Source organism: Sphaerodactylus townsendi, linkage group LG04 (genome assembly GCF_021028975.2).
Source record: "Sphaerodactylus townsendi isolate TG3544 linkage group LG04, MPM_Stown_v2.3, whole genome shotgun sequence".
Classification (NCBI taxonomy): Eukaryota; Metazoa; Chordata; class Lepidosauria; order Squamata; family Sphaerodactylidae; genus Sphaerodactylus; species Sphaerodactylus townsendi.
In genome coordinates, this window is record NC_059428.1 from 34,028,023 (window position 1) to 34,500,128 (window position 472,106).

The 472,106-nt window shown below is 40.2% G+C and overlaps 2 protein-coding genes across 2 annotated transcripts; one reads left to right on the forward strand and one right to left on the reverse strand.

Moving 5' to 3' along the window:
- Positions 1–27,874: 27,874 nt before the first annotated feature.
- On the forward strand, positions 27,875–415,623 carry NBEA (neurobeachin). The gene is made up of 53 exons (XM_048492774.1): positions 27,875–27,991; positions 31,020–31,142; positions 32,207–32,353; positions 37,497–37,694; positions 38,609–38,742; positions 42,201–42,309; positions 43,652–43,804; positions 50,060–50,228; positions 51,354–51,433; positions 53,229–53,291; positions 53,381–53,478; positions 55,248–55,340; positions 57,059–57,167; positions 58,656–58,737; positions 59,534–59,657; positions 60,485–60,677; positions 60,890–61,906; positions 69,104–69,321; positions 71,427–71,580; positions 74,869–74,877; positions 77,237–77,417; positions 81,054–81,181; positions 82,982–83,089; positions 84,245–84,413; positions 85,890–85,985; positions 97,915–98,350; positions 107,415–107,569; positions 125,234–125,360; positions 128,448–128,575; positions 145,477–145,538; positions 156,727–156,791; positions 162,441–162,549; positions 167,151–167,317; positions 210,248–210,372; positions 228,169–228,312; positions 241,501–241,637; positions 302,931–303,048; positions 304,132–304,234; positions 312,234–312,349; positions 316,127–316,239; positions 331,042–331,182; positions 340,326–340,445; positions 344,680–344,832; positions 357,201–357,368; positions 387,936–388,025; positions 390,721–390,913; positions 391,512–391,583; positions 393,708–393,863; positions 396,994–397,164; positions 409,376–409,477; positions 411,057–411,253; positions 411,858–412,009; positions 413,810–415,623. The coding sequence occupies exons 2-53, from the start codon at positions 31,116–31,118 to the stop codon at positions 413,898–413,900; spliced, it is 7,770 nt and encodes a 2,589-aa protein (XP_048348731.1). The 5' UTR covers positions 27,875–27,991; positions 31,020–31,115; the 3' UTR covers positions 413,901–415,623.
- Positions 243,389–246,798, reverse strand: MAB21L1 (mab-21 like 1). The gene is given in 2 exon segments (XM_048492775.1): positions 243,389–244,653; positions 244,656–246,798. Coding segments are annotated over 2 exon segments (1,083 nt in total). The 5' UTR covers positions 245,376–246,798; the 3' UTR covers positions 243,389–244,290.
- Positions 415,624–472,106: the final 56,483 nt, after the last annotated feature.

Consider the following 472,106-nt stretch of genomic DNA (forward strand, 5'->3'; position numbering starts at 1 on the left):
GGGCCCCCCTGAACCAAACTGCACCAAACTTGGAGTACATCATCAGGACAGTATTCAGAAGATCCCCTGAAAGTTTGGTGTCCCTAGCTGGAAAACATTTTTTTGGTAATTTTTGGGTTAAACCTCCATGTGCAGAAGCAGTGAGACAAACATTTTTAAAGGTATCGGCATGAAAATTTCATGGTATCTTCTGAATACTGTCCTGATGATGCCCCCCAAGTTTGATACAGTTTGGTTCAGGGGGGCCCAGGTTATGGGCCCACAAAGGATAGCCGCTACTTCCATTAGCTCCCATTGGAAACAATGGGGATAGGGGCAACACTTTAGGGGTCCATAACTTGGGCCCCCATGAACCAAACTGCACCAAACTTGGAGTGCATGATCAGAACAGTGTCTTGAAGGCACCCTGAAAGCTTGGTGTCACTAGCTGGAAAACAATTTTTTTTGTAATTTTTTTGTTTGAACTTCCATGTGCAAGAGCAGTGAGACAAACATTTTAAAGAAGGTATCAGCACCAAACTTTCAGGGTATCATCAGGAAACTGTCCTGATGACACCCCCCAAGTTTTGTGCAGTTTGGTTCAGGGGGGCCAAAGTTATGGACTCTCAAAGGGGTAGCCACCATCTCCTTAGCTCCCATTGGAAACAATGGGGGAATAGGGCCCCCCTTTGAGGATTCATAACTTTGGTCCCCCTGAACCAAACTGCACCAAATGGTGGGTATCATCAGGACAGTCTCCTGATGATACCCTGAAAGTTTTGTGCCAATATGTTTAAAAATGCACCCCCTGCAATCCGAAACGTGAAAAAACACCAAAAAAATAAAAACGCAATTTGGCTGGTGATCCCAGATGGGATTCGGACAGCTCAGATTCGGACCTTGCTCGTCTGAATCTGTCCGAATCAATGCAGATTTGGTCAAAATCCAGATTTGGACCGTCCGAATCTCCAACCCTATCTGGTATCCTATCCAATACACAAACTTTTGTAGTAATTTTCCACACTTGTCCGCTTATACAGTTTTTCACACATTTTTTTTAAAAAAACTAGTTAAAAAAACTTCAATGCTTAGTCACATGGCAATTTGCAAACTTAAATTATGATCTGAATTGTATGTCCTATTAATAGGAAAGTTTGATAAAGTTCCTCATTGAAGGTTCTTGCGTAAATGTAGCTGGTATGGACTAAGAGAACAGGTCCTTTTGTAGATTAGTATCTGGTAAAGTGAAAGTAAACAGAGGGTTGGATGCTTCTCACAGTAAATGGAAGCTATCTGTGGGATCCCTGAGGGGGTCTGGGTTTAGGACTGTTATTTAATTTGTTCATAAGTGATCTGGAATTAAGAGTGAGCAGTGAAGAAGCCAGTTTTGCAGACACCACATTATTCTAGATAGTGCAAACTAGAGAAGTTAGCGTGGAGTTCCAAAATATTTTCTCCAAATTTATCGAGTGGGTAGTGAAATAATAATTGCAATTCAGTATAAGTAAGCTTAAAGTGACGCATTTAGAACTGGACAAGAAACTACATTTCTTGCTGCCGGTTCTTGTAACAACATACAGTATGATGTTTGAAAATGTGAATATCACCCCATGTTTGAGTGTTCAATAGAAAATAATGGATTGACATTTAACTATGGTAATTAAATTCCACTGAACAAACCAAAACTAAATCCTTGTAAGGCAATCAGGGCTGCTTGCGAAGAAAGGGATCTTGAAGTTTATTGTATTTCCCACTTCTGATGGATACAGCTTACTGTTTTTGACTTGGTTAGGAACTGAGGGTTATACTGGATCCAGTGTTACTGCTGGAGAAGCAAGTTAGTGTAATTGCGAAAAACACTTTCTACTAAAGATGATCTCACCTTGACTTGGTGGTTCTGGCCTCCTGAATGCCTAACATGGTTAACATCAAGGCTAGAGTACTGCGATGCACTCTTCGTAGTTCTCCCCTCAGAGTCACCTCAGAGACTCTAGTTGTTGCAGAATTCAGTAGTTAAGTTATTATCTGAAGCTAGGTGGAACCTGCATGTTACTTCCATTCTGCTGTCACTCCCACGGTTGCCCATCAGTGACCTGGATCAATTCAAAGTATTGGCTATCACATACAAAGTCCATCATGACCTTGATCCCTCATATTTGCAGGACCACTTCTCTCCCAGCACTTTTCCACAACAACTTTGCTCATTTTCAGAGGGCATTCTTCAACTGCCTCCTTGCAGATACAACAATCAACATCTCCTGTGTAGTCTCTGTTGTGCCTGCCCTCTATGGGATAGCCTGCCCAATGAGATCAGGAAGGCCTCCACTCACCTGGCATTCCGACAACTGTAATGAAATGAGATGGTTCATTAAGATGCTTTGGTAAAGGGATAGCGACTGTAACTGTAATACTATGTACAGCATGCACTGTCTGTTGCTGTATGTGAGATCCTACATATTGCATTAATGGTTTTTCTTTGTTCCAGCTCTGTTCCACATTTCTGCAATCCAAATCTTATTGCAATGTTATCGGAGGTCCCATTCTATAGATTATATTGATTTATATCTTCTTTGAGTCTCACTGAGAAATACAGACTATAGACAACGTAACTAAAATCAAAGAGAACAGCTGCCAGAGAAGTGGATGATCTGATTCAGACAAGGAATGTAGTCCTGCTAGCAGCATAATTGCCACCCGAGGGCAGGACTCGCACTGCTCAGAGTTCCCAACCAAAATTAATGACACAACACTCTTATCTGTGGGGTTACGTTTTGGCCATAGCCAAACCGTTTTATTGACAAAGAATGAAAAGAAGCATGAGGCGCAGCATGGGATCTGATCTGAACACTGGGCAGCCTGTTGGAGGAAACCATTAACCTTGCGCAGTAACCATGGATCCCAGCTGGGCATCAGGCCACTTTCTGGAGATCCGCTTAGCGCAGTGCAGCAATAGTGGAACTCAGCTGGGCGGCAGGCCACTTTCTGAAGAATCACCTTGCCGCTAAAGGGTGCAAGCCACAGTAGCCCACATCTGGGTGTCCTGACCTACGGATTGCTCCATCCCAAACCTCTTAAGGAGGTTCCACCAAAGAGGGTTAGCTCTCCAGCTTCACTCACCATCAGATCAGTTCCCATGTGCCAACTGCTGGCTTGGCTATGACAGCATACACATGCATTAACATTGTCCAAAAGGGAGAGATGGGTGGGAAACTTGCCACCACTCTGTTCCAGAGGAGGGGCCAAGGCGAGGTCAGAGCCTTATAAAGGCTCCCGAACGCCCCTCTTGCTGACGTCATTATGCCATGTCGGCGTCATGACGCAGTTGCCCATGATGGGTATAATTGCCTTCCACCCTTCTAAGGGCAGGCATTGCGGAACTTCTTTGCAGCAATGGCTGGCCCCCCTAATTCAGTGCTGCTCTTTCTCGTGCAGTGAGGTTTTTGCAAGGGAGGGGAAGGGAAACACTGGAGCAAACAAGAAGAGAAAACATATTCACCTAAGGTGTCATTGTCTTATTGTTAATAGTTTACTGGGGAGGAGCAGATGTTCCTTCACTAGTTTCTGTTGCCTTAGAAAGTTTTTCATGTTCACTGTTTTCCACTATCTAGTCCTTGTCTTACTTCATTGTTTATTGAAGGCTCTTGCTGTTTGACTGAATAGTATTTAATGTTTCATAATCTACCCAGAGTCTCAGTGAGAAAGGTGGACTGTAATAACAATGAGTGGGAGACAAGGTCTTGAGTCCTGCTGGGGAAAGGTGGCCAGAGGTATCAAGAATGTTTGACCCCTAACGGCAGTGGTTGCAATAGAATGGTGCTGCACACTCAGAAGCATTTTATGATTTTGCTTGATCTGGATCATTGGAAAAAAATCTCTGTGTGTGTTACAACTACGAAGTCTTCAATTTTCTAACTATGGGAGGAGACTGGGGAAAGAAGGAAAGGCACACACGAGCAGTAGGGTTTTCAGAATTCTTGTTGTCAGCCTCCTCCTTTTATTTTTTTATGAGCAATAATGTAGAGCTGCCATTTCTCAGATAATAAGAGGGATAGTCAAGTACAAACAGACTTAGTAGATAAAGTTTTAAAAGCCTTCTTAGCCATCGGGGAGAGCAGAAGCAAAAGGGGGAGGCGGGGTAAAGCCAAAAAGATGCCTGCTTGCACTGATCCTTGCAAAAGCCCCCATTGTTGTTACTTTGTATCAAAAGATTGATCTCTCAATCTCTCAGTATGTGCACTTTAGAGAAGCAGGAAGGAGGTGGCAGCATGGAGAGGGGTGCAAGGGGGAAGGCTGCAGGGGACCTGGCAACTGAGACTGTTGAGGCTGGGCTGGTGGAGGAGAAACTGAACACAGACATTACACAGAGATGAGATATCAATTTATTGATTTCTTGATCACTGTACCTAGAAAAGCAGGAAGGAGCCGAAAGCATGAAGGGGTGGTGGTGGTGAGAGGGAATGCGTGCAAAGCACTGCAAGGGAGTGGGGAGGCTGGCCATGGGTGGAGGGAAGAGGTCTGGAGCAAAGCTGTGCCCACTGGGAAATCTGTCCTGCTATAGTGGCAAAGCCAGATTTAAATTGTGCTATAAGTGGTTTCGCTTGCTGAGAAGAGAGTGGAAAGTGAAAGTGGGGCTTCAGAAAATATATCTGTACAAGAAATCTTGCTGTGGTGAATACTGACCTCCGCTATGCAGCAGACTTTGTGCGTAATCAGTCATGATGTTAGAAGATTTGTAAATGGATTTTTCCAGCATTTTTTTAAATAGTTGATGTGGATTCAAAAGGGGGTTTCACACCTCTTTCTACCAAGAGTTTATGAATATCCCACATCTCACTATTTTAACTTTGGGAGGGGGAAATAAATCCTAAATTTATAGATCTTTTGATTTCTTGGCTGAAAACTGTGCATATAGTAGTTATGTAAGGTTTCAGCTAGAGAAAACAACAAAGTGTTGAAATCCCGTTCCCATACCATGACCCTGATCTGACTTGGGAACTTTGGAAGATCTGGTCAGTATCTTACAACATCTTGTCTAGTTTAGCCCTTTACCTTCCAATTTAAACTACAACTGTTGTGTTTCTCTTCCCTAGTGAAAAAGTGTTGGCGTTCAAAGGCAAGGGAAAGAAATCACTTTATATTAAAGAGATTATCAGGTAATGTTAATGGAATGGAAGCCAACAATTTCAGTAATTTTAGCAAAGAATAGTTGTGTTGTTCTGTTACCTTCTACGTCTACACTGTGGCCGTAACCAAGATCCTTTTTTTTAACTTCCTGTGTGGCCTATGACTTTTTTTTGAAGCAAACAACTGTGTTGATTGGGAAAGTGGTTCTGAAACATGATGGCGTTTCCTAAGAAATTTGTGACAGATCATGGGGACTGGCTGCTGTTCAAAGAAAATAACTGAGAACCTCCTGTGGGTATATCAAACTTCAGGGTATATAATGTCCCGTTAATAGAATGTTTTAATCTCAGTGGTTACTGGCAGATAAATCTTTGAGTGAGTGTAATTCTGATACCACTTGGCACTTTAGCATTCCAACAGAAGAGTATAAATGATTCAGCTAAACTGTGTTCCTCGCAGATTACAGACTAGGGGTTTGATCTCTAGCTGAAAACCATAATAGCTGTTTGACCTAACCTTCTGATTATCTAGTCAAAGGAGTGTGCCATGGCCAATCCAGTTTTGTATTATGCTGAATTTCTGAAATAAAAAAAATCTCTAGAGACAACCTAAAGAGAATTTATGTGGCATGTCTGAGTGCAGTCCATATCCAGTTTATATATCCAGTTTATCAGCTGCAAAATTCACATTGCTTTTCAAGTGTTCTGACTCATGTCCTTTTTCTTTAGCCTTTTCCTACTATGTGTATTTTTAACAAAGGCACAAATAACGGAATATTTTCTCTATGCCAAGTACTGGCTAAATGTTGGTTTTAGCAAGTGCCAGCAATGAAAGAGTTAACTTGCTATTTGTTTGTTTGCTGTGACCAGATTAGTTAAATTACCTTGCAACAAATAGGGCATTGTGTTTATAAGTTCTTTCCAGGATGTAGGTGCCCCCTGCATAATTAGAAAAATGCTTGTTTGACCATTGGGTTTCAGTGGATGTGTTCCTTGTGTCATGTACATAGGAAGGGGGAGTTTTTGGATAAAAAGTTATTTGCTCTTTGTTTTCCCAGAGAGTCATTTTCACTTCTGATCTCTTCTGTACTAGTCGTGATGTAGCTGCAATGCAGCTTAGTTAGAAAAGTTGTTTATTATTTTCTACCCAAGGATACCCTTCCTATTTAGCATTATGAGAGTTAAGAGTTTAATCCAGGTTGTTATGGGACAAGCATGGAAGTCATGCACTGTAAAGTTTTGGAAGAAAACCACATTAGCTGCTTTGATTAAACTCAGTTTTAAGATAGATAAAAGCAAGGTTTTGATCTTATTGCATCTTTTCACAGTTTTTTTACCTGGGAAATGAAACTAAAGCAGCAGCAGACAAGAGGGAGGGAGGAGGGAAGAGGATTCCACAGCTTGGTTGGGAGACATGGCAGGATCAAACCAAATTTGGGCTGATCATGACAGGGCCAATAGAATCCTTAAGGAGCTTCCTTCTCAGCTGATGCCACATTAGATGCCTTGACCTTTTCATTTAGGATCCTGTCACCATCAGTGGCAACTAGATGAGTACATTGGCTCAGGGTCTGGCCTGTGGATTTTAAATATAAGGTGATAGTGGCTGCTTGCTCCTTCCAAGGGAACGTGTTATTTGGAGGGGTTCTTAAGAAGATTCTTGTTGAGCAAAAAGACAAAACCAAGGCCAAGCCTAGGTCACTCAAAAGAGGGGACAGACTGGCAATAATTATTCCTTTTGTTCCCAAGCACATATTAAAGAAATACAGAAGCGATTTCAAGAAACTTCCTTGGAACCAGCCCAAGAACCAGGGAAGAAAGAACCCATTTTACAGGAAGTTCTAGACCAGAGGAGACAAACCTGACCAGGAATCCAAGAGCTATCGGCTGGGGTGGGGGCACAATGAACCAGATACACATACAATTACCGTGGACAAGTTGCCGATCAGGCCGCTGGAACAGGGCAATTCACCTGGTGTTGAAGAACTTCTTCCCTCGCATTGCCAGTCACCATGTATTGATTTGCATGGACAATATTGCTGCCAAAATGTACATCAACAAACAAGGGGGGACCAGGTTTTCAGCCCTACACAAAGAAGCTTTCAAGATCTTGAATTGGGATCTTGACCCCAAGTTCTTGACCTCAAGTCAATCAGGGCAGAGCATATTAAGGGTGCAGACAATGTTCAGGCAGACTATTCAGTGGCCTTTTCAGTTGTTGTTTCAGCACTCCGATATGGTTAACAATGAATATGCTTCTGAATAAACATTTGTTGAAAGTGTTTGTAATTGTAATCTAAATCATGACCCATATTCATTCGACTTCCATTCCTTTTTAATCACATGTACTTGAAAATACTAGCATGCATCAATATTGTCTTCATATTCAAAGTTAGTGATTGTTAGGCATCTTAGAAAGTCAATTTGTACAGACATCTACTCATTCATATGTTAGGTTGTCCCTGAATGTACATTTTAAAGTATTCATCATTTTCTTTCACCTGAGGCAGAAGATGATGGAGCTTGAGACAAGTGAAAAGCAATCGAAGTGAGTTGCTATACTGTATATAAAGACCTTGCCACACTGTTAAATTCACAATGGTTTTGTCAGTCTGTGCAGATTTCAAGGTTTTGCTCCTGGACCAAACATTTGAATATGTTCACTGTTTTGCATCTGCCTGTATTTTTCCAATGTCAAGTCTAAGAACATGCCTTATGTTAGTAACAATGTTGTAATCGCAGACGTTATCACTTTGACATCTAAGAAATGGGCTGTAATACTTTAAAATAATGCATTTAAAAGTACCGTATTTCGTTTTTCTAAAAGAAGATATTTCATAAAAGGTAACCCTTCCCCCCTGTTTTAGTCTTTGGGTGGAGAATGTTTTTCCCTTACATATTTCTGTATGGCAAGGAGAAAGCTTAACATCCATTGTCAAGCCTAGCTTCGCTTCTTCCATCAAGCCTAGCTTTGCTCCTTCCTTCTTATGGCAACCCTCTGGCAACTTACGGTGATCTCCACAAGGTCCCATCATTACCAATCTTGCTTACTTTATTGAGTCAGCCAATCGCAAGCTGGGTCCCCTTTTCCTGTTGTCTTCAGCTTTTCTTAGCATATTGTCTTTTCCACTCAGTCGTTTCTTCTTATAATGTGACAGAATTATGATAGCCTCATCTTTGTCATTTTGACCTCTAGGAACTCAGACTTTATTTGATCTAGAATCCACTGTTTGATGTTTTGGTGGTCCACAGTATAAGCTTTATTTGTTCTAGGACCCACTATTTGTCTCTTTGGTGGTTCACGGTAAGACACCAACACCATCTTTCAAATGAATCAGTTTTCTTCCTGTCAAACTTCCTTCATTATCCAATTTTCAGATCCATACATAGTAAGTTTTGAATGTATCCCACATATGCCCAGGGCATTTTAATGTGATTTTTAGATTAAGCATTGCCTAGGAATAGTGATTACTACGAGGGTCAGTCAGTACTTTGTTTTCATATTGTCTCTTATCTAAATAATATCCAGTTCTGTTATCATATCTGCATATAATCCTTTAGAAGGAATGCTATTTTTCAGGAATAAGGCAATGTTAATTGTTTTCTGGTGCAGATATTCAGGTAATTTACTCAACATGATTAATTCAGTGGGTGAATGTTGGATCCATTATAATGAACTTTGAAACAGAACCAGTATGAAGGGAAACATATTCAGTCACCTCCATCCAAAAAACCTTGGTTTCTGTAAAGCCTATGGAAGACATTTTGAATTTTTTTTGAAAAAAGATAGTGAAACAATAATGTTAAAGAGGAGTTAAGGAGGAGTTTCAAGAAATAATTTGTAATGTTTTTCATGAACAGTTCCTATTTAAAAATGTGTCATTTTTAGGCAGCATGTTGCTAAGAAATGGCGTTGGATGTAAAGAGCATTTTATTGCACGTATTTTGATAATTCAGAAAATATGCCGTACTCACTATATTTGTGGCCTAGAGTCTAGAGCTGCTTCCGGGTGAGAATTTATCCCTGCATGGAATTAAAGGAAGTCCTGCCTTAACGTTTATGTCGTATTATACTCATTCTGATTCCTCCTGTTCCGTGGCCTTTCTCCTTTAAGCTGGAGCAAAATAAAAAACCTGTTTTTCTCCATCTCAAAGCAGAATCTGAAGGATAGCTGTGGGGGAATGCCCAGGTGGAATTTCCTTCTGATGGCACTGCCAGGAGAGGGTGGAGTAAAATCCTGCTTTTAATTTGCTTCCCCTTTGAAAAAGTTTTTTTCCTTTTTTTACATTTCCCTTAGGCCGCTTTCCAAGCGCGGAATCGCGGAAGTGGCTTCGGTCGGTGTTTCGGCAATGATGACCCGACGACTCTGGGACCGTCCGCACGGACGGTCCTGGAAAGAGCCGGGCAGCCGGCGCTGCGGAGCGCCGGCGCCCGGCCGACCCGGCATCTCCCCGGGCCTCCAGCGCGTCGCCGAGGCCTGGGGACACGCTTCCTCTGGCCCTGGCGCACCTGCTCGAAAGTGAGGCGCAGGGGCAGGGAAACGTGTCCCCAGGCCTCGGCGTCTGTACCGGAGGCCCGGGGACAAGGCTAAAGATGCCGGGTGGGGAGGCTGTCTCGAAGCCGCTGCCGTCAGCTCGCGACCCGGCCGAGGTACGGGCGGTTTCCCCAACAAGAGCGCTTCCGAGTGCTCTGGGGAAACGCCGGCTTCGCGGCGGTCGGGCGGCACGAGGGCGGCACAGCTGCGATGCAGCTGCGCCCCCTGTGCGAATGGCGGCCTGGAGACAGCGTTTTTGCCGTCTCCAGGCCGCCATTAAATGCCCGTGCGGAAACGGCCTTATAAACTATGAAGAATTGCTAAAATGCAACTTGATACAGAAAATAACAAGAATGCGGAGGGGGCTTCTGAGCTCCGGGGGCCCCTGTTATGTGTTTACTGCACTTTTGCACAGGTGCCTTTTTTGTTGTATTTATTAATCAAATTGATATCCTGCCTTTTTGCCCTTAAACAGTGCAACAGGGGGAAATGGGGGCAGTGGTAGTAGTGAGAGATGTGAGGAGCGGTACGTGTGAATGGTGTTTCCTCTCTATTCTTACACATCTGGTGTGTGGAGGCAATCTGTGTTGCATGACACCTTAGTTTGTTCCTATCTACAATGCAACCATGTCTGACCTTTCTTAGCTTCCAAACTCTGATTAGACGGGCCTAATCTGGGTTATAAGGCTGCTCAAGAATTCTGCAGTACTTTAAATCTGAATGCAGCAAACATCATATTCTAGGTTTATAATAGGTTTGTTTCCGTCTTCATTATAGATCCAAATTGGAACTGATTTCAGTGTGTTCTGTATTTTTTACTTTTATATGCAATTTATTACTACTGAGAATAATCAGGAACTGTAATTTTGGCATAGTGCTGTTCTTCTGCTCCCTGGTAAAGATGGATGGCAGTATCATTTCATGGCCAAACTTACCGTATATGCTAGCGTATAAGTTGACCCGCATATAAGTCGAGGCACCCAATTTTATCTCAAAAAAACCTGGGAAATTTTATTGACCCGCGTATAAGTTTAGTGTGGGAAAGGTCCATCAGGAGGTAGGGTGCTGAGCCGGCAGCCACAGCTGGAGGAAAGGAGCGCCCCAGAAGCCTTTGGGGGGCTTTTTAAGGAGGGGCGAGGCGGGCGCATATGGGTCTGGGGAGAGGGTAAGCAGCTGAAGGCAGGAGAAAGCGAAGCAGAGAATGTCTCGTGCCCCTCACTAACTCACACTTTCTTTCTTGCAGGCTGTAAGTCTAAGGCTTGGTTTCAGGGAAGCTGCCGCTCGGGGCAGCCTGTCTCTATGGTTTTCTTAAACTGCAAGAAAGAAAGCATGAGTCAGTGAGGGGAACGAGACTTCACGACTCGCGAGTAAGCGCTGCAGCTCCGTGGGGAGGGGGGGACAAGTGTATAAGTCGAGGGGGGCATTTTTCAGCCTAAAAAGGGCTGAAAACCTCGACTTATACGCGAGTATATACGGTATCTTTTCAATTCAATTCAAATGCCAAAAGTTTGAAATTACAAGTACCGTTTTCCATTGTGGCTTTGGATTATTTTTCAGGTAAAATAGCTAATATATGAAGCTATAGAAATATATAGCTTCTTGGCTACATTGATAACAAATTGGCTAATCTTCCAGATTATTGGTAATGTGAAATCCCAAACATCTTTGTTACATGTAGTAATAGTTCCTGTTCGTTCCTTGATATTGGCTGATCTGAAACATCTCAAGAGGGTTGCATCAGCGTGCCAAGGGATTTCAAGCATTATTTGCCGAAACAGTAGTAAGCCCAAACAGCTTTTCAACTCTTCCTTCCATTTTCATGTTTCCATATTTCTGTTTGCATAGTGGAATATTGTTTCTTTGAAACAGTTATTAGCCACGGGAGAACAAAGAAGAAATAACGCAAGTTCTCTTCCTGCTCAGCTGTGCTGCTTTAAAAATAGGCTTTGGTGTACATACTTAATGTTTATCCACTATTCAGCAGTAATTTGATAATTAACATCAATATTGCAAAAACAGAAGCTCCCCTGTGTAGCCACTGCATATAATATCATAAATAAGAGTCCCTGGTTCACAATGAGTGGTATTCTTGAGTTCTACATTAATTTGCTTGGTGTTGAGGATTAAAATACATGTTGAAGCTTGGTCTTTCTTGTCTGTTTTAAGAGTTTCTCATAAAACTGTATGTTCATTTTTGCTAAAATCTTCTGAATCAAGTAGTATTCATAGGAATTAATTTAGCTGCACTGAGTCAGAAGTCATTAAGCAGCTATCTTGGTCTTTCTTGTGCTTCTGCTTTGACAAGAGCTTTAGTGCAGGGGAAATTTTTTCTAGATCCAACTCAGTTTTTTTTTAACTGTACATTTGCTCATGCATTTTTTTTTATTAAACAAGAAAATAAAAGCATCCGCCTTGAGATGTGTAAGGTTATACATTATGTAGAAAATGAAGATTATTTGAAATTCAAAGAGGAGGCACTTGCAGAAAAGCAATATGAAACTGTACATGGTTTTTAGTAGGAGATATTAAAGTATATGGTAAACTTGTCCTAAGAACCTGAATCATGCGCAGTTAAGCAGTTAAGTTCAAAGGCTGTAGGTGAGGCATTCATTTAATATGAGGGGTTGTCATACAGTTCTTGGAAATGAAAGTTTGTAGTTCTTCAGATGCAAATTGCTTACCAGTCAAAACATCTAAACATTTGATGACTGATTTTTTTTTTTTTTTGCTGTTGCTTCATTATTTGCTATGGCCATGGGCTGGTATGACGTTTAAGAGTTGAATTAACTATAGCAATAGAGTAAATATTTCTTGTTGGTGAGAGAAATGGGCTCAGTTCAGATATAACGGGAAATTATATTTAGAGAAGTGAATGACTAGAAAAAAAGGATTGCGGGGTGGGGTGGGTAGGGAGAAATTCTCCAATTTTCATGGCGGAAAAATCAGACAATTTGCAGGAGTACTGGAAAAAGCTTTTATGATATATTTTCTCTTTTAGAATAAGTAGAATGTTTCTTAAGACAAAGATTTTCCAACACGGTATAGCATGAAAAGGTCTGGGGACTTTCTCCCGTAGTTTTTCCAATAGGAAAATTAGGAAATTTTCGTAAAGCAGTAAGGGAAAACTGCTTATATTGTAGCCATATACAACATCTTCAAGGGTTTTTTTTTGTAAATGTCAATAATTTTGCCCACAGTTAATGTGGTATAACGTTTCTTATTTCCTTCACGTATACCCCACTTTTCTCCTCAATGAGGATCCAAAATGGCTTTCATCATTCTGCTGTCCTCCGTTTTTCTCTCACAACAATCCTCTGTGATATATTAGACTGAATATGTGTTGATGGCCCAGTGTTCACCAGCAGCTTCCATGCCAGAATGGGAACTTGAACCTGAGTCTTCCAGATCCTACCACAACATTCTAATTCCCATACCATACTGGGTCTTCAAATAGTGTGTTTAATGACAATACATTATAGAAGAATTCAGTATTTTCAATGTTATGAAGTCTCACCTAGTTTCCAAATATGCTAGTGGTCTTACCTTTTATGTGGTCTTACCTGCTATTCTACTGGTCTTACCTGCTATTTCTGTGAAGAGTCTATGACCAAATACAATTTCCCTTTTTTTGGTTTCATTCCTCAGTTTTCATTCTTACTCCACATTCTGCTGCTGGTTCTTGCGTTGTGTCATAGCAATGATAAGCAATAGCTGAGGAACACAGGTGTCATGGGAAAGTGCATGGCCCTGTACTATAGCTGCCTACCTTGATTGTAAGAGTCTCTTCAGAGCTGGTGTTTCTCCAGCCTCCCTTGTACCCTGACAACAACAAAGTAGTCTGGGGAGTGACTTGCTGCGTGGTTGACAAAAGAAGATGTGTGGTGTCCTGCACCCGATGACAGTACAACCTTCATGGCTTTCAGGTGGTATGACTTTGACGTCTTGCCTAACTGGTAGGCAGCAGAGGCAGAAGATCTTTGTGGTAAAGAAAGGCATTGTGGTACTACTAGGATGTAGCATGCTAAAACCTTGTGTTTTACAGAATATGAAATTGTGACATTGTTGAGGGGGAAGGCCAGCATTCTTTTTGATTCTGGTAAAATTTATAAAGAAAATAAATAAGTCAGAGGACCCAAATCATAATTAGTAAAGAGCCAGAAATGTATAACTGATGTTTAGTCAATGCTCATAATCAAGGGGTTCGCCATATTGCATACAAATCCCGAGCAGAAAGATCCTATCCTTTAATGGAAGATATATCACTTAGAAGGAAGAAACATTAGGTCTGAAATTTAATAGTACCACAAAGCGCTATTCTGATTAAATACTTTAAAACTCAGCAAAAAAGTAGCCTCTTTCTAGACCAGTTAATTGATTTTTCTTGGAAGAAACTTAAGGAAACCATTGCATCTGACTATTGATCTACAGTTGCTATCAATGCTGTTGTGGAGGAAAGTATGTCAGTGGCAAAGATGCCTACAAATAACATGTTGAGGAGATACCACTATATATACGAACAGCAATATATAGGTACTGAATGAAAAACCTCTGCAATTAATTCCTGCAGAAGAGTATATCCACAACCAATACCAAGTATTGTTTCCTGTATTTTATTCATTTGCCTTCCTCCCCAATGATGAGCCAATGCAACTTATACGATTCTCCCCTTCTCTGTTTTAGATTAGGTTGAGAGTGGGTGGCTAGATTAGGTTGAGAGAGTGTGGCTAGCCAAAGAGGCAGATTAGGTTGAGAGAGTGTGGCTAGCCAAAGATAACACACCAACTTTCCATGGCAGGACAGGGATTCAATCCTGGGTGTCTAGTCTGATATTCTAACTAGTACATCAGCTTAATTCTATGCCTCCGAGTTCTAGTGTGCCTGTTCCCTCACTTTACTTTTTACTTGTCACTAGTACCTACAGGGTTGGGAGTCTTGTTGTACATTTAGGGCCTAATGCAAAACAAACTTGATGGGCACCAGAAAAGGTATTGGCAGGTGCTATGGTGGCGATGGGCACCTTGTTTGGGACCCCTCTAGATGTGACTCCTTTGGCAATAGATTTTTTTTGTAGAAGCTGAATTTTTATGAGTCGTAGTCTCCATGTGACTGAACAGCCTGTTTCTTTTGGCGACAGTAACACTTTTCAAGCAGTTACTATCATGAACAACTGGAATATTCATTTGTGGATAGGCAATATTTCTACTTCCACGTAAACATAGACATAGACACTTCCCAGTTGTTTGAACTAATTCCCAAACAGGTCAACAATTCTATGGGAAAGAACTGTTGCTGTGCATTTAAGAAGTTACCTGCTGTTGAGTACAGAGTGGCTTGTAATTGCCATTCCATTGCCTGGTGCAGGACTACATATATGACATGTGACTCTGGGTACACTAACTCTGATGTGTAGATGCTGATGCCACTCAAAGCCTATTTGCATTCTCAGAGGACTGTTTATCTCATCACTTTTGTGATATGTGAGACTCATTATTATGTTATGCCCTATTCTTGTCTAGGCACCATGTAATATAAACAAACTGAAATCTAGTGTTGGTCAGTAGCAATTTTTTTGTATAGTACTGTACTGTTAGAGATTAGGCTTGAGCAAAAGCAAAAAAAAAATTGGTAAAATTGAGGGTTGGGTTATTTTAGCTGTAAATTTTTTGGTAAAGGCGAAAAGCCTTTATTAGAAAATCTGAATACTCTCCCCCACCCCAAAAACACAAAACAAAATGGCTCTATTTGAGTCTATGGGAAATTTGAGGGTTTTTTCCCCATCCTTAGGGGGAATATTTTTCAAAGTAGAGGCCCCAAACTTTCAGCATTGCAATAGCACCCACAGTTGGTGAAGTTTGGTCCAATTCTATGGGTCCTCAAAGGGGTTGCCCTCATCTCCCATTAGAAACAAAACGAGTGGAGATTTATAACAGCCCCTTCTCTACTTCCATATCTGCTCTGTGGAATCTATGAAGAAGGAGGTTGTGTTGCGTGTGACTATGGATTAATAAAATTTTCCTTGTTAAATGTTCCAAGATTGCATAATAAGTCTGTGAATCAGTGACTCCTGTGTTCAGTGATTAAGCAAAACTGTCAGTTACAGAAGTACAACTCTAAGTTCCTTTTGGATATGAAGTTTTTCAGCTCCCATAGTGTCATGATGTGAGTTGCATGCCCAATTCCATATACTGAGCCTCTTTGAATGTATGACTGTTTTTTAGAGCATAGGCACTTAAACAAGAAGCACCACATATAAAGCTACCCCTCTTTTTGGCAAATGAAGTGTATAGCAAAGTTACAATTAATTGAATGAAAGCTGGAAGATTATAATCGGATGACAACTATATTTTGCATTTCTTGTCCTGTGGAAATGGTATCTTAAACTTTTGTTCCTTTTAGCCTCTAATTGAAGATTCTTGGCTGTAGCAGTTACTTGTTTTAATAAGATTGTAGATGCATTAAGCAAAACTGTCTATTACAGAACCAGACAGTTACAGAACCAGGCAGTTTTGAACCAGCTTTTGTAGAAGTTAAATTATATGTCTACTTGGTGGGAGTTGGGAGTCCTTGCACAGTAGCCTGGCCTATAGAATTGTCATATATTTGTCTCCTGTTGTACAAGACTCTATTATGGTCAGGTTAACAGCTTTTCTGAATCAATAGCAAGTTGCAAAGGTGTTAACTACACTTTGATAAATGTCTTTGTAGGGAGGGGCAAATTAATTTTACACTGGGGTGAGGAAATAAGGTTTGTTTGTGTTGCCCAGACAATAGAAAATGAGAGAAATCTTGGTTCAGTTACAATCTGGGAATGGTATTTCTGTTTCTCTTGCTATTAAATAAAGATTGCAGATCTTTTAAATAACCTTAATCCTGGCAAATATTTGGATAGGATACCTTCAAGGAATTACCTCTGTGAGTTGGTGGACATGGAGGGCAGGCAAATGCCAAGCTGCCAGTTCTGAATGCCTTCCTTTTTTTTTGGCCTTGAAAACCTTGCTTTGGCTTGGCCCGACTCTGACATTTTGGGTGCAAAAAAAGTAATAATTCAAAAGAATTAATAGTTACTAGAGGTCTGACGTAAATTAGGCAATTAGTTAATAGTCAATCAAACCTAATTTGTAAATAAATGTTTTCTCTTTTTGTGTTTTATTTTCAGCTGGTTGGTGGAGAATTCGATCTAGAGATGAACTTTATAATCCAGGATGCAGAAAGCATAACATGCATGTCAGAACTTTTAGAGCACTGTGATGTAACATGTCAAGCAGAAATCTGGAGCATGTTCACCGCCATCCTTCGTAAAAGTGTCCGCAATTTACAGACCAGCACAGAAGTTGGTTTAATTGAACAAGTGCTATTGAAGATGAGTACTGTGGATGATATGATTGCAGGTATAAACCACCAAAGTGATGAGTATAATCTAAATATTTTTGAACATTTCAGATAAACTGGTTAATTACAGCTGAAGTATGAGATCTGAGTTGTTGGTGAGGCATGGTGTACGGACCACAAAACAGACCCTCAAAAGCAATTAGTGCACAATTGCCTCATTAATTTAATCAGCAATGTTTTAGTGTCCTACAAATGTTTAAAGAGTTTGCTATTAATGAAATTGTGTGTGGTTTGCAAAGAGGAGTTTATAATTACTAGTTCTGAGAGCCTTTTCTTGGGTTCTTTTTCAAAAATTCTGGGATACTTTTACAAGTCTTAAGAATAAATTGTGAAGCACGTGTTTACATGTAATAAAATCTGGGAATGGGTTTGCCTAGTAGAAAACAAACGTTTCTAGAAGTTTGCCTTTTACCAGAGTTCTCAAACTGTTCAGAATGAATCTTTTTACGTAAGCATATTATCTGGCAAGTTTCAAGTTAAATCATAAAAATGTCGTAACCTTGAATAGTTGCAATTAGTTGTAGGAGGCGATGTAGAATGTCTTTAAAAATGGTTACCTGTTTAATGTATGGAGCAATTTTATACTGTATTTAAAGGGGACGTTTCATAACTTGGAATGCTGTTTTTACTTGATTTGTTTACTACTTATCTGTATAAATATTTTGTGCTGGTGTAACCTCAGCTTGTGGGTTCTGTGGGGCAGTACTTGGAAGGAGTTGCAAAGAACCAAATTTAAACAAAACAGTTTACTTTACTTAACAAATAACACTTTTAAAACATTTAACATTTACACTTTGCAGTCCTGTTAAGTTTGCATTTTCAAGTCCTTATTTACAGTCTACTGATATTGCCAAGTCCAATTCTTCTTTGCTGGTGGTTGGTTTTGAAGACTTCTGAGGCTTGGTGAATGGGCTTCAAGATGATGAAGGTTCCCAGAAAACTCTCACCATTTACATACACAAAAACCCTGAAACAATAAATTCTAACATTTACAATATAGCAAAAAAAATAAACTCCCTTCCCACTAGTTCCCCACAACATTGCAGTTACCTTAAACAAGGTGTTAAGGGCTTAATAAAATCAATCAAGGTCCCAGCCTGGTAGTCTCGCTTCCTCCAACCTCATGAGTTCTGCAGCATTCTACTTCATTTCAGACTCCACCCCTTTCTGGGTCATCCCATTCTGACACAGGGGTTACACTGGGACCAAGCAAAGGTTGAACCTTGCTCAGTATGAGGTGGGCAGAAGCTGTCACCACTGGAGAGGTCAGCTAGTTAGTCTTTAAGGTGCCACTGTTGCTGCTATATGCTAACTGGACTGCTTATCTGGAATTATCCAGTTAATTAAAGGGAGTATACTTGATATTTATTTTGTCCAACCTTGTGGCTTAATTTAATATGGTATTTCCTGCTGATATGTTTAATGATGTATCATAGAAAAGGACTTCTTTCAAAAGAAGAAAAGATGTAATTCTTCATTCTTTGAAGAGTAATGTTAGATGGATTTAGAGAAGTAGACTTAATAACTTTTTTGAAATAATGTCAGACTGCCATAAGTTTTTTACATTGAAAATGGGAGATTGCAGAAAGATTTAGAAGAGGAGTTGTAATTATTCAAATTATCTCACTGAAATGGGATTTCACTGAGTTTCTTTCACTTCCCCATTAAACCTGAAGTTGATCCTCTCAGCACCCCAAAGAAGTAGCTTCCACTAGTGCTTTTGATCAGTTGTCTACAAGCTGGTTCAAGAGTATGTAAATGAGCTCTGAGTGTGTGAGTAGAGGATAAGCCGATGGTGGCATGTTCTTAATCACTTGTACCCCATCTTAAGAAATATGGTGAAATAAATTACATGTAGGATATTTTCACCAGTATGTAAGATTCAGTGGTTTGGGTCATGTGTATACCCAACCAAAGGAACAGCTTGGGTGGTGTACTTTTGGACTGTAGACTTGGTTATACGTTTCAGCTAATTTCTGCAAATAAAATATCACATGCTTACAAATAAGCACATTCTTTTTCTTCTAAAAACTAAAACTAATCTTGGTAAACTGTTATGGAGAGTCAGATATTGTGCCAGAACTTTTTTACTGCCCAACGGAAATAAGTCTTTTAAATCCAAGTGAATGCAAAGATTAAAAATTACATTTAATTTAAAGGAAAAAAATGAAGTTCTAGCTGTGATTAAAGTGAAATCTGAATTTAATCTAAATACAGCTCTCAAATTGAACCCGCTTATGAATAGCTGCTTTTATTTGTAAGTTAAGTTGTGTGACAACAACCTTGTCAGTTATCATCTAGCAGAATTTTTCATGCATTGTTAGATTAAACCTTAATGTTTGGGGGCAGGGATTGGCACATCAGTGTAAATAACATGGATATGGATGATTTTTGCTATTGGCACTTTACTATAATTTTAAATATTTAAGACTACCTATGAATCAAACTTGGACTTTTATCTCACGGAGAAAAATTATTTGCCCAGTAACTTTCATTAGCCCTTGGCTTGAATTGAAATTTATTCTGCAGTTGGTGTGGGACAGGGCAGATATAAGGGATCAAAACAAACTTCTGAAACAGACCTACCATCTGGTGTTTGTTCCATCTACATTCTTGTTTTGAGAAATATGTGTGTTTAGGTTATGAGTGCAATCCAGATTGCAAGAGGAGCACTGATGTGGTTGGAGGTGGTGCAGCAAAGGTAGCGTTGCACCACCTCCAAAGGGGCTTCAGCTGGCATAACAGGTAGAGAAAATGACAAACTCTCCTGCTGCCTCAAAAGCCCCATAGCCCAAACAGGTTTACGCTGCACAAAAGTGAAGTATAAGTCTGAGGGCTCCTTGGGTGGGAGTGCCTGTGGAAGCCGACTAACATTGGCTTCATCCTCAGGAACACCCCAGCCTGGCCCCTCCACACCATCAACTACTCAGGACACCAGTGCAGCTCCAAAGCACCCCAGACTTCTAGGTCTTCATTCTGCAAAGCAGAGTGGCAGCTGGCCACTGGTGAGTCTGCTCACTGCACCAGTGGGGCTGCCCCTTATGCAGTGAAAGGGGGCAAACACCCCATCTGGATTGGGCTGCCCATTTGAGGTCATGAGTATGACTGTCTAAAGCAAGTTAATATTTGGAAACTTCAGCTGGTGATAAAGATGTCAACTTGCATGCTCTAGGTGAGGCTGATCTCTGGATGCTTGTCAGTCTTCTTTTTACCAGTTTGTTTCAGAGTTCAGTTCAAGGTTTGTTTCAGTTTGTTTCAGAGTTCAGTTCAAGGTACTCAGGAGAGCTTTCAGCATTGCCCCCGAATTATTTTTGATGAACGCTAGATCTGTAGCTAATTTTGACAGATTTTTAAAAAATTATCTGGTTAATGAAAAAAATTAAGTAATCTTTCTTGCATTTGGTAGTGGAGAGAGATGAATTTAAAATGCTTTAAATACTGCACCTTTTGAGGTTGTGGAATGGCATTATTCTATTGTCAATCAACAAGGTTTATGATTACTGCAGCTAGTTAATATGATGTTGTACTTAGAAAAATAATAAATGGAATTTGTAATTTAATTTTAAATGTGAGGCTTACACTGGTGAGTGACCCATCTATCTCGTTTATGAGTGGGTGAGTGACCTCACACAGCTGTCAAGAAAGTATGTACTTCTTCATAAACCAGTGAAGAACGGGAAACCATGTGCCTGGGGAAGAAAACCAGTAAGATTGTGCCCGTTTCAACGTTTGAAGCCACTTTCGGTGTATCTCAGTCAAAATGTGACAGTAGAGTAGCAATATACATATCCAATATACGTAACATAGTTTCCTTTGTCCAGGTCACCAGATGAGAGTCTGTCGCTCATGTGGAGGAGTGGGATCTACTGCTCTTAACCTCGACATTCTGGTGTAAACAAATACATAAATATATTCAAATCCCAGTATAAAGCTAAACTTAAAACTAAGTGGCATCCATAAGGAAAGCATAAGGAGTCAAATCAAATGAAGGCATTGTAATAAATGAAAAAAAGAAAATGGGAGGATGGAAACTGTTGCTTGAAATAATAGTTGTAGAAGAAGAAGTGGGGGCTAAACCTTCCAAGAATCTTTCTTTGACAACAGATGCCTTCTAAAATTATAATCAGTTCATTTACATATGGACTAGCAAAGTATTATTCCAATTGTATATGTTATGGGTATTGATTTTTCTTTAATAATTTCCATTTTAACTGATGAATCAGTTGCGTAAATAAATCTGTGCAGTACTGAAATCTTAGTAAAAGCTTTTACAGCTGTGTAAATAGTTAATTGCCACTAGAGAGTTGCCTTTGGGCGAGGATGGGCTGCTACTGTTAATGGTCTTCTGTTTTCTTTCCTTCCATACAAAATCATATGTGTTCTCTCCAGGAGGAGAGAACCAAGTGGATATTTATTTATTTATTTATTTAGTTCAGTTTATCACACACCCTAGGGAACAATGTATTTGTGATGTAATGTCATTATTTTTTTAAAGGATTTTCTGAGGTACTTTGCAAGGAGCATATTTTTTGTGCAACTGTAAGCGAGCATGTTTCTGATGTTTAATTAAAAAGAGGGGCAATTTTGCAGCATGTCTGCAGCATGTATCAGTCTGGAGAGCATATTTCTGACATGAGCATTCAAGCCAATAGCAGCATCATAGCAGCAAAAATTTTGGATCCTTTTGTTTGCAGTTATGTGTGTGGTCAGGAAGACACATGTACTCTGGACATGTGTGACAGTGGTCTACCTAAGTTGTGCTTTCTGTGCCTTACACTGATAGATCTCGAAGTTCTTAAGAACTTTGATTTGAAAACTTGTGTTTTTAACTTTTAGGCACAAAACCCCTTTTCCTGTTGAGATGCAGTTTGGATTGTTTGTGCCCAGTGGTAGCAAGACTTGGGAACATATTTTCACAGTTTTCTTCTCTGAAAGCTGTCCTCCAAACTTCAGGCCATACCTCAGCATGTGAGAATGTAGGGTAAATAAGATTACTCCAGATCAATTATCTGTAGCTCCTGACTGTGTGCGAGTCGGTTACCAACTGTGAAGCTAGATCAGTGATGGCGAACCTTTTAGACACCGAGTGCCCAAACTGCAACTCAATTTTGTAAATACTGAAGATTAAACTAGATGTTTTATGTGCAGAACTTTGGTTGTGCTGTCACAATGTTTTGGTTTTTCCTTCTGCCAGTATAGTAGGCGATGATGTAAGCATGGAGAAAAATACAATAATTGCATCACAGCACAAAGTAAATTTATATGCGATGTTTGTTTGTTTGTTTGTTTATTTATTATTTGAATTTTTATACCGCCCCATCCCCAGGGGCTCTGGGCGGTGTACAGCAGTTACTGTAGCACAACTGTTTGACTACACATTGAAAGAAGGATCACCTCATTAACAACATAACAGTAGCTTGTAAGCTTTTTGCAGAGGAAATTGTATTGAGGGGCATAAACTTGGCGTTCAGAAACATTAGTTTTAATCACCGGTTCCATTTGTAATTGCAAACTTTTCCTCCGACTAAAATTACAACAATGTTTCTGTGTACTTTTCTTTAAAGATCTTCTTGTTGATATGTTGGGGGTTCTTGCCAGCTATAGCATCACTGTCAAGGAGTTGAAACTTTTGTTCAGCATGCTGCGTGGTGAAAATGGAATCTGGGTAAGCTGTACAAAATGCAGAATGTTTATGATTTGTTCCATTGTCCATAAATCTGTGTGATGCCAAAAGCTTATGCTAAAGACAATGCCACTTCATCCATCTGAAAAAAGGCTCTTGTCCGTGAAAGCTTGTGCCATAATAAATGTGTTTATATTTTAAGTGCAGCAAGGTTTTGATATTTTAAACGCTTCTTTCGATATCTACTTAACAGATTGATTTGTGTACTTGCTGAAAAAATAACCAATAGCTAATGTAGTGAAAGGATTATCATGGTTTGTGGTTACACTCAAATGTTCTCACCTGTTGTTGTTTTTCACAGCCTAAGCATGCAGTCAAACTGCTGTCAGTCCTGAATCAGATGCCACAGAGACATGGACCTGACACTTTTTTCAACTTTCCAGGCTGCAGTGCTGCAGTAAGTTTTAATGAATATCTATCTTTTTTATACATGTGAAATCCTCAACAGTTACATAGGTTTACTTTATTATGAAGAAATGGATTGTACATATTATTATATGTTTGGGTTTCAAATAGTTCATATGATTCAACATCGGGGATGTGAGTTGCTGTAATAAACTAAACCTGGTGAAATGTACGTTATTATTCAGCATTTGTAGTATTTTTGTAACATGCTATGCTTTTGAATGTTCATACCACATCATTAGAGAGAGGTTTACTTGGAATATTACAGCTTTGTATCTTGTAATAAAAAAAGAAAATAATAGCAAGTAGAAATGGAGCATTTCCTACAAATTCTTGTTGAGGAATTTTTAAGTTACTCATTTCTCCAACTTCATTTTCCTCTTATGAATTGCCATGGGAGGGACATCATTAGTCTGCAAAGGAAGATAGTGAGTTGAACAATATTTTAAGAAAATATTTGCAATATAGCAAAATTCGTGTTACTTCTGTTTTTTTCTTCTATAGGCAATTGCATTGCCTCCTATTGCCAAGTGGCCTTATCAAAATGGGTTTACTCTGAACACCTGGTTTCGCATGGATCCATTGAACAATATTAATGTAGATAAGGATAAACCATACCTTTATTGGTAAGTGACCTAACGTGTATTTAGCTAGGTTTGTTTTTAAAATTCAGAACTGTCCTTTTTAACGAGCGTAATGCTTTTTTCCCTTCACTAATGTGAACAAATGAATAGGACTCGTAAAATAATGTTCATGAATAAATTCTTGTAAATAGAAAATATAATTTAATCTTGTATCAAATTAATAATTTAGAATAATTTAGCTTGTTAGAAAATTAGTTTGGTTTTGAACTATTTAAGTACGATCTGTCGGGTTTAAGAAGGGCTATATGAGAGTTTATTGCTGAAGCCAAGATGGCCAACTACTAGTGTGAAAGTTGGCTTTATCCAATTTTAATATATGTTATGGATTAGATCCTAAAATCTGTGAACTCTGCTTATGAAAAAGACATCTACTGCTTTGTTATAGTCCCACATTCCAACCAAACAGCTGCTTTTGGAGAGCAGGAGAATCTTGTGAACAGCATGAAATATTGTATGAGGGGCTACACTGCAACAGAGTTTCCCTTGCGGGAGCAGAACCCCTTCATTCATAGAATCTTAGGATCTGTGCCAATGGAATTTGCCATAGTTGCTCTGATATAAATTGCAGTAAAATTGCAATATTGTGAAATTCTACAGTTCAGTAATTGCTATCTGACTGCTGAATCCCTATTTGTAGGAATAGCAGTTTAAGTAGGAATCTAAGATCCAAACAGGAATCAGCTCTTCTCTGTATTTGTATCATATGCACATTTTTCCTGTGTAGATAACAAAGAAGAGAGTGTGTGGAAGAGTGTAAAAACAAGTTTAAAAATCACTGCAGGTTTACATGTTTACACTTGTTTATCCACTGGAGGGAATGTCAACATGCAATTATAGTCTCTCAAAGTTCAGGGTGAATGATCAGAGGTGGCAAGTCAGTAAAAAAGCATTAGGTGAAGCTGCCTCTTATGTTGGGCACAAATGTTTGAAAAGATCTAGTCGCCCAACATTATTTGTTTGGTTATCTTGGACCAATAATTGGGCTTGAAGAACCCTGAGCAGAGCTCCATTTTTAGTACATTCCTGTCTCCTCCTGTAATTCCCACCCCACCTCCCAGTGTCACCCCCAAAGTTGCTACTGAGAACAGAGGATCATTGGGGATGGTGCGGTATATTGTGCTGAAGCTGCATCTCAAGTGGGAGATTCACAGTAGGAGATCTTTGGTAAAAGCTGCTTTGGAACTCATCCTAGGAAAGTGCTGTATATTTCCTTTTGAAGAGGCTTGGAAATTTCTCTTTGTGCATTGGAGCGGATTGGTGATATTTGACTTATAAAGTCTAATTACAGAGTGTTCTTCAAGGGTTCTGTCCAGCTTCACACATGGATGGGGTTTTTTTGCCCATTCAGAAGCAGCTTTGGAAGATTCTTAAATGTTATCTCAGGAACAAATGATTTGATCACCCCCTGAAGGCGAGTTTCTTCTATATCCATGTCCTGAAAGGAGAAATTAGCATCTTCCTGCTCAGTTGTCTTCTGACAGTATTGTTGCTAGCATTTTCATGTTCCATTTCCAGAGAATTTACCTCCGATTTTCTTTTGGCTAATCTTAATTTTTTAATGTATTCTTTTTTTTGTTTAAAATAAGTCCAAAACAAAAGTTGTGTAATTCATCTGGATTTTTGCCCTAATTTACTTCTCCTAGGTTGTTTTTTTTCTTTCCATTGCACTACATACAGCACAATAGCCATTGTTAATACAGTGCCAGGACTACCCATTTCAGACAGGGAGACCTGTGCTTGCTTTGTTTGGACAAGGTCCATAAAACCAATTCCTGCTGTCATGAAAAATTTACCAAGCAAACCTAGGATAATTGTTCTTCATGCTTTTTTCACATTTCTTCCCTATGAGAAATTCTTTGTGCCATTCTTGGCCAAAGCTGTTCCATCTACTCTGTGGTTCCCTTGGGTTTATGCTACCAGATACTGTCACCTCATGTAGCTTGGGGCTTTGGTACCAACTTTTGTGTCTTTTTTTGGACTTGGACTCAAAGCACTGGAAAGAGGCACATGCATCAGTACCTTCATTCTTTGTGGCTTAGAATCTGACAAAGAATTGCAGCGGCTCAGATGCTGAATAGGCTGTAAAAATGACTGATGATAAGATGGTAAAACAAACAAACAGTCCCATAAATTCTTTAAAGTAGTGGAGGCTGGGCAAGCTACTTTAGACTTTCCTGAATCTATATGTAGCCACGTAAAAAAATAACTGTGGATAGAATAAGCTGGGTACGGGTGGCATGTTGCTGGCCATGTTAATTGTGTGTTCTCCCTTCCCAAACCCCAATATCTATAATCTTGCTTGGATCTTTTGAGCCAGGATTATGGCAGAATATTCTTCCACAATTAATGACTCTAAAACTCACTCTGTGGGTAATCTGTCTCTCAAGAGGATATGAGCTCTGCAGAGATCTTAACTCTTCACAGGACCTATCATAAACCTCAGCAGAGAAAATTCTGCACCTTTGTTGTATATTATAGTTTTTGCCCCTGGTGCCAGAAACATTAGCATATATTTTGCATTTATAAATCTTTGGTTTGAGTTTCTTTTTCATAATGGTTTGACTGGTGGCTAGCTCAATACTCCATTGTTTAGTGTTTTACAACCATTTGGTTAAGCATTTCTTAAAAGACCTGACCTGTTTACATCCTTCCCGTTAAAACCATGATTCTGTCCCACAAAAAGTGTCTTTGTTCTGTGCTGATTTACAGACAAACGTTTTGACTGTATGGTGCATGTGAATTAAAACTTTTCATTATAAGTTGCTTTTTTTAGTGGCTGTGACATCTGCCATGTTATTAGATGAATTATGAACTCTGTGTTGTAATTACAGTTTACTGCCCTTCATCAGATCAAATTGATACATCATCCTGATATTTAAAATGTTGTCTCCTTTTCACCTTATACAGAATGGTACCCTTCCTGGCACATGAAACCGTCGATACTAAGTCAGACCATTGGTTTTTCAAGGTCGCTATTATCTGCAGTGACAGACAGTAACTCTCCAGGCTCCGAGAGTTTTTTCATATAATTTTGCCCAGAACTGCCAGAGAGTAATCCAACAACTTCGTGCAAAGACGCAACTGGCCCCACACTCTATTTTTCTGAGTTGCAGAGCAGTGATTGGAAAGCATTTCATGCCTTGGATGTTAAACCACATATTTATCATACTGTTTCAGAAAACAGCATAATCTGATCTTCTGTTATAGTGGTGCATTGAAAGGATGAAAAGTCTGAGCTCAATAACTTCCAAGTGGCTAGTATCTAATATCTCACTAAGTTACAGCGTGGTGATTTAGCGGTTGCCACCTTTAGCTTTACTTATGAGTTTTGCATACAAATAATATATTTATTTATTTATCTATTTATCTATTTATTTATTTACTAGTTTTTTATACTGCCCTATCCCCAAGGGGCTCTGGGTAGTTTACAACATAAAATCTAATACGCTACTAATGAGGAGCAAACAATAAAAACTATTTACATAGGCTCCAACAATTTAAATTACTAAAATAAGTAATAAAATCCCATTTAAAACAGCGGTAATATAGTAGAAATAGAAGGCGCCCAATAAACCTAATATCAAACCCTCCCCTCAGAACAGAAAAAGGGGAGGACGGCGGGTCCCAATGATATAGATTACCCTGATGTAAAAACAGAGCAGAGAAAAGAGGGGGCACCACCTCAGCGGCTGGACCCTCCAAAGGCTTGGCGGAACAACTCCATCTTACAGGCCCCTGGGCTTGGGAATTCTCCCAAGACTCAAGAGGGGTCCAGACAAAGGAGTGGAAGAGTGTTCCATTGTGCTCGTAAGGCCAGGATCCAGAAATGTCCTGGCCCAGGTGGTGCCGCATCATTGAGGGGCTGGGGACTGCCAGCAAATTGGCCTCTGCCGAGCGCAGAGGCCGAGTAGGGACATAAGGGGTAATGCGGTCCTGAAGGTAAGAGGGTCCCAGGCTGCGTAAGGCCTTGAATATAATTCCAAATTTGATAATGGTTATAGCTCATGATAGACCTTAACTTTTTATTTAAATATATGGAAAATTAATTTAATGTGATTCACTAGATCAACTGAATTTTCTCTGAGTACTTTTAAATTGTCTTTCAGTTTTCGCACTAGTAAAGGTGTTGGGTACTCTGCTCATTTTGTTGGCAACTGCTTAATAGTTACATCACTGAAATCAAAAGGCAAAGGCTTTCAACACTGTGTGAAATATGATTTTCAGCCACGCAAAGTAAGTACAAATTATTTTATTAAACTATTTTAATCCTCTAAATCCATATCATACAAATAAATCAAAATAGAGTAAGATCCAGTATCTTGAGATGAATCAAGAAACAGAAAGCTCAATATGATCTTCTAACAGGTGTACTCAGTGGTGGGATTCAGATAATTTAACAACTGGTTCCGGTGGTGGGATTCAAATAATTTAACAACTGATTGTTTACAAATACGATTTTAACCACCAGTTCTGCCGAAGTGGTTCGAACCTGCTGAATCCCACCACTGGGTATACTGAACTGATGTTGACTTACTCCAGTTGAAAGACAAATTTGCTGCATAACAGATTGTTTATTCAGTGAGCCCTAGAATCAGACCTCTTGGTTCAATTTTCCAGAAACTTGAGGGTTATTTAACGATCAGGTTATATCAGCTTTGCTGTAATTTTGGTACAATTTGCTCAAACATTAGCTCCTCTAGTCCTCCAGAAAGATTCCCTATAGGGAATGATGGAGCCAAATAGTATTAGAATCCTGAAAAAAAACTTGGATCGAAATACCAACCTGGTATTTGGAGCTTATATAAAGGACAGCCCAATGCATATCCTCAGGCAGCTACCCTGGGTGCTGCTACTCCCTTGCCACCTCCACAGGGCTTTTCGACCCCATAGGGAGGCAGAAAAAACAACCCCCCTCCACCCTGGAAAGCCCTCTACATGGACTTACACTACCCAAACTCTGGACTGCAGCATAGCTGCCTGCAAACTTGGGGTAGACTTGGGACTAATGTCAGTTCCACTATTAGAAACGACCCACTGCCCACACCAGCATCCATTTGGATGCCAGTGCAGCTCTGCAACCACCCAAACTTCTGAGTGCCACGAAAGTGAAGGTGAGGGGTGGCTAGCCCACAGCACCTTTGTGCTAGTGGGGAGGCCCAGCTCCACGACACGGTCCCCACCCCCATAGGATTGGGCCATAGGAATGTCAATATTTTTAGGCTCTGTGATATCCAGATCCAAAAACTACAGGGCTTTTTTTAAGGTGCATGTCTCTAGTTGTAAGGGATGATCTGACTTTGATTTGCAGCTTTGATGTAGGGGAAATGCAGATTGACCTTGTGAATTCAGACAAAATGAAACTGTGGTTTACTGTCAACCAGGAATTTGGGGGATGCGAGAGATGGGTGGGTAGCAGGAAAGGAAGGCATGCATGAGACTAGGCTCACTTTTAAATGATAGATAGCTGCTACAGTCTGGAAGAAGGTTGAATCATTAAAAAGAGGTAGCTACCACCACAATCATGTTTTGAAGTGATTATAAGATTACTTTGTAATAATGGTAAGAGTTTTCCAGTAAATAAATATTAATCAGAAAAAGTTCTGGAACATTTTCCATTGTCCTAAATAGAGCATGATCTGTTTTTGACTTGTATAAAAAGTTCCCTAATTGCAACAAGTGCATCAACAGGAAAATTTTATTATGGAGCAAATAAAACAGTGTGGTTTAAGTATTACGCTCAGAGCTTTATTACAAGCTTTATTACTTTCATTGGAATACTATCTGTAAAAACTTAAAGATAAGATGTGTCATTCCCTTACATCATTTAAATTTAAGAAAAAGATTAAAAAACTGTAAAAACTGTTGATAACTTTAGCATGCTGGACAACTGTGCATGGTGTGCTATGAATATTTCAACAGTTTTACTTTTTTCACAGAGCGGCAGTCATTCATTGTTATAACTTTATAAAAAAACTTTTCATTCAAATTTTTTTTCTACATCACAGCTCTAGTTTGTATCGCTAGATACAAATTATCGCTATAATGTCCTTGAAATTATGCTGAGGATATTCATTTTTAAAATTCCTTTAAATACTTTCTGTCAGGACTTAATTGATTTCCCCCTTTCAGTTCCTGAATTGTCTATAGGTGCTTAACTTTAATCTTTAATCCTTTGACATAGGAGAATACAGGTATCAATATCAATCATTTATACCATTCTAATGGTAGCTAATGCTAGAATTCATAATACTGCTTGTGTCAAGTCTTCCTGCTTTTACTGTTCAGTGACATTTTCTGTCTTCACTGGAATGCGGGTAAAAAGTAGTTAAAGGTGGTATGTAAATAGGATTACCGTTCCATAGCATTTAGGATTATATTTTAAAATGCCAGGGGTAGGTAGAATATAAAGCCCATATTGAGGTCTGAAATGTGATTCCCCCCCTCCCACTCCACAAAAGGTATATTAGTATTCCTTCCAGAGAATCTGAGGTAGGATGCTGTGAGTGAACGTGTGTCTGTTTGTGAAACACTTTACGAGATTCTTCTTATTGAAGAAAGCAATTTTGGAGTCTGAAGTATAACTAAGCAACTAATTGAATGCAATGGCTGCCTTTATGCTCTCTTAGTAGATGGGGTTTGACTATTGCACTAAATATCTGGAACGTACATAGTGGCTACTATTCTGTGATTAGGGGCCATGTAGAAGTTTTATAGTGTTACTATTTGGATTATCTGGTAGAAGACACACATACAAAAATCTGCAAGTTTGGTGAACGCTCCCTAGTAGCCCACTTTACTGTCCAAGCAAAGTCTTGGCTGTCTCTTAGTTTGACTTTCAGTCCTGGCAGTGGACTTTGAAGTGTGGTTGCTACTCTGTGAATATCATATTTCCATATCAGATTCAGGATTATCTTTGAAATACTCTTCTTTTTCAAAATGTGTTCGCCATTTCTCATTAGGGGCTCTTGTTTCAATATTTGTATCAAACTTTTTTTAAAGAGATGAAAACTTCAAATTCAATTTTGCCCAGTATTGTGGGTTGCTTGTTTGATGTATTTCCCAATTTTAATTCTCCATAGTAGCTTGAGTGACAGTCCAGCATAATTGGAACCTTTCTTTTCATTACAAGGCAGTTTCACTAAAGGTTGCTTTTTCAACAAAATAAACAGCATTTTATTCTGTTTGAATTATGTGTTGTGACTTTTGAAGAAGTTCTAACAACTTTCTAGTAATGATATGTTCCCTTTTCCCCCCCTTATAGTGGGTACAATATGATTAGTATCGTTACATCTACAAACCGCTGGAGTAAAATAGCAACTACGTTGCCGCTAATGGTCAGCTAGTATCCTATGGTGACATGGCTTGGCACGTGAACACGAATGATGTATGTTTATTATTATTATTATATTCCTGAGTCAATTCATCAGTATATTTCTGTTCAGAAATTTATAAGGGAACTGGTCTAGGGACAAAGGTAGATGGTAGCATTCTTGATCTTCAGAGCATTTCTACAATGCGAGAGTTCTGTGAGGAGTGTACCATTTCTGTAAAGGGAGATTGTGCACTGCAGTTTCCCCCTGCAATTTGTTTTGGAGGTTTTGTGCTTAATATTGTTAAAATGGAAGTCTTTTAGCTTATTACAAAGTTTCAGTGGGAACCTAATTACAGTTTTGACTAGATTTGCTCATAATTATTTGCCATATGATACAACTTTAACAGTATAATCTATGGGGGAGGTGAGCTGAAAGGGCTGTAGAGCTGGCACGACCTTGCTATCGGCATCATTGCCAGTCTAGAAGGACTTGTGCAGTCAAGTTGGGCACTAATCCTGACCGTGCTCAAATACGAAAGCTGCTGCTGCGCCTGCACTCCTTCACCACAGGAGTCCACGCCAGTGCCAATGGGGGCATTCTGAGAATGGTCTTGGGGGTGGAGCCCAGGGACTCCCACCTTCAGCTGCTGGTGACTTGAGTCATCAAAAGACCATGCGTAGCCCACTGGAAAACAACTGTCAGTTTTGGCCTTTTCCTGAGTTTTGGATTTTTTCACATCTTCACACCTTCCCATTCCTCTTTGGAGGCAGCACAGTTGTGCCATCCACAGCCACCACAAAACTGCCCCCCTGTGGATTGCACTCCCCATTTCTTATGTTCAAATACAAATAAAAAAAATTATCTCCTTTTTACTGTAAAGACACTAGGTTGATTTTGAGTGAAGAGTGAATCAGCCTGTCCATTCTTAAACCTGCATGTGAGGCATAAATTGCACCCAGCCATTAAAAAAAATCGTAATTTATTTACAAAAGATCTGTTCAGGGTGTTTTTCTGAGAGAAAACAAAATTTTTGCATAGCTAAACATTTTCTCTCCTGCTTGCCTTTTGTGTATCTTTAATTGAATTTTCTCTGTGTAGTGCATTGAATGTTTACATTTTTTTTTCAAAAATACAGAGCTATGATAAATGTTTTCTGGGATCTTCTGAAACTGCTGATGCAAATAGAGTGTTTTGTGGTCAGCTTGGAGCAGTCTATGTGTTCACCGAAGCTCTCAACCCAGCACAAATTTTTGCAATACATCAGTTAGGACCTGGATACAAGGTAGTAGTGCTGATTTTTTTTTAAGTATTGCTACTACTGATGCCCAAATATTGTACCGCTAAACAATATAGATCTGCATTACGGAAAATTTGCAGAATATTGATAAAAACTATTATCCATAGTGAAGTAGAAATAGAAAAAGGCGAACTGTATCAAATAACATGTATCCTTATATGTGTAAAAATCCTGTAAGGCAGTTTCTTGGTAGGGGCAAGTGAATTTGTCTATTGTATTTATATTCTGCCTTTCCATTGACATGGTTGCCTTTTCATTAGCCAGGTTAATGTCACTATTACACAGTTAGAACAAATTGGTGCAAGATCATGCAACATATAAGAACTACAATAATTAAAATGATAATTGATAGTACTTAGGTAGTTGACCTTTGCCCGCTTTTCTGTTATTGACATTTTATGGCTAATAGGGTAGCAAGTACTTTTTAATATGACACATACTAAGGTTTGAAACACATTTATGTAGTGAATGCTAATATATTTAACATTTCTGGTTAAATCAGCTTGTATCTATGAACCACCTGTAGAAAGTGCTGGTGGGCCAGGATATCCCCTGCCCTCCCCCTCCAACTCTAGGAAAGTTTATTCCCAGCGTGGTGGGATTTAAGTATACTAGTTAATGAACAGACTGGGTGGCTGCAGTAGAAAGGGGAAGGAAACAAGACCACCTTTTCTGCTTCTTGCATGAGCAGAGTTCTGTTCCCAGAAGAGCAAGAAAGGTGTCAAAGGACCCCCGGTCTTTCACTGTCATATGATTATAACATCCTGTATCAATCATTTGGGTGTTTGATTAGAATAGAATAGAATAGAATAGAATAGAATAGAATCTTTATTGGCCAAGTGTGATTGGACACACAAGGAATTTGTCTCCGGTGCATATGCTCTCAGTGTACATAAAAGAAAAATACATTTGTCAAGAATCATAAGGTACAGCACTTAATGATTGTCATATAGGTCTAGTAAGCAATCAGGAAACAATCAGTAGTAATGAAAACATAAAATGTAAAATCATAAAATAAAATAAAATAAAATAAAATGTCAGCACAGGCTATAGTCATACAGTCATAAGTGGGAGGAGATGGGTAATAGGAATGATGAAAAAAGTAGTGCAGTAATTATATAATAAGTATATAATAAATAGTTTAACATTATCGAGGGAATTATTTGTTTTAACAGAGTAGTGGCATTTGGGAAAAAAAACTGTTCTTATGTCTATAGTTGTCTTGGTGTGCAGTGCTCTGTAGCGACGTTTAGAGGGTAAGGTAAGAGCTTGATGGACAGTTTATGTCCAGGATGAAAGGGGTCAGTAAATATTTTCACAGGTACCCTTTTTTTTTGACCCACAAATTACAGTATACAGGTCCCTCAATGGAAGCGCAGGGTTAGCAGCAATTGTTTTTCTGCAGTTCTGATTATTCTCTGAAGTCTGTGGTCGATCTTGTTGGGTTGCAAGAACCAAACCACACAGTTATAGAGGGTGCAGATGACAGACTCAATGATTCCTCTGTAGAACTGTATCAAGCAGCTCCTTGGGCAGTTTGAGCTTCCTGAGTTGGCGCAGAAAAGAACATTCTTTGTTGTGCTTTTGATGACATTTTTGATATTAGGTGACCATTTTAGGTCATGAGATATGATGGATTTCCTAGAAATTTAAAGCGTCTCTACTGTTGATACTGTGTTGTCTAGTATTTGTAGAGGAGGTAGGATGGGAGGGTTTCTCCTGAAATCTACCACCATTTCTCACGGTTTTAAGTGTGTTCAGTTCTAGATTGTTTCCAGTGGCACCCACGAGGCTAGTTGTTCAACCTCCACGCTCTGTAGTGCTTGGTTTCATCGTTGTCTCGAATTGAGACCAATCACTGTTGTATCATCTGCAAATTTCAGTATTTTAACAGATGGATCAGCTTTGAGATGCAGTCATTGGTATACAGAGGAGAAGAGAAGTGGTGAAAAGTACACACACACAGTTCCTTGGGGGGCCTCTGTGCTCATTTTACAGGTAAGTCCTCGATGTAATTTTTTTCCTAGCTTCACCTGCTGTTGCTCCCTATCTGTTAGGAAGCTTCTGTGGATCCACTTTACAAATATGCTCAGGTACTGCTAGCTGATTTAGTTTGGTTAGAAAAGAATGTCCGGTCTGATAGTGTATTTGAATGCTGGAACTAAAGTCGTAACAAAAGTGTTGAGGACCCTTGCATAGGTCTTTGGCGATTCAAGATGCTTGTAGGATATAAAGTGCAAGCCATATTAACAGCATCGTCTGGTCGATCTGTTTGCTTTCGGTTATACTGCAAATCGGGCAAAGGGGTCCAACAAGTGGATCCATTGATGGTTTTCAAATGGTACATCACTAGCCTTTCAAAAGTTTTCTTTCATAACTACAGATGTTATTGGAAACAGCAACTGGTCTGCAGTCGATTTCAGTTCCTTTGGATGGAAGGCTTCTTCGGCACTGGGGACTAGATAGGTGCCGTTTTTGAAGCAGGGAAGGAACATAGTACATCTCTAGGTGATTTGTTGAAGATTTGGGTGAAAAAAATGGGGGCCAAGTGGACAGCACAGGCTTTTGAGCAAGAAGGGGTTATGTTGTCTGGGCCTGGTGCTTCTTCCAGAGCTTCTGTCTGTGAAATAGATCTTGCACTTCCTTTCTGAGAGATCACCAGGGTTTGTAAACCCAATAGAAATAGGGTTCCAGTTGTAGGAAAGTTTGGCTATTGTTGCGTGCGTCTGGAGATAGAGGTTGTGGAGAAAGGTGACTGTAGATTGTTTTCAAACCTACAGTAGAACACATTCAGGTCGTCTGCCAATTGCTGATTTCCTTCAGCTTGGGAAGGTGGTTTGCTGTAACCGGTGATATTTTTTAGAGTTTTCCACATGTTTGCTGTTTCGTTTGGTGAGGAGATAGAACACTAAATATATTTTTCCTTTGACCAGAAATCAAATTTGAGTCATAATATAGTTTTGCTAACGTCTGATCTTAGAAGACAGTGAACAGTGGAATTATTTTTCTTGGCTGAGTTGGCTTTGCTCCCTTTTTCCCCACAACAGTCCTACCTGAGGCATATTGCATTCCTCTTGAAATTGACGTGATGTCAAAATCAGTTTGTACTATGCTGTTGGGCGTTAAGTATTTCTGAGACCTAAAAAGTAGTAAGCCTGACTACGTGTTTGTTTTGGCAGCTTGAAATCCTTTTGGGTTCCAGCCAAAGGTTTTTTTAACAAAAACATCTGCATTGCACCTGTACCTTTTAAAAACGTCTACATTCTGTAAAAAAGGAGCATTTAAAAATACATTAATCAAAAGATAGTGTTAGATTTTTCAAGGATGGATGGTATTGTGAGCCCCAAATGTAATTCAGCATTTTAAAAGTATGGTCATAGAATTTTCTGGGGTTGGGAATGCACATTTTACTAACTTGAAGATGTACAATTTGAGAATATTAATACAGTGCTGGAAGAATAAATATCACATACATGGTTTCTTGATCATCTACACATTTACAGCTGAACCTAGGATTTTTTTTCAAATTTATAGAGAGTTCTAGAAGGCAAGTAAAAATTAGTGCCTAGATCCTAAAATTGACATTAGTGAGCAGAATTTTCATAGCATATTCTAGTAGAATGTTAAATACATGCCTAGAAAAATGAATAATTCATTGTTGGTTTCACCAACAATGTTGGTTTCACCAAAAAGACAAAATAGAACTGCTATGTCAGAGCTATCCTCTGTACTGATGTGATCATGGCAACCTCCTTGCATATGTAAGAACTCCATGGGTCCTCCATGTGTTGGAACTTCCTCATGAACATACATTAAATTGGAAAGACAGAGGCCCCATAAAGTTGGAAAGACAGGTACCACATATTCCTCTATTACTTTTTGTTATTCTTGCTTCCCTTCAGTTGACATTTCCCAGAAGTCATACAATGGAAGGGAGTTGTGCGAGTGCACTGATTGTTGGATTACACCCTAAAAACAAAAACATTCACCAAATGCCATATACAAAAATATAAAAACAGCAACAAGCTAGCAAAAGGCAGTATCCTACCATCTGAGTGCACATGAAGAATGGCCATGTATCGCTCCACTGGCTGTTGTGGGTTTTCCAGGCTGTATGGCCACAATATGCTAGTTTTTCCTTGTTTCTATTTTTTTATTTCTTTCAGTTCCTAGAAAGATCATTCCTGGAGTTGCACAGAGTTGGCCTTTCCTTTAGATGATACCTAGTACAGACCTGAGTGATATATTCTACGTTCATGAAGTGATAGGGGGAGGGAATGGAGTCAGCTGCTGGGAGCTGCCTTATCTCACTTACCTCCTCCCACTCTATCCCTTAACATAGGAAGAGAGGAAGAGTCTGTGACTGCCAGCTTCTCCAATGGCATTGGACTCCATGCCCACCTGGCTTGCAGAGTGTTGGCAGATGATGTCCTGCCCACCTGGGACTCTGTGTGCCATGGGTGTAGCAGCTGATCTCATCACTTGATACCTACAATGGAAGATCAAACACCTACCAGCTCCCCTACCAGGCTCTACACCCAGCCATCTCCTAGGGCAGTGGTGGCTCCTTGCCTGCCTGATTCTGTGTATAACCAGGCTTACTGTGCAGGAGGAGTGGGGGGATTTAGCAGATGGCTTAGCGTGCCAAAAGCCCTTGGACTGGCCTTGGAGTTTCAGCATCTGTGCAGAGGAACCGTTATGAGGACTGAGTGGACTGAGAGGGTTCCAGGGGATATAAATGTCCTTTCCCTCAGTGGAGTTGCACTTGCAGAAGAAGAAAAGGAGCAATTTCTGCTTTTTTTCTTTTAATCACTTCATCCTCTCATTGTGTTTAGCTGTTTCTCTGCATGGATTCTGCGACTGTAGGAATGATGTTTCTGAGCCTCAGAAAGAGCTGCCGCAATACAGATGAATGTGGTCAAACTACACTTCCACACAAGCAGTGGTAGGATACTGCTCAACATATAATAAATACATTATTAGGCTATATATGGTATATTCTTTTGCATTGTAGTAATTTGTGTTCCTTGATGATTAAAAGTATTGCTGTTGCTCTTCTCCCTTATATCTAAGAGCACTGAAGCATAATTTATAAAACTCTATTTTGACTGTTGCTTTTCTATTACAGAGTACGTTCAAATTTAAATCGGAGAGCGATATTCATCTTGCTGAGCACCACAAACAGGTTCTGTACGATGGAAAACTTGCAAGTAGTATTGCCTTCACATACAACGCTAAGGCTACTGATGCTCAGCTATGCCTTGAGTCCTCACCAAAGGAAAACCCTTCGATTTTTGTACATTCCCCACATGCTCTTATGCTTCAGGTTTGTACGTATTGATTGATTGTGTTCATGATTTATTTATGGGCCCACAGAACCTTAGAAGCGGCCAAGTTTTAATTGAGTCTTTAAAATGATTGTCTTATAAGCTTTTCATTTGTATCGTTGGCTTCTCTTTTGTGCCTATTAATAAAAGATGATGTCTGTTCTGTCTCAGTATTGTTGTTGGTTTTCAGAAACTGCACAGCCATCTATGAGCTCTAGGTTTAGAATTGCTGCATTGATCAGGAGATTGAATTAGATAGCCTATGACAGTGGTGGCGAACCTTTGACACTCCAGATGTTCATGGACTACAATTCCCATCAGCCCCTGCCAGCACAACCAATTGGCCATGCTGGCAGGGGCTGATGGGAATTGTAGTCCATGAACATCTGGACTGCCATAGGTTCATGATTTGTAGTCCATGAACATCTGGAGGTTCATGAATTGTAGTCCATGAACATCTGGAGTGCCATAGGTTCGCCACCACGGGCCTATGGGGCCTCTATCAACTACATGATTCTACTCATTTTATATGAATAGTTTAAATGAATGCTTAGGATATATTTATGCAGTTAATAGTAATTTTATGGCTGCTGTTGTAAATGGTTGTCTTACTTGATTATTTTGAATAGCATGAGTGGAGTGTATATATGCACTGAACAAAAGGCACACAGTTCAGCTGCGGTATAGTACTTCCAACCCCATTACTTTCACTGGAAAGAAGATAAGCACAAACTTACATTTCTGCCCCTGAAATTGCAGTTTGAAAGTGCTTATTTGTGACTAGATCATGACTGATATTTTTAATAACTTTGCTACCATTTTAGTGACATATCCATGAAAACACCAATAGCAATATTGGTGTTGCTATGAGCACTAACTATAAACTGTGCCAAATTTTCTTGTCTCACTGTAGGATGTGAAAGCTATCGTGACACATTCGATCCATAGTGCAATTCATTCAATAGGAGGAATCCAAGTTCTTTTCCCTCTCTTTGCCCAATTAGACAATCGACAGCTGAATGACAGTCAAGTGGAAACAACTGTCTGGTAGGTTTATTTTGGTACAGTTTATGAGCTAAGCAAATTTTCTTCTGATATAGTGAGGTTTGGATTGGCTGCAGCATCCTAGCTCACAGATAAGATCTTTTCTTCCTTGAGGGACCTTTGTGAATGGCATGAGATGCAGCAGGTCGGAATGTGGAATCTCTGAAAACCATTTGGTTGCTCTTACTCAAGCCCCATCTTTGTTCCTGCTAGTTCTCCTTTCCCATTACAATTTCCCTTAGGCTCCATCAGTCAGACTTCAGAAGAGGTCAAAAAGAAGGATATAAGTGCAATAATTGTGTTTAGTTTTTGAGACTTAATTGGTGTACATCAAAAACTGTACACATTAGTTTTGGACACTTGAAACACAATGTCAACACCTTACTTTGCTTGGGAAAATGGTCTTTAAGTTTTGAGAATTGATTTAAAAAATTAGAGCAATTGGAGCAAAAAATTAGAGCAAAATTAGAAGGGAAATTGATTGAGAAATAAGAAATTAGAAAAACTGGAGAAGAATTCTTGGATGTGCATTTGAATATATCCAGTGCAAATATATGTCCAAAAAAAATACCTGATTGGTATTTTCCAGATATGTTTGGGTCTCTGGATAGTATCAGAGATATGTTTGGGTCTCTGGATAGTATCAGGGATATTCAACAGTAACCAGGAATATCAGTGTTTTCAACCAGCATTTTAAGGCTCTTGAGACTCCCCCCACCCCTTTTATTTTATTGTCTGTGTCTCTGTGTCTTCCCGGGGCTTACCAGTTTTGTATTGGCTTGCCAGGTTGATGGCTTTGATCCTGTCCTTTCAATTGGTTTTGTTGGTCTTGTAATATTGGTTTGTGTCAGGCTTGTGGTTTGCAGCGGCTTCTCAGTTACACATTGATTCAGTTTCTACGTATTTCACTGTAAAAGCTTCATCAGGGAAATCAGAGAGTTCACTTTGTTCTGAACCTTACCACAAAATTAAGTTTTTAACTAATTAAGAATGTGTTGAGGCTGTGTATAATAATAAAGCTGTCACCTAGCATCTCTTTTCCTTTTTTGGCAATATAAATGAGCCTGGGTTAAACTTCCCCTTGCTCACAGCATGATTATTTACATTCTTCTGCACTTATGAAAAAACATAGTTTGCCATCACTTCTAAACCACAACCTATGACTTATTTTCTGCACTCCAAGCTCTGATTTCAAAGCATAATTGGATTTGGATTTGTTGGTTGTAATTTGTTGGTTGCTGCTAAAACAGAAGTGTTTAAATATGAACCTAAGTGTAAGCGAGGAGGAGAGGAGAGTGGTTGTGCATTTAGTTGTGCACTGAATGTTTGCTAGAACTGTTGAGGTGCAAATATTAATTTTCAGCCATATCTGTGTAAAGGTAATTATGTTACAAGAATGTAGCTTACTCTGAAGGTTATTGTCTTCATAATATGTAATCCAGTTTTTCAGCCTCTCCATGATAGCAATCACAGGTGTCAAACTCACGGCCCTCCAGATGTTATGGACTACACTTCCCATCATCCCCTGCCAGCATCATGCTGGCAGGGGATGATGGGAAGTGTAGTCCATAACATCTGGAGGGCCGCGAGTTTGACACCTATGGTGATAGATATTACCTTCTGACATCAGCCGTATAATCTCTTTATCAATAAAGGGATTGTTGGTATCTCATCATTGATATATAGAACAGATGGTGAAGTAGGCAAAATTTGTCATAATATTGGCTTCTTTTCCATTCTTTCCTTACCTCATTGAATCAGGCATTTGCATCATTGTGGATATTTACATTGGCATAGAAGAGAGCCAATGTAGTGCAGTGGCTAAGGTGTTGGACTAGGACCCGGGTTTGAATCCCTTTTTTCCATGGAAATTTATTGGGTTATCTTGGTCCAGTCATATACTCTCATCCTCAACACAGGCAAGTCTTTAAATGGGAGACTGTGAGCAAGTGTAAAGTGATTAATATTGAGCAAAAAAAATCCCAGCTTCACAAATACATTGATGAACTTGGCACTGGCAGCAACAGACCAACAAAGGAATCTTGTGATGGTAGTGGATAGCTCAATGAAAATGTCAACCCAGTGTGTGGCTGCTATGAAAAAGGCAAATTCCATGCTGGCCATAATTAAAGAATAGAGAATAAAACTACAGTGGAACCTCGGTAATCGTAGCCTTCATTTTTTGTCCTTTTCAGTTTTCGCTGGTTCCCCCAGCTGTTTTTTTTTTGCCTGTGTTGAGGCTGAGAAGGTGGCAACCAAGATGATTAGGGGGTTAAAACAAGTTTCCTCTGAGGAAATGCTGAAGATGCTGGAACTTTCATTTAGAAACATAATAGAAGTTTATAAAAGTTGTGCATGGAGTGGAAAAAGGTGACAGAACTTTTCTCCCTCTTTCATTTATACTAGAACTTGACATCATCTAGTGAAGCAGATGGGCAGTCGGTTCAGGACAGACAAAAGGATATACTCCTTTACACAGAGATAATTAAAATGTGGCGTTCAGTGACCGATGTAGTGATAGCCACAGCCCAAGACAACTTTCAATTAGATTAACAGAAAATAGGCCTATCAGTGACTACTAGCTGTGATGATTAAAGGGAACCTCCATTTTCAGAGGCAGTCAACCTCTGAATCCCAGAACCAAGAGGCAACCCCAGGGGAAAACTTTGGCCTCTATGCCCTGTTGCTGGACCTCCATAAGAACTGGTTGGTCAGAGTCAGGGTGCACTACTGGTCTGATCCAGTAAGGATCTTGTTGAGTTTTTCTTCCTGTAGCTGCATTCTCTACATGATCTTTGTGTGCAGAAGGGCCTCCCATGGGTCTTTTCAGCCACATAGTCTACTAGTGAAAGAAAAAGACAAACAAAATCTATTTGCATAAGCATCGTATACTAACTATAGTTCCAGTCTATTTCTGTTGATACCTTCTGAGCGTTTAGTTGGGATATTATCAGTATACAATTTGATACTCTTCTTGGCTGTTTTTGGGACCAACAAGCATTTAGTTTAAAGCATTGTCATGATTTTGGTAGGCATGTCATATACTCTTTGGAATGGCTAGTATAAAGCTAGAAAGCACAGTGTATTTTTCAGATAATCAAATTATATATGAAGTAAACATGCAGAACACTGACATTAAAAGAAATCAGTGTAGATTAATTGAGCCTAACAAATACCTGAGATCTGTTGGGTTGGATCCTGTCACTCCTTCCAACTGTGAAGAGACTTGCTTCCATTGACTGCAATAGAGACAGTCCTAATTGGATTAGAAACATGCTCAAATTAATTCTGATCAGACTGTAATATACAAATATTAGATTATAATGTGAAGGATGCCACATGCTGGTTTATTTTTATTTTTGAACAATCGGTGTCAAGTAGTTTTTGCTTACAGTAATGAGTAATCCAAGAATGAAATGTAGATCATTTAAAATCTCATCAGTGTCGTACTTCTTATGCAGTGCTACCCTTTTGGCTTTCCTGGTAGAACTTCTTAAGAGTTCAGTAGCCATGCAAGAACAAATGTTGGGTGGAAAAGGATTCCTAGTTATTGGCTACCTCCTTGAAAAAGTAAGTGCTAGTGTTGTTAATACCACTACGATATGTTTGATCGTTTTCAAAGCATTTCATCACTATCAAAAATTATCATTTGAGTATCAAGGTAACACAGATTTTTTTGCCAAGCTGATTGTAGGATATTATACGTAGCCCACAATATTACATATTTTATTGGTATTCCAAGAAGCACCTCTTTTATGATCTTTCTCAAAATCTATGGTTATTTTAAACAAAGGAAATTATAGCAAATATATGGATTTCCAAATATGTTTAGTGGGGTATATAGAAGGATGTAGAGATATAGAAACAGTATATATGCAGTAGTAAATATGTGAGTATAAACAGACGATACCCTCTTTCCTCTTTTTTCTTACTTCTTTGTACTGATCTCTCTCTAAATTAGATGTGGAAAACTTATGTATTGCTTCTTACAACTTTATTAATTGAAATTTGTATTTTAGTTCAATAAAATGTAATTAAAAAAACAAAACAAAGGAAAGTCTTTTTGTAGTCCCTTCCATTGATAAATTTTCTTCAAAAAGAATATACAACGACAGAATAAAATAATCAGATGTCACACTGTGCATATTATTTGTCTTAATGTGACTGATTTCGTGATGTGCTGGTAAATATGTCCCTTTCCCTGTATTGAATGTGTAGCCAGTACTTAGCTTGCTGCTAATTGCTTGGGCCCTTATCTCTATGTTGGCAGTAGTTTATGAGAGTATAGTTAACAATAAAAATTTCAGCTTTCATAAACCTACATGAGTGTTCCTAAAAAAGACAGGTAAAGCAAAATCACTGTATAAAAGCCAAATTTAAAAAATTCCAACATGAAAAAAAAATCCCATAGTCCATAAGAGTCTAGAGAATAGATATCCTCAGATTTATGAACATTCATTTGTGGAGTTGTATTGAAGGAAGATCTATGTAAGAGCAACTGATGCTATCTTTGACTTTTCATTTATACTAGATACTATTCAATGCTATAGCAAACTTCTCTGGAAGAAGATATTTTGGGGAATCTTTTTCACATTAATCTTACAGAAGAGCATTGTGTTATCTGTATGTAATGATTTCATAGTCCAGGATGCTTAATGATAAAAAAAATAGCAATTGGAGTTCCTTTTCATTAGGTTTTGAAGTGACAAAATGGTGCAATGAAACAGTACTCTTCAGTGATCATTATAGGATTATTAACTATTAATTTAGGGAACAATGTATGTTTGTCTGACTGCTGTTATATTTATAGGTGAATTGCTTTAAGGCTTCAGTGTTATCTGTATATTCAACATAATACATAAAAATAAACATTTATTTGAATGAGTTTTAATTCTAGTCTTAATTTGTTCAGTCATCCAGAGTTCATATAACACGAGCAGTTCTGGAACAGTTTTTGTCTTTTGCAAAATATCTGGATGGACTCTCACATGGAGCACCTCTACTGAAGCAATTATGTGATCATATTCTTTTCAATCCTGCTATTTGGATACATACTCCTGCAAAGGCAAGTGTACTGTGTATCATCAGTATCTCCCCAAGCTTATATTAAATAAGCAAATGTGATAACTTGACTATATTCTATAATCCAGTCTAACTCGCAGAATGAAGTGCCAAGTATAGGATAAAGTTTCTGTTACATAGTGATGACTTGCTAGTATCTTCTAATATTTGTAGTATTTGCTGTATCATTTAGTATCATCAAAATTAAAATGCTTTTTGCAGGCGTTGATGAGGGTATTGGCACTTCTGATGACAGGACTTTTACAGCGCAATCTAGATGAGGGGGACAAATTCTCACAGGGAGTGGCAGAGGGCCATGCCAACACACGTACTCGCTCCGCTGGCACAAAGGGCACCCCTGTTGGTGGATGGAGCACAGCAGTGGCAAAGCTACAAGGGGTGTGTGCTGTACACCGGGCACATGCCCCAAGGCACCTCTTCCTTTCCCCCACCCCCCGTGGCACCTCCCCACAGTGCTTCCCTTCCCCCCTTCCCACACTTACCTTAGTTCCTTTCCTATTTGAGAACTTTTTCAGGCTGCAAAAGTCCTGTTCTCAGTAAAAAAGGCCTGAGGAACTACAGTTCCCAGGAGAACTTGGGACTACAAGGTCTCTTGGGAAGTATAGTTCCCATCAGGCCGTTTTTACTGATATATATAACTCCATTAAGCCTTAAAGATAGCTTTTAGACAGTGGGGCTTTTTCCCTCTTCTATCTGCCTCCCTGCTCTGCCTGGGAACCTTCTGGAGGCAGCACAGTAGCAGCACCACCTCTGGCTGCCCCTGGGAACTTGATTGGGCTGTTAAAAAGCTGATAATGAGCTAGCCAGGAAGCCCTAATTACTATAATTTTTTTTTAAAATGGGGTACTTAGATATGTCTGTCTCAAAATAAAGAACATAAACACCTTCAAAATTTCCTCAGGAAAAAATACAGGGGGAAATGTTTTCATCCTAGAATTTTTTCAACTTCCCCCCCACACCCCAGCCTTCACATTTCTATTTCTCACTGAGCGTGTCTCCTCAATATCTACTCTATTCATGGTAACTTGTTCTGACAAGTTTTCATCATCATCCCAGGAAGGGGGAAGGATATTGTCTCCCAGGAAGGGGGAAGGGAGTTCTCGATACTTATGTCAAACATTCTGGTTACATTTTGATTGAGATAAAGTCCATCTCTTTTTCTTTTATACAGGTAAGGTTTTCTCTAAAATGTCAAAAATTAAATATTAAAGGGGAGAAAACAAATGCTCGTAGCCTGGTCATTCACCTAATTATGGCAAAGTCACTTGGTCTCTCCTGAGATATAAAGTGCCGGGAGTGGGTGGGGATTGGGGGGTTGGGAGAAGAGGGTTGAAGAAGCAGCTGCATGCCTGGAAAAGAAGCAAGAGCAGAAAATTGTGCTGTGAACTGCTTTTGACAATAACAGTGTTTGGTATGCAAATTTCTATTATGTGTTTTGGCAAATATAACAAAATGATGTGATTCAGCAAGAGCGTTCTTCCTACTGTCTTTTAAATTTGCACTGAAGTGAGTCTGGAGCTGCTCAGTCCTATTTGGTGAGTCACCACAAGCTGGGAGGGGATGTGTATGAAGGGCAACAGGCAGAAGGAAGGTTTATTGGGAGAAAGCACTGTTCACTAGACAAACGTCACTGGAGCAGCTAGGTTTTTCAGTTGATTCTGTTCAGCTTGCTCAGTAATCAAACAACTCAGAAGTGCAAAGTTACTGAACACCCATGGGGTTCTGAATTTGGACGTCACTAGAACATTAGCACACTTAGGCCCCTTCCACACATGCAGAATAATGCACTTTCAATCCACTTTCAGTGAACTTTGCAGCTGTGCGGAATGGTAAAATCCGCTCACAAACAGTTGTGAAAGTGGATTGAAAGTGCATTATTAGGCACAGTTGTTGCTTGTAGCCTCCAGCCTGTATGTGATATTAAGTTAACGTAGCTAGATTAGTATTAGTTCAGTAGTAGGATTGGGCCTACTTAGTGTGGTAGTGGTAGTGTTTAGTGAGGCTATAGGTCTTGAGGAGAACAGCTGAGCAATGGGGGCACCTACCTTGGGGCAGGGGATCCCAGTGTTGATGGGGCGGGGTAGATATAGCGGTAGGCGGCGGCCATATGATAGAAGACGAACAAGATATGGTCATGCTCGTTCGCCTTCTGACCTCCGACCTATCCCAAAAGAAAGGAGCCTATGGTGGCCGCAGGTTCAGGAGTTACTCTACTTCGTCGCTGGTGTTGATTAACGCCAGGAGTCCATCAACAATAAAACCGCTGTAACTCCGAGATTATCTCGAAGCCTGCAACAGAATGGACCTGGTCCTGCATCAATCGAAACCTGGAGTGCTGGCGAGGGTGAAACCGTGCGCCTTTAGGGCTTAAGTCGCGCCACCCGGGTTGGCGTGTCTCCATCAGCCACGAACACCCACAGGGGCGGGGAGGTGTGGCGATGTTCATCCGCGGATTCCTATTCCCCTTCAGGGCGGCCCCATCCCAGAGAGAGAGATCCCACCCGCAGCATGGAGTGTGGTCGGCCTGGGAAGTGGTTGGCCGCGGAGAGGATGCGTGATCACTCACTGGTGTACCGGGTCGCCTTAAGCACCAGGGGACAGCCTGCTGCGGCTGCTGGAGGTGGTGGCCGGACTGGGGTACCATTGCGGTTCCCCAGACTTATTGTTCTGGGGACTTCGAATCAATCCATGTTCGAATAACCGCCCACCTCATGTACGGTGGCCGCTGACCTAGTGTCCATCCATGGCGGCACTGGGCCTCTCCTTGGTAAGCTCTTGGCCCCACTCCATGAGGGCCGGTCACGCTGGATTTGGTCTTCCGTTTGGGGGGGTTAATGTGGTCATATCCTCTATGGACAGAGTGCCATGGTCTGAGCCATTACGCCCTGAAGGTTCGGATGGACCTGCCGCATACCAAACCGATCTAGGCTAGGGGCTGATTTATACCCACCCAGCGGAGAACTTATGGATCCAATTGGTTTCCCTGAATGCTCTGCTGGACCCTGAACTCCGCACTGGCTTTGATGAGCAGGGTGGAGGGACTGGAATTCCGGCTCTCCGATGCCATCGAGACTTGTTGCTCCCAGCGTCCTCTTCCAGCCCCCTATGTGTTCGGCAGGCTCCCTGGTATACCGAGGGAGCTGCGCCAGATGAAACGGGTGCTTAGGACGGTAACTAGAGCGAAGTGTGGCGGAAATCATTCGTGACGGCTTAGCGGCGCCGAACATCCTATAGGACGCTTTATGAAGTTGGCCTATGAGATGGCTTAATGAAGGAATGAAGAGGGCTTTCTTCTCCTCCTCTCTTGCCAGCCTGCTAGCTCTGCGCCCGGCACAATTATTATTTCGTGATGCTCAATTCAGTCCTTGACCTCCCTTATCGGAAGGGTCCACAAACCAACGACATTGGCTGTTAGCTGTGAGAGCATTTATGAGCTTTTTTGCAGATAAAGTCGCGTCGCTCCGCCAGGACCTTCCCGCCACGTTATCTACAATTAGTGAACTGGAGGCTCCCTTTGCCGTCTTCGGGCCCAAGCTTTGGCCCAGTTCTCTCCCTGCTCTCCGAAGCCACTGTTGACAGGACCTTGGCTGCTGTTAGACCTTACTACCTGTCCTCTTCGGATCCGTGCTCCCTCACTGGCATTATAAAAGCTTGCCGGGTGGAGCTACGCACCCCATCTGTTGAATAACATTATCATCAATGGCTCCCTTGAGCAAGGGGTCTTTCCGGATGGGTTGAAGGGAGGCAGTGGTCCACCCACTCTTAAAGACCATCGAATTAGATCCAGGTGATCTGGGCCAATTACCGTACCCGTCTTGAATCTTTCGTTTCTGGAGAATTGGTAATTGAGATGAGTGGTGTGTTGGAGCAGCTCCAGGGTTTCCTGGTTGAAGCATTGGCCTTCGATCCCTTCCAGTCCGGCTTCCATGCTGGGCATGGGGCCCGGAGATCGGCTTCTTATTGTCGCCATCACAGATACGCTCCGCATCCAGCTTCTGGATCACCGAAGCGGATCGGCGCTGCTGGTTTTGTTAGATCTTTTACACGAAGCGTTTGATGTAATGGCTCGACCATGACCTTTTGACTCCACCGTCTGTCAGCTTCCGGGGTTCAGGGCACTGTCCTTCAGTGGATTGCCTCGTTCCTCCGGGACCGGAGTCAGCAAGTGTGGTGCGGGGATGAAGCCTCCAGGAAGTGCCGCCGCTTCAGTGCTTGGAGTACCTCAGGGAGCCGCTGCTATCCCCGCTATTATTTAACATCTATATGCTAGCCACTTGCTCAGCTGGTGCGGAGCTTTTGGGCTGATCTTGTCATCCAATATGCTGATGACACTCAGTTCATTCTGTTGATGGAGGGGGGAGCGGGGTTACGCCTCCGGCTGCTCTCCAGCATTGTTTGAGTAAGCGCATAGCTGGTTGGCGGTTGCAGCAGAGCAGGCTGCAACTGAATCCATCGGAAGGACGGAGATCCTCTGGCGAAATAGGCCGCAGGGGTGAGGTTGGAGATTTCCAGCCCGCCCGGTGTGGGAGGAGGTCTCATTACGCCGACCTCCTCTCGTTCGCAGTCTGGGGGGTCCACCTGGATTAGTCTCTTTCAATGGAGACCCAGGTGGCCCATATGAACTTTCGGACTGCATTTTTCCATCTTCGTCCAGTCCCCGGGCCGTTGGCTCCCTTCCTCTCCCAGGCCCGGATCTGGCCGCCTTGATCCATGCAACGGTCACCTCCAGGCTGGACTGTTGTAACTTTAAGCTGCACTGGCATGCGGCCTTCCCTTGCGCTTTGATCTCGGAAGTTAAAACTGGTCCAACATCGCGACAGCACGCCTGCTCCACAGGAGGCGCCTTTATGAGAACACTATCCAGCCTGTAAAGTTAGCGTTTCAGCTGCACTGGCTTTGATCCCGGTCGAATTCCGAATCATCTTCAAGGTGTGGGTTCTGGACCTTTTAAGGCTTTGCAGCGGCCTGGGGCCCTCGGTACCTTCGGGACCGTGACATCACCCCATATGTCCCAATTCGACCTTCTGCGTTCTGCAGAGGCCAATCTACTAGTGGTCCCCGGCCCCTCTGCGTATGATGCGGCTGGCCTCCACGCGGGCCAGGGCCTTTATGGCACTGGCCCCGGCCTGGTGGAACACCCTTCCTCCAGCTGTCCGGGCCCTGCGGGACCTGGGTGAGTTTCGCAGGGCCTGTAAGACCGTGTTGTTCCACCGGGCCTTTGGAGTGTCCAGCTGCTAATATGGTGCCCCCTCACTGCTCTGTGCCTGGGGCAGTTACATCAGGGTCCCCTCATATGAGGAGCCCCCTCATATGGGGAGCCCCACTGGCCCCCCTCAGGGAGGTAGGTTCTTAAATTGGGGCCAGACGCCTTTTATTTATTTATTATGTATTATGGTTACTCGCTGTTTTTATGAGTTTTAAGCTATTTTATGGGATGGAGCCTATGTATTTATATTTGTATGATTGCTCCTGTTGTTCACCGCCCGGAGCCCCCCAGGGATCGGGCGGTATATAAATTGAAAAAATAAATAAATAAATAAATAAATGTGCAGAAGGACCCTTAGTGCTAACTTTGGTTAATGGGTACTAACTATGGTTAAGAACATGGGTCTGCAACCTGTGGCTCTCCAGATGTTCATGGACTACAATTCCCATCAGCCTCTGCCAGCATGGCCAATCAGGATTTGTAGTCCATGAACATCTGGAGAGCCGCAGGTTGCAGACCTCTGGTTTAGATTCCAAGTCTAAACACTTACAGACTTCTGTTTAGAGACTAAGCTGCATTCAGACATTAGTCTAAACTGAAGTTTAATGGCTGTGAACGTAGCTGCTGCATGACTCTTATGTGTATCAGAATTGTTAATGTAGGTATGGTAGTTCATGGTAGTTCTTCTTGGCCCACTTTCCCATTTCTATGGATTCAGGAAGGGAACAATTGCAGTGCTGGCCAGAAGCCTTACAGTTGGAAAACATGAGGAGCAAGCACATGTGATACAGTGAAGACCTGTGTTTTTTTTTATACCTAAAGAAAAATTTGGATTGGATGAAGTTTTTTTTAATTGTTTCAGAAAGTAGGCTGGATTTGCTTCTGTTTTAAAATAAAACATTGATGGCACTCATTTAAAGGAACTATAAGTGACAACCTCTTATTTCCTTCGTTGTCAGTCTTTGTGATGTTTATAGAACATTTTTCACTGAACTAATATTGGAATTAATACATTCTTATAATGTTCTTTAGGTTCAGCTATCACTTTATACTTATCTGTCTGCTGAATTTATTGGCACTGCTACAATCTACACTACAATACGCAGAGTAGGCACAGTATTACAGCTGATGCACACACTGAAATACTACTACTGGGTGGTTAATCCTGCAGATTCCAGTGGCATTACTCCCAAAGGATTGGGTAAGCACAATATGATACAGTTCTGACGCAGCAGATAGCATATTTACAGTGGAATCTCGGTTTTCACTGGTAATTCAGCCGGTGACTATCGGTGAATACCGAAACTGATGAAAACCGAGGCTACGCTATCTGCATAGGCGTAATGCAAACAGCGCAGCAAATTTACGCAAAAGTCACCTTGGATTTCGTCACAGGCGACCAACAAAATCCGAGGTAAAAAACGGCTGGTGACAATCGGCGAAAACCAAAATCGGCGAAAAACGATGTTGCTGAAAACCGAGGTTCCGCTGTATCAGGCTTGGCTATTTGACCAGAGTACCCTTTCTGATCACCAAAGCCTTTCTTTGTATGGTAAAGCTTGTCTAACATGATGCCAGACAGATAATTTCTTACCATCTGAGATATGAGTGTCTTAGCTGGTGTTTATATGCTGTTGAGAATGCTTTGATGGGCTGCAGATTTAGTCAGAATTCTAAACTGTGCTGCAACTGCTTGTAGGCTGTAGGGGTGACAGTATGTTTCATTATCATAGAAATCACTGGAAAAGTTCATACATATGCCACCTCTTGGCACATATTACTGAATTAGCACCGCAGGTGAGTCCTGGGTAATATGTGTTGGATTTCTGGTTAAATACCACTCCTTTCTTAACGCTCCCCAGACACCTCCCTTTTCCGGTCCCTGTGCTGGAGGAGCTGTACTGGCTTTGCGTAGATACATCAACAAATATGCCAGAACACGTTCCTCTGGCGTAATTGTCATCCTATTCCAAAACAGCTTTTTAATGCCTTTAATCACAAATTGTCCAATCAATTTTGATCCTGCTGGTACAGGACTTAATGTTACTTTGAATGTGTTGCCACCTTATAGCTGCTCTAATTCTAGAAGTACGAAGTGAAAATGTAGATGCTGAGTTTATTTGAATACAGGATCTGTAAGTTAGACTATGTGAGAAATCCAGGGATAGGTTCAAAGTAACAGCTCGGTGTTCTCTTGTATTACTTCCAAATGTTAATGTTATGCACTGTCCAGAATAAAGTTCCTTGAAGGAATGCATTTTCTAGAAAAAGCTGACGTCAATAAAAATGGTTGCTTATTTCAGTTGCTCATTTTAATTTATTTCAGAAGGTCCTCGGCCATCGCAGAAAGAAATCATATCATTACGAGCGTTCATGCTTTTATTTTTGAAACAACTTATTTTGAAGGTAAAATTTCAAAATTTTAATGGCATTGTGGTTGGTAAAACATGAAAATCTGATATGGCTGTAGGCAATTTTGTCATATAAATACATTTGTTCTTAATTTATTATTATTATTATTATTATTATTATTATTATTATTATTATTATTATTATTATTATTATTATTATTATTATTATTAATTCAATTTCTATACCGCCCGATCCCCAAAGGGCTCCGGGCGGTGGACAACATAATATATAAACAATAAGTATAATTAGTATAAATATTGCTGCTATTAAACTATCAAAAGATGGCATAGCCATAATATGGATGAAGTCAAATTGGATGAAGTCAAATTGAATTTTATTATGTTTAATTTTTATATTGTTTCAAGTCTTCTGTTTAACCAGAAATGTAAAATCTTTCAGTGCTAATTCTTCCCACAAGTGATCTCTGGTGGTTTCCCATGGCAATTCCCATTGTACAATCACAGCTACTGCGAATACAGAGGCAAATACAAAAGCTGTGGAACAGCCATGAGGAAGCCAGTGGAGGGCTTTCTTCTGGCTTTTAAAACATTATTGCTACATTATTATAACAATATGGGGGTGGGAGTGGGGTGGGGAGAAAATAACTGCAAAATGATTCCAATGTACTGGGAATGTTGAAAGTCTGTTTCTTTTCAAACACACAGGATGTAAATTCACATCGACCACAATTTTTAAAGAAAGGTCATATCAAAACAGACTTGGGAAAATATCACAGTATTTCAGGGAAAGTTTATTTTTTTAATTTATTATATTTAATAGACCACCCTATCTCCAAAGGGCTCAGGGCGGTGTACCGTAAAATCAATAACAGACAATATAGTGTTCAAAGACAAAAGTGCATTAAAATCCATTAAAACAGTAGCAGCAACATACATATAAAACCCGTATTTAAAAGAGGCATCCGAATCTCAAATCACCTTACTCCATACCCCCTCGGGAGGGGACCGGCAGATTGCCACAGATGGTAGGTCCAGATGGTACATGGGGCATCAGGAGGGGGTGGCCAATCCGCGGCTAGCCTCCCCAAAGGCCCGGTGGAACAGCTCAGTCTTGCAGGCCCTGCGGAACTCACCAAGGTCCCACTGGGCCCGAACAGCTGGAGGAAGAGCGTTCCACCAGGCAGGTGCCAGGGCTGAAAAAACCCTGGCCCGGGTAGAGGCCAGCTGCATCATTGCGTTGTGTGGAAAGTGGATAAATGGGTAGCTGTGTCATGTTGATTCTCCAAGAAAGCCTCATTCAAGTTTGAGTGCCAAGACAGAGCAAAGCATGCATATGGAAGCAACCTGTTTTTTGTAATATGAAAGCAAATAATGCATTCCAAAGCCTGAACCTGACAAAACCTCTTAAAAATTATTATTTTCCTAAACATACTGTCAAATTTGGCAGAGGATTGAACTGATTGTGTAGTTAATTTAACTATAGCTTGTGCCTTAAACCTAGAATATTGTCTTGAATCTAGCAGAGGTGCTGAGGTGCGCAGCTACACCATGCCAAAGTCCTCACTATATGAATATGTGGGGGTAAAATTTAAGGTTTTGACTTGGGGTCACAATGTTGAAATCAGACATGCTAGAGGACGGTTTTTTATCTTATGTAAAAGTAAAATGCTTTTAAAAAACTAACAATGCCTTTTAAAAGTCATATTCAATAATAAATGCACAGATTAGATCTGTAGATCCAAGAAATGTTTTCTGTTAAAAAGTGTTTAATCATAAATACATTTTTAATTTGATCAGAGTGGTAACAAAGATTAATCAAATCTTTCTAGGATCGAGGAGTCAAAGAAGATGAACTACAAAGTATATTAAATTACTTACTAACAATGCATGAGGTAGGTTTGGATAATTAGATTTAAATCCCAGTCTCTTGCGCTAACTTTATAAAAAAAATACTTTGCTAACATTATTTTATGACATGTAGGATGAAAACATTCATGATGTGCTTCAGTTGCTAGTGGCTTTGATGTCTGAACATCCAGCATCTATGATACCTGCTTTTGATCAACGAAACGGGATACGGTAGGGACTGAAAATAATCTAGATCTTTATTTCCACATTGATAAAATGAAGAAATGAGTTAGTATTTTATGAATTTTTAATTCGGACACTTCATTTCATCAAATATAACAGGCTTATATAATTGAAAATTTATCAAGGTAGAATAATTTAAAATAAACTTTATCATTGGGTTGCTGTGTGGTTTCTGGGCTGTATGGCAGTGTTCTAGCAACATTCTCTCCTGATGTTTCACCTGCATCTGTGGCTGGAATCTTCAGATGATCTCTCTCTCCCCCTCTCCCCAAGACTCTGAAGATGCCACCCACAGATGCAGGTGAAAAGTCAGGAGAGAATGCCGCTAGAACACGGCCATACAGCCCGGAAACCACACAGCACCCCAGTGATTCTGGCCGTGAAAGCCTTCGACAAAACTTTATCATGTTTTCTACTTAAAAGTTAATTTTAGGCATAACATACAGGTGCTTTGTGTATAATCTCTGTAGAATTATCTCTGTATAAGTGATTACATATCCCTTGGAGCAAACATAAGGTGTATTGTCGAAGGCTTTCATGGCCGGATTCAACTGGTTCTGGTGGGTTTTCCAGGCTGTGTGGCTGTGGTCTGGTGGATTTTGTTCCTAGGACTAATAATATTTTTATTTTTCCCTAAACATTTAATAGTCATGCACAATAAAAAAAATATTCTCACCCTCTATCTTAGCAGGGAGAACTGCCAGTGATTCTTGCTTAATGGGAAATAAACATCTGCCTAAACACACACACTGCCTAAACATTAATTTATGAAAAGGCTTCTGTCTTTTTAAAGAGATGTTATTCTCTGATATTTCTGTGTTTAAAATGAAGTTTGTGATATTTGTTAATAACTAGCTAATTGGATATGGATCTATTTACATATTCCAAATACTATTTCATGGGGATCAACTTTGTAAACGTCTGCTCGTAGAAATATAATCCTCTGCATATACTTGGAATGTTTGTGTAATAAGAAGATTAGTACTCTTCAGATTCCCCTGAAGTTATGAGAGAGAAACTAGCAGCTTCCTATTTTCAGCTATTTATTATTTGTTTGGCTCATGGGTGTGTATATTTACAGATTATATGGTAGGACTGGCCTCATCTTAGGACTCCTTCATTATAGACAAAGTATGTAAACCATATGGTTCCATAACAATTTCACTGTTTCTATTTGTGGCTAAGGCATATTCTCAGCATGCATAGGGCCAGACTAGTGGAGAAACCAGCCGAGGGTCTGTCCCAAGTCCAGCCATACCATTTTAGAAGCAAGAAGTTCTTTAAAAATTGCAGTCAGGCCCTGATAAGGTGCATGGCTTTGTGATCCCTGGAGCTCTTGCTCTCCCCCCCCCCCGCCCAACTTTTCATGTGCTGAAACAGGGCTGTTTCTGCATCTGAAGTGGTGTGTGGGGTTGGGGGTGGCAAGAGCTCCTGGAACTTCTGCACACTTGATCCAGATCAAGAACTTGTAGCAATTTTTAAAGAAAAGCAGTTTTAAAGAACCTCTAAAATGGAGTCTGCAACCATGGGATGAATCTATGACAATCTGGCTCATACAATTCAGTGAAATAAAGGGAAAAATGACTTGCAGTTGACAGTTTGTTAGCGCCTACTGTACCGTTGGGTAAACTAAAGCTTTGTTTAAGAGTTTGTTGCAGAGATCACTTGTGCGTCTACGATTCTATCGTCAAAAAGATTTCCAAAGAATTGCTTTTTGAATTTGTAGAAAACGTTTTCTCTTCCTTCTTAACCTCCAGGGTCATTTATAAATTATTGGCTTCCAAAAGTGAAAGTATATGGGTACAAGCTTTGAAGGTGCTAGGCTATTTTCTCAAACATCTGGGTCATAAGTAAGTTCACTGTTTTTTGTTACTAGTTCTGGTTGTCTTATTGGGTTGGATCACAACTAACTTTTCTGCTCGTGCAAGGCACTTCTGTCCTCCACTGCAGCCCATTGATCTCCCTGCAATGCTGGTTCTAGGGGGCAGTGGACTGGGGAACTGCATAAGAGGCTAATTGGGGTTTGAACCAGGAAGAGGGAATTGGTGGAAATCAGCCTGCCTCTTCTGTTAGCAGAAAATTTAGCCTGGACTCAACTCATTTAATTAACAAAAATCTTTCATTCACTGTAGGCTTTCTGTTGTTTTTAGTTTTAAAGAAAATGTATAGGGAATTTATTTTATAACTTCTTTTTTATTTTATTTTATAATTTTATAATTTTATTATGATTGTATCATACCCCTCCTCCAAAGGGCACAAGGTGTAACATATCCTGGAATTGATGTCTTCAATTAGTCCTGCAAAGTAGGTTAACTTGAGAGAGTGAGGGACTAAACCAAAGCCAACATGTTTACTCTCTTATTTAAACTTTGGAAAGCTCAAGCAGATGTCTTCTTGATTTAGAGAAACTATATATGGTAAAGATTGAGTGCCTCTGATGCAGCTTGCTTAAATATATGCATTGTTCGATTGCCGAAGTGTGCCTTGTAGAATTTTGTGTTAGACCAGTTCTTAAATGTTTCGAAGTCGGATGGGAACACACTTCTAAATTTACTATATTTTTTGAGTTCCACTTCTACAAGTTAGTTTTCAGTACTTACCTGCAAAGTAAACATGCTGCTTCCCCTTCATGAATTAATGGAATAATGAATAATTCACGTTTAACATTCATAAATATATTACAGTACCAAGCTGCAAGCGATGTTTCTTGGCTTTTTCAAATTTAGTGCAGAGGCAAACCCAAATTTAACATTGAGTCTGCTCTCCTATGCATTTATTCCTAATCCTCACTTCCGGCTTCACGGCCAGCTCTTTTGTCCGATTGCTGATTGATGTATATATACACGCCACAAAATAATTATCTGCCAAAATTGAATATAATTTACAGCCATATGTTTTTACACGTGAGCATGGAAATCATGGAACAGGATCCACGATCATAATTATGTCACCATTTGGCCACACAGAATAAATTGTGCAAGAATCAATCAACATCTGTTTTGGCTTATTATGCCAACAGTTGTTCTTGGTATGCATGTTTATCTATGCATGGGCGACCACTGAAGACCTATTGGGGCAAAACCCATTTGGTTCTGTTAACTGTGATTGTGGTCCTTATTTTTATGTCATCAACCTGTGGATATTTATTTGTATTATTTAATGTCCATTGAGAACTTTTTAGCCCAGTAGTATCAACTTGGAGGCTAAATTCCAGACCTGTTTTTTTTAACTTTAAGTGAACTATACAGTAAATTGATTTATTTTGTTTAATTAATTTTTAACATTGTTCTTGCTCAGCCTTCGTGGTACCTAATTCATGGCCTTCCTGCAGCAGAGTTGAAACCCAGTTTGGGATTTTCATCTGCAGTCTGAGAATGACTTTTTAGAAAGTTTAAAAACTTCACCAGGTTTTTAGTAATGATAGATACAGCGGAAAGTCTTTAAACCAATTTAATTAAGTTTAAAAGTTTTTAATTGTTTTCAGGACTAATGCTAAATACTATTCACTGTTGCACTAAATCCTTTTAACAATAATATGCTAAAGTCAGCATTTCTGGTTTTCTTTTAGGCGGAAAGTTGAAATCATGCACACCCACAGTTTGTTCACTCTCCTTGGAGAGAGATTGATGTTGCATACAAATACTGTGACCATTACAACTTATAACACCCTTTATGAGGTATTTAATATTAAAACTTCTCAGTAATGGGCTGTAAAAATGGGGTGATTTATCAGAAGAGATGGATTCTCAATCATTAGTTAGATTGTTAGCATTGTTATTAATCTATTGTTAGTATTGTAGCCTAAATAATATTTCTTTAGAATCTGTTGTGAACTTAGAAAAATGTTATTGCTTGGTAACATGAAGAAATCCATTTCTTCTGACTATGTACATTTTATATTGCCATTTATATAATGAAATTTGGACGTTTAACAGGTATACTAAGTTAATCTCATTATCTTGAGTCCCATTGTTATTTGTGTTACAAATAAAATTAACATCTCACCTGAAACGATGTCTGATTTAAAAAAAAATGCTAAATGAGAATACAGGTTATACCGTGTTTCCCCGAAATAAGACAGGGTCTTATATTAATTTTTGATGCAAAAGATGCATTAGAGCTTATTTTCAGGGGATGTCTTATTTCGTAGTGCCAGGGAGCCGGGGTGTTCCGGTGCGGGCGGGGGCATTCTGGGGGCATTCCGGGGGTGCGGCGGGGGCGCAGGGCGGGGACTGTGCTGGGGAATCTAACTAGGACTTTTTTTTGGCGTAGGGCTTATATTTCAAGCATCCTCCAAAAATACCGAAAAATCATGCTAGGGCTTATTTTCAGGGTAGGGTTTATTTTTGGAAAAACACAATAGTAATAAATTTGGTTTGTAGATCTGAAAAAAAAACTGATTTGTTCTTTTGATATAGATAATTCTCTGTTTTGTGAACAATAAATTTAATGTAAGTTATCTGTTCTTAAATTCTATTCATAATTTGAATAACAAAGCAAGTATAAAAGCAAAACTTGATGCTCAAATGGTTAAAAGAAATATATTTTTAAAAAGTATTAAGGGGGCACTGTGCAAACCTCTGAAAGAAATATGCAAGGAAATTAAAATTTCATTTCAGTATAGAAGCTGCATATTTTATAGTCAAGCTGTAGTGGACTGCTAAACAATGGTTCCCTAAAGAATTTGCAAAGCACAATAGTGTGAGCAAAACTCAAGAAAAAAAGGCTAGTTTTAACAAAGAATGCAGATAAACATTCTAAATAGTTCTTTTCAGTAACTGATCAGTAACTGAGCTGCCTTGCTGAGTGGTGTTTGGAACTAGGTCTCCCTACAGATAATTTCCTCATGGTATTTAATTAATGTTTTTTAAAAAATAATTCCATATCTTACAGAAATACATATATACATATATAATAAATATATATTGTAAATCAAAAGGGAGAAACACTCAAACACCAGAGGACTAAAATATGCCCCAAGTGCAAGAAATGTAAACTGCCATTGAGAATCTTTTTTAAAAAAAATGGGGTGGGTGGGTGGGCGGCTCAAGCCAATGAACTCCTTTTTCCTCCTCTGTTTTCTCCCCTCCCCTTTTCCTTTAAAATAAGTCATTAATATTTGATGTGAAAGAATTAGAAGGAAATGTGACTGTATTGTGTTGTAGATATTGACAGAACAAGTGTGCACACAAGTTGTTCATAAACCACATCCGGAGCCAGATTCTACAGTGAAAATTCAGAATCCAAGTAAGAAATATTTGTTTTGAGTCTGATTTATGATTATTTTTGTTAACCCTTTTTTGGTGATTTTCCAAAGATGGTTTGTTAACTGTAGTATACTTGTATGTTGGCAAGTTGTATCAGGACTATTCCTTTATCTTCTCAGAAGAAGAGGTATGGCTCAAACCAAAGCATGTGAGCAGGATAATTAGTCCTCCTTTCTGATGCTCTCATTCCTCCTTTCTGGTGCTCTTGCATCTCTGTCCCTCTTTTCAAAGTGAAAATAGGAGTGAATGACAACTGGTGAAGGGTTCTTGCTTTTCCTTACCTGCTAAGTCTCTTCCTGTAGAAGAGTTGGACAGGAAGGTTAGGATCAAAGAAAGAATGAAATAGTTACCCCATCTCTGATTTCCCAAACTCATTCACCTCCTCCTGAAAGAAAGACAAAATGAGAAGATAGATGAAGGCCTCTCTCCTCTTTGGTGTGGTCTAGCCTTTCTCTCTGCATTCAGTTTTGTTTCAAGAAATGAATGGCATTGCTCAGTAAACTAGTGACTGTCTGTAGCTTTGAGAATATTTTGGCTTCTTGTATTATTTCTGAAGTCATATTTCATGTAGTTGCTAGATGCCACTGTGAAACAGGTGGATCGAATGCTATGGAGTTGCCTATCGATTGGTACACTCTCATTGTTTCCCTATCTGTCTATTGCATTATAAGTTTTAGAAAGCAAACAGCATTTGTTACAGCTAGATCTGTTGGTCCAAATGGCGTGATTTTGTCAGCTAATTAATTTGAAAATCATTAATATATTTTTCTTTTAAGTGATTCTTAAGGTAGTGGCAACTTTATTAAAGAATTCCTCACCAAGTGCAGAACTGATGGAAGTTCGGCGGTTGTTTTTATCGGATATGATAAAACTTTTTAGTAACAGCCGTGAAAACAGAAGGTTTGTAAAGAATACAGTCTTTTTCGCCATTTATTTTATTCAGGAAATGTATATGCTGCCTGTGTAGAATTCAGGTGGCAGCTGTTTTTGCATGTTAGAAGTGAAGAGAAACATCCATGGCCACTTTTCACTTTAAAGTCAGGCTCCCTAAAAAATTATTAGGATGCATTGTTGAAAACTAGACTGATGACACTGAAGGAACTGTTGCAATCTCAATATCTTGTTCCTGATTATCTTTTATTAGTACTTCTTTCATTCCTTATTTAATTATGAAAGCTAGTATCTTATTAAAAAGGTAAATTCCGTATAATTTTTGTTCATATTTATCTCTAACAATGCCCTTTATTATAGCTGGTGTCATTCAGCCCTTTGTTATTGAAGTCTATAATTAATTAATTAAAGTTGACTTTTACACACAAACCTTTTTCATCATAGGCACCTTGTAAACTAGTGGTAAGTAGTAGGCAGATTATTTTCCTTCTTGAGTCACTCTTAACTTAATTCTACAAACGCACCTTACAGTTGCCACTGTAATTCATGTCTGGAGGGTTGTGTATGTGTGAGAGAGAGTGAAATATAAGTAAGAACAATAATAATATTCAAGATAAGACCTTTAAGTAATATATGTGATAAAAATACACATTAGTTTCATTTAAGCAGTTGATACTAGAATTAATGGGTATTTAGAAGGTCTTGATTGAATATAGCTTTCATTTAGATTGAAATACCGAGAGCTCTCTGAATAATAATAAGAATGTTTTAGTTACCTGTTTTTAAGAATGGAAAATGTCAAATGCCATACAATGATGATCTGATTTTCATTTTAGATGTTTACTTCAGTGTTCAGTGTGGCAGGATTGGATGTTTTCCCTGGGATATATTAATCCAAAGAATTCTGAAGAACAAAAAATTACAGAGATGGTGTACAACATCTTTCGCATCCTTTTATACCATGCAATAAAGTATGAGTGGGGAGGATGGAGGGTCTGGGTTGATACTCTTTCCATAGCTCATTCCAAGGCAAGTGCTTGCTTTTGAACTTCAACTGTGCTACTGATTCATTAACCACCATATATGCAATAGATGTAATTTTGTGCCATCTTGTGGATTACATGCAGTATGACATGTTATCATTTTTCTAGAATAATTTCTTCCATCAGCAACATTTTTAATGGCAGTCAAATGATCAATATTGACTTTTCTTCTGAAATCATTATTTGCTTTATGTTTAGGTCACTTATGAAGCTCACAAGGAATATCTAGCAAAAATGTATGAGGAATATCAAAGACAAGAAGAGGAGAATATAAAGAAGGGGAAAAAGGGGAATGTGAGCACCATCTCAGGCCTTTCATCTCAGACAACTGGAGCAAAAGGTGGAATAGAAATCCGTGAAATAGAAGACCTTTCACAGAGCCAGAGTCCAGAAAGTGAAACGGACTACCCTGTTAGTACTGACTCCAGGGACTTACTTATTGCAACAAAAGTGTCTGACGATGTACTTGGAAGCTCAGATAGACCAGGGGGTGGCGTGCATGTAGAAGTTCATGATCTTTTAGTTGATATAAAAGCAGAAAAGGTAGAAGCTACTGAAGTCAAGCTGGATGACATGGATTTATCACCAGAGAGTTTGGTAACGAGAGAAAACGGCGCTCTCGTGGAAGTGGAATCTTTATTAGACAACGTATATTGTGCTGCTGTTGAAAAACTTCAAAATAACGTTCATGGCAGTGTTGGCTTAATTAAAAAAAACGAAGAGAAGGACAATGGACCTTTGATAACACTGGCAGATGAGAAGGATGAACCTTCTTCCAATACCACGTTTCTTTTTGATAAAATCCCTAGCCCGGAGGAGAAACTGATCCCTGAACTGTCGAGCAATCACATTACGATTGCAAATATGCAAGAGACTCAAATGCACCTTGGTGTGAACGATGATCTTGGCCTGCTTGCTCACATGACTGGCAGTGCGGACGTGGCATGCAGTTCAAGCATCATCGAGGACAAGGAGTTCAAGATCCATACCACTGTGGACGCAATGGGCACCCTTTCTGAGAGAGAGTTGGCTTCATCGTCCAAAGGATTAGAGTATGCGGAAATGACGGCTACAACCCTGGAGAGCGAGTCCTCTGGTGGTAAAGCTGTACCAAACGTAGATGCAGGAAGTATCATATCAGATACCGAAAGGTCAGATGATGGCAAAGAAGTAGGGAAAGAAATCAGAAAGATTCAAACCACCACTACGACCCAAGTAAGTTTTATACCTTGCAACTGTATATAGTTATAATGATATTGTGAAACTAAATTGATTCAGTGTATATCACCTGAAATATGTTGGTATATTGGTGATTCCCATGGTTGTCTCTATATTCCATCCCTCCTTACCCCAAATTCTGTTTATTTTCCACTGCTTTCCAACACTATTTCAAAAGTGTAAATAACAATGCTTCTCTGACTATACTTTTATGCATATGTTTTCAGATTGTTCCCAGAAGTTATTGAGTTGCTAAGAAATTGACCTTTGTATTGGCAATCTCTGTTTCAAATCTTGTCTCTAAACCCAGAAAAGAAGGAGCGTGGGTGCAGTGTAATGACCACAACACACAGAAAACCCACTGTAACCTATCTGCCAATAACTACCACAAATCAACCTAGAATACACTTTAAGAAAGTGTAGAATGCAAAGGTGTAAATAAGTGCAATAACTGTACATCCTATATTAAAGTATAACAAGGAAACAACCATCCTAGTACCAATATTAACTTATAGAACCATGACTGGCAAAGTCACTGACACACAAGATATAGTCTGCTTGAAGTTCCAAATGCAGACTATCTTTTTTGTTTCTGTATGAATTTTTCAGACAGGCACAGGAATCCAAATCAGACAATAATCAATAGTAGTATTCCCCAAAACTTCCGCATGGGCAGCACAATACTCCTCACCCTGGGGGAAAGCGGTGGGCAGCCAAACATGCCCCATTTGACCCATGGGATGGCGTCCAGGTCTTCTACCCCCTTCACTCCCCCTGTCACAATGACTATTGGGGGAGGGGAGTCCACGGAATGTTTTGATGTTGAAAAGCAGCCCTCATACTCAAAAACAATGGGAAACAGCACTTTAGAGAATAGTTGTAATATAAAGGTTCTCAGCCTTTGGACCTTGACTGTCTTGCAGGTGTGTGTGTTTGTGTATAAACTTATTCAGAGTTAACTGATGACAGGTTCTTACTTTAGAGAGGAGGAAAAACATCATGAAGTTCCTTTACAAGTAGGATCTGAAAACTGCAGTAAACTTAAAGAGTCCTAAAAAGAATTATTTTAGAATTAGTCCTACTTCAAAATGTTTAAGAACCACCTTTTTGGGGAATACAGTATAATATTTCTAAAGTGATTGATCCCTCAAAAATTTGCTGTATGCTTATCTGTTAGATTCAAGTTCTCTTTATGCATGTTAAACTATAATCTTACTTGTGTATAAGGAATTGCTTTTGTTGCATATTTTAGCATGATTGTCTACTTTTAGCTGAAGAATAGGCTTTATTACATTATTAACTTATATATAATACACACACACACACACACACACACACACACACTCACACACACGAGGAGTTACTGTTTCAAATTGAGTGAAAAGAAATATACTTTCCATGTGTTCAGAGACATTTTAAGCGATAAGTTGTGAACCATTAAAGTAAAAATTAGTCCCAGTAAGCATTCTGAGTATCAGTTATAGTAAATCAGATGCCTTGCCTTCACATATGGAGTCCTGCCCTTTTCTTCCATGAATAGTTACGATCACAGGATTCATCAGCCTCCCCCACCCCCGTCTGTTCTTAGGGTTCATTGTGCTTTCCTCTGATTAGTCATAATAAATCCCCCATATCTTCAAGGTTAGGCAAAGAACCTTTCATTCTGCTTTTCATCCTGAACTCAGAAGGGATGAAAACCACATTTCTGGGATTCTCCTGTTTGTCACCTTATGCTTCTCTTTGATCACAGTTTTTCTTGTTGACACATAAATACCTATGCACTGTAAAACTCATCCTTAGGAAGGATTGTTGTGACCAACAGAGATGTAGTTAAGCAAAACCTTCTGTGGAATAAAGCCCACTTCATTAGCTGCAATGAGTGGAACCTTTACTATTCTGTCATGTAGGAGATATAACTAAAGCCAACAGATTAGGGCTTTGAACAGGCAAGGCAGATATTTCTAGGCACCTGAGAAAAAAGCCCCTAAGCAACAGTTCCTGTTGCTTAAAGAAATTAATGCTCTATGGAGCCCCTCGGGGATCTCAGGAGCCCCTCGGGGATGGGGCGGTCTAGAAGCCCAAAGTATAAATAAATAAATTTTGGAGATTGCTAGACAATCACAACAATTTGGTCAGACTTTAAGCCTTGATTTCTTCCAGTAAAGGCAGGAGAAAGGAGCAGAGCCTTGTCCAGGGCTGTTTGGGCCTCCCAGTCTATCTCTACTCCTTTCCTCTCTGCCCTGGAGAGGACTCACTGGGGATACCTGGGCACAATCACTGGGCAACTTGCTACCGTGCAATCTGCATGATGCTGTCAGCCTGGTGGGGACCACCTGGCAGCTTGATGCCATGCGGGTTATCTGGCCTGAACAATAGCCATTGCACAACTTGCATGGCTTGGCAAGGCCCAGTAGTTATCATTACCCAGCTCAACTGTGTGATGTGCTACTGCACTTTTTTTGCAGTTTGACTAAACATTTCCTAAGGAGAGGCTGCTAAGGCAGGGGCGAAGTGAAAGCTGAGAGCCAGTGGTTAAAGTGTCAGACTCTAGGGAACCTGCGGCTCTCCAGATGTTCAGGAACTACAATTTCCATCAGCCCCTACCAGCATGGCCAATTGGCCATGCTGACAGAGGCTGATGGGAATTGTAGTTCCTGAACATCTGGAGAGCCGCAGGTTCCCTACCCCTGCTCTAGGATGAAGGAGATGAACATTTGAATGCCTACTGTGCTGTGGAAGCTTGCTGAGTGACCTTGGACCTTTTCATCTCTTTTATCCCTCAAAAGGTAGTTGTGAGGATAAATAAATAATAAATGAAGCCAAAGATGAGGGGGGCAGATAAAAGGTTGGTGTATAGGAGAGAAGGAATCAGGAAAAGGGAGAGGATATAGGGGTTGCTGGAATGAGAGAATGAGAGAAAGAGGAATTAAGGGTAGGGAGGGGGATAAGGGAAAAATTAGATGCCCCTGAGTATCATTATGTGTTCCCCATTTTTTATCTTAATTCTTAATCAAGAAAAATATAGACACCATTCACTAGTTACACTAAATTAGCACTTGTTACGAGTGGGGGAATCACTTGCAATGCGATAAAAATCCCAAGATCAACCCAGTGTGGGGGCAGGCGGGGGCGGGCGGGGGCAGGGGGGAATAGTGTGAAACTTCTTGAAAGTTGCTGATGTTTCCCAGTTCTTTTGCTGACAGATAGTGCTTTCAGGTCAGTGACAGTGTTTTGTGTAATTCAAATGTTCTTGCACTTGTTGCTGAATATTGCAGTTTTTAATGTCAGATTTATGTCCATGTATTTTTTTTGGTTAGGGAGTGATCTGCTTGTCATATGAAGAGAACAAAAGGGCATTGTTGACACATGGTGGCATGTATTATACAGGAAGATGAGCAAATAGACGAACCCAAGACAGAACTGATGGCGTTGGGTCCTTCTGCTGTTATCAAGACTAGCTGGAGGTCCCAGGCTAGTCCAGTTTCATCAGATCTTGGAAGCTAAGCAGAGTTGGCTCTGGTTAATATTTGGATGGGAGACCACCAAGGAAGTCCAGGGTTGCTATGCAGAGGCAGGTGACAAACCACCTCTGAACATCCTTTGCCTTGAAAACCTTGCTGGGTCACTATAAGGTGCCTGCTACTTGACAGACTTTCCACCATCACCACATATTTGCTAATTTAGCATAAGCATGGCAGTATAGTGAGGGTCCACACATTGTAGCTGAAGAAGTGGGTTCCGGTCCATGAAAGTTTGTGCTGGAATAATATTTTGTTATTCTGAAAGGTGCTGGAAGATTCTTGTTTATTCTTGTTGCAGCAGGTTCACAAGACTACCCTACTGGAAATATTATCAGGAAAGGTCCCAGTTAAATCTCTGAGTTCATATTGTGTGTGTGCACATATGCTAAGCTTTTACACCTAGCTTCCCGATGATTTTTTTCAGCATGGAGAATAAACAGTCAGCTCTTTTTTGTTTTATCTTCCAGTACTGACAGGATTTGAACCTTGTCCTTTCTCCCGCCTCCTTTGTGAAAGAAAAAAAAAGTTACTTGGCTTTGTTCTTGCTTTTGATCTTGTTAAAAGTGTCTTTCCTTTTTGATATAGTAACTGCTTCTAGTTACAGGAAAGGGTGGCTGTCAGAAATTTATGTGGTAGCTCTTCCAAGTATTCCACATAGTGGCAAGACTGGATCCTTAATAGTCATCTTGCTGTTCAATAGATTATTCAGACGGGGTTCAGTTGTACCAAGTGTACAGTTGGATTAAATTATTTAAGTCTGTTTTGCACATCAAACTTCAATGTTACTATAAAATAAATGATAAACATTCTTGCAGTATAAAGCCAAATCCCTGCTCAGGACAGTTAATCCAACTTTAAAGCCTTACTCTGCTGCACTTGGACTAATTAAAAGTGTTTCTTCTTTTCTTCGTATTGTTTTTCTTTAGCCCATTGACAGATAACACTGCATCCATCTTTCTGCCAATGCAGTATTTGTTCAGTCTTATCATGGGTCTCACAAGTCTGCCACTTACCGGTATTAGTTTCTCTGCTCATTCATTAGTGTTATCCTTATTTAACTAGCTACTATGCCTTTAACAACAAATATTAAATAGACCAGAATTTGTCAACAACAACAAAAAGTTTAAACTAAAAAAAGTACGTTTTGAATTTTGTGTTAAAATGTCAAATAAAGATCAATACTGTACCACAACTTTAAGCAAAGTAGTCTTCTGTCAATCTATATTCTTTTTTGTTTATAAAATCATTTGCCCTCCTTTGTTAAAAGAAAGACATTGAATTATTGCCTTGACAGCACTTAACTATATAGTGAATGATGATATTCATAGTCAGAGATACCTTTAAAATTAACAGCATTTTGCCTATTGACTGTGAAGTTATCTGCATAGTACGGTTCAGAACTGTCATCAGTATAATTAATTTCCAATATGATCTACCTGTGGCTATCTAAATTCAGAGATTGGGGCCATTAACAGACAAACAGATCTGAGAAAAGTTCCAGGTTTGTAGAAAAATCTGAAATTAAAAGATGAAGTCGTCTCCCCCGCCCCGCCCCTCGATAAAAGGAGTGCCTTTCGCTTTTAGCAAAAGGTTCCCTCAGTGGCCATTACTAGGCAACCACTGCAATATTCAACCCTTGGTTTTTCTCAATAAAAGGCAGTGGGAGGGTTAGAGCCTTTTAAAACCTGTTTTCGCCATTGAGGGATACCTCATTGGGGTCAGACTTAGTAGCAGATATCAAATGTCTTGATATTGCACAACTTGGATGTCTTCACAAAGGACTGACTGCTTGCTACTGTTCAACTGCAACCACCCCAAGAAAACCAGTGTAGTGGTTAAAATTTAAGACTAGAATCCGGGAGACCCGGGGAGCTCACAGGATGACTTTGATTCAGTGACACACTCTCAACTTAACCTACCTTGAAAGGTTGTGGTGAAGATAAAATGGAACAGAGAACAATGCTCTAAGCTGCTTTGTGTCCCTGTTGTCGAGTAAAGGGAGATAGGAAGGGGAGAAGGAAGCAGGAAAAGGTAAGGCTGCCAAGAGGACTGAGTAGATGGGGAAATGAGATACACTCACACACTCCAGCAATCTTTGTGGGTTCCCCACTTGGTAAAGCTGTTGCTGGAACTGTTCTAATGGGTATTCAAATTACTTATAAGCAGGCAAAGTCCTGTAGCATCTTTATGCCATCTTTCAAAGCCTAGTTAACCCAAACTTACTTTTTCTGATGGATGTTAATTTTATATTAAGAGCAGCTTCAGTACCAGATTTTCATTTGTAAAAAATTAACCCACATATCAAATTGTGCTCAAGCACTGGCTGTTGTAGGTTTTCCGGGCTATGTGGCTGTGGTCTGGCAGTTTTGGCTTTTAACGTTTTGCTGGCACCTATGACTAGCGTATTCAGAGGTGTGTCACAGTAGCACATGTTTCTTTCTGTGGCATAAGTACACCTCATTAAAAAATAAATTAGAACCAAATTTTACATAAAGTCAAAAGTCCTTCCCTGGGGAGTTATCGTGAAGAGCATCTGCATTCAGAAAGTTTTGCAATTGCAATCTCCTGCATCTCCAATTAAGAGGGCCAGGTAGTAGTTGATGCAAAAGATCTACAGTGGAGACCTTGGAGAGCTGCCTCTATGTGATGACAGTACTGACCTTGTTAGATCAACAGTCTGACTCGGTGGGAGGCAGCCTCATGTATTCAACTTAAGACCAGATTGAAAAGAAAAATAATAACAGATTTTTTTAAAAAATGTGTGAAAGGCTAGCTAATCAGGGCAAAGCCTCAATTTACTGACACAAATGTGATGTTTCAGATAAAACTATGGAGTGAAACATTGAGCTGTGAAGAAACATAGAACTGCAAAGCATCACAAGGATCATCGAATCTAAGCCCCCACACAATGCAGGGCATTGACAATTAAGAACATAAGAGAGAGCCTGCTGGATCAGACCAGAGTCCATCTAGTCCAGCACTCTGTTACTCGCAGTGGCCCATCAGGTGCCTTTGGGAGCTCACATGCTCACATGCAGGATGTGAAAGCAAAGGCTTTCTGCTGCTGCTGCTCCCGAGCACCTGGTCTGCGAAGGCATTTGTAATCTCAGATCAAGGAGGATCAAGATTGGTAGCCATAGATCGACTTCTCCTCCATAAATCTGTCCAAGCCCCTTTCAAATTACCTTTCCTTTCCCACTCCCCCAGTGCCCCCTGCTGTATCCCCATAGGAAGAGAAAAAACACCAAGAATCCCTGGCCAATCTGGCTTGGTGGAAAATTCCTTCCTGACCCTAAACTGATGATTGGCATTAGGCTGGCGTGTAAGAAAGGGCCACAAGAGCCAACCATTGACTCACCCCTTCATGTTCTCCCTCTCATGATCTCCCTAAGTGGTTCCTCTCCGGGCAAAATACATCTTTAACTACTTATTCAGAATTGGTAGATTGATAATTAAATTCTAAATCTTTGCTCATTGCTAAATCCTTTTTTTAAAGTAGGGATTGACTTGTTCATATCATTTCTGTAATTTTATTTAAATGAAAAAGAAATAATGGGCGAATGGAGTGCATGTGTCAGATGGTATGTTTCCTGTTTCCCTTGAACTGTGTAGTGTGCCAGATGTTTCATTGATCGTTTTATGCACATGCAAATATAATTCACTATTTATTCAGGCTGTGCAAAGTCGGGCTATTACACAACAGGATAGAGATCTACGTGTTGATTTGGGATTTCGAGGAATGCCGATGACAGAAGAGCAAAGGCGACAGTTCAGTCCAGGTCCTCGAACAACCATGTTTCGTATTCCAGAGTTTAAATGGTCCCCAATGCACCAGAGGCTACTAACTGATCTGCTGTTTGCTCTAGAAACTGATGTGCATGTTTGGAGAAGGTATGAAGCAACACATTCTTTTATTGTCTTATTTCTCTTGTGAAAATACAGTTAGATGGAGTTGAATCCTATGAATCCATTCTGCTAATGGAGGCAGTTTCCTCTGGCAAAAGAGGGGTGTTTGGCTGGATGATGGCTCTTCATATGAGCGACTGACTCCACTGTTTACAGAACAGATTCTTAGGATTTATTTACTGTTCATTATGCAATGCAGCTATGTTTATTGTACTGTGAATATGTTCTCTGTTCTTTTATAGGACCTGTAGGCAGTTATTTGACTTTAACTCTGAACCATGGTTTAGGAACAAGTCGCAGGTTGTTGGGGTCCTCAAAGTGAATTCTGGTGCCAACCCAGTTAGGCAACTTCCCACTACTCAGGAAATCAGGGAATGCAGAATGATTGATATCTTACTGGTGACTGAAGAATGTTCCTGTGGCCAGTATGTCTTAGATCACAAAGATATCTTGTAATGGCTCATTTCATTCATGCCTTTTCTAATACAGTTCAGTTGATGGAGCTTTGATATAAATATTACTATTGGACACTAAGAATGGCAGCTGCTAATCAGCTTACAATAAATTTAGTGGCGTCCTTATAAATCCTACTACATGGTTGTTATGCTCTTGTAGATCCAGAGAACTTTTGGTTTATCACTTCTGTACCAAATAGAAAGTATTCTGTCTTTTCAGCCTAAAAGTATCCTTGTGATTGCCTACATGATTGAGTTCTCAAAGGAACCATGAAAACTATTTTTATTATCTTAGAGATTCTAAATGTTGGACTGATCATTTTGTTGAAAAGCATTTAAAATGATTTGTTAGAAATGGCAAAACCATAGGGAATGGTAGAGTCCCAGTTAACGCTTTTTGTGGATTTGAAGTAGCTGTGTTTTTTCTAGCTTTACGAAAGTAACATTCCACCTTTTAGTAAATGTAGTTATATTTGGTGCAGTTGCTTGCATGACTCTGTCTTAACATTCTGTGATTCTTTTTGCCAATTAGTACCATAACCTAACATTCCAACTGAATTAAGTCAGAGGATCATTCAATCCATGTTCTTAATCCATTGGTTTAATTGTATTTGTAATGAAGTTAGAGCTTGCCTACTTATTATTTTACATTGTTCTTGGATTATCACATTAAACCACTCATACGAAAAGAAATACCTAAGTTCTAAAGAAATAGCTCATTTAGCTATTTTCATTGTTAGCGGTTTATGGAGAGTGTTGGATTTCCCAAAATACTTGCAGTTCTTTAGTCAGCATCAAATTACATGTTCCTGTTCATACTACGAAAATGCTTTAATAGGGGGTAGTATTCACTGGCCATTATTATTCAACAGTGTGAGGAATGAATTCCTATCCTGGTTAGAAAGGATTAGGAGCAAGTAGCAACTAGGCTTCCCTAATTCCACTTCAGCTTCCACCTTATTTAAGGGGGCATCAGAAGCTGCCAGCATACCTCTCACATACCTGGATCTTGGGCCCCTTCCGCACACGCAAAATAATGCATTTTCAAACCACTTTCACAACTGTTTGCAAGTGGATTTTGCCGTTCCGCACAGCTTCAAAGAGCACTGAAAGCAGTTTGGAAGTGCATTATTCTGCATGTGCGGAAGGAGCCTTGCTCTACTTATAAAGGTCTCCATGTGGAACATCTGCATTGTTTCTGTTTTTCAAGGTTCTGATTGGTTCTCACCCAGGCATCCATAAATCTAGTTGCTATATAACTAATAGCAATTATATCTCTTGATTTACCGTGAATATAACAGTTGTGTTTTTTCTAGCTTTACGAAAGTAACATTCCATCTTTTAGTAAATGTAGTTACATTTGGTGCAGTTGCTTGCATGAATCTGTCTTAACATTCTGTGATTCTACAGTTGAGTAGAACAAAAGTTTTTCAGCTTAGCCCTGGCAACGAGCTTCTCTTCCGGATTGAAAAAAGGAGGGATATTTAGTGGGGTAGTAGATTTGTTGTTACTAGTTTGGAAGGCTTCCTTAAATTTGCAGCACTTTGATTTCATTTCTTTCTGTTCACAAATATTAATAAGATTTTGATCTTTGTGCTTTTGTAACTCATTTTTTTTCTAAATTTATTTTTGTAGCCATTCCACAAAATCTGTAATGGACTTTGTCAATAGCAATGAGAATATTATTTTTGTACATAATACTATTCACCTGATTTCCCAAATGGTAGACAATATTATCATCGCTTGTGGAGGAATTCTACCCTTGTTATCGGCAGCAACATCCCCAACTGTAAGTACAATAGTTCCATCTAGTGGGCAAGTTAAAAACTGCATGTTAAGAATAACACATCAAATACCTTGTTTTTTTTTTTTAAATCAGTGTTCATTCTTTACAAGAAAAAGCAGGCTTTCCTGAAACATTTGAAAAACTAATGTAGTTTCTCTTAACTAATTTGTGAAGGTCATACTGGATTCAAGCACTGGTTTATTATTCAGTTACTTGGCAGAACAGTTGTTTTAAGCTGAATGTAATTAGCAAAACGTTAAGTGCAAAATTACAGTTCCTAGTTTTCTATGTTATAATAGGCTTCAGAACTAGAATTTTTAAGATATTCATTCTAAGTTGTATGTTTAATTTTTTAAAGTATGAAGGCGGGATATCCACAATTTGTCTCTCTTGAATCTTTTGAAAAGTTTAAATCAGTAGTGAGAGGCCAAAATCATATTGAGGAAATGGCATATGATATCACTTCTGGGAGCATTTCAGTGCTTGAGTGCCTTTATAAAAGAAACCTCTCAATTCCTTCTTTTTCCCTTAAGAAAAATGTGATTTTAATGTATGTAGCCGTAGTAAGAGCTAGAAGAGTAACGGAGAGAAATTCCATTGGAAAGAAAACGTTGTGGAATTTTTTTGATGTTGTTTTGAATTTCCATAAAAGCTTCCTTTTTCAATCAGTTCTTGCTAGAAAAGTAATACTATATCTTTTAATGAAAGGACTGACCAAGGCATTTCCAGAGAAATTTTAGGGTCTTTTCTAATCTACTAGAAGGGAAAACAATTTTCTTAACCATTAAGTTGCCTTGTCAGCAGTGGCGTAGCCCCCACAGGGCATTCCGGGGCGTGGCGAGGGCGGCCACAGCAGGGACATAGGGTGCGTGTGCCACAGGCGCAGTTTCCCCTTGCTCCACCTCTGCTTGTCAGCTAAAGTATAGCCCAAGTTATTAAAAAGATATGCTTGTTTATCAAGCCAGTACATATAGTCCTTGGGAATGGCTTAAAAAATGAAGCAGTGACTTGAGTTCAGACTGCATTTTTCAATGTCTTAGTGGAACTTTCCTGCTTACCCCCTGCCTCCCCCATCTGCAGACAACTATTTTCCATGAAATGCAGTTCCTGTGGGATAGGGGACTCTAAGGATTGACCTCAGGGGTATCTGCAGCAGGAAAGAGGAAACAACAGAAATTGCAAATTTAGTTTGGATTCAGCCCAGAGGCTTGAGTGCCTAGAAATGTACATCTAGTTTCCTTCCTTATGAATTGATGTGCCCAAAATTATAGTGAACTCAGTGCAGGACATCTTGGAACCAAACTACACCACAGTCGCCATGGGTCCAACCTGTATAAACCTATTGTTTATAAATTACTGCAGGAGCCCGATCCTGATTGAGCCTGTGGTGTGGTTGTATCAGGCGATCTTCTCCCACCTATGTCTTTCTGAAAAAATGCAACCCCTCACAACAATTTTTACAGTTAGATTTTACTTTCAAATGGCACAGGTTGATGCTTGGCTGCCATTAATATACAGTTTGGCTCTTTGATACTTAAAAAGCAATTATAAAGTAGATTGCACTTCTTGGTATACAGGAAACTTTCAGATGAACTGGCACACAATTGCAGTGTTTTGGTGATGTTCGATTTTGAAAAGTAATGTGAAGTAAGATAGTGGATACTTACCCACTATCCTTTGCCCTGGCAATCTGCAGCTACCTTGGTTACATTATTGTGGGGCGTGGGGGCGGGAACCCGTAATGTCAGTGGGCTATAGTGTGGAATGAAATCCTGCGTATTGATCTCCCTTCAGTATTTCTTTAGGATACATTCTCATATATATAAATAACTCAAAACTAAGATGAGAATGCAAATATTCTTCAATTCAACTTATTGAATTGGATCCAGAGCAAAAATTGAGCTAGAGTTAGAGCTCTTGTAAAAGCAGTAATACAAGAAAAATACTCTGGCAGCTGCTTGCAAAAAGTCAAAGTTATTTTATCCCCATTTGTATTTCTGCTCGTGCAAGCAGAACAGCACTAAGTCTGGTTTTGTGTTCACTACTGCATTGTTGGATCCAAGCCATTGTGCAGAAAAGAAGGAACCATAGCTAGAGCATGTTGTCAGGATGCAAAAGGTTATGAGTTCAATTCCCAGAGTATTCACTTTAAAAAATACTCAAATAGTTGTTCAAGTTTAGAATTTTGGAGAGATGCTGTCAGTCACGATCACACTGTACTTGGTGTACTAGTTATTAACTTAGGTATAAGGCAGCATCATAGGTTTGTCATCCAGACAAGAAAGGAAAACTAGACTTGGCACATTTATACCAAAGGAATGTGCCACCAATATACATAGCAAAGGGGTAGTTCATGGGCAGCCCAGTCCAAAGCCCCCAGCGTTTGCACTGCCCTGCTGCATCCAGAAAGCTTTCTGGCAGTACAGGGGGAGAGAAAAAGGCAAAAAAACCCCACCCCATCACTGGAAAACTCTCCATAGTGGACTGGGTGGCATGAGTCCAGAACTTGGTGGAGTAAGTCCAGTATCTATGCTACAACTTGCCACAAACAGTGGGTGGAAGCCGAATAACATCGACTCCACCCTTGGGAATGGCCAGGCCCACCCTCCCCATGCCAGCACCCAATCAGGACTTCCCCTTGCACCTGTGGAGGGCGTAAACAGTCAGCCCCTCACTGCTACCTCAGGCGGTTCCCCCCCTCCGGATTAGGTCATTAATCACTTAATGTTCGAAATATGGTAAGAAAAATATTTTCTGTTCTGAGATTAAGGTCTATATGTGCAAAAAGTAGTTGTTCAGTTAGCAGCAAATAAATTATTCCTTATGTCTCCTAAGGTGCATTGATTTTTATTACTGCTTGAAATTTGGATTCATCTAATGATTCTTTTTCCCCTGAAGAATAATTTCACTGTGTTAGTCATATTTTCTTATAGTTTTGTCAAGCATTCATAGATAAAATGTTGAGGGGCTGGTTTTTGATTTTGGCACCCTAGCTGCTTATATTTACTCTTTCCTATTTATTTATATAAGTACTAATTTACTAAGAATATTTTTCTAAATGATACACATATTGAATTCAATGTCAAACAATGGTGGTGATTGTAATTTGAAGGTTGAAATTTAAATGGCATGTTTTTCAAGCAATCACTTTTAAAATTGAAATATTTCAGTTGCAAGTTAAGGTTTGATTTTAAGATCTTTAGCTTCAACTTTGCCTTGTATTTTTATTTGACTGTAACAATTATTTTTCTTTTTGTTATCCGTTGTCTGCTTTGTCTATTGCATGTCCAGGGTTCCAAGGTTAGTATTACTGCTTCAAATTTAATTTTTTTTTTGCATTTAGAATCTGTTTTTTATTTGTGTATTATTTAGTTCTTAAGATTTTTCTTAGTAAATCATTTTTACATACTTTATAAAACTGTCCCGAAATATACATCATTTTTTAACATGAGAGTATTGGGCTTGATCCGCTCTCAAATGAGGCTGTACCTATGTTGCTTTGATTTGGATATATCACGACATAGGAGGACAGTTTGATTGCACTATATCACCATTGCACATCGCTCTGCATGTTTTCTATGGTCACTGGTATCTCTCAAGCATCACATATGGAAAAGTTGTTCTGTGTACAGAGTCTCCATGCCTCACGTGAAAGGGGATTTTGGACAGGGTAAATGGGAAGGTAATGCTATTGCTTATAAGAAAATACTTATACAGAATTTAAAAAACGATGCTCGATTAAACAATGCCGATGGTAAATACCAGGGAGAAAGTACAGAATCCCAGGTAACCGACTTATAGTTTACTTGAAATATTAGCATTTGCACAGTAAAAGATCTATTGCTATTATTGACAGGCAAGGTCAGAACTGATATTGAGAGCTGAGTCAAAGGAGGGGAAGATAGTGGCCTTTATGAACATTTAACTGTGCAAAATATTTGTGTAGTGGAATTAATGCATCCTCTGTTACTAAGACAAACAGTCTGATGTTCACTAATCCCAATCCAGTTCCACTGCTTGAAACCTATAATATGGAACATGCAGCTGAATAATGTCCCTGCAAAACTGGTGCCCATCTATTGTGTTCCCTGTTTTTTCATGCGTTAAAGTGAAATGCTGCATGACCCCATTGTCATGGTTAGTTTGGCCACAGGAATGCTTCTCCATTTGCTATACCAATTTTGAACTGAAGGATGTTGATGATTACTTATGTGATTACTTAGATGTGACATCATTGCATTTCTGGCATTCTTTCTGTGAGATCAGTAGGAATGAAGACAGCGTCTACCCAGACACTGCAGCAGAAGAGAAAAATAAGAACAGCAAGCTTACGTTTTCTCTTTGGAAACTTTTGAGAATGAGAATTTGGTACCATTTTAACATGTGAAACTTGTCTGATGAATTTAACTGATCAAAAATACGAACTCTACAAAAAAACCTGGAACATACCCCATATAAACATATTGGAACATAATTTTACCTCACTACTTAATGCTTTAAAGTTAAAAATATAGGAAATTTAAGGGTTCCAACTGTTAAAAATATAGGAAATTTAAGGGTTCCAACTGAAGTTACATTTGTGATATGTTTGTGGCTCTAGAAGATGTATGAATCTATGTTATTTTTATGTCATTCTAAATACTTCAAATTAGGTATATGGTGACAATAATACTGTTTTTGTTGGAATAACTAATAGAACAGTTGATACCTTATGGCACTGTGCCCTTAGTATGTTTTGGTATAAGAGTTTTATTTGGTTGAGTTTTCCAGTCATGGTCCTCTGAGCCAAATATTAGAGTTTTCTGTGCACAAACAAGGAAAATTATAGCACTAATAATTCTGCTGCAGCTTCCACCTCTGCATATTCTCATAGGATCATTTGATCCTCCTTGATCTGAGATTGCAAATGCCTTAGCAGACCAGGTGGTTAGAAGCAGCAGCAGCAGCAGAAGGCCATTGCTTTCACGTCCTGCATGTGAGCTCCCAGGGGCATCTGGTGGGTCACTGCGAGTAGCAGAGTGCTGGACTAGATGGACTCTGGCCTGATCCAGCAGGCTCTTTCTCATGTTCTTAATGTCTTTTACATAACATCTTTGTGGCATAAGTTAACATGGACCAGCATGCTTTATCAGATAAAGAATTGGCCCAGTCTAAATGCTAGACTGTGGTTTTGCTCTGAGGGTAGTAATCTGCTTTGTTTCTTGTGATGGTGTGGGAATAAGATCAGTTGTTCTATGCATAATTTCCACATATGGAAGAGGATGCTTTCACAAGCATGTCTCAAATGTAGAATCTAATATCTGTTTAATTCAAGCTATGTGGCATCTTGCTTTTAGCTTTTCAGTAATGCAGGAAGATACAGCTGCTTATTTTCCTGTTCTGCTGTCTTTCCCACCAGTAATAAACTTGTAGTGAACCCTACCTGTCGTTCATCCAGTTCATCCATATTACGCTGCTCATTGGCTCACATAAGTAGTATTCATTTTCTTTATGGTAAAGGGATTTCACATCACCTATTACAGCATGCAAATATGTATTGATTTCTGTGGTTGTTGTTTTGTGTTTCATTATAAGCAACTTGAAGTCAGGTAAAATGTACAAAAATATTTCATTGACGTGATTGGTTGAGAAATCCACTGTAATTTCTTTTCTCTTAAAGACTGAACTGGAGAATATTGAAGTAACTCAGGGTATGTCGGCAGAGACAGCAGTGACTTTCCTCAGCCGCCTGATGGCCATGGTTGATGTACTAGTATTTGCCAGCTCACTAAATTTTAGTGAAATTGAAGCTGAAAAAAATATGTCTTCTGGAGGCTTAATGCGGCAGTGCCTAAGGCTTGGTAAGTTTGCATAGAACACTTCAGTGCATTAAATAATTACTTACAGATCAACAAAGAATGGGATTCAGTGAAGAAATATATGTGATATATAACATGAGAGATAAAGAAAGTGGGCTGAATCATGTTAAAAGTCACAGCTTTTCGGAGCTCTCTCTGCCCCACCCACCTCACAGGGTGTTTGTTGTGAGGGGGAAAGGGCAAGGAGATTGTAAGCCCCTTTGGGGAGAAAGGGGGGATATAAATCCTCCTCCTCCTCCTCCTCCTCCTCCTCCTCCTCCTCCTCCTCCTCCTCCTTCTTCTTCTTCTTCTTCTTCTTCTTCTTCTTCTTCTTCTTCTTCTTCAGGGCCTTTTACTATAATTTGGGGTTTGTGCTTGAGCAATATGACTGTGTACTAACATGCTTCTTATTGTAATAAAATCCTAATGATCAAAGAACAGTCCAAAAAGCCCAATGTTCATATACTCCATTCCCCTAGATCCGTTATATGCAAACTATTCATTTGAAAAAAAACGATGCTGTTGACTAATTTACATTGTGTTGGAAGCAATGAACAACTGCAAAGCCCTTGGAGAAGTCTACAAAACAAAGGAATATTAATGAAAGAATAAACAATTGATTAACTGCAATTGAATTGAAGTTGTTGAAATAGTTGTAGTTTTGAAGGATGATTCTTGACTGTGGGGGAAGACACAGCCAAAGCAAACTGGCATTATCCGAGAATCTGCAGCTTCTGTTTCTCATTTATGTGTACTTTTTAAGTAGTTTTTTAAATGCATCTGCTATAATTTTATTTAATAATTTGTTGCTAAATATTATGGTTCCAGTCATACTACCATTCTCCTTGTATGCCTATTTTTGTTCCTTGTCACATTTGACATTGATATCAATATTAGAATTGCCTTGTGACAACATGTCCTCATCTCCCTGCTTACTGTAGAATCACGTAATTGTAGAATTGCTTCCTTATACTTCCCTCCACACAATACAAGAATTGCAGTGCTAGATTATCCTGAGAGTTGGCTGTCCCACTTTTGTTTGAAAACCTCCAGTGAGGTCACAACATCTCCAGGCAGTTGGTTTAATTTTCAAATTGCTCTTACATTAGGAAGTATCTCCTCAATAAAAACCTGCTGTTACATAACAAGTTTATTCAATCTAGTATTGCTGCCTGGAGCAACTGTCTTTGCTGTCCTCTGACTCAGCCCTTCAGATACTTCAAGTGTGCTGTCATGTTTTCCATCAGTCTATTCTTCCCCAAGCTTCATCCTTTCCTTATAAGACATCTTCTGAATCCTAACTATCCTCATTGTCCTCTTGTGCAAAATAGAACACAGAACCTAATCCAGCACTGATTCCACATTGACAATAGAGTATGGAACTGTTACCTCTCATAATTTTAATACTATGCTTATGAATACAACTGTCACCAGTTAGCCTTTTTGCAGCCACATCACATTGCTGATTCATGTTCATTGTGTGATTAACAGCATTCCTGAGATCATTTCCCCATGTTATACCACTGGACCGTATGTCCTCCATCCCAAAGCTGTGCATTGATTAGTTTTGCCAAACTGCAAAACATTTAATTATTCTGTGTGGTGCCATTGGTATCATTTTTGATTCACCAGGGTTTCCTTGAAGGCTTTGCACATCTATCCTTTTCAGTCTGGTTGCGAGCCTTGCTGTGGAAAGAAGTGGCCTTGGTTGCTGTGGTGGGTGATTTCCTCTTTCAGATTGATAGAGAGGGTGCTTGTTATTACTTTTGTTGGATCGTTCAGCTACCTTCAACATAGCTGATCACTCATTTTTACTGAAGGGCTTTGTGTATGGTGAAAGTATTAGAAGAAAGTGTTCAAATGGTTTACATTTTTTTCTCAGTGGCCTATGCTTGAAAGCTCGTGATGTGGATTCTGAACCAGAGATGTGGACTTTAACTTAAGGTGTTCTGCAAGACATGCAGCCCCATCCAATGGCCAGCCGTAGCCTTGCAGCTGCGCTAACCCACCGCTGCCAAGGAGGCTTCTCAGCAGGGTGGGGAGACTTAAAATGCAAAAAGCCCCAACAACCTTCCCTTCTGCTGAGTGTCATAAGTCCAAAGTTCAGAGCACCATGCTCCTGGTTTTCAATTTCCCTGTAACGCCCCAGCCTGTTCCCTCCCCCTGGCATCCAAGGAGGATGCCAGCACAGCCCTGCCACAGTGTGGACTTCCACTGAGGCTGCAGGATGGGCGGCTGCTGGGGTGTCTGCCTCCCTACCAGGGTGAGTGCCCCAGGGAGGGCAAGCATGCCAGGACAAGGTTGCACCGCTTCCTAGAGCCCTTTAACACCCTGCTCCTGTTTGGATGGGGCTGTTAGGGCATTTTAATACTTGTGTTAGACCATTGAATTCGGTTGTCTGAAGCTTGGAAGTAGGGCTATTGAAGCCTAACTGTTTATCTCCTTAGGCTTCCCATCTGCTCTAGATTAGTATCCATTGGCCAGTCAAGAACTTGAGGGAAAACTGAAACTATCCAGATAAGACAGGGGTGATGCTAGTTAACAACACGGATGACTTAATGACATCTTGTTCCATACCTTTGATACAGTTGACTTATGTTTGCCAGATTATTTTGTTGGATCTACTTCTTTTGTTTGAGCAGGTGAATGCGGTAGTTGAAAAACTCTTTTTCACAACTTCTTTTTGCTTCGAGGTTAGTTTCTTACCTAGACTTGGCTGATCTGGCTATGCTGATCCTATGCTAAAATAATCTTATGATAGGACCATTGTAGTACACAGTAAATAAGACTGCCCTTGAAGAAAAATTGCATGATGAGGCATTTTGATTACAGTCATTAAGCAAATATTACACTTTTAAAGAAGCTGTTTCTCTATTTGTTTCTGAGGTGAAATCAAGATACTGATCTTACCTCTAAAGCCCTTCGCAGTCAGGACCCAACATAGTTGAAGAACCATGTCTCCCAATTACCAACCCACATTGTGACTCTGATCTTCTTTCTATCCCATCTGAAAAGCTTGTTAGAACTTCCTCTGTTCAACCTTTTCAGTCCCACATTGTAGAATGGCCTTTCAAAATATACCATAAAAGCAAAAACTCCTGAAAATTTTAGGAAACAGCATAAAGCAGAACTCTTTCAGATGGTGTTTAAGGCAGTATGTTTGTTAGCAATTTTCTGGCATAGGTTGGTGTTTTGTTGTTACATTTAAGTGAAACTGTAGTTTTGAACTGTTATGCCACCTTGAGCCCTCTGTAGTTCACTCTTCTAAAAATAAATGATTCCCAGGAGTCAAATGTAATGCTATATTAGCCTGATCATAAATCATGAATTTATTTAACTGAACCACCCAAACCCTTTAAAAAACAAACCGCAAATCAACATGGTATTACTAGTTTTTAAATACAGGCAGTTTTGATAATACTGAACTATTTAATTTATTTAGAAGAATCCATGTGCTGAACGCTTAACAACACCAAAAAAAATGGATTATTGGATCTGCCAGTGTCTTGCCTTGTAGCATCCCAAAGACTGACTGTACTATTTCATAGTAGCTTTGAAATGTTATTTACTGAGCTGCTGATACAATTAACATGATTGTTATAATAGACATTCTGATATGATTTCTTTAAACTCTTACAGTTTGTTGTGTTGCTGTGAGAAACTGTTTGGAATGTCGACAAAGACAGAGGGACAGGGTCAATAAATCTTTAATCAACAGTAAATCTCAGGAGACTCTTCAGGGCATAAGTGCAGCTACTACTGCTAAGGTAAACTATTGTCCTGAATATTTATAATCTCCATAAAGTAAATGAATTAAAGGAATCGTAATCATCCCATATTTTAAATTGAGAGCAATGATTTGTTATCTGGTGAAAAGAGATACTCTGTTCAGTGCCCAGGGCATTATTTACAAATGGAAAAGCTTCTCTTCTTGGTTCGTCCTCCAGAAGGTTGATACTGACTTCAAAATGTTTGCACAGAGTGAAACCACTTTGTTTATGGTGACCTTCACCAAATGAATGCTGTATTTTTGTTTTGACATTTATTCAAGAAAATAGGTTTTGACATGAATGGCCCAGTTTTGTTTCGGAGATCTTCTCACAGAACTGCTCAGGCCTTAGTTCCTTTAACTGTACTGGAAATTTTTGGTACATAAGCTGTCCGTGTTTTCTGCATTTTGGAGCAGAATATGTTATGGCAGTAGTAGTGAATGCAACTGGACAATGTTTTAGAATATCCAGTCACCAGCAATAAAGTCCGTTGTGTGAAAAAATACAATGGGCTCTAGAAAACGAATCCTCTCAGGGCAAGAGGATTTCTGCTATCCTACCCCAGGTTTTGTTCTCTTTTTCTGGCCACCTACCTAGCTATCTCTTTCTCCCTCTGCCTCTCCCCAGCACACATTCTTTCTCTCTCAGCCACAACAGTTATGATCTTTTGTATATAATTGTTGTGGCTGAAGAAGACTAAGGTCGAAAGTGTTTAACTTACCTGGGTTAACACTACTGATATCTATTTGATGTTTACATGTGGCCAGCTTATCTCCTGATGCTGCATCCAGCTGAACATCTGGCAACTGGAATACTTCCAACTTTTGATATTTATTCATGCTTATGCATGGCCAGTTTATTCTCTTTACATAGCATCCAGGTGAGATCTGGCAACTGGAGTACTTCAAGCCTCTATCATCAAAGCAACAAGCAGTTTAACTACTTGGATATTCCAGTCTTTTGATGAAAGACAAACATTCATTTCATTTCAGTCAATTTGATTACTGGAGGTCTGCTTGATTCTTACAACTGAATTGCAAGGATTTCACTGAAGGGATATTATTTATACAGAGAGACATCTTTTGTGCATATTTTGGGATCCCTTTTTTGTCTGTTAGTGTTGTTCGTGTATTACATTATCGTTTCCATTGTTGATATTTGGGCTATTGGATATAATGCTTCTAATAATTTCTGTGAAAGTTTATGGTTTCATTGCTGTTCTTTTGAGCAAGGCAGTGTAATTTTTCTTCATATATCCACACTATTTCTGGCTCATTCTTTATATTCAGCCCTGCAAGGACTCCAGAGCTTTACAAAGTGTTACTGACTGAGTAAGGAGTCTGGGAATTATCGTCCCATCAGGCCCTCTGTGCATGAGAAATGGCTCCCTCTGCCAGAGTCCTTCACTTTTTCTGGTTTGTCGTCAGGCACACGCTACTCAGTTATAGAGATACATTGATCTCTATCGCTTTAAATTTCTATAAATAGCAGCTGTAAGGGAATGATGATTTGTTGGGACTGAGTTTGGGCAAGGATTCTTAATCCTTCAGTATCTCAGCACTGTTCTCCTGATCCGCTCCCCCCGCCCCATCTAGTATTGAAATTATTTTTATAAATATACAGAAATCTGATCATGGATATCAGTTTCATCTTGCCCCTATAGTTCCACATTTTGTCTGTGAGACATGTTTTTTATACATTGCATTAAAAGTATATGAGACATGAAGTATGTGGTTAATCATACTAAGGGGATATCTGAATCCAGAACTTTCTGATATTGTTTAACTCTATGTTTAGAATCCATTGGAAAATGTTCCTGGTAATGTATCCCCTATTAAAGATCCTGATAGACTGCTTCAGGATGTTGACATTAATCGTCTCCGAGCAGTTGTATTTCGTGATGTGGTGAGTACTATTATATCTCTTGCATTTATAAAAAATGTTATCATCTGCATTTCTCTGCTCTGTTCGCTTTCTAAAACATATGTGTCATATGTGTTAAACTGCTAATTTGAGCAGTTCTGAACTACTCTTGGGTAAATAAAATTCTTAAACTTTAAGAAATTAATTTCCTAACGCAATTTCCTACTTTCTTGTTATAACTATTGCTTAAAACTTTTCTAGAACGTGTGTTTGGATTTCCAGAACTTCCTTAATTGCATATTTTCACATCACCTGGATATCTGTAAATTCAGTACTAAACCCTAAGGGTGCCACCAACACATGATAAATTAATCAAAGCTCAGGAAAATGCGAATTTTTTTCTTATAGTTTCTCTAGCTGATTCAGTGTGTTGCCGCTTTACAGAGTATAAGAGGAAAGCGCCATGCCTTATGGAGCTTATAACTTAAAATTTGACATAGGGAAGGCAGGAAGAGACTGCTGAAGGTGAAGATGAATGTGATTCATTTCACTTGTGCATACTTATTCTTACTTATACAAAGCCTGAGGATTAAAAGTTGTTCCAAAGGTTTTATGCAGTAGTTGTGCTTTTAGCATGAAGGTGTTCTGTAGGGTGGTTTCAGATATCAGGGGCAGTTACACAAGAGATTTTGGGAATCCTGAGGTTGGAATCTTGGAGGTGTAAAGGTCATGGCTGGGGATTATCAGGATAGAAGAGGAACTAAAAGGGGGGAAGACCATGATGTAAAGGTAAAAAGGATTGGGGGAGGAGGGAGGAAGTTGTTTAGGGTTATGGTGATTTCTTAGAAGAGGAAGCAGTATAAAAGGAGTCTGAAAACTCCTTGTGTTAGAAGGTTTGTAACCACACCGGATTGTATTTTGAAATGACTTTTATATCACATTTATAGTAACAATTTTATTTACCAGAATTGCAGTGGCTTTCTCAGAGAACTGTTTCACACTGTCATGTGGGTGGGAAATCCTAGATTTGGTAAAGGTAAAAATGTGACACATGCAGTACTAAAATATTAAAATATTTTGAATTGATCTGTCATCACTTATTATTTATTTATTTATTTATTGCTTGCTTGCTTGCATTTGTATACCGCCCTCCCCCGAAGGGCTCATTGTAATTGTATTCTGTTGTCTTTTTAATAGGATGATAGTAAACAGGCTCAATTTTTAGCTTTGGCTGTTGTTTACTTCATTTCTGTTTTGATGGTCTCCAAGTATCGGGATATACTCGAACCTCAGCGTGAAACTGCAAGATCTGGAAGCCAGGCAGGTAGAAATATCAGGCAAGAAATAAATTCACCAACAAGTACAGGTACCTCTGTTTTCAAGTTTGTTGCATATTTTTGAGGCTATCAGTATTTGACTGTAGGGATTAAATTTAAATTTCAACGACACAGTTTAAGGTCAATGAGTTTGTATCTGCTCTCTTTCCCTCCATTGCTCTGAAAATATTTCTGCTTTCTCCAGCCAGAGACAACTTCTCATTCCTAAGATGGGTTGGTCTTTGTTTTGGACTGTAGGAATCAAATTGTCAAACATTCTTATTCATTGAATACCAAGTTTGTGATAAGATGTTTCTGTGCGTCGAAGAGAGAGGAAAAGGCATTTCCTTGTAATTTTTGTTTGCATTTTAATACTTTTTTTTTTCAATTCAGATCACAGTTTTTATAAACTGATATGCCTTTCTTTAGTTCCTCAGCCAGTGTTGTTCTGTTGGCTGGATATTTTGTACTGGAGATAAATGCAAGGATTAATGTAGATATCTGTGACATGCCACTAGAAATGCCAAGCTTATCGATGACCACAGTCTAAGAAAGAAAAAATAATAACCTTCACACCTGGGTGCTGCCCAAGATGAAAATAATCCTCCTCTGTAAATTTGTCATAGAGAACCATCCAGCTCAGTAAATTTATTGTAGGGAAACATTTAAGTAATTTAAGCAAATTAAGTAGCAAATTTTCACAGAATGGACATTTGGAAACAATACATTAGAGGCCATTGACTGCAGAAATGGACAGCATGATCCCATATTTGTCTGATTGAACCAATGCTCCAGGATCTTGTAAAGCTGTCTGATGATAATTCTATCAGGAATTTTTTATTTCTCTGTTGTCTGCAGCATTAGTCAAATATTCCGAAGTCTTTTTCAGGTTCCACTGAATTTGGGTTTGGCTGTTCTGTGTTTATGCATACACTTGCCTATTCCAAGTTGTTGGTTTGAAGCCAGTACCCCAGTTTCTGCATTCTATTATTAATTGTTTAGACCGATATATGTTCAGGGGTACATTTTTGAACTATAATTTTTCACGTTGCTTCTAAAACTGGACTTCATGTTTTCTTTTGGTCCAATCACAACCATGGTTTTTCCCCAGTTTATTATATTGTACTGTGCTGTATTGTGTGAAATAAACATCCCTGTTTTAAATGTCTTAATACAAATATCTCTCTGATTATAAATCCTACTTTTATGTTTTACATTTAGCATGATTCCTAATTCATGTATTGTGTTGTAATACTAAAATAAGAAACTGTTGGTTTCATTTATCTTTCTTGGCCATCTTTTGTCTTGTGTATGTATACCTTTCTTTCCCTAAAAGTGTTGTTTCTAAGATGCACTATCTGCAGATATGTTGTTGCCTATCTCTTGATTTCTCCCTGAGAAATACACTGTCAGTTCTATGTTTGCATGTTTCAGTGAGATAGGACTTCTTGTCATGGATCCACAGTGGACCAAGCCACAAGCAATATGTAGCTGGCTCACAATTGACTCCATGATTTTCTCCACAGTTGTGGTCATACCATCTATCCCTCACCCAAGTCTGAACCATGGATTCCTTGCCAAGTTAATCCCTGAGCAGAGCTTTACCCACTCATTTTACAAAGGTAATATTAACATAACCTCCTAACTTGTTTGGGTTAACTTATTTCATGTCATGTAATTTAAAATATACTTGTTAACACAGCCATTTGATAAAGAAAAAAATATGATTTTAGTTACACAAAAATAGAATGTATCATGCAGTGATTCCATTTATAGAAAATTCTGCCTGACTGGTAATCTGAAATACCTTGTTCACTGTTGGTTGCTGAGATAGTTGCAATAGTAACACATGTGCGATGGTATGTAGTGAATAGTAGAGTTTTCATTAACATCACCTTTTTAGATATAGTACGGTATTTTTCAACAAACCTTTCAAAGTCAGAATTAAATGATAAGGAACAATTATAAAACCATATTCTTGAAGCAGTGGCTTTCTTTCTGTTTCTAAGTATCAGATCTAAAAACATTTATTTTGAATGGCAAAGTCCAGTCTGATGAGTTATTTCTTCGCGTATAGCAGTCAGAGATAACATATTCACTGGCATTGGGGAAAGAAGTCATTCTGTCCACCCAGCCTTGTATCCTGAAAGAGAAGCTGAAGATGCAAGGTTTTCTTGCTGTTTTTCTATTCTGCAGTGCTACAGAATAGTGGTACAATAGTGATATTTTATCTTCTGCTGATCCTTCTTTATCAAACAGCTCAGGAATGAGGGCATCTAACACCACTATTTCCGCACTCTTCTTTTTTTATTGATTGATTGATTGATTGTTTGGATTTTTATACCGCCCCATCCCCGAGGGGCTCCGGGCGGTGTACAACATAAAATACAGTTATAAATAAAGTTCCTTGCTTGTAGAAAGTACCATCAAGTCACAGCCAACTTATGGCCATTCCCATAGCGTTTTCAAGGCAAGAGGTTCACAGAGATGGTTTGCTATTGCCTGCCTCTGCACACAAACACATACACAGCTTTATAAAATATATTTTAGTTTTATATTTTAAAATAATCCTATCAATCAAACAACAAGCCTCTCTTAAAGCAGCTAGCAGTCAGGTTTAAAATAAGCCATTTAATACGTTGGGACAGAAATGACCCAACAACACAAGATAGAGATTGCTCCTGGAAGGGTTTACCTTGACTTCCATTTCTGGAGAAGAAGGGGACAAAGATCAAAGCTGATCTCAGTAATCTGAAATGGCTTCCTATACTGGAAGCACAAACATATATAAGGAAATTAGGCAGTGAGACTCATTCAGCAGAAGCAAAGAAAAAGGGAACTGGATAAGAATCTGAGCCCGATACTCTCTTCTAGGCATGAGGTTTTCCTATTTATTCACAATGGGAATTCCCAAAACACGGAAGTGAAGAAATTCTGATCAATATGCATAAAAATGTCTTCAGCCAAATAAAGATCCTGTTGCAATTTAGAGTCACTCTGTTTTAGGTGATGGTGTTTGCTAGGCAAATGATGATACAGAACGTGACTCAGAAGATTATGAAGGTTCCATAAATGGACCTGATGCTATTTGTTTCAGTCATGGAAAGCCATGATATCATATTTGAAGTCAGATTCCATTCCACCAATCAAAGGTGCCTGCTGTTGTTGAAGGAGCTAATGTTACAGTGTTGTACTCATGGTGCAGAGTGCAGAAAGCTCACCTATTAGAATTGGTTTTGAAACAACTATGCTAGATAGCCACAATTCATTGTTGGCTATGACATAAAAAGCTCAGAATGATTAATGGGGATTCCTGTATTTCTAGTCTTCAAAATCTAGTCTTCAAAACTAGTCTTCAAAATCTAAATGACATACCTTGATTGGGGCAGTTGCAGATACTGTAATTTCCTACCTCTGAGGCATGAAAGCATTTAGTGATGTTCCCTTTCACTCTCCTTCCCATATATAAGCACATCCAAAATCTTACCACATCAGTCTTTTCGCCATCATTTTCCAGAGCCCTATCCACTTTGTACCTACTGTTGAAATACTGGTCTGAGCTCAACTACTTAACTAAATCTTGCTTGCTTTTGATTAACCGTTTCTCCTCTCCAAGTAAGTTCAGAATGCCCAAGTTTATGCACGTTTTTATCCCCTGACACTATGGTCCCGGCTACCTGTAATTCTGAGTATGAACTTTAATAAATCACGGCCCTGAACCTTAAATTCCCTATCTCTCTGTAGTTTTCCTTATTATCAATTACATCCAAGATCATCTGTTATGTGCTTTCTATAGCTTATTTGATTGTTTTGGATTTTGTGTTGTCTATATTAATCATGCCATATCCCCCTTTTCACAGTCACTTTTTGAAATCTTCTTATTAAATATATCATTTTGTTGACCCATTCTGTTGTTTCGCTACAGTCATAACCTCTTCTATTGCTCTAGGACTTTCCAGTTCCTCTTATTCATTATCAGTTGCAGCCTTCTCTCTGTTCCTTTTCTTTTCCAACTATATCTCAGGAACTGTATTACTTACCTCTGTTCTTTACTGACATGGCATGCATTAGTGCGACATAATTTTATACGTTAGTTCTTTTTTTGAATGCAACTGAAAGCAAACTGGTTAATTTGCTATGTAATATAGTCTTGGATGGGCCTCCATCTCAATGTGAAGAAGGCAAACATCATGACAACAGCTAGCATAGATCAGGCCCAAATTAGCATTGACAATGAGGTCATTGAGTGCATCCAAGACTTCATGTTCCTGGGCTCAAAAATTGACTGTAATGAGAAGTAACCCCTGAGATAAAGCGAAGAATAGCATTAGGATGAAGCGCAATGCTGAGCATGGATAAAATTTGGAGAAGCAGAGACATCAGCATCAAAACCAAGCACAGGCTAGTCCAAGCCATCATCTTCCCTGTAGCCATGTATGGGTGTGAAAGCTGGACTACAAAGAAAGCCGACAGAAGAAGAATAGATGCGTTCAAGTTGTGGTGTTGGCGAAAGCTACTGCACATACCATGGACAGCTAGGGTGACAAACGCAGAAGTCTTGAGCCATATAAAACCAGACACATCACTAGAAGGGAAAATAACCAGGCTCAGATTTACATACTTTGGTCATGTGATGCAATCAGATGCGCTAGAAAAATCTATGATGCTCGGACTTGTCAGGAGAAGACCTGGATACCAAAGAATATGATGGCTAGATACCATAAAAGCTGATACAGGTATAAACATCAACCAGCTGAAGGAAGCAGTACTTAATTGAAAAATGTGGAAAGAGCTTGCATATCGGGTTGCCAAGGGTCGAGAACAACTGAATGGATAACATCATCATCATTGAAACTCAAGTCAAATCTCCCTCAGCCATGAAGTTAATTTATTTGCTATCTTTGTAGTCTACCTGTGTCACTGAGACTTCAAGCAGATTACACAGTGTAATCGCAGAGACATCTAATAAGCACTGCAATGGGGCTAGCATTTGCACTCCTTACGACAGGTTCAGTGCCTTAGTGGAAATAAGGTGAGAGGAAGGATACGGTAACATGAGAAGTGGATTGAAAAGACCACAGCTTTTTTGATTACAGCATACGGAGCATTGGCAAGGCATAGAGAACTGATTGAGGCACTGGGCGACTATCCTGTCAACCAAAAAAATGCATGCCCATTCTGAGTGTTGGAGTAAACCTGGTACGATAAGCCAATGGCTTCTTGCAGACATCCCTAGAAGTGGAGCCATCCCTAGAATTGGAGCCATGCAATAGCCCCCAAGTTGGGCATCTAGAGTAGGACTCAGCCCCCAAGACCCTTTAAAGGGACCCCCAAAACAAGCAGGCAAGCATGCAGGCACAGCCTCCCCACAAATGGATCCAACTCAGTGCTGTGACAAAAGGAGCATAGGGTAAAACACTGAACACAGGAAGGGAGGGTTCTGTGCTCACAGAACAAGGCTGACGGTTGAGCAGCGGGGGATTTAAATCAAAAGGGTGTGGGCCTTGCACAAATGTATTTGCATCATGCCCCTGGGAGGCCATCCTTTCCCAGTGGAGCTGTAATAGTCTGCTTCTAGGGAGAGAACACACCCAACTCCGGCCCACACACAGGCAGGGCAGAAGCATCTGCCAGCTGTTACTCTTATTTCCGGGTTGGTACTAAGCCCTGTGGCCACAAATGTAGTCACCAGTATGTGGCTACAGTTACAAAAATCTGAATAAGCATAGCATATTAGGTATCATACAATGTGTAAATATGATACTGAAAAAATGTATTGCATCAGTAGAAAACAGTACATCAACAACAACAAAGTGCAGCAAACAGGTAATAAACTCTATATACAGTGGTATAGTCCACAGTACCTTTTTTCTTTATAAAGTGCCTTTTATAAACTTAATATAGCCTTAATACCATGACATGGAAGAAGGGAAAACTATGTATGTCATCTTGAATTCCCTTGAGGAAGGGCAGATTAAAAGAATGTGAGATATGTAAAGCTGTGTAGAACAATAATATATGTTTACCAGATTTATGGAACTGTATATTTCTTGGAAGGAAAAGTTTGGCAATACAAATAACAAAGAAGAGATATGAAGCAGTAGTCCATTAATAACTGATAACTTCTAAAAAGTTTGTTGAAAAAGCAATGGCATTTTTAAACAGAATGAAAACAATGTTGCTTAAATTACTTCAGTCCGGCTGTTTTTTCCCCCCAATCCTACCTCTAATAAATTAGGGTTCTAGGTTTTTTTAAAAAATCAGCTCCAGGAAGATTATGATTAATCAAAATTTTTTAAAGAACACTCATTTTATTATTTGAATATCATCTCTACCCTTTAAGCAACAGAGGAATTTGAAGGTGCTAATTGTCAGCCATTTTTTTCCACATAGCACCTAATTAAATGTTGAAGTTTTGTCCGAAATTCATAAGAATCCACTGGGTCATAAGGTCAACAACTAAATAATGAGTCAGAGCCAAAAGCCCCCTTTTATTGAAGAGGAATCTTCAGTTCATGGAAGGACACTTTCTGCTGATGGAAGATTCTTCTATATGCTGTAAGGCACCTTTGGATCCAACACATTGTTAAGTTTTGCCTTCAGCAGTTGCTCTACTTTCGTAATGAGTTTCTTCTATTCAGGTTGTGTGTGTTAAGTTATTTTCAACTTATGGCATCCCTGTGTGTAAAGTAATGTTCAGCTTATGGCAACTCTGAAACAATGACCTCCAAAACATCCTAACATTAACAGCCTTGCTCAGGTCTTGGAAACTGAGAATCTTGGCTTCCTTGATTGCGTCAGTCGATATCTTATCGGGTCTTCCTCTTTTTCTGCTGCCTTCAACTTTTCCTAGCATGATTGTCTTTTCCAGGTTCTTATTTACTCATAATGTGACCAAAGTATGATAGCCTCCGTTTGCCATTTTAGCTTCTAGGGGAGGTTAGGGTTTTAAAATTTTTTCAAGGCCATGTATTTTTTTTTGGGTGGTCCATAGTATTTGTAAATCTCTCCTGCAACACCACATTTCAAAGGAAATTACTTTCTTCCTGTCAGCTTTCTTCATCGTCCAGCTCCCACAGCCGTACATAGTGAAGGGAAATATTATGGTGTGAGTTAGCTTGATCTTGGTCACCAGTGACACCTCCTTACACTTCACAGTACTTTTAGTCCTTCATGGCTGCCTTTCCCAGAGTCAGTCTCCTTGGAAATTCTTGGTTGCAGTGTTTCTTTTGGTTGATGATGGAGTCAGGGAATTATGATGGGCTCTGTATATAGATTGAAGAGATAGGGAGATAAAGTAGATTATTGTTTGATTTCTTTGGCAATCGGAAACCATCCTGTTTCTCTGTATTCTGTCCCAACACTAGTCTCTTGCCCAGAGTATTGGTTGAACATCAAACCAATCAGGTGCCATTTCTTTTAAAACCAACTATAATTAATTTTGCTTCATGATACATGTAGTCAAAAGCCTTGCTGTAATCTATGAAACACAAAATGAAATTCTCCTGTATACTTTGTAACCAACCTAAAGTTGCAATATAATCTCTAGTGCTGCTTTCTTTTCTGAATGCAACGAGCATCTGGCATTTCTTGTTCCAAATGTAGTAATAGTCTTTTTTGTAAGATTTTGAGCATAAACTAGTCACTTGGGAGATTATTGTGATGTAGTCTTTGATGTCTTCTTTTTTTGGTTAAAGCTGAGTATAACTTTTAGGAACAGTTTCTCCCACCTATAACTACAGTGCATATAACTAGTACTACAAAGTTCAAGTAAGCACAGTTAGGATTGGACTACTCATGTGCTAATGATGTTAGGATGGTATGACCTTAACCACAGAACTGTGAGTCAGGCCTCTTAGCCTGTTTTAGAAATAGAGCTAATTGTAAAACTCTCTTAAATGTTTGCCATTGTCATTCCTCTCTTGTTCTGTTATTGTTGTTAATGTTTTTGTTGAATTTACGGTTCATTTCATGGTCAACTAGGTCTTTTAAAAAAAAATTCCAGCTAAAGTGAACTCAGCCTTATGTGTTGTATTTTCTAACTTTTGAGCAATACCTCTGAAACTTGTGATCTTGAACAAGCATGAGATCTTTTGCCAGATCTTGCTGTGTTGTAGCTTTCTTTAAATGCGTTTTGACTGGCACATATTTAATAGGTTGAAATGACTAAGCACTTGATTTTGTATTGTGTTATTTTTATAGAGTGTTATTTTAAACAAGATAAAGAATAAGCAGTAAAAAAGCTCTCAAACATTGCAGTGTGAAATTAATTTCCACTTTGGGATTAAATATGCCTCTCAGAGAAATTTTCAAAGTGATAATGGGTTTTTTTTACAGTTTTGAAGCTATTCAGGTAACCTATTCAACAAAAGAGAGAATATTCTTAATAAATCACAGCGAAATAAGGATTGCTGAGGAAGGGGATGTGACAGATGAGGTCACCTTCGACACCATGTCATTTTACTTAACTAAGCTCATTAAGTTGCCTTGTTTCGTTAAATGAACTCTTCAGTTACAATGAAGCACAATAGGAAAGGCATCTGGCATCCAACTGCTTACTTCTGGAGAAGGTTTAAAACCACTAGGGTAGCAGTGCTGTTTCCTTTTTTAATGACATGCCTTCTTGTTATAAGAAGCTGATGGGGAGTGCTGAAAATGTACCAGCGTTCCTGTCAAAATTATACCACAGACAGATGTGGTCAGTTTTCATACTGTCCATCTTTAGCTTTCTTTCTAGTTAAGCAGATATAAAAAGTCAGTTTTTCTAAAACATATTGAATTGGATCCACTGGAATAAACGGATTTCTGTCTGCAGAACACAATTTCCTCACCCCCCCACAATGAAGCCCAGAATATCCCACGATATTCTTCTCTGGGGGATTACGGAATCCTCATGGAAACAGATTTTGGTAAAAATAATCTTTTTTGTCCCCAGAAGTCTTCCATTAGATCTAAGCCATGGGACAAGCAAAATACATACAATTGTGTGAAGCAGATTCCTGATTCCTGAAGGAATAATAGATTGTAGCTGACAAGGGAAAAAAGGATGTTCTAGCAATGTGAGCGGCAGAAGAAGAATGCTAATATGCTTCATGTGCATCTGTTTCATCATTCAGTTTAACCCTAAAACAAGAATTAAGTACCAGAAGGTCAAGATAAGAAGCTGTAGAATAACAAAAATACAAATGTATCTATTACAAATTAAAATCATATCATAGTAGTCAATTCTTGACTTTTTGGTGTTTAATTCTTGTTTTAGGATTAAGTTTCTTATTTCTTCTTTTCTGGTTTGCTCATCATTCAGTTTCACAGGTCTTTCATATACTCTCTAAGGCATTATACACTTTGATATCAGTATAGGGAAATGATAGGTCAGGGAGGAGGAAGAACTAAGCCAGTCTAACTGCACAGCAGTAAGCTCCATTCATATTACTGAATTCAGTTTGTAAGTGTAGACAGTTTGTAAGTGTAGACAGAAGTGCAGTGAAGTCTTTCTGATGTTGCAGACACTGGAATCAGTGCATAAACTTCATTTTTTCCACTTTCATTTTGTGAAATTAGTGTACACTCCAAATACATTTTTTCCTAATTTTATACTTATTATTGATTCCTGTTATCTGGGATGATTATCCATGGACTGTTTTTTGGAGGAAAATATCAAAAAGAGAGCATGTGCTCTTTTTGTAAGAAGCAGCAAATATTCAGAGTAGAAGATATCTTGATGATATATTTATTTCCTTGTAGAAAAGTGTGCCATATTTGTAAAATGGTTATGATCATAGCTTCAAGCATAATTACAATGATGCATAAGAAAAAAATTGCATGTGATCCAAAGAGCTACTAAGAGCTTGGCCATATACAGCAGAATATTTTGGCTTTTTATTCTTGAAAGCAAACTGTGCCAATAGCACACATTTCTTTCAAAAGTTCCAGTTTTAAAAAGTGTTTGTTATGTAAGGTTAGGCTGTTGCTTAAAAAGCGCAATCCAAAAGTTCCCTTTGGGGTATGGAAATAGTTGTGAATCCGGACAATGACACATTTTTCAAGACTGAATGTCATAAAATGACTCCATTTTCTTTTTATCTGCTTGGGACAGGAGTAAACACAATTTTTGAGCCTGTGGGCACCTTTATAATTCTGCTGCAGGCTTGTGGACCACAAAATGACTGCCATGAGAGCCAGCTAAAAATGTTTGGGAGTGAGGTCATTCATGACTCTAAGGCCCCTTCCACACATGCAGAATAATGCACTTTCAATCCATTTTCACAATTGTTTGCAAGTGGACTTTGCAGCTGCTATTCCGGCACAGTAAAATCCAGGTGCAATGTCCATTGAAAATGGATTGAAAGTGCATTATTCTGCATGTGCGGAAAGGGCCTAAGAGTAACCCTTCACATGTCAGGCAGCAGCTGTGTTTGACAAAATGCCTTTTATTGTTTAAAAACATTTTCTTGTATATGCAGAATTTTGCTTCAGGTACTCAGTTGAGTTCCTTGTGCTGTGGTAGGAGCTGTTAAAAAAACCTACCTAGCCAAAGAGATCTTCCATGGGTGATCAGAAGCCTTTATGGTCAAAACCTCTACTTTCTGCCATGGTGCCCACAGATACCATATTGGTGACCTTTGGCTAAGGATGCGGGCTTAGAATTCCCGTATATCTTGGGTTACACTAGAATAGAAGACATGTGTGTGTGTGTGTGCTGTGTGTGACATTCACCCTCTGAATGAATGTCCTCCCAAACATCCTATTGTTAACACCCTTTTCCAGATTTTGACAACTGAAGGCCAACTTCTTTTAAAGAGTCAATCCAACTCATGTTGGGTCTTCCTCTTATCCTGCTGCCTTCCACTTTTCCTAGCATTATTGTATTTTCCCGTGAGCCTGGTCTTTTCATAATGTGACCAAAGTAAAATCACCTCAGTTTAGTTATTTTTAGCTTTTAGGGAGAATTCAGGGCTGGTTTGATCAAGAACACACTTATTTGTCTTTTTGGTTGTCCACAGTGTCCCTGAAACTCTTCTCTTCTTGTCAGCTTTCTTCATTATCCAACTTCTGCACCCATATATGTAGTAAAGGGAAGTACTGTGGTGTGAATTATCTTGATCTTGGTCGCTAGCAACACCTCCTTACGCTAAAGATTCTTTTCGAGTCCTTCATGGCTGCTCTTCCCAGTGTCAGTCTCCTTCTGGCTTCTTGGTTAGTCTCCCAAGGAATAGAAAATCTTTAACAACTTTTGTTTCTTTACCATCAGCCTTAAAATTGTATAATTCCTTGTAGTTATTACTTTTGTCTTCTTGATGTTCAGTTGTAATCCCGCTTTGAAGCTTTCTATTTGAACTTTTATCCATAGTCATTGCTTTACTATTTTCTGCCAGTTCTGTGATGTCATCTGCATATACCAAATTGTTAGCCTTCCTTCCACCAGTTTTCATTCCACCTTCATCTAAACCTAATCCATCTTTCCTTATAATATGTTTTGCATATAGATTGAAAAGACAGAGAAATAAAATGCATATCTTTGCCAACAGGAAACCAATTCTGTTTTTCGATATTCTGTCCTAACACGTCTCTTGTCCAGAGTATTGGTTGTGCATCAAACCAATCAGATCACCCTTTTCTTTTAAAACCAACCATACATTTTCGTGATGCACACATTCAAAAGCATTGCTGTAATCTATGGAATACAAGCTATTTTCTTCTGAAATTCTCTCACATGTTCAAGTCCCCAATGTAAATTTGCAGCATGATCTCAAGTGCCTCTTCTTTTTTTGAATCTATCTTGAGCATCTAGCATTTCTCACTCCAGATATAGTAACTGTCTTTGTTTTAAGACAGAGGTTATGTGGCTGGGTTGGGGAGGTTTGGTGGGGATGTCTAACTCCCAACTCTTGATAGAGTGAAGTTAATGTCCATGCCAGCCATCAAGAGTCTGGGTTGCCTCCTAATCTATGGAGGCTGAGGTCCCAAATGTTGCCTGTCAGGATTTTTATCATCTCTACCAGGCAAAACTGTTGGCTCCTTACTTGTCCGAACCCAACAGCCACAGTGATCCATTCAATGGTCACCTCTAGGCTGGATTACTGCAATTTGCTGTATGGAGGGCTGCCCTTGGGCCTGTTCCAGAAACTCCAGTTGGTGCAGAAAGCAGCATCGAGGGTCCTCACCAGAACCATGTGATGGGCACATATTCGATCTGTGCTCCACTAGCTGCGTTGGTTTCAGGTGGAGTACCAAATCAGATTCAAGGTTCTGGTACTTACTTTCAAAGCCCGAAACAATCTAGGATTGGCGTAACTGCAAGTTTTTTTCTCCCGCTATCTCCCCCAGTAAGTGTTTTGCTCAGTCAGTAACCCCTGACCCGAAGACTGTCTGGCTGTCCTCAGTCAGGGCCAGGGTATTCTGGTGGAATGCTGTCATATGACACCTACGCCCTGTGGGATTTGACACAGGGCCTGTAAGATGGAGCTGTTCTACCAGGCCTATGGTTAAGGGAGCAATGATATTCCATCAAGCCCCTCCCCCACCCCTTTCTCTTCTTTTATTTCACTCTGTCACTTCTTCTTACTTTGTTAGGAACAAAGAACATAAGGAATTTCTCTGTTTTATTGCTTTTGAAACAATCTTTAGGTACTGTGTTGGTTTTATAGTTATTTTGTGTTTGAAACCGTCCTGAGTCTGCAAAGGAAGAGCAGCCTATAAATAGGAAGAATGAATGAATAAATAAATAAATAAATAAATAAATAAATAAATACATTTTGAGCATCCCTTTAACTGAGACATTAGTGCAATGGTCCTATATTTACTCCAGTCTGACATCTCCTTTTGAAAATAATTTGGTATGTAAATTGAGCTTTTCCAGTCTTTGCACTGGTGTTTTGTTTTCCATATTTGTAGGCATATTCTTATTAAGATTTTAATGACTTGGAATTACTATGCCAATAGCAGAAAGTAGGGTTCTAAGTTAATGATATGACCTGAGCCATCATCCTGCCACTACAATTTATTAGATTGCATCTTAGTAGATATTATGTGGAATAATTTCCTGATGATTGAAGATTTTTTAGCAAACATCAGAATGAAGATTTTTTAGCAAACATCAGAATGAAGATTTTTTAGCAAACATCAGAACTTTGGACAGAGAATGTAAGATAGTAGAGTATTTGCACTGACTGCTTTGACTGTGCAAGGTAAGTTCTGGACTTGACTAAGAGAACCATGTGCAAATGGGATGTGCAGATATCTTTGTTCCTTTCTTTTCTGGTATGGTGAATTTAACGTTTTACTAATTGTTGTTGCTGGTGTCTCAAACTCATTCCTTTAAAGTCATTTTTATGTAATTGATGAAAAAGCTTCCTCAAACCCTTAGCAAGAAAGAGGCTGGCTCAGCTAAATAGAAACCAAATGAATTGCTGTTACATTGTCAGCTGTTTAATTTTCACAATCCCAAAAATGCATGTGCCCACACTTTTACAAAATTGCGTTTCTACTTTTCCATTTCACTGATAGTACTGTTTCCCAGACATAAATATTTTTATAACTTTTATGTTACAGACACACCTGCTGTATTTCCAGATATCAAAGAAAAAGAGACTCCAACGCCAGTTGAAGATATTCCACTGGAAAGTTCTATACCTCACACTGATTCTGGAATTGGAGAGGAGCAAATGCCCAGCATCTTGAATGGGACAGATTTGGACACAAGCACAGGTCCTGATGCTATGAGTGAACTGTTGTCTACTTTGTCTTCTGAGGTAAAGAAATCTCAGGAAAGTTTAACAGAAAGTCCCAGTGAAATCCTGAAACCTGCATCCTCCATATCAAGCATCAGCCAAAGCAAAGGTATCAACGTGAAAGAAATACTGAAAAGTCTAGTAGCGGCACCTGTTGAAATTGCAGAATGCGGTCCTGATCCGATCCCTTATCCTGATCCTGCACTGAAGAGAGAAACACAGCCTATTCTCCCAATGCAGTTTCACTCCTTTGACAGGTATATGGCACTATTAGTTCACTATTTTATATTCATTAATCTTAACATTCAACATATATTTTGTATATATGATACATTGAACAAAATTGAGCAGATGCTTTACATCTGTCTACACAGCTTTACAGTGGGCAACGCTGGATTGAATTTTGTCTTTAGCAGTAATAAAAGTATAATTATTATTCACAAAATGAATTGTTTTACGAAGCTATACTTTTTCTCAGTGCAAAATAATGCTTTTTGTCTTGAAATATTTACTTGACAAGAAAGTCTTAAACGTTCAGAAGAAAGTCTTTGTTAGTATCAGCCTTTACATTTGTGTATCCTTTAATATGCTTATACCATCCCACACTGTTGTGAGAATCATGACATGAAGACAAGATTATAGCCCCCTGTTCTTTTTCTTTGTATCCAGTGTGCCTAAAATTCATTAGACTTTACATTTATCTGAAAAATGTGAAATTCGCTGTTTAGTTGAAATTGATTAATTTGGAGCAGCTGTAATTTGAACATTTGGCTTGTTACAAAGTATAACCAACTCATTTCTAACAAAAGTTTGAAACCTGTGAAACAGGTGGATTTTGAACTTGGTTGACAAAATTAAATTTTCTGCAAGTTTATTGCAATGTTTTCCATACACAGTACTAGGATCAAGTAATAGATTGATGTTTAGTAAATGCTGCCCTCAAGTTCAGAAATTAATTAGGCATTATATAAATATAGGACATGTATAATTAGTTCAGTGATAATGAACAAAAGTATAATTTGGGACACCCATCAGTCCATACTAGTTCTACAATGACATTGCTTTTCATGAATGGTTTTTGAAGGTTGGTTTTATGCTATTTCGACATTGAGGAATATGAGGTTACTATGGCCCTTTCCGCACAGGCGGATTATGGCGCCCTGGGGACGGCAAAAATGGCGTCCCCAGGGAGCCATTCGCACAGGGGGCGCAGCTGCTTCACAGCTGCACCGCCCTCGCCCTGCCCGAGCGGCGCGAAGCCGCCGTTTCCCAACCTCGCTTGGGAAGCGAGGTTTATGGGAAACGGCAGCTTGGAGCCACAGCTGTGTGAACGGCAGCGGCTCCAAGGCGCCGTCCCCCCTTCCGCCCTCTACCTACCGGAGCACTCGTGCAGGGTAAGGGGGGGCGTGTCCCCAGGCCTCAGCGATGCGCCGGACGGCCACGGACACAGTAGGTCGGCCGGGCAACGGTGCTCTGCGGCACCATCTTCCCGGCTGTTTCTGGGACCATTCGTGCAAACAGTCCCAGGGGGGTTGGGTCGGCGTGGAATGAGCCAACCCAACCCCCATCGTCGCCGTGCAGAAACGGCCTATGTAAGAGATAAACACTGATTGCTGTAACTTTTAAGATTTCCATGGTTCATTACATGTGATTAACAGGCAGTTCAGGACACTTGTTCATATCCTTCTTCCAGGGCATTCCAGGTGTCTCTTTCAAAATTATAATGAACTTTAATACAAAGAAATGTATGCAGGTGTCTAAAATAAAGTCTTCTCTTTTTTCTGAATTATGGAACTTTGGCTCTTAATATTGTGAGAAGTTGTCATATTGGTGCATAATAATGCAAGTAAAACCCGCTGGATCAAACCAACGGTTTCTCTAATCCACCATATTGTTTAACCCAGCAGCTATCCAATTGTCCTAGAAGGCTTAAATAGGGCATAGAGGCCAAGACCCTCCCCAATGAGGAGGATCTCTGAATATATAGGTGTCTACTCCATGAATCTGTCTGACATCCCTCCTTTTAAAGCTATCTATACATGTGACCACTGGTAGTGAATTGTTACTCACTGAGTAAAGGGCCATTTATTTTTGGACTGTCCTGAAACTGTTTCGCAAAAACTTGATTAGGTGCCCCTGGGTTCTATTATTAGGGGAAAGAAAAATCTCTATCCACTTTCTCTACCCCAGACATAACTTTATAAACCTCTATCATGTCCAACTTTACCTGTCTTTTTTCTAGGCTGAAAAGTGGGTCTTTTGCTTCCTCAGCCTTTCCTCGTAGGAAAGGTACTCCTACCCCTTGATTATCTTGTTTAACATCTGCAGTATCGTTTTTGAGATATGGTGACTAGAACTGCATATAATATTCCAAATGATGCTACACCATAGCTCTATATAAGGGCATTACAGTGCTGGCAATTTTATTTTCCAGTCCCTCTCTCAATAATTTCCAGAATAAGGTTTGCCCCTGCTGCACACTGAAGTCAAGTTTTGTTCAGGCTTTCCACTACAACCCAAGATCTATTTCAAGAAGCAATGGTGAAGCAATAGGACAAATATTTCCTTCCGTTTCTATGTTTTCTACTTGCCCAGGAGATCATGTTTGACCACACCCTGAAAGGACTGAGTGACTTTTGTATCAGAATTTGAAGCCAGTCTATACTCTTATAACTGTGTATACTTGTGATAAAATAGTGTTCATGCAGTCAAGGAGTAGTTTTATTTCCTTGGTTAGTAAATCTGCTATACATTTCCACTCTGATGTTTACTGTGCAGTTCTTAATGTAATGTGTTTAATTAAAAAAAAGATAAAAGTATTTTTATTCAGCTGCCTAGATCAGACATAGAACATGTTTGTGCATACTATTATTCTTCAAAGACCTAAAAATCTCACTGTTGGGATTTTTTAAAAATATTTATTTCATTGAAGAACTGTGGTCATTTCTTCTGAACTACCTAATTGTTCCAGCGTGTGTTCTAACTTTGTGTTAAAGTATTTTAGTAAGAATTTAAGGCCAATTGCCACTCCTAAAATGAACCATAAATAAGAAGTGCTTAAATCCCCCAAATTCACACAAAAAGTAGATAGTATTTCACAGAAATAATTAAAAAGGAATATTATGAAGGAGTAAAAGGAAAAATGGTACAATTTCAGAATACTGAAAATATATTTTTAAACGTCTGCAGTTGTAGGTGTAGAAATCTAAATGAAATGTAAAAGGACAAAACATGTTTCAACACATCTTATGAAGTAGGTCTTCTGTGTAGTTAATGTATTCAGCAGTTCAAGGACTATCGAATGTAAATGATGAGGTGATATTGATGAAAGGAGGGATTGAGGTCTCGGGGGGCGCTGATGACGGATTGAACAGAAGCGCCCTTGCACTGCATGTAACTCAAGTCTGTCGTCTTCACTACTCAAAGCCATAATGGAAGGTGGCAGTCTGAAATGAGTTGCCACGGCAAAGAGTATTATTTTTGAAATGCTTTCACACAAATCACTAGGCCCTGCATACAACTTAGTTTCATGCTTTAATGTCATCAGGAGGCACAAATTGGTGTGTCTAATTGTTTGCCACCTGCCAGCAAAATGAGCTGCCAGCTAGCCAGACGGGTTTGATTGTCCGTCAGCCGTTCAATAGATTGAGAGTGACAACATCAAAAATTTCACTTCAAACTCTGAAGCTCTGAGCAGCTTTTCAGAGACCTCTTCTCCCCACAAGTGCTCTGGACAACTGCATTTTTCAATCAGCTTCAATATGTTGTGGCCTTCTGCCTCTTATCTTAAAATAGCAGTAATTGCATTATGAGCTATATAAACAGATTTCTTAGACCCTGGAGCCTGGACTTACCAAGTTTATGACTCATCAGACAATTTCTTGACAATAACATGCAGGTAATGTTTGTAGAAGCGCATACTGAACATTTTCTTCCCTTACACTTGCAGCACTTTCTGAAGTGATCTCGATAGTTATTTTTATATTTTTCTGTGCTTTTTCAAAAAAGCTTACTCCATTCACACCATTAAATTGATGCCGATAATTTCTGGCAATATCACATTTTCATCAGAGCTTATTTGAATCATACAGTGTTAATTGGTGTATGGTTCACTTCTAAAACTGAGAACTGAAATTTCCATGCTGCATTCTTCATCAGAGGAGAGAAGATCTAGATGTAATTTTTTTAAATTAAATGACCCCTTCTTGATTAGCACTATAGAAAGAGAGGCTAAAAAAGGTCCAAAAGAATGGCCATTTGTTTTTAGAATTTTTCTTGATTCTAAGCTCCTCTCCCAAATTGTTTTTTTTAAGCTTTGTTAAAGTTTGGAACACTTCCGTGAACATTAGAAGCAGTTTCATGGCTTAATCTCCAAAATTTCCAGAGGACGGCCATATAAAAACTTCAGCAGCAATTTTTGTCTTACCAGTTCTAAACCATAAAACGTCACTCAAATTTAGAGAACAGTAAAAAGCTGCTTATAGTGTATAGGCTAGTCTCTAGATGCTCTAAATGTTAATTTGACTATTCACAAGTGCAAAGATTTGCTGTATATTGTTTGAAACAACGTTTATTCATATGTTAACACATAGTTTTCACAGTAGCTGTATGGAAGTGTTTTTATGTTGCCTTAATTGAGAGTAATCTTGTGAAAAAAGCTACTGAGTTGGTGTAATTCTGCATCTTTTGACATTTATGCAAGATTTTAATCTTGTCTCTCAAAGGAAGTACTAACTCAGAGTACTAAATGTATTTTGTAAGTTCACATAAAATCAGTAAGAAAGGTATACACTTGCCAAGGATATTCTAAATTCAAGAATTTCAGAGAAAGGCAAAGAGGGAGAAAAAAGTGACATACTCCATCCAGTGTATGTAATTCAGTGGAATATTTGGATTATGGTAATTGTTTATTCCCTCAGAAATATCTGAATGGTTCCAAACGTTTGCTTTACCAAATATAACTTAGGTTTAAATATCCTATCCTATCAGAGATTTCTCCATGCAATATTTTTTTTCATTTTTTATTTTAAAACTTGCAGGCTTGCCATCAGAAACACCATTTTCTATGGTTTTAAGCCTTTCTAGAAATAGAAAATCGTCACAGAACCTATTTTTCTGGAAACCCTTCCATTTCTCTGTGTTGCTCAGTACAATTGCTCTGACCATTTTCACGATTACAGATCATTTAGTTCATAGTAGGTGAATCACTGCTTTATGTGTGTTATGATTTAGAACAGGATAGTACTGGCCTGCCCCTCCCCCCGCATGCATTATTATTATTATTAAACATTATTATTATTAAACAATTATTAAACATTATTGAACCATGTTGCTAAACCATGTTGCTTGGCACACAGAGCTTGTTCTCTGTTTGCCAACCAAAGTGACTCCTTGGTATTACGTTGCTACTACCATGTCTGGTTAAAGACACCCACTCTCGCTTCCCGAAATACACATTTATTTAAATTATTGATAATTCACCTTTCTTGTATGTGTGGAAGTGTATTTTGCTGGAACGCTGACATTTTCATTCTTTTTCTAGTTTGCCAAAAATGTTTCCTAATCTTACTTTGAAAATGTGAAATCCATATCTATATAAATGCTTGAAATCCTGGCAGCCTAGAAGACCCAGTTAACCTTTGCTTTACAGACAAAGGTTTTTAAATCTGACACCCCCCCCCCCCCCCAAAAAAAAAAAAAAAGGATGCTCACAATTCAGATATTCACAGTTCTTCCCTGTGGTCAAATTACTGGAAACATATCGGCTATTTTAACATAAACCATTGTCACCCAAAGCCCAAGAATATGTTATACTCATGGCTTTTCTTTGCCCAAATTAGAAAATTGCAATGTTTTTCTGATCCCCTAAAGATGACACCTGTAACTCTATATTTAGAAAGCATCCTTGCATTTTTAGTTCTTTATGCTCGTTGTGCATCACTCATATAGAATATCAAGTTTCTGTAAGTTCCAAGGAAGACTCTTTCTGCAATCTTGACATCCCATATGTGTGACTGCACAGATGACCAATAAAAGGAAACCAATTACAGACAAGCAACCTCCCACCCAGTTTTAAAACTTCAGTATTTTTCTTCCTTTAATGTACTTGGCCTTAATTGACAGATTGTGATGCCTACATATCCTAAACTCACAAATTAGAGACAAAAAGAGTTCCCATGTGTATAACACATAATAGTTTCTGAAAACGACTATGCTGTTTTCATCACCCAAAAGGGAGATTACAGCCAAAAAATCAGAAGGAGATTGAGACTGAGAAGGGCAACTATGAAGGAATTTAGAAAAGTGCCTTAAATATATGGAAGTGTTGCTGGAGACCAAGATCAAGATAATTCATACTGTGGTATTACCCATTATTTTGTATGTATGTAAAAGTTGGGCAGTGAAGAAAGCTGGCAGAAAAACATTAATTCATTTGGAATGTAGTGTTGGAGGAGAGTTTTATGGATACTATGGACAGCCAAAAAAGGCAAATAAGTAGGTTCTAGAAAAAAAAATCAAGCCTCTGTCCTCCCTAGAAGCTGAAATGACTAAACTGAGGCTATCATACTCGGTCGCATCATGAGAAGCCAAGACTGACTGGAAAAGATGAAGACCCAACATGAGATGGATTGACTGAATATCAATTTGTAAGACTTGAGCAAGGCTATTAATGATAGGATGCTTTGGAGATCATTATTTCATAGCCCAGGGGTCTGCAACCATGCTGGCAGGGGCTGATGGGAATTGTAGTCCATGAACATCTGGAGAGCCACAGGCTGCAGACCCTTGTCATAGCCTGTCCATAAGTTGGAAGTGACATGATGGCACATAACACACATCTTTTGTTTGAAATATTCATTCATAATATCAGGGCTTTGACAACACATTTGGGAACCTGACTGGGCTGGAAGAAAGCATTTTTGCCCAGCAATGGTTTTTTTGGATCTGTTAGAGATTACATGTACTCAAAAAATTTGGAACTAAAACATGGACTGCAGAATTTTGAATTGGTAGAAAAGGCCAGTTCATGACCCTAACTTTACAAGAAAAAATGCCAGCATGGCGTAGTGGTTAAGGTGTCAAAGTAGGAACTGGGAAACCTAGGTTCAAATCCCCATATGTACCATGGAAGCTTGCTTGGTGACCACTTTCAACCTTAACCCTTTCAAATATTTGTATGGGAGACCTCTAAGGATCATGGTGCGAAGGCAGGTTATGTCAGGGTCATGGTGCGAAGGCAGGTTATGTCAGGGTCATGGTGCGAAGGCAGGTTATGGCCAAACCTCTTGCCTTGAAAACCCCTACAGGTCTCCATAAGTCAGCTGTGACAATGGCGAAATACCCCCTACTAGGAATGAATGAATTTCTAGCATCAAGTATGAAAATGCAATCTGCTAACTGCCTTGTGTTTTGCTATCTAGTAATCTAAGATGGCTATAGTAGCTTCCTAAAACAAGTTAGATTTTAACATAGTTAAGTGATCCATTTCAATTCAGCTGACTGGTACTTGACTACAGAGATCATAACTCACCTGCTGCACAAGGGCACTGGCTATCTAGCCATTTTAGCTATTTCAAAGTGCTTATTATTTCCTTTGGAGCCCTGAAAGGCATGAGACTCAGTAACCCTTAGGACTGTTACATTCATACAAATCAGCCCACCAATTTGGATTGTCTTTGGAGGACCTTCTCTGATTCCCACCACTATCCAGGGTAAGAGGAGTAGTGACAAGAGACAGGATGTTCTCAGTTGTGGTTTCCTGGTTATGGAATGCCCTCTCCGCATCTGTCTGCCAGGTGTTGAACATGTTGTGTTTTGCATCAGGTTACAATATAGTCATTTTCACACACATCATGTTGACTTTCTTGTTTATTTGTATGTTTTCTACTGGGTTTATTATCTCTTTGTTCCTGGTGTTACCTCTATTGCTGGATTTAGCTGATTTTTTAATGATGCTATGCTTGTTTTTACTCATTGGAGACATAAATTATTTATGACTTTTGACTGGTTTTTATGAAGTTCTAAGTTAATAAGCATATTAGAAAGAACAATGTATTTATTGATTGATTGATTGATTGATTGATTGATTGATTGATTGCATTTGTATACCGCCCTCCCCGAAGGCTCAGGGTGGTTTCCAACAAAATAAAAATTTAAAACATCATATATATAAGTTAATTAAAATACATAAAATATTAGACTAGAGATGGCTTCAGCTATTGGACTTTAATAACATACTCTGAGGGCTTCCAACAGTAATATGCAAATAGATTCTACAACTGGCCTACCTACCAACTCAAGGGACTTCAGGAAACAAATTTGTGAAAATACCCTTTTGCCAAATATCTAGTCTGGGTAAACTGGTGGAGACTGTTATTGAAGTCATGGTTGGATCCAAAATACCAAGGAGCAGAGAACAGCCCATGGAACAAACTCACCTTGAGATCCTGCTACTGGCCCTAGGTCAGGTAACCCTTAGAGAATAGTAGGGTAGTTGGAGGTCTGCAGTGCGAGAGTAGAAATTAGAAAAACAAACAGAAATGCCATTCTTCAAATGCTGTTACATTGGCAGAACAGCACCTGTGGTTACAACCCAGAGTTATTAAGTGCAGAACAAGCCCTACTGAGGAAGAATCAACACACTAGAATGTTCTAGTGGTGTTTACAAGCATGTGAATAAGATAAACTTTTTTTCTTTTTTGTTGCCGACTTATGGTGATCCCATGGAGTTTTCAAGGCAAGAAACATTCAGAGGTGGTTTGCCATTGCCTGCCTCTGTGTACCAACCATGATATTGCTCAGTGGTCTTTCATCCAAATACTAATCAGGGCAGACACTGCTTTGCTTCTGAGATCTGATGGGATTGGGTTAGCCTGGGCTATCCAGGTCAGGGATTTTAGAAATTTCTCACACGTGTGTGTATGTGTTTGCCAGGGTTGACCTTGCCTATTTCTTTCTTTCTTTGTTTATTTGTTTATACATACACACACACTTCTGTGTCAAAACTATTTAAACGACTTCAGTTTTGTTTCAGAACTAATGTTGATCATGTTTGTTTATGAGCAGCTATAACTATGATAATGAGGTTGGGACATTGTCAAGGAATTCAAAGTGATACGCATTTTGACATCACATTTTGATATCAATACGTATTTATCTCTGCAGCACTGACGTTCTGAGATAGTTGATATGTCGTCATAAGAAAAGTGATACAAACTGGAGAGATATCAGAGACTCTCCCATACGTAATGGAGTGGGGTACAAAACACTGTTTTTCTGCAACTTTTTCTGATGTGGGTCTTCTAATGTCTTCTTCTGCAGAAGTGTTGTAGTACCAGTAAAAAAACCTCCCCCTGGAAGTTTAGCTGTGACCACAGTTGGAGCTGCCACAACTGGAAGTGGAGTGCCACCAAGTAGTACACCTAATATATTTGCTGCCCCAGGAGCTACACCAAAAAGTATGATTAATACAACAGGTATTGTCTTTAGATATTTTTGTGAATGTTATTTTTCCTTCTTTTAAAAATCCTTTTTTTAATATCTGTGTGGGATAGCATTATTGTTGTAATTTCTGAGTAATGTCTCATTATCAAATATAGGGGAAATTACATAAATGTACTAAGGTAGGTGAACCAATAGTTTCTGTTGATATATTTTTGTTTTAAAGCCCCCCCCCCCCCCCCCGGATTAGTTCCAAATGTGATATTTATGTAGTGATATGCAGGAACTTATATATCACCCTGGACCTCATTTTACACTAAAAAACAAACATAATTGCTCCCATGGTTTCGTCTTCATTTTTGACTATAGCAGATAGTGCTCCAATTCTCTGCTATAAATAGCATGGATAGAAAGAAGGAATAAAGTTAGGGGGAAAAAAGTTTCTCACAGTTGTTCGCAAAGATGCTTTCATTTATCTTTTAGCTCTGTAACTGTCATTGGTGCTGAACCCATGGGTTGGGAACCTCAGTGGGTCACACTTGTGGGATGCAAGACCTTATCGAGCCACCCTCTTTTTTTGCTGCTTTTTGAAAAGATCTGCTGCTATACGTGAACAACGAATGGGGATACCTTATTCTCTGTCTCTCTGTGCATACAAGCGTAAGGGAGCTTTTCCATCACTACACTGCATCTTCTGGTATTTAGCTTATGTTTCCTGTTCCAAACTTTTTGTGTGAGTGGCCCAGTGTCCTTTCCTTTAGATCAGCAAGATCCTAACTGGCTCTTCTTGTCACTTTGATATCAGCTGATTTCAGCTTAGAGGATTCCATGTTACCAGCCGATATTTAAAGGTGGTTCCCAGCTCTGGAAAGACTGTAGATCACTGCTCTAAATAAAATAGTTGATACAGGACTTGGTTATTATGGAGATAATCCAGACAGATGTTTAGTACTCATGTATAAGCTGACCTGCATATATGTCTAGGCACCTAATTTTACCACAAAAAACTGGGAAAACTTATTGACTCGCATATAAGTCGAGGGTGGGAAATGCAGCAGCTACTGGTAAATTTCAAAAATAAAAATAGATACCAATAAAATTACATTAATTGAGGCATCCAGTAGGTTAAACGTTTTTGAATATTTATTTCAAAGAAAAACAGTAAACTAGCTCTGTAAGCCCTGATTCTCCCTTTACATCCACTCAGAAGGGGGGGTGATTTAAAAAGAGAATCTGGGGAAAATTTGAGGGTGCCTGTCAGGGGAGGAATGTTTATGTTAGCAGTACCAACATTTCAGAGTATCTTTAGGAGACCCTTCTGATGATACCACCCAGGTTTGGTGAAGTTTGGTTTAGGGGGTCCAAAGTTATGGACCCTCAAAAGGGTAGCCCCATCTACTATTAGCTTCCATTGGAAACAATGAGGGATGGGGCACCCACTTTGGGGATCCATCCCTGAACCAAACATCACCAAACTTGGCTGATATCAGCAAGAGATTATCCTGATGATACCACCCAGGTTTGGTGAAGTTTGGTTCAAGGGGGTCCAAAGTTATGGACCCTCAAAATGTAGCCCCATCTACTATTAGTTCCCATTGGAAACAATGGGGGATGGGGCACCCCTTTTGTGGGTCCATATCTTTGGACCCCCTGAACCAAACTTCACTAAGCCTGGCTGGTATCATTAGGAGTGTCACCTGATGATACCCTGAAATTTTGGTGCTGCTAGCCTAAAAACTGTGCCCCCTGGCGGCTGACAAAGTAAAAATGCTAAAATATTTTTTAAAATACACCTCACTCGCATATAAGTTGAGGGTGACTTTTTCAGCACAAAAATGTGCTGAAAATTTTGACTTATATGCGAGTATATACGGTATTAGCCACCACTACATATAAAGTTTAGTATTATCCACCGCTACATATAAAGCAATGAATCTGATCCAAGAATTGCTCTGGCTGTGGCAGTGGGGTCCTGAAGTAAACTATATGGGCCTTAGGAGCAGCGATCTATGTAGCAGCTAGAACCTGGGTCTGTCCTTCAGAGTAGCCTAGAGGTTGAAACACAAATTTGGTTGAGCTGGGTTGTGATTCACAGTGAAATATGAACTTGTTGAACCAGCATGGCTCTTCATTTAGTCCTAGGCTTAAATATCAAGAAGTTTAGCCTGCTTCTGGTCTTCCTCCAGCCAGGGTTTGACTGAGCTCTGATCTTGCCAGTGTGTTTAGGCAATGATCAGGCTCACAAACCTGCCTCCTTTTGAGTCTGCCAGCTCCGCTTCTCCTGCCTGGAGGGGGAAAAACCTGGAGTTCTAGGACCTGGCCCTCTAAGACAGGGAACTAGAGTGTTAGCAGCAGCATCGTGAGCTGAGCCTTCATGGTAGGTCCTTCAGCAGTGGTGCTGGGATCAAAGGTCTCTGGGTCTGGAGGGAGTCCAGTGGTTTCAAGTACCTCTTAAACTTCTTTGTCTTCTCCCAAGAATGGGGTCACTCTCTCAGCCTGGTCATGAGGAATTTGTTTCTAGGACTTGGGTATGGCCCAGGAGAAGTCAGAGAAGCTTTAAAAGGAGCTTGGTCAGATTTATGGTGGAGAAGTTGATCTATGGCTGCTAATCTTGATCCTCCTTGGTTTGAGATTGCAAATGCCTTAGCAGGCCAGGTGCTCGGGAGCAGCAGCAGCAGAAGGCCATTGCTTTCACATCCTGTATGTGATCACCCAAAGGCATCTGGTGGTCCACTGCAAGTGGACTAGATGGACTCTGGTCTGATCCAGCAGGCTGTTTCTTATGTTCTTAGATACTCTTTGCTAAGCAAGCAGTCTTCCAATGGGGAATTTCATCAAACAGAGGAAAACTCGTCACAGTATAAAGAAATCCTTGGTTTCAGTGTATTCTGTTATTATTCATCTGTGTTATAATTATAATCAAATTTCCCTAAGGCATATTACATTGGGTAACTGAATTAAATTTTATAATAATTCCAAGATATGCTGAAAGCATATCTTCTAATGTGCATAATTTAGAAAATAAATTACAAATTCCCTCCTATGCAGTGTTCTGAAAAGAGCAGTTATATACCAAGCACTTCAATTACATTAGCCTAGATCAGGGGTAGGGAACCTGCGGCTCTCCAGATGTTCAGGAACTACAATTCCCATCAGCCCCTACCAGCATGGCCAATTGGCCATGCTGACAGAGGCTGATGGGAATTGTAGTTCCTGAACATCTGGAGAGCCGCAGGTTCCCTACCCATGGCCTAGCTCATGCAATCATTTTATCCATAGGCTATTGGAAAGTGATATAATCACCTTTCCCACCTTCAAGATTGCTAGATGACCATGTGTAATCATAAGATGTAAATAGGCTGGAAATGCACAAAATCATATAATCATACAGCCAAATTTTACAGTTAATGTTGTGTGGTGTATTGCATGGATGTTTAGGCCTGTTCATACTATCTGTATATATCAGTATATATCAGTGACAGGTAATCTCCCATCTATCTGTATATATCAGTGACAGGTAATCTCCCAAACTACTGGACCGATTGCTTTGACATCTTCACACGACGTCACATTCGCGTGTGGCCAGGTTTCCATACTGTTTCCACACCTCCTGTTGTGTACATGTCATAACTGTGCCAGTTATTGTGTACATGCCATACCTGTGACAGTTGGAACCACAGTTCTGTTCCACAACAGTGCCATCTGCGGGCCGTCAAAGCAACACCCTCTGATACAAGGGAAACAACCATACCTTCCTTGAAAACCACTGCCATCTGGAGTGAAAGGGATGGGGTGGGCCATCTGCACATGGCCCACCCACCCTAGCGGAGGAAAGGGAAGGTGAGGGAGGGTCTGGGGGTTTGCTGGACCAAACGCTCTGAAATTTGCACACAACGTAGCTCATGCCGCCCAGCGTGTTTTCGCCTGCAAGGGAAGGGAGTGAAAGGGACAGGGCCAGCCACCTGCACATGGCCCACCCACCCTAGCAGAGGAGGGGGAACATTAGGGAGGGGCGGAACGGGTTGCCATGCAAGAGAACGGGAGAGAGGGAGGGGAGCGAGGGGCCCCTTGCCCCTCCCCTCCCTTGCAATCATTGTGCAATGACACATGTTCGAACTGTTTGCTTCCCCTTTTCTTTCTTTTCCACTTCACCAGACTGAGCCACAGCAATGCATGGCCGGGCCTGCTAGTACTCTGTTTCCCCGAATATAAGACATCCCCCCAAAATAAGACATAGTAGAGGTTTTGCTGAAGTGCAAAATATAAGGCATCCCCCAAAAGTAAGACATAGCAAAGTTTTTGTTTGGAAGTATGCTTGACGAACAGAACACAGAAAAATAAGACATCCCCTGAAAATAAGACATAGCGCATCTTTGGGAGCAAAATTTAATATAAGACACTGTCTTATATTCGGGGAAACACGGTATTATATATACAGTTGCCCTACATAAAAACAATCATTTGGCAGACAGATGTGTAGGATCAGATGTGGGATATGGTTGGTCTAGTGCAGGGGTAGGGAACCTGCGGCTCTCCAGATGTTCAGGAACTACAATTCCCATCAGCCCCTACCAGCATGGCCAATTGGCCATGCTGACAGAGGCTGATGGGAATTGTAGTTCCTGAACATCTGGAGAGCCGCAGGTTCCCTACCCCTGGTCTAGTGGGAAAAGATACAGTCTTGCTCCCTCACTTAGATAGGATTTTGTTTTTTTTTAATTTCTTGAAACAGCAGTTTATTTTGTGATAACAAAAAGATTCAACAGAATGTAAGGAGAGGTGACTCAACAAAACTACTAGTTTCTATAAGCTGCTGATTAGATCTCTCCTGAAAACGACTATGGCAAGGGATAGCATCAAACCCAGGACAAAATAACCCGTTTGAAAATGGCCTGGATTTCTCAATGGCTTCGATATGGTTGATCATTCCATTCTGCTGTTGCTTGTAAATAAGATTAATATTAAAGATTAAAGGGAATTCTGTCTAGTGATTTTAGCCCTTGTTGTCCAGATAAACACACATTGGATAAACACACATCTGTTTGGGATCTGACTTGTTGGAATGTCAAAATTTTGTACCATTATCAGTTCTCTTTAATATTTATGTGAGACTGCTGAATCAGAGTGTATGGAGTTTGGGGAGTGTGTGTCATCAGTATGCTAAACAAGCTCAATTCTATATTGTTCAGTTATCCCCTAAGTTCTGCTCACTTGTTTCTGAATTGGTTCCTTAATGCTGTTGTCAGACAGAACAAGCTGAAACATAATCCATATAAGACAGACGTAATCGTGGTTGATAATACTGAGTGTGTGGTGGGGAGTTATTTGCTTACCCAATTAATATTTATCCTAGATATGATAAACTGGTCTTTGCAAATCAAGTTGAGAATTTGGGCATTTTTTTTGGACCAGCCTTGTTATTTGAGAAGCAAGTTAATCCTGTGAAAGTGCTTTTTATCAGTTGTCCATCTCTGGAGGAAGGTATCCTTGCATGAGTTTTGCCTCCTTCCTTCATCGACTGGGCAAATTCAAATATTTGAGGAGATGTTTGATTCCCCCATTTTGTATACTGCCTGCTCTGTCACCAGTTGAGTTTCCAGAGCACTCTAAGCTCATTTAATAAAAAAAGGAAGGAAATGCTGAAAGTTGAAAAATTCAGCAGCTGTTCCCTCTGCCACAAGCAGCGCTGGCAGAAACAAAGAAGAAGCTGTCCCAGGTGGAACAAAGCCTTAGGAAAAGACTAGTGTTGAGCCACTGCAAGAAGATTGCTTGGCCACTCCTCTGCCTTGGGACCAGCCTCTTCTGCAGCTGCCACTCTTTTTTCCCCTCTGCCAGATCACCAGCAGTGATGGATAGATAGTTGTGTAGGGTCAAGATTCTGTTCACCTTGTATCCCTAGCTCCCTGCAGGTACCCACAAAATTAATACCTCAGTTGGACCAAAGTAGCTTGATGGGTCTGCAAATGGCAAGGAATCTTTGCAGGGTGTTAATGAAACTGGAGGTGTTCCTAGACTCAATTACTTTGATGTGGACTGCTTGAATGCTTAAAATTGTGAAGAGCACTGTTGTGAAGAGAACTTGTGAAGAGTTGTGAAGAGAACTTGCTGTTGGCCTGTCCTCCTCTGGTTTTGTGCTTGATTACGCTTCAAGGTCCAAAAATATCAAGACCCACATTGGTGTCCTGCAAGCATTCTTCTTCAGTGTCTGTCTGTGTTGCTGAAACATCCTTTCTTTCCTTTTCACCTTTCTGCATTGCTGTAGCTTCCCCACCTTCTGTGCTTGAAAGTTGAACAACTTCAGAATTACCCGACATCTTCAAAGATTTTAATTTGGAAAAGTTGCAATTCTGACCACCAGGTGGCACTGTTGAAGGAAGTTAGATTGTGGCTGCAGTGCCTTTCTGGGATTTTGGAATTTATTCCCTGCAATTTTGCACCTGACCACTAGGTAGGGCTGTCCTTTGCAATTCCATTAATCCTATGTAAGGATGGTGAAGAATTCCTCTAACAGGGCTTATACCACCGAACAGTACTTGCCTTTAGGTGCTAAAGGGACTGACGTGGACCTAAACACACTGGCTGCTTGCATTGCAATGGACTGAGCTTACTTGGGAAGGCTTTATTTCCAGGTATCCACCCAAGTGAAGGAATTTACAAAACGAGGTATCCTGTCAATTGTGAACAGTTTGTTTGATCCCTTAGGGTTCACATTGCTTGTGATCATCCAATGAAAGCACCTTTTACACACACTTTTGTTAGGCATGAAGGACTGGAACAAAACTCTTTCTCGCAAGAATGGGAGGTATGGAGAAATTCCCTCTACAGCCTGCAGACAGTACACATTCCCTGCTCCTATGTGTCAATATCACTCACTGCTGCTTCTTGCAGAGAATTGCACATCTTTAATTAATTAATTAATTAATTAATTGGTTTTCTATACTGCCCTATCCCTGGGGGGCTCTGGGTGGTGTACAACACAAAATTCTACCACAATACAACCAAATAAAGGGAGCAAAGATTAACTACATGTGGATAAATTGCAAATTACACAGGCTCCATCAATTTTAAAATATAACTACTAATTCCCTTTAAAAACAGCATTTAATACAATAAAAGGCATCCAGCAAGACCCATATTTAAAACCCTCCCCAAGCGGGGGGGCAGACCCTATTAATATAAAGGGACCCTGATGTAAAAGGAGCAAGAGGGGGCACTTCAGCGGCTGGTCACTCCAGAGGCCCGGTGGAACAACTCAGTCTTACAGGCCCTGCAGAATTCACCAAGATTCCGCAGGGCCCAGACAGCTGGAGGGAGAGTGCTCCACCAGGCTGGGGCCAGAGCCATAAAGGCCCTGGCCCACATGGAGGCCAACCATATCATTGAGGGGCCGGGGACAAATTTGCCTCTGCTGTGCACAGAGGCCGAATAGGGACATATGGGGGATTTCAGTCCCAGAGGTACAAGGGTCCCAGGCCGCGTAAGGCCTTAAAGGTCAACACCCACACCTTGAAGATGATTTGGAACTCGACTGGGAGCCATTGCAAATGGCGCAACACAAGCTGAATGTGATCTTGAAAGGCGCCCCCTGTGAGCAAACGAGCCACAGCATTTTGGACCAGCTTTAGCCTCCAAATCAAATGCAAGGGAAGGCCCACATAGAGCAAGTTACAATAGTCTAGCCTGGAGGTGACCGTTGCATGGATCACAGTGGCTAGGTCTGCTTGGGAGAGGAAGGGGGCCAACCGCTGGCCCTGTTGAAGATGGAAAAATGCAGTCTGGGTTGTAAGGGCCACCTGGGTCTCCATTGAAAGAGATGAATCTAGGTGGACCCCCAGGCTGCGAATGGAGAAGGTTGGTGCCAATGAGACCTCCTCCCACACCGGCGGCTGAAAATCCCTGACCACTCCCTCATGGCCAAGCCAGAGGATCTCTGTTTTCAATGGATTCAGTTTTAACCTGCTCTGCATCAACCAGCTAGCGACAGCCTCCAGACAATGCTGTAGAGTTGCAGGGGTGGCGACCACTCTCCCCCTCCATCAACAGAATGAGCTGAGTGTCATCAGCATACTGACAATAGATCAGCCCAAAGCTCCATACCAGCTGAGCAAGGGGTCACATATAGATGTTAAATAACAGTGGGAATAATAGCGCCCCCTGGGACACACCATGAAGTCGGCACTTCCAGGAGGCTTGGTCCCCGCACCACGCGTAGACCAAGGTGATAGCAGCCATGGCGTATCTGAGAGTTAATGGCAGAGAGAGCTAGGTACACATAGCTTCCTCATGGGAAAGGCTAAGCTGGCTCCACCACACACCATAAAGAGCACACCATTCTGAGGCTAGAACTGTGTTGTGCCATACTAGCAGTGGAACTACCAGAGCTACTAAAGAAGGAAATGGACCTCAAGATTGAAGATATGACCTTCTACACAGACAACAAAGTCATACTGGGGTCCTTTCTGCATGAGCGGGTCAGCGGTGGTGCACCAGCATACTTGCAGTCGGTGCACCCCCCGGGGCTGTTCACACGCGGTTCTGCGAATAGCCCTGCTGCCCCAGTGGCGCTCGGGGCCCACTGCTCCCCCCTTACCTCCACTTGACTGCCATTGCTGTACAGAGGCCAGGCGACTTGCCCCTGGGGCCATGGCGACGCCTCCAGCCTCAACTCCTTTCCCCGGTTTTATTTCCTACCATTGGTCAGTTCAACATCCAAGCGGGGTTTTTTTTGTGTGTCAAGTTGTTGGTGCAGCACAGTAAGAAGTATGTAATTCCCCTCACTTCTACCATCCAGCTCAAGATAGCAGCAGAAGCAAGACATCCTTCAGTTAGTGGGAACTCACAGGAGGAGCATCTCCTCTGTACCCCTGCCACTTATGTCTAGAGTAGACTGATGAAACAGTTGCTTTGTACCTTGTGGGACATGCTGCTTCCCTGCTGTCTGGTTCAGGTTTGGAGCAGTTGCAGAAGCAACTCAACTTCTGTTCATTGAGGGGCACCTTCACCATCTGCAGGTGGAAGGCTGCTGCACAAGCAGCTCACCTTGAACATGGTAAGATGACATGGGAGAATGGCACTTAGGGTGGAAAAAAGCTTTGAACCATCCCTCTTTCTTGGGTCTTTTCAGTATTTTTTTTCCCCCTTATTTGAGTCAGGTGTTTTGTTGGGAAACTGAATTGGTGTATGTGATATTGTGTGGAGTTTAATTTGTTAAAGATACCATTTAGATACTTTGTTGGTCTCGAACTCATTTGAGGAAAAAGTGGGATATAAATTATTTTTAAATAAGTTAAAGAATATGGAGAGTTAAGTAAAATTAGTTCCATCCTACTACTCTGTGCAGCTAACAGTGTGGTATTCCTGTAGAATAAGGGGCTTTCATTCATGTAAAAGACTCTTCGGATTTTAAGGAGGCTCCCAGTGCTAGAGGAACATACTAACTTTAGCTGAGCAGAGTAAAACCAAAATGGATTCAGGCATTCGAACATATTTTAGGAGAGAATTGTTAATCAAGGACATTACAGACAAATTTCTTTAGGATGATGGATAGTTTTTTGCTATCTGCTAGCTGCATTGGAGGTAGTATTGTTTTCTTTCATGTTTGCTCTGTGTGGATTTATATTAATTTAAAACATGTCTGCAACAATATCTGTAGCAATTTTAGCGTAGTTTGGCCTGGGTTTGCTAACTGTCTGCATTTTTAATCTTTCCCAGGAATTTTAGCTAGATCAAGTCATTGTTATGAATAATGAACAGTTTTATTGCAAGGGAATAATTTTACTTTAGTCATTAGAGACACTAGATGTCTCCCCAAATCTTCTTTTATACTTCTAGTAGTCTGAAAGAATGCTGCAAATATTTTGTCAGGAAAAAGTGAAACTATTTTATGAAAAGTCAGTATTCTGAAGTTTAACGGTGAATTTTCATATGCAGGTAGTCGACGTTATAATTTTAGGATTATAAAATCATGCTGTTTATTTAAAGCATATGTTTATGTTTCATACAGAATATTTTGAATGAGAAGGTGGGTGAACAAGCAACTTGGTATTTACATGATAATTCATTTGAGAGGCAAGGGAGTTCCATAATAGGGAGAAAAGAACCTCTTTTGTAACTGTCCAACTATCCTCCAATGGTATTTTATACGTGTTTACTTAATTTTATCTCCCAATGGAGACCTATAGTGGCTTAAAACATTTCTCCACCTCCATTTTAACCTGCCCTCTGAGTTAGGGTAAGCTGAGTATGAGTGACTGGTCCAAGATCACCCAGTAAGCTTCTTTGATAGTGGGGATCTGGGTCCACCAGATCCTACTGCAGCACTCCCAACCAGTGTACAATGATGGCTCATCCAGTGAGCCACAGATTTCTTGATTGATTGGTTGGTCTTGTATGCCTCCCTTCCCCAATAGGCTCAGGGAAACTCACAACATTTCCAAAATATATGACCAGAATCATTTAAAACATAAACATTATAAATACATTTTAAAACATTAAAATAAATTAAAACATTTAAAAATATAAAACCTCCTGACTTTATGGAACCTTGAAAGTAGTTGGGAGGGAGGGGAAGGTCAGACTGATGGAAAATTGTAGCTGCCTCAACTGTACACCTGGTGGAGCAGCTCTGTCTTACAGGCCCTGCATAATAGCATCAATTCCTGCAAGGCTCTGGTTTTATTGGACAGAGCGTTCCATCAGGTTTGGGCCAGTGCCAGGGCCGAAAAAAACCCTGTCCCTAGTTGAGGCTAGTCGGACATCTTTTGGGCCAGGGATCACCAGTAGATTTTCATTTGCAGAGTGTATTCTTCGGTATTGGAAAATACATGGATTATAAAATGGTATCTGCACTTTAAGTTGTTGCTCAGAGACAAAGTCATTGGAGTGGCTTCCAAATTCAAGCAACGTGTTCCTGATGGCTAGACCCTGTTAATAGCCTAATTTTCAAATTCTGGATCAGAAGAGGTTTCCAAATAATATTTAAAAGCAGTGTTACTTCTAAACCATTCCTATTCTCTAAATTTACATACTATTCTAGGCTTTTTAAATTATTACTTCTCAGCTTCATGCAAGTGGGTGGCCACTCAGGAAAGTGTAAGAAATTTATCTGGTGCAGTTTTTTTGTTCTTTTGATATTAGGCGAAAATGTTTTATTTCTCAGATTTGTTTAGCATGTTGATCTGTCAGGGTCACTCAGTCTGATGTTGCATTACAAAACTGTTCTGCCACATAAAGAAATTGACTAAAACATTTAACAACTTGCAACTGTTCTGTTGCCATTTGTAATAGATATTGCACAGCCTTCAAAGTTGTGTTGCTATTTTATGGGTCATTATATTTTGTATATTATTTGTATATTATTTCTTCTTTTTTATTGTGACACACTGCTGCTCTTTACAGAGTGTTATTATATGGTTTTATAATGACCGGTGTATTAAATGTGTGTTATTTTATCTTTTTTTTTTCATTTTGTGACCTATTGGGATAACAATCCTTTAAATAAACACATTCATTGTTCTTCATCTTATACTGACTCCATCTTTATTTTGTTACCTTTTGGCAATAACTAAATAGTCGTGAGGAGTTTAAAATGGGGAGTTCAAAGATGTATACCACCATGATCACTTTGGAGAAAGGGCAGGGTAAAAATATATTAAATAAATATCGGCATATTTGTCCCTTTGCTGGTACTTGGTTAATAGTAGAAGAATAAAGTGTGAAGAAGGGTACAGTGAGGTGGGAATCCTATCTGTCAGCATTCCCGCTGTATTCAATTTCTAGTTGAACTGACAAGACCTAAGTGTGAGGATTTTTTGCATCCTTTTGCTTGAATTAATGGAAAACTCATATCACAAAGCGTTTAACTGGTCCAGCTGGCAGATCAAAAGACTTAATGAACTATTTTTATTTAATTACTCTAATTATTTTTCATATGTCTGGGTTTGGATATATGATTAATTTTTGTATAATAGTATAATGTTTTATAATCAATCAAAGATCATTAGTTAGAAGAGACTGGATTTAATGGAATTTACATATTTTGAATATTTACATCCTTCCTTAACTACTTAAATTTAGGGCAGCTAGATCACGTCATATACAGTACATAAGCAATAACAATTGCAGGTCCCCAAAATATAAATCCATTGCAAAGTTAAAAAGAATGCACAAGTTACAGATGCATCCAGACCTACCAATAGATTTTTCTTACACCAAATGCACTGTGAAATAAAACATGACTTCCTGAATACAGCAAATGAATGAATCACTCTTTCTCGTTAGGTTATTTATATAGATAAAGCTCAAGTGACACAAAATAAATATAATGAATCAGGGTGCTACAAGAAGAATAATTAGAAAGAATTAGTGACTATAAATTTCTGTATGAAAAAGGTTTAAAATATTTTAAAGATATATTTGTAGGTTTTCTCCTTCAATTCAATTGTAGTAGGATGCCAAAAAAGGGAAATTAAACTGAAAATAAATTTGATACTAAAATTTCAGTGGTAGAAAACAGAATGCCTAAGCGGGTGGAGAAAATAATCAGACTGAAGTAATTCTAAAAGTCAATGTGGTACTCAAAATAAACAAGAAAATAGAGAAATTTACTGAGATACACTGCTGTACTGTATGGATTTTACATTGGAATTAGAAAATAAATTCAGAAACAAGTATGAGTAAGAGGGCTGATATCTCACCTAAGGGAGAGGCCAGGAATAAAGGAAATGTACGTTCTGATCAACAACTGGCCAGTTAGCAGTGCAATAACATGAAGAGACAGCACTAGCATCTAAACTTCACAAACCGTAGAGCAGGAGTCCACAGTGTGGTTCCTGTGGGGCCATCAGGCTGGCAGACACCTTTCTTGGTATCTTCCATCAAGATTTCTGATTAGCCTTTGGAGATTTAATTGGCTGTGCAGATTTTTAAAAACATTGCTTTGGTAAAAGCTGGCACAACAATGCAAGAAATCTAATTGTGTGGATGGAGGTTAGCTATGGCAGCCATTTTGTGGCTGACTGTGGCAGTCATTTTGTGACTCTTGAATTTCAGATGTGCGTTGAGGCTCAAAAAGATAGGGGCTGCTTTTGTACGCTGTACCTCCAACTACACACCCAGTTGACCTCATAGGAAAGACGTATAATGAGGATATTCGGCTCTCATGTTAAAACCAAGAACATAGGTCAGGACAGGCATAATCATATTGAATAGAACAGACTTTGCATACCAGTGGTCTCTGGTCTGAGCCCTTCAATATACTTAGCTACCAGATAGCCCTGTGGCAAAATCCTTGGCAGAGATGACACTGTGCTCCATCAGGCTCTGTCACTGAGGACAGGGTGTTCATGCTGACTGGCTTCCCGAAACATCAGTCATTTGTGCTTAACATTCACCCATGCAGTCACCTGCTTGTTATATTAATAGTTTAGCAAGTTACTATTGGCTGCCGTTTGTTCCAGCAACTCTGTATTTTCTATCTCCTCTCTACCACTTATATGGCTGGTATTTACCCAGAAATGTGGTTGTCCTTTTTTTATCCCTCAATTGCAGGGGGTTTGCCCCTGAATGACATCATGTAGGTAATGTGCCTTGCTTGCACAGGATTCATGGGGACAATGCTTTTCAGCAAGGTGCTCCATTCCTTTCTGTGCTTTGTCTCCTGTGTGAGAGGAATGGATAGCAACTTTTTAAGGAAGCAGAGTTGTTCATCTGTGCCTAGTAGGCACATGTTCTGTGATAACATTACCAGCAGTCACTATTAAGCAACTTTTTAAGGAAGCAGAGTTGTTCATCTGTGCCTAGTAGGCACATGTTCTGTGATAACATTACCAGCAGTCACTATTAGAGACAGAGACACACACACCCCTTATCTGCGTGAGTTGCATTGTCCTTTCATCCCCAATTACAGGAGTGGAGGTACCATTCAGCATTTGTGTTTTGAAGTCCAATACCCGTAAGATTCAGTATACATCATAGCTAACAGTGTACTAAAAAAACACTGGCTATTTTCTCAATGGCTATTTTGCAGAATGCTCCCTTTCCTTCAAAATGTGTTTTCCCTAAAGTGTATATGAGATATCCTTGGAAAATCTTATATCACAGATATAAATTAATTCTTAGTTTGGAAAACTAGAGAGAATTTATAAAAGGTAAAGTGATAAAGTGTTACTACATATATTCTTAAATGGAAAAAATTGAATGAGGAAATCAACGTATTAGAACACAAGCAGACATTAATAGAACCTGTTAAAATGAATCAGATATTAGTTATAGTGATGAATGTTATCCAGAAAACCTGATGTAACATAAGATTTCCTGCTTAGTTAAAAACTTATATCTTTGAGAAAGGTTGTAAATCATAACAGTAATTAGCATATTTCTGGAATAAACAAAACATGATTCATTTCTAGAATATACAAAGAACATGATTTCATAGGCTAAAATTAGAGGGTCTCCAGTTAAAGATAAAGTTTCTGAAAGAGTCTATGGAGAGCTCTGTACCTTATAAATTTGATCTATGACATATAAAGTTATGCTAGAAAGTAAATATCATAAGATAAAGTGAGGTTATGTTACAATTAAGAATTGTAAACTAGATCCTGGTGATCTCAGTTACAGTATTTAAAGAAAAGTTCCTACACCTTTTACAGACATTAATAAGTGCTATTATGAAACTGCAACCAATCTAATCGTTTTCCTACATGGAGCCTTTCTTAACCTGGCCAAATCAGAGGATATAAAAACAATCTTTCCGTAAACCTGGAAAATGCCTCAGCTTTGTAGAAAAATCTGAAATCTCTCTCTCTCTCTTTCTCTGTCTCTCTGGGGGAGGGTTTAAAAGTCCCAAAGGATGAAAGGAGCTGTAGGAGTTTTTAAGAAATTATGCACATTATGGCTGTTGCAGGACAACCATAGCAGCTTGGTTTCTGTCAGTAAAAGCTGGGGGAGGGAGGAGTCAGGCCCTTTCCAGAGCGGTTGGCCTTTGAGGGAAGATTAATTGGGGCCAGACCTGCCAGCAAGCACTGGCCTAGTTGATACCACATGATTTATTTGACTCATCCAGCACTGGCTGCTTGCTACTGTTCAGCCAGTGTGATGTAGTTGTTGGGAGTGTCAGACTGGGACATCAGATCCCCATTCTGCTATGGAAATTCACTGTTTATTATTGATAAATCTTTTGCTGTTTTTTATGAAATTTTATTGAATTGTCATTATTTTGTGACTCAAAATAGACATGAATCAAAATAACTTGTAGTTGTCTGAGTACATATTCAAAAGCAGGTGGAATGATACATTGATTTTTTTTATCCTCCTGTGTGAGAGTTATAGTTTTCAAACTGACATCCCTAAAATTAAATTATTGCAATTTAATTTTTGCAAATTATTGCGAAACATCTATGTAGCAACAATTAGAGAATTACAGTACTGGCAGCATATGATTTCCTTTATTTTGTGGAAAGATAAAACCGATAATCATTTTAATCAGTCAACGTGTGCAGAAGTACTCTGATTGTTAAAAATAGAATAATAATTAGGAGATTGTAAATGATCCAGGAAGATGCTGATGGTTTTAAAAAAAATAAACATGTAGTAACTTTTTTCAGGAGAAATGGATGAAGGCGCACAAGGTCTGCCAGAGTCCATCAGGGTTGGATACTTATAGGGTGAAGAACCACATCTGGGGGGATGTCAGGACTTCCTTTGGGAGGTGTTTGGACAACCTCTGGGAGGTGTCTGGATAGATTGTTTGAGAAATAATAGAGTTATTGGAAGGTGGTCAGGAGAAGTTAGTTACAGAAAGGAGTATCTGATTAAGATAATCGGGGGTAACAATGTCCTCAGAGGTCTTCTTGTGATTGGAAATGAATATCCATTCAGCAGGGCTATTGCATCATGTTGAGGACACATTCTTCTTTGACTGTGGAGCTGAAAATGTGCTGCTATGGCAAGCAAGCTGAGAGCATGAGAACAGAAATTAAAAAGAAGAATTCCTGGAAGTTCCTTCTAGGTAGACCTGGCTGAGACCTGGCTGTTGCCAGAGATTGGGCTCCCCATCTATGCAGCTCCAGCATCACCCTTTAGGCTGGCACACAGGCAGGAATACCTGTGAACAATCACTTCCCCTGCTATGCCAGCATGGTATGGTAACAGTTGAGCACCCCTGCTAATCCAGACATGGTTTCCCAGATTATATTTTGAAAAAAAAATTCAGCATCAAAAGAGATGCCAAAACTCAACCATTTGTAACACTGAAAAACGGCATGAGTGGTGAACATGGTGATGTATCTGGATTCTGGGTGAAGTATCCAGTATTATGATCGAGCTATCTTTGCTCCATTCAGTTCTATAATGGAGAATATCTTTGTTCTATTCAGTTCTATGATGATGCCATCCACTGTTGGTGTAATGTGATTCCTCGCTTTATGGCTTGGTTGGACAGGCACATATCCACACAGACTTTAATTTCTCCTGATTGTTTAGGTCTGGGAGCAACCACAATTGGTAAGACCCATGGGGTATGACCTTGTACCTTTCCAATGATATCAAGCTTTTCTGAATATTCTAGCTCTGGGGTTAATCTGTTGGTATGTTTTTACCCTTTAATTATACAAAAATTGTACCCTTATTATACAAAAGTTAATATATTGGAGTATATTAACTTTTGTATAATAAGGGTTTATGAGAGAAGTGTTAAAAATGCTAAGTGTTATCACACTGCTTACATCTTATGATGACCCCACGAATTAATGACCTCCCAAACATCCTCTTGCCTTCCTCAGGTCTTGCAAACTAAGATAAAATATTAGGAATTTGAAAATTGGTGGTTTCGTGAGAAATAATCGGATAATCTAGCTAATAAGCTATCCATGTTATTGTAAAAACTAACATGACAAAAATTGTCTGTTAACCTACTTAAAGGACCTGTGTGTAATGTAGAATCATAGAGTTGGAAGGGTCCACAAAGGCTATCTAATCCAGCTCCCTGCTCAATGCTCATATATTAGTGTTAACAAATGAAAATGCAGACTTCTTTTTTGGGTTCAGACTTGTGTGACTGGAAAAAATCTGTAGAACTCCATCTTCCTTTTAAAACTGTCATACTTCATGGGGGAACTTCAAGGAGCAAAAATAAGGTGGAATTCAAAATTGTTCAAGCAGAGATAGCATCAGTGTTGAATTTGCTCTGTTCACACAAGGGTGTGTGGTTTTTTTGGGGGGGGGGTACTGTGCCTAGTTCCTCCTTTCTTGAGCCTCCATGCTGCGTTATTAGCATGTATTATTCAGAAAAGGCCCATAGTCCTTACTTACAGGTTTGGCACAGGGGGTAATATCAATTCCACAGGAGGCTGCTGGGAGAAAGGAAAGATGGGGAAGGTTTGCCTTTCAGGAAAGGTGGGTAGAAATGCCTTAAGTAAATTTCACTCCAACTCATTCTTTTCAGATTTTGGTTGTCAGCTCCTTATATGTAAAATACTTCATTTAATGCCATAGAGTTTCAATTCTTGTGTCCTGTAATTTGTGTTACATGTAGTGTTTGGGAAATATAGGGGGCTGGGTTTTTTTGCTCCAAAACAATTATCTTTTAAAAATGTATTGTATTGTATAAATGTTTTGTATATGTGTGACTGTGTGTGTATTTACTTTAAGAAACTGTGAAGTTAATGCATTGTTTTTCAGACTGTACTCTGTTTTGGGGATAGGTGCAGTGGATTCAGGATCTTCCTCCTCTTCATCATCATCTAGTTTTGTGAATGGTGCTACCAGCAAGAACCTCCCTGCTGTTCAGACCGTTGCACCCATGCCAGAGGATTCCGCAGAAAATATGAGGTATACTTCATAGTTTAATCTAAAGTGGGGCAGAAGGTGGACCTTTGACCATTCCAGTGGTCCACCTAATGTTTCCTGGTTAAGAGATTGTTGGAAAGAACTCTGGACCCAGGTCGGTCTTTGTTTCATTTAGCAAGACATTTTATATACTACTAAGCAAGAGTGTATAGTTGGCTGGAATCAACATTATTTACACCTTAAATAAATATAAATTATGCTGGCAATTTTTGAGGTTCAGATATTTAAAGAAAAAGTCCACATAAAACTAATCGATCCATTTTAACATGTCCCTCATATAATGAGTAGTTTAGTTCATATTAATCTGTTGGACTAAGACTGTGGATACAAGAGTTCAAATCGACGTTCTGCCATGAAATCATGTTCTCTTCGGCTAATTTATCTCACAGTATTAAGTAGATAAGCAGAGGACCATGTGTATAGCCCTGAACTCCTTGAAGACAATAATGATAAAATGTGATAGAAAGATATGATGGTACATTTGTCCATTTTTATTGATAAACAGTGTATAAATCTTTAAATATATATATAAATAAATGTAATTTATTAGTCTGTCCAGTTTAGAAAACATTAATTTTCGTAACGTACCAAAGCCAAATTCCAAGCCTGCTAATGTTAGATACTTGTAATATCAATCAAGAAACATTTTTCTATTGTTTATTCTTGACTCCATGTGAATCTTTCATTTTGTAGTCCCTTTTATATCAAACATTAAATACTAAGCTCCTCAAGGTAGCTTATGTGCTATAAAACACAAAGACATAGCTTCCCCTATGTAGGTAAATAGAAATAATAGATCAAAACTCATTCTAGATGTTATCAAAAGAAATATCATTTTATGTTGGTAACATTTTGATTGTCTTGAAAAGCAATTCAATATTATGATGAACAAGCAAGAACCTGCTCCATTTTCTCCTCACAGTATTTCACCCTCCTCTCTTGGCAGCCCTCATATCTTCTCTCCTTTTCCAGTTATGCCTCATCTTTCTCCACAGTAGGAGGTCCAGAGTATCTTATATTGTTTTTCTCACTTCCATTTTATCCTCAAAACAACCCTGTGAGGTAGATTGTGCAGACAGATTGTGACTAGCCCAAGGTCACCCAGATGGCTTCTGGGACAGATTAGGAATTTGACCCTTGGTCTCCAGTATCCTAGTCTGGGATTCTTATCTACTACACCACATTGGCTTTCAGCTTTTCTGACTCTTCCTCCTGGCAGCCTTTCCTTGGCAAAGCTGTTTCTTAGAAACAAAAGGTGAAAGGAGGATATAATCATCTTCAAATGTCTACAAAGTTGTCATAAAGATCAATTGTTATTGAGGGTAGGTCAAGAGGCAGTTGATTTAGGTCATGGGAAGGTTAAATATTTATGATTATCTTCCTGACAACAATGGATCATGTCGCTTGGAAAAAATATAGAACCTTCTTCATTGAATAATTGTAATAGGACACTGAGTAAATACTTTCTGAGGAGTTCAATATAATGGATTCTGCCTCTGTATACAGGAAGTTGGACTATATGACCCTTACTGGAAAACTGTAATTGTATGATGTATTGCATACATTGATATTTTCCCCCCAGTAAATCCTAACAGATCTAAGGTTTTAGGAGGAACTTCAGTGGCCAAGTTAAGGGAACAGGCTAATCTCTTTTGTACTTCTATTTAGTTTCAAAGAATGTGGAAGAGTAGATGACTAAGGGAAGATGTTTACTTCCCCCTGAGATACAATACTCCATGTAAAGTATGGTTGTTAAAATCTGATCTTTATCCAATCTGTCAGGCAATCCATCTGAGCCTCTTTTCTGTAAAAATATAAACACATTGCATACCTAATTTTATCCTTGCTTGCATATTTATTGGCGCATGTGTATAACCTTTTTTTTTTTTTTTAAATAAGGGTTTAAGTTTCACTCTCGGTTTTTCTCCAGTCAATTTGGAACTTATCTTTATGTGTTTTTCAGGGTATACAAACAGTGGTGTGGCTCTACATTAATTCTTTTCTTGTGAATGTTGGAGTGAATGTATTTATGCCATTTGCCTAGTTTTTCTGTGATCAACAATGTTAAGAAGAGGACCTTCCCTTAGAGTCACATATATTTTGTTCTAAAACATATTTTCCTGTTTCACCATCTAATGCATCATGTGACTCTGTTGAATATCTTGTTTCATGGAGTGTTCATAGATGGAAAGATTTCCCCCTCCTAGCACTTCCTTATTGCTGAGTTGTGTTTTGTTTAAATAGCGCAATAAGCAGTTGCTAGTTTTTAAATGCTGAAAGCTTTATGATGTCTCTAGAGGTGAATTAAATCTACAATAGACAGCAAACCTCATCTACCAGAGGATATGCTCCTCATCATAGATATAATGATCTCATTAAATGTCAGAAATGTTTAATTTCTATAATTTCTGAAATTCTATTTTTCATATTTTAGTAGGCATCTTTCCCAACCTATTTGCATAAAATCATATTTTTCTGTGTTATTGGATAAAGCTGGTATAGCAGATGTCTTGCATCCCAAATTTTGGAAAAGATCAGATTTCAAAGTTAAAAGATATATGAGGATCAACGTATTTTGCTTCTACAAACAGAAACAAGCAATTTGAGTGAACTTCCACTGTTCCATCTTTGAAGAACTAAGGATAAATGGGTGTATTGTCGAAAGCTTTCATGGCTGGAATCAACTGACTGTTGTGGGTTTTCTGCGCTATGTGGCCATGGTCTGGTAGGGGTTTTGCTCCCAAAAGTTGCTCCTAGATGCCAGCCATAGATGCAAGCAAAATGTTACAAGCAAAAACTACCAGACCATGGTTATACAGCCTAGAAAACTCACAACAGCCACCTAAATGGATGTCAATTTCTTTACCATACATAAAATATTACTGTTCAGGTGTGTGAGCTGTCAGATTGCTGATACTAGTGAAGATAAGATGCTAATAATGATACTAATAAGAGTTTTAGTCACTGATTGTACTACTTTATAGTCAGCTTGAAGAATTTTCTGAGGTCTATTGATAAGTTATGGCACAATCATGTCTATTTGTTTCTCTGGTTCTTTATTTTCTCTAGCATCACCGCAAAACTTGAGAGAGCTTTGGAAAAAGTGGCCCCCCTCCTTCGGGAAATCTTTGTGGATTTTGCCCCTTTCCTGTCTCGCACACTGTTGGGCAGTCACGGACAAGAGCTTCTAATAGAAGGTAATTGGATAATTCTGGGTTTTAGACTTAAAAAAAATACATATGTGGCAAATAAGCCAGTTTTTAATTTTTCATCAACATTTATATGTATTCATATATTGAGAAACTGGTAGATTAAACAGTAAAAAGGGAAAGTAAAAGCCACCTTTACATGAGTAAGCCTGTGTTTTTAGACTAACATTGGAAAGACAGCAGATCTATGTGCACAGAATGTTTTTAACTGAAGGATATTCATTGTACACCCATTTATGCTATGTTTGGCATATCTGAACGGTTGAGTTCTTTTTTTTAAATGTATTTGTGACTTCTATATCAGGCCAGCAGATCATTGGTTTGTTCTGTTTATGGCCCATACATTGTTTTCACGCCCAGATTGATTATTTCATATGATACCATACAAGAGGAATTAAGGCCAGGCACACAAGGAACCGTTTTATAAAGTGAAATCTTGAAAAAAAGAATATTGTGAAGGAAAAAATGTTGTAAACACTGCTATAAACTTTCATTAAAACAATTGTTCAGCCTGTTCTGTGTATACTGAACAACCAACCACACAAATATTGGCTTGGAAATAACGTCTTAGTAAAAACTGAGATCGTTCTTTTCAAAATAAGCCTAAATTAAAATGAGCATTTTGTGTGTGTGTGGATGACACTCCAGTCCTACTTTTCTTTATACCACATACTGGACTTCCTTCTACATTAAATTCCACTTAAATTTACGAGAAAAATAATTTATTTTTTTCTGCATGGAAATATTTTTGCTTACTATTATGTATGTTGCATAAAAAGCTTTTATGCCATAAGAATTTGTATTCCTCTTCAGATGGAAATGCTTCAGTTATACAAAGGTTTCTAATTCTAAAATAAATTATTTTTCACAAGCTGAGTCATCTGTTTGTTCCAATTTTGAATTTTTACTTTCTTTGTTGTGGCATTTCAGATATATGTAGATAATTTTTCCTTATTTTAGCAATTAGCAAAAAAACAATGTGTTCTAAGGCGAACATAGATTTGCCAGAGTTTTGTGAAAAGAACTTGTGTTAAAATGGGAATCTCAGCTTAGAAGGAAACAGCTTTGGGAAGCGTCTGTCTTACAAAGCCACATCCTGGCATATGGGTTAGGCACCAAGTGTTTGGGGTTCTATACTGCCGCTTACAGATACTAAGTCAGTGGACTATGTTACACTTGATCTTTACTTTCCTCAGCAGTCCTTTCTGATCCCAGGAAGGTTTGTTTCTGGGGTTGTCCATAAGGATAGGATGAAATTATGCGCGATTATGTACCTTTCACACTCCCCACAACAATCCATCAGTGAGTGTGGCTGTTGGCCCAAGTGATCCCTTGACTTCAGGAATGAACTTTGCTGGAATTAGAAAGAAAAGCAGTTTGGATTTATACCTTGCTTTTCTCAGCCATAAGGATTTTCAAAGAGCCTTACAAACTCCTTCTCTTCCCCTCCCCACAACAGACATTTTGTGAGGTAGGTGAGGTGAGAGAGTTCTGAAAGAACTGTGACTAGCTCAAGGTCACCCAGCAAGCTTCTAGTGGAATGGCGGGGAATCAAATCCAGTTCTCTAGGGCGGTTTCCGCACAGGGAAACAACAGCGCTCCAGGGACAGGGAAAAAACAGTCCCTGGGGCACTGTTCGCACAGGAGGCGCTGCTGCATCGCCATCCTGGCTCCCTTCAAGAGGCTGCTTCTGAAACTCGCTCGGGGGGGGGGCGAGTTTTATGGAATACGTTGGTTGCCACCCGTTGCCGAGTGAACAGCAGCGGGTAGACGTTGGCGTATTCCCGTGGCGCTCCCGAACAGCTGCCTACCTTTTTCCTGCCTTTTGTCGCTCTGAGGAGGGAAGGGGACATGCCTCCTTGCCTCCGTCGCTTTAGCCGTCTCTCTGTCCAGGGGGCATGTCCCCTTCCCTCCTCAGAGCGACGAAAGGCAGGAAAAAGGTAGGCCGCTGTTCGGAGGGCTGCGCAGCTGTGCGGCGCGTGCTCCTCCAGCCGCACAGCCTGTGGGGCTGTTCGTGTGAACGGCCTCAGGGCTTGCATCGGCATCAATCATGCCCATGCAAGCCCGCAAGCCTGCATGTGCAGAAACCGCCTAGATTAGAGTCCACCGCTCTTAACCACTACAGCCCACTGGCTCTCAGGGACTGCTGGATCAGGGTTAGTTACAAATTTTAACTTTAGATCATTACTTAGAATACAATAGGCATGAGAGTTTGGTTCTACGTTGTTGTGTAAGTTTGCAAACACGTACTTTTCAAAGTGTTCAGACTTGAGAGGAACAGCATATGAATCAAGGCTTTATGCCCAGAATAAATCCTAGAACAAATGGAACAGTTTGCAACACTTATTCTTTGGAATGCTCAGGAAGTGTCCAACATAATGCCTCCAGAAGAAAACAAATTAGATGGCTTAATAAAGTCATGGGAGGTTCTTATAATTATATCTATTTACCACATCCTAAAACCCTTGAATCTCTCAAATCTGGGGTGCAGCAGGACTATGCAACAGGGAAGCGAACATGGGAACAAACCACAATTCTCATTGACCTTAGCTATCAGATTACTGGCTCCAATCTCTTGTTCTTTTAATTTTCAATCACAAAAAAAAGATTAAAATTGTCCAGTTGTCAGATTGTTTTCACAAAGGTGGATTCCACACAGCATAAATATAACATCTTTAGGACTTTATAAAAGATCCATTTTGGCATTTTGTGTTGGCGCAGCTAGGGAGAACACAAGTGTTGCCAGCCAAAACAGATCTTTTTTCCTGCCAACTGCATGGAATTCTCTTCTCAGCTTCACAGTGGCACCCACCATGCAGGACTTACATTAATATCCAATTTTTAAAAATATGAACATTTAAAAACGTATTCCAAAGACCCTTCAAAAATTATTTTCTCTCAGTGGAATTTATGTAAGTTTATGAAAATAAATGTTCTATACCCTTTTCTGCCAAAAGATGACAGTAGAACTGTATACTCATCTGCCGTATGCTGGCCCTTCTTTGTTCTAGAATGCTTTGCTTGGGTCCTAGTGCCTACCTAGTCCTGTTTTTTGAAATAGTAATAGCATCACCTTCCACGATCACATCAGTATTGCTTATCAGCCTTCTTGTGTGCAGTGTATTGTCGAAGGCGAAGAAGAAGAAGAAGAAGAAGAAGAAGAAGAAGAAGAAGAAGAAGAAGAAGAAGAAGAAGAAGAAGAGGAGGAGGAGGAGGAGGAGGAGGAGGAGGAGGAGGAGGAGGAGGAGGAGGAGTTTGGATTTATATCCCTCCTTTCTCTCCTGCAGGAGACTTACAGGGGCTTACAATCTCCTTGCCCTTCCCCCCTCACAACAAACACCCTGTGAGGTGGGTGGGGCTGAGAGAGCTCCAAAAAGCTGTGACTAGCCCAAGGTCACCCAGCTGGCGTGTGTGGGAGTGTACAGGCTAATCTGAATTCCCCAGATAAGCATCCACAGCTCAGGCAGCAGAGCTGGGAATCGAACCCGGTTCCTCCAGATTAGATACACGAGCTCTTAACCTCCTACGCCACGGCCACACAGCCTGGAAAACCCACCACAACCACCCTCTTGTGTGCTTTCACAAATCCATGCTTCTGCAACTATCCAAGTTGATCTATACTTCTGTAACCTCATGGTTGGAACACTGCAACACTCTCTATGTGGGGCTGCCCTTGAGGACAGCTCAGAAACTACAAGTGGTCCAGAATGCAGCAGCCCAATGGTTGTTAGACACTCGTCTCTGGGAACATATGCTGCCTGTTTTGAAACAGCTACACTGGTTGCCTGTCTGCTTACAAATTTTAAGATTCAGGTTAGGACCTTTAAATCCCTTCGCAAACACCCACATATTTGAAAGACCGTCTCCTTCCTTATGTCTTCCAACTACAGTTATCAGACAACCATCTGTTTGCTATCCCACCACTTAGGCTGGCCAGTTTGGGAACAAGCAGAGCCAGGCTTGTTCCACTATGGTTCCTCCTCCATTGAATGGGCTCCCTGAAGAGGTGATGGGAGCCCCCTCCTTGGAGATCTTCAGGAGGTGCTGAAAGGCTTGGCTTTTTGCTAGGGCTTTCAAAGCAGGTATCTTTTAAGGGGACGGAGAGAAAGTTTTGGGGATTGTTGTTTTATTTTGGTTTAATTGGAAATGTTTTTAACTGCTATTTAAAAGCCAATTTGAATCACAAGGAAAGGAGGGATATTTTTAATGAATAAATCATTCCTAGATACACTTCTATTAATTTGAGATCTCTGTGGTCCAGGCACTTCACATGCACCAAGCTTGCAGATAGTTATAGCATTTTCCATCTTCCTATGATTGCTTATGTCAAAAAAGTAATTTATTAACTGTTCGAAGAATTTCTATCTCGTGAGCCAACATTAAACTGGGTACAGTGGTGTTCAAAATTGCATGTCAATCTCATTGGAAAAGTTTAATTGTGTGTTTCATTCATATCACCTGTGTATTTTAGAAATTCATGAATAGCTGCTCTATAACATGCCATTTACTTGATAAATACTTCACAAATGTGTAGAAATATGTAAAAGAAAAAACAAGCTGGATAAGTAGTTTTGTCCATTGATCTGAGACATTGGGAGGGCATCTTCTTGAAGTTTTTCACTATTTATAAGACAACATGAGTGCCGTAGTTAGAGTGTTTCCCAGAAACTCATGTTCACAGACTCTACTCTGACATGGAAGCTTACTGTTGGATCTTGGGGGGAAGATCCCCCACTCCCTACCAGCCTGAGGGGGGAAGTGGGTTATAAATATCTAAATGTTCAGTAAATGATTTTTGTTCTCTTATACTTCAAAATATGATTCAAAGCAGCTTGCTTTTCATAAGTTCTAAAATACTAACACAGGATAATAGTTGGTTCTGTCATGTCTATACTCTTCAGCATAAAAATGTTAGTTCAGTCAGCTGAGGTGAGGCAGTTGAGAAAACTGTATGCTTCCGCATTAAAATATAATCCCGAAATATAGTCCCGAACCATTACTGTGTTCATTATTGAACATGGTACTTTGATACAATAGCATTTATGGCAAAATATATGTTTACTTTCAAACGAATGAGGGGAGCAGGGCTGTATAGGCACTAGGACCCAGATGGAGATTTCTACAATAACGAAGGTCTGGCATGCTCTGTTCTGTGGTTGAGGAAATACAGTCTACTAACATCTTTATGTCAAACAAAGTATAGCTCTGTATGTTAATGTGCCAGACAGAGAATAAGTATTAATCCAAACCTGTAATGTTTTATTCAGAAGGATTGATTCTATGCCATCTTAGAGCCCTTCCAAAAACATGGATTTGGTCAACATTCAGCAGAAGTGTTTAAAAATGATTAGTAGACAATTAAATGGACATATCTGTAAATCATGGGTCTTTTAGATAATTCTCAAATACCAGGAATGAACAGCAGTGGCCTAATCAAGAGCTTGTTTTTAGACTTCTTTGTGACTGCTGATACTATCTCTGTTGCACTTGATAGACCATTGGTCTGATCCAGCCTGGCAGTATGGTGCTATCTTGTTCTGAATCCCAGGTACATTTAGAAGATTTGGGAAAAGCAAATTTGGGTCAAATTAGGGGTAGATGTTCCTAGGACACTTGCAGTGCAAGCTATAGAATACTTTCTTGGGACAACACCTCACTGAATAGAGCTGAATAGGTTTCTTAGTACAGTCCTTCTTCCTACATCATGGGAGTTAGGGATTCAGCACCACCTGCAATGTTGGAAACTGCATAAAATTCCCCCCACTTCCAGTCCAGGGGCGGGCTCTTCCTTCCTTCTTCAGTCCTCTGTCACCTACCACCAGCAGCTCTGTGCCTCCTTGACCTCACCCCTGCCCCGGGCCTCCAGGTAAGCAGAATTCCGGCATTCTGTAGGGGGTAGGGGTGACTTTCCACTTGTAATCTGGAAACCTGCAAAGTGGAAAGTCACAGTGTGGGAGGGAGAACTATAAACCTTTTTTAGAATTATTCTTTGGATTTGCAGCAGGCCATATAGCAAACCTGACTTTTTTTTGTAAGGGAAAATATGGCTATGTGCATTCTTTAGTGGCCAGGTACTAGAAACAATATTGCTTATCGGATATTTTTCAGAACCACCCAACTGCAAATGATGTAGATAGTAGATACATAAACTTGAATGTAGACTTCGATATGTCACATATGACTTTTAGATCATGCATTGTATGCTGGACTTGCAATGTGACTGGTTCAAAGAGTTATCCAGCAAAGAGATTTTTGAAAGATGGGGTGTGTCGTTCTTGCTCGTGATAACGTTCAACAATTTTTGAAAGACAAGCTAGTTACTTTATAACTTCCCGAATACTGAAGATACTGCATTTTCATAAGTACTACATAGAACACCCCAGTTGGGTTGAAGACTTCATTGTCTCAAGAGCAGTTAACATCACAACTTATATATATATATGGCCTAATTATCTCCATTTTAAAGTTGATAGTTTTTAGAAACAGATATGAAGCAGGCCTTCATTTGCACTGGCAGCTGCAGGAGTAGTTGCTGCTAAAAAGACTATAAAGCCTTAAATGAAATGTGGTAACACTTCTCTTTTGCAAAATTTGTTTTCCATTTTATAGTGATTCCTTCACAAGCAGAAACAAGATGTGCAGTCTGTTAGCTGTATACAGCCTCCATAGTTAATGGGACTTGATATATAGCTTGGGCAGAGCTTTCCTTTGTTTTAGTTAATGCTGACATAAGAGATGATTGCTGAAATGGAATACCTGCATATGTCCTTTCAGTCTTTGTAGTTTCTGGAATCTGAAATGCTTCTGATAGGGAACATCTTGTTCCGTTAAATATACCTGAAGAAGTGCCACCGCATATTAAGTATGCCAACAGTTTTTGGTCGGGGAAATGATTAAACGTGAATGTGAAAAGGTCAAAGAGGATGTTCACAATAGACTTTCACATCTTTATATACCTGTGGAAGCAGTGCGCAGGGTCTTGACAGTTTCTGTGCTTCTTGGCAGGAGATACTGTTTGACAGAAGAGTTAGGGACCTGCTTCACAGGAGGAAGTGAGAAGCAGTTGGTAATGCAAGAACTTTTTATCTTTTTGGCCACAGCGCAATCTGTTTTGAACATCTGCCCAGGGTAGGTAGGCAGACCAATCTCTGTATTGCATAGCAGCAAGCTTCAATGACTCATTAGCATCTGACATTTGAATAACTTCTAATGTTTGAACAATAAAATCTAAAATTTGGAAAGTACTGTGTTCTCAATTTTTGTCTTTATTTTAAATAATTAGTATTGCTTAACATAGAAATTTTGTTTGTGAAGTAATATTCAGTGCTACAAGAATCAATAGCCCTGAACTAATTTTATTTATGTACAACATAGAATCTCCCACAGTAAAACCAAACAAAGGGAGCAAAATTAACTACATATAAGTAAACTACAATTTACACAGGCTCCATCAGTTTTAAAAACAGCGGTTAATATGATTAAAAAGGGTGTCCAACGAGACCCATATTTAAAGCCCTCCCCAAGAGGGGGAAATGGTTGATCCCCTTAATATGAAGGGATCCTAATATAAAGGAGCAAGAACAAGATAATAGTTTAAAAAAAAAACTTTGAAGAACCCTACTACAGATTAATAAATGGGCCACATGCCATTTTCTTTGTCATCTGGGATATTAATATTGTGTATCTTTTTTTTCCAGTCCATTCTCACACTCCGGTTACATAGAGTGGAGAGTATATTGACTTGATTTTAAAAAGTCAATTTGAAAATGTCTCCATTATTTAATAGGAAAGAATAATATCAAAATGAATATAACAGGAAAACTTAGAATGGAGAATCTGAAAATGATGTGGCAAGAAAACACATTGGTATACATTTTTAAAGCCCACTTTTATAATGAGCAATATAAACAAGGAAAATAAAATAAAGTACAAATTTCATATGGGTAGGCAATAAGAAAAAAATCTTGACCATGTTAGTGTTAAATGTCAATCATCCAGGTCCTTAAAAGGTTGAAGTATTTTCTGAAACTTCACCTTTGCATTTTTCTGGAACAAGGAGAGTAAATCTCTAAAGTACATGTTGGCAAATTGCAGCCTGAGAGTCACCTGTAGCCTATTTTAGCCTAGTCAGAGTGGCATTGAATTTTCTTGAGTGCTTTTGAACAGAATATCTGAATCCATTTATTGATATTCCATTTACACTTGAAAGCCCATGTGTATCCTGTACTTACAACATTGTGCTGCATGAAGGGCAAGACGTGCATCTTGAAACACAACTGTATCTCCTAAACCTGACACCAGTGAAATAGCAGTGGTGATAGAATTTGGCCCATACAAAGGAGTAATGAACAGCTACATTTTCAGACTGAGAACTAAACAAGTTGCAGTGAAATCTATTATTGGATATCCTGAGGATTTTTAAATTGGCTAACAGAATCTACAGGAGGCACCAATTCTGGTCTATGATGTGGAAGAGGGGATCTCTCTCCTGCACATCATAGTCTGCCAGAACAGATTTTTGCTCCATTGGGAGATCATGCAGATTACCAGAATGTTGCTTTCTCCCTTGGGTCAAACAGGAGCTTTGGAAAGCCTTTTTGGTTATTAAACAGCACACCTTTTTAGCATGATCTGAATTGCGTTTATGTATGTTTTTACCAGGCAAGATTCTGGATTATCCAAAATCTCTTGTTTAGCGTATTGCTGAAGGCTTTCGCAACCGGAATCAACTGTCTGTTGTAGGTTTTCCGGGCAGTGTGTCTGTAGTCTGGTTGTTTTTGCTCCTGACATTTCTTCTGCATCTATGGCTGGCATCTACAGGGATATGAAACGTTTGGAGCAAAAACAACCAGACCACAGCCTAGAAAACCCACAACAGTCTCTTGTTTAGTCTTGAAATTTTACTTGTGCCGTACTGAATTCTTCCACAGTTAACACTTCCTCACAAAATTTTATAATACAGTCCTATTTAGTTAAGAAGGAGAAGAGTTTGGATTTATATCCCCCCTTTCTCTCCTGCAGGAGACTCAAAGGGGCTTGCAATCTCCTTGCCCTTCCCCCCTCACAACAAACACCCTGTGAGGTGGGTGGGGCTGAGAGAGCTCCGAAAAGCTGTGACTAGCCCAAGGTCACCCAGCTGGCGTGAGTGGGTGGGTACAGGCTAATCTGAATTCCTCAGATAAGCCTCCACAGCTCAGGCAGCAGAGCTGGGAATCAAACCCAGTTCCTCCAGATTAGATACATGAACTCTTAACCTCCTACGCCACTGCTACCCGTTAATTTCAAGTATTCTGAATAGGATTGTACTATCAACCAGAACTATAATTCTGAACTATGTCAGAAATATATTTGTGTTGATCTTAATATGTTTTCTAATTAAAGTGAGCCAGCCTACTGTGTATCTCAGTGGAATAAATTGGTTGGATTAAAAAAATTAAATTACAGATAAGAACAAATATGCCATATTCAAGATAGATAATCCATAAGAATATATTTTAGGATCAACATCCTGTGAGATGTTCAAGAAAATCCATAAAGTTGCACTCTTCTTTTTTGCTAGTGAAGAACATCTAGTAGACATTCTGAGGTTTTCAGTTCCAAATCCAGGCCAACAGCAGAGTTAAAAGTGTCCTTATTTTTCAATCTTATCCAAGTATATTTGAAGTTGGGCAGCTATCACCCAGGCATTCATCTTCACAAGAACAGAAGGCTAACTACCAATGACAATTTGAATCTTTCAGTTTAAACTACCTCCCGGAGTGGTTGCTATGTTGCATCAAAAAAAATGTATGCCACCATTAAACTACCTCATAGGATTAAGTGCGGGTGTAATATATTGAATTATGAAATAGAAAAATGTGGTATAAAAGTATGAGCAGAAGTAGAAAACACATGTTCTTCTGGTTCTTAAAAGTTTAGTGGGAAAATGTTAAACTTTCAGCCTGATTATTAAATTCTGTAGCTTAACAAATGCCATGTATGTAACAAACACAGTCTAATATGGAGGATACCTTTTTTTGGTATCCTAGTCAGTGTGCAAGAAGCATAGTTGGGCTTTAAAATAGGATGACAGATCCATGGGAGATAGGTCTGTCAGTGGTGACTGGTCATGATAACTAGTGGGAACATTCATAGCTAGAGGCTCCATTGCATAATGTGCTAGGAAGTAGCAAATGTCTTTTTTTTTGGGGGGGGGGGGCGTCTAAAAAAACTTTTAGGGTTCTGTATCAAACAGGCTGAGAGCCAGCATGGTGTAGTGGTTAAGAAGGGCAGACTCTAATCTGAGGAACCAGGTTAGATTCCCTGCTCTTCCTCTTGAAGTCTGCTGGGTTGATCACAGTTCTCTCAGAATTCTTTCAGCCCACGCAGAATACAAACCAGGGCTGCCCTCATTAGTATTTGAATGGGAGACAACCAAGGAAAACCAGAGTTACTAAACAGAGGCAGTAGCAAACCATCTCTAAACATGTCTTGCCTTGAAAACTCTGGTGGATTCCGCACAGCATAAATATAACATATTTAGGATGCTGAAAAACACAAAGCAGGCAGGAAGCACTTTATTTCTCTTATTCTTACTTTCATTTTTGCTGTTGATGCGCACCATTTTGTAAACTGCAGCAGAAGTTCTCTGAAGGTTCCCCACAGAGGTTTCCTCTGCTTGCGGCCCATTGTTTGTTATTTCACTGTAAAAAGTAGATGACCGAAGTTTGTTTTGCCTAGCAATCCTGCACACAAGTCATTTTCCTTTTTTGATTTTGAGGGGGATGTCTGCGAAGCTACAGCGATACAATTAGAGAAGCTGCAGTATGTGCATATTAGTGTCGCTGTAGCTTCGCAGACAAAACAACAACAGAAATGAAAAAATGATACATGCGGGGATCACTAGGTAAAACAAACTTTATTCATGTACTTTCTACAGAGAAATCGTGTGTGGATGAGTTGTAAGCAGAGGAAACCTCCAAGGGGAATCTTTGCGGAGAATCTGTTGCAGCACACAAAAAGGAGGGCTCGACTGTGAAACTGACAACAGCTCTGTGCAGCAGGCGTGAAAAAAATTTGGCTGACAGTGCTTGTGTTATCCTGTGCTGTGGGAACAAAAATGCAAAAACAGATATTTTATAACATCCTAAAGATTTATGCTGTATAAAATCTACTTCTAAGGGGTCACTATATGTTACCTGTGACTTAATGGCAAAAAGCAGTCTTAGATATGACTGCAGCTAGATTAAAAGTTTGCTATCTGTGCCAAAGTTGTTTGGCAATCAGTATGGCCCCGGTCCAATATAAAGTGGCCCAAAATCATGTGCACAACAGAAAAAGTTAAGTGCATTTGATGCAGGAAAGGAAACAACATAGAAGGAATTATCTATTAGCTGAAATAGTGATAATAGGAAAATAGAGGAACTTTACAAAGTACCAAAATTAATTTTTCCCATGTTTGTTTATTTAGAATATTTCTGTGCTGCTCCTTCTAGCTTACTGTTAAAAACCACAACGTTAACACAACCAGTTGCAGTTAAACAGCATAAGAACTATCCACAAATCTTAACACAACCCTCCCATTAAAAGTCTGGGTAAATAGATTTGTTCTAGCTTCTTGGTGCTGTAAGGTTAGTGTCAGGAAAGCCTGAAGGCATGAGGGCATTCTTAAGGTGAGGTGACACCACAGAAAATGCCCTGTCTCCAGTGTCTACCTGCCTTACCTCTGAAAATGGGGACACAGAGAGCTGGGGCTGAGAGACAGATCTGTAACAGTTGATAGTATGGGAGGAGACAGTCACTTAGATACGTTTGCTGCAAGCCACTTAGAGCCTTAAAGGAAAGAACTATCACTGTGTATTTTGCCAGTGCAGATCTTTCAGTGCAAGGGGTGATTCAATTCCGGTATCTAACACCTGACAGTAGCCTGGCTTCATTTTAGACCAGTTGATATTTCCAGACTGTTTCAAAAGCAGGCCTATGGAGAGTGCACTACAGTACTCTAACTGGAATGTGACCAATACATGGATCATGTGGCCAGATAATTTCTTTGCAAGGGTGACTGCAGCTGACAAACTTCCTATAGCTGATAAAAGGCACTACATGCCATGGAGAAAATCTGAGCCTCCAGCCGCATGCCAGGATCTCGTAGCCACGAACCTATCCCTTAAGGAGTGCAATCCCCTCCATGACAGGCTGCTCCATAGTCGCCGAGCAGCTTCTACATTGATCAACAGCATAACAGTCCTGTCTGAACTGAGCTTCAGTTTATTGACCCTCATCTGTCCCATTATCTTCTCCAGACACCTGTTCAGGACTTCCGCTCACCCATTCAGGAGAAATAGAGTTGGGTGTCATCCACATATTGGTCACACCTCACTCCAAATCCCTGAAAGACTTCTCTCAGTAGTTTCATGCATATGTTCACTACAGGAGCTTCTCTTCAGATAGGGGAAATGAAGAACAATTACAAATACAGAAGGCAATTTATATTTTAGAACTAACTGGGACATTTAAACGTAAGAAGCGCTAGATCTACCTAAGAGATATGAAAAGAACTCAACTGATACTAGCAATTAAAATATATCTTAGACCTTAAATTAACCTCACTTGTTTGTACAAAAACATACTCAAGCAGCCTAAATTCTGTTTTAACAAAATGTAGCTGTGAGGGAATAGCTATAGGGCCATTGTAAAGATTCATCTTGTCACACCTTTAATTATTGCTTTGTATTTTTACAGACATGTAAATCAGAGCGTTTTCAACCTGATCTTTAAGGAGTGCAAGTCAATCTATGACAGAAGTTGGCAATATTTTTGAAACAATTTTACTTATTGTTTTATACTTAGAAAACCCCATGTCATTGTTTCTTGTCATTTTCAATTTTCACAGAATTCATCACTTCACATATCAACCACGGTGAGGTAGCATACATACTCCAAAGGAACCATTAAAAATGCAGGCCTTCTTGCATCATTTACCCCTTCTCTTAAACACTACTCTGGTCCTAGGCCTTGAATGAACCCTCTTGTCTGGAACATCCTGTTTACATCACACTGTATCAGATAAATTTATACCTGATTCAACTCCCTCTGATTTTAAATGTTGGGTGTGCTACCTTTTCCTCTGCACTCCTAGAAATACTCTATTATCATTCAAGGAATATTAGTGAGAATTTCCAAGGATAATTTCCAAGTGAGAATTCCCAAGGATAATGGTGAGAATGATAAAGGGGGCTGCAGTAGAAAGAGGGTATTAACAAAATTAAGTACTCCCTTCAGACCAAAGTGCCACTCTGCTGGTAGAAAAGAGTTTGGATCCAGTTCTCCAGTTTTTCCCCCCTTTGCTCATAGGCACTCAGATTCCCCACTTTTTGTTGGGTGTTGTTTCTTGTACTACTCTTCTTTGAGTCTCTGTACTTTTGATATCTAACCATACTCCTTTCAGCCCCTCCTTGAATTCAAAAATCACGGGCTGTTTTGAGTTATAAACATTTTTGTATTTGGATAATCCAAGTCTTCAGTTTAAAATGGTATAGATAAGCTGTGCTCTTAACTTCAGTCAAGTATTTTTGTTAGGCTACAGACCATTGCTAACTATCTCTTCTTTAAACTGTATGATGCCCAATGCAAAATCTCTGATAAAGATACAGTTGTATCTATTCTGCCTTGTCAGCTGCTGTTTTATTCCTTACCCTTTACTTGTGACTTTTCCATTGTTCTTCACATTATGTTTTTGCCCTTTGGGCACATCATGTTGGTTATTTTGAGTTTACAAGATCAAAGATATTGTTGTGATAGGTGCACAGAATAAGACATCCAAGATGTAGGAATACATGTTCAGGAGACTATCAAGTCTCTAAGATATATAAAATAATGCTGCACATGACTCCATGTTCCTTCTAAACTGGTTCACTAGTATTGGGAGGAGAAAGAATAAAAAAGCTGGGAATGGCGGGGAAGACATGACTGTGTTGGGAAACGTGACCTTTCTTCTGTTCATGTTCTCCCCAGATACCTACTCCCCAGAAGAAAAATAGTAAGGAAAAAGTTATCTTCAGTGTGGAGTTAAAGGTCATTGTGGCATCCGCCAGCAAGTACATCAGTTTTTTGAGCAAGTTGGGCCATTCTGTGGGTTTCTTTAAGGCATATTCTTATGCTTCATGTGTGAAAGTACCTTCTTTTGTAAATGTTGGTAATGTTGGAAGAGGGCTTGTGTGCAAGATTGCAAGGGGATGGGGAAAAGATTGTGGCAACAAGAATGAACTTCAAAGGTCCAAGACAGAAGAGTTTTTACTAATAGCCAAGATGACAAACTATTAAACTAGCAGTGACATCTTAAGTAGACGTATGTTCTTCTAATCAGTGGGCACTAAGTCAATATAGCTCTTGCAGTAGTAACTATAATCATGTTAGTTACGAATGATTTTGACTGTATTACCTTCTGTTTAACCCTTTTTTGTCAGATGGCCAGTAGTTGATGTGGTTTGCAGGTGATAAGTGTCCCATTAATCTTTTTTACTCTTAAGCAATTGAGCAATGAGAGAAGCTGATCCATTACTGCAATTGTCTCTTTAAATGAGATTTTTATATCCACCTCTTATTTCATTAATTAACTGTCTCCTTGTAAATCTGATAGAGTAGAATTCTACTGGTTTCCTACAGCTTGTTCTGTCTTACAGTACAATAAGATGAAGTTGTTAGCAAAGTGAACATAAAAGAGTTTTTATTCATTACCTGTAATAAATGTACAGAAGTGTACACTTTTGTCTTCAGTGGCTCTTTGTTCAAGTGTATTTGAATCATTCTACATAGTGATTAAAGATTAGAGCTATGATTTTGTTAAAGGAATTATTTTAATTTCCAGAAAACTATGCATATCTTTTAAAACACCGTACTTAAGTTCTGTCCTATGTTTTAAATCTATCCTGTTAAAGTTCACAATTCCTCTTTATATATAGCTCACAATAAGCAAACTACCGGTACATGTTTATGTAAATGCACCTGGGGCAAATACAATAGAGAGCCTTTTTTTCTCTATGGAAATAGTAAATCTATGTTGGTACAGTTTTAAGATGTTAGCATTCTACTTAGTTATGCATGTTTAATTTAAAAAATCACTTTTGTCTAAAATATTTGTACTATCACATTGATTACTGGAAGAGTACAGGACAAAATGACTTTCCTGACTGCTATAAATAGAAAATATACATTCATTTGGGGTAGAAAATGAATGTAATTGTGGGATAATACTTTCTAGATTTCTGCTGTCTGTCAAAAAGACTTGGTGCATTATCTTGACTGCACTAATATAGTTGTCATAATGAAATCTTGGAATTTGCTGTGTTATATATGCTTGAACCTCACCAACTGACTCTCACACGGAGCATCAAAACTAAGATTATTGCATGTTAGCAGAAATCTGAAATGAGGCAGATGCATCATCCAAGACATTTTAATTACCACCCCAAAATACACTTATTTGTGCCTCTCCCACAAAATTGGACCATGAAATATACTCCAGATATATTTCCACTAGCTCTAAAGTGGAAATGTGTGCACATTTAGCCCAAGACATGATTAATAGAAAAATTGAAAATTATTTACCTTACGTTGAGAACACCTTTTGATAGTAGCAGAAACATATAGACAGTCATGGAATTCAGCAGGTTCGCACCACTTTGGTAGAACTGGTTGTTAAAATGGCGCTTGTAAACAACCGGTTGTTAAATTATTTGAATCCCACCACTGGAACCGGGTTGTTAAATTATTTGAATCCCACCACTGTATATAGGGAATGGATTGTTAGACTGTGGGAGTTCAGTTGCCCTTTGCATATTTCAGTTAGCCATAGGAATAGCCAGTACTAGCCAGGAATGTTACCTGAATGTAAACATGTTCATGCATTGTTCCTAAGAATGAGGAATATGAGTGTTTTCCAAAATAATTATTCTGTTTCCATGCTAGTTGAATCTCAGTATACTCTCAGCTTTTGAAACCTTGATGACTGGTAAAGTCTGACCATGATATCTCTTCCTTCCCCCCTCCCCCTTCTTCATAGTACGGGGCACATATCTGCAAATAATTCAGCTGCTTCTTCTCAGTGAAAAAGCTGAACTTTGGAATTCATCTAATCCAAGACACCCTGATTATTAGAAACGATGTTGTCTGGAACATAATCAAAGTACAGGCTGTGAAGTTGCCCTCATAATAAGAGACTCAGCACTCCAACAGAGACCTAGTGAACCACACCTGGGAAGAATGTCACACTATGGAGCTTTATTGCTTCTTTTTGAGTCATTCTTGGGAGATTTCCAATAGCAGCTAGGAACATAGATCTGGGCTTGAAGAATGCAAGCTATTTTTACCATGCCCCCCCTTTTTTTGTTTTCATCCATACTTTATAGTTTAGTATAAAGCTATTTAAACTGCATATTTCCTTTGACATAGCCTTAACATACTGATTGCATCCTGTTCTCCATGAATGTATTAAGCAGGTGTGATTTAGAAAAAAACATAGCCCTAGGCTATGCTTGTTCGTGTACTTGATATGAAGCCCCAATGCACTCTATTGCAATGTATGCCATTATATCATTATATACTTACATTATTTTTTATTGTGTTTCATTTTCAAAATTACAAATGCGCACTGGCCTTTTGTTTTCTCATTCTCTCTAGTGCATTTTTGTACCTATTTTCCCTGATACAAAACTCATATACAATTTTGCTAAGGATTATTAGCTAGGATATTTTATATTACCCTTGTAGGACTCAACAATGTCAAGCCTCTTGGTAATTTGAGTGCACTATAAATAGTTGCTTATTTTGGAATGATTCCGCTTTATTGTTGCTGCTTTTCACAGTTTAGCAGAATTAATGTTTGTGTTTCTTTTGTTGTTGTTTTGTTGCAGGCTTAGTTTGCATGAAGTCAAGCACGTCGGTGGTCGAACTTGTTATGCTGCTTTGTTCACAGGTAAGATGAATTCTAGATTTAGCAACAATGCTTTTGCGTTTGAATATTGCGTAGTATACTTAAGTAGTCAGTAATTATTACTCTATGTTAAATCAACTACTGATCTGTTACATTGAAAGGAAAAATCTTTTACATATACCAACCATTGTAGTACAGAGACACATTCACATGCTGAGATAAAAAACCTGTGCCATTTATAATTATTAGAATCTCTAATTGAGCCTTTTAAAGTCCTGTTGACAGGCTGTCAATTATTATGCTTCTTTTAGTATGTTTCTCCCTCCATCTGTAAAAACACAATACTTTGCCAACTGCAACATCTAACAATGTGTGAGATTCTTAACTAGACTTAATGTGAGCTACAGTAGTCTACCACATCCTTGGTAATCAACCTAGAAAACCAGGAAAGGTGGCAGGAGGATGTTTAAGGTGATAAATGTATATTGCAGGGTGGGCATACAGTGCCCAGAATAAGGGGACATTAGGATCTGAAATCTGGGTTGAGATGCTGTTACCGTTGTAAATCGATAATTAATGTGAATTTTGTAAAATATTTAAGTATGCCCTCTTTTCATTCATTTAGCATATTCTCCACATATTATCAATAAATAATAAATAAAATATTAGTCTTATATGTGCTTTTCTATTGCCATTTTTTGTAACGAAGATATACCTCAGAACAATTTTCACTTACAAAATGGAGATTCTTGTCAATTTAAAGTATTACTCTTAATTGCATATTTTGTCTAAATTTCTCTGTAGGCTGAGCTTCGGTTTTCCTTTTGCTTTCTAATAACAGTTTGTAGACACAAACTAGTTTAAATAGTTCATAGTTAAAAGCCAGTATGAATTACAATTAGTTTTGGGTATTTTCTTGACTTACCTGCTGTCTGCCCCTCTGCAGGCTGTATTTCTTCAACTTGGATCCCACAAGGAAATAATTAGGTCTGTTTGTTGTTGTTACCCAGACTGGATATTGGCAAGGGAAAGCCAAAAGAAAACAAGTCCTTGGCAGGAATCCTTACTAAGAGGTTGAGCTATAAAAACTCCTGGAGGAGTCCTGAAAAAAATGTTACCCAATGGTGAAGTCCTGGGTTCAAGAAAAATTATGAAATATCCATTGAAGCCGCTGCATTTTTCTTAAGGCAGAACTTCAAAATACCTTCAACTGCGCCCTTCGTTTTAACTGCAGTTCACAAGGATAATGTGGAATGCAGCATTAGGGTTTAGTGTTTTTTGATGGCATCATCTAATCATAGGTTTAACATTACTCATTTGCTGGCTCCAGGAATTCCTGCCATTAAGGGCTCTAGAGATGTAACTGGCCTCAAATATTGATTGAGGGAAGAGTAAGAAATTTAAGCTCCTCCGCTTTCCCCCCCTTTTAGTTATCAGAGTGAAGCTATGCAACAAATGCAGCTACATTATGTTTGTGTTATATTTTTCAGAGGTAGTAAGGTGGGTTGGTAACTAATTCACTGTCCCCTTTACTGTCTATTCCCAAACATGAAAATAAATGTTTTGTTTGTAAGCTGACTTTCTCAAAAAAACAGACTGTCAGTCTTTTAGATTCTGAACTTCATACTTTAAGCACTTAAACAGAAGTCTCTAATGGGTTTCCTCTTCTAATGGCCTTTGCTGTTTCAGAAATGGGAATGAAGTAAAGAGGGATTAGGCACAGTACCATATTCTGTTTACTGGAAGGATCAGAATTTTTTTTTTTACCAACTTAACCATCTCCTTCAATAACTTAACATTTAGTGAAAGCACTATTGTTAATTATTGCTGTGTTGATTCGTATACTGTGATTTTGTATGAATTATACCCTCTTCTGAGGAGTGAAGCTTAACAATATTTTTAAAAATCCATGTCATAAACTACAAAAATACTACTACAAATGCATAAACTAATTATAGAAGCCAGGATGCAATCTTCAGAAATTCCTCAGTACTGTCCGCTAACACCTAAATCCTAAGTGCTTCCTTGGCTTCTACGTATGTTAGTCCCAATACATTACATCGCACAAACTTACCTCATTCCATTCTTCATATGGCTGTACCCTTATCCATTTATCCCAATCTGCAATATCCACCATACTGTCATTTTAATTCCCTCAGGTTGAGATTTCTGCTATATGCCATGTGCCATGTTCTGTTTTACATCATACCAAGTAATGATCTAAAATTTGCATGCATAAAAATAACAAAATATCTCCCCAAGAATAGGTGGGAGCATTTCCCAGCTGCTCAGCAGCACATCTTTTTTTAAAAAAATTATTATTGAATTTAGTAGACCGCCCTACCACAAAGGGCTCATCAGCCCTTTAAATCTGCCCTTTAAATGTTAAACGGGCCATTATTTTAAATGAGAAGACTATATCTACCACTCACAAAATAGTGTTTCTTTGGAGTTTAAATGTCTAATGGGCCACTGCCCAGTTTGGGGAGGGGAAGGGGCTCTAGTTCAGTGGTTCTCAACCTGGGGGTCACGACCTCTTTGGGGGTCGAACGACCCTTTCACAGGGGTTGCCTAAGACTCTCTGCATCAGTGTTCTCCATCTGTAAAAAGGATAAATGTTAAGGTTGGGGGTCACCACAACATGAGGAACTGTATTAAAGGGTCGCAGGATTAGGAAGGTTGAGAACCACTGCTCTAGATAATGCAAGGTATACCTTACCTTCAAATGCCGCTTCAGACTCCAGTTTGCACCGTGAAGCATCATCCATTCTTCCCACCCCTTTCTTCTTGCATGACTTTCTACTTGCATGACTCAAGTAGAGCTTAATTTTGGTTGTATCTTAGCTGATGGATACCATGGACTACTTAAAAGTTCTAGACCAAATCAAGCCTAAACTGTTCCTGGAAACTAAAGTGACTAAACTGAGGCTATTTTACTTTGGTCACAAGAGTCAATGGAAAAGACAATAGCGCTAGGAAAAATTGAAGACCAATATCAGGAGGATCCAACAAGCGGAAGCCACAGCCATCAATTTACAAGACTGAGCAAGGCTGTTAATGGTAGTCTGTTTTGGAGGGCATTAATTTCTAGGGTCATCCACAATGTGGATGGCAGGTAAATAGCTTTGAAATCAAATCTGGCTGGATATGTTCTTGCAAACACAGCTGATATTTTTTCTAAAATATCTTAGTGTCCACTATTACCTTGTGCATTATAATATCCATTTCCAATCGTTATTGTTGGAAGTTTTCAAATTGCATTTTGTGATACAGCAGTTAAGTATTGCTTGAAATATGAGCAGATTTGATTGTGTGTCTCAAAATTAATTACATTTTCCAGTGTGTATCTTCAAAAAGATAGATGATTTGGGAAAGCTTTTGAAAAGATTTTGTTTGCATAAACCAGGGTAACAATAGACACTGAAAAAGGAAAGGGAAATGCAAAGTTTGTTTTCCTTTCATTTGCTACAGCAAATTAGATGCTTTTATGCTCTTTGTGTTGGAAATTCCATGTTAACGACTACAGATTAGCAAGGATGTCAGAATTTTTTTCTTAGCCGAGCTCCTGAATAAACTTAACATTGCCAGCGGCTCATGTCCAAGATATGGTCTAAATTTACGTGAAATATCACATTACAAACGTCTGAAGGTACATGTCATGGATAATTCAGTTCATATGGGCAGGTTTTTAGACTCTGAAGGATATGCAATCAAGTCTGTTCCCCCAGAGGAATTCAGTCTTTGTAAAAAAAAGACGTTTCAAGCTTTATGGAACTCCTATAGGGATTCTGCAGTATTTGGTATTGAGAAACGGCTGTTGTTCCTTTGAATTTTGGTTGTTGTTGTTCCTTTTTTAATAGCTTTCCATCATTTCTGATAACATTCTGCGTTTTACAAATATGAATTTGAGCCTAAATTATATCAATTTTTTTCTGTTTATGTGACTCCAGCAGATTTTAATGGAAAAATCATGATAAATAATGACATGGTCAATGCATTTGAATGAAGTTAATGTTCAGGGGTGGGGGAGGTGATTGAGTGGGATTAAGATGTTTTTGACAAGATCTGTCCTTTATTAACTACTCTTTGTTCCTTATAGCATAGTTTTATATGTCACAGCTGGGATGTTGCTTTATAAGAAGGCAGATTTCTCAAATAAACCATGAAGTTATCCTTATAGTTTGATTTTTTTCCTTTTAGTATACTCTCCTCTTTGATACAGAGCAGATTTGGTTTTCAGCAATATTTCCTTTCTTGTCTTTAAGAACTGCAATAGCCTGTAATTAGTTGCAGATTGTGGTACATTTTCTTCTTCAAAATATCGATATGTTCAGAAACTGAATTATGTTGGCTCATGTGACTATTCACCTTTACATAACATATAAAGCCTTTAAAATCAGCTTAATTTGGCTGTTCCATATCTGCTGACAGTGATTTTTGTTTTTCTTAAACTGAAAATAGGTATTTCAGTGTAATAGATGTTACATATGTCGTGTCAATGAATTGGTTTCTTGAATTGAAATTCCAAAGCACATGTAATAGCTATCAAACTTCAATATTTTTAACTTTTCCAGCCAGAAGCATTTGACTTGCTCTCTTGATTAACTAAAGGAAACTTACCCATTATGGTGATATAACTTTGGGATTTTTAATGAAGGCTTCTAAATAAAGGGACATTTCTGACAGGGGGTAGCCTATCCATATCACCTTTCCTTAAGAACATGTCTGCCTTCAGACGTTATATAGCGAATGCATGAGATCATTCTAGAGGCACTGCTTTGGGACTGATGAAAAGGGGTTTGTGTTTTAACTAGAAAAAAAACATTTCTTCATAGTTAACAGATAAGAGTTCCAATGAGACTCTCAAAGGGAGGAGAACATAACTCCTTTTCCATCTGAGTTGTTAATATATTATCCTCAGAAGATGCTAGTGATGATATGTGCTGGAAGGAAGCACACAGGAGGACAAACTGTTCTGAATTATGAAGCTTTAAAAATGCTTAAACATTGTTAGTATCTTTGATATATGTTGACTTTGCTATCCAGATAGTTGGTACAGTTTTAATACATAGTCTCAGGTAGCTAAGAGCACTTTGCTAACACCAGCACAAGTAGAATTTAGTGAGGACTATACACAATTCACCAAACCAATGAACATAAGCTGACGGGTGAGTTTATGTGGATTTATGTGGAAGAGCTTTTGAATCCCTAAACTAAATTTCAAGAATATTCTTACACAAAGGGATGGACATTGCTTGGGAGAAGGGGAGAACAATACATACAACTTGCATCCTGGAGATTATAGGGTATATGATATCCCAAATACAGATTTTGTTTAATCATTTGAAGAGCTCAAATATCCTTTTAGCTTAAGGATTTATCACCTAGGTAGCGGGTGGTGATCTAAGCATTTACACATGTTTTGGTACCTGTGTCACCTCAACCGAGCATCGAGACGTGCTAATCCAGGGAATGTTTTACAAGTCTGGTTCCCATTTATGTGCGTACAGACAGACTTCCCAGTATACTAAGTACACAATCTATTTTGCCCCATAGTGAGCGAAAGGATGGAAATGAGGGTTCACTAAAACCTTTATTTTCTTTCTAAATTTTTTTATTTTGGGCTTTGGTTTAATTTTCTGTAGTTGTAATGAAAAACCTGTTCCTCCTGGCTTAGTGGCAGAACAGTCCTTGGTGCACATGAAGTTCTAAGTTTAATCTTCAGCATCTCTATGGAAGAGCGGGCATAGTATTGTGGTAAGAGCAGTGGTACTTGCTGGCTTGCAGAGTCACATTTGCAGTTACTGTCAACCAAAAGACCTATATTACTATGTGGCCTGTGGGCCACCCTAGTACATACAATACTTTTAGATAGATAGATAGATAGAATCTTTATTGGCCAAGTGTGATTGGACACACAAGGAATTTGTCTCCGGTGCATATGCTCTCAGTGTACATAAAAGAAAAATACATTTGTCAAGAATCATAGGTACAACACTTAATGATTGTCATATAGGTCTAGTAAGCAATCAGGAAATCAGCAATCAGGAAATCAAGTACATAACTATGGCCGTTTCCGCACGGCCCATTTATGACGGCCTGGGGGCGCCAAAAAAGGCGCCCCCAGGCCGCCATTCGCACAGGCGCCGCTGCTGCAACGCAGCAGCGGCAACCTGACTCTTCTTCCCTTTCCCCAGGGCGGCGTCAAGCCGCCCTAAACAACAACCCTTTAAAGGGGTGTTGTTGGGGAGGGAGCGTCTTCCCTGCGGCGCGGTGCGAATCACGCCGCCCGGAAGACGCTGTCTCCGATCTCCGCCCTACTCACGGTGTCCTCCTAGAGTAAGCCTGCGGCGTCGCAGCCCCGCCCACACTGTCCTCCGACCTCCAGGGGTCGGAGGGCAGCGTGGGCGGGGCTGCGACGCCCCGCAGCCGACGAGGAGGACACCGTGAGTGGGGCGGGGGAGGGCGCAGAGGCGGCTCCATGCGGAGCCGCCTGCCGTCTGCCGGCCTCCGCTTCTCCCGTTTGCATGCTTGCATGCGAACGGGCTTGCGCCCCCACACCGCCCGCACTCTTGGCGGCGTGGGGGCGCAAGGAGGCGGTGCGGAAACGGCCTATCATTTTTAAAAATTACTTTTTAATTCTGTTCATATAGAATTGTCTCCCCACACTGCTTCTGAATTTTCTGTCTTCTCTTCCTCTCTTCAGTAGGAGGCACAGCAGCTCAGGCAAGTGAGATTGGAGGAAAGAAAGCTGGTCACAGAGGCCCCTTCTGCACACTCAAAATAATGCGTTTTCAAACCACTTTCACAACTGTTTGCAAGTGGTTTTTACCATTCCGCACAGCTTCAAAGAGCACTGAAAGCAGTTTGAAAGTGCATTATTCTGCATGTGCGGAATGAGCCAGAGAAAGTAGCGAGTAAAACCACCGCTACCCCACTGTGGCCACGTCGCTCTTTTCCAGGGTGCCTGACATAATGGTGGTTTTACTTTCTCTTCCCTGCAGGCTGCTTGTTCTGCTGTGAATAGTTGTGTAATGGGCAGAAGGCAGGGTTGCCATTTCTGGGTTGGGAAATATCTGGACATTTTGGGGTTGGAGTCTGAGGAGGGCACAGTTTGGGGAGCAGATGGACTTCAAAGGTAGAATGGATGGGCTTCAAAGGTAATGCCCTACATGGCCATTTTCTCCAGGTGAACTGACAACTGTTACCTGGAGACAGTGATAGGATTCAAATAATTTAACAACTGGTTCCGGTGGTGGGGATTCAAATAATTTAACATAAAGAAAGGAAATGCCCGTGTGGCATGGGTTCTGTGGAAACAGTATCTCATATGCTGTTGAATTGTCCTTTTTATGAGATAGGTAGGAAGAAGCACATAATCCCCTTCCTGCATGGAAGTGAAGGCATTACAGATAAACAGAAGGTTATATATCTTTTAAACAGCCACAACTACGAGCTGTTGGAAGCAGTGGCTAAATATTTAAATGGTGTTATTTTAACTCGTCAGAAGTTGTAAAGTTGTAAAGGCTGTTATTATCTTGCTAAGTTAATCTTAAACTATTTATATGCCATTAAAGGTATTCGAAATCGAAATCGAAATAATTTAACAACTGATTGTTTACAAGCACCATTTTAACAACCGGTTCTGCCAAAGTGGTGCAAACCTGCTGAATCCCACCACTGCCTGGAGATCATGGGAGTGCATCCAATCTAGCATCCAATCACTTTTCAGTGGAGGGATGAGGTGTTGGAGAGAAGAACAACAGGAGTTAGTTCAGGTCTATCTCAAGGTGAATGGTGCTAGTTGCCTCACTAACTTTCCAAGAACATGGGTCAAGTACCCTATTGGAAACAATGCCCAGAAGAAACACAGGTGGCATGTCAAAGAGCCACATTGGCTTCTGAGCCACTGGGTATCACTGAATTAGAATACAGAGGTATAATTGAAAAAGACTGTTGAATTGAGACAGTGATGACAAACCTTTTTGGCTCAGCATGCAAACAAATCTGTAAATGCCTGATTTGACTCTGGTGGCATTTCACACACACCCCTCCAACAAAATAGAAACAATTCTTCACATAGTCATTTATTTTAAAAAATACGGTCCAATCAAATATAGTGCTATGTATTATATAAAGAAACATCAAAGAATTGCCAAAATGACTCAAACAGGGAGATTAGTTGTTGGATATTGGTGAATGCTGGCATGTCGCCAAAATCATTGTAGCATGTCATCTTTGACACATGTGTCATAGGTTCACCTTCGTTGGATTAAGATCTGAATAAATCCAGGTTCAAATCCTCAGTCTGCCATGAAGCTTGCTGGGTCAGTCACTCTGATTTAACTTAATCTACCTCACAAGGTTATTGTGAAGATTAAATTAGGGAAAAGGGAAAAGTGTATGCCACCCTGAGCTCCTTTGAAGATGTGATAAAAATGAATTGAATAAATGAGGCCCAGTTAAAGTAGTCTGCCTGAGACCCTGGATTATGGTTGGCAGATGAACCAGAAGTGTAAGGCAGCCCCATAGTTGTGCTAGAGACAAGATCTTTAAGGGATAAGGCTTAGACCTCTTCCGCACAGGCAAAGTACAGCAGATTGAAGTCAGGGTAAAGCAACCTGTGTTGCCCTCGGGACATTTGCATGCCTCCGTGCAGGCAGTGAATGAATCCCGTGAAGGCAATGCAGGTTGCCATCGTGCCTTTGCACCGAGGCGCTTCCCTCTGCTGCGTAGCTACAGAGCCAGGCAGGCATGGACCTCCACAGCCATGCTGATGCCCCTGTGCCCAGCGTAGCTTCGCAGCAGAGAGATGTGGACTGGGGAAAAAATGGAAGCAAGGCCAAGTAACATGCTTCTTTGGGCAGCCATTCACTTGCAAGCAGCTGTAACCCGCATTACAACCAAAGAATCGCGGATGGTGCAATTCTCGGATAACCCTTTTGGGGAGGGGAAATGCAGGGTGGACTCGCATTAGGAGCAGGAACTGAGCAAAGTCCCCCCTAAAACTGATTTTATTCCACATGGATTTATTGGCCCAGAATATTATTTCAGAATATTATTTCAGCGGGTCGCTGTGTTCGTTTCAATAAACACAATTGAAGTTTGTTCATGGGAACTGTAACTACAGTTAGATTATGACTAAAGTAAGTTAAAAGGATGGAAGAATTATCATATTAACCAAGATTGTTAAAATCTAACTCAAAACTTAATTAAAATTCTGTGTAATTTATTACATGCATTTAAATGGGATTTCCGTTTCACTTCTACAGTAGAAAGAGGAAAATTGTTGGAACGAATAACGATATTGTTGATTGGGTTTAAAAAAATGTGCTGAGATTCTTGGACTCTGTTTTTTATTTGTAGAATCTGTGCATGGCAGTTTTTTCTGCATGGGGGTTAATTTTCTCCAGAACTGTTAGAGAGCACATGAGCTGAACAGGTGTGTTCAATGATATTTGTTCAACTGTGATGCCATACATCACACATTTCTCCTCATCCTCTGTCCAGAATGTCTTTTCAAACCCTGAAGAGGCAACTCTGTCTCTAAGCTAGGATCAGTGAGGGGTGTTGTGGAGGAGAAGTGATGGGTTGATGGTTTCCATACTGGCTGCCATTTATTTCCTGCACATGTCTGTCATTCCTTCTATGTACATTGAAGGCACACATGAGAATGGGAAAGCTGCCAAATGAAGTTGTAGCTTTTTACTAATCTTACACATCACATTTATATTTTGTCAGTGCACAAGATACTTTGTGGAATGCTGAGAAGATGCAGTCACTGTCTGGAGGGCTTGAACTTTATGACACTTAGGCAGGAAAAGATGTCAGAAATTGATGAATGACTAGGATGGTGACATTGGGGAGAGTTAGGTTGCTAAGGCAATTGCAAGGGGGTTCAGAAAAGACTTTCATTTTTTTTCAATCCATCAGTATATATTAACTGAATAACTGGTATCAAGTAGTTGATTCTGATTCATGAAATGTTGATTCTGAAACATGAAATGTTAGTGTAATAAGATTCTCAGAATTCTGCCTGTGTTTTATTTCGTACGATATCTTCAAGAAGAAGGAACAGTTTGGGAACATCAGAATGGAAACTAAAGATATTGTGTAAAGTGCCATCAAGTCAAAGCTGACTTAGGTGACTCTGTAAGGTTTTCAAGCCAAGAAATTTACAGAGGTGGTTTGCCATTGCCTGCCTCTGCGTAGTGACCCTGGTGTTCTTTGGTGGTCTCCCATGAAAGTACTATTATTTCAGTCAGTTTTTTTTCCTGGACTGGGTATGATATAAAGGCTGGTGACATAACATCCTTGGGCTAATGCCTGGACTGGAAATGTCTTGGGATCCCTACGCACATTTCCTGCAGTTCTAAGATGGAGCAGCGGTGAAATGTAAATGTAATAAATAAATTTCAGTTTCAGTGATGAACATGGAGAAATGAGGGAAATACTATTTATTTTATTTATTTTGAGCATATGCATTCTGTAGTCTCATCTGGTGTTGGCTTTTAAGGCAGCCGTTAGTGACTGAAAAAATTAAAAACATAGTCGGAAGCCAATTTATGTTTCGTTTTCCACAATTTTCCTAAGGAAATTACAAACAGCAGTTGGATGCAACATGAAATATATTTAAAACATCCAGCGAAAACTAGTTAAGCAACAGAATATACATTTGTTGTGCCTGCTAGAGATCACATTTAAACTGATGGCAGATTATTTAATTATGGGGGAAATGGCTTTGCGTGTTCATTATGCTGTGGCAGAGAGTGACATACAACTGACAGTGCACAGTAGACTTTAAATTAGGATTTTATCTTGTTTAGAACTTAACCCATAACTATTGTTCCGAAAATGTCCACTAAAACTCTCTGAATATCTTTAAATATTTGTCAATTCGCTTTTTATTTTAGGAATTGTTTTCAAGCTGTTTCCTTACAAACAGCAGTTTGTAAGGAACAGCAGTCTTGTGCTGACAACCATTTATTAAAGAGGATCATATAAACGTTAAATTGGTGCATAGCTTTAATATTTTGGTGTACACTTACACAGTCTTATTCACAACATTGTAACACCATAGAAGAATGGCAATTTCATAAGACTGAACATATGGTATCCTGGGAAAGCCATGCAAAACATTGTGGAGATCCTCTTTATATATGAATGAAATACAGGCATGCTTTCAAAACAGTTTTTACTTTTAAAGCAGTGTTTTCTTCTTCCTCTTTAGGAGTGGCAGAATTCTATTCAGAAGAATGCAGGACTTGCTTTTATTGAGCTCATCAATGAAGGAAGGTAATTAATTTTAAAGATTTTGGACAACTAGTTGTTTGGTATCTAATTCCATTGGGTGATGATACTTGCACCATCTGCTCTGCAGAAACATTTCAGGAAAAAGTGTTTCAGTTGAACAGTTTTAGAACTGAGATATTTTGAGAAACATTGGTTACAAAATAAAATGTTGAATTTGACATTTTTGCCTGAAATCACCCATGCAAATTTGAGTTTTTGCTAAAATTTAACTACCTTTTTACTTGAGCAGCAAGGATTATTTTTTTACAGATAGAATCTTAGAAACCCAATCGGCAAACCCATCTGTCACTCCATCTGCTTTCAAAAACAGTGTCCAGAGTGTAATAAAGTATATTTGCGCAATGAAGGTGCTCTATTTTTGCCATAATTCCTTTTGCTAATTAAATATTTTAACAGAAAATCAATAGTGAACACTATTTTTTTTGTTTTGTTTAAAAAAGGTTGACTTTGGTGCTGTTGAATTCCATTATTTTTGCCTTGGAATTGTTAGAATGTAGATTCCCAACTAATAATATTAATTTTATTGACAACATTTGTAATATCTATTGCCTTTTGCAAGCACTTTTGGGGATTCTTAAAATTTACTAATCCAGGAGTGTCCTATATAAACAGTAGACATGCGTTAATATATATGTATTATTTCTCTTGATCCGTTGAAGTATTAAGTTGCATGATGGTCGCTCCCATGCCTGGCGCCATTGAGGCCTCTCTTAAAGGCCTCTGCCATTTACTTACAGAAACAAAGCTTGGAATGCTAAGGGAATTGGTGCAGTGGCCCAGCAGTGGCCACTGAGAACATCTGTTTCTTAAACCTGTAGGTTTTTAAAACCCCAACTTAAAACAACAACAACAAGATTTCATATTTTTCTGCAAACCTGGGACATTTTTCATGTTTGCAGAAAGACTTGTCACGTCTATTCAGAACTCCAGTCTCCAGATTTAAGTATCAGATACCCCCCCCACCGCATTCCTCTATCCTTTCCTCTTGCTGCCACCTCCTCCTCCCCCCATCCACACCATACTCCTTCTCCCACACACCCCTAACACCGGTCCCTACCTCATCCTTGCCTTTCTGCTGCACCCCCTTTCCTTAGTCTGATCTATGCCCACTACTACTTCTTCACTGCAGCTCTGCTGGCTACCCATTTCTCCTTGCTGTTCTCTGCCCAACTCCTTCTTTCCTCCTTTCTCTGTCCACCCAACTTCCTGCCCCATAGCTTTGCTTCCCACCTGGCCATTTCACCATCTCGCAGTGACATAGGTATAGATTTTTTATGGGGTGGGTTCGGTGACTGAGGGCTTTCTGGCTGTTCCATTCCAAGCATTGTTTCAAACAAGCCGGACATGTAATGGGAGGGGTTTGAACCCGAGAACCCGCCTTACCTTCGTCCCTGCCATCTTGACAGGAGCATTGCTGGCTCTTCTACTCAGCTGACCACTTCAACAGTTCTGGCAACTCCCTTGCCCGCCTCAACAGCAGTGGCTGCTTTTCTATCTCAATTGCAGCAGTGGCTACCCCCCTGCACAACCGTTTCACTGTTTCTGTAGTGGTAGCAATGATTCCACTGCCTCAGCAAGTGTAGTGACTCTCCCACAGAGGTGTAGCTGGGCCAGAGTGCCCCCGGTGCGCATTCTGGCTTATTTCACACACACACACCCCGTGGCACACACACCCGGGGCACCCGTCCCACTTACTTTAGCAAACCGAGCAGGCTGGAGAACAGGCCTGCCTGTTCTGGTGGGAACTACATTTCCCAGTGTCTCCTGGGAAATGAAGTTCCCACCAGGTCCTTTGCAGCCTGGAAGGGAACAGGCAGGCCTGTTCTCCAGCCTGCTCGGTTTGCTAAAGTAAGTGTGTGGGGGGGCGCTGTGGGGGGAAGGGGGAAGGGGGAGGGTTTGAGGGGAATTTTCCGCCCCCCACGTGACCCAAAGCCATGCGCCCGGTGCGTAGCGCATCCCTCCTTCCCCTGGTAGCTCCGCCACTGCTCTCCCACACACCTGGCTTCCTGCCTGGTGTATTAGATCTTTGTCTGCACTTGCACAGCCAACGTGCTTGTTTAGGGAGGTTTAAACCTCTTTTCATTTTTTAAAGTTTTAAGTAGTTTTCTGCAACCTGGAGGGTCCCCTAATTTTACAGTTGGTATGTTATGTACTGGACAGATTGCAATTTTGTGACAGGTTTTTAGCAGACTGTCTGTTGATAAATACAAAATATTGCTTCCTTTGCTGCTGTGAATGTGAAATGAATGAACACAAAATTAATGAACACGCAATCCCTGTATTCACATTTTTCTATTATATGTATATTTTGGTTAAAATGTATGTCAGAGCAGGCACAGTGCTCTAGCTTTTATCTCTTCAGGTTTTGATTTTGCCCTTCTGATTGGCCAAGAGAAAATAGTTATAAATATTTATTCTACTTAATAGCTAAAGTTTTGAATGCAGCTCATCAATCATAGCTGGAGAATGCAATTGTGCCGATGTCAACAATTAACAGGACATAAACAGTTGATGAATGTGCAGTAGAATTAAAGTGCTCCCTTGAACAGCCTGAAATTATAAACTGAATCATTTAAAGGAATCTAACAAAGGAGCTTTATAATTAAAACAAAGCAAGGTTAATGGAATGTAAAATTGCGTATAATTACTGTGCAATTATGATTGAATTTTAAAATATGAATTGAAGAGCAATGCAGTAGAATTCGTGAATTGGATTTGCACAATTCATTGTTTGATTTCTGTGGTTTTAATGGTGACAGGGATTGAAAACTGAATATACAAAGGATTGGGGAAAAAACCTGACAGCTTGCTTTTCAACTAATGTATTTTTCTTTTTTGTATGAATTCATATCATATGTGTACCAATGCTTTTGAAATGTTCAGTTTTTTTAAAATGGCAGATTCCCATGTTATATATCATCTCCACTTCCTGTAACAGCTTGTCATACAATATTGTATGTGTGTGTAAAACACAGGTTCAGAATTCTTTAGAATTGCATTGCTTTTGGGAATCAGGAATTGACTTTAGATTCAGTTAAGATTTCTGAATTTGAAGAATTCTAACCATGATGTGGGCATAAGATTAGTGCCAGCATCCAAACTGTGCTTAAATTCCGGATATTTTTTCTAGTTTGTCTAAGCATACCAACTAGGATAGGACTTGAGATCAAGAAAGAAAAGGTCACAGGGATTATAGGGCTATTTTTGTAGTTCCATGGATCTGGCTGTCAGAATTAATTCTTATTTCATCTAGATATTCTTACTTGTCTGCCCCCCCCCCCCCTTCTCTCTGTCTTCATCCTTATAATGCTGTCTGCTTTTGAAAAATAATGTGACGTAACAGAAAAGATGATGACAATGTATACTTTAAAACTAAGACTTTGGGGTAAAGTATATAAAATGCTTTAAAGGAAATTGTCAGCTGGTTCCTAAGAGTCATTGCTCATGCAAATAAATACAATCACGTGCCACAGCTTCTATGACGGTATATCACAAAATTTGACCTTACACGGGCAGTGCTGTGGTTTTGGATAGGCATTGCAGGCAAATATGCTAGTAGAAGTCTTTGAAAAAGGTCGGCGTTACAAAATATTTAAAGTTACTCCAAGCAATTTATGTCAGTCATATTCTTCGGTGTTTTTAACCTGAGCCACTGCACAGATCGTTGTCTGGGATGGTTCTTAGCTACTGAGAATCTTTAAATTAGAAAATTTCAGTTTTCCCTTCTGACTTGATGTCAGGCAGAGGTAAATTACATGCTATATATAGGGTTGTACAGCTCTCCCCTCCTTGTATCTCTTTTTTCATTGCTAGCATTCCCAATTCATTTGTTTCTTCTATGTCCTTTCTACACCATAAAAAATGACATTGTCATACAAATAACATTGAAAGATGAATCCATTTTGCGGGGAAAAATTGACAGGATCAACATGGCATAACAATAAAGATACATGAATTTGATTCACACATGGGAAGCAAAATTAAAACTGGAATTTTCAAGTCAAACCAGCAGCGATTAGAAATTTGACAGCATCCCTATGGAAACACATTTAAGAAAGTTCTGCTGGTTATTTTTTCTGAGGCAGACAGGGCGGAGAGGATTCATTTTGAGGCAGGAAGTATTGCAGGGAGAAGAGTTGCTTAGCCTTTTCCCTACTAGCTGATTTTATTATTGAAGTCAGCCCTCCAGCTTTTCCTCCCACCCCCCACCCGCCACCCCCCACCCCCTTTAACTCAGATTTCAACATGCTTAGGCATTAGAGGAAAGAGCTTGACAGGTGGATTTGGAACACATGGATAACTGTTGCTCCTCAGGTCCTCCTATTTCTTCTGCTGCTTGAAATGGGGCCCTTCTGAAACTATCTTTCTTCAGAATAGAAGCAGCTATCAGAGTTTATGTTTCTGTTCAACATGTCCTTCACCATTCTGAATTCTTCTTCAATGTCATCTTTAAAAAGAGAATAAGTAGCTGACAATAGAAGGCAAAGTAGAGTGGCTACATAAGCAAGGCACCTGTTTGTTAGAGGAAGAAATATTTTAGGAACATCCCAAAAACATCTAATTTGATAGTTGCATTGCTGCATCCTTTACAACATTCAAAGGCCTCTCGGAGTATATATAGTGCAGCTGCTTGGATCACAGTATACCTGGGCTAGCTCTTACTAAAGGGCAAGTAACTGAGCAGTGGTTAACATTTACAGTTTGTGTGGCAGTTCAGCTGCAACCAACATTACAACTTGAGGACACATTATAAAATCAAGATTGAAGTTTCTAGGGAAGACCCTGACTCTTCCCTTGGCTGAGAAAGTTTTCCCATCATGTTTGCCATTGAAGCAAAAATACAAAGGCAGGATTTTCAAAGCACTCATCACTGCCTTAAATCTGCTTTTGTTAAAGGCTGTGATAACACGTTGATGGTTTTCAGCTGGATCAGGCTTTTAAGCCCATTTTAAGTATTAGATTTCATCCAAAGAGCCTTTGCGTTTTATTTTGTTTTCTAAGAGGGACTGAAGCAGTGGAAAAGAGGTGATATCATCAATACTTATTCTAACAGACTTTTTAAAGCTAATATGATTCAAACTGTGTTTAAGTGATGATAGGTAATAACTAATGATTGTTTTAAAAAATAATAACATTGAAGGTTTGGAGTCAATGAGGTTTCTGTTGGTGCAAAGCACCAAACACTGCAAAGCACCAAAGACTGTGGTAGCAACATGTGCTTATGTGAAATTTTGTGCAACCAATTTCTAGGCACTATAAATATAGGGAGAAGGGAGAAGTAGGTGTTGCACAAGTTTTTGCACAAGCAGAACTGCACTAAGTGAATGTGTATTTCCTTGTTGCACTTCTTGGATTCAAGCCAGCCTGTCTTGCTTTCTCAGGACAAACAGATGCCTAATAAAACATGTTCTTATAAACGACTTCTGCTTAATCAGGGGATTCGATACTAAAGTCAGCACAAGATACAATTTCTGCTGGTAGATTTTATCTGATTTTGCAGAACAATTTTATTCGAAAACTCTTACTTTTCGGTTGATGGCAAGAAATGTAGTTTATGATAAATTCAGTGCATGAGGAGATTTTTCGTAGACCATATCAGTACTGAATCGAGTTTAATTTTGTTCTCTCCAGATTATTGTGTCATGCAATGAAAGACCACATAGTGCGTGTTGCAAATGAAGCAGAGTTTATTTTGAACAGGCAGAGAGCTGAAGATGTACATAAACATGCAGAATTCGAGGTAAGCCTGCAAGTTGATGAATCCCTGCTTTTCTGTTTTCACTCCCTTACCACCTACTCTGTAATGCCATAAAACATACATTTTTTTAAAAGAAAAAAGATAGATTAGATTGTGGGTATTTCAAAAGCAATATTTTAAAGTGTTGGCAAATGCCAAGCATCAGGAGCTGATTTCTTTTTCATCTCTTCGCTTAAACTCATGAAGTTATTTATAGCTTATAGAAGCCCCTTTATCAACAGTCCTACTCTCTTGATATACCAGTAATGGTTTTATAAAGATTCAAAGTGGTGTGTTTTTTTCTGGTGCTGCCTGTGCAAGTTACTGTTTACTTTTATGCAAAAGTGCTCTGAAGTATGGTGTGAAATAAGTGGATCATTGTACTGTAAAAATAGTGCTTTGTGAGCAATGTGGTATTTTAAGCAGACCATCTTTTTAAAATTTCATGTTTATTTAGCTTATTTCTGCTTTATAAGAGGGCAGTTGGAATTTGGTCAAAAGCATCGGTTTTGCATATGAACCTGACATTGTCATTTTTTATGTTTTATAGTATGTACAGGTAACAACATGACCAATTGGCCATGCTGGCAGGGGCTGATGGGATTTGTAGTCCATGAACTTCTGGAGAGCTGCAGGTTGCAGACCCCTGGTCTAGGTGGAACCTGGAGTCTCCCAGAATTATAACTGCTCTCCAGATGAGAGAGATCAGTTCCCCAAAGGAAATGGCAGCTTTGGAGGGGGGACTCTATGGAGTCAAATCCCTGGTGAGCTCCCTCCCCTCTCCAAAGTGTACCCTCCTCAGGCACCACCCTCAAATCTTCAGCAGTTTCTCATACTGGACTTGGAATTTCTCATACTGGCAGCCCTACATGCTTTTTAAGAAAGAAAAACATAAACGAGATGCAGCCAGGAGTGTATTTTTAAAAAGTGTACAAAGTAAAGTACTTAAATATTAGTAAGGTAACCAAAGATTTGTCAGATTGGTTTTAAATATGTATGTTTAGACTGCACATAAAAGTCTAGATAGTTATGCACTACGAGTTCATCTTCAAACTTCCTTAGCAACATTGCACCGTGCTTCACAGCATCCTGTCTTTGCAAATGAGACTTTTGTAATGGGGTGTCAGTCTGCTGTTGGGGATAGGATGATTTGAAGGCTTGAGGTGGTGAGGCATTGAAGATTGGGAAAACCACACAAAACCATTTTCATTTGGTAAAATTTATTAGCCAAAGGTTGTTTTTAAAATTCCAGCAAAGAAGCTTTCATCTCCCAGCTTGGGGACGGATCCTGGCATTGGGCGACCCTGCTGACACCCAAAGAATCTTCTCCAGCCCGCCATAGCAAGTAACTTACAGCCATGTGGGCACTGTCTCTCCATGGTCCTCTTGCCACCTGGAGATGTAGGCTGGCCAGCTGGCCCTACCTGGGCTATTGGCTGAGTGGTTACGCACCCCAAAGCCCACAATTGGGGGCCCAAGGACAGCCTCTCTCCAAAGGGATCCATCCCAAAACCCAACCAAGTTGTGATAGAAAAGCAACATTACAAACAACACAATCCCATTAACAAAGAAAAGCTACAAACAGCATAGTCTAGGCAACATCACAAATGGATACTGCTGAAAAAACAGGGAGGGTAGGTGAAGAAGCCCCATTTTTAAAGTTTCACAAACTCTGTGGCCTCATACACACACACACACACACACACACACACACACACACACACACACACACACACACACACACACACACACACACACACACACACACACACACACACACACACACACACACACACACACACCTGCCCATTCCCATGTGGCATGCTGTGCAAGTGCTGTCTGCCTTATCCCATTATGCCCTAACAGCACCATGTGGCAACCACCTCCGATTTTCTCCAACCTCCCAAGCTGCAAAATGGCAACCCAGGGTACATTCCAGCTATGCTTCATGGGCACAGGCTACACACTGGTAACTATGAAAGGACACTGCTTACATTTTTATTATATGAAATGATTTGGGTAGGTTTACCTTGAAAACTCAGAATCAAATATATAATTATGATGTCAAAATTGTTGACTTTCTTCCTTCTAAAAAAATGGCAAATATACATTTATTTAAGTGGCTTAGACAAATTTGATCACAAAAGTTTTATATCTCTGAAGGTACTAGTAGCAATTTTATTAATATATCATAGGATGCTCACATAGACATAAGCTACAAAAAAGGACTAGTGTGGGACAGGCAGCTTTTCTGGGGTAACATATTCTATTTTATACTTCTTTTGGTCTTTTTATTGTGTTTACAACCAGTCTGATATTTTGTTTCTCAGTGCATAAAACCTTTACTTCATTTGTCAGCCCAGACAGCAGTCACTCGTCATATAGGAGTGCAACAAATTTATTACCAGGCATTTTCTGGATATTTTGAGAAAGTTTTTTTTAAATCCCATTTACAATTAAGTGTGTATGTCAGTAAAGTTTCATATTGCTTCAAAAGTAAATAACATTTGATATTTATCAGAGCATCATATTGTAAACAAAGATGACAGTAGAAGATTGAGTTATCTGCCCTTTGAAGAATTTGTTGTGGTATAAGATCTGTCAGAACTCTAGACAAAATAAGAATACTGAATTAACTTCCAGCTTCAGTTAGCAAATACAATTTAGAATATTAACCAACGTCCCTTAAGGGGAAACTTTAAGTCAATTTTCTAGTAAGCAAACCAAGATTTTCTCTAACATGAAATTCATATTTTTCATAGTTTATTGTCATCTTGATATGTCAAAATATGTGTTCAGCAGGGAGACATAAGATATATGATTTTTAACAAAGTAATAGATAGCAGGGATGACATTTGAAGATGCACAGGCAGAGTTTTATGAGTGTGTACCCAGTCTTCTGAAGTCGCCTTCCCATTGTAGCTCATTGAGCCTCAAGAAAAGTTGTTCCAAAAGGTCAGGAAGATTCTCCAGGTGAGCTGCTATTTGCAGCAGAAGCCTGAAATTTCATAGTGTGCTTACAGAAGTACTTAAAGACTGGAATTGGATAGGTACACAGTGTGACAATTGGATAGATACACAATTACATTATTTGGAGAGTTACATATGTGGCCTTTCTGTTCTTTTTAGGCATGGATTCAAGATATTGTTTTATATTTTAAAAATTATTCACTTCATGAAAAAAAATCTTCATTGCTTAAGAAATTATTAAATTGTATGTAGCCTTTTCACTCACATATTAAAAATTAAGGTATAAAGTATAAACATGCACACAACATAACAATTACTCTAAAAACTTTGTTATATGAATGTTATTGAGAAAGTCCAATTATTCTAGAAACACTGTTTCACTCAAAATCCTTTCATTCTGTTAGCATCTATAATTGCTCATGATGAAAAATGAAAATTTGATTTAACTGTCCAATGAGCTGATGAAATATTAACCTCATTACTGAAGAAGATCATTGTACTAATTGGTGCTTCTTGGTACAAGAAGATAAATTGAGCAGTGAATTAACCCTATAATGTCATTTTATGAAAACTTATTTTAAGAGTGAGTAAAATGTGCAGTATTTATTTGTGTTCATATAAAATGAAAACATGCAGTAGAAATACTGTGTTTCAGTGCATAGTAGAAACACACCACTTTACTATTTCTTTACGTATACCAAAATTTCAAACTGGTTCCTAATTCTTACAAAAACAAAATAATTGGTAAAATTATCCTTAGATTTTCTGTCATTTTGTAAAACTGTAATGGTATAATATCTAAATTAAAACAAGTTTTCAAATTTAAGAGATAATTTGTGGCATCTAAAAATTGTTCCTACATTTGACTATTATAGTGCATCTGTTAATATTTGTCTATTAAAAACATAAGAATTTGAATAATAAATTTAATATTCCAAGTAGAAATAAGAATACAAAAGGCATAGAGTCAGTGTCAACTGTGTTTGATCTTGTGTCTTGGAACAGCAGCTTATGAGACAACACAGGGAACCACTTTTGATTATCGAAGTTTTGAAAGCAATTTCTTGGTCTTGTATGTAGACATGTTTGGTGTGTTGACTCATTGAGTTTGGTATAAAGGTGCCCTTATACAAGTAGAAGGAACTTCTGCTTGCAGAAAGGGTGTGGGTGACTGCAGCTTCCTTTCACTCAAATTGCTGAGTTTGTTATTTCACAAACTATTCCTCTAGTCCAGGAGTCTGCAACCTGCGGCTCTCCAGATGTTCATGGACTACAATTCCCATCAGCTGGTGGGATTTGTAGTCCATGAACATCTGGAGAGCCGCAGGTTGCAGACCCCTGCTCTAGTCTAACCCACAGCAGCAGCGTTTGGGTGGCATGAGATAGGTCTGCATGATATAGCCAAGGAGGAACAGATCTGTTCCATGATTAAAACTCTGCTAGTCGTTCTTTGAATCCAATTCAGTGTTTTATTACCTTTGATTGTGGAATACTTTATGTGGTTCTTGGTAAAAGAATTGTACTGAATTTGTGCAGAATTTGTAATGAAGGCTCATGGCAAAAACATTTCGGTGAGCAAAAACAAACCATGTTCCAGATCTGACTGAAACTGTAATAATGTTTTTCCATTTTAGTCACAGTGTGCCCAATATGCTGCTGACAGAAGAGAGGAAGAAAAGATGTGTGACCATCTTATCAGTGCTGCCAAGCATCGAGATCATGTTACAGCCAATCAGCTGAAACAAAAAATACTGAATATCCTTACAAATAAGCATGGTGCTTGGGGAGCTGTCTCACATAGGTACGTTTTTAATCATTGTAACCTAATTATGCCTCTGACCTGGAATTTTACTCAGAGAAACAGCCTAGTATTGAATGACACGTTTAAGACTGACATCTGTCATAGGCAGATCAGTTGTTCACTATTAACTTCTATGCTTCAGAATCCCAGCTTTTTTTTAAAAAAAACAGATCTTCTAGTTTAATGTCAATGAAAAAAAATCTGAAAAACTCTAAGCAACATCTTAGAATCCAAAGTAGTCTTAAGATAGATGTGGTTCTCAAACTCTGAATCAGTTTCTAAAACTGTGTCAGGAGGCCAGGAAGAGAAGAACAGAGTGAGCTCCAAGAGGAAAAATTTTCCCAGTGCCAAAAAAGAAAAGAAAAAAGGGGAAAGAGTTACTGCCTTTTTCTCTCTTCATCCTGTTATTTACCCTTTGACCCTGCTCATTTGTCAGAGAGGAAAAGATAGGTAAAGGTTGCCAGATGCCAAACATAAGGCAAGTATTCCACAAACAGGCCAAGATAAACTCTGCAACATGGGAGCCAATGTGTGTGGAACCCTTTGCCTCATAGTGCTGTCGATGCTGCCATGGTCTTAGTTTACTCGTTTGGCAGTGTAGTTACCAAAAGCAATAGCATATGTTCCAAACCTATATTCCCAGAGGCTGTGTCTCCTTCACTTTACTGTAGCTTTCAGATCTTTCTGTACACCTAGGGAGTTTCCTGAGTTTGCAGTGATTTTTCCTTAGCCCTGTGTGGCCCCTTGTGTGAATGTTTTGATCCTCGTGTTGGGACCTCCTGTGGAAATTTGATATATGGTGAGGTTAGTTCTTGACTGAAATTTGTCATTCCACTATTTTTATCTGGGATCTAGAATCAACTTCTATTCCTGAGGCCCCAGGTTTCCTGCAAAAGGTCAAATGAGGATGTCTGGCTCAGTTGTTCACCTTACTGATCAGTACCATCAGAGCCTTGTTTGAAGCGAGTCTCAGTCAGTTACCTTGCACATGTATATGAATATTAGCTGTCCAGGAGAAGATGTTTTTGGTTGTTCTTCTTTAGAAAATTAAATTGGAAGCTCAAAGTATGGCCTTCTGGTGGTGTTACAATGAAGAATAAGGTTGCCAACCTCCACATGGTAGCTGGAGATCTCCCACTATTACAACTGACTTCCAGGCAACAGAAAATGGCTGTTTTGGAAGTTTGGCTCTACAGAAATGAAGAAAAAGAGTTTGGATTTATATCCCCCATTTCCTTTAAGGAGGCTTACAATGTCCTTTCCCTCCCACCCACCCCCACAACAAACACCCTTTGTGGTGGTTGGGGCTGAGAGAGCTTCAAAGAACTGTGATTAGCCCAAGGTCACCCAGCTGGCATGTGTTGGAGTGCACAAGCTAATCTATTTCACCAGATAAGCCTCCACAGCTCAAGTGGCAGAGCAGGGAATCAAACCCAGTTCTCCAGATTAGACTGCACCTGCTCTTAACCACTACGCCACAAACTCATTGAACTCCCTTCCCTTCACAAACCCCACCCTCTCCAGACTCCATCCTCAAAAACTGCAGGTATATTCCCACCCAGAGCTGGCAATGTAAATGATGAAATTCATTCCCAACAATATCTTTGTAGATTTCAGGGTCTTTTATGTCAAATAAATAGTCACTCACTAGGTTTTTAACAACTTTCCTGTTAAGTTTTTAATTATTTATTTTTGCTCACAGTGGTTAGTGATTGATGAGTTCAGTCATGTATATATTATCTTTCATCCGTTTTGTGCAGGTGTGTCTTTTTTCAAGATTGATATACTGGACACTGCTTTGAGCCCTGGTACAGCAGATTATGCATGTTTAAATAAAGTCAGATATGGAGAATGTAATATGTGGCATCCGATTATACTGCAGGCCAAACCTTTTTATCTCTGTCATTCAGACGTATTTTGTAAGACAAAATGATTCAGGCTTTTTATTGGTTTTTACTTTAGCTTAGGTGCTCTGAGTATGTGAAAACTGTCTTCTGAAGTCCGCAACAACCCCAAATGCTACAAAACCTAACATATTATCTAAATCTAACTTAATCCAAGTATTAATAATAGTTTGTAATAGTGCTTTACCATGTCTAAGGTATATACTTGTTTTAAAATGAAAAGGTCTCCAGGAAAGGCTAGTAAATTTGTCCGATTCCTGGTTTATTATCAGACTGCTTGTGGATCTCTTTTAGAGTAGAGATTCTTCTAGAAAGCTTTAGAGTTGAGCTCTGAAAAACCACCTGCCCAAAAAACAGCCTGTTTTGGTTAATGCATTTTTAATTTTGCAAAAAATTACAAGCAGTTCAGTGCTATCACAAAACAGAATCACATTTTTAACTTTGAATAGATTTAGGGATATAGATCAAAGTCAATTATCATCTATCATAAAATGTCCAAAGTTCTGTCTGTGTCTAATGGAAAAAAAATCAGCTTCCTCTGATCTTCTTTTGGCTCCCGAGATTATCACCTTCACTCAGATGAAGGTCTGCTGTAATTGTCTGTACTGTCATGACCTTATGTTTAAACTACAATAATGTGGTTCACTTGAGGTTACCCAGAAGAATGTTTGAACGTGATATCTGGTTTAAAATACAATTTTCATCTGTTTCCCATAGGCCCTTTCATAAATGAATGTAATCTGAAACTTCATTTTTAGTAAAGGGGAGGTTATAGGAGTTTACAAGACCCTTTGTGTTTTGTCAGAATAGTGAGAGTCAGAGTTTGAAGGCCCTTAAAAGGTGATTTAGTCCAATCACCTGTTCAGTTCAGGTAACCCAAATCTAGAGATAAATATGGCTTTCTAGCCTCTCTTTGGTTATTGGTTCTCTATGCAAAGACTAGGAATTGGTGACAGTCAGGGCACACTCATCTTCATGAATGGAAGTGCCAACACAAGGTCATAATTTGGATTGGTTTATCCAAGGCCTACCATTCATGCAAGGCATAACAGATGTGAAGCTTAGAAACTGGACCACAACTAAGTTGAATTAATAAAAGACATACTAATTAATGCTACCTTCTGCGGATACACATAAGACTAGCCTGACTTGTTCTGCCATGTTTAATGTATCATTAGCGGCCAATTTAACATTCATTTTAATAGTTCAAGGTAAGGTTATTTTAAAAGGAAATGTTTTTTAGACATTAGAAAGAACAAAGGATTTTTTAATGGGAGAAGGTGTTTTATGTTAGGTTGCTTTTTATATTGTCTGTAATCAAGATATGGTGGAAACTCATCCTGATCTACCAGGGATCCCCAGCTTTTGTGAGCTTGTGGACACCTTTGCCATTCTGACACAGGGTGGTGGGTGCACAATAAAATGGCTGTTGCAGGTTGTGGAGTCAAGCACAGAATATTACACAATGAATTGTCGAAGGCTTTCACGGCCGGATTCAACTGGTTCTGGTGGGTTTTCCAGGCTGTGTGGCCGTGGTCTGGTTAGGAACAAACAAACAAATGTTAGGAACAAAATCCACCAGACCATGGCCACACCGCCCAGAAAACCCACCAGAACCAATTACACAATGAGTTTATGCTCTGCCTGAGATGTTAAAGACTTCAAAAGTTTAAAAGTAAGTTTATTCAATACACTGTACAGATCCAAACAACAAGAAAATATTATATGCAAAATAAGTAGTAGAACAGCCCATTTCATACACATACACAGCAGAAAATATGTGCAGTACTGCCATATATCTTTATTAATTTGTTCATGGGTTCTGAAGACCTCAGAAGAAAACTTAGCCACTGTAGTATTGTCAAAGGCTTTCATGGCCAGATTAAACTGGTTTTCCGGGCTGTGTGGCTGTGGTCTGGTAGATCTTGTTCCTAACGTTTCGCCTGCATCTGTGGCTGGCATCTTCAGAGGTGTATCACAGAGAGAAGTTTGTTACGGAAAACCCACCACAACCAGTTAGCAACCATTAGCGATATCCTGGGATTATTATTCTTAACTAAAAAAATTTCACATAAAATCAGGATGACTGACTTCACCAAGGGATAAATAAGCTTTGTAACAGCCTGAAGGAATTGCAACATAAGAAAATATGCTCTACTGTATCAATATCCTTTTTGCAGCAGGGGCATAGCTTAGAGGTGTAAGGGATCCCTGCAAATCTGCCACAGAACATTTCAGAATATAATACATTTCAGGTGGTTTTAGCAAAGAGGATGCAATAATTACAACCCATTCCAGAGTGGCCCGCTCTGCCCACTCCAGAGAGCTTTCCTGCACTGTGGGAAGCCAAAAAAAAAAAGTTTTTAAAATCCCCTCACCTCAAAGTCCCCATGGGGCAAATAGAGATACACCACGAAAATCATGGCGTATCTCTTCCAGAAATTCAACCGGTGCTTGGGAACCAATCAGGCTCTGGAGGCTGATTAAGGTCATGCCTGCCCCTCAGAATGCCCCTGGAATGATCCCACCATGCCAACACAGCTGGGGGCAGTTTGGAAGAACCAACATGAGACCAGGTGCTGCTGCTGACCATTGCAAGGCACTGTAGTGTCAGGGCGCCAGCAAATTTGCCCCTCCACCAGGATAAGAACATAAGAACAAGCCAGCTGGATCAGACCAGAGTCCATCTAGTCCAGCACTCTGCTACTCGCAGTGGCCCACCAGGTGCCTTTGGGAGCTCACGTGCAGGATGTGAAAGCAAGGGCCTTCTGCAGCTATTGCTCCTGATCACCTGGTCTGCTAAGGCATTTGCAATCTCAGATCAAAGAGGATCAAGATTGGTAGCTATAAATCGACTTCTCCATAAATCTGTCCAAGCCCCTTTTAAAGCTACCCAGGTTAGTGGCCATCACCACCTCCTGTGGCAGCATATTCCAAACACCAATCACACGTTGCATGAAGAAGTGTTTCCTTTTATTAGTCCTAATTCTTCCCCCCAGCATTTTCAATGGATACCCCCTGGTTCTAGTATTGTGAGAAAGAGAGAAACATTTCTCTCTGTCAACATTTTCTACCCCATGCATAATTTTATAGACTTCAATCATATCCCCCTCAGACGTCTCCTCTCCAAACTAAAGAGTCCCAAACGCTGCAGCCTCTCCTCATAAGGAAGGTGCTCCAATCCTTCAATCATCCTCGTTGCCCTTCTCTGCACTTTTTCTATCTCTTCAATATCCTTTTTGAGATGTGGCGACCAGAACTGAACACACTACTCCAAATGCGGTCGCACCACGGCTTTATATAAGGGCATGACAATCCTTGCAGTTTTATTATCAACTCCTTTCCTAATTATCCCCAGCATAGAGTTTGCCTTTTTCACAGCTGCCATGCATTGAGTTGACATTCCCATGGAGTTATCAACTAAGACGCCCAAATCCCTTTCCTGGTCTGTGACTGATAGCACTGACCCCTGTAGTGTGAATGTGAAATTTGGATTTTTTGCCCCAGGGATGCATTTCTGCCAGAGTAAGCCCACACTACTTCCAGAGGGGAATCTCCCCCCCCAGATTGGGCTGCCCAGGACTATAAAGTTCTTTAAATACTTGTCAATCTGGAAGTAGCCTGTAAATTCAATTCCAATTGAAAGGGGGAACAAAAAGTATGGACGCGGTACCCTAGTTCTGAATAGGATGCCTTTTAACATTAGCATATTATTAAAATATTTCATTGCATACACAAAAACAAGTATACATTGTTGAGCTCGCTAAGAAAACCTCATCTGGCAGTAACTGTCTTCATTTTAAAGGCATCTTACACAATTATGCAAAAGGAAAAAGAAATAATTCTTCCTCTCTTGGGTATCCCCGTTTTATGAGTCCTTCCCTCATAACCCTGTCCATTTTTAAATGTTATCTATAACAATGACAGTTAGTGCTGAAGGAATGGTGAGAACTGCTTTCATATGTGTAAAGGGAGAGATTCTGGCCAGATTTTGATAAGCACATAAATGATTTTTGAAAAAAAGAAAGAATAAAATTTGATTTAGTGATGTTATTATCAACTTCCACTTGAATTATAAAAATATATTGAAATTGGGAAGATCTGAGGACTTCAATAGAAGTTTTAGTCAATTGCATTAATATTTTAGCTATGCAGCCATCGTTGTGTTTAGTCAGAATCACATCTACCTGTGTTTTTAGAATCTATTATTTGCTCAGTTTAAGTACTTTACATAAGGCACTGTCAGCATTATACTGTAAACATCAAAAAATAAAAAAGCCTGAGCCTGCCCACTTGCTGAAAATACTTCACAGGTTCCGGGAAAGGTGTCAGCAGGTTCCATTTTGGAAATGTCTGTAATATACGATAGGAAATGTTAATATATCCTCCAAGGGTTAATTTATTTATCACCACCACTGGAGATAATTGCTTAAAAGTAGGCCTTGGAATTAATTTTACACAATTATGGTAAATTTTCATGACAGTGTTTTTAACCTTTATGCCACTAGTTTTGTGTTAAGGTTTTTGAACTAAGATTTTGCCTCTTCTACACAGCACAATATCTATGACATCACAAATTACCATATATACTCATGTATATGTTGACCCGCATATAAGTCGAGGCACCTAATTTTACCACAAAAAACTGGGAAACTTATTGACTTGCGTATAAGTCGAGGGTGGAAAATACAGCAGCTACTGGTAAATTTCAAAAATAAAAATAGATACCAATAAAACATTAATTGAGGCATCAGTAGGTTAAATGTTTTTGAATATTTATTTCAAAGAAAAACAGTAAACTAGCTCTGTAAGTGGAAAAGAGGGCCAACAAAAACAATATGGTCTCAACAATTACTTTAAAAGTACAAAAACCTTAGCTCAATCAACAACCAAGCTAAAACACGAGAGTTAAAATTCTTCAAAACTGGATTTTTGGTCAGGGGAGGAATGTTTATGTTAGCAGTACCAACATTTCAGAGTATCTTTAGGAGACCCTCCTGATGATACCACCCAAGTTTGGTGAAGTTTGGTTCAAGAGGTCCAAAGTTATGGACCCTCAAAATGTAGCCCCATCTACTATTAGCTCCCATTGGAAACAATGGGGGATGGGGCATCCCCTTTGGGGGTCCATAACTTTGGACCCCCTGAACCAAACTTTACCAAATTTGGGTAGTATCATCAGGAGAGTCTCTTGAAACATCCCTGACATTTTGGTGCTACTAGCCTAAAAACTGCACTCCTGGCGGCCAACAAAGTAAAACCCTAAAATATTTTTAAAAATATATCTCACGTATAAGAAGAGGAGGGCTTTTTTAGCACAAAAAATGAGCTGAAAAATTTGACTTATATGCGAGTATATATGGTATATTATAAAGGTATATGATAGGATAAGTTTCTGGTTTGCTTATTCTGTGTGGTGTAGTGATGGGAATTGTAGTTCATGAACATCTGGAGTGACATAGGTTCGCCACCACGGCTACACTCTCAGGGTGCAGTGTGATCCTGGTGCCAGCATAAATGCTACTTGTGCCAGTGTAAGGGGTATTTATGTCAATGCAAAAACGTTTATGGTGGTGCTGGGAGGCTATACAGCAGCCAGCATTCTTCCAGTACAGGAGCCTGGGCCAGCACTTAAGGAACATTCCTGAGAGTGGGGGTGGCTTTCATTGGCTTTCTGAGCCCCTTCAGGCTGGGTAATGCCTCCATTTTCCAGCACAGACTTACACCAGCATAATCAGTGGCACAGCCCATAGAGCACATAGGCCACTTTCACAGGAGAAGGATCAGCTTTGTATGTGTTGCAGCAAGCCTCTTTGGAGCCAGTGTCGCTGTGCTGCCCCCAGCGCAATTACACCCTGAACCTCCAGATTGTACTGTAAGACTGAGGAAACCATAGTTCAAATCCCTGCACAGCTATGAAGATCACTGAGTGACTTTTAGCCTGTCACTTTCTATTAGTATATAGCCTATTTTTATAAATCTGTTGCACATATGATTAAAATGACTAAAAATACCACAGGGTCAGGTTTGACCACTTCTCGGACACAAAGAAGAATTAATGCCTTATGTACAATATTTGATATTGAACTTTTTTAAAAAAAGCATTAGGAAGATGAATAGTGGTGCTTTTCATGACAGTGAAATGCTTATCTGTGATAAAAAGAAATATCTATGAAAGCCTTAATACTTTGGCTGGCAACACCAGCACCCACTGACTACAGCAGCTAGTTCCATGGTACTCATCCTATACCTTCAAGTGAGCCCCATTCAATCTCAGCATTGACCAAAAGCCCTTACTGTATGCCCTGCCTATCACCCCATCAAACATACGTATCAAATATTATTAGCTATAATGATTAATAATAAATATGTAATTATAGATAAATGTTCCATGTATCAAAAGGAAATTTCATTGACATTTATTATAAACAAAACAAACCAATATTAGAAGAGCCATAATTGGCCAAAGAAAAAGCCACATGTGGTTCTCGAGCCACTGAGAGGGTACTCTTGGGCTAGTATGAAGCTGGTATATGAAATGAGAATGATTAAAAGAAAGTGTCCACAAGCAACTCTGCTGAAAGTAGAGAAAGTATTATGATCAAGAAAAACCTTCCTATACAGATATAGCAAGCCACATAGAAATGTTGAAAAAAAAACCTGTCAAATAAAATGCCAGATGAAACACATGCTGTCAGATTAACTGAGAAAATAAAATCTTTAGGAATGATTCCAGCAGAAATATTGAGCTTAAGGAAATCCCAGCTAAAAAGTGAAACTGGATATTGAATCGAAAAAATAAGAGTATAGTAAGAATAAGGAGCTAAAAAGACAGCAGTAAGATATGGTTACAAAAGAAATGATCTATAAAATTCTGAAATGAAACAGTCCTTGAATGATTACTGTTCTCTCGGAATGAAACAATGATTTCAGAGGAGTAGTGTTAGTCTCATGGAGCAAAACTAATCAGAAGCTTAGTGACAGGAGACTAAAGACTAGCAAAATATTATTCTATCATAAGTTTTCATGGGCTGAAGCACATTTCTTATATCTAAAGAAGTAAGCTCTAGACCACAACATCTTATCTGGAATTGTTCTGCCTCCAGGTGAGAAAGGTTTCCCTAGAATAAGGTTTCCCTAGGAGAAGGATCTAACTTGGTGGGCTGAGGCACGGAGCTGGAGACAGGAGACAGAGGCAGAGCACAAGAGTTGAAGTTTTGTGAAGCAACTGATAAGCAAGATTCCCCTCCCAGTTCAAGGCTTAATTAAACTGAGGGAGAACAGCCCCACCTGCACTAAAGACAGAACCTGGGAATTGAGGCCAGAATCTTGCAAAGGATGAAGTCCACTGAAGCAGTGTTCTGGCTTAAGAGCTGGAGCACAGGCTGCACACATGGCACGGCACCTCCACTGGATGAACCCGCCATCACTGTTCCTTTTGCACAGTGGCAGAGCATTGTAGGCTGGCTGAAGGGTAGCTACCACTTGATCAGGAAAATCTGCTGTTTATTTCATGCTCTTAGAGCAGGGGTAGGGAACCTGCGGCTCTCCAGATGTTCAGGAACTACAATTCCCATCAGCCCCTACCAGCATGGCCAATTGGAGAGCCGCAGGTTCCCTACCCCTGTCTTAGAGGGTGGTTGCTAGAGCATGAGGCTCTGATCCTTAGGAAAATCCTATTGAGTCTGCCTGGGTCTCTTGAGCCATCCCAGAAAAGGACATAGGTAAGGGGGGGGGGATTTCTTGGGTTTAACCCCCCCATTACATGGATGAAGCTCTGCTCCCCATTTGTGGGTTTTTGTATTTTTTAATTTTTTTGTTTTTGGCCTGCAGGGGGCTCAGTTTTAGGCTAGCAGCACCAACATTTCAGGGATCTGTTGGGAGACTCTCCTGATGATGCCACTCATGTTTGGTGAAGTTTGGTTCAGGGGGTCCAAAGTTACGGAGTCCCAAAGGGGGTGCCCCCATCCCCATTGTTTCCAATGGGAGCTAAAGTAGATGGGGCTACCTTTTTGAGCATCCATAACTTTGGACCCCCTGCACCAAACTTCACCAAACCTGGGTGATATCAGAAGGAGAGTCTCCTAAAGATACCCTGAAAGTTTGGTGCTGCTATCTTAACAATTGCACCCCTGACAGCAGGCACCCCCCAAATTTCCCCAGATTCTCCTTTTAAATCCACCCTCTTCGGCATGGATTTAAAGGGAGACTCTGAGGTCCCCAGTTTAAACATTTAAAGTGATGCTTTTTAAGGGTAGGGGATAATCCACCCCCAAATAGCATCACTTTCAATGTTGTTTTAACTGGGGACCCCAGTTTCTCCCCTTAAGGTGGATTTAAAAGGAGAATCTGGGCTCCCTAGTTTAAACACCATTGAAAGTGATCCTGTATGGGGGTGGATTCCAGCATCACAGCAGTTGCCCATTTGAGGTGGGGGAGGCGGTGCAAAATTCAGATTTTGCACCAGGCTCCATTTTCCCTAGCCACACCTCTGCCCAGAGGGGAGGGCAAAAGGGACTGCCGTCTGGGAACCCAGCCGGTGGGGGGGGCAGGGGAGTCTGCTATCCCTGGCCTCGTAGAACTGCTTTTATAAGCACTGAGGCCAAGGGCGGGACTTGGGGTGGCATGGCCATGCCCCCAGGGGTGGGTGGGGGCGTGGCCCCAACCTCCGAGCCCCCCATAAAAATCTATACTTACATCACTGATCCCAGATGCATTTCTTTTTCTTCCTCCAGCTCATCTGGTTCCTCCTCTGATCAGTCTGAGCTTGGGTTAGTGGGGGTCATGACAGGAATAAAATGTTGTTACTCTTTAAGGTGCCATTAGACTCCTGTTCATTTTTGGGACCGCATGGGTAGCCTTCTCTGGAAATTTATAGCATCACAAAAGAATATTGAAAGCTGACATTAAATTTGAAACTGAAATATTAGTGTAGGAGAGATCTATGTCAAACATAGTGTCAAAGGGCTGGGATAATTGTTAATTGTACCTCATCACCAAAAATTTACTGTTATCTAGAAATGCTGTTATCTAGAAATTTACTGTTATCTAGTTCTATTTACTCTTGTTTTTGAAAAGGCTTTAAATCAAAAACATCACCTAATTACTTCAGAGGCCACATAATGCCAACATAATATTTTGGTTATGTTTTTGATCAAGTTGCATCTGACTTACGATGGCCCTGTAGGATCTTCAAAGCAAAAGACATTTACAGGTAGTTTGCCATTGCCTGCCTCCTCATCAGAACCCTGGTATTCCTTGGAGAACTCCCATCTAAATACATTCCAGGGTCATCATAGAGCTGGAAGAGGCCACATGGAATCATAGGCCCTTTCCGCACGCCCCAAATACGATGCCTTAGGGACGGCAAAAATGCCGTCCCTAAGGCGCCATTCGCACAGGCGTCGCTGCTGAAATGCAGCAGCGCCGACCTGGCTTCCCTCCACCTCCCCCAGAGCGGTGTCAGGCCGCCCCAAAAAACCTCCCTCCTGGAGGGAAGTTTTTTAAAAACAGTGTGTTCCCACCAGTGCGGTGCGAATGGCACCGCCGGGAACACGCTGTTTTCCCCATCCCCCCCTCACCTCGTCATCCTGCGTCGCTCTACCGGACTGCTGAGACCCTCCCTCGCTGTCCTCCGTCCCCTGGAGGTTGGAGGGCAGCGTGGGCGGGTCTTAGTAGTCCAGCAGGGCGACGCAGGACGACGAGGTGAGTGTGGGGGGGACGGGGAAAAGGCGGCTCCGTGTGGAGCCGCTTCTCCTGTGCCAGCCTCTGTGGGGGCCGTTCGCACGATCCCGTGCGAACGGCCCCCACCCCTCCACCAGCAGGATTCGTGCTGGTGCAGGGGCGCCCTTTCCGCAGTGCGGATATGGCCATAGAGCTGGAAGAGGCCACATGAGCCATTCAGTTCAACCCTTGCCGTGCAGGAAGACACAACCAAAGAACTCCTGACAGATGACCATCCAGCTTCTGTTTAACAACCTCCAAAGAAGAAGACATGACCACCCTCCGAGGTGGAGTATTCCACTGTCAGACTGTCACCACTGTCAGCTCTTACCATCAGGAATTTCTTCCTAATGTTTAGGTGGAATCTTTTTTTCTCATAGTTTGAATCCATTGCTCCGTGTCCCAGTCTCTGAAGAAGCAGAAAACAAGCTTGCTCCATCTTCAACATGACATTTCTAATTGCTTCATCAGTGTTCAAAAAGAACTTCCTGTAATCAGTTTTCAATAGAACTTTCACCTTGGCAGATAACACCTTGCTATTAGGGAAAACTCTTTTAGACTGCAGCAAGATATATAGTTGCCTGCGCTCCCATTCCTTTAGCATGCTATTAGTTTGCTAATTGGAGAGCAGTACTTGAATGCAGCAGTACCCACGACGCCAGTAAAATAAAAGAAAGGGGAGTTTAACCCAGTGTTATTATGAAAATGTAATAAATAAAGCCAAGGTGCCATCCTCGCCCTGAAAGCCCAAACTGGCTGCAGATTACTTAAAGGTATAAGCTTCATGTAATGAGCAGTTTTTTCAGGTGCAAATGTTCAAGGGGAAATAATCCATATAAAAATTGTGTAACAACTTACAATATACCACTTTTATATTGTATGTTACAGTATCAAAAGAAACCCACCTTGGGTTGTACAAACAGCAACAATTCTTAGCAGATTACATATAGCACTCCATATATAACATTATAGAGGAAGACATGTATAAGTAATTTTCAGTTATTATAAGACCACTAGTCTGTTGGCAATCACATGATCATGATGAAAACAGCATATGATCACACTGAATGCAACACTGAATATAGTGCAAGAGCATTCACTGACTTTCTCACATTTTTACAAGAAAAAATCCCCACATTTAGTTTGTGAGTTGAGCACATCTGGTATTACACTATTGAACTGGTGGATAAGCCTGATCTTGTTGAAACGAAACCCAATAAAAGAGAAGAAAGTGATTTCCATGGGAGAAATGAGGAAGGACCAGAGCATGCATGAACCAGAGTTTTTGCCAAGGTGCTTTGCCTCTTAGATGAGACTACTGAAATACGTTCTGCATAAGACTGCCCTTGGTCGAAAACTTTACTTGGTTTAAATGCTGTGAATTATTTATTTACTTATTTGTTTTTAATTTAGTTATATTTATATGGAATTCTCTTGCCTGTGGCACCAACATTGCTTTCTTTTAGGCAGCAGGACAAAATGTTTAGTTTCCTGGTCTGTTACCGGGGTTGATCTGCAAACTTATTTTAAGAAATCAGTGGTCTGTTTTTATGATCTATGTGTTTATGCTGGGTTTTTCATGCTGGGTTTTAATTAATATTAATGTTTTGTTTTGATTATTATTTTGTAACTGGGCATAGTCCTGTTAAACAGCACAAACATTTTCTAAATAAACATTCCACTTTTCTTTCTAATCAGGACCCAAAGGCCCTTTCCACACACGCACAGAAACGAGCCTCCATTGGCATAATTTATGCCAGTGGAGGCTCGGGGACCGTTCGCACACTAGTGTGCGAGCGGCCCCCACTTCCTCCCCAGTGGAGCCGCCTCTCGGTCAGCCCCCTCCACGGACCTTCATATCCAGCGTCGCTCTGGAGGGCTGCAGGGACCCACCCAAGCTGCCCTCCGACCTTCAGTGGAGGCAATGGGGAAAGCAAGGTTTAAAGCGGCGCCTTCACACCGCTCCTGGGCAGTTAGGATGTGCGAACGGCAGCCCAGGGATGGCGCTTTTGCCGTCCCTGGGCCACTGTATTTTGCCCATGTGGAAAGGGCCAAAGTGTTTTTTCACATCATTCTTCCCTTCCTCAGTTTATTCTCACAATAACCACAACCTTGTGAGGAAAGTTATTCTGAGAGTTTGTGGTGGACCCAGAATCACCCAGTGAATTTCCATGGCAGAATGGTGGTTCAACCCCAGTTGTCCTAGTCCAGCCCTCTAACCTCTAAGCCACACCAGCTCTCATGGGGGATAAGGCACTGAAACCCAGCTGCAGGGAGTCCCAGTTCAAGATACTCTGCTCCATGGTCCCTCATAGCTGTCATGGATGGTGATGTGGCATATGTTTACATAATATTTCCAAATGTATTCAAATGAAAGTTTGAAACAATTGAAAGTTTGAAAGTTTGAAACAATTGATTTTCTGACTGACTACTACCTGACATTGGCCTTATGCCTATTTGCTATTTTGAGTGTATTTGGTTATTATAACAACTTTATTGTTAATCGCTTGAGTCCTCAGCACTTAAACAGAAACATTTTAAGATATAAAACTGTTAGAGTATTGCAAAGTGGCTTGTCATGCAAACTTGTTTACAATGAGGTACTTGCAGTTTACTACAATTATATAAGAGCACCAGTGTTGTTTACTCAATGCTAGCTCCAGGTTCTTAGCCACTATAACGGATAAACAGTATAGACTGTAGGCCTGGGCTATTATCAAGAGGGAAGCCCCAAGTATTCAACATTGATGCAGAAGTCAGAACCTTCACAGTTCAAACTTCAGAATTTACTTATAATGCACCACCACCACCACCAACCCCCATCACCAACCCCACACATGCTAAATGGAATGTCTAGAAGAAATGTTCAGTCAGTGGCTGATTTCTTGATGTTATACAGAAAGCTCATGATCATCCAGATTGTTTCAGCCGATCCATCTGTGCATGTACTGTGTTTAGATCTGGGCTGATATTTGTTGTGTGGGTCCAGTGACTGCTGATGTGGTTATACTTTTGTTTTTCTACCTCAATAGTCTGTTGGTATTACTCATCTTTGGGCTGAAATGTGTCAAACACAAAGCGGACTGCTTTTAGTGTAAAGCCTTGGGAATCAGCTTCAGCAAAGGGCTTGTGCTGCAGATCAGAACACAAGACAAAGGGATTTGTTGAGAGAGGTTGAGACAGTATCTTCAATAGCCTTGTGAGCAGTTCCATATTGAACTACTAAGCCAGAAATCTATCAAAATAAATTGACTGAACCCAGCCAGAAAAGAACAGCCAGGAGCATGGTGGTGTGTGTCAATCAAAAGCAAAATTGAATCAGCTTTCTTTACTGATTTGAATCAAGATGGTTGCCATCAAGATGGGTGGAGGAAAACAATGTGGTTCTGTAATACTACATGGATAAGTGGACTAACTGTTGGAGACTTATTGTTTAGAAAATTAAGGTCTTCCATCACAGCACTTTAATTTGCTATGTTGTGGAAAGGTGTTTTATTCATTGAAAACTGCTTGGGTTTGTGTGAAATAGAACACATTATGTTCTTCACACGAGCCCAATATCCGTTTGGGGCAAAATCATCTTAATCAAAGACTCTCAAGTCGGATTTGGATGATGTGGGTTTAATCCCTGCTGAAATGTTTTAATACTTTAAGTAATCTCATTTTATGATTCTGTCAGCCATGTTGGGTTTAGAAAGTAAGGAAGGAAAGAAAGCATATCAGCATATAGTGCATAATCTTTGGTTTCATTGTATGCATGAAAGCGAAGGAAATCTATTGGTTGTCTCCAGTTTCAGCCAAGCAATGCTAGGAGTTGTCATGCACAAAAACTAGTGGCTAAAGCAGCAGTACATATATCAGCTGTATACCTTGAATCGTAGGTTGTCGTTTGTAGAAAACTGTTTGGAGAGACCTCCTGTATGTAGACCAAGGCAAAAAAGAAGCATCACCCACTAAGAAAGAACTAGTGAAAACTCAAGAAGAGAGGTTTCTCTCCTTTATACCCTGCAGGCAGTCTCAGCTTGGCAGACATTACCTAAAACCCACATGGCCCAGCAATTTATTCTCTACAAAATTCTCTATCTTAAGATCTGCTCAAGGCAGTAAATGGCTAGAGAGAAGCTTCGGAATGGAGGCAAAAAGACAAAAAGACGGGGTTGGCCAAACCCCAAAAGAACTCGCCACACGACAAGGAGAATTACACTATAATGAGTGTTAATACTAACTGTGACTATAGTATTGCATATATACAATATTCACAAAGTGTCATAAATTCATTAAAGAATGAAGTCCATTCATGAATCCATAAGGTTCTCCCGATGGTAATAATGTCATATAAATATTTTCATTCAAAGTCCAATGGAAAACAAGACGGAATGTGGTGGAATCGCAGTCCACTCACCATACCGCCAAATAGCACAGATTCAAGAGAGTTGTTTTGGGGTTTGGCCAACCTTGTCTTTTTGCCTTAGAGAGAAGCTTCATCAGCTGATGATCAACTTGATTTCTCCATCCTGAGCAGTTTGCTGTCATCTGCAAACTTTGTCCTTTTTCTTCTCACCCATAATTCCAGTCATTTATGAAAAATTAAAATAGATGTGAATGCAAACTCCTGGGAGACATCACTTCTTCATTAGGAGAACTCTCCGTTTATTCCTGTTCTCTGTTTCCTGTTGTTTAGCCGTTTATAAATCCATGGAAGTACTGTCCTCTTTGCCCATGACAGCTAAATTTGGGGTTAGGGACAGTTAGTCCAATTACAATCAAAGTGACAAGTAACCCCTGTCCCAGCAGACTATAATCAGGTTTGATGGAATGGGAAGTATCAAATTTATTCTGCTACTCTGCAGGATACATAAAAGGAATGAAAATCTTGGTATATGAGTCTTAGTATAGGCTGAGTAGAAAGAGCTGGTTGGTGAAATGGGCTATACATCAATTTGTGCTAGGTTCTTTCACTCAGTGGAGAAGGGAAGGCAACTTTTTGCAATGGCCCACTTCAACTACTAGCTACCACTTCAACTCCCTGGTGTTCCTGGTGGTCCAGTGACCCACAAGGGCACAATTTTGAAGATCAATGAACAATAAAGTGGAAAAGGTCCCTTTTATTTTATTTATTTATTTTCAGATTTTTATACCGCCCCTCCCTATGCGGTGTCCAACATACCGGTAATTAAAATGACATTAATGGAGCATATAAACAACACTTCACATATAATATCAGCTCCACTGAGCATAACATTAAAACCCCATAAAACAGCATATCATATAAAATATATATTGGTGTCCAGCTTAAAATCTTAATAAAAAACCCTCCCAGGAAGAAAGGAAAGAGAGTGGGGCCCCATAGATGTTCAGGGGCCCAAAGGAGAACAGAAGGGGGCACACATCAGCAGCCCCCCTCCAAAAGCCCGGTGGAACAACTTGGTCTTACGGGCCCTGCAGAACTCACCGAGATCCCGCAGGGCCTGGACAGCTGGCGGTAGAGTGTTCCACCAGGCAGGGGCAGGGCCATAAAGACCCTGGCCCGAGTGGAGACCAGCCACATCGAGGGGCTGGGAACCATCAACAAATTGACCTCTGCCAAACACAGAGGCCGTGCAGGGACATATGGGGCAAGATGGTCCCGAAGTAAAACTCGGCTTGCATTGCAGATCAAAGCCTACGTCTTGAAATCAGCATCTAAACCATCTTTTAATGGGCCAGAATTTCAGCATGTTAAAGTATCTTACCCAAGTTGTTAAATTACTGAAGTAACGTAGCAGAAAAGATTGATAGTAAAAGGCCAAGCCACCCTCAAGCAGTGTACTGTAGGCTCATTGCATAAATTATATCACATCTTGTGTTATTGTAGCATTCTTAGATTAATGTTACTTTTTCCTCAAAGGTGCTTTAATATTATGCGTCTGCAATTTAGTTTCCTTAAAGATCCTGATGTTAATAAAAATGTGCACCTGCATACACTTAAAAACTGTTACATACAAAACTTTTAAAAAACACTGTAAGATTAGCAAAACAAAACAACAATTCAACAATGATGCATTATTTTCATGATCTAAGTGCTCTGTGGCAGCAGCTGAGCTGCATACTGTTTTCAATGCTACATTAACTTTTCCATTAATGTTGGTGCTGTAAAATATTAAGCCCTTAAGCAGAATAAATCTGCTGTCTGATTTTTGTTGTTAAGTATGTTTGCTTATTAAAGCCACCACTGTGCTTTCCATTAGGTTTCTTTCTTTCTCCCCATTCCCTTCCCTTCCTTTTGTTACTAGGTTGATTTAATAGTATCATATTAACATTTTCCCAGGGAAAAAAGTGAATTCAGGACATATTGACTTGTTCTGAACTGGGAAAGTTTATACGCAAAACGTGCTGGTGATACTTCACAATGTATATACTGTGTTCTGGGAATACAGAGGCACATATAGCCATTAACACAAGAATGCAAAAATAATGTTTACCTTACCGTACAAAGATTAGTCAAATGTATTTTATTTTTAATATCTGTATATGCTTGAAAGTGTCATTCTTTCACTGCTCTTGTATGATCAGATGTTTTGCCTTTTTATGGCTAGTAGTTTGGAGACAAGAAGTGTGATTTTGTTCACAAAATCTCAGTAAGATTTTCAGATCCCTAGGTGGTCATTAAAGGAGGTGTTGAACCTAAAGCAATAGTTCAAACTGTTTTAAATTAAATACAATTTATGATTAGCACATGAGAGACATCCTCTCTTCTTCCTGCTAGCCTTGTTGCAGGTTCTGTTGCTACTCAGGAACATTAGGGGGCAACGGAAGGACAAATAGTATGATGCTCTAAGAAGTCATGAAAGGGCCAGGGAGCAGTTGGTCTGAGGAGCACCAAGAGAGGGACAGGAAACCAAATAAGGTTTGGGTCAAATAAGGTTTGAATTGGTGACAACAGTGAGGTCTTGGAACCAAATGGGTTAACAAAACTAAGATTATGGCGTACTGGGGGTTCCAGCCAGTAGTATCAAATAAGCACGGCTGGAGAAACATGGCTGTGTGGTGGAGATAATTGCTGCTTGGCAAGCTACAAGGCAGTGGGAGAGAAGATCCACAGTGTATCCCCCCCCCCCCCAATTTTTGCCCTTTACCACACACTGTACCATTCGCCTTTCTTTTCAGCATGATAATTGGTGGGGGGCGGGTGGGGAGAGCATGGGTAAATATATAAATGAAAGGAGAGATTAAAAGATTTTACTTTTGCCTTGTCCCTGTTCCACTCTGCTTGCTAGTACCGGTAGTTATTCTTGCCTGGCTTCTTTTCATGACAGTGGAAAATGTGCCTGGATGAAATATTAAGTTTTGTATAGTAATAGTGAAAATACAAGTTGTCCAGATCTTAAATTGTTAAATTAAAACTGAGGAACCTTCAGTTTTAACAAAATAAACTGTGAAGTTTATTAAACTCTATTAAGCTTGCTCAACATTATCAGCTCCTGTATTCACAATATATGAACCAATCCTATTTTATTGAGAACTCTTTCTGTCATCTAAACTGAATTTCACAAGACATTCAGTGCCTTTTGTTGAATGAAACAAAGTTTGTAAAAAATAAATTTCAAGATTATTTTCAGTAAAGCTGATGATATATGTTCTCTTACTGAGGTTATATCAGAAAATCAATATTTGTAAAATTGAAACAGTATAGGTCTGTATTGATCTATGTGGCTAAATCAAAACTAAAGGCTTTGTAACAGCTTTCTTAGACAGCCAGCTACCTACTGGTGGCAAACTATCAATTTTAGCTTTCTACTGATAAATCAGCTTGAAAATTGGATGTCAAATTTTTTTCAGTGAAGTAGTGATTTTTCTCATGACCTTTAACCTTTCCTTATATATTAGATAGGTTTATATGGTTCAGCTCTTCGTTTTGTAGGCAGTTGTTAAAAAAGGACATTTAGATATATATTTAAACATACACATTTTAAAAACCAACTTTATTATTCTGCTTGAGTTGCATTGAATATAACTATTGCCAATCTTTTTTTAAAAAACCCATTAAATATATTAGATGAGCAGTTTTTTTATTTTATCTGTTTCACAGAGATTCTCCAAATTCACTCCCCCCCCCAAAAAAAAACATTTGGTTTTATAAAGGAGATGGTTTTATCAACCTTATAGGATTGATTTTCTCTTCTTTATATTTTTAACACTTCACTACCTATTACAGTTGTGTGTTAAGAGGTTATAAGATAATGTTTATTTTATTTTCCCTTTTCTCCTTCCTTATGTGTATGATCGTTCATGTCATTTTAGAAAGTTTCCCAGTATTTATATGTTCTAAAATGGGCTCTAAATCCTTTGGGTATAAGAATACAAACTTAATTTCAATGGAATGGTGTGGTCCTGGATGACATTTGACAGTACTATACCTTTATGCCTGAACTGCACACTATAAGTTAACTTAAGAGAGAGTATTGATTGTGAAGTTTTCTGTTGTATAATTACTTCTTGCCAGAGAAAAATGTGGTGTGTATTGATCTGGATGGAAGCATTTCAGTAGCAGTTTCCCTTGGCTAACAGTGAGTGTCATCTTTCAGCCATGATAAATGGTAACATTCTGGCTCAGCATAATTACTTTGTGGTGAAATGAACTGCTTGTACTTTTCTCGCCACCCCTTTCCCCCTATCAAGGGGCTACCGCAGCCCTGCTCCAAGTGCTGTGCTTACTGAAAAAAATCATTCTTTTAATAGAACCGAGTCTTCCCCAATGCATTCCTAGCATACTTTTTGGAACAATATTACTGCTTTATTTTGAATTTGTTACAGCTCTTGTCAGTCAATCTGGGCTAGGAAGTGTCCATCCTTTTAAGGCATTATTTTGACTTCATTGTTGGATATTCTGGAACAGAAAAGAAACATTTAGAAATATGGGGCATTTTAGCACTATTTCCTCAGCACTGAAATTCTCCTGAATCAATATTATACCATATCAGTTTTTACATGCCCCAGACTATCATGGGTAAGATGGATAAGATCATGGATAAGATAAAAATCCAAATAGATAGAACAATGAAAAGACTACATCAGTTTGCAGTTGTCATACCTCCAGTGAATACGTGCACAAACAATGTTGTCCTGTGAAAATAATCCCAATCAATGGCTTTGGCTTCATGCCTTATTTTATAGGACCTACTGACTGTGACATCCATGATTACTTCATCAAACTTATTGAATAATAGTCCTATTAATGCTTGTTATTACTTTACTGCCTTCCATTGAGGACCTGTATACTGCACGGGTCAAAAAAAGGGCTGTGAAAATATTTACTGACCCCTCGCATCCTGGACATAAACTGTTTCAACTCTTACCCTCTAAACGTCGCTACAGAGCACTGCACACCAAGACAACTAGACATAAGAACAGTTTTTTCCCGAATGCCATCACTCTGTTAAACAAATAATTCCCTCGATAATGTCAAACTATTTATTATATATTTATTATATAATTACTGCACTACTTTTTTCATCATTCCTATTACCCATCTCCTCCCAATTATGACTGTATGACTATAGCCTGTGCTGACATTTCATTTTATTTTATGATTTTACATTTTATGTTTTTATTACTATTGATTGTTTCCTGATTGCTTACTAGACCTATATGACAATCATTAAGTGCTGTACCTTATGATTCTTGACAAATGTATTTTCTTTTATGTACACTGAGAGCATATGCACCGGAGACAAATTCCTTGTGTGTCCAATCACACTTGGCCAATAAAGATTCTATTCTATTCTATTCTATTCTATTCTATTCTATTCTATTCTATTCTATTTAGACTAGTTTCTAAAGCCAATTGTATATGTCTAATTTGAAATCAATGAGTTTGCTCACATACTTGTCCTGATTTCATAGCAGGAACAACATCTATTGTACCGCCAGTTTCTCCTGCTGCTAATTTTTCCAAACATCTAACTTTAACTTAGCTTGGGGCTAGAATTCTTTCCTCTATTAGCTGACTGAATAATTCAGTTCATTTATATTGTTAGTAAGCTATTTATAGACAGTGATCATGACCCCATGTCTTGCTGCCTATAATCTGTCTAAATTTAGCTGATTTAGTCATTTTCATAAATCTTTTCATTTTATGTAAGCCTTTGGGTCCCATTGGCATGTATACTATGTTTCTGTACTCTTCCTAGGCAGTTTAATAGTACTGAAAACAATTCTTCAAGCGTGTATCTTAATTTTTTAATGCAGTTGTGTGAATACATTAAATTCTAAGGCATTTTGCAATTAGAGGGAACAAGGTCATGTCTCGATACTACACAAAAATTCACTTTCAGTTTTGTGTCAAGTAACTATGTTCATTTCTATTGTAGCTGATAGAGTTATTGGGAGAAAATAAACAAGAATTTTGTTGCAACTGAAAGACTTACACATTTCTATTCCAGCATTAACTTCTGTGCCAACTTCTTTAGATCCAATGAGTAGATCTTCACTATGTTGTAATTTTATTAGGCAGATATGAAAAACGCAAACAGCATAGGTAAGGAGCCATGAAATAGGAGCTAAAATGTTAATCGTGTAAAATTAAGAACAGAGATATTACTTATTATAAGTTAGTTAAGAACTGTAATGAGCAGGGGATCCCAAGTTTTAAGAACTTGTTGCAGTGGCATGTTTTCAGGAAATGTCATGACCTTGCTACTGAGAACAGGGAGGCACACATCATTGCAGAGGAAAATATATGTAACACGAACATAAAGGGTAGTGGCACAAGGCTGTTTGGCTGCATCAGACTAACCTTGCTACTGCTGTGGAGCATGGCAGAAATGCATACAGTTGCTCTTGCTCAAGGCTTTATAGTAAATACTAGTGCTAGATAAATAATTTTTTTAAGTATTAAGAATTGATTTTTACCTACCTCAAACAGTATTTGTACAAATAATTGTTTGAAGTTTGTGATTAAGGATATTTTCTCAATTTGTTAGTCTAATCAAAGAAACACTGTCAGTAGATAATTACAAGTAAGAACATAAGAACATAAGAACAAGCCAGCTGGATCAGACCAAAGTCCATCTAGTCCAGCTCTCTGCTACTCGCAGTGGCCCACCAGGTGCCTTTGGGAGCTCACATGTAGGATGTGAACGCAATAGCCTTCTGCGGCTGTTGCTCCCGATCACCTGGTCTGTTAAGGCATTTGCAATCTCAGATCAAAGAGGATCAAGATTGGTAGCCATAAATCGACTTCTCCTCCATAAATCTGTCCAAGCCCCTTTTAAAGCTATCCAGGTTAGTGGCCATCACCACCTCCTGTGGCAGCATATTCCAAACACCAATCACACGTTGTGTGAAGAAGTGTTTCCTTTTATTAGTCCTAATTCTTCCCCCCAGCATTTTCAATGAATGCCCCCTGGTTCTAGTATTGTGAGAAAGAGAGAAAAATTTCTCTCTGTCAACATTTTCTACCCCATGCATAATTTTATAGACTTCAATCATATCCCCCCTTATCCGCCTCCTCTCCAAACTAAAGAGTCCCAAACGCTGCAGCCTCTCCTCATAGGGAAGGTGCTCCAGTCCCTCAATCATCCTTGTTGCCCTTCTCTGCACTTTTTCTATCTCCTCAATATCCTTTTTGAGATGCGGCGACCAGAACTGGACACAGTACTCCAAGTGCGGTCGCACCACTGCTTTATATAAGGGCATGACAATCTTTGCAGTTTTATTATCAATTCCTTTCCTAATGATCCCCAGCATAGAGTTTGCCTTTTTCACAGCTGCCATGCATTGAGTTGACATTCCCATGGAACTATCAACTAAGACGCCTAAATCCCTTTCCTGGTCTGTGACTGATAGCACTGACCCCTGTAGCGTGTATGTGAAGTTTGGATTTTTTGCCCCTGTGTGCATCACTTTACATTTTGCTACATTGAACTGCATTTGCCATTTCTGAGCCCACTCACCTAATTTATCAAAGTCCGCTTGGAGCTCTTCGTAATCCTTTGTGGTTCTCACCACCCTACATAATTTGGTATCATCTGCAAACTTGGCCACCACACTACCCACCCCTACTTCCAGGTCATTTATGAATAGGTTAAAGAGCACTGGTCCCAAAACGGATCCTTGGGGGACACCACTCCCTACATCTCTCCATTGTGAGAACTTCCCATTTACACCCACTCTTTGTTTCCTGTTTCTCAACCAGTTTTTAATCCATAGGAGGACTTCCCCTCTTATTCCTTCATTGCTGAGTTTTCCCAACAGTCTCTGGTGAGGAACTTTGTCAAAAGCCTTTTGGAAATCCAAGTAGACAATGTCCACCGGTTCACCCCGTCCACATGCCTGTTTACACCCTCAAAGAACTCTAGTAAGTTTGTAAGACAGGATTTGCCTCTGCAAAAGCCATGCTGACTCTTTCTCAGCAGGTCTTGCTTTTCTACATGTTTTATAATTTTATCTTTAATGATAGATTCTACTAATTTACCAGGAACAGATGTCAAACTGACTGGCCTTGTAATTTCGGGCCCCCTAGATCCTTTCTTAAAGATTGGTGTGACATTGGCCATCTTCCAGTCTTCAGGGATGGAGCCTGATTCCAGGGATAAGTTGCATATTAAAGTGAGAAGATCAGCAATTTCATGCTTGAGCTCTTTAAGAACTCTTGGGTGAATGCAATCTGGGCCAGGGTATTTGGTAACATTTAGTTTATCAATGGCTGCCAGAACTTCTTCCTTGTCTACCACTATCTTTGCTAGTTCCTCGGATTCGCCTCCTAAGAAGCTTGGTTCAGGTGCAGGAATGTTCCTCACCTCCTCTTGGGTGAAGACAGATGCAAAGAATTCATTCAGCTTCTCTGCAATCTCCCTGCCATCTTTTAGCACACCCTTTGTTCCTTTGTCATCTAACTTGGGCCTACCGCTTCCCTTGCTGGCTTCCTGCTTTTGATGTACTTGAAGAACTGTTTTGTTGCTGGTCTTGATGTTAGCAGCCATGCGTTCCTAATAGTCCTTTTGGGCCTCCCTTACAGCTAACTTGCTTCTCTTTTGCCACCATTTGTGTTCCCTCTCATATTCTTCATCAGCCAAACTGGACTTCCATTTTCTAAAAGACATTTTCTTTTTTCTGATAATTTCCTCAACCTCTCTTGTTAACCATGGTGGCTTTCTTTTGGACTGGGTGCTGCCTTTTCTAACCTGTGGAACACATTCCAGCTGAGCTTTTATTACTGTGTTTTTAATAACCTCCAAGCATCCTGGACAGTTTTGACTCTCTTGATTTTCCCTTTCAGCTTTATCCCCCCTCATCTTTGAGAAATTTCCCTTTCTGAAGGCGAATGTAACTACATTAGTAGTTGCCACTTGTTTGCATGCTGAGATACTGAATCTGACAGCATTGTGGTCGCTGTTCCCTATCGGCTCAACAACACTGACTTCCTGCACCAGGTCCTGGGTCCCACATAGAATTAGATCTAGGATCACCTCTTCCCTGGTTGGTTCCACAACCATCTGCTCTAAGCCACAGTCATTTAGCATATCCAGGAATGCTCTCTCCTTACTATGACCTGAACATGCATTTTTCCAGTTTATATGGGGATAGTTAAAATCACCCATTACCACTACATTTTTGTTTTTGTTGGCCTCTCTAATTTCTTTTTTTCCATCTCAGAATCCTCTTGTGCACTTTGGTCAGGGGGACGATAATATATTCCTAATATTAAACTGTCCTTCACACCTGGTATTGATATCCACAGTGATTCTGTAGGGGAACCAGCTCCCCTTGCATTGTCTATTTTATGTGATACTATGCTCTCTTTGATGTAAAGGGCAACTCCACCCCCAATGCGCCCTATCCTATCCTTCCTATAGAGCCTGTAGCGTGGTATAACAGCATCCCACTGGTTCTCCTCATTCCACCATGTCTCTGTAATGCCCACTATATCAAAGTCCTCCTTCAAAACTCTGTACTCTAGTTCCCCCATTTTAGGTCGAATGCTTCTACTATTAGCATAGAGACACCTGTATACCCTGACTCTGCCTTAACCTGGGATTTATGTGCTTTACCCTCAAGTCTTTTGTAGACACTATCCCTTGTCACATGCACATTGCTATGTTCCTCGCTTTGTATGTGGTTGATTTAGAAAAACCTCCCTCTCTGTCTGCATCCCCATAGATACTGTATTCCGAACCGAAGTCACCTCAGCTCCTGTCGGCTTTCCCCCAGTGATCAGTTTAAAAGCTGTTCTGCCACCTTTTAATGTTGAGCGCCAGCAGCCTGGTTCCTCTTTGGTTAAGATGAAGCCCGTCCCGTTTGTACAGGCCTGCCTTGTCCCAAAAGGTTCCCCAGTTCCTGACAAATCTGAAACCCTCTGCCTTACACCACCTTCTCATCCACGCATTGAGACCCTGTATCTCCGCTTGCCTAGCTCGCCCTGCGCGTGGAACGGGTAGCATTTCTGAGAATGCCACCTTGGAGGTCCTGGACTTCAACCTGTTTCCTAGCAGCCTAAATTTAGCTTCCAGAACCTCCCGGCTACATTTCCCAATGTCGTTGGTGCCAATGTGGACCACCACTGCTGACTCCACCCCAGCACTGTCTAAAAGCCTATCTAGACGAAGCGTGACATCCGCAACCTTCGCACCAGGCAGGCAAGTCGCCATGCGGTCATCACGCCTCTCACAAACCCAACTCTCTACATTCATAATGATCGAATCACCCACTACAAGGAGCCCCCCACCTCCCCGAGGGGTATCCTCAGTGTGAGACGATAGCTGATCACCAGTTAAGGAAGGGATCCCATCTAAGGGAGCATCTTCCCCCACCTCAGACTGGCACCCTCCATCCCCAAGGCCTTCATTCTCCATGACATCTGAAGAGATGTCACCTTGGGAGTGGGACCCGGCTGTTAGGTCCCTGAAAGCCTCATCTGTCACCCTCTCTGCCTCTTTCAGCTTCTCCAGGTCTGCCACCTTGGCTTCAAGAGAACGCACACGTTCCTTGAGTGCCAGGAGCTCATTGCAGCGAGGGCACACCCATGACTTCTGTCCTAGTGGCAGATAGTCATACAAGTACAGAAACATTGTGTATTCTGATACAACTGGTGAACGGAAGAGTGCTTATAATTTTATCAAACAGCCTAAGGGGGAGAGTTGGATGCATGACATGTTTGTTAATAGCAACCAAAGACTTATGTAAAATTAATGATGACATGAAATTATTCTTTTAAAATTTGGTGAGCATTTTCACGCTGACTCTGTATTTAATCTATTTATTAAAGATCTATTTCAATTTTCAGTTCCTAAAAGATAATCTTTTCTATGCTTAAACTTGTTCACTTTTACCTTTGATATAACTGTGCAGTAGGTGATTAGCTATTTGACTAACCTTATCCTGATATTAAACCATGCAGTAACATAAGCACATTTTAATTTGTGAGCCATAGAAGAAAATAAAATTATTTGAAGAAAAAAATGTATTTAGCAAACAGCTGATCCATTTGTAAAGCTGAAACACTTTATCTATTCTCTTTTCCTTTACAAAATCCAATAAACTGCTATTATATTCCTTTTAAATGGTCCCATTACTTGGATTCTCTAACAGACTAATCTCTTGATAATTATAATAAATGCCTGTAATCAAAGCAGGAACCATTTAAAATAAGAGGAAAGACTGTTTTCCATCAAACATGTTGTTGTTCTTTGACCTTTGAAGCATTAAGCTACACCATACACCACTACCTATAACTACAATGTAGCCTTTTCAACTTAGCTTGCTTAAATAAAAATAAGTGGTTGAGATCAATGGAAATGCGGATTGACATATTAAGAGCGCCCCCAGTTTCAAGTAGAAAGAATTAAATGAACAATGACACCCGTTTCTTACTGGATACAAAATCGACACAGCCTTTTTAATTTTGTTAAAATGTAACTTTATTTTGAAAAGAAGGAAGATACTAGAACCTTTTTTTATTAAAATGAGCTGTGCACACTGTTACTAAGTTTGGGAAAGTATTGTTTTTCTTAACACATGAACTCTTTTGTATTCAGATGGACAAACAGTGATTTCCAGAGATCATTTAAGTAACTGAAGGCTGATAAAATTACGGGAAATGACTATATGTGATCAGAATGGCTTTCATCTGCATTTTGTTAGACCAAGCATTGATTTCACTTTTCAGCTGTGAACAGCAAGAGGCCAGCTGTGGCCAAAGGAGGGGGCAAACAGTGAACTAAGGTCACAATAGAGACTGAACTGTCAGAAAGCACAACACTTGGAACTTAAATTAGAAGAACTTTGGAAAAAAAATCTTCGTGTTACAACCATTTGAAAATTATATCCAATCAAGTCCTACACCCTGTCAGAAATAGTGGACTGAAGCGAAAGCTTAGTCAACTCCTTGAATGGCATTAAGTAAGCAGAATTATCAGAAGAAAGCAAACAAGGCCAGGTCGAATATTACGTCAAGGCAGATTTTTCATAGTTCTACTTAGGACATTTTTAATACACGTTTAGTTATTATTTCCAGATATGTTAAAGGAAATTTATGAACGCATCGTGAGAAGCAAATTCCCATTCTGAAACTGTTCTCAACTAGTTTAGTGGGGGGAAAAATCCACGAAATTAATTATGAATTATCAAGGTATTTTACAGCTGTCCAAAACTTTTCTACAAGTATTACCAGAGGTTTGTTTGCTTGTTTGTTTTTGATAGTTTCAGCTATTATTACATTATTGACAAACTAAATTAATCTGTGAGCAATAATGAGGTACTCACTGAAATTCTTGATGATAATTTAAATTCAGCATTTGAAGAGGTGAGTGAATACATTCTTTGTTACATAATTTGATAGAATTTCAGGCAGTACAGTTAAAATACCAACAAACCTCTGGGGGAGAGCAGTATATAAATTTAATATCAAATCAAAATTAATGGCAGCCAAAAAATTGTATTCCAACATAATAGCAACCTAATGATATATCAACACAGTTCCCTTTCCCCAAATGCCAGTTCTAACATTTGGACTTTATAGATGCTCTCACATTTCAGCAAGAGGGAACAATGTTGTGCCTCCACTGGAAGCTTATTACAGAGACTTATGGGTACTGTGGACAAGTCCTGTTGAATGGCTTGAGAGACCTAAAAAACTTTTTGAGGACCCTAGCTGTAATAAAAAAAAATGAAATGACACATGAAATACAGGAACAGAGTTGGTATGAATTATTCTTTGCGATGGTCATAGGTGCAATATCACCCCTTTAGAAATCAGAACTCAGAAGATTTGATAAAGTCACTTGTCGACCTGTGCAGTACTTCTATATAAACTGGCTGCATCCTGTACCCTCTGAAGTAGTCAAATTTCAAATTCAGTGAAATCTGCTTTCCCTTTTTTTTAGCAAAACTCTGGGTAAGTAACTGTAAAATGTAGCCTCTTCTTCTTCTTCTTCTTCTTCTTCTTCTTCTTCTTCTTCTTCTTCTTCTTCTTCTTCTTCTTCTTCTTCTTCTTCTTCTTCTTCTTCTTCTTCTTCTTCTTCTTCTTCTTCTTCTTCTTCTTCTTCTTCTTCTTCTTCTTCTTCCTCCTCCTCCTCTTCTTCTTCTTCTTCTTCTTCTTCTTCTTCCTCTTCTTCTTCTTCTTCTTCTTCCTCTTCTTCTTCTTCCTCTTCTTCCTCTTCTTCTTCTTCTTCCTCCTCCTCCTCCTCCTCCTCCTCCTCCTCCTCCTCCTCCTCCTCCTCCCTCCTCCTCCTCCTCCTCCTGAACTGGTTTCCTACACGGGTCAGTTTTGTAACTGTCTCTTCCAAAGGTCACGATTTTGAGTGTCTTCTGGGGTAACCATTCTTCTTAAAGTCAGCTTTAAAAAGGATGCTGTTATAGCATTCTGCCCTGCCAGAAGAAGACTTCACCTGAACCACCAGGGAAAGGTGACCTATACAATCAAGAAAACAAATAAAATAAATTAGCTGAGTAGGATAGCAGTTAACTATCAGTTCCTGGTTTACCTTCTGGTTTGACCTGATTTTAAAAAATAATAATTTTCAGTTCACAAAGAGGCATCTTGAAACTGAAAGACTTTAGAGACACTTTGAATGAAAGAAGAAAATATTGACCATATTAGCCTGACTTGGATGAGGCAGCTTCCTATGATCTCATGTGAAGTCATCCTGAACATGCAGGATTGAGTGCCTTTGAGAAAATACTGAACTGCAGGCCCACTGGCTGAATTCATATGTAAAGACAGTTTATAAACTGTGAGGTAATAACATTCCACCTTAATATGTTAACCTGAGTGCCAGTTGACCAATGAATTGTGATTTGTTAGTGGATTCAGTGATTTCTACTCACTGAGATTTGTCACGATTTTACTGCAGAAATCCAAAGTTGTTCAGTAGTATTTCCCCCTTTAACCTTCCCCATACAGAGAAGGAAGCTCAAACAAACAAGAAAACTTACTGTTTCTGGTGCTTTCTAGGGACCTCTCTCTGCCTTATCTCTCTCTCCACATTCCCCCTTACTTGTGATGACTCGCCAAGCAGGAATGTGCCTCAGAAACATCAGCCTCTCTGGACGGGAAATTTGATAGGCAGATGAGGACTGTAAAATTTTATTTTGTTTCAGCGTTTAATAGTTGATGAAACTATTAGCTAGATAATCAGGAAGGAGACTGACAACTCTTACCCAAGAGCAAGGATGTAGATGCTTGCTTACCTTTGGTTTCCTTCTGCTCCAGCTTATTGCAGATGACTAATATCAAGTAGGCTACACAAATAGCGAGACTTTTCTGAACTCCCTGAACTCCTTTCTAGCTTTTCTTCCTTCCTATATTTATATCTGCCTACCTGGCCCCCTTAAACTTGCTTATCTAAGAATTCCCCTAAACCCATCCATCTTTTCTTCATATTGGACCTACTCATTCCTCATTCCTACTCATTCCTCATTCCTAATATCAAGTAAGTTACACCAATAGCGAGACTTTTCCTTCAACCCAACAAGGCACTGGAGCTCAGGATGGCATGGGGGGGGGGGGGGGGCTTATAGAATCAACAAAGAAGGCAAGCAGCAAACTAACTGATATTTATCAACTGTGGTTGCTTATTATATCTAATTTACTCAGGGTTTGTGCAACAAGTATGGTTAAAACAAACATTATGTTTGAATGCAGTTATCTTCAATCAATACCTATTTGGTTGGATGAGTATGTTCCCCACCAAGAAACATATGCGGAAAATGGCTGTAGGAATGAGTAGGTCCAATATGAAGAAAGGGTGGATGGGTTTAGGGGAATTCTTAGATAGGCAAGTTTAAGGAGGCCAGGTAGGGAGGTAAAAAGATAGGAAGGGGAAAAGCTAGAAAGGAGTTCAGGAAGTTCAGATTCTGATGAAAGTATTAGTTCAGTAAGGAAGAAAATTATTGAGTCCTGTTATAAACAGCAATGTTATTCCAGTGCGTCAAAAGTAAACTAGGAAAAATTAAACTTCATAAATTCTACAGTTGACAAGAAGCAATTGTGCTAATGTAGGAATCTGGTCACTTTCTTTGGAAAATTGGGCCATACTTCTGGTTATGGTTCCAGAGAAAGGGCGATATTTTGGAAAAGAGAATACTATGTGACTTGAGAATTTCTTATCCTATCTGTACTGTGGGTCCAATAAAACAAAACCTGAATAATTTGAATCCTTGGTGGGCCTTGGCTGCTTGTATAATGAATATGCTTGTCTGTTAAGTATCATTCTGTGAATGTTCAATATCCTTCCTTCCCCCATCTTTTTCCTTTGATTGTTTTGCCGTTAACTAATTTAGAAGCTAATTTCTTAAAATTACAAAATGTGGCATTATATTTTAGACTACTAAAACTTTGTTGTAGCTTACAGAGGGTTTTTCCCCCCTTATCTGATTACTGGATGGTTTATAGCTTAACTTTTTTTGTAAAGCTAAATAGACTGTGCTTAGGGTATCTGAAGGACTGCTTCCTACATGAATTTGCTTGTCCACCAAGATCTGTTTCAGAGGTCCTTCTCTGAATCCCCCCATCAATTGTGACAGGCCAAGTGGTAGCCGGCGAAAAGTCTTTTTCCGATCACTGTACCGTCCTTTGGATTGTATTCCCTGAGAGCTTAGTTTCATGTCCTCATTGTTGGCATTGCCCAAAGACCTTTTAGTTAGAGAGTTCCTTTGATTCCTGCCCACCTCTTGTTGTGGTTCACCTCATGTTGTGGTTCTACAAGTTGGTTATCTAGTGCTGGGTCGCTATTATGCTTTAAATTTGGTTGTAATGAAAAAATAGACATTTTTGGAGTTTTGTTTGATTGCTAGCTATATCAAGCAATTTTTTGGAAAAGCAGTGTATAAATGTTTTCAATGAAGGATGTGGTGGAATTGCAGAGGTAAAGATTGTCCTTTAAGCAATGAAAAGAATGTGTGAACTTCCGGTGGGTTTTTATTTAGACTCAATTAATCAAAACCACACCATAGTTCAACATTAATGCGAACTGTCCTGATCCTCAACATCATGATTTCACTGTACATCTGTTTTTAATATTCTCTTGTCCAATGTGTCCCATCCACAGTTTAAGAGGAAATTTATCTGCCTAAAGAGATTTCTGACTTTAGGTCTTTTTCAAATGGCAAAGTTCAGAGCTTGTCTTTAGAACAGTGGCAGTTTGAACTGTCCTGCCTCTTTAAATTTCCTTAATATTTATATGCCAGTTAACAGTTTTCAGTAATTAGATTCCCTATAGGGTAAACTATAAAAAATGCCTTCACACTGGCATACTTTTTTACCAGCATCTACATTACCAAAATAACATCACACTGTGTATTATTGAACATCATTACTAACATGTTAGATGTTTAATTACCGGTACTGAAATATTGATCTATTTTATAACTTACTAACTGCTGGAAAACTTTGATACTAGGCCATGAAACTCAATGTGTAATATTAGGTTAGTCACTGTCTTTCAGCCTAAACAATCTCACATTGTTGCTGTGTGTTTGGTTGTACCAATCACTGTCCAAAATATACCAGCCAGGCTTCTCTGTAGGGGACTGGATACAGGGACTGGATCACTCCTGTGCTGAAAGATATGCACTGGTTACCTGTCTATTTCCAGGCACAATTCAGTGTACTAATTCTTACCTTTTAGTCCCCAAATATTTTAGGGCCAGGATACCAGGACTGTCTACTCCCATATTATCCACCTGCGAGCTGAGATCTTCCTCACAAGTCCTGCTTCCCATGCCTTGATTTACAGAGATGTAATGGGGAATGACCAGAGAAAGGGCTCTCTCACTGATATCAACTTATTCTCCCACTTAAGAATTGCCTGGTAGCTGCCGTACTCTTTTTTAAGACATTAAATGAAAAACATTTCTTCTAGCTAAGGATTTTAAATATATATTGACCTGCTTTCAAAGTGTGTTCTAAATAGGATTGCAAATACTTTGTGCATGGCTACCTGGAAACTGGAGTTTGATGGAGTAAGCTCTGAGCATGTATCAACATAATGGATGTCATCAATGATTAATGCTATTGACAGTGCAGACAAAAAAAAAGAACACATGTGAATATGCCTGAATATAAATGATGGACAATCTGACTATAATAACCCTGAAACATATATAAATCCAAACAAGTCAGTAGATTGCAACTGCAATATATATATTGATTAGGTTTTATGCTCTATATTTATTATGTGCTTTTATGATGTAGATTTTTATTGGCTGGGTCTTTAAAGGTTTGATTTTATGTTTTCATGATTATATCTTTTTTATGTTGTGAGTTGCCTCTAGCAGGTCTCTGAAGAGGTGGAATGCAAACGTTCTAAATAAATTTTTAAAAGTGCAGGAGAGGATTCCCTTAGATCCTTAAGGAAGGGAAAAGATAGAAATGAGATAGGACTGCTGAGATATAGGACAATTTAGAACTTCCTACTAATGGTTATCTTTTCCTAATGTCAATCAGTTTTTGAAAGCACTAACTTTGTGATATCAGTGATGTCCATAGTATATTATTGAGCAAATCTACATATATATATTGAATTTTAAATATTTGTTGTTTATTTTAGGTATATATTTTGGTTCAAAATATACAGAAACAGAACTTTGAAGAGTTGGTTTGTTTCCTCTTACCTGATCTCAGACAAAACTGTAAAGAATTAGGTAGATAGTAGAGTACTAGTAGCTGCTGCCATCCAGCTCCCTATTGGGTGACCACACCTAATAAATTCCTACTGTAAGGATCTTCAGTAATTTTTTACATACTGGATACTAGTTACATCAAAGGTAAGCAGCGCTGACTTGGAGCTTTTGTTCCAAGCCCCCACACACTTGGTTTCTGTGGTGGTTGGAAACTCAGAGTTCATAGGTTTGCAGAAGAATAAAATGAGGACAAAGCTGTTCCTCTACCAAAGCCTATGCAAGTCACCTCTGACCACTTCTCCCATCTGTTTTATCTAAAATGATGCTTGAGTGTAGCAGCATTCCCTTCAGGAGAACTGTAACCCTAACCAGAACAGGAGACATCCCTATTCCTGGGTCTGATCCTCTCTGTACCAATAGGACCCTAATTTGTTGGGATTAAATTACAGTTTATTAGCCCTTTCGCATCCCAAAAGCACGTCCTGCCACCTATACACCATTTCCATAGGATTTGCTGAAAGTGTCACCTGCATGTTGGTGCCTACTCAGGCCAAACCTCTGGATGACCTCTTCAAGCAGCTTCATGTTGAAAGGATGTTTAAAAATGTTTGAAGGCTTAATACTCCATCTGTGTGGCACATAGATACTTATGAAAATATGTCATCATATGCAAGAAATGCTACAAATATTCCCATTTATACTGTGAATTGCTGAGTTCAGAACACAGAGGTTTTTTTAGTGAAATTTCTGCTTGTTCTGCAGTGGACAAAATATAAAACTGTTACAGAAAAAGTTGAGAGAGTGAGATTTCTTGGAATTCTTTACCAATAACTCGGTTTTGTTCATTAAACACATCAAACCTTGAGATTCAGAAGAAAGTTATTAACATTCTTTAAAATGATTAGGTCCTTGGAAAATCTGCACACTGAGATTATCCAAACAGACTTGCACACAAGTTACTGTTTTCTTCCTTCAGCTTCTGAAGAGAAGTTGTCCCAAAGAAAGTAATTACATTTTAAAATGTTCAGAGAATAATTCACTACCTAATATCTTAGCATATCATTAAAGCAAAGAAAAAGGTAAGGATAAAAGCTTATATGAATGAGTTTTGTATTGATAAGAATGGATAACTTTTTTCTAAAGGAATATTAAACTCTGATGCTATAATGCATAAGACAACTGCTAATTGATGGAGGTTAAGTGCAGTCTATCCCTGGTGTAACATTTATTCCATAAATGTCAACTACAAAGTTTCTTGCACCTTCCTTGAAAACATCTGGATCCTGCATGCTTTTAGACAGATCTGATATCTCACTTGCTTTTGGATATAGTTCTTTTTGAGATAGAATTTCCACATACTTTGTGTAATCACAGTTTTAGCTTTTTGTAAAGCAAGTTTGAGAAAAAATATATAATAATGATCTAATTCATTTTCGCAAGAAAAAGGAAGACTCAGATAGACATTTTGAAATAACTGAAAGATTGCTCAGTTCTCCATTTTCATTTCAACACCTCTTAACTTTCTGCCAGCAACAGGTTTCTTGATATGATTGTTCACAGGCTATTATGTGAATGCAGTAAGCAATAAAGGAGCAGGACATGTTGCACATTACTATTTTGATTTTCTTTCAAAGAAAATATTACAATTTGTAGATTTTTGTTTCATTTTTTAAAAAAGTTAAAATTGCAACAAGAGTAATTTTTTAAATTAAAATTTGCTTGCTTTAGTGTACTTCAAAATTGAAAGGACCTTTTGAGGAGTATATAGTTTTTCATCAGCTAGTGCTTTAGTTGTACTAGCCAGTTTGCTGAGGGTCAAACCTGACTTTTAAAAAATACAGGTGCATGCACGTCTTGTTGCACAGATCCATGGGATCAGGGCAGAGATTGCAAAAGATTCTGCAATTTGTTCATTTCATATATTTATAAAATGTTATTTTAGAAGTATTTCATTTACACCATTTTTCACATCAGACTGGTGTGATCTGGGTGTAGGCTTTAAAAGAGCAGGAGAAGACACTGAGCTGTTGCATAACATTTAATGTGAACTGTTATCTATACCCCTGTTTGTGCAGAGCAGTTTATCTACTGACAGGGGTGTGTGTGTGTGTGAACAGATTCTGTCAGTAGGTCCACTTGACCTCATGCATTTACTTGCATAGTTTCAGTTTCACATAGAATCCCACTTTCCATTTCCCCGAGTTGTATGGTCTAAAACTGGTAAATGTTAGCATGACAGGAAGCCTCCATAAGTGTACAAGGGCAAGGCTAAGCCAGATTTAACTGACTCTATAAAGTATAGCAAAAAGTACCAGAAACTGCTCCTCTAAAAAAAAAAAAAAGCTTTATCTTTTGAATGCATTTTGAGATGTTATTCGTTTATACCCTCCCCAATCCTTACTGAGCTTTTTATTTATTATACAAAATTTCATATTCCTCCGTTCTGCTGTCATAAAGGCTACCAAGACTACTAATGAATTAAAATATGCTTAATAAAATAATATTTGAAACCATTTAAACCATTAAATAATGCCTAAACCAAACTTACAAAACATAAAAACAACGAAACATCAGGCAGAAAAAGAGATAATTGAGAGAGCATACAGTGGAACAGAGAAGTGTTCACTTGCTGGGTGAAGACAGTAAGAGAGCTGAGTCTTCCTGGAGAGACAGGCCAGCGTTTTGGTGGCCCAACTGACAAAGCCCTCTCCCAGGTTGCCACTGACCTACTCTCAGAAGTTGGGGGCACATGAAGCAGATCTTTGGAAGATAACCACAGTGGTCAAGTAGGTTCATAAGTGAGTAGGCACTCCTTCAGTTGTGTTGGTCCCAAACTATGTACAGCTTTAAAGGTCAACACCAGCATCTTGAATTGTGTCTGGAAACAGATTGGGAGCCAAGGTAGATGAACAACCCACTCCAGTCTTTACGACCCACTCCTGTCAACAATTTGGCAGCAACATTCTGCCTGAATTGAAGTTTTCAAAGGTGACTCCATATGCAGCATATTTCAGTGATCCAACTAGATATAACCAGTGTGTATACCACAGAGACCAGATCATTTCTGCCTAGGAAGGGTGCAACTGACTAACCATTCAAAGATATTAAATTGCATTCCTGGCAACAGCTGCTGCTTGTTTATCCAGCAGTAGGTCATAGCCGAAGAACACTACCAAATTATGGACCTGTTTCTTCAAGGACAGTTCAGCCTAGGGATGCCAGGTAGGAGGCCTCCTGGCAAATCAATTCGTTGTCCACCAGCACCACAGGCTCCAGTGGAAGGAATTGGAGGGAGAATGGAATGCAAGCAGATATTGCACCAGTGCACTTTCATTACTTCTGATTAAAACTAGAAGTGACATAAGCACACTCAGCCCTTCCCCCTAATTCCTCCTGGGAATTATCAGCTGTGGCCTGGCAACCCTAGCCCCATCCAGAACCGGTGACACCTTAAATCTCAGTTTGGAGCAACTCTGAAACTGCATCCAGGCACTGGTTCAGAAGGAAATAAAAATGTGAAATGCTTATCTGTTTCATTATACCTAACCTCAAACAAAGCTTTTAAGAATCAGGCAAATATTTATTAGAGTAATTGTAACTGCTGCTATCCAGCTGCATATTATTGTGTACTGGGTGACCAATACACCAAATAAATCCCTATTCTGTAAGGGTCTTCTGTAATGTATAACATATTTGTTACTCCAAACGCAAGCAACACTGGCTAGCATAATGCTTTGTTCCAAGTTCTCTCACACATGGTTCCTGTGGTGTGTGGAAGCTCAGATTTCATAGGTTCATAGAAACTTTAAACTAGGGCATATACTAAAAATTTTCTTCATTTTTTCCACATCAAAGATTTCCAGAAATAGAAGGCAATTGGCTGGGGACTGTATTGTTCTAAGCTGCTTCTGGCAAAGTGAAGATAAACACTGACAGGCTAGTTTCACTCTCCCAAAGAAACATGTTACTTTTGAGTCAAATGCAAGTTTATGCTTAAAAGAAACTATAAATGAGACTTGAGTTCAAGGGGGGGGGGGGTGTTGAACTCATTTAGAACAACCTTAGTAAATTAAGAAACATTCATACTAGGGCTCATTCCACACATGCAGAATAATGCACTTTCAAACTGCTTTCAGTGCTCTTTGAAGCTGTGCGGAATGGCAAAATCCACTTGCAAACAGTTGTGAAAGTGGTTTGAAAACGCATTATTTTGCGTGTGCGGAAGGGGCCTTAGGGCCAAATCTGACTTGGAAATTTCCTGGGCCCCTTCCGCACACGCAAAATAATGTGTTTTCAAACCACTTTCACAACTGTTTGCAAGTGGATTTTGCTATTCCGCACAGCTTCAAAGAGCACTGAAAGCAGTTTGAAAGTGCATTATTCTACATGTGCGGAATGACCCCTGGAGATTAGGGGAAGGTTTCTGAGCAATGGAGTTTGTAGAGTTGGGAGGAGACATCAGTGAGTATATACTGTGTTTCCCCCAAAATAAGACAGTGTCTTATATTAATTTTTGCTCCCAAAGATGCGATATATCTTATTTTCAGGGGATGTCTTACTTTTCCGCTCCACAGCTGCATGCTCTGGTGTTCTGTTCGACGGGCATTCTTCCAAACAAAATCTTTGCTACATCTTACTTTTGGGGGATGCTTTATATTTAGCACTTCAGCAAAACCTCTACTACATCTTATTTTCAGGGGATGTCTTATTTTTGGGAAAGCAGGGTAGTATCATGTCACATTGAGGTCCACAATCAACTCCTCCAACTCCTCCCCTTTCTCTGAGGTCTCTTCTTTCCACCACAGTTCAATTTTTAAATTTATATTTCCTGGAACTTTCTTCACTTTCCCTGCCATTTTGTTCCCAATTTATATCACTGGTAGACTTGTGCCTGTGTTTTGAATGTAATACTAACACTTCGAGGCCTAAATATTTGTGCCACTGTGACTGGCTGCCATCCACTTATGTTCTACTCAACCTATTTATTTTATTTGTAGTCAGCATTTTTTACTGAAATTTTACTATACTCTGTCCCAACAAAAGATAAAAACATGGTTCTGCATTTTTTGGAGGAAGTGAGTGCTTCTACTGTAGAAAAAGGTTCCTATATTAAAATGGCTGACACAGATAAAACCACTTGTATCTCTGGAATCCCTTGAGCTATCATAGCAGTTTTAACTACATTCTGCACAGTGACCCCTGAGGATTCTCCCCCAATAATCTTTTTTCCCCCTAAAATTCAGTCTCTATGTCTGCCATCTCCTCCAGGGAAATTGATCTCTGTAGTCAGAAAATCAGTTGTACTCCTGGGCAAAGTCTGGACATATCTTGAGATTGGTAACTCTATACACATCTCTTCTTTCCCTGTCATTTGGCTCTTATAATTTATGAACATAGGTTAGCAGTCCTTCTGTTTCTGAAACTGACTTAAAATATCTTAGAATAGAAGAGTGGGTTAATTCTGCTAATTTTTAAATCTGGGTTAAGTCTTCTAGTTATTACATTTAATATTTTTTGGTTTTTGCTTAGCTTAATGACATCACTTCTTACATTGAGAAAATGATTGGATTGTTAGATTATTGGGAAAATGTTCTGGGCCTTCAGCATGTGTTGGAGTGAGGCAGACTTCCCCTGGGAAACGAATTCTGGAGCTAAGGTGCCACTATAAAAAAGGCCCTTTCTGTTGCAGCCCCTGTTTTGTTTCAGTTAATAGGTGCATACAGATATGAAGTTCTAGTAATGGTGTTAGACTTAGACAAGTCTTATGTGAGAAGGTAATCCTTGAGATGTGGTGTTGTCACCTGTTTAGGGCTTCAAGAATGTAACCTGTATCTTGAATTGAACCTGAAACTAATTGGCAACCACTGTAAATTGAACAAAAGAGCAGTAATGTGCAGAGGTGTAGCTCCAAGGGGATGGGGGGTGCGCGACACAATGGGAGCGTGCCCCTGTGGGGATGTGGTGAGGGCATTCTGGGGGCATGGTGGGGCGTTCAGGGAGCATGGTGGGGGCGGAGGATGCACCAATGGGCGCTTTCCCCCCTTGCTATGCCTCTGGTAATATGCTCCTGAAAGCTTAATTCTACCAGATTCTGGCAGCTGTATTTTGGACCAATCGCAATTTCCGAACACTCTTCAAAGGAAGACCCACATACGTTATGTCATAATAGTTCACTGTCAGTGTCCATACTTTTGGCCAAATCCCTCCTGCCAAGGAAGAGTTTCACCTGATTAATCAACTGAAGATTTCTAAAGGAATTCTAGCCACAGCTGCCATCCGTGATCAGCCATATGCTGCAAAACACCCCATGCTGCAAACTTGGGGAGGTGCAATCCTATCCAAGAAACGTACAACACTCATCTAAGAATGTATCTTATTTCCAAGCAAAAGTACCTTAATATTGTCTAGGGATAAAAATGTGGTATTAATAATGAATATATGTTACCTTGAATTTTGTTGTTTGATTTTTGCTTGTGGGTTATTATTTATTGACAAGTGTAAAAGCCATTGATAATCATAGAATCCTGTAAATGCTCTAATTTACTAAACACAAAAGTACAGAATACTCAACAGGTAGCTTTTGATTGAAGTTAATCTGTCAAAAGGTAATGAATCTTTCATGTGTGGTGGTTGGGGGAAACCAAGTGAATTGAAACAGAAAGTTTTAAAAAGAAGAAGAGGAGGAGTAGTAGTTTTAATTTATATCCCCCCTTTCTCTCCTATAGGAGACTCAAAGGGGCTTACAATCTCCTTGCCCTTCCCCCCTCACAACAAACACCCTGTGAGGTGGGTGGGGCTGAGAGAGCTCTGAAAAGCTGTGACTAGCCCAAGGTCACCCAGCTGGCGTGTGTGGGAGTGCACAGGCTAATCTGAATTCCCCAGATAAGCCTTCACAGCTCAGGCGGCAGAGCGGGGAATCAAACCCGGTTCCTCCAGATCAGAGTGCACCTGCTCTTAGCCACTACGCCACTGCTGCTAGACACAACTTCCCCTTCCCATCAGGAAGGTCTCCTCAGATTAAACTCAATGATCTTTCAAAACAAAACAAAAATCTACTAATATCCTGCTATGCTTCTGCTGGGATAGATGGCCACTCATGAGGGCAGAGTCAGGAACTGTACGAAAGTGGGACATACGGTTTCCAAACCTTTGTTTCTCTTGTAATGATAGCAGGAAGTTGCATTTTAGGGGAGAATTACAGTAATTACAGTGAGAGGGGTGCTTTGTCCTTTACCCATCCACTGATTTTCTGTTATATAACCCCCAACAATAAGTCTCCCCATTTAGGCCTTAAAACCAGAAATGAGACAGCCTAGGAAAGAAGACAGCCTGAGGGGATTTGTTGTACATGGAGAAGATTAAACACCTCTTGCACATACCATTCCCCTCTAGTAAATGATCTTCCCCTGACACCCTACATTTCTATTATCACACCAAACACAGATTTGGAGCCATGCTGTTGCCAAAGTAACACCTAGTTCTGCCTGAAAGAAGAGAGTGAAACTAAATTCATGAATAGAACATTCCTGAATCCAATATTTAGGAAACCAAGGAAGTGCCTTTCCAATCTATCTTCTTTGCCATTCTTTTTCCTCTACATCAGGGATCTTCAAACTATGGCCCTCCAGATGTTCATAGACTACAATTCCCATGAGCCCTACCACTTGGCCATGCTGGCAGGGGCTGATGGGAATTGTAGTCTATGAACATCTGGAGGGCCATAGTTTGAAGACCCCTGCTCTACATGGTGATTTTTGCCAAGAAATATTTTGGGTTCCAGTGCTGATCAAACCCCACTAAATCAGCAAGTGTGTTATGTACCATGCTATATCCTAGAAAGTTTGTCCTTTGTCCTTGGAACATTGGCATGCTAGGACAAGGTTACAAAGCACAATATTTCCCAGATTCTCCATCATCATAATATCATAGATCAGGGGCTGATGGGAATTGTAGTTCCTGAACATCTGGAGAGCCGCAGGTTCCCTACCCCTGTCATAGATCAAGTTATTATTGGTGGTGGTTAGCATTGTTAGTGAAATACTGAGTACTGTGGTTAGTATTGTTAGGACTGAGATTCTTGATAAACCCATATTTAGTACCAATATTCTATTTAATGTCAAGTGGATGTGTGCATTTGCTTTTTCAGTAGGGTATGGATGAACAATGGCTTCTAAATCATTCTGTGAAACTTTATTTTAATATTAGTTCTGAATGCAAAACAGGCAATGTAACACAAAGATGACCATGGTTGTTAATGGCTTGTTTTAGCTAGGAGCTATAAAATCATCCATGGACTCTGTTGGAGTTGGAATAATAATTTACCTAGACAATTACCACATGGTGGATTTTTTTTGCAGCTCTAATTCAGTGTTATTAATAATGAATAAAATTGCAATTTTCTCAGGTTGCTGGGGGCAATGGGGAATTATTTCAATGAATATTTCAGCACATTATTTTAATCATAGTTCCACAAAATTCAAGTGGGCAATATTTTATACTTTTAAGTTTAGTCTGCTAAGGGACTATAGTCATTAAAAATTGCAAACTGTTTGCTCTCAGGTCCATTCTATGATTTACAATCCTTTTTAAAAACACTGTAAAAGAAAGCAAGCTGTGTCATTAATACTTGTAATTTGATTCTGCATTTGTTAATGGGCTGTCTCTGATTAATGTTTAGTGGTAAAGAGAGCATTTTGAGACAGGGAGGCTGAATCTTTAAATGCTTGAGTGCAATTGAGGAAGTAATAGAATGGCACACATTTTCACAGTATAAATATTGGTTCTGTTTTTCTTATAATGAACAAATGTCTTATAGAATCACTCCATAATGAAGGACACTAGCTGCATTAAGATGTAACAAACCACAGATTGGCACTACAAGAATGGGGCTTAAAGGGTGTGTGTGCTCCTCTTCCCTCGTGTATGATTCAGAAATGGAAGAATTACAAGTTCCCAACAAACAATATCTTGTAAATTTGTTAACACTGGACAAAATTGGAAAGGGCAGGTTACACATAAAACAACAGGTTATGGTTTGTTGGGAAAATAGAAGTATTCTGTTCCTTAAGAGCAGAGGAAGTGGGAGCATGCAAACTTGAGAACTTTCTGTAATGATGAGCCATGATTTGTGATGGTTCTGAATGCAGCCAATGACTCCATGTGCCAGTTAGACAGACACTAATCTTTGTGGGATGTTTTTCCTTAGCCAACTACATGACTTCTGGCGCTTAGATTATTGGGAAGATGATCTGCGCCGACGGAGGCGGTTTGTTCGTAATGCCTTTGGTTCCACCCACTCAGATGCCTTGCTCAAAGCTGCTGTGGAATACGGTCAGTACTCACGTATGCTCACTGTCTAAGGGGGGGGGGGGGCTGCTTGTATTGCACTGATGAGAACCATCCCGTTTTTTCCCCCCTTGTACGTTAGTACTTTCCTGGCCTTGCATCATAGACATAAGTCGCTGGGCACAGATCGTGCAGTGTACTTAGGGTTAGAGATTTAAAACTTCCCAGAACCCACTGATTTCTGAAAAGGAGTTGGCAAAATAAATAAAGGAAAGACTGTGAGTAAAGTGGTAATCCACTCAGCTATTTTTTGTCAGTGCAGCAAACCAAAGATAATTTTTGTGCGAAGGTTACTATAGAAGGAGGTTCCCTTGGGTAGTATATTAATAATGGCAAGAGTAGCAAAGGAAACAAAAAAGGGGGGAAAGGTACAGGTGACAGCTTTATTGTCACACAAAGCTCCTACGAGCTTCATTCGTGGGATCTGAGTTACTTTGTGCTGAAGTTTTCCACAATTGTTGTAACCAGTGGCAAGGCACAAAGGACCTCTGGCTGCCCTCATGGAGTTCATACAGCAAGACTCCTTGGAACTTTACATGACAATGAAGATGTCACCTGGGATCTTTTTTCCTTTTTGGGTTTGCTGGCATGATGCTTGGTAAAGCCCCATTTTTCTTTCTCTTTAAGAATAGCAAGGGAAATTATGGAGGATGAAAGAGGGGCTAATATGGAAGAAGTGAAACAGAATGAAGTGGTTGAAAATACCTCAGTAGGCAGTGTGGTCTATTTCTATTTGCATGTGTATATTTGGAACAATTGCACTGGTGAGGAGAAGTACGATTAACAAGGAAGAGACCATTTACTAGTCCTAGGAAGAAAAAAATGGCAGAGGCAAAGATGGAAAAACTGATTGTTCCGGATGCCTGGGAAGTAGGATTCAATGTAGCCTGTATCCACCAATAAAATACCCCTAATATATATTAATATTATTTTTTTTCCTAGAATGTAGTATTTGTTGAATAGTATACATTTACCCACCTGTCTTCTGAAGCTGCAGTTCTGTCTATTCTCAGTCTAATGCCATAACGTTATTGCTTTTCAGAAATATTTTTGCAGCTGTATTCTGCAATTAATTTTATTAACATTTTCAGTGGAATTTAATGAAAAAAAATTAATTGTCAACTTCTAGATAACCAGATGTTTAAAATTTGCTTTTGGAGCCAGCATTTTGTCAAAGCAAAATTTGGATTGTCCTTTCCAGTGGTGTAATCCAACCAAACCAAATTTAGGCATTTTGAAGTCCAGGTAATCACCATCCGTACCCTGCCCCTCGCCCTAAGGGGGAACCAAAGTGGCTTACATCATTATCCTGTCCTCCGTTTTGTCCTCAGAAGTTAGAATGTGACTGACTCAAGGTCACCTGGCAAGTTTTCATGGTAGAGATGGGACTCAAACTTGGAACTCCCAGTTCCTAATCTAACATTTTAACTACTAAATCACCCTGGCTATGTACACAGTCCCCAGTTCTGGAATCATTTGGCAAAATAATGTGTTCAGTGTGTGTTCAGTTGTGCAGTTCAGTTTTGCATCCTATAAGGTTAGGATGGCTACATATTTCTTTTTGAATTAAGGGAAAATATAGTTATGTTAAATAATGGATATACGCAGATGCAGGTATGGATCTGAATCTGTAAGTGGAAGACTGATGTGTGTGTGTGTGGGGGGGGGCATGGTTTTCGCCAATTTCAGTTGCAGCTCTTGTACCAAGAATACATCCCTCCACCTCTCACAAGCAGGTAGATAGTTGTGTAGAGGGCTACAGCAGGAAGGAAAGAAAGAAGAAAGAAAACCATATTGTGTGAGTGATGTTCACTTTATGTTTCATTAGATCCATCCATGAACTTGAAGTTCTATGAATTGTCTAATACCTATGCATAGTAGAAGGCGTCCTATCTCCTGACCACCAATCCACATGTAGACCCTTTTTTTCTTTAGCAATTTCCTCGGGGATAGTTTATTTTGTTTTTAATTAAAGCTGAGATTGTCAGATTTGATTGAAGCGGTTTTGTTCTACTTTAATGCCATCTTCTTCTCTCCATGAAATGCTCTGCAGATTATTCAGAATCTTTTGTCATCACTTATTAGATGCCATAATGTAGAACCTGTGAATACTGGTGAGGCATTTGCAGATAGAATACATGAAATGTGTGCCATTTTATGCAATTGGAAGATTTTAATTATGATTTTTGACCACAGTGCTCAAAGTGAGTGCTCTCAGTCAAATTGAAAACATAGGAATATCATTTGACCAACTTCTCCTGCTTGACGAAGGACAAGCATTCAGAGTTCTGAAACAACGAACCCTCGATATCAAAGGGGAGCTGCTCACGGCTGGAGCCAACAGAATTTGTTCGCCTATGCTTTATGGCATTCTGCCACCTCTGCCGGGTTTTATGCCAAAATATATGAGCAACCTGATCTCTCCTCACCTTCGTGGGTATTTTATGCTAGCTCAACTGAACGTACTTCCAACTTCTCAAACAAGAGGCAGATATTGTAACATTCCATGGGAGAACAGAGTATGTTCCTGCACAGCTGGCTTGCCCGAAATGACAGAACAGGTCCTTCTTCATTGCAATGATTTAGTGGACTAGCGTTTACTTTTTCTTGAAGCCACCCTGAAGAAGAATCCAACGAGTATCATATCGGCTTAGTGCTCACCATCCTCACACTACAGAGTTAGTTGCTCAGTTTTTGGACAAGGCTTTCAGTTCTAGACGAAAATCTATTTGCTAATTTTAGCTATTTGGTTCAATATATTCCGTTTATTAGTGTCACCTTGTTACATGCCATTAAAGGTTTTGAAATTGAAATGGTTGTTGTTGCTCTTTTAAAGACCAGCAGCAGCTGGCAGGTTTTTGCTCCTAGGAGCTCACAGTCAGCCTCTGAGCAGAAATAGTAGAATTGATGGAGAGGCAAGTTATGCAGCTATGCACATAGTATGCTTAATTAGTACCAAATGCCCTAAAACAGAGAAAGGAAGCCTTCACTGGAAAATGGTAGAATTAAAAAGAATTTAAAATTTAAGATGGCCCTTCTGTAGCATAATTAATAATCTGTATTGTGTTATCATTGGATTTTTAAAAAAAATCACAGCAGAACAATTATTGTTGCTGCTGCATGAAAATATTTGGTATCTTAAAGGGATTTAAAACAGCTACACTGAGATTAAACCCCACAGATTTTACCTGGATGTACTTTATTCAAGGCTTGTGCTTATGGATTTTAGTATTAAAACTTTTCCGTTGACCCTACTCTGTAAGAAAACACCCTTAACACCAATGTTATTTTTATGCCTCTTGGTGATACTAATGATTTGAATAATTTATGAGGTTGTCATGTAAAAAGGATTTGGTGCAGTTTGATGTATTTTCAGCCTCTGGTGCTAGAATGTGATTAATAAAGAGCTGGAAGCACAGATCCCCCCCCCCCCCCGATAGGGCTTACCTTTTATTAAGAATTGTTCATCAGTGTTGATTTGATTTTTTTAAAGATACCAGTCTAGCAAAATTCCTCTTAATTTTAAGAATGAAAATTACTTGGGAACAGTTCCAGTGACTTTTGTTTGAACGGGTTTGCCAGTCATAGACAGTAATTCATCAGTCTGAAATATCTTGTTGAAAGATGATGGCGAAAGTGACAGGCTGGAAGGGCTTTCAACATTTTGTATCCTATTTTAGTATCATAAATACAACTGTACATATCTATACAATAGTAGGAGAGACCTTAGCAGTTTTTGTTACCTCTGTGGTCTGTCGGTTATCATTTAGGGTGTCTGTGCATAAACATTTTAGCACAGGAATGTTTAGCCAAAGCCTAAGTCAGCAAGCTCCTCTGTGTCTGCGATCAAAGGCATCAGCTTAAATAGGTCTGATCAGGCATTGCAGACGAGGGCAGGCAGCTTCAGCCGAGCAAAAAACACAGAGCAAAAATGACAAAATTAATCAGTCATTTCTTTGGCAATAAATAATAAGATATGCTGAGGTCTGCTGATGAGAGAATTTCTGGGTTCCTTGGAGATGTGCCTGCTTAACACCTGATTTATCTAAGCCTGCGCAGCCATCAAGCTTTGACCTTGATGCACAAAAGAGCACTATATAAATTATCCAGACTTAAATCAGTATTGTTAGTGAATACTTGTACACAGTAACAAAAAATGCTCACCATCAGAAAGGAACAGGGAAGTCTTGGAAAGTAGGGATGGGCCTGTGGTTTCTGCACCTGTTTCTGTCAGATGCTAGCCAATGGCCTGAAGTACAAAAATGGTTGTGAAGGTTATTCAGATGGCTTGACAACCTGCATGCAACAAAGCTTAAAATGTATTTTGTTTCTTCTGTAAAAATAAACAACAACAACAAAACCTTAAGTTTACCTCAAATATTTGATAGAGATTTCATCACTGGTGGGTTTAGCTCATTACATACATATAGTAATTTAACAACCGGTTCTGGTGTTGGGATTCAAATAATTTAGCAACTGGTTGTTTACAAGCACCATTTTAACAACTGGTTCTGCCGAAGTGGTGCGAACCTGCTGAATCCCACCACTGCATACATCCTTATTTTTACGCTTAGCATTGCATACATAAAATACTCTCTGGAGAGTAGCAGTTTTACCTTTTAACAGTAGAATTCTGTTAGTGTTTTAAACGGCAAACTACAGGAAGTTTAAAGTCATTCTGCTACATGAAGGAAGCTGTTTCTACAACTTACCATATGGAGCTCCAAAATTCTGTGTACTTAATACCCCTAAGGCTGTGTACTTCATAACCATAAGGCTGAGCTGGAGTTGTGAGTGACTATATATCAAGGCTTGGACTTTAGCAAAAAAAAAATCTAATGCAAGAAATGTCATAGGAGAGGGACAGCCACCACAAACTTCTCTGTGGCTTGTATAGTGTAGGCATTGAATGATTATCTCAGTAGTCACAATAGAACATGAGTGCATAAGCAGTATGGGGTAGTGAGTAGGTTGTCAGAGTAAGATTTGGAAGACGAGGTTGAGATCCGTACCCTACCAGATGGTTCCTTGGGTCACCTTGCGACACACTTTGTACAGGATTTGTATGGGGGAATTGTGTTAGCTATTCTGAGCTTCTTGGAGGTAAGACAGGGAAAGATAAACAAATAAATGAACCTGGCCAGTTATGCTGTTGGGCTATATTAAGAACAAAAAGTTCTACTTTTGTACCTGGCGACTTAAATTTCAAAGTGGATTACACACACAGCTTTCCAGAACATCCACTATGACAAAGAGATTCATAAAGCAGCAGAGAATTGAATGGGATGAAGATAGCTAGTTTGTGCGCAAATTCTGAACATTGGAGCATCAGAAGAAATATTTTGTTTTGTTACATAGATTTATTGGGAAGGGTAATACCAGCTTCATGCTGAATCAGTGTTCATTCAGCCAGCAAATTTAGGGCTTCAGGTGTTAAATGCCATAAATCAATACCACATAGCAGATAGGACCAGGTTATGGCATGGTTGTTTTTGCTTGTTTTTTCTGACATGATTTGTTTTTATTTTTTTTATTTTGTAAGCTGCCTTAGGCAGGTTCCTGAAGAGGCAGCATAAATTATTGATAGATTGAAAAATAAATAAATGATGAGGCCCTACATTTTTATCAATTTTAGAGATCCTGTATGATAAAACTAATGCATGGTGGGTGGTGACTACTGGCTTAGCCGGAGGATGACTTTTTTTTTCTCATCTAAAGGTCCCTCATGTTGTGTGGTCCTAATCTGTAGTTTAGCTTATTCATAATTCTAGTTCTGTCAACATCCAAAATATAAAGATGTTCGGGCACTTGCAAGTTCAGCTCACATTCTGCTCTCCCGTTGCAAGCAAAGAAATAATTATTGGGTAGCCACCTTGGATTGGCTGTTTACTGAGTTATTTTCTATTGATAGACAGTGTTCATTAATCCCAGCACATATTGGCAGTGTGTTGCTGTGTTCCAACACCAGTTGTGTTAATGAAGAGTGAACATAAACAGTTATTCATCTATAAATAGACCATTACCATTTCAAGTTTGTTTGTATCTGTCTGATCAACGTTAATGGCTGAGAATTGTGGATCTGTAGCAGTTTGTGCATATGTGTGTCACATACCCCCATGGCAATAATATTTTTCCATCCCACCATTATTAAACCACCTGACTCAATTATTCATGACCCTGGTAGGAAATTTACAGGCAGCTCAATTCAAGTGGGGGTAGATCCATGGCAGCTAGGCATGGTGTTATGGGGCTCCCTCTAAAGAGGCGTTCAGCAACATAACTGCCAAGAAAAGAGAGGGAAAACCCACTGGCTGGTGAAAAGTTCTATTTAGGGTGACAGTAAGCCACCCTTTTTGATGGTGTAAGTTTGTGGCTGGAAAAGGGAGCATACCTGGGCTGAAAGGGCGCTGGAATGCCCCCACAAGAGCCCCATCCACTCCAGCACAAGTTCCTGCAGCAGAGGTGTGCCGACGTGCACAGCAGCTGCTGGGTTTAGGTGCCACGCAGTTGTGAGGCACCCTGCCACTAGCATAACAGCCCCTCTGCTGGCATATGTGCCCCTAACACCAATGGAGTAGACAGCCGCATCGGCACAACCCCGCACGCTTACAGGACTCCATTCAGCTCCCCCCTTTTGGATTGCATACTTACAGAGGAATCTAGACCAGAGTTACTCCAGTCTATGCCCACTGAAATGGAGTAACTGTGATCTGGATTGTACTGTTAACCTCCTTAGAAAGTACAAAAGTAGTTCCAAGGCAGAAAGGAGTGAAACTTCACCACCACAGCTATAGCATCACTGCAAAGCTGCTTGGCAGGCTTCTTGAGTTGGATGACTGTGAGGCAAGGAAATTGAAGCCTCAGCTCACAAGAGATTGCAGCTGTCAAAATTGCATGTTCGTTTTATCTGTTCGTTTGTTTTATTTGTTATATCTCACCAGTCCCCCAGAGGGCTCGAGGCGGCTTACAATCAGTATATAATAAAACATGTAAGAACAGTACAAAATACAAATTACAAAACATAAATGCTGAAACCAGATTTAAAAACAATTAATTCTAGATGGCGCCAAAAAGTGTCCTAAACTATATAATGGAACAGGCGTGTGAGACAATCCCAGGTGAGGATCAAGAATGACATCACAGAGGGTGCCTGGCTGGCCCAACAGGAAAGGCCTGGAATAGCTCTGTTTTACAGGCCCTGCAGAACTGAAACAGATTCCAGAAGGCCCAGATGTGCTTAGGGAGCCCATTCCACCAGGGTGGAACCATTCCACCAGCCCTGGCCCATGTTGATGCCAGCCGGACATCCTTGGGGCCCGGGACCACCAACAAATTCCTCTCTGCTGATCTGAGGGGCCTTTGAGGACAATAAGGAAAGCAGCGGTCTCGCAGATCCAAGACTGTTAATGGCCTTAACGGCCAATACCAAAACTTTGAAGACGACCCGGTGCTTGATAGGCAGTAAGGGAAGATTTTAAAGGACAGGTGTTACATGGTCCCGGCTAGAGGCTTCAACTAGGAGTCTAGCAGTTGCATGTTGACAAGCTTCAATTTCTGGATCAGTGTCAAAGGTAGGACAGCGTAGAGCAAGTTACAATAGTCTAGCCTAGAGGTGGCCGTTGCATGTATTACTGTCAAACATGTTCTCATCTATGTTCTTAGCATCTTTAGAAATATGTTCCATCTTTTGAATTACTTTGCACACAAAGATTCCCAATGCAAACGGAAAATCTGTTCTTGATTTAGATTTCTTTGGCGTTCACAACTTTACAATCTTGTAATTTGGAGGGTTTTTTAAAAAATAGGAATATTTGCACAAGAGCATGAAGAAAACTGAGTATTTGAATGATACATATCTAAGCATTCTCTTCTATACTTGTGGTAGTACATAGTTCCTTGCTAGTTAATAATGCCTTTTTTGTCCAAAGAAATAATTAATTTCAAGTTCCATTTGAATGTTACACATGTGCAGAAGGAAAGGAAAAGATCATGTAATCATTCCTTGCTCATTTGACATTCTTTGTTTATCTTACCGTCTATGTAAGATCAAGATATTTTTGTAAGCTTAAAGGATTGTCATCTTCTTAATGAACAGAGATTATGTAGATACTAAATTAGATATTATAGTGACAAGCTTTTTTAAAATGTGTATTCAGTGGTAAAGGACTTCCAGATGTCATCAAATAACTCTGTCCTGTTCCTTAGTATAAATGTGATGATCTCACAGAGAGCAAAGTAAGACAGGCGTGTAAAGTATTAAACAGCATTATTTCTTCCATTTTCATTTTACATAGCTTTTAATCCAATTATCAACCAAGTTTTCATTTTGAACCTAAATATGAGCTATTGGTCATCATTTAACTTCGCTAGTGCCTGATCATCTTTTTGTATAACAAATGTGTGTGCGTTGTTCCCTGAGCTGTGCACAACCTGCATTCTTTGCTCCGAAGTTGTGCTTCTCTTTGAGAGAATGTCATATTTAGGAATCGTGGTTGAATGGATGATATTGGACTGATTGAAACTGAATCCAGATTAGAGAGAAGTAACATTTGTTGGAATATTCTTGTGCCTTGGATGGATTAAATATGATGGGTGGATCCAATAATCTTCCAAGGAGCTTTCCTCCAACTGTGGCACTTCCTCCAAAAGAAGTCTCCTTAGGCTGCAGGACAGCTTCAAACTTTGCTCAGTGGAGTGGGAGGATGAGGGATTGAGACAGTTATTACCAATAAACATAAATTTTGCAGCTTGCCTGTTCTTTCTGTATTCTGCATTGCATCTCGATAAACAGATTGCTGAACTTTAAAACAGATTTCTGCTCACTGGAGTTGTCACTAAAGAACTAGCATTGGGCTGCCCTTGAATTAAGCCTGAAAGCTTCACTTGGATTCAAAATGCCACAGCTTGTCTTGGGGAAACAGAAGCCCATGCAGTCTTTGCTTCAGAAACTGAATTGCCTGGAAGCATGTTCCCAGGTCCAATTCAGAGTGCTTGGTTTGTGCCTTTGAATGAATCTATACAGGAGACAAAAGTGTCTTCATCCCTCAGGTAACAGAGGTTGTATAAACAGAACATACATTTGGCATAGCTCTCAGCAGTCATGATCAATGCTGAATGCAGAATCTCGACTACATTTACATGTAATCTTAAAGCAGGATTCATCATATTGTATTTCTAAGTAAATTTTAAAACCCTATGAAAAGGATGATTATATTATTTTGCATTGTGTCTTATAAATTCTATAGCATGATAGTTTTTTCACGCTATTTTTCCTATTGAACTATTTAATAACTAAGTGTGGTAAAATTTAATACATTTGTATCTCTTCGTAAAAAGATAAAGTAAGGTACCTTTATGAACAAACATTTAGAACTTAGTATTTTAATGGTGAGAAGTGCTATGAAAATCAAATTGTGAAAACACATTGCATAGCTTTGAAAGTCACCATGCTCTATTAGCAAAGCTGTCAATATAAAAAGTGCATTCCATTTCCACCTCTTGCTCTAATAACCTTTTCTGTGTTACTCACAGGCAGTTCACATAATCAGAGTATATTGTCAGCTTACTGGAGTTGGGGAAGCATGAAATGAAAATCACGTTAATATTGATCCAATTCTCTTTCTTGCAAGTGTCCTTGGTGTCCTTTTCTACTGAGCAGTAACTATTAGTTTTATTTAAGGAAATAATTCAGTTACAACTATTCTTTGTAAATTGTATCCAAACATAATTGTTAAAAATATAATGTTTACTTTTTGTCATTATTTTCTCATTTTCAGTATTTCGTGATATAAGGACACTAAATCAGGAGAGATTAAAGTGCTTAAAGTGATCACCGCCTTATTTACTAGGCTATGCTATTCACTAACTTAAGGCATGATGTTAACTAATGAAAGATAAATATGGGCAAAATTATCTGGATGCCCCACTCATAAGATTTGCATTGACAAACACAGCATGCAAGATCAGATGTCATTGCTCGGTTTGACCATTACAGTACCGATTGTTTTTTAAGTACTTCACCATTACAGATGAAGGTGATCATTTATTCTAGTTAACAGATTTATTTAGAGTAACCACCATATGACATCATCTGTAGTTTGAGCATAGGCTCAGGATTGTGTTTTCTTTAACACAAGCGAATTCCAATATTTACGGTTATCTTGTTTAAGCAATCAGTGATACTATTATTCAATTTTGGTTACACAGGATTCCTTCTAATTGAATTCAATTAAGATATAAAATAAATTCTATTTTTTTTCTAGATACCTTTGTCCTTGTTTAGGATTATTTTTCAAACTCCCTTATTTTCTAAAGATAGGGCATTCCAGTAACAGGAAGTATTTATCCATCTTCATGAAAAATGTATTCTTTGTGAATCTAAACATTTTCAGATATCATGATTTTTTAAACCGGGATGCCACTTCAAATTTTAGTTAGGGAGTGAGATTTGAAGGCCTTTTTTTGAATATATTCAAGATTAAATTGGAAATTGCAGTGCAATTTCATAAAAATGCATGTTCCTTTTTGTTAAGGCTGCCACTCAAACAAAATAGTTATTCATGTGATTTTAAGTATTGCTTCATTAAATTTGAACAAATTTCCATTTCAACTAGTATAATAAACATTTTACAAATTTAAAATAATATATAGCAGTCTTTCTATCCACATTTTCCTTTCTTATCTATCATGGCCATTCTGCATCATTTCAAACCTGTATACAAAGATAAAGGATAAATTTAGTGAGTTACACAATAGATGCTTTCAAGAACCCCAGAGGTTTCTGTGGGCTGCTGTTAGGCACCATGGGCCTGTAGGGCTTCATCCCCTCTTCATCATTAGGTGTTTCCAAATCCCTGGTTGTAGTTTATAAGGAAAGGAGTGGAATGTGTCTTAGCCTTGTCAGCATAAGGGGATAATAGAAAAGAGTTGCTTTTCCATTTCCATCCTCTTCTGCTCCTATCAAGAAATGGGAAATCACCCCTGAAGTTCCTCTGGTTTCTTATGGAAGAAATACCCAGCAGCAGCAAAGCACAACTGTCCTTTTTTAGCTTTGCTGTAGTTCTTCAGATTCAAAAGAATTAGAGAGAAATTTCAGTTGATTGATGTGGGGGTAGTCTGCAATTTAATAGAACTCTATTTTTAATAGAACCATGGAAGTTTTTTTTTAATTTGTTGTAGCTGTCTTCTCTTTTTTATATATTTTATGATAACTGAACATAGGTCATTAATACCGAACAGTTTCCACCCTTTTAAAGGGAAAGAGATGACTTTTAATTGTATTTTTAAATCATTATTGTTGTTGTATCCAGCCATACGGCAACAAAGCTTTCAGGGCATGTGGCATGAGAACCTCGTTTATAAGATCATTGCTTTACTTATAACTATGTGGAAAGCTGTGAATTGGTCACAGGCTTACATTTTTCTTATGAATAATCATTTGGAGATGCAAAACCTGGGGTGGAGTGTTTGCTCTAACTAAGTGTGTTCAAGCTTTCTTTGATGGACAAATATATCCTATATAAATGGGCTGTTTTAGAATTAAATAGGATCATGTGGAAAGTGGAGAGAGAAATATTCATTCCCAGGCAGTGCATTCAGTATACTTCAGTGCCAGTATAAGCTCCTGCACCAGAGGAGTTCTTCTGCTGTGGCTGTGCTGGCTCCCAGGCAACATGCTGCCACATGACTCCCCAGCTCCAGCATAGGTTCCTCTGATGCAAATGCCCCTTACACTGACACAAGTAGCATTCATGCCAGCACCGGGGTCACTCCACCTCCTAAGTGGTTTCAGCCCCCCCCTCCTTTGGATTGCACTGTAAATACATCAGAAAGTATGTTGCTTGGAAAGTTAATAGCCAGGATGTCATTATGGTGCACTGGATCTACATAAATGTAGAAAAGGTGGTACAAATTTCTAAAATCAGAGATTACCGTGAGAGCCCACTAAAATACATTCTTCACTGCTATCCTTCTATACAATTATGTACTGTTTTTACCAACTTTCCAGAACAAGTAATTTACATTTAACTTTATACTAAAATTATGCATTTATACCAGAAACATTACTAGTGATGCCTTCCAATTACATCCTTCTGTGGACTTCAGTTGATTTTGAAGGGAATATCTTTGTTTATGACACTGCAATTCTATTTGAGTTAAAACATATCAGACATATAACTTTTTCTATTTGGGGTAAAGCATATCAGATATATGACCTCAAATATTGTTTCACACTTTATATAATGAAATCCCTGTTAAGAATTAAGTCATTAGAATAATTAACAATAAAGCTAAAATAGGGCTTTGTTATCGTAAAGTAACACAGGCTAAGATGCTTTCCATGAGAAAATCGTATAAGTGTCTAAGAGAGTAGAACTTCACAAAAACATCTTTATTCTCTAAAAGATAGTTTAAAATTAAATACAGCATTTTACTGTGAAGCAGACAGACTTTAGTTATGTCAAAACACTCTTTTAGGAGCCACATAAAGCTGTAAAAGACGGTATATGAAAAGGCATTCTTTAAGAAAAGAAATCACCATCCCATGAAGCTGATTTCCAGATGTTTGGAAACATTAGAATTTCCTGTCAGTACATTTAGGTAACACTAAAATGAGTTAACTTTCCATTCTGCCAGCCCTCTTCAAAGATGAAAGAAAACTCTCTGCATAAATTGCCTTATCTATAATTCACTGAAGTAAGCTCTGGAATGAACTCTGCAAGAAGCAGAACTCTCCCTTGGTTTGTATCATGGCTTCTAAGCAAACTTTTACTTCCACTCTTTAAAATGAAATTAGCGACCTTAAAAGTGGGATGAATGTTAAGGAATTTTGAATAGTTTGAAAACTCAGGAGGTAGCTTGTAGTGTTGGGGTTGAATTTTGCTTTATTTGTTTCTTTCCCTTTTGCTCTCCAAAAGTATCCTCATGTCTGAAATCAACCATATTATGAAGGCACATTTATTTAAGTAGCCTTGAACTGAATCCTTGTTAAGCATAGACCCAGCAGGTTATCTTTGAAGCTTAACTTGCAGCCTAGTACCAGCTGTGACCTGAAGAATCCAAATGAGAATTTACAAGTTTAAATGAAATTTGAGAAGTAAATGTGGATATTATCGTCATAAATTTTGACATGCCAGATATTATTTTCATATGTCTCCATTCTTAAATTGTATTATTCATGCTGTTTTATTGTTCTTTGTGTACAGAAAGAATATAGTGTACACAGTGATGATGCTCCTTATGCCACTGAGTCATTGGCCGAGTTCTTTCGATTACACATATATCAGGGTTAATGCATGATTGTACCACAAATATTTCTTTAAGATATTCTGCCTTCTACTTCTATTGTGGCATACAATAGATAATAACAGCCAAAGTGACATCCCAACACAGCAATATAAATGCAGTATAAATGGGAACACACTAAACTTTCAGATTCACTTCTGTATTTATAACAAGTGTCCCAGGCCAGGATATCTGTTTTAATGCCACCTAAAAGATAAAGAGATTGTGCTAAACAATCTCCAGAAGGAAAATGCCACAGGGGGTTACTCTACAGAAGAAGCTCTGTGCTCAGTAGCCAACTATCTAATTAATCAAAGGGCAGTCAACTACAGAAGGGCCTCTGATAAGATGTTAGTGGATTGGTATTTTCATATGAGAGAAGGTCCTTGTAGGTCATTCATTGAGTCATATTTTGTGTTTCAATGCAAAGAGGCCTGTACCCCGCACCCAATTATTTTAGAAACAATATAGACAATTTTTAGGAGACAAGTACGTTTGAGGTAGCATACGCAAATATCAAATGTAACTTTTATCTTTGTTTTTAAGTAGGGAATATTAGCTGTATTATAGCTCCAGTCCTCCTTTTATTCATTAATGGATTGAAATGATCTATAGAGCACTTTTCCTGTCAAAGCTCAAAGGTGTTTACATAGGAATATATAGAATACAAGCATATACAAGAGAATAAAACCCACTGTCAAAAAAATAGTCACAATATCAGTCAACATCTACAGATCCATTAAATCAATGGAAAAGACCTCTTGAATAACATTTTTACAGGACTTCTAGAAGATAATTCAGAGATTCCAGATCTCCCCTCACTTGTTTTTCAATTACATAGAAGTGTCATTGCCAAAAAATGTCCTGAAGTAAGGCTGCTACTTATGTAACCTCTCTGTGGAAGGAAACGCAGGTCAGAAGCTGCTGAGAAGATCAAGTGCAAATATGTTAGAAGATCATTTTTGTGGGTTTTAACAATGTATACTTTATGCGTTGATGAATTAAGCTACAGTTGGATGAAGGATGGGATTTTAAGCAAATTAATTGCTGATATAAATTATTCATCCAAAAAAATATATTCATCTTGAAATAAATAAATAAATCATTCACCCTAACATTGTTCTGGGGTTGTGTTCATGTTGTATTCAAAGTAGACTTCAATGCTCAGCAACTTTTTTTCCCCCTGGAGAGTGTTGTGAGCGAGGCCCATAGACTTCCTTGGCATTACATCAGAAGAGGTGATTTGTAAATTCCATCCAGTTCAGGTTTCAGGCAGGAAGCTGCAGTGTCCTTTCAGAAGGTCCTGAACACAGGTATAGAAGTCAGAGTTTTAAGGCTAGAATGAAATACAAGGAACTTACATCTGCAAACACTTAAGTATAGCAAATATAAAGTAACAATCAATGGCAGAGAATTGTTTTCTCCTTTTTTTTTTGAATATCAAAGGGACTATTTCCCCAAAAGTGCCTAGGCAGCTGAATAATTTTTATATCTCTGATTAATGACTTAGCCTGTGATCCAAAATAAACATCTACCAAAATAATGGCATCAACATCATAATTCAGCTGCAGGCATCCAAATCATAGGATAATGTACTCATTAGCTATTATACATATTTAATGTTTAATAGTTAAATATGGCAGTAATTTGCCAGGTGGAATGCTGACATCTCAATCATAAACATGTTACACAAGAATAAGTCTGGTTCATGTCATATTTTAGACTAGAATTTTTTAAAATTAGGTTTTAGTGCCATAGAGCGGGATTTTGAAATTAATTTTGCTTTTAATACTAATACTTTACATTCAGGCTAGTACAGTCATGAGCTACCCTTTGGCTGTAATAGTAAATGTGTGATAACCCATAATAGCAACTGTGAATGCAGAATTATGGGAGCAGTAAATTCCCGAGGGCCAGCCATTTTATTCTTCAGTTGCAAAATCACAGTCTTGTGGTGTGTTAAAGTCTTAAGATACTTCACCACTATGATCCATTTTTTTTTAGTTCCATGTACAAAACAATCCTTTAAGTGTACTCTAGAAGTAGTTTTTGTAAACAGAGTATTTAAAAAATAATCTGATCAAAATGGAATTGACTGCAGTTCCACATCTACATGTTACAAAGTTCTTGTATTCGGGACACAGGGACTTTGTATTATGCATGCAAGGGGATGCACATGCTCTCTTTTCTGTTTGTGACCACAGCATGCAGGGAGAGAGGAGTGGCTTTAACCACCTCACTCCATCCTTTTTTCACATCCATTCTATTGATTCTGGTGGTAATGTGAATTTTACAACACAGACAAAGGAGCTCCATTGGTGCTACTTAGAGATGCAAAGCACCATGTGTCAGGAGACTAAATCTGCTTCTCCCTATGTGCTGTGGTTGCAAACAGAAAAGAGTTAGTGTGCGCCTGGCAGGTACAAAACTCCCATTGCACATATGATACAAAATCCTCATGTTGTTCCCCAGGACTTTGTAATGAGTAGTGGAGCCTCACTTCTGTGTACCTGGGATATTTAGGACTTTAACAGCACATCATGATGTTCCTCAGATATGGGTCAAGAGATGTGTTCTGGGGTTCTGTGCTTCCCTTCTCCTCATGAGCTAGATTCTGGGAACTTAGACCTTTGCTCGGGCCATTTTCCTTACCTCAATGGCCTTCAAAAGCCATTATTTGCCCTACTGTGTCTCTGTGGGTATTGATGGACTGCCACACTCCCCAAATGAGGCAAACAGCAACTCTATTGGACTATTTTAAGTCAGGAAAACAGTAAAGAGGAAAAGGTATAAACATTCTCTCCATATGTGCCAGCTTAAAGCTAGGATTCAAGGAATCTCACCATTAGTTCCATGTGTTCCAGGACTCTTTTGTGGGTATGTTTCGCAGTTGTATACCTCAAGTCAAATAGTGAAATGCTTTTGAAATGGATGGTGCCTTCTAAAGCACTTTTTAATGGGGGTGTCTGATGTTCCAAGAACAGGTCAAAAATCTCTTTGGGCAAGTGCCTGATATATCCTCTCACATAATACAAAATGTAGTCAAGGGGGGGGGGGGGCTTTTTGGCTTTGAAGGGAAACATCATAACCAAGTAAAAACATCCTAAGCAGTGTATTAGCAAAGGCTTTCACGGCCAGATTCAACTGGTTGTTGTGGGTTTTCCGGGCTGTGTGGCTGTGGTCTGGTAGATCTTGTTCCTAACATTTCGCCTGCATCTGTGGCTGACATCTTCAGAGGTGTATCACGGAGAGAAGTCTGTTACACAGCTCTACCAGACCACAGCCACACAGCCCGGAAAAATCACAACATCCTAAGCAGTATTCCTTAATAAAATATTGACACTAAGATGGCAGTGACTGCATAATCTTTTGTCAAGGTTGTCAACTGAGAAAATTGTTTATTATCTTCAACTTTGTATTTTAAATGTATGGTGACACATGTAGTGGTGTGTCAAATGTTGAAATAATATTTAGAACTCCTGGGGTATTTTTTTTCTTTTTAGTTAGAATTGCTAATAACATTAAATATAACATTTTGCCAAGTACATTTTTAAAATTCATTCACAGAGAAACTCATCTTTTGTCTTGTATCTTTTAGTTTAAGATCGTTTTAAAACCATTCTGGAGTATATAATTAGAGTATCTGTAACAGATCTGTTTTTAACATATTTCGTATTTCAGAATGCAAGGAAATCTGGTATCTGTGGAACTTGCTTGTTAATTTCCTGATGAATGGGTAGTGAGGCCAAGAAGTGCATTCAGTACAGCATGTCTTCTGAAGATAGATGATCTCAAATAAATTCTATTCCCAATCAATTTTTGATTTGTTAGGTGTTAAACCACTTCTTTGTAAGGACAGTGTTTATAAGCCTTGTAATGAGACAGCCCTCTGAGACATTACCTCTTCTTTCTGTAATTTTGATAAATGGAACTCTAATTCATAAAGGATACAGTGATTGAAGGGCAACTTTCGGTCTCCTACACTTTCATTTAGATAAATGCCTAGTAGATTGTGGCAAACTGAAGTATACTCAACCAAGTGATGAATGTAAAAAAAAACAAACAAAGCCAAATACTTATGTGAAACCAAAGCAGCCTTGTTTAAGCTTCTGTTAAATAAATGTATAGTTAATATTCTGAAACAAAAGGATTTTGTTTTGAAAAGGATTTAGCTAAATAATGAATCTGCACACTTACCAAATTCACCTTAGTATATACTAAGATTAACCGTCAAGTTGCAGCAACAGAATTATGGCCAGTAATATGGCAGACTCGTAAAAATCCTAATTGCCTTTCGTAAAGTTTCCTTCTGTATTTTATACCCTTAGCACATTTTCATCTTGAATAAGCATGTATGAATTTTTAAAAAACAAAACCTATTCTGAAGTGTATTTTTCTTGTCCAAAACAGGTATCATGACAAGAATTGTATTGATTTCCTAGGTATTAAAACTGAGCAAACAATTGAATCCAATTTTTTATTTTTAACATTTTATAGGCACTGAAGAAGATGTGATCAAGTCAAAGAAAACCTTCCGAAGTCAAGCTGTGGTCAATCAGAACGCTGAGACAGAGCTCATGTTGGAAGGGGACGATGATGCTGTCAGTCTGCTCCAAGAAAAGGAGATTGACAACCTTGCAGGTAAAATATAAATATAACTATAAATATAAATATAAACTTAAATATAAATAAATTATATACATTTTTCAATCATACATAATTATGTAAAATTTTGGTTTGTCAGTTGTTCCCTGTGTTGGCATTTATGTAATCAGGAATAGGAGGTTTGATGTATCATTTGGAAGTACTTCCCTATATGCCAAGTTCTTTACAGTCCTCATTTCATCCTCAGACAACTTTACAAAGTCACTCTAAGATCATCTGATTATCCTTGGTTGATTAATGGCCAGGTTGAATCAGTGGTGGAGTGGCAAGGGGACGGGGGGGGGGGGGGGCGTTGCACACCGGGCGCACACCTGGGGGCAGAAAATTGCCCTGGCCCCTTCCCCTTTTCCTTGAAACCCCTGCAACCCCCACCCCCACGCAGCCCCCGACCCCTTCCCACATTTACCTTAGTTCCTTTTCTTTTTCTAGTACTTTTTCAGACTGAAAAAAACCAGCCTATTTACAGTTCAGGTTCAAAAATGGCCTGTGAAATTTCATGAATGAGGAGAACACCAGTTGGAAGTTTATATTTAAGTCAGCCTCAGTGTTGTGTATTCCTAGTAGATAAAATATCTGTGTGGTAAGATGCTACATCTGTGGAGTGTTAACTAATCACCCTATTAAAAACAACATTCTTGTTCTCATGTTGGAGACCACAGGGAAGAGTGACACTCTAACTCGCTGCTTTCCAGCAGGTTATCTGGACTATCTCCAGGTTTTTGTGGGCTCTCAGTGTATATGTCCTCATACAACTAGCATAGTTAGGAAGTAAACGATTGCTCCATAGGCCTGTGTAGTATTGTGAAGTAATTGCTGATGTCAAAGTTGGGAGGCACTGAAGAAAGTAGAGCATTATTTTTGTCATGTTCTGAGGACCAGATGAGGCTAAAAGTAACAGTGAGGTGACAATATGTGCAGTCTAACAAATATATGGATGGCAGTTGTGCAGTCTGACAAATATATGGAAAATAATTCCAGAATCCATGACTGCACTGCAGGGGACAATGGCCCTTGTCCACAAATCCCCGAAGACATTTGTAAACATTTGTGAAAAGGAGCACAACCTTTGTAAAAAGTTTTCAATCCACAACACACACCCTTTCCATGAGGTTTATCTGCACTCACCCCCTTCAAAGAATTCCTGGCTGCCATATTGTGATTTCTCCCTTTGGTTTGAGAATGTTTCTTCTATGCTTCACAGCAGAGTGCTGCAATTTTCTACACCTTCTGCAGTCCATTCTTCAATGACTTTTTCTCTCCGCCCCCACCCCCGCCCTCGCCCCCGCCCAAATAAAGAAAAATCCTGCAGGAAAACCAGATTAGGAGCAAGGAGTGAGCTGAAAAAATGGCAATGATGAAGTGCAGAGAAGGCAAAGAGGCTTGGGAAATGTCTTAAAGGGACCACACAGACAAATGAAGCCATTATTAAAACATTTCAATGAAAGAATTGTTTTGAAAGGACCCTGTGTTTAAAATGTTTTGAGGCTGCAACTGAAACGTTTCGGAGTGAAAACAATGTGGAACTCCACAGAGTAAACATTTGGTTCCTGCCTCAAAATGTTTTAAACTGTCTATACAGAAAGGGCATGTGTGGTGATCTACTGTTTCCTGCTGAGCATGTGTCTATTGTTGTCAATTGTGCCAAAACCAATATGGTTAGAGTTCAAAATTGTCATATTTCAGTTTGATATCCTCTCCAGGCCTCTTTTATAAGGAAATAAGAAATTGCCCCTGATTGCCTTGCATCATACCACAGCCTCTACCATGATCTCCAGTTTCCTTGTGGACATAGCACAACGTATACACATGAGAGATAAAAGTGCTTTGCCATTTTCCCAGATGCTTTTCCCACTGATAAAAGAAAGACTGCCTCCTAAGTCCTCTCCAATGTCACAGAGGGTCTACAGGGTGGTCCCCTATCTCCTGATGAAGGGGTGACCTGGAGGAGGCAGCAGACCATAGTTCTCTTGTCTTATGTTTTCTCTGCTGCTCCAAGGGATGTGGAATACAGGGTAAGGATCTCCCCTTCTAGACTGAGTGATTAGCTTTGCTGTCTCTACTTTCCCCTTTTCCTCATATCACCACATGAACTTCCATTTTTCTATGTGAGGAAATATAGTATCAAAAATACAGTATCAAAACCCCAACTTAATTCTATTATTTGTTAGATTTATATCCTGCTTTTTTTTACCATAACATCTTCATTTTTGTGTGTGGGTGCTATCAAGTCATAGCTGACTTATGATGACCCCATAGGGTTTTCAAGGCAAGAGACATTTAAAGGGGTTTGCTATTGCCTACCTACACAGCACAACCCTATCATACCTTGGAGGTCGCCCATCCAAATACTTACCAGGACCATCACTGCTTAGCTTCTGAAATCTGATGAGATCTGGCTAGCCTAGAGCAAAGTGCCTTACAACATCTTGAAATACAATATACACCTCTTTCTCCCTCCTGTTCCCTATATATTAGTCCTCCACTGTTGCAGATATTCTCCTGTTTGACCTAGAATGGCATTTGTCCCCAGTTGTAAATGCTCTTTGTAGGTTGAAAGTGAAAAAGAGCGATTCCATACCATGTGCACTCTGGGCTTACTCACTTGTAGCCAATTCAGAGTTTTCAGCTTGGCAACGTTACATAAAAAGTATACAGGACTGATTACATTTAGTGCAACAGGTAGGATTTTAGCCACAAACAATCCAGGTAAAGGCTGTTTAAAATTTGATAGTTTGAAGATTGTAAGAGGGTTGACAGTATAGCAAGCTGATTTAGTATAGTATTTTTTTGAAGAAACATTTGTATTTGCCTTATTTGACACTTATAAATATATCACAATTTTCTGTTTCAATTTTAGCATCTAAGTTTCTTCCCAGGCTGTTCATTTCGAGAGGCAAGTTGCATATTGATAAAAATAGCACTGATAGACCACTTTCTAGTAGTAGCACATTTTTGTTACTTAAAACTTTGAATCAGCAGCATCTCAGTTGGCACAGTTGTAGTGAATTGATCATTAATTTTTCTACTCATTTATTTTGTCATAAAAATATAACATATATAATTTTTACTAATTTTACTAACTTGTCACTGTTGTCCTATGATAAAAGGGTGTTTATGTCATGCAATAGATCTTCCCTTCTAGATAGCATAAAGGTAAAAAATTTAATGTAGGTTTTCACATTTCATCAGATATGCATACTATTGCAGTTATTTTTTCATGACAGATATACAGCTCTTGCAGCAGGTTCTGAAATCTGCTAATGTAACTCAGAATGTGATGGAACATTTGATGTTACTTGATACTCAGTAATCAAATCATTGGCCCATTTAGTTCTGGGCTCTCCTCTCCAGCGTCTGCAGTTCAAGGTCTGCCACTTGAAATTATTTTAAGTTTGAGATAACCTGGGACTTTCTGCATACAGAACTCTGGATAGGATTTGCTCATGCCTCTGAAAAGTGGTATTACATTTTCACCTCTGAAATACCATTTTCTGCATTCTTTGACATATAATGGCTAAGAATTTATTGCATTTCTAATTTTTGTAATCCTGGTCTACTGCATTGCTTATTGGATATCTCATACTATTTTACTACATTGACTTACATTGCATCATGCTCCTTGAATCTTGGTGAAAAGGACAGACTATAACTAAAGTCAATAACCGCCCCAGCCAGTCTGTTCCCCTCACACCTCTCCTTGGCTCCACCCACCCAAATCTCCTCTCACCTGCTGCTTCTGAACTCTGCCTACAGGAATCCTTCTGATATCTAAAGGTTACCTCTGTGTTCTGTGGCACTGTACATCTGAATATGATATGCCAGGAAGAAAACTGGAGAAGCCTGTCATAGTCATGGTGCCCATGAGTACCTAGAGGAATCAAGCTGGCTTATGTTTCTCCAGTGAATTCTTCCCAGGTGCTGGGAACTGTTGCCCTCAAAGCTTTATGAACTTGCCAGACACTCAGAGGCTAGCCATTCTTAGAAACAAAATGGTGGACTGTGGGGAAACTAATGATGCCACCAAGTCCCAAGTCAGGAGTCTGAGATCCAAAGACTCTTCCAAGGCCCTCCCTTCCCTTGACTTCCCATGTTAGCTTAATCATAAATCCAGACAGCCTCTCAGTGCAGTGCTGTGCTACACATATTGCTTCTTCACACTCAACTCATAATTACCATACTGGAATTCAGCGCCATGGGAAGTGCTGATTACCAATAGTTTGTGTTTTTTTAAGGTTTAGATAAATTAATTGTAAATTTAATAAATTATTAGCATTCTTCTGCAATCTCCTGGATATTTTTTTTATTTTAGATTAAACTCCAAAATTCATTCCCTTAGATACCCCCTGGGCATCTAGAAAACCTACAGCCTATTCCATTCCAGATCCCTCTTTCCTTTCCAGCTTGCATCTAAAAGGCAGGAAGAAATTCATAAGAGCTGCTTCCTTAGTACCGCATGCTGTGTTGATAGTTGTCCATATGGTAGTTATGGTAACAGGGAGAGACAACAGTGCAGGAGCTATGTAACTAGGTGACTACAGCTTCAGTATTTTCAGACAAGTTAAATTGTTCAATGGAAATAATTATCTCTTTTTGAAAAATCTATTCTTATGACCAAATTAGGAAAGGCTGGGGGACAAGGAGATGCACACATTTATTCAGAAACTCAAATCTAAACTGGGGCATTTAATGAACATGTACTCCATTGTTTTAGCACTTGTCTTCAAGCCCTGGCGGCTTCCATTGTTAGAGCTGAGTTAGCAGACAAGTGTTGAAAATTGATAGCACATCAAAAGTAAGTTATGGGATAAGGCAGAATTCCTATCATGTCTAAGAATGTCCAAGAATGACTGGACATGAAGAGATGTGAATCTTCTCTGGTTTAGTCCTTACCCTCAGCATTGTCTTCAGAAACACAGATTTGGATTTAAAGTACATACATGTGTCAGAATACTTATATCTCTTCCTGAACTTTTCCCATTTAGACTGCTTTACCTCCCCCCTCGGTCATACCTAAGGGCAGAGAAATGTGATATGAGCTATAGCTGGAGGGAAGGAGAAATTGGTGGACATTTGTTCTGCTTGGACACTTAAGGGCCAAACAAATGTGTAAGCAATAAGCTATAAACATACAGTAGGTGAAACAGTTCAATAAATATCAGCTTATTATTTCAGCTTCTCAGCTTCATATCAGCTCAAACAAGCGATCAAAAAAACAGCTACACTGAAGAACTTCTGTTCAGGTCCTGGTAAGATTCCTGGGAGACAGAATACTGTAACTGTGAGCAACCACAGCCAGAAGACTGTAGTAGGAGTGAGGTGACCCAGGAAACCACAAGCCAGTTTGACCTCTGGAATAGATTTCAAATGGATACTGGAATAGATTTCAAATGGATCGGTCTGTGAGCACTTGAAGGACAACTTGGTGATAGGGGGAAGTCAGCATGGATTTGTCCCCAACAGGTCCTGCCAGACCAACCTTGTTTCCTTCTTTGATCATGTGATGAGCTTACTGGATCAAGGGAATTGTGTCAATCCTGTTTACCTGGATTTCAGTAAAGCTTTTGACAGGGTTCTCCAGAATGTTCTGATAGGTAAACTATAGGACTGCAGACTAGACTCAAGGATAGTTAGGTGAACTGCACTCAAAGAGTAGTTGTCAGTGGTATTTCATGTGAATGGGAATAGTAGTCTAGTGGGGTGCCACAGGGCTCACTTCTGAGCATGGTATTTTTAAATATTGTTATAAATTATCTGGATGAGAGAGGATGGACTTGGCCCCTTCCAACTTCCTGATTCTGTATGAGTCCCCACTGGAAGACACGTGGGATAAAAACGCCTAAATAAGTGGATATATATCCAGTCAGTTCTGGCAAGCAAGTGACAAGTGGACACACTGTTCCAAATGTTTCAAAATTATGTGTATGGGCGGGGAGATCTTCAATGCTTAAGGGCAGTGGCATAGTTCCCATGGGGTGGGGGTGTGACACCCCAGGAAGATCAGCAGTGGAGGCATGGCCAGGTCGTCAAAGGGGCATGGCCGAGTGGCCTCCTGAGTTGGGGCACAGTTTCCCTTCGCTCTGTCTTTGCTTAAGGGCCATTCTCACATTACATAGAAGTCATGTCCATACAATATTGAATTAAGAAAACTGTTAGGCCTGACAACTGTAAAGTAAATTTGCTGCCACAGTTGCAGGAAGGAGCCCCTGTTTGCTTAGATAACTTTCCTTCCCAAACTACAGGGAGAACAATACAGTGGAAAGGTAGGCACCGTGTTCCCAGACTAAATCCTGGTCTCCTTGTTTTAAGCTGGCTAGAACTCTACCCCAGTTTAAAATGAGAAGAGAAACCAGTGACCTTATATGATAGAAAGATTACATACAACCTACTGATGGGAAAATCTGTTTATCCTGGGAATTCCTTACAGGAAGTAAACCTGAGCAATCTAAGATACTCCATATTCTCTAAGCATACAAATATTTGTTTATATGTAAAGATCTTTAGGAACATATCCTGAAAATTAGTGTTCTGCAGATCTCAAGGTCAACATGAGAAGTAAGTTCTGATATAAAGAGCCTTCCTGACATCACTACTTAGTATTGTGCAGCATGGGAAATGGGTGTTCAAAATGTATCCATCAATTGAGGGCTGTTTGAAGTGACAGCATCACCTTAGCTTCACCAGCATCCCTCAGGTAGTTATGAGTATAAGTTATATAATGCTGGAGGAAAACTTGATTGACAAGCAAGCTGTTGTTTTCTGGCCCAGCCTTAGCGCATACATCTTAACTTACCTAATATTGTTTTCTGAGATTGTTTTCTGCATTTTGAGAAACTTCTCACGGTTTTGCAAAGTCATCCTCAAAAGTTGGGAGGGCAAAGGAACAAATCTAGACTCTTTTAGTAAATTCTTTATCTAAAGCAGTCACCACCTCCGTGCCAGATGCAAATGATTAAAAGTAGTCTTGGCCATTGCTGATACATGATCATCTGGCATCAGATGAGAGGGGCTTTTAACTGTGTCCACGACCATGTTAAATCCATGTGAGCTGTTAGATTCTAGCACAGTTCAAAAGCATTGTTCAGACTTATCTACACTAGAAAGCAAGGACCTACTTTTTCACAATGTCGTGTGGAGAAACCGGAGTGTATGATGTTTCTGCAATATGGATTAAGTTAATTTTAATAGACAAATCATTGTATGCGTCTGCTGGAGGGAAAAAAGGAATTAAATTGATTAAGTAGACATCATCCAGGATATCTACATGGACTTTTTCCACAGCATAAATGTATAGAAAGAGGAAATGCTTTCACTATAAACAAACAGAAAGTGTGTAAGTGAGAAAGAAATGTTGCCCTTCTTAATTTACATGCCAGTTATCCTCGAACCAGCAATATACATAGCACATGGTAGACTTCACCATATCAGGGTAAGCCATCTTCTTTGTGCTTTATAAAAATGGTTTTATTGTGTGCTGCACTGGATGTTTGTTAATAGATTTGTCATGCAAGTGCATTTAAAAAAATGATGCTGTTTGAAAGAGTATTTTTGGCCAAAGTAATTGGAAACCCCACATGGTAGTGTTTGTTCAGAAAGTCATCATTTCTTCAATTTGCTATCTTATTTATTTTAAATGTTTATAACCTCACTTTGTTTCCAACAACTCAGGATCCAAAGGATCCTCTACCCTTGATAGTATGTTTGTGAAGTGTAATTTTCTTCATAGACAGGAACAAAAAAACCCTAACATAATTAACAGTCTAGCACAATTATTGTTGGGGCTGAATGTGATCCTTAAATGTGTTTACAGTTTCCAGGCTAAGTGATGTTCTCCATTATTTTTGTGGTAACTTTTTTAATAATTTGTGGATTGAAGCCACAAATTATTAATTCCTTTGAAATTAATTCCTGTGAAAGCCTTCAACTGTTGAATTGTCCAAGACTCCTCTGTACATTAGGGGTTATAACTGAATAAGGCTTTCTCACATAGGCTGATTCCGCATGGGCCAAAAACAGCGGTGTGAAAACAGTGTGAAAATGGTGTAAATCCTTTAAATCCTTTTACACCATTTTCACACCGTTTCCACACCACCGTTTTTGGCCCATGTGGAATCAGCCATAGTTACCCATTCTACTTTGAGTAGCAATTATTTCTGTCTCCCCCCCCCCCCCCCCGCCCCAGTGTATCTAGATTCTAATCCTGTAGCAGCTTAGAGACCAATAAGATTTTCCAGGGAGGAGCTTTTGAGAGTCAGAGCTCCCTTGGTCAAATATAAGTGTTGTACCTGGTGAATGGAGCTTTAGCTCTGGAAAGCTCATCCCTGGGAAAGTCTTGTTGGTCTCTTAGATGATACTGGACTCTAATCTAGATGCACTGCATAGTAACAATCCTGATTGGATTACTGTGATAAACTTTGAACATAATGTGCCCTTCAAGAATGTTCAGGTGCTCCAGCTGGTGCAGAAAGTGATAGTTCAGTTGCTGATTTGTACCTCTTATCCCTATAAAGAGGACATTCCAACCCTAAGGCTGTCGATTTCCTTCTGGGACCATTCAGAGTTAATGTCCTAAGTAGCTGGTTTTTCTCCTGTCTCTTGGAAGTAAGTTTGGGTGCAGAAAAAATAGCACTTGATCTATTTAAAAAAAGGAACCCCTCCCCCAATGAGGGCTGAGCACCATAATTGCCTGGAAGAAAGACTGTAATGTTGAGGACTTGAGTATTATTTAAAAGGCCAGAACAAATGGATCTGTTCTTGCTCCTAAGAGCTGTTGGTGGTGGTCAGGGGAGAAGTTTGCCATTTGTTCTCCATCTCCCTGTAGCTCTTCCTGGGCACCCATATTAAAATAATAATTTGGCATGGCGAGTTTTAGAAGATATTTACAATTATTTATATTTCCCTACATTTATTAATATTGTGTTTTCCCCTGTCTATATTTTGACTTTTAAATGTATTTTAATTTAAACAAAGCAAGGCTGGGTGCTTAGTTTAAACCATGACAAAGGACTTCAGTTTTTGTTGTCCAGTTTGATACTGCATAGTAGTTTGTCCATTTTAAAACTGGCCAGAAGTCCATAAAGCTGAACAGCGACAATGCAGAGAGGGGGATATTACAGTAGCATTATTTTATTGCTACCTTGAGTCCTGGCAGCTACATCAAGCTGTGTTAATAATCTAGCAGGGAAAGGAAGCGACCTAACAAGTCCTGCTTCTGTGCAGCGTTTATTCCCGTTTCCTTTTAATGGAATCGGTCTCCATCCTCTTGAAGTTTATGGCAAATCCCATGGGATAGGAAGAATGCCAGTCTACTTACATCAATTACTTGAATGACTGTTAATATAGGCCAGGTTCCATAAATAATAAAACAATGTTGTTCGCAGTGGTTGTAATTTTTTTTTAATTATCGGCTGAAGGGAGGTTAATTTTTAATACCGTTCAGACCCCCGCAAGTTGAGACTCGTCTGGAAGGCCAGCCGCAGGAGCTGAAAGGGCCTGCGTGATATTGGCTAGCAAATGCCCAGCTCGGGCCTGGATGCGCTCGGTTAGTCCCAGAGTGGGAGTCCCAGATGCGGCTGGAGGCCTTTCCAGCGCGAGATGCTGCCCTCCTCTCCCGTGCAGCGGGAGCGAACTTGCCAAGCCTCCTTTGCACGGTCGGCGTGTGATTTCCAGCTCCGCCGAGGTGCTGAGCGAGAGGAGCAGCCTTTGTTTCCTCCGGCCGTCGCTCCTTGGTGGACAGGCTGGGTGGGTAGAGTGGGCCCACGTCGAAATGCAGAGTACATCCCCCCCCAGCTAAGGCAGCCAAGCAGCCCTTCCTGGGCAGCTGGCTGCGGCGGGCCAGGTTGGCGCTGGGCGCAGGTCCCGCTGGCTGGCTGTCTTGCTTGGAAGGCCGAGCGCTGCCAGCCGCCGCCTGGGCTCTTTGTTCTGCCTTCGGAGGCCAACAAAGCGGACTGTCCTCCTCCGGACCAGCCTGGGCGAGCGGAGCGGGGCGCAGATGGGAGATTTCGCACCGGGCCCGTTCCCACTTGCGGGGCTCCGCGCAGCCCTGCGAGACGGTGGGCTGCGGAGAGCCTCGGCCCCTGCCGGCCGGTCGGCCTCTCGTGGCGCTCGGCTTCCCAGCAGCACAGCCCGTGGCCCGGGTGTGGCCCGAGCGCCAGAGCCCGACGGGCGGCCGCGGAGGGTCAGGTGCGCTTTTGTCTCGGTCGCCGTCGTTTGGCACGGAAGCCGGCGCTGCCCTCGCCTATCTCGAGGCCATATGGAGAAGCTGCGCTGGTTTGATTATGTCTTGTGTAAACATTTTAATGTCGGATCCTTAAAATCCAGAGCCTGTCCCAGGGGGGATTAAACCATAATCCTCTCGGTCTATAGCTGTAGTGGATTAATTTTGTATTCTCTCAGTGGCTGGTTTGCTCCCTGAAGGCTCGAACAAAAAGACTGAGCGCTCCTTAAATGTGCCGTGGTATTGGGAGTTGTAATTGGAGATTTCCAAAGGACAAGTGTAAAAACGACACCCTATTAAGACTGAACGTTTCATTCTGTGCCTTTTCGGTGCGGAGGGGAGGCTTAAGAGGCTCCCGACCAGACCCTTTTTTCCCTCTCCGAGGCCTTCTCGTCAGATGCGCCCGGCTCCATAATAAAATTATCAGCCTCGCTCCTCTCCTCAGCAGCAAGAGCGTTTCTCCCTTCTTCGGGAGTGGGAATTATTTAGGGAGCCTTTAGAAAAAACTGTCTCTCGCCGTGGCCGAATCTGCCCCGGCGTCTCACTAGGTCGCCCCGTCGAGTGGCTCGAAGGGTGACTCGGCGCGGCTCGCGCGTAAATGCGCACCGGTCCCGGGCAGCTTCTCAAACGAAATCCTGCTCACCGTTGACCTCGGTGGTGGTTGTTGTTTTTAATGCACGGCGCCCAACCACACGCACAAGCCCTAATAACGCAAATAACGTTCAGGCATATTGTCTTGGTGAAGATTTCTTGTTATAGTATTTGGCCTTCTGACCGTGAACCACCACAAACTCCTTAACAAAAATAATAATTTTGTTTTTGGTGCATATAACACGAGGCGGGGAACGGGGAGGAGGTAACTGGGTCAACGACGTGATCTTCCTTCTGGGAACGCGCGAGGCCCACGAAAGGCCTTCTTGTAATGACAGACTATCAAGCTGCTCTCGGTCTGCCTCATCTTTCACGCCCTGGTCTTTTAGCCCCGAGGCCGCGTCGGGAGAGGCGGGAGGTGCGCCGCAGCCGCCGGGGAAGGGTTCAGAGGAGGGAGCGGAGAGGGACGCGGACGGGGGTGGGGAGGGGGGAAGGAGAGAGCCGCCACTCGACACAAAGGCCGGGGGACCTGGAAACCCAAATCCACTTGTAATCGCCCGAGAGAATCGCGCATAATGACTGGGGGGACCTAGATTAAGATTGATGAGCCTTTAAAGCGTCGCTGCGGATCGATTCCCTGCCCTTTACAGGAGCCCCGCCAACTCGCCGCGCCGCTCTACACGGCCCTGCCACGGGGGAGACGGAGAAGAGGGAGAGCCAGAGAGGGGCGGGCAGGCAGGCTAGGGCGGCCGGCGAAGAGCCCTGCGGCGCATGTGATACATCCCGATCAGCTGACTGGGGTCGAGAGGCCAGGCTGGCCTATTAGGCGAGGGAACAACAAGAAAATGAAAGAAAATAGAGTTTGCATCAATGTTATGCAGCCCCCGGCGGGCGGGCGGGCTCGAGAGCCGTCAGAGAGGCGAGCCGCTGTGCCTGTCGCTGCTGACCAGGGAAGGAAGGTCCCGCTCAACACGCAGCCCGCACCCAGCAGGCGGCCTGATGCGGGTCACGGGAGTGGCGGGAAGCGGCGGCTGCGCCTTCTGCCTGCGCCTCCAGCCCGCCCGGCCTTCCCTGCCCCGCTGCCCTCAGCAAGGGACTCGGGGAAGCAGCTGGAGACTGGACCAGTCGAGAAGGCTGCACGGCCGGGCACGCTGCACAGAGCACTGCGCCGGCCTGCAGTCAGTTTCTTCCGGTCCCTACGACAAGGGAGAAGTAGGCCCAGTGGTGGGCGTTCTCCACGGGAAAGCGTCCCTGAAATCATCAGCGCATTGCCTACATGTCAAGCATCCCGCGTCGCCATATTGGGCTCTAAAAACGGCCTTAGTTTCAGTCAATTTGAGCACGTTTGTTCCGCGTGAGGCTTCCAAGAAGTTAGTTCAGGATCTGATTAGGGAGGGTCGCCTGAATATCACAATAGCTGGCACGAGTCCCTTTATTCGTGAAAAAAAAACTGGTGTTGGCTTCAAGTTTGCTTGCAAGCACGGGTGCTTGGGGCTGCGCTCCCATGCGGATGTATGTGTGAATGTACATGGAACCCCTGAGTAAACACTGAGTATAGGATGGCTCTTTCCATCTTCTTCTCATGTCACTGCTGTGGTCTCTGAGATCTGGTATTAGAGACCGGGTGGTGGTAGTTGGCGGAGGGCGAAAGAGACTGACTTTACAACCAAGCAAAATGGTTTCTGTTGAACCCAAACGGTTGGTGTTGCACAGAAAGGGTTTAGAAGGCACATGGGCCTCGAAGGCCCCCAGCAAGGCTTTGAGTTGTGGGGCATGCGGCCTCACCCTGCTCTTGTCCATAGGAGCTGCAGGGCCCAGTGTGATGGGTAATTGACATGATGTCGCTTGACCCTTTGGAGCAGGAAAGTGAACCACAAATGCCTGGTTCAGTCAGCCTCCGTCCTGTCCAAGATGAAGACTGGAGACCCAATGAAATTGTGGGGCCATGAGCCCTGCCTGAGCTGGCTGGAGTTTTAAACCACCACCACGGGCGGTGGCAAAACGAGGCTTGCTCACAAGTAAACCTCCTTGGTTTGGCCTCGAGCTGCCCCTTTAGTCGGAGAGGGCATTTTCCACTATAAAGGGCGAGATGGGTTTGTGCAGGGTGTGCTCCTGTTGCTTTGCTCTTGTGAACGAGCAGGTCTTTTTAAGCCGCTGCAACTTCGAATTAGAGTAGACCCTGGCGTAACCTTCAGGCTCTGGGGCCTGACTAGGCCTGTGCAGTCCACCGACTCAGGGAACGGGCTACTGGCGGGGTCCTTGGTCCGGGGAGGAGGGTGCCGAGGCCAGCCGGCTGGCTGTGCTCGGGCCTCTCTGCCCAGGCTTGCGGGATCCTGACGCAGCCGCTCTTGTCTTTGCAGGCCCCGTGGTGCTCAGCACGCCGGCTCAGCTCATCGCCCCTGTCGTGGTGGCCAAGGGGACCCTGTCCATCACCACCACTGAGATCTACTTCGAGGTGGACGAGGATGATCCGGCCTTCAAGAAGATCGACCCCAAAGTGAGTCCTGGGCCCGGAGGGGGTGGGGCTGCAATGGGGGGAGGGGGTTGGGAAGCGCTGCAAAAAAACCCGGGAGCCCCTGGAGAAACCCCTGTACCTTCCCTCTCCCCTCCCCCCCAAGACGCGCTTGCGGGGAAGAGGTTTCTTTTCCATCAAAAAGCCCAACGCGTTAATGATGTGAAATCCGCTATTACTCCCGCGCTGGCTCTCTAACCACTGCTCCCCCCTCCCGGGCCTTTGTCTGAACGTGGGCAGCTTTAGCAGTTAAGCCAATTGCGTCGAAATCCCTGGAGGTGGCTTGGGGGGGGGGGGGCGCTTCCGTCTCCGCAGGCAGGCAGGCAGGCAGGCATCCATGGCCCGGGCCTTTCTGCCGCGGAGCGCAGCCGACTGGCTTGGTTTCGAGGGCCTCCGTTTCCTAGAGGCGAACTTTGCGCCCCTTTTCTGTAGGAGCTGCAGGGGCTGTCAGAAACAGACGGCGGGGGAGGGAGGCGGGCAGAGGAGGCCGCAGGGGTGGCCAGAAACAGAGATCTTTGGGAACCGGCACACTTGGCCACAAAAAGAGAGAAAACAACCACCCACCCCGCTTTTGAATCTGTGGCTGAGCCGGCAGCCAGAGGGAAAGGGGGTGGGGGAAACGGGGGTATCTGAGAGTCGCGTTGGTGTTGTTTGAAGGTAACCTTCACTGGGAAGGCTTGCTAGTCACTGCGGGGCCTTTCTGTGGAGGCGGCCTGCCCCTTGCCCGCCTGGCAGTCCTGTCCAGAAGATCATAACGTGTTGTGTGTGTGTGTGTGTGTCATCATTTAGAAAAGAGTGAGTTGGCAACATGGCGATAGTGAGGCTTTGGCTGCTGCTCGCCTTGTATGGGTTGTGGTGGTTTCCGCACAGCCCAAATATAACGGGCTGAGGAACCTATTTATCCGCTTTGGGAGAAGAACTTCGCCCAGGGCTCTTCCCGAGAACGGGTTCAGCCCAGCCCGTTATATTTTCTGCCCGTTATATTTCCTTCAACCTGGGTTTCACAAAAAAAAATCACTACACTGGCGGACTGTCGGCAATCGCTTCCTGGAGGGGTGAAGGCCAACAGGGGGAAATGGGTTCATTAATAACAGTGTTACACACGTTATTAGCATACTACACAGAAACCACAGCTAGAGTGTCTACTTTGGCTTCTCAGGGTCTGCATCCTATGCTGCTTTGAATGGGCAGGACTGGAGCATGAGTGATGGTAGAGGGGGCGTCCCCAGGGTGCAGCGCTGGGTCTCCCTAAAAGCACCTGGGCGCTGGCTACCTTCTCTGCAGGCTTGGGGTAGAGGGAATTCGCCCTTCACCTTAAGGCTGTTGGCGGGATCCCTTGAAACAATAAATTTTACAGCTTTTCTTCCCTTCTCCCTGAAGTGTTAATTTTGTTAGGAACTAGATTTCCTGGGCAAACAGGGCCCCAACTCCGTTTCCAAACTCCAGAGGCGCCTTAACCTGGCCCAGTAAATCTCTGAAAAGTAGATTTATTTTCTGGTGGTTGTAAAAATGTTACTCGGTAAATTACCACACACTGGACTGTGACAGCTGGTGATGGCCTCCAGGACCCCATATTTCGCATATGTTACAAAAGGTTGTTTCTAATATTATTTTAAGAAAAGAAAACCAGTAGGAGACATGAAAAGGCTGAGGATTTTTTTTTCTTTTTGCTATAACCCAACAGCCCTGCTAGGTTTGCAAAATGCTTCACCAAATGGAACCAGACCGAGCACAGAAACGCTTAACCATATTTATTTTACTTTATTAACTTGTAATTAAATAAAATCAACAGAAATTTAAATCTAAGTCACAAAAAAGTAATTATCCAGTGTATTTCAAGTGCATTTTTTTCAAATATATAATTCCAATATTCACAATTATATAAGGAAAATCCACATTTCTTCTGAATATATTTAAATAACATTTCAAGTATATTTATGGAATGTTAGAAATAGAACAAGCAATATATTTGAAACAAAAAATGTAAACTTTTAAATTCAGACACTTCAAAAGACAATTAACAAAAAGTACCATGATAAAATCTACCTTTTAAATGGTATCTTCTTAAGCGGAAAAAAAGTCCTGAAGTATCCAAAAATGGCAATTTAACTCCTGTTCACCAAATCACAAAACACTAACATCCACAATTTCAAAAGACAAATGTGAGATCACAATATCCCAAACAAATTAAAAATGTACATGGTAGGGAAGTGTTTTTGTAGTTGCGGTTCTGAAGGGTATATCCAAATAAGCTTTTACTCACATGGAGGTTTACATAAAAAATACCGGCCTTTTTATAATCCATTGGTAGGCAGTGGTCACAATCAGGCGTTATTACAGCCAGCCGACATTGCATTTTCCCAGGTGATAATCATACACGTTTTCAAATTTTTTAAAGAAAATTGTGATGCAAACAATAATCATAATACTTGCTGTTGGCTTTGGGTGGGTAGGTGTGTGTGGACGGTCTCTCCTTTTTAGCATACCACCACCAGGTTTGTGTTCTCGCATGGAGATCCTTTCGCTTTCTTTCTCTCTCTCCTTTTGTTTTTACTCAGAATGCTCGAAAACGCGAACGCACGCAAAAAAAAAAAAAAGGCGATGTTTAATAGTTTAAGGCCGCCAGTTTTATCGCCCTCTAAAGTTTTTCCAAACTTTTCGGGTTGGTGAGTATCTCCCTCGCCAGCCGCCACGTTTGCTTGGCTGCGTTTTCGAGGGCGGAGTGAGGCTTGCCCTGGAAGAGGTCTAAATTGGGCAAGAAGTAGTGCGGGCACCGCCGGCACTGGAGGCAGGAGATGAGCTGCAGCAAAATCCCGTTGAGGCGGTCGCCCAGGCAAGACTCGTCCCAGTCCGACTCCCGGGGATGCTTCTCGCACTCGTAGGAGACCAGCGTCTTCATGTGGTAATTGTTGAGCGGCTGCCCGGGCAGCTCCAGGTGGCGATCCCGTAGCGTTTTGAGGACGGAGAGGCGACAACTACTTGCGACAGCATGCATCACCAAACCTGTTCACCAAGCCCGGCGAACTGCAGCACCCAGGCGTCGCTCTCGGCCGAGCTCTGCTTGCCGGCCAGCGAGTGGCACTCCTTGGAGAGGAGGTTGAAGCCCTCGGCCTTGACCTCGGCCACGCGGTTGGGCCCCGGCCAGGGGATGTGGGGCAGGGGCCAGTGGGCCGCGCTGCGGGGCCAGATGCCCGTGCACTTGAAGGCCGGCGTGATCTGCACCACGTAGCGGTCCCGGATGCGCAGCTTCACCTCGCTGGTGTCGGCCACCATTTTCACCACGTCCCTGTAGCTGCACTTGTCCACGGCCTGCGCCACCAGCGTCTGGAAGCGCGAGCGGATCTTGCGCGCCGACAGGTAGCCCGAGGCCGTGATGAACTCCACCCAGAGCGACATGCTCCGCTTGCGCCCGTCGCTCAGCTTGAGCACCGCGCAGCCGGGCAGCGAGCCGTCGTCCACGAAGTTGAAGACGCCCATCTGGTTGAGGTAGAGCACCACCTCGAACTCGGTGGGCGAGATGACCTCCAGGCCCTCGAAGCGGTTGTCCATCTCGTTGAGGGAGCTGATGAAGCGCGGCTCCTGCACCTCCACCTCCTTCAGCACGTCCGAGACCACTTTGCACACTTCCCGGATGGTCTTGGCGATGGCCGCCTTGCGCGCCTGGCACTTCTCGTTGTAGTACTTGTTCAGGTGGTACACCAGCTTCGCCTGGGCCGCGATCATGTTGGGGCAGAGATCCGGGTTGTAGACCGGAGTCTCGCAGTAGGCTGTGGGATCCAATGCGGCTGCTAGGGCTGGAGCCAACTTCAGAGGAGAAACGGGCTGCCTCGCGCCGGGAAACGGGGGCCAGAGAGCCTGACGGAAGGCGCGGGGCGGCCGCTGCTGCTGCTGCTCCTGCTCCTGCTGCTGCTGCCGCCGCCGAGCCGGTCCTGCTCTGTCTCAGATGCCGTCTCCTCTGGCTGCTGGCTGGATCTGGGAGATCTCTTTTAAAAACAAAACAAAAAAGCCTGCTTATTTCAAAGGGTCGTTGCCTGAGCAGTTGGAAGCATGGAGAGCTGTCGGTTTTTTTTTTTTTTTTTGTAAGATCAAAGTTTGAACCCAGACACCGCAAGGCTTCCAATAGTCAAAATAATAACACCTCTGGGCATGTCTTTATTTATGCTTTTCCTGCAGTAGCCACTGCGTGTGCGTGCGGGGGTTCTCAGTCAGACGGTGGGGAAAGTGCAGGGTCTCTCTCTCTCTGTCACTGTGTCTCTCAGTGTGTGTGTGTGTATGTATATATATATGTCAGAAAAAGCTGGCTGTTGGTTTGTCTAAGAGCCCAGATGCGCTCGTGTGGAAATTATAAAGGCAGGGCCAGGCAGGCGGGCGGCCAATCGCCACTGGGCTCGTCACGGCAGCCTCCTTCAGCTGCAGCCCCGTTTAATTAATCCCCCTCTCGCAGGCAGAGAGAGAGAGAGAGAGAGAGAGAGAGCGAGAAACACGCAAACTCGAGGTAGGGGACTGAGGGCGGAAGAGCGCCGGGCCAGGCCGGCCGCCGAGCCCGGGTGGGAAGCCAGCCGGAGCTGTCGAGGAAGAACTTCGGGCAACTCTCGTCTCCGGGCACCCAGAGCCGGGTCGCGGCAAGGACGGGACTCGCAGATGTCGCTGACGGGGATCCTTCGACGGGGGAGCCGGAGACGCGCTTGCGGGGAAGACAAGGGGGAGACCTCCCGTTTGAAAAGTTGCCTTCGACTGGAGCTGCGTGATGTAGACCTTTGCAAACCGCAGGGCAAAAAGTTTTCCTCTCTCCTCCTCAGCCGTTTCAGCCGACTGTTAGGAAGTCGCTGATGCGGTGGCATCAAATATTTCTCTCTCTCTCTCCCACCTACCCACCCCCTTCCCCATGAAATAGTTTGAAGGGCATTACCTGGCGGGTCTTAATCGATTGGATGCAAATGTTGTTTTATTTCTATCGGGCTTCCTAGATTGGTAGCAGATGAGTGAGGGATCCAGTCGGTGACTGGGCTTGACAGTTCTCCGGATTGAGTTTCCAAAGCTATGCAGCTGGTGGTGGTGGTCAACGTCAGTTCTTGCTATCAAATTAGTCGCAGGCTTACCTTGGTTGTGTCACACACGTGCATATAGGGGGCCATTCTAAGCTTTATTTTGTTTACTGATATATATATATTGTTTGCAAAATAAATGTTTATTAATAGGCTGAAGCGGGTGGTTTTATTTTCTCGCGAATTGGAATTTGCAGTCAGGAGGGATTTGAACAAATGTGCGCGCAGGACTGTGCGGAGAGGTGGCCCGGAATAGGTTGGTGGGCATTGCAGTCGCGCCCGCTGCCCAAATTGGATGTTTTCCGGACATGGGCGGCCCTCGTGGACCAAGATCACCTTCGGGCAGTGGCGGCTATTGCTGCGCGGAGCGTTGCGAGGAGAGCCCCTTCCGAGAACGCCTCCTTCGTCTTTCAGAAGAAAGAATAGTTCGAATCCGCACAAACAACCGGAGCAGCTTTTTTTTTCCCCCGGGGGGGGGGGGGCTCCAAAGAACTTATAAGCGTCCCAATTTCAAAATTAACAGGCGAAAGTTAAAAAAGCACTTCCTTGGAAATCAATGGGAGGTGCCTTGCCCCTCGAGACAGATCTCGGAAACCGCTCTTCTGAAATCCTCGGAGCTTTCTTCCAGGTTTCACGTTTAAAACAGGCAGAGTCGAGCCCTTAAATGCCACCGATTTCATTGGCGTTCAGGTGCATTTAACAGCCGCCCACTGGCTTAGCATCCTCCTGCCCCTCCCCCCACCCCACCCCCATTTTCCCTTGTATGCCTTTCAGAAGACTCCCAATCGCGCCACTTCGGCGTAATCTGTCGAAGATCCGGGGGTGCCAGAGTCCAGAGGCCGTGTGTGTGTCTCTCAAAGGAAACCTGTTTACATTATGGTTAACCACCTTGAGCGTGTTTCAGTGGCACTGCCCTGATGAAAAGGCGCGTGGTGAGGATGGCGGGCTGGTGGCTGGAACCTGACCCGTGTTGAGGATGGTCCGTCCAACATGTGCAGTCACTGTCGTGTGTGGTGTCGGGGCCTTCAAAGTGTCTCCCTCTCTCTGGGCGGGCTTGCTAGATTGGCGTGTGTGGCTGGCAGGGCGCGCTCGGGGCTCGGAAGCTTTGCAGTCCGGGCGCAGAAACACCACCCGCGAGGCCCTGGCCGAGAGGCGCTGACTGGCCGCTGGGCCGGAACAACCCGGGTCAGCTCCCTGGGCTGGCCCGAGATTGTGGATTGCAAGTCCCCCTCAGCACGCTCCGGATTTCCTCGCACCGAGTTCGCCTGGGTCCGCCCCACTTATACGCGGCCTGTCTTGGCGATTGGGCTGAGGCTGCGGGGGAAGAAAGGCGGCCCTTCACTTCACACGACCTCCAGGCCGGTTGCAATCCAGCGAATCCGGCCCGTAGACCCGCCGGTCGCCAACAGGTGGAGGAGGAGGAGGAGGCGCGCGGTTTTTCCCCTCCTCCCCATTGGCGAGGGGCGCGCGAGCCCCTTCTTCGTCTCCCAGCCTTGGCCCCGCCGGGAAAGCGCGGCCGGAGAGGACCAGTCGCCTGGGCCAGAAGAAGCCGCGAGCTTGTAGCCCAACTCTGGCCGGGTCGCTGTTGGCTCCACTAGTGCAGCCTCGGCTTCTCGGTGGGGCGGCCCTTCGTGCCGGTCTGCGGTGCCGCTTCCGCAGAAGCCAGGGCCAGATGGCAGAGAGGCTTTGCTCAGTTTTTAACGTCAGCAGCTGAAGGCTGACTGGGTGACTAGACGGTAAAATGGAGAAGGGACTATTACTGCAAGACCTGGGGGGGGGGGGGGGGGCAGGGTTGTTCTTCGGGCGGAGAGGTCCACCCAATTATTCTCCCTGAGAACTGAAATTCCAAAGGCTAGTTTGACGCCCTAAGCACCGCTGGCTGCTTTTTCTTCTGTAGAGAGGAGGACGTGGCAAATAAAGCCAAGCTTACCTGCAGCTGGAAGGTCCAGTTCTCAACACAGAATCCAGCCACTGAACATCAGTGGGCAAAGTTGTCTGGCGCCAGGTTGTGAAGCACTGTTATCAGGCAAATGCAGACTCTTGATAAGCAAGTGCAGGATTTATAGGGGGAAAAATCCAACTGGAGAGGGATATATAGACTTGTCCACTTAAACGGGAGGACTGCGATTTCGACTTTCATTTTGTTTAAGAGTAAAGCTTAATGGCCATCAGTAGAATTTGCTTCCGAGTAAACATGCAGCACCTGCTATTGATTTAATTAGGATTTATCCCCATTGACTCAGTTTCTTAATAGTTAGGTGTATCAGGTTGTTTTTCACCTGGTGCTGAACCTTCTGGTTGCTTGATGATTGTTTAATGAACAGAATCAGTTAAAATTAAGAGTGTTGAAATTAAACTGATGACATCTGTGTAACAAAGGAAATTAGGTAGGGAATACTTTACTGTTCTAAAGGAAATCATAGAATTTAGCAGGTAGTTTTTAAAATCAATTTCAAACCCAGCAGAAACCATTTAGACCTCGGGGTTTTGCTTATGGATGCTAGCAGCAGGGATGCTTAAAACAGGGTGTAGTGATTGAGGTATTTATTTTAAATCATCCAAGACAATTAAATGGCCATGGATTTTTGCTGACTCTAATTCCACTGAACCCAAATGGAACAAAATAAAGACACAACAAGGTGTTTCTCTCTTATTTAGTCTGTGATTGGGATGAATGTTAAATGCTTTTCAGACTCTCATCGAGTAAAAATCAATATATTTAAATGGTTATTATGCTATGTGTTCCTGTATTTAAAATAAAATATTATATCAAGTCCAAAATTCCATTCCAGGCCCCTATTTTAAAGTAATGCTGTGTAACCAAATTCCATTTTTGGTTAGGTATGGAGACATTAATTAAGATTACAATAATCTAATTCAAGCTATTATTGATGGTGTCTTGTGTTAAGGAATTAAAGACGCAGGAGCTTTCTTCAAACGTCATTTCATCCTGTTGCTTAGCCTAGCACATGTTTGTAGCCTCTGCTGCAGTGTACAGTTATTTGCTGGGAATGGGTGCAAACAAGATATTCTGTATCCCAATAAGTATAAGAACTGGCCATTTATGAACTGGCTATTTTGCTTTTTTGAAATTTCTCTTAATACAGCAAGAGAAATCCCTTGATTGCTTGGAATGCATATATTTGTTTTAAGTCTTTATATTATTATCACATTTTACTTACTATGTAGTTTTGATTTTGCACATCACTATTCATGAGTTTAAAGTTTTATTTTCTAATATCCGTCTATTGTGCTAGAGAGACAGAATATGAAGTAGGGTTTATTAAATTATTTATCCCTACCGTTGGAGTGGGTTTGAAGGCTCATTGAATGTATCTGATAGTCTAATGTTTTTTCCCCTTTTTCATAAGACATTATCCTGCCAGCCAAAATAAATGTCGTTCTCTTTTCTTTTGCAGTAGAGAAATTATTCACATATATTTGTAGAAGGTTCAACTTTATTGTCTTAACAAAATAAAGTCATTTTTCCATTGTAAGTCATTTTAATCTTTTTGTATATTTTAAAGTGACTTTTTGAACTCAAGAATGGCTAAAGGAAGGAAATTAGGTTTAAAGGACTGAATAGCTTCGTCCAACTATTTTTATGTGTATAACTGACACACTGTGATCTTCATCTGTGAAAAATATACATTATTATATTTTCAATAAAGGCATGGTATGTGGTGCTTGGAATAAGTTTAGGATTGCTTGGAATGGAATATCAATAAGAAGTTTCCTAATGCTCCTATTTTAAAGGAATATTGAATGGAGTTCTGGTTATCACTTCACCTCACAGCTTTTCTATACATGCTGTCTGGAAAGAGCTTTGTTAATGCTTCCCCTAGCATGATGTCACAAACTTATCAGCAGTGGGGAGAGAAAACTCTTTAAAGTAAATATTTTGGCTGTTGCTGCAATTGGGTGTTCCTATACTTTCAGACAGAAAGGTATATTCACCAAATGTGCTTCCACCTAAGACCAAGGAAAGTCTGAAATCCTTGAAGTTGACTGTCACCTTCTTCCCCCCTCCCATTCAGATTGAAGAGACCATTGTAGATCAGCTGAAAAGAAGAAAACATAACTTCAAACTTCATTCTAGAAGCAAGTGGGGTGGGGTGGGGGGGGGGAAGGGGAAGTAGAAGTCAGTGACCAATACAGGGGGGAAGGGTTGTTTAGGCTACTCCAACTTCTCCTTCTACATCTTTAAAATACAACTTTTATACAAATCTATATATATCATTAGCTGGAATTCTTGTGGCACATTAAAGACTGTCGAGTTTATTAGTTCATAAGTTTTAGTAGACATATCCCAAAGTTTGTATTTTGTTCCTGTGTATACATGTTTGTGAAACACTCTGGAAGTGTCTGATGAAGGTAGGCTCAAATCTACAAAATCCTTATGCCACAATAAATCTATTTACATTCTGGTGCCTGAGGACCCTGTAATGTTTTCAGTATACTTCTAGAAAGCACTTTAAAAAAATTCAAACACTCATGTAAATAATTAATTGAAGATAAATATGAATGTGTAATAAAAGGTTATAAGATAAATGAGATTGCATTATGATGTCAAATAAAAAAGAAAAACACACACTGTTATTATTTGTTTATTCCTCCTCGAATTGCATCACAGCAGACATTCCTGGCATACCAGATTTTCCTTAAGTTCAGCAGCAACGTTTTAAGAATCCTATTTTGAGAATGTTCTTTTTTTTTCTCCCTGAACCCAGAATGGGCTAAAGACTCAGAAGAGATTAGGTCCTTTTAATCTACTACATCTACAGTGTGTCATCCAGCAGAACTCTCATTACTCTTTCATGTTGCATGTGATTAAGCAACTAAAATATTCAATACTGACCTTGAAAATAAAGCAGCATGTGTTGGATAAACAGCTTTGGAAGCTTAAAGTAATCTCCCATATAAATGAAGTATTGAAAATATATTATTTAACAGCGTACAGAAGTTGGCATAACTGAAAGTGCTGCCAGATAGTAAAATAATGTAAGCTCGCGGTTTTCCCTGAATTCTCCTGTTCAAACCGGTAGCTTGCTGCACAACTCAAACAACTTACTGCAAAATATTTTTGTTTAAATGTGTTTTGGCCTTTCTTTAAATAAGAATAAACACCCGCTGAGTTTGCATCCAGGAAAGAACAGCTTTGGCATGTATTTATCACATCCATAGCATGTGTGCTTCTGAGCAGAACACCATGTATGAATCACACAAGGTTTTCTTTAAAGGTCATGTGATCCTCAGAATGATTCCACAATACAAGTTTCAAATGTGAATTTCTATATATGAGCTGCCTAAGTACTTAGCACCTAACTCTCCACCCCCAACTCCATGACTTCAGTAGTATATAAAATTTAAATAGGACCTACTGGTTCAGATCAGTGGTACACCTAGTCCAGCACATTGTTTAACAGAGCTGCCAAACAATTGTGGTATGGAAGACCAAGCACTGATATCCAAAGGTTTGCAGCCTCTATATTTGGCCTTAGTAGCTATTGAGGGACCCATCTTCCATGAATCTGTCAACCCCCATTTAAAGTAATCCACATTCATGTACCTAACCATGTCAACTTACAGTGAATTCCAAAGTTTAATTCCAAAGTATAGATTTATTCCTTTTGTCTGTTCTGAACCTGCTTCCCACCAGCATTACCAGGTACCCCCAAGCTGTGGTATTACAGGAGGGGGGGAAAGAGCCCTATCCACTTCCTACACAAAATTTTATGAACCTCTAACATATCCTCCCCTTAGCCATCCTTTTCATGGACTGAAAAGAGCCACACTGCCCTACTTTTCCTCATTGGAAATATACACCAATCCCTTAATCATCTTGGTTGTCCTCTTTTGTACTTTTTCCAATTCTGTAATATGCTTTTCAAGATACGGAGACAGGAACCAAATACAGTATTGCTAACAAGGCTGCGTAGCTATGTGGCCATTCCTTTATTGGCTGTTTCATTTTAAACCTATTTCATAATAATTCTCAGCATGCAGTTTGCCTTTTCATGACTGCCACACAGTGAGTTGACATTTTCATCAAGCAGTCTGTTATAAAACCAATATCTCTTTCAACCTTATTTTCAGCCAGTTCAGACCTCGTCAGCATTCCTGTTCAAAATCAGGAATTTTTGTTCCAGTATACATCCTCTTAAATATACACTTGCTTCGTTTTCTATATAGTTGTCCTCTCCCCCGATTTAGAGAGGCCGTCCTATAGCTCTTCAAAATCTACCTTGATTTCTACCAGCTTAATAATTAGGCATCACCTGCAAACTTGGCTATTTTTGCCTCCAGTTCCAATTTGCTTTACAGGGGTACTGGTGTGTTTAGGTTGCATGTTTTATGGTTATAAGTTAGTTTCATATTCTAAGTTGTTAGCTAGTTTAGGATGTAATAAGTTGTACCTTGTTGTACATTGATGGGAAAATATAAAAGTAATATATTAATAGCACTGTTTTTCTGCTAGTTTCTGGTGCCAATCTAGGGTGATCGAGTTGCCTTTTAAAGCTGTCTACCTGAAGGAGTAAATCTTGTCTGATAAATTCCCCATCTATTGAGTCCAGCACAGGAGGTCTATGGACCCTCACTCCAAAGAAGTCCATTAGAAGTGTTTAGTATTCTTGAATGACATCGTTCCTGTTTGGTATGAGAATCATTTATTGAAATTTACAGTACACTCCTGAACAGAGTTACAACTATCTGACTACTTAGGATGGCACTGTTTGTGTTGCCATTTATTAATATATTTATTTTTATATAATTCAGAATATATTATAAGAAAGACAGAATAGATGTCCAGACAAGAAAGCAGCATTATCAAAATCTACACAAATGTGTCAATGTTAGTTTGTAGGGTGAGGATCCAATTGGCTGTAAAGTCTTAGTAACCCAGTGGGCTTTACAGAGCAATCTTATGTAGTTGCTCCAAGTTGAAGCAACTCTTCATGTGACTGCATTGCTAGATTTATATTGTACTGGACCCCACCTTGAGGGAAACTCACAGTTTACCCTTTTCCTACTGTAGCTGTTGTTTCGAAATGGGACCCACCTGCCAACCACAAGCCCTATCAGACAATGATCTTTCCTGAAACATGCCGTGACAGTGCTTACAGGAACAAAGAGTGATAATTCTCACAAGAACCATGTGTGGCACTGAGCTGCTATCAATACACTGATGAAGACAATACTATTTCTCTTTGTAAGTTAGTTCTGAAAAACAGACCAACTAGAATCTGAAAATTCTTTATGCGCACATAAGTGACTGGTACTAGACATATAGAATTTTTCTTTGCTTTTTTAAAAGCAGTTGAACCCAATGCCAAATCACAAACTACATTTGAAACAATTGTTTCAAAGCCAATTTGCTATGTAACATGGGGGAGGGGGCCACGGGGTCTCATGCCAGGGATGGAAGTAGAAGGTTCATCCACTCCACCAATCCTCTGGCCTTCTCCACAGCTTCTGCACTCTCATCCCGGCACCCAGGCAGCCACTAAGAGCCTGTTGGCCTCATTGGGATAGAGGTGGCATTTTTTTCTTTTCTTCTTCCACAACCTGCTGGTGCCCCTTTGGGCACTTTGACAATCCAACTCCCTCACTTGAGCTGCTGAGAAGAGAGCGGAAAGGCAGACAGAGAGAGAGAGGCTCTTTCCATTCTCTACATAAGGATTAGCTGTGGTTCAACAATAATGGGGAGTGATAGTCCTACAAGCAGAGAGTTACTTTTTTTGATTTAAAAGATAGCAATGATAGATTCAATACTAATATAGTGGAACCTCGGTTTTCATTGCCTTCAGTTTTCATCAGTTTCGGTTTTCATCGATTTTTTCAGTGAAAAATTTGTCTCAGTTTCCATCGATTTGCCTCGGTTTTCATTGATTTGCAGCAAGGTGTGGGGAAAAATCACCCGGACAAAGCTGTTGCAGGCTGTGTCTGCAACTTGTTTAATGACAATGTCTTGCCCCATTTCAGACAAATCTTAAAGCGGCGTCAGAAACAGACCTCTTTGGACAGCTTTCTGGTGCGAAATTGGTCCACTGACTCTGAAGCTGGTCCTAGTGTTATTGTTTGTTACTGTTTTCAGCATTAAACACTATGTTTATTCACCCAAAAATGTGTTTTGGGTATGTTTTTTGGAGTGCCTGGAACGGACTAATTGGATTTACATTGATTCCTATAGAAAAGTTTGCCTTGGTTTTCATCGGTTTCGGTTTTCATCAATTCTTTTCCGACGGATTACCAACGAAAACCGAGGTTCCACTGTAGTTATATCTGTAGTATGTGTATGTTTGGTGAGATGGCACACAGAGTGTACAATAATTATGTGGCTCTTTTGGTGGGTGTTAACTGTAAACATGGCTCTCTGTAAGCCACTAAGTGAGTGTTACTGACTTAAACAAAAACCCTCAAAATTAGCACAAATATCAATTGCAAGCTTTAATTCAAATTCAGAAACTTTTTGATTTTTACATAACACACAGTACCTGAGATGTACACACAAAGTCATTTTTTACTTGAAATGTTTGAATGCTAAAAAATATGGATGTTACTGTTTCAAAGTCTAGAAATTGATGCTTTTCAGCTTTTACATTTGTGAATTTGCACTTTTAAATTATTTTATGCTCCATAGTTAACAGATATTGAGCAGTTTTTATTTCTATTTAAGGCACTAAATAACATTAAATTACAGTCTTTAGGTTAAAAAAAATCCAAAGAATGTTACCGGTCATCTCCATACTGCTTCTCATCAAGGATATAACAGTGTAATTATAATAAGCAGTATATAACAAACAGCCATCTCATAATGGATATAATAAACTAGCAGGGCCCGGCCACGCGTTGCTGTGGCAATTGTCCTTCTCATTACAGTCCGCAACCCACACAGACGTCCATGCAGGTCCAATGATCCACAGCATAGCCTTTTGGGGTGGTCAAATGGAATCCCTCTTTCCCTTTCAATTCACATTGTTATATGGTGGTGTCTTTTTTTTGTAGTATAAGGTAACCCTTTCCATTCCACAACGGAACTGAGTGCGAATCCCACTGTCCATGAGGCTGGTTGACACGCACAGTCCTGGCTTGGGTAAGGCAGAACTGGGGCAAGGAGGCTATCCCAGTCAGGTAGCAGAGGCAGGGTGGTGAGGCATTCAGATCGAGGTCTGCTCCCTGGGTTCTTAAAGGGCCACGTGCAAAAGAAGCAGAGCCAGTAGTGTTGGTTCGCCCCCACCCCACGGATTTTCTTAGAAGAAAAAGGCAAACTCCAGCTCGCTTTTAGTAAAAGAGAGCTGTGGCGAATATGGGTGAGGATGTGGGTAAGTGGTGGTTGGATGTGAGGGAGGGCAGAGTGAGGTGTGTGAGGATGAGCTGGATGTGTATGAGAGTATGTGTGTTGTGTGGTAGTAGTGGGTGCGGCACAGAGAGTGAAAGTTACCTGCGTGTGAGGAGGGGAACCCCACCTGACATCTCACATGGCAAAGTGTGTATGTGTTTCAGTTCCACTCGTATTACCTACCAGTATTACCTATGTACTGTTTTCACTGATCATTTCTGGCCATCTGAGCGAACAGTGTAAGGGCATACCAACCCCTCAGGCCACAGACATGCTGCACGAACATTCTAAGGGTGACAGTTAAACCCATCTAGCTTCATGGCCTGGTGCCATGATGTTTTACCTGGCTCCGGTATGGACTTTCGGCGATTTGAAGGTCCAATTACCTGCCCGCACAGGGAGGAACGTCATGTGAAAATTTGGGGGTGATCCGTCCAGCCGTTTCGGCATTAGGCCATGACTAACAAAGTCACTGTTAGCTTTATATATATATAGATAACCATCTTTTCTGGTAAATCCCAGATGTATCTGGATTTTAGAAGAAGAGAGAATTGTTTTGGATTTATATCCCACCTTTCTCTCCTGTAAGAAGACTCAAGGTGGCTTACAAGCTCCTTTCCCTTCCTCTGCCCACAACAGACACCTTGTGAGACAGGTGGCCCTGAGAGAGTTCCAAAGAACTGTGACTAGCCATAAGTCACCCAGCAGGAATGTAGGAGTGCGGAAACACATCTGGTTCACCAGATAAGCCTCAGCCACTCAGGTGGAGGAGTGGGGAATCAAACCCGGTTCTCCAGATTAGAATGCATTTACTCTTAACCACTACACTGCTCTGTCTTTAGGTGTACCATGGCTGAGAAAAAGCCCCTGTTATGGCTTGATGGAGATGTGTTAATAGCACATGCCCAAGAGTAACATAGAAGTATAACTTATAAGAAGTTGTACCCATAAGTGCATTTTGTTGCATGGCTTTTGGATACTGAAGTGTCTGAGAGCCAAGCCAGGTTTAGGACTTGATCAGTATTAGCTGGTACAGGGCAGTTCAGTACAGTGCAGATGTTATGAACCACACCCTTTGCTGGCACCTTACAGTGTGTCTTAACGGGAAATAACATTAATACAATATGCTTGCTTTATTGTAGTTATTTCTCTAATCCACAACCTTGTGTCTCTTTAGCTGTAATCCAGAAAATGGGGAGACTCAGGATATTTTATTAATGCCTATTCTTTCTTTTCAAATTCAAAGCTTAATTGCTGCTAGCAATAATAAATTTACCTTGACCTGGATAGCCCAGATTAGCCTTATCTCATCTCAGAAACTAAGCAAGGTTGGATGAACAACCTCCAAGGAGGAATACCAGGGTCATGATGCAGAGGCAGGCAATAGCTAACCACCTCCAAACTTCTCTTGTCTTGAAAACTCTCCATGGTCACCATAAGTCAGCAGTGACTCGATGGCAAAAGCCTCAGCCACAAAAGCCTCAGCCACATAACATTATACCTTATAGAATAGAATGTGTATCTCTCCCTACACATAGGGAGTATAGGGAGCAGCAGTGGCGTAGTGGTTAAGAGCAGGTCCAATATGGAGGAACCGGGTTTGATTCCCAGCTCTGCCGCCTGAGCTGTGGAGGCTTATCTGGGGAATTCAGATTAGCCTGTGCACTCCCACACATGCCAGCTGGCGACCTTGGGCTAGTCACAGCTTTTCGAAGCTCTCTCAGCCCCACCCACCTCACAGGGTGTTTGTTGTGAGGGAAGAAGGGCAAGGAGATTGTAAGCCCCTTTGAGTCTCCTACAGGAGAGAAAGGAGGGATATACTCCTCCTCCTCCTCCTCCTCCTCCTCCTCTTCTTCTAATGGTTCATTGCAGTAACTATTTTTGAGAAAGGATCTCAAAAACATGTTTTGTGATGTTGCTGTCATGCAATAAAAGAATAAACGTGTTTTAAAAATATAATAAAGATTCCAAACAGCACTTAAAACCAGAATAATATACTTTTGATCATCTGGGTACTTAATATTCAACATTTATATCTGTATCTATAATTAAAATATATATGCTTTCCCCCCTCTAACTGGGCAAAATGTATATTTGTGAAAAAATTCAAATATGCAATTACCTGATTTTGATGTTCAAAGAATATAAAATGTTTGTTTAGGTAGGTCATGATCTAAGATTTGACTCTGGCTCCTAAAAATCTGAGCTTCAGAGCCAGAACTACATTTTTGGAATGGGGGCAAAAGTACAAAATGACATATATTATATACATATGTATTTCTTTATATGTGTGTACATAATTAAGAGATTCAATAATTCTGTCTTAAATGATAGATTAAATTACGTTGACTTCTATTGATGAATAATTGCACTGTTAAATAATTTTATCTATACTGTTTGACTATTCCCCCAACCTTCTGCACACATAAAAACCCAACTTAAGTGGAAAGTTTTTCAACATAGCCTTTTTTGTCTTTAACAAGTTAAAATGTTGAAGACTTTAGGAAAAGAAGTAGACCCACCATGAGATGGATTAGTTCAATAAAGGAAGACACGCTCCTCAGTTTGCACAACCTGAGCAAGGCTCTTGCCAAGAACACGTTTTGGAGGCTATTGATTAATCTCAGAAGTGGTGATGGTGCATAATGCATGTGAACAGGCCCTCTGTTCTTGTCCTGCCCCCCCCCCCCCCAGTTTCTTAAGGAGTAAAATCAGGCTCTTGGGGGGAGGCCAAGCCTATCAGATGAGCAGTCAAGGCTACACATGGCCTTTGGCAAAGCTAAGCATAACACAGCTCTCAGTCTTAAAGTAGTGGTGGGGGGTGCTCCATGCTGGTAGCGTCTCAGCAGAGCACAAAGCTAATGATGCAAAACAGGTGAAAATATTTTTCATTACTCAAATAGAAAATTCCCTATGTGTTTTGCCCAAGAGTCTTCTTCAGGGGAATCTGTAATCTATAAAAATGTAATAACATTACCGAGTTTATAAAAATACATAGAGAATTTTTATCTGAATAATAAAAAAATATTTTTACCTATTTTTCACCATTAGCCTTGGCCTTCTTTTTCTATCTCCTCTAACTGGTATGGCCCTTTTATTTCTCCTTGTTAATGCTAATGTATGCAGAGAAGATCTGGTGGACATTGTGTGCTTGGATTTTCTAAAGACCTTTGACAAAGCTGCTCATAAAAGTTCCCTAAGGAACTGTACAGTTCTATCTCATTTTTGAAAAAAGTATAGATCTGAAGAAAATGCAGAAAAACACCATTGAAAATCATCACAGGAATTAAACATATTCCTCAATTTAAAAGTTGGGTTTAAAAAAATAGACTAGATGAATATAGAAGTTGAATGTGTATGTTATAGAAGAGGGAACAAGTTAAACTATTTTCTTTTCAAAGCCCTAAAACTAGAGGTCATCCAATTAACAGTAGCTTGTTTGGCAAAAGATACTAGACAAACAGCAACTCAGAATAATCTTGAACAATTAATTGTTTTAGAGTATTTTGTTATCTGTAAGTATAAGGAAAGGTTAGGCAAAGTTATTGTCTATGAATAGCTCCCATTGGAAACAATGGGGGATGGGGTACCCCCTTTGGGAGTCCATAACTTTGGACTCCCTGAACCAAACCTTACCAAACTTGGGTGACAGCATCAGGAGAGTCTCCCGAAACATCCCTGAAAATTTGGTGCTGCTAGCCTAAAAACTGTACCCTCTACAGGCCAAAAACGAAAAAACACTGAAAATGCAAAACATCCCACAAACGAACCTACAGTTTTTGCGCCCCCCACAAGGGGTCGTCCTGGGCAACTGCCCACTTTGCCCAATGGGAGGAATGCCTCTGCCTCTTCAGCTTCCAACTGAAGTCAGCGACAGAAGGACTGGAGACAGCAGTCAGGCTCCTATCTACCATCCCAGCATTTAGCTAAACTGAGAGTTTCCCTCCCCAAGGAATTGTACTGAATTGAACTCATGATTTTTATTAGATTTTAAGTCCTGTCGGCCATGTGGATTTGTTGGCTGCAAACTGAGACAATATAACTAATCAATAATAAATAATCCACTTACTCAAAATAGTCTCCCTATCCCTGTTTCAGACATATTATGTTTTCCAAATATGGTATTCCAAGTATTCCTATTTCTAGTTAGAAATTAACTGGGTTTTTTCTCCGGCATAGGGGTTGGGGTCCAGAGTTTCGGGGTCCAGAGTTGTTCCTCCCTTTTGTGCGAGCAGAAAGTTGATAGAATCTAATTCACTATTTTCAAAGAGTTTTAGTAATGCATATAACATTTTCCATGAACAAGTAAGTAGGAATACTAGAACCAGGTCTGTGTTGTCCAGAAAGTATAGCATTGCAGAACTTCTGTTAGTAATTTTTAAAAGTATTTAATAACTGATAACAACCATAGAAGTATGTTTCACATTCAGAAATCATACTTGCTATTAAGTGTGAAATATTAATATACGTATCCTGAATCAGGGTCATTATTCTTGTGTCACAGGTGGTGATCTTTTATTTATTTATTTTATTAGTTTTATATCCTGCCCCATCCCCAAAGGGCAAGAACTTCTTGACACTTGTAGTAGGAAATGTTCATATAACTTTCAAAAATGCTCCTCCCCTTGAAGAAAATAGGAAGCCCAAAGGGAAACTGAGAAGCAAATTTGGAGGTGAATTATGGGAGGGCTTTCAGAGAAGGGCTTTCTTCTGTTAAGAAGCCCAAGATAGTATACACTGAAGGTCTGGTCAGGTCCAAGCCTGCTGGGTTTAAGCAACATTTCTGGATCTAACCATATTCTTGGCCCAAGTAGCAAGCATTGTGTATATGGGATTCAAGTTTGCAGCTGTTGTATTGAGGTTAAAAACATTGTTTTTGGGGGGGCAGGGGGACCAGGGATGATGGACAGACCACAGTTAGTATTATAAATAACAAGGTTTCAGACTCTACCATTGTAAAATGAAAAACTGGTACTGTTGATGCTTTACATCAGATGATAGATTCTATTAACATCTCCTTTCCAAATGGTATTTTGTTCATTTTATAATGACTTCGTTTATTAATGTTTTTGTGTTGATTAATATTTTTGTCCTTTATTGCACAATATGTTTCTTTTTATGTTTCTTTTTAGAACGGACCATAAATAATTAGGTTTGAAGGTTAAAGCAAAAACCTTAGCATATATTGTATTTAAGAGTACAATGCATTGTCACTAAAATATTTTTGAAGACATTTTAATCTTTTTCAGCCGAGTTTAAAACAGTGAATTCATTTTCAGCAGAGTTTAAAACAGTGAATTGAGTGTATGATTTACTGCAAGAGTAATTTCAAGGCAATGTTGTGAGAATTGCAGACCTTTTAGCACAAAACTTATAGCTAGCTAAATGATACCAAACAACTTTCAGTAAATATTTTACCATGCATGCATTCTTTCTGCTGAAATCATTTCTCAGGTGTATCAAAGGCTAACTTTGTTCCCCCCACCCATGTGTTTTCTCTAATAACCCTGTAAAATGAAACAGTTAATAAATATAGAGTTCACACTGGTGGTAGGAAGTATATGTAAGCAATATCATATTTGCTAGATTGTTCCTTGGTGTTTGCCGTTTTCAACTGCACATTAGATGAATTGCCTATTACCAAGTTAAAATAACAGAACATACATAGGGCACAGCCGCCATCCTGTAACTCATTAAAGATGTTCATTGTTCGCACTATTAGTTCTTAACAAGTGAGAAGAGAACCCAAAGGTAATTTGTGTTGGCAAAACCCACTATTATATCATCATTGCTTTAAAACAGTTGGCATATGTATCTATACCTTTTCATTTTTTGCATAAGATTTTTTAATAGTTGTGCTTATGGATTGTACGTGTAGAATGTTTGTCATCATAAATGTATCACCAACCTAATCTGCACTTTATGGGCAAATGGCGTATCGCATTGTGGTGGGGAGCCTTTTTCCCAACAAATCCAGTTCTTCATTTGTTTTGCTCACCCTGCTGCATTAGCACACTTTTCCCCTGTGTCCATCTGCCAGTATACAATTTAGCCACGGGCATCTGCAGACCTTGTGGTGATCAGAATTGCAGGGAAAAGCCATATGTGTTTAAATTAAAAAAAACCCTCTTTATTTCATTTGCTGTTTTAACTGGATGGATAACTTTTGCGCCTTAAGTCAGAGGAAGGGAAAATACAGAAATAATTAATTGCCTCTATTCTTGAGGCAGTTTCATTTTCCCTTTCCAATATGGAATGCTTGTCAGCTTTCCTGATAAATGACTGCATGCATTTGCATAGATTTTACATTAACAGAAAAAATTAGTTTTATTTGTGCAAAAGTAGTTTACATGCAAAGTGCAGTATTATGAATTATGTTTATAAACCTGCTGGGGGAAAACAGTAGGTGCTGGTACATCAAACAAATCTGCAGGTTCTTCCCCCTCACACACACTTTTCCCCCTTTTTTAGATCAAGTCGCCCCTCTGTTTTTTTCTTCCTATATGCGTTTTTGCTTTTTAAAAGCAAATATTTCTAAAGAGATATAGTTTTTTGTACTCCAGACTTTTATTAGGAAATTGGACTTTTTAAACAGAAAAATCTGTTTTGGCAAAAGCTGTAATCAATTCTATCTGTGTATTTGAATGTACATATTTTAATAGAAAACCATGACTGAGTTATCATTCATTAAGCAGACATAAAGAATGCATTTTAAATTTCTAAAGAAGTTACTAACCTGATATGCCTGAAGCTTTTTTTAATAACGGTAATTATCAATTAGAATGACAGTGAAAATTATTATTTTTTCCACACAACCTTATACGATGTTCCTTTTAAATAAATGATCATTACTGGTTTCAAAGCACATCATGAAAAATTGGCATTTAGTCACAATTTAGCATGAAACTATCCTTCAAGCTAGCTTGTACTGCCTTCTGTATGCAAGAAGGTCCAGTTATTTATCAGAAGCGAGCATTAGCTGTTCAGCATATGTCTTGTGGCCTAGAGGCACATGCTATTTATGCAGCATTAGGGTGTTTTCATACTGCAGAAAATGTAGATGTCTTCAAGAGCTCTTGACTCGTGCTGTATTGCAAAATATCTTGTTGCTTATGATATGTACTATACCGAATGGCAAGTTAAAGGAAGAGAGTGCCTTTACCACTTCTTGAAGCTGGGACACCCTGGGTACCAGCTGTCACAGCTCAGCTAATGATGACAAATACCCCTCTCTATGCAGATTGCCGAGTTTGCAGGCTGCTGTGAAAGGCAGCCAGATTACCTTTCCTCAGATAGTAACTTAACCTTTTAAACTCAAGTGTCAGAATGAAATTATTAGCTGGGATATTTTAAATAACTATTTCTCCTTTTTTTTCTCCTTTAAAGCTAATGCAAGGGTATTTTCACAAATAGTTCATGTGCCTGTTATGCTATAAGAACAGGCAATTGACGCAATTGTGCCTCTAAGCAGTAAAAGCAGGGTGCCAGCATGAATTCGTATAGTGACCTTGGATAGCGCCTATCTGTGCTATCTGAAGTAAGCACAGAGCACTACATTTATGCCCCCACTGGTATCAGAGAGGCTCACAGCCCCCTTGCATTCACAGAAGTGACTAGTGCAGAGTGTTGCCTGGAGTTTTAAAATAATCTTCTAGTTTTGTTGGATGTTAATACTGTGAGCAAGTCTGGGAGCAATCAGTTGTCTAATCCACATTTCATTTATTCATTGGAACCCACTCTTAGGCCCTAGTTGAACAAGATATTTAAACATTTCCCCGGTCTTATGTATATGAATGGCCATGTTAGATTCAGCGGAGACCTGTATGAGAAAGAGAGTTTAGGTTTAGAGTTTTCTGGTATAATTATTTTTGTCATAGTTCTGTACTTAACAGACACTTTCAGGTGGGAAGCATATCATAGGAATGTCTTGCTAAAAGTCATTAATTATTACAGTACATGTGTGCATAATATAAGGAGGAGGAATTAAAATGAGAAGCTGGAGGTTTTCAAAGATTTTCAGCAGTAATGGAAAGATTTCCTGTAAAGAAAAAAAATCCTATAAGGAGATTTATGGGATCTAACCAGGTTTAATAGATAGTCATCTACATTCTTCATGTTGGGATGGGCTGTTCCTACACTCCCACCTTTGCAATTATTTGCTTAGGCGGTCTTTAGACTATAGAAGAATCTCCACAGTTCTTTAGACAGCTTTCCAGATAGCCCAAGCATTCCACATGAGTTGGAAACAATCAATTTATGGTCTACTTAGAACCAGATCTGCCAAGAGTCACTACAGCCCCAGACAAAGGTTCTCCGTGCCTCTTCTTGCTATCCAGAATTCAACCCAAGCATCGTATGGAAATAAATAACAAGTTGCATGGGTCACTGCTGCTGGAGTTCTGAGGCCTCAGCAACACTTCCCACATGGAATTTGGGAGCCAAGGAACAGTTGGATGCTGAGCCACCCAGTGCAAGGGGAGTTTTAAACTTAGGCTTCCAGGCCACAGCGAGCCCAGGATCAAACTGAGCAGTCAGGCTGACCGGCTCCAGTTTTATACTGTTGACTCCGCCCCCTGAGCCCCACCTGACCGAAGCCTGCAGTATGAAACTGGACCCAGCCAAGCCAGTCATCGAACAGGCCTGCCCCATTCCAAACTCTACACCTCTTACATGACCTGCTCAAGGGGCACCCGGGGTGGGCTGAGCCACTTGCCGGGGTTCCATTTTAGGAAGTTAGGCTGCTGCCTAGATGGTAGGTTTCCCTATCCCCATAGAGCTTATCCTACTTGACTTTTAGCTATTTTTGCAAAACAGCCAAAAAACATGAACACGCAGAACCTAGAATGGTAGAATTAGCCAAAATTGTTACACTTCCAGTAGATGCTTTTAAGAACTCTGATCCCATGCCTTTTGTTTTGTTTGGTAGAATTAGGCCCATTGTCATAGTAGGATTAAGATGGATCTTGGGAGCCAAGTCAGAAAAAGAATTTTAATTTAGTCACAGAGCATATAAGATATAAGAACAGATATAAGATATGAGAAAGGAATTGCTAGGTGTAAAACAAGGTTTTATGCAAGTAGAAGTGCAATGTTTATATTTCCATTTTCACATCACTAGATCCAAGTCATTGTGTAAAAGATTTCTGGTTTTGTCTTCTGTTTATGGATAGAATGTTGTGATTTCAATTTATTTATTTATTTAATTAAAATATGTCACCTTTCCACCCACATAGGACCCCAAGGCAGTGAACATGAAAACTTTAAAATGCTACAGGTCTTAAAACAGCATTTAAAATGAAGTACATATAAAAATATTTAAATAATTATATCAAAGAAATAGTCCTGACCTGGATGGCTCAGGCTAGCCTGATCTTGTCTGATTTCAGATGCTGAGCAGGGTCAGTCCTGGTGAGTATTTGGAATATTAGGGTTGTTATGCAGAGGAAGTCAATGGCAAATCACCTCACTATGGCCCTTTCCGCACACACGTGGAAACAAACACACTAGCGTGCCATCGGCCCCGACTTCCCCTGCAGCCAGAGAGGCTCTCGGTCGGGCCCCTCCACTGACCTCTTCTTCCAGCGTTGCTCTGGAGGGCTGCAGGGACCCGCCCACGCTGCCCTCTGACCTCCAGGGGTCAGAGGGCAGCGTGGGCAGGTCTCTGCAGCCCTCCAGAGTGATGCTGGAAGAAGAGGTCAGTGGAGGCGATGGGAAAAGTGGCGTCTTCCCAGTGCTGCAGTTCACACCGTGCCGACGGGAAGACGCAGGTTTGCAAAAACCTCACTCAACGCCGCTCCCGGGCGACCAGGATGCTGCTGCATTGCAGCAGCGCCTCCTGTGCGAACAGCAGCCCAGGGACGGTGTTTTTACGTCCCTGGGTTGCTCTATTTCACCCGTGCGGAAAGGGCCTATGTCTCTTGCTTTGAAAACCCTATAAGTTGGTTGTGACTTAACAGTATTTCACACCCACAGACATGCATAGAGCAAAAGAATGATAAAATACCAAAATTCACTCATGAATTGGGCAGGGAGGGGTGTGTGTTCAGATATGTTACAGGAAGTACTAATAATATTACAGTAATGACAATTGCCTGTTGAGAGACAACATGGAACAGCCCCAGAAGAACAAGGATGGGATGTGTCAAGGCTAAATGGTAGAGAGGACACCAAGTTACAAAGGGTTGTCTTAGAAAGTAAGTCGTCTGTGCTGGGGATATCTGTGATTGGATTTCCAGACAGCTTTCATTTTCTTAAAACACTGTCATGGGAGATCTGATCTGGATTTGGACCACAGTGCTGCAGGGAGGGGTTTTTAATCAATGTCTGTTCCTTCCCTGAATGGGTTTGTGCCCATTATGAGGAAAAGGCAGTTGATTTTCTTCCTTACCGAATAGCTGTTCACAGGTGTTGATTTCTTTTGAAAGGATAAAATTCCAGCCCTTGCCTAAACCAAGCTCTCACCACTGCTCTTATAGAAAATTAAAGAAAGTGATATATCTATCCAAGCATTTCTTACATATTGTCTTCTGAAACTCCTAGTCTGTGACCAGTATGTCAGCTTGTCCTGGGGATACATATAGAGATTTCTGGTCAATCAGAGAAAAAAATACATATAGCCACCTAGACCTTGAGGTTTGAAATGATTGTAATCCAAAAGCTGCTTTTCAGTAGTTTAGCTAGAACAACTCTGCGGTGATGCAGCCAATTTTCTGTCAGGCAGAGTAGCAAAACTATATTTGAATCTAAATAGTTAATTCAGAAATACCTTTAATTGGCTGGTGATCTCAGTCACCAGCTTAGGTACAACTATTCAAGTAACTGAAGTTAAGTATATGCTGAACATCTGTTCAGTACTGTGGAAAGGATTTAAAAAATAGTTGGATACTTGAAAGCGTAAAACAAATGGGAAAGTGTGTGCGCTTCTGCATGTTGTATAAATATAAATAAAAATTTCTGTTTTGATTCACTTTAACAGTTTCTTTGTAGTCCAATTTTGAAACATGAAGTTTGGCAATTAATTTTTGTTTAAAGACCTTGCAAGTCGCAGGTGTTTTATGACATATTCTTTTATGCAACAGTTACACTGTCTGGGATGTAAAAAAGAGCAAAGATTGCAGTGTTTTGTTCACAGCTTTGTGTAGTTTGTTGGTTGAATAGATCCTAATTCCAAAACAAAAGAAGCATTTTCATGTTTGGTTTTGCCCCATCTGTGTGATCTGGTGGTTTATGCGGGAGGAGGTGTTATCACATGAATCTAAATGCACAAGTCAGTTGTTTTTATGGACTCCTTTTGGTGCTTAGAAGAGTTTATAAGTTGCCCACTCTATTGTGTGTCACTTTCAGCTGACATGTGGGCATTGTGTTGAGCATATTTGGGGTGTAATTACAACTAATGAAGCCTGGAAACTGCCTTGTTCTCCATGTAATTTATTCGTCTCTTGTCTGATTCTTGAAAATTGCTGTAAGATAGTTCCTTGATGCCCAATATTTTGAACAAGCCCGTGAAAGTCTGACACCATTCAGCTTTCTTTGGCAAATGAAGTCAACTTAATTTTGAAAACCTCAACAACTAATTATGAAATTCCATCTGTAAGGCATATTTTTTAAAAAAAAAATAATACAGAGGAGATGGAATGGAACGATATTTTCTTATTCAGCATAGACTCTCCAAATTTGTATAATGTAATAAATAGGAGTGTCTCAGAACTCTGTTTATGAATATGTATTTGTATACTTACATGTACAGAGAGAGAAATAATTCAGAAATAATAGATGTGAAGTATTGAGAGGGCAGGAGTATTGTATACATTATAACTCCATAAAAGCAACCCTGTAGTAGCTGTGGCATCAGTGATTGTTGCCTGCAATAGCTCATGCCACAATAAATCAGGCTGTCTTACAGGGAACTAGAACCCAATGACAATATTAACTACTAATTCAGTGGGATTTTACAGTGGGATTTAGAGACATTGTGTCATAAAGGATGTAGGACTAAAAATAATCAGGATTGATTATTATTTCTGTGAATTCATTCACAAACTAAAAGATGACAAAATAAATTAAATCTGTTACTTTAAAATACTTTGTTTTGAAGCATTGACAATTTTATTCTCACACTGTTCTAAAGATTTGTGTTTTGATATGTTTCTGTACACAGCAATTGATATTGTGCTTAGTTTGAAATATAAACTAGTTCTGGTTCATATTGGCCAAACAATTGTGATAGATTTTTCACTTTTGGGGATAAGACTCAAGTTACCTGCTTAAACCAGTGTCTAAAACAGGAAAGTGATCAAAAGGTGAAGCAGATAAAATTACAAGTGCTTCTGTAAATCAGTATTCTGTAATAGTTGTTGAAAATTCAATCCAGTGAGCAGTAGTTACTTTTCATTTTACATTCAAAATGATAGTTTGTAATTTTCCATAGGCCTAGGTAGTTATGTGACATTTTATATGATGTGAGTGATTTCAAATGTGGTGTCATTTATTGATCTATTTATTTATTTGATTCTTGTCCTTTCCCAACAAATTAGGGTCAGGGAGCATCATTAAAATATATACTTATTAGTATGCTATAAAGCCCTTGGTAGTTTAAAATAATGTTAACTCTTGTGGGAATTTCTGCTATCATTCATTTTAGTATTATAGTTGGCTCCTAAAATATTATGGGGGTTTTCAAATCTGCTTTTGTTTTTTTGTCAGCTGTTGAACCCCCCAGAGTTAAACATTCTTACAAAGACTGTAGAGTTATACACTTCATACTGAAAAGCTCACGATTAATCGCAGGAGGAAGTTGGGGCCAGTGGGGAAGGCCGGCACCCTCCCCAATGCCCCATCACCTATACCAGGGGTAGGGAACCTGCGGCTCTCCAGATGTTCAGGAACTACAATTCCCATCAGCCTCTATCAGCATGGCCAATTGGCCATGCTGGTAGGGGCTGATGGGAATTGTAGTTCCTGAACATCTGGAGAGCCGCAGGTTCCCTACCCCTGACCTATACCCTGCCAGCCAGACCTAAGCCTCCCACTTCCCCTTCCACCTCTCCCACCCCCAATACCCGCTCGCCATCTCCCACCCCACAGGCTCCAACAAAAAGCCTCCCTTCCCCTGCCTGCTATCCCCTACCCTCCAAAGATGTCCCACTCCCCCTAAAGACAAGTTCGGCCACTGGGGCAGCATCGCCTTGTTGCCTAGTGCTCTGCCAAGCCCACCACTGACCTATCCATCCATCATCCCTCCCACCCCCTCTCAGCCCCCAAATACAATCTGGGCCAGTGGGGCAGTGCCCTCTCCTACCCTCCACAGAGCAAGTCAGCCCACTCACCCACCCTTTTGCCTTTCCCCTCAAAACCAACCAGAGGGACCTATTTGTCCTCCCTTCACCTTGAAGCCCCCATGCAGCCTGCCCAGCCCCCACCTCCCACCACTTTTCCTGCCGGCCCAATTCCCCACCCTCATCTGGAGCCTGTCTAGAATTCTTTACTATTGCTGGCTATACTGCTGGTATAAAAATAAGACATTAAGAACAAGCAATTTGATATAAACAGCATAAAAACTGTCCAGAAGCAGACCATTAAAAGGCGGGGGGTTTAAATAAAATCCCTAATTAAAAGCCTAGGTTTTTAAAAATATGTAAAGAAAGAAAGAAAGAAAGAAAGAAAGAAAGAAAGAAAGAAAGAAAGAAAGAAAGAAAGAAAGAAAGAAAGAAAGAAAGAAAGAAAGAGGAAGGAAGGAAGGAAGGAAGGAAGAGTGGGAGGGAGTGCCCCACAGACCTCAACTAGGAGGGTGTTCCAGAAGTGAGGTGCTACATCAGAAAATGCCCTTCTGTTATCAATAACCATCTATTGACACTACTGAGTTTGGTAGAATCCATGAAATAATATCCATGTGGGAACTGGAGTGTGCCAGAATCTGGACCTCGACATGATGTTCAGTACTGTGGAAGATTTAAACAAAAAGTCAGATTCCTTTCAGTATATGCAGTGTTACCACTATTTCATATTTGTTACTTCAGCAGTCTTTTAAAAATCATTGCTCACTCTTAACCTGAAGAACAGATTGAATTAAATCTGTGGAAGTAACAATAAATCCAATGCTCAGACATGCTTTACTTTATCTGATCATTTATGGCCAATTATTTATATCACGTATCATATAGAATTTTAAAAGTAACTTGTTTTGATTATGCTGTTTCACTTTTTTTCTCACAATGAGTTATGGAAATACATTTGATTATTATTATTTCTGGCCTTAGATCTTGTTCATTAATCATGTTAATTAGCAGGCAGTCATTATGGCATCTCAGGTACCTATAGTGAGGAAAAATAGTCTTGCTGTAGTCTCCAGTCAGAGTCATGCAGCTTTGTTTCAACTAAGAGAAAATGGATGTAATGCTCTGCGCTGTGCTTTTTTTCCTTTTCTTTTGCAGAAAGCCTAGTATTTTACCTGGTTGAAATGCAAATTGTTTTATTATGGTGTCAATTCTTCCTTTTCTGGCAGCACTTCTAAAGTGCCTATACACAAAAGGACTACCACAAGGAATGAATGCAAGTGTTGACACCACCTAACAAGCAGGGATTATATGTTTACAGAAGAAGTAATATGATAGGTCAAGTATAAGAGGCACTTCTCAAGAGCACTTCACCACATAATGAGTGACTGACTAGAAAGTGCGGAGCTGCCACTCTTTGGCTTCGCTTGGGTGTTGATGCCTGCCTCTCTCCTCCAAAGCCCTCTTGATCATGTTCAGCTGCTCTGTTCTCATGTGGGGAATAATAGTAGAGTAAAGCTGCTTTTCTGTCTCATTTTTCTTGCTAATTTACACATTCAAGCCATTTTTGTTTGCTATCCTTATTTGCTATTCCCTTTTGTCAAGGCACTGTTCTCTTTTTTGCCTCGGGCCTAGGAACTAATTTGAGCTTCTATAATTACTTCATGTTTTACACCTGTCTGCATATCATGCACTCCTTGTCTCTGTACTTAAGCAGTATATTTCCTTGCAAATAAAAAAGGGGCTAGTTTTTATAGAGGAGGAATCTTCAAGTTCTCTCCTCCCCCCCTTTCCTCTCTGTTCAGAAGAAACACAATTAAACTGCTGAGATGTTTTCAGCAATGCAGCTGACCTTTGGGGTTCATGAAGGACAAATCAATGCTGCCCGTTCAGACAGTTTGTGTTAAGACATTGTTGAGCAAAGAGCTCTAAGCTTTACTCCCCTTGAATGAAGCAGTGGTTGTAATCATTTTAAAATAATTAAGACACTGAACACACTAGTATCATTCCACAAGGTTTGTTCTACAGCTGCTCTTCTGCTTTAATAAGAGCTTATTAAATTTGGGTCAAACACACTCCAAAGAGTTCCACAATGAAGAAGCTGTTCAAAAAGTTACCTTCTTTTATAGGGGGGGAAAAAGGCAACTGATTAGATTTTTAACTTAAGTGACAGCTGCAGTTTATTGCTGGTTCTTTGGTGTCCTGCAGCCAAACTGGAAGCCCTTTTTTTTTTTGTAAATTGGTCTTCATTTGGCAAAAGCATTCTTAAATAATCTGGGGTTTGCTTTCCACAGAGCCTGTCTCAATCCAATTAGGAGTTTAACAAGGGTCAAATTAAGGAGACTTTGCACTTCATGTTTGCATCATTAGCCATAGGACTGTTTTCTGTGTGCATGGCTGTCAAGGGGCTGAGGGGGGAGGGAAGACCGCAAGACGGGATATACACAAAGCTGTCATCCACCATGTGGTGCATCCTTTAACTGAATGGAGTCACAGCAGGCTAGGAACAACATTTCCAGTTGTCTTCTGGGCTTGTTGTGTTGTAGGTTTCAGCCGGTACATAGTTGCGGGGAGGTTACAGGTGTGAGCCAGAGCTGGTAAAGAAGTGTATGCTCTACGCCTTCTCATTTCTCTCTTGGTAGCCTATTGTTATTGGACAAATGACTGGGAAGACATGAAGTTAGAAGTCTCTTGAGAATTCATTATTTTTGACGAGATGACAACTCTCCAGCTTTCTTGTTCTCATGTCTCTTGCTTTTTCCTGAGTTTTTTTTTTTTTGAATTCTACTTGTTAAAGGTATCATACAATCCAAACTTTTAAACTACAGTATTTTGAGATCTCGGGACCCTATGCGGAAAGGATCCGGAGGGGTTCGAATTGAGTATTTTACTGGACCAGTGGCAGGATAGGATGACACAAGCAGACAGAACATCCATTATATATTGACGCCTCAGTATTGGGTGCCACAGAATCAGTCGTTATACTGACTGTGCTTGTTCCCATTTTGTCCAAGAATTTTCAAAAAGAAAATGGGGTCTTATCCATTCCCCCCCCCCATCCCTCTTTGTGACAACAAAAAGCCGCCTGCAAATCAGATGTATGAGATATTGCCAAAGAACTGTTGCTGTATCTCCTCAGCAAACGCTTTGTGCGGCGACATACAAAGTAGCGATTTATCTAAAAATAACACTTTCATTGTTCCTCCCCCCACCCCACAACCCATTAATACGTACTTTAGTATCATGCGAGTTTTCATAGTTTAATCCCTTTTCAAAAGCTTTTTCAGAATAAAAGCTCTAAATGGTCCTCACTATTAATTTGATGTGACTTCTGTACAATATGGTTTGAAATTCTTAGAAGCCCGTTTTTTTGCAGCTTACTCTTTTCCACTGGAGCACTGGAAAGACAACGCCAACCAAATGTTTAATGGCCCTCCGCTGCAAACCTTTGTGGGTTTTTTTCCACAGTCAGCTGCTGCAGCATTGTGCTCTTGATTTTATACAATTTACTTCTGTGAGTTAATTTAAAGTAGATTAAAATATATTATTCACTAAATTCCAGATTTATAAAGCAATTGCTTAGAGCACTATTTCAAAGGTTTTAAGCCAGTTAGCCAGTTATAGCTAAAAAGCAAAATCACTTGAGGTCATGCATGTCTCTCTGTATTTTTTTTAGATAGTAGAGCTGCATTTGTATATGTAGAGCTGTATATGTATTGGTTTACTTTTTGAGTTTTTACTGATCAAAACAATAAAAATAATTTTAAGCTTGACTAGAAAAGAAGCTATGTTCTATGCTAGAGATGGTAGAAAGCCTCATCTCTTTTATTTTTCACTTCTTTTGTTTTGTTGAGAGTTTATTTCAAAAAGGACACAATGCAACTATCACTGAGAGAATCAGTGTTTTCTGATTTATGTGTCGCAACACTTTTAGTTCAGTTAGTTAGGGTATACTAGAGTTTAACCAGTTTGACTGAACAAGTGTATTTAGTCACAGCTTTACAAAACAGTGCTACTCTTTACCCAAAGTGATTTTTGTAGTAAAATGTAAGGTGGAAAAAAGATCATAGAGTTTATTTTTATCATATATATGAGTATTCAGCTTGGCCACAGATTTTGCTGCCAAGCTGTGGATTTGGTCTGAATGATCCAGTTGGCTGATGAACAAAACTTGCTTTAAAAAAAATGTTAAGAGGACCAAACATTTTTGTCTGCGCAGATAGTCTCTTAAAGGAAGAAACATGCTTTGTTACAGCTATCAAATCTGAACATACATTTCCTCCTAATTTCTTTGTTTGAGCACTGGATTCTTCTGTCAATTCTGTGTCAAACTAGTAAATATGTTGGTTAAAAATTAGCACATCTAGGTTATTGACTAAAAATATCCCATTGTTTCCAAGTATAAGGATTTTTTATAAAAAATGTCTGACCATAAACTTCATCCCTTACTCCCCCTCCTCGCTTATGTGTCTGATTGCAATAGCTACAAAAAAACCCCAAACACTATACCATGTCACTTCATAAATAAGGTGTGAGACTTTTATATGCAAGTGCACTCATGCAAGAAAAGCATTTTCAAGAAAAACAGACTTTAATAGATACTGTGCACAAACGAGCTGTACAATCTAATATGTAAAAATAGTCACTCAACACAGCAGAACAAATCCAGTATAAGAACAATAGGATGGGAATTCCAAATGTAAATGAATCCTGTTTCACAGGGAGATAAACTCCCACCTTCTTCAGCAACAAGACTGGATACTTTAGGGAGAAAACTCTTCCTCAAAGTTATGCTCTCCAAAGCTGTCCACTATTGCTGTCTGTTCTGACTTGAACTTCTGCCGTAAAGGCCCTTTTCACCAGAACAACTTTCACATCTAAGAGTGCACCTTTATATAAAATTCCCACACCTGGTTTTTCTCACTATACCTTCTTGTTGTATTTGTTTTTCGTGCAATGATTACAATAGTAGTCTATTTTTTAAAATTAAATTTTAAAGTTAAAAATGAACTTTGTTTGATTAACCATGATTATGAGAACAATTTTTAATAATCTTCTCTGTCACGGTTCTTGGGTTAGTCATAGTTTTCCCAAAACTCTCTCTGAACTCACAGTTCTCTCAGAATTCACACAGTGGGGCGAGGAAGGGGAGTAGTTTGTAAGACACTTTGAGACTCCTTATGGTTGAGAAAAGTGGGGTATAAATCCTAACTATTCTTCTTCTTGTTATTTTCCATGGCCTTTTGATAAGAACATTTTTTTCCATTTTGGCTACTAATGTAACTCCTCAAATAAATGTATTGTTGAAGGCTTTCACGACTGGATTCAACTGGTTGTGGTGGGTTTTCTGGGCTGTGTGGCCATGGTCTGGTGGATCTCGTTCCTAACGCTTTGCCTGCATCTGTGGCTGGCATCTTAAGAGGTGGATCACAGAGAGAAGTCTGTTACACACTCTGATACACCTCTGAAGATGCCAGCCACAGATGCAGGAGAAACGTTAAGAACGAGGTCTACCAGACCACAGCCACACAGCCCAGAAAACCCACCAGAACCAGTCCTCATATAAACTTTCTGATTTGGAATGCTTTGAGATCATTTTTTGCAATCATCATCAGACATAATAAATAAACCCACTTTTGGGGAGATGGGGTAGATAGGCTGGATATGATGCAGAATAAAATTGGATTTATATCTTTTTCAATACTAACTTAACTGATGTTATCTCACAAATCCAATTATTAATCATATGTCAGTATTTAGAAATGTTGGGACTTGACCACCAGATACGTTCAAAATATATGTTCATTCCCAACAGATACATGCTTTGGATTCATAAGTTAGTAGGCACTGATCACTGGAAGGGGAGCAGGGAGATTATGGGTACAAGACTAATGACCTCCCCCCCTCCCATTCAGAGGACCGCTTCTCTCTGTTGGATTATACAATCCTAACTCACTTTCTTGGGAGAAAGTCCCATTAAACAACATTGGACTTACTTCTGAGTAGGCCTACTTAGGATTGTTCCCTATCACCATTACTTGCTCGTATGATCAACTATCTGGTCAGCGAATTGGTGCATACAGGTCCATGCACAAAAGTTAAGTGCATGTAGCCCACAGTACTCATTTATTGGTGGATTAAACATACACATATAATATAAAGGAGTACTATTTCAGATGTGATCCAACCCTAAGCAAAATAAAAACAGTTTTGTCTTACAGCTGGTTGTATAAACTCTGATGGAAAATTTTTAAAAAAGGTTAAATGCAACTGAAACCTAATTTATGTTTACCAAGGATTTTAAGTAAATCATTACATGCAAGTATCCCTTTTATATAGAAAAACATGCGAATGAAAAGCAACCTTTTAGCCTCTTTGCTGCTTTCCAAAACTAGGCCTGGTTTTGAAAATAATATTCTCCCTGCCAGAATCTGTACATTGTTATAAGGGAAGATGGCAATATGATTTAAACTATGTCATTTTCACCAGGGAAGACAGTCACTTGCATTGTTAAGACTTGTGTCACGGATTCCTGACTACACTGATGACAATTACAGTCTATGAGGGAAGACACCTATGTTTAATGAACAAGTAGAATGGAATAATTGCATAATTCTCCAATGTAGAAACTTTACATACACGAGCTGAAAATTAAGTTGTAAAAACAACAATGTAACCCCTCAGTATTGGTATCATTAGTGAACTTGATGCTAATGTTTATAATCTGCAAATATAAAGTAAGATATCTATAGCTGCTGAAGCATTGCAGTTATCTCCTTTTACTCATCCTATATCTTTTCCATTCTATATTCTTTGTATAGATCCCAAAAGCAAGTAAAAGCTTTATGAGCAGATATTATTTATTTCATTACAATGACAGAATTTTCACTTCTTTGAGATTGTGGCCCAAAAGTAGTGCTGTTGTGTGTGTGTGTGGGGGGGGGGATCTTTTTTCAAGAGTTATCTACATTTGTGTGCGAGAGACAGAGAAGAATTTAGATCTGGATTGACAGCCCAGAAGACTAAAGGGCTTTTATTTATGCATGAGCACAAGCAAGACAGGCTTTCTCACCCTGCCCTGTTGATATGCCTCACCCTTGCTTGACCTGGAAGACCCTACAGGCTACTCTAGGAATGAAAACCTAGTAGACAATCCATTCCCATTTAAGCTGCAATCCTGAACCCAATTACACAAGCTTAAGTCCAGCTTTAGCCAAGAGAATTTTAAGGGTTAGTCCCAACTATCATCCTTGTCAGACTTCATTTCGATTTACCGTAGTCCCTCACTGTCTTGTATAAATGCATACATGTTTCCCATGCATACATGTTTCATCCTGCCTGTAGGGGTTTATTTTTTCCCCTTGATAAATGATGAATTTGATAATGTCCCCACGGGCACCCATAATTAGTCTCACATGTTTGATTCAGTTGGCCATAGGAAAGTGGAGAAAAATCTTCAGATAGGATTTTAGCTAGCTGCCTGGCCACGTATTCATGATGGTGGTACATATGTTACAAATGTATTTGCCACTGATAATGTAGGAAAGCAGAGCTACCAAACAGTTCTGTTGACTTTGTTAGTAAAACAAGAGCATGATTATAATATTGAACTGTGAATATTTTAGTCGAAAAGTACACATTTACTTATCTAGATTCAGAAATCTTGTTTCAGAAGAGCTTTTTATTTGGTTAAATTTTTTATTACCTAAAAACAAATTAAAAACAAGCAAGTTACAAAGATTACAAATATAAATAGGTACATTTATTGATCATATGGACTTCCAATTTTGTCTGCATCAGGTATTAATTCTTTTTTTATTTTATTTTATTTTTTTAAAGCATCAAGTATTAATTCCGAGAAAGTATACCTCTTGGTCTCTATTAACAAAATCAAGATTATATCCCTAAATACTATACTGTTTAAATTGCTAAACATCATCTTTTTCTCTATTATGTCTTAATTTTAAAATAGACTTCAAAAACGCTAGTCATAAGTTCTTTTTTTCTTTTTTTTATCAATATATTCTATTGTAGGATTCCAGTGACCCTCAAAATTGTTCAAATCCCTTTCTTTGAACAATAAGCTTAGCCATTTCTGCCAATTCTAATATTTTCCCCATCATTCGTCAATTGTAGAAATAGCTGGACTTCCATTTTTGCGTATACAGTATTTTGCTGCTGTTGTCATACATAAAAACAAAAATCCATGTTTTATTTCTTTTTCTTAGAAATACTGCTGTTAATCAGACTTGTATACAGAAAATATTGTAAGGCTCCTGCCTAACAGATGTAAAATCGTTGGTGCCTTCAACCATAGGCATGGAGGAACATCTATATCTTACATGACCTCTGGTACTGGGAAAGATACATTAGGTCCTGGGTTTCCTTGAACAGAGAATTCCACTTGGCAGGAGCCATGGCCAAAAAGCCATGTCCCTGGTTGTAGACAGCCAGAAGGTTGTTGGGCCAGGGATAATTAGATTATCATAAGAAGAACACAAGGCTCTTTTGGAGTTATGACAGAAAAGGTGGACCTGCAAATATGTTTTACAGAATAAAGGAAAGGAAAGATATACTGTGTAATCTATTGGTGTAACTGTTTAAACTACAGGTAACTCAGTATCTGGACATTAAAGAACAGAGCTAGGTCTGGGTGCACTCCCAAGCTGTGTACATGATTCCAAAGGGAGAGTCCAAATCCATACAAAAACAAGCTAGTCACTTAACCTTGGATCTGTGATTCCATAAAGCAACAAAACTTCCATCTTAGATGGAATAGAATTGAATTTGTTTGTTCATATCCAGCCCATCATTTATCGGAGACACTCACTTAGGACCTTTAAGGCCTGCCTGATGGAAAGAGGGATAGAATGGGCATCTTCAGCATATACATAGGACCACACTCCAGATAACCTCCAGCGGTTTCATTGATATTTTATTTATATATTTAGCATGTTTATATTTCACTTTTCCTCCCTGAAAGGGACCCAGAGAAGCCAACAAAACCCACAGGCAAAGAGAAGGGAGACTTCCCTTGGTGAATCAGGTCTTATCTCTTGACTGGCTGATCTGCTCAGCTCTAGGCCTAACCCTCAGGCGTACAGCTAAAGGTTGAAAGCCCTGTGGCTCATGCCTCTAGGCACAGGCCTTATATGCCTGTGCACAAAGAGCAGAGCAATCTGAGCAAGACGTAATTCAGCAACTGCAAACTAACAGGATCTTTCCCAGTTCCTCCTTTACCAGTGTTAAATAATTTGGGAAACAAAATGGAACCCTGCTGGATCCTATACCATAAATAGTGTAAGTTACAGTCTTCCAGTACTACTGCAAAACAGTGTATCTCCTGTCAAGCAGCCAAGAACTATGACAGGATTGATAGCAGTGATGAAAAGCCCACAAAATTAATATGCAAGTATTCATTCTGCTCAGTTCCCACCAAAGCTGTTCAAAGCAATGGGACCTAGCAGAAGCTTTTAAAGTAGCCATACTGTGGACTCTTTTGAGACTAGCAGCATTAAACCTCCACCCACCTATTGTGATATTGTGGTTTATAAAGGCATGGATTACAATAATCTCGTCATAGTCGAGTTGCTGCCTTTTCATCAGAAGGACTGACTGAAAGTACCTCCAACCAGTTCCACAAACACAAATCTAAAATTATTAATGAGCCCAAATGCACCTCAAAGCAAAACCAATGAATGACACATGGCAGAAATTAGCTTTGAGAGCAAAGGAGGCTCTTTCCCTTGCTCTTCCTGTTCTCTTGAAAAATATAGGAGGTAAAGATCATAATTTCTCCTCTTTATATTCCTACATTTCTCCTCCCACAATGATTAATGGGGCCCCACAAGAGTAAATGCCGGCTTGTTGTGTTATTAGTTAACCAGGCAATAAAAAGCAAACACTAAAATGGTAAACATTACGCTATGCCACAATACGAATATCATACCTTGCTGGTATAAAGATATTACCCAAATATATACAGGGTTGGGTCTAGGCAGAACAGAGCTTCTTGGCTGTTCTGAGAGCCCACTGTGGATGACATGGGGGAGGAAGTCTGCGGTGAGAAGTGGGAATCAGTAAAAATTGCCAATTTAGTCTTTATTTATTTATGATGTTTAAAATTGAATGCTATTTAATGTAGGTTATCTGCCATGGCCTTTCAGGTTTTTCGTATGACCTGATAAGGCTTTCAAGCAAGCAGCAAAACCAGCTCCTTGGTACTGAGCTCCTGGCAGCTGCCATAGGTATGTTGTGGTGCGTCACCAGCTGTGCAGGCTTGATCTGATATCTGGCAGTCACAACGCAAGCATGCAAATGGGTCGGAGTTCTTGTGCCCTAACATAGCCTGGATGATCGCCCTTGGCATTACCGACCACTTGTTTGGGGCAACTGACTCTTGTCCTGCCTCCACCCTGAGGTGGTGAGCAGTCTCAAAGCTGGCCATGTCAGTAACATGTTTCAGAATCACCGAGGAACATTTAACCCAGATCTGTAATTATGTGTGCAGAGCATGCTTTTCAGGCATCTTAAATGTCAAATTCCTGCAAATCTGGTAAAATATACCTATAAAAATTAATTTACAATTTAAAATGAAGTCAAGTTTGAATACTATTTATAAAAATAAATAGAATAAATTATTAGTAATAAAGGAACTGTTGGTAATAAAAATAAATAGAATAAATTATTAGTAATGAAGGAACACTCAGAAAAAAATTCTGGTCAAAAATCAAAATACATATACATGGTGGTGAATTTAATCCCTGTCACTATGCCATCCAGTATATTGTACACAACCAGCAATTTGCAAAGGATTAATCTTTAGCAAAGAAAAAAAATTCAAGGAAAACTTCGCACAAACTGTTCAACTGAAAAGTTATTTTAATAAATATATAAATATATATAAATATATAAATAAATATATATAAATATATAAACATAATGTAAATAATAGGGAATAAACTCCAGACCTAATGACCTGCTGACTGGGTTCCGTAAGGCCCCACTAGGTCTACAGACAGCTAAAAAACAAAAGTTGATATATAATGGTAGCTTCTTTAAAAAACAACAAAAAAACTATGTACATTTAACTCCCTTTTCTGTTTCTTTTGAATAAGAAAAAAAATCTAGAAAGCAAACTCTTCCTTACTTTCTGGACACTTTTTTCAGATCCTCAAAAGAGGATTTTAATTTTGTATCAAATAAAGCCTTGAGGGAGAAAGTTAGGGGAGGATACATGGGCTTGCAGCAGACAAAATGTCGCTTGCATTTTGCTGCTCAGTAGTTTGATATACTCATTTGCTGATGTGAAATGATGAGGGCTTAGGAGGCAGGGTTTTGTTTTTTAGCTGTCTGCAGACCTAGTGGGGCCTTACAGAACCCAGTCAGCAGGTCATTAGCTCTGGAGAAAACAGCTTGCATTAATATTCTCTAATCCAGTACAATTAGTCAAATTACTGCACGCCGACCAGCTTGTCATGTGTTGTCAGATTTGGCATGCACGCTGGATAGCCCTGGTCTCTCTGGAATGCCACCCTGGATCAAGGAAAACTGCTCGCTTGGAGTATTGCTGATCTCTTGATGAGGAAAGCAAACTGAATCAGCAATCATGGTGACTTGTTTTTTAAATCCTTTACTTATTTTGGAAAAAGAAACAGAAATGGTGCGCTGTGAACAATATCACTGTTAGTTTTAGCCAAGAGCAATAAGAGCTGGTTGCTCTCCATACTTGTCCATTTCCAACAGCACTAGCAGTCTGCTGTAACTCTGTAAGATTAGCATTCATAAAAAGATTTGCAGTAAATAATTACAAGAGGATCATCTACAAATTACCTACCACACCATGACACAGATTATCAAACTAGCAGATTATGTATGTGTAAGTGTGCGCGCGCATGAGTGCACATGCATGCGTGAATATTTTTTTCCAGTAGGGGAGGAGGTTATTAAACTATAAAAGAGCCATATTAGCATAAATTCACAAGAGCTCTTGTTCTGGCGGCATGATAAAAACCTATGTTACCTTTGCATTAACACTGAATTGCTTGTTGTGCTTTTGGCAATGACAGATAAGTCAGTGTAATTCCCCATCACAACGGAAATGATGCTCCAGATTCCAAACGCATCCTCAAGATGTCACTGACAATAATCTTCAAAGAACGGCTAGTGAAAGTGGGCTGTATGTTTGCAGGATGATATACTGCAAATGACAGGAAGAATTATGTGAGTGAAGACGAATCTGTAACATATTATTAAGCAATTTCACGAGAATAACAGGGATAAAAGGATAATGGATGAGGGTGTCATTATTACCTTCATGTAGAGGGAAAGCAAAAGCAAAGGTAGAAAGACAAGATTAATTGAGGAAGGGTGAAGCATTCATTGCTCATCAGCTCTTTTGTACTCGGAGCTCCTGAAATTCCAGACCAAAAAAAAAAAAAAAATTGCCCAGAGCCGCATTTTAATGCAGCTGGCAAGGGGGAGCAGAAAACTGACAGGACACTTTTTAGACACCACTCAGTTTCTATAACCCCATTCCTAAAGCACCATCATAAAAGCTAGGTGTAGGCTTTTTCTTTGTTGCAGTCTCTTTTTTTCTTTAAAGAGGATTTCATATGAAACTCTTCTGTATATGTGGTGTGTTGAAGCAGGAGGAGGCACTTTGCTCAGTGTGTTAATCTCAGATGAGCCACTCCTGCCGTAAAGGTAGTCTGAAGCTTTGTAAATATGAATGCTAATGACATTTGTGAAGCAAGACTTGAAGGTAAAGGACCTGTTTTGTTTTTTTTGTCCTGAGTATGATTTATCAGGGATGGAAATCATGATCCAATCATTGAAGGGTGGTGAGGAGCCTAGAGGTGAAATATTGAGGTGAAATACTTTTAAGTGGTATTTGTTAAAATCGCCCTTAAAGCTGGAATGTTCAGACAGTTCGTATGGGAAGATGGGGCTGCTTATTTAACTCAAGGAGTACCAATTAAACTAGAAACCATTTCAAAAGAAGTAATTTAGTATTCAGACACTTCAATAATCTGGTTGTTATTTCAGGGTAATAAGAAAGCATTTACCCTCCCCCTCCCTGTTCGATTAGAAAGCACTGTCTTCTTAACTCTAGTAGGGGAGGTAGTGTGTTCCCCAGGAAAAAAAGTGGGAGAAGTATAATAAGGAAGTACGGAAATTGTGGTTCACCTTCTCCATTTGCCATTACCCCTTTATGAAATTCATCTCTTATATAGGAACAAAGAAAACACTGGAATGAACTAGTTTGTTATAAAGAAGTCTACAAACATATAAACAATTTTAAAATAAAAATGTGGATTAATCTGGACTTTCTATTATTTTATATTCCGCATGATAAATTGTATAATATTGATCTCAGTCAAAAATTTATAGCCAGTTCTGGTGATGAATTCCAGTATATATGTCACCATAGCAGGGCTAGAAACACATTGATACTTTTTCTAGCACTTGCACAATCTCTGTGAAACTGAAAACAAGCCCAGAATTATATAAACAACATTGTGTTTTTAAATTGTGAAGGAACTGACTCACAAGCCCGATTTCCTGAAGTCCTATGAAATTGGAAAACCTTCTGACCGTCCCAGTCTCCACCCCACCCCTTTTTCTTATTCCCAGAGCGTATCAGTAGCCGTGATGTAGTGGTTAAGAGCAGGTGCACTCTAATCTGGAGAACTGGGTTTGATTCCCTGCTCTGCCACTTGAGCTGTGGTGGCTTATCTGGGGAACTAGACTAACCTTATCACTCCAACACACTCCAGCTCGATGACCATGAGCTAGTCACAGCTTTCTGGAGCTCTCTCAGCCCCACCCACCTCACAGGGTGTTTGTTGAAGGAGGGAAGGGGATGGAATAAGCCCCTTTGAGTCTCCTTACAGGAGAGAAAGGGGGATATAAATATGAACTCCCCCTCCTCCTCTTCTTTATAACATAGTAGTAACTTCTGCCATCTAGCACTCCGTATCTGCATGGCTATTTAGCTGAATTTGAAATCTCAGATAGAATTGCCAGATTCTGTGTAGCTGCCAGAGTCTACTGAAGTACAGGGTTGCTTCAGAGGCCAGAGGATGATCTTGGGGGCCACAGGGGGGCTCTCTCCCCAGGTGATACTTACCTGGGTCACATGGAGGGTGCATTTAGCCACTCCCTCCCCCTGTAGCCCAGGAAGCCCCCCTTGGCCCAGAGCTGAGCATGGCACTGTGCTGGGTGCCAGGCGAGCAAGCAGGTCAGTGAGAGAGCAGGCAAGTGGGCTATGGGAGACAGTATGCAGGCAAGTGATCCACTAAGCCTTCCAGCTGGGCTCCTGAGCAGGGGGCATAGGTCTCACGATTCCCCCAATGCCAGGTGGGCAGTGTGGGGTGTAGGTAACTGGGCTCCATTGGTCAGGCCAGGTGCAGAGGAACCAAATGGAGCGGCCTGTTGTGGGAGCTGGTAGGTAGGCAGTGATGCACCTGTCTTAGGGCTTCCAATAAAAGGAAGTTCGTATGTATGTCCCTGTAGCTGCTCCATTCATTTATGTGTTATTCTGCTGGTCTGTGACTGTAATAAATTACTGGCTATTTAGAGGCTCCACCTAGGTGCTACTTCTCCTGCGTCACTCCTACAAAGTAGTGCAGGGACTTGAGAGTGATAGCTTGAAACTGTAAAAGTATTATCACTCTCAAGTTCACCTGCTGTCCCTTCCTTTTACCACTCTTAAAAATAGCAAAATCAGATAGGCTGGGGTGTTTAGAGAGATCAAGCTAAGGTCATTCAAAAGATAAGGATATCCAATATACAAAAATAAAAAGAATACACCTGGTCTGTTCAAGTATCAGGCTGAGTAAGGATACAAAGAAAATGTGAAAACACACAGTATTGTCACCCCACAGTTGGCAGCTATCCTAATGATTTTTAACAAGGATAGGTTGTAATTCTTGAAGTTGTAGCAGGTAAAAGTTAATTATTCCCCCTTCTTTTCTCTCTGGATGGAGGATACACTAGTCTAGTGAGTAGTAGTGTGTGATGTCAGTGTGATGCAGCAACAAAGTGTTTTAAAATAAATGATATTTTCAATGTCTTCTTTTTTACAGGAGTTGTGTTGCAAGCACCAGAGTTTGGTGTCAATATATATGAAATGTGTCAGAACTGGTTGTTGACTCAGTTACCAATCTTTTAAAGTTGGTTCCTGGAAAAGAGTTAAATGAGATGATTAGAAACTCTAGAATGGTAGAGATTGTAGGCAGGAAAAAAACGCATTGCTTCTGTAATGTGCTGCCACTAACAATGGATTCATGATAAAGGTAGGCCTGCCAAAACATGACTTGGATCCACGGGAGCATTTTCAGGAACAGAAGATTTCTCTTTGTGGGGGCACTCCTTTATTTATTTTGTTTGTTTTTAGATTTAATAGGCAGACCCTCCTCTTTTGGACTCTGTACAACAGTATTCACAACAATCCAGTAATAACAATAATAGCATAGGGGTGCTGTGTGGTTTCCGGGCCATATGGCCGTAATGCTGCTAGAACACGGCCATACAGCCCAGAAACCACACAGCACCCCAGTGATTCCGGCTGTGAAAGACTTCGACAATACAATAACAGCATAATCTTTAAAACCTAGAAAATACAGCATTAAAACCCAGAATTCCAAACAATACAACAATCCAAATGGCGCTTCACATTTTTAAAAAGCAGTAAAAACCTACCACACTGTGGCAAGGAGAGACAATTCCTCTCTCTCTCGCCGCCCATTTCAGTTTCAAATGCCTCTGAAATGCTGCTCCTGGGGACCCCTCGGTAAGGCACAACAGTCTTGCTTTGTGTACAGACATCCTCTCGCCCACAGAAACACTCTGTTGGATCTGAGCCTATTTTTGTTCGTGTGGAGCTCACCTTTGTGTGCTTATCCTTTTTTCTTGCATGCAAAAATAAAATAAAATACACTTTAAATTAAAAACTTTACCTATTTCCAGGATGTGCTGGATTGTGCACTTGCTACTGTGGCGTTAACAATAGCTGAATAAATGAAGGTGTGATTCTCACCAGACTACGAAGTAGAGATTAATGTTAAATTTGGATAGTAGAAATCTGATTGCTTGCTTTAATGGAAAAAAAAGGTTAATATTTTAAAGCAAGGGTAAAGGTTGACAGGAGAAAAATTGAATTTGTTTGCAAAAAGAAATTTGTTTCTTTAAGTGAAAATTGGGGTCGGGAGGTCAGAGCTTTCTTTGCTTCTAGATGAATGAAATGAATTGAATAATATCACTGTAAGACACCAATATGTAAGCTAATGACAAAGCAGTGCATTACAAGTTTGAATACAGATGCAGACTACTATAGTATAGTATACACTATACCATAGTATATTCTATACTATATACTATAATAGTATATATTATACTATGCTACACTGTATAGAAAATAATTTGGTACATATAAATGATATTTTAACCAGTTCAAAAGATGCTTTAACTTGTATGTCTGATTCAGCTTTCAGCCTGTAAGATAAAATAGATTTTTTTCCGAGCACTTGTAGCTACTAACACTCCTTTGTTCACATTGTTGGTGTTCTATTAACCATTTGGAGAACAAAATCCCACTGAGGAATATATCCAGCAGTACAATTTAACACAAGGGCAGATTTTAAAGTCCCTAAAATCCAAATTAAACTAGGCATTGAATTACCAACATTGTTAACATATTTAAGCCAGCAATTTCAGTGGGTGGCACACTCCAGTGTGGTATAGAGTATCAGAAAAGGACTGGAAGACCTGTTTTACAGGGTGACCTTGAACCAGTCACTGCCTCTTACCTACCCCACAGGCTTGTTGTCAGCTTATAAAGTCAATAATCATGTGATTTCCTTGTGGAAGAACTAATATCTGTGCTGGGTTGTGGCTATGAAGCACACAATCAAAACATGGGTGTTAGAGACAGGTTCTAAAAGTCTGAAGTAGTTGTCTAAATTTGTTAATGGATTGCAGCAAAATTGTTCTCCTGGTAACAATTCCAACCCAAAAACATTTATTCCTTTCACAAATATAAAAATCCCTTTCTCTGAAAATAGCACAGCTATTGACCACCGGAACTGTCTCCTGTGGCTGACCAAGTAGGGTTTGCCAGATGAAGTTACACTATGGCATTATGGCAGGTGCATGTCTTGCTTGGAGAACTCATGTATTTGTGAACTATCAAAATAAACTTGCATTCTTCATATAGTATACATAGTGGTTCCTACCTAGAGGTTTTGCCTGTGTAAGAAAAGGCATAAAAGAAATAGCTGTCAAACCATATTACCTAAGAGAGTTATGCCTTGCCTTTGGGGTTGTTCATAAACTAATCATAGATTTTATTGTTCATAAACTGATCATGGATTGAGAGATTAACAGATATTATGGATGGATGTTGCACCACCCTAGTAGATTGTTTTCTCTTTCTAACATACTTAGTGCCCCAATACTGAGACTATGCTTTGTAGAGTCTCTGTTCTCATGGGTTTGGATTCGAGCTAATCTCATTCCAGAACCTTTAGCAGACCAGGTGCTCAGGAACAACAGAAGGCCATTGCTTTCACATCCTGCATGTGAGCTCCCAAAGGCACCTGGTGGGCCACTGCGAGTAGCAGAATGCTGGACTAGATTGACTCTGGTCTGATCCAGCAGGCTTGTTCTTATGTTCTTATGTTAAGATGATGGAGATTGGAGGCAGGAAAAAATCAGCCTTTTCCCTGTTGGATGAAGACTCTTATTGAGTGGAAGGGAGTCGATTGTTTTTTATTCTTATTAATTTGATGTTTACATACTGCACATCTTTATGTGCCAGTCAGGCATACTTTAATGTTGACTAGTTGGCAACCAGTGGGACCTATATCCCCAGTAGTATCCAGGAGCAGTCTAGGGTCATAGGGTTTTCATAACAATTACTAAGAATTCACTCTCCTTCAATCCTTATGTCCACCTACACTGTGACATATCATCTTCTGCTGACCTTACCTGCCATGGATCATCTGTCTATGTCTGTTTAACATCATCATAGGGACAAAGGCTCTCCAGAAGAAGATGGTAATGGAAAAAGCCGACAGTAAGAAAGTTGATTCATTTGAAATGTGGTGTTGGAGGGTCTTGTTGATACCATGGGCTGCCAAAAAGATTAAAAAGTGGGCTCTATGCCAAATAAAACCTATAGCAGTGGTGGCGAACCTATGACGCGAGTGCCAGAGGTGGCACTCAGAGCCCTCTCTGTGGGCACGTGCAAACAGAGTCCTCCCCCACATCTAGGCTGGCCTGGGCTGCTGAGCTCAATTTTTAGCATTAAACCTAAGACCTAGTTTTGGGGAAGCAGTGTAGGTAACCCTGTTAAGAGTTGTTAAACCCCACTGATTTTCATACGAAGAACTAAAGCGTGATTCTTTACCTGGGAGTAAGCTCAGTTGCTGGCAATGGGGCTTGCTTCTGAGTAAACCCTCCTAGGGTTGTGATTCATCCGTTGGAAGAGTTGCACGGTTGCTTCAAAGCAAAGCCACTGACTACCACCAAGCTTACTCCTGAGTAACACATGCCTCGGAGCCAACCATTTTTTCTAAACTAAAACCTCAGTATTCAGGTTAAATTGCTGTGTTGGCACTTTGCGATAAATAAGTGGGTTTTGGGTTGCCATTTGGGCACTCGGTCTCGAAAAGGTTCGCCATCACTGGCTGATAGTTTCCCTAAAAGCTAAAGTCACTGGAAAAGACAACAGCGGTAGGAAAAGTTGAATGCAGCAGGAAAAGCAGAAGACCCAACATGAGAGGGATTGACTCAATAAAGGAAGCCACAGCCCTCCCTTCAGAAGACCTGATCAAGACTGTTCACAATAGGACATTTTGGAGGACATTAATTCATAAGGTCATTATAAGTCAAAAGTGACTTGATGGCACTGAAGACACACAATAACTTTGACACTTAGCATTCCTCCCAATCCTCCATTTTTCCTGACCACCTGCCAGAGTCTTTGATGTGTTGCTTCCTGACAACTTGCTATGCAGCCCAATTTCTTTGATAGAGTGATCGGTGGGACATAAGATATGAAAGTCTGATGCCCACTCTTCACAGCAAACGTATAGTGGGATGCAGTCTGGATAAAGTAACCCGCTTTCCTGTTTACGCGTTCGCATGCATCCATGCTGGCAGCGATTGGAGCCCATGGAAACAATGCAGGTTGCTGTCACACCTTTGCACGGAGGCGTGTCTATTTTTTTAAATTTACCTCCCACCGATGTGTAGCTATGCAGGCATGCATAAATGACCCCCCCACAACCATGCTGACATCTCACAATGCCACAATGCGACCATCTACATCTGTATGGCTACGCAGATGTAAGCCACGAAATTTAAAAAAGGAAAGCGCAGCCGAATAAAACACCTGCTGCCTGGTTGTTTGCTCATAAGCAGCTGCAACCTGGGATTTTTCAAAAGACTCATGAATAGCTTGATTCTCAAAAAACCCACTTTGAGGGAAATAACACAGGGCTGACTCACTTTAGGTGCGGAATCTGTGTGAAGTGCCCCCCCCATGTTTAATGGCCCATGCAGAGCGGGCCAGAAAGCTACTGTGAAAGTTCATGCCACTAAAAAACTGTGTCAGCCTCTGCTCCAACTGTGCTCTTCACAATAGATCCTCCTTTCACTGCCCCACTGCTGTCCCCTTGGGGATGGGGCGGTATAAAAATCGAATAAAATAATAATAAATAATAATAATAATATTTCCAAGGATTTTCACCTACTTCCACTGTATGAATTGCCAATGGCAGAGTGGAAATCTCCAGTCTTGCTGGCTTTTTGTTAGTCTGGTACAATCATTCTTTCGCAAAAAGCTTTTCTACAAGGAGCAGTTTTAAGTTTTAAGGCAAAACATGTTGCTTTTCACTGGGAGGTGATTTATGTAGTTTTGTTTTCCTTGGTGAAATACATTTGTGTTGGTTTTACAGTGCAGTCCTAAGCTGAGATATACCCTTCTAAGTCTTTCAATATTAGTGGGCTTAGAAGGGTGTCACTCTGCTTTCAATTGCCTTGTTAATTGTATCATGCAGCCTTTGGTAACATTTAAGCTGCCTTGGACTGTATGGCAAAAGCAGGGTATAAATATTTTGAATAAATATGTTAGTAAGATGCAGCAACACTTTTGCTACTATGCATTAACATGGTTAATCTTCTGGTATTTTTCCATGGCGTATTTTCACAGTTTTATAACTTCGGAATTTATAGTCATCACAAAGAATGAAACATTTTAAAAAGTATTTTTTTTCTTATGAACATGACAGGAAGCTAGGGAAAATGTCCATTCACAGAATATACTCTGGACCAGGGGTAGGGAACCTGCGGCTCTCCAGATGTTCAGGAACTACAATTCCCATCAGCCCCTACCAGCATGGCCAATTGGCCATGCTGACAGAGGCTGATGGGAATTTTAGTTCCTGAACATCTGGAGAGCTGCAGGTTCCCTACCCCTGCTCTGGACTTAAAAACAGCAATCTAGCAGTTTCCTTCTCTTTAGAGAACCAGAGAACCAGAACCTAAATGAGAGAAAGCACAATTTAGGAGATGTTATATTCATCTGACCAGATATCAAAAGCATGGGGATGAGACTTTCTGTTATTGTTGTTATTGCTTAATTGGTTATGGCATCTGTGTTTTCTTAGAAGTCCAGAAATATAAATATGGAATTGAATCCAAAGACATTCCTATTGCCTTTATAGAAGTGCCCTCCTGTATAGCTTTATAGCGTTTCTGAAATGATGGACGTGTAGGAGCCTTTTTGACCTCTTCAGGTAGCCTGTTCCACAAGATGGGAGCCACAACAGTGGATGCTCAGATACAGGCAGCTGTTGATCTGGCCTCTTTGCCAGTTGGCACCTTCAGAATGTTATGCTCAGGTGAGCACAGCTGTCATGGTGAAGTATATTGAGGGAGGTAGTCCTTTAGGTATGTGGGTTCTAGGCCATGAAGGGCTTAGTAGGTGATAACCAGAACCTTGAATTGAACCTGGTAGTTAATAGCATGGAGTGGTTGCAGAACGGGTGTAATATGCATGCTTCTTCCACCTCAAACCTTGGTCCATTACCCAAACACCTACTCTTCCAAAGACAGGCCCATAGAACAGAGATTAATTAAACCCATTTCTGAACTCAGTTTGATGGAACAGCAAAATAAATAGAAAGTATGTCTCCATGGAAAGAGAAAAAAAATCAAGGTTACATTGTGGAAAACAGCCAGCAAAACGGTTGGAGGCGGTGTGACTGAAGTGTATTAGAAAGGGGGAGCTGCAATGAAAACAGAAGCAGAGAAAACATGGCAAGTTAAAAAGAAGGAACCTGGTGTTAGGCTGTAAACAGAACACCATCCATTCCTCTGAATCTTTAAAAGAAGCAAGGTTGTTTAACCTACTCCTTCGCTGACAGCAAATAGGGATGAACCCCAACTGATAATGCAAATCTCACTACTACCTTTTAGTCGCTACTAGGGATAATTATGTGCAATGAATGATGGAAAGATCCTGTGGGAAAGTTGTATTTGATGGCTTATGATTTATAAGATATAATTTATTTACATATATATCCCTTTTCCTAGGGCCCAGAGCTGTGGGAAGTACTGAAGGAAACGGCTTGCTTACAATTCAATAAGCAAAAGCTGTCACTCATTGGAGAAAGGCCACTCTGCGTATTTCCCTTTTTATTCCTTGCTAAAGTGACACATTGGAACCAAAATAGCTTCAACAAATAAGCAAAGTGTTTGTTTAAATTTGGCCAGAGCTGTTAGAATTGCCTCTCCTTTTTAATCGACTGCAATGGTGATCCACTGATTAATTCCGTTCAGTCTTATAGTCTTAAATGTAATGCACAAGGACAAGGTGACCAGATTGGATTAGTGCATTTATATCCTGCTTTCCTGACAATGGTCTCCCAAAGTGGCTCACATGAGTAAGGCCCCTTCCGCACATGCAGAATAATGCACTTTCAATCCACTTTCAATCCACTTTGCAGCTGTGCGGAATAGCAAAATCCACTTGCAAACAGTTGTGCAAATGGATTGAGAGTGCATTATTCTGCATGTGCAAAAGAGGCCTAAAGAAAGACAAGCTAAGCAACAAAAAGATAAGCAGCAAAAGGAAAGGACAGGGGAGGAAAACGATAGGCAGGCATTTTATAGAGTTTATTTTTTATTTACACATAATGTTTCCTAGCTCAGCCTCAATGTTCTTGAAGCAATTTCTTAACTGTATGGAAAGAATCTACCATATTGAATACTTTCATATCACATTCAGAATGTTGTCCTGGGAAAGGTGGTGTTGTCTTTTGAGGCAATACAACATAGTGCTTTACCACTGCTCACATTACCTTTCTGCCAAAATTATTTTTTTAATTAAAAGGTAGATATTTACTGCTGGTCTTTGATTTGTTTGTTTTTGCAAATGAAGCTCAATAAATTATGCAATTCTGAATGACATAGAAATGGCTGGAGAAGAACTTTTGCTTGTATTACTAACCCCTAAACAGTTGTTAGCCCCAGAAAAGCATTGCTTCTCTGTGGTTGAGAAGGGAATACTCCAGCGTAATTAACAAGTTTGTAGATATAGTGTTTTCAAAAAGCCACAGTTAGTATAAAACAATATATGATGTCATACCATAACAATGGCAACATATTCTTCTTTGAGAGTTATTATTTTTAAATGTGCAATAGAAGACATTGGACTTTTTGTTGGATTTCAGTAATCTGAATTATTTTGTACACAAGAAATAGAGCTGCCATACTTATGGTTTGTTACGCTGGTGAACCACTGCGGCTATGTTAGTGAAGATAGCTCAAGGCCCTGTTAATATGAATTAGCATAAAACACGTGAACTTTAAAAAAAAATGTGTCTGGAGAATCATATGTAATTGAACCAAATAGCATTGTTTCATTCTCCCCCTTTTTTTTCCTTGAGCCCATCTTTTCAAGCTGAAAGCATGAAAAGTTATTTTCTCGTGGTGTGATTAGATTGGGGCTGAACTCTCCAGCTGGCAGGCCTGTCTGTGACTGGCGGCGGCCTGTCCCCAGTGCTTGTCATTTCCTGACATGTCTGACAGGATGGGGACAGGAGCCCCAGACAGGTTCATTAGATGGTGTTTTCTACAGCTGGGTTTAAAATAAATAAATAAATAAACAAACAAATAAAAAGCCATGCTTTGTCAAGGCCCAAGCTGTAGGGGCCTTTCGTGTTGGTTTAAACCCAGGCCTTGTTTTGACAAATTTTGATCTGTGCACTTTTTAGATTTTCTGACACATTTTTGCTTCCTTCCCCTTTTGGCCTGCACTTTATGCTCTCTGCCTTGTTGCTGCTTCAAAATCCTAACACGGTCTCCCCTAGAGAGTGAGGAGCATGCCTACCCAGAGCTTTAAAGAAAAATAGAGCCATGCAGTAAACTAACAATCATCGTTCATTTCCATGGTGATCAGCACAAGAATGGGGCAGGGGGGAAGAGACCTTGAGACGCCCAGTAAGCCAATTACCAGAAAAGTTGTGAGTTTTTATGGTGCCAAAAACATGCCATTTACATGAGAACATGATATCATTACTAGCAATCTGCACTGTCAAACGTATAGCTCTGTGGCACTGCCTGAAACACAAGCTGTCTTCACAGAAATATTTTGCTTTTTCAAAAGTGCCTGAATTGGGGGTTTGTTTTTCTTTTTCATTTAACAACCTGTGAGGCAGTATAACAGAATTATGTAAAATTTACTGACTGATAAATTGTTCTTATTCTTAAACTGACCACAACAAACATTTCAAAGTGTTATTTCAAAATGTAATATAAATGTATTATATTTTTTTTGTTTTATCCATTCCCTGGATAACAGGATAATTATTGTATGTAACGTACATCCAGTTTTGAAGGATATATACTTGCTTGACCTGAACCAGAGTATACACTCCAATTTTTATATATATATAGCATTTTCTCAATGCTAACAAAATGTATAATTCTTTTTATACACGGTTTTATACAATTGTATAAAGGCATTCCCACGTTAAACATCCACATGAAAGCAAGTTCTTCCATGTTTATTAAAGCACCAAATAATCTGTTTATTGAAATGCAGTACCTAGTCATTATTCCCACCATGTGAAACTGGTAATTAGAAACTAATTATTGACTCCTTCAATTTACAAACTGCTGGCTATCGTCTGTATGTGCAGCCTTCACTGGTGATCCTTAGAGACGGTCTATTAATTTTGGATATTTTAAATAGTGGAAGAATGGCTGCTCACAAAATGCTTGTCTAATTACAGGGTTGCTATCAAGGCACAAATGAAATTCTTTACTGGAATCATTTACTTTGCCTCTTTCTGCCAAGCTGTTTGGCATATTACAGCCTTTTATGTTAGCTGCATTTAACAGCTTGTGGTATATCCAGTGTAGCTGAAAGCCAACCCCTTCATTCATAGAAATCTGAGCACTTACCTTTCCTTTGTATTGTTAGTTACTGCTGCTTTAGTTTGTGGTCTCTATGACAACTGTTTAAACTGGGATGGGCAACTGTCATCTGGAGTATTACGGAAAGAAAAGTGTTAGTGAGCCCACAGTCCCATAGATAGAGCATTTCAATATAATCCAATTTTAATTGAGCTCCAGAGACTTTGATGTGCTGCAGAAGGTTGGGAGAGAGCTATTCCAGGGAGAAATTAAAGCAGCCCAGCAAGGCTTCACTACTCCAGACTGTCACCATTTTAAATAAGCATTAGCATCAGACTTAACCTTCCCCTATGGAACATCTCTTTCAGCCTTTTCCTGCTTTTTTGCCATATGTTACAAAGGCAAAGGCACTTTCATCTTTCTATATACATTTTTGCACCCTCTTGATTAGGTTTGAAAGGCATATACTGGACTTGAGATGCATCAGAGGCTGTCTCTTGGACTTTGCTTTGCAGTTCATGAAAAAGAAATAGACTGCAGGAAAGGGATTAGTTTTCGGTTGTCATCTGGCATGTGTTGGATTTTCTCTTTAAGATTGCAATGAAAGCAAACCTGAAATGTTAAAAGATGAGATATTACAACTATTTTTTTTATTTGGACTTGTAATTTTTTTTGCCCTCAGAGTGTGCAGATACTAGTTTATTTGAGAACTTCATATTTAGCCATGTGCAGACTATTTTACCATTACGTATGTTCTCCAACAGCGTATAGGCAGAAAATAGCCACAGGGGAATATCAATCAGCATTGGTATTGGTATTGACTAATAGTAGCTGGAGAGAAGGGAATGCAAGCTATTTAATGGAACACAAACACTGAAAGTTATTTCTAATAATAATAGGGGTTTTTTTTAATGTCACTGCCTTTGGGCAAATTATTCTATTACCAGTATTAATTATGGTTGTGCATGCAACATTAGATAAAGCCGAAAGGAACCCAAATGCAGCTGTTGAGTTCTTGAGCCTGAAATCTCTCAAATCTGTTCATAGCATGCACATTATTTGGAAGCCAAAATCAAAAGAGGGAAGGAAATAATTTTAGTATCAGCAGTGTATGAGATAGTTCTCTGTTGTCATTTCTGTTTGTTTATCTGTAGAAGAATACTCAACTTCAAATATAAAATAATATTATTTCTTACTAAATATTATTTCTTCCTAAAGTAATGTTGTTTATTAATAAACTTGTTCCTATTTGTAAATAATTCATCTCCTGAAATGAAGGAAAATGCTTCATTTCAAAAGGAAAATGCTAGTATTTTAATTTATCACATGATATCTGCAGTTTTCGTCATGGCAGCCAAGAAAGCCAATGCAATCGGAGTATAGATCAAGGAATGTAATGGTACCACTACAGTTCAAGGAGGATATTGACAAACTGGAACAGGTCCAGAGAAGGGTGACCAAAATAGTGAAAGGTCTGGATTTCATACTGTACAAGAAGAGATTTAGGAACTGGGTATGTTTAGCCTGGAGAGGAGAAGGTTAAATGGTGACATAATTACTTAAATATGTGTAGGGAAGTCATGTTGAAGAGGAAGCAAGCTTGTTTTCTGCTGTTCAAGAGACTAAGACAAGGAGTATTGGATTCAAAGTACAGAAAAAGAGATTCCATCTGAACATTAGGAAGAATTTCCTGACAGTAAGGGCTGTTCAACAGCTGAATATGTTGCCTTGACATATGGTGGTGTCTCCTTCTTTGGAGGTTTCTAAATGGTGGCTGGATAGCCATCTGTTAAAAGTGCTTTGATAGTGTATTCCTGCATGGCAGGGGTTTGGACTTGATGGTCCTTGTGGTCTATGCCAACTTTATGATTCTGTAATAGAAGTGAGGAAACTGTTCTGGCTCCTCTTGCAGTCACTGAAGTTTAACACCCTTGTGGAAAACCATGAGTGGTGATATTGTAAATACACACAGAGAGAAAAACATATCAGTACAGTGGACATAGGAATTTTTTTTTAAATGTCAAAGATGAAGATGCTGAGTGCCCTTGGCCTGAACAGGTTTATGACTCTAGAAGCCATCTTAATTAGCTGGTGGTGTTAAGGTGCCATTTTCTACTCTGATTCCCCTCCAGGTTGGATAGAGTGAAAGGACAGTCAGCATCTTCCCCCCTGCCCATTGTCTTATCCATTGTAATTTGTTATGGACCTGATTTCCATTCATATTTAAATATGTGTATTTACAGGCAGTATATTCATTGAATTTGACTGCTACAAGTTTTTCTTACCAGAAGTGTCCTCATTTTTTTCTCGACATGGGCCTCTTCTCATATTGCCTCAATGGTAGGGGAAGTGCTTCTTTGTCTGCTTAAAAAGTGGGTTTGATATCCTTGATGAGAAGGAATGATGTTTTCAGATCAGTGCCAATATTTCCCTTAATGTCACTTAACATTAGAGCTTAGAATTCAGTCAAGAAAATGGACTATATGGCAGGAGGCAGCCTAGGGGCCTGGCTTAAGGTGTGGCTGTTGTGAGTTTTCCAGGCTGTGTGGCCATGATCTGGTGGTTTTAGCTCCTGACATTTCATCCACATCTATGGTTGGCATCTTTAGAGGCATGTGACTTTGTAAAACACATCTTACTGTGCCGTGCCACTGAAGATTCCTGCCAACAATGTGTGTGGAACATTAGGAGCTAAAACCACCAGACCTCAGCCACACAACCTGTAAAACCCACAACAACCAGTTGATTCCAGTTGTGAAAGCCTTTGACAATGCATTGGTATGATTTCTACTCTGACACATAGCATTCAAAAGAACTAAAAAATCAGACAATATATGCCGCAAGGCATGTGTGACAAGCCTCCTAAGATTTTTGGGATCTAGATTCATTTTGATCTATGAACCTTCCCATCAGTTTCCAGATGTTCTACAGGCTAAATAAAGGCTAAAGAAAGAAAGAAAGGCTAAAGAAAGAAAGAAAAAGTACAATTTCAGTACTCTAAAAGAATAAACAGATCCAGCAGCCTGACCTGTCAATAAAACATCCCAATGGCAGCAAAATGTCAATAAACTGCATATTAAAATTCCCACAGCCCAAACACAAAAAGTAAGGGAAGAAGGGAATGGGAAGGAGGGAGACCACTGTATGGAGTTCAGCCTGATGGAACAGCTCTGTCTTACAGGTCCTGCAGAACTTCATAAAGTCTTACAGGCCCTAGCTCTTCTTTGCCAGGATGTTCCACCAAGCTGGGACCAAGGCTGAGAAGGGCCTGGCAGTGGTAGAGGCTAATAGCTAAATAGATTTTGGGCCAGTGATCACCAGTAGGTTTTTGCTCCCAGACCATTCAGAGCTTTGAAGGTAAGTAGCAAAAGATACAAGTAAGGACTTATAAATGCTAGGACATACATGAAAGGAAACTTAAATGTTCCAGCAAGAAACCATATTAATTTGTTTAAAACAAGTAGGCAATATACAGTTTAATCCCTTAATCAAGGCAAAATTATAAAAAGATTATCTGGAAATTAAAAGTAGCTCAGGGTTTGGTTGCTATTTTGGAATCTGGAAATATTTTTTTTCACTAGGTCATACAGTTTTGGATTTTGCTTTTGTTTTTTCCTAAAATGTCTGGCATAGAAGCGATCTCGAGCAGGAAAAAGTTGGCTGTTGGGCAGGAAGGAAAGGGTTAGAGCAGGGGTATCCAATTTTGGTGCTTCGGGTGTTCATGGACTGCAATTCCCATCAGGGCTGATGGGAATTGTAGTCCATGAACATCTGAAGTGCCAGAGTTGGACACCCCTGGTTTAGAGGATACTGCTAAGATTTTTACACTGACACATAGCATTCCAAGGATCTAAAATGCCAGATATCTGGTTGAATTCTTAATTCCTGACAAGTGACATTAAGGGAAATACCGGCACTGATGTGAAATGTAATCAATGTTCACCAGCATTTGCCCTAGGCAGGGGTAGGGAACCCGCGGCTCTCCAGATGTTCAGGAACTACAATTCCCATCAGCCCCTACCAGCATGGCCAATTGGCCATGCTGACAGAGGCTGATGGGAATTGTAGTTCCTGAACATCTGGAGAGCCGCAGGTTCCCTACCCCTGGCCCTAGGGATGCGAACCTCCAGGATGCACTTGGAGATCCCCCAGAATTAGATCTCATTTCCAGATTACAGAGTTAAGTTTCCCTGAAGAAAATGAATGCTTTGGAGTGTGGACTGTGTGGCATTTTATCGCTCTGAGGTCCCTGTCCTCCATAGGCTCCAACCCTAAATTTCCAGCAGTTTCCTAGAGCTTGTAACTGTACCTCCCTATCCCCCACCAGTGGCCAGGGAGACCGGAAAACCTTATTTTTTTCTCACCAAGGATCTCAAACACACTTTACATAGATAGAGGAGTGGATTTTGGTTCTGCCAGTTACGCCATTATTTGATCAATGCAATCTAGAACCCGGTGTACTGCTGGACAAGAATAAAGGCCAAACTGAGACTCTAGACATGCTATTTTTAAATAATGGAGATAGTTGGGGTGTGTGAATCAGGGGCACAGTGAGGAGTAGGGTTGCCAGTTGCAGCATGGGAAAGTCCTGGAGATTTGGAGTAGAACTTGGAGAGGATGGGCTTTGGGGAGTGGAGGGACATCAGAAGGGCATAATGCCATGGAAACCACCCTCCAGAGCAGCCATTTTCTCCAGGTGAACTGTTCTCTGTCATCTAGAGGTTCTAGAAGACCTCCAGACATTACCAGGAGTTTGGCAATCTGTGGGGAAGATATGACTTATACTATGTCCTTGTTGTTTGTAGCAAATCAAGGTTATGAGCTCATTGAGTCACTTTTGTCTGTCATTGAGTCACTTTTGTCCTCCTGTAACAGTAAGTAGAGTGTAGAGATATATGCTGAACTTGCATGCTTTACTTTTCTTTCTTTTTTGGAACAGTCACAATGTCACCTTCCCTGCATATGTATATTTATGCATTTCATATATATTTCAAATATATGGAAAATATGTCTTTTTTATTCTGCAACTGCAGACTCAAGTCTCTTCATTAATAATATATATACTTCTCTCATTTCTTAACTGTTAAAACTTTATATCCATATTTATGACTTAAATCCACATCTACAATGGATTACTCATAGAGAATATATTGCATGTTATTTAAGTTCTATATTTCTGTTTTTATTTGTTTATTTTACTCTGCTCTTTCCTGGCAAGTGGCTCAGGGCTGCTTCCAACAATAAATTGCAGCAATTGAAATATATAAATACATTAAATCCTAATTTGTAAAACTCAACGGTGTCTTATACACAAGTGGGAGCAATCAATAATTAAAGGAAAGAAAAGAAGAGGAGGGAGGCAGCAAGATGGAATTGGCACAGTCCTCAGCCATAGGCTGGACAGAACATCGCCACCTTACAGGCCCGGTGGAATTGCATTAGGTCTTACAGGGCCTTTGTCTCATTTGACTGAAAGTTCCACTAGACGAAGCCAGAGCTGAAAAGACAGTGCAGCCAGATGATTTGGGGGCAGAGTCTAAGGGGTGTCCTGGAGACAATTTGTCTCCGGGTGCCATTTACCCCCAGTTCGCCTCTGGGAGACATGCAGTCACTCCCAAGCTCCTGATGGCCAGTGTTGATGTCAATTGTAAACTATCAAGAATGGGAAACTGATACCCCAATCCCTGGTCTCTGGCCCACCCAAAGGACTTCCATCTTCAGTGGATTCAGTTTCAGCTGATGGAGTCTCAACTGGTTCACCACGGCCTCCAGACAACTGGCCAATATACCTGGGGCAGTATCTGGCTGTCTGCCCATCAAAAGATATAGGTGGGTGTCATCACCATATGATGACAAATCAGCCTGAAACTCTGGACTAGTTGGGCAAGGGAGCACATGTAGACATTAAATAACATTGGGGAGAGGATTCCTTCCTGAAGGACTCCACGCATGAGAGTTCTGTGATGACATCTTTTCCCCTTGCTCTCCCCTCTGACCCTGGAAAAATGAAACTAGCCACTTCAAGGTTGTTCTGCATAAACCAATATCAGCAAGTGGGTCAACCATGTCAAACGCTGCCATCAGATCAAGAGGCATAGCTGGGCCATATTGTGCCTGGTGCACACTCTGCATTTTCCGCCCACGCCCCCCCCCACACACACACACTTACCTTCATTCAGCCTGAAACTGCAGGCTAAAAACAACAGCCTGTTCACTTGAGGCTGAAAACGGCCTGGTGGAAACTACACTTCCCAGGAGACCTTGGGGCTTGCAAGGTCTCCTGGGAAGTGTAGGTCCCACCAGGCCGTTTTCAGTCTCAAGTGAACAGGCTGCTTTTCCAGCCTGCACTTTCAGGCTGAACCAAGGTACTTGGGGGGGGGCGAGGGGGGAGCCACAGGGGGTGGCATTTTCAACCCCAGGTGTGCGCCCAATGCAATGCGCACCCCCCATCCCCTGGTAGCTCTGCCTCTGAATAACAGCAGCAATGACATGCCTTGATCCAGTTGTCAACAAAGATCCATCCATGAAGGCAACCAGTCCTGTCTCCATCCCATGGCCAGGTGGGAAGCCAGACTGAAATGAGTCCAGAGCCAATGAGTCATCCAGGAAAACCTGGAGCTGTTCTGTTGCTACTCTGTCAATTACCTTCCCCAAGAATGAAAGGTTTGATGCTAGGCAGTAATTGGATAGATCAGTAGGAGAAAAGTGGCTTTACCACTGTCTCTTTTGTTGGTTGTAGTGTATGTCAACCAGGTATTTCCAGGTGGAAATCTAAGGGTATTCCATGTTAACATTTAAGGGAATTCTGCTGCCATGGCATCCATTGTGTCATACAACTCCTAGATCCATGTTTGTAGATCAACATTCTTAGCATTTAAAATGCATTGATTTTTGTCTGATTTCTTCTAAAAATATGGAAATTTTATATCGAAACCAGGACAAGAACAAGGATTATTGATTTCAGTTGTCTCAAGTTTTGCATATGTGGCAATGGTAGTAAGTTATTATGTATCTAAGAACACTAAAAGGTTATCAGATAATCTTGTAAAATGATTTAATCACTGTGCAATTGCATATATAGAGGACATCAGATGCTAGAAATTGCCTTCATCTAATAGACAAAGACCTTCCAGGATCTGTGACTAAATAATCAGTCAGTAAAGTAGAATAAATTGTGTGAATCAAACAATAGTGAAGATAATTCATTTTGGAATATGTCTTGCAAAGTCTTTATTACAAGGAGATCTATGGTTTTAGGACAATAAATGTTCAACATGAAGTACAGGTTCACATATGCAGTACGTAACATCTCAAGATAACATCTATGGTTGCAGTCATCCTAATATACTTTTCCTGTCATGTCTTTGAAAGCTAGATTTTGTGGGAATAGAGAGATGATATGGGTAGAGGTACAGTATATGAGAATCAATATGATGCAGTGGTTTCAGGATTGGACTAAAACTGTGACAGGCTAGCTTTCTGTCAGCTTAACTCACCTTGTAGAGTTGATATTCAGAAAACCGTGTGGAGAGGTAACTTCCTACATGCTGCTCTTTGTTCCTTAATGATGAATGGGATAAAATATAATAACAATAGCAATAGTAATAAGTTACAAAGCAGGTCAAAATTGTGAGTAAAATGTTTGATTGTTTCATAAATAACTTGGGGCAAGGTTTTTTTCTGTGCTTTCCTGTGAAATCACTTACCCATTATTTCCTGCTGTTAAAAATAGTTTCTTCTCATTTTTGTGTTGAAATTCTGCATAATTTATCCCATTATCTGTAGGATATATGATAGATAGTTCATCTGACAGACAGAGGGGTCAGTTTTTGTAAACACGTTCTAAATGTTAAATTGGCTTTTCTGTTATTAACTAGCAATAAAGCCCATTGCGTGAAAAAAGTGCAACGGGCTCTAGAAAACTCTTCCTCCCAAAGCAAGAGACAAGGATGGAGCATATCTACATGAAATGGGACTGGGCCCAAACACTGAAATTGTGTCGTTCCCCCCCTCCCCGCCCAAACATCCCAACATTGCCATGGAAGGGCAGAAGGATGTCTGTGAAGATAGGGAGAGTTCACCCCATCTTCATAGGCATCCCCCCTGGTTTGCAAAGCTGGATCCTAGTTTTGCAAAGCTTAAGGGGAGCCAGCAGGATTCCTGTGAATGTAGGAAGAGTTCTTGCCACCTTCCCCTTTTGCAAAGATGGATCCCGTCTGTGCAGGGTTGGGGAGCCAAAGAGTGGCTGTGAAGATAGGGAAACTATTGTGTGAAATACAATGGGCTCTACCAACTGGGAACCTGCAAGTGGGGACTCAGGAAGACATTACCTCACCTTTTTTCTTCTGTTCTCCTCCTCCTTTTCTATATCTCACTTTCCATCCTGCCACCCCTTCTCTTAATCTTCTCTGTTTTTGCCCTACTAGCCCAATTTTTTTTTCTGGCTCCCTATCCCAGCTGTCTCTTGCTGTCCCACTATCCCAGTTCTGTTTGTAACTTTGTTCCCTGCTACTCCATCTTTGGTTTTTCTCTGTCTTTCCACCCCAATTCTCTTTCTGCCTTCCCTAGCCTAGTACTTTCTTACTTTCTTACTCTCTTCCTATCCCAACTCTCTGTTCTCTATCTTTCTGCCAAGCTATCCCAGCTTTTGTTTTCTCTTTCTGACCACCTACCCTATCTCTCTCTTTCTAGTCCTTTCCAGCACTTATTTTCTTTCCGCACCTACTCCAATTCTCTCTTTCTCTTCTCTTCCATGCTAAGTTCTTGGTAGCTTGCCTGAAGTGCTCTGTGTGGGTGTGATGAGGCCTCTTTCCCACAGTCCCAGTCTCACAGCCTCAACCAGAGCCTTTTTGTGTACGATGAGGCCTTCCTCCTTTCCCTAAAGAGCCTGGGGTGGGATAGCCTATTCAGTCCTGGCCACTAGCGCTGGACTCACTGCTTGAGATTTGGCTCAGGCAAGGAATAGGACAGCCGTGCAAGGACCCCAGAGCTTTAAAAAGTGTTACTGGCTGAGTGAGAAGGATTGTGGGAGTTGCAGTCCCATTAGCCCCTCTGTATGTAAGAAATGGCACCCTCTGGACTACATATCCCAGAGTCTTTCACTTTTTCTGGTTCACTGTCAGAAACACACTGCTCAGTTATATAGTAAGATAACAGATAATCAGTCTTCAGAATGTTCTCTCTTTTTTTATAGGTACTTGCTTATACAGAAGGCCTTCATGGAAAATGGATGTTTAGTGAAATTCGAGCTGTTTTCTCAAGACGTTATCTTCTTCAGAATACAGCTTTGGAAGTGTTCATGGCAAATAGAAGTAAGCTTTGTTATCTATTTTAAGTAATTTAGTTGTCAATGCAGTTTTTTAGAAATATCTGCTCAATCAAAAATAGTAAAATTTGGGATGTTCTCATTGCTATCTCATTTGTTTTACTTCTAGTTAGGAGAAACTTGTGAATTGGGGCCCTGAAGAGATGAGGGATGAGAAAATAACAGTACAGGAAGCAATCTTTACCTTTGTATTCTGAGAGAGGAGGGCTCACTTGTTTCTCCCTTTAGGCTTGGCAAGTTCCCCAGCTCTACAGGAACTGGCAGCTGAAGCTTCCTGCTTGGCCTATCTTGTCCTGCCTTTTAACTGCTTAGTCCCACACCCAAATCTTTCACCCACCAACCAGGGACTCTGAGTCTGGGCTGAGTACATCCTTCCTTGGCCCAAGCTGTCTGTCTAGCCTGAACCCTGCCTTCCTGAAGACCTCTCTTTGACCATGCCCCACTCACTCTGCCAGATGCTGAGGTCTGGACTTGCTTCCGCCTTCTCTCCACCAAATGAGTGTGTCTTAGGGAAGGATAAGTGGACTCCTGCTCTCTTTTGGGGCCCCACTCAAGCCTAGGGGGTTGGGGATGTGGTGCCATGGTCTCATGTGGCTCAGGGGTTTCCCAGTCATTTTGGAAGCTGTGGGAAGGTGGTGACTCAGTCTCGGGCGCCCCAGGGGTTTCCTGGCTGTCTCGGGAACTACGGGACAGTGGTGGCACAGCCTCAGGTGGCTGTCCCATGGGGGCTGGGGACTGCCCTGCTTAAGGCTGTCCCTGGTGGTGGGGACCTCAGCCAACCCCGAGACAGTGCAATAGTGCCCACACAAACAGAAATGGAAGGAAGAAGGGATATAGATATACTGCTGCACTTGTGGGATGAAAAATACTATTATTATTTTCTCATACTTTTTGTGAATATTGCTATGTGAAATTAATGAGAAAAAAAACCTGAGGAAAGTATGGCTGTTTGTTTTATTTGAAAATGTAGTATTTTAGTGTATTTTTGAAGGAATATTTGAATTGCACTAAAACACTTCTCTGGTATTTTTTGTGGAATTCTAACTTCTGAATTATTTTTGTGTTACAGCCTCTGTAATGTTTAATTTTCCTGACCAAGCAACTGTAAAAAAAGTGGTATACAGTTTACCTCGTGTTGGAGTGGGAACCAGCTATGGCTTGCCACAAGCAAGGTAACATAAATGTGTTTACTTTCTCCATCTTATTTTTTATTCATTTAAAATCATAGAATCACAAAGTTGGAAGGAGCCAGGAAGGCCCTAAAATCCAGCCCCCTGCTCAATGCAAAATGAGCCTAAAGTATCCTTGAAAAATGGTTGTCGAGCCACTTCTTCAGCACTGTCAGTGAGGGGGAGCTCACTACTTTCCGAGGTAGCTGATTCCACTGCTGAACTACTCTTGCTGTAAAAAATATTTTCCTAATCTCCAGCAAGTACCTTTCCACCCATAATTTAAACCCATTATCTTCTGCTGCCACCCCTCCACCATTCATAAAAAATATTGAAAAGTACCAGGCCCAGAACCAAACCCTGTGGCACCCCATTGGCCACCATTCAGATGAAATTCAGATGAAATTCCATTGACAACTACTCTTTTTGTCTTTTGGTGAGCAGTACATATATTTTAAAATGTTTTATACCACCTTTTCACCTGATCAAGTTTCCAAGATGGCACATATAGAAACATTAAATGAGTTGGACAGTTGATAACCATATTTTTAATTTTTTTAATTTAAACATTTTTAATTGTAAAATAGTTTAATAAGAGCACACAAACAATGCCAGAACCAGGGAAGTGGGCCCATAATGATTTTACTTAGGATAGATCAAACAATCCCCCTTCCCCAAAAGCTAAATGCTACCTTCTTTCCAAGTGAATTCACATGAGTTTGACATGTCTGAAAGCTTAATTATCTGCAATATCTATCATGTGAATGTATCCAACCAACACTCTACCAGTTGCAGTGGCTTGGAGAAAAGGAAGGAAGATCCAGATGAACTAACAGATGAACTCTGATTAACCAAATGTGAGAAGAAAGGATTTTCCATGTCCCAGGAGCATTTACAAATAAGGAAAAGAGGAGGAATCTTGTATTGTGGAAGTTAGCTCAGCAAGGTTGGATTTTGGAGGAAATTCTAGCTGGTGTACTGAATCCGTGCAAATGAATAAGTTTTCAGTAAAGAACATGGTGTGTGTGTATAAAGTAGCATCAAGTCACGGCCAACTTACAGCGATGTCGTATGGAATTTTCAAGACTGTAGATACAATGTTTTCTAGAACAGATAACTCTATTATTGCTAGTACCTTCACTGTGAAATGCCTAGAAAATGTCAATATAAAATTTTCCTTCAGTTATCAATTATGATGTGAAAAATGTCATAAAAATAAATATTAAGAAACAGCAATTCATTTAGCTGAAATATTTAGTTAAAGCACAACTCATAAAGTAAACCACATTTCATTGAAATTGTGAATGTGGTGCTATATCTGCACTTGGAAAATTAATTCCTTGGTCTGCAGAGATGCTGTCATTCTTTTAAAAAAAGATAATATTTCGTATAAACACTTGTGGTGGTATATCCAAAGAGAACTTTGGCTTGATCAAAGCTGGGCAGATTAGAATTATAGCATTATGTCCTTCCTACATGATCAGAAAAACACGGCCATGGAACCAATTTACTGTGCATAATTTATTTGACACTGCTACTGTAATTCACACTCTTTGAGTCTCTTCAGCTATCTTACCAGTAGGGAGCTTTCTGAAGAGATTTGTTTTGCTACATGTTCCATCAAATCCCAGGTTAGCATACAGAAAGTAAAATCCCTTAAAGAAGTCAAATGGTGCCTAAAAATAAGTAGGTTGCCCTAGTTCTTTGCTATTCCAAAGGGAGCAATAGCTATCTAATCAATATATAAATGTAATAAATTACATGTATGTTTTGGTAATACACTTCATTTGTAAAAGAGCATTAAATTGCATTTGCTTGTTTATATTTTAATATTTCTTATCAAAGATTCGTGATGGTCATCAAAAGATTATTTTCATAAAGGCTTCTAAAATACAAAACATCATGTTAACATTTTAATTGCCCAGTTATTTCTTATCCCATCCTATCCCAAAGGCTTAGGATAGGTAATATTGTCTACAAATATTTAAAATATGTGATTAACCACTAATAATGGTTTTCTGTGTACATTTGATGTACCAGCTCTGTACATCAGTTGTATTCAGAAAGCACTTTCAGTAATCATAGAGAAGGGGTCCCCAAACGTTTTTAGCCTGTAGGCATCTTGGACACAGTGTGGTGAAGGCCACTACAAAATGGCCACTACAGAAGGCAGAGCCAGCCACAGAATGTGAGGGAGTGATGTTAAGTGCAGATCAAACAGTAACTCTTCACCATTTGAGGCAGCAGCTATTCTTCACAATGCTTTTTTAAAAGACAGTTCTGTTTAAAATGTTTTGCCACTTGAGGAGGGCAGATAAAGTTCAAGGCCCCCAAGAATACACAAGACAACTGTTTAGTGGAATGGAAATTGGCCACGATTTGTTTCTTGATTTGCTATCAGAGAAGAAGAAGAAGAGTTTGGATTTATATCCACCCTTTCTCTCCTGCAGGGGTTTACAATTTCCTTGCCCTTCCCCCCTCACAACAACCCTGTGAGGTAGGTGGGGCTGAGAGAGCTCCGAAAAGCTGTGACTAGCCCAAGGTCACCCAGCTGGCTTGTGTGGGAGTGCACAGGCTAATCTGAATTCCCCAGATAAGCCTCCACAGCTCAGGTGGCAGAGCAGGGAATCAAACCCGGTTCCTCCAGATTAGATACACGAGCTCTTAACCTCCTACGCCACTGCTGCACAGAGGCACAGCATAGGGGACTATTTGGTCACTGTGCAGCATTCTCATCCCCGGTGACAACCTTCCCCCAAGTGATGGAGGAAACCAAGAGCAATCAGACCATGGGAGCCATTTGGCCAATGGCCACAATAAATCTTCCCTTGCTGCCTGGCGGTGCAAGCCCATTAGCAGCCCCCACCTGGGCATGTAGCACCAAGTCTTGCTCCAACCTAAATGCCCCTTATGTGGGTCCTCAATAATGGAGAGGTCCGGCACATAGGCTCCTCCTCTCCAAAATGGATCAGTCCCCATGCACAACCTGACAAGTCATGTCATATAATCAAAAACATTGAAAAATCAGAACAGAATTCCAGAAACTGCAAAAACAAAAAAGGGAGAAGGTGGGCAGGAAGAGCCAATGCGAGCTGGAGCCAAGCGGGGCAGCCCCACCTCACACAGATTTAGAGCATGATTTCTCCCTAGAGGAGGTTCAACATTGGGCGGCATGCAGACCCTTTGCCTAATCCCACTTGCAGCTGTTGGTTAGTAGACAGTTAGACAGTTGGTTAGTAGACAGGATCTGGTCATGTTTATCCATGCTCTGGTCAGATTGGATTGCGCATCCAGGGAATGAGGGGGGTGTTGTGGTGGTTATAGTAATGGACAAGGACTAGAGAAACCTGAGACCAAATCTCAGTTCTCCCCCCAAAAAGCTCACTGGATTAGCTTGGTTCTCTCCCAAAGCTAACAGAATTATGACGATAAAATAGTGATATCCTTGGAAGGGAAAATGTGACCAGTCATGTGAATATAAAGATTCCTGCAGCATGTGATACAGATGCCTTTGGAAACTCTTTGCAAGTTTCAATGGGAACAAAAATGCTGTGGCAAGATTGCTGACAAGTGCTGATTACTGGCTGCTCATTTGCATGGGCACAGCTCCAAGTGCTGGCTATTGCCTTATTTATAGGGTGGAGCTGAGTGCTTGAAGTACCCATTGGTCCTTGCCCGTCATTAAAGGTAAATTAAGATTTATCCTGCGGGGCTATTAATTATTTATGAGTAATTGATACTTTTAGCAGTATTTATTTTTATTGGTGAAAATATTTGGTTCGTTATTTGTTAGCTGTGAAGAGGAATATAAACATATTAGAGAGAGAGAAAGGGAGAGAGAGCATTCACAGAAAATATACAACTATGTCTTCTTGTGAATTGGCCTTATTTGTTTCAGATATACATCCATGTACCTTCTAAATCCCACATAACCATTATAATGTACTTGGAAATATAGTTTTAGTAGTCCTCATTGAAATGGTTAGGACAAGCATTAATCTGACTGCACAGTAGTTTTAGTATTTCATTGTGGTCTTTTATTCCAAATAATTTAGTGTCCTCTCCACTGTCCTTTGAACTCCCTGCCGTCTGTGCTTCATTTGAAAGCTATATATCAAATCTGGGCATAGAACTTGTTGAGAATTACCAGTGCCATCCTTAGTGAAACCACTGCATCATTTGTCTTGAATGGGAAACTTTACTTCTGCAGCCTACTGTAGGCTAATATCAATCTCACTTTCAAGCTTGGACAAAACAATACAATATTTCAGCCAGCTGATGGACTATGTATTCTATAACATATTTAAAGTGACCATAATGTTAGGAATTCTTTCCAGTTGGCAAGTCTAATGTAGATTGTTTTCTTCTTTACAAGTGAAATTTTTAATTTATGCATGACTGCAAATTTAAGCCTAAGAAATTTTTATTATTTCTGAAATCGTAAGATATGCAATACCTCCTTTTCAAGGATTCCACATTTTTGGCCTGACTATTGTGAAATATGTTGGCATGCCCTTCACTTACCAAAATCACTTAAACCAGGCAATAATTTTACATTTAAGCTGTAAACTGGATTTTCTGATCAATTTTTAAAGTTTAAATTTTAAATATTCTGATAAGTGGGAAGATTTCTGCCATATCTGTTACCTTCTGCTTCTTTCCAAAGAAAAGTTCTTCTAGTTTTTAAAGCAGACCAGTTCAGCAAGAGGCTGTTGAGAAGAGGATATAGCAGCACAATTTTCTTGTCAAATATCCCTCTCTTCATGTTAATATAATGTGCTTTACAGTGAAATCCCAAGCAGAGCTACACCTTTAGTCCACTCAAGTTCAGTAATGTGTAATTCTTTTGCACTGTTGGACTGATTTGGCCATTTATTTCTTCAAGGTGTAATCTAACAAAGCTAGTAAATTGTTACTTTGAGTCTCGCTCACATTTAACCAATAAGAAAGGAGCAAGTCTTCAATGCAGGCAGTACAAAAATGGGGAAAGACCAAAAGAAATGTGTAAACAGGTAAATAATGAAAAGGTACAATATCAGGTTGGTGGATAGCATGTAAGAAAACACTAAAACTTGATTATACTCCAAATGATGTAATTTTGATTTTCCTCAGATTTTTACACACAAACAAAAAACCTTTCCAATACCATAACACTGGGGAAAGTTCAAAACAAGTACATAATTACGTTTTAATATTTTGTGGACATGATACCACTACTTTGTATCTTTCTATTATTCACTTGCTCAAGTACATGGTCTAATGGTCTTTCTCTCCTGACAGTCAGCAGCACACACCAGACTTCATCTGCTACCTAGATGGCTAGGGGAAAACCAATGGTGTGACGGTGCTTCGGCATTACTTTTCATATCTTTTCTCTTTTTTACTGTCTCATGTGCATTTATTTATGATTTCAGAGTCTTTTTCATCTCAAATGGTATTAGTTGCTCTTACATTCTCCTATACTGTTGTTTGCTCAGTGCATTTTGGCTGCCAAGTAGCTGTGAGTGTAGTGTCATCTTGCAGAAATGTCTCTGTCAATCTCTCTAGGATTCTAGCACTCTTCCCAAGCTTTTCAGGACATTCTGTGCACTCATTGTGGTGTCTTGTTTCTCTCGCAACCTCTTGGTGCTGATACAGAGAAACTATAGCTTTTCTAGGATTCTGGTACCATAGGCATTTATCTAGACATCAAGGTGTCAAATGAAGTTTGAGGTGTGATGACTAACAGGAGAAAAGGTGGTGGAAACCAAGTACTGGAGCAGGCAAACACTGAAGAATGGAAATATAGACAAGTGAAAAGCAAACAGCTGAGGATGAGGAAGGATAAAAGCTAACAGTTAAGCATCAGAAAAGAAAGAAGATTGAGATTAATAGGCAATTGTTGGGGGGGGGAAATTGAGAAAGTCTCAGGCTCAGCCTGAATAAAAAATTAACTTTGTTCTCACCTTCTCCAAACATTTATGCAATTCTTCTTATCCAGAATATTATATATTTTGCATTCACAATCACCTCTACAAAATAAAAACCCATGCTACCCATTGACATTGTATGACTTCATGGTATATTGTGAAGAGCCCTGACCAAGAGGGCCCAGGCTAGCTCAGTCTCTTCATATTTTGAAAGCTAACAGGGTTTGCCCTGATTAGTATTTGAATGGGATTCCACAGTGAAAGTCAAAAGTTTTCTACTCAGAGGCAGGCAATATCTCTCATCTTGAAAACTCTACATCAACTGAGATGTGACGGCACTTTCCACAGCTGCATATTGTGAAGATATATTGTGAATCAACACTATGATCGGGATGTACGATTTCTGAATGTTCTGCCTTAGGCCAACCCTGTTTCAAGAAAGTTAAATTCATAAGAGACCTACCCACTAAACTAGATCTAAATTTCTTGGGTTCTACTTTCAATCTACAGTCTAGTCCCGTGGTGGCGAACCTTTGGCACTCCAGATGTTATGGACTACAATTCCCATCAGCCCCTTCCAGCATGGCCAATTGGCCATGCTGGAAGGGGCTGATGGGAATTGTAGTCCATAACATCTGGAGTGCCAAAGGTTCGCCACCACTGGTCTAGTGCATATCACACACATGTACATGTAAGCCTTGTTGAAATAAACAGTGTTTAATCTAGTAAAATGTGGGCCAGACAATGCTACTGTTAGATGGATTTGTAATTGGTTGACCAACTGAACCCAAAGGGTGTTCACCAATGGCTCATCTTTATTCTGGAGAGAAGTGACTAGTGGGGTACCACAGGATTCTGTTCAAGGCTTAGTGCTATTCAATATTTTGAGTAACAACTTGAATGATGTCACAGAATGCATGCTAATCAAATTTGCAGATGACACCAAATTAGGAAATGTAGCTAATACCCTAGAGACCAGAATCAGAATTCAAAATGACCTGAACAGATTAGAGACTTGGACCAAAATTAACAAAATGAATTTCAGTGGAGATAAATGTAAGATACTACACTTAGGCAGAAAAAATGAAATGCATAGATATAGGATGGGTGACACTTGGCTTGACAACACTACATGTGAAAGTCTTAGTAGACCACAAGCTGAACATGAGTCAACAGTGTGATCTGCTAGCCAAGGACGCCAATGCAATTCTCGGCGGCAGCAATAAGAGTATAGTGTCTGCATTAAGGAACAGTTAAGTACCACTCTATTCTGCATTGGCCAGACCTCACCTGGAAGACTGTGTCTAGTTCTGGGCACCTCAATTCAAGAAGGATATTGACAAGTTGGAATGGGTCCAGAGGAGGGCAACCAAAATGGTGAAAAATCTAGAATCCATGTCCTATGAGGAATAGTTTAGGAAGCTAAATATGATTAGGCTGGAGAAGAGAAAATTAAAGGGTGACATGGTAGCCATGTTTAAATATTTGAAGGGATGTCAGGTTGAAAATGGAACAAGCTTGTTTTCTGCTGATCCAGAGACTAGGACAAACAGTAATGAATTCAAAGCGCAGGAAGAGTTTCCACCTAAACATTAGGAAGAACTTCCTGAAAGTAAGGGCAGTGGAATACACTGCCTCAAAGTGTGGTGGGGTCTCTTTCTTTGGAAGTTTGTAAACAGAGGCTGGATGGCCTTCTATCAGGGGTGCTTTGGTTATGTATTCCTGCATGGCAGAAGTTTGACATGATGGCCCTTGTGGTCTCTTCCAACTCTATGATTCTGTGATTCTAATCCATTATTCTAATCCATTGGACTGCTTACTCATTATTTTAACTTTAAAAATATAAGAGCCTCTGCCATTACTTTGAGTATATACTTTCATATATGACAATATAAAATAATTATATTTCCACGGTATTCCCAATAACCACTTTCTAATAATAGTAATAGTGATTTAATTTTTTTTAAGTGATTTTCAACAAAAATGCAAGCACTTAAGTAATTTTGAGTTTAACCATACTGATAAACTTGCTCTTCTAGTGGCAAACTAGAAACAAATATTTAGAATAGATTTCTTCAAAATTTAATTCCCAGGCGTATTTCTTTGGCTACTCCCCGTCAACTTTATAAATCTTCCAACATGACTCAGCGATGGCAGCGACGGGAGATTTCAAACTTTGAATACTTGATGTTTCTCAATACTATAGCAGGTAAGCCTTCTGTCTCTTTAATCCTTCATAATATGTTTATGTTTGTCAAAATCTTTGAGCACTGTGACTTAACAGAATACACTTATCCCTCTGGAGTTCAGCTGCAGCTCTATGATAGATTCCAAAAAAACTCACATTAAATGTTATCAAAAAATGCACAACCCATCACCTAGACTTCAGATTTATTTATTGTGGTGGTGATTGTTCTTTGCTCTACTTCTGCCATTTCCTCTGCTGACAGCTTTGTCTGAAGCTTTATTAGAGTCAACAAACCATTGCCAGTATGTGTCTTGAAATAATAACGGGAAAATGTAATTTCGCTACTTCGTCATTCTTAGCAACAGCAACTAGACAGCAAAATAACAGTAGTAGTCTGCCTGGTACAGATGTCGCCTGGGTGGTGTTACGATTAAACTGCTGCATCTTTTTTTTCCTATAGTCCTCTAAACTGTATGAGATTAGACCTTAAATTCAAAATTATTCTGTCCTCTAATAAGAAAAAAATGGTATTGGTGGTCACTAATGAGACTGTACTTTCATTTTAGTGGGCAAGCTTAAATATACAAGTGTTCAGATTTTATGAGTGTCAATCTACCAACATTATGGCATGTAACAGCAACATATTAAGAAATCCCACTCAGGTCTTTTCTGTACTTCTTATTCTTAGGGAAGTGTTTTTTAGGATTGCACTAACAAAACTTCCCAAACTTGTGGAGCTTTTTGTTTATTTTTGTTTGTTTGTTTTTGTAGAAGGGAGCCGAAGGAGACAATTGGAGCTCTAAAGCAAGTGGAAACAGGCTTGGGTTTTTGTTTTTTTTTTCAAAATGTGACATTTAATAAATAGATAATTGGTTAGTCATGACTAGGCATGGGCCTGGAAATATATGAAGCCAACATATCTTGAGTCTTCAGAGTTTGCTGCCTTATGTTGAGGGATTTATTATAATGGATTGTGATGAAGCTGCATGATGCACTGGCTGATGAGGTTTTCCAGGCTGTGTGGCCATGGTTTGGTAGTTTTTGCTCATCAGAAGGGAAACACTGCTTACCACTACATGCCTCTGAAGATGCTAGCGATTAGATGTGGGCAATATATTAGGAGCAAAATCTAGCAGAATTACGGCCACACAGCCCAGAAAACCCACAACAGCCAGTTGATTCTGGCCATGAAAGCCTTAGACAGTTCATGATGCATCTTTACTTGAGAAGAAGATTTCATTCAAATGGGACTTACTTCCATGTAAATATGGACACAATGAACCAAAGTAATGCAACAGTCTGGTTATTATTAATTAAACAGTGAGGAAGTTATTAAATGAAAGTGGGGTTAAAATATGTATAACTTCAATCCTAAACATTCTTAACAGTAAGCTGCATTAAATACAGTGGGACTTGCACATTTGAGTGAAGATACACAGAATGGTGCTGTAGCTGCATTTTTGTTTTGAAAGCAGAATCGTCTTCCTGATTCTGAGAATTGTTCCTTGACAAGCATACCCAGTTGCTTTCTCACCACTTCATTCTGCTTCTAAGGTCTTCACCTCTTCTCTGCCCCTCTTGTCACTGGACATATTTCATCATGTTTACAGCTCAGTGTGGGTTTTCCCCCCAAAGGTAAACATGGCACCCTGCTACTTATCAGTCAGACTAAGTTTTATATTCTCTTTGGCCTGGTTTGTGTCCTCATTTTGTAGATATAGCACTTCCTGACTGGACTGTTTTATAAATTATTCTTGTAATGCTCCATTCTCCAGGATCCCCTGATTTATAGCTAAGAGGAAGAAGAGACTGTTACTTCTTTCATTACACAGTGAAGGGTATATGTATATATATATATATAACATATATGAACAAAAACAACACTGGCAAGAATAACAAGTAGTATACTTTCACACTTCCAAAAATTAGAAAAAGCTAACAGGTTTTTATTTGGCAACTGAATCATGTTGCATATCAGAAATCATGAAAAATACCTAGTATGTCACAATTTTAACAAATAAAGGAGGAAGCACACCAACAAACCTTGCTTAAAATAAAACCCCACAAAGGATAGGAGAATATTTGTTAACCAAGACATTTGGTATGTCAAAGCCTTAATTAGCTTTTTAAAAGAAGTATTTGCATCTATATAGGAAGCTGAAAAATCCTAACATGTAAAGGATGGGGAAACGTTCCCTTTTTGTTTGGGATTGGGAGCATTCTGAACATGTTAGTGGAAAACTGACACATTCAGGTAACGAATTCAACCCCACTTCTTCCCCCTCCTTTTTTCTTTCCCTCCTGTTTAGCATTTTCCACTTTTTTTCAGTCTGTGATGTACAAGCCCTCACTGGTTAATTATGTATATATTTAGCTACTGCATGTGCTGGGCTTATTATTGTCATCTAATTAGATGTAACTCGAACTGCTTGCTTCTAGAGAAACCATTAAAAATTCTTTCCTAATGACCTGGAGATGACAAAATGTCTGTAAAGTGTGAAGAAGCAGACAAGCCCAGGAACATCGCTTTTAAAGAGTGCTAATCCAGATGCTGCAATCATCTAATTAAACAATATTTTGCTGTCATTAACATTTTCACCAAGGAATTGCAGTTATAATTTCTTTGTCAGCTGTCTCTACATCACCTTGCCTTCAAAACGAAAGTGCCACATAAAAAAACATTAAATTGGAAGGTTTAATTAAAAAAAGTTATTTTAATGAAGAAACATATTCGGTATTTCTGAAATCTAATTTTTTCCGTGCCTCCGTTTTTTTTATTGTTCAAGTAGATTAGTGTAAGAGGCTTGCGATATTTAATATTCAGCCTTTAACATTAATCTTTATAAGCCTAGTTGCAGGAAAAAGTCTGCCTTTTCAGTAAAGGTACAACATACCGCTAATCATTGCATACACTTTTGCAGTACATCATGGTTGTGTTTGAGCAGCCAGAGACTGTGTAGTAAGAGGCATTTTTTTTCTTTAGGCCTCAGCCATTGATCTTCAACACTCCTAGCTGTAGCCCATACCTAGGAATATAAGAAGTCCCATGGGGGAAACAAGGTTCCTTTATCCTAACACTCACTAGGGAATGTGAGAAATAAGCTGTGCAGATTTCATTGTTCCTGCTGCTCCTGCACCAGTTCTTTTGAAGTTTTCCTTCTGATGGCAGAGTGCACTGGAGGCTGAAGTAACCGCCTACCTGAACTTCAGGGGAATCAAGAGTGTTCAATTGGTGATAAAGTCACATATAAGTGTCTGAAATATGAGATGTTGGTAGTAGTGGGGGTATGGGATAAGGCTTGTGTAGCATTTGATTCACCAAGCTAGACAGTGCTCAACAACTGTGTGTGGTAATCCACCAGGAACTTTATAAATGTTATTTTTTACTTCCTGCCTAATAGCATAGTCCACTGAAGTCAATGGACTTACAAGGGTATAACTCTGCATAGGACTGCCCTGCAAAAATAATAGTAGTCAAGTAAATGAATTTTGGGGTGGCTTGAATTTGGTTGTTCAGAAGTTGTGTGGTTCTGTAAAATTATTTGCTAATTTTTTACATCTTTGAACATTGGTCTCTTTCTTGTGAGTAATGTTTCTGAATGCTGATACAAATACAAATGGAATATGCACTATTGGAAGGCTAATTATTCCTGAAATTTGGGATATTTTCTTACAATAAATGAAATTCAACATATATGATGCCACTGCTATAAAGACTGTCATTATATATGTGTGTCTGTCATTATTTATCATCTGTAAAACAACCTTTCTGTATCTTCTACATCTTATCTTTCTCAGGACGGACATATAATGATCTAAACCAATACCCTGTGTTTCCATGGGTGTTAACAAATTATGAATCGGAGGAGCTGGATCTAACCTTACCAGGCAACTTCAGAGATCTCTCAAAGGTGTGTTTCAGCCATTTGTTTTCTAAGCATAAAGTAGGTTTGTTTGATTAGTTTTTATTCATCTTACTAAGTATTGATCATCATGTTCCCAACAATGAAACAAAAGAAGCTGGGGCTACTGGGAAGTGTAGTCCTTGGTCATCCAGGAGGGCCAAGATTCCAGCTCCTCCTGAAGCAGCGAAGACTACACTTCCCATCATCCCTTGCCGCTGTAGAGGCCACTATTGCCTTCACACAGGTGTTTTCTAAAGAGGAGAGAGTAACATTGCAAAAACAACTACACAAAGGCTACAGGCATCCTGCTGGCTCCCCACCACCACCAGCTTGGCAAATGGGGTGTGTGTGTTTGTGTGCCTATGGAGTTCTCCCCATCTTCACAGGCACTCTGCTGGCTTCCCCCATTTTTCTTTGCAAAGCCAAGATCCAGCTTTGCAAATGGAGGTGGGGGTGGAGTGTGCCTATGAAGATGGGGAGAACTCTCCCCATCTTCACAGGGACCCTGCTTCTCTCCTTTGTAAAGCCAGGATCAAGTTTTGCGAACAACAGTTTTCATGAGCTGTTGTATTTTCTCACTCATTGGGCTTTGTTGCCAGTGAAAAAAAATAACATTAGTTAAGATAAACAGCCACACCTGGCAAAGAGGCATATTGTGTCTATTGTAAGAAGATAGTACCATCATCTGTATGGTGTGATTCAGTGAGCCCGACTTTGGTCAGGAAAGGGTGGGATCTAGATAAATAAATATAGTGTCTGTTTTGTGCAGTAGCTTAATGAGTTAAAATTCCTACTGGTAAGAATTCAGAGGGAATTTCTGGCCTTTTCAGAGTGACCAGTAAAACTTAAGAAATTTAAGAAAATGTTTTCTGTAAAGTGCAGGCAAAAATGAGATTCAATTCTGCCTTTCCATTTAGTGCATATTGAATATACATTTTTATGCTCCAGTCCCAGATAGACTTACATACAGGCATTTTCACCAAATAAATGGAAAACTTTCTCAGCTCTCCCATCATGTTTCACCCCACTGAACACCCTGAAATGCTGCTGCTGGACTTTTTGAAATAGTGGGGTGGGGAGTGGAACTCAGCTGAAGCAATCAGGAAAATCATTCTCCTCCTCCCTCCCCCCACCTTCTACCAAACAAAAATGTCCTTGGGATCCATCCTTTATTTCTGTTGGAACTTGTATCTTTAAAATTTATTTAAACACTTGTATCACATGAAAACATGTATTTTTAGCATCATTCCACAGTTATGGAGGATTCCCATTCTACTCCAAGGAGGTAACTCTTCCCTGTGTGCTTGGGAATCTGGTCAGAGCCAGTACTTGGGGCCATGTTGAAATATGCAATAATAATATCTTTGGGGTGCTGTGTGGTTTCCGGACTGAAGAGTCAGGACGTAAAGAACCTGAACCCAACCTGTGTTCTCTCTGTGTGAAGAAGCATCATATCCATCATCCTACTATCAGATTCTCTGAAGATGCCAGCCACAGATGCAGGCGAAACGTCAGGAGAGAATGCTGCTAGAACACAGCCATACAGCCCGGAAACCACACAGCACCCTAGTGATTCTGGCCTTGAAAGCCTTCAACAATACAATAATATCTTTCCTTCTCTCAGGCTCCTCTCCTTTGCATATTTTGATTTTTAGAACTCATTGAAGGACTCCAAGTCAGCCCATTGTTAGTGGGGATTCATGGACTATTCCACACCCATCTGTGGGGGAAGCATTTACTTTTTAACAGACACATAGAAACTCTTTGCTGTTCCAAACAACATATTAACTACAGGGTTGTATTATTATATATATCCTGCTCATCATCATTATTGTTATTAATTAGTTTATTATGTTCTGACAGATAAAAACACACAGTAGGTTGCCACAAAATTATAAACAGACTCAAATTGAACAAATTTTTAAAATTTAAAAAACTTGCGTAAAGCCATAAAATCATTTTCCAGTTGTAAAGTGTTACCTTTGGCATTGATGGTAGACCAAACTTTGTAAACTCTTGCAAAGAATTTAGCAACTTGCAGGTTGACTGGACACTTACAGGTTCTCAACTGCAGGTTCTCATCTGAGAGAAGCTTTTCAAGCCATGTTTTTTCAGAACCACCTGGAATTTAATCCAACAATGGGAAGATGAATTTAGAGTGGGCCTCATTATAAAATGGGCCTCAAAATGGAATTCATTCTAGCAATTCTGCTTCTAGTGTCAAGTACAGGCACTGTAAACCAACCATTTAGAGTAGCACACCTTTGAAAAGGTTTCCTGAAACTCTCAAAAAAGTAATTATAAATAAGTTTTATGTAAGTCACATTGACTAAAATGGGACTTACATCTGTGTATTTCTGGTTAGGAATTCTCCCATAATGTAGTATATTGAATTTTCATAAGCTAATGAAATTTATATAATCTCTTAATCTGGTGGGAAACCATCTAAAAGCAGATAGGTGTGACAGGAAATAAGTAGTTTATTAATGTGTGAATTATCTTTGACTCATAGGATTTATGTTTGTACAGGTGTGTTAGAATACTTCACTATGCATAAAGCTGTTTGAAAGGGCAGTGCCCAGCCAAAACATTTAACTCATTGCAGTTTCTAAAGAGCTCCTACCATTTGAATTCACAGAAAATCCCATAAATGACTGTTTGTATACTGTTTGTCTCATCTTAAATCCAGTTCCCTTCCAGCTAAACTTTTATTTAGTTATTTATATAGAAAATGTATATGCAACTGTTCCAGAGATCTGTAAGTGGTGGATTTACAACCCAATTCTCAGTCCACCACTGAGGGTTTTCGAGCAATGTGGAAGGCAGAAACCTGGAAGTAGGGGTGGGTAGTGTGGTGACCTGAAAGTAGGGGTGGGTAGTGTGGTGGCCAAGTTTGCAGATGATACCAAATTATGTAGGGTGGTAAGGAACCTACCCCAGGGATTTCTACCGAAGAGCTCCAAGCGGACCTTGAATAAATTAGGTAGGAGTGGGCTAAGAAATTAAGCCAGCAATGCAGGTTCAATGGCTAGCTAAAATGTAAAGTGATGCACATAGGGGACAAAAAATCCAAGCTTCACACTGCTTACAGGGTCAGGTGCTATCAGTGCACTGAGACCAGGAAGAGAGAGTTTGGCGTCTTAGTGTGATAGTTCCAAAGCAGGAATGTCAACTCAAAAAGCTGCATGGCAGCTGTGAAAAAGGCAAACTCTATGCTGGGGATAATTAGGAAAGGAGTTGATAATAAAACTGCAAGGTTATTGTCATGCCCATACCTTATATAAAAGCAGTGGTGCTGACCGCACTTGGAGTACTGTGTTCAGTTCAGCTGTTGGCCACATCTCAAAAAAGGATATCGAGAAAGAGATAGAAAAAAAAGTGCAGAGAAGGGCTAGCGAGGATGATTGAAAGGATTGGGAGCACCTTCCTTGAGTGAAGGAGAGGCTGCAGAAGCGTTTGGGACTCTTTAGTTTGGAGAAGGAGAACTGGCTGAGGGGGGATATGATTGAAGTCTATAAAATTATGCATGGGAATTAGAAAATGTTGACAAGAGAGAAATTTTTCTCTCTTTCTGCATATCAATACTAGAACCAGGGGGCATCCATTGAAAATGCTGGGGGGAAGAATTAGGACTAATAAAAGGAAACACTTCTTCACGCAACGTGTGATTGGTGTTTGGAATATGCTGCCATAGGAGGTGGTGATGGCCACTAACCGGGATAGCTTTAAAAAGGGCTTGGACAGATTTATGGAGGAGAAGTGAATCTATGGCTACCAATCTTGATCCTCCTTGATCTCAGATTGCAAATGCCTTAACAGATCAGGTGCTCAGGAGCAGCAGCAGCAGCAGAAGGCCATTGCTTTCACATCCTGCATGTGAGCTCCCAAAGGCACCTGGTGGGCCACTGCGAGTAGCAGAATGCTGGACTAGATGGACTCTGGTCTGATCCAGCAGGCTAGTTCTTACGTTCTTATGTTCTTAACCCCCCCCCACACACACACACACACACACACTGCTGCCAGAAAGCCCTCTGTAGGGCTTAATAAATTTATGCCATCCAAAAGAGTCCAATCCCTGGGCCACCGCACAACTGTCCACAAACCCAGGATGGAAGCTAACACTTGCTCCACTCCTTGTAATGCTTCAGCCCGCGCCCCCCACACCTGTGTCTGATTGGACACTCTGTAGCAGTATGAACTTTTGGGTTTCCCCACCATGGAGCTAAGTAGTGGCCTGCTTCTGGCACCTTTGCCCTCTCTGTCAGCAGGGTTGCCTCTTGGGCTGGTGGAGGGGGCAAACATGTTGGTGCAGCCTCACAATGCCTCCACAATGTGATCTGCCTCCCCCATAGGATTGGACCATTAATCATTGGTATGGTCTAAACTTGCAGCAGAATGTGGTAATAGAATTTTGAAATGGTGAAGCAGACTGTACCACTTCAGTCTGCAGGTGGGAGATAACCATTTTAAACACTCTCCCTTTTATAAAGTTTCCTGCACATGAAGTAAAGTATCATGTCTTCCCATTCCCTACCCATCCCCTATTGTGCTAGTTTGCCACTTTCAAGGAGTAGGCAATAGTGGAGAGCACTTAAATTCATAACTCATGACTTGGGTCCTGGAGTTCTGAAGCCTTGGCTCTGCTTGCTCAGTCCTGCCTTACTCAGCTGCACGTGTGAAACAGACATTTGTGAATTCACTGAACAAATATGTAAAATACCGTGTTGTGAAATAGCTAGGATTTATGTTCACATGGTACACCGGGCATGAAAAATTAGCCTAATAGCCCGTTGTCTTAATGTTTCAAATTAAGTTTAATATATTCTTTCCTGCACCTCCAGCTTTAAGATCATCTGGAGCAGTGTTTCCCAACCTTTTCAACATCACGGTACCCTTGACCTCACGCTTCATATCTCACGGTACCCCTGCCATCCCCCCCGTCCCCTCCCAGTGCCCCTGCTTAACACCACCCCCCACCTTCCTGTCCCAGCGTGAAGGGAAGCACTGGGGGAGGGGGGTGCGGTAATTGGCTGCTGTCCTTGCAGCAGGCCCTGCCTCCTGGGCCAGCTCTATGTCCTTACTGGTGCCAGCGGGATACACCACAAAAGTGAGGGGGGCTGGTAGAGTTCCCGCGGTACCCCTGGGACATACTCACAGCACCCCAGGGTACCACGGATCTGGAGAAATGCTTTTAAGTTTCACTGCTATCAAAGATGACATTATCGTGAACAATCATGCATGTGGCATTGTACCATCAACCACTTCTTGCCCACTCTGAGCTGGCTGAAACACAGCTTTCATGATAGATGATAACATCATCTATAAGCTGTGTTTCAGTCAGCTCAGAGTGGGCAAGAGGTGGTTGATGGTATTGCTGATGAAATCCTATACCATATCTAACCTATCAAATACTAGTTGAAGGAGAGGCTGTCTCATCACTGTTCTCATTTGCGTTCAGTAATTTCTATTATATCATGCCATTGTATGAGCTATAGTTGATACAGTCAGCACAACTGGTGTAAATATACATGCAACAGTGCTGATTAGCATTTCCTCATCAGAACTGGGATCGAAATCCAGTACCAGCTCAGTTGCATACTGGTGTGGTCACCTGTGCTCACTTTGGTCCCTTCTGCACATGCAGAATAATGCACTTTCAATCCACTTTCACAATTGTTTGAAAGTGTATTTTGCTATTCCGCATAGTAAAATCGAGCTGCAAAATACATTGAAAGTGAATTGAAAGTGCATTATTCTGCATGTGCGGAAGGGGCCTTAGTGACTCAAACAATTGGGCTATATTTTATATTAGAAAAACTGTGGGCAAAGAGTGCCTCAACCAACTTTAAGGGAGAGGCAGTCCAGAAAGATGCATTATTATGACATGGACATGCTGCCCTTCCAGATGATCACGGTTTCAAATAACTGTGAGCACAATCCATTGCAGAGGCAAACATATTTGTGACCAATGAATTGTGATCTGTTTAAGAGTGCTTGAATCCTATGTTGGAGTATGACTGATGTATAAAGCTGCTCTATGACTGTGAACCACAGAAATCTCTGATTCGCATCTTAAACTTACTAACCTGAGGCAATCTACTACTTTTCAGTCTCAACATTCCCCTTCTGTGTATTCTGGGATATTATATTGGTGCAGCTTGCAAGAGTGCTTCAAGGATTCATAACATATGTGATACTCCCTGAACATGAAAAGCAGTAGCTTGTGCAGAAACAAAGTATTATTGCTTTATTATTAGCCATATCTGGAGAAATACTTGAAGCACGCTTTGGGTATAATCAGTGGATTTTAAAAGGGGTTCCCTCCCCCCCTTTGAACCACAGTCTTCACACACCTCAATGCATAATCACTACTTTTGAAATGACCCTTTCAAAAGTGATTTTCCTGTGTAGCGTGAGGGACTACTAGTCAGGAACTACAAGTTCAAAGTAACGTTGGTTGCATGCCATTGAGAATGCAGTTCTTACTGGCCCACCCTAATTGTCTCTGTTTATTGTTTGTATATTTTATTGTTTTGTTTTTATTGTTTTGTGGAAAGGGGAAGGGAAGGTGATTGCAAGCCGCTTTGAGACTCCTTAAAAGTAGAGAAAAGCCAGGTATAAAAACCAGCTCTTCTTCTTCTGCTAAATATTTATACATATATTTTAAATGCTGTTTGTATGTTTTAAATGTTTTAATGCCTTGATGTTCATTTCCTTGGAGTCCCTATTTGTGTGGAAAGGTGGCGTATAAATGTTTAAAATTATTAAATAATAATAAGGTTTGGACATTGTTTATTTCTAGAAATTCTTGTTTATTATTTTAATCACACTTTAAAAGCATGCACCTCAATACTCTTAAGTGTGGCAAACTCTGTTCAGGGGATTCTTATATGATATTCAGAGGGGGATGCATTTCAACTTCAAGTTGCTAGTTTTACCTCCCCCTAATTAGTGCAATTATTTGTGTGGCAATTGGATACAGTTTTAAGGACTGTTTGCCTTTATATCAGGTACTTTAAATGAGCAATTCCTTATTAAAACCTTTCTGTAAATTAACTTGTAATAAATATAGAACTGCAACAAGCTGCTTTGACTATTGAAATTGACCAGATAAAATTAATTAAAGTGCATGGCAGTCTGTAACGAAAATCAGTTTAGAAAAAAAAATGTGGGTTTTTCGACCAGCTTTGCCCTATAATGCATTTCCCCTCCTTCTTTCCCCTAGATGTGACCTACATTAAACTACATAATTATTTCTATAATTGCTCAGAATTTCTATAATTACTTGAAATAGGTCTGTGAATGTCTAAGAATCTGGAAATAAGGACAATATACAAGGCATTTCACAGCCATTGCAAATAAATCATTTTTGTTTTTATCCAGTGTATCAGTTATCCTAGGGGGGTCCAACTCTGGCACTTCAGATGTTCAATTGGCCATGCCAGCAGGGGCTGATGGGAACTGTAGTCCATGAATATCTGAAGCACCAAAGTTGGGCATCCCTGAGTTACCCACTTTAGCTAGTGCAGATGTTAGTGGATAGTTAACGGTGCAGCCCTTAACAGTTACAGCCTTCTAAGCCTATTGAAGTCAATGGGTTTGGAAGAGTATAAGTTACGGTTGCCAGCTTTGTCTTGGGAAATTCCTGGAGGGTGGAGCCTGGAGACAGTGGGATTTGGGGAGCAGAGGGTCCTTAGGATGGTGTTATGCCTTTGAGGCCACCCTTCAAAGCAGCCATTTTCTCTATGGGAACTGATCATTGCTGTCTGCCGATCAGATGTAATTGCAGGAGATCTCCAGGCCCCACCTGGAGGTTGGCAAACCTAGTGTAACTGTTCAGGATTGCTCTTTCAGAGCCTTGTATTTTTTCCCCCAATGAAACATTTGACATAGGTCTCTTTCTCATATTTAATTAGGCATTTAAATCGGAAGTTTTAAAAGAAAAGCGAAGTGGCACTCAAGCTACTCTTTCAATAAGGCATTTCTGGCTTCTCAAGTTTTATTCAAGACATGCCCCAGGTCAAAGATTGCTTTTATTGTTTGACAGGTTGAAAATCTAATGAAAGCGGCTGTCATAGATACATAGATTATCTTTGCACTAACAACCCATCAGGTGATCTGCTTATTTTCTCCTTGACTGGATATTCCTGTACAAAATACCAGTGCGCACTCATACAAGGAGTATTTTTGCAGCCTTTGCCTTTGTGGTATGCTAGATTCCCTTATAAGTAATTCTTTCATGCGAGTTTTGTGTATTACTAAGGTGTAGTTATAACATGAGTTTGACGTGCTGCATTCTTCCTGCTTATTAAAGTGTGAATGGGATTTCCCATCCTTTACATCCAGTCATTCATCGTGCCAAATAAACTAGTTCCATCACCAGCCAGGGTGTTTTACTGATATTGACATACATGAAACATGCTGTACATGCCCATTTGCCAACGGGGGAAATTTTTTTGTTTTGTCAATTCATAAGTTGTTGAACTGGCAGATTCTGATTGTGTTGCTTTAAATAAAAGGAAGTGATGATGCCTTTAGGTTTATAAATGTAATAATGCTGATGAATTAGCGGAATCATGCATTTTTCAGGTGAGCAACACTTCCTGTTTTTAGATGTTCGGCCTCTGACTACAGCAATTTTCTTTGAGATTTTCCCATTTGTTCAGATTTCTTTTTGCCATAATAGGAAAATAATTAAAATCATCCGTCTATCTCCCTTTCCAAATTTCACTATTTTTATTCTACTTAACCCATTATTACATTCAACAGTGTTTCAATGTGTCCAGCTACAATATTTTCCCATCATTTAGATCCCAGCCTGATATAATCAGCTGCTTGGGAGTCCCATAAATACATGACTGAACAAAGAAATAATCACATATGTAAGAGGGAATCCTAGTCAGATGGGAATAGTATATGTCTGAGTATCAGAAGCTTGGGACAAACAGCAAGCAAAACCATCTCCTTGATACATTTTTTAACTATTCAGAAGCATCTTATTTGCCATTGTTGATAACAAACCACTGGGCTAGATAGACTACAGTTTGCTCCTTTTATAAATTAAGCAGTTAAACTATAAATGCTGGTACAGCACATCTCTGTGGTTTTTGTTTCTGTTTCTCAGCTGGGAATAAGAAAACTTGAGCGTCTGAGGAAAAGGAATGTCTGGGAATAAAGAGCAGTGATCTTTCAGTGTCATATCGACTGACAGATTTTTGAAGAGGAAAGCAGCCCACAATATTTGTTTCAAGGCTCCTTTTTCATTCATTATTTAATTCAAGGCTCCTATTTAATTCATTACTTGAGCCTGATGTTGTTGGAATTGGGACGTAAACATGTATTTTGTTCAGCTAGCATGGTGGAGGAGTTAGGGGTGATGGACGAGTATCTGGGAAATCAGATTCAAATCTCCACCATACCATCAAAATTGCTGCATGCTCTAGAGCCAATCTAATCTATATCACAATGTTCTTGTGAAGATAAAATAAGGACAGGAGAGTCATTTACATCGACCTAAACTCCCTGAGGAGAAAAATGTACTAGACAGATAGATAAAACAGTTTCAAACTTAATCATATAGAAATGTAATCTGTATTTAAGGGCATTATCTATTCAGCTTTGCTTTTACATATTTTGCCTTTTTTTTCCTGTGACTTCTTGGCATTTTATTGTAACATTTCAAATTTGGATCTGGAATTAGTAATAAATGCAACGGTCACTGCTAGAATAGCAGTACTGTATCAAATCCAGAAGGTCAAGCCACTAACTGTAGCAAAATTAGATTTAAGATATAGTCACCACCTTCCAAGTCTGTTTTATCCATCTACTAGGTTCAAGATTATGGCACTTTTCAGTTTAGAAAAGCAGCAACTAAGCGGTGGGGGATGGGGAGGGACACATCAGAAGTTATAAAATTGTGCATGGAGTAGAAAATGTGGATAGAAAGAACTTTTTCCCTTTCCCAAAATGCTAGAACTTGAGAGCATCCAGTGAAGTTGATGGGCAGTAGGACAAAATTAAAGAGTAATTCACTGCTAGAGGTTGCAGGCATATATGGCTTTAAAAGGGGATTACACAGTGGGTACTAGTCAAGGTTATTAGAGGCAATGAGCCTCTGAATACCTGTGCCAAGAGGCAATGTCAAGGGAAGGCCCTGGCTTGTATGCTCTTTTGTTCGCCCTCCAGGGTAATGAGTTGGACCACTGTGTGAGACAGGATGCTGGACTAGATAGACCTTTGGTCTTATCCAGCAGGGCTGTCTTATGTTGATTTTTTAAAAAAACTCCTTCAACGATAAATTACATGATAGTTGGCTGGCCTAAAGGTCATAATAATAAACTACTACTACTACTACTACTACTACTACTACTACTACTACTACTACTACTACTACTACTACTACTACTACATGATAGGATCCTCATTGCCTTTTTACAATATGTATACCTTGGATAAAGTACATCTTTATCCAAGCGGCTGGAGAGTTCCCATTATTACAACTGATTTCCAGTTGACAGAGATCAGTCCATATGGAAAAAATAGCCATTATACTCCATTGAAGTCCCTCTCCTTCCCCCAAACTCCCCCCTCTTCAGGCACCAACATTTCCCAATCTGAACCTGGCAACTCTACCTGCTTTACTTTCCATACCCAGCAATCTTCAGCACCTCTACAAAAGCTGCTGCTGCTGACCCTCCTAAACAACATGCAATAGAGTATGGTAAGAAGGGGCTGTAGGAAGAATGTAGAATGGAGAAAATCACCTCATTTTGGTCTTGCACCTAAAGCAATCTTAGGCTTGCTCCACTTGTTTTGCCCAGTACTATCTCTTCCTGCAGCTCTACTTATTTTATGGCCCATATTTCACGAGGGTCTATACTTATTTTATGGCACATCTTTCATAATGGTCTTGTGACACAGTTTTTTGGTTTGTGCAAGGAGATGGAAAGCAGGGTAGGCCCGCTTTTGTGAACTTCTGTTTGCAGCAGTTAGTATCCAGCCTACTTGCATTGAAAGGACCGTTTTTCAATTTACACTTGTATGCTCGTGTGCCAATTCTATCAAAACTATTTTCCAGCTGCCTAATGTCAAAAGGAATGTGTGGGTTAGGGGGTTAATAGATTTTATTGTATTGAGTTTTATATCTTAGAATTGTAAGTTGCTTTGAGCCACAAGAGTAAGGTAGGTTCTAAATATTTTAATAAGTACAATAAACTGTAGCAATCACCTCTTAATTTAACATATACTTGAACCGTTCTCAGAAACAGAAGGTTAGGCCACCTCCTCTATTTCCCGCATGTCTGGGTTTAAGGAGCCTCATAAGAGTCTGATATGGTTCTTCCCCATAAAAAGACAATAATTACTTTTTGATCATTATTTAAATCCACCACAACTTTCTATGTTTTATCTATTTTAGAGCTCATGAAATGGAGAGGGAAACATGTTACTCTTTTGTGAGGGCTACATGCCATCAAAGACAGAAGTAAAACTCTGGTCTCATAATTCCCGTCCCTGCTGTGATCACTAGACAGCATTCCTTTCCTTGTCAAGACTGATCACAAGCATATTTGAAATAAAAACTTGGTTTGTTCTTCCAAGCCCCTAACTTTGAAACTAGCCTCAAAGGCTATGCTGGCAATCCACAGTCAATGTCATTAACCTCTGGAATATGAAAATAAATCGTATGATACTGCTTATGGCTGCTTTGCTGCAGTTTGTCCAAATGATAAAACGGCCCCACAAATTTCTTCGTTTTGTTTTGAAGAAGAATTGTTTAAACACAGGTCATTGCTAAAGGTATGATGTAGAATCCAGAAATCCAGGGCTACTGCTGCCATCTCCAGTGCTGAATTGCAAAAGACCTGAGTAGCCAATGAAATATGAGTAACATGAAAAATGTAAATATTTATTTTATTGTTGTTCTTTCTAGTAGTTGGGTGGATGCCTGGAAAAGATTAACAAATGGGTCATGGCTTCCTTTCAAGAATGTTTTGTGAGGTCTTGCAGTGCAATCTGCATCAGATAAGGTTTATCCTAAGGGATTACTAAGATATTTTACACACATGAGAAAGCTATTAACATACCCTTGACACAGCAAAGTATTAAACAATCAGGAGGTTTAGGGAGACCAAAAGCTTGGTTTAACGTTAATTTAAGCTACAGTTAACCACAAGAAGACCTTAGTTAATATTTTGAACTGTGAAACAAGGCTATCTTGCTTCATATTTAACAAACGTTTACTTTACAAAAATCTGCAATTGAGTAAATTAATATCTGATTCAGTCTCTAATCTCAGTATATGCTATTGATCTATTTTGATGACATTCTTATCAGCTCAGTCATTACTCAGATATTGCCTTCAGAAAGTTAAAGTAGGAGTAAAATGACTGTAAAATATATACTCACGAATGAAATTACAGAATAACATAGATACTGAGATGGTTGGTGTATAAAATAATAAAAGACTGCAATGATTTATATAACCCTGCCATAAAAATGAAAACAAAGTTACTAAGGTATATCAGGTTGGATTTTAAAAACCCTGAGAATAAAGTTACTCAAGCAACAGGGCTTTGCTGCAATTATTACATTTATACTGCAGGCCCTCTCAGAACCCGTGTGAGATGTAGCATAGGGGGTTGCATTCAGAAATGTCAGAAATTGCTTAGACAAAAATGTACAACCTGTTGCAAAGCAGGTTTGAGTCCAACTAGGTAGGTAGGTAGGTAGGTAGGTAGGTAGGTAGGTAGGTAGGTAGGTAGGTAGGTAGGTGCTCAGTTAATTTAAACATTAAAGGCAAGAGGAATCAACTCATATAGGCCGTTTCCGCACGGCCTCCCTGTCGCCTCCACCCCGGCAAGAATTCCGCCGGCGTGGAGGCGAAGGCCGTTCGCATGCACGCATGCGGGCGGCCTCAGCAGAGGACGGCAGGCGGCAGGCGGCTCCGCACGGAGCCGCCTCTTCCCCCTTCCCCGTCCCACTCACCGTGTCCCCGTCGTCGGCCTGCTGGCCGTCGCAGCCCCGCCCACGCTGCCCTCCGACCTCCAGGGGTCGGAGGACAGCGTGGGCGGGGCTGCGACGGCCAGCAGGCCGACGACGGGGACACGGTGAGTGGGACGGGGAGGGGAAACAGCGTGTTCCCGGCGGTGCTGTTCGCACCGCGCCGCCGGGAACACGCTTTCCCCTCAAAAACAACCCTTTAAAGGGTTGTTTTTTAGGGCGGCCTGACACCGCCCTGGGGGAGGGGGAGCGCAGTCAGGTCGGCGCTGCTGCGTTGCAGCAGCGCCGCCTGTGCGAACGGCGGCCTGGGGGCGGCGTTTTTACCACCCCCAGGCCGTCATTTTTGGCCCATGCGGAAAGGGCCCTAGTTCTTGAACTATGCTTATTTTAGTAAGGAAGGAGATCTGCATCAGAATAAAGGGTGCATTCTTCAGTAACCATCCACCTAAAGTCCAAAGACCAGAGTGCTTAAAGAAGGGTCTCAGGAAATTGTTTTAAATAATATGCAGGTTCATAATGGGATAAATATCCTTTCATTTCAGGCAGTTTAGAACTATTTAGCAGATACCAGGGATAGTTTATTCAGAAGTGACCTCACAAATGGCTCCTCCAGGATCATTCTGTTTCTCAAGGAAGCATTCGTGCACATCTTGACCCAACCTTTCCACAGGCCTGTTTGCAGGAAACAAAAACTGCAACTCAGAGCCGTAGCAAGGGGGAATTGCGCCTGGGGCACATGTGTGCCCTGTGCCCCACCCTGTCACCTAGGTGCTACGCCACTGCAGCAACTCATCCAAGAACCATTGCAAATTCCTATCCATGCCATATTTATTTAGTGATATCCTGATTTATAACTGGTAAAGCAGCAAATTAGTGCAATTTTCAAAAAGTACGATTAATGTTGCCATCAATTTTTGTCTAAAACAAAATTTCAAGGAAAATACGGAGGTTTTCTGGGGCAAAAACAGATAAATTATGAGGGGAGCAAAAGGGTTTTCTAAGAATAGTTACATTTTGGGAAAACTTTTGTGGACACCCCTATTAATGAGTTTAGATGGGTCTTCCATTGGTTGTCAGATAGGGTGGCACCATGTATTTTGGATTCCTGCAGTAGCTGTAGCATCATTTACAATTAGTTCTGTTCTTTGTTTTTGCAAGATAGGGCAGGAATGAATATTCTGTTCTCCCCCACCTTAAGAAAGCTCCCCCACCAGTGAAAATTGGTTGTGTGTAAAAATAGTTTCTGTCTTCTTGTGTTTTGAAGTATTGCTGGCTTTTTAGAATGTGCTCACTTCCAAGAATTTCTGCTTAAGATCACCAAACACCACAAGCCCTTCTGTGTAAAATCTTTTCATCATGAAATGCACATTACAAAGTACCCTGTTTGAACAGAAGTCACATTTCATTAGCTGTGTCATTATGGTGAATGACAAGAGTAATGTTAACTTTGGTCTGAAAGCATTTGAAATTCAGGTTTAGAAGTATGCTTCCAGAATAATATTGCTGAATAACCGTTTTGCTTCAGAATGGTCTTGAAGTTTTGCAGATATATTTCATGTACATTTTTTTTGGTTTTTAAAAGAACTCTTACGTTTAGTTACTGAAGCCTCCGAAATAGAACTCCCACAATTCTATATCAACCAGTTTAAACAGATTACCATAACATAGAATGTTATCAACATTTGGTTGCTGAAGACAATATATATTGTGAATCTTTCTAAATGGATGTCGTCTCAAAATGTTACAGTATTTAGATTTCCAAAGAAGTCTTCCACACTCTTTATACAGTTATGCAATTTTTTTTAACAGCCTATTGGTGCTTTGAACCCGAAGAGAGCAGTCTTTTATGCAGAGCGTTATGAGACGTGGGAAGATGATCAGACTCCGCCTTATCATTATAACACTCATTATTCAACGTCTATTTGTACATTATCCTGGCTTGTTCGTATTGTAAGTATTTTTGCCTTGTTCTCATTTTTTTAAGAAATGCAAGAGTATATTATATGAAATTGCTAAGCAAAATGCAAAAGTATACAAAATAACAAAAACAGTGAATATTCATAACAGCTGTGAGTAGTAAATCGAGAATTGAAGCCTCAAATTGTCCTGGAGTGTGTTATAGTCTCTCTGAAGGAGCAAGTTCATAGCTTTAGGGTAAAGCTGCTGTGATGGATGGTTTCAGGTTCTGTCCTCCAGAAACCTCAGCCAATCACTTTCAAATATTGGAGCGGTATGTGTGAGGTGAACTGTTTTACTCCTTGTCAACTGACAAGAGTTGACAATTTTTGGATTTTGATGGGAGAAGAGTTAGCAGGTCTGCTGGTTAGGCAAGTCTTTAGGTGTTTTGAAGGTAGGAAGGGTTTGGATACTGTTCCGGTCAAAACAGTTAAAGGTCTCTCTGTTTCATGTTATAAGTCTGATTCATTCAAACAAGAGACCTGCTTTGTAACTCTTACACGTTCTTAGGCCCCCAACTCTTTGTTACTATAATACTGAGAGGAATGGAAAAAAGGAAAACAGAGAAACATCCAAGCCATTCATACCACTGAAGTAAACCTGTTCCTGAGTTGTTTTCCTCAAGCCTACTGTGTGTTTCCTTCAAGCCCATAATCCCCTCATAATAGCTCAGATGAATACCATCTGAGTCAAGACATTGAGGACTAGGAGAATAAGCACCCCCTAAATCCTCAATTATAAAAAAAATAAAAGTTATAAAAATTATTTAAAAATTATAAAAAATTATATAAAATATAAATATAAAAATATAAAAAATTAAAATATAAAAAATTATAAAAAAATTATAAAAAAAATAAAAGTTTACTAAAAATAAGTTTGTAGGGTGTGAAATGTAAGTCCTTCGTTTCTAGGTCTAGAGACAAGGTGTTTTCACATTATGATCCGGGACTGCAGATGGAGGCTCAACTGTCCTCCATGGCATGCAGCACCTTTTAAACTTCACGTACACGCTACAGGGGTCAATGCTATCAGTCACAGACTAGGAAAGGGATTTGGGCATCTTAGTTGATAGTTCCATGGAAATGTCAGCTCAATGCATGGCAGCTGTGAAAAAGGCAAACTCTATGGTGGGGATAATTAGGAAAGGAATTGATAATAAAACTGCAAAGATTGTCATGCCCTTATACAAAGCAATGGTGCGACCGCACTTGGAGTACTGTGTTCAGTTCTGGTCGCCACGTCTCAAAAAGGATATCAAAGAGATTTTAAAAAGTGTAGAGAAGGGCAACAAAGATGATTGAGGGATTGGAGGACCTTCCTTATGAGGAGAGGATGCAACGTTTGGGACTCTTTAGTTTGGAAAGGAGATGTCTGAGGAGGGATATGACTGAAGTCTATAAAATTATGCATGGGGTAGAAAATGTCGACAGAGAGAAATTTTTCTCTCTTTCTCATAATACTAAAACCAGGGGGCATACATTGAAAATGCTTGGGGGAAGAATTAGGACTAATAAAAGGAAAAATTTCTTCACGCAATGCGTGATTGGTGTTTAGAATATGCTGCCACAGGAGGTGGTGATGGCCACTAACCTGAATAGCTTTAAAAGGGCTTAGACAGATTTATGGAGGAGAAGTTGATCTCTGACTACCAATCTTGATCCTCCTTGATCTGAGATTGCAAATGCCTTAGCAGACCAGGTGCTTGGGAGAAGGCCATTGCTTTCACATTCTGCATTTGAGCTCCAAAGGCATCTGATGGGCCACTGAGAGTAGCAGAGTGCTGGACTAGATGGACTGTGGTCTGATCCAGCAGGCTAGTTCTTATGTTCTTATCTTATCTGGTTTAATCAACTATTTCTGTTCCTCAGAGAGCTTATAACCATGGTGATCCATGCTTGGACCACATTGTTACCAACAGACCCATGGTGGGTTGGGAGAACCCTGTTGTAAGACAAAAGTATCTCTACCCAGCCTGCCAATCTTGTGGGTGCTTAGTAGTTCAGAGCCACGATGGGGTGGACATCCTGTGTATCAGCTAGTGTTCCCACAAAGACACAAAAACTTGTCTGGACTTGCCCTTACCCAATATCTAGCCTTGCATAGTTACCTGCCGCAAAGCCCTGCTTTGGGAACCTCACTTTATACCTCCGGCCCTGGACTATTTGCCCTGCTAAAGACAAAGAATTTGATAATATGATCGTCCCAATTGTTCCTGCCAGTACTATGCTAATATCTTTCTCCAACTAATTTCTCTCTAAAGACCACCTTATTTATATTCTCATTGTTTTGCAGCTGTAATTGAGTCACTCCCTGGCTTAGTCCATTAATTTTCAAGTACTTCATCCATTTTCAAGTAGTTCTGGTGGGTTTTCCGGGCTGTACTTCACCCATCAACTTGAGCATTAGCATTCAAGTTAATCATTCCTCTCTTGTCTTTCCCCAGAAAGTCAAGACTCTCTTTTGTCTTGGGAGATTAAGGTCATTCTTCACAACTCTGAGGGTCCCTTTTCCTCTATTAGAAGCCCCCTCTCCCAGAGCCAGTCTTCAATATCGCTGAGCGCCTCTCTGTTGGCTGTTTCTTTTTCTACCAGAGCTAGCACAGGTTGCTCAGCTCTGTTCCTCTGAACATTTCTCTCCAATATCAGGCAACTATATCCCAAATTCCTCCATCTATTCCAGACCTATCCACTCAACAGTTTTTATATCCTAGGACCGTGTGTGTACTCTGCTACTTTGATGATTGCGTGCTTACACGTTTATTATTATTCCTTTAAAAAATTGTTAAACTTTATTCACTCTTCTGTGGATTGTTTGCTTAAGCAGTTCTCCATAAAAGTTGGCAACAAAGGTTCCGAGCTTGCCTGACCCCTTCCTAAGCTAAAGGTTTGTCCTTGCTAATTCCACAACTCTAAAAGGGACAGATCGCCACTATCTCATGTGACAACATCCAGGTTAAATTATTTTAATGTGGTTCCTGTGGCTTTTGAAAACTGTCTGGAACTTTCAGTTGGTTCTAAATGAGGCAGCCAAGTTATCACTTGAGGCTAAATACAGGGATCACATCACCCCACACTGAAAGATCTAATTGGCTGCACATTTATTTCCAGGGATAAATTAAGGTGCTGGTTCTTACCTGTATGGCTGTAAATGTCTTGAGGCTAGGATTCCTGATAGAAATTCCTGTACTGTCCAGTCTGGCCAGTTAAGATCCCTGCTCTCCAAGGCCAAGTTTCCAGTCCCTGCTCTCTGTTCCCACACCTGCAAGTGGACAGCGGTACAGGAGACAGGGTTTTCAATGGTTGCACCTCACTTTTGAAACATTCTTCCCTTTGGGACCTATTTGGCACCTACCTTATTATCTTTTAGGAGTCGTATGGCGTAGTGGTTAAGTGCTTGCACTGCCACTCACATGTTCAGGAGTTCGAGCCCCCTGTGGGTCAGATATCCTGGCAGCTGGCCCATGGTCAACTCAGCCATCCATCCATTTCTTGGTCGGTAAATGAGTACCTAGCTCATAGCTAGGGGGTAAAGAATAGCCGGGGAAAGCAATGGCAAACTATCCCACAAAAATGGCTTGCCTATGAAATCACTGCTTGCAGTGGTACCCCAGGGTCGGACACGACTGAAGGGGAAACTTTACCTTTACCTTTTATTATCTTTTAGCATCTAACTGAGAAAATCTCATTTTTAAAGCTGCTTATGTAGTCTGATTCTAGCCTGATGACTGAATATCATTTTAACCTGCTGAATGTTATTCTATTTTGTTTTTGTTTTTGCTTGGTTTGTTTTTATGGCTTATTTTATTATGGCTGTTTTTATTCTCTTTGTTGTTTTTTATGGCTAGGCTAGGCAGGCATCTAAGTCATCACCTAGATTGACTAATAACTATTAAAACTTTGCACTTTGTTCTTAAATCTCTGCAATTCTGCCATCTGTTTCAGCAAAACCAAAATGGAGTCTTGTGACATCTACAAGTTATTTTCCATGCAGCAAAATGCTATCTTGGGGGTATATTTGGAGAGGTGGTCCAATAGGTATGAAGGCCCTAGACTGCTCAGGCCTTTAAAGGTTGAAACCAAAACCTGGTAGCCCATGCAACTTATTGATCACTGGACATATATGCTCCCACTACAGGGCCCCAGTGAGGACCTATTCAGTTGCATTCTTCACCAGTTGGATTTTCCAGGTCAGTCTCAGGAGCAGTTCAGCATCGAGCAAGTTACAATAGTCTAACCTGGAGGTGACTGTTGCATGGGCCACTGTAGCTAGGTCAGGGTGTGACAAGTAGGGGGCCAGTGACCTGGCCTGGCAAAGACAGTAGAATGCCAGTTTGGCCCCTTGTGTGACTTGGGCCTCCTTGGAAAAGAAGGCATCAAGTTTCACACCCAAACTCCTGACAGTCAGCAGAGGTGTTAACTGCAACCATCAAGAACTGGGGCTGGCCATCCCCCACCCCCCAAGACTACCCAATCCAGCCACGGTACCTCCATCTTTTCTGGATTTAATTTCAGCTGGCTCTGTTTCAACAATTTCACCACAACCTCCAACTGGAGAAATGAAAGTAGAAATCTACCCAAATATTATCGCAAATACACCCAAAATACCTACAAATGAACTACAGAAAGTAGAATTACATCTTTAAAATTATTTTTTTTAATCACTGTTGGTGTATGTGTATGTTTAAATAATTTTTGAAATAATGTTTTCAAGTAATACAGGGGCTATGAAATCCATATAAAAGAGTGTCGGCACTGCTGTTCAGGATTAAAAATCCAAAAGATAGACACCATAGGTTGATATAATGAGGCACCCTGTAGTGTTCAACCATTAGAGGCTTAATCCTTCACTATGAATTTTCTTGGGTTTTGTGTTTGTCTCAGTCTCTTAAATAGTGTTGTCATGGAATTTAGGATTATGCTTTAACATAATTTACGATAATTACATTTTCCTACTGTTTTTATAATCCCCATTTGCTTCTGATTTTAGAATCACAGCTTGTACCAATAAGTAGCTTCAAAGCAGTCTTCAAATCAAAATAAAGGTGTGCACAGTATTTTTCTTAGAAGATTGCGGTATAAGAACTTTAAAAAACTCATTTACTTTTATTCAGGCTAATAGGATTTTAAGATTTTTTTTTCACTATTGGTATAAAAACCTGATCATTTAGAGCTTAAAATCTGTTATATATGTTTATGCAATTTTCTTTTTAATCAAATGGTGCCTAATTAAAACGTCCAGTCATCATCGCTAACTTTCTGATGGGAATACAGTCTTGAAATCCTGGCTTGTCTAAGCAAAGCCCGGTGTCAGGATCTTCACTTTCCCCCTGGGATATCTCCACCAGATATCCCTGTCTGATTTGCCATACTCAATTGAGGGAAAATCTTCCCCATATTATTAAATCCTTATCACGGGCTAGCAACAGGGTGCAAACCTCCAGTTGACATCTGTGGTACCTCCAGAATTATAGCTTATAACAGAGACCCGTTGTCCTGGAGAAAATAAATGCTTTGGATTGTGGACTCTATGGCATCGTACCCCACTGAGGTCCCTGTCCTCCCTAGGTGCCATCTCTAAATCTCAACATGGATCTTGCAGTCCTACCCCCCCCCATACCCCACTGGTGACCAGGTGGGACCTGGCAACTCTAGCTGGCAACAATAGAAGAAGAAGAAGAAGAAGAAGAAGAAGAAGAAGAAGAAGAAGAAGAAGAAGAAGAAGAAGAAGAAGAAGAAGAAGAAGAAGAAGAAGAAGAAGAAGAGGAGGAGGAGGAGAAGGAGGAGTTTGGATTTATATCCTCCCTTTCTCTCCTGTAGGAGACTCAAAGGGGCTGACAATCTCCTTGCCCTTCCCCTCTCACAACAAACACCCTGTGAGGTAGGTGGGGCTGATGGTATAAGGGCATAGCAGCCTTCTACAAGGGCATAGAAGCTGCACTTAGAAATTCTGGCCACTCTCAGCATGGCAAGCAACCTCGTTCCTTCCTTTTGGAGACTAATGAAAGAAGCTGCCCGGCTTTCACATTCACACTTGCCTTTAAAAAAAAAAAAGAACAACTTCCTGCAGATTTCTGTGCACTTCCCACATGCAAATTCAACCAAACGCATCATCCCATCTCTGATCCATCTCCCAAGGATCCCATCTATGCCCCTTCCTTCTCACCCCACTTAAATGCTCTACCAGGTATTTCTCTCTTTTGGAGCCTGAAGGCCCGAAACCTCAGAATCTAACAGTGTTTCAACTGCTTTAGAATTAACCACTAGGATTGCCAGCTTCTGGGTAAAGTCTGGAGATCTCCCAGATTTACAACTGATCTCCAGACTATGGATACCAGTTCTTCTGGAGAAAATGACTGCTTTGGAGTGTGGACTGTATCACATTATATTCTGCTGAGGTCTCTCCTCTCCCAAATTCCACCTTTTTTCAGACTGTGCTTATAAATCTCCCTGAATTTCCTGGCAATCCCATCTCTGATCAGAATTTATCCAGCCAGCCTTGACAGATACCTTGGAAAAAAAAACCCAGACTGGACATATGTTAATCGTGTCTTCATGAAAATTGCTCCTTGGGGCTACCATGCTACTAACTAAGCTGTTAATAAAGCAACAGAGGCAAAAGAGTAGGACTGCTCTTAAAGGGCCAGGAAACAATTAGGCTGCTATCCCCATAATTAATGTTATTAATCACCTGTTCCCAAAGTGATCAAGAAACACAGAAACTTACTTTTTCTTTTGTTGGTCCAGTCAATTTTTAGAGAGCATATGGAGGGGAAAGATAACAATGTGAGTGCTGTCTCTCAAACCAAACCATTCTTCCATTCAATGAAACTAAAATATTACTTCGCACAATACAGTTACCGTATAGACACAGCACATGTACGTAGAGGATCCTGGTATGACACAATGGAGCCATGCTTTACTCTCTTCCTGTCTGTGTGACAAACCATGAAATGTGCTTTCCATGTACTTACCATGCCTTCCTTTCTTCTTGATGCAAGCTATTTGTGCTTGGAGGACAAATGTATATGTCTGATGGAGAGTGGGGCAGCTCTGCCACAGGAAATTTTCTTTCTAACAACGTAAGGACTAAAGTTTGAGGGAACAGCTTTTAGCTTTTCAGCCACAGAAGTAAGAACAAGCAGCACTGGTTTTGGTGCCACACAAGTACAGTGAGAACACAGACGGGCGTGAACAACACAAGTTCACCTACTGGAGTCTCCAAAAGAGAAAGCACAGCTCTACCAAAAACATGAGAATTAATTTAGGAAATATGAGAAAAATTTAGCATCTTTTTGGGTTTGGGCACATCAATGCCATCATTATATGTAAGGATATTATTTCAGTGTTAATTAGTGGAGAAGAAGGAAGGAGCTAGAAACGATGTTAACACTTCTCGGGGAGGGGGGAGGGATCCAGTAAACAATATGATTTTATTTCAGAGCATTTCCTTTTAAGGTTTTTGCAAAAAAAAGAATGATTATTTATTTAATTTACAATGGCTGAACATTGGTAGGTCAGTTATATATCAATTTTAGGCTTTCATTGAAGAACTTGTCCGGGATATTTTATACAACAGCAGGATCAGGGCATGACTTGGTCATATTTTCCATTTTTCTTGGTTTCCCTTGGGATGCTTCATGCACTAGTTTGCTGCTACCAAATTTCTCTCTCCTTGGTAGCCTTTCTATCCAGAGGGCAGGGCTGAGGGTCCAATTGGTCACATTTTTACAATTTGTGTATTTTTTTTAAAAAAATTACCATACATATCATTGCTTGGTGGTTTAGTTTCAGACTGCCACTTTTATAAATAATTTGCTCAACAACAAAACTTTATTTTTATGTACGTGGGTTCATTCTAATATTAAAACATATTTAGTTACAAGCTTTGTATGGTATAATCCAATTAAAAGTAAACATCAGTGCTTTTAGCTTCAGTGGGAGAGTAAAGTGCATGCTGGATCTTGGCGAAATCATTTTTCTATTAGTAGCTGTTTCTGGATTGGTACTTGTGTGTGTGACTGTGTTAGCTCATAACTATGTATCTGAAAGTAGAATATATTTTGCACACATACAACAAAATCCATGACAAGTAACTATGTAGTATAGTGAATAAAATAGAAATGTTACAAATATTACAAAATATTGTGTAAGGTTACGTGTCAACTATTAATATCTTGATCATGGAATGCTAATGTAAGTTGATATTTTCACATTGTTGGAATCCTTCCATTCAAAATTCAGATGCTTTTGGTCTGTTCATAGTTGCATAGAGAGATTAAGTATAAGCAGTGTGAAGTACTGATTATTACTAATTCTTTCTTTAATTAATTTAAATATTACGCCTAGAAGGCTCCCAGGGCGAATTCCCACTGCCTCCTTAGCACGGTTTCGGGCCACTTACTAACATGGTTTCATCGACGTCCTCCCCATGGCTTCTGTGGCAGCAACCGTTTCTGACGCTCGTTCGCCCTTTTAATCCGCATTTTGGCAGAACCTGGATGCAAGTGGTTCTGGCCCCGTTATCACAGTTTCCGGCTGTTCCGAGGGGAGGAACAAGGTTTGGAACCTGGAGTTGTTCCCCGCCCCAGAGCGTGACGTGCATTTCGCGCAGCCAATCAGATTGATTTGACCCTTGCGCAGTCTACTTCCGGGTTGATGGAACGATCACATTTCTGAGCATGTGCAATACAAGTAAACGGTCGCCTGGTAACTGATTTAACAGTAAAACTTTCAGAAAATAGTTGCTTTACAGTAAATGACAAGTATTCATAGTGGTTGCACTTCAGCGTTCGCACAGGTTTTTTAATGGGTAAAAATGGGTAGTGTTTCTGAAGTGGCTAACAGGTCCCGCCCAACTGAACACCGACCAATCAGATTAGGGCAATGAAGCGCGATCACATGGCTGTGGGGATTGCAACGATGCCTGCACCTGGGAGTGTCTGCTGTGTGCTCGCTGTGGTGGGGAGGGAGAAACTGCAATGAGGAGGACACGGATTCACAAGGAACAGGTTTGGATCCGCTTGCAGTTTCAAGTGGGGATTCGCCCCCAGATTCAGATGTCAGTGTATGATCTCTTTACTTACTGCAGTGTAACCTTTCTCTTTTTTTCCTTTTTCTATTCTTTTTTTGGGGGGTAAGGAGCCCTTTACCACATTCTTCCTCAATGCAAATGATGGGAAATTTGATCACCCAGATCGAACCTTCTCATCTGTGGCAAGATCTTGGAGAAACAGCCAAAGAGACACTTCAGATGTTAAGGTAGGGTTAAGGTTCTGCATGCAAGCATGAAAAATAATGGATTGTGTCAATATTATATCATTCTGTAATTATGTCATTGACTTGAGTGCCTTTGTGATGTTTTGTTTCACATAAGAACAAAAGGAGAGGTTGTACCATGCATCACTAATTTAAAAAGCCATATTTTACACCCACTGGAAAACACTCTTCCAATATTTGATTGCTTAAAAGGTCTTTTGTTCCTGCAAAAAAAATCTATTCTAATTTAAATCAAATAATCACAAGATAGAGAAAAGCCCAATAAATTGCTCTTTCCTGCTGTTAACTCAATATTTGGCCCATGCCATAAACACAGAAAGATTGAATTTGACCTTAAAGTGTCGTATTGTTATAGCTCACTGAGCTCTGGGTTTGCATTGCCTGAGGCAATTAATAAAGCGTTAATGACAAGACACATTTAAATTGTATGCTTTTCTGAAAACCTTAGCTTTTACTTTTCTGTGCCTGGGGATATTATGCAACAGTACACATTAAATTAAACCAATATCTACACAATACATAGAAACAGCCGGAGAGCAAGATAATTTTACCATTGTTATTATACAGCCATTGCTGCATACAAAGCTTTTTGAGTATTTACATAGGACTTTGTCAAAGTGACCTAGTTTTCTTGCTGTATTCGAAGATCCTTTCCTGGTCATGAATTAGTGTAGTATTTCCAGACAGCACATAATATGTAAGTTTGTGTGTTATTTGATTTTAAATTTTCCATAAATGTGTCTTGTTGCTAGATATACAGAGAAAATAACCATCAAGCACCTGCCAAAACCTGAAACCAGAGAAGATATTTGAAGTCACTGTTCTATATTTAGTCTGTAGTACCTCTGTCTTTGTAAAATGCATATTGCTAGAACCCTTTTATAGGCACTTATGATCACAAAGCCCATTTATACTGATGTTTCTGTGAGTTACATTATTTATGTGTTGGATTTCTGCCCTTTCTTAGAACAGAGAAATAATTGGTTGAACAAAGAAAAAGGTAAACTAAACAGTTACTGGGTCCTCGTATCATTTGGATTCCATTGGAAATCAATGTCATTTGATATATAATCAACATTACAAAAAAGCCAATAGTTTTTGGCCAAAAAGATTCAACATCAGAACGCACTTTATAATAATAAAATTGTATACATCACTGTATTGTCGAAGGCTTTCACGGCCAGAATCACTGGGGTGCTGTTTGGTTCTGGGCTGTATGGCCGTGTTCTAGCAGCATTCTCTCCTGATGTTTCGCCTGCGTCTGTGGCTGGCATCTTCAGAGGATCTGATGGTAGTAAAGCAAGTGGAGTGTATATATACCTGTGGAATGTCCAGGTCCCTGGCCCTAAAGAGATCCTGCTAGCCTCAATCCAAGCCAGGACCTTTTTGGCCCTGGTCCCAACCTAGTGGGATTCTCTGTCTAATGAGACTCGAGCCCTGTGAGACATAGTAGTTTCACAGGTCCTGTATAACAAAGCTGTTCCACAAGGCATATGGTTGAGACAGCTACTGTATTTCCATCAAGGGCCCCCTCCTTTCCTTTCCTTCTCTCTTTCCTTCCTGTTCCCATCCTTTCTCCGTTTCTCCGTTTCCCCTTTTCTCCTTTTTTTTCTCTTTTTTAACTCTTCTCCTCACTCTACCACTTTTCAGGTAGCTGTTGGTTTCTTTGGTGGGGTCTTAAGAATTTTAGTGCCATCTGTAGAGACATTTTATCTGTGAGGTTTTTAATTACTATGATTTTAGCTGTTGAAGTTGAAACTTTTATACTTTTAATTGCTAAATGTAAATTTGTATTGGCTATGCTGGGAACCACCCGGAGCCTGGGTAGGGAGTGGCAGCATACAAATCTAATAAATCAAATCAATGTGTTTGAACTAGGGAAATTTCAGAGGTAGATGTTCACAATAATGAACAAACAACACACAGTGCTGTGTTTGATTCAGTATCTCAACAGCATGCAAGAGAAAACCCTCTTAGGAGATAACAATGTTTTCTTGGGCCGTTTCTGCACGGCCAAGACAGCGGCTGTCCACCGGCTTAAAGTAAGCCGGTGGAGCACCGGGAACCGCTTGCACGGTTCTATGCGGGCAGTCCTGATGTCACTGCTGCCCGCAGGGGCGGCTCCGCATGGAGCCGCCCTGAGTGTGTGCAAGGGACTTACCTTGCCTTCCTGTGCAGCTTGGGACGACTGAAAAGACATGCCCACACTGCCCTCTGACCCGAGGGAAGCATGGGCATGTCTTTTCAGCCATCCCGAGCTGCACACACTGGAGGGGCCAAAAGCGGCGCCCTCACGCTGGTGCAGTTCGCACCGCGCTGGCAAGAAGATGCTGCTTTTGGAAAACCTCACTCAACGAGCGAGGTTTAAAAGCAGTGTCTTTGTGCCGCTTGGGGGTGGTGAGGCTGGCGCTGCAGAAACAGACTTTGTTTCTTTATTTTTTTTCATCTTTTAACATTGACCTTTTCCCACAGTTATCAGTTAATAATAGTGGAACTATCCTTCAGCATTTATACTATTTTAAAATAACCAGAACTTAGTGGTTTTACTTTTCACATTTTTCACAGCATCTTCTTCCTCCTTTCCATTTCCCTTTCCATTTCTGAAATTTTGACATCCAAAGAACTCAGCATTGAAAACTAATCTTTATGAATGCCTCTCATGCACATTTAGAGCTCTTGGACTACACTGTGCACATGTCAGAAAAGGTAGCTGTGACAGAATGGCATTAAGGTGACATATTGAAAATTAATAAAGTTAATGGGGGTCCTTACAACTTAATGACATATAAGGCAATTGTGGAATTAATGGATTCCAGAGGATCAACCTTTTGGGGAAAAGAGAGGAATAGGAAGGGGGACTAACAACTTTAAAGCCTTACAGTGAGTTATTATATTTAAAAAATTGAAAATGTCTGGATTGGATTGGATTTCAGAGAGAGGTCATAAAATGGTATGTTCTTAGTGAACTATTAAACTGACATGTCAGATTTAAGGCTTATGTTACACAATTATTATAGTGTTGATTGTGGTTTTTTTAAACACCAAGACAAAACAGTTTAATTTTTGAACAACTTGGGTATGTCCCGATCTTGTAAATTAGAAAATGTGTTTTGCATTTCCCCCCCTCTCATTCAAAGATATAACACATGCAATTAATCATAACTCATGCAATTAAATATACCTATACTATTAACTATACCTTTGGGTTTTAGTTTAGGTATTAAAATAAACTAGATATCACATGTGTGTTATAATATTGGTTTTGGTCCATTTAAAATAAGAAACAAATAAAAATCAGGGCACATGAAAGATTATAATTGACAATATCTCAAAAATTGACAATATTTGACAATATTTCAAAAATATCTCAAAATTAAATTGACAATATCTCAATATCAGATTTTAAAATATTTACTTTACAATAAATAGTCGCCATCACAGGAACCTTAGCATGATCAATCAAAGTTAAACCTTTTGAATTCCATTGGTTTGACTTGGAAAACTTGTGTTTCATATGGTCTCTTGCATTCAAAATAATGCAGCTTAACAGCACTGAACTTTGACCCCATGCATAATCCTAGTCATGCTCAGCAGTGTGGAATTATTATACCTCTTCCATATTAAATCTGAAAGTAATACATTAATGGGCAATTGATAATATCAAAATAGTCTACAACAGTGGTGGCGAACCTATGGCACTCCAGATGTTAATAGTCTACAATTCCCATCCTATGGCACTCCAGATGTTCATGGACTACATTCCCATAGGTTCGCCACCATGGGTCTACAATAACGAGGTATTTCATCATTTATCAGACACCAGCAAAATCTGTCACCACTAGAAGCAGAATATGTGAGGAGTATATATTGTTCAGGGACCTCTGAAAAGTGTAAAGACATATGAACACATGAAGCCTATTAAGCCAAAACCATTAGCCTGTGAGGGCAGCACATGAACTAACCAACCAAATAAATAAATAAATAAATTGTGTATCTCACCCACTATCGTCTGTATGACTACCAGTGATGAGCACAGGAAGATAGGTTTGAGATCCTTTTAACTGGAAACACAGGGTCTGAGACCTTTTGCAAGCAAAAGATGTGGTCCGCTAGTGAGTTGTTGAGCCTTTCCAGATAGCCCCACACATTTCAGGATCCCTGTCAGCAGGTATTTGAGCAATATGTTTACTAATAAAATCTGCTTCTTCTACCACAGGAATTAATTCCAGAGTTCTACTACCTACCAGAAATGTTTGTCAACAGTAATGGATACAGTCTAGGAATCCGAGAAGATGAAGTTGTTGTGAATGATGTTGAGCTTCCCCCTTGGGCAAAGAAACCTGAAGACTTCGTACGGATCAACAGGATGGTAAGAGGCACTGTAGTTAAGCTTGAGTAACAATTTCAGTGATTTCATCAGTTAATTTATCACTAGCTTTTCATCTCTGTAAGGTTAGGCTTTAAATGTATAGAACAAAAAGTGTAGGAATGGTGGTTAGTTGCATTTGGACAGCACTCTACAGAGTTATTGTTCAGTAGATTTGTATTGGATTTTCATTTATAATGATCAGCGCCTGGATGATATTTTACTGAGTGCCTCATGTAAATCAATAGAAAGACAGGGGTATTAATACAGTAAGTTGTGGGATAGAAGTCAACTGAATAAGACCTGCCACCAATTGATCTCAGTAGTTGTGAAGAGTTCATCGGTGCAATGAAAAGTCCAATGCAAGTGATGGAGACGAAACATCCATACCATTATGCATGCTGGATTGGTAGCATTGATTACAATGGCAGTTCTGCTCTGCTTATTTCTGCAACGTGTGTTCAACGCAAATCCCATCCAGAGGGCTGGCATGTGCTCTCTCTGGATTGGCTTTATGGCATGTTACAGTGGTCCAGTGGTCTGTTTGGCATTATAACACCATCATCATCATACACAATGTGATATCTGAAGTCCAAAGAGAAAAACAAAAACAAACTGAACAGGTACAAAAAATTAAGGTTTGGACAATCTTTAGGGGAACATTTTCAGTCTGCCCAGAGACTATTTTGCACCAGCCATAATGTTAAATGCCCAGTCCACCAAAATGGTAAAGAATTTCCAGAAACATAAAAAGCATACAGGAGTGAAAATATCTTGTAGGGAAAGCAGTTCAGATACAGGAGGTATTTCTGCTAGTCAAAAACATGGTGCCCGCCTGACAAAATGCCTATAGTTAATTTACTATTCTTGGGATATAGTTTTTTTTTCTCGTTACTGTTCTCCAAGATGGTATGCTGCTAACTAGCATGGTTACTGAATTTCATCTTTGCTGCTTTTCAAATTTAAAGCAACCAGTTCAGCCAGACTATCTAGGTGTGAATGGAAAATAGGTGTAGCTCCTTTTCCACTTTCTAAATATAATGTCATATTGCAAAAGTGGCAAAGTGGAGTGATTGGAAGCATTTGGTAAATATTCATTACTTCAGAATTTGTGGGTATTAGTATTTGATAAGAATATTTAGATATGCTCATTAAGGTGCATTTCCCACATTTCAGAACTGCTTTGTCTCTGCATAAATCAGCATAAGAGAGACTCCTCACAATTTATCCAGCAGGGCAATCCTTAACGCCCGTTATCTTTTTAAAAGAAAGTGCCTCGTTAAGTAACTTTTATGTCAATGCTAGATTTCATATAAATATTACATGTTAATGGTTGCTTTCAAGACACAAGCTCTCTACCAGGCAGAAACGTAGGCATCTTGTCAGGCAGGCACCATGTTTTTGACTAACAGCAATACCTCCTGTATTAGAACAAGAGAGAGGGGGCTGAGAAGCAGGGTGTGTCTTTCTCACTTTCCCTATACATGCTCAGAAGGGTTTTGCATGATTCTAGATGCCAAAATCACTTTACACCAACTTTGGAAGCACTGCTACTGTCTCTGGATAGTAGAGTATCGTATCAGACTGATAACCCCTTGCCCAAGACTATAAGATGAACTTTGCTTCTGAGGAACATCTTGGTCTGCAGGGCAGGACCTCATCCCTCTCTCCATTGCACGCACGTGTGTGACAGTGCTGTCAACTCACAGTTGACTGATGGTGACCCTAAGGCAAGAGCCTAACAGATGGTTTACCATTGCCTGCTTCCACATCGTGATCCTGGCATTCGCATGCAAACAATAACCAGGGTCCACCCTGCTTAGCTTCTGAGATTGGATGAGATCAGGTTAGGCTGGGGCTATCCAGGTCAGGGCCATTGCTCCGTAAGGCATACTTAATGTCCTAAATGAGTAGCTTTTATAACTAACATTCCTGTAAGTATCACTGATTTTGGTTTCAGCTCTTTATGATATTTGGATTGGGATGGTGGTGGTTATAATGCAGTAATCAATACTGTATTTATAGGTGGTGAATTTACACTGACAATCTAATACAGGTTATGATAATATATTTCTGTAGCTGAGTATGGCCAGATACTGAGCAATTTAGCTTGTGTTGCAAATTGCAACTGGAGTGGGGTTTTTTGCTTTTTAATTTTTAAAGAGTTGAGCATTTTATGTGAGGTAGAAAAGAGCTCTCATATGTGACAAGAGCATTTTCATGTTTGCCTGCTCCTTTAATCTGCTATAGCTGCACTTCCATTGTGTTTCTGCTGTAGGAAAAGTACCTTGGTGGTTTAAAAGATTACTTTTTTATTCATTCATTTGGTGAGCACTTCCCTTTGAATTATTTTAGCTTTTATGACCTCTTACAGTGTTCTGTTTCCAATCAAGGTTTGCTGGTGAAAGTTGTATATATTTTTTGTGTGGGCTGCACTATTGTATCTCTGGAAGGCGTGTGTAATCTTTCAGGTCAACTTACTTCCAGACAGTATCAGAGGCTAGTTAAGAGGAAAATGCATGAAGCTGTGTAAGGCATAACATCTTTTCTTGTCTGTGTGTTCTTGTTTTATTAAAAAATAGAACACCACTTGCTTTTGTGAAGTGGGGAGTGTCCTTTTTTCTCTAATGGGGATTGTCCCTCGATGAAGGTATCCATCCGCACTGCCCCAATAACGTATACAACAACCATTTAGTGGGTAAAATAATTTAGCCATAGCCTGGAATTTATTGACATGGAAGCGCAGAAAGCAGAAGGTGCAGCATGGAAGAGGTGATCCAAGCTACTGGGCAGCCCAAGGGCTGTCCCCCAGTGCAACCAGATTCCTCCAGCTCGCCTGCTGGAGGAAATGACTACAGCAGCTGAATCTAGGGGGCAAAATTCCAGTTGGGCAGGCAGCCCCTGTCTAGTTCTTCCCCCAATTCGCTGCTAGGAGCACAAGCCTTTTTAGCCCCCGTTAGGCATTCCCGGCACTGACTTGCTCCACCCCTGACCTCCTAAGGAGGAAACCAACAGGGTCAGCACACAGCCTTCCCTACTAAACAGATAGCCCCCCCCCCACCCCCGTGCATAACCTGACAAGCTATGACAATAAAGCATGCATTAACAATTCCAGAAAAGAGGGACTGGGTGGGTGGCCTGTTGCGACAAGCTCCAGGTAAGAGTGAGGGCCTGGGCATGGAGGCGCCTCCTTTTATAAGTGCCTGGCTAGGCCCTCACTGATGATGTCATGGTCACATCTCGCGATAGTGGGACACGACTGCGAGACGAGTCCCGGCCCTCGTGCATGTTCAGGGCTGGGAATGAAGCCGAACCACTTACCCTTGGGTGGGCAACTAGCATGGCTGGGGAAGTGCTTTCCCTTCCCTGGGGAGCAATGGCGGCCGCGTCTTATAGTAGCTGGACAGGGGAGGAAGAAGGTAAATTGCACTGGTGAAAAATCATGGCTGTAGTTGTATGTAACTGAAGACACTGAGAGATCTCCAGCTCCTCATAGAGAGATGATATGATCCATCTTCATCGATTATTTCTTATTTCCTGACTGGTTTGGTGTGCAGTCACTGTTGGAGGTTAAAAAGCTCTGTTCCTCTTCGTCCCCCATCCAAATACCAAGTGTATTGTCTGTCATGTAAAGAAGCTTTGCCATTACCTATGCAACCCCAATCTGTAACCCCACCTACTTGCTATCACAAGAGCGGAGAGGCAAGCAAGCAAGACCAGGGAACTGTCCAGCAAAGAAAAATTAATTTAGAGCTGGACTAGTTTCAATAACTTGTTTACTAAGCTGTAAAAGAGTTGTCCATAAAGTCACTAAAACTATCATATTAGGCATTTAATTAGGTTTAGATAACGGAGAAGTTTGACAGTAGTACATGACACAGTCTTTTCCCATACATGATGTGATCCTGGAACCATGTATGTCAGAATCTCATGTTCTGAAGTTAGATGGGAGGCATGGTATTGCCAAGTAAGCACTTCACCATCTCAGGATGATGTCCAACTGGCTTACAACTGCTGTTGTTCCTGGGGTTCTGGGAATGATTCTCAGGTGTCTAGTAGCATGTAAAGAGGGCAGATATGGTTCAGGGACAATGTATTAGATGTATGCCTCTGTTATCCCGTATAGCAGGTGCCTCAAATCTTTTTGAGCCTGTGGATATAGCCCCCAAATGACTGCCAGAAAAATGGCCACCACAGGAGGAGAAGCCAGCCACAAAAGTGCGGCTGCACTTACCTTCAGTCACATAATGAAGAACTTTGTTTGGTGACAGCTACTTCCAATCCAACTTTTTTAAAAAAATCTGCAAAGCCAATCAGAAGCCTTGCTTGGAAAAAGCCATTCCTGACCCCACCCAATTTCCCAAAAGACTTGATGGACACCAGGAAACATGTTGGAGGGCACAGTGGGAGCCACACGCACCACATTGAAAACCACAGCCCTATAAGAACTGCCTGTTGATGATGTATGGGATGAAGCCCAGGCTGCAAAGACCTGCCTGCCTACACCTGGGTACCAAAAAAATCTTGTCTCTCCCTAACAGAAAACAAAATAGAAGTCAACTTGTGCTGTATATAATTCAAAAGCCCCTCCATAGCCACTGAGATAGTATAGTGCTTGGTGGAAAATGGAAACAACATTCCAAAGAAATACCAAACAGCATAATTTGGCGGGCACATCAGTAAACTGGTTTGGTTTGATGGCATCCTTGTCGGGTGCATATCTACCACTAACTCCCAGCCACTTACTTTGTTGTCTTGGAAACTGAATGTAGTGTTAGTCTGTCATAACAAAATACAATAAAAGTTCATTGGTACCTTGAAGATGAGCATTTATTTCATTATGAGATTTTGTGACCTGCAGCTCAAAGATGCCAGACTAACTTTCAGATACAAATTTTTCCAGTGATTGTCAAACAGTGGTGTAGTGCCAAGGGGTGGGATGAAGGGTGCATGATGCACTGGGCATATGCCCCTGTGGGGGCATGGCAGGGCAGGCATGGCAGGGCAGGGCAGAGCACAGGGCACACACATGCCCTAGGTGCAAGTTCCCCTCGCTCTGCCCCTCGCTCCGTCAAATGTGAAAAATTCTTGCAGTCAGGTTAGTTACATTAACGATTTTACAAAATGAGTGCTATTTGGGTTGAAATATTATTATTATTATTATTGTAGATTTCACAGCTGCTAGATCTTTAGCTGGTTGTTGGCCTTCATTACAATTCGAGCCTCACCCAGAGGCCTAGGAAGTTGTAATGTATCGGCGTAATATTCGTGCAGATCCCAGCAGGGCTGCCTTCTGAATTTGACCAATGTTAATTTTGTCAATTCGAAGATGTTTCAAGTGCTGCCCTAGTGTTTTCGGGATGGAGCCCAGCATGCCGGTTACCACTGGGACAACCTCAGCTGGTTTGTGCCACAGACGCTGAAGCTCGATTTTCAAATCGTGGTATCTAGTGACCTTCTCGTGTTCTTTTTCAATGACCCTGCTGTCACCAGGGACTGCTATGTCGATGAGGGTCACTTTCTTGTCCTTGATCACGGTGATGTCTCGTATATTGTGTTTCAACTTTGTCCATTTGGATTCGAAAGTCCCACAGGATCTTGATCTTCTCATTTTCCATTACTTTCTCTGGACAATGTTCCCACCAGTTCTTAGCTGTTCTTATGTTGTAATTCTTGCATAAATTCCAATGGATCATCTTGGCCACTGAGTTGTGTCTCTGTTTGTACTCAGTCTGGGCAATCTTTGTGCAGCAGCTGAGGACATGATCTACAGTTTCATCAGCTTCTTTGCAAAATCTGCATTTTGCATCGTCCGAGGATTTTTCGATTTTGGCCTTGATCGAGTTTGTTCTAATGGCTTGCTCTTGAGCAGCTAAAATCAGAGATTCAGTTTTCTTTTTCAGAGTACCAGTTGTTAACTACAGCCAGGTCTTTTCGTTGTGCATCTTGTCCTTGATTTTCTCCAGGAATTGGCCATGCAGTGCTTTGTTGTGCCAGCTTTCAGTCCTCATTTTGATCACATTTTTTCTGTATTCTTGTTTGGTTTTCTGGGTCTTCAGCAAATGTCTGTTCTTCACTTCAATCAATGCCTGTTCTTGACTTTCCTTCACATAATTGGCCAGTGCATACTTCTCCTCTTCCGCTGTTTGCTGTACTTGCAGTAAGCCTCTGCCACCAGTTGTTGTTGTTGTTATTAATTTATTCGATTTATTAGACCACCCTACCCCCGAAGGGCTCAGGGCGGTATACAGGCAACCAGACACAATACATTGCAACTAAAACAATCAAATAATCCCAATTAAAACAATAAATACAATAAAAACAGTAGCAGCAATAACCTTCCATAATTAATAAATTAGGTGGATGACATGCGGTAAAACCCCGGGAGGGGACTGGCAGATTTTCACATAAGCCGATGACACATAGGGCAACAGAGAGGGGCTCTGTTTACTGTTATTCAATTCACTGTTATTCGAACAGACAACTTTATTAGACTGACTGCTGCCCACCTACTATGATCCTAATGTCACGCATTTGGCTCTGCTATTTAAAAATTCCACAATTCAGTTTGAATTCATGGAGTCTACGATTTAAAACAATAGACATCAAAAGTCACAAGACCATTATTTTCCCTTTGGATGTTTTGGGTATGTTCACATTAGCGTATAATACTTTAACTGGCTTAAAATACTATGACCAAAAGTATTCACACCAACTAGACAAGAAAAATGGTTATTATTGTTACAAGCAATAATAGCTATTGTGATTGTATCACTTTTCTAGTGGTGTTCCGGATATTACTTTTTCATAAAAATAACACAATTGACCCTCATTAAACCATTAAAGCTGAAAAGATGTTGCACCATTCTGAAATTTTTTACTGTATTTTACTGAAGTCCCCTGCTGTAACTCCAGTGCAGTTACAACCTGATTCCACTTGGATCTAGTGGTGAAACCGTGATCAGAAGCCTAGAGCCTTCATAGGGATTTTTTTTGTGATTTTTGAGACTGTGTATGAGGAATAGCAAGTGCTGAAGTTACTGACTCAGTACATCTCCCCATAAATCAATGATGTGTATCCTAGGACATAATAAATCTTTTACCTGCAACCTGTTTATACATTCATGGGCGTTTTTATATAGCAGAAACACTTTAGTCACTGCATGATAAATGGACTCCTATCTAATTTAGGATAAACCAGGTATTTGACATATTGCTGTCAACTAAATAGATGGGTGGGTATTTTTGCATTTTAGAAATGCTCGCTCTGAGAGAAATGTAACTTATTATTGAACAAAAATTCCTTCGGAAATTGGTCTAATTAGAAAGCCTGGGGAAGTGATTAAATCAGGTAACTGTTTGGAGATGTTTCAGTAGATTTTAAGAGCATTCAGTTTATACATCAGTGGTTGTTGGCCTACTTTAATTTATCCATAGCTAGCTAGACTGATTACTACTGACATACCCATGAAACATTAATAAAGCATTGTGTTCAATGCTAACATGATTAGGGTCTGACCTCAGTGATGTCACAGAGGACAGAAGCTGTAAGTGTCCCTGCTAACATTACCCTAATGCTGGGTTCATCAATCATAATCTTCCACTTTACAAAAAAAAAATGGGGAGGGGAGGATTTCCACAGATGTGACTTCGTTGTCTTACTGAGCTTTTTGATCCCAATAGACCTGTGCTGGTCCTGGGAGCCAGAAATAGAACACATTCAGCCTAGAAGCCGAGCATGCCAAATTGAGCCAAGAAACTGTAGTGGAAAATACTGGAGTGTAACCTGTACAATAAGGCATTCTGTTATTTGAAGATGTGTTCTTTCATAGGTCAAAATTAACTATATTCATATTTCCATCAGTAAAGCACACACTGTGCATTACAATATGAATTATGCCACTGATTCAGACAATATCTTTTTGTTGTTAACATACTGTTCTCATCTTACATTTTAATACTCAAGTGTGACCTAATGTGCAGATACTTAAATCTGTGGATTGGGGCCACACTGACATTAAACAGACATAAAACAGATAAAAGACCTTCCAGGTTTGCAGGAATATCTGAGACTATTAAAAATTCTATTTGGGGGTAAAATCCCCCCTGAAACAAATGTGTTTTCTGTGAATGAGGCAGACAACTTGCCTGTTTCCTTCACTTTCAGTGGGCCTGGCAGGGTTGCCAATAGTGGGGTGGGGGCTGTGGGCTATGGCAGGGCTAGCAGCATCGCTATTGGTAGACATTCCAGGCTTAGTTTGTGTCATTAAAAGATAGAGGCAGCAGCACTGAGAATTAGAAAATGTAAGCAGAGACCTGCAGAGAAGCAGCAGCAACAAAGATGGGAGGAGTTCCTGTAGTTCTGCTGGGGCTGCTTGAGAAATATGCCTCTCAGCAAGTGCAGAATGGCATTCTTATTTAAAGTCCTACGAACATGCTTCTCCATGGTGAAATCAGCTTGGTTTGACACTTTTTCACCCATTGCAAAATAATCCCATAGGCATCTGTCACTGTTCTTGCTACCAGTTATGCCCTTCCCCAAAGCTGTTTGACAACAATGTTTTGCAAATATACACCCACCATCCTCAGGCTTGATGTTCCTAATGCTACACATGGAAAATATTAAAGCTGCCTTTTCTATGCATGCTTCCCAAGGAGTTGGACTTGTTTTTCTCCACTGAGCTTGCTCCCAAGTAAACTCTCTCACTCCTTCTTGCCCATCTCCAGTGCTGTTGCCTCAATCTTAGCACTCAGCAGTAGAGGGGAGAATTGGGGAGGGCAGTTTAGGTGATGCTATTAGTGGCAGTCAAGTGGGTAAGGAATCTTCTGTTCACACAGCCTCAAGTGTGTGATACACCCTCCCTAACACTCCCCTTTCCTGTCTGTGGGGAGGAGAAGATTCATGGTCCTCTTCCCCTTTTAAGCACCCTTCTTTTTGGAAAAATTTCTTAAGATTTCTGTGCAAACTTGGGGAATTGACTGGAGAAACATCTCCCTTCCTTTAACATGGCCCGAATCCACAGATACAGATGTCTGCAGGTTGGGGCCACAGTTGGGTATTAGCATATATGATGATAAGATATGATTTTATTTTATTATTGTCAGAAGACTGATGTTTCCAAGCTGTCAAATGCTAGCTGAAGCATAATTCAAAAGTGAAAGACAATTTACAATTCAGTTTGCCCTCAGCAGTATATGAAGTTCACTGCAAAGGATCCCTCCATTTCCAGAGTTCTGTGATCCATTTCTAAGTCTTCAGTGCCAGGCTCATTGCAACTAATCTTCAGAGGGCATGGGATGTGAAATTTATGCTGCAAGAATATAATTTAGGGGTTGTTGATTGCAAGGATATCAAAATTCAAAACAAAAATATTCATTTGGATATTATCAAATAATTAAACTAATCCATTTTTGTTACCGTCATTACTGTAAACATAATAATCAGCACATTGAATTTAATTTAACTAAACTGACAGCCAATGTAATTATTTTTAAATTGGTGAGATGTTTTTCCATTGGCCAGCTCCTGACAATAAACCACTGCCAAATTCTGACCTATTGTATTATCCATGTTGTCTTCAAGGGTGGCACAATGCAGTAAGCAAAACAATGGCCCTTTCTACACACGCGCGGAAACGGACGCCGGTGGAGGCTCGGAGGCTGTTCGCACCGTAGCGTGCGAGCAGCCCCAATTTCCTCCCCAGCAGGAGAGATGGCTCCACACGGAGCCATCTCTCCTTCGGTCCCTTTCACTCACCTCTTTTGGCAGCGTCGCTCTGGAGAGCTGGATGGACACGCCCACGCTACCCTCAGACCTCCAGGGGTCGGAGGGCAGCATGGACGTGTCCCTCCAGCCCTCCAGAGTGACGCTGCCAGAAGAGGTGAGTGGAGGGGACAGGGAAAACAGCGTCTTCCCACCGATGCTGTTCGCACTGCACCAGCGGGAAGACGCTACTTTGCAAAAACCTCGCTCCCTGAGTGGGGTTTGAAAGCAGCGCCTTTGCGCTGGTTGAGGGCTGAGAGGACGGCACTGCTGCGATGCAGCAGCACCGGCCATGCGAACTCCTCCCCAGGGGTGCAGTTTTTAGCGTCCCTGGGATGCTGTTATCTGCCCATGTGGAAACAGCCTCAGTCACACTTCTTTTAAAATGTAAAAAGCAGAAGAAAGTGTAGAGCAGTTACAAACAAATTGACATTTGTATGTCAAAGGCTTTCACAGCCAGATTCAACTGATTGTTGTGGGTTATCTGCCCTGTGGTCCGGTAGAAGAGACTCTGAGAATTAACAAAACTTGACTACCAGTACTTAAAAACACCAGAATTAAAGGTCAAGGCATGCTAAGTTCATGGACAATGAACTGCACCCAGACACAGGATTTGCATTCACCAATACTGCTGCTGCTGCAGGGAATGCAAATGCAACTACAAATGTGAATGGATTGATAACGCCACCCGCAATATAATGCACTCAACCACACCTTTGCATAGCAAGTTCCACCCAAACACTTATTGATTGGTTCCTCACCCTGGGACATGGACAATATATACCCCACCAAACATTCTTTTGTCACTAGACACAGTGTGTAGCAGACTTCTCTCTGTGATACACCTCTGAAGATGCCAGCCGCAGATGCAGGCGAAATGTTAGGAACAAGATCTACCAGACCACGGCCACACAGCCCGGAAAACCCACCACAACCAAATTGACATTTGTTTATACATGCTTCAAATAAATGACAATAGAATCTGTTAAAGGATGGAGAGGAATAGACCTGAACAAAATTAATGACAGTTGTACACAACATGGAGGCCAAGAGGCAGAAGCTAGATTCCAGTAGTTAAATATAATTGTTCGGTCTAATATTTGCTTTGTTTGTTCTAGAAAACTATTTTAATGCTTTAGAAAATTGATCTGATTGTAATTTTGTTATACGTGTTAAGAATCTCCTTTCACTGGTAGTATTATCTTCAAAACTTGCCAGATTTTTGACACATTCAGAGCTGCATTTTTTTTTACAAATCTAAACCTAAGACAATTTTATTCTTGCATTCTAAATAATTCCAATCTGAAGCTGCAGTGGGTTTGTGTTCTGTGTATAGAACAGTTAATAAAATGCTTGAAATATTGATCAAAAAGGCTGAGACAGGAATAAAACAAAGAGTTCAAAATCTTGGCTCTGAACTATCCACCTAGACTTCTCTGTTGCGATATTCATAACTAGATAATATTGGTGCAGCTGCTTAAAATTCTATATAAAAGTTTAAAGATTGTCTGTATAATAAAGCAGTGTTTTCTTTACATATGCAACCAATCTGAATCCCTTCCTTTAAGTTTAGCATGGCACAATTCATTTTTTTTTTAAAAAAATGTGATCCTTGAACAAAAAGGATTGCATCTTTTCTATTGATTTTATGGTCTGCTTTTAGCTTGAGGTCAGTTTGGTAAATACTTTTTAGGCTGCTCAATTATTGTTTTGTGCTTTTTTTTTAATGCTGATGGCTTCTTTTTAATACTGATTTTTTACATTGTTAGAGTTGTTGTATTATTTTTACTTGTCTGATCCTCTGAGAGGCCAAATATAAATTCCTTACTTAATAAAAATGAGCAATCTTACATAATTGTCCTAAATGATGGGTTTAAAATTAATTCAGTTCTATAGTATTCAATGTATTGTTTTGTACAAATATTCTGATATAAATTACATGCGCAGCTGTAACATATCCATGTCTGCTTTTAAGGGACTACATGGGTTGGGAAGGTAAGAAGCCACGTCCCTTAGCAATTTGTTTAGCCTTTATTTTATTCTTAAAGATATACAAGATAGAAATCAGTCAAAGAAATAAGTAAATTGACAGTGCGGTCCTAAAAAGAGGAATATTGTTCCAAGGCTGCTGTTCTCAGTGGATTATTACAGTGTAATCCTATGTGAAGTAATTCCATTTTTGCCCCATTGATTTTAATGAGGTTAACCTGAAGTAACTCTGCATAGGATTGCATCATTCAGAAAAAATATTGTGTCTTCCCCCATCTGTGGAGTTGTTTCATAATTCTAAATCCCCTTTCTTTCATTTTTGAATGTGCATCAGGTAGAATAGGCAGAAACCTTGTGGCTATCGAATAGTAGCAATATTATGACATTTTCAGATTGATAATTAGTCACGATTGCATTATCTGAAGATAAAATAGAACAAGGCTTCTTTGTAAAGATTTTCCTAAGTACATTTGGTGGGTCGTAAAAGTCATAATTCATATTATAAGACTCCAGAAAAATGTTCTCTGCTAAAAAACAAAAAATAAAAGAAGTGCTGAAAATATCAACATGGAAATCTAAGAGAGAAATTTTATTTCATGACTCTCAATTGCATTTCTAGGCTCTGGAGAGCGAGTTTGTGTCCTGTCAGCTTCACCAGTGGATTGACCTTATATTTGGCTACAAGCAACGAGGACCAGAAGCCGTGCGGGCTCTTAATGTATTCCACTACCTGACATATGAAGGTTCAGTTAACCTTGACAGTATCACTGATCCGGTGCTCAGGGAGGTAGGTGTTCTCTAGTATTTCTAAGAAAGAAAGAATGTGTTACAAAATGTAAATATTATAACTCTTAATTACGCAGCCTTCGTGTCTATTCCCACCACTGTACCTTTTGTTACTTTTCACAACAACGGGAAACTCTGCCAAGACACATAGATGCAAAACAGGCATTTGGTCAATAGGATTCGTTTACTTTGTTTTTTTTAAATCTATGTGCAATACAGTATTGACCAAGATCCCAATCGAGATGGAAATGTTTCTTTATGGCCAGCAGGGGTTTTGAATTTGTTTTTCTTGAAACACCAACCCTTATTGCCTCACGGCATGCCACTTATGACACCGAGAAGAGCTGCAAAATAATTTGTAATATAGATCTGTACTGCCACAGGGAAAAAAAACCCTGAGAAATGTGCGCTGAAAGTGTGCAAACCTCTTTAGGCGTGCTGGAATAATTATCTGGACCTTGACCTATGTTTTATTCCCTCATATATTTTATTTCATCAGTATGTAAGATTAAAATGTGCAACATAGGTGGACAATCACATAATTAAAAATCAATTAGAAGAGCTAGGCTTTTTTTCTGTGTATGTATAATTATCCCAAAGAACGCTAAAGTTCATGGTCAAATGGCTTTCACTAAGGCAGTGAAAGAGGACCATCCACAAGCATGGTGAGAGTCTTCTGCATTCCATGGGCTTGGATTAGATACCACTGAATTTGCCACCATGTCCTTATTTCATCAGCCCTCTGTGACCTCCTGGGATGGTGAATGTCAAGGGAATCACAAGGGATGTACAGGGGCTACAGTAAGGAAGGTGAATCAAGAAAATTGCTCCCTCAGTCAACAGAAAAAAAGCTCTCTGCTGGCAGAACAAAGGCTGTGACTTTTCAGGTTCTCAGCATCAGTACTACACAACTGGGAGCCCACAAAACTCACAAGGGGAATCCCATTCCCCCAACCAGCTACCTTTAACAAAAAAAGCAAGGCTGTAGAGAATGTAGAGAATGGAGTACTCTGCGTACTCTGAGAGCTTTGGGTGATCTGGCAAGAATGGGGGTGAGGAAGACCTCCTTAGCTCACTTGCCCACTTGCTCTTCTGCTGGCTTGGAGAGGCCAGAGGCCAGGGTGGGCCTCATCCACCCGTCAGGAGCAACAGTTGGCAAGTCTGTAAGAGAGGGAGGCGTTGCTGTCTTGTTAATAAAAGTTCCCATACCAGGTTGCAGCTGACTTGATTTTGAACCTGAGCAACCTGACCAATGGTGCTGTAAGCGCTAAACTTCTGCATTCTCGATTGGGTTTGCTAGAAACTACTTATCTACCCCACAGTTCAGCATTACTATTGGAGAATTTCTGAACTGTTATTCCCCTTTGATTTCTTGCACTTTTGTGTTTTTGTGTATGTATACAGGCATGTACATCATGTATATGTGGTACAGTGGATGATGCAATTAAGGAAGTGTTACTGTTGGAGGAAAGGCTATCTGCCTCCTGGTAGGATCTGGGAAGAAGAAGCTGTGGTGTTTTGGTAAAGATAGCTGCTGGAGTTGTTTCAGTTATGATCTCTAGGCTCCATGTTGTATCAGATTGCCAGCCGATGGCTGGCACGTGGCAGGAGATTGGGGAGAAGACATGGGCGGGAACACAGACATCACATCAGTGTGACATCACTTCTGTGGAAAACCCAAGCAGCAGTAGGAAGAGAGGATTGTCAGCAAGAGATCATCCTCCATAGTCGGATACCTGGCAACCCTGTTTTATAGGTACAGAAACCTGTTCTGTTTTGTCACAACAGCCAAGATCAGTTCTTTGTGGAACCTGGATAAGTTCTCATTATAACAATAGAATAGAAAAGAATATTTATTTTACCGGTCAACGACCAGAACAGCGTACAAAGTAGGAATAGTAATGAAATTACAGTTGTCACGGAATCCAACATTATGCATAGCCATAGTAGCATTATACAAAGCCAAAGCAGAACAGTGATAAAATAACTTTTATCAAAAAAGTCGGCAGCATACAGAGCCAGCGCAGCATTAAACAGAGTCAAACTAAAAGCTATGCATGCAAAAAAATCCTTTCTAAATTTAAAATCATTTAAAAAACTTATAACATTCCCTCCCTTTTGGGGAAGTATTTTTGGGAGAACCTCTAAGTTTACCAGAAATAGATCACCACTCCCTAGAGTCCAGCTGCCTCCCAACTTTTCCTATATTTACAAAGAGGTTAACAGAACCAGGCCGCAATGAATGTAATTCAGTGGTTTCTCCCCAGAAGCAGAGGCTGTTTCCGCATGGCCAAGGCAGCGGCTCTCCACTGGCTTAAAGTAAGCTGGTGGAGCGGTGGGAACTGCTCGCACAAATCTGTGCGGCCAGTCCCGACGCTGCTGCTGCCTGAGGGGTGGAGCCGCTTCTGCTGTGCGACAGAAACTTACCTTGCCTTCTGTGTGCGGCTCGGGATGGCTGCAAAGACACGCCCACGCTGCCCTCCGACCACCAGAGGTCAGAAGACAGCGTGGGCGTGTCTTTGCAGCCGTCCCGAGCTGCACACAGAAGGCAAGGTAAGTTCCTGTTGCACAGCACAGGGGCCAAAAGTGCCGCCCTCCTGCCGGTGCGGTTTGCACCAGCACGAAGGCGCCACTTTTAAAAAACCTCACTCCATGAGCGGGGTTTAGAAGCGGTGCCTTCACGCCACTTTGGGGCGGTGCGGCCGGTGCTGCAGTGATTTGGCAGTGCCAGCTGTGCAAACAGCTCCCCAGGGACGGCGTTTTTGCCGTCCCTAGGGCGCTGTATTCCACTCGTGCGGAAAGGGCCAGATAGTCCAGTTTACACTTGCTATGCCAGGCAACCTGCATATCAGAGGGCCTATAGTTTCATTATGAAATTTTTGTTAAAAAGGACATTTGAAAAACATATATTCAATTGTGTCAATTTCCTTAAAGGGACAGGCACAAAGCCTCTTCTCATACGAGATTTTCTTATATCTTCTGTCCAAAACAGAGGAAGTTACTTCTAGCTAGAGCGAACACTCTCCTCATACTGCTGACTTCCAGAAAATATAGGTAAGCTGCCGGAACTACTTTGTATCTTAAGTTGTCCGGAGACAGGTACCCGGGTGAGATCGCTAAGTCTGTTTGTTGCTCCATATCAGAGATTCTCTGTTTAACAAACACTCTTGCCCGCTGAAGCCATTGATTTAAAATGGTTTGGGGAGATGTTCCCATCTTTTGAAGGATGCATAGCAGCCCCATGTCCAGGAGAGTTAGTGGAAATAGGCCTTGGGGATTGAGGTAGCCTGTTAGCCCTTTACAGATTGAGAATATACAGATCTTGGCCTCAGCCCTGAGGATCCCAGTTTCCAGTCTAAGCTACACATTGAAAACACTCTTAGGTATATTTTGTAAGGGACTAAGGAATGCACTCTCTCCACATTATAACAATATATGAAGTGTGATATATTCATAAACTTTTGCATATTCATGAACTTTTGTTGCCCCTATTAAAAGTTCAAACAACAAAACAGCCAAACAGGAATCCCAAAATAAAAGGGAAATTCTTTCATGTTAGCATTTGAGCGTTACTTTATATAATGTTCTCCCCTTCCCCCCCCCCAATAAATTTATACACTATGCAGATTATTTTTCCACGTGCTATTCCTAGTCTTGTCAGCTATTCTTAGTAAAATAATTGTTAAAAGATTACTTTTACCAGTATTAAAGCATTCTGGAAAATGATTCAATTTGGATGAAAAGTGTGAAGATGCAACAGCTGCTAGACGAGTGTTGCTGTTCCAAAGCCCCCCCCCACACACACACACACAAACAGGCTTCCATTCCCCATGACATTTGCCATCTGTTGTATGCAAAACAAGCAATAATTTATACATTGTCAAAAGTGTAATACTTTTGGCATTTTTTCTCTTAAACTTCAGGAGCTGAAAACTGATAGACGGCAGTCTCTGAAAATATATGTTTTAAGCTGTGTTAATGTTTAGAAAGGTTGTACTGTTTGTATGGTTTTATGCATCCAGTGCTAGGAACCCCTGCCCTGCGCAGAAGCATAGCTAGTTACATAGAATATTTCGAAGAGATGTAGAGAGAATTGTTGGTCTCTTATTTTCATGTAATATTTTAACCTGTTTCCTTGCATACGTGAATTAGCTTGTTTAGGCATCATTATGGCCATCTGAAGCCAAAATATTGTAAATAGGAAAATCCAAAATCTCTCTCTCTCTGCGCAAAAAAAGTATGATAAAAATACCTTTTACAGGCAATAATTTTTTTAAAAATTTAAGGTGCAGAAAATCAAATAAAATTTAATGCTTGATATTACAGTTGAAAGGAAACATGACAATCCTGGCACAATATCTGCTTACACCTCTATATCAGTGTTACACATAAAACAGTTCACAAATTTATTATTGTTTATAGTATGTGGCTACACTGGGAAGAAAGTATCCGCAGCCATAGGGGAGAACCTTGTGTACAGCTGGAAATTTATTTGACATTTTCAGTGAAGTAGGTCTCACTGCCAAAGAAGCAAGCTGTGGTTCAGATGAAGAATAGCTTGCTTTTTTCGAAGGGCCATGGTAAAAATTTCAAATAAGCATAGCCCCTGATTATGTTTCAAATAAGCATAGCAGCAAACACAAATACAGATATTTGTGTTTGTAATATATGCATGCATGTCTGTTTTTAAATTTCCCTTTGACTCAGCTGGCATTCATCTCTGAGTTTTGTCATTTCCTAGGACAAGGAAACTGACAAGGTCCAATGGTGTTTCTTTGGATAATTTTGACAATGGGTTTTGACATCATAGTACCACTAAGGAAAGACAATCATTATTAGTATTGCTGCTATCACTGGTATAAATCTGCATTTCCCATGATGTGTTCTTTGATAACTCCACAAGTTATTTTTCCACTTGTTTGTGGTACAATATTAGCCAAAAGAAATTATGTCATATATGTATACAAGGTCAGTTAGGCTTTATTAAATTTGCTATCCCCATTAGAGAGTGAAATTGAGCCAAAGTTTTATGTTTTAATTATTTGTTAAGAGATGGATTATGAGTTATATTAAGCTGAATTTTATTGTAGTATATTGACTGTGTGTAAGCTGCCCTGAACTGAGCCTCAGGCTTGGGTAGGGCAGGATATACATTGGGCAGCCCAATCCAGATGGGGGGGGGCTGAATGACCATAGGAGTGGTTTGGGCTTTCTGGCTGGCGTAAATGGCACTTACGCTGGCTGGGAAGGCAAATGCGGAGGCAGGCACTGCAGAGCTCCATGGCACCCAACTTGCATCCAGCTTCCACTTCCACAGTTGCGTTGGCCTAACTTGTAGGCTGGTGCAAATGTGGGTGTCTAGAACCAGAGCCAGCATTAGCACCCACCAGACTTTTGCCCTAGGAATGCCAGTGCCAGGGAGGACAAACTCCGTTTTCCCCTATGGAAGGCTTTCCAGCAGCCAGAGAGGCTTTTTGTTTCTTTTGCCTACCTATGCAGCCTGAAAGCCCTCTGGAAGTGGCAGGGTGGCACAGCAGTGGTGCTATCCCCAAATGCCTCCAGGATCTGGATCGCACACTAAATGAAGTAAAGAAGAACAAATGACTGTTCATTTTGGGATATAGTTCATAGTCCATCTATCCATCTTTATGCCTTTCTGTACATCTAACAGTGCAATCCTGAGGATTCTGTCCTAGGAATAAACCTCACTGAATAGATCTAAGTAGGATTCTGAGTAAAGAGGCACTGTAAATTTTATTTACAACATTTATATTCTGCCTTTCTACCTGATCAGGTCCAACAGGGCAGCTAACAATTATAACAGCATAATAAAATACACCAATTAAAATTCCTAAAAATATGTCATTTTAAGAGTTAAAATACATCACAAAACCAGTAAAATAAAAACCAGCTAAAACTGAGTTAAATTGATATACTAAAAATAACAGAAAATGAAAACACAAGGCAGAATGGAGGCATCGGGCAGTACAAAAAAAACCTTCACCTTGATGGAAAACAGTGATAGAAGCAATCAAACAAATAATAGAAAAGAATTCCAAATAATAGAAAAGAATTCCTTATCAAGAAGACAAGCCACTCTCGAGCTGCTATTTGTCCAGCAAGGACAGAACAAGGATACTGGAAGCATGGATTCAGAGAATGACCACAGTAATCAGATAGGTTTGTACAGGAGTAGACGGTCCTTAAGGTATAAGGTGTAAGAGTTCCAAACTATATAGGGCTTTAAAGTTCAGCATCATTTTGGATTGGGCTCAGAAACAAATTGAGTGCCACTGTAGGTGGACCAAGACTAGACTCAAGTTAAAGACCACTCCTGATGTTACTAGTAACCTATCTGACCTGGCAAGCATTCTTGTGGATGGCACATACATTATGTTCTTGCTGGCCCCTGAATACAGCACTAGGAGATGACAGCTGCATAGCTGTTGCCTTGCTGTGGAGACAGAGAATAACTATAATACCTAATTTGTGTATATTAACTAGTCAGGGTGACAATTAACTAGTCAGAATAGAGCTTCATAACACAAATTTATTTACGTATTTACGATACTTATTAGCACAAGGATTGCACAAGGTAGCTTACAAATTTAGTACTATCAATGAGAATACTGCACATATGTACCACATAGATATTTTATTTTTATACAAAATATTCCAGATATGATAGTAATGTGTTCCAAGAACTGATGGGGCAGATTGTCTTTTTAAAAATTATCCAATATATTCTGGGAGACTTTGAAAGGCTTCCTATGCGTTTCAGTGGAGAGAATGTACTTGTGTGTGCATTCTGGCGCAAAATGAATTGAAACTGGTGGACAGCCATGTATATTCAGGAGATCTGAATGCCTAGTTAAGCATTAGAAGAAGCACTGCCTTTGTTGCAAACAGAATTGCTTCTTTATCGCTGGGATCGTTTTATTCATTCTGCATATGTCAGAACTTTATTCGTGGTACAATCCAGTAGTGCACAGGGTGGGAAAACTCAACTATTGTCACGCATGAAAGCAAAATAGAAATTTTACTATCTGTAGTTTCAGAATATGATATTTGCAGGTATGCTTATACAGCCCTGATTTCCTTAAAAAAAAACCCTAGAGAAATTTCATAAAGTAAAAGCTGCAAATTTAATGAACAGCTCAAGGATATTGATTCATTCTTCCTTGACAGGTGGAATCATGGTTGCAGCACTAACCACAGCAATTATGGCATTAAAATGTCAAGAAATTAGAGGTCAGAATAACAGATAATTTTCTTCCTTATGTCAGATTAAAAATTGACATTCTTTGACAGCACAGGATCTCTAGCTGAGAAAATTATGACAGCTTAACTCGTCTTGCTCTTGTAAAGCAGTAATTGATAATGAACTTTACCATGACAGCCTTCTTCTGTGGAGAAACATGACAGAACATCCTTGGTACAAAGCCTGTATCTCTTTTTAATATGTAAACAGCAGTTATATTGGACATTAGATGTTATTTGGAAATTGTCTTGTGCTGTTGGTGTACATCATAATCCAAACCTGTTCTCATGGACTGGTTCAGCTGCCTTTAGATGTCTTGTGTTAAGAATGCTAATTCACAGAACAAAGAACAAAGACATCTAAAACATTTCCACCCAGTCCCCAATGTTTTTATGTTGGTTTTCCCCCCTTTGTTATATTTACTACAGACATCCTAAATCTGGTCAGCTTTTACAAGGTAACCATTTACATTACTTCATTCTCCTGCACAAGTTCTATGCAGTTCCCATACAGAAACAGACCTAGGCTAGACATTGTCATATTTATCTGGTGCCATTTTAAATTTTTAATGCATAGGTGAAATTTCTAGGCATGTTCCAATAATATGGAGAGTCCTGCAGAGGATGGAGGCTTTTCTGTCTGGTGGTCTGGTTAATTTTTTCTGTAAAGTTTTACTGTTGTGGCCAATTTTTAAACCAAAAAAAGGTCACTTTTAGAAAAAATACACCTATTCCCACACTGCTCACATTTTTTCTAGGAAAAATCCCACAAGGTATGACATTAGTTTACACTAAAATAATTTAACACAGTGATGTCAATAATAGTTTATCACTCTGGTGCAACTAAAGATTAAAATGGTTAAATGGCAGGGGTTGGTTTGATTTCCCAAATGTAATTAAATTTGTCAGATTCCACATTGAAAACAGACTTTGTATATGCTTACAAGGTTATATTTCAAGTACACTTTTATTTTATTTACTTGTTCATCTTTCAAATATTTGCAAGACCTTCATCTATGTTTGCTAAATGCAGTCTGATCATACTTAGTAAAGTTTTTAAAAGCTAGAGAAGGATTATATTTGACAATTGCTCTTTTGTATATGACTCCTGGTCTGTTTTTTAAACTGTATTCATAGGGCAGCCCAAAGCAGAGTTGTATCCTACCTGCGTTGGAAAAGTGTAATTCTGTTTAGAATTACACTGTTAGTTGTAGGTATTCAAATCTATGGCATACAGTTTCAATTCTTGGTTTGTTGCAGACTCAGCATAACAAAACAAAACAAAAAGCTCTTCAGTTGTTTCAAGCCAGAGCACAAGTTTGCATAAACTCAAGGCCTAAGAATTATTTATTCACGGCATAAATGATGGAGAATTTCTTCTGCGCAAGCCTTGCTATAATGATCATGCCCTTAAACAGTTTGCATTTGTTTCCATAGGCCCTGTGCTAAATAACTTTTTAGTGAATTATGCTCTCAGTTACTTGTTATAAATAGCTCTCTGTCAGACGATCTGGTTAACCTGACTGACAACACACATGACCAACTGAAAAAAAAATGAATAGACGAATAGCAGTTGAAATCATTTAAGTGGCATTATATGTTTTGGGCCTTGTTTTTTTTTTGTGGCATTGCTCTCATTTTTGGATTTTAGTTTTTAGGCTTTGTTTTCTTTCTTATCTCTTTCATTGATCTGACAGGAATAACAAATCATCCCTTAGGATCTAAAATACTGAAATATGCCCACAGGAAGCATAGGCTTTACTTTTTCTTCGCCTTGCTGGAAAAGCTCTGTGCTGCTACTGAGGGATTGACATGATAGCGCTGTCAAGACCCAACAAGACAGATAAATTTTAACAAAATAGACTGGATGCTAGCCTACTGTATCAATTCTCAAAGCTTATGTATATCAAGCTATATACACATCTATAGCATACACACACACACACACACACACATATAGCAGTAAAATAATTGCATGAATAAATCGTCTAATATATTTATTAATTGGTGTAATCCACTTCTTTGGATTCCCATATTATTTTTTTTAATTTGTTATTAGTTGTTGGGGTGTTTTTTTGCTTCTTTCATTATCTGTTTAATTCATCCAACAGGTTTATCAAAATGTATCCCACCAGATCATTAGTTGAAGTGTATTCTCTGTACTGATCACTTAAAAGTTCTGTTGCCAAACTGCTTTCCTACCCTCTAGTTTCTATAGAAAGCATTTATGGATATTGATAAAGAATTTGAAAAATTAGGTCTTGAGTTCTAAGCACTTGAGGTAAGCTACATGGAATTCAGTAGGACATACTCCTGAGTAAAAATGGATAGGATTGGGATGCATCAGTTCAACTGAAGTCTAAAACTAATCCGTGGAAGAAATGCATATCTGCCATTCTTCCTTAGATGTCAGTCAGGGATGTTTTCTCCATTCTGGATCATGAAATGTCCAATCACAGTTTTCTGACTCCAGCCACATTCTTTGGTCAACCCCAGCCAATACAATTTTAATAGTCTTCTGCTTCAAACCAGTTTTTATCAACCAAAACGGGCTCCAGTAATTGCAGTCATACTTGAGTGTAAAATCTACGATGAAACAATACATTAGCCTGGAATTCAATCAAATTATCAGGGCAAATACAAAATTTACAATTAGTTGGAATATATATCTTCCTGTCATTGATGCAGGTGGTAAAATAGTAAATCTGTCCAGCAGTATCTTGAACTATTGATAAATAATGTCCACATTGATGTGGAATTGTTGGAGCCAAGTTGCATAAGATGGAAACACAGGCTTTTAGCTGGCATTTCTTGGTAATTGTTATCCTTAATTGATCATAGCTTTACTTTGCCCTATAGATTTTAGAAAGAAAAGGGAAAACCAAGTTTAAGCCAAGTTTGAGTGTGAAGATCACTGGATCAAACAGAAATTTATTCTGATCATTAATAAGGTTGAATTCTAAATTTAAAGGCTAAATTTAAAGATTAATAAGCAATATTTAACCTGTTTCTAATGTAAGATTCTAATTTAAGCATGTTTAAAATTGCTTTATTTTCCCATTTGGCATTTGCCATTATTGATTCCACATGCAATTTCTGACACTGTCATCAAAAATTATCCCTGGACTGAACTTGTTCAGTCTTAAAATTTTCTATTGTCCAATTAATCCTATTGTCCAGTTAATAAGTTGGTGATATATGGTTTCAAATGAGATTATTTTATCCATACTTATAGTAATTTGAATTATATAACAATACCTAAATAATATGTGCTCTCTTTAACCCTCCTTTGTTGATAAAGTAACTATCATATTATCTACATGTAATAATGTTGAAATTCTTTCAGTACCCAGATTAGGAGCATGTAAATTCTCTGCTTGAAAATTGGATTGTGTTATTTAAATGCAGATGAAATAGCAGAGGAACCAGCGTATATCCCTGCCAAACACTTTTACACACTAAAGGTCAGGAGTAAGGCAAACAAAATAATTGCAGTTTACTTGCATTGTTGTATGATGATATAGTTGAAAATAATAGTCTAGAATCTATTGTTGTCCTTTGGAATTTAAACCACAGATTTTCATATAATATCTTGTTAAATGCAGCCTGGACAAGAATGAAAGCCACTTAGGATACTGCCATGGCCTTTAGCATATTTATGTACAAGTAAGCTTTCCGGATTGCTCTCAATTTACTATTGATAGAGATTCACCCTCGTAAATATAATACATAAATTTTGCTATAATGAACAACAGATTTATGGGTTTACAATTACTGGGGTTATCCTTTGAACCTCTTCTATAAATAGGAGTATCATTAAATTTTCACTGAGTAATCGGCATTATTCCTGAAGAATTTATTAAAGTGAATACATGGGCAAGTAAAGGAATCACCCATTAAAAACCATTCATATTTCTGCAGGAATATCATCACCTGCCAGAGCTTTGTTAATTTTTAACCTGGCAATTAATTTTTCTGAATCGGTAGTTGAAACTGGAAGCTAATCTGGTAATTTGACTGCAACTGTAGCAGAACATCTCCTTGCACAGCAACTGAAAAGAGAGCTGCAAAATGTAGTTCCCACTCTACAGCTGTAATGTGATAATTTAATGGGGAATCAGGATCGAAAGAACGTGGCTGTTGTGGGTTTTCTGGGCAGTGTGGCCATGGTCTGGTAGTTTTTGCTCATATGTCTGGCATCTTCAGAGGCATGTCACAACAAGATGTGTTTCTGTGGGTGGCACAGCCAGTTGACTCTGGCCATGAAAGCCTTTGGCAATACATTAAAGGAACATACTAATCACAAACAGCACAAAGAAGGGCCTGTGTATTTATTTAAAATTTATATTTACCATGCTGGTAATAAATATCTACAAAAGAAGGCAAAATATTATTTCTATCAAATCCATTTGCACCATTCATAATGTTATAAACTTTTGCCAAGTCCCTACAAAGTTTCACCCATAATACATAGATTCATCAGTTCAAAATATGGCACCATATTTTAATTGATATATTATGTTTTAATGTGTATAGTATAATTATCTTATATATCTACCCGGGGCTACAAAAGAATATTGTTTTGAATTATTTTAGTAGTCAGAAAGACCCGTAAATATTACTGCTAGTTATTGCCTTTTCACCATCTGCTGCTTCAAAGTATGAAGTAGGCACAACCTTTTTTCAAAAACTATGCATTTTATTCTTTATTGCATTCTGTTTACAGGTGGTGTTTTTTAATTCTCAGAAATTTGTAGCAAACATTTTACTATTCATTGTAAAGTAATATTTTGCTCTAGGGAAAAGGAACGAAATTACTGAACCCCTTTTTATTCTATTAGCACAGATTTTATTTAGATTACACTCACTACCTCAGCATAAATTACCTATTATTCTACAATGTTTTGCAGTTGTCAGTTTATTATAATGAAAATTGCTAGGCAATTAACCATTTCTGTTAGAAAAAGCAAAGTTGATCATTTTAACTGCTTTCAACATATTGATAACAATCCTCTAATGCCCTTTTAAAGCCAGTATCTACAATGCATTTCGGGTTTGTAATGTTATATTATGCACTGATCTAAATTCCTTGCAATAACTTTGTGTTTCTTTTTAAAATAAAGGAAAGTTCACTTTAAAGGTTTTTTAAAGATTTTTCTCAAGTCTTATAATACGTATGATAAGACTGCCTTACACATTGTCAGTGTGGCAATTTTGTTTGCTTTTGGGACCATGGACTTGAGGAATCTAGTGGCTTTTATTTACATACTTTTCAAAATCTCATTCACTTTCCAAGACTTTAGTAACCTTCAGAGTGAATTGTTGTAATATGCTGTGTGTAGGGTGGCTGCTGAAGGTAAGTTGGAATATTCAACTTGGGCAGAATGTACCTTCCCATCTTTTGGTTGACTTGGGTGCTCTGCGCTATTTTTTTACAGCAAATGCATTGACTGCTGCTTGTTTCTGAAAACAGTTCAAGGTCCTGTGTTTTTAACCTTTGAACTCCTTCATAACCAGGAACCATTTGCCAGTTCTTCTTAGACCAGGGGTAGGGAACCTGCGGCTCTCCAGATGTTCAGGAACTACAATTCCCATCAGCCCCTACCAGCATGGCCAATTGGCCATGCTGACAGAGGCTGATGGGAATTGCAGTTCCTGAACATCTGGAGAGCCGCAGGTTCCCTACCCCTGTCTTAGACCAAGGCCCACTCCGCATGGGCCACAACAGTGGCTTACCACTGGCATATATGATGCCGCTGGAGCCCCGGAGCCGTTCGCACGCTGAGGTGCAAGCAGCCCCAGAGTGTCCACAGCCCAAGGAAGCGCCTCTGCATGGAGGCGCCTCTGCTTTCTTTCCCCATACTTACCATCTTTCCCTGCAGAGCTCCGCAGGGAGAGAAGGTAAGTGTGGGGGGAAATGGAGGTGCCAAAAAGCAGTGCCTCCAACCTGGTGCCGTTTGCGCAACGGCAGGGAAACACTGTTTCCCAACAGGAAAACAGTGTTTCCCCACCAGTTTCGGGGGGAAAGCATGGCGCTGCCTCAATGCACATGTGGCAACCATGCAAACAGTGCCCCTGGAATGACAGGGACGCCATTTTTGATCCATGCGGACCTATTTTAACAGTTGCTGTTATAGGTCCCTTATAAATGAATTAACTAACTGGGAACCATGGTCTAAAACAGACACTCAGTCTTCTGCTGAACCAAATTCCTCACTTGTTTTAACCACAATTAAGCATTTGGGGGCAGCGTTAAACATGGTTAAAGGTGAAAATTTGAAACTGTACTTTGAAGTCTCTTTCAGGTCTTTTGTTAAAGGGTAACCTTAGTTAGACAACTAACATTAACTGCATACTTCCTTTACTATAGTTAAGAAATAAGGTCATACATGGTTCCATAGCTGGCTTCTGGTTTGTAAACTCCAGCCATCTGGAGTGGCCCTCTGTGGAGGGGAACGGAGAAGTCTTTAAGAAACTTGTGACAGAACAACATAATGAATGTAGCTGGCAGATCGAGATGCAGGTTTCTAGATATGATCAACCACAAACAATGAACAGCAGCAAAGGTAACAAATGTTTAGGCGCATAACTTCAGGGCAAGGTTTGATTCAGCTGGTAATAACTTCAGTGAAAAGTATAAGAAGAGAAGTTGGTTTCCAACTAACAATACGAGGAAATGCAATGAGTGAGGGATCAACAAAAACTAGCAGTTGAGTACTATTCAGAATGAAGCCATGCCCTACAAAATCTTAGTGTCCAGCTACAAGGGGAAAGGGAAAAGAGTAAAGTAGAAGGGAAGCTTGCAAAGGGAAAAGAGTAAAGTAGAAATAGATGTAATGTGCCTGTATTGCCTAGATTCCCTCCTGTAATTGTGGGTCACGCAGGGTTGGGGAAGTGTACAAAGAAGCACTTAACTGGAAAGACTCTTGACTCCTGAAGTTGCTACTGTAGCAATATACAAAAACTTCAAATATGAAAAAGCTTCCTCTCTAACATAATAAAGTTTCGATATTATTTTTTCCATGACAGCCCGAGAAATCTGGACCAGTGCCAGGGCAGTAGAAATATATCCGTTTTTATTTCTCAGTAGTCAAAACAGTGAGGAAATTTTAGCAGGAAAAATACTCAATGGATTTTGAAGGGTAGTAACTGAACAAATGTTATTTTTTTTATTTTGGTATTCCAGAATTCATCATGAAGAAAGAATGCTTAACCTCCATGTCCTCTTGTTTCTCTAGCACGCTTCTTGTACTGACGGATCATAAAATTGCATTTAAATTTTTAATATAACTTTATGTATATAAAGTAAGAAAAATATGGACATTACATACTTTGATTTATTGACTGTGTCTGCTTCTCTGTCTTGGGCATTAAAAATAATGCCTTACATGATCATGTTTTATTTCTATAATAAGCTTGAAACACACAAAAAAAGCCACCATTAAAATACATGATCAAATAATTCTCCAAGGTTTATCTGGTGTTTTCCACTAACCCCCTCCCTACTTCTTCCTGTTCCCACAAAGTACATTCTTAAATATAAAGCATAAAGCGTGAGAGAAAACTAAATAGTGTTTACTATTCCTAAATGTATATGTGAGGTTAATTTGTATATGAGAAGAAAATGAGAACATGTCAGTTTGTTTCCATCTTGGAAGAAATTTACTTTGTTAGTGGCAACTCTCTCTCTTTTCCACATTCAATGATTATTAGTACAAAACAAACCTAGCTCATGTTGTTCTGCTCGCTTCAGTAGGAAGAGGGGGATGGAGAGAGTGTAGGTAGTAAATTGTTTGCATCATCAGACAGCTAGAAATAAAATATTTAAAAATAGAGAATAAGTATCTCCTAAATATTAACTTCTCATTAGCAGTCGGTTCTGTGCACCCAAAGTAACTTGGAACATAAGTCTGTTGTACACAGAGGCGTATCTAGGCAAACTGGAGACCTGGGACAAAACCTGAGTTTGGCGCCCCCCCCCCATGGGCCACACACACAAACACTTCCCCACCACAACCAAACAATTATTTTTTGCACCAGCTCACAAAACATCTCCCACCCCCAGCAAAACATACATGGCTTTCTCCCCACCAACTCTCTTTCCTAATTTTGTCCTTACAGTAACCCTATGAGGTAGGTTGTTAGCCTGAGAAACAGCTTCAAGCCAGTGCAAGTAGTTATTAAGCATGTGAATCTTTCACAAATCATCCCCAGCAAAACATTTACCAAACAAATGTCAGCATCATCTCTCACAAAACACCTCCAGTGGAATCCACCCCTAAACAACATCACTTTCAATGGTGTTTAAACAGTGGTGGGATCCAAAAATTTTAATAACAGGTTCTGATGGTGGTGGGATTCAAACAGTGGCACTGCTGCACACACGCACCTCCAGTCCCTATTGGGCAGGGAAGTTGCTTTAGTAACCCATTCTCAGCACTCAGAAAAAATTAGTAACCACTTCTAGAGAAGTGGTGAAAACTGGTTGGATCCCACCTCTGTGTTTAAACTAGGGAGCCCAGATTCTTCTTTTAAATCCACCTTAAAGGGAGAATCTGGGGTCCCCAGTTAAAACAACATTGAAAGTGATACTGTTTTGGGGTGGATTCTCCCCCACCCTGAACCAGCATCACTTTCAATGTTTAAACTGGGGATCTCACATTCTCCCTTTAAGTCAATACCGAAGAAAAGGAGAATCTGGGGAAATTTGGAGGGTGTCTGCTGTCAGGGGCACAATTGTTAAGCTAGCAGCACCAAAATTTCAGGGTATCTTCAGGAGATTCTCCTGATGATACCACCCAGGTTTGGTGAAGTTTGGTTCAAGAGGTCCAAAGTTATGGACCCTCAAAGGTGTAGCCCCATCTCCTATTAGCTCCCATTGGAAACAATGGGGGTGGGGCACCCCTTTTGGGAGTCCATAACTTTGGGCTCCCTGAGTCAAACCTCACCAAACCTGGGTGGTATCATCAGGAGTGTCTCCTGAAAGATCCTTGAAATTTTGGTGCTGCTAGCCTAAAACCTGCGCCCCCTGCAGGCCAAAAACTGAAAAAACACAAGAAACACAAACGAATCTGAAATTTTTGCGCCCTCCACTGGGGGGGGCATCCAGATACATAGGGCACCCCATTTCCCCTAGGTAAATACATCACTGCTTGTACATCCATCTTTTATACTACCCTAGCTCACAGAATGGCAAATTATTTTAAAATGGAATCTGCAAGTTCAAAGCTAATATGGGTGCACAGAACTAGTTACACATTTCATTGGAATGAACCCCCAAAACTACTTAGATGTTGGAGAATGGGAATGTTCTCAAAGGAAGGGTGGAAGTCCTGACCTTATAAAAAGAGGATAACTCTCAGCTATCTTATACTTTCAGCAGATCCCAGGTAGGCAGTGGAAACTGAGAACAGGTGCCTAGAGGCATTTTGGGGACAGATGAGGGCTAAACCAGGTGAAACGTAATCCTTACTAACCAGAGGTCCTAATGGTGAATGATATTCACTGAAGAAAACAAAATAACTTAAAAGCTTAATTTGATATTAGTATGGTAACATTTTTGGTATTTATGTATTCTGATGATATATAGATACATGTTGTGCTGTTACTAATATCTAATAATGCAGAAAAATAATTTATTGTAAAATCATCACAGGGGAAAATCTAGTAAAGAAAAACCAACTTGAAATTTCAGGCTGAACTTCCAACTACTGTTCCAGTAGCCTATCTTTTTTTTTCTGGGCCAAGTAGAAAGAATAGCTGTGGAGCAGGTCCAGGCCTTTCTGGAGTACACATCAATGTGGGACCTGTAGCAGACCTTCAGTAATTGGTACCCAGGGCAAGTACTAAACGTGTGACCCCCAAATTGTGTCCTCCCTCCAAAAATTCTCCCCTTCTTGCTACCTTTCTGACCATGGTGCGCCAGGCGAGCACAGTAGCAGTGGCGAGCAGTGGGCGAGCAGGGCAGGTCAAGTGGGGCGTGCCAGGCTATTGATGGGTGAGCGGGGTGGGCTGCAGCAGTTTTGCTTGCAGAAATATTCTTCAAGTCATTTGCTGGCAAATAAAGAGTTTGGACTGGTGGACTGACTGTTCATGTTTTTGTGTTCCATATGTATATAACCTTTTTCAGTTGCTGTTTCTGCACAGCCAAGGGAGAGAGCCTGCATCGGCATTAATCAGTTATCGGCATTAATCACACAAACAGCCCCATGGGATGCGCAGCTGTTGGAGCAAGCTCCGCACAGCCGCGTATTCCCCTCCCTGGTCCCAAATGCCTCCTTACCTTCTGCTGGTTGCCATCGCTCTGTCGTCACTCTGAGGAGGGAAGGGGACACGCCCTCATGGCCAGAGCTACGGCTGAAGCACCGGAGGCCAGGGGGTGTGTCCCCTTCCCTCTTTAGAGTGACGACAGAGCGATGGCTGCCAGCAGAAGGTAAGGAGGTGTTTGGGGAGAGGAGAGGAGGGGAGGGGAAAACGATGGCTTCCACCTGCTGCTGTTCGCATGGCAGCGGATGGAAGGCAGCGTTTACAGGAAAACTCCCTCCCCAAGTGAGTTTCGAAAACACCGTTTGGGCGGGCACAGAGCGCTGCTGCATCGACTTGGCAGCGGCGCCTGTGTGAAGGGTCCCTGCCAAAACGGTGTTTTACCGGGCTGAAGCCGTTGCTTTCAGCCCGTGCAGAAACCGCCTGTCTTTTTACATGTGTTTATAAATCACCATGATGTCTGAAGTACATTTTATTTTATTTATTTATTTATACTTTGGGCTTCTAGACCGCCCCATCCCCGAGGGGCATTTTTCAATTAGAACACTGTGTTAAAAAAAAACTCTCGTGAGCTGCATTGTATAGCTCCTTGGTCTGAATCTCAGTTCAGAGCTTAGCAAAAGCATTCAGTGGAAATGAAGAGTTTACCAAACATAAATAAAAGCAAGCCAGAAACTCTTAAAGGAACTCAGTGGCATATTTCTAAAAAGTGCATTTCTCACAAATTAACATGGCATACTTTAGTCTCGTAATTTTTAAAACCGCTACTGAACTGTTTAAATAAAAACTTAACTAGACAGCTGTAAACAATTGACTATAACTTAATGAGTAGTGAAAGCATTTTTATCAGGAGAGGAGGCATTTTTCTGCTTGCAAGTCATTTCAAAATTGCATTTTTTTCCTTTTTAGCGTTTAATTTTTAGGGGGAATACGATTCTTTTCAGACAACACCATCTTCCTTAAAAATGTAATTAAAGCCAGGGCTGTTTCTCATATTAAAATAAAAGCAAATTGATGAGAAAGTAGTGGGGAGGGCATAAGAAAATGTGGTATACCTATTCACAAAAAGGAGGTCCTCAGAATAGTGGCAGAAAAAATGTGTAAAGGGTGGCTTCCCATTAATACCTTGGGCATGTCTGAAACAAATCAAATGCAGGGGGAAGGACCAGCCATGTCCTAAAAACCACTATAGTTGAGCAATACTGCTACTGTGCAGCAGTAGTTTAACAATATGTATGTATGTATGTATGTATGTACGTACGTACGTACTTACGTACGTACGTATGTATGTATGTATGTATGTATGTCCTTCCATATCTCTAGTGACTCAAGGCAGTTTACAATTTTAAAAAATACACAATAATTAGAATAGATATATGTTGACAGCAACGTTATTTCGAGCAACTATGATACCTTCATCTTCCCTATGTCTTCATTTCTTTTCGTTCCAGTTATATCATAAGAGCCTGAAATCAAATAATCATGGCTTTCTTGAATTAGTCTGTCATGACAGCACTAAACTACATTGTTCATATATTTAAAGATATATGGCAGCTCACTTGGGGATCATAAGGAGGAGAACCGGAAAAGACTTCTCCCTGTGATAAAATAATAAAATCAGAGAGATGGAAAAGACTACAAGCGTCATCCAATCCAACCCTCTGCCAGGCAGGAATATACAATCAAAGCAATCCTGACAGAAGGCCATCAGTCTCTATTTAAAAACCTGTGAAGAAGGAGACTCTGCCACACTCTGAGGCAATGTATTCCACTTCGAATAGCCCTTACTGTCAGGAAGTTCTTCCTCATATTCAAGTTGTTAACCAGGTCATTGTTGGTTTAGCACAGTGGTTCTCAATCTTCCTAATGCCACGACCCTTTAATACAGTTCCTCATGTTGTGGTGACCCCCAATCCTAACATTTATCCATTTTACAGATGGAGAACACTGATGCAGAGAGTCTTAGGCGGCCCCTGTGAAAGGGTCCTTCAACCCCCAAAGGGGTCCCGACCCCCAGATTGAGAACCACTGGTTTAGCATATCTAAAATAGCCAATCCCTTTGCTGCCTCTTCCACCTTCTGGACCATGATATTGTTTGCAAAGCAAATGAGGAATTTGTTGGACCTTATAGTCTTGGCAGAGTTTGACTCTCAATCAATATCAGAATAATTAAAATCTCCCATTACTACTACTTCTCTCCCTTCTGAAAATTTTGTCATCTGCTCCAGGGAGACATCATCAAACTCTTCAGTCTGGCTTGCGAGTCTATAACAGTGCGATCATTGTTGTTTCCCTCCCCCTTAATTTTTACCCAGATGCTCTCGACTTGGCTCTGATATGGGATCCACAGCAAATTAGGGTTCACATAATTTAGTTGAAATAGGGTTTTTGGTTCATGCATTCCTTTATCCGCCAATAATGTTACCAGGATGGATTGCTGGCAATAATTTGCTTCTTCAGAAGCACCAATGACAGCATTTCATATACTTCTGACTGCATCCTCTTCTTAAAACTACAGATTCTCCTTATAAGATTTCAGATTTTTCCTCCAAACTAGGGCATTTTTCAGGTTTGTAGAAAGATCTGTTTAATTCATGGGTCCAGTCTCTGGATTTAAGTATCTTCTGATTCGTCTTACTTGGCTGTTAGTATATAGAACAATAATTTTTAGCTTGTTCATGATTTATAATCTCTGTTACTTCACATCCTAAGAATTCCACTGCAAATGTTTCACTGTCTGTGGTCAGTGCTTCATTTAGAAACCTCTTCCATCCTTGTACACATGCAGAAATAAAACAGAAATCAATATTTTTTAACCTGACTTATCACAAGTCTTGGAGATGTTAATGCTATTTAACAGCTGTAGGCACCAATAAAAAAGCAATATCTCACACCGTTAGTATGAAACAATAACATTTTCAAGCTGCACATGCTGTCCACCCAGAAGGCTGTCAGTTATGTCTTTCTAAAGAACACAGTGCTTAAGGACTATTAATCATACAGACCTGGTAAGAGAAACAACATTAAAAATTACAGAGCCACTCCTCATTCAGCAGAATAAAACTTGCATGAAAATAAAGCAAAGTTAATTTCTCTTTGTTTTCATGTTGATTATAGAAACGACTTCTGTGACATTTGTTTATTAGCATCCATATGTAATAATGCCCAAGATAATTTTCCCAGGAAAAAAAGTGTTAATTTTTGCCCCTGATAAGCTGTTTCTGAAATGCAGCCCAAAACGACTTTTTACCACTGTAAATTGCAAAGGAATACTATGGATTTTCTTGGGCAATTCCCCATAGTTTTGTTTAAAAGTGGAAGTGTAGAGATATCTTGGCATATCTAGGCACAAAATCACCTGAGGAAAGTGCAAATGTAGCACTTCTAGCAATCTCTACCTGGTTTTGAGTATGCCCTAAGGAAACCAATATAAACAAACAATATTCTTCTTCTAGTTTATCCTGAACTGGAACCTTTAATCGCATTCAGATAACAACAATAATACATACTTTAAAAAAACAAATTTATAAAAAAGCTTGTAACAAAATAGAGATCTATATTTAAAAAATCCTCTAGAATGATAATTTAAAAACTGAATAAAATGTTTCAAAGGTTACATTAAGAACGCCTTGCAATTACAATATAAAGGAACCTGGCAGTCAACTCTAAGACTTCTCTTGAGCCATTGTCCAGAAGGAAGAAGGTTTTCTATTGGTCTATGCAAATGCTGTTTTTCCCTTTTGTTTATCCATACAGTTGCCTCATTAGGCTACACTGGAAATTATCCTTGTAAAAGTAAAACTGATTTAGTTCATATGCTTAAAATTGGTAACAGTGAAGCATCCCTAAGTTGCATAGAGGTTGCATGGCTGTGAGTTAAATTAAAGCCCCACATTGTCTCCTCTAGTAATCCAAAATGCTTGAAGTGATGTCACCATACTCTGAGTTGCCCCGTGTGGCTGATAGCATGAGGTAGGAGTAGGAAAGTTCAGAGCACAGCAATGTCACATCACATGTTTTGTATTCTTCTGTTTGGTATGTTTACTTGCATTAAGGATGACTGGTTATTTATTACTTAATTATTAATACGGAAATTTCCCAAATAAGTGCATAAGACTTTATGACAAACTATGGATCAAGGCCATAAAGTTGTGATCATTTTAATCAATAACTATCAAACTTCTTACAGCTATTCTTGTGGTGTATAAAGGACATAACAGCGAATGGAAACATGGTGCAAATTAGAAGGTCAACAGGAGTGAATTAAAGAGGGGGCCTGAGAGAAAGAGCATTTTTCTCTTGCCCTACCCTGCTCCCCCAATTTTATGAATGGCCTGCTGTTGGAAATCCAGATTTTCCTTCTTTGGGCAAACTTTCAGCTGAGTTATGTTGGGTTGCTACTGGCATTCATTGACATACTGAATTTGTGATCAACTAAATTAATATAGGAATGTTATCATTAATGTGAGTTGTATTGCAATGAATTAGCAGAAAAAAATAATATGGCAGAGATGCGACTATGATGTTTTGTAGAATTTTACTGGATAAGAAATGAATTTACACTAAATGCAGGAACAGCAAACTATACAAGTGCTCTGTCTGGGTATCTGTGCAGTTTATTTGTGACTGTGTGTCTGTCCTTCCTCTTTTTGCTGGAAGAAGAAACGAGAGATCTTTCCACAAGTTCATATGATTCTAGGCATGTGACTTCAGTAGTTAGCTCTTGCTTGAACGTGCAAAAGCCTCACAATATGTTGATGTTGACATTCACCAAACTTGGTAGCAGAGCATGCCACTGTGATTCATTGTAGGAGTGCAAACAAATCCTGGTTGCAAAGGGACCTATAGTTGGAGACCATTCATATAAGAACTTCTGTTCTCTGGATTGCCACCAGTTAGTATTTTTGTTTCATGACTTGAAGACTATGTACATTGGAAAACCTCTCCTCTACGTACAGGATAAAATGAACTGGTGGTTGTCGTGATCCTTGTTTTACATCGCTGTCTGACTAGTCATTTAGAAAAAGGCACTTGGAGATTAAATGAAGTGGTTCTGAATGGCAGAGAAGCCGTAGAAAAAGAAAGGATGTCAATAGAGTTCTCTTTAATGTCACAGAAGCATTGTGAATCTAGAGATTTCTTTTGTTTCCTGGCAGGGAATCTGATGAAGGGAAGAGTTTCCATAATTTTTTTTAAAGGATTGTATTGGCACCGTATCCACTTCAGAATCAGAAATATTCTGGTCAGAATGAGCCATCACTCAGTACAGTACAGTCTGACAGGTAGTGTGGGGAGAAAAATGAAAAAAAGAGGATGAGGGGAGGACAGCAGGAAGCTGGGGAGGGGAGAGGACTGACAAATGTGGAGGATAAGAGAGATAGATGAATCTTTCGTCCCCTTTCATTGAAGTAAATGAAGAATATTCCCTGAAGCACTTGAAGTGCAGATGTTGTCTTAGGTATGGTATATCCATAGAATGTCTGGAGTTCTGTTTGCTGCATAGATTTCTAGTTTTTCTTTATTAAATAACTGTAAGGCTGCAGTTTATACCTGTCATTCTGCTTTAACTTCAGGGTTGGATAGTTGACCAAGCTTCTATTCATATCGCTGCCAGTTTCCACGGAAAATGTGCTTCCCTGGAGTTCAAAAGAGGTGTTTTTTTTCCTCTGATTATCCCCCAGGCATAGCATGAAGGAAAAGGCCAGCAAAATAGTTCCTGGAACCATGAGGAGAAATGATCCCAGCATGTATTTCAGGGCCATTTCTTACATTTTAAAGGTGTTCTTATAAAGCACATGAGATATGTTCCTCAGGTTAAGCCCCATTGAATAGATTTTCTTAGAGCTGCCTTCATAAGATGTATGTGCGACATACAAGTGTCATACTGCAAGTATCTGCAAGTATCATACAGGTGCACATACCAAATAGCCAAGATTGGCTGCATGTACACATGGTTGTGAGCTGGCCACTCATTCATCAGAGCAGGGCCTTGTGGGGATGCCACCTTACAAATGAGCAAGATCAACAACTGCTCATACACATGAATTCTCTCTTCTGGTCTCCACTGTGTGAAATGGCCTGCCTGAGGGGTTCAGGAATGCTTTCATGCTTCTGGTTTTCCACAATTTTGGTCGTTTCTGCATGGTCCAAATATCCTGTGTTGAGCGAGGGAAATATCCTGGTTGGGCCAAGAAGTTTGTACGGTTCCCAGTCCTACAGCAGGTTTGTCCTGGGATATTTCCTTCCTGGGATTCTCAGAAATCGCCGATTTGGCTATTCTTTTAAAAAAATCATGCGTTGAACCCACTACTGTGCAAACACCATGAAGGCAGAAACAGTTTATTTTTCCTGCCCAGCCTCCTGATTTCCCCGCCACTTGCCCCCTGATCTCCCCACCTGACATCATGTCAGTTTTCAACTCTGCTGAGCCACCCACCATTGCAGCCCGCCCTTTCTGAAGAGTTCCCCCTAGCACATTTTCTGCTTATGGTATCAACCGGGTGCCATTTCACCAGGGCTAATCAGGAGTGGAATCCCAAAATGTCTCTGTTTTCTTTTCTCTATATGTACTGGTTGCTCAGAGCGCATAGCTAGAGAGATGTGTACTTTGGGCTGAATGTTAGTGGGCATTTCACCGAGGCAGGGGGAATCTCTCATTTATCACAAAAATATGAGAACGTGAATGGGAATGTGATGTAATGTTGTGCTCCATTGTTTTTTGCTGCCGCTTGCCGTGTTGAGACCTGCGCCGGGCCCTATCCCGAACTGGAAAAGAGGAGGGGGGTTTGTTTTCCCCGCTCACTGTGGGTTGACCAATCAGAAGCACAGCCTTTTTGTGGGGATGGCAGTGGCCCGAAATGAACTTTGGGCGGGAAACAGCCTGTTTGAGCTCAGTGTTAAGGAGAGGTCCGCAGCCAAAAAAACAACAGCCAATCAGAGGATGTTTGCGTATGCGGTGTAAATACAAAAGACCCTGCCTCATGCGAAACAAACTGGAGTATTTCCTCCCGGTCTTTACTTGATTCCTTCACAGAAACAGGCAGCCATGCAAAGGGAGAAACCGGGATAAAGTAGACACAGATTGTAAGATACCGATTGTAATCTGATATAATTGTGCCATGCGGAACAGCCTATATAAAACAAAATGGTTTAGGAAGGCATTTCTGTAAGCATAATCCATGTGTATGTGTAACGTGTCATCACGTCATGGCTGATTTATGGCAATCATTGTAGGGTTTTCAAGGCAAGAAACTAACAGAAAAGTGGTTTGCCATTTCCTTCATCTGTCTAATAACCCTGGTATTCCTTGGTGTTCTCCCATCCAAGTACTAGCCAGAATCGACCCTACTTAACTTCTGAGATCTGACAAGATCAGTCTAGCCTGGCCCATCCTGGTCAAGGCATAAGTGTAATAAGCTTATATTAGAATGGTTCAGGAAGGTTCTTTTTTTACAAAGAATGAGACTGAAGTAGACCACTATGTATAGTATGCATTATCTGATTTCTGAAGACATCACATTGTCTTCTACTTATGTTTCTGCATTGTTAACATGTCTAATACGTCTTGCTTTGTTTCAGATTTCTGAAATCTTTAGTCTGATTACATTGCTTATTAGTTGTCACATCCTATTGACTGCATTGATAAATTCTGAGTAATCCAACTTGAGTCGCAATGAGAAAGGCAGACTAAAAAAAAAAATAAACAAATAAATACTGTATGTTTTCCCAGTGATGGCAGGTGCTTCCTCAGTTTTCCCTCATTTGTCACACTCCCAATAGAAGTGACCAAGTGGTCAGTTTGTGCTGGAAAATATTTATGTTGCAATGTAAAATCTTTTTAAAAATATAGATCAATTTATATTGAAGAACATAAAACTATGAGAAGACCTCGTCTTTAATAGTGTACCTTCAGGCATGGGTTCCAGCTGAATTATAAGCTGTACTTCCGCCATACTCTCATGTATATATTTTTGCGGTGCTAGAAAATTTAAATGTGTTTAAAGGATTGAGGCCAAAAATGGAATTGCAACTGTAATATTTGTCTAAGTTTATTTAAATTTAAAGCTTATTTAAATTTTTATGTAACTTGACAAGTTTATGTAAACTTTTGGGATATACAGATTATACCTAATTTATAAATGCTAATTCAAAAAGATTGCCAATCTTTTAAATGTGTTGCGGCATGCACGATCAGAAGTCAATCAAACAAAAATAATGTCTGATACTACGTATGTCATCAAATAATGATAACATGCATATTTAAAAGAAATAGTTTTGGTATTCATTTTGTTTTCTTATGGGATCTTTTAACATTTGTTTCCACAGAGGAGTGTTCCTACAACCTTTTGGGAGAATGTGGGATGTGTTGTGTTTGGAGAAAGCTGCACTGTACTTTATAAATAGAGCACTTAACTAGACTCAGCCAGATTTGCTCCCCATATATGTCTTGAAGCTGCAGTAGGATGCCATTGAATCCTATATGGGGGAAATCAGATGGCAAAGCAGTCGCTGAGCATATACTCAACGAGATGTGTTTAGCTGTAATACACTGGAGTCCTTTGGCAGAAGAAATTTAAGCACCCATTCCTTGTCATCTGAACAAGCTATCCGAGAAGCTACTGCTGATTTCAGTTTCCCTCTTTGTTAACATAAATCTGCTTGAACTAGGAGGTAAAATCGATAGCTCTTGTGTAAACTGAATTTGTAGCAGTATAATCAGAATTAGTCAGTAACTGGTCAACTTGAAAGCAAATGTGTAAATGAAGGCCATGCAGTACTTTGCAAGATTTAATTTGTTTCCCTGCTGCATCTGCAAAAAGAAAGGAACATCACTTAAACCACAGCTGTAAAAAGTGGCATATGATTAATGTAGCCTCTAAATAGAACATTTTTATTTCGGAATGATTCTTTAAAAGCACAAGAAAATTGCCTCAGTATTGTCAGAATCAGGTTTTATTTGCTTCAGTTGTTTACTAAGAGGTTTCCCCAGAAACCTGTATAACCTCAAAAGACTATCTTTGGCCTTAATCATTTGTATTAGTCTTCATATGCTCTTTTGAGTGAATATTTAACAAAAATATAAAACAGCAGGGCAGTAACCGAGGAGGAAATATTGTTGTCTAAAAAGATGTTTCTGAAAATGTATCTTTAATTTTTGATTTTATGGGGGGTTTTTTTAATGCTGGACAAGGTTTTTCTAGACATGCTGGTGTTTTAAGATTTTCCTCCTGGAGCACTATCTGATTAGGACCTCCTGTTCTTGCTCATGTACTTCCCAAAGTCCTCACATGGAAGACAGTAAAATGCACATACTCCATCCGTTACAAGTAGAACATGCGTACACAGTACTGAAACATTAGACCCTTTGCACAACAATAATCTTTGTTTATTTAAATATTTCTGTCCCACCTTCCATGTGGCTCAGGGAGGCTTGCATGTCACAGTAAAAGCATTACTATTTTATAATTGATAGATAGACCCCACCTTATCACTCTTCTCACCATAAGATGTTTGCAGTTTAGACCCCTTAACAGCCCTGGCAAATAAAACTGCAGCACCTCCTGAAGACTTCTAATGGCAATGCTCCCCAGACCTCTATGAGATACCTGTTCCACAGAATAGGAGCTAAAATGGAAAGGGGATGGGCTGTGATTGATGCTGTTGGGCCGCTTTATTGTTTTGCTTCTTTTATACCTTGCCTTTCTCCTTAATGGGAACTCATAGCAGCTCATATCATTTTCTTCTCCTCTATTATGTCCTCACAACAGTACTATGAGGTTGGTTAGACTGAGACTGTGTGGCAGACTTGAGGTCACCCAACCATGTTTCCATGGCAGAATGGAGAGCTGAACATATCCTAGCCCAACACTATATCACCTGGCTGTCAGGAGTACAGCCAGTAGTTAGCAACTAAGGCCAAAGCTTGTGAACAGAATTAGAAACCTACTTCTAGCTAAGACCAGAATAGTTTCTAATCACTTCCCATTGCTGTATTTGTGAAAGGCAGAGACATAGCAAAGTTAGAGATTAGTGACTTTTGTTTCTCTTATTATAACTAACTGTGGAGGGAGGAGGCACCCCATGGGTGGCGCTCATTAAGAGTCAAAGTGTCTTCTTGATTCTGCAACTGGGTAGGGGCTGGGGAGCAGTCTGTTCAGCACCTCTCCATGGCTAACACCTTAGGAAATTGCATGAGTTGCCCTTGTGAGTGATAAGACCATCCTTTCCCTGTGAAAGTGAATTGAGAAGTGGGCAGAATCTCAAATTTTCCTCATTTCTGTTTCAAGTTGTGTTCATGTCTTTCTCTCCCTGTGCAAATGATAGAAATACTGCTCTATAACCTATGGAGCCCTATTCCCATATGAACCTAGGCAGCTGCTATGGTAATCCTTGGAGGCCCTGCTTTGGGTGCCGCCACTTTCTGATATCAGATAGGTGACCACCCAAGAAAGGATCTTCTCAGATGTGACACGAAAATTATGAACGTTCTTCCTCAAGGACATTTGTCTTTTCCCTTCTATCATTGTCTTCTGCCAATAGGTGAAGGAATCCCTCACTGGTTCTCATTGACACTCCCCCCCTATTCAATGTTTAATGTATTTTGTTTTGATTGTTTTCAATAAAAATATTTATGTTTTTAATTTTGCTTTAATATATTGTTCACTACCTTTGGGACCATGAGTTGTATGGAGAGATGGCTTTAAAATGTCATAGTCAAATTCCTTTTTACAGTACAGAGAACAAACTTTTTTTAAAAAAGAAGTCTCTTGTTTATTACTGGGTTGGGATTTCAAGCTAGTTTAGCTGTAAGTGCTCCCAGACTACACACTGCTGATAGGGGCTACTTTGCTGGCTGTAGAGCAAGTTTTCTCAGCTCTCGCCTCCCCAGATACAGGGGACCCTTAATTTGACAAGTGAACTGGAAGGGTCTCGATTTTAAACCCACAAATTGAGAAAATCCAAAATCACCAATGTGAGTGAATTGTTGTGCTCTTGGAAACAGCCTACCCCTTTTCTTTGTTTTTCTTCTCGTTAGCTTTTCTTTTTCTTCCTTATCTTTTTCTTTTTTTATCTCCATTATTTTTAACTGTTTTTAAATAAGTACTATTTATTACTGGATGACCCTGCTCAATTCATCCTGAATCTCTCCAGTTAGAATTATTCCATTATATCACTAGTCTTCAGCGATTCATGGCAAGATGAGCTGGAAGCGATTCATCTAGTGCAGAGCACAACAGTTTCATGCTACTTTGCTATTGGGATAAACCCTTGGTTTGTTACATTTTTATCCAGTTTTTCAGAAAAATTACCTTTCAAAATAGATCACGTCAATTAAAATGCAATATCCAGTGCTGGTGGCAGGTCTTTATTTGTAAGCTTCAGGTGAAGACATTCAAGTAAAAGGAATTACAAGAATGAAGTAGTTAGTTGCTAACAGACATTTGCATCTGGTTGGGTCAGACTGGTCTTCCATTGATGAGTTTCTTGCAGAAACGAAGGTGGTACAAGAATCCAGTAGCTCTTAATCATTAAGTGAACTGTCACATGTATCAAACCTGGGCAGACTCAACCTGGGTAACTTAAAGTGATGACTCATACCTCACTGTTATCTGAAGATTGCCTTCTTCCATATGAACCTGGCTGATGGTTGAGATTCTTTGAAGCCCAATCCAGATGGGGGTGAGCTCTGCGGTGGCTGGGAACAGCGCAGGGGATGCGCCATCACCTCCAGTGGAGCGCCAGGTGGCGCAGCAAGCAAAGGTGGAAAAACCCTGTAGCCACCCAGAAAACCTCCATTGGAAAAAATGACTAAGAGGGCTGCGTCAGGGGCGTCACAGACAGAAAACTCAGTGTAAGCTGACTAAAGTTGGGTCCACCCCTGGGGATGCCCCCAGCCTGCCTTCCACTGATCCAGCATGCTCTGCTATGCTGGGGCAGCCTCGAAGCTTCGAGCCCTTTTGGGTTCAGGTGGCACAGAACTGTGTGGCATCTGCCCACCAGTGTGTTTGCTGTCTTCATTGGTAGAAGTGGCACTTACGCCAACAAGATAGGCTTGCCACTCTCCCAGCTGAATCCACACCCTCTCAATCTGGATTGGTCTGTCAGTCTCTGCTCCGTGTACCCACCCTTCCAGAGGTAAACAGGTGGCTGTTGGAGCTTGTTCTGTTGTGGTGCCTCATTTCCAGGACAGTTGAACTCCCTCCCTAGAGCTATTACCTTTAGCATCAAACTTGTTCAATTTCAGATTCAGGTGAAGATCCTTTTTAAAAAATCAAATGTTTGCTAATTGTTGGCTAATCTGTCTTTGTTTTTAATCCTGGTGTTGTTGACTATTTTGGTATTTTGTCTGTCTCTGATGTCATATTTATAGTTTTCTCGGGCTCACTATTATTTCTTTGCTCTTTTTTTAGTGAATTTTTGGGCTGCAGGTGTTAAGTTTCATATTTTTATTGTTTAAATTAATGAAAACTACTTCATGAACATTTAGTTTAGAATGTTGTATATAAATGTTTTAAATAAAATACATAATTGCATCCATCTCCTGTTTGTTTAACTTAATGTTATTTCATTCATAATTTGTGCTTTTTAATTTGTTGGTATTTTCTTTGTTTTAGATTTTCCCATGAATTTTATTTTTCAATTTCTTTTTTAATTTAAGATCCCTGAGGCTTATTTTATTAGGCAACCTCATACCTTCCTCCTTACCATGGACTTTATTAAGGTATATATGTTGTACGTAGCGCAGAGAAATTTCACAAGACCTTAGCTGCATGTCCTCACAGGTTAACATTTTCACATGCATTTCCAGCTACTTGAAATAAGGCTGGTTAGTTGGTTAACTGAAGCATGCTTGAAAGGAGAAGCAAAGCTTGTCTACAAAATACTAACACTTGGATGAGTCTGCAGCCTGAGAGAAGAGCACCCGGTGAATTTTCTGGACTTTTTTTCATGGCTGACTTGGGATACGCTTGCATTGTCAAGGAGTGTGTTGACCTATCTCTTTGATGCATATTGATTATGACAATCACTCTCCTTTCCCTGCAGGCCATGGAGGCACAGATACAGAACTTTGGACAGACGCCATCTCAGTTGCTTATTGAGCCACATCCGCCTCGGAGCTCTGCCATGCACCTGGTGAGATACAACCGCTTGCTGGGAATTTATTTCCTCTGAATCCGAGGATCCTTTATAGGTCATAAAATACCAATTTAAGTAACACTTTCTCTTTATATGCCCCGAGATTCCCACAAACACTGTACATTTTACTGTGTGCAGAAAAAAAATTGCATCCTACAGTGCCTTTGTGGGTTTTTTTTTTTGCTGACAGTTGCTGACTTTATTTGCCAATCCTTTGATTTTTTTAATGAGCTCCTATCATCATAAATATGTATTTGATGAATACCATTGTGTGAAATGAAAAGCCTAGAAGATTTTCTTGTGGCGGAGATCATATTGCAAGAGGAGAAAGGAAGTATTAGGAAATGATTTATGTGATTTATGCACATTGGCTACTTGTCAGGAGTGAGGAATTGTAGTTCAAATCATATGGGAAACCTCCTGCCCACTCTCTTGAGAGGACACATTGTGCACTTTAACTTCCATTTGAACTCCCAAATCATTCCTAATCCATTCTTTTGTGTATTTATTACAGAGGAAAGCATTACTCAGCTGAATTGGAAACCATGAAATCTGTTTCCATTTTTGCTCTTGATTGGAACATCTCACTATTTGGCATTTTCTGTAAAGCTTAAGTAAATTCCAAAGTGTAGGAAGTTTTGTTTTTGCCCCCATAGAAACCAGACGTAACTTTTAATAAGTTGGTTGTTTTTTTTACAGAAATGAACAAACTGCGTAATACTTTTTTATTAGGACTAAACAAATTGCCTCACAGAAGGGATCTGGCTTTTAGTTGTTTAGAACTGTTTCAGTCTGGGTGTTTCGTATAAAAAATAAAAGGGGGGGGAGGGAGGAGAAAAAGATTTTTGGGGGCATGTTATAAAAGTCCTAAGTCTGCAGTGCTTCTTTCCCGCTCCATCTGCTGTTCCCAGATATAGTGTTCTAGAAAACTTAAAAGCATACTCCCTACTTTGTTGATGCTAATAAAAAAAGGCTTTATGGTTTTAATTTGAACACATGACACTTTAGTATACTGAATAAAATCATTGGTATTCCAAGGTCTGTATTGTCTACTCTGATTGACAGCAGCATTCTCTTTCAAATCACCTAGTTATTACCTGATCCTTTTAACTGGGTGACTGCAGGGATTTCAAATCAGATGTTCTACCACCAAGCCACACCATAGCAAGATGGAAATTCAAACCTTCATTTTCCAGATCATACTCTGAAACTCTTATCAGCTACAACACACTGGCTTTCATAGGATGGCTGAGACTAAACAGTATCAAGCAGCAAGGCCTAGTTGAGTCATGCAAGTTGTGGCATATAGAGTAATCCAGAGGTTGAGGCCAGGCCTAGGATTGCCAACCTTCAGGACTTGGAGATCCCCCAGAATTACAGCTAGGCACTAAACAGGAAATCTGTTTCTCTGGAGAAAATTGCTGCTTTGGAGAGTGGCCCTTGTGCATTATATCTGATTGAGGCCTCTCCCCTTTCCAAACTTTGTTCTCCTCAGACTCCACCACAAAATCTCCAGGAATTTCCCAAACTGGAGCTGACAGCTGGCAATGAATCTTCCCTCAAAGGCTAAATTAGGCCTATAAAGGGTTCTGCCCCATCCCCCTGCCTTTTACTGACTGAGGCCCCTTATGCACATGCAGAATAATGTACTTTCAATCCACTGTCACAATTGTTTGCAAGTGGATTTTGCAATTTTGCACAGTAAAATCCAGCTGCAAAGTGCATTGAAAGTGGATTGAAAGTGCATTATTCTGCATGTGCGGAATGGGCCTGAGGGACTCGGTTGCTTAAAGTTACAGTGCTCTGGTTATCATTTAAGGTTTTTAAAATCTCCCTCCATTTTTATAGAGATTTTGTATTTTTATCCAAATCTAGGACCTTTTTCAGGTCTGTGGAAGGATCAGTCTTGCCCATTCACAACTCCAGATTGGCCAGCTCCAGATTTTTTTAACATCATTCCCAGTAGTATTCAGCATGGAGAATGCGTTTTTCACTGCAACCCCAAGATCTCTTTCCTTCTTAGTCCCTGACAGTTCAGATCCCATCAGATCCCAATTTAATGTTAGAATCCACACATCAATCACTGCTGCTGGTGAGGCAGGGCAATGATTTCAAAGTAAATTTTATTACATATTATTTCAGGAGATGGGGAAACTTTATTCATGTCTGACTTTTTTGGTCAGGAGCCCATGATTCTCAAAGCATGTCGATTTTCCCCAGTGTCGTTAAAATCAGTGGGAGTTTTCCTTTTTGCTTCTACAGAACAGCTAAATATGTGTTAGAGCTGACTCCTCCAAGTTATTAAACCACTGTGTTCAGTATAATGGTAACCTTATGAATGATCTGAATAGTGCTTCTGTTTGACAGACGTTTTTAGTATGCAAAGTATTATAATCATTTCAATGAGGTTTTCTTTCTTGTTAATGCTGACTTTATCATTTCATACCCTGTAATGGTAACCTAATGAACCTAAACAATTCCTCTTCTCTATTTGTCCTTGTGTAATGCTCCAATAGTAGCTTTTTTAATTTTACTGCCCTGTATTTGTAGCATAGATGCACAGCTAGCATTGTTTCCCCTGTCTGTGCAAATATTTCCTGACTTTCTCAACCTTGTTTTTCCCTCAGACCTCCTCACTAATTGTGTTATCCCTTCTGTTTTCTTCTGCTCTCTTCTCCTTTCTACTCAACAGTGTTTCCTTCCACAGAGTCCGCTTATGTTTAAAGATCAGATGCAGCAGGATGTTATAATGGTTCTCAAATTTCCATCAAATTCACCAGTCACACATGTGGCAGCCAACACACTTCCCCACCTTACCATTCCTGCTGTGGTGACTGTGACTTGCAGCCGGCTATTTGCAGTGAATAGATGGCACAATACTGTAGGTATGTGTTCATTTAGAGATCTAATATTGGGCTTTACATAACGGGACAATTGTGTTAGTTTCAAAAACTTTTGGTTATATTTCACAAATCCGTTTAAATAATATATGCTAACTCAGAAAACGTGTGTTTGCTAGTGTCACTCTGTACCTATCACAAAGGGTTGTCCATTCATGGCCAAACTACATGTAAGTCTAAAATTCCATGACTAGAAATTCTGCTGTATTTTTTAAAAAAATCTATTATGGATCAGTGTTATAGCAGTGACAAAGAAAGAAGGTCAATTCTTCATCCCTGATTGGAAGTCAGGGTGCAATTATCTTCCCTGCATTCAAAGCCCAAATCCATATCACCCCATCATCTCTTTTTTTTAAGGCACAAACTGAATTCTTTACACATTCCTGTGCCACTTTGTGGATCAGAATCTGGGGATGGGGCATTCTTTGGGGTTTTTTAATAACGTTAAGGAATAACTATTTCCTTAGGAAGAAAGATCAAGACGGTAAAAATTAGTAGTATGATCACCTAACAGTCCCATTCTGGTAAGGAAAGATAACACCATTGTGATTTTTAATGAACTGATCACATTTTTATTATTTAGGCCTACGAGGAGCTCCAGGTTATTCTTTGGACCAAGCTCATCATCTTCCCATTGAAATGGATCCATTGATTGGTATGTCAAAGGATACAGTGTAAACTGTTGTTTAAAAGAAACTGTTCAGAAGTGATTAATGATGATGTAGTTATGATGCATTTTATTATGTATTTCACTACAAAAAAGGAATATATGCAAGTAAAAATACAATTATAATTGCCACAGAAATGAAAACATAGGAACATTGAAAACTCTTCCTGGATCAAATCAAGGATTGATTCAGTCTAACCAAACATGTTGTTTTGGGGGTTTGATTTTGTCTAGAATCAGAAGGATTTTCATCTGAACATAATTGTCCAATTCAGCTCTGGGATGTTTACTGTTGATAGAACTATCCTTCATGGGTATCCATAATATCCTTTTTAAACCAGTGAACAACACTTCCATCTTATTGAAGGAAACCTTATCATAAAGTTATTATGCATGGTGCATATTTGGTGATCTTCAAGAATTTTCTATAAAATTCACAATTCTTTATCATGTTCTCTGTCTTCTTTTTTTCTGTTTAAAATTAAAACATTCAAAAATCCTTCAGCCTTTCTCCAGAGATGCTATATCCCTTGAAGCACTTCTGTATTATCACAGTGCAATGTTACACTGATATTGTGATCTTTTGCATTGGAACAGCAGTGGCGTAGGAGTTTAAGAGCTCATGTATCTAATCTGGAGGAACCGGGTTTGATTCCCAGCTCTGCCACCTGAGCTGTGGAGGCTTATCTGGGGAATTCAGATTAGCCTGTACACTCCCACACACGCCAGCTGGGTGACCTTGGGCTAGTCACAGCTTCTTGGAGCTCTCTCAGCCCCATCTACCGCACAGGGTGTTTCTTGTGAGGGGGGAAGGGCAAGGAGATTGTAAGCCCCTTTGAGTCTCCTACAGGAGATAAGGGGGGATATAAATCCAAACTCTTCTTCTATTTATTGTTATGAAATACCAGTTGCTCTGGCTATTTCTGAGGATATACACACTTCATAAGCATCACACAACCAGACTGAAATGAGGCAAAATGTCAGTGAAATAAGGAATAACTTTCTGACACCATACTTGCATCATACCTCAAAGTGGGACCAGACCTGCTTAGCTTCAGTAACAGAATTTTACACCCTATGCCTTCAGACCATGGTCTGCAAAAGTTAAGAAGAGAAGAAGTGTTTTGGATTTATACCCAGCTTTTCTCAACCTCAAGGAGTCTCAAAGTGGCTTACAAACTCTTTTCCTTCCCCTCCTCCCACCAGATACCTTGTGTGGTAATTCTCAGAATTCTGAGAAAACTGACCAGCCAAGGCCTCATGTGTAGGAGTGAGAAACAAACCTAGTTCACCAATCAACCTCAGTTCTCAAGATTAGAGTCCATTGCTCTTAACCATTATAACACACTGACTCTCTTCCACTGTATCCCTTTGTAGCTCTGTTAACCCACTCTAGTTCACTCCTAGGGTATACAAGAAAAAAAGCTTCTTGGAGTAAGATTGTTAAAGTCTGAAGAACATATTGTAGTGTGTGATAAAAACTGAGATAGTTTTGTGTACTAACTGTAATATCTACTTTAATGCCTCATTTATTTGGCCATTGGACACATGAAGGATTCCAGCCCTGCCCTTTCATAGGAAGATGAGAACTGCCACATGATTACCTACAAAACAGTGGATACTTAAACACTGGCTCTAACAACCACCAAGAGCATTTCCCTCACTCACCCACCTACCATGAAGTTGGCTTTACTATGCCCTCCACTTCCCTTTCACCACTGGACTACCTGGTTGGGAAAAAAAGGAAGATCTCTATGTGTGCCATGCACTGTTTTTGTGAGCAACCATGAGCTTCATGGCATGAAATCAGTAGTCATGTAGTCCTACGCTTTAAAAAAACAAGGCATTGAATCCTCGAAGAATATTCCCTGGGATGTGCCAGTGCATGGATCTTAAGATGGAGAAGTTATTTCCTCTGGTTCAGACTGCCTAGTAGCCCTAGAAGTTCTTTGTGTTCCTTTGAGCCTGGAGCTTCACATAGTTACCCGGAGTTGCCTGGAGCTATTTCATCTGAAAGTACCATGAACTCATGAAGCTGCCACACGATGAGTCCAGCCATTGGCCTCATTCAATTGTTTGATTTGTTTTGTTTTGTTTTTCAATTTTCTGCAGCCAATAACTCTGGGGTGAACAAACGGCAAATCACAGACCTTGTAGATCAAAGCATTCAGATCAATGCTCATTGTTTTGTGGTCACAGCAGATAATCGCTACATTCTCATCTGTGGTTTCTGGGATAAGAGCTTTCGAGTCTATTCTACAGAAACAGGTAAACCTTGTGTACAGTCTTAATTATTATGAATGAATGTCATGCAAAATATTGTATTGAGCCTGATATAACCGGCTGTGATGTAACCTGCTATTTTTAAAAGTCGCACAGAAAAATGCTCTTTTATACACTGCATGTGGAGAACTAGTTTGAATGTTCACCTTTGGATAGTGTGAAAATGAAGCATGACATGATGAAAATTAAAGCATGTCTGTTTGGGTAGATCCAGCCACCATCATCAGACTAGTCCTCCTCCTTCCTAAGGAGACTTCCTCCAACTTAAGTGGCTTGTTTTCTTATGAAAGAGCCACTTCAGTTGGAAGAAAGTGCCTTAGACTCAAAGAAGACCTCCCATTTAAGCCAAATGAAAAAGTGGGTTGTAAATATTTTAATAAATAAATAAATAAGCTGTGCTCAGTGGGGTAGTAGAATTTAGGAAAAATCCATCATGCCAGTATTGTGATATTTATAATAAGTTGGGTGTTGTACACCCCTGAATTTACAAAGTAGTGTGCATGTTTCATGTGAGAGCTGTAGAAAGGAAAATGCTCAGAAACATTAGCACCACTAGATGTTTCCCTTTCAGAAGCTCCTTTTCTAATCCGCAAATTGCTACTAAACTTAGAAGAGTTTTAAAAACCTTTCCTAAGCCAGGTTTAGGAGAAGCTAGCGAGAGAAAAACTCTTTGAGATAGGCTGGTAGGTATGAGGAGGCGTGTAGGCATTGTGCTTATGCAACCTTGCACCTTACCTGGGACAAGGTAGCATCCCTCAGAAGGGTACTTGCTTGCTGGTGTTAGTTCTTGATCCTTTCATGAAAGTAAAAGGATCTTGTGGAAGCTGGCAGGAGGCTTGTGAGATAGAATTGCAGGTCACTGAGGGGTACACATACACTTTTAGCTTATAAGAAGAGAGGAAGATGGCCAAATCTAATCTCTCCTTGCTATTTTTTAGAATAATAGAACTTGATTTGGGAGTGCATGTAGTACATTTCCGGGTCCACTATATGTATCCTGCCTCTCAAGCTGATCTTGCAGTTCAAGCCCAAGCATCTCAGGTGTTCTCTGCTTTTTTTTTACCTCAGTAATCAGTGCTCCTCTTAGTTTTCTAATGTATAACTCAGTAAGTTTATTATGACATCTGTAGTATCTTTGGCCTTGATAACATTATGATCAGGCCAGAGTGACGAGCTTTTCCTGACTTTGAGTGCTGTTTCAACTTTTATACACAGCCCAGTTTTTCCAGGGTGAGCTGCTGAGCATATGCCCCGTCCCATAGCGACCCTTTAAAGTAATAGGAGAAAACCTCAAGAGTTTTAATACCAAATCAGTGAGAAAACTTAAGGCAGAAGCAAACGTGTGAAACCTATATGCCAAGGCATAGAGTGCTGCAAAATTAACACCTTATGCCAGCAATTATTGTTGATGACTTCCTGGCACTTCCAATGTGTGAAGTGCTTTACAGACCTTCTTGTTTGACTTGTCAAGAACCCTGTTGAAATTGATGGTTAATATTGCACTCTGTTCATGGAGAATTAAACCTGCAAAGTAGCAGTTGCCAATGGGTGTTATGTTCACGGCTGAGCAGGAATTTGTAGTCATCCCCAGATCCAAGCCTCTCAGTCAAGCAGTCTATCTAAAATGCCATTATAATAATTTTATTTAATTAAGCAGTTTTTCCCTCTATACCTTCCAATTAATTTATCTTTTCTACTGCATTTTTCCACTTTGAGGGCCACAAGGGCCATTTTGAGGGCCACAAAATACAAAAATACAAATTAAATACACAGAAAAAAATAAACAATACAAAACACCCCATCCTTGATGCCTCTGACAGTGGATGCTCAGGTTACACAAGTGACTCACCTGGCATTTTACTAGTGTCTCCACCCTACCTGTCTTAGACAAGCCTAGCCACAGTGATCCATGCAACAATCACCTCTAAACTGGATAACCCAACTCATCCGTGCAGGACTACCCTTGAGCCTGCTCCACTTCAGCTTGTGCAGAAAGCAGCAGCGAGGCTCCTTATGGGGACCTCATGGCAGGCACATATTCAACCAGTGCTCTGCCAGCTACATTGGCACCAGGTGGATTAGCAGATCAGGTTCAATGTCTTGGTACTTACCTTTAAAACCCTAAATCAGGGGTGTCAAACTCGTAGCCCTCCAGATGTTCATGAACTTACAATTCCCATCAGTCTCTCCCAACATGAGCATTGGCTATACTGGCAAGGGCTGATGGGAATTGTAGTTCATGAACATCTGGAGGGCCACGAGTTTGACACCTGTGCCCTAAATGATCTGGGGCTAGCATACCTGCGGGATCGTCTCTCCTGGTATGCCCCCCAAAGATCTCTGTGCTCTGTGAAAGAAAATCTGCTGGTGGTCCCTAGCTCAAAAGCTAGCCGGCTTGCCTCAACCAGGTCAAGGCTTTGTTGGTCTTGGCCCCAACCTTGTGGAACGCTCTGTCCAGTGAGACCCAGGCCCTGCGGGACCTGATGCAGTTCCACAGGGCCTATAAGACAGAGGCATACCTACCAGGCATACAGATAAGGCAGCTATAGTTTTTTTCTGTCGTGGCCTACCCTTGTTTTCCGCTTCCATATTCTTCCACCATCTTTCCTTAGTTAGTGGATCCAGGGTTGTAATTTAAATTAACTGCTGCCAACAGTTGAAAGGGTTTATATGTTGTTCTAAATGTTGTTTTAAATTGATTTTATTTTATGGGGAAAGATGGCATAAACCCAAATAAATAAATAAATACTGGATATGCTGGCCCAGCTCACTCAGGACCACAGTTAACAAACCAAGAATCATTCTTTGGCCACACCCTGGCTAAATACCTGAAGGAGGAGGACAGAAAACTTGGCCCAGATCTCATTCAGCTGGCAAAAGAATGTATATACTGGAAAATATTCTAGGTAGCTCAAATACAGTATGTAAAACTATGGGAAAGATAATGTCTTCAGCACAGTAGATTGCAGCTACATATTGAAATCATTTTAAAAGTCCAGTCAAAGTCTTTTCATTGGTACTTCTCTAGTGTTTAAATATGCTTGTTTCCATTGTTACTCAGAAAATTTCCAAATGCAATGATCAGTAATTAACTTAAGCGTTTCTTGTGTTGTAGGCAAACTAACTCAGATTGTGTTTGGCCACTGGGATGTAGTCACTTGCCTTGCCAGATCAGAATCTTATATTGGTGGAGATTGCTATATAGTCTCAGGGTCTCGTGATGCTACATTACTGCTGTGGTATTGGAGTGGCCGGCATCATATTATTGGTGACAATCCAAATAGCAGTAAGTATTCGCCAGGGGCAAATTCATAAATCTGATTTCTGTTTCTTCTTTAAACTTTAGTCTCAGCATTAAAATTGAAAGACAATAATGCCACTGCAGCCATGATGTAATAATCATAAGTTAATGGACATATAAGTTTCTTTAGGACATTTACTTAGTAATAAAGGGATCAGGAAACATGTTAGAAATAACTGATTTGTAAAGAATATGTAGTGTTCGGATGACATATCAAAAAATAAAACAGAGGTTTTATTCAAGATCCATCATTCAAGCAGCTTTTTCAAACTCTGTCCAAAGTTACACAATGAAGCCACAATCTTATGATTTCACTGAAACCAATGGGACCATCTTAGGACTGCTATCCAGTCTTAGCCTTCCATGATAGGCTGCAAGGTATTTCTTCACTCTTGTTTCTGTAATATAAAACAGAGGTATGGAAATCTTGTATGGTTTGTATGACCTCATTAGCTGGCAAGTAGTACTAGTACAGCATGTTGGTTGGATTATATATAAAGTAGATTCTCAATATTATTAACCGGAGAGATGCCGTATTCCTTAAACAGTCCCATTTTATACGAGCCAAAAAGAAATGGATTCATAACTATTTTTTCTCCCTTTACCAGCATTCTATTACTGCTGAAAATCCAGTAGGGGAAGACCATTTCCTTTTCATATTTATACATCAGATAACTTATTGTACATATTAGCAGGGCCCGGCCATGCGTTGCTGTGGCAATTGTCCTTCTCATCACAGTCCGCAACCCACATAGATGTCCATGCAGGTCCAATGATCCGCAGCATAGCCTTTTGGGGTGGTCAAGTGGAATTCCTCTGTCCCTTTTCAATTCACATTGTTATATGGTGGTGTCTTTTTTTTAAGTATAAGGTAACCCTTTCCATTCCACAATGGAACTGTCCAGAGTGCAAATCCCACTGTCCATGAGGCTGGTTGACACGCACAGTCCTGGCTTGGGTAAGGCAGAACTGGGGCAAGGAAGCTATCCCAGTCAGGCAGCAGAGGCAGGGTGGTGAGGCCTTCAGATCGAGGCCAGCTCCCTGGGTTCTTAAAAAGCCATGTGCAAAAGAAGCGGAGCCAGTAGTGTTGGTTCGCCCCCACCCCACGGATTTTCTTAGAAGAAAAAGGCAAACTCCAGCTCGCTTTTAGTAAAAAAGAGCTGTGGCGAATATGGGTGAGGAAGTGGGTAAGTGGTGGTTGGATGTGAGGGAGGGCAGAGTGAGCTGTGTGAGGATGAGCTGGATGTGTATGAGAGTATGTGTGTGGGGGGGAACCCCACCTGACGTCTCACACGGCAAAGTGTGTATGTGTTTCACTTCCACTCGTATTACCTAACAGTATTAACTATTTACTGTTTTAACTGCTCATCTCTGGCCATCTCTGTGAACATTCTAAGGGCATACCAACCCCTCAGGCCACAGACACGCTGCACGAGCATTCTAAGGGTGACAGTTAAACACAGCCAGCTTCATGGCCTGGTTTGCCAGAAAAAAGACATTTTACCTGGCTCAGGTATGGACTTTCGGCGATTTGAAGGTCCAATTACCTGCCCGCAACAGGGAGGGACATCATGTGAAAAATTGGGGGCGATCCGTCCAGCCGTTTCGGCATTAGGGCATGACTAACAAAGTCACCGTTAGCTTTTTATATATATAGATTACAGTGTAATCTAGCCAAAATTAAACACATTTATGTCCCACAAGTTTCAGCTTGAACATTAAGCATATACCTGACTCTCTATTAGGCATTCATGATCCTCTGCAGACTGATTATATCCCTAAGATTTGGGTGTAAATAGATATTTTAAATTATGAAATGCTCTTATATGTTGGCTGGCAACTATCCATCTTCATAAGGAGGTGCCTCCTCAGGACTTTTAGGGGAAAGAAGAACCACAGTGCCAGAAATGTGTCTTTAAAACTAAGCAAAAATACACCATTAGAATGATGAAAACCAAAACTAAAATGCACATATAAAAACATTAAAATAGCAATTAAAACATAGAGCAGAAAGGTGGGATCACTGAGACGAAACAGACGAAACAGAAAAGTCTTTACCCATTGATGGAAAATAGCAAAAGAAGGCTACAGATAAGTTTCCCTGGGAAGACAGTATCAGAATTTTGGTGCCACGATAGAGAAGTCCCTCTCCCAACAGGGGTACCCAAAGCCAGGCCTTACAAGATGACCATAGTGGTTGGGTAGGTTTATAGTTGTATCACCAACTAATTTCACCTGTTGGTCTGTGACTTCTTATTCATTAGGTCACCTCACATTTCACCACTTGCCTCCATTTGATGCCAATCCACAGTGAACATATTTGGTTGCAATTCAGCTCTGTTCTGTATTAGATTTTAACAGGAAAGCACAGTGTTAAAGCAACAGCACATTTGTAATAAGAAATATTTCTTTGAAACATCTACAGTTTCTGTACTTTTACTGCCATGAGATTAGGGCTTAATTTGTAAGAAAAAATGAAAGTGAGATGTACAGTGTAGGTTAAATCCAATTAGTTAACATCTTTAAAATGAATCTCTAGGAAGATGCAGATGATATTTTCAGAAAAAGGATTAGTTTCTCAAAAGCTGTCATCTGGAAACGCCGATAAGGTATTTTATATCACAAACCATAAGGAGGTAAAGAATTCAAAAGAAAAATGTCAGGTTACAGTAATTATGTGGGCTGGATGCTTGACTTTCTAATGATCCTTTAAGCTGAAAGACAGTTAATTATCAATTTCAGCTTCAGTGCATCCAATTACCAAGAGGAACTTCAGTTGTTTCAGAAAACCATATGAAACAGGATCATCCCCTTCCTTATTTTTTAATCAACACTTGCTAATCATACAATTAAAAACTTCATATGTATGTCATATATACATGGTTACATACACATGAACTTCACCTTATTGCTTTCAGTAATTTCTAAAAAAATAACTGAACTACATGAGAATACACAATTGAAATGACCCCTTCCTAATTTTATAGCCACTCATGAAGCTGGTCATATTCATCGGAGTTCTGAAGACACTTGTAATCCTTCTTACATTTGAAATTTTACAGCAGAAAACAGTTTTAACTTTTGAAGTGAGATCTGGCAGGTTAGATATTGTGTAAATACCAGTGTATATGCCCTTCATAAATTTTGTAGTGTCAACTTTTCTGTCTGGCAATGTCCTTCTGAACAAATAGAGCTCAATTTAGATACTCAGCACCCATTCAATTCCAGTCTTTTTGTTTTTGTCTTGGGGCACAGACTCTAACCATGAGAACTCTGTATAGGGACAATATATATTTTGCCTTGGAGGACACTGTATGCTGATATCTTGAATTACTTTGTATAAGGTTGTAACTAGTGGTGGGATTCACTTTGATGAGGTTGTAACCCTCCCCCTCCCTCCCTTCCCTTGCATGCCACCCTTTCCCTCCCTCTCCTCCCTTTGCCTCCGCTAGGGTGGGTGGGCCATGTCCAGATGCCTTCATGCCACCCTCACTTCCTCCCCTCCCTCCGCTAGGCCCTGATCTTCCTTGGTAGTCTCCTGTTCAAATATTAAACTGATGGTCTCCTATTTATTTTATTTATTGTTAATTTTCTGTACCGCCCCTCCCCCAAAGGGCTCTGGACGGTGTACAACATAACATACAATAATAAAAACAGTGGAGCATAAAAACAAATTATAAAATATACATAAATAATATAGGCCCCAAGGTCATAATGCTAAAAACTCTTTAAAATGCAGCAATCAATACAAATTTGGCAGCATTCCGCAATGAAAACCCTCCCCCAGAAGGAGGGGGAACAGTGGTCCCAGTAATATTAGCGAGACCCCAGATGTAGAGGGGAACAAATACTAAATGCGCAATGTCCAATGTGGGAACAGTGGGGAGTGCTATGGAAGCAGGTGAGAATGACCTGCTGAGTTGGATGAGGAAGCAGGTGAGAATGACCTGAGTTGGATGAGGTTGTAACCAGTGGTGGGATTCAGCAGGTTCGCACCACTTCGGCAGAACCAGTTGTTAAAATGGTGCTTGTAAACAAAAAGTTGTTAAATTATTTGAATCCTACCACTGGTTGTAACTATTTGTAATTGGAGAAAATCAGGTTTTTTTTTAATGCAAGTTTCTAAATTCCCTTTTTTAATTTTCTATCATTGGGAGGGTGGGTTATCTTGGCTGTGCTTGAATTTGCATCTTTTCTCTTCTGTAGTTCTTCTCCTTTTTTAATTAAATAGATTACTTGCTATAATTGTTTCTTTTTTGTATCTTTTCTGCTAAAATCTCTGTCAAACGAAGAGACTCTGGCTGTGAAAAAAATGTCTGAGCCTGAACAGATCCCTAAATAGCTAGAACTGCAAAAAAGTGAGGGACAGATGTTTTCTTCTGAAACAGACACAAATTCAGAAACTAATTTGGAAGTGATAAAAATTAATTTGCACACATTAATTGGAACCGTCTCCCTGCATGAAAAGGCGGAGAACGGAGCCAGCAGCTTGTGCTAAGAGCTGATTGAATTTTTTGTCATGTAGGTATGCTAGACTTGGCCGCTTATCCTCTTGAGCCTATCTGTGCAATATATTGCATTCAGTCTTTGACTGGTGTTCTTTAAAAGGATCAATGCTATTCCTGTTGTGTCCCCAGAGCCTGAAATTTCATTGATCTTGGGACTTGACATTTCTCATTACATACCAGATAGTCACCAGAGGTGTGAGTTTCGTTGTTTTTCCTTACCATACTTGCCCTGAATGCTCACTCTGACCACACTGTGTTGATTAGTCCAAAGCTCTGCAAATATCCCTTAAAGGCACTATGGTGCATTTTGACTCACTTAACATATTTTACATAGGCTTAAAGGGAATTTCAGTGCTTCAGTAAATGAGTATGGCAGCCGGCCCCTTGTGCTGAAATTACTAAATGTGTCTGTAAAAGAATTCCAGGGAGAGATTCACATTGATTTGGTGAAAAATATTTCTGTAGGCATTCTAAGTCACTTGTAGGCAAATCTTTCAATTCTAAAGTACTCCCAAAATTAACTAGGAGAAGAGGGCCATTAGATTGAAAGCATTGATTGCATCTCTGTTTTGTATGCTTTTGGATGGCATATACCCAGAAGCATGCAATGTCTTTTTTTCAACATGAGGATAAACCCAAACCTTTCTGCTGTAATGTCGTTCCACTTGTATCATATGGAAACTATATTGGCTTAGCTCAGAGTAAGAGGGTTAGGAATTATTTCACATAGATAAATCCCACAATTATTTTTAAAAACTAAGCACGCACAATGGGACCCACCAAAAAATAGTAACTCCACAATTAAAATAGCCCTACATTTACTGTGTACAACCTCAGTGCCACTGTCTGCTGTACACTAGATCTTTATTCGTGATATTTTCCTTCACAGTCCCTTGCAGCGTGTGCAGAGACACAATAAGAAATTGCTTAAGATCAGTAAGAAAAAGGATATCAGAAGTATTAGTTCTTTGGATGGTATGTCCAGGACCAGATACAGTCTCATGTTTTAAAGAAATCCTTCCCAGAACATGAGGAAGCTTCCTAATAGGACCTGAGGGATCACCGTATTCCATTTGTTCCACTGCTCTTGAAAAAAAGAGAGAGGGAGGCTGCCGACCGAGTACCAAGTCATGTTTAAAATATTGGTCTTAACCTTTAAACCCATTCACGGCTTTGGACCTGCATACCTGAGGGACCACCTTTCCCCATATCGCCCCGTCAGACCCCTCCATTTTTCAGAGGAGGACCTGTTGGTGATCCCTGACCCTAAAGCAACCAGGCTGGCCTCTACAAGGGCCAGGACTTTCACAGCCCTGGCCCCCACCTGGCTCCCAAGGGAGATCAGGGCCCTCCAGGACCTGCAGAGTTTCCGTAGGGCCTGTAAGACAGACCTGTTCCGCCAGGCATTTGGCCAGTCTGGTTAGGATCATCGCTGTTGTTACACCTGGCCTCCCGTGGTCACGAGGGTGGGGATCGGGTGGGATAATGCCATCTGCTTTTATATGGTTCCTGTTTTATTTTATTCTCTGCTGTTTTTATCTGATAGTTGTTGTTTATTAGATGGTTGTTCACCACCCAGAGCCGTCTAGGGGAGGGTGGTCTCTAAGACCAATCAATCAATCAATCAATCAATCAATCAATCAATAGTATTTTCAGCATTCATCGTTGAGTTTTTCCAGAGTGGTTTTTTTTTAAGTACAATGGAACAGTGAGGAAGTGGCAGCTCCAAGAAGAAAGGAAGTAGCTACAAGTCCTGAAGTGGTCTCTTTTCCCCACTCAGAGTAGCACAGGGAACCTAAGTAGGCATCTGTGCTTCCTGCATGTGTGGAAAATACAAGTAATATGGCAGATAGAGGAAGCCATAGTGGGAAAAATGTTCAACACCCGAATTTCTATAGTTCTGTGTCCATGTTCTGCAAGCTTCTGTTTCAACCTTCCCTTTTCATAAGCTAGCAGAGAGTATGAAACATTAAAAGTCTGGCTGACTATCTCCATTCCACCAAGACTTTTCTCTTGGCTTATGTAGCTCTGTGTGAGTTCTGCCACACTGTGGATGCCTACTAACAGATCAGTTGTCCTAGAAAATAGTAGTGAATAATAACTATAGAAACAATCTGGCTGGGATATTGTCTACAGGGCCCTTTTGTTGTCCATGCCTTATTGAAGGTAATTATATGATTGCTGAGTCTCAACACTGGTTCTTCTTTTCAGATAAGGAAATAGTTTTACCAAAAACAAGACACTGTGATGTTGCTAGCATTTCAAAATGACTAACCCTCTTGTAGTGTTGACAGTACACCACTGTGCTGTCCATTTCATATGAAATATTAGTTCTCAGGGAAGCTTGAAACTGTCAAAATAAATAATAAGGTTATTAATATTTCTACTTTTCAAATCAAAGCATAAGCTGTCTTTCACAGAAGTGAGTCACATATTGTGTCTGTTGTGGGGAATAAAAGCTATGTGTTGTTGTTTTCAAGAAAATTATATTGAAGAAACTGAATTGGTAGCTCAGGCACTATTATTTTACTTCTTGCCCTGGAGTGATTTTACTGCCAATATAGAGGTGCCACTTTGGGGAAATTACTGTGAGTTGAAAGTGATGGTGTTTCAATTCACGGTGGTCAAGTTTCACCTTTAGCACCCTTGGCGCTACAGCCTTTAACCTCTTGCTGCATCTATCAGTGGTGATGGGGTGGTGACAGAATATTTTGGTAGATTTTGAATGATTGCCATTCCTTCTTTTGCAGCGAAAAATGATGTGGGCGAGATTCTCTTCTCTCCCACAAGGCAGTGTTCCTGGAAGAATCTATTGCTGATCAAACTTGTATTTCTTTCTATTTATCCCTGAAGGGTGAAGCGATACTCATTGTTATTGCAAAGCCATAATTTATTTTAAAGGTTTTGGAAGTATAGTGGCGCTAGGATTTCTTAAAGACCCTTTTTCAGGAACAACATTGGTCCTCGAAGGCATCTGCCTCAGCAAAAGAGGTGGATCACAGCCCAGATTAAGTTTAATTGTAGATAACCTGCAGGTTAAGCGTGGACTGGGTATTTCAGAACCATGCCTAACAGAGACAATTCAAAGGCTGGCTCGGGTAATTCACATTTGATATAGAAATTTTCAAAATAAGAACACTGCAGAACAAGTTCAAGCCCTCTGCCAACTATAGCTTAGCATATTCCACATATGTGAAATTTTGCAGAGGCTCTCCATATCCTGTTACATTTTCTGTATGGCTTCTTCTGCTGAAAACATTGCAGCAGATACACATAATTTCTTCTTTTTTTTAATCCATTCATTGTCTCACTAAAGCCCGCAGCACGTCTAGAAAGTTGAAAGGAAGTGAAAGTCCATAAAAGGCTCGCATCATCCTGTTAAACAGCGTTTATTTTCCATCTACATCTTTTCATAATTGCAGTACAGCAGGGCCTACCAAACCTGCATTGAATCAGGAAGAATAGACAGCCTCCTCATGTGCATTTCCTGCTTAGAGACCAGAGCAGATGTATCACAGAGGCCCCTTCCACACATGCATAATAATACACTTTCAATCCACTTTCACAGTAAAATCCAGCTGCAAAGTGCATTGAAAGTCCATCCCATCTTCATTCCTTCTTGCCGATTTCACAGAGTTCACTTCTGCAGACCTTCTCTCTTCAAAACAAGGAAGCTGCTTCCAACATTCTTCACCTATTTACTATCCAACCAAAAACTGGAATACTCTCTTAGCACACTGTCCTTTTCTTGTTCATAAGCATCCTTTGTTTCCCCCCACAAAGATATATGTTTATTTTTAAAATGAAATGTTGCATGGAGTTTAATTTAGTGGCAGTGGTGGATATTTTGAGATATATATCAAATAACAAAACCAGCTTTTGAACCACTTTTATTTTTTGTAAGTTGGAAAGCTATATGTTAAAGTTAAGGGATTCCAAATGTATAACTGTCCTTGCAAATGTATTCCTGCATTTATACAGTCAGTGCTGAATAACGCGTAGCTTTATATATACATTTGGCATGGTGATCTTTATAGGCTTTTTTGCACCAGTATATTCTCCAGCTGTCATGCAGGAGCACATCCAAAGATGCGGTTTTCAGAAACATCCTCTACTGGAAAGTAATCACATAATTGCTCTATGATAGCATATGATTGCTGATCTTTTTTATTTCCTGAAAATGACTCTTCCACAATGAAAAGCCATGGTTTTCTCAGTTTCCTTAATGTACATGAAACTGTTTTACAGCATGTATTAAACTAAGAAAATTTTCTATGTAGCAGTATGAAGTACAGTGTTTATAATGCAAAAATGCAGGTTAGTACAAATGAGATCAGGTGTGCCAATGGAGAAAAGTTCCTTTTATAACTGGTTGTGGTGGGTTTTCCGGGCTGTGTGGCCGTGGTCTGCTGGATTTTGTTCCTAACATTTCGCCTGCATCTGTGGCTGGCATCTTCAGAGGTGTATCACAGAGAAAAGTCTGTTTCACACTGTTTTCTCTGTGATACACCTCTGAAGATGCCAGCCACAGATGCAGGCGAGACGTTAGGAACAAAATCCACCAGACCACGGCCACACAGCCCGGAAAACCCACCAGAATCAGTTGAATCCAGCCGTGAAAGCCTTCGGCAACCCTTTTTTAACAATTAGATATGCTGGTGAAATGGAACTCTGTTGGAGCAGGCAATAATAGGGAGCAGCACTCTGCAAGGAGGCATCTGGAAGATCTGGAAGATATGATGCTGGATTAGATGAATTCCTGATCCAGATGTGATCCTGCAGGACTCTTCTTATTTGTAATTGGTGAAGAAGTTTCTGAACTGGTTCCAGTGATATAAAAATGGTCATCTAAAGAAGAAAAATCCAATTAGATTTTTCTTTTCATGGAGGGGAATAACCATGAATGGTAGCTACTGGGTACAACAGTAGTGGAATGTGACACTGGCAGAGGATCTATCATAAACAACATCAGTGACATTTATGCTAATCATGGTTAGTACTATGTGGATGAAAGCATTTGTGAACCACTTCTGAACATCTCATACCAAGAAAATTCTATGATGAGACAATCAAAAGCAGGAAAAGATATAGTGCTGGAAGACAGGACACCCTCTTCTCCAAGTCAGATGGCACTTAATTAACTACTGGGGAAGAGCAAATGACAAGTACGTACAGTGCTATTCTTAATTATAGAACTGGATTAAAGCCAAAGGACATTTAGTTGATGATGTGTATGGATGCAAAAGGAAAGTTTAAAGCTGTTTAGCATATACAACAGGAACACAGATTGTTAGAGGTATGAATCAAAGTAAACTCTTAATCATAAAACAAGAAATGGAATGTTTAAACATTGCAATCCTGAGAGTGAGTGAACTATAGTGCATTGGATTAGGACATTCAAGGAATGACAACAACAGAAGAAATGACGCTCCTTTAATAGTGAAGTGAGATATAGCACGGGCAATCAAGATCTTTTTAATGCAGAGTCTGACCAAATAATTTCAATCAGACTTCAGTGAAAGCATGTCAACATCACCACCATTGAGGTTTATGCTCCAACTACGGATTCTGATGACGAAGAAACTGAAAGCTTTTATGCAAATTTCTAGGAAGAAATTGATCACACACTTAAGATGTGCTGATAGGTGACTTGAATACAAAAGTGGGAAACAAAGTAGAAGGAAACATTATCTGAAAATTTGGGCTAAGAGCATAAAATGAAGCAGGAGAACAATTCATAGAATGCTGTGACAACCATATGTTCATTGCAAATACATATTTCAGGCACCTAAACAGATAATTATATACGTGGACATCACCAGATGACCAGTGCAGAAATCAAATAGATTACTTAATCAGAAGTAGAAGATGGAGAAGCTCTACTACTTCTGCTAAAATAAGACCAGGAACTTATTTCCAAAATCCAAAAATTAGAATAAAGCTGAAGAAAAAAATACATTAATAGTTCCAATGGCCATGTAAAGACCAGACATGCATTATTAAGTTCAAATAAACATGATATTCTTGTTTCTCTTCACATCATATAAATCTTTCACCAGTCTCTTGAATCTGTATGCAGAATAAGGAAACATGGATTAGATTTAAATGAAGGTGGAATGAAAATTGTTGGAAGGATTATTAACACTTTGAGATAAGCAGATTAACACTTTGAGATAAGCACATTGGTGGTGGTGGAAAGTGTAACCAATTTATGACAACCCCATAGGAATTTCTAGGTAAGAGTCATTCAGAGATGGTTTGCCATTACCCTGTGTAGCAACCACGACTTCCTTGGTAGTCTCATTCCAAGTGCTAACCAGGCTGACCCTGCTTCGCTTCTGAGATTTGGCATAAAATGGTGATGATGTGAAATGACTACTGATGAAAGTAAAAGCAGAAGCTGACCATCAAGAAGACAACAGTAATGACTGCTAGAGAATTATACAACTTTTAAGGTTGACAATGAAGAAAGTGGAATTGTTAGAGATTTTCTGTTCCTTGGCTCAATCATAAAACAAAAGAGAGGTGCAGTCAAGAAATCCAAAAGAGATTGAGAGTAGGAAGACAAGTCACAAAGGAGCTAGAAAAAGATCCTCAAGTGTAAGGATGTGTTGCTATGGACCAAGATCATACTATGATATTCCCCATTACTATGTATGGGTGTGGAAATTGGAGAATGAAGAAATGTAGCTGTTGGATGAGACTTGAATAAAACACGTAGCTGTTGAATAACACCATGGACCTCCAAAAAGACAAATAAGCGAGTTTATATCAAGCCTGAATTGTTGCTAGGAGCTATTACCAACAACCAAATTGAGGTTATTATGGACCACATTATGGGGAGGCAAGACTCACTGGAAATGACAGTAATGCTAGGAAATGTTGAAGGCAGCAGGAAAAGACGAAGTCCTACTGTAAGATGGATTAACTCGGTCAGTAAGGCTGCATGGTTGGAACATTGTTAATTCAAAAGACTGCCATAAGTTGGAAGCGACTTGATGGTGCTTATCACAACACATGCACACAATCCAGATCACTCAAGTAAAGCAGGCCAGTAGCCCAGGACTCCAGCCCACACCAGCTGATCATAAACTGCCTCAGTCAGAAAGCAGACAGCGATGTTAGTCTGTGCTTTAGGAGCAGATCAAAGGTAGTGAAAGAACCCACAGGGAAAAACCCACAGAATTGTTGCACTTCGTATTTCAGAAGCAAGCATAAGGTATAAATGACATTTGCTGACAAACGGCAGGCATTCTTCCGGCCTCCAAGTTTACAGAATCTTCTGATAACTACAGAAGATCACCTGTTTGCTCGGGTGAGTGACCATTCATGTATAGCCTGCGTATATGCAAACAGCAAGCCTTAGGAAAGGAGGGGGAAAAGAAAATATTATTTAACCTCACTATTATTCGAAAAAGAAGGTTGACACCTGGGAGATTTTTCTCTCAATAAGGTTACACTTTAATCACAAGCCATGCTATTTTGATAGTGAACTGTAAGGTGTTCGCAGTATCCATTTCTCTGACATACAAATAAGTAAACCAGTAATTACTGAAATGTGAGTTCTAAGATAAAGAGATACCCCAAAATTGTGATGTTAAAGCCAGTGTTCAGTCCATTCATTGCTTCTGAATTTAATTTTTATTTTACTTGTTATTTCTTACCTGTTTTGCTTTGTTTTGATTTAGGTGATTATCCTGCTCCCAGAGCTGTTCTTACTGGTCACGATCATGAAGTTGTCTGCGTATCAGTTTGTGCCGAGCTGGGACTTGTCATAAGTGGTGCTAAAGGTCAAGTGTCATTCAAAGTCTTCAAATTTTGAAATTCTTCATTACTGAATGTTGTCCCTATGCAAGCATAACCTCATAACTAACTAATTATTTGGCTAATCATATTAATTTCTGTATCCTCCACAATAACTTTAATATCTTGTCGATAAGTGAAGCATTGTCCATTACTCAATGTCAGGCTTCTATTGCCCAATGTTGTAGCATTGAATTAAAACATCCTAACTTCAAATTCAGGAATGAAAGGTTGTGTGAATAGCTGAGCTTGTGTGAGGCCAGATTACTTTGGCTTGCAAAAACTCAGAGCCTAAGGACAGAGGGAAGGCCTGCTGAGAGGAGAAATGGCCTAGCAAGGGTAACCACAGGGGAATTAAAGGCCAGACTTCACTGGAGCATAGTGACAATAAGACAAAGTTGACACTGAGCTAATAAGAAACATGGGCCAATGTGATGCAAAGAGCATGTGCAGGTGATGGTTTTAAAGGATCTGTCCAAAATGACCTAACAGTAATTGCATATTGAATTATCTGTTCAGATTCCAGAAGAGTAATCCCATTTGTCTGCTAAAGTGAAGAGATCAGTCATACCAGAACAAAAAAACTAACTTATGATAGCATTTGCCTTTGTAGCAAAGAATTTAATCAGATGTACAAAGAAGCTAGTCTGTGTGACAAATTTCTTCAAATTCAAGGATATCTAAAGCTTGAATAAAGACAGTGCAGGTGAGGCAAAAATACCCATAAAACTTGCATTCGCAGTATCTTCTTTAATGTGTGCTTAGGTCTCAAGAGACCAAGTGAGTGTGGGCTGGTTTGGGAACTAACTTCTTGAGAACTTAGTACCTGCTTTGCATGGGTAACAGCTAGAATTGCCAAATTTGTGTTGGTAAATTCCTGGAGATTTTGAGGTGGAGCCTGGGGAACCTCAGCAGGGTATAATGCCATGAACTCCACCCATACTCCCCAAAGCCGCCATTTTGTCCAGGGGAACTAAAATCTGAAAATAAATCGTAATTCCAGAAGATGTCCAGGCTCCACTTGGAAGTTAGCAACCCTCGAGCAGCCCACTTTAATTGGGAGACTGCAAGTGTGAAGTCCAACAGGTAAATGCTTTTGCCTCGTCAGTGTCATCTTTAACTTGGGGCTAAGATTCAGGAATCATCACCTGCTTTTAAATCACCAAGATGCTCAACCAATGATCTCTGACTTACTAAAGAGAGTGGGGAGACAAAGGGAAAGGAGTTCGTAAGCTGCCTTGAGTCTCCTTACAGGAGAGAAAGGCAGGGTATAAACCCAAACTCCTCCTTCTCCTCCTCCTCCTTCTCTCCTCCTCCTCCTCCTTCTTATTTTAAACATTTAGAAAATGGGATGGCTTAACAGACATAATAAAACATACAAATATATTGTCAATTTTCTGTTTTTCCCTTTACTGAAGTGCCATGGTATATAAGAGCCATGGTCTCCCACACAATTTTTCAGTGCCTCTGAAATACCATTATATTCTGTTTTCATGCATACTCTGAATGCTTACACTGGATTATATTCATCTCTGTAATATAATGTATGATTTGTGCAATATACAGAAGGACCGTGTTTGGTGCATACAATTACTGGGGATCTACTACGAGCACTTGAAGGAACAGAAAACTGTTTGTATCCTCGCCTGATTTCCGTATCTAGTGAAGGCCACTGTATTATCTACTATGAACGAGGGAGGTTCAGCAATTTCAGCATCAATGGCAAACTCCTTGCTCAGATGGAGATTAATGACTCAACCAGGGTAAATGTTCAATGCTTGTAATTTAAAGGAATGTTGGTTGATATTGTCAAAGGAAGTTGCACGTTAAAAGAAAACCTGAAAAAGTCGTGCTTGTATTTCAAGTTAGAATGGAACCTTAGACTTTTGAATAGAAATGATAACAAGCTGCTTAATATACTGTGGTTGCTATGATATATGTTTTAGACTTAAATATGTTTGAGTGTGTGTGCCTTGAAAGCTTACACGACCTGACATCGGTCCTGTGTTGATGAGGAGCGAGGTCATGAATCCAGGCCCAGGGGAGTCAAATCCATCACTGGCACCTCACACAGCGAAAAGGATGCCCAGCTTTGAGGTGTCAGTGATGGCCCCAACTGTTCTAGGGCAAAATATGAAATGATACATGCTGGCGTCAAGTGAAGTGTTCTCCTTTGTTCCTGCTTCTTTTCTTTTCCTTACAACCGGAGAAAACATTAATTGCCAATTTGGGGGTATTTGTTAGGTTTCATTCATTTCTTTTTGAAATGCAGCTAAAATAGAGAACTTCTTCCTACAAACCTTTTTTGCTCATGTGCTGTAATGCCCTAGCTATTAACTGTGGTGTGTGCCTTAATCTTGGCTGCAGGCTGTCCTCCTGAGTAGCGACGGGCAGAATCTGGTGACAGGCGGCGATAATGGAATTGTGGAGGTATGGCAAGCCTGTGACTTCAAGCAGCTCTACATTTACCCTGGCTGTGATGCTGGCATTAGAGCAATGGACCTGTCCCATGATCAGAGGTGAGCTGTAACCCAGGAAGCAGCGAGTCTAAAGCTGGGTACAGACCAAGCCCGCCTATACATTCACCCACAGGAGTGGAACTTGCTGGCTGTGGCCCCTGCCTCTTTGCTTTTGCAGTCACCTGCAGGGTGTGACACTGCAAAGGAAGTTGCCATGCAAACAGCCTCTCCCTGTGATCAGCGACATTAAGAACATAAGCCTAAGAACACACTGCCTTGTGAATATCACTCATGGGGGGAAAGAGTTCATGCAGCCACTTCCTCTGTGCTTCTGGGGTTTATCTGATGGTTCGATTTTGTTACACAAGGGAGACATCTCACATTGCATGCAGAATTGAGATACTGCTTCCATATATTTTAAAGGAGAAAACAGGAACATAGGCATTTGTTTATTTACATAGTCTGATTTTCAGAAAACAGACATTAATATAGCTATGAGAAAGAAACAGTAATATAACTATTAGAAAGAAATAGAAAGGGGGAAAACCCCAATATATCTACTGGTAAAACCAAACTGGCACAATAGTCCTTAACAGCTTGTTTGAGTAAGTAAAGCTTGTCTATATGAACAAAGAGGGCCAGTATGTTGTACTAGAATGTTGGGCTAGATATGGGAAACTCCGGCTCAAATGCCCACTCTGCCGTGGAAGCTTGACTCAGTAACACACACTCAGCCTAACATAACTCAAAGGGTTGTTGTGAGAATAAAATGGAGGAGAAGCCTTGAGAATGATGTACGCCCTTATGGCAGGAATCCCCAACATGGTGTCTGGGAGTGTCATGCACCTGCATATACCTTTCCTGGTGCCCCAACAACTGTTTTTTGAAAGTGGGTGAAATTTTTGGATTTATACTCCACTTTTCTCTCTTGTAAGGAGACTCAAAGCGGCTTACAAACTCCTTTCCCTTCCTCTCCCCAAAACAGATATCTTGTGAGGTAGGTGGGGCTGAAAGAGTTCCAAAGAACTGTGACTAGCCCAAGGTCTTTCATCATGTGTAGGAGCAGGGGAAACAAATCCAGTTTACCAGATAAGAGTCCACCACATAAGGGCATACAATACTCCACACATAAGAGTCCACGCTAGGGCATACAACGCTTCCATTAGATGATATAGACAAAAAAAAATCTAGGAGGAGGAGGTATTCTGCTTCCTCCACCCTTGCATTCAAAATTACTAATTACCAGTGCACAACAGCCCACTACTAACTCTTCATGTGAGAAGGGACATTACACTCTACCTAGAAATGCCACCAGAGGACAAACATCAACTTGCCAAACTGGTAGCCCTAGAAATGGCCAAATGCCAGTAGGCTGTGGCCTGCACATGTACAGTACCACAGGTGACCTGTCAGTGAACATCAGTTACAGGTAAGTGCAACCCTTTTTAATCACCAATATGCTAGACTGAGTAGAACCTTAAGCTTGGACCAAAAAGATGTGGATTCAGAATCCTACTCTTCCTTGAAGTCTACTGAACAATCTTGGGCCAGCAACTTGCCTTCTAACTCACCTTAAAATGTTATTGGCTGTGGAGGGGGAACTATGTTAAACACTATGATATGCCACCCTGAGCTTATTAGAGGAAGGGCAGAATACAGGTACTTTAGTCATTGTTGTCTCCCTAGTAATAAGTCAACATTATTTACTGTTACATAAAGCAGCAGAATATTCAGTTTTCCCCCATATTGTCTTATGTCTTTGTCGTGACCTTGACAAAACGACCTTGTTTGGGACCTTGACAAACTGACTCTGCTGAAAATCATTGACTCAACTGATCTGTCTCTCTCTGTCTCTTTCAGGACTTTAATCACAGGCATGGCTTCGGGTAGCATTGTAGCTTTTAATATAGATTTTAATCGGTGGCATTATGAGCATCAGAACAGATACTGAACCTGAGCGAAGAACTGAAATCAGAGTGGGAAACTGAGAGCACAAGTGCTACCGAAAGGCATAATCTCTGATGGAAAAACAAGTCTGCATTGACCTCCGTTGTACATTCCATTACACCCAGCAATAGCTGTCCATTGTAGTCAGCAACCATTTTGCTTTTTGTGTTTTTTTCACAACCGAACACCAGCTGCTGCTGCAGAAGCAAGCTTGTATCATGTAAATTATAATGAATTAGGAGATGTTTTGGTAATTATTTCATAAATCTTTGTTTACTGAGAAAAAGTTAGTAGTAGAACACGTCACAAGAGACTTTTGAATTTTTCTGAGGAACCTTGTGTCTGACTGTTTTATTGTTTGGGCTATGAACCTAACATCCATTTCCCATTTCCAGCCTCTTTTCAAGCTGAAAACTAATTAAAAGGGAAAAAAATCTACGTTTGATACTTTGTACATCAGATGCACATCTTAACTTTGAAGGGATACTTTTGTAAAAGTACAACCTTGTATAAAGAACAAAAAAAAGTTTCTTAATTTTATTGTGGAGTTACAACTTGCATGTACTTTGAACCTGATGTCTTGATGAAACAATCACATCCACTGGTTGAACTGAAGAAGCTGCCTGAAGGCGCAGCTTGTATTCAAGGGTTGAAATGGGGGTGGGGGGGAGAGTGCAAGCCACAATTTTTTCATTGCCACTGAAACATGGTTTGCACTTTTCAATATCAAAGTCACCCCTTCCAAGTGGAGTTTTGCTCACAACATGAAGCATTTGGATGTGAAGTCATTGTTTGCCATATTTATACTTTATTAAAAAAGAAAAGAAAAATCTTCCCTTTTCATTTAATACTGTAATTGACAGGTGGGAGCGCAGAAGAGATGCCATGCAACCATGCTTTCTGACTCCCACAAGAGTAAGAGTGCTAGACTTCCAGATTCATCACATTTGGCATACTGTACATCGCAGGGAGAGATCAATTAAGGTTTTTCTCTTCATTCTCTTGAAAATAAAGCTTGGTTCAAAACAATCTTAGATTGTTCTTTTAACATTCTTCTGAAATTCACACTTTAAGCCACATTCTCAGCTGAAGATACTTCATGGTCGACGATACTGTAAAGCAAGATAATTTGCTGCACATTCTACAGATCAAGTCACACCCAGGGGTATATACACTTTACTTCATGTTTCTTCTTTGTATATTTGGTGACTGTATTGTCATAGATGTACATATTGTGTTGGTAGGGCTATGAGGCATGTAACAGGAATGTAATTTTCTCAGACTTTACACTCACTTGCAGTCATTTATTTAAAAAAAGATAAATCAAGATAATGGATTCTTTGTACTGGCACTTTGCACCAGAAACATATCATTATTTATTGATGTGATTCTTATTTGTTACCCACCTTGTATTAGTAAGTTTTAGCACTAAATACCTTCTACATTGTTGTTTGTATTTATAAGATTCTGAAATCATGGGGAATCAATGTAATGATTAAGTTATTCATCATCAGTCTGTAAGCAATATCTTGAGTTTGTAGCTTAGAATTGGGAGAATATTGAACATCTGGAAGATAAATTCATTTCATCTCAAGATCATGGTGAAATATTTTGGATATATAAATTCCTTAAGCTATTGTAACCATGTTTTATTGCAAAGATGTAAAATATGCCAGATGTGTGTGAGTTGGAAATCAAAAAGAATAATAAAATATGCAAAGAATTCATGGATTGCCTCTCAATTTTATTTAACATTTGACACAAAGGTTATATTGTTGCTAGAAAAGAAAAATTTTATTCACAATGATTAAAATGCAAAATTTAGGGAATATTCTTAGGGAAGTTATTGTCTAGATTAGCAGTCAACGCCATCATGGAAGAAAATGCTTTTGGCTCTAGCCAAGTGAGGGGCCAAGCAAGCATTTCCCCCTGCAGTGGGCTAGAGTGGTGCCCCCACATCTCCCCCCCTCCAGTTGGGTGGCTTCCTACTGGTCGATGATACTCAGGTTACAGCAAACCAGTAAGTGGGGAAGGGTGGTAGGAGAGGTGAAATGGGGTTTGGAGGAGGCTTGAGGTAGGGCAGTAGGGGAATGGGAGGGCTTCTGCCAGGCCTTGGTGGTTGGGGGGAGTCAATGGGTGGATGAAGGGGGCTTCTGCTGAGCCCTGTGGAGCATTGGAGGGTTACCAATGGTGCTCCACAGGGGCCAGCTTGGTCACTGGGGGAGGGGGGTTGGAGTTGGCTGCTGGAGGATTGGGGAGGCAGGCCAATCAGACTGCCTCCTTTCCATGGAGTGCAGGCATCATTGCAGCAGTGTCTTCTTTCCATGGTGACTAGCTGGCCTGTCACACTTGCCCAGTAGGTGCATCCTTTTCACAGCACCTGGGTGGCCTCATGCCCTTGGCTAGGCAGTTTTGTTGCAGGTGCCTCCTTTCCACGGGACCCAGGAAGCCTCTCACTGCCTTTTGAGTGTGACGCCGAAGCCTAAACCAATGAGTATGCAGGACAGGCCCATTTGTTGGGGGTTGACCATTGCAACATTTTGCATGTTAACAAATTAGATAGGGTAAGAGTATGTCTGCAACACAGATCAGTACTGAATAATAAATAAATAATTGATAAAGTGAACAATAGCAATTACAAAAACAGCAGAATTAAAATATATTAAGAAAGGAATATTTGTATGCATATGTATATTTCCACATGCACACATATACACACTCTCTTCCATTAATGTATGTGTACATTTATAAAAAGAAAGTATGTGTCACTGAATCAACATAATATTTTAGTAGAATCTGGCAACTGCCCAGATTTTGGCAACTCCAGATTTTGGCAACTCCAACTCTCACAAACAGATTATTGGTGAATGGCTCAGCACAGAACAGTAAATCCACTGCTTGGTTTTTAAAAATATTTTGAACTCGCTATGAACTGGTGGGGTTCTCCCATAATTGTCATGGATGTCATAACGTCCTGAGCACAGTCTGACAAATTAACCTCGGCATGGATAGTGAGGTTCTCAACACTATATCTGAGGCCTTTTCTGTATGGCCAGATTTGCTGGGCTGCATTGGCATGATTCATGCCGATGGCAGCCCTGGGGCCATTTGCACGAATGGCCCCATGAGCTACGCAGCTGGTGGAGCAAGCTCCACACAGCCGTGCAGCTCCCCAAATGGCTTCTTACCTTGTCCTGGCTTCCATCGCTCTGAGGGCAGGGGACACACCCCCATGGCCAGAGCAAAGGCTACAGCGACTGAGGCCAGGAGGCGTGTCTCCTAGCCTCAGAACGCCAGAAGCCAGGACAAGGTAAGAAACCGTTTGGAAGTGGCAAGGAAATACACCAGCTTCCACCTGCTGCAATTTGCTCGGCAACGGGTGGAAGCCACCATATTCCAAAAACCTCGCCCCGCCCCCAGCAAGGTTTGAAAGCAGCGTCTTCACGCCACTTGGGGGGGGGGGATGGCACTGCTGTGATTCAGCAGCGCCTCCTGTGTGCACAGCACCCCAGGGACGGTGTTTTTCCCATCCCTCGGGCGCTGTTTTTTGGGCGTGCGGAAACGGCCTACAATACTCTCCGCAAGATCATCCAGAATTCTGCTCTGCCATGCTTTCTTCACCAAGGTTTTCATTAGCTAAGAAAAAAAGTTGCTATTGACCAAGATCATACTGATTTCCCCGACTCTTCAAACTGTAGTTCTTCGATTCCAATGCCTTTATGTGTGCAGCAATCTCAGCACCCCACAGCAATGCTTCATCAGTGGTAGCAAAAATATTTTTGTGGGAAGGCAGGAAAATATCCAGCATGTTCTGTTTGTATGGTCACAGAATCTGAACCATTTTGATGTGATTTTAACCTCAAAATTTTAACCTCAAAACAAGATTCCAATCTATGAGAACTCTCTCTCTTAAAAGCTTATACCCTAGAAATCTTTTTGGTCTCTAAGGAGCTACTGGACTTAAATTTTGCTCTGCTACTGCAAATCAACACATCTACCCACCTGAAACTAACCAGAAAGCAAGTACTGAGTTATTAAGGGTCTCAAAGCACTGATGCCTTGGAGACACAGGCTGTCCCCTTATTTTTCCCTAACCTTTGTCATATGATTGGAATGCAGCTGACACAGAAATCTTACTGAAGATTAAGCTGGTCTGGTTTTGATCAGGTTTCCTGAAAGTATGGCACCCCGAATGCCATGATAGGAAAAAAACAGTATGTAAAAGGAAGTAGAAAAAGGAAAAGAAAGAACTGCAGGGTGGCAGAAGATTATTCATACCCACTAATGCCTTGGGAACAGACAGTCTTCACAACTGTCTTTTGATTGTCTTGTTCATAGGGGCATTGATTAAAATTTAATGTAAAAAGTAGCAGGAGCACATAGCATGCTGCCAAATCGAAAAGTTTGCAGTTTGATACAGAGAACTACTTTGGCTCTCCTGCTGCAAGATTCTATCAATATCTAGTGACATTCTGCATCATAAGTAAACCTGCCTGGGAAGTACAACATAGTTGTATTTGCTTCCAAGGTTTTATAGATTCGGAAAAGACCAAACTGAGAGGATTCCAGTGGGGGTTAGTGTAGGCTGACCAGACGTCCTGCTTTTGGCGGGACAGTCCCACCTTAAAACAATTTGTCCCGCGTCCCACAGGTTTTTTCAAGTGTCCCGATTTTTGGAAGGCTGCCTCACTGCCTTCTGGGGCGCAAGGCAGTGCGGCAGCCTCCCATGCGCGCAGCCACAGGAGCACACTGCCTTCTGGGGTGCTCCCGTTTCCACGCTTGTCACAGAGTAGGAAGCGGGCGCTTAAACGAATCTCGGCTGTCTTCACTAACGCAGCCGTTAATACTGCCTTCTGGGTGTTTCCCCTGCCGCCTCTGTCACAGGGCTGAAAACGGAGCTCTGGTAGCTGCAGTAAGCGCCTTATACAGTACAAGATGCTATTGTTTCCCACCTACCCGCCCGTCCCGGTTTACAAAGGTGACCATCTGGTCACCTTAGGTTAGTGACTAAAAGCAAGAAGACCAGAACTTTTCAGTTCTGGTCATGGGCCCACCATGAAGATGGAGCTGATTGCTCAGCAAGCAGCTCAAGTCTGTTCACTGAACTGTTTTCTATGGGTGCAGGCAGTGTATCTTACACATGATGCAAGTTAACCTCACCCATCCCTGTCACATCACTGGGCATCATTACTAATTGTTCGAATGAATAACAGCAGTCAGTCAGGGACATGATGGACTCATGTTTAAATAACAATTTCAAGAGGGAAGGTAGTCTACTAAAGATACTAAAAACTAACATATCATCGAGCACAAATGATTTATAGAATTCAAGTGTGAATTGTTGATTTTCAAATAAAAACATGCAATGAAGAATTACAAGGTAGCAAAGAAAAAAAGCCAGAGAAGTTCAGTGGTTAAGATGACAGAGTAGTTCGAGTCCCCGCTTGTGCTATGGAAGCCTGCTGGGTGACCTTGGGCCACACTCACACTCTCAGCCATGCCCATGGCTTGTATTTGGATGGGAGATTTCCAAGGAATGACAAGTAACAGTTAACCACTTCTGAATATCTCTTACCTTAAAAACACTCATTCAGGAGGAGTTCTGAGTAAAACTTACCAGTCACAGGAAAAGGGGATAAAAATAAAAGCCACAAAGAGCAACCAAAACCACACAAAACAGTGTGTAAGTTATCAAGTACTCCAGAGCCTGGCAAAATGTTTAAGGGAAGGTGGAATATGTTTCACTGCTTGCAAGCATTCAATATAGAGTGCACATTATGTTTTAATACTATAAGATGGTGCCGTGTACAGCTGATGTGGGTTCTCTCTTTGATCTTCTGGGAAGAAGTAAAAAATAGAGCAACATAGAGAACACACATGCCCCTTACAGGGCTGGTAGTAGAGGGAAAACATGGAAGTCATTAAATTACCAATATCTGAGATTGATTTTAGTTGATTCACAAAATAATGAGACAATGGAAGCCAATCTGGACAGAATTGATTAGCTAAATCAAGCCTCCAAATTAAGAGGCAGTAGACATCTGATTCAAGGTCCTGAGGGATCAAATAATTGGGGAACACTGTTGCCTTAATTAAGGGCCTGCTATTGGGATTTTCAGACTAATCTACTGTTTTGGAAACAAGCTGCTAGACTAGATTATCTCATCTAACAGGGGCTCCTCTTAGACAACACAATAGCAAATTAAAACGTGATGTCATAGCTACTGTTTTCCCCATACAATACAGTGTGCTGTAATTTTATCTGTCAGAATGCACTGAGAATAAAACATAACTTTTGTACAAAAAATGGAGAGTAAACAGGCATATTTACATATGAAGCGCTTGGTACAATGAATCAACTACACAAATCACTCACCCTTGCCTGGCCACTAGCTGTTGTGTTGGGCTAGTAGTGATGTTTATGAAGTGATTTGCTAGTAGTGATGCTTATGAAGTGATTTGCCCATTACAGATCCATAGAATCCCTCATTTCATGAAACATGCACATATTTTAAAATCTGTGTGATCCATAACATAATGTGCTTGCAGGGGGAAAAAAGGTATGTTCTTGTTTATTAACCATAACAGGAATAATAATGCCTTCCTTCCAGATGATGATAAATATGGTTAAAGACAATTACAAATGCTTCTTTTTTGATTTAAAAAAAAATCAGAGATTCCTTTCTTTTCTTTTTTTTTTACTACTGGCACCACAGCTTATTATGTGACAAATTCCAGACAAGTTTCCTGTAAGACAGAAATTCTTCCTTTCATTTGAAGCAGATTCTGATGGAATGCAATTTTTCTGCCTGCCACCACAAACTGTGCGTGCTAACAAAACAAAACAAATTAAAAAGCATCAGTCTAATATGTGTGTGCATGTCTGAATTAGTATCAGCAGGTTATTAACAGAGATTGGTTAAGCCAAAGCAAGAAAGATGGTAGGGCAGCCATAGGAAGAAAGCAGCAAAAGCAGGAAGTGAGAGTCAGGAGTATGAAGGCTAGCATGCTCCTTAAGCAAGACTGGTAGATGAACTAGAAAGTTTATGTATTTATATACTTAGCAAATGCATACGCAGCCCTTCCACAGACCTGCTCAAGGCAACTCACAAAATAAAACAGTACCATAAAAGCAAAACAAAAGCTTGTCCGTAATAAACCATAAAAGAAATCACATTCGAAACAGGCTAGAAGCAGATCATAAAAAAACTGCTTTAAAAGATGAAATAGTTAAAAGCTTAGGCCCCTTCCGCACACACAAAATAATGCGTTTTCCAACCACTTTCACAACTGTTTGCAAGTGGATTTTGCTATTCCGCACAGCTTTAAAGAGCACTGAAAGCAGTTTGAAAGTGCATTATTTTGCATGTGCGGAATGAGCCTTAGATAACAAGAACTGTTTCAGTCTTGCACGGAAAGGAGAATAAAACTGAGAGGGACTTCCGAAGTGAGGTGCCCCCATTCCTCTGTGTGCAGAAGCTGAGAGAGCAGGGCTTGGAAATATTTTTTGTAAATAGTCTGCCCCAATGATTACAAAGAAGCCACAGAGTCAAGATGGAATTCATTAGCAGATATCAAAGGACACCCAGACAATCATCTATGTAGTGGATGGGATGCAGCAGCACACTTCAAGCTTTCCAAGTTCAGTATAAGAAAGCGTTAATTCTCATATTTACTGACACACTCTATTCATGTTTGACTCTCTAGCAATAGTTTAGCTGGGCTAATTATTTTAGCAAGTATTAAAAAATTATGTGTTGTACTTGTAACACCAACCACCAGCTACTACAGATGCAATCCTGTGCAGTTACTCCAGCCACTACCTACCTGTTTCTTTGCTGCATGCAAATTTGTCCTTTACAAAAGTTAATCTCTTCCTTCAAGCTCCAAGAAAAGGTTTTGAAGCAAAAAGCATGGTGGGACCAAACTGTTTCTCATCAAAAATAACGTGACAGATAATATCCCGCAGGTGAGCATAATTCCACTGGTTTCTCTAGCTGATGGGAATTGATATGTTCCTCCAGCAACAAAACACTGTGGTGCAAATGCCAGGCAAATACAATATCCTGCAATGGAATTGCTTCACTGAAGGAGAAGTCATGATTACTTGACCCTAGTGAGTAACATAGGATTATTTTTTTGTCCAAAACCTATTGCCAAGGTCTAAAGAATGTTTAAGAAAAGAGGTAAAACTGGCAAGAGTGCATACATCTTCAAGGAAACACAACAGCAATTGAAATCTTACACTGTTGGTTCAGTGACTATTACAGCAGTTACGTCTATTCCTCCCAGTCAAGAAGAAGAAGAAGAAGAAGAAGAAGAAGAAGAAGAAGAAGAAGAAGAAGAAGAGTTGGATTTATATCCCCCTTTCTCTCCTGTAGGAGACTCAAAGGGGTTTACAAACGCCTTTCCCTTCCCCAAAGGGAACAAACAACCTGTCAGGTAGGTGGGGCTGAGAGAGCTCTAAAGAACTGTGTCTAGTCCAAGGTCACCCAGCTGAAGTGGCGAAGCTCCCAGGAGACGGGGGGTGCGCAACGTACCAGGTGCACAGATTTGGTCACGTGGGGGATGCAAAATCCCCTGGCCCCTCCCCCTCCCCCCCGAGCCCCCCCATGGTGCCTACCCCACACTTACGTTAGGAAACCGAGCAGGCTAGGGAACAGGCCTTCCTATTCTGGTGGGAACTACATTTCCCAGGGTTTCCACAGAGGCAGGCCTGTTCTGCAGCCTGCTCAGTTTCCTAAAGTAAGTGTGTGTGTGGGGGGGGGGGAACCCAGTTCTCCAGATTAGGGTGCACCTGCTCTTAACCACTACACCATGCTGGCTCCCAAGTGTTCAGATATTTTTTCAGATATAAAGTTCAGATATAAAGTATTCAGATATTTTTGCTGTAGGAAGCCAGTCAAAACAAATTCTGGAATATCATATGACTTTCACTGAACATTGTCCTAGGTAGGAAAACATACTGAACAGAGGAAGGCACAGCCTCCTGAATAAACCTTATCTCTCAGTGGAGGAGCAGCAGTGGTGTAGTGCTAACTGTGAGGAGCAGCAGCGGCATAGTGGTTAAGAGCAGGTGCATTCTAATCTGAAGGAACCAGGTTTGATTCCCTGCTCTGCTGCTTGAGCTGTGGAGGCTTATCTGGGGAATTCAGATTAGCCCGTGCACTCCCACACATGCCAGCTGGGTGACCTTGGGCTTGTCACAGCTTTTTGGAGCTCTCTCAGCCCCACCCACCTCACACGGTGTTTGTTGTGAGGGGGGAAGAGCAAGGAGATTGTATAAATCCAAACTTTTCTTCTTGTTCCTCTAACTTAACCAGTAGTGCCCACAGTCTACCTCAAGTGACTTCACAGTACAACTAATGATAAATAACCTAAGTAACCACCAGCACCAAAACATTTATCCAAGCAGTTCAACGGGGCCCAGAGGAGCATCACAGTGCATGTATAAGATGCATGTACAGAGGTGCACCTGCATCATCTTCACTGGTGGTGCACATGAAGATTTGCTTGTTAGACTGGAATCCCTGTGTGTAGAAAAAGCCCATTAGTGGTGTGGCATAAAGCCACACTGTGTTCATACACTAGACAGCACTAAGCAAAGAGAAGCAACAGTGGCTGCTTCTAGTGAAGATAAGCAAAAGCTCCAAATTCTTATGCAAACTTTTGAGCTATAAATTACATGATGCTCCAAAATCTCCCCAATTTATTAAATGATACTGTTTAATATTTAAATTAAAAGTGGAGATACATTTCAAGCTTTAGCATTCTAAATGTGGGAAAATGTACTCATTAACACTATTCATGGATTTAATTGAGCACATGCATTAAAACTTTGACAAATAAGCATTTCACTTGCTAATTGTGGGATGGTTATGATTATAAATGGCTCTAAAGTGCAATCTTTCAATAAGATCTTGGAAGGAGGGGGTATGAAACCCCCGCACCTTTTAACCAGCAAGTTTGGCAAATATTTAAAGTATCTCTTTCACGAGTTGCAGGCTGTTCGTGCAACATAAAAAATGTATTTTGGGATTATTAGAAAGGAGATAGCTTTGGAGAAAACACTGACGATATAAAAGGCAATCTTATAAATGCAAAGCAGATAAGTACCCACAATATTTTTACACCAGATATATATCAGCCCCCAGGAATGGCTATTTTCCAGCCTCATGCAAGTCTCCGAAGTGGTTACAATGATGTATGCAGAAAAAAAACACTCCAGGAATACTGAAAATCTAATATGAGTATTAAACCACATCTGAAAGCATACATACAAGCACTGCATGGGCCAGTGATACCAATGGGGCCTGTTTCTGATTCCTTAACAGTCAAAGAATGTTGAAAGACTGATAGGTAGAGTTAGAGAATTCTGTCTTGCTGGTCAAACACTGTGTGTGGCTTTACTGTACATTCAGTACACAACGTCACTGGTAGCCATTTCCCTATATTGGGGTAGGCAACCTCTGACACATATGCATGTGTCCATTTTGCTTGGCACCCAGGGTCAGATCTCTGCCCAGGCACTGGAAGCATTGCAGCAGTCAACACTGCAGGAGGAAGCAACAGGTATGGCTTATGCCCATCACTGTCTCCCAAACCTACACATCCACCAGTCAGGTCCATCACATACTCCCTGAGGTATTGGCAGCTACTACTAGAACTTGAGAGAGAGTCATCATGGTGCAGTGACGTAGGTACAGATTTTTAATGGGATGGGTTTGGGGGTGGGGCCACACCTCCTCAAGCCCCACCCCCAGCCTCAGAGTTTCCATCCAGAAATGTCTCAACTTCATGAACTTGTTGACATATTTGAGGTCAAAAATTGCCCTCCAGTCCCCATTTTGCTTGGGCACAGTGAAGAAGATTGGGTAGATACCTTCTCTTCCTAATGGTGGAATTGGCTCAATCGTGTGAATATCCAGAAGATGTTGGACTGCTGTCAAGATTCTGAATCTCTTTGTTGGGTTGAGGGATAGTGGGGAGACTAGCAAATGATCTGCGGGAAGTCTGAGAAACTCAATATTGTCTGAGAAACTCAATCTGAACTTCACCAGGAACCTCTCCATCATCTGAAAGATAGTCTCCTTCCTCCAGAGGGTCAGCCCAACTCTTGGGTGACTCTAGCAGCTCCCTATGGGGGCTGACATGATACTTCTTTTTTGGCTGCTTTGGTTGCCCCTCTTCTCTGCCTCTGGTCTTTTAGGACTGGTCTCCCAATGAGAGGAAATAGAAGAGGCCCGATTTTGGTCCCTAGAGTCTAGTTTGGGGATCCCTTACTTGATGAAGAACTTCCTTTCTTCATCTCTCAGCACTGCTCTTGACAAAGGTATAGAAGTCAGGTGAGGGGGGTGGGAACCAGGATGCAGCTATGTTATTCTATTGTAGATCATCCAATTCCACTCTCAGGGAGGTTGTAATGCTAGTGCACTGTTCTCTGTCTAGAGAACATTCCCTGGGGCCTGCCAGAGCCCTGGGAGACTTGAGAATGGCAGGGAAGCTTGGTGGTAGCTATTTTGTGCTGACAAGATTTGGTGTGCACTGAAGCAGCAGGCTCCAAAATAGCTGCCAAATCCTCAACCATGACCAAGGCAGCCTGAGAAGGCAAGCCCATTGGGTCATCAGCAGCTGCTAATGTCAGGGGCTGTTTCTGACAGAAAAAATATGACTCACTGTCTCTGGCCATTTTGAGACCACAGGAAGGGGAAAGGTTTGCCAGGCACAGTGATATTTTAAAGTGCTGGTGACTTCATTTCCTTGTAGGAGCTCAACTAACAGAGGCTCATTCCGCACATGCAGAATAATGCACTTTCAAACTACTTTCAGTGCTCTTTGAAGCTGTGCAGAATAGCAAAATCCACTCGCAAACAGTTGTGAAAGTGGTTTGAAAATGCATTATTTTGCGTGTGCGGAAGGGGCCAGAGAGAGATTAAGAAGGAAGAGTGGGAAAAAAGACTACTGAGGTAAAATAGAAAAGCAAGGATAAGATAAGCAGAACACACTGGAAAACTAGTGAGAGAAAGTAACGTGAATGGGAAAAAAGTGAAAGAAGAGTAAAAGACTAAGAGACTAGTGCAGGCAACCTAGCTAGCTGCTTTCCCCCTTTGTCATCTCTCCACTCTTCTGCAACGGCAGACTCGAGGGTTAGTGAAATCTGTGTTTACTGAAAAATTGGGATAATCACACAACTGGCTATAGCCAGGAATGACAACCAAAAAGCTTAGCAAAAAAAATAAAGCTTAGGACGGTGAATCCCTTCCTGTGTCTCCAGCCAAAAGCAAAACTTCTGCCAGACACAACTATCCTCAAGGTCACAAGGTAAGATAGCAACATTCTCAGATGCTGAAACCATAACACAGTAGTTAAGCAAAGCATGCCAAGCAAGAGCTACTAGGTGCCAACATTTTCCAGTAGCATGGCAAGACTGTGGAGCAAGACTTGACACCCTTGAGGCAGGAAAAGGACTAAGGAGCAGGGGTGATTCCACACTGAACAGGAAGGGAAAAAAGAATTTCCTGCCTTCCTGATTGGATGGTGGGAATCACCGACAAGATGTCCTCGAGCTCAGAGGGAAAAGAGCCAGTTCTCACTTTACATTCTCACGTGCGCTATTTAATTGTGTAAACAAATGTGAGGCAATTGCATTAAAAGAAATAAAAAATGTCCACATCCTTGATGCAATAGCGGTTGTTACACAGTTAGTCTTGACAGATTATAATTTCACTGAAATATTAGAATGGAAACATGCTCATCAATCTTGCATACTTGCGTTGCACTCTGGAGGCCATTTGCCCTGTGCTAACGTAACTAAATTCACTGAATTTAATCCGGTGTGGGACTGCGGTCTAAATATGTCATCAACAACAGATAATTCATCAACATTATTGAATGTGGCCAAAGTGACACTGCTTAAATGTCATTAAATAAACCAAGTTGCTAAACTCTTGGTAAAACTAGAAGACAGGATGAGGTCCTTTTCATTTGCTATAGCTTAGGAGAACAGTTTTATTCTTCCACTGGAGAATTACCTCAGGCGCTCACTAACAGAAATTCTTTTGTCTGACGGCAAAGCCACATAATAGTCTCTTTCCAACTTCAAATTTATATGGGCACAGGTCACCACCAGTCACCAGAGGTGCTCATAAAGCTTCCTTCCTAGCAAAACAAACCATCAATACTTGCACAGCTACAGGGGGTCTCATATGAAGTCACACATTTGCCATTCCCTCTGGCTTCACAACCCTCCATTCCAGCCCCGTGGGTTTTGCTGAAAAGAGAGCAGTAACAGATATTGAGCTCAGACTGATTTCAGAAGTAATTTTACTTCACTGATATATAAGGTAATAAAGACTTCCCACCAGAAACTCAAATAAAGGGCAAATCTCCCTCTCACCTCTTCTTTCTCCCTCTCCTATCAATTTATCAGCAGATCTAAAATCACAAAGGAACTGGAAAACAAAATGGCATTTTAAATAGTCTAATCATGTAATTCATAAGAGCTTTGTTGCTCCCTGTAGTTATAGTTTTGGTGACATTTTTATGTCAAGTTGGAACCAACTAGCAGTTTCTCTGGTGAAGACTGGGGGGAAATTCCTGTGAATATCCCCCAAAAAGAGATTATGGGACCCATACAGACAAAAGCCATCTGGGAGAAAGACTGTCCCAAGGAGGTGAATTCGGAGACATTGATTGAAAAAGCTGGCTGGATTGAACTGTTTTGAATAGATCATAAATATAACTTTAAAAAAATTAAATAGATACATACTGGAATCTGGACTTGTTTCTGATATAATATTATTAGACTACAATTTTAAATATATTAAAATGTACAAGGAGTTAAGAATCTACTGATTTAGCAGAACTGGCTTTTTAAAAATTGAACTAGATTATCCTATACCCTCCACCCTGATTTAAAACTCTTTGTACCTATAAGTTCTTCTGAAAGAAAACACATTCTATAAAATTAAATAAAAATAGTTATAAGTCAAATATTTGACCAGTTATGAGGGGAAAAAATGCTTGAGAGTAAAGAACAAGAAAGGAGAGAATAAGAGATTATAAAAAGCAGTGGAAGAATCTAAAGGTTATTCAGATTTATGAGCTAATAGAAGTTGCTCAGACATATAGATGAAACCTGGACTATCTCATCAAAAATTACCCAGATCAAAGTTCTTGCTCAGCAAAAATGCAGAGATAATTTTAAAAAATAAAGAAGCCACATATCTATCTTATTCTCTCAATTTTCAGAAGTCAGGTACTCAATACTAATGCACATGCAAATACCAACATCACAATCTAAGAAATTATATCTTAAAAAACTGATCTAAGAAAAAAGCCACAAGAAAAGGTAACTGGATGCTGTTCCATATGTGAATTTATTTTGCGCACTTCTATAAACTTATTTCTATCATATTACTGTTAAAAATACCAATTCATCTGTTGGCAACCTTTTAAAAATATGATGTAATAGTGTATGTGCTAAGGTCCACTTCCACTACTGTAATGTTATTATGGATTGTTATGCTGCTGTTGTTATGTTGCTGTTGTGCCCTGTTGTTAAGGAATATTATGCCATTGTTATGCTGTTGCTGCTATATGTTTATTAATTTGTTATAAGTCAATTAACCTGATATAGAATTATTAGTATTATTGAATTGTTGAATTGTTTATTGTTAGGGCTATTGTAAATGCTATTGTTACTATATTTAGTCCTACCTACTATTTAGTCCTATATTTAGTCCTACTATTATTATGGGGGAGGGCAGCATATAAATTAAATATCTAATCTAATCTAATCTAAGTAGCATACAATTTAAAAAACAATAACAATGAACCATTAAGTATGATAAATCTACTTGTCAGATGCAGCCTAATCCACTGGAGATGGAGGGGAGCAGAGCAGGTATAAAAGCTCTGCCTGGGTGGAAATAGTCTCTCTCTCTGAGCCTCATAGCCTGACTTATGCAGCTGCCTCAATTCGATCAGGCCTGGTCATTTCTGCATTATAAAGCATGGGTTCTTTGCCTACAAAATCTAAATAATTACAACTGTATGATGTGAGTAGTTGCAAAGCTAAACTTTGAAATTGCAATGGGCTTTATAGCAAGACAGTATCAGGGGGGTTGTATCGAGGTGACTGAGATGCACTCCTACCTCATTGTAACTGATCACTATTAAAGTTGTCCCTAGCAGTGGGCAACACACACACAAATCCTGGAATGAAAACAAGGTAAAAGAAGTAACAAGTGCCTCATCTCCTGGTTCTTGAATAGAAGGAGTCTCCATCTTGTGATCAAGCAACTCTGTTGCAAAACCAGGATTGCTTGAAAATATATAATAAGTTAAAATTATAAATAACATATCACATGATCATTAAGATTACTTTCACTTTTGCCTAAAATGCATTTTTAACAAAAGATAGAATAGAATTTTATTTATACTTTGCCCTCCCTGGTTTCCAAGGCTCAAGGTGGCTTACAACTTAGAATCCAATTAAAATCACATTTAAACATTAATTAAAATAATCTATTAATAATACGTATTCCTATAATAAAAGGTGCCAAGAGACTGTAAATCCTCTCCTGGAGGATGTTCTAAATTGGCAGCTGTGCCTTAATAAAACAGGGGTGGGGATCCCCAGAATTTAGAAAAGGAAGGGAGGGAAAGGAGGCCAGATTGAAGATTCTTGTTGCTGTCACTGTCCTCAACCATATGCCTGGTTAAAAATCCCTTTCCCGTAGGCCCTGAAGAACTGGTCAACATTCCACAGGGCTTGGGTCACATTAGAGACTCCCCCAAGTTGGAAGTAAGGCTGAAAAGACCCTGACTCTGGTCAAGGACAGCTGGATAGTGTTAGGACCAGGGACCACTAAAAGGTTGGTGCCTGCAGAGTGTGATGCTCTATGAGTGTTATAAAGGAAGAGATGGTCCCAAAGATACAGTGGTCCCAGACTGTTTCAGGTTTTAAGGGTTAGAACCAGAACCTTGGAACTGATTTGCAATCCAATCTGGAACTAGCGCAACTGGTGGAGCGCCAATGTTATATGAGCTCTTCATTGGGTCCCAGCCAGGACCCATCACCCCATTCTGGTCAGTTGCAATTTCCAGAACAGTATTAAGGGAAATCCTGTGTAGTGTGAATAGTAGTGGTCTAGTGACCATGTTATGGAGTACTGTGGCTAAGTTGGTCTGAGCCAGGTAAGGGGTCATGCTGGACCTGGTGAAGGTGGGAAAATACTGACCGGGTAGTGTGTGTGACCTGGACCTCCAAAAAAAGAGAAGCATCCAGGATTACTCCCAGACTCTTGTGCAATATGTTTTCAATTGCCTTTGAAAATGTGCCCCTAGTCCAGACTGCATGGGCTAGAAGAATAACTGCTGATTTAGAGCACTCTGATATCAGTCATTTATGACAGCAAGGAATTCAAGTTCACATTCAAAAGCCAATGAGCTAAACTGCTGTATCCCCAAAACTATCTGCATGAATCTATTCCTTGCAATCCTCCCCAACACCAAATTAAAGCCAGGTTAGTTGCTCTTCTAGTTAACAGAAGTATGTTTACAGTGGAATTTGTTTAATCAGTTAATGAGGATTCTAACATTCAAATGCCCTATCTGAGGTTTTGCAAACTGACATTGTGCTGGAAGACAGAATTAATATTACCTGACAATTTGCCAGAAGCCATTAATTTAAACTCTCAGTTTTATTTCCGGGCCGGTAAATTTTGTTGTGCTCTTAGAGAGGCTCCCCAAGCCAAGAACAACCTTGTCTCATGGTATGTTTGTCCAACCACTGTAGTTGCCAACTGCCTGGAGAGAAAAAAATGTCCTGACTGTTTAATGCAGGCTTAATGGGATAGGATGTCATTTACCAAGTGATGTTATTTCCCTCAATACCCCAGAAACCTTTAGCAGCCTATTTCCATACATTAAGCCTCTATTAATGGGACAGGATGTTTTTCTCCTGGCAAACCTATACTATCTCCCCCCTCAAAGAAAAAGGCCATTTGATGCTCTCTATATTCTACCCCACCCACTTCCTTGACATATATGAATGCTTTAAAAAATAAGGAGAAATGGATCTAGACCTTTGTTTATACAGTCTTTTGTTCTGGTTCAGGATTTATTTCTGAAAGTTGGTAAACTCTCCTTCCAATTTAAATTGAATAAGTGGGTGCAGCTGAATAAATGCAGAGGAATTGAGCTGGCGTCCTGTGTTTCCACTTTAAAAGAACACTTGGAGGGACACTGAGGAAGGAACAGGCAGAACAAAGATACTAGGCAGCCATTTACAAAGGCAAGAAAAACAGGTTTCCGCTCAACCATGAACAAAGTCAGTCCTCAAAGTGCTATTAACTGGCATAGCGAACCTAATGTTCAGTCAAGAATTACTTCCATCACATTGTTAGAGCCCATTTTATACTCCAGCAAAATGTCATATAATATAGTAGTATTCTAACAGAGCTTATACATTAGCAAGGCAACTTTTCGTTTAAGAAAACTGGATGCACCAAGAGTATCGATGCTATCCTGACATTATAACTTTTTAAATGAAGGACTCTCGTGAAGATTCAATTTCTGTTTTAAGAATCTCCAGTCCCACCAGCTCACAGCATCTGCAACTCCTCAAACATGGGAATTCTATTTAATTACACAAGATCCCGATTGCAAGCACGTAGATGGCCAGCCAGCCACAAATTCCTTTGTGTACATGAGGTAATTAAGTTACTGCATAAAGCAAAATTACATCAACAGAAAACCCAAATATTATACACAGCATCCTCCTGGGATTTGTATATTTTGAAGGGCAGTATAAAAGCCAATATGAGGAAAATATCTTAATTTAACTCTAATTTTGTTTTTATTAGTACAGACTGATTAGCAACCACTTTTTGCTTGTTATAGCAAAAAAAGAAAGACCAAACCAATAAATTCCAAGGCAAGAGCATGTGAAATTAAATTAATTTATACTTTGCCCCCAAACAAATTACATCACAATGAATTCTACTAAAACAAATGAGATCTAGGATGAATCCAGACAATAATTTGCTACAGTGTACACACGACGATTTGAAGCAGTATTCTATAGCAATTATTTGTGTTCTAGGATAAATTTTACAACGCCCTGACTTTCCTGCATTTCCAAACACTAACAGCAATGTCACTGGGTACTGCTCAGAATGTGCAAGAACAGTACTGATGACCAACTCCCTGCGTAGTTACATTCGTTGGTAAATGGTCATCTGCATTATCATCGTTATCTTACATTTTAATGGTGAAGTTGGTCAAATCTGAGAGTACTTAAATGTGTTGAGTGAACTGTGAACAGGCAAGACTGATCTTTCTACAAAACTAAAAAACGCGCCCTTCCCTCCCTTCTCCCCAAGATGGGTGGGCCCCAACAAGATACTGGGCCCCCTCTCCCAGGGTGGGTTGGCCTTGACCTCCCCCCCAACCCTCCCCTTTCCTCCCTCATCCTCCCCTGCCTCTTATAAGAAAGCTAAGGCCTGTTATGCATAGTCCAATTAAAACTGGTGGTAGCCCTTTTTAAAAGCATTTGGGGAGGAGTTCCCACCAAACTTGCCCCCCAAATGTTGCCAACCAGTTTTAGTGGCCAGAACCCAAGATATATCCACGATACAATTATCGTTCTGGCTCTTATCCTGATAATATTGTGTATTCCTATTGTGTTCCAGCACCAGGGAGAGCCATGATGGCCACATGACAACAGGATTGCCCCTCTGCCGGGATAAGTGCCCTGGGGAGGACAAATCTCTGTGCACCGTTCCCATGGGTGGATTCAACCACCCCCTACATGGGGCTCATAGTTTTCTAAGCTTTCACTTCCTTTCTTTCTGTCAGTCTCCAGGTGGGTTGCTGAACTTAAAGACCCTACAACCCTGCCTTCCACTTAGCTTCTAAGCATATGAAGCAATAGGAATTGTTCAAGGTTTGTACAAGTATTTGGCAGGCCCATATCAATGAACGTGAAGCTGTTAACATATTAAACAATGTAGTCAACATCAGGAAAATTGTTATTTCTGCACTGTCAGTGAGTTGATTTTTAATATGATGCCACAATGATACTCCAAAAGCAGCCTTGGATACATCTACAGAAACATACAGTGAGGTGAGATTAGCACAAGAAATAGGAAGATTAGAAATAGTATGAATGGGTGTACTATCACCAAACCCTTCTTGCTTGTGCAGTACATGCCAGTGGACTTCAGATTCAGACAATTACCTGGGTACTTCCCAAACAATCTCATATGGCTCTTTCTGTCTCCAATGCCATCTAAACAGGTCTTTAGCTTTTATCCAGAGAACATAAAGCCTTTTAAGAAAGTCCATCCATCTCTTATGACACCAGCACATTAGGTCTGCCTGTGTCCAAGAGAACTATATTAAAATGGTTGTCTTCCTGCATTTCTCACTGCCATTCCCTGTAGAATTGTCACTTGAGGGTCAAATTGGAACTCATTCAAGCAGAGCTGCAGTAGTGACAGCCTCCAGCCTCCGGTCAGCTCTTACTCTAGAGGTTTACAAGGCAGCTATTTAGAGTCTAAGGTACAATCTTACTAATCTGGTTTGGCTCCACTGTACATTACCTAGAGATGCTAAAGTCAGCATTGCTCTAATGCAGCATTTAACTCTAGCCTCACTTTAAAAAAAATAAATCCAGCAGCATAATTAACCACTTTTTGGTACTTTCAGTTCTAGACTGACACTTGCAAGCACATTTTTTTAACTGATGGATACTCTCACAAACTATTTTTAGGTTGTAATTAGAAAAAATGTGCAGATCTAGGTAATCGTATCATTTAAAATACAATAGCTGGGTATTTGCCAATTTTTTTTCTCTGCCTTTCTATAAAATGGACATGCATTGGACTTAGGTTAGTCACAACTATTTTTCAAATACTAAAAATAGACAAGGTATAGAATGTTTCCCAGTCTTCCTCATTGACAAATGAGGCCCTTTTTTTCTGAGTTAAAATTAGAAGCATATTTTGCTGAAAAGATTTATTTTTAGAGTAAAGAGTTTTTCTTAGGAACTTAGAAGGTAAACCAGCCCCTCTGTGTGAATCAGGATTCTAACCTTTAGGAAGGAGGCAGGGCCAGGGAAAACTCTCACAGAGATGCAATAAGTAGCCTCCTGTGGGAGCAGATAAACCTACTTATTTTCTGTATCATCAGCAATTGAATGGTCCAAGCACACTGTGGTAGAGATGTGACAGTACTGGCCTTCCCAACAGCCAGACGCTGCTTGAAAAAAGGCAAGGTCAGTGCAACAAAACATCCATAGGTAGAGCATGCAGGCTCCTTGATGGTTGATTCACAGCAATGTTAATTACTTCATTTTGAATCACACTAGCAGTTCTAGTGTGCAACACACTAGTCTATGCAGCGTGCTAGTCTACCTTGTACCCTGGAAATATTTGCAGCGAAAATACACCTTGTAAATAAATATATCCACATTATTATATATTCCATGAGTGGCAGGGGCGAATCTAGGCAAGCTGGAGCCCGGGGACAAAATCTGAGTTTGGTGCCCCCCCACCCCCACCCCAGGTATGGACGACCACCCTCCCCCACAACGACCAAACAATGATTTTTTGCACCAGCTCACAAAACACCTCCCACCACCAGCAAAACATACATGGCTTTCTCCCCACCAACTCTCTTTCCTAATTGTGTCCTCACACCAACCCTATGAGGTAGGTTGTTAGCCTCAGAAAGAGCTCCAAGCCAGTGCAAGTGGGAATTAACTTTTAAGCATGTAAATCTCTCACAAGTCACCCCCATCTGAAGGTTTACCAAGCAAACATCAGCATCATCTCTCACAAATCACCTCCTACCCCCAGCAAAACAGGCATGGCTCTCTCCCCACCACTTTCCTAATTGTGTCCTCACACCAACCCTGTGAGGTAGGCTGCTAGCCTGAGAAGCAGCTCCAAGCCAGTGCAAGGGGAATTAACTTTTAAGCATGTAAATCTCTCACAAGTCACCCCCCATCTGAAGGTTTACCAAGCAAACGTCAGCATCATCTTCAGTTCTGCTGCTGCTTCTGGGCTCCCTGCTCAGCTTGCCTTTTCCTGTGCCTGCCGCCCGGCTGCCGGGGAGAAGGCTTCTGAGTAATGCCACACTTAATTTAAGGTGAATAAGGCATGCTGGGTTAGAGGGAGGGGAGGCAGAGCTCCCCAGTCCTGCTCCTGGGAGCCCAGTGGGACTTCTCCCCCGCCCCCTGGACACTCCAGGCCACCGTACAGAGTGGGCGGGGCTACGACAGGCACTGGGAGCAGCTTCAGGCACTGGGGCTGCTTCAGTGCCTGCTTTCTAGGGCTTGCTCAATCCCTCGCTGTGTAGGAGGATGTTTTGGCACCCCCCACGTGACCTCAATCGATGCGCCCGGGGACAAGGGGTACCCCATGTCCCTAGGCAGGAAGGCCAGTGATGAGTGGCAAGAAGTACCGGGAGCTACACTAATTATGCTTAACGTTCCTTTGAATAAGACAGCACCAGAGATTTACAGCATTTTGTGCAATATTAGCTTATGTATGAATATGCTTCCCCCAGCAGGTAAGAATATAACCTTCTCCAAATTTGATGAGTAGTTGCCACTGTGAGAACATTCACTTGGGAGGTCAAAGGCCACGATATTCTATCAGGAGCCAACAGGGACAGGACAAGACCAGGGATGCTTCTGGGCTGAGAAAACCCCTCCAGACTTAAGGGGAAATTAAGGGTGGCAATCTCAGATCTCTCTGCCTTGAACAAAATCAGAAAATAGCTTGGTTTCCACTAAATTCAGTTTCAGAATCCCCATGACACTTTTGATCCATTGTGAGCATTTTTAAATTTATACTTTACCTTCTCTAGTCATAGAATAAAGGTAAGCATCTCTCTCTCTTTTCTCCAGGAATACCCAGGGTGACAGTCATTGTTGGTATGGACATCATTTATTTTGGAAATATGTTCCTGGATTCCTATTGCTTGGGAATTTGCAGAGGCATATTGGAAACAACACCTGCTCTGGGCACCCACACACACACCCCGCGCCCCCCATGCTAGGGGGCAGGGCTTGAGGGCAGGGCAGCTTGGATGGGCACTTCAGCAGCAGCAGGCTGGCAGCAACCCTGAGCCCTGCCCCTGAGGGCCTGGGGAGGGAAGGAGGTGGGTTGGACTGGCGCTGCGGCAGCAGGCCGGCTCCTGGCAGCAGGCCAGCTCTGTCTTCCCTGCACCAACCCTGCTCTTCTGAGCCGGGTTGGTGTGGAAGAGGAGGGGGGTGGGGAGTGACTCCCCCCTGCCTTTGTGCCTGGGGTCATTTGAGCCTACCCATCCCTGTGGGCAGTACGCCACTGGATGTATGTACTATAGGAGCTTTAACAGTGAGTCCCCATACGGATAAAACATGAAGCTTTGGAATTCAGGATTTAATGTACATTTCATTTGTATCAATCCTTTCTTAGAAGACAGGGTATGGAAAACACAAAGGAGAGTCTTGTAAATCAGTTTTTATTCTGTATAAACATACCCCTCAATCACAGTGAAAAGTATGGGATGGTTCCCTCAAACATTGGCAAGGGTCCACCCTGTGACCTCAGGGTGTCAGGGAAACCAGTTGTTTCTGCTATTTTGTTTCAATGGTGCAAATCTACTCTTACAGAACACCTGGATCACATGGCAGTTTGGGTACCCATTAAAATGACTGGGTTGCATCCAGACTAAATTTTACACACACACACACAGGGCACTTTTATCAGTGGAACAGAGCTTCTAGCCTTCCTGCCGCCTGGAGCAGAACACTGATCTCCTTGAATTCAGCTTCTTGGGGCACAGACAGCATGAAAGGCAAACCAAAAGTCTGTAACTGGAAGATGCAATTGGCGGAAATTACTCCATCTCTTCAATTGGTGGAAAATTTAGTCTTGATCCAATCCTATATTTCTATGCCTTCTGAGATCACAGCATTCACCATTATGGATAGCATTATTCTAGATCAGGGGTAGGGAACCTGCGGCTCTCCAGATGTTCAGGAACTACAATTCCCATCAGCCCCTACCAGCATGGCCAATTGGCCATGCTGACAGAGGCTGATGGGAATTGTAGTTCCTGAACATCTGGAGAGCCGCAGGTTCCCTACCCCTGTTCTAGATGAAAAGAGGCATATCTCTTTGCCACAGCTCTTCTTAACTTTATGAGACATGTCTCTCTAATAGAAACTTACAGATTCTGAAAGATGTATGCATTAAAATGTCTGGCTGAGGAAAGGCTTGGAATCTGAGTCAAACACGAACACACACTAAAACCCCAAATGTTAAAGCCAAAATAGAACACAGTAGATTCCAATTTCCAACCCTATTTGCAAGATAATATTTTCCTTCCTAAAACAGATCAGTTAGTGCAAATGCCTATTTAAATTCCATCTCACTTTCATCTCTTGTGGCAGATAACCAAGTTTGAATGTGTCTCAAACAAAAACATTTATTTGGATTGTCTGATAGCTCTTTTCTATATTTCTTGAAATTTTACACATTTGTTGCACATTGTTTTACATTTACTGCCTTCTATCCAGGTGACAACAGAAATTCAAAAGTCCTTGTGTCATCAACACAATAATAGTGCCATTCTAAGCAGAGTCACACCCTTCTAAATCAGTTGAAGTCAATGGGATTAAAATGGTACAACTTTGCTTAGGAAGGAACTGCAAGAGTTTGGCAGGATCTTTTTTTGATCTTATACCCTAGACAGACACTGCTCAATTCCCTCTATTTTGCATCCTGTTTACTCTTACCCATCCTTCCTGACTTTAAACCAGGAATTGATCATTGAGAACACCCGTCCTCTTGTCCCATTAAATTTATCCAGGAACCTTTGGTAAGGAAGTTTGTCAAAAGGCTTTTAAAAAGTCCAAATAAATAACATTGGCTGAATCACAACTATCAGCATATTTGATGACTTTCTCAAAGAACTTCAAAAGGATGATAAGAAAGAACTTCCCACTGAAAAAAAGGTTAATAATTTACTCTTTAATAATGCTTTCAGCCAAATTAATTGGAATAGACATCAGACCAGCTGGTCTTTAACTTTCTCTAGTTCCAAGTTTAAAAATTGATTATATGACTGCAATCCTAAGGACATTTTTTCAGGAGAGAGTCACTCTGAATAACATGGAACATTCTTCTGAGCACACCTGATTTTCCAGCGAAACAGCACAATCTTCTTTGCAGTCTGTGTCACAACTGCCCAGTAAATAAAACTATAAAATTGCTAAACAGTAATCATGTCTGCAGACGACAGGAAACACATTCAAATTGTGATATAATTGCCATATTCTAGTAGAGATAGTATAGGTGCAGCACCTTCTTGACAGAAATTTAGCTGATTGGGACAAAAGTAGTAATTTTAGTTAAGGAATTGGGTTCCTAGCAAGGAGACAAAAATATTGCCTTTGACTTGCCAGACACATCAAAAGACAGAAGTCTTTTGCTGTCAAACCGTGATCAGCTATGTATAAGAGATGTAGATTCCAGTCTGAGTATTCATTCGCTTTCCCTTCTCATTAACAAGTTGTCATTTTAGCATGGTATTTTTTGGATAGCCTGAAACACAGTGCCTGTGAACGTATGTTTGTCTTTTATAAAATATGAAACCAGGGGTGCTCCTGTTACTCCCAGAGAGAGGTTACTTTTATGTTCATTTTTAAGCACCTTGTATTTTATATTAGATCCCCTTAAAAAAGCAAATTGGAAAATGAAGAGGGATCTAGAAAAGCTAAAATCTGTACCTTGCACCTTGCTCACTGTCTTTTCCTGTCATTTTCCCAACCCAAGTATTTGTCACTTGATCAAACTTCAAGGAAAACCTGGGGTCAGAGGCATACGGCCTTTAGGGACATGGGGTCACCCATGTCCCTAAACATATACTATTTGAATGCTCATATTATGATGATATACGTTGGATGCTTCTTCCCCATGACCAGGCAAACTCCTTTTTGGCTAAGAAAGAAAAGATTAAAATACTGCTACCTAATACAAATAAACATCTAATGCACTCTGTTGCCAAGTTTGCCTGGATATCTAGTAAAATCAGGAAAGCCAAACATTGCTCCACTGGCTCTGCCAGCTAATTTTTATTTATTATTAGCCGGACATTCTATTCATTAATTTGTGCTTATGTCTTGAATTTTCTGATGACTATTAGCTGCATTTTATTATCTGTTTTAATTTGCATGTTGTAATTTTTACAATTTTTGTGGTTTTGATTCTTCTGTGCCTTGCTGGTCGATGACCGTAAATAAATCATTGATTGATAGAAGATTGCCCCATTTTTCTTGTTCAATCTAACCAAGATGTTAGGATTTTAGAAATGCCTGCTTCATTCAGTCAAGCAAGAGTTAACTGTTGAAGTCATGTGACTAGGATCACATGAGCTTCTGGAAAGATATCTATTTCTTCTTCCAGCAAAAGAAAAGAGGCAGACACACAGGCACAGATAGACTGCACAGATAGACTGAGCATTTACATAGATAAAGTTTGCGGTTCCTCTTTTTAGTGTAAATTCATTTGTTATCTAGTAAAGTGCTACAAAACATCTCTGCCTCATTATTTACACTGCAAACTCTTCCCACTAACATTCTTCCCCACTTAGTTGCCAATTTCCTATGAAGGAACTCTCCAATAGAGATCCTATTCTCACCAGAAGAAATCACCACATGGCAATTAACTTTATATGGTTGCTTATTTATAAGCACCAAGTGCCTTCTAGACTAAAGCCAGAGCAGCATTTTGTTTCCCAAATTACTCAAACATATAGTATATAGCCTGTATGTTCTTATTCTTCATATTCTAGCATTTTTCTTTTAAGACACGCCATAGAGCATATTTCTGTTATGGTGTAGTGAAATCTATAGTATCCATGTCAAATGATTCAAAATATCAAGCTGTAGCAGAATCTCTGCAGGTATCTCCTTTGATTTTTGGAAGACAGACATCATGTCAGGACAGTTGACATATATTGTACAAGTTCATTAGTATCGCAGATCACTTCCACACTTTATTTCCTTCAGAGCCTTCAAATGAATACCACATGGTTCTGACAATTTACTGCTCTTCATTTTTTCCAGTTAATTCCTCCACAGAGACTTCAGGCTCTCTTAAAGCCATGCATTGATTTCTCAGAGAGGTCCCAAAAATCTCTAGAATCCTCTTTGCTCCTTTCTGTTAGCAGGAAGTTTTTCCAATTAGATTTAAAATGAAGACCATTCTCAGCAATCAGACTGTTGACATTCCTGATGAAGTTGACATTCATTTGAAGGGCCAGATAGTTATTGTGAAGGGCCCCAGACAAACCCTGTAGGCCACAGTTTGCAACATTTGCAGTAATGTGCAAAACATGTTCAAGGGCTTTTGTTACAAGATGAGGTCTATGTACTCTCACTTCCCCATCAATGTGTTTATACGGGAGAATGGCTCACTTGTGGAAATCCTTAACTTTCTTGATGACAACGATATTTGTTGGGCATGCATGAGGTCAGTTGTCAATTGTGCTGTATCTCAAGCCCAGAAGGATTAGCTGATTCTTTAAAGAAATAACATTAAATGAGTACCTAATTCTGTGTCAGGGGAATGTATCTAGGTGATTGAGATCTATTCCTACCTCACTGTTATTGCTTAATGCTACAAACCAAATGCTGCTAATATATACATATGTAACCAGCCTCCTATGTGTTACCACTGCCAGCTGGGGCATTTCCCCCTTTATCTTTATGGCTTCGCATGTTTCGTAGATAACTAGCCTTTCCTCTGATGCCATGAGAAAGGGAGTCGTATCCGTTATCTCATGGGGGCAGGAAGCCAGGTGGCTATCTGCTGCTGACCTTGGGGCACCTCAGTTCCAGGAACTGTTTTTCACAATTTCTTGGGAATTATGGAGGGGGGATTTGCTGGGGATAAAGGGGGTGACAAAAGCCTGGTTCGCCAGAACTGGCTTGCTCTGACGCTTCTCAATAATCGCTCCTGATCAACTATACAGAGTCCATTTATTAGCTTAAGGTTCAAGACCTAACATTCTGCTACTACAGCAGGCTACTACAGTCCAAACCAAAAGTATCAGAATCTTTTTTATTGGAAACTATGAATCAGAAAATGGAATAGTATAACAGGCAGATGAATTCTTCAGTAAATGACCACCCAAGCCTGGGCACCTGCAACCCATTTGGAGTCTGCTGTATAAGATGGACAATTAATTTAAAAAAAAGAATTTCTAGAAACCTTTTCAATGACTGCAAATGAAGAAAATAACTTTTACTTATTTCCTACCTGAGTGTACTCTCCCATTGATTTTTAATTACCTGTTGAGCTTTCAGAAGAAGACCATCAATTTTCTTATTTATAATTCCTTGAAGTAATTTGCTTTTATTGATCTTTAAAGCTGTGTGATTTTTTTTTCCTGAAACAGAATTCTTTCATTTTTTACTGGATTTCACAGAAGATTAAAGTGTGTGTGTATATATATTGTTTTTATGTCTTTTTAAATTCTACCTTAAGAAATACAATATAATGAGCCGGAGCTGCATGCACATTAAACTAATACTCCAACATCCATTCTGCTAACAGAAAGTACTTCCACCAGAGGAGCAGAACTTCTACTTCATGCTCACTGAATTTCTTGAAATGCTGCTCGTGGGAGACAGGGAATGGCCTGAAGGACAAAGGCCTTTGCAACAGGAAGGAGAAATTAGAAGAAAACACAATTCTCCTTCCATTTAGCAGGAACCTTTTTCTTGATCCAACCCACCACACTGCTAACAATGCTCAGTAAAAACCCATACAGGAAACACCAACGTGTTCAATAAATGTTAAAGTGGTGCTTCTGGTTTAATGGTGTTTGGGACTTAGGCCTATTCCCTGCTCATTATTAAACTCAGCTATCTTTAGCATGAGATTCATAATAGCAAAGCTGAGAGGATTCACCAATTTTTGTACTCTAGCAAAGATTTACAATCCCCAGATAATAAAACGGGTCACCAATCCCCATTATGATGAATCATGGTGCCTACATGAAAGAAGGAAAGGGACAAAACACAATTTGCTGGGATCAACAGAAGCAGGAAGTGATCATACACCTCATGAATAGATGGACGGTTAAATGGGAAAACACTGAACAATACTTTGGAGACTTGAGGCAACTAATCAGCATGAGGAGCCCATCCCAGTTATTAGTTTGACTGTATAAAACGTCAGCTGTGGCTGGGCCTCTTTCCAGGCTCCTTGTAGTTAACAAAATGTTGGGTTTGAACCAAGAGCCTCTTGCAGGCAGTGCCTTTCTCTGCAATCTTTCCTCCCCTAGTACATATGGCAGGTTTTAAGACCAAAGTGAATAAAGGCTTACAAATGCACATGGCATATCTTCCTTCTGTGTGCCCAACTGGATAGGTGTCAGGGAGATAGAATCTATGTGATTGAGATGCATTCCTAACTCAATGTAACTGCTTAGAACAACAAATCAATGCTGCTAAAAGATATATGTAACCAGCCTGCTATATGTAACCACTGCCACCTGGGGCATTCTTTCCTTGATTTTTCTTTATGACTTCACATGCTTTTTAGATAACTAGGCTTTCCCCTGACACACCAGTCCCGTGAGAAAAGAGTTACATCCATTATCTTGTGAGGCAGGAAACCACTACAATCTGCTTGTGACCTTGGGGTGCCTTAGCTCCAAAGACGTTTTTTCTTAAACTCTTTGGAAAATTGGAGGGGTGCTTGCTTTGGGGATAAAGGGGACTGTGAATGCCAGCTCCAGCAGAACTGACTTTCCAAGTGTGGTGCTTCAATGGCTGCTCAATAAACACTACTGATCAATACTTGAGAGTCCATTTGATGGCTTAAGGGTCCAAGACCTAACAGTAGGTGGTTAGAGGATTGGTCTTCTGTGTCAGTTATGTGTTGTAGTACTGTCTCTTCCTTCTATTTTGCTGGAGATTATCTTATTGCCAATCAAAAGGTGACAAGACAGAGATATCTTTTGTGACTCAGAAGTTGTAAGTCTCCTCAGATCTCAAAAGCTACAAGAGTCCATTATGCACAACACAAAAAAGAAGTCTTTGGGATGTCTTAAAAAGAGGTGGCTTCTGGGTGCTTCCCAGATAACAAAGGCATCGGGGAAGGGGGCAGAGGGGGGAGAAGAGGCTGTTTCCCACCCAACTGTTTTGCTGTCTGGGTCAGTTTCACCCTCAGCTTGCGCCTGAGATTTTGTGTGCAGCTGAAAGAATTCTCTCTGCTGCCATTCGCTGAAGGTTGCTCAAAGATGTTAGCTCTACAGGCTTTGATCCTGAGTGCCTTTTCATCCTGAAAAGTACATTGCTGTACTCGGCTAGTTTTGCTGATTCTGGCAATAAATAGTTTCCCTATTTTTTAAAAAAAAATTCGAGGAATTATCTCCATAGCTACATAGACACACATAAGAGAATCATAGCAGCTTGGAAGATGGGTCTGCAGCCCACTGAAAATCATTGGGTTGACCTGCCCTCTGAAGACCGCCCTAATTTTTCTGTGCAGTAAAAAATACCCCTAAATTGGTCTGCAGAAGGCAGATTACCCCAATGCTTTCAAGTGGCTAATATTCTCTTGTGTGTGTTTGTGTAGCTATGAAGATAGCGCTTTAAAAAAAATAGGAAATCTATATATTGCTAGAATTGGCTGGACCAGCTGAGTACCACTATGTACTTTTCAGGCCAAAAAGGTGCCCAAGATCAGAGTCTGCAAAGCCAACCTCCTAAGGCAACCTTCAGCAAATGGCAGCAGGGAGAATCCCTTCAGTTGCACACAAAATGTTGGACACAAGCTGAGAGTGAAACTGACCAAAGAGCAAAACAGTCAGGCAGGAAACTTAAGATGTCTCCGGTGGTCTGCATTCTGCAAAAAGGCAGGAGATGTCTTTCAGGTGGCTTAGGGGGGAAAGGTGCAGTTTAAAGCGTTTTTTAAAAGACATATTGAGCAAAAATAAAGCATCCTAAGGACATCTTGGGAAAAAGGCTTTGTGGTGTGCCTTCCCAGGACACCTTTTTTCCATCCTCAGGATGTCTTCTTTTAGGTGTGTGGAGCAGTACTTGGACGGATACCACCAAAGAAGACTCTACAGAAGAAGGCAACAGTAAACAAATTCTGCTTCTCAATGGCCTTGAAAGCTCTTTGCTGAGGTCAAACTCAGTCATGTGACTTGACAGAACATATGTACATATGTAGTATCTGTAGGGCATGCCATGTTATTCTATGCTGTGGTGGGTGTTGTGGTTCTTTCATTTTTTCCTGTAGGTGGGGACAGGGTGATATTGGGGATGCAGGTTTGTGTTGGTTATCTGTTTCCATATTTGGTTGGCATGGGAGTGTCATTGGTGCACCACTCAGAAATTGGCCAGTGTGGGCAAGTGTTGCTATGGACTCCACAGCACTGCTATGTTCCCAAGCTTTTTGTAGTTAGGCCTTTGGGGAATTGTATTTCTCTTCTGGGACAACACATAGGATAACAACTAGCTATATCAGCACTGGTGATGCACAGGCATCCAAGGTTTAGGATGGCATTGTTATATAATAATAATAATGGAAGGTTTTCCTTAATTTTTAAAAAATCTTTTTTTCCTTTGCTGTGTGATTTTCAAGTCTAAAACAATAAATTAGTATTGATTAAGAACTCTGGCTTTCAGTGTCACGGTTATCTGGACAACCTTCTGCTTTATCTTGGCTCAAAAAAGACTTAATTGTGTTCCGTCACTCACTTCATCAAGCTGTGTCTACCATTTTATGTTGACAAGCACCCCCGTCAGTTTGCATCAGTCCCTTCAAAACAAACTGCTCTTTTTGCCACAAATGTTTGCTTCCAGCTAACACGAGTGTAGTCCACATGCTTGAATTTCTGCTGTTTGTGAAAAAAAGAGAGAGAACGTTCCGGTGTATGGCTGTTCACATGTATCAGGGTTGCTGAAACTCATCCATCTTTCCTAAATTGAATTCACTTCTCCATTTTTCTTTTCTGAGCAGTTTTACCTTCCGAATGACAAATGAATAGCCTTGTTAGTCTTAAGGGCAAAAATGAAAAAAGGGAGCCTCTTTGGTCACTTCTTGTATCTGATGGTGTCCTCAGAGTGCAAAGGCTCATGTCACAATAAGACTTTTAGGATGCCACACGATTTTTGCTTGTTTGTTTTTGCTTCTTATTATTTATGATTGTATTTACTTCATTTATACCCCTTCTTTTGTCAGCAGTAGAGACCTACAGCAGCTTAAATCATTCTCAATTTTATCCCCACAACCTACCTGTCATATAGTTTATACAGAATGTTTGTGTTTGAGCCAAGATTATCCAGCAAGGTCCCATGATGCAGTGGAAATTCCAGCCTGGGTCTCCCAGAACCTAGTTCCACACACTATCCACTACTTTCTATGTACTCCCATCTTGCCCTTGAGACTCAAAGCAGATTGCATAGTGTAAGTCAGTGCAGTCAACAGGATGTGACATCTAATATGCAACATAAAAGATAAGAAATCTGAAATAATCCAGATGGCCAGATTGGCCAAGATATGGGCTATGTCTGGGCAGAACTAATAAAGCTTTTTCCTCAGCATTATCTTGTTTCTCTAGCAGTAATTCTAGGTCCGGTATAACCCCCTGGCTCTTAACTGAGTCAGCTGACCCACAATGAGGGCAGAAAGCACAATGTCTTTCAAAATGGATTCCCAACCAGCATCACCTGTATCTTGTCAGAATTTACATGAACTGAGTACTTCGAAGACCCTTGTCACTACATTGAATAAAGCCTAAACACGGCACAATAAAGAATTTGAATTTGTCTCATGAAATTAGTATGTTGCTAGAGTGAAATTAGGAAAAAAACTGTGATGTTACCCAGATCACAAGTTCATTTTAACATAGTATCCTATCCCCCTCCCCCACCCCAAAAATTGCCATAAAGCTCTACAGGGGATAGCAAAGGGCAGCTGAAATTATTAAGTCAGGGCCTTTTTCCTATAAGGAAAGGCTAGTAAGATGACGACTAAGGAAAAACAACAGAAACATAGAAACCATAGAGCTAGAAGTTATCCCAAGAATCATCTAGTCCAGTGGTTCTCAACCTTCCTAATGTCGCGACCCTTTAATACAGTTCCTCATGTTGTGGTGACCCCCAACCCTAACATTTATCCATTTTACAGATGGAGAACACTGATGCAGAGAGTCTTAGGCGACCCCTGTGAAAGGGTTGTTCGACCCCCAAAGGGGTCCCGACCCCCAGGTTGAGAACCACTGATCTAGTCAAACCCCGTGCATTATGTAGGAAATTCAAAGCTATCTCTCCCCTTCCACGTACCTAGTGATTCCTGCTCTATGCCCAGAGGAAGGCAAAAAACTTCCAGGATCTTTGGGTCAATCTAGCTTAGAAGAAAGTTCCTTCCTGACCATAAAGTGGTGATCAGCATAATCCTGGGCATATAACAAAGACCCACAAGAGCAAAGCACTAATTCTTCCCTACCCGTCCCCCCTCTCACAGTCTGCATAAATTCATAGCAAGTCATAAAACCAGCATTGTCAAAGGGCCATTTAGCCTCTGCTGAAAAAACGCCAGAGAAACCCCATATCCCAAGGAAGTTGAGGAACAGAAGTTTATAAAATAATGAATGGCGTGGAGAAAGCTGACTGAGAGAAACTCTTCTCCTTTCTTTGTAATATTAGAACTTAGGATCAGTCAGTGGAAATGTCAGTAGTTTCAGCAGAAATGAAAGAAAATACTTCACTCAATATATGGAATGCACTATCACAAGAAAGTATGATGTGGGCTAGTTTCAACGGATTTTTAAAAGTACTTAGACAAATTCAGCAGAGGGTTCAGTTTTTCCTTGTAGCCATTAAACTCCATGGAACTTCCATGTTTAGAGGCAGTGTACTGAATATCAGTTGTTGAGGACATCCAGTGACAGAACTGCCATGTTCAAACTCACAGACATTGTCAGAAACTAATAGAAAGGGCTAGATGAAATGGAGATTTCTCTTGATCCACTAAGACTCTTTTCACTCAGTGAAGTATTGGGGGGGGGGGAGCTTTAAAATTAAGGAATAATACATCCTCAGTTAATTTCCATTTTTTGACAGTCCAATACCAGGGAGGAATGTTCCAAACAGAAGACTGTCTTGTGATCCACTGTCAGTTGCCTCTATTGATCGTCTTGCCCTTCATGTAACAAAAGACGCCTCTGAAATTAAATGGTCTAAAAAGTTATAAATAGAAAAGCACTATTCACTGTCAAATGTTTCCTCAGCAAAAGCCTACATAAATACGGAAAAGAGATTAACTTTACAGCAGAACTGGAGTATATTAATTAACTGTCTGACAGGGCAAAATGCATCTCTAGGGTCAATATGACCAAGCTGCTATTCTTAGATTGAAATCCAGTGGCTATTAATTTTTTCTACTTCATTTAAATGAAATCAGAAAAAAAGCATCAGATAGGGGTTTTTTTTGTTTTACAAATTGTAATGAGAAAGTATTTTCTTTTGTTAATGATATTCTCCTCCTTAGCTATTAGATGTCAGAATTGTGCCAAGATATCATCTTCTTAGTTGAAAAAAGATTCTATTAGCACAGAGAAAGAGAGAGATGAAGAACACAGAGGTTTAGCAGACGAAAGTCTCCCACCAGTATTTTTTTAAGTACCGGTACTAGGGTTAAAAAAAAAATTGTTATAAACAATAAAAATGGCTAGAAAACAGGAGTAAGATTCAGAGGAAGGCTGGTGTACTAAACAACATGCATGCATGTGTGAATGCACTGTGCCCCCCAAAAGAATTTTCTCAAGGACAAATCACACACACACACACACACACACACACACACAATTTCAACTGCCAGCAATGAGGCCCTGAGAGGAAGCTGAGGAAGAAAACAAGCATTTCTCCTTTCATGTCTTGCTCTAGTCCTCTCCTTCCAGTTTCCATCCACTAAAAATGAAGCCATGCAAGGGTGGTCAGGAAAGCAATTAAGCTTTCCTGACCATGTCTGACTTCAGTTCCAGATTGTCATCCCCACCGTGTCCCCCTGGGTGCAGGTCAGCTGAGACCACTCCCCTCCCCCAGATATTTGTATTAAATTTTAATTTGCCACTTTTAGCCCAACTCCCAAAATATCAAACAACACAATGATATACTAGATACACATTACAAATAGAGGCTAATTGGTTCATACCTTGTGTTCTTTAAAATGTTTTATTATTTCAGGGCATTTGAGCAGATTTGGTGGGCTCTTTTAATGCATGCAGTCCCAAGGTAGCAGCATCACACTTGTGTTCAACCTGTTGCGATTCCTCCAGTGGGTTGCAGAACAGAGAGGGACACTCCAGAGGCCAACGTAAGCAACACTGTACATATCATCCAATCCCTCATGTTAGTACAAGTTCTCCTACACTATATCTTTCCTGCTTTCTTTGGATTTCATTTCACATTTTGGGCCTTGTGCTAAAAGACATCCAACATTGTTTGGAAAGCTGCCTTCATTCATTGCAAAAGAGGAAACAGATGCATACGTACATGTCATTGTGTGAAGGGATCATTTCAGTCCACTGAAATAAATGTTGCCAAGTGCACCTAATGACCAAAGTACTCTGGAGTGATTTTTAATTTTGGCCCACATTACATTTCAGTCAGATCAAACATAACAGCAAAAAACATGAACAAGTTCCTTAGGAAATCTATACTGTTTTTACTGGAGACACTTTTACACTTCTAAAGCACGCTTTTAAGGTACAGATGATGGGTTAGATTTGATTAAACCTGATTTGGATTCCCACATCACTGTCACTGAACAATAGCAATCTTTCACAACTGGATATTCTGTGTGGATTAGGCAATCCAGTTGCAAATGATACCAGAACTCAATGAGGTATGGAGCTGATATTCCGCACAATTTTGTGATTTGTGAATGCTCTTGGAGGAGGTGAAATAATTTAATTTTTTTCCAGTTTCTTCTTATTTTTGTTGAGCATTATTTACTATTATTTATGTAACATTCATTTATTCATTTATACCTTGGTCCCCAATCAGGGGCTAAGCGCTTTACACCATTCTCCTCTCCACTGTTTTATCAGATTCACAAGTTGGACTGCAGTAATTTAAATGTATAAAGATACATACTGCACAAAGGTGTAGAGTATGGATAGCAAGCAAGCACATTAAAAGCATTCTGAGAAATTGTTAGAAATTTAGTAAAGCTATAGCACCACTGCATAACCAACAATGAGTTTGGCATTTCATGGGTTAAAGGCACTAAGAGGATCATTTTCTGAGAACAACAAAACAACAATGAAGGAAAGCATTCCACTCATGGTGCCAATCTCAACAACACTATTCCTCATGGCCAACCACTGTACTTCAGGAAGTGTGGGTACATACAGAAAGATTTTCCAGCTAGCAGCTGTGCCTAGATAGATCCATATGTGAGAAAGCTGTTTTTAAGATACTATGATCTCTAGAGCACTCTGAATTCATCACTAGTGAATATAGCAAAATTGCTCCCAGCAACCTTCTCCTGCCAGTTATTTAACTGCAGCATTCTGGAACATACATTTCAATACATTTCAATACATTTCAAAAGACCATGTATATTATGTTAACTATATTTTGAACCTTTCCAAAAGACATGAGTAACCTTGACCACTGATCAAATGCTTGCTATGGACAGTTCAAATTTTGCATAACAATGGATACACAACATCTTTTAGACTTCATTCTCTTACACCTTTTTGATTTTCAGCCAGACTCAATTAGCCCAACCAAGGAAAAGCTTTAGCACAAGAAAAAGTTTATTGATTTCAGCATGAGTGAGAAGCAGGTTTAATTCTCTGCTGTTGAAACCAATGGACAAACTTAGCTCTATAATTGAACCTAGCCAATGAAACACACTGACAATAGGTTCAGGCCATCCAAAAGAAGTATCTCATCATAAGCTACTTAATTAAGGAATTAATTGCCACAAAATATGGATGTTAAATTCATTATAGGCAGGGCATACAGGTGACTGAGCCTTGGATGTGGGGACATAAAATAAGGAAAAGAATCTTAAGACTGATGGCTATAAGCAGAGCCATATCAGGGAAGTCAGGGTTGGCCTGCAGTGTCAACTCTCACCTAACATAGTGAAAAGTATTTGGTCCACAAGATGTCACATTAAAATTATATGGAGGAGCAACAAAGGTTTAAAATTCCATACCAATTTGAAATAAAAGCAATTTGAACTGGGATGGGGAGAAATTTGTTCTTGATATACATCATGATATACACCCCACTTCCTTTGGAGGACAGTTCTCAAAAATTGAGAAAAATTCCTTTAAAGAATGTGGAGCAAGAGCAAAAAAAGAAAAGAAAAGAAGTAAATATAAGTAAGTAAATGTAAGAATACAGTTTATACCCTACACATATACTGTCTGTGCATGAGACCAAATAATTTCCACAGAACAGGCTGAAAGATTGCAGAAATCACCATTTCATTTACATAAAGTATTGTGACTAGTGAATGTAATGTTCCATTAACTTTTCTGGGCAAGAGCCTGCTTAATCAGACACAGAACATGCATGTCAAAGGCCCCTTCTGCACATGCAGAATAATGAAAGTTCAGGGAATGAAATGTAGTAAACAAAATGTGACAAATTTTGACTGAATTTTTATATAACAATTTTTCTGGTGTGTGCCATAGTTATTGCTAGATTTAGTAGTATTAAGAAATGAGGTTTGATAGGCCTTAATCTTAACTAGGTTTTTGCTTCAGAGCATAGCCAAAATCGATCTTGAACTCCACCTCTCTTCAGTCACTCCCCCAAATTACAAGGGTTAAAGAGGTCCAAACAATTCCAACTGAAGACACAACACCCTCAGACATATGCAACAGTTATAGAATTGGTTGCCAGGGAAAGTGGATCCAAACAAAATCATGAAATCTGACAAGTATCTGGAGACTCCTAATACATTTTCTTTTTACTCAAGCAATGCTTGTCCATCTGCAGAATGTCTAGAGACAAGGCATTTTAGTCTCTTTTTTCCATGTCTGCAACCTGTTTCACTCATATTACACAAAGCAGACCATCTCCTAAACTGGAAAAGAAAATGTCCTTCCATTTAAATGCTTGAGACTCATGTGCTTGTATGAACTCCAAGGTTTTCAGAGGTACACCAGGGTATGTTGCCCATGTTTGGCATGTATCAGGAAAAGGTCGTAAATGAAGAATTATCCCAGCCAAGTCTAGCAACCCGGTTCAGATAGCTTTTCTGATCTGGTTGCCAGAACCATGCAACAGCTTCTTCTACCATATGGCAAAGGGAGACAAGGCAGCCTGGCTTATTCCCAGCTGAGCAGCATCATGTATAAGATGGAGTGGTCTTCCTCCAAATGATTGTTCATGCACATTTGGGAAACTGTGTTGTTTTTCTTCCTTACTCTGGGTGAATTATTTTTAACTCTCCAAACTGTCCTCTTTCAGAAACGGCTACATGTTTTGGTTCCTGGCACATAAATTCTAATCATGGATTGGCAAGCTTTTGTTAAAAATTTACAGGGTTTAGCCAACCCACATGTACACTGATTTTCAAAGTTAATCATTCTCTATCTGAGATTTTAAAATGTTTTTTTAAAGCAAAGAGACAGCCATGAGGTTAATATGAACATGGATTTCTGAAAGAACACTCAGAAATCTGATCTCAAAGCTGGATATTCAACCTGTTTTTGAGATTAAGGGTGATTAGTCTTTGCTGTGGTTCAGATGTTCAGGGGTAAGTAGGAAGCAGAGACTCAGTGCTGATGCCCCACCATATAAATGTTTGTTTATACAAATCTCCTTCTCATTTTGGGAGTAAGAAATAGCACAATAACGATTTATGCAAAAACAGCTATTATCCTAGAATGTCTGACTCACAAGTACTGTGAGGTGCTTAATCAGAGAGAAGGGCCTCCACCCAAACACTATGGTGGTAACATAGGAACAGAGATCTGTGTAATACATTGGCTTAGCAGACGGACACTACTTGTTAAGACTGCTGTGTTGGTACATCCTGAAAACCACTGGAGAAAGGTTTGAAATATGGTAACATTGTACCATATGTGGATATCATAGAGAGAAACATATCTTACTGTAACATGCCTCTGAAGATGCTAGCCATAGACATGAGTGAAACATTAGGAGCAAATACTACCAGACCATGGCCACCTGGCTCAGAAAGTCCACAAGAGTCAGTGAAAGTCTTCAACAACACCTGTGTGGATGCTATCCCACGATCAACTTACCATGTGGTATGAACTATTGTTCCCACTTTGCTATGAGTTATAACAGACTTGTAACAGTTGTATGATTTATAACAGAACCCTATGCAGAGTCACTGAAGTCTAAACTCATTGGTTTCAATATGCTTAGACTATAACTCTGCACAGGACTGCCCTTTCTCAAGTTGGACAGAATGTCTTAAGTAGGTGGATATTTTGGAAATGAGGTGGAAAATAATCTTAGCTGCAGTTACTAAAAAATACCAGTTGTTTATATCTTGAGGTCAATGGACTTATAAGGATATAGCTTGGCTTTAGATTACAGTCCCAGTCTTCCAAAAGATACTGCAGAACAATCCCTGACGTCATTAAATGTTATCCTTTGGATGGTCAATAGTCCTTACCACTTTTACTCATGTTTCCTCAGTAACCACTTTTTTCCAAAACATCTGTCTAGCCCAATTCTTTGATTCCTCAAAGAATCAAAGGAAGAAGGCAGGATCATGTTGAGTAAGGAAAATGCACAAGAATACAAACATTGTTTAGTAGTGAAACTGGAACTAATGGCTCCCAGGCCAGTATACCAAATCTGAAGAAAGATGTCAGCACAGTGCACTATGGAATATGGTTCTGTTTAAAACTTGTAACACACCATGAAATGTAGTACACATGAGAGTCTTGATTGAATTCCCTTGAGATTTTTTTTAGCCACTTATTTAGATGTCTTGGGCATAATTAAATATGATGTTTGTAAATCTTGTGGGGTTAAGTTCAGCTTAAATGTGGTCTCTTTGCAATATTTTGTTAACTTCAAATGCAAACCACCCGTACTAATAACTAACCAAAGCAATCATGCTCTGAAGAAAAAAAGAAAAGAAAAACTGAAGTAATGCCTTTGTCAAACTGAAAGCCAAAACATGGCCGAAGGTTAAAGAGCAGGAAGATTGTGAGAAATGAGACTGTGAGTCAGGATGGTTATTTCTTAATTAGGCATCACCCTTTATCTGAATAGTGTTTGTAATCCTTGTATTGGAGCCGAATGACAAGAGTTGATTTCACATGTTGGGGGATATCATCAGAGGTGGGATCCAGCAGGTTCTCACAGGTTCACAAGCGTAGGTTACTAATTATTTGTGTGTGCCAAGAGGGGGTTACTAATTGGTGATTTTGCCATGTGAACTTTGCCTTAGTTACACCCCTCCTCTGCTCCTCAGCAGTAGCGCCCAGAACTTGAAGCAGTCTAGCAGGAAGTGAACTGGCGTGTGTGGCAGCCTGCGCCTGCGTGCATTCGTTTCCCGCCCAAGGACCGGCGCAGTGGCTGTGTCCTTGCCACAGCCCCGCCCAGCAATGCCACGCCCCCAGAATGCCCGGCCACGCCCCCGTTGTGCTCCGCTCAGCCCCATTGGCGCTATGCCACTGTTTGAATCCCACCACCATGGGAACCTGTTACTAAAATTTTTGGATCCCACCACTGGATATCATGCTATCATAATCATTTGCTTTCTTAATTGTCTCATTGACACAGGAATATCCAGAGGTATATAATAATTATAGTGCAGCAATACTGTCTACAAATGTGTCAATCCAACCCTGGTTCAAAAGTCAAAGAGACTGTCTGCTTTCTTCTTCTCACTCCAGCATCCTACCAGAACTACAAGTTTTTTGTTTGGGTGCAAAACAGAACTAATTGTGCCCTATTCATGTGCTTGGAATGTAAAAATCAAATGCTTTCCTTTTATTTCGATAACAGTAAGAACATCATGAAAATCAGCTTTTGTAGAACATGCTTCATGTATCTGAAGCTTGAAATCAACACCCCTTTACCTATTACTCACAGTTCTCCTGGGGTGCTGCTTCTGCCAGATGTTTCTGATGCCTTCTCTTCTAGTGGATCCCCAAGTTGAATGTGTTGCTCTGGCAGGCTGCAGCTGGTCTGGCACATATGTTGCTGCTTGGCTGATGTGCTGGAAACCAGCCATCCTTCCCACTAAGCGAGTTTAGCACAGGTGCTGAGGAAAAGAGACCCATACCAGAGTTGTGATGTCAGCACAGGAAGTCAGCTTAGTCTCTAATGCAGCTAAGATGTCCATAGTGTATTTTTAGGGGAAAAGCTACAAGTGGTCATCTTTCATAACTAATGCTGTACATATTTATTTTTAAACTTAAAAATCCACTACTCAGCGCAAAGTGTATTATTTGACAATCCAACTTTTGCTATGTAGGACAGGTTCAGGCATCTGTGGTGTCCCCTTTTTGTCCCTTAAGTCTGAATCTGAGGCTGATGTGGCCATCTGAGTACCTTCTGCCATATCACAGACACTCTAGATTGAGATACCAATGGAAAAAAATAGAAATATTTGTGGTGACCCAGGATAATTTTACACTATACAATATTCACTTTTTCATCAGCCTGTGGCAGCTCTAATTCCTTGTTCATAGAGACCGGGTGGAAAGACTCACCTGCCCAAAAGCAACCCATTTTACAGTTTGTAATGGGTGTACAACAACACCAGGCAACACTGAAGAGATTGTTTGAAGTAGCATGTAAAACTGGAACTAACTATTCATGCAAAATGTCAGACATTCTCAAATTCTTAGATATTCATAGTAATCAGGGAACCAAACAGTTGCATGAACCTACAGCAACTAAATCATGAAGTGGATCCATGGTAGACCATTCAACCCCATCTTTATCAAACTTGTCACTAGAGATGGTGAATTCACATAACCTAAAAATCAGCCCATGCTCAAAATAGGGCTGTGATATTTGTGATGATATTGCACCTCCAGAGGGATCACTTTGCCTTCTAGTTTCAATGAGGACACTGCTTAGACTCAGGGTGCCACTTGGCATTCACTTGGCCTATTGTGGGGGAATTATGGACTTGAAAGAACCAGACAGCAGACTTGATAAAAACAACTAAGAAACTTGTTTATTTTCCTGATATGAACTACTTCTTTGCTTTCCTTTTCCTCAAACCTGTCAGTATTACAAAGTTACCAGAGAGCTCGGGCCTCAGAAGGAACAGCAATTGCAAAGTAAGTTTCTTGTTTGATTGACATATTATTGAGCCAAAAGGTTTTTTAACTGTTTTTGACAGGAACACCAAACCCTATCTATCTTTTAAAAAACCTGAAGTCTCCAGTGGACTCCTGTCTAACCAGCAGACCTCTTAACTGTTCTCCTAATAAAATTCAACAATCCTCAACTCTGTCAGTTGTCCAGAAGTTAAACAGCCTAACTGTTTAATTTTTAAAAAATAACATTCCAATCCACTATTCAAATATTATTGGCTGAAGATCTTGGAGGACAGAACTTGAAATTGTCTGTCATCATATTCTATAAAAATTATATTTCTATTCACCGTATGCTATCTAGTTGCACCTTTCTAAGTCATTACCCGAGCTTTCTTCCACATGTTCTGACCTCACCCTCAAGAGGGAAAGTACTTTTCTTGTACCACAATATTCCTACTATAGGACTTGTAGCTTTGACTCTGACTCATCAGGAGTCCTCCTTGGCCCCCAAAGGACTGTGAATTAAATACTCCTGAGAAAGCACTGCAAGTCAACACTTCTGATGTCTCTTGAGCCACTGTGGTTAGCGTCTTTTCAGCCTCTCCCCTGTATGAGCTGTTGACCCAGATCCAGTAAAGCCCTTTGTGGGGGAAAATGCTTTCTCTTTGCCCCTTTGCTAGGGTCCATTGCATCTCCCCCTCCCCCCTGCAATGGACTTTGCTGGTAGTAACTTCATTATTGTCTAAGTATTTCCAGTAGTGTAACCAACAGCCCCATCCAAGCGGGCTGTGCCCAGACATGGTACTGCAATGGCACAGCATCATTGTTCCCAAGGGGGCTTTCTGGCAGCTTGTGGAGGCCAGAAACACAAAAAAGCCTCCGCACCACCAAAATGGTGGTCTTAGTCCACAGCCCTGGCCACCAGCATAATAGAGGTTATAGCCAGGTGGAAGCCAACTAGCACCAGTTCCTCCCCCAGCTGTGCCTCTAGACCAGGTGTAGGGAACCTGCGGCTCTCCAGATGTTCAGGAACTACAATTCCCATCAGCCCCAGTCAGCATGGCCAATTGGCCATGCTGGCAGGGGCTGATGGGAATTGTAGTTCCTGAACATCTGGAGAGCCACAGGTTCCCTACCCCTGCTCTAGACCACCCTTGCTATGGCAGGGATGCTGGCCCAGCATTCAGCACCTTGTTCCACCTCCCTGGAAGGCCCCGGAGAGGGCAAATCTGCCGGCACAGCTCTGCACTGCTCCCAGTGACAGATTAAGCCCGCCTCTTTGAATGGGGCTGCAAATCGGTGATTTTTGATATACCTATAAAACTAGCCCAAAAAGTTATTATTCTAAAAAATAAACCTTCATCTGGTTGTAAATACCAAGATTATACCAGTGAGAATGAGTCTATGTAGAAAATCATATTTTAACTCAAGTTTTACTGAGAGATTTAAATTGTGATTTAAATCAATTTGATTTAAATCAAATCCACCCAGATAGCAACAAAATAAAGCAGGAGTCCAATAGGGTCTTAAAAACTAACCTTTATTACAGCAAAAATCTATGATAGCTTTCACAGTGCCATTGGACTCACATTTTATTATCATTTTATGTAGATCTTTGTATTGTTCCTAAACAGTGGGGAATATTTATTTCTGTCTGCCAAATTTTTATCTATCAACCAAATGTTTAAATAGCCCAAAGCAACTCATTGAAATCTGCAAAACTAGAACCAAATTATAATACAGCAGCATAACATACAAGTTTGCTAGGAAATCCAATTCCTAGCCCTGGAGGTCTCTGAATGACTGCTTGGGTTAGGGCAGAATCCATACTTGCCCAGACTTCTAAACAGCAAAACCTCATAGTTTTCATGGCAAGTTTGGAATTTCATTTTCAGTTTATTGTGAGGGGAAAGACTGTCTCAGCCTTCTTTGTCAGCAGTAGCTTGATACATTCCTTTGATTTGTGAACTGTTTGCAGAAAGGAATCTAGTTCATGTGATCGTCTGAGGTTTGTCGGTCTCTTTTTGGGTCTCCTGTTTCTTCCACTCTACTAACTTATAAATGCTTATATATGCTGCAATCTTACTCAAACTGGCTGTAGGCTGCCTGGCCCTTAATGCTTTCAAGACATTGAAGGAATAGGTCAGCTGGTAAAGCAAGGTGTTTGACCACCTGACTGCTTGCTATAAGCTCCATGAGAAATGCTGGCATGTTTCCACAACGTGCCAAGTAAAATACAATGCCATAAAAGTGTCTACAGACTCTTGCAGGTGTCTGCCAATCCTAAAAGAGTATATCATCAAAGTAATAAGAGAGCTATCTGTGAACAGCTGCCTATTTCTGTGTTCTGCTGATTTGCAGACCAAATTACCTTGATTTAAATGACAGTCAAAATGGAGAAGACTATTTTTGAAATCTTAATTTGTGCTTTTCATGTTTAGTAAGGTCAGAGATGTCCTTTGCTGATCTCAGTTCACACAAAAAGTCATATTCTTTGTTTGCAGCCGTATAAGATTCCACTTGAATCAATATGAAATGTGAACAGCTAAATTTATAGTGTCATTGTGGTGGAGCAGTTAGAGTGCTGGACTAAGTTCTAGGAAACTCAAGTTCGAATTCCTACTTCACGCTAGAATCCTGCAGGGGGACGTAGCTTACCTTGCTTCCCAGGGTTTCTGTGAAGATAAAATGGAGAAGACAACCATGTAAACTAATTTGTGTCTCCGCAGGAGAATGGGAAGTGCTCGATATGTTAGAAGTGGGTTGTGGCACTCTTTCAGAATTACACTTGGACACAGTGTAATGTTCAGAAGATCCTCTTTCCAGATAACACAGTTGATAGATTAAGGTTTATGCAATATTTTCCATTTATTTCAAGGAGTGCTGCCCTCAATTTCAAAATTTAAAGAATAGGTTTCAGAAAAAAAAAGATTTCTGAATTCCAGAGCAACAGCAAAACATGTGTTTAAGCATTATTTATTATTGTTATTTATTTCATTTGTAGGCTGCCTTTCCTTGTCAACAGGCTCATGGGTAACTTTTTTGTGAAATATAATGCAGATTTGTTTGTATGACCCACTGTTAAAAATGGAAACTAAAACAAAGGCCAATTATTTATTATTTGTTACCCAATTTCCAAGCTATATTTAGTGATTAACCTAGGCCCCTTCCGCACAGGTCACACCAGGACCATTCGCACACGCTTGTGCGAGTGGCCTCATGGTTGCCGGGGACCATGGATGCACCTTCACAAGGAGACGCGTCCATGGTTCACTTCTCCGCTACCTCCCGACTCTTCCCTGCTTGCTTGCGAAGCACATCTTTGCAGCCAGGCAGGGCTGACCCCATGGGCCATGGGATGGCCCCTTTCCCTCCGGTGGCTCTGTGAATGGGAGCTGGGGAGGGGGTAATATGAGAATCGCTCAATGAGTTATTCATCTGTTTAAAGTGGCTGACAGCTGTGGCTGTTAGCTCAGCTCCGGCTGTGCTTCGCTGTAAAACAAAAGAATCACTTACTGAGCAATTCTCATATAATGTGCTCTGAGGCCAATGGCACAGGTTGGAGGCAGTTTAGAGTTGTGTTCATGATGAGAACTATGCAAAGTTCCCACCCCAAAGAGTGTTTATACTGCCCCCAACCCGCTTTATTGGCCAGTGCAGAGTGGGCCATAGTGTCATTAGATACCTGTTGGGGGGGGGATTGCAAAGCCTTGCAGGGACACCCCATTTCCCTTTCTATTTTTCTCTCCTTGAAATCCCCATACCTTTTCATTTTTTCTAGGTTCCATCTCTCCTTCACACCCACTGGACATCCTTCCTTTATCTGCCTCCTGTATATTTCTCTTCTTCCCTTTCCTTAGCAGCCTGTACTCAGGAACATCATGGAAACAGTGTCCAGTTGGGATGCACACAGTTGCATGGTAGGGAATCCATAAGGTCTTATTTTTCTTTGCATCCATCTCCTCACACTATTTCCTATTTCCCTGCTTCATTCTCTACTTTTCATCCATCAATCAGCCTACCTTTTGTCTGCCCCCACAATCTTCAGCTATATTTATTTAATTACATTTATTATTTTATTTCTGACATTACATTTATACCCCATCTTTTTCTGGAAGTCTCAAGGAGGCTTTATTATGTGTTTACTTCATTTATACCCCATCTTTCTCCACAATGGGTTTCCAAAGCAACTTGCATCATTCTCCTCTCCTCCATTTTATCCTCACAATAATATTCTGGGACAGGGGGGCAAGTTGAGAGAGTTCTGAGAAAACTCAGCCAGCAGGCTTCATGTGTAGGACTGGGGAAACAAAATAAACCTTGGGGAACCATAAAATTGAAACCCCAGAAGCAAAGTTCACCAAGCCTGGATGCTATTACCGGGAGGGCCTCCAGGAGCCACCTTGAAAGTCTGGCGCCTCTATCTTCACAAATGTGCAGCCTGCACAGAAATTCCCCATTGGGTACAATGGGGCCAAGACACTGCAGCAGCGATCTTGGGCAATTTCTTGGGATGCATTTTTAAAGCTAGTGGCACCCAAATTTCAGGATCCCATCCAGAGACTGTCCTGATGATACCACTCGAGTTTGGTGAAGTTTGGGTCAGGGGGTCCAAAGTTATGGACCCTCAAAAGGGTAGCCCCATCTCCTGTTAGCTCCCACTGGAAACAATGGGGGCACTCCCTTTGGGGGTCCATAACTTTGGACCTCCCAAAGTAAACTTCACTCATCTTAGTTGGTATCATCAAGAGAGTCTCCAGATAATACCCTGATCTTTTGGTGCTGCTAGCTTCAAAAATGCACTCTCTGCAGGCACAACTGTGAAAAAACACCGAAAAATACAAAAGAAATCAGACTGACCCGAATTTTTCGGGTATACCCGAATATTCAGGTATATCCGAATACATTATTTGTCTTATTCGGGCATACAGATAATTTATGCCCAAATAAATCCAAATCCAAATTTTACCAAATTTCTAGGGTATTTACCAAGCTTAGAGCCGACTAATGTCAACTCTTGCCCTGGCAATGCCCCTGACTCATCGCTTTTATGTTGGTGGCAGTGGGGCACTGGGACACAGGCACGGCTTTCAGCACTGTGTCCCAGCACTGGGGTGATGGCAGCAGCCACACACCAGTTTTCAGACCGGAGACCAGATACAACTCTGATAGAAATCAAGTTTAATCAATGCCACCCTTACCCTTACGTTGCCACAGGTTGCTTGAAATTCTTCATGAGCATGATAGGGAAAAGGCCTTTCCAAACACAGTGTTTAAAAATAACAGAATCACACAGACCTTGTGTTTACAAAAGCTTCCCTTGACTCCTCCATGAGACCTTGTTTAACCTTTTTTTACCTTCTGCAGCCATCAACTAGAGATTTAGAGGCCGAATCTTGATGGAGATATCTTAAGGTTTTAAGACCTTGGTTTCATGTCACATGTTCAATATAAGAACATGTTTAATATTCTTAACAAGGAACCAAGACTGTCAAATGCTTTACTTAATCGGGACAATTTAATAAATTAATAGGCAATTTAAAGAAAATAACAAAACCTTTCAGGTGGCACATTAATTAAGGGCTTACATTTCACTGATCAAGAATAATTGGATTATGAATGTGGCCAGAAGTAAGATATCTATTTTCAGGGTCAATGGATTTATCTTTTCACAAATGAGAATAATGTCTTTTAGTTTGCAAATCCAAGGCCTTCAGTTTCAGAAGCCTGAAGAACTATTGGCTATTTGTGAAGAATCACTGTGAGATAACTTATTCTCTCACCATTCATGTAGAAATAGATTCATCCGTAAAATGCTGTACAAGAATTTGGCTCATGCTACCAGATTTTCACCATAATTGCATATTCTTGAAGAAGCCTTCAAACAATCAGCTGCCTGTGCAGAGAACTACTTTACTAATTGTTTTTGTGTAAGCCCTTTTGATAGTATTTCCTCTTTCCCCAAGAAAAAGACTGGTTATTGTTCATGTGCATATGAATTCAAGTTAAAATATGTAGATTTAAAATAGACTGTTGACCAGCTTTGGCTGAGCTCAATAATTGTTTCAGAAAATAAAAGACTAACAAAACAAAACAAAACACATTTTGGGTCAAGGAGTACTTTTCACAAACAGCTGAAAGAGTGGCATGCTATTTGGATTTTATCTACCTCAGACTGCTGGTTGAAGGTCAGATGTTTGAAAACCATACAGAGTAAAAAAATCTCAAAGACAACTGGGTGTTGATGAGAAAGTTAGGCTAAAAACTGTTGGTACAAATAAACAGTCAAGTTTTGTAAGTAGTGTTAGCAACCGCCAGGTGGATCCTGGAGTTCTCCAGAAATGATACCTCATCTCCAGAGGTCAGTTCCCCTGAAGTAACAGCAGCTTTATAGGATGGACTATATGGCATCCTACCCATTGCAAATTCCCTCCCTTCCCAGACACCACTCCAAATCTCCTGGAAGTTCTCAAGCTCAAGATGGCTAGACACATGTTGTAGTTTGAACCAGAACCACTCTAGTATCTAGGTATAACATTTCCCCACTGCTGTACTTTCATCTCCAGTGCTCGAGCAATGGAGCAGTAGAAGAAATAACTAGTATAGAGACCACAGATACTGTTCCATTTTAGGAATTTCCCCAATCTCGATGGTCTTTACCATAGATCGTGTGTGTGGAGGTCTTACCATACTTAAAATGAGGTGATGACATCACTCCTGGAAATGACATCATCACAACGATGATGATGAGATACTCAGGTATCTGGGTCAAAACTTTATAGTTGACGCTGGTTTTAATATAGAGTTTTGCCGAAATACCAGAACATCTTCCCTGTTGTCACCTGCGCAATTACATTACTTCCAAATGAGGCATTATCACACTGGCAATATTGAGGACTACATCTCATTTTAAGCCTGATAAGATCCCCAACAGCCAGCTGGTCAGTACGAGGGAGTATTTAGAATGGGAATGCACAACTAGGGCTATGCAGCTGGACACTGAAGACCCTAAAAGTCGTCTAACTTTCCTGGATCTCATAACATGGTGACTTTATTTTCAGGAATTTAAGGGAGTCTGCCTGTCCTTTTTTGTTTTTAATGTTTTTCCCCATTCATCTGGAAACAAAATTTCCCCTTCCAGTTTTAGCCCTACTGCCAATCAGGCAAGTTGCCTTGGCCAATCACATAACCTTTCTTGGAGGTGTAGTATATTTCATACTGCAGCCATCCATTAGGTTAGCCTGTTTGTGCCACTCGCTACTCCTTGTGTCTTGGGAGAAACATCTTGCTGGGACTGTGATAGACCCTAGATGGATGGATCGTGCTTTGGTGGCACTTCTTGATAGACTTGCTGGTTAATTTATTATTACTACTAGCTAGCCTTTCCTTCATGCTCTTCACATTTAGTTGTGAAGGGAATTTGAAAGAAGTAATATTTGGGTGACTGTTTCGGGTTTTGCTCAATTTGTTTTGATTTGTTTTGATCTTCTGCCTTTCCTTGTATATGTGTGTGTGTGTGTGTGTGTGTGTGTGTGTGTGTGTGTGTGTGTGTGTGTGTGTGTGTGTGTGTGTGTGTGTGTGTGTGTGTCTGCCTCTAAGGAAGCTTTCTCTCGCTTGTCATTGTGTGTTTCACCCCTAGTTTTTCTAGTTGCCTTCAGTTAGTGGCACACCTTGTTTCACACCTTTTTATAGATTGATTTAGGGGAATATCACATTTTTTATTGCTTAGGCTTGAAAAGCAGAGGAATGAGCACCTCATTAGATAAACACTCTAGAAGGACTCCTGGACTTAGAAGTCACAGTTACTAAGTAGGGTGTTTTTTTAAAAAAAATCACAGCAGAAAACCAGAGGCTGCTACAGTTGCAACAGAGCAGAGTTGGTAATTGACACATGAAGGAAACATATCCAAATGTCACTATAACCTCATCTCCACCGAAGCATTTTAAAGGAAATAAGTCATACGTTGGAGAATAAATCGGAATGGGACAGGCAGGAAAACTTCAGTAGTGTTTAAGACATCAAAAACCAAGACATGAAGCTTATCTAGCAAAAGGCGGGGGGGGGGGTTCTCACAGATGGGAGAGTGATGGTGGGCCTCATGGGAAGGGTTGCATCCTGATGCCAGCCTGGCTGCCAGGCTGGACTTCGTGCTTGGTAAAGGGGAGGTGGGATTGCTGGGGATGGGAGGGAGGGGAAGTTGGGCTTCTGCCTTCAACTGTTCCTAGCATTATTGTATTCTGGTTAGCCCATTTAAAAGCAAGGTTAAAAACTGTTTTGTCTTTGCACTGCTGAACAATATCTGTGTTCCTTAAGGTCCAGTTTCTGCCGATGTATCAGAGCTAGTCTATTTGCCCTAATATGGTCTTTTGGCCAGAAAATCATTAGGTTCACATTAGCTTTAAATCATTAGCTTTAAAGGTAAAGCTACCTTGCAGTCCGATGTTCATAGTGCACTAAGGCACATGAAATATGTATATTCACATGTTATCTGTTACATTCAAAACCCAAATGTGCACTTTCTATTCTTGACAATTGTGACTAGAAATATTTTTGTCTGGCCGTAGTCTGGTTGCAATTATTTCAGGGTGTGTATCTTTGTCATGGGCCACAAGCTGCCCGTTCTTAGGCTAATCAATTCATTTTATTACTTTTGATCAGGAAGACCTTAACTCTGTGCACAAATAAATAACGCCTCTGTGGACTTGTGAGAATCTACAAGAAGAAGCTGCGTGTTGTAACTCTGCATGAATTTGTGCAGAAGGCAGAGTTAGAACAGTGATTTCTACAGGCATGAGGGAGCTCCTCTAGAAACTGATCATTCACTGTAAAGGCAAACCTTTTAAGGCTTAAAAGTGAATCATGTATCCAGTTTTGGGGGTGGGGGGACCATGGATATGAGGTCTTTGCACTAACTTAGAGCAACCTGAAGCAGTGGCGTAGCTGCCACAGAGTGGGGGGGGGCTTCCCCCCAGGTGTGTGCCCTTGGGGTCACATGGGGTGGAAAATCACCCCCATACCCCTCCCCTCTCCCGCAAAGAGCAGCCAGCTGAACTAACGTAAATGGGGACATGAGGGACAGTACCTGGGCACCATTTCCCAACCCTCCCTACATCACTGACCTGAAGGGAAACTGTTTATTTTTTTAAAGCACAATAATTAGTTAATAAGTTACCAGGACATATCTGATCTCAATTCACATTAATATAAACTAGTAGGGTATTTTAAAATGCCATTTTGACCCCAATCCGGTTTTATACATAACATATATGTCATTTTGAAAGTAGTATTTAATTACTACTCTGAATATGAAAAATTAACCCTTTGTCATTTCAACCTTGCAGGCCCAGGGAGTCCTGGGAGATTTTCTTCTTCTTAAAAACAACAACATTGAATTCATTTTTTTTGTACAGAATCCAAACCACTCGGAAACTTCTTTCAGTTCCGCCACTTCCTCAGTAGGCTTCTTCACATGCAGCAATAAAATGCAATTAAATTTCACACTTATCGAATACTTTGTTCAGTTCACGCAGCTAGAAAATTCTATTAATAATAATTATTATTATAATTATTATGTTTACAGAGGCTTGTCTTGACACTTGAACTCTCCTCGCTTTTTTCACATATAAGCATAAACAGATGTCAGTGCTGACGGTTAGTGAAATATTGCCCATGGGGACTATTCTTTCACCCTTGCCTCACACTGCAACAGAAATGAATCAACAGATTTTGTTTCTCATGTTCTAATAGCAAAAAGGTACTCTCCCAAGGATATTACAGTAAAATATATAAGATTTACATCACAATAAACCTTTTAAAAAAAAGACAATATTGGCAAATACTCATCACCTGGTGAAAAGTGAGTTTAGTTGCCCCTAAAAATGGAAGCCACTGAACAGAAATTAATCACAAGCTTTGGAAAGACCATAGAGAAGAAATTTAACTCGGAGTTTCCGATGTCATGTACATTTATTACACGTAATATAATTAAATCCCCTCTTGGGTCCAAAAAAAGCTGGACGAAGGTAATATAGACCATCTTACCGCTTAGGAGGTCCACAAATCTATCATTTTTTTCCACTGCTTTTTGGTGGATAGGGAAAGAAGGAATATGAGAATCCCCCCTCCCACCCCCACAGACAATATCTTTTATATTGATAGCAGACTCTGACTTTGGATTATAGTGTTTCTCACTCATACAAATAGTTTTGGCCACATCTAAAAGTGAAAAATCAATCCATTGCAATTCCAGAAAAGGACAATCAAGGCCTGGTTCACACATGCAGGAGAATGAAATGGAGGGGAGGTAGGCAGTTAGATGGACTGTACCACTTCAGACTCCAGGGAGTGAATTCCAACTATGAATTAAAAAAAACCTTCCCTGGAAACAGAAAACAGGGAGAGAAATGACTCCTTCCCTTTCTTTGCTTATGATATTGGTTTTTCTGTTGGCAAGGAGTTTTTAACTGGGGTGGATGCTGCACGGGCCATTACAGCAGCTTCCCACTGGCATATGTGATGCCAGTGGTGCCCCAGGGCTGTTCGCACGCTGAGGTGCGAGTGGCCCCAGAATGGCCATGGCCTGCAGAGGCGCCTCCACACGGAGATGCCTCCTTTTTGTTTCCCCACACTTACCTTCTCTCCCTGTGGAGCTCTGAGGATTGAAGGGCAGTGTGGGTGTGCCTCCTTGTCCTTGCGGAGTTCCGCAGGGAGAGAAGGTAAGTGTGGGGGAAAGAAGTAGGTTTGCATGATGCTGGCAGGGAAACACTGTTTCCCAAAAGCCTCAGTCATTGAACAAGGCACGAAAACAGCGTTTCCACCCCGGTGTGTGTTGCACAGGGACATCACCGCAGCCCAGTTATCAGCCCCTGGCCATCCTACCCTCCCTCCCTCACCACACACACTCACACCAACTAATTTATCAAGGTCCGCTTGGAGCTCTTCGCAATCCTTTGTGGTTCTCACCACCCTACATAATTGGGTATCATCCTCAAACTTGGCCACCACGCTATCCACCCCTACTTCCAGTTCATTTATGAATAGGTTAAAGAGCACTGGTCCCAAAACGGATCCTTGAGGGACACCACTCCCTACATCCTCAGAAGACAGTGAACACAAGAACCTTTGAAGAACAATAAACTTTATTATAAAGTTACAATGTTATAAACAGATCTTTACCTCGAGCCATTTCAAAGATGTCAAAGGCAAATTATGGAAACATTTTATATGGGACAAATGGCACATTTTCAGGCATGACCTGGAGCTTTGAAAGAAGACCATGTCACCTACCCTTCAGTCTTCCAAACACCCTCTCCATCACATTTTTGAACCAACGCAGTCTGTAATTGAATTGCCTTTCCCTCGCATCATGGGGCAGAGCATAGGGCTTAGCAAGCCATTTTCTCATGGTAAAGGCGCCATCACCAGAATCACTGGTGGACACCACTCACCCACCATCCCTATCTACAGCTTTGAAGAAGTGGGAATCCAGGAAGTGATGGGCATCGTTGCTTCTGCCAGAGTGACCAACCTCTGCATTGTAAAAACCTGCCTTTGTGGTCGCAGGTCACCAAGAGAAACATAGAGGAGAACATCTTCCAACTGGCGTAGTCCCTGGTACCCCTCCCGGATGCCTGATGGATATATGGTAACCATCCATGGTTCCTACACTGGGGAAAGCCCAGCTCTGCAAATCCAGTCATCACTTGTGGAAAGAAAGGAAAGTAATGTTTAGTGTACGAAACAAAATGTGTTTTTTTCGCCATTTTGTGCCCAACATTGCAGGTGGCCAGTGTGATCTGTCAGATAGCATTACATTAAGAGTGCTCTGATGTTCATAAGCCTTTTGAAGTTGGCTACTTATCCAGTCAGAAGCTTTTGGTTGCCAAATATTTATCCTAAGAGATCCAGTGCTGTGTACCTGGACACATTAGGAAATGTACTTCATGATCCTTTGAAATGCAAGAGTGCAATAAGCAGAAGATGAGTTTGTCCCCTCCCTTTTTCTACTTAGTAAGGAGTCTCACAGTAGCTTACAGTCCCCCCTTTTTTCCCCCGCTCCAGAAAATACTCCTGGCGAAGGTTGTAAGCGTTCTCTGATTAATGTGATTAACTCAAGGCTACAACTAAGAAATGTTACAGTAACATTAATAAGCACAGCATGATAAGGTAAACAATAGTGTAAAGTGCACTAATCTGACATATTGCCTTCACATACAGAATGAAAATAGTGGCACACAGCAAGGAAGAGGCAAAGAAGAGGCAGATCAATGTTTCACAAAGGTTCAAAGCATTATTTAGTAGATGAGGGCATAATCTGGAGTGAGGTGCAGACAAAAAGCAAAATAGGCTGAACAAACATGAGAATCCACTTATCTGTTCAATATTCGGACCAAACTGGATCAAACTCTTGAATGACACAATCTCCACTGTCTGGCCGTTTCCGCACGGAGGCGAAAGCAGCTAGGTCGGCGCATTTTGCGCCGACCTGATGACGCTGGGACCATCCGCATGGACGGTCCTGGAAAGAGCCGGGACGCCGGCACCGTGGAGCACTGGTGCCCAGCCGACCCGGCGTGTCCCCGGGCCTCCAGCACGTCGCCGAGGCCTGGGGACACGCCCCCCTGGCCCTGCGCGCCTGCTCCAGCGGTGCAGGGCAGGGGGGCGTGTCCCCAGGCCTCGGTGACGCGCCAGAGGCCCAGGGACAAGGTAAGTGCCGGGAGGGAGTGGGGGGGGGGAGGCATCTTGAAGCTGCTGCCGTTCGCTCGGCAGCAGCTTCCAGGTGGCGTTTCCCCAACAAGTAGGCTTCTAAGCGCACTGGGGAAACTCCGGCTTCACGGCGGTCGGGCGGCGCGAGGGTGGCGTGGCTGCGATGCAGCTGTGCCCCCTGTGCGAATGGCGGCCTGGGGACGGCGTTTTTGCCGTCCCCAGGCCGCCATATTCCGCCCGTGCAGAAACAGCCTTAGACAGAACTTAAGCACGGATTCTGCATCAGTTTTCAGGCCGACCCCAAAGTGCTCCTTTACCTTGCGGTAACTGTTTACAGTTGCCAGGTACCAAATGACAATTTCCCCCTGCTTCTCGACTGGTACTGTAGGCTGCATGTTGGTATCCTGATGCTCCAGATGGGGTCTTAAGACTTCCACAATCTGCATGAAAGTCTGCCTGGGCATCTGGAAGTTGGCAATCCATTGCTCATCTCCCCAGAATTCCATCATGCAGTTATTCCACCTGTCCCAACTCCTAGGGTGCACCCAGTACTGAGGATGGGTTGGGGTGCTTGCCAGGGCAAACCAACCTTGTGCAGCTCTGTGGTAAGGATGGGCACAAGGTCTTGTGACCCTGCAGGGGGTCACCCATGCAGCTCTTCCATGAGTTTCTCCATTCTCCTGTGGTACTGCAGACACAGGAGAATGTGCTGCTGCGTCTGGAGCAGTAGCTGCACACACAACAGATCCAAATGCTCTTTCAGCTCCATTGTGAAAAATGGATACCTAGCTCACAATTCATGTTCCTATCAGAGCACCACACCGCAGGTAAAATGGTGGCCTGAGAAGCCAAGGTGAAAAGTCAACCCTGCTGTGCTGACAAATGAAAACAAAGGAGACAGAGAGCACCAGATACGGGTGAAAAGGAACAGCCAATCAGATTGCAAAAAAAATCGGCATGGCTGCAAAGGTCCATTTCTCTATGCTTTCACAGCTATATATGCATCGTAATTTTTTTTAAAGAAGCTGTTTCATGTGAAGGAGCCAAAATAACCCAAATTAATTTCATGGGCTCAGATTGCTTCCTGAATGGGTAAACAGCACACATGCAAACAGAAAAAAGGGGAAATGGGTTCATTTATAATGACTGCAATTCATTATAAATATGCTGAGTGGAATCCACCTATGTGATCACATTGTAGCTAAGCACTGGTTTCTCTCTAAACTCCACCTTCCCTAAGTACTACCCACAAATCTCCATGAATTTCCCAAGCCAAAGTTGGCAACCTTACCTCCTTCATGTGCTTAGCCAACACTTGCCAAAGCAAACAGAAGGAATAATTAGACCATTATGAAGTGGAGAGCAGCTCTACTGCTGAGGCGGAGGCAGGTTTATTGTTGGAGTTGTGACAATATTATTAGAGTTGTGACAATATTATAATTTGAATTTTGAATTTGGGGGGCATACATGAAGATTACTTATTGTCATAAGAAACGTATGGAAAAAACTCAAGTGGCAATTAGGTGGTAGGATTTAATGGATTCAAGTCGAATGGGGAAAGACCAACAATAGCTTCTAGGCAGAAGAAAGTTTTTTTTCCTATCAGGCACTATTTATAAAACAAACTATATTGGAACTTGAAGTCAATGAATAACTGAACACCACATAGACAACATAGTGATTACTGCGGATTTAAACAGACAGATGGTTATTTGAGATATTTTGCGTGTTTTATGGGGCAAAGAACAATACCTATATTCCCCTTAAGTACATTATCAACAGAACATTTTTGTGACGAGATAAAAATGGGCTCAGGTTCAGAAAATTGCCAAAATGTGCTTTTCAATAAATGGGCGACAAAGAATGCAATCCCCAGCCTCTATATCAGGGAGACTCATATGAATGACACAATAACTTGGATAGAAAACCATTTACTGTGGCATCCCCAATCATGGTCATGGAACACAATTGTAAGTAGTGCATTAATCACTCTCCGCTTTCTGATTTGTGGCTCAACTTCCTTAGAGCAAAGAGAGCTGAATTTCAGATGTATTAATCTTTGTGCTTCCAAGCGCGATTTTAGGACCAGTTCAGACCAGAATGCAGAATCTCTTTGATGGAGACATATTTTCTTCTCTCTATCCATCACACACATTCTATAACATGCAAAACAAGACTTCTACTATTATATACATGGAGAATCAAATGTATATGATTCCTTCAGGCTTTCTGGAGGTGTAAGAACTTAGGAAGGCTGAAGATGCATATCCATTATTCCAGCACAGTAAAGGACTCATTAGCCTGACAATGTATACATTGCATTTAGGTAAAGACATAACCTTTTATGTCTTTTAAGAGATTTGTTGAACAATAATTTAGGATAAGCTTCAGTCCTTCCTTATGCCTGCTTTCTGCACTATTTGGCCAGCAGAGGTAAAAATGGAAAAACACATTAAAGGAAATCCTCATCTCTGATTTGGGCTATCTCACACATTTGGAGCCCAATAATATAATATATGTGGTTAGGAAGCAGCTTACTAGCACTCTTCCAGTATAATAGTCAGTTCACACATATGGACATACACATGTGTACGCACAATAAGTCCACCACTCACATTATGCCACATGAATTACAGGCATGTGTGCAGGCTTGCTGCACCACTGCACGTACAGATTGCAATTTATGAAGTGATCTTTTGAAAAACCAGTCATACAAACCACATGACTAGTGACGACACTAGTCTGAATCACATCTGTGGTGCAGGGATAGGAAGACGACTGTATGTATTTCCAACACTTACAAGATTGTGTGCTATGAGCTTTAGACTAACTTAAAATAAATTAAAAATTGATCAGTAAATGAGTGCTCAAATGTAACCAAAGGTTTTCATTTGTCCGTTTTATAGTTTAAAACCTGGACACATTGAAAGGAAAATTAAGCTACCGGTGCTTATTTTTTAACTGAACATAAAATGCTGCTTCAACCAGACTGTCCCTGTTCTATTGTGTGCACAGCTTAAACAGCAAAAAAAAAAAAAAAATCCAAGCCAAATTCCCTTGCATTCATGAAAAGCATCAATCTAGACTGAAGAATTACATGTCAGATATTTGCCTGTGGCACATTTTTACCCCATTAAAAAACAACAACCTTTGAGAACAGGAGTTTATAATGGAAATACCAACAGGGCCTTTGCCACAGCAGGTGCAATAAATATGAAAAAAGCCCCAGCAGACCCTGTAAAACAAATGCAGGGAAGAAACAGACTGCAGGCCAGCAAAAACAACAGTGTTTTAATGTACTTGACCTGTGATCACATGGTAGTATTGAGGCTTTCCTGAGCCAATTTTTCTTTAACCCCACAAGCATCCCACATTCTCTCAGAAGAATTTCCTGCCCAACTCTTCTTTGCAGGAATGCTGCCTTCCTCTCAAAAGGCTTTGTGTTAATCCACATGCTCCACTGAAAACGGAACCATCATATATTTTTTTCAGTAGTTTTATTGTCGGGATTGGCTTTGCATGTTGTATTATGCACCACATTGAAATTCGATGAGCGCTACTTGCTGTGTAGCAACTTTGTCGGTGATTAGAGTCTTACTTTCCACTCTAACAGTCTGAAGCAAATCTTATGTATTGGTTTGATCATTAACAAGTCTCTGCTACAATGTCAAGGAAAGAAAAGAAAACATCGTTAAATATGAATCATTCTCCTCTAATAATGATGCTTTACACAATGTATGTAATGAAATAGCATTTCCTACCTAGTCATGCTACCCAATGAAAAAAGCGGATTTCTAGGAGTGTCTTGAAAATTACAATTGTTTACCAATAGGAAAGCAAAATCTCAGGCTGTAATCCTATGCCAGTGATGGCGAACCTTTTTGAGACCGAGTGCCCAAATGGCAACCCAAAACCCACTTATTTATCGCAAAGTGCCAACACGGCAATTTAACCTGAATACTGAGGTTTTAGCTTAGAAAAAACGGTTGGCTCCGAGGCGTGTGATACTCAGGAGTAAGCTTGGTGGTAGTCGGTGGCTTTGCTTTGAAGCAACCGTGCAACTCTTCCAACGGGTGAATCATGACCCTAGGAGGGTTTACTTAGAAGCAAGCCTCGTTGCCAGCAACCAAGCTTACTACCACGTAAAGGATCACACTTTAGTTCTTCACATGAAAATCAGTGGGGTTT

Bases quoted from the DNA above. Each gene is read 5' to 3' on its own strand.
- NBEA (XM_048492774.1), top strand. From the start codon at position 31,116: ATGGCTTGGCACGTGAACACGAATGAT. The intron at 60,678-60,889 runs GCAAGTGCTTGC...CTTTATGTTTAG, and splicing joins TTTCCATAGCTCATTCCAAG to GTCACTTATGAAGCTCACAA. The intron at 83,090-84,244 runs GTGAGTACTATT...TCTTTTTAATAG, and splicing joins CAGTTGTATTTCGTGATGTG to GATGATAGTAAACAGGCTCA.